Genomic DNA, 576,716 nt, shown 5'->3' on the forward strand with positions numbered 1-576,716 from the left:
TCTTTATTATCTAGAAATAAGAAGCAGGGGCAGAACCCTCAGGAGTCCCTCATCCTCCCGATGATAGAACACAAACAGCCTCATTAGTCACCTGCCAAGGCCCTGTATCCAGAAGTCCCCAAAGTCCCCTTGGTTTTTTCCAGCTGCAGGTGATGGACTTAGCACAGTAGCTCAGAGCCCTGTTTGGGCCTGTCTGGGGACCCAGGCATCTCTTGTCCTCGATGGTTCCCATGGCTACCAGCCAAATATCCGTGGAGGGAATAGGTCCTTGGTGTCAGGAGAGAGATGGTTCTTCTACTTTAAGCCCCGTCCCATTTTGCCCTCCTGTCTCACAGTCACAATCACTGCTGCACAGAACACACACTGTTATGTTGGACTCCCTGTTTTCCTGTGTGTCTTGATGGAATTTTGTCCTGTTACATATTGTGTGAAGTAGGTCATCCTCTGTTGGACTTAGACCTTCCCTGATTAAAGTGAAATTTCTCTTCAAATGGCATACATGTGTTGTGAAGAGATTTTATCTGATGTAGCAAATTGAGTTTTGGTCTCAGATCAGAGAACATAAAGTATAGAAGGGACTCATTTCCTTTTTTTCTTTCCTTTAAAATTTTTTTTTTTTTTTGCTGTGCTGGGTCTTAGTTGTGGCAAATGAAATCTTTAATCTTCCTTGCAGCATGTGAGATCCTTAGTTGTGACATGCGAGCTCTTTAGTTGAGGCATCTGGGAGCTAGTTCCCTGACCAGGGTTTGAACCTGGGCCCCCTGCACTGAGAGTGCAGTCTTAGCCACTGGACTGCCAGGGATGTCCTAGGGACCCATTTTCAATGCTTGATCCTTTTCACATCACTAGTAACTCTTCAGCTTTTGCACAAATACCTTCAGGATGGGGAACTCATTTGTTATTTCCATGAGCAAACTAAAAGAAAAGTTTGGAAAAAGTATTTCTTGCCTCTTGAATTATGTTCTCTAAAGTGGTCTGAGTCACGCATTCAGCTCCACAAGCATTTGTTGAATATCATTCAAGATCCAGGCACTGAGCTTCGTGAACAGTGTAGAAAGAGAACACCCAATGTCTGAAGAGGTACAAGCAGCTGTTAGTAAACATGCACAATGTCACTGTGCTTCACAGAACTGCAGTTTCCTCGTTGTCTTACTTACACAAAAGGTTTCATTTATAAGAATTTACCTCCAAATACATGAACAAAAAAACATAGTGATGTGGACGTGTTGAATATTTCCACTCCAGATTTCTTCCTGTCCATAAATACTGGGGTAGATAGGTAGGTTTAGTTGCTCAGTTGGGTCCGACTCTTGTGACCCCATGGACTGTACCCTGCCAGATTCTTCTGTCCACGGGATTTCCCAGGCAAAAATACTGGAGTTGGGTTGCTATTTCCTTCTCCAAGGCATCTTCCTGACTTGGGGATCAAACTTGGGTCATTGATAATAATGTATATGGGGTATTCTTCTAGATCCCCCAGACTGTTGCTGCTTGGCTATGAATTAGGATGATACTGCTTCCTTGGGAGAGTGTTTTGAAAATGTGAGAACACTGAACTTTCTCTTAAAAAAAAAATTACTTTTGGCCACGTCCGGTCTTAGTCGCAGCAGGCAGGCTCGGTGGTTGGGGTGCGTGGGCTCTCTAGTCGAGACACGGAGTTTCAGTTGCTGCAAAGCTTGTGGGATCTTAGTTCCCGAACCAGGGATCGAACCCATGTCCTGTGCATCGGCAGGTGCACTAGACCAGCGGGGAAGTCCCAGGGATTGTTTCTTGTTCCAGTGGGATTGGGTGGAGCCACAAGACTGGTTCTGGCATCAAACTAGGAGTAGGATTCTTGCAAGGTTGGCTTTGTCGGGTGAGACCAGAGCAGCCTTTAGTCTGGAAATAATTGTTTCCTGATCTGGAGTACCTGCCTGATGCCTGTGAATTAGGAAGTTTTCCACTCTGTATAGCAAGAGTGTGAAGCGTCCCTGGCTTCGGGTGAGCTTCGAGGATTATCTCGTTTGGGTGGGGAGGGGTATTTCCTTCCCCAGCCTCAGGAAACGCCTCACGTTTAAGTGCTCATCAGTGCTTCGCCGAGGATGCACAGGGGCCCCTCTGCAGACCTGGAATGCTTGCGTGCACTCAAGCGCTGTGATGGCTGCTCCTTCCCTTTCTTTGGGCCCTCCTGGCCTCCCGGCACTGTTGCTTCACCTCTTCCTTCTGGAAATTCTCTCTCGATATCAAACCAGTGCAATTGTGGAGCTCACCTGTCTCCTCCTCTCTTAGGGATCACCTGCTTGACCTCCAGAAGCTGAATACTATGGTTTTCCGTGTTTTAGCTCTTTATTGTTTCAGGTGAGAGGGTAAATATGAACCCTTTTACTTCCTGTTGGCCAGGAGTGAAACTGTATAAAGACAACCCTAAAGGGTTTAAAGGCAACCTCCACAACCAAGCTAGTATTCTGGCTCTGTCTTCAACAACTGAAACTGAAACTCTTAAATCAGTCAGGAGAAAGTCGTGATGCATGGCCAGCAGGTAGTGTTTGGTTATATATATATCTCAGTTTTTACAAGGCTAGTATTAAACGCCAAATATATGCAACAAGTATTTACTGGGCACCCACCATGTTCCAGGTACTGTTCTGTGTGCCTATGAGCAGTGGACGAGATACTGCCTTGTCTTCCAAAATGTAACACACACCCACACTTTTTTGCAAAAGAAAACACAAGGATAAGTCAGAAACAAATGAAATGGATTAGCCAGGGAAAAAGAGGAAACGGGGATGAGAGGGGAAGGCCATCTAGTTGTACACACACCTCTGTTTCACATAGTTTACATAGTTTTTACTTTCAGAACTGAGTTTTCACATTTAAAAAATACATAGGACAGGAAATACCTTAAACTGAATTTAAGTTCCCCCCAATTAGCTTTATACTAAATAGAAGGCAATGGCACCCCACTCCAGTACTCTTGCCTGGAAAATCCCATGGATGGAGGAGCCTGGTGGGCTGTAGTCCATGGGGTCGCTAAGAGTCGGGCACGACTGAGCGACTTCACTTTCATGCATTGGAGAAGGCAATGGCACCCCACTCCAGTACTCTTGCCTGGAGAATCCCAGGGACAGGGAGCCTGGTGGGCTGCCGTCTATAGGGTTGCGCAGAGTTGGACACGACTGAAGCGACTTAGCAGCAGCAAATAGACAACCATACAGGGAAAAACTTGATGTAAGGAACTTTTGAAGCTAGCACTCTGTGAATATGCTGTTAATGTAAAGAACTTAAGAAATCTACTCAGCAGGTTTATTTACCAAGTAATCTGTTAAGCATCATTTAGGGTGAGGCACTGAGAACCAATGACAACGTATGTAGCTTTCTTGTCCCATGTGGGTCACCTCCATCTAATTACAAGGAAACATCCTGTCCAGCCCAAATAGAGGGGCATGTTGAAAACCTGGCTAATACTATTAAAAAGGTCAACTTCACAAATGACAAAGGTGGAGAGATTGTTCAGATCTGGGGGAAAATGTTATGAAGGACAGTACCGGGGCAAGTTGGTAAAATCTGAAGTGTTATGTATTAGGTAACAGTAATGTATCATGTTAAATTTCCTGAATTTGATCACTGTGCTGTGGTTATGTAAAAGAACATCACTGTCCTAGGAGACACTTTGTGTGTGAAGAAAGGGAAAAGCAAATAAAAAATGTTAACAATGGGAGAGTCTAGGTATTTTCCTGGATGACTGAAATGTTTTCAAAATGAGTTAAAATTAAGAGCTACAATTTTTTTTTTTAAATAATAAAATTAGTACCTAGTATACTTTCTGGCAAAAAGAAAACCTAAATGCTTGATCCTTGAGTGCACACCTTAAGCATTTCTCTCACTGCTGGGCATACACACTGAGGAAACCAGAAGGGAAAGAGAGAGACACGTGTACCCCAATGTTCATCGCAGCACTGTTTATAATAGCCAGGACATGGAAGCAACCTAGATGCCCATCAGCAGATGAATGGATAAGAAAGCTGTGGTACATATATACAATGGAGTATTACTCAGCCATTAAAAAGAATACATTTGAATCAGTTCTAATGAGATGGATGAAACTGGAGCCTATTATACAGAGTGAAGTAAGCCAGAAAGAAAAACACCAATACAGTATACTAACGCATATATATGGAATTTAGAAAGATGGTAACAATAACCCTGTGTACGAGACAGCAAAAGAGACACTGATGTATAGATCAGTCTTACGGACTCTGTGGGAGAGGGAGAGGGTGGGGAGATTTGGGAGAACGGCATTGAAACATGTATAATATCATGTATGAAACGAGTTGCCAGTCCAGGTTCGATGCACGATACTGGATGCTTGGGGCTGGTGCACTGGGACGACCCAGAGGGAGGGTATGGGGAGGGAGGAGGGAGGAGGGTTCAGGATGGGGAACACAGGTATACCTGTGGTGGATTCATTTCGATATTTGGCAAAACTAATACAATATTGTAAAGTTTAAAAATAAAATTTAAGAAAAAAATGCACAGAAGCTTATAATCACATTTATTAGAAAAATATTACCACTTAGAAGTTCCTGTCTTTAAAGGTTGAAGATCTGCTCCAGGCACCATCAGCTGTGTTTTCGTCAAACTCCCTCAACAAGGCAGGAATCCCGGTTCTCTGGATGCGCACAGGTCAGGGGTTAGCCAGGCTCCACCACAAACCCAACCCGAGGCACCACAGCAAGTCCCAAGGCAGCGCTGAGGAAGTCAGGCCCTTTCTCTGTGTCCAGGGGGTTGTGGGGCTGGCACACTGGGGAACCTGAGACCGGGTCTCCTGGCAGCTGTCCAGCTTGCCCGTCGAGCTTATGCTTCACCTTTTCTTCACAAACTTCTTTCTGGAAGCATTGGGATTTAACCGTCTCCTCCCGGCTCCCAGGGTGCTGTCTCGGACCTGCAGGGTGGCTGAGCGGCTGGAGATGTCATTCTCTGCAAAGGGAGACACCCCAGCTACGTAGTCAGGGGCAAACACGTCGGTTTTCTGCCTGGCCTTTCGGGAAAGTCGCAGCTGAGGGAAGCGCTGATCCTCGGTCAGGTGGGGGTTGATGGCATACTTGCCCCCTTTGGGAGTGGGGAGAGAGTACTGCCAACAAGAAGGGGAAAGGCCATTAGAAGGACCGGGATTCGTATTCATGCACACCAGATCCTGAAAGCTCAGCTGACAACTCTGCATGTGGGCTGACAACCCCAGTGGAGTCTATCACCACTGCCTGCTGTGCACTAAGCCCCTGACATGCATCTTCCCACTTGAGCCTCACCTCACCTCACAGATGCAAAACCCAAAGCCGTATGCTGACTACATACTCTCAGATAAAGACAGAAAGACTGCAGACTTCCGACTATCTTTCTCTACTTATTAATTACAAATAATAACCTTATGGGAAATTTGATCATCTTGGTTTTGGTTAATTATATTGGCATTACATAAGAAACTGCCTTAACTAAGTGATCAAAGTTATTACTAGCAGTAAACTGGACAACTAGTTATCATTTCCCCCCTGACAGGATGCACTGGGAAGACCCAGCATCACTTCCGGGTGCTCCTGCCAACACTGCACAGCCTGAACCTAAGCAGGAGGGAACACCAGGCAAACCCAATGAGCGATGTTAGGGAACTGCTCTGGACTCTTTAAAACCATTGAAAAGTGTCAAGGTGTGAAAGACAACAGACTTGACAAACTACTTCAGTTTTAAAGAGAGATGACAAACACAACGTGTGAGCCTAACCCTTTCTTCTTTTGCTGCAAAGGAAATCCATGTCAAACTTTGAATATGACCCATAGACAGCAGAACTGCAGGCTAGGTCACTGAGTTGCATCTGACTCTTTGTGACCCCACGGACTGTAGCCCACCAGGCTCCTCTGTCCATGGGATTCTCCAGGCAAGAATACTGGAGTGGGTTGCCGCTTCCTACTCCAGGGGATCTTCCCAACCCAGGGATCGAGCCTGCATCTCTTAACATCTCCTGCACTGGCAGGCAGATTCTTGACCACTTGCGCCATCTGGGAAGCCAGATAGTAGTGCTGAAGTAACGTTAACGTCTTGGTTTTAGTAACTGTACAGTGGGCGTGAAAGCCAAAGTTCCTGATTCAGGAAACACACAGCAAAGTATCTAGGGGCCAAAGGGCAGCAGGTAGCATTTACTCTCAGATGGCTTTTAGGGGAAAAGAAAAAATATATATAAACGACAGAGCAAATGTAGTAAACGATTAAATTGGGAAATTAAATGGGAATTTGTACTATTTTTTGGCAACTTTTCTATAAATCTAAAATTATTTCAGAATAGAAAATTTAAAAATGAACAACCCTTCTCACATTAGTGGCATCTGCCTAGGAATACCTGCTGGCCTTTCAATGCTTCTCTCCTGATTCCTCAAGACAAATCCATTCGGCTGTGTGTCCAGGCAGAACTCTTGTGCAGAGCACTTCACACCCCTTCCCTTGTGGTTCTTGGACCTTCTGGAAATTCTGCCCATCCTCAAACTCCCGCACACATCCAACCTCCACCACCCTACAAACAACCTCTCTGTGACCCCACATGTAATTTATTGTGTGGAATTACTGGTGATTTCTTCTTAGACTGCAAACTCCTCAAAAAGCTCATGGTGAGGCTGAATTGTGAGCCTTCCCCATCTGGATCACAGGCTTTCACGAACTATCTTGTAGAAATCATGAGGCTTTGTTCTTCTCTCTGATCATTTGCTCCTGATGCTAAGAGGTCTAGCTTCCCCAACCCTGGGCCCTGCCGTCAGGGGAGGGGAAGCCGTTCCACTCACCCTCAGGCCGCGAGGATTTAGCACCTTCGGGTTGCGGGAGAAGTGCATGTGCAGGGTCCCGTCATCGCTGACGGTCACGGACACCTTCTTCAGCGTCTTGTTTCCACAGTGTGCACAGAACACTCGGCTCATGTCAGACGTTGTCCTATAGACACAAAGGAGCCTCACTGCACTGGAGCCTCAGGCAGCAGACCCAGTCCCCGGGGCGCATGGCGAGTCTCGGGCCTCGGAGGAGGAGGAGGCAGCCCAAGAAGTGGAAGGGGACAGGCTGAACTGCACTGCCATCCTGGACCAGGGCTGCCCGGCTGTATCGCGCGGCTGATACATGCACACTGCTGGCCCACGGTCCCAGGGGAAAATGACACAGGTAGTAAGAAAACTGAGCAGGATGTTTTTGCAGTGGCCGTGAACGCTTCACCGAATTCTGTCAGGCATTATGCTACAAGTGTACCCTGGAAACAAGCCCATGAGGTGGGTATATCTGCATTTCACAGGTGGGGAAATGGCAGCTAGGCAAGATAGCTAGCTGCTCAAGGTCACAGAGCCAATAAGTAGCATGCATACGCCCAAGGAATATGGCTCCAGAGTCAGCGCTCTTACCACCAGCCCCCCTTCTCCAGGGCCATGCTATTACATTATTATAACTATTACTGAATACCTCGGCCCCAAATGTCATGTCACTGGGCATGATGCCAGGAGGTGGCTCTGGAGATGCTGAAAATTTATTAACGAATCATACAGGAAGCACTACGAAGCTGCTATGGTCGATGGGTGTGGGCGTTGAGGCTGACCCCCAGGCCTCTCTCCTCCCCTCTCAAGCCCCAATGGTGGACTCTGAACAGGAGAAGCTGCTGCTCTCAAGGACCAAGCAGGAGCCCTAGTGTCTGTCCTTAAGGAATTCGCCCTCAGTTCCCAGGGGCAGGAGACAAGAGCTGCATGCAACTGCCAGAGAGGCCAGGCCCCTGACCTGATGTCTGTGCAAGTGAACGGAACCCTCTCAACAGGGGTTAGGAAATAATTATTCTGTGCAAGAAACCATCCCGTCACTGGGGCTAATCTGAGGTGGAAGGAACACCTGCACAGAAGGCAAGGCTCCCTTTCAAGAAGCCCACAGGTTTAGGAAGAGACGGGTGCTCGACAGGGGCACCGGCGCCCACACTACTGGCTACGTACTTGAAGCAGCCATGGCAGCGCAGGATGTAGCTCCGGGCCTCGCGGATCAGCATGCCGTTCACGGCCAGCACGTGCAGCCCCATCTGCAGCAGGACATTCTGCAACCGACACGTTAACGGGGAACCGAACTCAGAGCAAAACCGACATTATCTTTAACACCTGCATAATCACAGTTAAGAGAACTTCACAAACCCTGGTCTGGCTTATGAAGGGCTTCTGCTCAAGAAAAGCAAGCGTAGGATGCCTCTCAAGACGGGTAAACCAGGACAAGGACCCAGATTCTTCTGATACCAAGTGCGACTGACTGTGAGCGTTAATTAGCCAAAACCTCCCATGAGTGATCTCTCTTTTTTTTTAAAGCAATCTCTTTAACAGAGACATTCATTGTGTCAGAGCAAAATTATTCATTTCTGGGTTGGAAACCTCTATAGTCTCGAAATACTGAACACAGCACAGAACATTACAAACACTGAAAGAAAAGCACCAACCGATTGTGAATGTCAGACGTTAGAAATGTAATGTACTATATACATTTTGTCAATATATTATGAATCCCCAACCTCCAAGCGAAATGGCAAATTACCAAAGAGCATAGGCAAAGTTCTAGAACCAGGAAAAGAAGCATTATGTAACAGTTCTGCACATCCCATCCCCAACCTCCGAGGGACCACTGTCCGTACAGGTATGACACTGAGCCCAGGCAGACAGATACCCACTCCACCCACCTGCATGGCGAAGTCTGTAGTCACACAGCCGACCCGCACGTCCTTGGGGACAGCACACTGCTTCATCTCCTGCTGGATCTGCTTGATGTTGCTGGGGGTTATCCACCCACCCCCGTCGTCATCACTGTCTTGGTCCTGTCTTTCATCAAGTCCATTCTCTTCATCCTCCTCCTCATTTGGAACATCCTCACCTCCATCCATCTGAAACATTAATAGAATTCAAACTCCCTGCCCATGGGTGCAGCTGGAAGATGCTAGTCTGTGGTCATCAGATCATAAGGCAGGGCCTTACCAGCAGCTCCTGCAGTTCACAATCAATGTTAGGCAAAGGATTTCTCCAGAACATGAAGGAACTGAACTCTAGGTCCTCAGGCTCATTGGCTGGGTGTCTGTGTTCTACTGTTTCTCGTGGGGGTTTAGGCTGAGATTAAAAGAAGAGTAATTTTAAAACCTGAAAACTGAGAGAGAGTGTTAAAGATGACATGATATACAATGTACAAGTCAGATCAGGCAGGGCTGGACATATTGCAGCATCTCTCGGGATAAATTTGGTTCCCTGGAATTTGTGGAGATCTGACATGGAGCAGAAAAAAGCATGAAGAGCCCAGCCTGTCTCAGAAATTACCTTTGAGGGCAGATGGAAACCAGAAACGTGCAGAGGCGTTTCCGGGTGCTGAATCGATGAACTCACTTTAACCTTTAAAAAGAAAAAGGAACAAGAGACAGCACTAAGCAAAGAAATACAGGCTGAAAATTCAACATGGAAGAGTAATTAAAAAAAAAAAAAAAAACAGAAAACAAAATACTTCCCCCTGGTTATTGAAATAAAAAAGATTTATTCAATGTTTTTTAAAGAGTGAGAAACATAAAAATATATATGAAGAATTATTCAGGGAGTCCACTACCACCAAATAACCATTTTAGGACATTCCTTTTTTGGCCCTGGACATAAAGCTCTAATGCACATCATTATGTATAAAACTTGGAAGTATCTTTGGTTACATCCTTAGGATAAATGCCCAAAAGTGGAATTGCTGGGTCAAGAGAGAGGAGTTTTAAAGCTTCTGATACAAAACAGGTTAACTCCCGCCCAAAAGACTGCAGGAAAGGGTGGTTTTTAGGAATCTCAAGTTGACAGATGCCAAAACAGAAACCCGGCTCAGCCACAAAGTCAGCCTTTATGTAAAACTATTCCCTTGACTCCCATCCCCCCAAAACATTCTGGTGACACACAGAAGTCTGTACTTTCGGCATCGCTTTTAGACTTTTTGGATTGGAGGACTCTAAACCTGGCTGAGAACAAGTGAAGGCAGTTCCAACTAGAATAGGAACATCGGTCCACTACAGTGGAGTGCTCACAAGTCTACTAGTTTTGATGACTTTAGACAGTGGAGATCAAGTCATTCTTTGTAACCACTAGTTGAAATTACTTATTACAGTATAAACTATCTATCTTCCAAAATCCTCTGGCCTGGAAACAGTCAGTGCGGCCCAGGCACAAAACCATTAATCTCTTCAACTTAAACGAGTTGGACAAATCTGTAAAAGCACAACAGGAACCCAGAATTTTGAAGGTTAGAAAGAGTTGAAAAAAATGGTAGCATATTTGGTATTCCTTCTTGCTTGTTTCTGGAAAAGAATTCCATTTTTTCAAAAGTAGTGATAATATAATTGATTTTTACTCTCTTTCCGCATTTTTATTTTTTATTTTTTTTTTCGCATTTTTAAATTAAAAAAAAAAATTTATTTGGCTGTGCTAGGTCTCAGCTGTGGCATGCAAGATCTTTTAGTTACAGTATACAAAGCTGCTTAGGTGCAGCATGTGGGATTTAGTTCCCTAACCAGGGATTGAACCTGGGACCCCTGCATTGGGAACTTGGCGTCTTAGCCACTGGACCACCAGGAAAGTTCCTCTTTCAGCATTTTAAAATTTAGCCATTCTCACCAAGAACTTACAGGTCAAGACTGAGACACATTTGCTAACTACAATGTAATGAACCTTATCTGGATCCTGATTCAAACAAATAAACTATTAAAAAATTTATAAAATAATTAAGAAATGTGAACAAACACACATTTGGATATTTGATGATACCAGGGAATTGCTATTAATTTTGTGTAGGTGTAATATTGGTTTTGTGGTTATATTTTAAAAAGACATACCTTATCTCTTTCAAGACACACCAAGAAATATCAGTGAAATAAGATGTCTGAATTCAAAATGCTCATGGCTAGAGTGGGTGGAGATGAAAACAGACTGGTCATAAGTTGGTAACTATGGAGGCGGAATGATGGGGACACTGGGTCCATTACACTACTCCCTCTACTTCTGTACATCTGATAGTTCTCATAATAAAAAAGTAAAAATGGATGAAATCACAATCCTTCTTATTTACCTTTTCTGGTTCTTGTTTTAGGTGAGACACCCCAACAAATTCTGCTTCCAGCTGGTAAGTAAGTGCCAGTACTTGGATATCTGTAGCAGAAAGGCTAGGATAGTCTCCGGTTTTCTTTGAAAACTCAGTCACTGTAAACAAGAGATTCCAAACTTCAGTTAAAAGCAAAGAGCCATATGACTCTGGATAACTGTAATGAAAGTATGAAAAGAACTTTGGATCAGTATCCCCAAACACACCTCACTCATTCATCTCCTGATCTTTTTCTACTCAGAACCAAGACATTTGTATCTCTCAAGATTTATGCCAGTTATGTTTACTGTAATGTCCTTATTGAGTGCAGATGAAGGGACAGAAAAAAGTTAATAGAAAATCATTGAAAGTTAGCATAATATTTGCAAATGATAAGAGTTCCTTTTCTAGGCTCTGGTATTATATTAGAATAGAAAGTCTCTTCTCCCTCAGCAATAAAGTTCTGTGATTCTAACAGTTCTTTTTAATAGAATGGATGATCACAGTACAAGTGGGATGGAAAGGTGATTCAACCAATAATTATTGTCTATGATGAGACAAAAATACTGGGTAACAAATATTGAACAGTTTTTGTATGTAAACCCACCCCAACAAGAAAACCCACATCCCTATTTAACACAAAGTGATCTTCAGCTCTTGTGTTGTTATTCTCCTGAGACATCAATAATAAGCATATACAATAATATTTTGACACATTAACAGAAAGATGTCTTCTGCTACATTCAGTTCAGTTGCTCAGTCTTTGCGATCCCATGAACCGCAGTGCGCCAGACCTCCCTATCCATCACCAACTCCCTGAGTCCACTCAAACACATGTCCATTGAGTCCGTGATGCCATCCAACCATCTCATCCTCTGTCACCCCTTCTCCTCCTGCCCTCAATCTTTCCCTGCGTCAAGGTCTTTTCAAATGAGTCCACTCTTCGCAGCATGTGACCAAAGTATTGGAGTTTCAGCTTCAATATCAGTCCTTCCAATGAACACCCAGGACTGATCTCCTTTAGGATGGACTGGTTGGATCTCCTTGCAGTCCAAGGGACTCCCAAGAGTCTTCTCCAACACCACAGTTCAAAAGCATCAATTCTTCGGCACTCAGCTTTCTTTATAGTCCAACCCTCACAATCATACATGACCACTGGAAAAACCATAGCCTTGACAAGACAGACCTTTGCTGACAAAGTAATGTCTCTGCTTTTGAATATGCTATCTAGGTTGGTCATAACTTTCCTTTCAAGGAGTAAGCGTCTTTTAATTTCATGGCTGCAGTCACCATCTGCAGTGATTTTGGAGCCCCCAAAAATAAAGTCAGCCACTGTTTCCCCATCTATTTGTCATGAAGTGATGGGACCAGATGCCATGATCTTAGTTTGCTACTTTAGCACCAGGAACAATAAGTATACAGCTCACTAAAAATGCAGCTATTAATTAACAGCAGCTAAAATTTATTGGGTACTATGTATCAAGTGCTATGTTAAAAGCTTTTCATTTTGTCCTTCAGTCAAATCTTTACAAAAATTTTTAAGTTGAAAAAAAAAAATTTTTTTAAGTTGAAATACAGCTGATTCACAATGTTGTGTTAATTGCTACTGTACAAAAAAGTGATTCAGCTATACATTTACACATATATATTCCTTTTAAAAATGTTCTTTTCCATTATGGTCTATTATAGGATACTGAATACAGTTCTCTGTGCTATACAGTAGAATTTTGTTGTTTATCCAGTCTATATATAAAAGCTTACATCTGCTAATAACCCAACCTCCCTCCCTCAACTCCCTCCCTCTTGACAACCAGAAGTCTGTTCTCTATGCTTGTGATTCTGTTTCTGATAGGTCATTTGTGTCACATTTTATATTTCACATATAAGTAATGTCATATGATATGTGTCTTTCTTAGTATGATAATCTCTAGTTGTATGCATGTTGCTGCAAATGACATTATTTTGTTCTTTTTTATGGCTGAGTAGTATTTCATTGTATATCTGTACCATATCTTCTTTATCCATTCATCTGTCAATAGACATTTGGGTGGTTTTCATGTCTTGGCAAATGCAAATAGTGCTGCTATGAATATAGGGGTGCATGTATCTTTCTGAGTTACTACAGCTTTGTCTCAGTATATCCCTAGGAGTGGGACTGCTTTAGCCAAATCTTGTGAACTAAATACTATTAGTATTTTCTCAGAAAGATTAAGTAACTTGTCAAAGATCACAAAACTAGTATGTTAGAGAAAGCTAAAGAAGTCACAAGTAGTGTAGGTAGCATCATCTCCAATATCAGCCTTTAAACCCTAAAACCCCTAAAAACACTTTCAGCCACCTAGGTCCTTTCCAGGGCAGGACTTCTATTTTTAATCCAAACAAATTTAATATTTACAAAACGCTGGACACTGTGCTGAGTGACATTATTCTTCCTTTAATGCTCCCAGCAACCTCGAGGATAGGTACTTTTGTTAATCCCATTTTACAGATGAGGAAACTGACGCCTAGAGAGTCTGAGTGATACACGCAAGGGAACATAGCTAGTAAGCAGCAAGGCCTGGCTAACTCATGACTCAGGAAGCCTCTCTCCCACCAGGATCTTGACCGTGGGGTTTCTAAACCAACTCTGATAAAGTAACCAGGCTCCAACTAGCACCAGAGCAGGTTCAGTCAGCAACCTGGGACCCAGCTTCACTATCAACATCGGGCAGAGGTACTCACCCAGTCGCACGTATTCAGGGAAGGGCTCCTTGAAACGCAGCTCGTAGGGCAGCACGGCGAGCCGCCTGCGCGTGGCCTTGTCCCGAATCTCGCTGATCACATTCCGGATGGTGTAGATGTTCTTCCCGATGTCCTGCGGGGAGACCAGCCCAGCTCACACCATTCCGCACCACGCAACGTGCTGCCGGATTTCCCAAACTCCGTCAGGGGCCACCAGCCCAGACCCCGCTCCTCTCCACAGAAGCACCCTGTACCTGCAAAGCCGCATCCAGCAGAAACGCCCCGGCATCCGCTACAACGTGCTCCACCGGCGCCATGTTGGCCCAACGAGGCCACACCGCGCATGCGCGCGGAGCTTCCGCCAGTCGCTCGGTACCAATCCGGGCCCCTGGGAACCGAGAAAAGAAGCTGCAGCTAAGCGGCGACGCCTGGCGGGCGCGCCGGCATTTTCCGGCTCTGAGCAACCGGCGCGCCTGCGCAGTACGGCCGCCCGATTGCCTGGGAGGTGTGGGCGCGGTCAAATCTTGGGAGGGATCTGGCGGGGGGTGGTCGCCTGAGAAAACGCTGTTTGGCATCAACTATTGGCCCTCAGGGCTTCCCTGGTGGCTCAGACAGTAAAGCGTCTGCCCGCAATGCGGGAGACCCGGGTTCGATTCCTGGGTCAGGAAGATCCCCTGGAGAAGGAAAGGGCAATCCACTCCAGCACTCTTGCCTGGAAAATCCCATGGATGGAGGAGCCTGATAGGCTACAGTCCATGGGGTCGCAAAGAGTCGGACCCGACTGAGCGACTTCACTTTCATAATTGGCCCTCAGGGGCTTCCCTTGTAGCCCACTCGTTAAAGAATCTGCCTGCAGTGCAGATGACCTGGGTTCGATCCCTGGGTTGGCAAGATCCCCTGGAGAAGGAAATGGCAACACATTCCAGTGTCCTTGTCTGGAAAATCTCACGGACAGAGGAGCCTGGTGGGCTGCAGCCCATGGGGTGCAAAGAGTCGGGCACGACTGAGTGACTAACACTATTGATCCTTCAGTTCAGTTCAGTCGCTCAGTCGTGTCCGACTCTTTGCGACCCCATGAATGGCAGCACGCCAGGCCTCCCTGTCCATCACCAACTCCCGGAGTTCACCCAGACTCACGTCCATCGAGTCAGTGGTGCCATCCAGCCATCTCATCCTCTGTCGTCCCCTTCTCCTCCTGTCCCCAATCCCTCCCAGCATCAGGGTCTTTTCCAATGAGTCAACTCTTCGTATGAGGTGGCCAAAATACTGGAGTTTCAGCTTTAGCATTATTCCTTCCAAAGAAATCCCAGGGCTGATCTCCTTCAGAATAGACTGGTTGGATCTCCTTGCAGTCCTTAGAGACTTTAATTGGCCCTTAGGGCGTCCCTGGTGGTTCAGCGTTAAAGTATCTACTTGTAATGCAGGAGACCCAAGTTCGGGTCCCTGAGTCTGGAAGATTCACTGTAGAAAGGCATAGCAACCCACTCCAGTGTTCTTGCCTGGAGACACCCCATGGGGTCATATTCTTGCCTGGAGATGCCCCAGCTTCTGTACACTTGAATTCAAATATTCTGTATTTGGTTTTATTGTTGAGTCAGTCGGTTCAGATGACCTAAAGACTGGGCTTCCCTGGTGGCTCAGTACTAAAGAACACTACCTGCCAAGGTAGGAGACTCCAGTTGAACCCCTGGGTGGGGAAGAGCCCCTGGAGAAGGAAGTGGCAACCCTCTCCAATATTCTTGCCTGGGAAATTCCATGGACAGAAGGGGATTGGCAGGTTACAGTCCATGAGGTCGCAAACGGGTTGGACATGACTTCGTGACTAAACAACTCTATGAAATACTATTTTATAGGCAAGGGGTGGTTGCTCAAGAAAACGAGGCCAGGCTAACATTGACTAAATGGTGCATTAACACTGAAACAAACCAACTCAGAGCCACTTTCTTACCTTTATGCCAGGCCAACCCCTGCTTTCTTACCCCTACTTCATTTTGAGCAATTTGGGGCAGGGATCTCTATCTCTCAATTTTTTACCTTAATATTCTTGCTCCACTTACATAAAACAGGGCTCATAATTCCTTGCTGAAATTCCGTAATTATGAAATCTGGTCTGTTAGAAATTCATGCTGGTGAACTTGACTGAATAATGTCTTTTCAGTCATCTATCTTCAGTGGTGTTGAGTTAATTCTATACTATCTTTCTAGTCTTCACTCCAGTTTTCACCCCTTGATTATAATTTAGCCCTTGTACCTCCAAAAAGTCATTCACACCTCTGGGGGGTCTTAACCACTGAACTACCAGGGAATTCCCTATCATATCAATTTGTGTTGTTGTTCTTATTTCTGACATTCTCAGTTCCTCTGCAGAATTTTACATGGCTGACCATCTCCTCTTTCTGGACTGTCTCTCCTCTCTTCACTCTCATGATGCATCACTATGGTCCCCCTGCATCTCTGGTGATTTTTCAGCCTCCTTTAGTGCATTCTCTTCTGCCTTGCACACAGGGCACCATCCACAGAACTGTCTTGGCCTCCATGTCTCTCTGTTTTCTCCTTCACCAGTACTATCTATCCTCAAAGCTGGTCATAATGATCACATTATATGAATACCTCTGGAATCTATAGGTCCAATCCTTGTTTATTCCATAACCTAGTCTTTTGGCCACATCCTTCTGAACATTTTTGGCATTATTACTCAGGAGGAGGGTTAAAACTAGGTAATTGTCTCTCCTGCCCCCGCTTAAAATTTCTTCACTGGTTGAGTTCCTATTTTTACTAATGGCATCACCAAAAAAGGCATTCAAGGTAAGAATCTCTTCTGAGTCATCTTTATTTCAACCTGTACTCCTCTTGCTCAAGTTTATTGATGTCACTTCTGAAATGGTTTGAGGTACCTGGGTCCCTTCTCCATTCATTCCCATTAAGTTTTTATTTCATGCCTAGAAAATATAGTTCACTCAAAATATAGTTCACTATAGTGAAAATATAGTTCACTAATATTCCTGTCTCTAATTTATTCCTTAATTGACTGCTCCTGCTGCCTGGAAAGGCAGGGATTATATAGAAACTAGACCCCACAATAAAAGAGGTTTATTGAAATCAGCAATAACTCTGTGGACACTATGGTGAAGGAGAATGACCTAGATCAATGTTCTCCAACTTGAGTGTAAATCAGAATCACCTGGAGAGATTGCAGAACTAGAAATAGCTGGGCTTCGTCCTCAGTTTCTGATTCAGTACGTCTGGGCAGAGATGGACAAGCTGCCTTTCTAGTAAGTTTCAGGTGACACTGATGCTGCTGACCTGGGGTCACACTTGAGAACCACTGATTTAGGAGAATGGTCAGGAAAAGAAAGATCAGGCTTTGAGCCATTCTTTTTCTAGTAAACATTAAAAATACTTGTCAATATAGGTTTCTTGACACTTTGTAGCTTTTGTCATTTTTTGGTAATACTTTAATCCCTTTTCTCTTTCTCTGTAATGTTAGTCTCCAAGTCCCCTGAAGCCTTGGGACTGTGGAAAAAAATACATACTGATAGCTAATTTACACCACCACGATTTGGGTGATGTAATAGCTACGAACAAAGTGATATCTTGTGTAGTGTCGAGGGGCAAGTTTGAGTTTAGAGGCCTAAGCTTCGGAGCCACATCTTGAAGGATGATGAGGGCAAAGACTCATGAGGTCTGAAAATCCAAAGGGAGTGTTCAGGGAGTTGAGGGTAATGTCTTTGGTAGCTGAAGGTGTCTGGGGACAGGTTCTCTCAGAAGTGAAGGGAAGAAATTCCTTGGTGGCCTAGTGGTTAGGATTTGGAGCTTTCACTGGGAGACCCCAGTTCCATCCCTTGTTGAGAAACCATCCCACATGCTGCCAAAATACAAAAAAAAAAAAAAACCAGAAAACCTCAGAGGACCCAGAAGTGAAGTGAACCCTGAAACACGTTGTTTGAAGCTCCTTGTTTTTTTAAAAAATGAAGAAAGTGAAGAAATCTCAAACATTATTATGAAAATTGTCACTGGAAACAGTTTACCTTAATAAATGAACACTTTCAAACATATGTAGCGGAGAAGGCAATGGCAACCCACCCCAGTACTCTTGCCTGGAAAATCTCATGGACGGAGTCTGACAGGCTGCAGTCCATGGGGTTGCGAAGAGTCGGACACGACTGAGCGACTCCACTTTCACTTTTCACTTTCACGCACTGGAAAAGGAAATGGCCACGCACTCCAGTGATCTTGCCTGGAGAATCCCAGGGACGGGGGAGCCTGGTGGGCTGCCATCTATGGGGCTGCCCAGAGTCAGACAAGACTGAAGTGACTTAGCAGCAGCAGCAGCAGCAGACATATGTAGAAGGACTCCACGTATAACTCATTTGGAGATAATGACAACTTTAACATGTGAGACCCTTTATGAAAGAGAAAAGGTCTTGATTGTGTGCCAGTGAATATTTGACTTCACTTCCAGGAAAATTTACAGGCTATAAAACTTTATACTTAACAGTTGGGTAGGGGAGAGAAAAACTTGATGCAGAAGAAATACGACTTGAATTCAGTAAGTATATCTAGAATTCCTCTGGACTTTCCTGGGAGTGTCCCGGACTTTCTTGTCTCTGCCTTTGACCTTGTTTTCTCTTCTGCCTGAAAATTGTTCTTGCCAACCCCCACTTACTTAGTCTCCAAGAAGCCACTGTGTTGTTCCCTCTGCAAACTGGTCCTGATTACCCAAATCAGAGTTTTCTCCAAGGACAGATTTGGACCCTTATTTCCCACCATACTTAAGACATTTCAAATCTAGCCCTCAGTGAGCAGTTATTACTTCTGCTTTGCATTGCAGTTACTTGGTTGTATTCTTTAAGTAGGTTGAAAGTCAGGGACTGTTTTAGGGGACTTTTTCCTTAACTGAACATTTCAACTTCTTTTTAATTTTTTGGGGGTGCTTTCATGATGACATAGTTCACATTTTTTATGTGTCTTAAAATATCTCCTATATTGTAGGACCTATAGCAGCCAGTTCAGTGCTCAATAAAAGTTGATGTAGTCTATTCATTCAACGGATTATTTAAAGAGGCCTCCTATTGGCCAGGTACTGCTTTGGAAGCTGGGTTATAGCTCCTGTCGTCGTAATTTTTTTGTTGGGGGTAACAGATTATACATATACACATTCATGTGAAAGGCAGATAGTGCTAAGTTGAGGAAATAAGGAGAGAAAAAACAAATCAGGAAGGGACTGGGAGGAGGGGAAGGAAGAGATGAGTTGCAATTTTAAATAGTGTAACCAGGAAAGGCTTTACTGCAAGGGACAGTTAAGCAAACATATGAAAGAGATGAGGGGGTGAGCCAACTGACTACCCAGGAAAAGAGCTTTCCAGGAAGAGGGGAAAAGCAAGTCCACAGACCCTCAGGATAGAGTGGCTGAAGCAGGGTACTGAGTCAAACTGCAGTTGGAGATGAGATGAAAGAAACAAAGGGGAGGGGTGGAAGGGACCATGTATGGACTTTATGAAAGAAAAGTGAAGTCTTTCAGTCGTGTCCGACTCTTTGTGACCCCATGGACTGTAGCCTACCAGGCTCCTCCGTCCATGGGATTTTTCCAGGCAAAAGTTCCGGAGTGGGCTGCCATTATTCAGGATATATATTAAGCTTTTACTCCTTTAACCCACAGTGAGAGACTGCCTTGTCTAATCCCTTTTTTCCTTTAGGTGAACACCTACTCAAATGCCACCAAATCAAAGAGGCCTTCCCCTAGAATAGAATTAGTACAACTCCCATCTAGAGAACGTTACTAGAGAGATTTTAATAGTTTTATAGATGGGATTACTGTAAGAATTAAGGTGTTAAGAGAGGACTGTAGCTCCTTAAAAGGCCATCTCCTGGATGGATTTGGGATGGGAAAAGTAGAGACTAAATGCTCAACCAGTTTAATTTGTATGCATATCTGATCCCTCCAACTGGAAGACCTAAGAATAACAGACTAATTAGTGCACAGTGCTTAAGGCTAATTAGGTGATTAATACTCATTTTAGTTAATGGTGATTGAAAGTGAAAATTTGAGCCTTCATTCAACTTGTCAAAGCTGAAGTTCTTGACCATTGGTAAAGAATATGGACTTAAAATGTTTTATTTTCCAATTCATAAAGTTCTATCTAATCCATATATTATCGAAATGGGGTTAGTTTGGTGTGCTGGGGCATCTTATGGACAACAGCAAAGGTTTCGGAGCTTTTCTAACCTTTGTTTTATGTCACAAGAACAGATGCTCCACAAAAGCTACTTTTGAGTTTCTACAGTCTAGAAACGTGCCTGGCACATAGTAGGCTTAGGGTTGTCAGGTATAGCAAATTAAAACATAGGATGCCCATTACATATGAGTTTTTTTTTTTTTTTAACTATAAATATGTACTGTACCAGACAATATTTTGGGGCACACCTCCGTATTAATGGCTGTTTAAAATTACAATTTAACTCGGTGTTCTGTATTTTATCTTGTCTGTTAACCCTAAGGAGTTCAATAAATATCTGTTGACTTAATAGATTGAACGCCTCCTCTCACCTGTAAAATGGAGCTAAGATAGACCCGCCCTCAGCGTTGATGGGAGGAGTAAACGAAGCGCCTGGCACTCTGCGAGACTTCAATTTGTTTGCTGGGAGACCATCTAGCAAGTGGAAAATCCTCCCACTTTTTAAACATACAAAGGACAAGAAAGCCTTCTGGCCAGAGGTTCTCAGGCCCGGCCTAGGTTGCCCACACCTGAGGCCCGGCCAGCCTCTTCCGGGTCAGCTGACCGCGCGTGGTCACGTGACCTGGCCCGAGTGAGGGCTGTGGAAAGCGGAAGTGGGAGAGGAGTTGGGCGCCGCTTCTGTGGCCGCTGCAGGTAGCCAGCGCGGGCACTGGGGACGCAGCTGGCGGGTGGGGGCGCAGGGAAGTCCGGGGGCGGCAGGCGGCGCGGGGTGGGCCGGGGGAGGCGCGGCCCCGGCGCCGGGGGGCGGCGGCTTCCTGTGGGAGGGGCCTGGCGCGGCGGTTCCGGCCTCCGAGGAGGGGTGTCCCGACTCCCGCCCGAGCAGGGTGGGCGCGCCGCTGGCCGTGCGCGGGGGCTGCTCCGAGGTGGGCGCGAAGGCCGTCCTGGGTGCGGCGGCCAGCAAGTCGTCCCGGAAAGGGAAAGCATCATAGGTGCCAGGGATGAAGAGGAGTGACCTTTGTTGAGGAAGCGGAGCAGGGGGAAGGGGCGACTTGGGGGATTGAGTTGCAGTGGGTCGCCTGAGAATGGGCGAGTGACGTGGTGGGGAAAAAAGGAGAAATTAGCAAGAAGATGCAGCGTGAGCCTCACCTGAGAGTCTTTTCCTTTCTTCCTCTTTGGAAATGATTGGTACTCCAGACTTTGATTTTGTTCCCATTCAGTGTTTTAAACTTTAGGAGGGATCATAGAATCTTGACCGTCTTGCTTTCGTCACACTCACTTAGTCTTGCTTGGGTAGGGTTTCCACTTCTTGGGAACCTGGTCCTTCAGATCATCTTAGCGGTTTGCTCAGATCAGATCAACTTCTAGACTTAAAAACAGAGTGTGGGCACGTTGCTATGGCCTTAAAGTGGCTTTTAACCTCCAGTGTTGAGCAAGACCTAGTCCCAGCATTACCTCACCAATATAGATATGCTGTAACCTTGGACAGTGTCTACCTACACTACTTTATGACTTTTCCTCTTTCTTCAGTTTAAATTATTCAGTTTGCTTTACCTTGTGACTGCTTATCTCCACGGGCTGTAACTAGGTAGCAAGACTGAACTGTGACCTGGATCATGATTTTGAAATTAAACACCTGTGCTAAAGCTGTTCGTCCTCCTTTTCTTCGTGTTTACTAACATTTGCAAAAGTGGAATGAATTTCACAGATGTGGTGTTATTGGAGTGAATGTGTAAACTGGGCATTAACAGGAGTCAGAGTCGTTCTGGATTACAAGTAGGAAAAAAAATACTTTAACGAGTTCAAGTTTTTGGAGTACTTGACAAACATTTAAAAATTGATTTTTCTGGCAGCCCTGTGAGTTAGGTTGGGAAGGTGTTATTCCCATCTCAGAATGAACAAACAGACCTGAGAGAGATGACTTGATTTTTTTTTTTTGACAATTTTTTGCTTTTTCTTATCTACTCATCTCTTTCTCCCTGCTAGACTGCAAATTCCTCAGGGGTAGAGTCCATATCTTATTTGACTTATTTAACTACTAATCTAGTTCCTGGCACGTTGTAGGCACTTGGTAAGTGTTTGGTAAATAAATGAGTTTCTGAAGGTCACAGACCTGTAAGTGGAGGACAAGATTTGAACCTGAGTCCTTGGTCTTCTCTTGTCAGATGTGCTTGCCATGTTCTGTTATTGCTACATGTGAAAATGATGGGCATGACATAAGGCTTGAGTTGGCTTCTCAGTCTCCTTCATTTAATGACTACTTTCCCAGTTGCAAAGAGTTTATGACAGCATCTCATTTAATCTTTACGGTGATCCTGTGAAGGTTGGAATTGTCCATATTCTGCAGAAGAAGAAACCGAGGCTTAGGGAAGTCCTTGCTTTAGAATCTGGAGTGAGTGACTGAGTAGGGACTCAGGCCCAGGCATTTTATCCTTCAGCGCATTCTTTTCCATTTATAGAAGCAACATAAAGTTTTATTTTAAAATATTTTTTCAAGTTTATAAAGGATGACATTTTAAGGGAAAGCTAGTACAGGTTATAGCGAAAATTGTGAACATGGAGTATAACTGAAGTTTAGAAAATCCTGTGCTATACTGTAGCTGCCTCTTCCTGGGAAAACACTTTTTCATTCAGTGAACATTTATAAGTGCCCACTCTGTGCCAGGCATTGTTTTAGAGTCACATTGTCCAGTGTGGTGGTCACTCTGCAGTGTTGAGCCCTGGAGTTAGGCTATGAATATAAAACACACACTACATTTTTGAAGTCTTAGTATGAAGAAAAAAGGCAAAATATTTAACTGACTTTTAAAAATATTATAATACATGGTAATGTAAATATAATATGAATATGTGCTACAAATGATAGTATTTAAAGTTTATTGGGTTAAAACAATAGGATTGAAATTTCCTTTGCTTTTATTTTATAAAATGCTTCCTGAAAAATTAAAAATTATAGTGCACAGTGCTATTCTGAGCACCAGGACTGTGTTACACAATGAAGGCAAAAACCCCTGTCCTTGTGGACCTTTAATTTTAGTGGTGAAAGGCACATGAACAAAATAACCAAGTAAATGCACATTATGTTGTAATAAAGGAGGGAGGCAGAATGTGGAGTGTTGCCTGGCATTAAAATTTTATTTATTAATAAAGTAATAAATATTAGCTGTACGAGGTCTTAGTTGTGGCACTCAGATCCTTAGTTGCAGCCCATGGGAACTTTAGTTGTGGTATTTGAACTCTCAGTTGGGGCATGTGGGATCTAGTTCCCTGGCCAGGGATTGAACCTGGGCCTGCTGCATTGGGAGCTCAGAGGCTTAGCCATTGGACAACCCGGGAAGTCTTGGCATTGCAATTTTGAAGAGAGTGCTTAGGAAGTCTTCCTGAGAAGGTAACAGTTGAGTGAATATCTGAAGGAGGTGAGAGGAGCCAAGTGGCTAAATGGGGACATAGTGGTCCAGACAGAGGGAAGAGCAAGCTCGAAAGCCCAAAGGATGGACCACCCTTGGCAGGTTGGTGGACTTGCCAGGAGACCAGTGTGATTGGAGTGGGTGGGTAAAAGGGAGGAATGAAGAGGATGAGGTCAGAGAGGCGCTGGGGGTAAAGGGAGAGATGGGCAGGTTGTGGGAACCTTGCAGACCACTGTGAGGATGTTTGTTTTCACTCAGAGTGAGTTGGGGCCATTGGAGGATTTTGTGCAGTGGATTGGACACATTTCATCCTGTCTTTTAACAGACTCACTCTGGGTGCCTTGTGGAGAAAGCAAAGAGGAGTGAGGTAGAAGCAGGGAGACAAGTTTAGAGGCTCCTGCCGTGGTCCAGGTGAAGGATGGGTGGGTGGCAGTGATGGAGGTGGTCAGCAGCAGTTCGGCCTGGGTTTATTTTGAAGTACGCCTACAGCGGGGGTGGAGGCGATGTGAAAGGGAGAAAGGAGTCAAGGCAACGCAATCTGTGGTGTGAACACCTGGAAGAATGGAATTGCTACTAACTGAAACAGGAGGTTTCAGACCACCTGACCTGCCTCTTGAGAAACCTATATGCAGATCAGGAAGCAACAGTTAGAACTGGACGTGGAACAACAGACTGGTTCCAAATAGGAAAAGGAGTCCATCAAGGCTGTATATTGTCACCCTGCTTATTTAACTTCTATGCAGAGTACATCATGAGAAATGCTGGGCTGGAAGAAGCACAAGCTGGAATCAAGATTGCCGGGAGAAATATCAATAACCTCAGATATGCAGATGACACCACCCTTATGGCAGAAAGTAAAGAGGAACTCAAAAGCCTCTTGATGAAAGTGAAAGAGGAGAGTGAAAAAGTTGGCTTAAAGCTCAACATTCAGAAAACGAAGATCATGGCATCTGGTCCCATCACTTCATGGGAAATAGATGGGGAAACAGTGGAAACAGTGTCAGACTTTATTTTTTTGGGCTCCAAAATCACTGCAGATGGTGATTGCAGCCATGAAATTAAAAGATGTTTACTCCTTGGAAGGAAAGTTATGACCAACCTACACAGCATATTCAAAAGCAGAGACATTGCCAACAAAGGTTCATCTAGTCAAGGCTACGGTTTTTCCAGTAGTCATGTATGGATGTGAAAGTTGGACTGTGAAGAAAGCTGAGTGCCGAAGAATTGATGCTTTTGAACTGTGGTATTGGAGAAGACTCTTGAGAGTCCCTTGGACTGCAAGGAGATCAGCCCTGGGATTTCTTTGGAAGGAATGATGCTAAAGCTGAAACTCCAGTACTTTCGCCACCTCATGCGAAGAGTTGACTCACTGGAAAAGACCCGGATACTGGGAGGGATTGGGGGCAGGAGGAGAAGGGGACGACAGAGGATGAGATGGCTGGATGGCATCAACGACTCAAAGGACATGAGTTTGGGTGAACTCCGGGAGTTGGTGATGGACAGGGAGGCCTGGCGTGCTGCGATTCATGGGGTCGCAAAGAGTCGGACACAACTGAGCAACTGAACTGAACTGACTGAAACAGGAAGACTGTAGGAGAAACAAGGCTGGGGCTCAATTTCATTGACTCTGATTGTAGAATGCCCAGTGATGGTGTCATGGGCAGTTCAGTAGGGAAGTCCAGAGTCAGGCTGGGCTGGGGATGTGCCTGTGGAAGTGGTTAGCATGAGGAGGTGAGGAGACTGGGCAAGGTCACTTATGGCGTAATGTGGACACATAGCCAAGAGGAGTGCTAGAATTTAAATTTTGAAACAAAAATCTTGGTTTATACTAGCAGGTATTTTAAGCATTGCAGTGTGTTTTGGGGAGCTTGGTTTTCTCTCCTTTTCACTTTTCATCTAAAGACCCTTTTGAATAACCACAAACTAATGGGTTTCTTTTCTTTCTAAGGAGGTGACTCTTCCAAGCACGTGTCTCTGTAGTGCCGCTGAAAATCTATTTGAGTTCCACTTTTTGGAATTAGTTGGGCTTTCTGGGTTGGCAACCAATTTAGAGACCTCCAGGAAGGATGGGAAAGAGACAGACAGCCCGCAAGGACGGGTAATGACTTTTTACTGTTGGAAATGTGGGTTCTACCTAAGAGGTATTGAATGCATGTTGCCAGGCATCCTGCTGTTTTATAGATTTAAAACAAACAGAATCTCTCTGTGGTGAAGTGATCCATGCATGAGGTGGTATAACTTAAGACATGGATGGGCTGGCGTTTGAATCTTGGTCTTCTGAACCCAGGTCTGATGCTTCTGTCAGCAGGACCTGTGGTAGTGGATGCGTGAACGTCAGCTTCCACTGGAATCAGGTCAGTGAACTGCTTTTGAATGACTTTGGGTCGCTTCAGACAGTTTTAGACTCTTGAATTTCTGAGAGGTAGGGACAAAAGGGAAAATCTTGTTTCTCTTAAAAAGAACCAACTGAATCTTTTTGAGAAGGTTGCAGTCCCCTGCTCCTGCTTCTTCCCCAGCAGCTTGAAAAACATTCAGTGCTTCCAGTCCCCACGTTAATCACTCCTTCCAGGAAAATGCCAGCTATCAAGACTTGGCAGCCCTGACCTAGGGCAGGTCCTCTTTCTGTGTCACCCATGCCTTTTGCTTCCTGTTTTGTCCTTGGAACTGCTTTCCAGTCTCCTCTCTGTTTTATTTTGGCCAGCTGTGCAGCTTGCAATTCCCCAGCCAGGGTTTGAACCTGGGTCACAACAGTGAACACCCAGAATCCTAACCACTAGGCCACCAGGGAACATCCCTGTCTCTTTTATTACTAACTTACAGTCCCACTGTGCTTCCAGTGCTGTGACCTCCCCTGTCCCTCCCTCTCTTTTTATGTGCTTGGTCTTTGTACGGATGGCCTTCGGCCAAGTTCAGTTCCATTTGATTGCTTTTCAAGATGGGTCTTTGGAGGATGGAAGGGAACTCAGTGGTGGACAGAGGAAAGAGGCCAAGAAAGAAGCATTGGTGTTGGAAAAGCATGAGACGGTGGGGGAAAGAGGAATCTTCTGAACAGACCTGTCTCATCCACTTCTTTCAAGAAGTGGATACAGAATGGATCTGTGCTTATGAATAAGAAGCTCTGCCTGTTTCTACCTGTTGTTTTAAAAAAATATTTGTTTATTTATTTCGGGCTGTGCTGGGTCTTCAGTGCTGCACGGGCTTTTCCCTAGTTGCGGTGAGTGGGGGATACTCTCTCGTTGGGGCGAGCATGGACTTCTTACTGTGGTGCCTTCTCTTGTTGTGGGGCATGCACTCGAGTGTGTAGCTTCAGTAGCTTCAGCTTTCAGGCTCTGGAGCACAGACTCTAATTACTTTGGCACAAGGGCTTAGATGCTCTGTGGCATGTGGCATCTTCCTGGACGAGTGATCAAACCAGTGTTTCCAGTACTGGCAGGTGGATTCTTTACCACTGAGGCACCAGGGAAGCCCTTCTACCTATTTTTTAATTAAAAATAAAATCTTAGTGCTGGTGAGTTGTCTTTGCTCTTCCCTACCTCATCTGCTGTGCAAGTTCTTCTGTCTCAAGATCAGTGTTCAGTGGTTCCTTGAGTCAAACCTGGGTCAAGAATTTCAGGAATCTCAGAGCTGGAATTTCAACATCAAGAACACGTTTAGCTTGTAGTAATCCTTAAAGAGCACTTAGTAGTTATTTGCTGGCTGCTTTACCTGAACTCGTTTATTCCCTATGATCATCTTACAAGGTAAGCATTAAATGCTATCATTAGGTTCATGTCACAGACTAGGAAACTGAAATTTAGAGAGGATGAGAAGTAACTTGTCCAGTGCCACGTGATGGCTAGTGACTGATGAAGTAGTCTGTTTCCAAAAGATTTACTTACTGGTCTAAAATGTTCTTGCTGAAGTTGGGTGATAAGAATAATCAAGTACTTCAGACACTGTCACTTGCTAAATCTGATGTGTGGTTGCTTTCTCCTGCCAAGAGCTCTCTGAGGATTTATTTAATGGGGGTCTCTTAGATCAAGATATCTGAGTCCCAAAGGGCAGGAGCCTCATGGCATTCTGCATTTCCAGGGCCTGGCATAGACCCGGGGCTCACCAGGGGTCTGTGAACATGTGTTGAAAGACTGACCCTGGCTCAGGACTGGTTGGGTTGAATCAAAGGGGTTTGGAAGAGGTATGGTCAGAAGGCCAGATGCCCTCTTGCTGGAGGTGCCCTTGACAGTTATAGTCCCCTGCCGTGACCCCTGCAGATACCAAATCTGCCATTGCTAAGTGAGAAGTGTCAGTCACTCAGTTGTATCTGACTCTTTATGAACCCATGCTTAAAGAATCAACCTATCCTGGGAATTCTAGTGGTTGGGACTGGCACTTTCACTGTGGCGGTCCACGTTCAATCCCTGGTCAGGGAAGTGAGATCCTGCAAGTCGTGCAGACCAGCCAACTGCAGCAACGTAAGAATCAACCCGTCCTAATAACACAAACATTGAGTTGTCCGTTGGCTGATGAATGGGTAAACAAAATGCGGTCTGTTCTTACAAATGGAATGTTACTCAGCTAGAAAAAGAAATGAAATACTGATACCTGCTACAGTGTGGGGAACCTTGAAAACATTATGCTAATGAAAGAAACCAGATGTAAAAGACTACATATTGTTTGATTTCATTTATTTGAAATATCCAGGATAGGCAGATCCAGAGAGACAGAAGAGGTTAGTGGTTAGGGACAGGGGAGCACAGATGAGTGAGAAGTGACTATTGGTTTCTTTTGGGGTGATGGAAATGTTCCAGAATTCAATAGTGGTGATGGTTGTACAACTCTCTGAATATACCAAAGCTCACCAAATTGTATGCTTTAAAAGGGTGAACTTACGGTGCCTGAACTATATTTCAACAAAAACAAAGAGTCAGCCATGTATTTTCACCTCTATTCTGTCCAGGTCAAGTCAAGAATTGTTTTTCTATTTTAATTGCACTGGGTCTTCGGTGTGGCACTTGGTCTTCTGTTGCTCTGGAGCATGAGCTCAGTAGTTGCCCTGAGGCCTGTGAGATCTTAGTCCCCCCACCAGGAATTGAATCCGTGCCCCCAGCAGTGAAAGTGCAGAGTCCTACCTCTGGATTGCCAGGGGATTCTGCAGTCACATCTCTTACCACTATTATCCTCCTCTTTCTCTGCCCTCCAGCAGCACTGGCCCCCTTTTGTTCCTTACACTCTAAAGAATCTTGGTACAGTTTGGTACAATCTCAAGAGCTTTTGTTCTTGCCCTTTTATCTGCCTGGAATGTTCTTTATTTGGTTGCTTTGGGTCTTAGTTGCATCATGCAGGATCTTTTGTTGCTGTGCACAGACTCTCTAGTTGTGGTGTTTGGGCTCAGTAGTTGCGAAGCTCTGGCTTAGTTGCTCCATGCCATGGGAGATCCCTGCATAACAAGGCGGTTTCTTAACCACTGGACCACTCTGGAAGCCCCTGTCTGCTTGGCATGTTCTAAGGCAGATACCCTCAGTTTCCTTCTTCAGACCTTTGCTCGGAAGGGAAAATCCCCTTCTAAATGAGACTTGGCTTGTCTGCAACCTTTAAAATCTTACTTCCAGCTCCTACCACCAAATCCCTGTGTTCCTTCACTGCTTTGTTTTCCCCTTCTCTAGTTCTCGTGTTTGTTTCCTATTTGACGTCGCCTGCCCACACACGCCATTTCCCTCAGTACCCATCTTTTACTGTATAAAGAAGCCAGTGGGTGGAGCTTCATTTATTCCTTCTCTCATGCTCTTTCCTGGTAGCTTAGTGGTAAAGACTCTGTCTGCAGTGCAGATGACACAGGAGACTTGGTTTGATCCTTGGGTCAGGAAGATCCCCTGGAGGAGGAAATGGCAACTCACTCCAGTATTCTTGCCAGGAAAATTCCACGGACAGAGGAGCCTGGCTGGCTACAGTCCATGGGGTTGCAAAGAGTCGGACATGACTGGGCATTCACGCGTGCGCACGTGTACACGCAGACGCACGCACGCACGCACGCACGCTCTTTCCTATGTGTAGATATGAGTCTCTGACCTATATAATTTTCCTTCTTTCTAAGGAACTTCTTTTCAACAGTTTTTGCATAGCAGGTTTTTGTTTGAGAATATCATTTTTTCTCCTTTGAATGGTAACTTCATTGGATGGAAAATTCTAGGTTGGTGGGTTTTTCCTTTTAACACTGTAAATATCCCATTGCATTCTCTTCTTTCTTGTTTTTTAAGTTTCTTTTTTGATTTTTGTATTTTTAGTCAAATTGACTTTGGTATTTTTGATTCTTATGAGCTTCCTGGATCTGTGGTTTGGTGTATATCGTTAATTTTAGGAAATTATTGGCCATGTTACTTCAGATATTTCTTTTGCTCCATTCTCTCTTCTTCTGGTATTTTAGTTATGTGTATTTTATACCCTTTAAAATTGTCCCACAGTTCTTGGCAGTTTCTGTTTTTTCTTTTTTCATTAATTCTGTTTTTTCTTTTTGCATTTTAGTTTGGAATGTTTCTGTTAATTTATTTCCAAGCTTACTGATTCTTTCCTCAGCAACGTCCAGGTCTTCTTCATTTCTGTTACTGTGTTCTGCATTTTATTTGTATTCTTTCTTAGAGCTTCCATGTCTCTGCTTACTATTACCTACCCCTCTGTTTTTAATGTTGTCAGCTTTTTCCATTAGAGCTCTTAAGATATTAATAATAGTTATTCTAAATTCCCTGTCTGATCATTTGAAAATGTATGTCATATCTGAGTCTAATTCTGATGCTTGCTTTGTCTCTTCACACTATTTTTTCTTGCCTTTTAGTATAGCTTATAGTTTCTAGTTGAAAGCCAGGCATGATGTATTAGATAATAAGACGTGGGGTGAGTGAACAGGCTTTTATCTAGCTGGGCGTTTTGTGTAATCTGGCTTGGAGTTGGCTTGTATTTAATGATTAAAGTAATTGAAGGTACCTGAAGCTCATATTCAGAGAAGGCAATGGCACCCCACTCCAGTACTCTTGCCTGGAAAATCTCATGGACGGAGGAGCCTGGTAGGCTGCAGTCCATGGGGTCGCTAAGAGTTGGACACAACTGAGCGACTTCACTTTCACTTTTCACTTACATGCACTGGAGAAGGAAATGGCAACCCACTCCAGTGTTTTTGCCTGGAGAATCCCAGGGACGGGGGGGCCTGGTGGGCTGCCGTCTGTGGGGTCGCACAGAGTCGGACACGACTGAAGATGCTTAGCAGCAGCAGCAGTTCATATTATGCTAGTATCCTTGTTTTTGCTTCCCTTGTGTCTCTGGTCCTCCTAAGAACTTTTTCTTAAGTAGAGTGTATACCTTTTAGCTCTAATATTTTGGACCCTTGATACAGTGGCAGAATGTGGGGAAGGGAAAGCATTTTATAATTTTAGGGTTGAATCTCGTTTTTTTGTTGGTGCTGGGCTGCGTGACTTGTGGGATTTTACTTCCCTGACCTGGGCCCTTGGCAGTGAGAGCACAGAGTCCTAACCACTGGACTACCAGGGAATTCCTTAAATCTGAGTCTCTTAATGGGTCTCTGTCCCTGGGCTGTGACCTTTACAAGTGTTTAATTAATTAGTTAATTATTCATTCATTTGGCTATGTCTGCTCTTAGTTGCAGCACTCGGGATCTTTAGTTGCAGCGTGTGGTTCTAGTTCCCTGACCAGGCTTTGGACGCAGGCCTACCTACCTGCATTGGGAATGTGGAGTCCAAGCGATTGGACTCCCAGGGGAGTCCCTAAATACAGTTTTTATGAAATAACACTTTCCTTTATGTATGATATACTTTTATATTTTCTACTGTTATTTTATATTTTATTTTAAAAAGTGCTTGTTGAGGTTTATGTAGAGGTGAAGTTCAAAAGACAATGTTTTTTATTTTTTAAGAAAATGTGGGTAGATCTACCACACTTAGTTCCAGCTCCCCTGTTTGTCTCCCAATAAATCCATCACTCCCTTGAGTAATGAAATTCTTTGTGCATCTATAACCTTTGGTGATATTTTAGCATGTTCTCCCTCCTCCCTCTGCCTGTCCCACATTTATGCTAACTCAGTTTTCTTGGGAATGACTTGAATACAAATACTTTCATCACTATTAGCAGGGGAAAAATTTATTTGAGCATGTAAAGAGTCATTTAGTTGTGTTGCTTAGACAGGCGAAGTGTAAAATCTGGATCTCAGGTTTCATAAACTTCCTAAAGTGGGTGTTAGGAGTTTGGACCTCATGCCCATTGGAACCATGTCCAACATGGGGCTCTGAGACAGAAATCATAGGTACTTTGGGGTAGGATCTGACTTCTTTCAATAGTGATGGTTATTTGTATTTATACATGGATTGGAAAGGTTCAATTCAAGACCTACCTTGTAGTGTCAGGGTGATATCTTGCTAATGGATTTGGAGAGACAGACAAAGCCCTGCATGAATAACATGAGTTATTGTGAGTAAACAGTGACTGTAATTATGAAAGATGTTAGAGAAAGAAAACATGGTAGTTTTATCTATTTCTACTGCTTTTCCTGTTGGTTTTGTTCTGAGCTACCTTTGGAATTTATCTGATTGATTTTGTTTTCAGGCCATGAAGTATAGATCAAGAGGTTTGGTCTTCCTCGCATTTAACAGAACATGTGAGGGCTTTGAGTTTCATCCTCCAGAATTCTCTCGAGTTCCGTCCAAAGGCTAAAAACAGCTAAAGCTCAGGGAGAACAAGCTAGTTTAAAAATTATACTCAGTCGAGTTGCTTTAGGAGAAAACAAGTCCCAGTAGATGTAAAGATTTTTAAATTATTCTTTTTTTTTTTTTAAGTCTACAAATAATGGATTTCCAACTTTTAGTGCTTGCACCTCTGTTACTGAAAGCCCTGAGGCTTAATTTACAATCATTAATCTTACCTTCATTACTCAAGATATCATCTTTTTTTTTCTCTCTCTTTTAAACTTACTGTTAAATTATGAAAAAAGAACAAACATATGAAGTGGTTCAGAGAAAAAGATAACAGTCATAAAAGCCACCATCTGGATTGAATGAATATTAACATTTTGCCATATTTGCTTCAGTATTTTTTCCTTTAAAGAATGAAATGTGGCAGATACAGTTGAAGCTCCCTTGGTCTCTCTCTGTTCGCGCCAGTTGCCTTGCTCCCTCCTCTGCTCCCCAGAGGTAACTGCTGTCCTCAGCTTGGTGTGGCCCCTTCGAGTCCATGCTTCTGTACTTTTATTCCCTTATGTGTGTCCACAACAGTCAACGCACTTGTTTTGTGTAGGTTCAAATGCATACCAATGGCATTGTCCTATTGGTATGCTGATACTTTTTTTTTTCTTTTTAGTTCTAGTATTATAGTTTGGTGTTTGTGTGTGTAGGCTGAAATCCTACAGTTCAAGAAATCTATAGCATCGCATTTTATAACTATTTCACAATGTATTCATTCCTCTCACTGTTGGGCATTTGGGTTATTTACAAATGTTTGCTGTTATGAATATTACCATGTTGAACATTTTAAACATGGTTTCTTCTGCATTGGTTGGGGGATTTTCCCCCAGCAAATACCTACGGGTGGAATCCTGGGAGGTACAGTTATTGTTGTTGTTGTTCAGTCTCACAGTCGGGTCCGACTCTCTGCGACCCCATGGACTGCCGCACTCCTGGCTTCCCTGTCCTTTACCATCTCCCAGAGCTTGCTCAGACTCATGTCCATCGAGTCGGTGACACCATCCAACCATCTCATGCTCTGTCATCCCCTTCTCCTCTTGCCTTCAATCTTTCCCAGCATCAGGGTCTTTTCTAATAAACTGACTCTTTACATCAGGGGGCCAAAGTATTGGAGCTTCCACCTTCAGCATCAGTCCTTCCAGTGAATATTCAGGGGACATCTTTAACTCAGTCAGAGGTTGCCAGATACCACCTAATTTTCATTGCTTCCAGAAGTATGGATGGAAGGAGTTGTCATTAACTGAGACACAGAACAGGATTGAGGGCAAATGTCAGAAGCTCAGTTTTGTCAATGGACAAGAGGACCTGAGGTTCAAGGGTGAGGTTCATACTGGACACACCCATTGGGGATTGTCCACAAAGAGATGGTAGCTGAAACCATGAGATGTGCTGAGATAACCAAGGGGAGATGTGTAAGGGCTAAGCTATTGGACACACAGGTGGTTGAAGGTTCAGGAGCGGAGAAGAAGCCAATGAAGGAGGCTGAGAAAAAGCAGCCTGAGAGGCAGGAAGAGAATCAAGCAGTGGTGTCCTGGAAGAGACCAGAGGAGAAAGCATTTCAAGGAAGAAAGAGTCAACCGTCCATTGTGTCTGAAGCTGCCAATAGGTCATCTAAGACAAGGATCGAGAATTCACTATTGGATTTAGTACCATGGATGTCTGGTTTCCAGAAGTCTTGATAAGAATAGTTGCAGTATTATATTCCTGTATGTTACCCATAACGTTCCAGAAGTTTCCACTGCTGCTTTACATTTAAGATCGAAGTAAACATGCCTGTTACAGACTAGTCTAGAAGAACAACTGGCCCCTTAAAATTTTTTTTGGACTGGGTATATCTCATAAAGAAGGCAAATGGTTTTGTTTTGTTTTTGCTAAAATCTTGAAGCATAGAATTCATCTGTGGAAAATGTCAAAGTCAATGGGACTTAGCTGTAGCTACATTTAATTCTCATACAAAGGACTTCCGTTCTTAGAATAATATGGTGCATTCATAACCACATTTTAAGGTTAAACAGCTCTTCAGAAGAGGGAGTTAAGAGGAGAGATCAGATACAAATAGAATGAAAGAAGGTACAAATGATGTTGAATGGAATAGGAATTTCATAGTGTTCTTTTTTTAAATTGGGGTATAATTGCTTTACAGTGTTATATTAGTTTCCGCTGTACAACGAAGTGAACCAGCTTTATGTATACATGTATCCTCTCCCTCTTAGACCCCCTCCATCCCAATACTTTGGCCATCTGATGCAAAGAACTGACTCATTAGAAAAGACCTTGACACTGGGAAAGATTGAGGGCAGAAGGAGAAGGGGACGACAGAGGGTGAGATGGTTGGGTGACACCACCAACTCAATAGACATGACTTTGAGCAAGCTCCGGGAGTTGGTGATGGACAGGGAAGCCTGGCGTGGTGCAGTACATTGGGTTGCAGAGTCAGACACGACTGAGCGACTGGACTGAACTGACTGATTTCAGCCATGTAGGTCGGCACAAAGCACTGAGCTGAACTCCCTGTACTGTATAGGAGGTTCCCACTAGCTATCTATTTTACACATAGTAGTGTATCAATTCCAGTCTCCCAGCTCATCCCTCCCCCACCCCATGTCCGCACATCTGTTCTGTATGTCCCGTCTCTGTTCCTGCCTTACAAATAGGTTCATCTGTACCATTTTTCTAGATTCCATATATATGCATTAATATACAATATTTGTTTTTCTCTTTCAGCCCTACTTCACTCTGTATGACAGCCTCTAGGTCCATCCATGTCTCTACAAATAGAATATTACTCAGCCAGAAAAAGGAATGAAATTGGGTCATAGTGGGTGTTTTTTGTTTTTTAAATAAGATTTATTTGTTTGTTTTTGGCTGTCCTTGGTCTTCCTTGCTGCACACGGGCTGCACAGGAGTGAGCAGGGGCTGTTCTTCATTGTGGACCACCAGGGAAGCCCTGGTCATAGTGTTTTTACAGTAGCTGTTCTTGGGTGTGATCCTCAGGGCCCTGGTGGCCCCTCACGACTTTTAGGGTTTTGCAGGGTCAAAACTGTTCTCATGATAGCTTTGCCTTCTTTCACTGTGACACATCTGCACTCATGGTGCGAAAGCAAAGGTCAGTGAACATGTTGGTGCCCCAGTGTAAATCAGGGCAGTGTGCCCAGCCCGGGCCACTGTCACTGTGTTCCTCACCACGGCCCACTCAGTAAAGAGGAAAGAAAAAGCCAGTTTCACTTGAAAATGTGCTTGATGAAGCAGTAAAATGACTAATATTCTGTGTGATGAAAATGGAAAATATGCCTAAAACACCTTTTCCTGTGTACTGCAGTATAATGGCTGTGTTGAGAAAAAGCACTTGTGTGACTGCTTGAATAGAGAGCTGAATTATATAGTTGCTTTTCTCATGAAATAACATTTTTGCTTTATAAAAAAATCAACAGAAACTAATGTTAATAGATTTGGGTGTTTGGCAGACATTTTCCTGAAGATGAATGAAGTGAGCCTGTCACTTCAAAGAAAACAACTGACAGTACTTTTTGCCAATGATAAAATATGAGTTTTAAGTGAAAATTAGAAATTTTGGAACCCTTACATCTACCACAAAGAGCTTGAAAGCTTCCCAATACTCAAAACCTTGTCTGATGAGATCAGTGGTGACATTCACAAATGGAACTTTTTTGGATAGAGATTGATGAAACATGTCAACATTTGGACTATCTATAGACCTCAGTGAACCAATATTTTCCAAATGATGATGTTTATGCAATTATATATGAGTAGAAAGATCCATTCAGAAGGCAAGATAGACTTCTGCTTCTAGCCAAGATGAAGCGACGGGTATGCCTTATGGCTGATGTTGTCAATTAAGAATTATTTCCTACCAGGATCCAGCCCCGGGTCCAGGGATTCCCTCAGGATGACAGCGTTGGCAATTTAGAATAGATTAATTAGAGATATAAAGAGTGGTTAAATAGGGATAGCTCAGTGAGAAAATTCAGTGGAGAAAAGAGGCTGAATAACTTGGTTTATGTGGAAAACCAATAAAACTCCAAGACAAGGAGTTTGCATCACCTACGTAGGCTGCAGGCGTCCTCCCGTTCTCCCGAAGGAGAGGAAACACTAAGGCCTCCCCGGTCAGATCTTAGAAGCCCAGGCAAAATTAGTAGGCTTGACGAGCTTCCACGCTCCAGATGGGAATTCAGCCAGAAGGTGAGAGAAAGAATGACATGGGGAGACCAAGCTTCGGTGAGCAAGGACCGTAGCTTTATTTTCCACAGGGGCTTTTATACCCTAAGTTGCACATAGAGGATAATAGGGGATGTGAAATCATGCAAAGTCAGCAGTCTTTGATCCTTATCGAAACCAGGATTTCTTTTCTGCAAACTTATCGTATACAAATGGTTAGGTGATTTACATCATCTTCTGGCCAGAAGGCCTGTTAACATTTTATGACTCTGACAAAGGTTTGTCAACCATAAGACTTATTTTCTCTAAGAGTAATTATTTTAAAGTTTGGCGCCATCCTCCCGAAGGTGTTAGATAAAGTTGCATTCCTATAGGGCAAAGGTGCAATGGGTTTACAACAAAGGAAAGAATTTATTACCTTAAGGGTCTAAAGTTGTTAACACCAAGGCCACTACTTTTTTTTTCTACATACCAACTATATTAATTAATACACTTCCAAGGATACAATACAGGGGATGTGGAAACATGGCAGCAAGCATTGGCTCAACAATGAAATCTTCTACTAGTTTTATTCTGACAATTTCTAACTCTCCGAGAGGCTCTATACTATTTGAATATCTTAAGCTTCCCGTGCCTTTCACGGTTGGGAGACTGTAAACAATCGTCTTCATAGCTGTAGGAGTCCGGGTAAGCCTGTTAGGCAAGTTAGCCATCTCAGGGGTTTGTGAACTAAAACACTCTTGTCACGCCCAGGAACTTTATTAACTGGAGCTGTAAGTTAACTCTTTTTCGGTGAGAGAGATGGTGGTGGGGGACAGCCCCCCATAAAGTCAGAGGTGTAGGTGAGAGCACAAAGCAGTAAAGTAGGCAGACTCTGGTTTTGGGGTAGACGCTCAGGCAGGCCCAGAGGGGCACCCCTCAAGTTCTGGCTCGCCTTGCCCCCCAGGACTCTCCCACATGACCTTGTTACGGGTGGGGACTCCCATGCTGGCTCCCAGCAATTTCCCGTGCTCGTTGGCCTGGTTCATGAGCACATGCAGGTGAGCACAGTGTGGTCGACTGAGTAACTGTGGGGCTTTGGAATTGGAAGATGTAGGTTGAATCCTGGCCTGTCATTTCCTTGTCCAACAAGCACACTTATTGGTGTATCTTCTTTAGAGAAATGTTTATTAAAGCCTCTGTCCACTTATTTATTTTTGGCTGCACTGGATCTTTGTTGTGACATGGGCTTTCTCTAGTTATGTCCTGGGCTTTCTCCAGTTGTGGCAGGCAGGTTTTCCTTGTGGACCACGGACTCTAGAGCTCGCGGGGTCAGTAGTTGTGGTGTGTGGGCTTAGCTGCCCTGCAGCATGTGGGATCTTAGTTCCCCTACTTTTTTTTTTTTTAATTGTTGAACTGTAACTTTATTTTTAGAGATATTATTTTAGGCTCTCCCTCCTTAAGACTCGGATGTAGCAGTCCTGTGTCTTACTCAGCTCATCCAAGTTATGCCCAGATTCAGTAGTCATCGCAAGAGAGACAGACAGACATCACTCGGCCGGAAGCAGCATGGCTGCTGATGGCTGCAGTTGTTTGAATGTTGCGATTTTCCTTCTTCTGTCTCTTTAAACTCAGATATTAAAATTGAGCTCAGTTCCTTAGTCTCTTATTAGATGTCCTCTAAACCTGCTGCTGTATTTGTCTTTCAGTGTCCTGGTGATGACATGGCATCTGCCAGCTCCAGCCGGGCAGGGGTGGCCCTGCCTTTTGAGAAGTCTCAGCTTATCCTGAAAGGTGAGTGGCACGGTATGAAGTTTATCATTTAAGGTCCAGCCCCATCCATCTTTGGGAAAGAGGTGGAATTATACCACATCTTGGCTTACGAGCAAAACTATTCATTTTTACAGGGTTGTCATATTATAGCTGGAATTCTTAATTTTTTGTAAAATTAAAACATTTTTTTGGCTGTACCATGTAGCATGTAGGGTCTTAGTTCCCTGACCAGGGATTAAATGTGTACCCCCTGCATTGGAACTGTGGAGTCTTAAGCGCTGAATTACCATGGAAGTACCCTAAAGTTGGAATTCTTGCAGAGGAAGGAAAAAAGGAACTTTTTGGAAGAATTATACAAAATGGCAGTTCCTTCCCTCCCCAGGGCTCTTTTCTATGTACGCTCATCCCCTTGGTGAGTTCATCCAACCATATCACTTTAAGATGTCACCAATAATAAGATTACTGCCACATTTGTACTTCCAGCCTGGCCTTGTTTCTGACCTCTAGGTTTGTATATCCAGTAGCCCATTTGTCATCTCCTCCTGAATGCTTAGTAAACATCCAAAATGTGACATGCCTGGAACTGATCTCCTGATTTCTTTTTTTCCTCAAAATCCTGTATTCAGCAAATCTGCTTGTGTCTACCCTCAAGACAGGGGCCATGTTCAGCCACTTCTCACCACCCCCACCGTCCCACCAGCTGGCATCATCTCCACCTAAGATTAAGGCAGAGGCCTCCCAACCCGGCTTCCTGCTGCTTCCCCTTGCCCCACTTCATTCTGTTGATCACACAACAACCTGTGATCTCCTTAAAATGGAAGCCAGCTCCTGTCCCTCCTCTGCTCAAACATATCAAGGACTGCCTCCCTCATTCAGTGTACAAGTTGAAGGTCCCACGTGATATGGCCCCTGCCACTCCTCATTTCCTGTTCCTCGTTTACTCTGCTCTGGCTAGACGCACAGGTCCACGTGGACCTCCCTTGCTATTCATTGCCCCTGCCAGACACGCTCCCACCCCTAGGCCTTTGCACTTGCTGTCCTCTCTGAGTGAAATAACCATTTTGACTCAGTTATCTACCTCGTCTACATCCTTACTTTCTGCAGGTCTTTACTCCAGAGTCACCCTATTCAACTAGGCCTTCCCTGACTCCTCCATCTGAAAACCCCCTACCTTGATTTCTTCATGTCTCTCCTCTTTTTGCTACTTTATCTTTTTCTTCTCAGCCCCTGGTAGTATTTAACACTCTACCTATTTTATTTTTTTACAATTACTCATTTATTTGGCTGCACAGGATCTTAGTTGTGGCACTCGGGAGAAGAATTAGAGTGAACTGCCAGGGTTTTGAATTTGAGATTACAGCTTGTACTGCCTTATCTAATAATTAGCAGGACTAGGTCAAAACAGAGGCCTGCCCATGGAAACCTGCGATATCCTGAGGTCCCTGTTTTTGGGCCATGTTATTCAGGAACACAACACACTTACTTCTGAAGGTTTCTCTATTGCCTTTCCCTGGTGTGTATTTTCTTACTAGTGTGGCGAGAACTAACTTGATAATACAGGTGCATCTCATCATACATGCACTTAACCTATAGGAACTTGGTAATACTGACCAGGAAAGTGGTGGGGGAAAGAGAGAAGGATAAAAACAGCCACTTAAACAGTGTGGGTGGTTCTTCCTCCCGTGTGTTTCATGGGTGGAGCCTCAGGTGTAATTTGGGAACTGTGGCCTGCTATCCCCTCTATCTGCCTTAGTTCTCTGTGCCTCTCCATAGTGCAGTCCCAGAGATTTTTAAAAAATTTTATTGGAGTGTAGTTGATTTACAATGTTGTGTTGGTTTCAGTTGTACAGCAAAGTTAATCAGTTATGCATAAACATATATCCACTCTCTTTTTTTCTTTGAGATTAATTTCTTTATTTTAATTGGAGACTAATTACTTTACAATATTGTGGTGGTTTTTGTCATACATCGACCTGAATCAGCCATGAGTGTTCATGTGTCCCCCATCCTGAACCCCCCTCCCATATCCCTCCCCACCCCATCCCTCTGGGTTGTCCCAGAGCACTGGCTTTGAGTGTCCTGCTTCATGCATTGAACTTGCACTGATCACCTGTTTTACATAGGGTAATATACGTGTTTCAGTGCTGTTCTCTCAAATCATCCCACTCTTGCCTTCTCCCAGAGTTCAAAAGTCTGCTCTTTACATCTGTCTCTTTTGCTGTGTTGCATATAGGGTCGTTGTTACTGTCTTTCTAAATTCCATATATATGTGTTAATATGCTGTTTGGTGTTTCTCTTTCTGACTTACTTCACTTTGTATGATAGGCTCCAGTTTCATTCACCTCATTGGAACTGACTCAAATGCATTCTTTTTTTATAGCTGAGTAATATTCCATTGTGTATATGTACCGCAGCTTCCTTATCCATTCGTCTGCCGATGGACATCTAGGTTGCTTCCATGTCCTAGTTATTGTAAACAGTGCTGCAGTGAACACTGGGGGTACATGTGTCTCTTTCAGTTCTGGTTTCCTCGGTGTGTATGCCCAGCAGTGGGATTGCTGGGTCATTGGCAGTTCTATTTCAAATTTTTTAAGGAATCTCTACACTGTACTCCACAGTGGCTGTACTAGTTTGCATTCCCACTAGCAGTGTAAGAGGATTCCCTTTTCTCCACACCCTCTCCAGTATTCATTGTTTGTGGACTTTTTGATGGCACCCATTCTGACCGGCATGAAATGGTGCCTCATTGTGATTTTGATTTGCATTTCTCTGATAATGAGTGATGTTGAGCATCTTTTCATGTGTTTCTTAGCCATCTGTATGTCTCCTTTGGAGAAATGTCTGTTTAGTTCTTCGGCCCACTTTTTGATTGGGTCATTTATTTTTCTGATATTGAGTTGCATGTGCTGCTTGTATATTTTGGAGATTAATTCTTTGTCAGTTGTTTCATTTGCTCTTATTTTCTTCCATTCTGAAGGCTGCCTTTTCACCTTGCTTATAGTTTCCTTTGTTGTGCAAAAGCTTTTAAGTTTAATTAGGTCCCATTTGTTTATTTTTGTTTTTATTTCCATTACTCTGGAAGGTGGGTCATAGAGGATCTTGCTGTCATTTATGTCAGAGAGTGTTCTGCCTATGTTTTCCTCTAAGAGTTTTATAGTTTCTGGTCTTACATTTAGATCTTTAATCTATTTTGAGTTTATTTTTGTGTTATGGTGTTAGAAGCTAGAAAGTGTTCTAGTTTCATTCTTTTACAGGTGGTTGACCAGTTTCCCCAGCATCTCTTGTTAAGGGAATTGTCTTTTTTTTGCCATTGTATTTTTTTGCCTCCTTTGTCAAGGATATGGTGTCCATAGGTACATGGATTTATCTCTGGGCTTTTTATTTTGTTCCGTTGATCAATATGTCTGTGTTTGTGTAGTACCATACTGTCTTGATGACTGTAGCTTTGTATAGTATAGTCTGAAGTCAGGCAGGTTGATTGCTCCAGTTCCATTCTTCTTTCTCAAGATTGCTTTGGCTATTTGAGGTTTTTTGTATTTCCATACAAATTGTGAAATTATTTATTCTAGTTCTGTGAAAAATACCATTGGTAGCTTGATAGGGATTGTATTCAGTCTGTAGATTGCTTTGGGTAATATACTCATTTTCACTATACTGATTCTTCCAATCCACGAACATGGTATATTTCTCCATCTATTTGTGTCATCTTTGATTTAAAAAATATGGAATGCTTCACAAATTTGCATGTCAACCTTGTGCAGGGGCCATGCTAATCTTAGTATATGGGCTGCTAAAGCAAGCACTATCCACTCTTTTTAAAGATTCTTTTCCTGTATAGGTCATTACAGAGTGTACTGAATAGTATTCCCTGTGCTGTAAGTAGGTCCTTATTAGTTATCTCTTTTATATATAGTAGTATGTATATGTGTCAATCCCAATCTCCCAGTTTACCCTTCTCCTAGTCCTAGAGTTTTAAGATCTAATTTTTAAAGACACCAAGGCCCTCAAATGTAAGCCAACTATTTTATCTGATATTTAGCTGAAGGAACACCAAAAACCACACAGTGAAGCAAAAATCTGGCTATTTGGAATCTATTGAAAGATAATATGCCAACCTCTCTTCCGTTGCCTTCCTAAGAGCTCTTCAGGGATGTCATTTTGGAAATATGTGATTTTTACCTTATTTGTTGACTTTAAAATTTAAATGCTATGTGAAGATTTGACTCCATGTGTAAGAAAACTGGCATTTTATGTTTCCTCAGATAGTGAATAAATAAACTCTAGATGAATGTGAGACCTTTATTTTGACTTATCTTTTAAGAATAAGAAACATTCAAAATACCATTTTAAGCATTCAAAATTAATTAGAAATTGTTGAAAGGAAATGTATCTTTACAGTGAAGTGACCTGGCAAACTGGGCCCACATTAACCACAGGATCAAAATTAGCATCCCCCATAAGGGGATTGCCTGGTGTATACAGTAAGTCTACATCCTAACCTGGGTGGTTAGTATTCTTGACAAAAATGTTCAATGTGCATCTAACCACGAGGGAACAATCAGAAAAATGCAGGATTCAGTGTGTTTTTATGAGACATCTGGTGGAAGTCTTTAAAAATCATTGTCATGGAAGAAGAAGGGAGTGCATTCTAGGTGTTAAAAGATTAAGGAGATAGCAACTGAAAATAATTTATGCATCTTGATTGGATCCTGGGTTGGGGGAAAAACAGCTTTAAAAATATATTTAGAATAATTGGGGAGATTTGAATATGGAATGAATATCAACTGAAAGAGGGAGTGACTATACATTTTTTTCTAGGTATGATAACAGTCGGGTAGAGGTGGGGTGGGAGAATGTCCTTATTTTTAGCAGTTGCTTTCTGAAAGTAATTTGGGCTGATCTGTCATGAGGTCTACAATTTACTTACAAATAGTTTACCAAAAATTAAATTGTGTAGATAAATATGTATATACATACACATACAGACATAGATGTCTTACATCTGTATTTTGTGCTATCCAATAGGTTAGAAAGTGTAGCCACAAAAAACTATTTACATTAAAATTAAATAAAATTTAAAGCTCAAATCCTCAGTCTCACTAGCATAGTTCAAGCCATGTGTATATTGCAGCAGTGTATTGAACAGTGATGGAGTGGATATTTTTATTATTGTAGAGGTTCTCCGGGTAACATTGGTGATAGTCACAGAGAGGGGGGAAAAGTGAATGTAGCAAAATGATAACAATTAGTGAAGAATATGCTATTATTTTTCTTCAATTTTCTGTAAATTGGAAACTTCATGGTAAAAAACACTAACTACATTATGTGATCTTAGCTTGCATCCAGGACTAGGAAAAAAATCTTTCCTTTTCTCTTTTGCTATAATGGACATCGATAAGATAATTGGCAAAATTTGAATAAGGTCTGTACCTTAACATAATAGTATTAAAGAATGTTGAATTTCCTAATGTTGATAATTGTACTATGGTTCTGTTAGAAAATGTCACAGTTAGTAGAAAAGACAGCCTGAAATATTTAGGACTAAAGGGGCATAGTGTCTACAACTCACTCTTAGTTTTAGTTAAAAATGAATATGCGTATAAGAGAAAATCAAGGGAGAAAAAGAGAATAATAAAGCAGATACAGTAAAAAGTTAATGTTTGGTGATTCTGGGTGAAGGGTTTATAAGAATTCTTTGTATTTGTCTCACAACTTTTCTAAATGTCTGAAATTATATATATATGTATATACACACATTTTATATATATATATATATATATTTTATTATTTTTTTTTTAAGTAAATACTAAAAAACAAGGACCAGAATTTCTCTGGTGGTACGGTGGCTAGACTCCGTGTTCCCAGTGCTGGGAGCCTGGGTTCCATCTCTGATCAGGGAACTAGATCCTACATGCCACAACTAAGATCTGGTGCAGCCAAATAAATATTTTAAACAAACAAAAAAACAAGGGCCAAAAGGAAACATGACAGCAGAGTTCACAGAACTGGGCTGGGAGCTGGGAGACTTGGTTCAAGGCTGAGCACTGCTCTGACTAGCTCTCTGATTTTGGATACATTGTCTTACCTCTCTTAGTTGGCCCAACTGTTAAATAAAAGGCTAGAACTTTTTGATTTCAAAGAAACTGTCTTGCTCAAAATGGTAGGACTCTGCAAGTAGTCCCTGTTTTCTTTTTAGATTTAAGGGTCTGCATGCAGAGCTACCCTCCTACCACTAGGTGGCCTCAGTTAACCTCGATCTTTGTGTGTGGTAGTCTCGTTTTCCCACTCTGGGCCACATTTCCAAGTACTACAACCTTTTTTCCTAGGACCATCCACTGTTGCTTCTGAAACTTCACCACAGCTTTCTTGCTGTTGTTCCTTGATTTCTCTCTCCTGTTTTTTGGGGCCTGGAGAAGAAAAGGATTGCTAGAAGAGAATCAGAGGTGGCTTTGCCCTGTCCCCGGTTGTGGACCTTTACAGGATTGTCACCCCTCAGAAGGTCTGGGAGGGAGAAGTATGCTAACTTTTGGTGGGAGCTCAGGCTCAGGCAGTCTTCTCATCACTGGTGAGGACTGTCAGTTATGTCTTCTGATTTGGGGCATAGGATAGAAGCCATGTAGATGGGTTTTGTCCTAGTGACCTGGAGTTTCCACTGTGGCTGATACATAGTATAAAAGGAGCTTGTCTAGCATCCAGCCCTGGGCATATGCTTGCTTAGATGGTCCTGAGTCCCTGGCTAGCTGGTAGGTACCATGTGAGCATCAGAAATGCTGCCACACAAAGGAAATGAACAAAAGAGGAAATGCAGATGGTTAACAAGTACATGGGAAAAATATTCACTCCGGCTAGTGACTGAAGGAACAAATGAGAACAAATAAGCAAAGTCCGGTCATGATGTAGGGCATAGTGTGGAGTCAGAGGCAGCCAGAGGCACATCCTGGCTCAAAGCTCCTGGATATGTAGCCTGGGGCAGTGACCTAGCTTCCCCAAGCCTGTTTCCTCCTGGGTGAAATGCAGTGATGAGGTTATTTCCTGCCTCACTATAAGGACTCGGTGAGATAATGTGTGCACAGCATAGTATCTGTGACAAGTGCTCATTAACTCTTAGCTGTTATCTTTATGCTATTTCTTTTTTTTTTTTTTTTTTTTGCTTCACCTACATGATTTGCCAAGAGTGGAAAAAAAACCATAGTACTCAGTGCTATGCAGTGTTTGGTGAAATGGGTATGTTCCTATAGTGCTGATGGGTATCTACATGGGTTTAGAAAGGAATTGAGCGGTTTTAAGAACTTTAGAAAATGTTCGTATCCTTTGGAAGAATACTCAGACATGCATGCAGATACTTTATACATTTGTGGTCATTTTTCCTGAGCCAAAAGTTGGAGGCAATTTATTCAACAATGGAAAAATAGTTCACTAAATTATGGCATATCCTTATAAATGGGCTTAGGTTGTAACTTTTGAAATGAATTTTGAGGGGAGAGGAGTTTTTAAGGAATTAGGGACGTAAGAGATGAAAGTCTAGAAAAAGTCTGTATTCACCAGATATCAGAAAAAGTCTAGTATGACTTAATGATAATCATCCCAGTGTTTTCAGGTTAGGAGTGATTTTTTTTTATCTTCTTTTCTTGTGCTATATATATATTTTTATATCCTCACATTTTAAAAAAGTCCTTTTAGAATGAGGGAAAAGCAAAATTTCTCTTTTTAAAGGAAACAACAAAAAAGAGGTAGAACATGTGCCACAGGGGGGCAGCTGGGAGCCCTCTGACTCATCCTTGACTTTTTCTGTCTTTCCCGGCCAGTGGTGTCAGCAAAGCCCAAGGTGCATAGTCGTCAACCTCGAATTAACTCGTTTGTGGAAGTGGCTGTGGATGGACTCCCCAGCGAGACCAAGAAGACTGGAAAGCGAATTGGGAGCTCTGAGCTTCTCTGGAACGAGATCATCATTTTGTAAGAGAAAACCCCTTCTCTCCGAAGGCAGCTCCCCTGGGGGAGGTCGAGAAGGGGGTTGTGGGAGATCCAGGTTTCGTGTATCAGCCTCTAGTCCTCTGCCTTGGGTACCTGAGGCACCTTCTCTTCAGGTGTTTTTACATTGTCGAGCTCACAGAGCATTCATTGTTTGCTAGATGGTACAGGGTCAGCTCGGGTGGGTGGGGTGGGGAAGGGTATCTGTGACTGTCTTCCTCTTTGGGGTCCCCCCTTGGTCTCCAAGATGACAGCAGTATAATTTCTCTGCCTTCTTCTAAGTTGCAGGAATGACTGGTCTGCTTGGATGTGATGAATCAAGTATTTGTTTTCCAGGAATGTCACAGCCCAGAGTCATTTAGACCTGAAGGTCTGGAGCTGCCACACCTTGAGAAATGAACTGCTAGGCACCGCCTCCATCAACCTCTCCAATGTCCTGAAGAACAATGGGGGCAAAAGTATGTATGATGCAGGGGTGGCTGACGTGATTCATCTGTGGGTGTGGGGAAGGGATATGAGGTCAGGGATCTCTCTCATGTGGCGGATAAACCTGGGTGATGCCGTTTCCTCCTGGACCAGGGGCTGCAGTGACTCTGCTCCCTGTGCATAGGATCCCTGGAGTTCTAGGGAAGCTGAGGGCTACCCTCTGCTTCTACTGTGGGACTCAGCCCCCTTGGTCCAGGGCCCTTCATGCTGGGACGTTTCCCTCTTGGTCTTTCCTCAGGGATATGTGTGCTCTCCTTCTGCCCCTGCCCCTCTTTTCCTAATGTGTGATGTGTAGAATCAGACTGTTGAATGCTTCCAGCCTAAATCATTTTTTCCCAGTCTGATCCCTCAAACAGAACAAAGGAGCTCCATGCGTGTGTGTGTGTGCACGTGTGCGTGCGTGTCTGCATGGGATGGTGTTACAAACGGTGCTCTGTGCAGGCACTTGATAAACATTTCCTGGATATTGGAATGTGATGGAAGCTCCATCATGATTATTCAAAGTGTCTCTGCTACACAGAGATCTAAATCCTAACGTCTGTTTATTGCTGTTTGTGGTCAGTGGAGTAGCTCGTGGTTGTGGCATCTGGACCCTCCCTCATAAAGCCTCTATTCAGAGCAGCACCAGATGTGGTGAGGGAATGCCACAGAAAGAAAGCCTCCTTCTTCTCTTGATGTCTGCTGTCTAGCAAATATTTTCTGAACGTGGATGTAGCTTGAGAGAGAGGTGGGGCTGGGGAGCGCTGAGATTCAAGGGTCTCGCCTTTCTGAGCCTGTCCTTTCTGATGGGCCTCGTGAGTGCTGTGCGAGGCTCCCCCAGTCTCTTCCTTTCTGCTGGGCACGCAGTAATGTGCATCCGCTGTGGATCTGGGAATCGTCTGAAATCAGGGCCTGCCTCTGTTCTAATTCTACAGGGAACTACCCCCTGCTCTGTCTTCCGAGTTGGTCTTTATTTTCTCACATGCTAGTCTACCTTTTATAATTTGATTTTAAGGGTAATTATGTTTACTATGTCATTTGGAAATATACTTCTGGGCATTCTCCCGTTAGGATCATCAACCGACATGCATGTGCTTTTCTCTCCTTTTTCTTGTGTCTGGTTGGCATACTTTTGCTTTCAATGGCAAAGGTAATTGTAGAAAAACTGGGACTTGCACAAAAGCACAAAGAAAATAAAATAAATTCCCCTGGAAGCACAGTACCTAGTGATAATTATTATTAACTTTTTGATATATACCATTGAGGTTTTTTTTTTTTTTTCCTGTATACAGTGTCTTAATATTTAAGATGTTAGTGAAACAAAATTGAGATCATACATGATCATATTATTTTGCAACATGCCTTTTTTTCTTCAAAATTAATATAGAGACTTCCTTGATGGTTCAGTGCTTAAGACTCTCTGCTTCCACTGTAGGAAAGTCTTAAGTAGGAGGCATGGGTTCAGTCCCTGGCCAGGAAACTAAGATCCTCATGCTGAGCGGCATGGCCATAAAAAAAAAAAGAAAAATTAGAATGTGTTAATATATTTTTATATTAATTGTGATAAAAAACATATAACATAAAACTCATCTTCTTAACCATTTAGAAATGTACAGTTGAGTGTCATTAATTTCATTCACATGATTCTGTAGCTATCACCTCCATCCATCTCCAGAGCTTTTTCATCTTGCCAGACTCGAACTCTGTACCCATTAAACAGCAACTTCCTCACTCCCCTCAACCTCCACCATTCTACTCTCAGTCTCTTTGAATCTAGATATTGCCTGTAAGTGGAATCATGCGCTTTTGTGTCTTTCTTCTTTCACTCAGCATAATGTCCTTAAGGCCCATTCACGTGGCATGTATCAGAATCACCTTTTTTCTCTTTTTTAAAAATTTATTTTATTTTATCTTGGTCAAGCTGTGTGGCTTGCAGGATCTTAGCTCCCCAACCCGGGATTGAACCCGTGCCCTCAGCAGGGAAAGTGCAGAGTCCTAACCACTGGACCACCAGGTATTTCCCTGGAATCACCTTTTTAATGTTGAATAATAGTCCATTGTATGGATACACCACATTTTGTTGGTCCATCCATCCATTAAAGGACACTTGAACTGCTACTTTTTTTCCTGTAGTGAACAGTGCTGTTGTGAACATGGGTGTGCAAATATCTCTTCAAGTCCATGCTTTCAATTCTTTCGGAAATATATTCAGAATAGAATAGCAGGATCATGTGGTAATTCTCTTAATTTTTTGAGGAACTACCATACTGTTTTCTGTCACTGCAGTACCATAAGATATATCAACATAACTTTAATTGTTCTTCAAAAGTTAATTTTTGATGTCTGTCTGGTAGTCGTCTGTCAGATGACTGTGTGAAAATTTAAGGTTGAACACGTGAGTAATTTTCAGTGGTCACAGATGATTTTCACAGTCACAGATAATGCTGTGATGGTACTCTTACAAGTTTACAGATTTTTGTACCAGTTGTTGAAAATTTGGGTTAAATTACTGAACACTGACTTGCTGGATTTAAATACTTTTCAAGGCTTTGGACACATATTGCAAGACTACTCTCCAGAGAAGTTCTCCCCATTTATCCTGCCATCAGTTTTTGACGATGTGGCTGGTTTCTATTGTACTTTGGCATTTATTGGATTTGTTTGTAAGAAGAAAAAATATGTGTGTGTGTGTGTGTGTGTGTGTGTGTGTATGTGTGTATTTGGTAATTAACATTATGCCAGATTTGCTTCATCTATTTTTGGCTGCAGTATTTTATTATTTGTTTATTTTATTATTATTACTTTAAAAATAGTTTCATTTATTATTTATTTTATTTTTGGCTATGCTTGGTCTTTGTTGCTGTGCAGGGGACTCTAGTTGAGATGAGCAGTGGCTACTCTCTAGTTGCAGCGTGCGGGCTTCTCATGACAGTGGCTTTGGTAGCGGTGGAACACGGGTTTAGTTGCTCCTTAGCACGTGGGATCTTCCTGGACCAGGGATTGAACTGATGTCCCCTCCGTTACAAGGTGGAATCTTAAACACTGGACCACCAAATTAGCCTTGGCTTCAGTATTTTAAAGTAAATTACAGATGTTTCAAGCTTTTATCCTAGATTCTTCAGCATGCATCTCATTAAAAAAGGACTCTTTTTTTTTAAACATAATTACTTTTTTTTTTTTTACAAAAGTACCATTGTCACATCTGGCAATATTTACATGAATTCCTCATTTTCAACTAATACCCAGTTCATATTTGATTTCACCATTTATCTCAAGGTATTGTTTTACAGTTGGTTTCCCTGAACCTGGGTTTGGGCAAGGTCCCCTCACTCCTTTTGGCTGTTATGTTTTCGAAGTCCCTCTACCTCCACTCCACTTTTTTTAAGGCTGTGATTTACTCCAGGAGACAGAATATTTTTTAAAAGTGTGTTTGTTGCCTTATTAATGTCCTTTGCTCATTTTTATACTGAAATTTACTTATACTGCATTTATTTTATTTATACTGCATTTTAAATTTATTTATACTGCAGTTTTCTGTCTTGATTTTGAAAGAGCTCTTTATATATTAAGGTTGTTATTCTTTGTCTTATAATTTTTGTTTTCCCAGTTTTTCATTTGCATTTTATTTTTGCAATCATTTAAAAAAATTTTTTCCATACAGATGTTTTAAACATTTTGTAGTCGAATCTTTCACTTTTTAGGTTTTCAGCCTTTTCTTTTATGATTTGAAAGGCTTTCCCTCTCTAGTTTACTGTGATTTTGTTTTTTTTTTAACTTAATTCTCCATCCAAATGAATTTATTTTTGTGTTCACTGTGAGTAGGGATATCATTTATTTTTTATTCTATTTTTTTAAAAACTGGAATGTAATTGCTTTACAATGTTGTGTTAGTTTCTGCTGTACAACAACATGAATCAGCCACTTGTGTACATATACCCCCTCCCTCTTGATAAGGATCTAATTTAATTTTTCCAAATATTTAACTGATTACTTTAGCACTGCTTATTGAATCTATATCCCCAGTGACTTGACTTGCTACCTTAAGCATATATTAAAAACATATGTATATCTGGGCCTGTATGGGGAGTTTATATTTCATTTGTTGTGTAGTTTCTAAAATATCTATTTATGTATTTGCTCTGATCGTAGTGGCAGTGCATGGAATCTTTTAGTTGTGGCATGTGGGATCTAGTTCCCTGACCAGAGATCAAACCCGAGTCCCCAGCATTGGGAGCTTGGAGTCCTAGCCACTGGACCACCAGTGAAGTCCTTGTTTGCTTCTTCAATTGGCCTTTTAAAATCACTTTGTCTTAGCTATTATAACTGACAGTCCAAGTTTCTCTTCTTTTCAAAATCTTCCTGTTTTTTTCTTTGCTTGGATGATACCGTCACATGAACTTTATTTTATTGGGTTCTCCCCTCTTTCTATTCTCCTACCCCAAATCCCTTGAGATTTTGTTGGAATCCTGACGTATGTAAAGTTTCCTTTATGGAGAATTTCATACTGATTCTTCCTACACGGGAACATGGAATGTCTTTAAATTCACTCAGGTCATTTTGAAGTTATCTTCAGATAGATTCTTTTAATTTTTGGAGAAGCTTTGATATTAGTTTTAGTGGGATAATTTCCTATTATGTCTTTTGACTTAATGTTTATTACTGGTATATGACTGTTAGTGTTTGTATTTTTTATAGTCAGTCAGTTGCTGACTTCTTAGTATAGATTTTCAACAGTTTCTTTTGGTAGACATTTTTTTTTTTAATGTGGGCCATTTTTAAAGTCTTTATTGAATTTGTTACGATATTGCTTCTGTTTTTCTGTGTTTTGGTTTTTTTGGCCATGAAGCTCCCTGACCAGGGATCAACCCACACCCACTGCATTGGAAGGCAAAGTCTTAACCACTGGGCCACGAAGGAAGTCCTTTGGTAGACGTTTATATGGTTTCTAAGATCAATAATTTTGCTCCTCTTAGGAGTTAATTATACTTTTTTCTTGTCAGTTGCTTTGCATACAACTTCCTGTTTTAGTGGCGATGGAATAGGTATCCTTTCCTGTTTAATAACCAAGCTTATATTATAGTGACTTCTTCAGGTATGAGGTTGAGGATTAGTTGGTAACCTGTCTTCTTGGTTTATTAATTATTGTTGTCTTTTAAAAAATATCTAGATGGGGTTTGAATTTTTAGCCAATAGTTTTTAAGCGGCCATTTGGATAATTACATGATTTTTCTCCTTTTGATGTATTATATTAATTTCCATGTAGTAACAACCTTAGAATTTCTGGAATATACCTAATTGCTTCTGATAGATTATTCCTTGAAAATTTTGCTAGAATTGCTTATTCATATTTTATTTGGGAGTTTTCCATCTATATTCATGAGTGACATTTGTTTGTAGTTTTGTACTATTTTTGTCAGCTTTGGAATTGAGGCTAGGCTAATTTTATAAAGTAAATTGAAGTGCTTTCCAATTTTGGGAATAGACTCTATAACATGAGAATTATCTGTTCCATGAGTGCAGGAAAGAGCTTACCCATAAAACCAACTAGGTCTGGCAGCTTTCTCTGAAATAATTCTTTGATGACTTTTTCAGTCTTTTCCCCCCATAATGATTGGTTTGTTCAGCTTTTCTGATTTATCATGAGATATTCAAAGTATTAATATAAAGATTTTAGATAGCATTCTCATTTTTAAAAATGTTTCTGATTTTTCTCACTTAAAAATGTTGATATTTGTGTGGAAGTGAAAGTCGCTCAGTTGTGTCTGACTCTTTGTGACCCCATGTGGACTATACAGTCCATGGAATTCTCCAGGCCAGAATACTGGACTGGTTCTCCAGGGAATCTTCCCAACCCAGGTATCAAACCCAGGTCTCCTGCATTGCAGGTGGATTCTTTACCATCTGAGTCACAAAGAAAGCCCAAGAATACTGGAATGGGTAGCCTATCCCTTCTCCAGGGGATGTTCCTGACCCAGGAATTGAACCGGGGTCTCCTGCATTGCAGGCGGATTCTTTACCAACTGAGCTATGATATTTGTGTATTTTTTCCCAATTTTTTTCTCTTGCCTGGCATAAACATTTTTGTTTTAATTTTTGGCTTTTGATTTATTTTTTCACAGGACAGCTATTGTATTTGGACTTATCAATTATATTGTATTTTCTAATGTTAATTTCCATTTTTAGTGTTAACTGTTTTCAACACTTTGTTCTAGATTTGCCTTATTTATTCAGTCAGTCGTTTATAGCTGTTTGAGTTGAAAGCTTAGTGCCTTTTTACTTTTGTACTGTCTTATTTAATAATGAAAACATTCTTGCTTTAATCATGCTTTTGATTTTCTTTCCCCCTTGGTATTGAAGTTGTTTTCTTCTTTTAAAAGTGCACAAATCTTAAGCGAGACAGCTCAGTGAGTATTTACGTATGTCCACATCTGTGTAATGACCCCTCACATCAAGAGAGAGAACCTTCCTAGGACTCTAGGAGTCTCCCCATGTCTCTTCCTTGCCCTGCCCTGAGATAACCACTATTCTGAATTTTATCATTATTGATTCGTTTTGCCTGTTCTTGAATTTTGGTATCACTGAAATCAGCTAGTGTGTTTTCTTGTGCCTGACTCTTCATTATATCTGTGAGATGCATCTGGGCTTTTGTGTGAAATGAGAGGTTTTTTTTTTTTTCCTTTACTGGGGTGTGGTATCCTACTGTATGAATATACTACAGTTTATTTGTCTTGTCTCCTGTTGGTAGACATTTCCAGTTTTTAGCCATCATGAGCAATACTGCTGTGAACATTCTTTTTTTTATTTTGTTTTATTTATTTATTTGGCTGCACATGGTCTTAGTTGTAGCACAAGGACTCTTCAATCCTCACTGTGGCATGTGGGATCTAGTTCTCTGACCAGGAATTGAACCCAAGCCCGCTGCTTTGGGAGTGTGGAGTCCTAGCCACTGGACTACCGGGGGAGTCCCCTGCTGTGGACGTTCTTAAACATGTCTTTTGGAGGACACAGGCACGCACTTCTGTTAAATCTGTCTACCTGCCTGTCTCTATATTGTGGACTTGGTTCATAGGGTGGGCGCATGTTTAGCTTTAGTGGAGACTATCTGCTGGTGAACTGTTTACCATCCCCTATGTTTTGCCAGTTCTGCTCCTTTTTTTGTAATTGCTATTGTGACTTTCTGTTTGAGCCCAGAGCGATTCAGGAGAGTGTTTTCTGTGGCTCCCAGGAGCTGTGTTGCTTATGGCAGTGGCTCCAGCTCCTGCTGCTCTTGCTGACACCAGCCTTAGCACTTTGAGCGTGTGGCTGGGTTGAGTTGTGAGGCACATCAGATCCGAATCTGATGGAAAAATCTGGGCACTGGGCTGCTTTTTCTTAGAAAAACAAACCTAACCTGGCAATGGCATAGCTGATAACAGATAATACTCATAATGCCTTCCGTGCAGAGCAAGGCTGCTTCTGGTGATTGCAAATCTGTTGTGTAGAGAGAAGTGGTTAAGAATGTGTAGACTCTGAAGTCAAACTCCCTGGGCTTGACTCCTGATTCCCCCAGCTTTGTACATCAGACAGTCATTTCACTTCTCCATGCTTCTGTTTCCTTGTCTGTAAAATATTGTTTTGAGGTTCAGTAAGCTAACAACAGTACCCGACACATATTGGTACTATATTAGTAGTAGCAATGGTAGTTATTAATATTATTCTGTCTCCTCTGATACTTTCCTTCGCAAAGATTAGAAAGTTCACATCCCAAAGACGGACAGGCAGAGACCTCCTTGCCTAAATGGGAGGCAGCCCTGAGGTTGTTCCAAGAGAGAATGCAAAGAGTGGACAAATACAGTCTTTGCAAGTGTGAATGCTGAATGAACACAGGACGTTTCAGCACTGTGGTCTTGGCATCTGTTCTCCTCTGGGAGCTCCTGGGCCAGAAGTGTTTCCAGTGGCATCTAAGGTTTCGTAGGGAAGTGGCTCCCAGTAGGTGAGATAATCCTCCTCTCACTGTGGCTGGGTCTTCCTGGAACCACTTTTCCTGGGAAAGGGCAGGAGGGTGGCGCTTGCCTCACCTGGCATTTTTCTGCTCCATGGGACATAATCCGTCCTTTCATTCTCTCCCTTGTTTTCCCCTGGGTGGACTTGGAGGTAGACTGGGAGACCCAGCTCATGTTTCCTGTGTCCCTGCTGGCCAGCAGTGCTACAGTGGAGGCTTTTACTCAAGTCCGGCAGTTACGTAATGGTCAGCCTTGGCCAGCTCAGCGGGGACGTTGACCCGGCTGTTGCTGCACATAGAGGACTTGACCAAAAGTCCTGGTCTGGCTCTTAAGGATGGTTCTAGTCATCTCTGTGTGGAAGCCAGCTTTTGAGGTTGAATATTGATTTTTAAAACCTTTTTGTTCGGGGTATTTTCAAACATAATCCCTACCCGCCCAACTTCAGTGACCATCGGCATGTTTCATCTGTCTCCGCCCACTGGGTGATCTTCATTTCTTTCTAGCTTGGTAGCAGGTAGGGTCTGAGACCCACTTTTCTCTTGTAGCTCACCTCTCTGGCACCTGGCCTCATCAACATTGCAGAACTTGGCACTACCAGACTGTCCCACTTTCAAGGAGGGAAAATGGCTTAAAGTAGATTAAAAAAACAAACAAACAAAAAACAGCCAAACTTCTTTGTTTTAAAGTAATTTCAAATTCAGAGAAGTGTTATAAGACTTGGACAAAGAATTTCCTAGACTCTTCATCCATGTGCTAATATTTTGATGTGTTTGCCTTAAACATCATCTGTATATCTGTATCTACATGTGTAGTGATTTGTTGAAGCATTTCAAATTATAAACCTTATATTTTTTTATCCCTAAATATCTAAGTGTGTGTTTTCTAAGAGGGGCTTCCCTGGTTGCTCAGCTGGTAAAGAATCCGCCTGCAATGCAGGAGACCCCGGTTTGATTTCTGGGTTGGGAAGATCCCCTGGAGAAAGGGGTAGGCTACCCACTCTAGTATTCTTGGGCTTCCCTGGTGGCTCAGTCGGTAAAGAATCTGCCTGCAGTGCAGGAGACTCGGGTTTGATTCCTGGGTTGGGAAGATCCCCTGGAGGAAATTAATCAAATCAAGAAATCTGACATTTTTACAATATTGTTATATAATTCATATTTTCCAGTTGTTGCAAAAATGAATTTCAAGTGATTTCTTCCCCTGTCCTCCACCCCATCCAGGATCCCATGCAAGATTATGCGTTGGATTTGGTTATCCATAAATCTGCTGTCAGTTCCTCAGCCTGTTTTTGTCTTTGAGAGCAGTGTCCTTTTTAAAGTGTTCAGGCCATCTTTTTGTGGAATCCCCTCAGTTTGGATTCAGAGTACACATTTTTGGCAGGAACACTAGAAGTGATGTTGCATCCTTGTTATTGAGTCAGACCAGAGGGCACCCTACTCAGCTTGTTTCATTATTAATGACGTGAACTTTGTCCATCAGGCTAAGGTGGGGTGTGTTAGGTTCTCTATTGTCAAATGACTATTTTCTCTTTATTTATTTACATTAAAAAAAATTTTTACTTTTGGCTGTGTGGGGTCTGTGTTGCTGTGCATAGGCTTTCTCTGTTGCAGAGCGCGAGGGCTCCTTTCTGCTGCGGTATTCGCTTCTCATCGCGGCGGCTTCTCTTCTGTGTTGCTGTGCATAGGCTTTCTCTGTTGCAGAGCGCGAGGCTCCTTTCTGCTGCGGTACTCCGCTTCTCATCGCGGCGGCTTCTCTTGTTGTGAAACACAAGCTCAGGGTGTGTGGGTTTCAGTGGTTGTGGTGCATGGGCTTAGTTCTGAGCACGTGAAATCAGACCGGACCAGGGATGCAGCTTGTGACCCTTGCTTTAGCAGGTAGATTCTTTACCACTGGACCACCAGGGAAGCCCCGTTTTTCTCTTTATAAATCAAAAGTTATTTCTGGGGAGATACAATACTTTGACAACATGTAAATATGGGTTCCTCATGGCGCCTTCACCTACTAGTTTTTGCATTCGTGAACGATTTTTGTCTGAATCAGTTAATACTGTGATGGTTGCAGAACTTTTTTTTTCCAATTTAGTCATTCCTTCTATATTTAGTATTTGGTATACTGCTGTAAGGAAGAGCTTTTCCTTTTCCTTTATGTAGGTATGTATTATCAGTCTCATGGATTATTATGTAGGTATGTATTATTATCTCATGGATTCTTCTTTTATTCACGTGTTGTAATTTAGTATTTTGGTGCTCAAGTTATCCTTGGTTTGGCCAGTGGGTACCTCTTTAAGCTCGCTCCTGTATCCTTTTGGTAAGTCCCCATCATATTTTTTTTCCCAAACATCATCTAATATACATAGAATTTACTGTGTGATAAAAGTGGCATTTAAAATCAGTAAAGGACTTCCCTGGCAGTCCAGTGGTTAGAGACTGCATGCTTGTACTGCAGGGAGCGCAAGTTCTATCCCTGGTGGGGAAACTATGGTCCCACATGCCACGTGACACACAGCCAAAAATAAAGAAATAAAATCAGTGAAGAAAGGTGAACAAATGGCATTGGGACCATCAGTTAGCCCAGTGGTTTCAAAGTGTGGTCTCCAGATCACCTGGAAACATTAGAAACGTAAATCCTCAGGCTCTATCCCAGTCCTACAGAATCTGAAACTGCAGGCAAGGCCCAGTGATCTGTGTTTTAACAAACGTTCCAGAGGATTCTGAGGCCTGCTCAAGTCTGAGAACCGCTGAGGTACCACGTGGGAAGACGTGCAGTTAGATACCTTCCTTATGTAACACTTGTGATGGTTTTCTTTATTTAGTTTTTAAGATGTTTCACTCTTTAACCAATCTGGAGTTTACTTTGATGTATGGTGTAGGCTGAGGATCTGGTTGTACTTTTTCCTCCTGGGTTTTACACAGTGTTAAACTCTTTTCACCGGAGGGAGTGTCAGTCTCAGGTTGGACATCTCTCTTCTTTTTATTTATTTATTTGGCTGCATCAGGTCTTGGTTGCGTCATGTGGGATCTTTTGTTGCAGGGCACGGACTCTCTAGTTGTGGCGCATGGGCTTAGTTGCTCTGTGGCACGTGGGATCTTAGTTTCCCCACCAGGGTTCAAAATCCATGTCTCTTGCATTGCAAGGCGGATTCTAAACCAGTGGACCACCAGGGAAATCCCTGGACATAATTCGTCTCACTGCTCTTTTTCTTCAAAATGTTCTTGGCTTTTGAGCCTTCAGTTTTCCTAAAAGACTTTATGTACACACACACACACACACACACACACCTATTTCTGTGCCCGTATATTGGATTGGCCAGAAGGTTCTTTCAGGTTTCACTGTAACGTCTTATGGAAAAACCCAAATGAACTTTTTGGCCAGCCCAGTATTCTGCATGATGAATTCATGCTGCAATTGGTAATTCAACCTCACAGGGTTCTTTCTAACTTTCCTCCTTTCCGTAGAGAACCCTGGCTCTCACCATCATCCATACATTTACTCACTTCCTCAGTTCTATATACATAGGAGGTGGTTTGAGAATTGTTGAACCCAGACCTCTGTGACAAATGAAGTGCCTGCGAAAAGCTCCTTGCTTAGCTCTTCCTTTTCAATACGTGTCTGTTTTCTTTCCCCATGTGTGTCTCCCAGATTTAAAAAAAAAAAATGAGAGAGAGAAAAAGCAAACAGCTCCCTATTTATTTAAAAATCTTTTAAGCAGAGGGCTGTTACTGCACTTTATGTTCCGAGAACAGATAGGCCAGTCACACGGGCTGCACTGCCTCCCTCCCTCTTCTGTGAGGATAAAGTGTTCTGGTGGGTGGGCATCTTAAGGAGGCAGGCCTGACAGACAGTGCTTGCATTTGTTTTAAAGTAAACACAGTTTTTCCAGTTTTTCAACTGAAAGATAAATAAAATCACTGATCCTTGGAACCTGAGTCAGAGAAGGGAGAAAATTTTAAAACATTGCTCCTCAGTTAAAAACAGTTTTAAGTTCGAGAAATTATTCACAATTTCTTCAGATGAGGAGCAGGCGGGCAAGAGACAAAAGTGAAAGGAAGGATGTGACAGTCCTGTAAACTGGTAGGGAGCTGTTATTTAGAACATAGCTACAAACTGCAGCGTCTTGATTAGGCCTGATGGGAGAAATGGCCAAACCAGTCCTGGCATAGCCAAGTAGTCACTTTTATGAACCTGGCAAACCACTAAGACCTAGTTATTTCAGTCTTATGGAATGCTCGCAGAAGACTTCTGAGAAATTCGGCCTTGCTCCCCAAATTGAAAACATTATAATCATCCCTCGGTGTCTGTGGGACCCCCTCCCCCCAATACCACAGTCTGCAGATGCTCAAATCTCTTCTATAAAATGGCATAGTATTTGCATATCACCTGTGCACATACCCCCATATACTTTAAATCATCTCTCGATTACTTATAACACCTAATACAACCTAAAGAAAGAGAAAATGAAGTCGTTCAGTTGTGTCCGACTCTTTGCGACCCCATGGACTGTAGCCTACCAGGTTCCTCCCTCCATGGAATTTTCTAGGCAAGAGTACTGGAGTAGGTTGCCATTTCCTTCTCCAGGGGGTCTTCCCAACCCAGCGATCGAACCCGGGTCTTCCACATTGCAGGCAGATGCTTTACCGTCTGAACCACCAGGGCAGCCCTGATACAACCTAAGTGCTTTGTAAACAGTTGCTGGAGCACAGCAAGTTCAAGGTTAACTTCTGGGAACCTTCTGAAGTTTCTTTTCCCTGAATATTTATTAAAAAATTAATTATTTATTTAATCTGGCTGTGCTGGGTCTTAGCTGCAGCTTGCAGGATCTTCGATCTTTGTTGTGGCATGTGAACTCTTAGTTACTGCATGTGGGATCTAGTTCCCAGACCAGGAATTGGACCCGGCCCCCTACATCAGGAGTGCAGAGTCTTAGCCAGTGGACCACCAAGAAGTCCTTCCCTGAATATTTTTGATCCACACTTGGTTGTATGTGTGAATGGGGGACATTTTTTTCATGCTTATTGGAAAAAAAAAAGACAAAAACTTTGTGAGTGCTAAGTATGTACCAGGTATTGTTCTGAATTCTTAAGATTACATATACAACATACTATACTATGCTATAGTATAATATAATATAATATTATATATAATCTTTCCATTTAATCCTCCTGTATACCTATCAGGTAGGTAGTACTGCCATCCCCTTAGATGATAGCTTGCCCAAGATCACATAGGAAGTGGTGGCAGAGCTGGGATTTAACCTAGGCCTTTTGTTCTCTGAGTCTTTGTCTGCAACCTCTGTTAATTACAGCCTTCCAAAGAAAGTGAAAATGTGAGTCTCTCAGTCGTATCCAACTCTTTGTGACCCCATGGACTGTAGCGTGCAAGGCTCCTCTGTCCATGGAATACTCCAGGCAAGAATACCAGAGTAGGTTGCCATTTCCTTCTCCAGGGGATCTTGACCGACCCAGGGATCAAACCTGGGTCTCCTGCATTGCAGGCAGATTCTTTACCGTCTGAGCCACCAGGGAAGCCTTCCAAAGAAGGAGGTTAAAAATCACTGGAAATTTTATTTTTTCCCTACAAAGCTTCAGATCATACTCTGTTATTATGAACTCCAATGGATGTTTGTGTTTTTTAGACTTTTTTTTTTACAGCCCGTTAACAAATAGTGTTGTGATAATTTCAGGGGAACAGTGAAGGGACTCGGCCATACATATACATGTATCCATTCTCCCCCAACTCTCCTCCTGTCCAGACTGCCACATAATATTGAGCAGAGTTCCATGTGCTATATGGTAGATTCTTATTGGTTATCTATTTTAAATATAGCAGTGTGTACATGTCCATCCCAAACTCTCTTAACTGTCCCTTCCCCAGATCCTTCCCCCTAGCAACTATAAGTTCATTCTCAAAGTCTGTGAGTTTCTTTCTGTTGTGTAAGTACGTTTGTTTGTATCATTTTATTTTTTTTAATTTATTTTAATTGGAGGCTAATTACAATATTGTAGTGGTTTTGCCATACATTGACATGAATCAGCCATGAGTGTACATGTGTTCCCCATCCTGAATCCCCCTCCCACCTCCCTCCCCATCCCATCCCTCAGGGTCATCCCAGTGCACCAGCCCTGAGCACCCTGTCTCATGCATTGAACCTGGACTGGCAATCTAGTTTTCACATATGATAATACACATGTTTCAATGCTATTCTCTCAAATCATCCCACCCTTGCCTTCTCCCACAGAGTCCAAAAGACTGTTCTATACTTCAGTGTCTCTTTTGCTCTTTCGCATATAGGGTCATCATTACCATCTTTCTAAATTCCATATATATGGAGTATTAACTCATATATATGAGTTAGTATACTATATTGGTGTTTTTCTTTCTGACTTCACTCTGTATAATAGGCTGCAGTTTCATCCACCTCATTAGAACTGATTCAAATGGCTGAGTAATACTCCATTGTGTATATGTACCACAGCTTTCTTATCCATTCATCTGCTGATGGACATCTAGGTTGCTTCCATGTCCTGGCTATTATAAACAGTGCTGTGATGAACATTGGGGTACACGTGTCTCTTTCAATTCTGGTTTCCTCGGTGTGTATGCCCAGCAGTGGGATTGCTGGGTCATATGTCAGTTCTATTTCCAGTTTTTTAAGGAATCTCCACACTGTTCTCCATAGTGGCTGTACTAGTTTGCATTCCCACCAACAGTGTAAGAAGGTTCCCTTTTCTCCACACCCTCTCCAGCATTTATTGTTTGTAGACTTTTTGATAGCAGCCATTTTGACCAGCATGTGATGGTACCTCACTGTGGTTTTGATTTGCATTTCTCTGATAATGAGTGATGTTGAGCATCTTTTCATGTGTTTGCCATCTGTATGTCTTCTTTGGAGTATCATTTTAAAGATAATTTTTTAGAGCAATTTTAGGTTCACAGCAAAATTGACAAGGTACATGGACATTTTTTTTATTCAGCACTAACCTGGTTAATATTTTGTTGTATATCCACTTGGCTTTTTGGGGTATGTACGTATGTGTGAATATATAACTTTTTTCCCAAACTGGGAACTGACTATACATATTGCCTTGTAACTTGCTTTTTTTCCACCCAGTTTTTCTACTTCAATGAAACTAGATCCTTTTAATGGCTCCAATAGCATTTTTTTGCTATGAATGTACCATAGTTTAACAGATCTTTTATTGTTGGCCGTTTCTCCTTCTTTACTACTATAAGCATGACTTTTCAGTAAGTTCTTGTAAAGATACCTTTGTTTTCCTGTCATTTTTCTTAGGGTAGTAAATTCCTGGGCATTCATTGCTGGGTCAGAAGGCAGGCGAGTTGCAAGTTCCATGATACCCACGGCCTGGGTCTGCTGCAAAGGCTGGATCCATTCATGCACCCACTGTGTGTGTGCACGTGAACTTGTTTCCCTTACCCCCAGTGGCGATGGGCATTGCCAATCTTTTAACCTCTGCCAGTCTGTTGGGCTACAACAAGTGATTTCTCTTTGTTATTTTCATTTGCGTCTCTTTTCTTTTCTCCTCTCATTTCCTTCTTGAGGAACTCTCAGGCAGGCTTTTACTCTCGCTGCCCTGCTGCAAATATTGTACCAAGTCTGTGGTCACCTCCGTGTGGCTCAGTTCTCATTTCTTGAGTTGGAATCCATCACTTCCTGACCTGCTCTCGTCACTTAGTTTTCAGGACACCATGCCTGGATGGTGTTCTATCTCTCTGGTAACTCTTTTCCAGTCTCCTTGGCTAGTTTCCTTCTCTCCAGTCTGAAAACATTGGGATACCCCAAGTGACCTAGTTTTCATCCGCCTGTTAATTTGCACCTCTTCCTTTCATGATCTTATCTGGCCTCATGACTATAAATTTGGTCTGCACACCTATGACTGGTACCCTTTGCCTTTCCTTGAGCAGCCCTGTATTTCCAGCTGTCTAATCAGTGTCCTCAAATTAACGTGATACAAGCTGAGCTACCTGCTTTCCTGGACTTCCCAGGTGGCTCAGTGGTAAAGAATCCGCCTGCCAATGTAGGAGACATGGGTTCAATCCCTGGGTCAGAAAGATCTTCTGGAGGAGGAAATGACAACCCATTCTAGTATTCTTGCCTGGAAAATCCCATGGACAGAGGATCCTGGCAGGCTGAAGTTCATGGGGTTGCAAGAGCTGGACATGACTGAGTGTCTGAGCATGCACATGCCATATCATATGTATTTTACTTATTTATCTGACTTATTGTCCTCTATAACTGGTATGTTAGCTCCATGAGGGCAGTCATTGTTTGGTTTTTATTGACTCTTTTTTTTTTTTTTAATATTAGCAATTACCTGATATAACATGTTTATTTATTTTATTTTTGACCACACTTTGCGACTTGCAGAGCTTCCCCAGGGTACGAACCCATGTCCCCTGCAGTGGAAGTATGGAGTCTTAACCACTGGACTGCCAGAGAAGTCTGGTTTTTGTTAACTCTTGTATATCCCCTAGCCCTGTGACTAAAGCACAAAGAAGATACTAATACAATATAATGTAATTTGATAATATTTAGTATTAGTATATTATATATATATATAAAATAGGCACACTTAATTAGATTAGTGAGGATGAACATATCTTTGTGTGACTTAGGTTTTGTGGCCTGTGTCGTGGCTGAAGCAGAGGTGGGACCAGGGTGGCGCTGAGTGCCCTCTCTCAGGAGACATTGGTCAGAGTCCATCCCCAGCCTCCAAATGCAGAGGCCTTTGTTTCATTTTTGCCTCCTACGTCGGTGACTCCTGTTTTCCTTGATTGGCACCAGCTGCCAGGCACTAGGATTTAAACCTGTCTGTAACAGTCTCTGAAAAGCTCCCTGTGTGTTGCTTTCCATTATTGTGCACCTCAGGACAGATACGGCCAAGCCAGAACCTCAAGGAATTCCCGAAGAAGCCAGAAGCCACCCCCTCCCCCTTCCCCAGACCCCCCTTCCCCCCGCCGGCTTCTCAGAGTTACAGCCGGGCCCATCCGTGGTTTCGGTGTCAGTGGAGAGCTGGTTGAAAGAAAAGGTCCTTTTAGCCGGGAGCCTCAAAGAGTAAACACACAGGCCCCAGCAACGCATGTGAAAACAGACCCGCTCTCTGTGTCACTGGCTGAGAGGCTGCCTTGTGGAGCCTCACTTGAGAAAAGAAGAAAAGCTTTTTCTGTCAGGAAAGCCTTTCCCGTGGTACGTGGCCGCCCCAGTGTAGCCTGGGGTTTCAGGCCGCCTTCAGTGCGTTCTGTAAACTTATCGGCTTTGGAGGGCAGTCAGCCTCTTGGGAGTGTATATTTAAGCAAAGAGTGATTCCACCCCTCAGAGCATGAATGCCTACCAAGGCGGTCCCCTTTTTTCTTTTTCTTGAGATATATTGAGAACTTTTGCATTTTAATCCATAGTATGTGGTCAGATAGTTTTCCCCTTTCTTCTTTTTTTTCCCTCCTTAGACTTGCGAATTTGTCAGTGTTGGATCAGAGTTTTGTGGGACAGGGAAATTTCCTTCTTTTTATTTATTTATTTTTTGCCCACACTGTGTGGAATGAGGGATCCTAGTTCCCCAACCAGGGGTTGAACCCATGCCTTCTGCATTGGGAGACGCGGAGTCTTAACCACTGGATCACCAGGGAAGTCCCCCTTCTTTATTTGTCAGCGTTCACACAGTAAGTCCCTTTGAGCACCAGCTTGGATGCTGGAGATGCAGCAGTGAACTGAGGCAGACATCTTGGAATTTAGGATATAGAAAGGAGAGTGGACAGACTGGACAGGCAACCAGCGCAGACTGTAGCTATTGTGACAGATACAATGGAGGAAAAGTACAGGGTACTTAACCCAGCCTGGAGACAGGGGCTGTTGAGGACGGCTTCCTGGGGGAGGCGACACCAGAACTGTAGAAGAATGAGAAGTGATTGTCCAAGCCAACAGTAGAAAAGCATTCCAGGCTGAAGGAAGCTTTGCAGCAGGAATGAACTTGGTTCACCCAGGTCACATGAGAACGCCGGCTGGGCCTGGGCAGTGAGAGCCACTCATGATTATGGCCCAAAAAATGGCAGGAAGGGGGCACCTGAGCAGCACTGTCCGTTAGAAATGAGAAGTGAGCCACATATGGAACCTAAAGTTTTCTAGTGGCCACATTAAAGAGAGTAAAAACAGAAGCAAGAGGGTCAAATCAGTTTTAATGATCTGCTTTCTTCAGTCCAGGAGAAGGAAATGGCAACCCACAGCAGTGTTCTTGCCTGGAGAATTCCATGGACATAGGAATCTGGTGATCTGCAGTCCATGGGGTTACAAAGAGTCAGACACGACTGAGCAACTAAGACTTTTCTTCAGTCCAGTATATCCCAAGTGTTACCATTTTGATATATGAAACCCGGTGTATTGTTTATACCCCCAGCACACCTCAATCGGGACTGGCCACATTTCTAGTCCTCAGTGACCACATGTGGCTTATGGCCGTCACATTGGACGTTGCTCATATCTAGAGGTTAAGTTACTCAAGGAAGATTTGGGAGACTTTTCTTCTAAACCAGGTTGCTAGTTTGTACTGTGCGTGCAGTTCTAGAAACTTCCTCCAGTCCTCTGAAACCTGTCACACTGTGGTGCTGAGCTGCCTCCTAGAGGGCCCATGCTGTCTCTGATCATTACAATCTGCTTCTGAATTGACTGCTGTTTCAGGCATGAAATGGTAACCTTGCAGAGAACCTGGAATGGGTGATAGGAAAACAAGACTGTTGCCTGGATCTGAGCTGTTTCCTTCCCTTGCCAGAAGAAAAAGAAAAAACCCAACAAAACAGCCCTGAAACATTGCATCTGACGGTGCGGTCTCTGTCTCTGTCTTAGCATCTTTCCAGTAGGCCGTATAGCAGTGTCAACTGTAGTCACCATGCTTTTCATTGCACCTGCAGGTCTTTATTGATCTTACAACTAGAGGTAGTTACTTTTTGACTGCCTTCATCCTATTCCTCCTCTATGCTAATTAAAAAAAAATTTTATTCATTTATTTGGCTTCTCCAGGTCTTAGCTGCAGCATGCAGGATCTTCAGTCTTTTTTGCAGCATGTAAACTCTGTTCCTGCATGTGGGATCTAGTTCCCTAACTAGGGATCAAACTGGGCCCCCTGCATTGGGAGGGTGGAGTCTTAGCCACTGGACCACCAAGAAGTCCTCACTCTGCTGATTTTTTTAAAAGCAGAACCTAAACCATGGAAGTTCTCTTCTAGCTGGGCTCCTACATTTGGCTGTTCAGATGCGGTTGAAAAGGAGGTTTGTTCATTGAAAACCAATCTGTACTGTATTTAAAATACAAAGCCTAGATTCTGTGCAATGGAGAGTGATGATGTGGTTGCCCAGGTTCCCTGAAGGCGCAGAGAATGGATGAGCTGCTAAGACAGGCCTGGTCTAGGAATCCTAGGAATTAATGGGTGATGAGGACTTTCCCCAGCTTGGGGAAGAGGACTTCTGGTGACAAGGCAGCAATAACTCATGTAAACTGGCAGTTTATTCTAAAGACGTACCTTTCCCAGATCTGTATTTATTCCCTCTAAATCACTTTAGAAATAGGCGATAGCTTGACAAACAGTGAGATTCACCAAGACAAATGAAGCATTTTTTTTGTTTGTTTGTTTCCTGTGTTAAGAGGACACTCTGTTGATTCACGAGAGACTCTTTGTCTATAATGTACTTGGTAGATAGATGACTCTGATGAATAGCTGGTTCTGGAGTGTTTATGCGGGTGCTTTTTTTTTTTTTTTGCAAGTAGAGAAAAGCATTTGTAGCTGTAGGGGCTTGGACTTTAGAACACTGGGACCCTGCATCTAAAAAACGATGTTAATCAGCTATACCCCAGTACAAAATAAAGAGTTTAAAGCTACCAAGAAAAAAAATTAGAGCAATCATGATTGATGAATCTGTTATAAACCGAAATGAGGATGTGTGTGCCTAACCTCTCCTCCCAATTCTTGTGGTTGAAGGCGAGCTATCCCTCTTCCTCCCATCTGAAGGGCAGACTCTCCATCCATGCTTTGGAGCCCACCCTTTCCTGCCTTCTCAGGTCTCCTTTCTGACTTTGCTGCTGCTTCTCTGCCTGTTCTTCTCTGTCTTCTTTGCAAGGTCATCTTCATCTGTTTGATTATGACCTGAGTTTCCTACCATTCCACCCGCTTCTTCTGTTTTCACATTCTTATCCTCTTTACGCATAATTACCTTGTGCAGGTGACCCATAGGTTTGAATCTCCAGTCTAGACCTTCCCTCTGAGCTCTGTACCCAGTGCCTGACTGCTGTCTTGCCGTCTCTTTGTGGATATGTCAGAAGCCCCTCAGATTCAGTGTATTCAAATCTGAACTTATCCCCTCTTCCCTGGACCTAGACCTCTTCTAGTGTTTCATATTTCAATGTATAGATCCTCCATTTGCCCAGTTAAGTAAGTGAGAAACCCAGGAATTGTCTTTGATCCCTCCACTCCTCTTGGTGGTGGTCTCTGTCTCTGTCACTAAGTCGCGTCCGACTCTTGCAACCCCGTGGACTGTAGGCCGCCAGGCTCCTCTGTCCATGGGATTCTCCAGGCAAGAATACTGGAGTGGGTTGCCATTTTCTTCTCCAGGGGATCTTCCTGACCCAGGAATTGAACACGGGTCTCCTGCATGGCAGGCAGATTCTTTACCAACTGAGCTACAGTCCACTCCTCTTGTCCACCTTCTTTGCTGGTCTGTATACTGGTTCTCTTGGTTTTTATCTTTGCAAGTCTGTCCCCTTCTAAAACCTCCGCCTCTACTGGTCTGGTTCTTCCCTCTGGCCTCCTGTCTGCTCTGCCTGCATCTACTCTTACTCCCCTCCAGTCTATTTTCCATGCTGTGGAATGATTTTTAAAATCATGAAGCTGATGTTGTCACACCTTGACTAATTAAAAACTGTTAAGTACCATGCTGCTGCTGTTAGGATAGAGAAAGACTTCAACCCTGGGCGTACAAGCCACTGCCACATCTGGTCACCACCTGGCTCTCCTGCCCCATTCTGATCACATCCCGTTCCACCCACACACACTCGTCTCTGTGCAGTTTCCCAGATGCATCTCGCTGCCCGTAGATGTGCCCGTCCAGCCTGCTTCACACCCACCCCCCAAACCTGCTGGCTCTCTCCCTGAGACTTCAGATCACAGCTGAGTTGTCAGTTCCTCAGGAACCTTTTCCTGATGCTCTGACCAGGCCAAGTATCCAGTGCTCATGGCACCATAAGGTCTCCTGCATGAAATCTGTTTCACAGCTGCAGCTTTACATTTCTCTGGGAGGTTATTTAGTGACTTTTGTTTTTATCACTGACTTGGTGAGGTTCCTCAAAGCAGAGAGACCATGTCTATTTCCATTCTTCATGATAACACAGCTTCTAGCACAGTGTCAATAGTGGATGCCCAGAAAATGCATCTTGAATGAATGCACAAGAAAAAAAGAAAAGTTCACACACTTTGTGAAATGAAGCTCTTCTCATTTCTGGAGGAGTTAATGCAACCCTCTGTCAGCCAAGACTTTAATTTAGAGATGATTATTAAGAACGGATTCCCAGCGTTAGCCTGGAAGAGACTTCCAGGCCACGCTAGGACTCTCACACCTTGTGCTCTGGGAAGAGGGCATGAGTGACGGGGGCTGCGGGAAGGTGGGGTGAAGCAAAGTCAACATTGGTACCCCAACAAGAATTCCAGTGTTTATGACCTGCTGCTAGCCTGGTAGAAAAGGCTTTCTCTTGTTAGGCTCCAACTGAGGTTGGAAGCCAAAGAGACATCGTTAACAGTAAATCCTGGAAGCCCCTTGGCTTCCTTTACTAAGTAGGGAACGTGAAAGGGTGTTCTCTTTAAACCTGGGGTAATCTCCAGCCTGTGTGTGTCTGAGTTAACGGGGAACCAGGGAAGGGAAAGGAGTCTGTTTACTCTCTGCCCTTCTGGAATTTCCTGCAGTTCCGTTTTTCTGTGCACCAGTGTTTCACAGCTATGTGCAGAAGGAACACTGACCTGTTAATGAATGCCCTGCTTATTTTCACTTTCTTCTGATGGGCCTGTGGGATCAAGGGCAGAAGGAGGCAGGAAGAAGGAGGTTTGTTTGCTCCGCTGCACAGCTCTGTTAAGGCCAGGTTAGTCATGTCTTCACTGGGCTTCTTCTGAGACTCCTGGCCCGAGAGGACTTGGTTTCCCCTGAAAGTATCCTACTTTGTGTCCTGTTGGGTTTTTCTCAAATTTCCAGGTTGATCCTTCCATTTGTATTCCTAGTCAGGAAGAAAAAGGGAAGAAAATATTTTTCCTTTTATAAGATAGAAGTGTATATGTGCACATGCATTTTGGGGGGTGTGAGGAGAGGGAGGGACAGTCATGATAGAAGATGATTCTAAAGTAGAAAGTCCTTTTGTACTTGGTGGTGAGACTGTCCAGGTAGGGGTTCTGGATTTAACTGAACTGCATTATAAGGGCACAGTTTGGCAGTTCTGGTATATGTAATTTCTTTTTTCTTCTTCTGTGGGAATGAGGAAGGTAGCTTCCATGCTCTGTTTATCTATACTTATTGGTACCATATGCAAAAAACATATTAGAAAGTCCAAGTCGGGAAAGGGAAAAAGTAACTCTTAGAAAAATATTAGTCATCCTCGTTGCACGTAACAACTCTTCCCAATAGGAAATTATTAACCCGAAGCCACTTGCAAATCTGAAGCTTTGCAAGCTTCTCAAAATAAGAGTCAAGAGCTACTCCTTAAGCAGGTTGATTGTATATTTTCTTCTTTTTCGTTTTTCAAGATGTGTAGGTAGTGTTAAATTTGTATTTTTTTTTTCAAGTTTACAATCTCTGTTCTTTAGTATGCTGGCTAAAAAAAAACCCCAAAAACTATTCTGGAAAGTGTCAAGCATCCACAAAAGTGGCAAGAGTCGTCCATGAATCCCTACTTGCTGAGGTGGTGTGTGCTTCCACTAGGAAGCACCCAATGTCTTCTTGCCTCTCCCAGTTTGCAGCTTTTAAAGAGATTTCCTGGCACAGTACTTGAGGATTTTCCTAATTCTTTTCCCCTAGCTTCTAATATCTAACCCTACTGCTGTCTTTGACCTCCAGAAAGTAGCATCACAAGGTATTGGTAACCAGAGGGTTCTTATAGAACAGAAGAGAAGAAATAGGCTTGCTGAAGTTCACATGCATTCAGGGCCTTAGCTTTCTTCAAGGAACTGAAGTCTCTTGCCAGTGAAAATTTTTCATGATGTATGTTCCACTTGATTGTAATTGAACCTGACTTCTTCCAGCCATGCTCTAAGTGGGCACTTTTGCAGCCCCTGCCAGTAATGTGCCCAGAGCTTTGATTCCAAGAGCCTGGTGGGCCAGTGGAGCTTGGCTGGTGTGCTAGGTGGGCAGCCATAGGGCTTTCTTAACACATGCTGGCAAGGAGGAAAGGGGTGTTTCCCTTTGGCACCCCATACCCAGGAGACACTGCCATCACTTGGACTGGCTGCCCGCCATGACCTCCTCCCTGGTCTCATTTACTTCCTCTCTCGCTCCTCCTGCAACCAGTGTGACGGCGCTGCCACAGGTATCACCTCCCTTCCTTGTTCACAACCCTCTGGTGGCTCCCGGTCTCACGCAGAGTGTACGCCAGACACTTCGCCAGGGCTTCAAGACCTTCCTTGTGAGTTCCCGCTTCCCGCCACCCTCATCTCCTACTTCTGTCTTTCCTCATCCACTCCAGCCACAGCGGCCTCCCTGCCCTTGCTCAGACCAGTCAGGTGTGGCCCCCATTTGGGGTGCCTGTGTCTTACTCTCTCTCTGCCTGGAATACCCTTCCTCCAGACAGAGACATGGCGCCCCTGCCTCATTCTTCTTTAGGTCTTTGCTTCACTGTCACCTTCCTGGTGAGACTTTCTCACCACCCCAGGGCCTCCTTCCACCTGTGTCACTCCCCGTCTCCTTCCCTCCTTTCATTTTTTTTTTTCTACTGCATTTGCTGCAATCTAATGAATTATGTGATGTACTAAAAAAAATGGATAGTGTCTGTTTGCCTCTGCTAGAATATAAATACCCAGGGGCACAGCATTTTGTCTCTTCCGTACCTGTTGGATGTCAGAGACTGGAAGAGTGAGTGCTTGCTCGCTATACACGTGTGAATGGCACGACTGCAGATGGAGCAGGGCCGCACGAGATTGAAGGAGGTCAGTGAGCCTCCGATGCTGAATCTGGTTCCAGTTCTGGAACTCGACTTATAGCACCCATGTTTTCATCAGCTTTTTGATTTTTGAGCAGTGCCTGAAAAGGTCCGGGGAAGACCTGGTGCAAGAGAAAGGCCCTTTGTGGAGTGCATGGCATGGCTGGAGTGAAACCTGAGGGCCCCAGAGGCGAGGTGGCTAACGTTGCTATTTATAGCTCAGATTCCAGTATATGTTTTCCAGCCACACTTCTTTCAGCCTCCCCTGTATGTTCAAGTCTGTCACTCAATTAGCTAATGGTTTCTTTAGTCCCATTATGCATTGTAGGGCTCCCCTGGCTCAGGTGTTTTTTTTTTTTTTTAAGAGAATAATAGAGTGTTCTGTTCTCAGAGGTTTAATTTTGTAATAACCTTGCCAATTAAAAAAAAAAACAAACCTCTTTCCCAACTTTTTAACTTGCAGTTTTTTCAACATACAAAAGAATTGAAAGAATAACACAATGAACACCCAAATGCCCTCTACCAGGAACCAACACTCCTTAAGAATTTGCTACATTTGTTTCACCTCTGTGTGTGAGCCTGTGAGTGTGTGCATTTTTTTTTCTCTCCCTGAACCACTTGAAGGTAAACTGCAGATATCATGACACTTCATTCTAGAAAACTTGTCTCAGTTCAGTTCAGTTCAGTCATTCAGTTGTGTCTGACTCTTTGTGACCCCATGAATCGCAGCATGCCAGGCCTCCCTGTCCATCACCAACTCCCGGAGTTCACCCAAACTCATGTGCATCGAGTTGGTGATGCCATCCAGCCATCTCATCCTCTGTCGCAACCCTTCTCCTCTTGCCCCCAATCCCTCCCAGCATCAGAGTCTTTTCCAATGAGTCAACTCTTTGCATGAGGTGGCCGAAGTATTGGAGTTTCAGCCTCAGCATCAGTCCTTCCAATGAACACCCAGGACTGGTCTCCTTTAGGATGAACTGGTCGGATCTCCTTGCAGTCCAAGGGACTTGCAAGAGTTTTCTCCAGCACCACAGTTCAAAAGCATCAATACTTCAGGGCTCAACTTTCTTCACAGTCCAACTCACATCCATACATGACCACTGGAAAAACCATAGCCTTGACTAGATGGACCTTTGTTGGCAAAGTAATATCTCTGCTTTTGAATATGCTGTCTAGGTTGGTCATAACTTTCCTTCCAAGAAGTAAGCATCTTTTAATTTCATGGCTGCAGTCACGATCTGCAGTGATTTTGGAGCCCAGAAAAATAAAGTCTGACACTGTTTCCACTGTTTCCCCATCTATTTCCATGAAGTGATGGGACTAGATGCCATGATCTTCGTTTTCTGAATGTTGAGCTTTAAGCCAACTTTTTCACTCTCCTCTTTTACTTTCATCAAGAGGCTTTTGAGTTCTTCTTCACTTTCTGCCATAAGGGTGGTGTCATCTGCATATCTGAGGTTATTGATAGTTCTCCGGGCAATCTTGATTCCAGCTTGTGCTTCTTCCAGCCTACAAAACCATGAGAGTAAGTGCAGATATCATCCTAATATCATCTTGGATCTCTCAAGAATGAAACCATTCCTAAATACAGACATAGTGCCATTACTGAACCTAAGAAAATAAATGGTAATTAAAGACATCATTCAATATCCAATCTGGATGTGAATTTCTCCAGTCATCCCAAGAATATATTTTTCAAAGTAAGACTTAGTCAAAATTCACACAAGACATTTGGTAGTTATGTTCCTTTAAATCCAAGAGTCTTCTTCCTGCCTGTCCCACCTCCCATTTTAAATGTTTTTAGTGACATTGGCTTTTCAAGGAGCCTGGGATAGTTGCCCTATAGATGTCCCATATTCTGGGTTAGTCTGATTGCTATCTTGTGGTATCACTGAATTTGTTCCTCTGTCCCCTTATTTCATGTAATCTGGGAAGGAGGTTTAGTGGCCTGATTGGATTCAGGTTAAATGCTTTTTTAAGAAGACTATTTATTTATTTATTTGGCTGTGTTGGGTCTTCATTGCTGCCCAGAGACTTTCTTTAGTTGCCCCTTGGCATGTGGGATCTTCCTGGACCAGGGATTGAACCCATGTCCCCTGCTTTGGCAGGTGAATTCTTAACCACTGGACCACCAGGGAAGTCCTATAAGAAGACTTTAAAAGTGCTGTTGTGTACTTCATCCTGTAACATGTCAGGAAGCATGTGGGTGTTGGATTGTCTTGCTCTTAGTGATGCTCAATTCAGTTACTTGGTTATGACACTAACGGCCAGAGGTCTCTCTGAAGTGTTTCTCTGTTAGTAAATAAAGGACTAGAGGGTTATGTTCTTAGTTTAAAGGGATCTTCCCTGGTGGCTCAGCATTAAAGAATCTGCCTGCAGTGCCAGAGTCCTGGGTTTGATCCCTGGGTTGGGGAGTTCCCCTGGAGAAGGGAATGGCTATCCACTCCAGAATTCTTGTCTGGAGAATTCCATGGACAGAGGAGCCGGGTGGGCTATAGTCCATGGGGTCGCAAAGAGTTGGACGTGACTGAGCGACTAATACTAAAGAGAAAAACCTCCCCTATCACTGGCTCTTTTTGAAAGTCAAATGTGTCTCCAAGACTTGTAAGGTAACTTCTGAACCTACGTGTGTATAACGACACTGCTTGACAAGGTGAGCAGGTAATTGAGTTGGCGCCTCGACATGACCCCAGTGGAGAGGAACATTCAGTCTGTGCCCCTGGCTTTGTCAGAAGACCACAGTGGGGTGGCTGTCAGGAGGGGGAAATTAGCAGCAAGAGGCCTTGGGCTCCTCTAGTTTCTTGTCAAATATCATCCCTCCAGGAAGGAGGGAGGAAGGTGTCTACACTCTCTTTGTAAAGTGATGGCCTTTGAGATACCAAGAAGGGAATTGAGGACCCCTTCTAGAAGACTTATCCCAGCACATTTCCGACAATGGCATGTCAGACATCTTTAGGATGTGTCCTAGAAATAAGATGGAAGACCATTTGTCCTTGTGATGGATATGTGACCTTGGAAGACTTTTGTTGACTCTTTTGCTGAAGCCTGAAAAAGGCTTAGAAAGGTCAGGAGAAGAGTGAATATACAATGAATGAGTTAGACCAAGAGAAATTTGGACTCTCCAGCCTAAAAACAGGACCATCAACAGGGAGATAACAGGAACTTCCCTGGCAGTCCAGTGGTTAAGACTCCATGCTTCCAGTGCAGAGGGCTAGAGTTTGATCCCTGGTCAGGAAACTAAGATCCCACATACTGCATGACGTGACCAAAAAAACTTTCTTCTAAATTAAAAATTATTAAAGGAACAACACAACAGGGGCATAATAAAAATGACAGCTTACCGGGAACCTACTAGATACTATTTAATTCTTAACATATATTCTCTGGAAAGTGTGTTCTTACTCCTGTTTTGCAGGTTGAGAGACTAATGCTCAAGGTAAGTACTCCAGTCTGCCTAACTGGTATGCTATGCTAAGTCGCTTCAGTCGTGTCCAACTCTGTGCGACCCCACAGACGGCAGCCCACCAGGTACTGTGTTTGAATCCAGTCTGCCTAACTGCTACTTGTCTTAGACCTCTGAGCTCTACTGCCTGCTAGGGACTCAGGCCCTGGATCTCAGCATGAAGAGTAGGGAGATGCTCCTTGATGAAAAAAAAGAAAAAGTAAACATTTATTATCTCATAGTTTCAGTGTGTCAGGTTTTGGGAATAGCTTAGCTGGGCAGCCTGGCCTGAGCTCTTCCATGAAGTTGCACTCAATACACTGGGTAGGCTGCAGTAATCTGAAAGCTAGACTGAGGCTGAAGGGTCCATTTCCACGGTGGCTCATCTGCATGACTGGCAAATGATGCTGCTGGTTCAGATGCCTCGGTTCTTTCCCCTCTCTTGGAGTTTGTTTTTTAATTGGAGGATAATTGCTTTACAATATTGTGTTGGTTTCTGCCATACATTAGCACAATTCAGCCATAGATATGCATATGTCCCCTGCCTCTTGAACCTCCCTCCTGCCTCCCACCCCATCCACCCTACCCCGGGTTGTCACAGAGAACCTGATTTGAGCTCCTTGTGTCATGTAGCATATTTCCAGTGGCTGTTTGTTTTACATATGGTAATTTATGTTTTTGCATGCTACTCTCTCAATTCGTCCCACCTTCTCCTTCCCTGACTGAGTCCACAAGTCTGCTCTCTCTGTCTGTATCTCCACTGTGAAACTGAGAGTGTTACTCAGTCACGTCCAAGTCTTTGCAACCCCGTGAACTGTAGCCCACCAGACTTCTCTGTCCTTGGTATTCTCCAGGCAAGAATACTGGAGTGGGTAGCCATTCCCTTCTCCAGGGGATCTTCCCAACCCGGGGATCAAACCCAGGTCCTGTATAGCAGGCAGATTCTTTACCGTCTGAGCAATTTGCTGCCCTGTAAACAGGCTCATCAGTACCATCTTTCTAGATTCTGTATCAGTTCAGTTCAGTTCAGTCGCTCGGTCGTGTCTGACTCTTTGCAACCCCATGAACTGCAGCACGCCAGGCCTCCCTGTCCATCACCAACTCCCAGAGTTTACCCAAACTCATGTCCATCAAGTCGGTGATGCCATCCAACCATCTCATCCTCTGTCATCCCCTTCTCCTCCTGCCCTCAATCTATGTATGTGTTAATATATGATATTTGTTTTTCTCTTTCTGACTTCACTGTGTGTAATAGGCTCTAGGTTCATTCCCTCATTAGGACTGACTCAAATGTGTCCTTTTTATGGCTGAGTAATATATTCCATTGTATATATGCACCACAACTTCTTTATCCATTCATCGATGGATATCTAGGTTGCTTCCATGTCCTAGCTATTGTAAATAGTGCTGGAACGGACATTGGAGCACATGCGTCTCTTTCAATTATGGTTTTCTCAGGGTGTATGCCCAGTAGTGGAATTGTTGGGTCATATGGTTCTATTCCTAGTTTTCTCCATTCTTGGACTTTTGAAGGAACTAGTTTTCAGGTTACAAGTGTTCTTTTATAGAAATTAAAAAAAATTTATTTTTGGTGTGCTGGGTCTTCATTGTGGTGTGCGGGCTTTCTCTAGTTGCAGCAAGCGGGAGCCACACCGCAGCGCAGGGGCTTCTCAGTGCGGTGGCGTCTCTCGTGGAGCACAGGCTCTAGGTGCTCTGGCTTCAGTAGTCGTGGCGCATAGGCTTAGTCGCTCTGCAGCATGTAAAATCTTCCCTTACCAGGGACCACCTGCATTGGCAGGCTGATTCTTAACCACTTTGCCACCAGGGAGGTCCTATAGAAATATTAAAGTATATATATATTTATTTGGCTGCACAAGGTCTTAGTTGCAACATGTGGGATTTAGTTCCCTGGCCAGAGATCAAACACTGATCCCCTGCATTGGGAGCATGGAGTCTTAGTCCCTGGACCACAGGGAAGTCCCTCTTGGGTTTTTGAAGGAACTAGTTTTCAGACTACACATGTTCATTTCTAGAAATATTTGGAACTCACCAAGCACCTTAGTGAAACTGACTGAAAACAGACTCAAAAGGATTCAGAGAATTCCATTGCAGGGAAGAAAAGTTAAAGGAAGGGAGAGATGCCTTGAGAGCTCGAAAGCCTGAAGGATAACTGATTCCTACCTTAGATCCTTGAATTGATCAAGACTTTTTTAGGGGTCTAAGTTCTTAAAGGACTGTATCTGTTTCTTAGAGAGATGCAGGGCAGACTCTTTTTGGTGGGGGGCAGTTGTCTCTAGGAAATGCTCATGGAGAGTTATTTATACATACCCTGCCTTGTTCTAGAAAACCAGCTTATAATAATACAGTAGCAACTAAGAGATAAAATGAAGTGGTGGTTTGATGGGTAGTGTGGGCAGGGAGGGAGGTTGGAATATATGGCATTTTCCTGGTCTGGCTTTGTAAGATGTGGGGAGGCGTGGAAGGACTGCATACTCTTTGGAAGTTCTCATAAATGCCGCCCTTTCTCGGTAATTATTAAACAGCCCTGAGCTGGAGGCTGTGGATCCCGGGCAGTAACTGGATGGAGGCCATTCCGTGTGGCCGGTCTCAGTGGTGGGGTCGGGTGTGTGTATGCATCAGTTTCCACCTCCCCTGGGGTTTGGTGCCTCTGCCTCGTGTCGGCTTGTTCTGTTTCTTCTTTGCCCATAGGGCTGAACTTGCCGAGTGTTCTAGGGCTGGGTGACTCTGAACTGCCCTCTCACCTCAACTCATGGAGCCAGGTGTCCGTTAGTCTCTCCTTATGGAACTCAGCCAGGACCATGTAACTACGGGACTAACTTGCCCGTACTGAGCTTTTGTTGTAAACTTTTTTTACCCCTTATTTCAAAGCAAAACATTTCCAGAACTGAAAATTAAAAAACAACTTTTTTAGGGCTTCCCTGGTGGTCCAGTGGTTGAGACTGTGCTTCCAATGCCAGTGGGGGCGGGGGTGGGGCGGCACAGGTTCAATCCCTGGTCAGGGAACTAGATCCTGAATGCCTTGAGGCATGGCCCCCCCCAAAATTAATTTAAAAACCAAACTTTTTAGCCCAGATAATAAGTCTCTACAATTGTTTACGTAGAGATGATTCCTGATGACTTTTCTTTAGTGTCTCTTGACCTGTTTAGACTCTATACTGGTTGGGGGATGCTGCTTGGAACTGCTTTCTTCCTCTGCATACCATCAATATCTCTTACTCTTTTCTTTTGGTCCTGCAGATATAAGCAAACATATAAGTAATATAGAAATTACCTAGCAAACCTAGTGCTCTAAAATGTTTAGAAGAAAAAACAAGCACATCCTTCCCTACCAGCCTGATAATACAGTTAGGCATATTCCTCTGTGTTCCTTTTTCCATGCCTTAAGACAAGTTTGAAGATGCAGTGAAAAATGTTGCCAGGGAAGCCAAAGTTGGTGAAGTGGGAGCTCATAACTTACAGAATCTTAACCTTGGTGTGCGTTTGCGTTTGTCCATCCACATTGCTTTTTGTGTCCAACAGTGGAGAACACACAGCTGACCCTGAACCTGCAGACAGAGAACAAAGGCGGTGTTGTCTCGGGTGGTGAGCTGACAATTTTCCTGGACGGGCCGACTGTTGATCTGGGAAGTGTGCCTAATGGCAGTGCCGTGACGGATGGTGAGTGCCGCCCTGCTCCCCAGGGCTGTGCCGGGACAGGGCAGGGTGGGGCGGGGCAGGGCAGGGCTGAGGAGGTCCCCAGAGCTGGGTTCTCTACCAGATATCTGGGTTCAGGTACTGCTTAGCCAGCCCTGACTCTTCTGAGCGTTGTGGATCCCAGTCATGACATGATTTTTCAAGGACTGCTTTCTGATAAAGGACCAAAATAAATGTCAAGTCTTTGTGAGTGTGTTGTTGTTTTGGTTTGAGAACAGAGAGAAACATCTTTTCATCCCACACGGACTTTGGAAAATAAAACATCTTTATTAAATGTTACTTGGGCCTGTTTTTCTTCTTCCGAATGCACTTAAACTCCCTGGGAAGCTTGAGAGTATCTTTTATGAGATGGTCTTGATTGGGAGAGGGGAACCGTGTGTCTCAGAGATTCACACCAGCAACACACAGGCAAGAAGCAGGGAAATCGGAGAGTGGTTTCTGCCTCGTCCTGAATGTGGGCGGTTTGTTTCTTTTCATCTAGTTTGAAATTAGTCACCTTTGGATCTAGCAGGAAATTATTTCATGACATCTGAGGTCTGCAATGGGTTGGCTCTCTGCATAATTTTTTCTCATTAAATGTGATGTAACTATGGCGTTTTCCAGGCCCCAACCAGGCTTTCCATAGGTGCAGGGGGTGAGATTCCAGTTCTGTTTCAAGGGCATTTGGGTGGAGTCTCAGTGACTGGATGGGCCTTACTGCTGCAAATCCTCCCTCAGCTGGGCTGCATGGTGCTTGGGGCGCTTTAGGTGCATCTAGAGAACATGCGTCATTCACTCGTTCAGCACATATGTCCATAATTGAGCACTGGGTATGTACTAGCTCCTGGCCCAGGTGCTGGCCGGATGGCAGGGGCAAAATTCACATGGTCTCTGTTCCCTAGAGCTTGTGATCTACTTGACAGGGGCAGGGGATATTAGACACCAAACGAGTAAATGCACAAATAATTATATAATCATAACTGACCTGCTAGGAAGGAAGAGTGCTGGGTGGTGTGAGGTTCCTCCACTTTAGGGGGAATCTCATCTACATTAGGGACCCAGAGAAGATTTTCTTTGAGGTCTAGCAAGTCTCTAGCTAGACTTGCTAGAACATGAGTTTAGACAGGCCAAGGTGGGGATGTGAGGTGTTGGGGTGGCTGAGTAAGAGGTAGAGGGGTCTCAGGCGCAAAGGCTCTCAGATGGAAGCGAGTGTGGCCTTTCATAGGCATAGGGACAGCCAGTTGGATAGTGAGGAGTGAGAAAAGTAGAGTGGTGGGAGATGAGGCCAGTTCGATCACACAGCCTCCAAGACCTCAATAAGGATTTGGAACTACAGCATAAGAAGCAGAAAGCTGTTGAAGGGTTTTTAATCAGGAGACTGTCATGATTTGATTTAGATTGGATCTGATCTGACTTTATTAAGTTTTTTAAATTTTATTTTAAAAATATTTATTTTTTTTGACCGCATCAGGTCTTCATTGTGGCCCACGGGCTCTCTAGTTGTGGGCTCAGTTGTCCTGTGGCATGTTCCCTGACCAGAGATGGAACCCATGTCCCCTGAATTGGAAGGTGGATTCTTAACCCCTGAACTGCCAGGGACGTCCTTGATTTGGCTTTTCAAAAGCTCGCTGATTGTGATGTGGAGAGATGCCCCAATTCCTTGCCCCCACTTTGCATGGTCAGCATCTGGCCTCTGTCTCACGTGGTGTGGTTTCATTTAATATGTAAGGCAACATGCTTGTAAAGTGCCTGAGACGTTCTTGAAGGTCTTGAGGAAGAGGAAGTGTTTCCCAGGTTTGAGCCCCTTTGTTCCTTGGCCCCATTCAGATCTCACCTGTCCTTGTTGGGCTGACAGCTGCAGCTTAGTGGACACTCGCTGTCCGTTGGGGGTAGAAACACGCCATTAGCGGTGTTGCCGTACCCACATCTCGAACAGAGGTGTGAGCTTCTCAATGTTTCTTTCTTACGATGGATCCCTTTTCCAGGTTCACAGCCACCTTCAAGAGAATCCAGCGGGACAGCCGTCGCTCCAGAGAACCGCCACCAGCCCCCCAGCACAAACTGCTTTGGTGGGAGATCCCGGTAAGACATCCTCCTCCTGCCCTGTGAAGGAGGGGGAGCCAGGAGTTGCTCAGAGCTCCTGAAAACATGTGGGAAAGTGACGAGGAACAGTTTATGTTAGAAACTGTCAGAAATTTCCAGAGAGCTTGTAACTGACTTGCAAGACTTATAAGTATGTTAATATGGCCCAGAGGGGAATACACAACTCAGGATTCCCAGACGGGTCAGTGGTTCCTTGACAAAGATGGGATGGACCAAGTTGTTTATTGCTCAGTTGAGCAGAGCTTGACTGCTTTTTGATGATCAGGTACCATGGCCACAGTTATCCTTCCAGGAAATACAAAGGAACACTTAGAGCAGTCGTTCTTTTTTTTTTTTTTTTTCTTTCCTTTTTATTTAGGCTTGCTGTGCAAAGATTTTCTCTAGTTAATGGCAAGCTGGGGCTGCTCGCTAGTTGCGGTGTGCAGGCTCCTCGTTGCGGTGGTTTCTCTTGTTGCAGAGCATGGGCCTTAGGGCACACGGGCTTCAGTAGTTGTGGTGCACGGGCCTAGCTGCCCCAAGCCTGTGGGATCCTCCTGGACCAGGGATCAAACCCCTGCGACCTGCATTAGCAGGAAGATTTCTAACCAGCAGACCACCAGGGAGGTCCCCAGAGCAGTGTTTTTGTGTATGTGACATTTTCTCTCTGTACATTTTTGTTTGTGGGGCTGATCCATGATTCCCTTTGGAGTGCTGATTCAGACTTCCTGCACTCAGAGTCTGAGCTGTATTATACTTGTTATATATGCATCACAAATGACGTTATTTTTAGACTTAATTTTATTTATTGACATCTCCATCTTACACCTGTGTTAATGGTGCATACTCATCTCCATGGCCACTAAATTCCCAGGCAGGGGAGTAGTTTTAAGTATATTAGATGGGGAGGAGTTTTTATTATATATTGCTTATTGTTTCATTGTTTGTTACACTGTACAAAATTCCAAGACATTTTAAAGAAATTTTAAGGAAAAGAATCATATGGAATGTAGTTTGTAAACCAGAGTGCAGGTGAATAACTAGTAGACTCTTCCCAAACAAGTCCTGGGGCATGGGGGAATGATGCTTTAAGAAACAGAGTATATAGCGAGCTGGGGCTGCTATATACCCACAGCATCTGGAAAGACTGCACTGCGGACAGCGATCAGCCTGTCTAGATCTTGTGGTCTTGAGGGCTTGTGAGGTCTTGAAGGCCAGCAGGCGTCAGGAACAAGAGAGGGTTAGGCATTTGGATCTTCTGTCTATAGCATCATCAGGAGCAGAGGTACCATTTCCCTGTTGTCTCTTCTCCAAGCTTCTGCAGAGCTCTGGCCTCATTTCCTGAAGATGGGTCACCTAGTCTGTCACGGAGAAGAGAGACTTTCAGTTGGGAAAAGTAGCTGGGTCTCACAGGGTGGTTGTTGTTTAGTTGCTCAGTCGTGTCTGACTGTTTGTGACCCCATGGACTGCAGCACACCAGGCTTCCCTATCCTTCACTATTTCCAGGACTTTTCTCAAACTCATGTCCATTGAGTTGGTGATGCCATGCAGCCATCTGATCCTCTGTCGTCCCCTTCTCCTCCTGCCTTCAATCTTTCCCAGCATCAGGGTCTTTTCCAGTGAGTTAGTTCTTCACATCAGGTGGCCAAAGTATTGGAGCTTCAACTTTAGCATCAGTCCTTCCAATGAATATTCAGGACTGATTTCCTTTAGGATTGACTGGTTTGATGTCCTTGCTGTCCAAGGGACTCTCAAGAATCTTCTCCAGCACCACAATTTGAAAGCATCAGTTCTTCAGCATTCAGCCTTCTTTATAGTCCAACTCTCACATCCATACATGACTACTAGAGTCTCACAGGGTCAAGTACCAACAATACAACTGGCAAATCTTGTATCAGCAGTGGCACCATTGGCACTCAGAGCTAGAAGAACAGAGTCTCTTCAGTGACGAGTGGCTGGTGGAGAGGAACACCTCAGGTGCTCGCTGTGAGAATGCTGCCTCTGAGCCCTGGTGCTTGTCACTGCCATCTTGGTCTTTGAGCTGACTGGAAAATTTGTGTCAAGCACAACTGATGTCACTTAATTTGGGGCTGGAGGAAGGCAGCGTTAGGCTCTTAACAGGTTCGGACTTAAGTTCTTGAGCTGTTTGTTGCTCTGTGAAGTTCTCTGATTGGTAGACCTTGACATTCACATATCTGGATAGCCCTCCTTTGTGCTCTTGTTTGTGTTGAGGGCTGTTGATTGTTAGAGCAGTAGCCAGACTTCAACAGAAAATCGGTCGCAACTTTGCCCACAACACACAGTGGACATTCATTGGTAGTTAATTGTCAGTGGACAAAGTGCTTGTAGGTAAGTGAAGCCATATGGGAGCCTCCTCTGTCTGTCTGGCTGCTGCTTCATTTTCTACGTGTGGTCTGTGAATTTTCACAGGCCTCTGCCATCTAGGTATTCATTGTATGTTCGCGTGGAACCCACTGCCATTTGGTGGCAAACACCTGGATGTATGGCCTTTATGAAGTCACTGTGCACACAGGGAGTGGCAGGGTGGTCTAGTGGATGAGCGTGAGGCTCTGGCAGCAGATGTAGACTGAATCCTGACCTGTCATTGACTTGCTATACATTATTGGGCAAGTCATCAAACTTCTCAGCCTCTCAGTCTTTCCAGGTGTAAAATGGGGGTATTGCCTGCCTCAGGGGATCACTGCAGGAATTAATTGGGGTGAGTTAGGTGGCTCAGAAGGTAAAGAACCTGTCTGTAATGCAGGAGACCCGTGTTCCACCCCTGGGTTGGGAAGACCCCCTGGAGAAGGGAATGTCTACTCACTCCAGCATTCTTGCTGGAGAATCCCATGGACAGAGGAGCCTGGAGGGTTACAGTCCATGGGGTCAGAAAGAGTCAGACATAATTGAGTGACTAACACACAGTACCATCTGAGGGCCTTGCACACAGGCATTGCACAGTAAAGGTGGCCAGGAGTTGCATCTGGAGACTGTCTTTCACACCCCACTTCCCCACCCCCAAACCTGGGACGTAACGCATGATGAAGCATTCCTGTCCAGGAGTCTGTAGTTAGGAGGGTGATGAATCAAACCTTCAGGACTCAGGGACAATCCTCCGCTGTCCTTGGTTTCCTGTGGCAGAGAGAATGACGGGCTTCGGCCCGCTGCCTCCCAGACTAAACATTTAGCTTTCGCCGTCTGAAAGGGTAGGTTTTTCTTGGACTTGGGTGCTATTCTCCATGATCAAAGGTGCTCTGATGTGCCCATGAAGGTGAAGATTGCAGTGTGAAAGCAGCCTTTTCCTATCCTGTCCCTGCTTTTTAAAGCTATAGAACTGGAACCGTGTAAGAGCTGTATCTTAAGGATTCATTTCCCCAAGTTCATCCAACAACATTTCCAGGTGCTTGCTGAACAGGACCTCGTAGCTCTGTCTCCTAGTGGGATCTTTCCCACTCGTTATGAGTCATCAGGTAGAACATCTCTAGTTGTTTTGCCATTTGGGCTGCTGCATGGAAGCCAGCACGGTATCACTACCCATGGCATAAAGTTATTAGCAGACCAGCCACGTTAGTATCCACTCAGTGGGTCTGGTTGAGTAAAGAAAGAGTTCATATCACACACTGTTGTATAGTCTTGCAATGAAATGCTGTCTGGTAGCAAAAAAATGGGGAATAGAAAGTTAATATCAATGTGTTGGAATCTCAGAAACATAATGTTGAACAAGAGCTGCAGATGACAGAAAAAGTATATAGTATAATGTCATTTATATAAAGTTTAAAAATGTAAAACTAAACCATGTGTGTGTGTATATATATATATAATATATATATATATAATATATATATATATATATATATATATTTTTTTTTATGGATACCTTCGTGGGTGGTAAAACTGTAAAAAACAGAAGGGAATCATTAACCCTGAATTCAGGAGGGTGGTTGTCACTGGTGGGTGGGTTTAATGAAGAAAAAGCACAATGAAAGCTTCTGGGTACTGGGAATGCTATTTCTTAGCCCAGGGTTTTTTTTTTCTTTAACTGAATATTTAATATATTCTTTCATTTGCATGATATATTTCACAATACAGAAACTATCATCTACCAATCTAGGTAAGCTGAATAGGGATGGTGTTTGGTTGCAGAGATTGTCGTCTACCGTTGAGGCAGACAGGTTTCAGAACTTTGGCTTTCTCCAGGCTGGATGATGAGCACTCGTTTCTCTTCCGCCCTTTTCATCTTTACAGCAGTGGAGCTGGTGATTCTAAGACGATGCTCCACACTGGCCTTGGCGGCTGCGCTTCCATCACTTAAAGATCTCAGGTGGGAGAATGTCATCTGGGCCTTGGGAACAGGATCCAGATGAAAGCTGGCCACTGCCAGACCGTGTGTCAGAATAGCAGTAATCATGATGGCCTGAGAGGGCCAGTCTGGTGCCGTTTTGTGCTTGGAGTGGGGACTGTTACGTGGGGTACCCAGGCTCTGTCTGTGAGTGTATGGGACTGTGTGTCAGAATAGCAGTAATCTTGGTGGCCCGAGAGGGCCAGTCTGGTGCCGTTTTGGGCTTGGAGTGGGGGCCGTTACGTGGGGTACTCAGGGCTCTGTCTGTGCGTGTGCTGTCCTGGCCTGCGTCCTCAGCCCGTGTTCCCTGTTCCAGTGTTGCGGAGCCCCCTGGGAAAGTGTGTGCTAGTTGGCATGGGGAAAGCCTTCCACACCCTCCAATAATCCCCCAGTGTTTGTTTTATTTTGCTGGAATGAGGGCTGACTTGGGAACTGTGCCTAAGTCAATTCAGGTTTTGCAGATCTCCTGTGTGCCCGGTGTCGTGCACACATCGCCTTGCATGACGCTTGCCAGAAGCATGGTGTCTGCTTTCCACATGCAGTCTTCATGGCATGTGCAATGTATGTGAAGTTTCACACCATGGGAGGCTCTGAGAGAGAAGAGATGAGTGTGTGGAGAGGAAGACACTGAGGAGAGGGAGGGCAGAAGTTTGCAGAGAGACTTGTCCACCGTCCAAGGGTTCAGTACAGTGGCTTAGGGGCTAACAGTGTTAACTAGAGAAGCTAACAGTGGGGTGAGCATGGAGCGAAAAAGAACCCAGCAGGGGGATCCCCGATGGTACTGGCAGCCCTCTTCAGAGATACTGTCAGGTGAGAAATGGTTGAGAAATTCCAGACTGAAGGTGGAAAGCCAGAGCATTGGAATCCCTCTGTGGTTTGCTGATTCTTCATCACCTGTGATTTTACCCCCTCCTCCTTGGCTATTACATGAAATTAGGGAGTTAAGGTGGTGTCAACCGACGGGTGAAACCATCATAGAACTGTCTGTGAACTGTGCTGTTGCTCCAAGCACAGACTTAAGATTCCTTCTGACTTGCAGACAGAAAAGGATAAATATCCTTTGACATCTCTTATATGCAGAATCTAAAAAGAAATGATACAAATAAACTTACAGAACAGAAAGAGATTCGGACTTAGAGAATGAACTTACGGTTGTGGGGAGGTGGAAGGGGAGAGACGGTTAGGGAGTTTGGGATGGGTGTGGACATACTGCTATATTAAAATGGATAACCAAGACGGACCTACTGTATGGCACATGGACCTCAGTTGAATGTTATGTGGCAGCTTGGATGGGAGGGGAGTTTGGGGAAGAATGGATGCCTGTGTATATATGGCTGACTCCCTTCACTGTTCATCTGAAACTATCACAACATTGTTAATCCTTAACTGGATATACCCCAAAACGAAACAAAACATTAAAAAAAAAAACGAGAAAAAATATTTCTTCCAACTTGAACAACTAGCTCCTCTGTCTAGAATCCCTATAGATTTTCCATCGTCATACAGGGAAATGGTATGAGCAAATGGAAGAATGCGTTGAATTGGATTTTGGGTTCATAAAGTTTTTCACTCATAGGCCTGAAATCTGTGAAAGAGATCTTGGTTAAGAAGATATAGGGGCTTAAGTAATTAATTTTTCTTTATTATATACTATATATGTATTTATTGTAAGAATATGTGTGAATGTACATGATTGTGCATGAGCATGTTTGTGTGTGTGTTTGGTGTGAAGGGCTGGAGGCCTCTGTTCCCCACCAGCCGTCAGTATTGGGCCGTGTTGGTCAGAATCTGCATTTTAACAAGCTCCCACCCAGTTCTTTGACATGTGAGTTCATACCCTCCTATGATAGAGTTTTCATCCACCCTCCTTTCCTCTCTCCCTTTTTATCCTGCTCTGATGAAAGCATATCAGATTTATTGACTCCCTTGCCTTGGCATTAGTGACCTCTGGAGATTTAAAAGCCCTAATCTCAGAGACATGGAAAGGCCCAAGGTCTCTGGTGAGCTCTAAATAGCTCATCAGCTGTGTCTGCAGACAGCCTAGCCCAGAAAGGAAAGAAAAATAAACTTCACCGAGCGAGAGGATGCTGGGAACACTGCTGGAAGTCCTTGGGGGACCAGCGAAGACCGGGAAGCCAAGCTAATGGGAGTAAGAGGCAGATGGGAACTGAGCCTTCAGGCGCTGGGCCACTCTCTGTCATTGTTGGCCACTGCCGCCTGTCCTTCCACTGAGATGACTAAAGGTGCTTGATTCGGAACTGTAGTTAGTTAGTTATTTTTGGCTACGCTGTGCCGCTTGAGGATCTTAGTTCCCCAACCAGGGACTGAACCTGGGGCCCCAGCAGTGAAAGCACCGATTCCTAACCACTGACCACCAGGGAATTCCCTTCAACCTGCAGTGATGTGGCGATGTCACCCTGTCAGCGTGACGCTGATCCAAATGTCTTTATGGTCTCCATTCAGGTCTCCCACCCAATAACTTCTACTTAAAATCTAGCTGTAGGCTCATTACAATTGCTGGGGAAGAGAGAGGAGTAAGAAAAGGAATATGAGTAGTTTGTTTACTCATATAGTAATAACTGAGACCCGGTTCCTGCACAGAAGGAGCTTGCAGGGCTCTCTTCTGAGTAGATGGTATGTAAGGAATAGGGTTGAGACCATGGACAAGAGCTACCCTGCATTCCCAAAGCCACACATTGAAAAGTCATTATTGAGATGAAGTACACATTTATTTATATGTTAATTTATTAATTCTGCACTGATTAAAGTTATGCATTATTGTACTTTTTTTGTTTTAGGGTTTTGTTTTTGTTTTTTTGGCTGTGCCACGTGGCTTGTGGGATCTTAGTTCCCTGACCAAGGATTGAACTCAGGTTTCTGGCAGTGGAAGCACAGAGTCTTAACCACTAGACCAGCAGGGAATTCCCTATTGAATGTTTGTTTATTCAGATCCGTTTTATCTCATTGGTCTTTATTGGAGGCAGTTTTTGTTGGAGGCAGTATTTGTTCCATAAACATGAATGCCAGGCTGTGAGCTGGGTTGTAGATAAAAAGATAAAAAAGTCATGGCCCTTGACATTGAGGTCTGGCATCTGGTGGGAGACAGAGGTGACAGTTCCAGTGTAGTGTGATGGACCCCATAGTGGTGGTGAGCGAAGCTAGTGGAAAGTTACCTAAATCCACCAGGGGATAGTAGGGGAAGACTTCACATGTTTGATCTGTATTTTGAAGGAGTTTGCAGACCAGTGAAGTTGGGGAAAGGGAAGTTGCTCAGGCTGAGGGAACAGCGTCGGCAAAGGCAATTGAGAATAAGAGGACTTGGCACATTTAGACATACTAGTCATTTGGTAATGTTGACACAAGATATTCAGGATGATAGCTGAAGCCAGCCATGGTCTTCAGGTCAAATCCAGGCTGCACTTGTTTGTTTGTTTAGAGCAGTGCTTGGTTCACAGCAACACTGAGCAGCAAGTACAGAGATTTCCCACCTACCACATATACACAGCCTCCCGCAGCGGGGAGCATGCCGTCAGCATCCCACAATAGAGTGGTTCGTGTTGCTACAATCACTGAACCTACATTGACAAATCATCATCCCAAATGATAATGAGAGACTTTATCTCCCAGTGTCCATAGTTTATATTAGAGTTCACTCTTGGTATTGTGTACTTTATGATTTTGACACATGTATAGTGACATGTATCCACCATTATCAGATCAGATCAGATCAGTCGCTCAGTCGTGTCCGACTCTTTGCGACCCCGTGAATCGCAGCACGCCAGGCCTCCCTGTCCATCACCAACTCCCGGAGTTCACTCAGACTCACGTCCATCGAGTCAGTGATGCCATCCAGCCATCTCATCCTCTGTCGTCCCCTTCTCCTCTTGCCCCCAATCCCTCCCAGCATCAGAGTCTTTTCCAATGAGTCAACTCTTCACATGAGGTGGCCAAAGTACTGGAGTTTCAGCTTTAGCATCATTCCTTCCAAAGAAATCCCAGGGCTGACCTCCTTCAGAATGGACTGGTTGGGTCTCCTTGCAGTCCAAGGGACTCTCAAGAGTCTTCTCCAACACCACAGTTCAAAAGCATCAATTCTTCGGTGCTCAGCCTTCTTCACAGTCCAATTCTCACATCCATACGTGACCACAGGAAAAAACCATAGCCTTGACTAGATGAACCTTTGTTGGCAAGGTAATGTCTCTGCTTTTGAATATGCTATAGCATTATACAAAATAGTTTCAGTGCTCTAAAGATCTCCTGTATTCTGTCTGTTTATCCCTCTCTCCCTGTTAACCATTGATCTTTTTACTGCCTATATAGTTTTCCCTTTTCTAGAATGTCATCTAACTGGAATCATAAAATTTGTAGCTCAGATTGTAGCCCTTCACTTAGTAATATGCATCTGAGGTTCCTCTGTGTCTCTTCATGGTTTGATAGTTCATTTGTTTTTTAGAACTAAATAATATTTCTGGTCCCATCACTTCATGGCAAATAGATGGGGAAACAATGGAAACAGTGACAAACTTTTTTTGGGGGCTCCAAAATCACTGCAGATGGTGACTGCTGCCATGAAATTAAAAGATGCTTGCTCCTTGGAAAAAATTTATGAACAACCTAGATAGCATATTAAAAAGCAGAGATATTACTTTGCCAGCAAAGGTCCATCTAGTCAGAGCTTTGATTTTTCCAGTAGTCATGTATGGATGTGAGAGTTGGACTATAAAGAAAGCTGAGTGCCGAAGAACTGATGCTTTTGAACTGTGGTGTTGGAGAAAGCTCTTGAGCGTCCCTTGAACTCTTGCAAGGAGATCCAACCAGTCCATCCTAAAGGAAATCAGTCCTGAATATTCATTGGAAGGACTGATGCTGAAGCTGAAGCTGCAATACTTTAGCTACCTGATGTGAAGAACTGACTCATTTGAAAAGACCCTGATGCTGGGCAAAGATTGAAGGCGGGAGGAAAAGGGGACGGCAGAGGATGAGACGGTTGGATGGTATCACCGACTCAATGGACATGAGTTTGAATAAACTCCAGGAGTTGGTGATGGACAGGGATGCCTGGAATGCTGCATGCAGTCCACGGGATTGCAAAGAGTTGGACACAAGTGAGCGACTGAACTGAATTGACTGAAATAATACTTCATAATCTGGACATACCACAGTTTATTTATCCATTCACCTACTGAGGGACATCTTGGTTGCTTCTGAGTTTTGACAATTTTGAACAAAGCTACTGTAAACAGCCCTGTGCAAATTTTTATGTGGACATGTTTTCAACTCCTTTGGAAAAATACAAAGGAGAGCAATTGCTAGGTTGTATGGTAAGAGCTCCTTGGAAAGAAAGTTATGACCAACCTAGATAGCATATTCAAAAGCAGAGACATTACTTTGCCAACAAAGGTTCGTCTAGTCAAGGCTATGGTTTTTCCTGTGGTCATGTATGGATGTGAGAGTTGGACTGTGAAGAAGGCTGAGCACCGAAGAATTGATGCTTTTGAACTGTGGTGTTGGAGAAGACTCTTGAGAGTCCCTTGGACTGCAAGGAGACCCAACCAGTCCATTCTGAAGGAGGTCAGCCCTGGGATTTCTTTGGAAGGAATGATGCTAAAGCTGAAACTCCAGTACTTTGGCCACCTCATGTGAAGAGTTGACTCATTGGAAAAGACTCTGATGCTGGGAGGGATTGGGGGCAAGAGGAGAAGGGGATGACAGAGGATGAGATGGCTGGATGGCATCACTGACTCGATGGACGTGAGTCTGAGTGAACTCCGGGAGTTGGTGATGGACAGGGAGGCCTGGTGTGCTGCGATTCATGGGGTCGCAAAGAGTCGGACACGACTGAGCGACTGAACTGATCTGATCTGATCTGATGGTAAGAGCAAAGAGTACTTTTAGTTTTGTAACAAATTGCCAAATTGTCTTCCAAAATGGCTATACCATTTTATATCCCCACCAGCAACGGATGAGAGTTCCTGTTGCTCCACATCCTCACCAGCATTTGGTGTTGTCAGTATTCTAGATTTTGGCCTTTCTAATAGGCATGTCGTGGTGTCTCGTTTGCATTTCCCTAATGACATATAATGTAGAGCACCTTTTCATATACTCATTTGCCATGCATATATCTTTTTTGGTGAGGTGTCTGTTCAGGCCTTTTGCCCATTTTTTAAATCAGGTTTTTCCTTTTCTTGTTGTTGAGTCTTAAGTGTTCTTTGTATATTTTGGAAAACAGTCTTTTATCAAGATATGTTTTTACAAATATTTTCTTCCAGTCTGAGTTTGTCTTATCCTCTTGACCACTTCTTTTTGTAAATAAAATTTTTTTTGAATACAGCACATACTCATTCATTTGGGCTTCCCAGGTGACACTAGTGGTAAAGAACCCGCCTGCTAGTGCAGGAAACACAGTTTCGGTCCCTGAGTTGGAAAGATCCCCTGGAGAAGGAAATAGCAACCCACTCCAGTATTCCTGCCTGGGAAATCCTATGGACAGAGGAGCCTGGCGGGCTACAGTCTGTGGGGTTGCAAAAGAGCTGGACATGACTTAGCAAGTAAAACAACAAACTGCTTCCAGAACCTCTCTGCCTTGTTGTCGGAGAGTCTACTAGCCCCTGGAATGAAGGGGTAGGAGAAGGGACACAGGAGAAGGCAGAAGAAGGTAGGAATGTCTTGACACAGTGGAGGCCAAGGCTAGGCTCAGGGACCTAGAGATTCCTAGATTGAGGTCCCTAGGACCTAGGGATCAAGAGCATTGATGTGGGAACTGGAGAGGGAGGAGTGGAGGACTAGCTGCAGGTGGTGGCTCCCCTGCAGCATGCAGACACTTAGTTGCAGCACGTGGGATCCAGCTCCTGGATCAGGGATCGAATCTGTGGCCCTTGCGTTTGGAGTGTGGAGTCTTAGTGACTGGACCACCAGGGAAGTCTGAAGCTGTCACTTTAAAATGACTTCCCCCGTAATGGTCATGATTAGTGCTTAGTAGGCTCTGTGGAACAGTGGTACTGAGTGACTCGGGCAGAGTCGTTCCTCTCAAAGTGTACCCATAGGAGGAGAACGCAAGCCAAACCTAGGAGATGCCGAGGACCAAAAGGTGTATTCCTGACACTGAACAATGGTACCAGTATTAGGGTCTCCATGATTTAGGGGGCAGGGGTGACATTTCTACTTTAACGAGACCTGTATCTGGATTCTAGAACTTCTCAGTCCTAGAAAATTGTAATTGAAAGGGCAAGAGTTGGGACTTCTCTGGTAGTCCTATGGCTAAGAGTCCACACTCCCAATGCAGTAGTCTGATCAGGGAACTAGAACCTGCATTCTGCAACTAAGACGTGGAGTACCCAGAAAAATAAATAATTAAAAAAAAAAGAAAAAGACAACGAAAGGGAAAATGTTTAGAGAGAAGTCAGTTAAAGAGTATGGATCTCAGAGAAAAGACTTGAGTCACAGGGACTAGCACAGTTTGGGTATGTGATGATCAAAGATCGGAACAGAACTGTCTGGAAATGCTATGGACAGATGTGGATGGCGGGGAAAAGGACTGCTTAAGCCATGGTGTTTGTGGCTGTGGTTTGGTGTGATGAGGTTAGATGTTTCCTTTAGGAGTCTGTTGGCCCTTCTTGGCTCCTTTCGAAAGCGCCAAGGTCTGTGGAAGTGGAGATTTAGGGTTTGGTTTAGCGACTGTCTTTATGATGGCATACTCAATAACCTAAATAGAATGACTCTTTTTATACACTGGAACAATTCTATATTTAGGTTTTTCACTTTGCATTAGGTAAAAATAGTCACAGAACTAAAGCACAGAACACATCACAGGATTTCTTAAAGTTGTTATGTACCCATACCTATTGAAAATATAGCAAAAATACTAGTCTCAATATTCTGAGTCTCCCATCCTTATTCCTATTTATGTATTAGTTCACTTCATTCTGACACCCGCCTCCTACCATTCTGCCAAGATTACAGCTGCAAAGGCCCAGCTGACCTTGTCTGCAGGTTTGATCTTGTGGACTCTTTACATAGCAACAGGATACAGTATGAAATAATGCAGATGAGAGAGGTATGGTTAAGAAGGCGACCTGTAAACAAAGCCTTGAAGAAGGTGAGGGATTTCTCCATGAGGCTGTCTCGTCAGGGACTTTGGGCAGAGGAGTGGCTCTTGCCAAGGAACCCAGCTGGGAATGGGCCTTTGGAGTTGAAGGAGGCCAGTTTGGCTGGAGTGGAGGGAATGATGGGAAAATAGGAGGAGGCGACGGCATTTAATAGGTGGGGCCAGGTTGTATCCAAGAATTTCTGCTTTGTGTATTTAAAGGTTTTATTCTTGGACCCACTATACAAGTTTGAAATATGTCTTTTGGGTGAATTGAAATTTTTATCTTGTGATCCTCTCTTTTTCTAGCACCTTTAAAATTTTATTTGTTCTGGGCAATAAAAAGGAATAGCATTAAACAACATGGATGACTCTCAAAAGAATTATGCTAAATGCAAGAAGCCAGATATACAAAAGACTTCCTTGGCAGTCCAGTGGTTAGGAGTCCACGCTCTCACTACCTGGAAGGTGAAAGTGAAAGTCTCTCAGTCGTGTCTGACTCTTTGCGACCCCATGGACTATACAGTCCACGGAATTCTCCAGCCCAGAATACTGGAGTGGATAGCCTTTCCCTTCTCCAGGGGATCTTCCTGACCCAGGAATTAACTGGGGTCTCCTGCATTGTAGGTGGATTCTTTACCAACTGAGCTATCAGGGAAGCCTCACTGTCTGGGACCAGGTTCAATTCCTGGTCGGGGAACTAAGATCCTGCAAGCCAGGTGGTGGGGTCAAAAGTAAATAAATAAGTAAAATAAAATGGTTAAGATGGTAAATTTAAAAAAGCCAGACACAAAAGGCTACATTCTATGTGATTCCATTTATATAACATTCTGGAAGAGGCAAAATGATTGGGACAGAAATCCTGTTAGCAATTCTTGGGAATTAAGGGGAGGGATTGACTACCAAGGGCACCAAGAAATTTTGGGGGGCAGAGTAAGTGTTTTATGTCTTGATCATGATGATGATAACACGATTGTATATGCTGGTAAAACTCATTTAACTGTACCCTTGAAAGGGAGTGAATTTTACTATACGTAAATTATGCCTGAATTTTAAAAATCATTTAAAAAGTTTATTTAGTTTTGTATTAGCATAACTTCCCCAGCTTCCTTTTGTTTTGTATTTTCTTGCCATATTTTCTGCATCCATTTAGTTTCCACATTTTTGGTGCTTATATATTAGATGGTGTTGCTCGAAACATCATTGAACTGGGTTTTTAACAAACAGTACAAGGAGGGTGGCAAGTTGGAAGAACTAGATGAAGGGGGACTAAGGGATGCAGACTTCTGGTTATAGAATAAACAAGTCATGAGAATGTAATGTACAGTGTGGAGAATATGGGCAATAATTTTGTGATCACTTTGGTGGCAGATGATTCCTAGACTTTATATACATCAGTTCAGAATGTATAGAAATGTCGGATGACTATGTTGTATACCTGAAGCTAATACAGTTTGTATGTCAGCAATACTTCAATTAAAAAAAAAAGATTGAAAAACAAACCCAAACCAATATAATACCTTGTATCTTTAAACTGTCATGGTTGGTCCGTTTGTTTCTTGTGATTCGTGATATCTTTTCATCCTCTTGCCTTTTAAGTGCTGTCTGTTCTGCTTTCTTTGTCTCTCTTTGCTAAGCCAACCAGCCACTTTAAGCCTGTGTTTGGCCTGCCTTTTCTTTGTCTTTATGAGTTGAAGGTATCTTTGGCTCACGGATTATTTGATAATGGAGTGTGAAATTCTGCACCTAACAGCGTAGAGAGAACAAGAATTTCTTCCCCGGCTCCCTGTCTGAAGATTTTCTGTTTGGACTGGGACTTCTCTTGGACTTTCATGGCACATCTATGTGTCAGGTCTATTTTGTGTGCTCATAAATGGCCTTTGAAGGTACAACTTTGAAATAAGAAATTGACAACAATTTTTAACTTGAGATTCGTGGAAGTCTAGAGTAGGAGATGGTGTGAATCACTGCTGTTTGGTGAAGGAGAAGGGGAGATGAGGATATGGTTGGTTTTGTTCTTTCTGTTTAAAATTTTTCCCTTCAAAAAAGGTAAGCAAAACCTTTATTTGAAATCACACCCTACACTTTTGCTTTACATGTAGAGAAGAATGATGAAATGGGGACTCCTGAGGAGTTGGTTTTTTTTCTCTCCCATCTACAGCACTCTTGTTTTGAAGGTTGGGAGGGGTACAGGGGGAGTTCTCAGCCAAACTCATCTGGGCCTTAGGCATCTTTGTGTCCCCACCAGGCCCCGAATAGTGCTCTGCTGCACGTAGCAGCAGCTCAGTGAATCCTTGTTGAGTTGAAAGAGTCTTGTGTTCCTGCTTCTCACTTGCCAGGACTTCAGGGTGGGTCTTGCTACCAGTTTACATTCCTTGGCACCTCGACTCCCTGAGAAGTGATGGTTTCAGGGGCACAGGGTACAGGGGAGACTTTTTATCAGGACAGCCTTGTATTTCTAAAGCTTAGCGAGATCGCCAAGAGCGTGGTGGTTCCCCCTGGGTTTTTATTTTGGCTGCAGCGTGCAGGATCCTAGTTCTCTGACCAGTGCTCCAACCCACGCACCCTGCAGTAGAAGCATGGAGTCCTAACCACCGGACCACCAGGGAAGTCTCTGCTCCTCCTGTTTTACTTATTCTTCATGATTGATACTTCCACTTTGAACCTTTTTTCTTGGATTGTTCAAGTCCTTACAACTTCCATGGTTGGCATTGGAATCTGAGATAAGCTGACACATAAATATGTCTTATTTGGAAAAAGCGTGTGTAGTAACATCCATGTTCCTGAACTCTACCAGGAGAGAGTGTTACTTACTCACCCTCTGAGAACAGTGATGTCCCACGTATAGATAACTATTCACATCCCCAACTGATGGTTGGAATGTCAGGAGTGTGTGTCTCACGAAGGCTATTTGGATCACAGAAATGGCACCCCTGTGAGATGAGCACTGATTCCACAGGGCATTGCCATCTCTCTATAAAGCCCTCCAACTTGAGTGAGGCCACGTGCTCAGCAGGAATTCAGGCTGTGTAATATGTCATCACATTCCCTGGTTTTATGCATTGAGGTGGGGTGTTTTTGGGAGGAGGGGCATTTTAGAAAATATTCCTGCCACACAAGGTATCTCTCTTAATTCCCATGTTCAATCACTTGCCTAGTCGTTACCTGTTGGAGAGTGCTTGAAAATTATAGCTAGAACAACAACAACAAAACCATGATAAATAAAATTTGGTTGGATGTGGAGATTGTCTTGCAATTTTAGTATATGTGGCACAAAAAAAAGTATAATGAAATGATTTTTATTTGTAGACCTTGGTTTGTAGACTAGAGAATGTTCTTACATGATGTTGCGGGCTAACCTTTTTGGAAGACACTAGCTCTGACACTTCTCAATACCTCCTACCTTGTGGATTCCATCTCTTGGCATAGATACCATTCTTTAAAGAGGTGGTTGGAGACAGGGAGGTGAGGAGTGATGGATTGCTAGGAACATGGGAAATATTAGAGGTTACAGGCCCAAGAGTGCTTTTGTACTTGAGAGCTTGTGTCTTTTATTCATTCAGCAAATGTTTCTTTGTGCCTACTGTGGGGCCAAGCATATGCTAGGTTCTGGTTATACAAAGTTACACCTAAACAGACATGGCTTCCGCCTTCATGGGCCTTGTTGAAGTTAGACATTAAACAGATAAACAAACATAAATTACAAATAGAAAGGGTGAGTCCCTTCAGCTGTTCACCTGAAACTATCACAACATTGTTAGTTGGTTATACCCCAATACAAAATAAAAAGTTAAAAAAAAAAGGCCATTAAGGAAAAGGATAGAATGCTATGCCAGAGAAGTCAGGGAGTTTAGTGCAGCCTGGGAGGTAAGGGACATTTAGACCAGGATTTGAATGAGGAGCCAGCTGGGCGAAGAGTCCAGAGAAGAGGATGCCAGCGAGTCGATCAGCAAAAGCTCCAACTTTTCCTTGGGAGGAGTTTAGAGGGAGGTTTGGAGGAACGTCTGATGAGCATATTCTTTTAGGAGCGTGCCTCCTTCCTGCTGAATCCCTGCCTTTGTGATTTGTTGCGTCAGAACACTTAGAAATAACAGCCTGGGCGCTGTCATTCTGGTACCGTGTGGTCCTTTCAGGTCTGTGGCTGTAGCTCAGGGATGCTCTGGGATGGGCCAGGTTCAAGCAAGAGGAGATGCCAGGGGGAAGAAGGTGGAAGAGCCTTTTCTGGCCCACCTACAGCAGAAGTTGGAGCCCCGTGTTCAGGGTCGGCCCCCTGCAGCTTCCTGCTGTGTATCAGTGGAGGTTGACAGTCTCCTGAGCTGCTGGAGCATCCTGTGCCCTTGTACCATCTCAGGACATGGGACAAATAAGTGAGGGGCTTCTGTATTCAGGGAACCCCAGGTCATTCCCTGCTGCTGCTCCGAGTTGGGGTGGGATGGAATGAGACACTGACCGCTTCTGCTAGAAGCCCAGCCAGCATACAACCTGGGATGAGAGGAGTCAAAATGTAGTATATAGTCTCTCTTAAAGTGAATTTTTCAGTCTCAGAAAGCTGCCACCGTTGAGAATGTTTCTCTGTTCTCCAGATTGGGTATAAGTAAATCACTTGTCTTTCTGTCATGTAGAATGGGCTTGGCAGTTGTTTTATTTTTACCTTTCCTGTCATTTCTGAGGCTGGCAGCCAGAGGTAGGGTGTGGAATGGAGCCGTAAATTACCCTCAGAATGATTCCAGTGGTCCCATTTTTAACTCTTAATTGCGCCTTTCCCTTTTCACCACCCCCTTTTACCCCCCTCCCATTCCCCTTCTCCTTGTCCACATTTAAATGAACAGGAAGAATTGAGGAGGCTGCATGTAGGTGGGAGCAGGTTTGCTTAGTGACGCCTCTCTGAATGATGGAAACCATTTCTTTTCCCATCACTGCTTCCCATTTTTCCCTCCATGATTCTATTTTAAGTGACTGTTTTTTTTTTTTTTTTTCCTGATTCTTTTACTGGAAACCGGCCCAGCCTCACTCATTTTGTTTCCATGCTGCTATTAAAAGACAATGCCCAGTTAAGAGGACTTGGAAGAGGGGCAGGACAGCCACCCTCTTGCTTCTAGTCATCTAGGCAAAAATCAATTCCCTGGATTGGGATGTGAGAACAGTTTTAAGTTATTTAGGCAATTTTAACTTCTGTGTCTGTTTTTTTTTCCTTTAATAAATTTAAAGGGAGGAAAAACCCCACTATCAGTGGTTCTGCCCAGAAACTTCTCTTTTGCCCAGCTAATGGGCTTGAATTCTGAGGTCAAAGAACTTCCCTTTAGTATTCTGGGCCTCTTTTACCAAGATAGAAAAATATGCTTGGTACCCAGTATCCGGTCAGCCACGAATTCTTGACATTTGCAAGAGATGTGTCCTCGGGCACTGAAGAATCCCCATATTTATTAATACAGAGTGTTTGTAGAGCTCTGAGTATTGCCTTACAGAGAAGGCAGTGGCACCCTACTCCAGTACTCTTGCCTGGAAAATCCCATGGACAGAGGAGCCTGGTGGGCTGCAGTCCGTGGGGTTGCTAAGAGTTGGACACGACTGAGGGACTTCACTTTCACCTTTCACTTTCATGCATTGGAGAAGGAAATGGCAACCCACTCCAGTGTTCTTGCCTGGAGAATCCCAGGGATGGGGGAGCCTGGTGGGCTGCTGTCTATGGGGTCGCACAGAGTCGGACACGACTGAAGTGACTTAGCAGCAGCAGCAGAGTATTGCCTGAATCATATTCCCTTCAATGTTCTTGTTGTCTGGGTGTTTTTTGGGGGGGCAGATCCCCTAGAAGGAAATGACATGACAACTCACTCCAGTATTCTTGCACAGAAAATCTCATGGACAGAGGAGCCTGGTGGGAACACAAAGAGTCGAACGTGACTGAGTGACTAACACACACATATCCTCATACCATACCTAAGTTTTCTTTTAAAACTTTTCGATTACTTTAAAATTTTTTCTCATGTGATTAGTTGTTTTTGCAGTGACTGAAACACACAGATTGCTTTTTAAAATGAAAATAGGTCTGTGACAGTATAATCTGCATACAGTAACATAAACCCTATGCAGTGTACAGTTCTGTGGGTTTTGATGGAAGTATAGAGTCTGGTGTGTCCTCAGTCACTCAGCTGTGCCTGAGACTCTTCCTTACCCTGTCGACAGTAGCCCTCTAGGCTCCTCTCTCCATGGGATTTTCAGGCAAGAATACTGGTGTGGGTTGCCATTTCCTTCTCCAGGAGATCTTCCTCACCCAGGGATCGAAACCATGTCTCCTGCATCTCCTGCATTGGCAGGTGGATTCTTTACCACTGTGCCACCTGGAAGCCCATAGAGTCTGGTAACCACCACCAAAAATCAAGATACAGAATGTATCATTTCCCCCCAAAGTTCCCTCTTGCCCCTTTGCAGTCAGCCCCTACTTCTTTCTCCAGCTACTGGCAGATACTAATTGTTTCCTGTCTCTGCAGTTTTACCTTTTCTTAAATGTCATAAAAATGGAATGATATACTCTGTAGCCTCTTAGTCTGTCTCCTGCTTCGCATAATTCATTTGTGATTCATCTGTGTTGTTTCATCATCAGTAGTTCATTCCTTTTGTTTGCTGAGTAGTGTTTCACTGTGTGGATGTACCACATTTGGTCTGTTCATTCACGGATTTGGGTTGTTTATGGTTTTGAAAATTATGAATAGTCACCCAAAATAGTTTGCCCACAAGTTTTGTATAAACATGTTTTCTTTTCTTTTGTATAAATACCTAGGCGTAGGATTGCTGGTTGGTACACTAAGTGCATGTTTAACTTTATAAGAAACTGCCAAACTTTTTTGCAAAATGATAGAACCACATTGTATTCCCTTCAGCGGTGTTTGAGAGACCTGGGTGCTTTGTGTTCTTACTAACACTGTTTACTGTCAGGTTTTTGTTTGTTTTCTTTTTTTGTGTGTGTGTCAGGCTTTTTTGTTTTGTTTTTACTTTGTCTATTTGTATAGTTGTGTGATGGTATCTCACTGTGGTTTTAATTTACATTTTCCCAATGACTTGATGTTGAGTGTTTCTCAAGTGTTTATTTGCTGTTTGTAGATCTTCTCTTTTAAAACTTTTCGGTTAGTTTTATTGGTTTATTCTTTTTATTACTGAGTTTTGAAAGTTTTTTCTTATATATTCTCAATAGAAATCCTTTATCAGATACATGTTTTACAAATAGTTTTTCCCAGTTTAGGGATTGGCTTTTCATTTTTCTGATAGTGTTTTTGGAAGGGCGGAAGTTTTGAATTTTAATGATGTGCTTTTTAAATCCATTTCCTCGTAAGGGATATGATAGACTTACCAATCCCAAGTTCTGAGCCACCACCAAATTTTAAATTTTATTTTTTAATTTAGCAGAAACTTTTGTTTTTCTGTTTTGTGAGCTATTACTTCTTTTGACTCTTCATTTTGTTTTAACTTACATTACTGATAGTAAGGCTGCCTGTTTGTTCTTTTTTTAACAAATTTTTGTTTATACTCCATATAAACTATTGCATATGTGATGATGATTAACAAAGCTGCACTGGGTGATAAGTGCTAAGTTACCCGCCAGGCTCACTCACTAGCCAGTGACTCGCACACACCAGCTTCATAGGGAGTGATGCAAATTTGTGTCTGAGCAGAATTATCAGTCACTGCATTTCCCCTAACATGTAGGTCCTTGAGGTCAGGAGTTCTTTGTATTTTGTTGCTAGCTCTAGAACACGGCCTAATAGGTCAGAAAATAATGACTGAATTCAAGTTACTGGCTTTCATGAAGGACAGTGCCGAACGTCTCACAGCATTTGAGGCTGTGGCTCTCAGGGTTAGCTGAGGACTGAGGCCGACACTGAATGTCAAAGCTTGAACGGCAAGGGACAGCCAAGAGCCCTCTCCTGCGGGCCTCACTTGCATCAGACGTTTTCTGGAACATGGGGAGATAATCCCAGGACCCAGACCTTGACTGGTATTCCTTAGGGAGGCCTTAGTTTCTGACCTGAGAGAGGAATAAGTTCACACCAGCATTCTGAGAAAGCACATACTCTAGTGAGGCTGAATCTCGGTAACTAGAGGACTCAAAACCATTTGTGGAGTTTTGCTGTTCTGCCACCTTTTAACTGCCCCAGGGTCTGCATAGCTGTTCCCTCCTGCCCCCAAAATGGCGGAGGGATCAGGCCAAGGTTGAAGTCATTGGCAGAGCCGAAGCCAGGCTGCCTGTGGTGGAGCCCAGCTCATCTCCACCCATCACCCCATTTGCGTCCTGGTACTATTTTGGCTTATGGTGTGTGGTTTCAGCATTTGGGCCAGCTTTTTAATCACGACACAGTCCCATCTTTTAAGGGTTGAGTGAGTCCTCCCATGAGTTTGAGCGGGCTCCGGGAGTTGGTGATGGACAGGGAAGTCTGGCGTGCTGAAGTCCATGTGGGCACAGAGTCAGACCTGACTGAGCAACTGAACTGAACTGAGTCCTCCCAAAGAAGCAGCTGCTGAAGAGAAAGATTTTCCTCAAATGTTGAGGCCTTCTCTTCTAAGAGTCTTATTTTAAAGATAATTCAAGAGGGGAAAGGTGGAAGCTCCAGATTTAAGGCAAGGGAAGAATCTGGGGGAAGTGTGTATGTATGTGTAAGGGTGTGTGTGTGTCTATGTGTATGCATGCATGTATGTATGGTGGGCGGGTAGTGGGGTGGCCGTGTGTGTGTGTGCGTGCGTGTGGTGGGCAGGTAGTGGGGTGGCCGTGTGTGTCTGTGTGTGTGTGTCTGTGTGTGTGTGTGTGTTTGTGGGTGTGGGTGTGGGTGTGTGGGTGTGTGTGTGGTGGGCAGGTAGTGGGGTGGCCGTGTGTGTGTGTGTGTGTGTGTGTGTGTGTGTGTGGTGGACGGGTAGCGGGGTGGCCATGGGCCATGGGCAGGGAGGCGGCAATCCATGCAAAGCGGTCCCAGCTGCCCCTGGTTCTGGGCTGATCCCGGCGCTGCTGCAGCCTGTCATTCCGGGTGTGCTGCTCTCATTAGTGGTTGAATATTTCTGAAAGTGTTCTCTCTCAACTCTGACCACATGCCCTTTCGGGGAAGGGAGGGAGGGGCCAGGAGAGTAACAGGACCCACCCTGTTGTCATGCCCAGCTGCCCTGCAGAGGGTCAAGGAGCCCAGGGGGCTGGAAAGAGTCACAGGAGCCCGTGCGTGTGACACAACTGGTGTCTCATTTTCTGCGCTGCCCCACGCGGCCTGCCCCGCCTGGAGGGTCCAGCCCTCTGCTGTGGGCTCTGAGCACCCAATCACAGAGGCTTTTTTCTTTTGTCCTTTTAAGGGGATTCTTGGCTGAAATAAACCTTCTATTAACCAATTTGATCTCTCTCAAGCTCTCAGCCCTCAACACATACACACACGTTCACCAGCAGCTAATGACCATCTTCCCCTCTGGAACTAGTCTGCACTCCTGCTTTCGATGAGGACTTGTGGTAAAGTGCTCAATGCTAATATTCCTTCCCATGGAGTGGGGACTCTGAAATATTTTTCTTGACTGAGGTGTGGTTGACAGCTTTGATTTATGAAATTAGCTAAGGGAAAAATAAGATGGAAAAACAGTCCAAATTAAATCTTTATTTCCATAGCTCAGTCGTGCTCTCCTGTCCATTTTTAACTGCCATGCAGTCTTAGGTACCAAGGACTCCAGGGTTTGCTAGGTTGCTTTTTTCTTCTTCTTCTTTTTTTTTTTTTTTTGTAGTTTTGGCCCAAGAAAAACTTTTTCTTTTTAAATAATTGTGTTTCTTCCTCCCTCAAAAGTAGGCAAGTTTAATGAAGAAAATCAGAAAAACCTAGGAAAGCACAAAAGGAAACATCCATATTCCCAGCGTCCAAAGACAGTCACTGTGAACACATGGGTGTGTACCCATTGTGTTGGAGAAGGTAGTCATGGGGCCACGTCTTTCCCCTGGGAATCTCTGGGTTTGTGGTGCTGCAAGTTTTTCCCAGCATCCTGGACCAGAATGTCTCACCAGCAGAGGTGTTCTGGTGGGTGTGGAGCCTTCCCATGGGGGAGCTTTCTGTTCAAGGTCTTCATCTCACCATTGGCCGAGTGACCCATGAATAACCCGAAAGGGATTCAACTTAAGTCCATGCTTACCCCCACCCCCACCCCAGCCTCCAACCCGAGAGCGTGGACTCTTGATCTTAGAGTACCTAGATTCAAATCTCTGCTCCATTGCTCACTTTCTCGGTGTCTGTTTTCTCACTTGTAAAATGGACATAATAATAGTTGGTGACCTCTGGGGTTGCCATGTTAAATGAGATAATATGTGCAAAATGCACAGCACACCACAGGTACCTGGAACCTGATATTCTAGCCCAGTGCATATTAAATACTTCCTTCGTCCTTCAGTTCAGTTCAGTTGTTCAGTTGTTTCCGACTGTTTGCAACCCCGTTAACTGCAGCATGCCAGGCTTCCCTGTCCATCACCAACTCCTGGAGCCTGCTCAAACTCACGTCCATCGAGTCAGTGCTGTCATCCAACCATCTCATCCTCTGTCGTCCCCTTCTTCTCCTGCCTTCAATCTTTCCCAGCATCAGGGCCTTTTCCAATGAGTCAGTTCTTCCCAATCAGGAGCTTCAGCTTCAGCATCGTCTTTGCTTCCACACTTATTGTAGGTGGTATTCTCACTGCCCCTCGTCCTGTGGTTATAAATTGTTCCCTGGATCTCTCTCTTCTGGACAGGGGTGGTCTTTTCTTCCCTGGGTAGTATAGAAATCCTCTCACTGTTGAAAAATTGTATGTAATGGAGTAGTAGGATAATCTCCTTTGACAAAACGGAAACCAAAGCTCAGTCATTTTCATTGAATGAAGATGTCAAGCTATGACAAGACTGTGGAGACACATACTGCCTGTTGCCTTGCATTCTCTAAAGATGCCAGATGATCTCTGTTGCTGATTCCACCACTTTTCCTGTACAGATCCCTCTCTGCATTGTTCCTCATTTACTTCCGTAGACTGTTGAGTCACCTTTTCTAGGTAAAACATGGCAACACGCACGTTGCTTGAAGTTGTCTAATGCCCTTAACATTTATTCCCAAGGCAGGCATGTTTCTAGCTATAGAGCAAATGGGTTTGGATAAGTTTGGGGCTGCTTTTTTGGCTAATGGGAAAAATATGTTGTCTGTAGCCCATCCAGTGATTTTCTTGTTTATTTCCTATGGTCAAGCCCAATAAAAATAATGTGATGGTCACAGGATATTTTGCCAGTTATTTCAGATGTAGGGGCAATTCACTCTGGATTTGTTTACTTCAAGTGGAAAAATTTACCTAAAGTTACCTTCTGTACTTTTTACCAAGAAGGAAGCTTACCTGGGTTTCTCCGTTTGGGGCCAGCTTCTGTCGAGTCAAAGACCAGAAGGACTATTACAGGGCTTATTTCCCATAAATAGTGAGAGAGGGAATACGGTGACTTAGGTGGGGGCACAGCTCTTTTTTCTTCATGGTAACTTATGTCTGTCTGTTTTATATTTTGAACCTGCAGGACGCACAGACATTCAAGTGGTTCAGCCAGACCAGCCACAGCAGCCGGAGAGCAGAGCCCTGGTACTAGCAGCCGGCACCACCAGCCCGTCAAGAACCCGAGCCACAGTGGCTTGGCCAATGGCACAGGTGAGTGACAGCACAGAGCACCAGCCCAGACTAGAGCTGTGCTCACATGGAGCCGGGACTCTGTCTGCCGTGTCAGAATGCCGGGTGGGTGAGAGAAGACTCCCAAACTGAGATGGAATTTGAATTCATCATTCTTTCCATGACCCATCTTCTTTTCTCTCTGGCATAGTCTGTACAGCCAAGGTCATTCTCCATATGACTGCACTCTTCTCAAACCTTCCTTGGCACAGAATTAAAAAGCATTAATTTTTAAATTCATTTCTTATCAACCTTGGATTTCTTGAGAGGGGATATCTTTTTTAAGTGATACTTTTTTTTTTTTTTTTTCATTTCCCTAATTTATGGAAATGATCAGACTAAGGAGAAAAAAGGCTAAGTATTATTGTTAAGAGCTGGCTTAGAGAAGATCGTGGTGCTCTTGAGTGGGTTGGGATGCTGAACTGGGGCAAAGCCCTGGTGCCACCAGGGGGCCTCCTGTAGCTGTTCCATTGAGAGTATTTGTCCCATTTGAGAGAGGAGAGCCCTTCCACATCCATGCCGAACTTCTCTGCACTTGATCCTGCTTCCCCATAAGTGGGAAGAGAAGGACCTGTTTCAAAACAAATCCATTTTTGTCTCGCTTTCCTTCCGTCTCATCGGGACAGTGTTGAATTTAGAAGGGAAAAGCCAACCCACAAAAGTTTATTCTTCTAAACATCTTGAGGATTGTCAAATCTTTTGTGATTTCTGGTCATTTGGTGATTTGACTTAATTTGGGGCAGTTGGGAAGGGTCAAGGCCACTTGCTTTGATAAACTGTAGGTGGGGGAATGCAGGTGTTTAAACCAGAAAGTGACACAAATAAATGTAGATGCTTGTAGTAGCAGAAGTGTGGCAAGGACAGGAAATTTGGAGCAGCATAGCTTCTTCTTTTTAATAGTTACAAATTTGTTTTATTCTTTTTATTATGTTTACAGCACAATATTTAATTTCTAATCTTTATTTAGCAAGATCACTATTTAACATTTCTTTTATTTACTGGAAGTATTAAATTAAAAATTAAGTGTCATTGGATTGAACATAGCAGCGTAGCTTCTCCATGCAAGCATTAGCCTGGTATTGTTACTGTCCTTTCTGTAACAAACTTATTGAGCAGGAGGCATCGTTTGGGACTACCTTCTAATAACTTTCAGTTCTCCGGCAGCACCATCTGAGGGCTCCAGAGCCACTGTGATAGCTTAGGGTGTCGGCCATGATGTTGTCTGTGGCGGACAGCAGGACAGAGTGGCCTGGGTCCTGTGAGATTCACTGTCTGTGTGGTGGCCTGACTTTCTCTCTGGAGTTTGGGACCTGCCTGCAGAAACTGAGTTGGCCAGCTGGCCCTGAGCCTTGAGGACGAGGAAGCACTGGAGGTGAGGAGGATGAGTGGTTGGGCTGCCGTCTCGGCTTACCTGGCGCTCCTGTGCCAGCCACCGTGTCCAGGCACTGGCATTGCCAGTCACAGAAGCCAAGGGTGGCCTGGCTTCCCATCTGTGTGGTGGAGACAGCAAGGTGGTGGCCACGGGCCATGCTGGGGAAAACTGTGTGAGCACCGTGGGCGCCAGTAAATGTGCTTCTCAGAAAAATAAGTCACTAGAAGAGGGCAGGTGTTCACAGATGGGCAAGGGGAACTGGCTTTCGGAATCGGTTGTGACCTCGATGCCACGGCCATGATACCAGCCTCTGTGTCCTTCCAGGGGCCTCCATTCTTGTGATGCTGGTCTCCCTCAGCCATCTCTGCTTGTCTTATAAAGACAATTCCCTCCTATGGGTAGGAGTAGGTCCCTACCATGGGCACCCTACAGGGTGTGGGCTCGATCCCTGCTAGGGGAGCTAAGATCTCCTATGCTTTGTGGCCAAAAAAGCAAGCCATTAAATAGAAGCAATAATGTACCAAATTCCATAAAGACTTAAAAAAAAATCCACATTAAAAAAAAAAAAGTCCAGCTATGGGTAAATTACGTTTCTATGGTTACGGTCTTTGAGTCAGTCTCCTTGGACGTTTAAATAGGTCTGTGTTTCCCCTTGGCTTATTTTTAGGTACCTTCGCGTATTGTCCTTATCTCCAGGAACATTATGTATTTGAGCAGACGGGGCAGGTGCCAGCCACGTCTTCCGAAAGCCAAGTATCTGTAACCCCAAACTGCCTTAGAGATGTTTGATGGTGCTGTGTCTGAATGTCCAAACCACTCCCAAATCAGTCTGTGAAGGACAGTCGTTGCACGTTAGGGATTTCTGCCTGTTCAAATACCTTTCAAATGCCTTGGCCCCTGTCTCGTCTCTCTCTTTTCTGCTCTGAAGATGGTTCACCATGCCTCACAGCCAGCCTGGACCTGGTAGGCTTTTTAATGTCTATCCAAAGCATACAGAAAGATCTCAGTTTTCCTTTGGGGAGCAGACAGGAGCCCCCTCTCTTTGGCAGTGCAAAATGAGAAGAGGGTTGTGGCTCTGACTGAGGACACCTCCATCACTCAATATGTCTCTGTTCGAACTGTGAGGACCAGTTCCAAAATGGTGGTGGTAGTGAGCCGTGCCTCCAGGGAAGGTTTCCAGAGACCCACAAGATTTATTTAGCAAGCCTGTTTTTGGCTGTGCTCTGCAGCTGTGCATGAAAAAGACATCTGGGGCAAAAAGGGAGCCGAGTTCCAGGTGGTTTTTTCACGTTGTCACAACTGTAAAGTATCCATTTTTTATAAAAAGAAGGTGAATGGCAGCCTGTCTGTATAAATATAATATTTCTAAGGTTTTAGAAGTGGTGGAATCGGGGTCTAGGATAATGGCATAGCACTTTATTGAGACTTGTGTGTAATGATTTACTTTCTAATTTTTTTTATTGAAAACTTTATCCCCCTCAAAAAATCACATCTCTCACTCAATTCTCCCTTAAATGTGATTTCCGTGCATATAAGATCAGGAGTCACACAGGCTGAGGTCAGATTCTACATCCCCATGTGCAGCATGTGTATAACGCCCAGGGACTTGATGGCCCTTATTTTCTAATTAATAAAATCAGGACAAGAGTTTATATCTCCTAGGCTTGTTATAAGGAATAAACTATGTAAGACATATAGCATGTCTAGCGCAGTGCCAGGTACATAGTAAGCTCTCGATGTTAGCCTGGCAAATCATTTCATACGGTTATAATTACGTAGCATGGATAGACGTTCTTTTCTGCATTTCATTATTTTTTTTAAAGATGTTTTTGTTGTGGACCATTTTTAAAGTCTTTATTGAATTTGTTACACTATTGCTTCTGTTTCATGTTTTGGTGTTTTGGCCGAGAGGCATGTGGGATCCTAGCACCCTGACCAGGGATTAAACCCGTATCCCTTCACTCTCAGCCCTTCACTCTCACCTTCTCATGGGAAGGCAAATGAGGACCAGGGAGGTCCTCATTTCATTATTTTTGATACACGTGTCCATGTTTCAGGGTCTTTCTATTTACCTTTTTTTAGTGGTTTCATACTGTTTATCAGTTAATATGCCATAGTTCATATAACCATTTCTCAGTCCTTGTGCATTTCTCTTCAGTTCAGTTCAGTCGCTCAGTCATGTCCGACTTTTTGCGACCCCATGAATCGCAGCATGCCAGGCCTTCCTGTCCATCACCAACTCCTGGAGTTCACCCAAACCCATGTCCATTGAGTTGGTGATGCCATCCAGCCATCTCATCCTCTGTTGTCCCCTTCTCCTCCTGCCCCCAATCCCTCCCAGCATCAGAGTCTTTTCTAGTGAGTCAACTGTTTGCATGAGGTGGCCAAAGTACTGGAGTTTCAGCTTTAGCATCAGTCCTTCCAAAGAACACCCAGGGCTGATCTCCTTTAGGATGGACTGGTTGGATCTCCTTGCAGTCCAAGGGATTCTCTAGAGTCTTCTCCAACACCACAGTTCAAGAGCATCAATTCTTCAGTGTTCGGCTTTCTTCACAGTCCAACTCTCACATCCATACATGACCACTGGAAAAACCATAGCCTTGACTAGACGGACCTTTGTTGGCAAAGTAATGCCTCTGCTTTTGAATATGCTATCTAGGTTGGTCATAACTTTCCTTCCAAGGAGTAAGTGTCTTTTCATGGCTGCAGTCACCATCTGCAGTGATTTTGGAGCTCAAAAAATAAAGTCTGACACTGTTTCCCCATCTATTTCCTATGAAGTGATGGAACCAGATGCCATGATCTTCGTTTTCTGAATGTTGAGCTTTAAGCCAACTTTTTCACTCTCCTCTTTCACTTTCATCAAGAGGCTTTTGAGTTCCTCTTCACTTTCTGCCATAAGGGTGGTGTCATCTGCATATCTGAGGTTATTGATATTTCTCCCTGCAATCTTGATTCCAGCTTGTGCTTCTTCCAGCCCAGCATTTCTCATGATGTACTCTGCATATAAGTTAAATAAGCAGGGTGACAATATACAGCCTTGAAGTACTCCTTTTCCTATTTGGAATCAGTCTATTGTTCCATGTCCAGTTGTAACTGTTGCTTCCTGACCTGCATATGGTTTCTCAAGAGGCAGGTCAGGTGGTCTGGTATTCCCATCTCTTTCAGAATTTTCCACAGTTTATTGTGATCCACACAGTCAAAGGCTTTGGCATAGTCAATAAAGCAGAAAATCCTGATGTAAACATCTTTACCCACAACTTGGTTTCTTCTGGAATGAAGTTCTTGAGTCAAAGGATAAGTAAGTAAGTGTTAGTTGCTCAGTCGTGCCAGACTCTTTGCGACCCCATGGACTGCAGCCCTCCAGGCTCCTCTGTCCATGATTTTCCAGGCAAGGACACTGGAGTGGGTTGCCATTTCCTTCTCTAGGGGATCTTCCCAACCCAGGGATCGAACCCGGGTTTCCTGCACTGCAGGCAGATTCTTTACTGACTGAGCTACTAGGGAAGCCCCAAGTCAAAGGATATGAACATTTAAAAAGCTGAAGTGTGTTACCAGATTGCCTAAATCTGGTGTTATAATAATCATATATGCCAAGGCATTGTAAAATTTTCCTCGTGGCATATGAAGATTATTTTTCCCTTGACCTTGTAAATACTAGTTTGTCATTTTGCTATCAGGTATAGAGTCCCACCTCATCATTTAAGCTTATCGTGTTTCTACAGTTATCAGTTGCTTTTCTCTTACGTGACTTCTTTCATAGTGTTCAGTTATTTGACTTGTGGAGTTATAGAGGTTAACTTTAGAGATTTATATAGTCTTTTTAGTAAAATTGTGGTAAAATACTCATAAAAATTACCATTTAAGCCATTGTTAAGTGAATAATTTAGCAGTGTTGAGTGCATTCCCAATGTTGTGCAGGTTCATCACTGTCCTTTTCCAGAACTTTTCATCATCCCAAACTGAAACTGTACCCTTCACACAAAAGCATCCTCCCTTCCTTCTGTTCCCCAGCCCTATCCCCTGGAAACCTCTGTCCTGCATTATGTTTGCTTGTTTGTTTATGACTGCCCTGGGTCTTTGTTGCTCTGCACGGGATTTCTCTAGTTGTTGTGAGCAGGGTCTACTCTAGTTGCGGGGTGTGGGCTCCTCATGCGGCGGCTTCTCTCGTGCAGAGCACAGGCTCTGAGTGTGCGGGCTTCAGTAGTTGCAGCACATGGGTTCAGCTGCCCCTCAGCACGTGGAATCTTCCCAGACCAAGGATTGAACCCACCTGCATTGGCAGGTGGATTCTTAACCACTGGACCACCATAGACGTCGTCTGTGTTCTACTTTATGTCTCCATGCATTTGCGTATTCTAGGTACTTCGTGTTTTATGTGGAATCATTTGTCCTTTTGACTCTGGCTTATTTCACTTGCATAATGTTTTCAAGATTAACCCATGTTGTAACAAGTATCAGGGTTTTGTCCTTTTTCCAGGCTAAATAATATTCCATTGTATGTGTTTACCACATGTAAACACATTTTATCCATTCATCTGTTGATAGACATTTTGGTTGTGTCCTCCACTTGGCTGTTGGCTGATGCTGTGGTGAATGTGGATGTCTGAGTGTCTGTCTGAGTCTGTGCTTCTGGTTCTTTGGCTGTACACCTTGGAGTAGAGTTGATGGTTCATATGGTAATTCTATGTTTAGCTTTTGAGGAACCCTCAAACTATTTTCCACAGCAGATGTACTCTTTTCCCACTGGCAGTGAATGAGGGTTCCAATTTTTCCACATCTTTGTGAACACTTGTTTTTTTCTTTTTAATACTTAGTCATCCTAATGTGTGTAAAATATCTAGGTACACAAGTTTTACTGGTTATTTTTATGATTATAAGTTTTTATTATATTTTTGTTTTGCCTCTTATCTCCTTTTCTGTGGTTTTTCTAGAAAAGTAGTTAAAAACAAAAAAACTGCCTGAGCGTTTTTTTTAGTGTTTGTAATTTCAACTTTTGCTTCCATAGTGAAAAGATTCTCTCTTGTCTCTAGATGGAATAAATATTTTCTTCTGTTTTACTTTTTTTTTTCATGTTAAACTATCCCACCACAAATTATAGTGGCATATCTGTATATGCACATGTATGTAGACATTCATATTATGTGTATAATGAGGGCTGAGTTTCAATTAATTTTTCCCTGTAGCGAGATCCTATTATCCTATGAACATTAGTTGCTTTTTTTTTTAATTGTGGTGATACTTTGTGTTTATCACTTACCATATTCTTATATTCTTACTTTCTTATATTCTTATATGCAGTGAGTATTCATTTCTGGACTCTTTACTTATCCTGTTTATTTGTGATTTTGATTATTGACATTTTTTTTTAATGCCTGGAAAGGCTGGTCCCATCTTACTGCTTTTTCTCCATGATATGCTTTGATAGCTTATATATTTTCAAAACAAATTTCAGACTTTGAATGCTTAGGAACTTGAAAAAAAAATGAAAGTGTAACTGGCTCAGTCATGTCCGATTCTTTTGCAGTCTCCATGGGGACTGTAGCCTGCCAAGGAAGCCTTTAAAAAATTGGTGGAAGGTAAATGGAAATTGTTTGAATCTGTGTACTGACCAAGGAAGGATGGAACTTTCCCATCAGGTGACATAGTATGACTTTATCCATTTTCAAGTTTTCCTTTTTTCCATCTAATTTAATTGCTTTCTTTATATAATCCTCACCCACCGCCATGTCATGCTAGTTATGAACTGTTTTTCTGGTTTTGGTTGGTCTCGTGAAGCGCTCAGTTGATCAGTTGCATTGGAAGGCATTTCTTGGGTTTCACGGTGAGACATGCTGACTGCTTTACCGTGTGTCATATGTTATGAGCTGGTCTTTTAAAAAGCTTCCATTGTTGGCAGGCGCCTTTTCCACACCCGAGTGAGGGGGCTGAAAAGACGTGTGTGTACAGTGAGAGTCTGTGCTGCACCACACACACACCTAAAGATCTTGGAACACACAGTGAGCTGGCAGCGGGTCTAGGATTAAGCAGAGGAATTTCCAATTCCTGATCTCTTTTTGGCTAACTGTGACTAGAGTATGTCTGAGCCCTCAATGAATATCTGATTCATAAAGTTACAGTGTTTAACCAGCATCACAGAGGGAACTTTGTGAAACACCCAGAGTTGCAGGAATCAGGCATTTTGCCTCCTTACCCCACTTACCCTCTCATCTCGAGACCCAGCTTTTCTTCCCATACATGAGAGCCATCTAAGCCATCTCTGTTTCTCTTTCCCCCAACCCCTTCCATTGTGTTTGTTTAGTGGTCTTCTGGGTTTGAGTGCTGATTCTGCTACTTGCTTGTCACCTCTCTAAATGGTACTTCTGGGAGCCTCTGTTTTACCTTCAGTAAAATGGGGATAATACCACTTTCCTTATGGGATTACTAGGAAGAAAACTGAGCTCATGAGAATGAACTTGTGAAAAGCAGCATGGGATCCTGGATTAGATCTTGGAATAGTAAAAGGACATTAGTGGAAAAGCTATGAAACCTAGATAAAGTCTGGGATTTAATTAATAGTAATGTACTAATGTTATTTTTTTTTTAGCTTTGGCAAATGTGCCATAGTTAAGCAAGGTAGTAATATTATATAGCATGGATGAAGGGCATGCTATCTTTGTACTGTGTTTGCAACTTTTCTATAAACTTGCAGTTATTCCCAAATTTAAAAATTTTTAAAAGAACCTGCTTTGCAATGATAGTGTTATCCAAATGTGAGGCACATTTATTTCAGATATCGTTTGCTAGATTATTAGGCCTATTAAATAAGTATTTGTTCAATGAACGTTTGTCAAATGACATTTTACTAAGCGCTATGACAGTGTAAAGAAATATAAAATGAGCCTCTGCTCTATAGTCTGTTTCAGGGAAAGAAGCTGAAAAGACACAGTCTGCCAAGTGCTAACACAGTAGATGTCACAGGGGCTGTGTGGTTGAGAAGCTGAGACCACAGGTACTGTGGGCTCTGCAGAGGGACCCGTCTGGGCTGAAGCAGTAGGAGGAGCCTGTAAAGAAGAGGGGCTGAGGTGAGAGAGGGATGGAGGCAAGGACATAGGAGGTAGAGACTAAAAGTAGCAAAAAACAAAGGAAAACAAGATTTCCCTCATTGTCAAGAAGAATAAGTGTTTTGGGACAGATAAGTTGTGCACATCAAATAATTAGGATTAAGAACACTGGCTATATTGAATAGAGCTTAAAAGTAACATACAGCATTTCTCTAAGGGCTGGTGAAATTGTTACTCCTCGTCTTTGACAATCCAGTTTTTCTCTCTACGTTAAGTCGTGGCTCAAGGATCGTGCTCTGTCACTGTTTTACCAGGGTGACCATGGGGCAGTAACTGAATGTCTGAAATTTGGTTTCTCCTGACTATAAGCTGCGATGGGGTGGATTTAATTCTGAAATTTCAAGTCCTTATGTTCTAAGAACATGTGTATATATACAGGCACACCTTATCTTATCACTCTTTGTTTTATTATGCTTCATTTGTTGTTTAGTTGCCAAGTTGTGTCCGAATCTGTGTGACCCCATGGACAGTAGCCTGCCGGGCTCTGTCTATGGGATTTCCTAGGCAAGAATAGTAGAAATGGGCTGCCATTTCCTTCTCTAGGGGATCCTCCTGACCCAGGGATGGAACCCATGTCTCCTGCATCTCCTGCTTGGCAGGCGGATTCTTTACCACTGAGCCACCAGGGAAGCCCATTGTACTTCACAGATAATTAAAAAAATTTTTTTTAAAGCAAATTGAGGGTTTGTGGCAATGCTGCCTCAAGCAAATCTGTGGCACCATTTTTCCAACAGCATATGCTCACTTCGTGTCTCTGTCATATTTTGATAATTCTTGCAATATTTCAAACCCTCTACCAGCAAAAGAGTTGATGGTTAGCATTTTAGCAATAAAGTGTACATTATATTTTAAGACATAATACTATTGTACACTTCATAGAATATAGTATAATGTGCTGCTGCTGCTGCTAAGTCGCTTCAGTTGTGTCCAACTCTGTGCGACCCCACAGATAGCAGCCCACCAGGCTCCCCCGTCCCTGGGATTCTCCAGGCAAGAACACTGGAGTGGGGTGCCATTTCCTTCTCCAATGCATGAAAGTGAAAAGTCAAAGTGAAGTCACTCAGTAAGTGTCTGACGCTTCGTGACCCCATGGACTACAGCCTACCAGGCTCCTCCCTCCATGGGATTTTCCAGGCAAGAGTACTGGAGTGGGTTGCATTGCCTTCTCCATAGTATAGTGTAAATGTAACTTATATGCCCTTGGCAAGCAATTGTGTGACTTGCTTTATCATGATATTTGCTTTATTGTGGTAATCTGGAATCACACCTGCAATAACTGATGTATGTCTGTACATACACACACACACAGTTTTTTTGAGAGCAGAGAGGATAAGCATGGACGAGTAAAGTTTCAATGCTAGGATATCTGGCTTTCATATTTTGTCTCCAATCCAAACTTGAGATAGCACAAAACTCTTAAACAGATGAATGACTCTGGTAAATCACAGGCTCTCGGATAGCTCTGTGCACAGACTCAGTCCTGGTGGGAACCCTTGTAACTAGATTTGCAGCTGCACAAATGGTCAAATCCAAATAGTATTGACTGGACAGTCTTTCCCACTGGCATGCCCCAAGGCTCTGGTTTTATTCTTTTCCTGGTTGACAATTTCATCATAATTTTTTAATAGGCAGTACATACATGTTGTCAACACTTTATACAAAAGTAAAAAAGCTTAAACAGTGTAAAGAAAGTCTCTTTCCTGTTCTCGTCCTCCAGCCTCCCCTTCCCTCCCCAGAGCAGTCCCTGTTCTGTTTCTTATAATTCTTTCCAATTTGAATATACAAGCATGTCCATATATATTATTTGAACGTATACACATAAATGTTAGCACAATATACCTGCTGTTCTTCACTTTCCCACTTAAATCATCTTAGAATTTTTTCCGAAAAACTTGAAACTGACTTGAAAATCTTTGCCCCTTCTGTCTCCTGTTAACCCCAAAGAAGGAAACAGTTTTAGTTCCAATAAGAACAGTAATCACAGCAGATTGAAATGCTTTTTGTTGTTCAGTTGCTCAGTTGTGTCCGACTCTTTGTGACCCCATGGACGGCCGCACACCAGGCTTCCTTGTCTATCGCCATCTCCCAGAGCTTGCTCAAACTCATGTCCATTGAGTCAGTGATACCATCAAACCATCTCGTGCTCTGTCAGCCCCTTCTCCTGCCTTCAATCTTTCCCAGCATGAATGAAATACTTGAAACATATTTAAATCCAAGAATTCATAATGATTTTTAAACAATAAAATTTCACTTTTTTGGGAGGATGTGAGAGTATCAGCTCATTCTTCTGAAAACTGATAAATGAAAGACCAACTATTTTCCTTCTTTTTCTTCACAAACTGAACCTTGACTGAAGCGACTTAGCAGCAGCAGCAGCACAGCAAGGTGGATTCTTTTTTTTTAGCAAGGTGGATTCTTAACCACCAGGGAAGTCCACCAAATAGTTGATAGGTGAAATTCCTCTTTAGAGGCATGATAGATTATTACTGTTTTGCAGTCCCTCACCAATTAGTGGATTCAGGCAATAACCATCAATGGCTGCTACCATTGCAGGAGAGACACCAGACATTCTGTGTCTCCTGATGGGAGTACTTCACATGTATGGGGTAATTTGTATTTCCTTCACTGTGAAGTGTCTCTGTGCATTTTTTTTTTCCTTGTTGATTTGTAGAAGCTTTTTTCATATCAAAGAAATTAGCCACTAGTCTGTAATATGAGTTGATAATGATCTTTCCAAGTTCATTGTTTTCTCTTTTAATTTTGCTTTTGCCTTTTTTTTTTTTTTGCCATTTCAATTAAAAAATGAATATAGTTGAATTCATCAATCTTTTATGACTTTTAGATTTTTGGGGGTCATTTTGTTAATTAATTAATGTATTTTTGGCCATGTCTTATGGCTTGTGGGATCCAAGTTCCCTGACCAGTGGAAGCACAGAGTATGACTTTTATTGATAGATTTTGTATGCTACCTTAAACACTCTTTTCTGCTTTGAGATTATAAAAGTATTCTCCTCTGTGTTCTTTTAGTTCCTTCATGGTTTCCTCTTTATGTCAAAATCTCTGGTCTATCTGGAGTTGATTTTGATGCAAGGAGTGAAATAGGGATGTAACTCAGTTTTTGTCTAGTACACTACCCACTTGCCATAGTACAGTTTACTGAACAGTCTGTCTTTTCTGTAGGAATTTAAAATGTCACCTTTGTCATATACTGAATTACTTAATTCGAGTGTGTATTTAATTCTGTTTCTGAACTTTCTTGTTTATTTAATCGACACCTGTCTATTCATGTATCAGTGCACATTGTTTTAGCTGTTGTAACTTTATAGTATGTGTTAGCTAATACTCTGGAGAACACCCCTGCCCCTACTTCCTCATACACGCAAGACTCTTCATGTCTAGAATGTTTATGGCTATTCTTCTGTGTTTAGTTTTCCATATAAATTATTGAATAAATGTATTTGATTCTCAAAAAAGTCATGGTTTTTTAAACTGAAATTGAGTAAAATTTATATATTTTGTGTAAAGAGACTTGCCATCTGTTGTGTTTTACTAACTCAACCAAGATGCTGGGAATATAAATAAAAATTCTTGCATTTATTTTGGGGAAACATCAGTTGCACAAAATAAAGTTGTTTATTAACTAATTTACTCTGCATGTCAGACAATATTTAATATATTGGAGAGAAAGCAGATTATTTAAATTAATCACAGGTGGTTCCTAGGCTCTTTGCTGTTTGTTAAGATCAAGCTTGGCATCATATCATGTGAAGAAATTATAGTTTCAGCTGACAACCAATCTTACATTAGCCTACAGGATCATGTGGTTGCTTCTGAGTTATTATAATCCTGGGTCACATCAGAGGATGTGCAGAGAGGGAGAAATAGTCTGTAGCAAGTGAGTGGTTCAGGCTCTGAAGGCAGACAGCAGGGGTGCGAATTAGGTGCCCTATGACCTTGGAAGTTTATTTAACCTCTTTGAGCTTCAGTTTCCTCAACTGTAAAATGGGGTTGTGTATAAGGCTTAAATGAGATCATCTAAAAGGCTTTGCACTTTGTCTGGTACATACTGGTGTTCTTTAAACATTGCTGTTATCATTTATATTGGAAATCTAACTCTGCTGGTCTGATATTATCTCATTTATTATGGTCAGTTTGTGATATCATTATTTAGAAATAAAGGCAATAGAAGATAACTAGAAAAGGGCAGCCAGGCCGTTAGAATAGGGCGTGACCTAGAGACATTAAAGAAATGGCAGGCCTTTCACTGAAACAGAGAAAGTGAATGAGAAACAGGGTGGCCAGATATTTATTCTGTATTGCTTGAGAGCATGGGAATTAAAACCATCTAGTGGAATTCAGTTTAGCATAAGGAAAGTCTTTCTGGTAGCTACTTCTGTTCAACAGTGGAATGGCTCTTTGGACGAGAGGGGAGTTTGTGGGAGAATGGTTACATGTATATGTATGGCTGAGTCCTTTTGCTGTTCTATCAGCTACCTGAAACTATCACAGCATTGTTAATCAGCTATACCCCAATACAAATAAAAAGTTAAAGAAACAATGGAATGGCTCTATAGTGAGTTGTTTCTTAGAAGAAATGTTCAATTAGGATCTGGATGGCCACTGCTGCTGCTGCTACTAAGTCGCTTCAGTCGTGTCCGACTCTGTGCGACCCCATAGACGTCTGGCAGCTCACCAGGCTCCCCCGTCCCTGGGATTCTCCAGGCAAGAATACTGGAGTGGGTTGCCATTTCCTTCTCCAGTGCATGAAAGTGAAAAGTGAAAGTGAAGTCGCTCAGTCGTGTCCAACTCTCAGCGACCCCATGGACTGCAGCCTACCAGGCTCCTCCATCCATGGGATTTTCCAGGCAAGAGTACTGGAGTGGGGTGCCATTGCCTTCTCCGGGATGGCCACTAGGAAACACCAAAAAGAGATTCTGAATTACCAAGATGAGGCTAAACCAAGGGGGTTTTCCTTCGGAATTCTAGTGTAAATGTACATATATGTTAGTCGCTCAGTCGTGTCCAACTCAATGCGACCTCATGGACTGTAACCCGCCAGGCTCCTCTTGTCCATGGGATTCTCCTGGCAAGAAGACTGGAGTGGATAGCCATTCCCTCCTCCAGAGGATCTTCCTAGCCCAGGGATTGAACCCAGGTCTCCTGCATCGTCAGGTGGATTCTTTACTGTCTGAGCCCCCAGGGAAGCCCAAATCACATATGTGGAAAATTCTTTGTATATTTATGGCTTATCCATTTTCAAAGAATTTTAAATGTTTCAGACCATGTTTGGTTCCTTTCTGAGTGAGAGGATATTGCAGTGCCTTGGGGTCCTTGTGAACATGAGTAATCATCAAAGACCTGGAGAAATGAGGAGACTCAGGAATCAGCTCATTTCACTTCTGTCTTTGTCTGTTGTTCCCTTGGATGCCATCTTTTCTGTGTAGGCTGTTAATCTTTGCTCCTCACTTTGAGTATGTATCTTTAAAAGAACAAGCACGGTACTCAAAGTTTACTACCTCTTAGTGTGAATGGAGCTTTTTGAAAGAAGGTGGTATTTATTTGTACCTAGCAGACAAGTGATAAGTTTAAAGAAAACCCTATAAACTTGACTTTGGCCTTGACTATGCTCTATGTATCACTAACACACTTCCCTGGTGCCTTACTTTTCCTGCTGCTTTTATTGCAATAAATGTAACCATAGTATGTTAGAAAATTTTAATAAAGTTATATGAAGGAGGTAATATTTAATAATGTATTTATTTCAGATCCATCTTCCATTTTTTTTTTTTTTTCTTGCAGGCTCTTACTGACTTACTGTCTTTTCCAGTATTATGTTCTGTAAAATCTTTTGCTGTCACTGGGTAACATGTGTGGTACCCTTGTAGGTTCTGTGTTATACCACTAAGTGAGAAACCTGGTAAATGTGAACACAATGCTGAGCTGATCTCTAAAATACCATTTATGTATTTTCAGTGAATGACGAACCCACTGCAACCACTGATCCCGAAGAACCCTCTGTTGTTGGTGTGGCGTCCCCGCCTGTTGCAGTGTCCAGTGTGACCCCGAACCCCACCACTGCGGCTATCCCTGCCACGGCCACACCAGCCGAAGGGGAGGAGCCCAGCACTTCGGGCACTCAGCAGTTCCCTGCAGCCGCCCAGGCCCCTGATGTTCTGCCTGCTGGGTGAGTAGCCTTCTGTCCCACCACAGCACCCCCCCGACCCCCTAGAAAAAAACCAACTGGGGCTCCTTCACCAGGGCAGAAACAACGTGGTTATTCATTACCTGGTAGCTAGAGTCCCTGGGGAGGCTGCCATGCATAGGAGCGAAGAAGGTGTGGAAGGACTGCTCGTTCTACATAAATCTTGAAAAAGACCTAAATCATCTGGGGCTGAATCAATGCTACCTTATACGGTGACTTGAAATAAACAGCTCGACTCAAAGAGTGTGGCTTTTATGGAACAAGAAGCTCATTTTGCCCTCCAGAATCACTGGGTTTGCCCAGCTCCTGCCTAGAAAACAGCTTTTCTCCCTTGCATTTTATCTCAATGGCCCATGGAGGACTTTAGGCCCTGAGTATTACTGTATGTTTTTCCATGGCTTGGGCTGATGTTAACGTGGACTCATAGTTTTCTTGCCCCACCTTTTGGTTCAGAATGAGATCCTATACAAAAGGCCTTGGGTGATAGGAAGATGGCCCCAGTAGGCCAAAAGCGAGAGGAAATGAAGCGCAGGGACCTGGGAATCAAATAGATCTGGATTTGAATCCTAACTTGACCCTTTATGACCTTGCCCAGGTGACTTACCATCTAGGTAGGGTAGAGGTGATAATCATGCATAACTACCTCCCCAGGAATTTGTTGTTGTTCAGTCACTCAGTCATGTCTGACTCTTTGTGACCCTGTGAACTGCAGCATGCCAGGCTTCCCTGTCCTTCACCATATCCTGGAGTTTTCTCAAACTCACGTCCATTGAGTCAGTGATGCTATCCAACCATCTCATCCTCTGCTGCCCGCTTCTGCTCCTGCCCTCAATTTTTCCCATCATCAGGGTCTTTTCCAATAAGTCAGCTCTTTGCATCAGATGGCCATGGTGTTGGAGCTTCAGCTTCAGCATCAGTCCTTCTAATGAATAGTCAGGATTGATTTCTTTAAGGGGCTCCAGTAAGACAGTGTATGTGAAGCCCTCACCCAATGGTGAGTGTTACACCTGGTGAATGATATTTCTAAAGTGGTTATGAAAGAATCATAGAAGAAGGGAATGGTTCTGAACTGGGAAACAGTCTTATCTCAGGGTTCCCAATCACTTGTCAGGGCCAATTCCATGCGGTCCCACCGCCCATCCTGGTTATCAGCTTGGAACCAGGGAAGCCCTTGTGATAAAAGGGAAGGATGGTATACTGATGTATAATACACCATACTGTTCTTCAGCCACTTTAGAAAACCCCATTGTCCAAACAAACAAAAAATCCTAAATCTGAAGGCATTTGGGATTTTTACCACTTACATCTCACATCCCTAGCATCTGGCACACAACTTACATTTCTTAACAAAACACAATGAACACATGAAAAATATCACAAATGGTTTTTAATCCCTCAGACCCATAGAGAATCAGGGGGTACTGAGAGGTGGCTCCAAAGTCTTCTGTGAAAATTTTCATTTTGTGAAAAGATTTATAACTACTTGCTTGTGTGCAACTCCTTCCTACAGAGGCTTTTTTTTTTCCTCTTGTGTATGTGGTAAGGAATACTCGAAAGACCTTTGTTTGGTTTATAATTTGAAATCTGTATATAATTTGGGAGGAACAGAGTGGGATCATTTTGGCAGAGGGAGAGAAGATGGCCGCCCGGTGCCTCAGGAGCCTGTTTGCTTTCCGCTGAGCAAAGCCTGGAAGGAGGGCTTCCCTCCCGTGTGTCAGTCACAGGCAATTAGGGCTACTGGCTCAAGGCGTCTTTATGTAGGGCGTGTGTGAGGGTTACTGTTCTCCTGGATTGGGCCCTTCCTGTTTCCAGGCAGCTGGAAAACTCCAGGCCCTGAAAACACTCTTTATTCTGAGTCTGGCGGTCAGAGCAGCTCAGAGAAGCTGGTTTTCCTACTTGGCCTCCCACCCCAACCAGAGGCTGAACTGCTTCTCTTGGGTAGAGTTTGAACAGCATCTTCTCCCTGGAGCGTTTAGAATGCGATGGTAGGTCTGAGGAGGCTGCTTCCCACTTGAACATGAGTGGTGGTCCGGAGAAGGTCATTGAGACCCAGTCTTGGCCACCCAGAGGGGCTTCCAGGTGCCCACTGGGAGTTCTGGTACTTTGTGGGCTGTCTCGGGGCCTGGCGATTGCCACTGGCAGTGCTGAGTGCATGGCGGTGAAGCTGGCAGGCTTTCAGTTCTCTGGTCTGTGATGGCAAGCCAGAAAGGGCACACTTTCCACCCCGAGCCTCCCAAATCACAGCCCTGCCGTCTCCACCCTAGCAGCTTACTTACAAGTTTAGGAGATCCAGACAAGGTGGATCATCCCTCCCTTCTTGGTATCTTACATTCAGGAGTCAGGGGAACCACTTTTAATCTTTTAAATAAAATTCTGAACATAATGTTTCACCACCTAGAATGCCTCACTGGTTTCCTCTTGTCTTTAGGAGTCAGTTCTCAAATCCCTAATAAGACCCTAATAAGAAAAAGCTCTGCAGGACAAGGCCTCATCTACCCCTCAAACCTTCCATGGAAGACGCGCTTTGCTTTGCTCTCTAAGCTCTACCCATAATGACTTATTTTAGTTTGACAAGTATAGCACCCTTTCTCTGGGTTGGGGACTGTCATGCTGGTTACAGCTCTGAAACCTTCCTCACCATTTTGTCCATTAATTTCTATCCATCTTCAAGTCTCAGATTAATCAGCACTTGCTCTGGGAATCCTTCCTCCATCCCCAGTAGACAAGGTCAGACTGCTCTGTGTATTGCAATTCTTCTCACATGCATAATTGCGTGTTCTACGTCCCTCTACCCAGCTGGGCTGTAAATGCCAAGATGGCAAGGAGCCTGGCACAAAGTCAGCTCCCAAGACATACTTGTAGTGCATTAATGAACCAGTTTTTTGAGGATTCCCCACGTGGCTTAGTGGTAAAGAATCGGCCTGCCAATGCAGGAGACGCAGAAGACATGGGTTCCATCCCTGGGTCGGGGAGATCCCCTGGAGGAGTCAGTGGCAACCCACTTCAGTATTCTTGCCTGGAAAATCCCATGGACAGAGGAGCCTGGTGGGCTTCAGTTGGTGGGGTTGCAAAAGAGTTGGATATGCCTGAACGACTGAGCAACAGCAATGAATCAGTTTAAATGCCATATATATATATATATATTTTTTTTTTTTCCTCCACCTGGATGAATGTTTTCTGCTTCTTTGATGCCTCAAATAAAGAGGACCTATGACAGGAATTACATTTTCTTCCTAAGAGCAAGACCTTAATGGGTCCCTCACTAGGCTGTCTGGCTTTGGGTTCACGTATGACTCTCACAGGGTCGGGCTGCTCCTTCCTGCTCACTAGGGGTCTTCATGCCTGGGGAACACTGCAGAGCACGTTCCCCCCTTTGTGTGGCCTTTGTGAGCCACGCTAGACTGCTTTTTTTGAGACATCCAGCCGACTCTGTCTCTTTCCAGCCGTACCTGCTCAACTTCTTCATCTCCTTCACAGAGCAGTCAGGCACAGTTCACTTGGGGGTGCCAAGGGCTTATTTTTCCAGTTGCCACATGGCCTTTCTGAAACTTGCAGCAGATGCAACTGGTCATAAAGATGTCACATCCGCCTGTGTTTTAGTGACTGAAGGCCACCGAAACCTGGGCTGCCTCAATCCAAACAGAACACCCTTTATCCCTTTCCTGTCTCCCGGTCTCTAAACCCTCCTCCTGCCTTCTGTACCTTTTAATTTAATTAGCGAGAAAGGAGCCAATTGGAAGGGCGTGGCGCTTTCAGGCTGCGAACGCCTGTCAAGGGAAGGGGTGCCAGCCAGGCTCGAGAGACGTGTTGAGATAGTGGCCTGGGCGAAGGGCAGTGGGGAGGGAGGCCTGCTTTGATCAGCTGGCCCTGCATCTGGTTTTTATCAGCAGGGAGCCCACTTTGGGGACCAAATGCTCATTAACAGACCGTGTGTACATGGCTTAGATAAACTCCAAGTGCGTCTCGGGCCCCGCCGCTCGCCCAGGCCCTTGCGCACAGAGGCACATTATTCCAGCCTGGCAGCCCGCGCCGCGCTGTGGTTCCTTACATAAGGGAGGCCGTTGTATTTGGACTCTGCCGGCTTACCTCAGCGCTGCCATTTCACACCATCCCTCTCCTCCCGCAGTCATTGGCTGCCCTGGCTGTTTCCTGCCTCAGAGGAGAATTAGTTGAGGAGGGTGTACTTTGGGTCTGTTGGATTTGCCATCTCCCCCTACGCCCAGGTCCAATTCTGCAGACCTAGAGGTCCTTTCTCCAGGTGGTCCTTGACACACTATCAAGGGTGACAACCTGGTAAGAGTTCTTTGATGTTTTCTTCCTGGAGACACTTTAAGAGACATTGGAATTTGCAGCTTCTCTGCTAAGTTATAAACCAGCTGCTCCCATTGAATTTCATTCCAAACTCAATTTTGTCGCTAGCCAAAGATCCTTACCCAAGGAGTTTTAAAACAGTGCTTTTCAAACTGTCTGTGAAAAACTAGTCCTTTTTTTTCCCCCACGGTTTTTGTTTGTTTTAATTTTTTTTCAGTCTCTTATGAACTCTTACTTCGGTCCTCTATTTAATGAAACAGATCTACAGATCATGTATTTGGATGTTGTGGCAATGTCAAATTGGTACAAAAGTTTCTAAAAGCCTACAAACTTCTGAACTTTTCTGGTCACTGAACAGTAACAGCGTGAGCCATGGACCATAGTTTGAGTAGCAAAGGATTAAAGGATTATACTGGAGAGTCTGTGCCTTTGTGCTAAGTAGTATGGTTTAGTTCTTGACTCTGCAAGGATTATTACATGCTTAGGTAATGCCAGATAGTACATGTTACTGGCTTCCTCCTCCTCATCTCAGAATGAAATCCTTGTTTCCAAAGATCCTACTGTGTCAGGGCTGGCCCATGAGAAGTTCTCCCCCTGCTCTATGTATGTTTTCGTGTGTAACTAGGAATTTTCATTTTACTACTCTTGCTTGAGAGCTCCTCAGGAGCTGGTGTTACTGTGTCCTCCATTTCTGTGTTTCCAGCGCCGAGCATAGTACTTGGCTTCTAGAGAGATGGAGTGAGAAGTGGTTGTTGAAAGACTAGATAAGTATTTTCATTCTCAATAGCTGTTACAATTTTTTATAGTTTTTTTTTTTTTTTTTGAAAAATTGGGAAAATAGAAGAAACAGAACAACACTAACAGACACCCACCTAGATATAACTATTGGCACGTTTCACGCACCTTGTATCTCTTTTCGCCTGATCATTAGCAATAGTTAACACATGTTAAAAGCTTCCAGCATTCTGGGAGTGCTAGGTTTCATAGGTGGGTTATTTCAGTCTTCATGGCACTCTGTAGTAGCTGCTACACTACTTTTACCCTTATTTTGCAAATGAGGAAACCTTAAGTGGTTTGCCCAAGACCACATGTACAGACATGTACATGTAAACATTAAACACAAATCTACCAAAATTTAATAATCTTAGGGCATGTGCTTTTAAATTTTATTGTTTTAATTGTAAAATATTTTAAGCATGCAAATAAGAATAGAAAGTAATATAAGAAATACCTGTGGGCTCCCCAACTCAGTCTTATCAAACTTTAGCATTATGCTGCATTTAGTATAAACCTCCTCCTCCTTACCTTGATTTTTAACCTCTTTATGAAGGAGACATTATAAAAAAATAAAGTTGAAAGTCCCTGTGAATGCCTCCTCGATCCCATTCCCTATATACAGAGATACATGGAACTGGGGACATTCATTTCAACTGCTCTATGGTATTCTGTTGTATGAATAGGTAAAATTTTATTTGTTATAATTAAAATTTATATTTACCATGTATGTGATAGATATATAAATATAAAATAACATTTTATGTTTGTGTTTGTTTATATTGTAATTACCTCTCTGCCTTTATTAACAGTGCTACAATGAAGTGTTTTCTGTGCATGCCTTTTTGTGTGCATGTTTGTTTCTTTAGGGCAAGCACTCAAACTGGAATTTCTTCTTTGTAGGAGGATGAAGGTTTTTGCTTCTAGTAGATGCTGTCAAATTGCTTTTTGAGTCAGTTCACCAATTCACACTCCCATGAGCATATATAAGCATTCCTGCTAAAGCAAAATTGTCAGATAGTTTTCACTTTGGCCAGTCTGAGGGATGTGAATGGGATGTCTCGTGCTGGTTTACTTTGAATTTTCTTCATTATCCTTGAGATTAAACCGCTTTTTATATTTTTTAAAAATTTGGCTTTTGAGTTTCTTTTCTTGTGAATTGTCTGTTCATGTATTCTTGTCAATTTTTCTGTTTGGCTATCTGTTGTTATAATCTGCAGGATTTCTTAATATGTGCTGGGTACCAGTTGCCTCTCAGTTATGTGCATTGCAAATATTTTCTGTGGCTTGTCTTTAAACATTTTTGTGTTGCTTTTTATTGTACAGGAGTTCAGATTTTAAGTAGTCAAGTTTGTTCATCTTTTTCACGTGCCTTTTGTGTCTTGTCTGAAATACTTCCTTACTCTGATTATGCAAAAATTTTACACGCATACATGACTCTCCCTGACCCCCATGTTTTGTAGATTCTGATATGTACAGTATTTCACATTTAATTTCTTTAAAATCAAGGTGTGATTTACAAGCATTAGAATGTTATAGTTTAATTGGCAGAGTTTTTTGTTTTTTTTTTCTTCCTTGGTGATATGTTAAAAATCTTATAATTGGTGGCATTTTAGATTTAATGAACAATAGTGTATTTTTATTGGAGAAGGAAATGGCAACCCACTCCAGTGTTCTTGCCTGGAGAATCCCAGGGATGGAAGAGCCTGGTAGGCCGCTGTCTCTGGGGTCGCACAGAGTCGGACACGACTGAAGTGATTTAGCAGCAGCAGCAGCCGTGTACTTTTATAATTTTTAAACAATATTTTGTTTATCTTATGCATGTTATTTTTTCCACTCAGCATATTGTAAATAATATTTTAAATGACTGAATATTCATTATAGAATTAACATAATTTACTAATTTTCCATTTTAAAGCATTTAGGTTTTTTCCAGTTTTTCTGTAACATGTTACAACATACTGTGACAGATACACTTACAGCTAAATCTTTGACACATAATTATTTCCTTAGGCTATATCTTCAAAGTAGAATTGCTGAATTAAAGGATGTTCATGTAGTAGAAGTTTTTAACCAAGTTGCAAAATTGCCCTTGGGAGCATATATATCCATTTTTGCTCCTATCAACTATGTCTTTTAAACACTTAAATTTTTTTTTAATTTAAATTTTTTTGGCCATGCTATGCAGCCTGTAAGATCCTAGTTCCTTAGCCAGGAATTGAAGCGGCTCCCCCTGCACTGGAAGCATGGAGTCCTAATGAATGGACCACGAGGAAGTCCCCCACCAACTTTTTTTTTTTACTGGAGAATAATTGTTTTGCATTGTTGTGGTGGTCTCTGCTTCCATAAAGTCGAATCAGTCATAATGATATATATCTCTCCTCTCTCTTGAGTCCCCTTACCCCCCACCCCCTCTGTTCTACCCTTCTAGGTCATCACAGCACTAGGCTGGGCTTCCTGTGTTATACAGCAGCTTCCCGATAGTTATCTGGTTTACGCAATAGTGGATATATATCAGTGCTACTTTCTCAATGTGTCCTACACTCTCCAACAATTTTTTAAAGATGATTTTATTTATTTATTTTTGTCTGTACTGGATCTTCACTGCTGTTTGAGCTTTTCTCTAGCTGTGGTGAGTGGGGGCTACTTTCTAGTTGCAGTACGTGGGCTTCTCATTGCAGTGGCTTCTCCTGATGCAGAACACAGGCTCTCGGGCATGGAGGCTTCGGTGGTTGCAGCATGTAGGCTCAGTAGTTGTGACACCTGGGCTGTGGAGCACAGGCTCAATAGTTGTGACCCATGGGCTTAGTTGCTCCATGGCAAGTGGAATCTTCCCGGATCGGGGATTGAACCCTTGTCTCCTGTGTTGGCAGGTGGATTCTTTACCACTGAACGACCATGGAAGCCCTCTTCAACTATTTTTTAAGAGTGACTATTTTCCTACATTATCAAACTTATCTACAATTTTTTAAATCTGAAAATTTGATTTAAAAAAAAGTTTTTATTTTTTTAGTAGACACCATCTCTAGGACTTGTCTGTAGAAGATGCATCTCTGTGAAAGCATATCTTTTAATGTTGCCATCTTCCATTGAAGGGCTTTGTGGACTTTTCCAAGGCAAAAAAAAAAAAAAAAAAAAGGGATGGTTGAAAAAGGAGGAGAAAAACAGACCTTAATTCAGAGTCCTCAGTAGCTACTACTGTGCCCCACTATGCTTAGAGGGCATAAAGTGCTGGTTGTTGATAGTTTTAAAAAGGGGGTTAGTGTGCTTGGATTTAAAGGAAAGCTCAGTGTTTCAAGAAGGGTTCTGGGGGGAAAGTCTGAGTTTAACATACTTCTTACCCAGTTTATAGAGGACCTCCTGAAGCAATGAAAACAGTGGCGAGGAGATGTGTTCCATTGCACACAGATTTTTGACTCATAATACAGTCTGACAGTGTCCCTACAGAGGAAATAAATCTTATGGTTCACCCAGGAAGTGGCCAGAGCTTGGGGAATAAATGGGATTTGGTTCAGAGTTTAAATTTATTATAGGATCATAACATAAGAAAATATGAATTTCTCGTAATGTTTGCCTGAGGGAAGTTGAATCTCTACATAGGCAGCTTTAAGAATACCTGAATACTTTCAGTATATTTTTCTGAAGTTTAGTTTGTGTCTAAGTAAACCAGCAAGGCATCTTTTGTTTACTGGTGCCTAAGTATTCTAGTAGGACTTTGCTGATGAAGAGAGTGTATTTTGAATGAGAGTCAGCTTCACTAATGCCCAGTGCTTGTGTTAATAAAATTTATTAACAAATTATAAATAATACAAGTTTATAATGCTCTTAGTAAGAATTTGTGATTCATCTCTGATCTTAAACCAAAATACTTGGACTATCAGATTTAAATTCCTTCTCAATTTAATTTGACTCTTGGTGAAACTGTGATTCTGTCCAAACTTACGGGAATCTGACCAAGATGTGTGTTAATCAGGATGGTTGAATATACACTGTAACGGCAAGTAACTGAGAACTGATTACCTGAAGACCTTTTAGGAAACTTTCCACAAGAAAATGTGGTTCAGGTAACCAGACAATTTCCTTTCAGATAACATAGAAATGATTGCATGCCATCCTAATAATGAAATTGAGATTTTCTGCCTTTACCTTTTCAATAAGGATGGTGGTTTGGGGCAGAACTGGGGCATGGAAGAGATACAACTTGTTATTAATACCAAACACAAGGTCGTGTGTTTGATGCACAGTGAGGCCAGACAATACCTAAATGCTATGGTTTGGAGGGCAGAGAAAGGTTTATTGCAGAACCATACAAGAAGATGGGTGGCTTGTGCCCCCTAAAATCCCAAACTCCCCAAAGGGTTTCAGCAAAGCACTTCCAAAGGCAAGATGAGGAAAGGACGTGGTTAGTTGTTGCAGACTTCTTGGTGTTGAATCCTTTGTTCTTGCAGCTGTCCATGTAGGTCAGGTCACGATGTTCCTATAAACCTCCAACAAGACAAATATTATTCTCTGTTCTGGAACTTTTTATATGAATGGACTCTTAAAGGTTGGAACCTTGAGAATGGGCTATCCTGTATATTTCAGACTATATGTAACATTCTTTTACAATAGGTGCAGAGCCAACATGACTAAGCACACAAAGTTTAAAGCAAGAGAAACAGATCTAATATGGAATCAGATGTGCTCTTCCCTATTACAAACTGAATAAAGGACAGTTAAAATCCATAGGAGCAAAGGGAATTTAGGTTTTTTTAAAAAAGTACAGAGATTAATTGAAACTGAAGACTGTGTTTTAAATCCTTTCAAATAGAAAGACCCTGTGTAGTCCATGGTCCAACTGAATGTTACGCATTGAAGGCCAAGGAGCAATGTGTTGGGAAGGGACCTGAATCGAGCTTGGGCTTTTGAACACTGTTTCTGAGAGCATCAAAGGAAGCTATTCAGTGGGAGAGGATGTGACCCACGTGACCAGGATGCAGTATCGAGACCCATGGGTAGTTTCATTGAAAAGCCTTTTAATCTCAGCATGAAGAAGATGCTTATAAGGTTCAGAAACCTAACCCCTGCCAGGGATGCACTGATGAAAGGTCGCTGCCAGTATCACTTTCTTGGCATGGGGAGACCAAACCAAGACAGTCAGAAGGCTTAATCTATGTGGGTCAGCAGCTACAGAGGGGAGAGGAGAATCGGGAGGCTCATTTGATTGACGATAGAATCGACCGACTCTGCCACAGGAATGGAGGGGAGGGATTTGTATGAATTCTGAGGAGCCGTGCAGGTAGGGAGGAGTTGAGAGTTCTCTAGGAAGAGCAGCTAGGCCAGGTCACAGATCAGGGAGGACCCACATGGACATTTAATCCGAGCAGGAGTCCAATTTTAAAAGGAAGAATGTAGATATCAAAAAAAAAAAAGAAAAAGAAAGGTAATGGAAGAAAGGTCTTATTCCTCTTGGTAAGTATTTTTCTAGCTAAGCCAATTGAGAGGGTTCATAGAAGGACACTGAGATTCACCGGGCAATAATAGTGCCTGAAAGAGAGCCTTTCATTTCTAAGGATCAACTGGGATCAAAGACAGGATAGACAGGTCTTGTCTAGGCTTGGGAGGAGCAGCCATAACTCTTGAATATAAGCAAAGAGGACTTCACGCCGATTTCCTTCCTGACAGTGCAGGAAGACCACTGTGTCAATTAAAGGCATTTACTTCATGGAATTTTAAGAACTGTCCCTTCTTCAAATGAAAATAGTAGTCAGAGTATAATAAAACCAAAGTTCTCTCCTTGCCTCACATGAAATAGAAAAGAAGCCAGAAGTTGAGACCACTTACGAGATGAAAGTTATAACAAAAGAATTGTTGAAATAAAGAAAAATGTGTTTTAGCACCTTTTCTCTCCAACTACAACACCACGTATTTTGTCTTTATTCAAGGGACAGCCCCACCCGCCTATTATGGTCAGTTTTCCAAACAGTGACTGCAAAATGAGCAAAGTTGTTTTATTGGGGCTTTTGTGCCACGAAATTGCCAAGGACAGGAAGGATAGAGCTAATTTCTTAGGAAATGCTGAGGAATTCTCGGCTCCTTAAATCTTTATTAGGAGCAAATGTTACGAAAGAGTGGTTTGCTACCCTTGCCTTGAGGAGCTTCCATATTTCAGTACTTATCCTTAAGCCAAATATCTTTCTCAAGACTTTCTTTATTTCCAAATTCAGATGAACAAAGAGAGTATCAAATTTGCTGCTTGATTACCAAGCAGACAGGAAGAATTTGGAGAGGTGGTGTGAAATCATTCTATGTTAGCCTCCTTTGTGGCTGAAAAGTCCCTACTTGATCCCCAGAGATGGGACACTAGCCTCTTGAAACTTGCAATATCTGTTACTCTTTTATCTTTAATTCAAAAGGGCATCGAGAGGGAGAAGAGCTTTAACTTGGCCCTGTGTGTCTTTTCACCTGATCACTTTTGCCAGAAGATTCTCCCCGCTGCTGCTGCTTCTTTTTTTTTTTTTTTTAATTTGGCTATGCTGGGTCTTAGTTGCAGCACTCAGGGTCTATATTTACGGCATGGGGGATCTTTTAGTTCTGGCCTTTTAATAAAATACCAACTAAAGTGCATAGATCTTCCTTTTGCCAGAGCAGGGAGGAGCCAGGGCACTTGGGCCAGGTTACCAGTAACCGCTTCAGCCAGAAGCTGGAGTGGGAACATAATATAGTGTTAGTCACTCAGTCATGTCCAACTCTTTGCGACCCCATGGACTGTAGCTCACGAGGCTCTTCTGTCCATGGGTTTCTCCAGGCAAGAATACTGGAGTGGGTTGCCATTCCCTTCTCCAGGGCATCTTCCTGACCTGGGGATCAAACCTGGGTCTCCTGCTTTACAGGCAGATTCTTTACCATCTGAGCTACAGGGAAGCCCCAGGGAGCGGGAATACCCAGGAGAACAAGTGTCCCCTTGAGGGCATTTTAATCGTGTTTGTAGTACTCTGGTCCTCAAACCAGTAGTGGATCCCTTTTGAGAGGAGGGAATGTGGAACAAGCAGACCTCAGTGCTCCCGGGGGAAGCCTCCTAATGGTGCAAAGTGTGTAGCCTCTTCCTATAGATGATATCTGAGCAAGGGTTTCTGGTGAAAAATGGAGCCTAGAAATGAATGAGGTGGATTTACTGTAATGTCTCCCCAGTCATGATCCTGCAGGGCTCCCTACCTAGACTCCTGTGCTAGGGAGAGCTGTTCATGTTGGGGTGGGTGGTGGAAAGGCACCTGGCACCTTGTCTGCTGGGTTGTGGGTTTCTTATAAGTTCCACTTGCCCTTCCTTTCTTCCTTTCAGGGGTCCATGGTAAAACTCATAGGCTAGAGAGTCTGAGCTGAGTTTTATTTAGCCCCTCTGAGCCTCGGTTTCTTTGATGATGATGGCATGTCCCACCTTAAAGGATGGAGGCAGGACTGAATGAGGTAAAACAGGAGCCTGCAACTCATTGTGGATGCTCTGTGGGTGATGATTACCCCTTCCCATTTTTGCCTTGGAAACCTTGCATGTATCTCTATCTGAATTAGCCTCTGAGAGGCTCATCAGTGGTGTCCATTGATCAGATATGAGAAACGGTATCAAATAAAGCTCATATCTATTTGAGTAGATACACCAGGCTTAGTGATAGAACTTAGGACATTTATTTCAGTATACAGTCAACTCTCTGCTATAACATATGTGTTCCTAGAAATCACCACTGCCAAATCATGCAACAAAAACCACAGGGTTTATGGGAAGAAATGGGTTAAGGACACAACAGACAAAAATTTTTCAGTGACACACACACAAACAAGAAGGTAATAACACAGTGGCAGAGTTTTACACATGTTAAATGGTTGAGATGATAATACACAATAAAGACGCAGGGTTCCACCACAAGACCTGCAGTTTGCTTGTGGAAGCAGATGCCTGAGGATTAGAGCTTGTTGAGTGTTGTCTTAAAGTGGTACAAGAAGGGTTTTCTGAACTCAGACAGGAGTTGTAACACCAGATGTGGGTGAGTATGATATGTAACACGCTCCAAAGTGAGGTAGCAGGTAGATGTGTGTGGTTTTTTGTGTTCCTACAATACTGGGTTCAGCCCAGGGAAGTCTTCTGTGTTCCTAGTATGGTTAGAAGACAAATACATGCACAGCAAACGCAAAATTCACATCATGCTCACGTTCCCTTAAGTATCAAATCACACTGGCATAGACCTATGTCTTTAAAATACGCATTTCAGCAGAACTGACTGTACTAGCTTCCTGGTAAAATCCACCTTCCTCTTGAAAGTGCCCAAAAGTAGAAGTAGATAAAATCAGTGTAAAACATAAAGACTAAGGGACCATTCGCATCCTTTATAAAATGGTAATCATTTTATAAACAAAGATAAATCTTTGCATTCCTTATATGTCGGTTACTGTATTCTGGGTCAGTGGAGTTACTGTCAGACTGTGTTGAATGTGGGAATAACAGGAGTATGGGGATGGGTGGTCCTTTTCTCTGTTTTGTAGTGATTTTGCCTTTGGATCCACTGTTTGGATCATCTGCTACCTTGTCTTTCTGCCATTGGCACAGATGAGCCACCCTCAGCACCCACACACAGAGACAGGGGTGGAAAAGCCAATAAATAGCAGTTTGCTGTGTTTCTTGGTTCATCCAGATCTCTTTTAAAGACCCTCTGTAAGTGAGTCCTGTATTTTAAAAAGAAATGTGATCTTGAATATATATGATGCTAGGAGAACAAGGGGAATTGTATAATTTGTGACGTTAAGAGGTAATAGGTTGCAAGGACTGGAGAGTCCATGGGTGAACTTTAGGTGTGGGGGTCTGTGAATCCCAGAAACTGCACACATTTTTGTTGGTAAGTGCATGGAGAGAAAGAGTCTTCAGCTTTCATTACCTCCCTAAAAGGACCTTTGGTCCTCAAATGGCCAGTAAACAGTGATTTGGAAAAATCCATGGGAATGTAGATTCATAGGGGTTATGTAGGGGAATTTAGCACTATCTGTGGGATATCTAATAACCTTGAGTCGGTAAAGGGGAGTTCTCGTAGTTTTCTCAAGAAGCAGGCATGGGTCCCATTATCAGGGATGGCGTGGAGCTGGTCTGACCAGTGGGTTGGTTTTGCATGTTGTCTTTGATGTTTTCTGTCAAATTAGCCACATCAGTAGTGAAGAACCCCATTGAACCAGGACTTACGCCTTTCACCAGCATGTCTCATGCCTCCCTTGACTTTATTTTGCAGATGGGAGCAGCGAGAGCTCCCCAACGGGCGTGTCTATTATGTTGACCATAACACCAAGACCACCACCTGGGAGCGGCCTCTTCCTCCAGGGTAAGACTTGGACCAATGAGCCCTGAGGCTCTAGAACTGGCACCAAGAGTCCCCCATCGGCTTCTCCACCACTCTGCCACAATCATCTCTCTATTTCCCCCACTCTCCTCCTTTCTCTGTCTCTTTTCCCCTCCTCCCATAGTCCTCCTCTTCTGTGGTCTCTGCTCTCTCATTCCACTTTCCCTTCTCCCTCCATTTGTTGCCTTGGCCATGGGAGTTCTTTTCTTTCTTATTTATTTATTTAACTGCACTGGGTCTTTGTTGTGACATGCAGGATCTTCGACCTTTCTGGTGCATGTGGGATCTTTTAGGTGTATCACGTGGGATCTAGTTCTGTGCCCAGGGATCGAACTCAGGCCCCCTGCATTGGGAGTATGGAGTCTTAGCTACTGGACCACCAACGTAATCCCCTGGCCCTGGGCTTTCTTAAGTGATATTCAGACCCCCATGGCTGTTGGGTTCTGGAGGAAGGAGGGCTTGGGAGGCCTCTGAAGCCATTGGTCTCTCAGTGGCTTCAGACATTTCACCTGCAGAAATAACCTATAGGGTGCAGTTTTCAGTTTCAGCAGATGTAGCGAAGTATAGGGACATTTATTCTGGGTCCCTCGACTGCTTTTCCTACCCACTTTAATTCTGTTCTCATTTCTTAGGACATACCAGGATATTTAGAGCATCTATGGGGGGAATAGAGTGCACAAGGAAGCCAAGATAGAGAGGGTGTTGATGAGTTTCGCAGCACCCTGCGTCCCGCCAGCCCCCGGAGACAGTGTGCTGTGGTGTTCGGCTGGGCTTTGTGAGAACGCAGCTAAGTTCTCCAAAACCCGAGGATAAGTGAGGCTTCCAAGTAAGGGAAGACTGTCCAAGTTCAAGGAGAAGGGGTTTGGTTCCTTGCCTGCCAGGGACAGAAAGTTCTTTCCACATGTGTCTCCCAGTCCTGAGAGCTTTTGAAAGGGAATGTATTCTGCTCTCAGGAAAGAATCACCAGTAGAATAGCTATGAAGGCCTCCTATGCAGAACATGAACACTGACTTCCTCTTCTGAAGCTGGTGGAGGGAGAGGCTGTCAGAGTGGACAGGGAGAGCCCTGTGCTCTGTTTGTTCACCTGTCAGGCGTGTGCTGGGCAAATACCACCCCATTTCCCAGTCCTACAGGTTTCCATGTGTGGACTGCTTTTACTTTCAGTTTCCCTAGTAGAATGCTTGTGTTTTCCTTTCCTTCCTTGTCCTTGTGGAAGTCACACTCGTAATCCACCATCCTTAGTTCTCACGGCTCCCCCTTCTCTTTTCTTAAACGAAGGAAACCTCGTTTATTTTATTTTTTCTAATATTTATCTGGTTGTGTCAGGTCTTAGGTGTGTTACGCGGGATCTTTCATTGCGGCACACAGACTCTCTACTTGTAGTGCACGGGCTCAGTTGTTCCACGGCATGTGGGATCTTAGTTCCCCAATCAGGGATCAAGCCTGCATCCCTTGCATTGCAAGCCGGCTTCTTAACCACTGGACCACCAGGGAAGTCCCTGTTTTCTCCTTTGATTTAAAGTCCAAGGAACTTACCAAAGTTAAACGTTGACTTCTTAGAAAAAAGATTAAACATTTTATTATGGAAATTCTAGAAATATTCATATTGAAGTTTTCAAATGTGCACAAAGAATCCCCACACCCTCAACACCTAGCTGCAATAATTATCATCTCAAGGCCATCCTTGTTTCATTTGTACCAGGAGTTGGCAAACTGTGGACCTGTTGGCAAAATCCACCTGCCACCTGTTTTCATAAATGAAGTTTTATTGGAACATAGCCCCTCTCATTTGTTTACTTACGGTCCATGGCTGCTCTCATGCTCATTGGGAGAATTGAATAATTGTGACACAGACTGTATAGCCAGCAAAGACTAAAATATTTACTTTGCAACCGTTCGTAGAAGACATATGCTAACTCCTGCTCTGTCATCCTCGTTTGCCCCTCCCCCACCCCATCTTAGATTATTTTGAAGCAAATCCCAGACATCATGTTATTTTATCCAAATTTCAGTATACATGTCTAAAAAATGTTCTCTTTTAAAAGTAAAACCACTGTATTTTTAAGTGTTTACCTACTACCATCAAATACCCAGTCAGTAGTCAGATTTCTCCAATTGTCTCACAAATTAATCATCAACTTTTAACAGGATGTGTTGCACGCTTGTACTTTGTGTGTTTACAGCACATAAAACTCTTTAAGTGTGCTGGTTGCTTGCCTCTTAACCTCTCTGGTTTATAAGTTACGGAAGCCTTGACCTGGTGAACGTATGATGATATCTAAATGAAGATATTTAATAGTGTCTTCTAAGAATGGCTGAGGATTTACTCTTGTTTAAGTGTTGAGGTGGGATACTAGAGCCAGCTTTCTTATTTTCGAGAGAGTTACAATGATATTTTAAGAAAAAGATTCATTTATTTACTCTTGGCTGTGCTGGGTCTTTGTTGTTGTGTGTGGGCTTTCTCCAGTTGGGACGGGAGTGGGCCACTCTTGTGGGGCACAGGCTCTGGGTGCTCGGGCTTCAGTAGTTGCAGCATGAGGTCTCCGTACTTGTGATGTGAGGGCTTAGTTGCTCTGTGGCCTGTGGGATCTTCCCGGACAGGGATCAAATCGGTGTCTCCTGCATTGCAAGGTGGATTCTTAACCACTGGACCACCAGGAAAGCCCTGTAATGTTTTATTGGCTCAGCTCTGTGCCCTCTATAGCCCATGAGTTCTTCCTGAGCTTTAGGCCCTTTGAACTCCTGGCACTTAGTTCTACGATGTAGTAGGGAACCTGGAGAGCACAGAATGCTCAAGCTTTCACTGCTAATTAATGGGAGAAGTTCTGCTCTAGGGAAGTATTGCCATGGTGCGAGCAATCTTGAAACTACAGATGGAGCCACTGCATTGTATCAGCAGTCCTAGTCATCCAGGAGTGAGACTGAGCCGAAAGATTCACTTTATTGTCTGTCCCCTCTGTCTGACCCATGGGACTCTTGTATAAAGACCAGTCGTTTACATGTTTTATCCTCACATTGAGAATCATTATTCCAGTTAGAATAAAGGTTGAAATGCATATTGTTCTAACTTGTTCATAGCTTACAAAAGCTCTTGCCACTTAATAATACCATATGTGTTCCCCGGTGGCTCAGAGGATAAAGCACCTGCCTGCCATGTGGGAGACTTGGGTTCGATCCCTGGGTTGGGAAGATCCCCTGGGGAAGGAAATGGCGGCCCACTCCAGTATTCTTGCCTGGAGAATCCCATGGACAGAGGAGCCTGGTGGGCTGCAGTCCACAGGGTCGCAAAGAGTCAGACACGACTGAGCGAGTTCACTTCACTAAGAGAGTAGCAGATGACACCACCCTTATGGCAGAAAGTGAAGAGGAACTAAAAAGCCTCTTGATGAAAGTGAAAGAGGAGAGTGAAAAGGTTGGCTTAAAGCTCAACATTCAGAAAACGAAGATCATGGCATCTGGTCCCATCACTTCATGGCAAATAGATGGGGAAACAGTGGAAACAGTGTCAGACTTTATTTTTGGGGGCTCCAAAATCACTGCAGATGGTGACTGCAGCCATGAAATTAAAAGACACTTACTCCTTGGAAGGAAAGTTATGACCAACCTAGACAGCATATTGAAAAGCAGAGACATTACTTTGCCAACAAAGGTCCGTCTAGTCAAGGCTATGGTTTTTCCAGCGGTCATGTATGGATGTGAGAGTTGGGCTGTGAAGAAAGCTGAGCACCGAAGAATTGATGCTTTTCAACTGTGGTGTTGGAGAAGACTCTTGAGAGTCCCTTGGACTGCAAGGAGATCCAACCAGTCCATTCTAAAGGAGATCAGCCCTGGGTGTTCTTTGGAAGGAATGATGCTAAAGCTGAAACTCCAGTACTTTGGCCACCTCATGCGAAGGGTTGACTCATTGGAAAAGACTCTGATGCTGGGCGGGATTGGGGGCAAGAGGAAAAGGGGACGACAGAGGATGAGATGGCTGGATGGCATCACCAACTCGATGGACGTTAGTTTGAGTGAACTCCGGGAGTTGGTGATGGACAGGGAGGCCTGGTGTGCTGTGATACATGGGGTTGCAAAGAGTCGGACACGACTGAGCGACTGAACTGAACTGAACTGAAGAGAGTAGATCTTAAAAGTTCTCATCACAGGAAAAAAGAATTGTAACCATGTGCAGTGACAAATGTTAACTACACTTACTGTGGTGATTGTTTTGCAATATATACAAATATTGAATCTTTATGTTGTAAAGATAAAACTTAAACCTATTATAATGTTACATGTCAATTAGATCTCAGTTAAAAAAAAAAAGCAACCAGTGATTTTATCCAGGAGCAAAAAGTGTTGGACCTGGTAATTCATATGAGTGCAATGATTTGTCTTCAGACACTGTTAGGTGGTTCTCAGACCAGAGGTGAGCAGGGGGAATAGGCACTATAGAGCATGGTGTTGGGGACCACTGTCACAGAGGACTCCAACTTGGTCTTTAAGAAAGGCTAGGGGTGGACTTCCGTGAAAAGAGGAAGGTGATCCAGGTTAGGGAAACAGTGTGAATGTGAAAGGTGCATTTAGGGAATGATACATGGAGCAGTTTTGGTGGAGTGTAGGGTTTGTGTGAAATAGCAATGATCAAAGTATGTCTAGTAAGGCCCTAGGGTTTGGTGCAGTTGCCCCCTGGAATCAAACAGCATGAAAGGGCCTCCAACTGCTGCTCTGTTTTTATCGATTGTAATTCTGCATAAGATTTCACCTGCTATCAAGGGTGTGATTATGCTGTTTGACAGTCTGAAATTCACCAATGCAGAGGACTTCTAGTTAAACATATGGATCAAACATGTTTATTTCCATTTCTTCTTGAAAACCCACTAAAATGGCAATAAAAGTTATTTTAAAAAGTATAATGATAAAGGCATGGAAGAGGAGAAAAAGCATATGGGAGATTGTAATCAAAGTTTAGTTGTTGGTAGAACTGAGAAAGCTGAAACCCAAGCTTCCAGTGTGGGGTTTCCACCCAAAAGACAGCCAGTCTGCACCATGGAGCCCTAGAAAGCCTCAGCCTTCAGGGACATACGGGGTATGTGTAAGTGAATGTGTTATGTGTAATGAGACTGAAAACCTAAAGTTTAAAACTTGTGCAGGGAGCAGCTAGATTCCTAGGTTGTCAGCCATCACTCCCAACCTCCTGCCACACATGTGTGCACACACACACACATGCAACCACATGGCTGCTGCTAGTGTAAGAAGTTCCTGGTAGAATAGAACCAGTGTGGCGAACATGGTCATAGCTGAAGGCAGAGATGAACTCAGGAAAAAGGGATTAAGTGAGAATGCTATTCTCAGGGAAAATATTGGAAAGTTTTTTTTTTTTTTTTGCTGGGGTAGTGACAGGTGGTTCAGTTGGTAAAGAATCTGCCTGCAGTGAGGGAGACCTGGGTTCGACCCCTGGGTTGGGAAGATCCCTTGGAGAAGGGAATGGCTACCCACTCCAATATTCTGGCCTGGAGAATCCTATGGACTGTATAGTCCATGGGGTCACAAAGAGTCAGACACGACTGAGGGATTTTCCCTTTCACTTTCTTCAGTGACCAGTCTAAGGGGAGAAAACTATAGATCATGATATTTGAGGATCTTCAAGTGAAACAAGTGACCAAATTCAGAAATCAGCTTTTAGACATGTTAGCACTCAGGAGGATTGATATAAAGCCATCATCAGATATGCAGGGTTTCAAAAAATTAACTTTGGTCCATCCTCTCTCAGAAACTCCTAGCTGTTTTCTTCCACCAGACAAGAAGAAACAGAGAAAGAAATCGTGAGATGCAGGACACAGGAGACTGACTCAGCTCAGGGGCCATGAGGAAGATGAAGGAGGATGACTTAGGACAGGAATGTAGAGCAGGCCTGGAGAAAAGGGTGCTGGACAGATGAGGCCAAGAGTTAAGTGACCCTGGTGGCACCTGCCCTGTCAAGAGTCTGGGGCTGAATTAGTGGCAGGTCCTTGAAGTCCAAGCTGAATAAAACATGCAGTTCTTAACTCTAGAGAAAAAGAAAAAGTTGTACAAGTAAGGATGTGTATGTATAGTATTCTAGAAAGTTATAATCCAAACCCCAAATATTGATTTAATGATGCTTTTCTAAATTGGGAGGACAGGAAAGGAGAGAGCTTTGTGTGTGTTAGCTGGTAGGGTACAAGAACTAATTCTTCAGCTTTGAGAGTGGCAAGTCCATAGTAATCTCTGACTTGGCAGAAATCAAGAAGTTATGCAGTAAGCATTTATTTAGAAGATACAATCAAGAGTTGAAGGTAATTGTTGCCCCCGGGAAGCAGAATTCAGCAATGGGGAGGAGGGCAGGAGACACTGGATTTCATTGTCTCTCCTGTAGTACTGTTTGTGTTTCAAACTATAGATACATGATTCCTTTGCTAACAACTAAAAATAAATAAAGATCACCAGTTGGGAGAATTTATGAGAAAGGTGGGAAGGTTCCAGGTTATTGTGAGCCTTAAATACTAATATGACAGTTTGACTCCAGCATTTCATAAAGGGTCAGTCTGCTGGGGTTACCGTGATGGTAGTTTATGGGCTGGATTGCATGGGAAGGTTCATTCAAGGATACTTGGACATGAAAATGGAAAGTCAAGGACAGGGAGACAAAATAAAAAGAAGCCCTGAGGCTGAGCGGCTTACTGACATCAGTGGGAAAGGGAAAGTCAGGAATGATGGTGTGGTTGCATTCCTGGGTGGTGGACTGATGGAAGGAAGACTGTGGAAGATTCAGGTGTGGGGCGAGAATGATGGTGTTTAGGTGAATCCAGAGTGATGGCTGATCATGAAAGCAAGGCAGTCCAGCAGGCGGAATCCATGCGCAATCCAGGAACGGGCCTTGGGAGGTGAAGAGAAGCCAATTTTAGGGAGCCTTTCAGTTTGAAAGAATCATTGAAGAGGTGGCAGCAAAAGTCAGCTAGGAGGCTAACCCTGAAAGCTGAGGAAAGTATCAGTCAGCCCAAAGCATTATAGTCTTGTGAGTAAGACCAGAATTCAGAGATGGTGTGAGAAGGTAGTCAGGGAACAGAGACCCTCTGACACTTTGGAATCATCCAGTGTGATCCATTGTGGGTTCCTTTTTTCACTGGGTGAATCCTGTTTTCTTCAGTAGTATCTCCATCTTATCTTCTTGAAACTCCTTTTCTCCCCCTTCTCGTTTCAGACTTATAATGGAAAATTCAGGCATACACCAAATTTGAGAGAATAGTACAATGACTCCCTTGTAACCATGGCCTGGTTCTAACAGTTAGTAAGATTTTGTTTCATCTGACCTCCCACTCTTTAGGGGAGGCAACTGATGAATTGTCAAGCAAGTCCCAGTCATCCTATCCTTTGATCTATAAATACACCACATATGCCTCTAACAGATGAGATTAAAAAAAAAAATCAGAATACCATTATCCCAACATAATTAGCAGGACTTCTGTTACCTCATGTCACGTGCAGTCTGTGTTCCATTTCCCCCGATTGTCTTAAAAACATTTTCACACTTGCTTTGTTTGAATCAGATCCAAACTCAAGATCAACACATTGCTTTTGGCTGATAATCTCATAAGTCTCTCTTAATCTGTAAGTTCCTTCAACCTTTTCTTTTTTTTTTAAAACTATATATTTGTTGACTATCTTGAACATCTGTCTTGTAGAAATTCTCACATAATGAATGTGGCTGATTGTGATTCCTGGTGTGTGTTACATGCTCCTTTATTCCTTATCTTTCCTGGCAAATTGGTCATTAGATGTGGAGGCTTCATTAGATTTAAATTCATTTTTTAAAAATTGAAATATAATTTACACACAGTGAGATAAACAGATCTCTGTTATGCAGTTCACTGAGTTTTGGCAAATGCATACATTCATGTCACGCACACTCCATCAAAATGTAAAACGTTTCTGTTACCCTGCTTTCTTACTTTCTTTTGATCACTTCTTCACCATATATGTGGAAATCAAGCTACACCTACCAAGCACAGCTGAGAATTTTCACTTCCTGTTCTAGCCCTGCCTTGCCCATGGATATTTTAGCGCCAACTTTGGAAGATTGCTTCCTCATTAAAGATAACATGGAGAGTCCTGCTGTCTTTTGCACCAACTCTTCCTATGACCAGTCAATATATTTTTGCTGGCATCTTATGTCAGGACAATTTCAGTTGCAAGGAAGAAAAATTTGGATCTAAATTGGCTTGAATAATGAAGAGATTTCACTGCCTCATGATCCTGAAAATTCTAGACATAGATCCTGGTTTCAAGGGAACCATGATCCAGTGGTTCAAACGGTATCCCCAGGGGACTGGCTTTTCCCCCCCCATTTTTCTGCTCTGCCATCCACTGGGTCAACTTCATATTGTGTTTGGGTCCAGGATGTTAGCCAGTCCCAGGACTGCATGCTTTCTCAATCACATCTGGCAAGGAAGACTACATTTTTCCCACTGTAAGTACTAAAAATTATGAGATTCACCCTGATTGGTTTGACATAGGTCACATGCCCACTCCTGGTCCAGTCAGCCATTCAACTCCAGGGTCAGGAGTATAGTCAGCTGCTGCAGAGCCACTTGGATCTCTGACATGAAATCCAGGGGCTGTTGGTAGAAGAGACTGGTTGGGGCTTCCCTGGTGGTCCAGTGGTTAAGACTTCATCTTCCAGTGCAGAGCATGTGGGTTTGATTCCTGGTCAGGAAGGTAAGATCCCACAGGCCTCATGGTCAAAAACCCAGAACATAAGCAACAGAAGCAATCTTGTATCAAATTCAATAAAAACTTTAAAAATAGTTCACATTAAAAAAAAAATCTTTAAATGTTAAAAAAAAAAAAAAAAAAGATTGAGATCGGTTGCTGCAGGGGCAACCACAGATGTCTGTTAGAATCATCCTGGCCCCCAGAGCATCCGTGACTGGGCCCCACCTGCCTCTGCCTCCCTGGAGCAGCCAAGCTCCTGGACCAGACCCTACACCAGACCTTTCCTCGCCATCCTCCTTGCCAGCCTGCCCAGTTTCTCTGTGTGAGCGTAGGGGTGAGGTGGTCACCGTGTTCACTCGGAGCTTGATGTTTTCAGCTGGGAGAAACGCACAGACCCCCGAGGCAGGTTCTACTACGTGGACCACAATACCCGGACCACCACATGGCAGCGCCCCACAGCCGAGTACGTGCGGAACTACGAGCAGTGGCAGTCCCAACGCAACCAGCTCCAGGGCGCCATGCAGCACTTCAGCCAAAGATTCCTCTACCAGGTGAGACGCAGGGGCCGGCCACAGGTGGAGGGCGAGCCTCCTGGCGCTATGAAACAGGCAGCTTCACCCATTCTCCTTCCACCTGTTCGGTTGAGTAGGGAAAACAGTGGGTAGAAATGTCAGGCCCTGGAGATTTTACTCATTACAGCGAAATTCCTCAAAACTCTGGCATTTCTAACTTAGTGACTCAGTGTCTAGCTTCTGTATTTATGGGCTCAGTACCTGTGTCTGTAACCGAATTTCCCATCTTCCTTCTGAGACTGGATTTCTCTTCCGGTCCTTCCATCCAGGTCCATTTATCCTGCCTTGAGACCTGAAGGTCACTGTGACCTCTCCCATACCTCACCTTTTCAGATCTTTATTATCTGACAGATTCTAAAAGCTGGAGGGACTTTAATGTTCGCCTGGATCTGGGGATGGGCAAACTATGGCCTCTGGACCAAATTGGCCCCCATCTGGTTTTGTAAATTAAAGTTTTATTGGAACACATGTACACTCGGTAGTCAAGGTTTTGACTGTGGCTGCTTTTGTGCTACAGTGACAGAGCTGAGTAGCCACAACAGAGACCAGGCGGCCCATAAAGTCTAAAATATTTTTTTTATGGCTGTTTACAGAAAAATTGTATGGATCCACCGGTCTAGATCAACTTCTTCTATCTGATTCTTGATTTTCCCCTTCTCCTCCCACCTGGAAGGTGAAGGCAGCCTTGAAATTGTCTCTTTGCTGGCATTCTCTCTGATCTGTACTGTTTTGAGCAGAGCTGTCTTCAAATATCACTGTCATTTTGTCACTTTTTAAAAAATCACTGTGGAGGATTTAAGGGAAGGGGGCTTTGCTCTGAATTGACCACTGGTTCAAAACCTTCTGTGGCCATAACCTTCAGAATAACATTAAAATTTTATAGTCCAGGATTCAGAGTTTTGTGGTCCTGTGTCCCTTTAGGAACTTTCCTTCCTGGGTGTCTGTCTCACTGGAGCCCTGGGTTCCCAGCAACCCAGTGCTTGGTGGGGAGCCTCTTTGACAGAAAGGTGGGATTCTCAAGTTGTAACTCTGATTGCATTTTCTCTGAGCCCCTTGAATTTGAAGCTTGGGATCTGTAATATAGAACCTGTACGAGGTGTGGTATATTGGAGGTTGGAAACTTGTTGAGCTGGTCTATGATATTACCATGTTTAACAAACATTATTTCTGTTTGAATTGAACTTCAACCCTACAACTCATGTCTAAGTGCTCAGAAAACCTGTAATTCCAGTTAACTGAATAGCATTCATCATCAGCTTTGCCATCATTTCCACCTCTTTTTCTGTTCACTCAAAGCATGAGCCACCGCATCAACCATAAGACATTGCCCTTGGCTGGCTTGTTACTTCTTTTGTTCGTGGGGGCTGACTGTTCACCATATAGTGTTTGCTTAGTATGAATGAGCAGAAAGTCCGCTGTTTGTCACATTGAGTTGCCTCCAAGGTCAGCTTGATGTCTGTCTACACCCGTGCCCCGTGGTGTGTACCTAGTTCAGCATCTATACTGCTGGGCATCTGGCCGCCCACTCCACAGCCCTTCTACATATGCTGGGTATCATGTTCTGCTATGTTTCAAAACTGGGTGGAATCTGACCCTTTCCTGCATTTCAGAAATTATTCCTCTTGAGTTGGGCCCCAAGGACTTTCCCTGCCATTTCTTTGGGTGGTCGTGGCTGCAAAACTGGGATGGTCTGAGCAGCTTTGTCCTTTGACTTAGAGACAAGGACGCATTTTAGGAGCCTTGCATAGTTTTTTCTCCCTGCTTACCCACTTTCTCAAATTGAAAAAGAAAAATCCATTGAAGGGCTCCTTCTCCCCCTTCCCTTCCCACACACCGTGTGGGTTCTGTCGGTTGGCCCAGATGTTTGGTGTGTGAAAGGGAAGATTCTGGAGCTCACGTCTGCTTGTGCTTTTGGAGGCATCATCTCCCTCACCTGCCTCTCTCATTTCAACAACACCGTTCTGGGCCTGCAGAGGTAGAACTTTGACTTGGAGTGTCCCCTGAAAGTAAAAGTTCAGGGCTTAAAATAAAAAAGTCCGTTCTGAGTCCTCTAACACGGTTTCCTCAGCGTGGCTGGGGATCCAGGAGGGTTCTAGATGGAGTGATGATTCCCTTTTCTCCCTGAAACAAGACTCATGTTGAAAAATGGGCAGGCCTCTTTTTTTTGGGTCAGCTCTCAATGTCTCTCTGTTGACTTCCCTCCTCTTTGGAATTGGTTTACCCCTCTTGTTTGCTGTGGTGCCATGTCCTGGTTGCAAGTAAGAAGAGTCGCTTTCATAGAGTTATTTTGGGGTTTGGCCTTGGCCCAGGGTTTGACTCGGAAGACCTAAGAACTGATACTATAGCAGTGGCTTCCCCTCCTCCTCCTCCTCTGCCCCTGCTGCCGCTGCTAACGCTCCTGGGCCAAAACCAGACCTTATTCTTCTTTGCTGCCCTGCAGAGAACATGAACTATACAGTTTGACGTGGAAAGTCTAGGGAATCCCAGATGGCAGCCTCCTGCAATTCCTTCCAGCCTAACACACACCTTTGTCTATCTCTCTGTTACTGTTCCTTTACTTCTTTTTAAAAATTAATTAATTAAGCATATGGGATCTAGTTCTCTGACCAGGGATTGAACCCGGGCCTCCTGCATTGGGAGCACAGAGTCTTAACCACTGGACCACCAGGGAAGTCCCCATCATTCTTTTTTTAAAAAAAATATTTATTTATTTTGGCTGCACCAGGTCTCAGTTGCAGCATGCAGGATCTTCAGTCTTTGTTGTGGCTTGCGGGTTCTTTAGTTGTGGCACGTGGGATCTAGTTCCTTGATCAGGGATGGAACCTGGGCCCCCTGCCTTGGGAGCGTGGAGTCTTAGCCACTGGACCACCAGGGAAGTCCCTCGGTCCCTTATTTCTTACACGTTTCCCTCTCCTGATGCCCCAGAGTGCCTTTGTTACTTGTGATCATCACATGCACACTTGTGTTTGACCCATGCTGTCTTGCTTTGCCATCTGTTTTTGTGGTCTTGCTGCCATCCACAGAGCAAGCCCAGCCTGTTCCTGTGCATCTTCTAATTGCAAAAGGACCCTGCTCGCAGCCTGCTGCCATTTCTGTGGCCACTCCTCCTCCTCTGCCACCTCAATCCTCCTCTAATAATCAGAGGAGAACAGCCAGTGTCAGCAAGACCGAAACACATCACTCTGTGGCTGCTAACGCGTGACGCAAAAGTGCTCTATCCAGAAACAGTGTTTCTTACTCTGTAAAGAGTCCCTTGGATCAAATTCTCAAGCCACCTGAGGTTTCTTCTGCGCCTACTGGTTGCATCCTTTAAAAAAAAAATAAGAAAGGAGCCTGCCTTCCACACTGTAACGTCTGTGCTCTCCCCAGAATTTGTCTTGCCCTCGGCTGTATTTGCTAGACATTCTTTATTTCTGAGTTGGTATCTTAAAATATTACTGGAACTTATCGCTCAGTCCCTGAGGGACTTGAACTCACGTGAGCCCTCTGGCTCACGGCCTGCACCCCAGTTCTCCCCACCCAGAGATGGTTACCAGGAAAATCATTCAACAGCATTCCTTTCTCTTCCTGATAATAAAGGAAGCTATCTTGGTCTCTTGGGGTCACTGGCACACCCCAGGGTCCCCCTTCTGCCAGCAGTCTCCCCACGCCCCTCTCTCTGTGGCTCTCCCAGCTGTGCTCCAGGTAGCACTTGCAATCTCTTGTTTCAGGGGAAGGTGTGGAAGAAGAAGAGAAGGGGCAGGTGATTGGCTCATTGCAGACATGGGATTTTGGGGTTTGGGTTTGCTGGCCAGAAAATATAGATTTTAATTTTTTTAATGTCTCCTTGGCTTCCTTTCATCTCCTCTAAACATATTTCAAGTTGTACTGTATACATTAGGGAAGAAATATCTGAAATAATCAAGTGCTTTGCTTTAACTGTTAAGAGGTAAAATCATGAGTGTCAGCTTCCACTGACCCGTTTCATATATTTGCTCATGTTTATCAGTCTCTGACTTCTCTCCCTTCCTCTCTCTCTCTCCCCCCGACCCCGTGCTGGGGAGGGGGTGATCTAATAGGATGAGAATGAGAGCATACCAAAGGCATTTGTCAGAAAAACCACCTGGATGAGAAAGAGTTAACATCGTGTAAAGTTTCTGACATTAAAAGAAGGCAAAGGTTAAGAAAGGGGCCTGTAAACATTTTTTTTTAACTTTATATACTTATTTATGCTGTAGCGTGCAGTATGCGGGGTCTTAGTTTCCTGACTAGGGATCACACCCATGCCCCCTGCATTGGAATTGCGGCGTCTTAACCCCTGTGCCACCAGGGAAGCCCCAAACATTTTTCATTTCTAGTTCAGTACAGGTCACAGAGGCTGTGAGGAAAGACCTTTTGGTGTATTGATTTGTAGAGTTAGACAGGAGATGACTGTAAGCCCACTGAAGCCTGGTTGGTACCAATTGGGAGCTAATTTCCCATCAGAGCTCCTGGATGCTTTGCAGATCATTTGTTTACTCTGAAAACAAAACAAAATAAACAAAACAAAAACACAGAAAAATCAGCAAAAAAAAAAAACCCAAAAATTACACCAAATGCTGCTGCTTTTAATTTCTTGACATAATCTTTCCTGTAGTCCTTCCCTTTTGCAAGGACATCCATTGCTCTAGCTCAGTGCTCACCCACTGGCTTCATTATCTGAAGCGCATGTGTGTTTCACAAGGTGGTTGCTTTCCTTCGTTGCCGAGTATAGCTACGAAAAAGTCAGAGGAGCTTGGATTTTATGAGATGCTCACTCCCCTCATTCCCCCACCTCCACACACACACACCAAAAAAAAAAACCTCCGTGAATTTGGGAGGTGTTTTTTTCCCCCCAGTAACCATCAGACAAATCTGAATTGTGGTGACAAGCGTAAGGTTGAGGGCAACATGCCTCAAATCGAGGACAGCCTAGCGTCCCACACCTTGGAGAAGTCTCACCCTGCCTCTGCTGAAAGGTGACTCCGTTCCATCAAGGGACCTGTGGTTTCCAGACTTAAACGTCTTTGTTGCAACTTGATTTGGAAGAGATGCCTGTGTCGCCACCACCTCGGAAAGAAAGTTGCTCTGTCATTTCAGCTGGGGGTGGAAGGGGTTTCGTTGGCCGTTGAGTTCTACCAATGTTTTCTCAAGCTGAGACTGAGCTCCATTCATTCTCCTGCCCGTGTGTGGCTCCATTGGCCCCAGACGGGGCCAGCCAGGCAGCCCGAAGTCTGCACTGAGAACTTGATCCGCCTAACATAGCGATTAAATTTTAGTAAGTGAAATAAAAATGCTTCGGCGAGAGAGAAGAAAAAGAAGAAGAAGAAGAAGAAAAAAAAAAAACAACAGAAAGAGAGAAAGCAAGCAGGGAACAATGCTTGTTTTATTTCACTCTGAAGAGTCTTTGACAGCCCCCCCTTCCCCGCAGGATATGAGAACTCTCGGGCCGCTGCAGCCTGGCCCCAGGGACCCCACAGCAGAATTAGGCAGGGGCTGGGGGGCTCTAATGTAAACAGTAACCCTCAAGGCCTGGAGTCAGCCTCCCCAACCCTGCTTCTTTCTTTCTTTCTCCTGTCTCCCCTTCTCTCTCACCACCTCGCCCCCAGCCCCACCTCCCCAGACAGGCGCCCACAGAACACTGAACAACTTCAGGTTCAGGCCGGAGGAGAATAAAGGTGCTTTGTGAAGGGAAGCCAAGCGTTCCTGGGGGAGGTGAGGGGCCCGGGGCCTGAATGTGCCCTCAGTCCGTCGCACACACGGCTGCTCCCTCTCCCTGCGCACCCAGGAGTGGGGTGGAGGGAGGAGGGCCCAGCCCCCAGCCAGGAAGCTCTGGGCGTGGGCAGGGCTTGTGGGAATGATTTCATTGGAAAGGCCTGCGATATTTTTTCCCCTCCCGTGTGTGGTTCTTGGAGAAAGTTGGAGGTGGTGGTGGTGATTTCAGTCGCCTTGGCTGCCCTGAGCAGGAGCTGAGAGGAGGCACCAGGCCGAGCTTGCCGGGCAGCCCTGCTCCGGGCCCTCCTGCCACGCCTGGGGCCCGCTCCGGGCCTCGGCTCACCTTCACCTGCACACCTCTCCCTCCCCCTCGCTCCACCCTCTTCACTACCTGTCCCGGCCCTCAGTGTGCAGGGTTCTTTTGGGGTTTTTTCCTTCGAAGAAGAAGAAGACTTTGGAGAGGAGCAGATGCCACCTAAGGCCCCACTGTTTGCTCTGCAAAGTGCTGAAATGTGGAAACTAGTCCTTGGCAGTTTTAATTTTGATCGATTGGTTTATTTTTATCCAGCGGCTTTTTTTTTAACCCCTGTGTTTTGCTGTGTTTCTGTGTTTAGTCTTCGAGTGCTTCCACTGACCATGACCCACTGGGCCCGCTCCCTTCCGGCTGGGGTAAGTATTGAGTTCTCTGTTCTGTACCCTCAGGGCGTCAGCTGATGGCTCCATGGCGCTCTGTCCTCTTTCCCCATGCGTCTTCCTCATTCTTCTGCCTCCGTTCCCCTGTTTCGACTCTTTCCAGCACACCCTCCAGGGATGCCCAGCTGGAACAGTTGCAGGCGATGGGGCTGGAAGGTGGGGAAAATAGCCGAGCTCTCCTGCACCCCCGGAACACCTCCTCCGCCATCACTGCAGGCGCCTGACCCTATGCAAGAAATGTCCCAGCAGCCATGGGACTGTTGGGTTGCAGTGCTGACTTTCAGGGTGCCCCCTCAAGAATCCATCCTATGTGGTGAAGGCATTGTGACACTGGCTGATTCCTAGATGCATTTGTAGGTCTGTGGCTGTCTGCTGAGACACCTTACCATACCTTTCTTTGCAGTTGAGATGGTGGAGGATTTCAGCTCGATTTTGAATCATGGAAGCCATCTTTTTACTTGTGATAAATGGCTGTGAAAGGGGCCAGAGGGAAGCAGATGAGAGAGTTGAGTGTGGGCTGCTGACATTAGGAAAGTGTACCATTGCTAGTTTATAATGCCATGCTGGATTCTCCCTGTCACTGGAGAATCCCAAGTCCTTCGTGTCGTTGGCCAGTAATGAGTTAGAGGGATGGACAGCCGTGACCTGAGAGAGATGGTGGGCCTTATGACTATTTTGGGAAGGAGTGGCTGTGCCAAAAGCGGTCATGAGAGATGGTGGGACTCAGCGCATTCTGCAGCTCTGATCTGGGTCAGGGTTTTGTTCAGTATATATGCCGAGAGTCCTTGGGAGCTGAAGAGGGCAGACTTTGCAAAACTTGGCATATGTCGGGTTTAATTTGTTTGTTAGGCCTGCAGGAGACAGTGAACGCCGGTTCGGTGGTGTTCACAGGTGGTGTGAAGTTGGGCAGAGGTGTGCTTCCCAACAAAGGAGCTGACAATGATAGGATGAGCATCACCTGAAAAGTGCAGCTTGTGAGCTGGATCCTGTTGATGCAGACACAACTACTGCCTGGTCATAATTTATGGGGTTACATCAACCCCCAGAGACCCCTAGGGTATCACTTAGTCAATTACCACTGCATTCCAGGGCACTGCAAAGACCCTCTAGTCCTTCTAGTGGGATATATCTGTTAGTGAGGTCCCCCCATTTAGTTCTTGATTTTCAGCTCAGGAATCCCTTAGTCACACAGGTGATCCATCTGACTCCCTGAAAGAATGAAAGGTCATAGTTCATTGTTGTCTCAGAGTTTGACAGCAAGTCAAACATGAGCAGGTCAAATAGGTTCCCTGGCTGGGCAGGAAAGGACTCATCAGATGAAATGAGAATTGTGTAAAGCTATCTGGCAGACCCTGTGACCTACAGTGGGGATCCCAGAGTTGTTCCTGGATCCCTAGAGTCAAGTGGTTTGTTTCCATACCAGTTCTGCTAAATGATGATCACCAAGTAGGAGCTGCAGTGGGGTCTTGAGAACAGCTCCCAGATGCCAGGTGTGAAATAGCTGAGATGGGAATAGGAGCCATGGCTGGAGTCAGCACTATTTTACGAATGATCAGGAAAACACACAAGACTGTGATGATGTGAAACTGAGAGGAAAAGGAGCATCTGGCCAAGGGCCCGGGAACCTTCCTGATGGAGTCCTCTGGGCTTTGTGTTGGCTTCCCCAGGGCCCATCTCCCCAGGGAAAGTTAAGAGTCTAAGAATAGCAAAACCAAAGGAGAGTTGCGTTTAGGGCAAGCCTGCTGTTGAGTCTACTGTGCTCAGTCCCGGGTCCCTTTCGGCTCCTCCAGCAGAGACTCCACGTTCTCCCCAAGCACTGACCCAGGGGTCCGGACACCTTAGGTTTAGATCCACGTCGTCTCAGCTCCTCTGACCCTGGGTGTGTGACTGAATGCTCCCGAGTCCCTTTCTTCCTAGATGAAGTTGGGCTAAGATGTTTAAGGACTTTCCCAGCCCTCAAACCACCACGTTGTATGCAGCAAGGTGGTTCCCATGGGCCATGGGAGGCCCTCACGTAGTGACAGTGGCATCGGCTGGCTGGACAGATCCCCCAGGCTTGGCTTTGGTCCTTGGCCAAGAATACGTGGACAGTCTAGTTCATAGCAGAAGCTTCTGGGCTGGGAGTGGCTCCCTGATCCCCTCACAACCCTGTCAGGAAGCCAGTCCTCTGTGGAACAGTCCCACAGGCTGTTCTGAGGTGATGGGAGCTCTGTCATAATCCCAGGCACCTTCTTTTCTTTCTTTTCCTTTTGTCTGTTGTTTTTTGAAATTTCCATCAAGTAATGGATACTAGGTAAGGCAGACAGGGACCAGGACCCTTGGTTGATACTGTGAACATTGCAGGCTGCTGCTCAAGGGGTGGGGGCTGGGCTCCATAGTTCTGGATCTTTTTCAGCTTTTGGGTTCCCTGTAGCTTCTGGAACTGATTATTTTTATTTCTTTAATTTCTCCCTGTCATCAGTAAAGAGGGAGGGCCATGCACATTGTTTGTTTTCAGGACAGAAACAGTGTTGAAAGCCGAGAAACTTTTAAGTTGGGAAAGGTGAGCTCTATCTTGCCTGCCATCCACCTGGAACCAGTGGGTGCCCCCTTCAGTCCCTCTCAGAATCACCAGCTAGAGTTGAGCTTGCCCCTGCAGCCCATACTTTCTCCCTCAAACAACTCAGAGTCATCGTTAGTACAGCAGTAAAGGGCCAGAGAGTAAATATTGTCCAAAGGAGAAAGTATGTCTGAGCTCACCAGACACTGCCCCTCTTGAAGCACACACGTAGGAATAATACCAGGACGCCCACAGCCCCAGGTGTCTGCATGTATGCACAACATAGAGATTTTGCTGGGATGTGGGAGTTTGAGAACCAAACTTTGCCTTTAAGCAGGAGGGTACAGAGGCCCGGTGGTGCTGAGCAGAGAGGTATGAGGGAAAAGGCAGCCTCCCCCCCGTGCCCCCAGTGACCCTGCCTATGGGACAGGGATGCCTAGGTTGGCTGCATCCGAGGACCAGAGAGTAGCCGTGATGGACTGGGGTGGGCGCCAGGGTCGAGGGGAGGCTGGGCTGTGTCTGCACTTTGCACACAGCTGGATGCAATTACGCCTCTGGTTTCAGCTGGCCTGCTCCCCCTCTGTGTTGCCACACCGCCCGCTTCCCTCCAGCAAACCAACCGAAGACGGTGCTTCATCTTGAGTTGAAAACGTGTATACCCCTCCCCTGCTCCCCAGTAGGGAAAGATCCTTTTTGTCCTTTTTTTCGCCAGTGACAGACACGAGTGAGCCAGGCTTGCGCTGGTTAAACTTCTCTAACAGGGTGGGGACAGAGGCAGAGATGCAGACCTAGCACCCAGGAGGTGGGAGCCAGAGGGGAGAGGACATGGGCTCAGCGTGCCTCAATCTGAGCGTCCACTTTTCTTTCTCCTCCCCGGCAGAGAAGAGACAGGACAACGGACGGGTGTATTACGTGAACCACAACACACGCACCACCCAGTGGGAAGACCCTCGCACGCAGGGGTGAGGACTTAGGCCGGGAGGGCTCTGGGTGGGCCCTGTGCACCTCCGTTGGCCTGGTGGCCTCGCGCTGTATTTGGCCTCCGTGGCTGATGTTCTGGGACCTTTAAGCACACACAAGTGCCCCCAGACCCTCACGATATAGTGAGAGCTTGAAAGTGGCACCTTACGTTGGCCTTCCTCATGGCTGCAGCGTGGCCTGACTGGCTGGTGTTGCTGGTCTCTGTTGTACAAGCTGCTGCTGAAGTGATTTCAGAAGGGTTATGTGAGAACTGCCCCCCACCCCAATACTCCTCTACTACCCACCCCCCAGAAGCTAGTCTGGGATGGGGCACTTGATGTCTTGGGATTGCTGGTGGCTGCTCAGGCCACGGCCATCCACCCAGGGTGGGGATTCTTTGCGCCTTGGGACAGTAATGGTCTCTCTCCGCTGCAGACCTTGGGTATTGCCAAGTACATTTCCTTGAGGCCTGTGCGGGTCCTGGGTAAAAGCAGAGAGAAGGCAGCTCCAGCCTTCTGGGGACCCCTGCCCCCTTAGCATGGATGCCCAGAAGGTGAGATATGAGGCCCTGCAGCCCCTCTCTTCCCGTGTTTCCAGGATGATCCAGGAGCCGGCTCTGCCCCCAGGGTGGGAGATGAAGTACACCAGCGAGGGGGTGCGCTACTTCGTGGACCACAATACCCGCACCACCACCTTTAAGGATCCTCGCCCGGGGTTTGAGTCAGGGTAAGGACTTGGCACGTAGGGCTTCCCAGGTGGCGCTAGTCGTAAAGAATCTGTCTACCAACGTAGGAGACAAAAGAGACATGGGTTCAATCCCCGGGTCAGGAAGATCCCCTGGAGAAGGAAATGGCAACCCACTCCAGTATTCTTGCCTGTAAAATCCCATGGACAGAGGAGCCTGGCGGACTACAGTCCATGGGGTCACAAAGAGTCGGACAAGACTGAGCGCCTGAGCACCAGCACCGAGGACTCTGCGCAGGTGACATCACTGTTAGCTTAGGCCTAGTAGAGCTGCTCTTACCACCCTCTAGTGGCCAGTTTTGGTGCCACGCCAGTGGCGATGGGGCGGGAAGGGGCTTCTCTATTGAGACTAACACCGGTGGTCTTTCCCTAAAAGCAAGAGGTCTGGCTTTATTTCTAGGTTTTCTTTTTAACCTTCAAGTCTGCAGAAGATCTTAGTGGCAGTCCCTTCCTTTCTTTTATGCTTTACTTTACTCGTCTCTAAATTAACAGAGCAGTAGCTTTCCTTAGGGCAAATATGTTGCCAAGTTTTGAGAAATCTCGTGGATTCCAGAACAACTTTGCTCTTCCCAGGACGAAACAAGGTTCCCCTGGCGCCTACGACCGAAGTTTTCGGTGGAAGTATCACCAATTCCGTTTCCTCTGCCATGTGAGTTCTGGTACTGGGGCCTCCCCCTGGAGATTGGGGTTACAGAGTCATTTCAGCAGTTTCCTAGCCTAATTGCAGGCGTTGGAACACTTGTGTCTTAGGTGGGAGCAGGTCACTTGTCTCACTCTGAGCAGTTATGTGACATTGTCTTCCATTCCTAGGGGACCAAGTTCTCTACCCCCCAAACCCGGGGGTAGGTGGTAGGGGAAGCCTATTCAACAGACAACTGATCAGATTGAATATAGTTACCACCAATGCCCCAATTTGAGGTCTCTGTTTTCCTTTTCTTTTCAGTCAAATGCTCTCCCCAGCCACGTGAAGATCAGCGTTTCCAGGCAGACACTTTTTGAGGATTCTTTCCAACAGGTTAGAGAATAATCACTGAGTCTAAGACCCGGGGCAGGGACAAGGCCCTCTGCTACCACCCTGTCTTCTCTTGTGTGGCCCTTTAAGCCCGCATGATATGGTTTTCAAAGCGTGGGCCTTGGTTATGGGGGATCAGCTGAAGAGCAGGCCTGGGAGTCCCTGGTCGCCTGCCCCTGGCCTGCCATGGAAGGGAGAATGGCTGGCTGGCCACGACCTTCTGTCTCCCCAGATCATGAACATGAAACCGTATGATCTGCGCCGCCGGCTCTACATCATCATGCGTGGCGAGGAGGGCCTGGACTACGGGGGCATCGCCAGGTGAGCTGGGAGCCCTGAAAGGCCGTCCTGCACCCTGCTTCCCCAAGCTGCAGGGCACCCAGCCAGGAAGCTGCTTCCTTTCTCAGACAGTTGCCAAAGCTCTCCTGCACCTTCAGGAGTGGGCAGGAGTGTGGGTGGTCCGGAGGGGCATGAGAACTGGGTCCTGGGGTCCTCTTCTGGGCTAGGCATCAGCTCTCTAGTTGCTGGGTCAAGGGGAGGCCGGGGGGTGGTTTCTAGGGGAGGGGTTCAGGATGATGGCTCTTTTTAAAAAATTTTTTATTTTGTATTGGGGTATAGTCAATGAAACTGTTGTGATAGTTTTAGGTGAACAGTAAAGGGACTCACCCGTCCATATACATGTATCCATTTTCCTCCAAACCCCCCTCCCATACAGGCTGCCACACACCATTTGAACAGAGTTCCCTGTGCTGTACAGTAGGTCCTTGTTGAGAACAATGGTTCTTTACCAACCAACCTGTCATTATTTCTTTACTTTACCCCATCTAGTCGCACCAGTGGGCAGTGGTTAGATACCGGTATTAAGTGGTTGTCCATTGGAATAGACCCTGGACTTCACTTCCTCTTGAGGCAGCTGGGGTGGATTCAGCTGGGGGTCTTGGCGTAGATCTGGCATATATAAGCTGTGTCCCAATCCAAAGGGTATTGATCAATACTCAGCTGCATGTCACGTGCACAGTGACAATAAAATGAAAACAAATGATATACTCCTAAAAAGAACTCAAAGCATTGTCTTGCCCTCACCCCAGTGCTGCTACAAAAGTTAATAGATTCTCTGGCAAAATGTTGCGTTGGACGATGGGGCATGAGGGCCCCGGCAGAGAGGAGGAGCGTCTTGGCTGCAGTGACCGTTCAGCCTGCTGGCCTCTCTCAGTGTGGGGACGTCTTCTCGCTTGGTGTTGGGTTAACTCGCTCCTGGTCCTGTCTGTGCTGGTGGCGTTGCCCTCTGTGTTGGCCCCCGTGGATCGATTGCTCTTTTTCTTCCATGGTGACCGTGGTGACCTCCTCTCTAGGCTCTCCTTGGTGGTGTGGCTCCCGCCCCGTGTGTGTCTGTCTCTCTGTGTCCTGCCAGTGGTTTTACCCTATGGTAGGTTACGTCATGCTGTTCTACCACAGGGTAGAACCACGGACAGGATACCGGGGCACCCTCTGCATCGAAGAGATTCCTCGTCTGCCTGGCCACAAACAGCCCAGCAGCCAGGGACTGGCCCCCCTTGGGACGTCCCCCTGCTTGTGTAGCTCAAGCCTCAAAGGACTCTGAATTCTGGCTTGAGGCTTGTACCTAGGGTGCAAAGAGATGCTAAGGTGTGGGCGTTGGTTCAGATGAATTTGTGGACATACGGGGAAGGGTATGGTGGTGGGTCTGGGGTGAAGGGATGGTGGGGTGGTGGGAGTGAGGTGTAGACACAACCTGATGAACAGAATTGTCCTGCATCAAAGATTAGGAACACATTACTGTGTATTTATATTAGACTGCTTAGGTAGGGTGGAAGCAGGGTGACTGCTGGTCGTAGAGCCCTTTTGCAAGATTTAGAAAAAAATGTCCTTTCTCAAGACACTTCTGTGTTGAAAATGGTCACAATATACTGGTTTTATTAGGAAAAAAATGCAGCTTGATGCTGTTTGCAGGAAATTTGTTGTGACAAATGTACACATCTATGGTATTTTAACGTCATGTCCTTGTGCAGTGCACAGTCTACACAACTGTGCATGGCAACCCAGAATACAAGGAGCCCCTTTGCCATTAGATGCTCTGGATATCAGAAGGAAAGCCCCAGAATACAGCACCTGGAGCCAACACTCACACACACGGGTTTGCCTGAGCATTGTTGTCCAGTGCAGTTGTTCTGATTCATCCTAGGTCTGACCCTGCCCTGTTCACAGAGGTTAGCCCAGGGCTGATCGCAGTGGGGCTGCCTCTCCAGGATGCATGTCTCCAGACTATGTACTGTTTGACGGCAGAAGAGACTCGTGCCTGCAGAGCAGGTGAGCAGGGTGTGATCCATTAGTCCTGTTTTCCTCTCTCTTCTCTCATAGAGAGTGGTTTTTCCTCTTGTCCCACGAGGTGCTCAACCCCATGTACTGTTTATTTGAATACGCCGGGAAGAACAACTACTGCCTGCAGATCAACCCTGCCTCCTCCATCAACCCCGACCACCTCACCTACTTCCGCTTTATCGGCCGATTCATCGCCATGGTAAGATTCGCTGTTATCAGACCTCCAGGGAGTGCAGTCACAGACCTGTAGACCACCAGCAGCTCTGAAGGCTGGGTGCCCACTCTCTGAGCTCTGCCCTCATCTTTACAGAACTCACTAAAGATGCAGAAAGCTAGTGAGAGTTCTGGAAATAGTCCAGAGCACTGAAGAGGTTTTCACGTTCATTTGTGTAGGACTTGTCAAGAGAAAGCCCAGGGTCCCCGGATCAAAGTCTTCACTTAACACTCAGTGCATGTGCTGTCAAGGGTGGGGGATGACGGGCCGTCTCTGGGTGTTGCCGTGAGCTGGGTGGCGGTGTCTGGGAGTGTCTGACTGAGACTTGGGCCTTCTGGAAGGGGATGGGGAATCTACACTAGCTGAGAACAGGGCCCTAGTTGATCGACTGGTGCAAGATGTTGGAGTCATCTGGCAGGAGGAGGGAAGAGCAGGGATGGGGAGTTGGGCGTTTGTATTTATGTAGAAACAGGAGCACAGTGTAAATTTGGAAAGGGCGTCACCTTGTATGCATCCGGTTGAGTACCTCGTGAGCACCGAGACCCAGGATGGAGAAAGGGGAGCCCATGGAAGGCCCAGTCCCTCTGCCACGTTTGGTCGTTGGAGAGCTTTCACTACTAATTTGCCTTTGCTTCTTCCTCTCACTTCCTGAGTGAGCGTCAGCCCTGCTCCCCTCTCAGGAGGACCCAGGAGCCCATGACTAAGTATGTCCCTTGCCTTTGTCTGGAGGTTCTTGGCCAAGGTGCTTGGGCTCAGGAAGTGGGCACATTCTTCCCAGGTCTAGAGACCCGCCTGGCCCTGTGGCTGACAGGACAGACCAGTAAAACCCTAGACTATTACTCACTGCTGGCCCGCCAGCAGCAGCAGGGGCGTCTGCATTATTTTTGGCTGCCTCTGCTGCTCAGCTCTGAGCAGCAGTGAGTCAGGGCCGCCACCTGGGGCTGTGCTGAGCGAATCTCCTCTGTGTGCGTTGGAGGCAGACCTCTGCTAGAGCGAGGGGCTGGTGGGCACGCAGAGGGCCAGAGGTGGGTCCTTGTGGTCTGCAGGTGGGACCAAGAGGGCTACAGACCTAGCCTTCAGACCCCTGGGAGAGCCAGATGCTCAGGACCGCAGGGAGCAGTAGCTGGGCTCTGATATGGGGCATCTGAGGAAAACCAGACCTCTCTGCTGTGCCTCTTCTGTCCCCAGGCTCTGTACCACGGAAAGTTCATTGATACAGGCTTCACACTCCCTTTCTACAAGCGGATGCTAAACAAGAGACCGACCCTGAAAGACCTGGAATCCATTGACCCTGAATTCTACAACTCCATTGTCTGGATCAAGTGGGTCCCCTCTGTTGCCCGGTGCTGGGAGAGGAGGGGTGTCTGGGTGGGTAGTAGGCGGGTGGAGACGCCCAGCTTCTAGGTCCCCCTGTCCTGGGACGCTGTTCTGGGCTCTAGGCCACCTGGGAATCCTTGTGTCCCACGGGCACTGAGAGTGAGTGACGGGGCAGGACTGAGGGAAGACCCTTCTAAGACAGACAGCTTCCCTCTTGGTCTCTTGTGCCCTCAGAGAGAACAACCTGGAGGAGTGCGGCCTAGAGCTGTACTTCATCCAGGATATGGAGATCCTGGGCAAGGTGACAACCCATGAGCTGAAGGAAGGGGGCGAGAGCATCCGAGTGACAGAGGAGAACAAGGAAGAGTACATCATGTGAGTCGAAAGCTCTAGGGAGCCGGCGGGGCCCGGGAGGTGGGGGCAGAGACACAGCCGGCCGCAGAGAAAGAGCCTCACGCTCTTATCCCGGGGCACTGTCTTCAGCTAGGCCCCCTCGTGTGGCCCGTGGGTCTCCAGGGATGGGAAGAACCTTCCGTTTTGCACTGACCTTAGATGGCTGCCGTGGCAGTGATGTGCTGGCCAGAGCCAGGTAGCCAGAGCCCAAGGCCCTCTGTTCAGCCCCTGGGTGCTCCTTGTTCCCAAGTCATAGATTCATGACCGCAGGACAGAATTTCTTTGAAGAGGCATAAAAGTTCGACGACTCCTTTGTTCTCCTAACTGAAAGGGCACGTGTGCTCTGCCTGCTTAAAGCCACTGTCACCTGTGGGATTGTACATGAACATGCCCGTTCACTTCAGGTCCCTTGGGCCAGGCTTTTAACCCCCGTTCATCTGAGCTTCAGTCAGCGGTGACGGGAGGAGCAGAGGAGGAGATGTTGAAGATTCAGATGTCTGTGGGTTACTGTGAGGTTTTAAGGGCTGTGCTCTGGGGCCGAAGTTGCCCGGGTGTCCCGCCTGCCCAGCTCGGCTCTCGGCTGCCTCCTTGCTGCCAGCAGTGGCCACCTCCCAGCAGACCCTGAGCTGCCCCAGAGGAGTGGGTCTCGGGCTCCCCCGACGGTCAGTCTTGGTTTCAGGCTGCTGACCGACTGGCGTTTCACCCGGGGCGTGGAAGAGCAGACCAAAGCCTTCCTGGATGGCTTCAATGAGGTGGCCCCCCTGGAGTGGTTGCGCTACTTTGACGAGAAAGAGCTGGAGGTGAGAGCTGAGTTTGTGGGGACCCTGAACCCCCGGCCCCTGGGGCTGTCCTGCCCTTTGATAGCCTCACCGAGCACCCATAGCAACTCACCAGTAAAACCCCATGCTCTCCCAGGATGGCATCAGCAGGCACATATGGTTAATTTGGGTCTCGCACCTGTCCTTACCTGGGCTCTTGTTTGCAAGGGGTTGTCATGCAAGACTTGGGCTACCCATACTGTTAAAACTGCCGACAGAGACGTGTGGGGTGCTTCCTCCTGCCAGGGAGTAGATGGGGCTGTGTGTGCCGTGAGGACGGGGCTGGTGCTGGGTGCCTGACAACCCCTCTCTCCTCCGTAGCTGATGCTGTGCGGCATGCAGGAGATAGACCTGAGCGACTGGCAGAAGCACACCATCTACCGGCACTACACCAAGAACAGCAAGCAGATCCAGTGGTTCTGGCAGGTGGGCCCTGGGTCTGTCCCCACAGTAAGCGCAGAGGCTCTGGGCAGGCGTGTTTGGGCAGTACCCCCAGGAAGCGAGACCAGATTGGACCCCAAGCTTTTGGACGCTTGTTGTGTCATCACGTCTTCCTCGTCTTTGACACTCTCCTCGCCTCCCCCAACTCCCAAAAGGAGGGGAGAAACCCAGTCTTGGGATGATAGGAGCTGGGTTGTGGCCGCTGCATTCGACAGGAGGTGTTGCTGGCAGTGGGCCAGCCTTGGATGCTGGTGTGCGGGCTGGTGGGGACGGGGCCATGAGCAGGGAGGAAAGTTCTTGTAGGTCATGTGGTCTCCAGCTGGGTGGAACGGAAAGCGTGGGCTTGGCTCCAGAGAAACTGAAAGAGCTCCTTGTCCTGCATATAAGGAGTCAGTTGCTTTGTATGTGCGGGTCTTGTTGTTGTTATCACTGTGCGGTATAGCGTACATAAAAAAGAACGAGCAGAGGTAGGGTTTCTGTGGAGGTGAAGTTCACATACCATAAAATTTGCCACATTAAGTGTTTGGAGTGGCTCTTACAATGGCTTCTGACAGTGCTGTGCCCACAATCACCACTGTTGAATTCCAGTGCATTTCATTTCCCTCAGAAAGAAATCTCACACCTATTAAAGCAGTCAGTCTCATCCTTTGTATGTTTTTAAAGATGGAACTTGGGGGACTTCCCTCGTGGTTCAGTGCTTAAGCGCCCACCTTATGGTGCAGGGGACGCTGGTTCGACCCCTGGTATGGGAGCTAAGGTCCCGCGTGCTGCAGGGCAACTAAGCTCACTGGCCACAACTGGAGAGTCCGTGTGCCACAACGAAAGATTCTGCATGAGGCAACCAAGACCCGATGTAGCTAAATAAATACATATTTTTTTAAAAAGTGGAACTTGGATGAGGAAGAGAAGTTTTGGCCTGGAACCAAGAGCTGTCACATAGACTGGTGGGAATGATGTATACACACAGCCTCTTAGAGCGGCTTTGGGGTTTCCCAGGGAGTAACTGTCACCCACCCCCACAGACCATGCTGGGGCTCCATGTTCTCAGCCCCAAAGAGGGGCCCTGGCTCATTGCAGGGTTACAGGTCAGGGTGAAGTGCTAGGCTGAGTGGGCCCTGACTCTGCCTGGGCTTGCTGGGCTCCAGGTGGTGAAGGAGATGGACAACGAGAAGAGGATCCGGCTGCTGCAGTTTGTCACTGGGACCTGCCGCCTGCCTGTTGGGGGATTCACTGAACTCATCGGTACGTTTTCCCTGCCCTGCTGGTGCTGTTGGGTGGAAGTGAGGACAGCCCAAAGCAGGGACAAGACCTCATGTCTTCCTGGAAGCAAGTCAGTGGGACTTGTCTGTGGTGGCGTCGGAGGGTCCTGCCTCAGGAAGGGGCTGACTTGGCATAGATAATATGTGTTCCTTTGGATACAGGTAGCAACGGCCCACAGAAGTTTTGCATTGACAAGGTTGGCAAGGAAACCTGGCTGCCCAGGAGCCACACCTGGTGAGTGTGCTGGTTGCAGGGGGAGGTGGCTGGAACCCGAGACCCCATGAGCCCCCAAGAGCAGCCCTGAGGCCGAGGTGGCTTCAGTGCCTTGATCCTGGCAACCTGTGTGTAGTTCCGCGGTGCTTAGGTTTGGGCAGGTGGGGCTGAGGTGTGCCTGGGCCTCTGGTCTTTCGGGAGTTGTGACAGTATCTATGTGCCTTGACAGCCATACCGGCTATGAAATACAGTAAGTCCCCTACACACACACCTTCACCTTGTGAGCTTTCAAAGATGCGAACGTGAGTTCGTGTGTCTAGTCATGTAAGTTTGCTCACACCTCTGGCGTACATTGTCACGTGTATGCATCCTCTACAAGGAGCAGGAAGTGGCAAGGGGATTTTCTTTAGCTGAGGAGGCACCGTTAGTTTTTGAGGCATAGGACCCAAATGTAGAATGCTATATGAAGGTTGCAGCAGCCGTTCAGAATATAATCCAGTGCTACCATGTCACCTGTGATGAGGGAAAAAAGAGCTACCACCCAGACATCACTGGATCATTTTTTTTCAAGAGGGTAGACAGGGTTGAGTCCAGCAAGGAACCAGAACCTGTGGCATCAACGTCAGGAGTGCAGCTTGCCCGCCATCTCCTATTGCTGATGATCCTTTAGCTCTACTGTCTTCCTCCTCCAATCAGTAGCTCTTCTTGCCTGTTCACTGGATGCCAAGTCCCTGTATTCCAGCTATTGTACTCTCTTTTTCAAAGCTCTGTATTGTAAGATTAAAAATGTTTTGTTTTTTTTGTGTATTATTTGTATGAAAAGTATTACAAACATATTACAGTATGAATTTGAGCAAACTCTGGGAGATAGTGGAGGACAAGGAAGGCTGGCGTGCTGCAGTTCGTGTACGGGGTTGCAAAGAGTCAGACACTAATGACCGAAGAACAACAACTGCATAGCCACCTGTGTTAGTTGAGTACCTAGGCTAACTTTATTGGACTGAAGAACAAATGGGGCTTACAGACATGCTGTTGGAACAGAACTCGTTCATATGTAGGGAACTTGCTGTATTGAAACACTCCTATTCAGTCGGCAAAGAGCTCTGTCCCCGGTCTTCTTCCGCAGTTCCCCATTTCCCCTGTAGCCCTGTCCCCACTCTGATTCCTCTGTGGCCCAGGGGCACAGCGGGGCCTTTGAGGACCCTGTTGTGTGTGGCAGCTGGCATCGTGGTTGAGTCACAGTATGGGATCTCTCAATACCCCTGTGGCTGTTAGAGCTCTGACCTGTGCCCCGTGCTGACTGCCCTACTCTCCTTTCTTGACAGTTTCAACCGGCTGGACCTGCCACCATACAAGAGCTATGAACAGCTGAAGGAGAAGCTGCTGTACGCTGTTGAGGAGACCGAGGGCTTTGGACAGGAGTAACTGAGGCTGTCCCCCCACCCCCAACCCCCAGCACATGTGTAGTCTTGAGTCCTCCCTGCCCGAGAGGCCGCTGGCCATGTAGCCCCCGGGAGGCCCCTGCGGATGGTAGTCCTGTGTAGGACCACACTGTCATCAGGCTGGTGGCAGCAGAGCCTGACCTCAAGAGGCCCTGCCCTGCCCCTCGCTCCTCCCTACTGGCGGCAGCCTGGAATAAAGCCCCCATGCCACCCTTGGCCCCATCAGCCATTGCAAAGTCTGGAGGGCTGACCCTCTCTGCAAAGCTCATCCTTCTTCTCCCTTGAGACCAACCCTAGGTTCGTGTGAGTGTGCAAGGGAGGGCACCCTGTGCTGAAGCCTTGGGCCTCATAGGCTGGTTAGGTGAGAGGGAGACTGGCCATTTGGGGTAGCTGTTCTGGGCTGAGGAAGCCCAGGGTCTTTGTCAGTAAAAGAGGTTCTATTTTGTATAGAACTTTTCCAGTGATCTATATAAATGAAGGTCTGAGGGAGGGGAGCTCTGGACCAAGGTCACCTCTTGTCCCTGGCTAGCCAGCTCCAGCCATGGAGGCTGAGCAACACAGCCCCTCTCCCCACTCAGTGCTGGCCAGCTTGTTCCCTCCAGCAGATAAAGGGTCGTTACCAGCTGCTTGGATGTCAGGGGGATGGAAACCCCCTCAGATTTTCTTTTCCCTTTTACATAAACTTGAAGCATTTTGTGTGTAGGGCCGCTGTGTGTTCTGTGGTTGGTATGCTGCTGTCACTTCCTGTCAAGGAGCTGGTGCGCCAGGCATGGCTGGGACCCAGAGGCACCCAGCACCGTTGGTCCAAGAATTTCCAAACAGCTGCTCCTCTTAGGAGCCTGCTTCACAGTTCTGTGAGCTCGGGCAGGCCTGACCCAGTGGCTCAGTTTCCCAGCAGCCTTGTCCCTGAGCCTTTGACAGAGAAGGGGGGAAGGGGATTATTGTCCTGAGTGTCACCCCAACTTCGCTGCCTCCAAGAGAGGAGAACTCCCTTTGCTTGATGGAGTGATGGGGTTGCGTGGGGCTGACCTGCTAAGACCCTGGACCTCCAGGCGGCCCGTGCGTCCGGATGGAGAATGAAGTGTGTTCCTGCTACTGTAGAGTTGTGTTCACTCTGCCTCAAAGTGTGGCTTTACCTGCACAAAAGAGACGACGTTCTTGGAAACCAGCAGAAGGGCCCTGAGCTGCTGTGCACAGTCTGACTTGATTGCTGGAGCTCCTGCCGACCTCTGCCATGGGCGTCCTGCCATGTGTTCAGATCTTCCAGGCGAACACACTCCTCTGGGAGGCTAGAGTGGTAATTGTCGCTGGGTCCCCGTGCAGGTCGTCAGGCCACCCACGGGGCTGTCTGAGGACAGGCTCGTGCTCCCAGGTCCTTGTCCTCCCTTTGCCACCCTGGCCGGTGTCTGCTCTGTTGTGTGTACTGATGCGAGCGGCTCAGCTCACCGCAGCCCAACCTCCTCCTTCCCTCGGATCGTTGGCTGTGCTTCCCTGCGGTGTCTCACCATGTTGGGGATTGGGGCGCAAGCCACCGTGCTATGCAGGGTTTGGGAGCCTCAGGCTCGTGGGCGTGCAGAGTGCGTTCATGTGGGTGTGTGTGTACATACGTGTATATAACTGAGGTGTCTGTACGGAATGCCCTTTGGTAGCTCTGAGTTGGTCACCAGATTGTTTTGTAATGCCCACCCCCTTGCCTTGGTATTGCCAGTTTCTTGTGCAATAAACAATCAGCAGCTGTGGGCAGTGTTGGTGTGGATGTGTCCAAAGTCACTGTCCTCCAGGCAAAAGGTCTCTGGGCCCCACGGACCCTCCAGGTCCACACAGGGGTGGAAATGCTATGACCTTGCTGGTTTTGAGAATTGTGTGTCATTAACTGAGACAGCCACACTTTTGATGGGCGGCCCAGTCTTCAAGGATCACGGGCTTCAGCCCTCATTCATTTGCCTCACAGCTACCTTTGGCCTGGGTTTCTCTGAGCAGTTGCCATGACACCAGAGCATCGACAGCCTGAGGCTGCAAGTTGGACAGGTTTTAGGATCCAGCTCCTGGGTAGCCATTCATTTGAGAAACATTTCCTGTTTTCTTGAATTCCGTGATGATAGAGGGATACCCTGGACTTGAGCTCATGGTCAGCCAGGGGCTTGCCCCCCACTTTTTTGAACTTAAAGGTTCTGATGGGACCCATCGGCGCAGTGTTGATGCTTTTGACATGGAAGTGATTTTGTCTTGGATCAAGCCTTGCTCTGATCTGGCGTCTTCCTGGGGTGGGGTGGGGAAGGCAGAGGTGTGCAGAGCATCTTCTCCTGGGAGTTCATCAACCGAAGTCACTACCCCAACACCAAAGCCATTTCTCACTTGACAGGGCTATGCTGTACTTTGAGGAGGTTTTGACAAAAGTTCATGTGTTATACAGACATCTCATAATAAATTCAAATTAAAACATCCCTAGTCAAAATTGTTCTCCCCTTTCCTATCTCCCGAAGTAGCTGCTGTTCAGTTTGCTGTCCTTCCAGACTATTTTATGTATATAAATCATATGTACATATAATTTAAAAGTATATTAAAAATGAGATCTTACACATGTTAAGCAACTCATCTCATTAGATGAGATAGTAGGGACACCTTTCTGTGTTCGTCAGCCTAGGTCCAGTGAATTCTGTAGTGTGTGATACTCCATGTTGTGGTTGTTCTGTAACACACCCACCTTTGTCCTAATGGGCACTGCATTTGTGTCCAGCAGTTTGCTGGTGAAGCCTCTCGGCCAGGTCTTGTGCACCGATGCTGCTTTTCTGGGAGGCAGCAGTCCTAGAGTTGGACTACTGAGTAAAAATTTTAAAAAGGTTTAAAATTCCAGGATAGGAAGGGTTCACAGTGAAAGCCCCCTTCTTTTGTTCCTCGGGCATTCTGATCACCATCTGGAGGCAACTATTTTTGCTGGTTTCTTTTGGATCCTTCCAGATAGACTTTAAAATCCCAGCAAATTCTACTCAGTTGCCCTTCAAAAAGGTTCTTGTGTTAACACCCTTAGTGGTGGACAGGACCCCTTGCCACGCCACTCTGGGAACTGGATCTGTGAACTCCCCTGTCTGTTCTTCCAGTCCTTTCACGTTTCCATCTCCTAACTCTGGGCATCTTCCCTCTTACTTTTACATGATCCAAGTTTTTTGTTTGTTTGTTTTTAAACATTTATGTTCTATTCTGTAACCATAATGCTCTACTTTTTCTAAAGGTTTATTTAGAAAACTGAAAAGCAAGAAAAATGTTAATATTACTATAATGATATAAATGCTGTTTACTCCGGAACTAAATGGTATAATGCAATACAAATATGTATTCTTCATACAGCTCTTTAACCCTAGGGTTTCTAATTATTGATCTTTGCTTTTATTATATCCTCATTTTTTTTTTCTTACTCTGAAGTGTTTCAAGTTAAATTAGACAGTCAGGAAGGGTCCCCACCTCTACTGTAATAAGTCCCTGATAAAATTAGCCAAAGCTGCAAAATTATTTTGGAAGTGAAGAACAGATCTGACTCTGTCACCCAAAGTCCTTAGTGGGGCTCAAGACTTTACATAAGTAAGACCTCACTGGATTTGGAAAGCTCAGCTGTTGCTCCCCCACTGTCCTTCTATATCAGGGCTCACGGCAACCTTCTAGAAAAACTTACACTAAAGATCTATGTGCTTCCATTCAGGGGAACGCTTATAAACATCAGGCTGTTCTTGGTCTTGAGCTAAACTTAGCAACAAGGCCCCAGTTTCATCTTGGGGAAGAAAATTGAGTCAGTGCTCAGAATTATTACCTCTACTCAGTTCTCAGCAGTCTGCCCCATCAATCTTTTTCTCCAGGACGCTCTGATTCTGAGGTTGGTTCAAGTTCCACAGTCACAAACTCACTTTCCTGTGGTCCATGCTGCGAATCAAGCACCTATCAGCTGACTCAGAGAGGTGCATGTGATTTATCTTTGGCATGCTATCTGTTATTTGTACCTTCTGAATATCATCCTGGACTCAGGGCCTCGCTCCAACTCAGTCGATCCCAGTGACAGTGATCATTGTTTTCTTTTTGATGCTTGTCACAATTTTGGCCCCTTCACCTTGACTCTCTTTCACCTCTCCAGATGTCCTTGATGGTCTCAGTGACATCGAATCCCAACTCTTTTTTGTTTTTGCCCAAACACAAAATCAACTCCTCCACTGAGCCCTGGTTCTTTTTGGTGTAAAATAGTACTAGAAATCAAATGTGGGGGTTCCATCAAAATGGTACCATGAACTCATGACTTGATCAGCTTCTTGGCTCCACAACCATAAAAAAGAGAGAGAACACAAAATATAAAAAAGAGAGAAAAGGCTGGCTCAGAAACAAGATAAATAAGTTCATGGGTTATAAATAAAACAAAAATGCAGAATGTTGGGCAAGATGGAACCGTTTGGGTCTGCTGCACCTAGAGCCTGGCAGTGATCGCTGAGAGTTCAGCTGCTGTGGAGTAAAGGATCTAAGTATGCTCCAGAATAAATGGGGGGTGGGCACCAGTTGTGTACCTGATATGGCTTTGAGAAAGATGGAGGCCCAAGGAGGAAAACCCCTTAAGCCAAACCATCCCACTGGTTGTGGCCTGGATCTGTGACAGTAACCCAGGTTACTCTAGGCTAGGGCCCCAAACTGCCATTCAAAGACCAGGCTGCAGAATGGATGGCCAGCAGGACAGGACGTGGCAGCTGCAAAACCATCAGACAGGAAAGAATGAGTGCAGATGGAGGAGGAGGAAGAAAACAGCTCCCTACTGAGAAATTTTGGCTCCGCATTTCTGAGAAAGACACTCATGAGTGGTCTCTTGCCTGAAGGTCTTCGCTGTAAGGGCAGTAGGTAGCTAGTGGACTCTCATGGAGCCTTAAGTGTCATTGTTTTCTGGGGGGTGATCAGTTTCTCCGGAGATGAGTCCTCTGCACCTCACCTGAGAGGGAGACTATACCTGAGTCAGGTGGCCTGCCTATAGGCTTCCTGGGAGTAAGAAGCAGGAAGGAGCCAGGATTCTCGGAGTCCTGACCACTGACCTTTTCGTTCCCTCTGGCCTTCTCCTCTGGCTCGAGTCCCTGCAGCCAGCAGAGTGGAGGGAGCCAAACTGTACAGGGCTTTGGGGGCGGGGACCCACTCTTCTGTGTAGAAACTTTTACATACTCCAGTTTTCAACTTTCTTCTTGCCTTCCTGCTGCCCCTCAGTACTGAGTCTCTGAGGACTCACTCATTTCCTGTCTGCATCTCCCTGTGTCTGAGGTTAAGATTTCTCCTTGGTTAGTTACACTCTTCCACGTCCAAACTCTTTGTTAAACGACCTTGCCCATTGCTGAATCCTCTGATGTTCTCTCTGCCCTTGTGGATTAAGACTTTTCATAAAGCGTTCTTCACAGTTGTTTCAGCGAGTCTGGGGAAGGAGAAGAAGCGCTTCATCTGCTGTCTCAGTTAACTTCCTCTCCTTTGATAGGTCTGCCTGCGGGCAGCTTGCAGCTGTGCAAAGAGGTCCCCACGAGGGCTTGGCTGTTCTATTATATTGACTTTCCACTAAGCTGCTGTGTTTACCCCCGTGGCACTAACTCCGATCTTAAGCCTGAACCTTTCCCAGCTTAGAACCCTTGTTGGCTTAGCTCCTGCTGTGTGAATTCTACGCTGGGGCTCCTTCTGCTTGGTCAGTACTCCTAATTTCCTCCTTCCAGAAATGTGTCGAATTCCCTTGTCCACCTCTCATTTGCTGCCTCTCAAATTGGGTCAGTTGGCAAGGGGAAAATAGGAAATCTTTGACATTCATTCGCTCTCGTTTTAGTACAGTCTCGGGAGGGAGGAAGGATAAATAATAATACGTGTATGTCAGGACTTTTTTCCTGTTTATTTTTTTAATTGGAGGACATTGTTACAATGTCATGTTGGTTTCTGCTGTACAGCAGTGTGAGTCTGCTGTATGTATACACATATCCCTTCCCTGCTGAGCCTCTCCCCTATCCTGCTCTTCCAGGTCATCGTGGAGCGCCGAGCTGAGCTCCCTGTTACACAGCAGCTTCCTGCCAGCTAGCTGCTTTGCACACGATAGTGTGTATGTCAGTGCCGCTCTCTCAGTTTGTCCCCCCCTTCCCTCCCCCTGCTGTGTCCACAAGTCTGGGTGTCTATTTCCGTCCTGCACATAATAGGTTCATCAGTACCATTTTCTAGATTCCATATATATGCATTCATATGTGATATTTGTTTTTCTCTTTCTGACTTTACTTCACTCTGTTATAACAGACTCTAGGTTCACCAGCATCTCTCAAAACAGAACTGATTTTTGCTAATCAGCCATGATTTTGCACCTTATCTCTGAAGAGCATCGACTTGGTTCCTAACTCTAGGGGCTTTATTTTGTTTTGGTTTGTCATCTCCAAAGCCACTGGGGGGCAATAGGTAGTCCTGCTTATAAACAAGAGGGGTGTTTTGTTTCTGCATTTTCTATTAACATCTTTATTCTAAAGTTTTCATTAGGCACTGAAATTTAAAATGAAAACCCTATTGTAGTCAATTGTGGGTTACCCTGGTGAATTCTAATTTTTTTTATCTGTAGGGGACAGGCCTCTTAAGTGCCCCCCATGACCCCCTCCTGATATGGACACCTTGTGGTATCATTCCTTCTCCTTGAGTAGGAGTGGTCTAGAGACTTGCTTCTAACAAACAGAATATTGCAAAGGCGATTGGCGCTCTCTTCTGTGATTAAATTACCAAAGATTGGGACCTGCTTCTTGCTTACTGACTCTCCATTGCTTTCTTGGCTTGTGTAATTTTCTTTTGAAAAAAAGGTATGTATGTATTTATTTACTTATTTGACTGTGCCGGGTCTTAGTTGAGACACACAGTATCTTCCATCTTTGTTGCAGCGTGCAGAATCTTTAGTTGTAGCATGTGGGATCTAGTTCCCCAACCAGGGATTGATCCCAAGCCCCCTGCATTGGGAGTGTGGAGTCTTAGCCACTGGACCACCAGGGAATTCCCTTGGCTTGTGTACTTGGATGAAGCAAACTGCCATGGTGGTGAGGCCCACATGGCAAGGGACCGAGGGCCTCTTGGTGTCAATAGCCAGTGAGGAACCGAGGCCCTCGTCCGACAGCCTATGAGGAACTAAATCCTGCCAGCAGCCGCATACTCCTGGAACCTTGAGACAGCAGCAGCATGGCCGACACCTTGATTGCCACCTGTGAGTGTCGGTGAGCAGCGGACCCAGCTAGGCTGTGCCTGGGCTTCTGACAGAAACTGTGAGAACTAATGTATATTGTTTTCAGCAGCTAAAGTTTATGGTAATTTGTTATGCAGCAGTAGATAACTAACACACTATCCTAGCTCAGGTGAAATAGTCTTGGCTTAGCATGTCTTCCACGTCCCAGGTCCTGAATGTGGCCATGATTTTTTGTCTTTTCTTTTTTTTTGGCTGCACTGCACAGCATGTGTGGATCTGAGTTCCCTAACCAGGGACTGAAACTGTGCCCCCTACAGTGGCAGTGGGGAGTCCCAATCCCTGGACCAGGGAAGTCCATGGTCCTTATTTTTAATAATGAGAGAGCCTTGGCATGTAGTTCAAAAACAATCACACTAACTAGGGGTAAAGGCAGAAAGGTACCAGCATCACTCTCCTTCCTTTTCTTGGGGAAAGAAAATACTGGGGAGTGGGAGTCCTTTCAATACCCACCCTGAGTCCATGGCCTGACATCACTGCCCAGGTGGCACCGATGGCCTCAGAGGCCTTGGATCTGGCTGAGCCTGCAATGGTGCTCTGTCTTGGGGTTGTCATTTGTTCTTATTTGGGCAAGAGTTGGCACAAGTCTTGTCCAGACTCTCAAGGACAATTTTGGGTTCGTTTTCTGTATAATTACAGGGTGAGCAGTAGGGTAGACGATGCCAGTACAGCAGTGAGTACGTCTGGAGGACAGGCTCTGCTGTTCCAGGACTCCCACTGGGGTTGGTTCAAGGGGCACATCTCCCACCTCAGTGATGCCTCCCTCATGAGCATCTGGGCCTTGGTGAGTTGTGGGTGTAGAAGCATTCTTTCCTCCTGGGATGGAATGTATTTCATCCTCGAACTTTGGTTTTTATAGTCATGGTTGTTTGCCAACTCTTGTGATTGGTTCACGTTGGTTAAAACATGGGGCATATGGGGTCGGGGAGGAGTAGCTCATGCATTCAACTTTGGCTTTTATCCCATCCCTACTCTTGAACAAGGGCACAGATCCCTGAGGCATCATCTGTCTGCCTTGAGGTATAGGGGAGCCCCAGGTTAAGTATATTTTTCCCCAGCTTTATTGAGATATAATTGACATAATGTGTTAGTTTAAGGCGTACAATGCGATGATTCATGTACATGTCGTAAAATGATTTCCGCAGTGAGGTTCATTGACATCCATCACCTCACGGAGTTCCCATTTTGTTGTTGTTGTGACCGTTTAAGTTTGCATTGTGGTGAGAACTTTTAAGTTTGACTCTCTTAGCAACTTCCAAGTATAGGATACAGTCCCAGAGTCTTATCTGCTGAGGGGATAAAGCCAGGGTTGAAAATGAAGCAGAGGGGATAATAGATGAACTGAGGATGTTGATTGGTTATTCTGATTAAAAGTTAAGCCAGATTATCACTGATCAGACACTACCTGTAGCATATAGATAGAGGTAGATACTGGTGCTATGTTGCAGAGAAGGACGATGCTTTGTGGATTTTAATAGATACATAAGTATGAGAAAAGATCTTAAGTTGGGAAAGGACTAATCCACAGAGTGCTGATGGTAAGGCAAAAAATTAGTAGTTTTATCTACATTAAATAAAGGTTGTCTAACTTGCATATATGCAGAAACTACCAATTTCTTAAAAACACAGATTCCTAGATATTCTAATGCAGTAGGTAAATTGTATAAATTTACAAAGAAATAAATGATATCTGAAAAGGGGTAATAAATGCTCACTATGCACTGTAGCTTAATGATTTTACTACAATTTACTATCATCTGTTTTCTTGAGGTTATTTTTATCTATTGTATCCATATTTGGGTAATACTATGTAATGCCGTGCTAATGTGCATCTTTTCCCAATTCACGTTGGCCTTGAAATCAGCTGTGTTGGGAGTATTTACACCAGGGAAATTGGCAAAGGCCACAAATCAATACCCTTTCTCCTCTTTTTTAGAGACTTGGTTGTTACACATTTACCAGCCCTTCATTGGATATGGTCCTTAAAGAAACCAGGAGTGGTATCAGTAGTGAGGAAAATCAAAGCATGAACTATCTGAAGGGCAGAGAAAACTTTATCATAGAGTACAGCAGGGGTGAAGATGTGGCAACTTGACCCAATTTTTTGCAGCAAGATGCTCTTTAGATTCCTTCAAAGCCTAGCCTAGATGGTTGCAGCCAAAAGCAGAAGTGGTGGGAAGCAACTTTGGGGAAGGTTCCCAATTCCATGATGAACTGGAATGTGAACCAACGTGTCTCTTGCTGAGATGATATTAGTCACTGGTGCCATCTAGTGTTGAAGTACAGATTGGCTCCAAAGAGGGACGCTTAGAGGAAGCCTTCTCTTGACTTAGGCCTTGGAAACACACTAACACAGTTTCCTCTATTTTCTTTTTCTACTTCATTTCCCTACTTCTGGAGTCATTTTCTATCCACTCCTCCAACAAGAATAGCCACTGGTGTTTTCTTGTTGTTATTGTTGTTTTATTTTGAAAGATAGGAATTCGGTGTGGTTTCCAAGCAAAAGAGAGAAATGCCAAGAGTTGAAAGGCATAGATATAGAAATCAGCACTTTCCTGTATTATGTATAATTTGGAATGAATTTGCTTAGGGAAGTTGTTTAGATCTTCTCTTGCGGGTCACATAATTCAGATGCTTCTCTGCTTTTCCAGCATGTCCCAGATATCCTTCCTATTTCCTGTGACAGGGGCATATGAAGTCATCAGCATGTTGTTGCATAACAAAGAACCCAAATTCATTCTTTTTTTTTTGGTCTGTTTTTTATTTTATTTTATTTTTAAACTTTACAATATTGTATTAGTTTTGCCAAATATCGAAATGAATCCGCCACAGGTATACCCGCATTCCTGCTTCATAGATATTTTTGTAGCAAATAGTAGAAGGAAAGTCCTATTCATGACTTCCAAGTGAATAGGATCTTTCATTCTTTTATGAGAACTTGTGTTAATAAGTCTTTTATTTGAAGTAAAGGTAATTGTATATGAAGGTAATTGTAATATGTATAAGTTCTCAAAGCTGGAGAGTCCTCCAGAAGAGTAAGATTCTGGGATTAATTCCCACTGGAAAGGTTGACTGCATCATGAGCATTGGAGAAAGCAGTATGGTAGTCCCTCAGTGAATATTACTTCCTTTTTTCCCCTTTGGTGATTGATGATCTGTGTAAAATGAAAGAACATTTAACTAATTAGTGGGCTCAAAGGTGTTCTACCCTGACAGTTTTTAATCTTTTCACTAAGGATAACTGACCTGTAAGTTTGGGACTATTTCAGATGTTATCAAACAGAATACCAGTAAGGAATCAATGCTATCCTCTCTGTAATGTGTGTAGCTGGAGCAGCCTGAACTGTTATTGTGAAACCTTTCAAAATGGAAGGAACGGAATGTCACAACTCTGGATACGAAGTCCGAAAATGGGATTAGACTTTACCCAGGATACTTTTTCAATGTTCAAAGAACAACAAAAGTAGTTTAGAAATCTCATCTTGAGACTGCTAAGCTACCTGAACACACTTTATTTTAGGTGAGGGCCATGGGTTTTGCAGTCAAGTCAGCTGCTATTTATAAAAGCAAGCCTTCATCAAGTCTTATAAAGCTCACCCTCTTACATAGATTGGCAGCAATTTTGCCTGAGAAAATGAGCCTGCGTGACTCTAGAGGCGACATACACTTTTTGTTAGAAGAAGGAATTGAAGATCCTGTGGGTAAAGTGAAAGTCAGTTTTGTCCATATGCAGGTCCAACTGTTAAATATAACAAGGCCTGGGTATTCCCATGTTCCTACATGTTCAATAGACATTCCAATTTATCAAACAGTGACAAACCTAAAAGCCTGTGACATTGTCCTGATAGACCCTGGGAAAGCTTTTAAGTGCAGATCATTCTTCTAAAGGTGGATCTGATCCTGTGTGGTCTTGAGCTGCCCCCCACCCCACCCCTACCCTACATAAAGGACTCATTCTTTGGGATAACTTTCTCCTTGTCCCTGCTTGGCCTCAGGTCCATGGCATCTCTGGTCTTTGCTGCCTACCCTGGAGAAAGGTTCCCTTTCTCACACCAGTCTGTTCTAAACATGGCAACAAAATCTCAAAAAACTTTTAATAACACACTCTTGTCATTTTAAATGCATCTCAAGCTTTGAACTATGTATTTCAAATTTCTTTTACTTAGATGTATTGGGAACAACCATCTGACTTTTGACTGCCACAACAGACAAAAAACTTATCTAGTTTCTTTCCCTTTGCTATTTCTTATTATCTCAGCATCTTAATGAACTTTGAAGTGACCACTGATGTGGGTAGTTCTGTCATATAAAAATCAACCCCCAAATTTCCACTAACTCGTTCTTTGGCAGGTAGTTCTGTCGATTAAAAATGGATGCTTCTGGCAACTTTGAGGCACTCTAACATTAAGAAGTGGTTTATGAGATTCCACTGACTTCATTTTAGTGCTATTTTATTGTATTCTTAAATAGTAGAACACCGATAGTCCAACATGGTAACCCACTCCAGTACTCTTGCCTGGAAAATCCCATGGACAGAGGAGCCTGGTAGGCTACAGTCCATGGGGTCGCAAAGAGTCGGAGACAACTGAGCGACTTCACTTGCATGCATTGGAGAAGGAAATGGCAACCCACTTCAGTGTTCTTGCCTGGAGAATCCCAGGGACGGGGGAGCCTGGTGGGCTGCCGTCTATGGGGTCGCACAGAGTTGGACACGACTGAAGTGACTTAGCAGCAGCAGTGAACTCTTAGAGATGTTCTAACTACTCATAAAAGGAAGTTAGTATCCAAGTCACAACTATTAAGTCAAATGATTAAGTACCTTTACTTACTTTGGGAAGCTTTGTTCCATCCCACTGACATTGTCGTTTGACGTACTTACTACAATAGTAAGTAAATGTGTCCCTTATGAAAACTTAAGAAAGACTGCTCTAGGGATAGGAATCTGAGGTACGAACTATGACCCAGGTCTTCTGGGCTCTGTTGGGAACTCTCATTACAGCTTTATTTTTAAAGGAATGAGATTCTCTTTTTCATAAAGGATCCAGTCTAAAATAATTTGTTCAGGCAGCTTCAATTAAAAACTGTCTTTGTTGCTTCTGAAAACAATGGATCACCACTCCCAGAGTTAAAAACGACCAGAACACAGACTTAAAAACCAAGCCATTTAATTGTGTCTTTGAAGGTAAACAATATCTTGATCCCAAGCCCTGAGAATACCAGAGCTACGGGTCTGAGAAGTCCCGCAGGGCAGTATTCTCACAGAGTCCTGAGGGTCAGACCTCAAAGTGTTCCAAGGCAGAGCACTTAAGGAATTCATGCATTCCATTCTGCAATTTTGCAGACGGCCAGAAACAGACCCCAAGAGTCTCTTGAGATGGGAAAAATTCAACTCCTGGTCTCATAGATAAAAGTAGGGAGAGTACCAAAAATGTTATACTTCTCTTCACTTTTCTCACACAGTCTGAAACCTGAGCTATCAGCTCCCCAACTCACAGTAGCCGAAGCTGCAGTTTAGGTTTGAGATCAGTCCCTCTATCCAGAGAGCTCTCATCAATACAGCTTTTTAACAAGCACTTTAAAGAACCCTCTGGCAGCACAATGCGTTAGTTTACAAGATTTTAATTTACAGATTAAAAAGCTACATGTTTTATTTTTTCTCCTTTTTCTCTTCTTTCTTTACATCACTCTTTTCCTTCTCTTTCTCTTTGTCGTCTTTTCTGTCCTTTTTGCTGTCTTCCTTTTCTTGCCCTTCTTTCTTTTCTGCGTCCCGGTTGGCAATCTTGTTGTTGATGAGGTTGTGCAAGGCGACCACAGAGCGGATCAGTGAGGCCAAATATACCACCACCATCTGGTCATTGGTCTTCAGGTAAAAGGCCTTGACAAACTCCTGCAGGCTGACATCCGGCAGCAGGTTGAAGACGTCCTGCAGCTGGTAGATGATCTGGTGGTTGATGGGCAGCTTGCCCGTGGCCACCTTCTCCAGGTAGCCCCTGATGTCCAGGAGCTTGGAGTTGAGTCCCTTCAGACCATGGACCTGGTTTGTGATCCGCTGGGAAAGAGTGCCCACTGTAGTGTCTTTGATGTCTCTGTAGGAACCCACAAGAAAGAGCAGGGGTATCCATCAGTGTCCTATACCATCACAGATTTTCACATTCTAAGGGAATAACTCAGTTTGTGAGGAGGGGCAAGTTTTCTAAAGCAAAAATGTTACCTCTCCGTTTGATAAAGATCTGAGTATAAAGTGCCTTAACCTTGTTTTCATTTGGAAGCATATGTTTTATCTTTCTCATCACAGGACATCTTTCAAAAGAAAAGAGAGAGCTAAAATGAAATCATGTTCACTAAAAAATTTTTTAAAAATCTCTACTTCAATTTCTCTTGTTCCTAAAGAGCACAGCATTCTTTTCACCTGCATCTATAAAATGTCTTGAGATGCTTTTAAATCAGTCAGTAGTAACTTTCTGAACTGAAACGAATCTTATTGTTTGAGAAAATCTATGACCTTTCAATAAGTCAGGGTTATGTAAGTATTTTTCTTTTTTTTCTAAAATTTGGCTGTGCTGGGGTCTTAATTGTGGCACTCTGGATCTTTAGTTGCAGCATGTAGGATCTAGTTCCCTGAGCAGGGATCAAACTCGGGCCCCCTGCATTGTGAGTGTGGAGTCTTAGCCACTGGACTACTAAGGCAGTCCCCTAGAGTGTAAAAGGCCTTGATGCAGGTTCTCTGCAGAAAACTGGCTAGCTACATTCATTATAAAGGAGGTACACTTAAAGAACACACACTTGCTTTTAACACGCATGTGTTCCTGTCACAGCCAGCATTATAGCTTCCAGACAAGGTGTGCTATCCAGAGTCATAAATCATAACTCTGGACACTTCATAGATGATCCAGGACTAGAGCCCAGGTCTGATGCCGTCCTAAAGTCTCACCGTAATAAGTGTTCAACTCCGACCTCCTCGGCTTCCTCTGCTCCAATTTCACTGGTCACGTGCTCAAATGTTTTTGAGGTTGGAGTTCCATCCTGGGAGAGGAGACTTAATTATAGTTATTTACTTACAAACAAATGAACAAACTAGCACATGTTCCTTTTCACACCTTGATTCTTCTGCTTTAAGTCAGATCACTTGAGGGGTGTTATTACTGGGTTTTCTGTGGCAAGGGTGGGTAGTTTGCTTTGAAAGCTGTCACAGCAGTCCTACTCAGGGTTGAGGTATGCTGCAGCATCATCCTTAGCTTATTTCTGAGGAAAATCCTGATATTATCTTAAGTCTTCAGTAGAGATGGACATTCAGAGAAGTCTCCATTTGGCTAAATTTTAAGGACTGTCATAGTTCATTCTAAAATAGGCCATATTCTGAACACTGTGCCTGAGACAAGCTTATGTTAGAAAATATAACTTTGAACCATCTACTGTCCATTGGGTCAAATGATCAGTGCACCAAACAACGTGGTGAGAATCACTGATTTTCTGGTGGCCCAATCAAGGCACCCATTAGTGGATGTGGTTTGCTATATCACCTACTTATTTCTTGACGGGACTCAGGAGAAACTTTTCTCAGATCTAGTGCCAGAAGAGGCTGTGCATCTCCTGTCAAGGCTGTGAACTGTTTGCACGCAGGAGCGCATTGCAGTGCGTGCACAGGATATAGGCAGACAGCTTAGATGCAAAGCCTGGCTTTGCCGTGTATGTGCTAAGGGAGCTGTGAGATCTTGGGAAAGTCACTTCACTTACACTAAGTGGTATAAACATCAGCTGTTGTTATTTTATCCAGGATAGTGTGAATCCTGAAAATGACATTTTCCTCTTGGCTTTGTATGCTAGGATGGTCAAAGCCTTCCAACACCTGTGCAGGACTTCATGGCATGTCTTTTCAGGTACTGATTGTTCCCTGGCTTCATCTTATAATATGACCCTTAAATCCCCTCTATCTTCTATTAAAAAATCCTGTTTCATTGGTGTGTGTGTGCATGCATATGCATGTATGTGTGCAAGCAGCCTCAAACTCCTTTTTGAAAGAGGCAAGGTAAAATTTAACTTGTAACAACTGTATCAAGACCAGGGATGAAAGCCTTAACTGCAACTAGGCAACAGATCTGGATCTCAGTTCTCTAGTAGTAAGGCAAAGAGAAACAGGGGCACAGAGCTCAGGGCAAGGAACATTTGCAGGAAGCTAAGTTAAAAAAGCCGTTTCCAGATTTTAAAATTGAATATATGGATAACTATAAGAAGACAGGTACTGAATACAATGGAGCCAACTATATAGGTGTCAAATCGTACAGATGGGTTTTGCCATCTAGCTCCAGGCAGTTCTGACTTACTCTATTTGAAAACCTAAAATCCCATGGATGGAGGAGCCTGGTAGGCTGCAGTCCATGGGGTCGATAAGAGTCAGACACGACTGGGCGACTTCACTTTCACTTTAATGCATTGGAGGAGGAAATGGCAACCCACTCCAGTGCCTGGAGAATCCCAGGGACGGTGGGGCCTGGTGGGCTGCCATCTATGGGGTTACAGAGTCAGACACGACTGAAGTGACTTAGCAGCAGCAGTAACTTCCAGGAGAAGACTGTCAGAGGTGGGCCAACAGTGGAAATGGCACTAGATTAAGATCAAGCTCATCAGGCTCTGCATACTCTGCTGAGAACATCTCTGGGCGATCATTTGACTACTTTGGTCTCAATTTCATTTGTAAAAGGAGACTTTAGATTTCTATGGTCCTCTCCATTTCTAAAATTTGGTGATTCAAACACTCAAGGGGGAAAAAACATAATATCAAACTGTTGACAGAAATCAGTAACCTTTTGTTATAAAGTATTTGTTGACTTGAAATGGGGGAAAAACCCAATGGCCCTAAAAGTAGCAAATCTAATCTCCTAGGCTCATAACAAGATGACTTACATCATGAACTTCTTCCACTGAAATATATGCTTCTGTGGGCAGTCCCAGGTCCTTTGGTTTCACATCAATGATGACCAATACCTGGCAGAAAAACACATCTTAGGAAACCACCTTGTACTAGGCACATAGGGAATAACTGCAGCCATTCTGATGATGATTACTGCATCTTTTTCATTCATTTAACCAGATAATGAGCCAGAATTTTCAGGAAAAAAAAAGACTTTACATTTCAAATTTCTTATTTGCTCTGCTCTTCAACCCCATCCATTAACAAGGTGAAAGGTAGTAATACAGTAAGGAAGGAATCCAGCAGAAGGAAATTAGAGTCAAGACAGCCAGCATTTTAATCCCAGCTGCACTCTCAGAAGATCTTACTAACCATTCTGAACCTCAGTTTTCTCATTTGTAAAAAGGATAACAATCCCATACAGTTGAGAGGATTAGGGAAGGTAACTTACATACTCAGCACTGAGCAGATGTTTAATTTACTAAATACATTGGGTTACTGTATACTACACAAAGCACTATAAATTAACACAAATTTATAGAGAAAAAGTGGTGAAATGATTCACTATCCACTAGGAGGCTCTTTTCTTGAGTTAACTGGCAAACAATTATCAGTCAAGGGTTTTAAAGATAAAGTGCACTTACTGAGTTAGGGCAGTATCTTTTCATGAGTTCATTGATGGCGATGTCATTCTTGTGTAGTTTAGGGCCTGTGTGGTACCACCCAACTATTCTTTCTCTGGCTATGAAGGAAAAAAATAGTGGCTTTGAACTGTTACATAAAGATCTGTATATTACCCTCAAAAAGGGTAAGAACTTCAGTAGTTATGTTCTCTACCTTTTCAAAAATTCCAGGCATCTAAACCTTGATGTGCTTATGAAATCTTAAATTCAAAAGCAGGAATCTCTGAAAATAAAGAGCAGGGGAAATCTAGAGATAGCCATATCTCTGACTAGTTTAGGAAACCAGTCATACATGAAGCAACTAGAAAACAATTCCAAGGGAATATATAAACAAATGCAAGTTCATCTCACATAGGTTACAGCAGTGAGTGTTGTGGGAATAAACATTGCCAAAGCAATGTGGCTGCTGTAATGAAATGAAAATGATACACATGACAGAGATATTTACCTTGGTGGTACTAAAGCTCTAGAGGCATGTGGATTTTATTTGATAACTTTTTGCTTTTCTGGTGCAGAGGGCTCTCTCTCCTCTGAAACCTAGGTGGTCTAGCTGGCCTTAAATTGCTACTCCAATTTCTCATTTATTCTACCTCATTTGTCTACTACCATTGGCCTTACTTTAGTCTAACTAAGTGAAAGGGTCTTTGACATTAGACAAAGAAAAGTGAATACTTAGAAAAGGCATTAGGGACACACACGCACATTTACACACCACACCACACCCCCCCCCAGTGCCACAGCGCCACCTACCGTTGACCTTCTTAAACATTCCATACATGTTTTCCAAGTAATCATGGTCTAAAAACCAGACAGAATCATCTTTGTCATCTTCATCAAAAGGAACTAGAGAGGAGAAAAAAACCCCCAAAAGCAGTTTAAGGTGCTAGATAGAACTCTAAGGGCACATATCACAGCTGTGGACTTCTAGGCCAGATTTGACCCATGGCTTTAGCTTGTCCAATACAGTGTTAAAAGTATTTTTGAGTTGCTTTTATTAAAAACTGGAAGATTTCACATACAAATCTAGACCTCTAGGCTCTCTTGAAAAATTGGAAGACCTGGCAATAACTGGCTATAGCCATACAGAGATCACCACCTTTGAAAAGGATACATGTTCTTCAGTTTGCTAAAAGTTCCATCATTTCCTAATACTTCTGTTGGGCAAATTACATTACTGCCTGATCCTTTAAGACAATGGAGTTAGTGACCTCTAGTCTAGCGGCTATGCCAGCAATTATTTTGTTGTTCATTATTGTTGCTTTAATCATAAAATACATAGATACATTCTTCTGAACATTCACGAAACAGTGAAAAGGTTTTTATCTCCCCCTTGCCTACCCATAACCACGGTTAATAGTTTAGTTCAGGGGTTGACAAACTATACCCACTGCCTATTTAAATAGTTTTATGCAATATGGCTATTAGTTTGTCTACATACTCTTTTTTTAGTTGCTTTTCTGCTACATTAGCAGAGCTAAGCAGTTGCAATGGAGACGATATGGCCTGAAAATACTTAAAAATATTTACTACTGTGTGTAGCCTTTAGCCTCCCTGTTCTATACTTAAGCAATTCTGAAATAGAATCACTTGGTTGCAGTAAAAAATGGAGATCACGAAAATTTTCTTTCTTTTTAAAAGATAACTGACATTTTAACCATACTCAGAAAATGTAAAATTTGTCTATTTTTTTAAGAACTGAGGTATAATTGATAGATTTTTCTTTTACCTGCAAAACTGTTGGATACATCGAGTACTTTCTTTTGCCATGACCCCAAAAGCACACCAACAACACGTTTTTGGTTTCCAACCTTGCCTATTCTGAATGAGAAAACAAAAGATCAATCTGGATAGGCACAGACTCAACAATACGATACCTAACACGAAATACCAATGTACCAATACAATTTAGCTTGGCTGGAAACTGATCCCACTAAACAAATGTAGTAAATTAGTCTTAAAAAAAAAAAAAACAACAACAAACAACCCTCAAACCTTATAGAAATTTAAAATGGAGAAAATGAAAACTCTCCAGATCTTACAGTTTTAAATGTTATCTGGTTGGTGTTTGAAAACACATTTAACTTTTTATTTTGATAAGAGCTTACCTTTCTTTCTTAAACTTTCTCTATCCTCCAACCTTTTCAGGGATAAAGATGCTAAAGCTGAACAAGTGTTATGGTCCAGCTTGCCAACTCTTCTCTGAAACAAGCCCAACTAGATGGCATAAACAATTCTTTGTATCATCTAGGGGCTGAGAAAATGATTCTGACCCAGAAGCATGTGTATGCCATTTGTGATCTCTCTGAATGGCTAAATTAGGCAGAAGCTGGAACTGAGCTGGTGACTAATCATACTGGGAGGAGGGCTGAGTGAACAAGAAAAACTACCTCAGAATTTCTATCTCCAAATCAAACCCCCTTAGTAATTTTGTGCTAAAGAACGACAAGTGTTTCACTTATTTCATTGGTCTTTATGTAGAATTCTCCATTAACCACTAACAAATGTGACGTAACAAACAATTCTATGTTCAAAGGACAGACAAAAGTCATTGTGAAATGAACCACAATTTCTTAACAGTTGCTGGTTCACACCAATTGAAATATACTTATCTAAACACATGATTTGGCAAACTTATAAATGCTTACTATGTCTAGGGTTTGGATCAGAATTAAGTATTCTGATTTTTTTGGGACTAAGTTCAAAGGAAATTTCCACACTCACGGGCTTTTCTTCTAATCTACAAAAATGCGTTTGTGTTTTAGAAAACCCTACAATTGTCTGACACAGCAGCTTGCAGTGTCTGCCTTCACTATGCCCTTAAAAATGTTTGTCGAATTGACTGAACAGAACTGAAATGATGCCTGCCTTCTTAGCACCTCTAGCATCCTATGGGAGAAAAACAGTAATTGTACAGTGGAAAAGCTCCCGTACCTTGTTAGGCCAAGGGTCCTACAAGAAATGGAACTAAACTGGGGGCCCTAAACCTCACAGGAGTCTTTGAGTTTGGTTTTGGCTCTGGTTGAATTGGGAGTTGTACAAAGCAAGAGAATGGGCACTTAGCAACTATGACTTTATAGCAGATGCTCCCCACTGGGTCTTACAACTTTCCAATTCAAGAACACATGTAACAGGTCCCCCGGGACGAACAGCTCGAAAACAAGCAAGCGAAGGCAAAAGAAATATCTGTGGGATGTTTTCTTATTCATTAACGCCTACACCTCCAACTGGTCTCATTTTTAGAAGAAAAACTTGACTTTAAGACTTAATATAGCTAGGTTTTAAGTCATCGTCAAACCAGATTCCCACTTCTGAAACTTCCACAAGTTAAAAGCACAGTTCTCGCAGGGACCAGACTTTCGGTGACAGTCTTCAGAGCCAAAAAGCGCGAGTCTGAAGGGCTTCCTACCAAACACCGAGTCTCTTAGGCGAAAAGGGACGGACGAGGCGATAGATAGGCACGAGGACTAGGGATCAGGATCAAATGAAACCTGCTCCCCATACTCTGGCATCGTACGGACTGGGTAAAGGGAATGATCAGCTCAGTTCCCAGGAGTGCCGGCTGGGCAGAAGACTCCGGGTAACTTGGGCTTCATGAATGGACTTAAATGTGGGCCCCTCGGCGACTCAGGGCCACCCCCGGTGCGTCAGCACCCCCGCGGCCGCCGCGCCGTACCCAACGCGCCCGTGACTCAGCAGCGGCGGCGCCACCGGCCCCGGTAGGCCGCCCCGTGCCGCCCGCTCACCGATTGAAATGATCCACCACACTGAGCAGCACCAGGGGGTGGACCACCACCTTCTGCACCGCCAGCTCCAGCATCGCGACACACCCCGCCCGCCAGGCCCTGCTCCCCGCGACGAGCAAACACCGGCAGCCGGAGCGGTAGTAACTCTCGGCTATCCTCCAGGCCTGGCTCCTCCTCTTCCGGTTGAGCCGCCGCCGCGCGGCTCCTTTTTCCGCTCCCAGAGTGCCGCGCGGGTCGGGCTGGCAGGGTCTCTCGTGCTCCAGCCTTGAGGCGGGGAAGTGCAGGGGAAGGCGGGACCTGGCTCGGGTGACAGGCTAAGAATTTGCCAGGTCATGAAAGCTAACAGCTCACTAGAGACCGATAAAGGTTGGCCTCCTGGTGTTTGCCCTGTACTGTCACTGCTGTGACTTTTCACCTCAGAATCTTCTTAGCTCCCCTCCCCTCCCCCACCCGAAGACTGGAGAAAATGCTGAGAAAAAAATGTAAATAGTAGTGTTTCCGTCATTCAGAAAATGTTCACTTTCAATTCTAGTTAAAATCCTCCAGAATTTCTTAGAGGTTGTTATTTAGTCGCTGTGTCGTGTGCGACTCGGCGACTCCATGGACCGCAGCACACCCGCCTTCCTTGTCCTTAAAAGGCGCTTCTTAGAGGAACTAGCTTTAAATCTCTAGCATTAGGGCATTTCTTTAAAATAGGTTTGGTAATTTGTCTCATTATTATTTTATTGTCGGAGAATTTCCTCTTAATCTTTTATGTGGACTCTTAGCAAATAGTCAACCTGGCTATATTTTCCCATCTGTCTTTATATTACTTACCATTTAACAAGAGCTATAAGAATGAAAACTTATAAAAAGATTGACGAAAAAGCTGGAGAGCAGTAAGGGAATACATTTTCATATTTAGCTGGAAAAGAAAAAGACTAAAAGAGGAAATGTAGGAGAAGGGAACGGCTACCCACTCCAGTATTCTGGCCTGGAGAATTCCATGGACTGTGTAGTTCATGGGGTCTCAAAGAATCGGACACGACATAGCGACCGAATAATAACAACAACCTGTTTTTAAGCACCTTCCACCTTCCCTGTAACACCAGAGAATCTGACCTCTCTGAAGAATGACCAGAAGATTTTTGTTCCGAGCCTTAGCCTTCTTCCAGTAAAATCAGGAAGCTTTTGATAGTCTTTTTTTTTTTTTTAATTTTTAAATTTTTTAAATTGGAGGATAATTGATTGCAAACTTTTGATATTCTTTCTGGGCCCTGCCTCTCGTTTTCATTTCATGTACTGTTCCAACTTTTGGGAACACTGTTTTGGATTTTCCTCATTTCTTTTAATAGTTTGATTTGGCTGTCAGATAATTGCTGCTACTTCTTAAAATATTAAATAATAGAAATTTTAAATTAACAAAATTTAAGTCAGGCCCATTGTGTGATGTGTTAAAGCTTGTTTGCTGGTTTTTAGTGCCTTGTTCAAAGTAGATATTCTTGTTTCATCTTTTATATGATGCTGTTCAACACGGGGTAGACATGTAACTATTACAAAAAGATTTTGGAAGTGTTTTTTCCCCCTAATTTTTTAGGATCAGAGGTTGATTTTAATTTTTCTTATGTGTTAGGTAAGGCATAAGAATTGAAGTCTAAAAGAAGCATATTTTTGGACTAAATTATTTAAAGGATATAAAGAAGACAGCTTGAAACCATAAGTAAGGTATTTTTCATGTCCTATTTTTTTCTTTTTCTTTTTAAATGAAACTGACCTGAAATAATAACTGATTTTGTAGCCACTAAGGGCTAAATCCATTCAGAGGAATGTAGAAGACATAAGAAATCTACTTTCTTTTGTTCATTTAATTCTAGACTTCACTTTAAGAGGTTCTGATGAGAGCATAAGTGTAATACATTTTATTTTCCTTTAACTGCTGTAAAAAAATTTTTTTTAAAGAAATGTAATTTTAAAAATTTTATTTATTTTTTATTGACGTATAGTTGACATATAAGTTATAGGTGTATGATATAGTGATTCACAGTTTATAAAGGTTATACTCCATTTATAGTTAATATAAAATATTGGCTATATTCCCTGTGTTGTATAGTATAGTATTGTAGCCTATTTTATAATAATAGTTTGTGCCTTTTAATCCCTTACCCCTATGTCTTTCTTTTTTAGTATTAAGTTCATTTCCCAGATTTATTGAGATGTAATTGATATGTAACATGTAAGTATAAGGTGTCCAATATGATGACTTGATATGTTTGTATTGCAAAATGATTACCACAATAAGTTCAGTTAACACTTGCATCATTTCACATAATTACCATTTTCTTTTTGTGATAAGAACATTTAAGAGCAACCTCAAATATATAATAATATAGTATTATTAACTATAGTCACCACACTGTACCTTAGGTCTCCATTTTATAATTGGAAGTTTGTGCCCTTTGACCAACAACTCACATTTCCCCCACTGCCAGCCTCTGGCAACAACTAACTATTCTACTCTATTTCTGTGGATTCCAGTTTTTTCAGTTCTGCATATAAGAGAGATCATATAGTATTTGTCTTTCTATGTGACATTTCACTTAGTATCAATACCCTCAAGATCCATCCATTTTGTCACAAATGGCAGGATTTCCTTCTTTTCTATGGCTGAGTATATATACACCACATTTTCTTTATTGACAGTTAGGTTGTATCCATGTCTTGACCATTGTGAATAATGCTACAATGATCATGGGGGTTCAGACATCTCTTTGAGATAGTAATTTCATTTCCTTTGAAAGTGGGGTTGCTGGATCATATGGTGGTTCTACTTGTAGTTTTTTTTTTTAGGAACTTTCATATTCTTTTCCATAGTGGATATATCAATTTACATTCCTACCAAGAGTACACGAGGGTTCCCCTTTCTCCATATCCTCACTAATGCTTCTTATCTCCTGTCTTTTTGATAATAGCCATTCTAACAGGCATAAGGTGATATCTCATTATGGTTTTGATTTGCATTTCCCTGATGGTTAGTGGTGTTGAGCATCTTTTCACGTACCTGTTGGTCATTTGTATGTCTTTAAAAAAAATCTCTGTTCAGGTCCTCTGCCCATTTTAAATTGGATTACCTTACCTGACGTTCTTAGTGCTTGTGAAGTTATTTTTGCATGTGGATGGTTGTTCCAATCGATGTTTCCGGGAGAGGCTGAGTGCTAGAAATTCCTATGCCACTATCTTGTTCAATCTGTCACTCAGAATTCACCTTTGTCTTTCGATTTAGGGAGATAGCTCCCAGAGACCTTAGTATCTTGAAAGAGTTCTTATTTTTTTTATGTCCAGAACATGGAATAACAGTCCTGTGAGCATGGCAGCAATACTTTGAACTCTGCAACCTCTGTTTATCATCTTATTAGATTTGGAAGAAAAAGATAGAAGATATGCCACCTTTAGACTAAGCTGTATTCATTGCTGGAGTTCACACATCCTGCAGGGGTGCTGAAAGTTTACCATTTTCTTTGGTGGTGTCCTGTTTCCCCGATTCTTGTGTTCCCTATAGCCATGCACAGATACCTCTGCATTTGAAGAAGCAGTCACCTCTTCCAGACTTTCTGGACTGACTTCAGGAAAAAATAAACACCTTCACTTGTGAGTGAACGCAGTCTGGAGCTGTGGCTTTAGTGATGTGGGGTGTTAAGTATGGGTGTGAGTAGAACCTCTGGGTTCAAGGGTGTGTGACTTGTTTGGCTCAGGGATGGGTTCACCACATCGATGATGCATGATTCTTGGGGAGAGCTGTGGGTCTGCAGTAGCTGCGACAGCTGTTAAGGTACTCAGTGGTGCCTTTAGGTCTGGTGCCTAGGTTCCAGTTCAGGTAGCAGTGGTGGTCAGAATCTGGTGGTATGCACATGCTTGGCAGTAGGGGCCAGCTGCAGGTGCCTGTGTGGGGGCAGGGGCCTGCTGTAGACACACACACAGTGATGAGAGACAGGGCCAGCAGCAGAGGTTGGAGCCAGCTGCACGTTCGTGAGTAGCTGAGGGGACCCTGGCTATTGGTGTAGACCCGTGTGATTGCATGAGTTAGTTGTAGGTATGTGTTCTAGTTAGACCATTCTTAATTGCTAGTAATGGTACCCTACTCTAATCAGCTGAAGCAAAGGGAAATTCATTATCTCATGTAACAAGCACATTCAAGGGCCCTGCTTGTTCCAGGGGCTCAGTTTCTCTCTCCACCTTTTAGCATCTTTCAGTGTTTTGATTGCATTAAGACAGATTTCCTCCTAGTGATGGGGAAACATGTTGATGGCTACAGATAGTCACGGGTTTAAATCTTTAAAGGAAGGAGGACTTTGGACTCCAAATCTTTATGAAATTTGATTGGCCTTGCTGGCACTGGGGGCCTTTCTGAACTGACTGCTGTGCCCAAGGGAATGTAGTTCTCTAAATGTCCAGTTGAGAATCAGTTTGGAGTTGGTACAACTATGATGGACTGATCAGCTCACCATGACCACTTTGAGTGGGGAAGGAAAAAGGGGATGCTGTAATTGGAAGCGGGGAATGAATGCTTAGCCGGCAAAAACAAGTCTGTCATATAAAGAGCTTAGCATGGTTCTTGGAACATAGTAAGAATTCAGCAGATGTTAGACATGGTTATCATTAGATTGTAGGATCATTGTTATATATTACAGCAGACTATAAGAATATTTTCTTGGGAATTCCTTGGTGGTCCAGTGGCTAAGATTCCTGCTTTCACTGTCAAGGACCTGGGTTCAACCCCTGGTTGGGGAACTAAGATCCTGTAAGCTGCATGGCACAGCTTAAAAAAAAAAGAGTTTTTATTTTTTATTAACTGGTGTTTATATTTTAAGTAATCCAGCAGTAAAAGAGTTGAAATTTATCTTTTGCATATGCTGAGTGTTTTTTTGTTTTTTTTTTTTTTTACAGCTGTGACTCATGTGGGATCTTAGTTCTCTGGCCAGGGATCGAACCCATGCCCCCTGTATTGGGAGCATAGTCTTAACACTTGACTGTGAGGAAAGTCCTTGTTGAGTGTTTCTTTATCTTTCTTTAACCTCAGGTATATTTAGTTTATGGAAGAGTGTTTAAAAAATTCCTTTTTCTAAATGTATTGGTTATCATTTTGGTTTTTCAAAAGGCTAATTGTTGCAGAAAGATTGGATTCATTTAAAGAGGCTTTCCTTGTTTTATGCTTTACACAAGTGGTGGCCTTGTGTGTTAGCCATGGACACCGCATGATTGTTATTTCTCTTGTTGTTGTCATATTTCACGTAACTGCAAATTAAAAAGGACCAAAAAAATTACAGCAATTTCTAGTTTATATCCAGAAATGGAACTCTCCACAGGAACCCTTGCATGGTACAAATATGTTAGAAAATCATTTTCCATTGTGCTTTGAAAGCCTGTAAGGAGGCCACAGTGGAGCATAGTTCATCTGTCTTGGATGAAGCCCAGAGAGACTGTGCAGACTGTAGGAAATCTCCCATCTGAAGAGTTAATTTTCTTTCAGGATCAGTGTTAGCGGCTGCTGTGATTAAAACAGGACACTTTAAGATTGGTATAGGAACACTTATAACAGTTGACTATAAAAGAAAACCCAGGAGGCCAGATTCAGCCTTGGGAGCTACTTTGGTTTGAGCCTCAAAGACCTTTATTTTGAGTTTACCTCTTCTTTGATTACACATGTATTCAGCTTTTTTTTTTTTTTTTTTAGTATTCATTAATAAAGCAAGCAATTAGTTTCATCTATGTAATATTTTAAAATATCTGAATGCCATTTTTGTCTTTTGTTCCTATTCTTTTCAGAGCTACTCTTTTTTTTTGGTTATTATATATTGGAGCATAGTCGATTAGCAATGTTGTATTAGTTTCAGGTGTACAGCAACGTCATTCAGTTATATATATATATGTGTGCGTGTATATGTGTGTGTATATATATATATATATATACACACACACACACACTTGTATCTATCTTTTTCAAATTCTTTCCCTATTTAGGTTAATACAGAATATTGAGCAGGTTTCCTTGTGCTATACAGAGGAACTCTAGATAACCAAGTAAAATTAAACTTCTTTTTAAAACTGGATTTTAAATTTTTATTTATTTAAAAATTTTATTTATTTGGCTGTGTCAGGTCTCAGTTGCAACACATGGGATCTTTGTTGTGGCACATGGACTCTCTAGTTGTGGCATGTGGGCTCAGTAATTGCAGGACACGGGCTTAGTTGCTCTGCAGCATGTGGGATCTTAGTTCCAGGGACTGAACCCACGTTCCCTGTGTTTCCAGGCAGATTCTTAAGCACTGGACCACCAGGGAAGTCCCTTTACCAAATTTTTAGATGCAGATTTATGAATGTAGTGTGGAAACAAGTATAAGGTTTGAGGACAGATCCTTTTAAAGTGAAAGTCGATCAGTCGTGTCTGACTCTTTGCAACCCCATGGACTATACAGTCCATGGAATTATCCAGGCCAGAATACTAGAGTGGGTAGCCTTTCCCTTCCCCAGGGTATCTTCCCAGCCCAGGGATTGAACCCAGGTCTCCCACATTGCAGGTGGATTCTTTACCAGCTAAGCCACAAGGGAAGCCCTTCATCATTTTAAGGACAGATATATTTTCCTTTATTTTCTTCAAGATAGTAAATCAAAGTAGCATTTCTTAAAATTAGAAAAACTGGGGCAAAAAATATTAAATAACAGCTGTTGGAAGGAAAAAAATCAACCATAATCCTAATCTCAAATGGAGCAACTAATTTTAGATTTTTGTATTTACCTTTCAGTTTTGGGCATGTGCACACATACTTCAGTTGAAATTGAAGTTTTAATGCAAGTAGAAAAACTATTGAGAAATTTATGGTGAATTGAATCAATTTGAAGTTGCTATACTTTGTGTTTTAAGAGTAGAGTAGTGTTTATCTTTTTTTTTTTTTTTTTTTTGCTTTCAGCAAGAACAAGAAAGGTGAAAAGTCAGTCCATAACATGAAAGATTCTTCTTTTAGACCTGAAAGTCAGAAGTAGGCATTAACCTGGGTTTGTGGTAGTGCTTCATTATTATTGACGTTCTCTCAAGTTTTCCAAATTTCTGCAGTTTGTTCCTACAGGTACCTCTTCCCTCCTCCAGCCAGGACCTTCAAGCCTTGTTTCAAATTGCTGACATTGTTTTTTTCTCCCAATGCAAAGTGCTGATATAACTTCCTTAAAATCCTTCAGAACCTTTCCAGTGCCTATGAGATAAAATCGGAACTTTAGGAAGGTGTCCAAGACTCTTCCTAACTTTGCCTCAACCATCCCCTCAGAGCCTTATCCCCTATGGCTCTCTCTTCTGTGAAACCAACATGAAGCTCCAACCATTTAATCTGTTTCCAAAGAAATGTGCTGTTCCCTGTGCTCATCATTCTGTTTCCATTTTCTGAATTGCCCTTGACCTCTTAAACACCAGAATTTCTAGATCTCTCTCAAGGACCACACTCAGTAGGTCATCTCTTCTGGTTAGTTTTCTTGACCTTCCCCAGCAGTGTTGGTTCCTTTCCTTGAAGTCCACACAGCACTTGGTACATATTTCTATTGTATTGCTCATCGTGCTCAATAGTAATGATTCATTTGACATGCATCTCTTTAGTCTTAGTGTGTATGTGGAGGCCAGGACCATAGCTTAGTCATCTTATTAATGTCTGCACCAGAGTCATACACTTGCTAACTGTATTGTGTAACTTGGGTAGTGTGTTACACAGTACATCCATAATGTTGGTCAGTGATCTTTCAGCATGCAAAAAAGTAACAGTATTCTCTGTAGTTCCCTGTTAGTCAGTGATCTTTCAGCATGCAAAAAAAATAACAGTATTCTCTGTAATTTTCTATTTTAGTCTCCCTGTATGCAAAACCAAAACAAAACCAAAGTTATATGGAATGAGCAAAGCTCTTTGATTAAAAATTTCTCATCATTGCATGTCATTTTAAATATACCCGTTGTTTTGAATATAAATGAAGTGTGTTGAAATCTGAGTGAAAAAAAATGCATGGACTATTATTGATGAAACCATTCAAAACCAAATGGTATATTCTGGGTAGCTGTAATTTTTCAAAAGGTACTATGTACAATTTTAGGTTAGTGTCAGATAACCTCTTCACCTTCATTTCTCTCTTAACACCTTTTATCATAATTTCTGAAGCTCCCCTTTGTAGTTCCAGTTGAAAGTCCTGAGGCAAGCTCTTTAGAAGTCTAACACCTGCTTAGGGCTGAACTGGCAGGGGGAAAAATTGAAAAGCAGTGAAGAGTCTTTTCAATAAAGTACTTAGCATTTTAAATAGTAGATGTTTGAAAAAAAATAATGGTAATAATAGTATTGGAAACTCTCATACCACCCCACACAGAGAGAGGAATGTGAAGCTGTTTAGTGGGTTCTTACTTTGAGTTCTCAAAATCCTTCATTTGCAAAGATAGTTAAAACTTGATTTTGATCAAATTAAACTACTCAGAATGTGGACTTTTCCTTGAGCACAGATTTATACTTTCTCTTTTAAAATTCAAACCCTTTTCCTTCCAACATCAAAGAGAAATGATTCAAGGCTTTTAGAATCTTATTCTTAAATACCAAAAACCCTGGGATAATAGTTAGAAAATTAAGAAGTGGGTTTTGAAATAATTAAATTTTGATTCTCATCTGCTGTTTCATCTTGACTCTCTAAAGTACCATATTCCAGGTTAATGGCAAAGTTTTAAAAATGTACATGTGTTTTTTTAACCCTTAATGATTTTGTATTCTCATGAATTCCTGGAGCCTTTTAAGATTCAGAGTCCCGTGGTGGACTTTTTGAGGTTACAAATTTTAATATTTTATCTTTTTGTTCTGTAACTGGAGGAAATTTAATTTGTTTTTCCAGCAGAGGGAGACATCTGACCAGGAACGTGCTGCTGCTACTTGCCAGGAGTATTCTGTAGCCCGTTTTATCAATATACATAAAAAACTCAATGTTCAAATTAACTAGTTCAATAAGTAATTTAGCTCATTGATTTTTGGGCATATCCTAAGTGCCATTACAAGCTACGGATATTTTAAATGCCATTACCTAATAGAAGGAATGTTTTAAGCACCTTTTATTGATTTTATTACTGCTTTATTTTGCTGTCTTGGTTTAAAATCATTTTAACCACTCTGTAATCAAGAAGAAATATATCGTTGGTGAAATACAGTCAATTTCCTAAAAACCTTTGACATCGTTAAATAAGGAATTACAGTTGTTAAATCATGTCAGGCAATAACTGAGGGACAGAAGAGATATAAAATTTGGAGCAGTGGGCCAGCATACCAGTAAGCTGCGTTGACCTCTAACATTCAGCTTCTGCATGTGACAGTCACACTTCAGGTTTGCTTATGGTTTTTATATCAGCAAGACAGATTTAAAATCTCAGGTAGCAGGAAAGATGGAAGAACGATAGCAAAGTATAATACAGGGGCAATTATAGTGCTTTCTAATGACCTTTTGTAGCTTTAGGTAAAAAATGATTCTCTAAGCAATTTTTAAGTTTCATTTGCTTTACTTGCTAGATTATAGTATATTGATATTCTGCATAAAAAGGAGTCAGAATGCTCATAGAGCTTTTTTTTTTTTGACACTTTCTTTTTCTGCTCATTTGATTTTCTGTTAGCAATATTACTGAGCTGATCAGCTGGTAGATAGGCAGGGACACCAGTCCATACACTGCTTAATCAGAGAGGTGCAGAAGTGGGTAGTGACCACTGAAGCTTGATAGAAGCCTGCTAATGAGTTGATTGCATTGACATTTTATGTAATTTAGCTGTAGAGTGGCAAATATCAATACCTGTATATGATTTGGCAGATGGTTGTTGAACTGTGATTAGAAGTTTAGAATGATTCCCGGTAAAAGACCACCTGGCAGTAACCCAGGAACAGAGAACTGAGTTTTCACCATTAAATGGAATAGGTCCATAAAGTCAAGTGTTTTGATCATTAATGGAATCTTCCCTTTTCTTTTAGCAAATGTTAGCTTCAAGAGGAAATTGATAATTATGCATAGGTCTATTAAATGATCTTAGGGAGAGCTCTTTGCATTCCTTCAGATGAGCTCATGTCTATAGTTGTGGGGATTATTCACCAGCAAGGAAAGAAAACTAGTTAAAATGCTGATAGGTGTCGTTTCAAATATAGCAAGCATGTTGGAAGCATCTTTGTAGAATTAATTTCTTTGAGGCTAAAAATCAGATTTGGTTGTAACATTATTGATTATTCTATATTAATTTATATACTATATGACTATGTTATGAAATAATTTAAGGTATACTGAGGATTGTTATATGTAAGACACTCCTATAAGTGTTTGAAATATAAAGAACACCAAGATGATGCCCTCCTTTCACTCAGTGAAGGAAGGGTGGTAGATAAACTCATACTGTGCACGTCCTATGGAAAGAATGGAATAAAGGTTCAGGAGCTGTGGCAGCATAGAGAAAAGTAATAGGTTCCTCTGTGGCAAGAGGAAATGTCAGGAAGGGCCTTATGAAGGTGTCACTTAAAATAGATTTTTAACAGAGATCAACATTCAGAGGTGGGGGGACTTAGCAATACAAAAGCTGTTTTTTAAAAAATAGGTTTCAGTTTTTAGATCAGTTTTAGTTTCACAGCAAAATTGAGCAGTGAGTATGGAGAGTTCCTATATGCCCCCTGACCCTACAGATACACAGTCTCCCCTACAACCAACATCCTGCATCAGAGTGCTACATTTGTTACAGTTGATGAACCTGTATTGACATGTAGCTATGACTCAAACTCCTTAGTTTACATTAGTCTTCACTCTTGGTGTTGTATATCTATGGGTTTTGACAAATGTATAATGCCATGTATCCACCATTGTAGTATCACGAAGAGTAGTTTCACTACCCTAAAAATCCTCTGTGCTCCACCTAATCATCCCTCTTTCCCTCTGATCTTTTCTCTGTCTCTGTAGTACAAAAGCTTTTGAAAAATTTGAACTGTTTCATACACCATTATATATATATATATATGATGTATAAAGAAAAGTGAAATAAATGTATTCACTTTCCAGCTGAGGTGGTAGAATATTACCAATATTTCTGAAGCCCTAGTGTATTCCTTTCCAACTGCTTTCTTCTCCCCTACCAACACTTCAAATTATTTAATATTCAAAGTACATCTAGTTGCAAGGCACACAAAAACCTGAAGGCCCACATCCTTCTTATTCTTATCTTTGGTTAGGTCCATGCAAGATGAAGTGAAGAAATGGGTTGATATTTGCCTACTGAGTTCAAATTACATGGAAAGCTATTTTGTGTGTGTTGTATGTGGAAAGAAAAGGGGAGTCCTGGATAACCTAAATGACTATCAAATTTGAAATAGGGCATAGTCTGATTTATTCAAATTATAGTATCTGCTTCACTTCGAGCTTTACGGACCTTTCTTTTCTTGCTCAGTATGTCCAGATTGAACGACTAACCTCAGTGCCATATGGTAGAGTCACATACTTGGCTGTGGAGACTCATTCAGAATTTTCATGCATATAAACATCCGTGTCAGCATGGAATACTCATCTTTAAATTTAGCAGCAAGTATTTTCAGAATTACTGGGTATTTTTATAATTTGGCTGACGTCCATGCTCTTATTCCTTTGGTTTCATTTTCTAGTTTCATAGGACTTATAGGTGAATATGTTTTATATTAAAGTCAGTGGTATGTTGAAAAGTAGACCTCTGTAGGATTCTTTTCTTCCATCTCTGACCCACTCTGTGGGCCAGTTCTTCGCCTACACCTGGATTATATCTCAGACACACCCCTTAGGTTTTCCAGCTACTCTTAGATTTAAGAAGATACATTCTGATTACCTCTAGTCATTATAACAGTCTACATTTAGTAATATGACCAGTCCAGTGTAACATTCTGAACTTTATTACAGTCCAAACCACTCTTCTTGCCCAGCTCGGTGAAGGATTAGGTTGAGAATCCCTCAGTAGGAGATGGGGATGGGGTGACTTCTCCATTTTCCTTTTGGAGCTTCTCTTCCCTACTTATCCCAAACCCTGGGTAGGTCTGAGAGAAGTGAGGGAGTCTGGCAATCATAGGAACGACTCCCTTGGCAGTCCTGTTCTGATCTGCTGGTGGTGTTTTCTGGGCTTGGCAGAGCCTCTGACTCTGGAGGCACACTCCCCTAGGTGTCCCCTCTGGGAATGTAGGAGAGCAGCTCACGTGCCCCTCCTCTGCATTCCAAGGTCCATCTCTAGCCTCTTTCTATTGGGGCTGACCCTCTTGAGTTGGGATCTCTTTTTAAATGACCCCCTGACTGCTTCTTTTACATAAGGGCCAGTCATGCAGTTGCTGTGGGGATTAAATGAAATAACATATGTAAAGAGCTCTTCCTGGCACTTATCTGTTGAATAAGTTGATTTGTCTTTTACTGGATACCTTCTCTCTGGGGTCCCTCTGCAAGTGCTTTATAAACCTAATCATAAACCAGTCCTAGGAGTTAGATATCTAAGAAACTCCGACTCATTAGGTTATTTGCAAGGTCACGAAACTAGAAAGTGGCTAAGCTTAAATTTGAACCCAACTCTGGTGCAATACAGGAGTCTCTGGTCCTTTGGACTATGGTCTATTGCCTTCTGAAACAGCCTGGCATGGGCCATATAGTTCTAAACCCTGGGAACTCTGGTTAATTAAACTCTTGGATTCTAGTGCCCGTTCTACCTTATCAATTTCTTAAATGTCAGGTGTGCTATAAATCTACAGGAATTTTGATTTACCTTGTACTTTATCTTGGATACTTTCACTTGACCATGTGATATTTGGACAACCTTAGTTCCTTGACATTATTCCTTTATCTCCAGAGATGTGGGCTACGTTTCTGATCAACTCAATCAGAGATTCAAAGAAATTTATCCTGATAATCCAGAAATGTTCCAGTGCTTCACTGGAGTTCATAGCACATATGGAATTTTGAGCCTCACAGGATAATCTCTGCAAGGTAACCACACATTTTTCTTTTGCCTCTGGTAGTCTGGGGACGACAGAGGATGAGATGGTTGGATGGCATCACTGACTCAGTGGACATGAGTTTGAGTAAGCTCCAGGAGTTGGTGATGGACAGGGAGGCCTGGCGTGCTGCAGTCCATGGGGTCACAAAGAGTCAGACATGAGCGACTGAACTGAACTAAACTGAGTATGAGAACTGATAACCAAGACAGCTCTCCAAGCTGCTGTGCCAACTGCCGCAGATGACTCCAGGTTGATCTGTGCAGACTGGAAATCTCAACAGAGAGCCATAGAAGAGTTTGGAAGCTTGTTCATTCTTATTCACTTGGGACAGTCGGTTAAGAAAATTTACTTTGAAAAGAATTGCCCAGAGTTAGACTTGGATAAAGCAAACCATAGAAGAGAAACAAAATCCCTAGAACCTTAGTTCTGTTTTGTTTTAGTAAGGTGTCATTTACTGAAATCTTAATGGTAAATCCAGGTCCTGGATATACACTGTTGTGAAATGTGTACTTAATTTGTATGTTCTAGAAACCTGCATTGAAATTAACTATTGTTTAGCTCCTTTAACTTTTGTAGCCCACCAAGCTGCAAACTGCCACAAATAGATAATTCAAAGTTCTGCTTTTCATTTGCCCTGTTGCTTACAGCAAAGAGAAGTTGAACCCCACATTGTAAACTGGCCAGTTTCTGTATTCAGTCAATTTAAATGGATAGCTGTACCTTTACTCTGCTGTGGAGATATTGTCAGAGGGAAATGCATTAAAAAGTCTTATTTTGTGTGCTGTAAAATAAATGAGGTCTTATGATAAGAATACCAACTCTAGTTAGTCCCTTTTTTGGCTCTATGGAGAACTTAGTGATAATCAGGAAAAGACATTTCTCGTTTTTTGTGCCTCAGCTTCCTCTGCAAGAAAGTATAAGTAATAAAGCCTGCCCTTTAGGACTTTGTAAGGCTGTGTGGCAAAGTATTTTAAGCTCCTTGGAGAAAAACCTACTCAGTGAAGTTGCTATTCCTTTTAACGTCAATTATGTTCTGAAACACGATTTCAGAATTTTAGGATCCCAGGACCTATGATTGAACTGGCAGCTGATTGATTCAGTGGAATTCAGTATTCTCTTTCTCGACACCACACCAAAATTTGCCTTGGCTAAAAGAGGTAAAACATACAATTATGGTCAGAAATGTAATAATAAATCTACTGTAACAACCTTCTTTCCACCACATATGTTTTCTGGTATTTATCTGAATATCCATGCTTATGAAAACTAGAAGAGGTTGTAATTTCAATAGTACCAGCAACTCTGTGAGTATCCAAAGCCATTTAAATTATGATCTGCTTTTATTTTTCCAAGGTGCATTTCTGAAAGATTTTCTTTTTTTTTTTTTTTTGGTTTGGAAATTTTAGAAAAGGAGACAAACAGTTAAAAGTATGGAAGTTCCACGCATGCTGCTTTTTCTGCACCTTGAGGACTAGCAAAATCTTTAATATGAGACTTTATTTGTACAAAGCAAAACTTCAAAACCACTCAAAAGCTTTTCTTATTAACTGCTGTCAGTCCTGTGATTTACAGAGGCAATAAAGAACTAGAGGGGGCACATTTATCATGGAGTTCAGCACACCAGGAGCCATTTTCTCCAGCGGTAAAGGCTAGTGATAAATTCTTTTGTTCTGTAACCAAGACACATTCTCTGTTCCCTGCTCTCTAAAGTTGGGCACGCCAGGCTTCTCTAGTGGCAACTTGGCACCACTTCCTCCACGCCTAGTGAAAAATCGTTCACGTGAAGACCCTGATGACACACCTGGAACACCTGGCTGTGAAAGGTGCCGTGTGCTCACCTTCAGCACACAGTGGTTAGCTCTCAACACGTTTGTAGCATTGATTCCTAGTTTACCTTGAACAGTGCTCCGTGTGTGTGTGTGTGCACGCTTTCTTTGGTTTCAGAAGGGGAGTAGACGGAAACATTAAATAATTTGGGTTTTATTTATTTGTTTGGTAAAGAGCATATAAAATTTGAATTTTGGGAACTGTACATTTCTTGTTGGATTAAAGAATGCCTCATCTGAATGTTGATGCTGAAAAGCAAAATCGGTTCCAGTACACATTTTTTTTTCAATTTTCTTTGATTTTGATTTTGTATTTTGGGTTCTAGGCAGGTAGGTGTGATACACTTTAAAAAAGTTATTTTTTAATTGAAGGATAACTGCTTACAGAATTGTGTCGGTTTCTGCCAAACATCAACATGAATCAGCCATAGGTTAAGTTGTCTCTGAGCATTGATTGTAACATTTGGGGGTTTTTGAAATGAATATGTCAGACTTTGAGCTAAGGTGGGTGTAAAGGCTTCAACAGTTTTGCTCTTTGGGAGACTTACAAAATGGAACAAAATGGAGCATTTTGGAATATTCTATAATTGAGTACATCCATCATCCAATAGTATTTATTAAGCGCTCACCTGTGCATGACAATGTTCTGGGCACAAAGATTATTGGGAAAAAGGTCAATGACTTGGAACCAGAGACAGTGGTAGTGTTTATACCTTTGGGAAAATGAACACAAATATTAAATTGTGAATGCTATTCCTAATGGAACAAGTTATGTAGTTTAATTTAGTCTCAGAAAAAGACAAGAACACTCAAAATCTCCTGGCCTTTCCCAATTATATAATCATTAACTATGCTCTTATTGGTGTATTAATGAAAAATAGTGTGTTTGAAAGACAGTAGCAAAGCAGAAGATGTGAAAAATTCAGGAAAAAAAAATCAGGCCAGGTGCTTTTGTGACTCATTGGCCACTCTTAAAAACTTTTAGCTGGGAAGGAATTTGGAATAGAATTATGTGGGAGTTTCGTTTATCCATCTGTTCTTTGCAATGTATAATTTAGTGGTTAAAGTTGTTCTCTTGCTTCTGTCACTATCAGTTTCTTTTCAGAGGAAGGGGAAATAGGTCCTTTTGTCAGTAATTTGGCAGAAGTGCTGAAAAGCCCATTATCCCTGTTGGAGAGAAAGCAAACCACCCCTGATATGTGAGGGCCTGGCAGGCTTCATAGAGAGAGATGAGCCTAGTGAGAAGGTTCTAGTGAGAGGGTTTTTTTTTTTTTTTTTTTTTTAATTTTCTGGGAGATACTGATTGTTAGACTTTTTTTTTGAAACTGTCTAACATTTTCTCAAAGCAAAGTTATCTGCCTCTTACTCTCCAACCCCAAAACAAATTCATTGGTATTAGAAGATATGGGAGAGAGAGGGAAAAAACACAGTCATTTGAATAAAAAAGTCATATCTTTTATGTACTTTATGCTATATTCTGTGTACTTGGGAAATGGCTGCATCTGTCCAGAGAATGGTGGAAAATTGAATACTATGCTTCATAGTGTGCTTCTTGTAGTGTTTCCTTAACCAAAGAGGAGCAGCTGTTGGGTAGCAGAGAAAGCACTGTTACCAGCCTGAGCATATGGAACTCCGAAGCTTTGGCTGATATGGATGTCTGGGCAACGGTTGCAGAAAGACTGTCATAATTGTTTGCTGTGATTTTAGGTCCACACTCCAATGTTGGAAGGGAAAACTTTTTACAGAGGCTTACTTTTTTTTTTTATATGGCTTTGAAGGGAATTGTATTTTACTTCTGACGCTTATTGTATTGTAAAATCTCTAGTCTCTGATACTTAAAGGTGGAAACTTTTAACTTTCTTAAAAATCCAACTCTAGGGACTTTTTAGTAGTATAGCCTCTCAAATAATCTTAAAGCTTTGAAAAATGAAATACTTTATTTTATGAAGCAGTTTTGGGGTCAGTTTTTTCCCCTAAAATGTATGCTTTTATGTTGGGTAGTTTAAAGACCAGCTGTTAACTGAAACCAACCGTCAATGAAGTTACATAAAGTTGTGTTTCCTATTAGTCTTGTATCTTTCCTATTAGTCATTTGTGAAAGGATATAGGAACATCTAAGAGAACTCTAAACAAAAATTGAAAAAACAGATGTCAAAACCATATTGACTTGATAGTTTGCTATTTTTTTAATAGAAAAGGAGCTTAGTAATAGTGGATTATGAATAAGGCTCATGTTGCTAATTTATCAGAGAAATATTTGTAGTAGTTTGTAGTTGAAAATTGGTGTTTATCTAGAATTTCAGAGAATCAAAAAAATAAGTTGAAGGTTATGCCTGGGAGGACCATGAAGGAGGAACTTTAACATTTTCAGTAGTTGGGCATGCATGGGCCTCTAAAGGTGTGTTTATTATGTTGTCATGGTGAGCAGTGAATTAAAAAGATAACAAGACTGCTCCTTGGGTAGTTGTGACTTATTGGTAGTTATCTTTACAAGAGTTCCATGCTGACTTAAATAAAGATCTTTGGTTAAAAAAAAACCAAACAATCAACAAACTTTATTTTTCAAATAAATTCAGCTAAAAGCCCACAGGCTTCCATGACACTGCACTGAATTATTATTAATGTGCTCTGCTGTGAAAATAATGCTTGCTGCTGTTTAACAATAACCCGTCCTCTGGAATTTTAGGCAAGTGGTAGGAAAATGAGAGGCAGATTTAAGTGCTGCTGCCGAATTAAATGTGCTGGTTGATGGGCACAACATTTTTATAGTTACTTGTGCAAGGGAGTGTAGAAAGAGATCTTTATTTGGGGTCAGGTCACATGTGGGACCAGTTGTTTGAGAGGCAGTTTTGCCAAGCACGGGCATTGCTCCTGTTCAGGAAAAGATCTGTTCAGCCTATTGCCTTGGATGTCCCAGTACAGCCTTCTCTTAGGATTATGTGTGGTGTTTCTTGAAGGCAGGGACATGATCTTTTAAGGATCTCCCTTATTGATTTTAGGAGTTAAAATCAAATATTGGATACATCATTTCTCATTAGTACTTTTTAACTTGAATGTTTAGTAGACTTGATTTGAAGTTCATTATTATGATTACAGATACCGTATCTATTTGGAGTGATCTTTAACTCAAGGGCCTACATTTTCAAACATGTATTCTGTTATTCTGATAGTTAGTCTTCCTTCTCCCTATACTCTCATCTTCTAGCCATGCCAGACTATCTGCTATTCTCCACATATGCCCTCTCATATGTTGCCTCTCCAGCACCTAATATCTGTGTGCCTTTTCCCACGCTGTGCAGATGGAATACTTATACACCAACCCCTGTGCATTGTATAAGGTCCAGGTCATAGTATATTACTGCTGAAAGTGCTTTCCAAAGCCATGCATATACTTGCATGGAGTAGACTTCTCTCCGTCCTCCTCCCCTATAGCACTCATTTGTTACAGTGTTAGTGTGTTCTTCCCTTCTGTGGATGGTGGGCCCTGGAAGTTAGGGGCAGTGTGACTCTTATCTTTGTATCCTACATGTGGTCATGTACAGCACCTCATGTGGTTCTACAGGGTAGGTAGTAGATAAACCTTTAGCAATTGGCATCCAGTCATGGATGACTGCAGATCCCTTATAAGATGAGATACTCAAGGAGTTCTGGAAACTATTATTGGTCATGTAAGTGTAATTCTAGTGGATGGAATTTAATTTTATTTTATTAAGGAAGCCTCATGGCCATGAGGGTGACAGATGTCACTAAAGTTTGGGCTTGCATACTCCAACTCAGTGTGACTTCCTGTTCGGGTGGAGAAGCCTCAACAATGTGGTATTTTGGAGGACATTTAAAATACTTATCTAAGGTGCTTTTGGTACATTTTCAATTAATCCTTAGTTTTCCACAGATACATGAGAATCTTAGAGATTGCCTAAATTACCTTCCCTAGGCAGAAATCTCTTCCTAGACCTTCCTCATTGTGTCTACTTCAAGACATCAGTGTCGTGGAGATTGCCATTCTGACCATTAAAAGAAAGCTGGGGAGAGGGTAGAAAGTTTCTTCCTGTGATGGCTTGTTCATAGTTTAAGTCACTTTTCCTCGTAAGTTTTCTCTTTTCTAGGCTGACTATTTCTAACTCCCCCACCGTGTGAGTCCATCTTGCCATCCAGCACAGCTGATTGAGATGGACAACTTATCAAAGTCACCTGTTCCACTGGCTGACCAGTGACTGACTGATGCAGTTTTCTGTCTCTGGAATCTGACTAGGAGAGAGTAACTGTAGTTAACTGTAGGGAGCTGAGCTACAGGGACATGTTGGGGAGGAGGCCTGAGTCAACACATGGCAAACCAACGTCAGATGAACTAAAGTTATGGTGTAGCCATAACCACAGGTCAGAGAGAACTGAGTGTCGGGAGGGTGGAGCAGAGCCACACAGACAGAGACAAGACTCATGCAATTCCATAGAGAGTTGGAGAGAGAGCCTGTGTCCGTCTCCAAAGGTGGGCCTTCTCGGCAACTGGAACTGGGAGGCCTTCTTCCAGTGGCATCTGTCATACTCATGTGTGGCACAGGAGAGGGAACGTCAGCAGTTACTCAGGAGGCAGTTTAGTGCTCATCTTCTGAGGCAACAGTGGTTTAGATCATAGATGCTGGTATGAGATTGGCAGGGTTTGGGTCCTATCTCTGCTACTTACTACTATGTGACTTTGGGCTAGTTACTTACTCTTTCTCGGGGCCTTAGTTTCCTTATATGCAGGGTGGACACAGTACTAAGACCTACATCATAGCATTGTTGAGGAATCAAATTAATGTGTGTAAAGCATTTTACTTGAAAGAGTACCTGGCCTCCAAAATGTTAGCCATTACTATCATTAAAAATAATAATAGTTGCAGTTGTTTTAGTGTCTGAAAAATTGTTCAGACCTTATTTTTGAAAGTAAAATATAGTGGTTAAGATGGTGACTCTAGAGTCTGACTGCATGCCTGGTTTAAAATAACACCATTTCCAGCTTCTTCAAGTTTTATAAGCTTCTTCTGCCTTGGTTTCCTTATTCATCTAATAGTGCTAATACTCACAGAGTTCATGTGAGTGAAAGTGAAAGTCACTCAGTCGTGTCTGACTCTTTGTGACCCCATGGATTATATAGTCCATGGAATTCTCCAGGCCAGAATACTGGACTGGGTAGCCTTTCCCTTCTCCAGGGGATCTTCCCAACCCAGGGATAGAACCCAGGTTTCCCACACTGCAGGCAGGTTCTTTACCAGCTGAGCGACAAGGGAAGCCCAAGAATACTAGAGTGGGTGGCCTATCCCTTCTCCAGCAGATCTTCCCGATGCAGGACTCGAACCAGGGTCTCCTGCATTACAGGTGAATTCTTTACCAACTGAGCTATCAAGGAAGTTCATGTGAAGAATAGTGCTAATACTCACAGAGTTCATATGAAGGTTAAATGAATTAATATGTGCAACATATTTGGAAAAGAATGTGTATAGAAAGGATCTCAATAAATATTATTACTACCTCTTGTGACTTCAGCATGCCTTTGGGTTTTCACTAAGACATTATTTTAATGAAGCTATAGGAGACCTAAGTATATTTACTTGTGCCATTCTGTCTCATTTTCCTCTAGGAATCATAGTCTCTCTGATGGTCATATCCAACTGATGTAGGATTTCACTAGCAGTCTGTGAGGTAGAGCCTGAAGATGTCTTGCAGGCCGTAGAAAGTGTGCATTTGGAGTTCAGAAAGAGGTCTAGAATAAAGTTATCAATTTGAGTAGGTATAGCATAGGTGACGGAGAAGGCAATGGCACCCCACTGCAGTACTCTTGCCTGGAAAATCCCATGGATGGAGGAGCCTGGTAGGCTGCAGTCCATGGGGTCACAAAGAGTTGGACACGACTGAGCGACTTCCCTTTCACTTTTCACTTTCATGCATTGGAGAAGGAAATGGCAACCCACTCCAGTATTCTTGCCTGGAGAATCCCAGGGACGGGGGAGCCTGGTGGGCTGCCGTCTATGGGGTCACACAGAGTCGGAAACGCCTGAAGTGACTTAGCAGCAGCAGCAGCAGCAGCAGCAGCAAAGGTGATGGGCTTCCCTGGTGGCTCAGATGGTAAAGAATCTGCCTGTAATGTGGGAGACCTGGGTTCAATCCCTGGGTTGGGAAAGTCCCCTGGGGAAGGGAATAGCTACCTACTCCAGTGTTCTTGCCTGGAGAATTCCATGGACAGAGAGCCTGGTGGGCTACTGTCCATGGGTTTGCAGAGTCAGACACCACTGAGTGACTTTCACTTCACTTCAGTGAGGGTGATGGGAATGGACAAGGTCATCTTGGGAGAATGTTCAGAATGAAATGAGAAAAGGCTTGAGAGAGATCCCAGAGGTTTTAGGGGTAGTAGAGATTTTGGAGTAGGGTAGAAGGTGACAGAGCAACCTGAGCCAGCAAATAATACTCAGTGTAGTCGAACAACTGGTCCTAATAATGAACATGGTTGAAAGCATACTGTGTGTCAAACATGGGTTCAAATTCTTTTATTCATTTATTTAATCTTGTCAACAACTCTTAGGTAAATATTATTATATTCTCACTTTACAGAGATACAGAGAAATTAATTTGCCCAAGGCTGCAAAACTAGTAGTTGATAAAGCCAGAGGAATTTGAACCTACAATCTGATTCTAAATGTCACAATCTTTTTTTTCCTTTTAATATTTTCCCCTTTTGTTTGGATTTTAAAAAATGAAGTATAGTTGATTTACAATGTTTTGTTAGTTTCTGCTCTGTAGCAAAGTGATTCAGTTATATATTCTTTTTCAGACTCTTTTCCATTATAGTTTATTATAAAATGTTGAATATAGTTTCCTGTGTTATACAGTAGGACTTTGTTGTTTATTTTATATATAGTAGTTGGTATCTGCTAATCTCAAACTCCTAATTTATCCGTCCCCACTCATTTCCCCTTTGATAACAATAAATTTGTTTTCTGTGTCTGAGTCTGTTTTTGTTTGTAAATAAGCTCATTTGTATCACTTTTTAGATTCCACATATAAGTGATTAGATCTTAGAGTCTTAATGACTATACCAGATGGCCTCCAAAGGCAAGTAAAATAAAAATAGAGACTAAAAGTTGTCTCTATTGGCATTTAGATTGTTGATGCTTTCTATTTTGGTTTATTTCTTTTATTATTGTTCCAAACCAACAGCACATGATGTTGTCTAGTAATAGCAACTTCATGGTATATTTAGAAGGTAAACAGTTGTGAATTGAGAAATGGAAAGTGTGTCGGTCAGTTTTTGCTGCGGTAATAATGCATAACAAGCAACCCCAAGATGTCAGTGGTTTACAACCATAAGTACTATTTCGTGCTCATGAATCTGTGGGTTGGCTCTGCTTCAGGCTTTAGGATGGGTTAGGTTGGTTTCACATATGTATTAATTTGTTATGGCTCCCACATCCATGGTGGTCTAAACAACAGGAATTAATTTCCTTAAGAGTTCTGGAGGCTAGGAACCCGAGACCATGGTGTCAGCAAGTCTGGCTTCTTTTGAGTGTTTTCCTTGGCTTGCAGTTGTCACCATCTCACTGTGTCCTCACTTTGCCCATCTTTCCTCTGTGTAGCCCTTTGTGTATGAAATTTCCTCTTATGCAGACATCAGTCAGATTGGGTTAGGGTCCATTCTGACAGTCTCATTTTAATATAATCACTACTTTAAAAACCCATCTCTAAGTACAGTCACACTTTGAGACACTGGGAGTTAGGACTTCAATATATGAATTTGCTGGGGTGGGGCCCCCAATCAGCCCACATCAATGTTTCTCCTTCTGGGACCTGTGGCTAAGTGGGGCAGAAGCGTAAGATACCTCTTAAGGTAGCTTGGAACTGGCACACTGACACTTCTGTCCACATTCTGTTTAAAACAGGCTTCATGACCAAGCCCAAAGTCAGTGGGATTGGGGTCAGTACTCCATCCTCACCGAACCTGTGGGATTAGTGCAGAGGAGAGGAAACACTGAATACCAAATATAGAATTCGCTACAGAGCACTAAGGGCTTCCCAGCTCAGTTGGTAAAGAATCTGCCTGCAATGCAGGAGACCCTGGTTCGATTCCTGGGTTGGGAAGGTCCCCTGGGGAAGGGAAAGGCTACCCACTCCAGTATTCTTGGACTTCCCTTGTGGCTCAGCTGGTAAAGAATCTGCCTGCAATGTGAGAGACCTGGGTTTGATCCCTGGGTTGGGAAGATCCCCTGGAGATGGGAAAGGCTACCCACTCCAGTATTCTAGCCTAGAGAATTCCATTGACTATATAGTCCATGGGGTCACACAGAGTTGGACATGACTGAACGACTTTCACTTTCATTCAGGTGTTTACACAGAATTAAACTGTTTAATTGAAAACCACAGTCCATACAGAGCGACTTTCACTCATGAAGCCATAGCAAGTCTTTTCCAAGAGGTTTTGTTAAGGGAAGTAGAAAGATGGGGTAGTAGGTAGATGGGACACCTTTTCTCAACAAACATAGATGGTGTGTAACTAACAGGTTTTGGTGACAGTCTTTCAGAGCAAGCCTACCAATGGCATGAAATGAACAGGAGTGCTTTCTCTACCAACCTTGACTTCTTGGTGATCCCTAAATGCCTTCTCTTTGTTCCTATTCTTGTATGCTGAATGCCTTTCCCCATTTTTATTTTCTTGAATAACCACTGTTCATCCTTCAAGACTTAGTTCAAAAGTCACTTTCTCTGTGATGCTTCTGTTTCCCTGAAGCAAAGCAGGTACTTCCTTTTCTATTCTCTTGCAGCACCTTTGTTTTAGCTTTTATTACTTTTTAAATTATAACTTTGTGTGTAACTCAGATATCAGCTTTTCTCTTGTCCTCCGGGTCCAGCATCATCACAATCAGTGTATGCCCTGGGTCCACAGGATGCGAAATTCAGTGCTGCTTTGGGCTCACAATCTAAAGTGGCCATCACCACAACAAAACCTGAAATGATAACTGCCACCCTTACCCCCTGCACGGAAACAAAAACCAATAGTAAAAATTTAGGTTCACTTGTTAAAAGTCTTAAGGGAAAAGATGCTTTTGGAAGGGAGGTGGTAGAAGGGTAGAATCATACTCTAAGGCAAATAACTACGAAAATCCCTTCTGGACATTTCTACTCTTGTTTCAAAAATTTTCTTGGTCATTAGAGATTCTTTGCCCAGCACTGCCCAGTCCCTCTGGCTTCTGCACGGCTGCTGGCTAGATCAGTGCCATTCACATAGAAAATGATGTATGTGGTGCTTCCTGGAGTCGTGTGTCGTGGCCCTGGGCCAGTTGTGTCTTCTGCCTTGCACATCTGCCTATACCCTTGGGACTTTCAGTTGCTATTCCCTGTTATGCAAAACAATTCAGCCTGCTCCATTTAGTCCTCTATGCATTTAGTCCAAATACACAGTGATACTTAACCCAGAAGAAGGGAAATAGGAACCACTGACTGTAGAAGGAGGTTTAGTGACTGTTTTTGATTATTTTAGTAGGCCCTTTAGTGGACCATACCCTTAGGGGCCCATTAAGACATTTTCTAAACTGAGATGATATTCCCTTATAAGAAATTCTTATTGTAGTTTTTGTGATACTGCAGTTTTATCCATATCACTGTACATGTTCACTTAACTGTTTACTAGGATATCCTTTAAGGCAAGAATTCTGCTCTATTTGTTTTTGTATTCTGACATCCACTAGAGTCCCTGAAACTTAATAAGGGCTTAAAAATGTTGGTTGAAAACCTAAATGAGTACAATTCAATATTCTTTATTTTAAATCATAATCAGTAAGCCAATGGAATATGAATTAGAAACTAGTAAATATATTTCCACATTCCCAGAATTGAACTAGAACTGTTATTTTATTGAACCTGAACTAAATTGAAGTAAAGCTTCTTGATATTTTCAATGTAAGTCAGTTAGAATTGCTTACTGGCTTGAATCAGAGATAAGCTGCTTCTCTGCTGAATGCAAAAAGGGGACTAATTTGAAAAAATTACCAGTTTATTCCTATTTAGTAAGGTACTTAGACATTCTATGAATATGAAATTACTGTTTCATTGACAGTAGATCTAAATATATTAAATTGTAGGTAAGATCTTTTCCTCTTTCTTCCAGTGAGATCACAGAATTTCTTATAAGATTCTCTGACCTAACTGGAATTATTCTAGAGCTTGCCAAAATACTGTGAGTAGTCTTCTCTTTGTCTGTTTCTGTCTCTCATTTACTCAGTCTTTCCATGACTCCTTGGCTTATTGCTAGAAACCCGTTCTATAGTAAGATGAAGATCTGTTAGGAAATTAGGAGATGGGAGTAGGGAACTTTTATTTTGGCAGGGGGAGGTAGGAAAAATAAAATAACACTAGGAAAAGCTTTGTATCAAAGTATGTGCCCAAAAGTCTTACACATTTTGCTAAATAATATTGTAAACTTTAATAACAGTAATGACAGTAATATACAGTTAATTTGGATCTGGTAGAAGAAAGTTGAGTGAACTGTGAGAAGAAAATCTTTGTATTTAAATTTTACCAAATTTCTTTTGCCTGATGAATTTATCTTGGCTTACCATTCAAAAATATAATTTCCTCCCCTTAAGTTATTTGAATTGATTTGCAAGACAAACTAAAATCTGTTGAGTAATTTCAGAATTTTGCCCTTTAATTTGGCTGTATTAATTGGTCCATAGAAAATATTTCTTGAAAGTGTTTTCCTTCTGCTAAAAAATAATAGGCATGGCTCTAAATAGTCTTATTTTATGATGAAATGCTGCATTGTCTCATCTGTTATCACAATCTAGTGATAGTCCCTTTAATTTCCCCAAGATTTTATTAGAATTTAGAAAAGGTTAATTAGTTATCCACTGATCTTAGTTGAAGAAGATTTAAAAAAATATATAATATTACAAAACATTCTAGTAGGGTATGAAGGTAACACCACAAGGGGGTACTATAATTTTATCAAATTTGTCCTGGTAAGTTGGCTCAGAAAGTGAAATGATTAGAGCTTGCAGAGTTAATTTTAATATGCTAATACATCACAGCAAGTTGGGAACTTAAATAAGATGATACAATTAATATACTTTTATGGGATGTAGAAAGACTTAGTAAGGTCATTTGTAGATTATATTAGAGCTACATTTAGAATTATTTGGTTAAGATTCAGCATTCTTAAAAGAAACCAGCAGATGTCTGACGTATGCATTTTAGTGACCTTTGAATGAAGAAGTGAATGCTGAATTGTGTGGATCTTGTCTTGGGTTCTTAAAATAAATTAACTCTCCTGGCTCCCTTCTAAATACAACTAGGATCAAGTCTTTAGATTTTAATTTCTTTAGTGTTGCAACATAGAAAATGTTGCAGTATGTTAATCCTGGAAGGGATTTTTTAAAAAGGATATTTAATCATAGAGGACTCCAGTTTCTTAATGTGCCTCTGAAATGATTCTGTAATTTTGCTTGGTAGTAAATTTGAGTGGCTTGTAGTCTCTCTTTGTTGGACAATTCTCTTTTATTTAGACCTAAGTATATATTTTTTGGACATGCTGCAGCATGCAGGATCTTAGTTCCCCTCAGATCTGTGTCCCCTGCAGTGGAAGCACAGAGTCTTAACCACTGGACCGCCAGAGAAGTCCTTAGACTGGAATCTTTGAAGATGCTTATATGGCAAAAGAAATATATATATATATTTAATATATAACATCTTGGTACTCTGTGTTTTTGTGCTAATTTTACCAGGTGTTGCTCATTTGCTGTCAGGGTAGACCAGGTGTATTTAAAATAAGCTTATGATTCATCTATGTGGAAGAAGTTGCATGTTTACAGATTGCAAACAGAACTGCTAGATATTGTCTTTTATCACATACTTACCCAGTGGCACATTGGTCCAATGTTTAGTATCGTGCTAGGATTAAGTGAGATAATGTGTGTAAACTGCTTAGCTTAGTAGCCAGGGCAATGATGAGGCAGCTCACAGCCTCAGGGCTGCTGGGGGCCTCCTTGGCTCTGCCATATGCTCTCCATCTCACTACAAGATGCAAGATTAGAAAACTGCCTCTGTGTCTCTACCCCTCAAATGAGCACAAATGCTAGAATTTAGTGACTAAAAAGCACAGTCATTTTCTTGATATTTTTCTACTCAATAAAGTAAGCAATCTATATTTTCATAATTTGTAACTTATCCTTCCACAGGACTAAACAAAATGCATAATTTAATTTTGTATTTTATAAAAGCAACCTTCAACTCTTTTGATGTACTTTGAATTATCCTAGCCTAAAAACGGTTGCTTATGATGTCCAAGGGCATACTTTGGTATTTTCTTTCTTTTTTTCCTTCTTTTTGCCAGTAAGGGACTCCTGTTTACCTGAAGGCCCTGACTTGCCCCCACCCTTAGAATGATTCTGATCACTGAGCAGTGGCAGCTGTTCCATAAGATATTTTCATTGGTATCATATTTTCTTCTTGGCTTTTCAGTCCTCATGCTTGTTTCTGAAATCTTTTGTGTATATTCAGTCTTTTGTAGTTCATACTGCCTCATATCATTTCCCTCTGCTCTCTGTGCATGATTTCCTAATGCCAATATGTGTTATTTCAGAATCTGGACTCTACTTGTCCATCTTCCCTTCTGTTCTGCCTGGTGATGGTCAAAGTTGACTTGACTGAAAGACTCGGTTCCCAGTGTTACTAAACTCTGAGCTAGTGAGAATCAGTCTCTTCTTCTTTTAGAACTTTGATATGTTAAGCTTCATATAAGCTTATCTTTATGGCTAAGAAATGGACTCACCAGGTGGTTCAGATGGTAAAGAGATCTGCCTGCAGTGTGGGAGACCCGGGTTTGATACATGAGTTGGGAAGATCCCCTGGAGAAGGAAATGGCAACCCACTCCAGTATTCTTGCCTAGAGAATTCCATGGACGGAGGAGCCTGGTGGGCTATAGTCCATGGGATTGCAAAGAGTTGGACATGACTGAGCGACTAACACACACACAGCTAATAAATGGATTATACAACAGCATGCTCAGCATCAACCCATTAAAAACAGTGCCTGTTACTATCAAAGTCACTTTTTAAATGACTGGCTCTTAGGAGGAAATGAGATACTAAGAAATAAATTCCTGCTTCTGATGGAAGATGCAGTGGAAAATAGAGGCCCCTGTGGGGAGCAATCTTTTGCTTATGATGGCAGAATTTTAAGTATCTATATGGAAACCAAACACTGTGACAGGAATTGTATCTATTTTCTTCACTATTGTTTCTCCAGAGCCTAGGCTAGCACCTGTCATGTAATAAGCCCATAAGAAATATTTGCTGAATGAATGAAATTAAGAACTAGGTCCTGAGCGCACAGTGGGACTATTGCATGATTCACGCAGACTGTTTGGATGGCCTGACTCTTTGGATTTCCTGAAACAAGTGCCTTTGACAGTGACCTTCAGCATCATGTTGTGGCCCCAGAAGATCACTAAGCTGCCATCTTCCATTAGCTATATCTTTTGCCAGATAGGATATTCATACAGGTGTTGCTACTTCTAGACAAAAAGCCTTTTTATTGTTTTTCTTGAAAGGGACTGATTTATTTGACCTGTTCTGAAGATGGATTGTGGGGATTGGGATAAACTATTTCCTTGAAGATTAGGAAAAATTAAGGAAAAAAACCCATCTTAACTCCTACTGCTAACTCAGGGATTCACTGACATAGAGTAGATATCTAATCTTTGCTTCTTGCTATGGCAGAGGCTTTGACTGTGTGGATCACAATAAACTGTGGAAAATTCTGAAAGAGATGGGAATACCAGACCACCTGATCTGCCTCTTGAGAAATTTGTATGCAGGTCAGGAAGCAACAGTTAGAACTGGCCATGGAACAATAGACTGGTTCCAAATAGGAAAAGGAGTTCGTCAAGGCTGTATATTGTCACCCTGTTTATTTAACTTATATGCAGAGTACATCATGAGAAATGCTGGGCTGGAAGAAGCACAAGCTGGAATCCAGATTGCCGGGAGAAATATCAGTAACCTCAGATATGCAGATGACACCACCCTTATGGCAGAAAGTGAAGAGGAACTCAAAAGCCTCTTGATGAAAGTGAAAGTGGAGAGTGAAAAAGTTGGCTTAAAGCTCAACATTCAGAAAACGAAGATCATGGCATCTGGTCCCATCACTTCATGGGAAATAGATGGAGAAACAGTGGAAACAGTGTCAGACTTTATTTTTCTGGGCTCCAAAATCACTACAGATGGTGACTGCAGCCATGAAATTAAAAGACGCTTACTCCTTGGAAGGAAAATTATGACCAATCTAGATACCATATTCAAAAGCAGAGACATTACTTTGCCAACAAAGGTCCTTCTAGTCAAGGCTGTGGTTTTTCCAGTGGTCATGTATGGATGTGAGAGTTGGACTGTGAAGAAGGCTGAATGCCGAAGAATTGATGCTTTTGAACTGTGGTGTTAGAGAAGACTCTTGAGAGTCCCTTGGACTGCAAGGAGATCCAACCAGTCCATTCTGAAGGAGATCAGCCCTGGGATTTCTTTGGAAGGAATGATGCTAAAGCTGAAACTCCAGTACTTTGGCCACCTCATGTGAAGAGTTGACTCATTGGAAAAGACTCTGATGCTGGGAGGGATTGGGGGCAGGAAGAGAAGGGGATGACAGAGGATGAGATGGCTGGATGGCATCACTGACTCGATGGACGTGAGTCTGAATGAACTCCGGGAGTTGGTGATGGGCAGGGAGGCCTGGTGTGCTGCAATTCATGGGGTCACAAAGAGTTGGACACGACTGAGCGACTGATCTGATCTGATCTGATGGCAGAGGCTTATGTGTCTTACAGGTTGTAGCAAAAGAGCCATAGGAATGAAATGGGGTAATTGATGGGCAAAGACTTGGCCAAGCATGTGGTGATGGGTAGGCATCACAAGGCCAGAGGAGGGACCTTTTTTCTGGAATCTTATAAGTCAGAAACTAGATTGTTTCCTGTCCTCCTCTGCCACATCCAGGTGGACAACATGAATGAAGTATCTTATTAAATCTTGAGGTCTAGTCCCTTGTCTTTTTTATCTGCTGCTGTGATGGTTCCGGTTCTCACTTTTTGTAGCCTAGACCTGTAACATGGTAACATGGTAAAGTGCTGTTCTGGACTGTTGTAAAGTGGTCCAGTGCTGTCTGCAGTATTCTAATAAGTGTCTTTTCCTTTATTCTAGTCTGCCTCAATTGATTCCTTTATTCCACTCTGCCTCAATTGATTCCTTTATTCTAGTCTGCCTCAATTGACTGTTCACCCTGCTGCCAGAAGGATCTTTTTGAATGGATCTTTTTAAAATCTTTAAAAAGTCTGATCCTGTCTATTTTCTATTAAAAAAAAAAAAAACCCACAGTGACTTCCCCCTGCTTTCAGGATAAAATCTCAGATAAAAATCCTTGGATTCCAGGCTAAGGATCTGGACTATGCCTACTTGTTTAGCTTTACCTGTTATAACTCCTCCTATTAGACCCTAGACCTCAACCATATATCCTTAAAGTTATCAGCTCTTTTTTTTATCCCTGTACCTTTGTTTTTAAATTTGCTTATTTATTTATTTTTTAATTAAAACATTTAATTGGAAGATAATTGCTTTATAGTGTTGTGTTGGTTCCTGCCGTTTAACATTAATTAGCCACAAGTATACATATGTCCCCTCGATCTAACGCCTCCCCCCCATCCTTGTACCTTTTCCTGTGCAGTTCCTTGAATTTGAAGCATCCTTTCCCCCCCTTTCCATGCCTTTGTACTTGGTCTTGATGGTGGAGCTATCTTTCCCTGGTGCCTGATTTACATTATCTCTGTGCCCTCTGTTGATCAGAGATAGTCTGCCTGCCTCTTCCTGTTTTAAAGTGTATGCCTTATTTTGGGATGTTCACATTGTTTCTTGTTTTCTGTTCTGTTTTTAAAAATTTGATGATTTTTATAGTTCACTGAAGAAGTAGTATCTCTTAATTCTACTATAATCATATAATGTCAGAAGTATTAATCAAATAGTAAAAATTAAAGAGATGATTTCTACTAATTTTAGAAGCTGTTCTGTAATGTTCAAACCAGTCAATCCTAAAGGAAATCAGTCCTGACTATTCATTGGAAGGACTGATGCTGAAGCTGAAACTCCAATACTTTGGCCACCTGATGTGAAGAACTGACTCATTGGAAAAGACCCCGATACTGGGAAAGATTGAAGGCGGGAGGAGAAGGGGATGACAGAGGATGAGATGGTTGGATGGCATCACTGACTCAATGGACCTGAGTTTGAGTAGGCTCCAGGAGTTGGTGATGGACAGGGAGGCCTTGTGTACTGTAGTCCATGGAGTCTCAAAGAGTCAGACACAACTGAGCAACTGAAATAAACCGAACTGACTGTCATGTTTGCTGTCAAGGAAAGGCCTATTTAGAGTCTTCCTAAAGGCAAGGCAATGAGACTAACATGGGGTCTGATATTTGGTGGAAAAAATGCAAAGAAGGGAGAATGGGTAGAAATGGAGAGGTGATGATTTAAAAGCATTTGCAAGGTGAATATACTCACTAGATAACTTTCTTATTAAAAGTTCTTTTGTGCCTCTTTCTGGGAATAGGTGTAAAATAAAGTATCTCTTTTTAAATTTCTGTGGAGTCTTGATAAGTATCGTGGGGTTTATTCTTGATTATCTGTGTGAAGCTTTGATTAGAGTATAGTAATATATTTTTGAAGCAGAAAAAGCAGGAGTAAAAAAAATACTTCAGATAATTCTCAATTTCTGTTTAGCAGGATCTGATATGAGCAGAAATAATTAGAGTGATAAAGTCTAACTGGCACTAGTAAATTTGACTAAAAGCCAAGAGCAGCACAGCCAGGACACTTATGTTCATGTTTAAATTACTCAAGTGCTTAATTGTATAATTTCAGTTTCAATTACTAAATGCCTTTACTTTTAAAATTAGTCCTTTGGGTATTAGCTGCATGATGTTGTTATTAAAGTTGAAAATCTGCTATTATGGTTTAGAGGATTATTGTAAAGTTGTTGGCATATGTCTTGTTTGATAAATAAGTTTAATTGTGCATGTAATCTGGTAATTTAATAATGATGAATTATATCTTAGAGAAATACAGAGTGACAATTTTTTACTTAGGATAAAATAAAATTACTTTTCAGGATTTATTTTTTAGAGGAAATATTTTATTATAAAAATACCTAAATGCCTGTTGTAGCATGTAAAATCCTGTGAAAAGTAAGACCAAATGGAGATTTTACATTAAAAATCCCCCCTTCCATGTAAAAGAGGTTAGCAGTAGAGAAATGAAGTTTGATTAACAAGGAAGTGCTGTTTATACATTTAATGCTTTCTCAGTTTGTCTTGCCTCTAGAATATTAAGAGTATGACAAAGTAGCCCATATAGCAGATTAGTGAATTTTTGCCCCGTGAGGCATATTCCCGTTTAGATGTGAACTTGCAGCTGCTATTAATGTTAATGAGCTTCACTATTCAAGTAAGTCCCCTGAGCTCATTCTGAATTACCTTGGGCAAAACTATCTGATTGGCATTACGTTGTTCATGCTTCTGTCAGCTCTAATTGTCTCTATTGAATTCCACTGGCCAAAAAAAAGTCAATTGTTTTCGACCTATATGTCAGGATAAGAAATTTCAGAAATTTAGAATTCAGGTATATTCTCTTTTCTAAATGATATTTTCCTGTTTGTTAATTTTTAGTTGAAGTCATTGCATCAAGAAGGGTTGCTTTTTTGACCTCTACCTTTCTTTGATGGGTAAAGAAACAGAGGGACAAAAGGTTTCTTCATCTTTTGTAAAAGATTGTATAACTAATGGTAGAGAAAGGACTAAAATCCAACTCCAATTAAAAAATTCGTTGATACATTACCTGATTTGTTTCAACACATTGAGAGGAAATTGAATGCTTTTTAAAAAACTAGGTATAAGCTTGTGATGGGTACATAGAATATTAAACAACTAAAAGAATATCCTTGCCTGTAGGTAAAAGAGTAAGTTGTATTAAAAAAAATGAAATCAGTTATATCATGAAGCTCAGTTATAGACTATTTATATGATCATGTTAATTTAAACATTGATTATTGATTTAATGAAAAGTTATGATACAGTTATGTTGGGTAAGAGGAATTGTGTGTGTGTGTGTGTGTGTGTGGTGGGGTAACTATTAATAGATGGGTGGATAGTGGCATAAATATTTATTTTCCATAATAGAAAATCAATAGATAAGCATATTTTTGAAACCTTTTTTATTATTTATATTTATTTAATTTATTTGTCACTCTGCCGGCACTTGCTGTGTGCTGGCATTTCTCTAGTTGTGGCGAGCAGGGGCTACTGTCTAGTTGTACTGTATGGGTTTCTTATTGCAGTAGCTTCTCCTGTTGCAGAGCACTGGCTCTAGGCTGCAGGGCTTCAGTAGTTTGGGGCTCTAGAGCACAGGTTCAGTAGTTGTTAGTGCATAAGCCTAGTTTCTCATCAGCATTTGGGATCTTCCCAGATCAGGGATTGGACCCGTGTCTCCTGCATTGGCAGGTGGATTCTTTACCACTGAGCCACCAGGGGAGTCCCAATGATAAGCATATTAAAATATAGATGTAGATATTAGAAGAGCTAAAACAATCAAAACTGTGTGCCTATGAAGAATGCCCACCAATTCTTTAATATTCCTCTCTTCAAGAGGTGAGCAAGTGTAGGCTGGACTTCGTGACTCTCATTTAATGAATAGAATAAGGCAGAGTGATAGTTTGTGACTTCTCAGATTAGATTGTAAAAGTTATTGGGGCTTTCTTATATCACTTGCTTTGGATAAAATCAGCTACCATGTGTAAGGATGCTCAAGCTGTCCTATAGAGTGATCTGCATGGTGAGGGCCATGTAGTTGCAACAGAGTGAAGCACAAGATTGAGTCTAGGGAAGTGGCTACACATGGTCTGTGTCATTTGGTGATAGACTGAGTGATCATTTCTAAGATGGAAAATGAAGGCTTTCATATCCTGAACCTTTTGTTGTTATTTAGTTGCCAAGTCACGTCCAACTCTTTGTGACCCCATGGACTGCAGCATGCCAGGCTTCCCTGTCCTTCACTCTCTCCCAGAGTTTGCTCACATTCATGTCCATTGAGTCAGTATTGCTATCTAACCATCTCATCCTTTGCTGCCCACTTGTCCTTTTGCCTTCAGTCATCAGGGTCTTTTCTAATGAGTCAGCTCTTCACACCAGGTGGCCAAAGTATTGGAGCTTCAGCTTCAGCATCAGTCCTTCCAATGAATATTCAGGATTGATTTCCTTTAGGATTGACTGGTTTGATCTCCTTGTCCAAGGAAGTCTTGAGAGTCTTCTTCAGCACCACAGCTTGAAAGCATCAATTTTTTGGTGCTCAGCCTCCTTCATGGTCCAGCTCTCACATTCATACATGACTACTGGAAAAACCATAGCTTTGACTATATGGATCTTTGTCAGCAAAGTGATGTCTCTGCTTTGTAATGCACTGTCTAGGTTTGTCATAGCTATCCATCCTAGGAACAGGCATCTTTTAATTTCCTGGTTGCAGTCACTGTCTGCAGTGATTTTGGAACCCAAGAAAATAAAATCTTTAACTACTTCCACTTTTTTCCCCATCTATTTCCCATAAAGTGATAGGATTGGATGCCATAATCTTAGTTTTTTTGAAGGTTGAGTTTTAAGCCAGCTTTTTCACTCTCCTCTTTTACCCTTATCAAGAAGCTGTTTAGTTCCTCTTCACTTTCTGCCATTAAGAGTGGTATCATCTGCATATCTGAGGTTGTTGATATTTCTCCCAGGAATCTTGATTCTAGCTTGTGATTCATCCAGCCTGGCATGATACACTGTGCATAGAAGTTAAATAAAGAGGGTGGCAATATACAGCCTTCTCATACTCCTTTACCAGTTTTGAACCAATCAGTTGTTCCATGTCTGGTTCTAACTGTTGCTTCTTAACCCACATGCAGGTTTCTCAGGAGACAGGTAAAGGTGGTCTGGTATTCCCATCTCTTTAAGAATTTTCCATAATTTGTTGTGATCCATACAGGCAAAGGCTTTCTTGTAGTCAACAAAGCTGACATCTGAAAATTGAGCTCTAAAATATTTTAACTTTGTGGTTGTCCCTATAAATTTTGGATAGTGAACAACTCTAAATGGACCTCATTAAGATTTCTAAAATTAAAGTAGAACATATTATTTAACTGTTCTCCACAAATGTTATGTGGCCTTCTAGGGTTTAATTAATTAGTTAAGTAACTGATTCTTCTTGCTTATATTTCTGGATTTCAGCTTCCACTTTACTTTTGTCCTCAGAGGTGTCCTTGGGCTTCCCAGGTGGCTCAGACAGTAAAGAATCTGCAATGTGGGAGACCCAGATTCAACCCTGGGTTTGATCAGGGAGATCTCCTGGAGGAGGGCATGTCAACCCACTCTAGTATTCTTGCTTGGAAAATTCCATGGACAGAGGAGCCTGGTGGGTTACAGTCCATGGGGTTGCAAAAGAGTTGGACACAATAGGGCGACTAACACTTTCAGAGGTGTCATTATTTTCTTAGTAGCCCAACTCTGCATTTGAGTTTTATTTGAAATTATTATACCCAGCATTTTTAGTTATTTGCAGTGGGAGAGTTACTCAGGGTCTCTAGTTTGTTCCATTGGCAAAGATTCTGATTTAGTTATGCCAGTGTTTGTGAAGAGTCGAGTCTGTGACCAGTTTGAAAAACAAATTCCAGGGAGGGAGGAGGGAGGAGGGTTCAGGATGGGGAACACATGTATACCTGTGGCGGATTCATTTTGGTATTTGGCAAAACTAATACAATTATGTAAAGTTTAAAAAAATAAGCCATTGGCACAACTAAAAAAAAAAGAAAAAGAAAAACAAATTCCATACTCAAGATGAGAAAGCTCAAGAAAAACTGCTCATTACCAGCCATGACAGGCATTGTTGATATCCCATAGTATTCTATCAGCCCATCTATATTTACCTGCACTGAGGTCGGTCTTAGGTATGCCAGGCTTTTCATCTTAACAGCCCCCACCTGAGGGCTTTCTCTGGCTCTGTAGCATCTGGGCTGGGCACAGGTGCAGCCTATAAGGGTGGGATTGGTTTCGTGCTCAACCCTCAGCCAATGAGGGCTAAGAGTTAGTAGATAAATACCCTTCCTCCCAGGCCTCATGCACGTAGGTTTTGGGGCATGTGTTACAGAAGTCTTGGAGGGTCTCAGCAGCATTGTGCTCCTGGCATTTGTCAGGCAATCTGCTCAGCAATGCACCCTTATGTGATTTTTTCTTTTCCCCACTTCCTCACTGGTGCCTTCTGGGACCACTTCTCAAATTGACTGCCTATAGCTTTATCTTAAGGTTTGCTTTTGGGGGAAACATAAGATGCTATTACACAGCCATAAACTTTTTTTTGACTCTGTGTATAGTGGAACCAGTCTCCATCAATTTTTTAAAAATTACCTTATTATTTATTTTTGGTTGCCCTGGGTCTTTGTGGCTGAGTGTGGGCTTTCTCTAATTGTGGTGAATAGGGGCTACTCCATGGATTTTTAAGTTTTGAGACTTCCCTGGCAGTCCAGTGGTTAAGACTCCAACCTCCCAATGCAGAGGGCCTGGGTTTGACCCCTGGTTGGGGAAGTAAGATCCTGCTGGCTGCACAGCGGCCAGAAACAAAATAACGTGTGTGTCAGTTTTTCTTGATAAAATACAGAAATGACTTCTCTTTGAATTTAGTCTTAATAAAAAAAGGTTAACTGCTTTGTAACAATTCTGGGTTGATATGTGGAGTGTGGTGTTTTTGTGGTCTGTTCTCATTTTAAAAAATGCTGTAGGAAAAGTGTTGGTAAAGCTACCTTTTCCTTTGTTTTTTTTTTTTTTTTTCCCTGATATTTAAATTCAACTTTTGTCTCTTAAAATGATTTAGAAGTATTGCAAACTGTTCTGTTAATTGACCCAGAAAGAAAAGTGATAAATCTTTCTAGAAATTCCATAGACTCAGAGTGGTGGTACCAGGTGATAGCAGTGATTATTGCTGCCTAAAAAGTGAGAAAATTAGTAAGAATAAGTATGAATTCAAACCTCTGTGAATAGTAGAGAGGCTATGATTAATGTTGGTAAGAATTCCACTTGTTATATATATGTTTCTTTTTTCTAATTTCTTTTTTATACTTTTGGTAACACAGAATTGTTTTAATTTGCATGTTTTGTGGCTTTTTCTTTTGGTGCTCACCATTGAACATCCAAAGTAACCTATCATTAAGGGGTTTTCAGAAAGTTTCCAAAGATGGAAATAATTCAAAATAATTATATGTGCAGATAGGTTTGATTTTTGTTAGTTAGTGGTGATTTGAGTTTTTCTTGGTGATGCTGGAAGGAAGTTTTGAGCAGGTTGGAGTGTCATTGAGGGGCAGGATAGCAGAGTGGAAGATATGACTTTTGAACTCAAGTACCCATCCTAGTCTTTTGCTAACTTTATGCACCTAGGAAAATGGTAGTTTCCTCATCTGGAAAACCCACTTTTGTGAGGTAATTATAAGGGTTAAACAAGGTAGTCAGTATGAAGTACTAAACAGAGTGGCTGGCATATTTTGCAACTGTGTAATGCTAACTTAATGTAATGTAGAGACCTTGAAGTAACCTGAGCAGGATGACTGACTCCTATTTCCCACTTTTTCATTGGTGCCTAATTTCTGAAAAAATGTGGCTTTATTTATAACTTTGCATGGGAGTTTTTTATACTACCTCATTCAGCTATCATATTGTTGCACAGTTTATTTCTCCTCTTGAAATAGCTCATCCTAAAACATGGATCTCTCTCAAATTGTAATTTCAGCTCTGGCATCATTTCCAAAATGGTTTGGTCTGTGGGGTTGTATTCCAAGTACTGTAACATCACATGTTTGACCTACCCCATTCCTTTTGAAAATTTACTCTGGGCTCAGTTCCAAGATAAGTATTCTATTTTGGGATTCTCCTGGATACTGTCTTAGGCCCCAAATTGTTGAGAGTGACTCCCAAATTGGAACTTAGGCCCCAAAATGTCATATTAGGGTACCAACATGACTATTTGATCATAGCATCATATTTGTGGAAACAGTTTAGTTACCAGGAGAGTAAAGAATTAAAAATTGGCCCCAGTGTAATATTCCCTCCATAAGACATGTTGAGTAGTGCTCACTGCATGGTGAGTGTTTGCAGCCAAAAAGCTTCTTTCTTAGGCACTTCTGTGCTAGTAATTTGAGTCACAAACCGATGGTGAATCAAGTCTGTTCTCAAGCCTGTTTATGCCAATTTTACTTGATATTTTGACTATGGACTGTGGTTATATATTATGTAAACTGATGAATTATGAGCATAAGTAAAGAGTTGTTGTTTTTATGAAAATTATGTTGAATACTTTAGAAAAACTCAAAGGCACGCCCAATGCTGTCAAATTAGATGTTTAGTGCTGGAAAATATCACAAGTCCAGAAGTGTTCTCTTCCTAGAGTACTGGCAAGTTTCTTTACCTTACTTTACTTTATGTGTGAACTGGAAACCATAGACAGTGTCTTAGGTGCAGCTCATGTGAGTGTGATACTCTAGTTGGTGGATTTATATCTAAAGAAAAGTCTTGGTTTTATATCAGAAGTTTGGCAGCAAATATTTTATAGCAAATAGATGGCTTGGATAGAGGAAGAAAATTAAGATGTCACATATTGGGCAATAGAAGGGAGAAATTATCCAATGAACAGTCTGTTGATTAGTAGTCTACAGATTAGTGAAACATTTATCAAAATATTTTATAGGTGAATATTTTTACAATATTGATAAATGGGCCCAAAGTGTAAGACACTGCTTATGAAAACAATTACATGAAAAGTAGAATGTGCATCATGAAGAGCCCAAGAAACACTAGAGCAGTGGCCTGCAGGCTACCACCTGAAGCTTAAAAGTTGCTACTTGAGGTAATTGACCAAGCCACAAATCCTAGAGCACTTAAAACCTATGAGTTTACTGGTTTACAACAGCTCACAAAATATGGCATGGATGAATTCTACAAAGAGTTTTTTTTTTTTATGAAGTTGTACATTTTCTAAAGAAAGCTACCTGAAAAAAATACTAAAAGAACTATATTCTTTTAGCTATCACTCCTTTACATTCCCATTTTAAGGACTGTGTGAAGTGAAGTGAAGTCACCCAGTCATGTCTGACTCTTTGCAACCCCATGGACTGTAGCCTACCAGGCTCCTCGGTCCATGGAATTTTCCAGGCAAGAGTACTGGAGTGGGTTGCCATTTCCTTTTCCAGGGTATCTTCCCGACCTAGGGATCGAACCTGGGTCTCCTGCATTGTAGACAGACGCTTTACCGTCTGAGCTGCCAGCTAAGGACTGTGTAGGGGATGTTTTCCCCAGCAGATATCATCTGTTTGATTTAGTCAGTGATGGGTTAAGGAATTCTGAAGTGTTTATCAAATAAGACAAGTGGAAGCTTTTGACTTTTATTTTGGAAAAAGTTTAAGATAAAAATGTAGTTAGTGCAGAATTATTGAGTCATTAATGTGATAGATACTATTTATAATATACTATTGTAGTAAAATAGTTTCCAGTTCAGCATATGTTGCATCTTGGAGAAAACTGGTCTGAACTTGACAACCACTGCAGAAAATCTAAATGTATAAGAAAATAATAAAGGGCATGATTTATTAGATTGGGTCATTTATTTTTCTGGAGTTGAGCTGTAGGAGTTGCTTGTATATTTTTGAGATTAGTTGTTTGTCGGTTGCTTCATTTGCTATTATTTTCTCCCATTCTGAAGGCTGTCTTTTCACCTTGCTAATAGTTTCCTTTGATGTGCAGAAGCTTTTAAGTTTAATTAGGTCCCATTTGTTTATTTTTGTTTTTATTTCCAATATTCTGGGAGTTGGGTCATAGAGGATCCTGCTGTGATGTATGTCAGAGAGTGTTATGCCTATGTTCTCCTCTAGGAGTTTTATAGTTTCTGGTCTTATGTTGAGATCTTTAATCCATTTTGAGTTTATTTTTGTATATGGTGTTAGAAAGTGTTCTAGTTTCATTCTTTTACAAGTGGTTGACCAGATTTCCCAGCACCACTTGTTAAAGAGATTGTCTTTAATCCACTGTATATTCTTGCCTCCTTTGTCAAAGATAAGGTGTCCATATGTGCGTGGATTTATCTCTGGGCTTTCTATTTTGTTCCATTGATCCATATTTCTGTCTTTGTGCCAGTACCATACTGTCTTGATAACTGTGGCTTTGTAGTAGAGCCTGAAGTCAGGCAGGTTGATTCCTCCAGTTCCATTTTTCTTTCTCAAGATCGCTTTGGCTATTCGAGGTTTTTTGTATTTCCATACAAATTGTGAAATTATTTGTTCTAGCTCTGTGAAGAATACTGTTGGTAGCTTGATAGGGATTGCATTGAATGTATAAATTGCTTTGGGTAGTATACTCATTTTCACTATATTGATTCTTCCAATCCATGAACATGGTATATTTCTCCATCTATTAGTGTCCTCTTTGATTTCTTTCACCAGTGTTTTATAGTTTTCTATATATAGGTCTTTAGTTTCTTTAGGTAGATATATTCCTAAGTATTTTATCCTTTTCGTTGCAATGGTGAATGGAATTGTTTCCTTAATTTCTCTTTCTGTTTTCTCATTATTAGTATATAGGAATGCAAGGGATTTCTGTGTGTTGATTTTATATCCTGCAACTTTACTATAATCATTGATTAGTTCTAGTAATTTTCTGGTGGAGTCTTTAGGGTTTTCTATGTAGAGGATCATGTCATCTGCAAATAGTGAGAGTTTTACTTCTTCTTTTCCAATTTGGATTCCTTTTATTTCTTTTTCTGCTCTGATTGCTGTGGCCAAAACTTCCAAAACTATGTTGAATAGTAATGGTGAAAGTGGGCACCCTTGTCTTGTTCCTGACTTTAGAGGAAATGCTTTCAATTTTTCACCATTGAGGATAATGTTTGCTGTGGGTTTGTCATATATAGCTTTTATTGGAATAGAAGGAACATACCTCAACATAATAAGGGCATGATTTATTAGTTCCCTGATCTCAAACAAATCAAGGGTTCTAGTGATTTTTAGGAGGATGCTATGTAACATAGGGTTGAGGGTGACAATTTATAGGAAAATGAAAATGTGAATAATGTAGAAATTATGCATGCCAAAAGAAGAGATGGAGCTGAATATGAAGTAAAGAACAAATCAAGAGGCAAAATTACTCATGTTGTAACCAAAAAAATGTCCCTGCATAGTACACTGAACCACAGTCTGAACTGACAACAGTCAACAAACGTGGAGGAACTAGATATGAAAGTTGCATGCCAATTAATTTGTGTCTAACAAATTAACATTAGATTTATTGAATGAACATATATTTGCTTTTTAAGGTAAAATGTTTAATAAATTAATTTAAAGTTATTTTTCTTCCTTTAACCTAAATTAAAAAAAATTTTTAAAAATTAGCATGTCAACCATCAACTCTGAATAAGATAATAAGATTTCTACTGTTCTTACATATGCTCTCTGAGCTTCTGTTGCTGCTCTTAGCTTGATTCTTCTCAAGTTGGATTCAATAATGTGAGATGAAGCTTTGTCAATTGAGAGTTGAGAGGCATCCAGAGTCAGCAAACTTAGTTCCAGTGTCTTCCAAGTGACACAGATATTATACCTTAAGAAGGGTAAGAGCAAAGTGACCACTTAGGCATTGAGGTGACTTGGAAGCTGTGATCTTCACCCATATCTCTGAGACAGCATTGGGATATTTCCTGTACTGGTCAGTCATATAAGTAGATACCCATAGATTTGGGGACTAAACACTTTGAGTATAGACTCAAAATTAGCTGTCTTTGAAAATCTGACTAATGTATCAGCACCACGCATCCCATAACTACAGTTGCCCATTCAACAGCTGTAGTTTTGCTGTGATGCCAACAAGTGAGGTCACAGGATTGGTGGCAGTTTTGTGAGCTAATGAAATTATGGGCTTATAAAACTCAGTCTATATGCAGACTTTGTGTGCTTCTATTCTAGTTACATTTTGTCTTTTTTTCCCTTTTTCCATTCATCACCCTTTGGCTATTACAGAGTTGAGGGGGAATCCCTTGTGAATTGTGTAAGCCTCAGAAAAATAAAGCAAATAAAGACAAAATGACTTGGGTCTCTGTTCTTACTGCCTACATGAACATCCACTCGCTGTTTCCTTTTCACAGTGAATAGGGTCTGATATGCCTCACATTATGAACCTTAGAGCTTCAATTAAGGGATTCAATCACTCTGTTTTGGTCATTATGCAGAATTGACAGAAAGTTTTCTTCTTGCTCCCAGAAATTGCTGATATTCCTTTGGGAGAACTAAATAAAGACACTATTAAGAGGAACATTAAGAAACCTGACAAATGAGAACAACAGACAGCAGAAGTCAGCACATGTTCAAAGGAAAGTTACTACAACCTCTGTCATTGCATTTTCAAAAAATCCCCTTCTCGGATGGTTAGTACAATGCTCACGTACTTCCTAATGTATTTTGCTCATGATGTGATGTATTCTAGGCACATTTGTGGGTGTAGCAGGCTTTTCTTTTACAAAAGATTTGAATAATAAGATGTACTGTCTATTTAAGTGGGTTTTTTTGGTTGTTTCAAAAATGCAGTATTAAAATATGGCAGTAGTAAAAGTGTACACTAATAGCTCTTATTCTCCCCAGATTTGGATCAAAATAGCAAGCTATCGCATCATCAGTAATATAGATATGAATTTAATACAGCTGACAATATGGCTACACCTCTCTTGGAGCTTTGAGGAATGAAGAATACAAAAACAAGCCAATAGCTATTATTTTCCTATATCCCTGCGCATCCCTTTAACATCAAAATCCTTTGCTAACGTCATAACACTCTTCTTGTTCCCCTTTTTCAAACTCTTCAGTTTAACTACTTTGTAGTCCCAGACAGTCATATTAACACCTGGCCCTTATTGTTCTAGGAACTTCTCTACTGGATTCAGCAGTTTGGTAAGTTAGACTCTTGGTTAATGTTGAATGAGTACATGGCATCTCTCCCAGCCAATCTTGCCTACCAGTCTTGCTTTTCTCTGCCCTTCACTGGTATCTCCAACCATCCCAGTGTCTTTGTTTCATCCAGGCTTTTGGGTAGAATTCTATGGTTTATCCATCATAAGAGTGCCCTTTCCAGTACCTATTACAGATACTTTACCACTTGCAGTTTATTAGTTTTGCAGTTTTCTTTATTCTCCCCTGACCCTGCCTTTCCCTAGACGCACACACACTCACACTCTGCCTCCTAAATCCATAGCATGTCAACAGTCAACAGTCAACAGTAGTATCCAACAAGCTGTGGCCTCTTCCCTCTGCTTTTTTTCTATATTCCTTGCAAATAATTTATGGTCTCTATCAGAGGGTGACTTGACCTAATTTAAGAGAGATTAGACTACCCAATAAAACTACATATCCTATATTTGACGCATTATTTCATAGCCCTTCTGACATTCCTTTCGTACTTCTCTTGGCAGTCTCAGATGATTCTTTTCCCTAAAGCTGATATTTGTATTTTGGCACCTCAGCCCCACTGTTAGCCATAGTCATTGACTGCATCCTTGAAATCTTCCATTGTTCTAGTCATATTTCAACTTATTTTCCCCTTGGTTTTGCATTTAGTATTTCTCTTTCAATTTCGTTTTCTCAAAGTAGGTTGTTAATTCATTAATTGTGTATACATTTTAAGGAGACACTACCTTTTGTTTGGTTCAAGTAAGAAAAGTAGGATAAATGCTTGACTCATTTTTGTTACTTACCCATTTTTAAGATAATGAATTAGTTTTAAACTATACTTTAACGGTGGCCGATTCATCTTTGACAAAGGAAGCAAGAATATATGATAGATTAAAGACAATCTCTTTAACAAGTGGTGCTGGGAAAACTGGTCAACCACGTGTAAAAGAATGAAACTAGAACACTTTCTAATGCCATACACAAAAATAAACTCAAAATGGATTAAAGATCTAAATGTAAGACCAGAAACTATAAAACTCCTAGAGGAGAACATAGGCAAAACACTCTCTGACATACATCACAGCAGGATCCTCTATGACCCACCTCCCAGAATATTGGAAATAAAAGCAAAAATAAACAAATTGGACCTAATTAAACTTAAAAGCTTCTGCACAGCAAAGGAAATTATAAGCAAGGTGAAAAGACAGCCTTCAGAATGGGAGAAAATAATAGCAAATGAAGCAACTGACAAACAACTAATCTCAAAAATATACAAGCAACTCCTACAGCTCAATTCCAGAAAAATAAATGACCCAATCAAAAAATGGGCCAAAGAACTAAATAGACAGTTCTTCAAAGAAGACATACAGATGGCTAACAAACACATGAAAAGATGCTCAACATCACTCATTATCAGAGAAATGCAAATCAAAACCACTATGAGGTACCATTTCACACCAGTCAGAATGGCTGCGATCCAAAAGTCTATAAGCAATAAATGCTGGAGAGGGTGTGGAGAAAAGGGAACCCTCTTACACTGTTGGTGGGAATGCAAACTAGTACAGCCACTATGGAGAACAGTGTGGAGATTCCTTAAAAAACTGGAAATAGAACTGCCTTGCTATGCTATGCTATACTAAGTCACTTCAGTCGTGTCCGACTCTGTGCGACCCTAGAGACGGCAGCCCTCCAGGCTCCCCCATCCCTGGGATTCTCCAGGCAAGAACACTGGAGGGGGTTGCCATTTCCTTCTCCAATGCATGAAAGTGAAAAGGGAAAGTGAAGTCGCTCAGTCGTGTCTGACTCCTAGCGACCCCATGGACTGCAGCCTACCAGGCTCCTCCATCCATGGGATTTTCCAGGCAAGAGTACTGGAGCGGGGTGCCATTGCCTTCTCCAGAACTGCCTTATGACCCAGCAATCCCACTGCTAGGCATACACACTGAGGAAACCAGATTTGAAAGAGACACGTGTACCCCAGTGTTCATTGCAGCACTGTTTATAATAGCCAGGACATGGAAGCAACCTAGATGTCCATCAGCAGATGAATGGATAAGAAAGCTGTGGTACATATACACAATACTTAGCCATTAAAAAGAATACATTTGAATCAATTCTAATGAGGTGGATGAAACTGGAGCCTATTATACACAGTGAAGTAAGCCAGAAAGAAAAACACCAATACAGTATACTAACGCATATATATGGAATTTAGAAAGATGGTAACAATAACCCTGTACACGAGACAACAAAAGAGACACTGATGTATAGAACAGTCTTTTGGACTTGGTGGGAGAGTGAGAGGGTGGGATGATTTGGGAGAATGGCATTGAAACATGTATAATATATGAAACGAGTCGCCGGTCCAGGTTCGATGCACGATACTGGATGCTTGGGGCTGGTGTGCTGGGACGACCCAGAGGGATGGTATGGGGAGGGAGGAGGGAGGAGGGCTCAGGATGGGGAACACATGTATACCTGTGGCGGATTCTTTTTGATATATGGCAAAACCAATACAATATTGTAAAGTTAAAAAATAAAATAAAGTTAAAAAAAAATAAAGGTGGCCAGTTAATTTCTTTAAGAAATTATTTTGTCATGAACTCTTAAGTTGAAACATACTCAATAGGCTTCAACCCTTATTGAAGTGTAAGGTATCCCAGGTTTGGTCAGTGGGAGGCTCTTTAAATTGGCACTTGAATCTTTTTGGCATCACTCTGGAAGACTTTGCTAGCTTTCCTGCTATGTGAGCTAACAAAACTTTCAAGCTCATTGTATTCATTTCCTGCCAAAGACTTAGAATCAGTTATTTCACCAAGAAGACCTATATTCTTTTGATAGGAAATGCTATTTCGTCACCATGATCTGGGCACTAGGGAGGTTCATTACTTTATTTCATTGTATTGTGTCTGCAAAATGTCTGCTGGAATTTTGATTGAGATTGTATTGAATCTATAAATGAATTTGGGGACAACTGATGTCTTAACAATATTGAATATTTCATTTGGGTTATCATTTCATTGATTTATGCATTTTTAAATTTTTCTCAGTGTTCTGTTGTATACAGAACACTATGTAGACATTTTTGGTAAAATTTATATCTATGTATTTCTTAATCTTTGATGTAATTGATAATTGCTCTTGAAATTTATTTTCCAATTTTTCCCCTTCCTAGTATATAGAAATATGACTGACTTTTGTATATTGACCTTGTATTCTGTAATCATTTTAACACATTTATTCTATTAAAAAAAATGGAATCTGTAGGATTTCCTGCTTATATGACAGTGTTGACAGTGTAAATAAATAGTTCCATTTATACTTTATGGTCTGGATGCCTTTTATTTCTTTTCCCTGCCTGATTCACTAGCTAAAAACCAATAGCATAATGATGAATAGAAGTGGTGAGGGTGGATATCTTTGCCTTGTTCCTGATCTTAAGGAGCAAGTATTTGTTAGTCTTATGCTGTTAACTGTGCTGCCAGATACAAGTTTACATAGATGTCCTTTATCAGGTTGGGAAATTCTCTTCCTAGTTTGTTGAGAGCTTTTATCAGGAATGGAGGTTAAATTTTTGTTAAATGTTTTCTTTCCATATGTTGAGTTGTTGCAATTCTCTTTTTTAATTTAACGTGATGGGTACATTACTTGACATTTAAAAATTAATTCAGTTTTGTATTCTTGGGTTAAAACTCACTTGGTTATGCTGTGTTATGCATTTTATGTATTGTTGGATATATGTTAAAATCTTAGAATTTTTGCATCTGTGTTTGAAGCACGTTTTGTGTTTTTTTTATGTTATTTTTTGTAATTAAATTAATTTATTTTTAACTGAAGAATAATTGCTTTGGAATACTGTGTTGGTTTCTACCAAACATCAACATGATTCATCCATCAGTTAGTCAGTTCAGTTGCTTAGTCGTGTCCGACTCTTTGGGACCCCATGAACCACAGCACTCCAGGCCTCCCTGTCCATCACCAGCTCCCGGAGTTTACCCAAACTCATGTCCACTGAGTCGGTGATGCCATCCAACCATCTCATCCTCTGTCGTCCCCTTCTCTTCTTGCCCTCAATCTTTCCCAGCATCAGGGTCTTTTCCAATGAGTCAGCTCTTCGCATCAGGTGGCCAAGTATTGGAGTTTCGCTTCAACATCATTCCTTCCAATGAACACCCAGGACTGATATCCATTAGGATGGACTGGTTGGATCTCCTTGCAGTCCAAGGGACTCTCAAGAGTCTTCTCCAACACCACAGTTCAAAAGCATCAATTCTTTGGCACTCAGCCTTCTTTATAGTCCAACTCTCACATCCATATATGACTACTGGAAAAACCATAGCTTTGACTAGATGGACCTTTGTTGGCAAAGTAATGTCCCTACTTTTTAATATGCTGTCTAGGTTGGTCATAACTTTGCTTCCAAGGAGTAAGCATCTTTTAATTTCATGGCTGCAATCACCATCTGCAGTGATTTTGGAGCCCAGAAAAATAAAGTCTGACACTGTTTCCACTGTTTCCCCATATATTGCCATGAAATGATGGGACCGGATGCCATGAGCTTTGTTTTCTGAATGTTGAGCTTTAAGCCAACTTTTTCCCTCTCCTCTTTCACTTTCATCAAGAGGCTTTTGAGTTCCTCTTCACTTTCTGCCATAAGGGTGGTGTCATCTGCATATCTGATGTTGTTGATATTTCTCCTGGCAATCTTGATTCTAGCTTGTGCTTCGTCCAGGAGTGGCGGCTGTGCAGTGCAGGAGAAGCTGAAGTTGAACAGTTTTATGAAGACCTACAAGACCTTTTAGAACTAACACCCCGAAAAGATGTCCTTTTCATTATAGGGGACTGGAATGCAAAAGTAGGAAGTCAAGAAACAACTGGAGTAACAGGCAAATTTGGCCTTGAAGTACAGAATGAAGCAGGGCAAAGGCTAATAGAGTTCTGCCAAGAGAATGCACTGGTCATAGCAAACACCCTCTTCCAAAAATGCAAGAGAAGACTCTACACATGTACATCACCAGATGGTCAACACCAAAATATAATATAATATATAATATAATATATATTCTTTGCAGCCAAAGATGGAGAAGCTCTATACAGTCAGCAAAAATAAGACCGGGAGCTGACTGTGGCTCAGATCATGAATTCCTTATTGCCAAATTCAGACTGAAATTGAAGAAAGTGGAGAAATCCATTAGACCATTCAGATATGACCTAAATCAAATCCCTTCTGACTATACAGAGGAAGTGAGAAATAGATTTACGGGACTAGATCTGATAGAGTGTCTGATGAACTATGGACAGAGGTTTATGACATTGTACAGGAGATAGGAATCAAGACCATCCCCAAAAAAAGAAATGCAAAAAAGCAAAATGGCTGTCTGAGGAGGCCTTAAAATAGCTGTGAAAAGAAGGGAAACGAAAAGCAAAGGAGAAAAGGAAAGATATACCCATTTGAATGCAGAGTTCCAAAGAATAGCAAGGAGAGATAAGAAAGCCTTCCTCAGCGATCAATGCAAAGAAATAGAGGAAAACAATAGAATGGGAAAGACTAGAGATTCAGCCATAGGTATACCTATGTCCCCTCCCTCTCAAACCTCCCTCCCACCTCCCACCCTGTCCCACCCCTTTAGGTTGTCACAGAGCCTGGGTTTGAGTTCCGTGAATCACATAGCAAATTCCCATTGGCTGTCTATTTTACATATGGTAATGTGTATTTTTCCACGTTACTTATCATGTTATTCTTTTTTGGTATTAACGTAATGCTAGCTTCATAAAATATGTTGGGAAATATGTTTTTTTGTGTGTGTGAGGTTGTTTATTTTTTTATAATACTTTTCCTATCTGTAGGATCTGTAGTGCTATCACCCCTCATTTCTGGTATTGTGTTGATAATTTGTGTTGTCTTTCTCCTGATCAGCATGGTCAGTAGATTTTTGAGAATATTACTAGGGATAAAAAGTTATTTTATAAATAAAGTGATAAAGCTGTCAGTTTTATCAAGAGAATATCATAATCCTAGTTGTTTATGGACCTATTAACAGATCTTCAAGTTACGTTAAACAAAAACTGATAGAAATGTAGGAAAAATGGACAAATTGACAACCGCAGTTGGAGATTTCATCACTTGTCTCTTAATCATTGATGGAACAAGCAGACAAAAAAGGAAGGACATAGATTTGAGTAACGTTATCTACCACATTTACCTAACTTACATTTATAGAACAGTCCATCCAACAACAGCAAAATAAACATTGTCAGGTGTATATGAATATTTGCCAAGATAGACAGTCAGTTCAGTTCAGTCGCTCAGTCGTGTCTGACTCTTTGCAACCCCATGGACTGCAGTATGCCAGGCTTCCCTGTCCATCACCAACTCCTGGCCCTTGCTCACACTCATGTCTGTCAAGTTGGTGATGGCATCCAACCATTTCAACTTCTGTCATCCCCTTCTCCTCCCACTTTCAATCTTTCCCAGCATCAGGGTCTTTTCCAGTGAGTCAGTTCTTCACATCAGGTGGCCAAAGAACTGGAGCTTCAGCTTCAGCATCAGTCCTTCCAATGAATATTCAGGACTGATTTCCTTCAGAATGGACTCGTTGGATCTCCTTGCAGTCCAAGGGACTCTCAAGAGTATTCTTCAACACCACAAAAGCATCAATTCGTCAGCACTCAGCTTTCTTTACAGTCCAACTGTCACATCCATACATGACTACTGGAAAACTCGTAGCTTTGACTAGATGGACCTTTGTTGGCAAAGTAATGTGTCTGCTTTTTACATTTCTTTAAGGTAGACATTTACATTCTTTAAGGTAGCAAAGGAAAAAAGGAAAGGTATAAGCATCTGAATGCAGAGTTCAGCAAGAAGAGATAAGAAAGCCTTCCTCAGCGATCAATGCAAAGAAATAGAGTAAAACAACAGAATGGGAAAGACTAGACATCTCTTCAAGAAAATTAGAGATACCAAGGGAACATTTCATGCAAAGATGGGCTCAATAAAGGACAGAAATGGTATGGACCTAACAGAAGCAGAAGATATTAAGAAGAGGTGGCAAGAATACACAGAAGAACTGTACAAAAAAGATCTTCACGACCCAGATAATCACGATGGTGTGATCATTCATCTGGAGCCAGACATCCTGGAATGTGAAGTCAAGTGGGCCTTAGAAAGCATCACTACGAACAAAGCTAGTGGAGATGATAGAATTCCAGTTGAGCTATTCCAAATCCTGAAAGATGATGCTGTGAAAGTGTTGCACTCAATATGCCAGCAAATTTGGAAAACTCAGCAGTGGCCACAGGACTGGAAAAGGTCAGTTTTCATTCCAATCCCAAAGAAAGGCAATGCCAAAGAATGCTCAAACTACCGCACAGTTGCACTCATCTCACACGCCAGTAAAGTAATGCTTAAAATTCTCCAAGCCAGGCTTCAGCAATATGTGAACCGTGAACTTCCTGATGTTCAAGCTGGTTTTAGAAAAGGCAGAGGAACCAGAGATCGAATATCCAACATCTGCTGGATGCAAGAAAAAGTAAGAGAGTTCCAGAAAAACATCTACTTCTGCTTTATTGACTATGCCAAAGCCTTTGACTGTGTGGATCACAATAAAGTGTGGAAAATTCTGAAAGAGATGGGAATACCAGACCACCTGACCTGCCTCTTGAGAAATCTGTATGCAGGTCAGGAAGCAACAGTTAGAATTGGACATGGAACAACAGACTGGTTCCAAATAGGAAAAGGAGTACGTCAAGGCTGTATATTGTCATCCTTCTTATTTAACTTCTATGCAGAGTACATCATGAGAAACGCTGAACTGGAAGAAACACAAGCTGGAATCCAGATTGCCGGGAGAAATATCAATAACCTCAGATATGCAGATGACACCACCCTTATGGCAGAAAGTGAAGAGGAACTCAAAAGCCTCTTGATGAAAGTGAAAGTGGAGAGTGAAAAAGTTGGCTTAAAGCTCAACATTCAGAAAATGAAGATCATGGCATCCGGTCCCGTCACTTTCTGGGAAATAGATGGGGAAACAGTGGAAACAGTGTCAGACTTTATTTTTCTGGGCTCCAAAATCACTGTAGATGGTGACTGCAGCCATGAAATTAAAAGATGCTTACTCCTTGGAAGGAAAGTTATGACCAACCTAGATAGTATATTCAAAAGCAGAGACATTACTTTGCCAACAAAGGTCTGTCTAGTCAAGGCTATGGTTTTTCCCATGGTCATGTATGGATGTGAGAGTTGGACTGTGAAGAAGGCTGAGCGCCGAAGAATTGATGCTTTTGAACTGTGTTGTTGGAGAAGCCTCTTGAGAGTCCCTTGGACTGCAAGGAGATCCAACCAGTCCATTCTGAAGGAGATCAGCCCTGGGATTTCTTTGGAGGGTATGTTGCTGAAGCTGAAACTCCAGTATTTTGGCCACCTCATGTGAAGAGTTGACTCATTGAAAAAGACTCTGATGCTGGGAGGGATTGGGGGCAAGAGGAGAAGGGGGTGACAGAGGATGAGATGGCTGGATGGCATCACTGACTCGATGGACGTGAGTCTGAGTGAATTCTGGGAGTTGGTGATGGACAGGGAGGCCTGGCGTGCTGGGATTCATGGGGTCGCAATGAGTCGGACACGACTGAGCGACTGAACTAAACTGAAGGTAGACATTTTTTACATTACTTTAATAAGATAGACAATATAATGGTCTATGCTGCTGTTGCTGCTGCTAAGTCACTTCAGTTGTGTCCAACTCTGTGCGACCCCATAGACAGCAGCCCACCAGGCTCCTCCGTCCATGGGATTTTCCAGGCAAGAGTACTTGAGTGGGGTGCCATTGCCTTCTCCGATTATGGTCTATAAAAAAGTCTCAAATTTAAAAGGGATTTAAATTATACAAACTATGCTCTTTGACTTCAATGGAATTAATTTAAAAATCAGTTACTCAAAATATATGGAAACCCCCCAAATGTTTGGACACAAAACAGAATAGTATTAAGTAAACCATGCATCAAAGAAGAAATCAAGGGGAATTTAGAAAGTACTTTTAACTGAATGAAAATGAAAGCAAAACAATACAGAATTTGTGACTACAACTGAAGCAGTGCTAGAGGCTATTTATGGGGCACTAGGGCCTATATTAGGAAAGAAGAAAAGTCACAATTCAGTGACTTTATCTTAACCTTATATCTTCCACCTTAGAAACTAGTGAAAGAGAAAAATAAAAACAGGTACAAGAAAGAAAGTAGCAGAAATCATTGAACAGAAAAACATAAAAAAATAATTAAACCAAAAACTGGCTTATTAAGAACCTGCCTTCATTCCCCCGGAAGAGGATGAAAGACCGTAAAGATCCCTGCTCACATGGAGCTTATGTCTTAGTAGAATAAGATTTATTAAAATTAAGCACTTGAAAAAAGTTAGGGAGAAAATATAATGGATATGGTAAGAATAATACACTTTAGGAACAGGTCAAAAAGGCCTACCTGGCTGGGCCTAGTGTCATATTTTATCCAGGCCTAAATGACAAGAGTTGGACACGACTGAGCAACTGATCTGATCTGATCTGAAATGACAAGGTGTTGTTGGATCAAGATCTAGGGGAAAACTATACAAGGCTGGTGAAAAGGCCCTGTGGCAGGAAGAATAATGTGAGAAAGAAGTATGCTTCTATCTTGCTTAAGCCACTGTTCTTTTAAATATCTTTTTATCATCCTTTTCTTCCTCCCCTACCCATGAAAATTTATTTTAGGTATGTCTCATTTACGTAGTATGTAGCTGGATTTTTTAAATCTGTCTTGAGAGCTTCTGTCCTTTAAAACTGGAATTTAAGTTATGTGTATCAAATTATAGACACATTTATTTCTGTATCTTCCATTTTATATTTTTTTCCAATATGCTATGCTTTCTTGTTTCATTTCCTTTTTTTGTGTGGAACTTATTACCTTTTTGTTACACTTTTCTCATTCCATTATTTTTTATGTTTTGTAATTTTATATGCTTTATATAGTGGTTTTCTATTAAAATTTTTTATTAGTATATTTGATATACAATGTTATGTTAGTTTCTGCTGTAGTATATAGTGGTTTTTAAATGATCACATTCAAGTTTAACATTTTTCTTTGATGCCTGAAATAAATTATTGCATATTCATTACTTATGTACAAAATGAGAATCAGCATATTGCTCACTTTTCCCCAACCCATCACTTTCTATGTTAAAATTATCTTGGATTTTATTTCTAAATTGTTATTTTGAAATCAGTTATTTAAACTGAAATATTGATTTTATTAGTTTATTTGCTTAGCACTTTTCTGTCTGCCATATCTTCTTCCTGGTCTTTGTGTTCTGGAATCACATTATATATGTTCACTTAGTCTCTTACTGGATGATGGATGAAGACTCAGTTTTGCATCTCTTGAGCTTGGCTTGTAGTAGATACTTAGGAAATGTTCACTGAATGATTTTAAGTTTTGCTATTATATCTTGGCCCTGTGCTTGCCTTGATCTTCTTTCCTCTTTTTTTAGGCTACCTCATTCTTCTTGGTCTAGGCCCTTATATGGTAATAGAACAAGGCTGTTGGCTCCTTTTGTGGTGTACCACAGGTACATCAGATTTGTCAGCAACAGTCCTTTTAAACTCAGGTCTCAAGGAGATCTCCTTGATGCATGTTTGCCTTGACCTGCTTTTGCTCTGCTTTGACCCACAGTCAGTTGCTGAAATTTATTTCCCTAAAAATTTGTATGTATGGTGGCAGAATACTTTATAGGGTTGAGATAGCTAAAGGGTAGGGCTGTTAATGGAGGAGCAGCAATGCACTGAGTATTTATTTGCTAATTGTGAAACAGGAAACACACATCTCAGGCATTAGATTGTGGATGAATCTCCAGATGGTATATCTGTTTATCTGGTCATACAGTCTGACTGTGTGACTCAAGGCAGGATCATTCTATAAAGACTCTTCTACAAAATCCTAGAAGTGTTAGGATGTTTACCCTAGGCCTACATTTTACATCAATTAAGTTCCATTCTATTATATTCAATCGCTTGAGATATCAGACTAAAAATTTTCCTCTTGTGTTTACACCTTTAAAAGCATGTATTGGCTATTCTCATGGGTCCCTAGCTAACTCAGTGGTTGTTTGGCCAGACTACTAATTATTAATTTTTTACTTTTATACTTTTTATGTCGTTAGTTCTGCCCTTGTTACTTCTGCATTCCCATCCCTACCCACAGCTGGCTTGTATGTGCTAAGTCACTTCAGTTATGTCTGACTCTTCGTGACACTATGGGCTGCAGCTCACCAAGGTCCTCTGTCCACAGGATTCTCCAGGCAAGAATACTGGAGTGGGTTGCCATTTCCTCCTCCAGGGGATCCTCCCAACCCAGGGATCCAACCTGCATCTCCTGCATTGCAGGCAGATTCTTTACCGCTGAGCCACTGGGGAAGCCCACAACTGGCTTGTGTCTACTCAGGCTTTCTTAAAAGAACTCAAAGAGTTTTTCGAGCAACCCCTTTTGTTTATCTTTTCCTTGCTAGCACCAGGGATAAGTTAGGGCAATGACCGGGAATCCTGTACCAAAGGGGCTGCTACAGTCATAGTGGGAGTGTGGGTGGGGGTATAGTAAAGTGAATCCAGCCAGTACCAGAATGGTCCTGGATATGTTTCCTTTCCACCTTTCCTTCTCTCCACCCTCCCAGGTCCCTTTAGAACCTAGCAAAGGACACAGACGTAGTCGGGCATCTTCAGCCTGAGGGAGTAAATGTTTTTTTTTGTTGTTGTTGTTGTTCCTAGTGATCATTAATATTTACTTTCACCACCAATAAGAAATGACCAAGAAGACAGCTCGGCTTAGACTTTTGGAAGGAGGCTGTAGGAATATGGGGTGTGTTTGTGTGAAATGCACTTTGCCATAGTTGCATGTTCATGCCTGCAATTAAATAGCCTGATAGTTGACAGAATTCTTGCTTTCCTCTATGGAATTTTCAGTCTCTGAACTGAACTATGTAAAATATTCAAGCATTTAAAATATATACTCACATGAGATTTCACTTAGAATAGGACTCTGTGAATATTCATGTTGAAGTTTTTAGCCTCAGGGTGTGAAATATTAATCTCTTACCTGAGTTTTACATCTAATTCTTTTTCAGTGACACAGAAGAAAATTAAATGTTACCTGCCACCAGGGGCATCATTAGGACAGGCTCTTTAGGTTAAAGCTCTAAAAGAACTCAGTCTCAAATAAATTTTTGCTGATTCCTATCATGCAAGAGACACAACTTATGAAACTATTACCCTTGTTTTTGTGCAATAGTGACCTATTTCTCCAGATCTGACAAGCACATATTTTTAAAGATCAATTTCTATTGTAGTTAATATGAGTAGTACAATTTTTTTTTGTATTAGAATTTGCCTTGAAGAGAGCATGCCTAGAGATTACAACATCAATAGAAACTATAAAGATAGATTCAATATGATGAATAAGCAATGAAAATAAGTACTCTACATTGAGTAGGAAAAATTAAGATATAGTACTGGATTACATTTCTGTTGTGGTACATGTTTATTTGTATTTGTGTTTTTATTGTTAGTTGGATAGTTTCAGGGTTTTTTTTTTTTTTTTTTTTTTTTTTGAAGAGGTGAGATGGGTAAGGAGTAGAGGGGAAAAGGCAGCTGAGGGGTAGTTTTTGTATTTGTTCCATTTTTTATTAGAAAAATAAATATTCACTGAGGAAAATTTAGAAATAATGGATAAATCAAAAATACTTCTGACCCTATTAATAGGAAAAACCACCACTATAGTTTCAATTTATTACAGTTTATTTGGTCCTTTATTCTATATTAAAATTTTAAATAAGTATATTTTACAAAAGCAGAATCATACTGTTAAAGTCACTCAGTTGTGTCCGACTCTTTGTGACCTCAAGGACTGTACAGTCCATGGAATTCTCTAGGCCAGAATACTGGAGTGGGTAGCCTTTCCCTTCTCCAGGGGATCTTCCTAACCCAGGGATTGAACCAGCTGAGTCACAAGGGAAGCCCATAACTTGCTGTACTTCAATAATTATGACAGTTTTCTTGGCATCATTTAAAATAGCTGCATAGGATTCTATTGAGTTTCCCTAATGGCTCAGATGGTAAAGAATCTGCTTGCAATGTGAGAGACCTGGGTTTGATCCCTGGTTTGGGAATATCCCCTGGAGAAGAGAATGGCAACCCACTCCAGTATTCTGGCCTGGAGAATACCCATGGACAGAAGAGCCTGCCGGGCTAAAGTCCATGGGGTCACAAAGAGTTGGACATGACTGAGTGACTAAGCACATATACCCACTCCAGTATTCTTGCCTGGAGAATCACATGGACAGAGGAGCCTGCTGGACTACGGTCCATGGGGTTGCAACAAGTCGGACACGATGGAGTGACTAACACTTTCAGGATTCTATTATATGGATGTATTATAATTCATTTAAATTGATATTTTTGATATTTAGGTTGTTTCCAATTTTATGTTGTTTTAAGTGGCATTTCAGTGAACATCCTGAGACCTTAACTTGTAAATAGTATGCACTTTCAGTACCTTCGATATATATTGTCAAATGGCCCTCCAGAAAGAATATATCAGTTCATGTTCCCTCACCTTCCCTAATGCCAGGCATTTTCATTAAAATATATATGTATGTTTGCTAAATTTTATAGGGAAAATTCAGTAACTTTTTAATTTTAACTGAGTTAAAATTCTACCTTTATGACATGAAATGTATTTTTAAAGGCTAAGTTCTTAAAGAATAAAAGAGAAAAAGAAAATTTTCCTTTCCTTTGTACTGGAAGGAGATGGAATATCTTCAAAAGAAATGATTTTCATTTCAAGGATTAGTAGTGATTCCAGTTGTGGAAATCATTGCAATGGTAGGACTTCGCTCCCTTGAGACACAGATCTTTCTCCATAGCCTTTTATTGCAATTAGGTTCATTGTGATGAGATTTTACCTGTATATAATTCAGCAAATTTACATATAAAAAACTAACCATGGGTTTGAGATTGATACAATCCCATGAATTTAATGACTGCAAGAGTCTGATTCAAGGTTATAATTAAGAAGCACATGGGTGGCCTTGGATATAGGCTAGCCAGGAGTAAGTAGATTACTTTCACATTTTGAGTTTAGTCCTAGGTGGGGAGAAGAATGCCAGATAGCATAAAAGGATAGTATTCCAACCAATAACAGTATTCATATTCTTCTAGAAGAATTATGGAAGGCAATGGCAACCCACTCCAGTACTCTTGACTGGAAAATCCCACGGACGGAGGAGCTTGGTAGGCTTCAGTCCATGGGGTCACGAAGAGTTGGACACGGCTGAGCGACTTCACATTCACTTTTCACTTTCATGCATTGGAAAAGGAAATGGCAACTCACTCCAGTGTTCTTGCCTGGAGAATCCCAGGGATGGCGGAGCCTGGTGGGCTGCTGTCTGTGGAATCGCACAGAGTCAGACACGACTAAAGCAACTTAGCAGCAGCAGCAGAAGAAGAATTGTTATTATAATAATAAAAATGTTGGTTTAGGCTGAGCTACTCACTAATAAAAAGTTCACTAACATGTCCATGGATTGACCTCACTAGCTCAATTTTGAACTCAAAGGTTATATCCATTTATTTTGGCACTTTTGTTGGAAGATTAGCTTGAGTATTGGGAATTCCAATGAAGAACTGTAGCATGGAGGCATCCTGCTTGTGTCATTTTATTTAAATGCTACTGGAAGTCTGCGTTTTATCACCCATATTTACTAGATTATGAGAGGTATTTGGCAAAAGCGTATTAGATCATCTAGTTTATTTGTTTATCATTGTTATTCTAAGATGATCACTTGTTTCTGTTATCCCTACTCAACTATTGCAATTCTCTTCTGTGGTTCTCGAATACCAGACACATTATTGCTAGATTAAATGTCTAAAGAACACGAATTTGCTGAATTATAGACAGATCATATCCCATCATGCCAAAATCCTTTTGAAATCTTGAGTGGCTGTCTTTCCCTTTAGAAATTAGTAGGACTCAATTATCTGCCAGTCAAAGCCCATAGTTGTAAATGTTATTGCCTGCCTTTCCAGTTTCATGTTTCATCTGCAGTTTCCTACCCTGAATAGAACTCTTGCTCTCTTACCTGCTTACTTTTTAAAAAAAAAAAAGCTTCTGTTTTGAACTGGGATGTGCTTTTTCATTTACACAGGAGAATCTTGGGATATAAAGTTTGGGAGAGACCTTCAACATTCATACTTTGTGAATTTTCGAGACTCCTGACCCTGATTTCTAGTTGAAATGATTTATTTCCTCTGATTTTCTATGTTCTTTATTCATACTCCTTTTAAGACAGCATTGATCACGTTCTGCCCTATTTTATAAATGTTTATGTACTTGTCTTATTCCTCTAATAGATTAAAAATTGCTTGGGATCAGGACTGCATTTTATTTTCTTGTTCTTGAATTCTTTGTAGCACCTAGTACAGTGCTCAGCATACATTATTGATACACTTATATGGATAAATGTCTAAACAAAGATACAGTGAGAAATTGTTGGCATTATTATTCATGTGATTTTGAGGGTATTTAATTATGATAGATAGTAAATTTTGATGACATCCAAAACTTCCAATTTTTGTGCATAGAAACAAAGACTTTATAGTATAGTATAGTTATAGTTCATTATAGTTACTTATACTGAATCTTTTGGAGGACAGTTTAAAAATTTTAATTAAAGAAAAAGCTTTGATATAACTTGAAGTTTATTTGAAAAAAAAAAAAAAGCAGCATGGAGGCAAAATTACCACCCTTATAAAAGAGTAGTTAAGGCTGATTTGAGAGATGGGAGTGAACATAAAATGTGTGAACTTTCTATTCACTCAGTTTCTTGATTCTGTCAGTGCCCTGTTCAGTCATCTTGAAGGAATTTAGACCTAAGGCATTTTTGGGGTTCTCAGCCAGTCACTGTATTTAATCTTTTTAGAGAACAGTTTACAGATTTGTTGACTCTGCTCCAGCTCAGCCTGAATCACTTGAACAACTGCCTGACCACCTTTATTCTTCATGCATCCCCACACTCAGGGCACTGCAAACACTCTCTGCTTAGAATCATCTACAGAAATGTTGTCAATAAACCCGTTCCCTGACATCATTCATGACTTCCTGTTGATGAAATTCAGACTGGAGCTTTGCAGTCTGTGCTCTGTCTAATCTGGTTCCATTCTACCTGTGCAACCTATCTTGCCTTTTGCAAATGGCATTTAAAAAAAAAAAAAAAAACTTGGGGAATCATAACTTGGAGGTCTTTCAAATCCACCACTCTTAACTTTCTATAAGCCATGTATGTTGGTACTGCATGGAGCAATTTCTCTCTTCCTCCTTTTTCTTCAGACTTTGTCTCTCTGGCCAGGTCATCTTTCCTCCACAGGAATTCCCTCCACAGGTGCTACAGCCTCCCCTGTCTGGCCCACTGATGGTCTAGTTTGCCCAGCTGCTGTATTTGCCTGGTTTCTCTTAATATACTGAGCACTGGCACACACTTGGTGCCAGGATAAATATCTAGTGATAGAAAGTGGAAATCATGATGTGTGTTTCTCTTGTGTTGCTGTGGTGCTTACAATGTGCTAGGGAACCTTCAGTGAACATCTGAGGGTCTATAACTTGGGCAAAAGTTCTATCTATAGTACAGTATGCTGCCTTTCAGAAAGTTTTTGATATTTTTGTCTATTATAATTTTTTTCTTTTCCCCCAACTTTTTGTTCAGTTGCCAGTTGTGACCAACTCTTTGTAACCCCATGGACTGCAGCATGCCAGGCCTCCCTGCCCCTCATCCTCTCTCGGAGTTTGCCCAAGTTCATGTTCATTGCATTGCACTGATGATGCTGTCCAGCCATCTCATCCTCTGATGCCTTCTTCTCCTCTGCCCTTAATCTTTCTCAGCATCAGGAACTTTTCCAATGAGTTGTCTGTTCACATCAGATGACCAAAATACTGGAGCTTCAGCTTCAGCATCAGTCCTTCCAGTGACTATTCAGTGTTGATCTCCCTTAAGATTGACTGGTTTAATCTTGCTGTCCAAGGGACTTTCAGGAGTCCTCTGAAAGGAGTCCTCCTTTCAGGAGTTAGAAGGCATCAATTCTTTGGCAATCTGCCTTCTTTACCATCCAGCTCTCAGAACTATACATGACTGCTGGGAAGACCATAGCCTTGACTATATGGACCTTTGTTAGCAGATTAATGTCTCTGCTTTTCAACAACTGTCTAGGTTTGTCATCACTTTCCTGCCAAGAAGCAATCATCTTCTGACTTCATGGCTGCAGTCACCATCCTTAGTAATTTTGGAACCCAAGAAGAGGAAATCTGTCACTACTTCCACCTTTCCCCCTTCTATTTGCCATTCAGTAATGCGGCCGGATTCCATGTCCTTAGTTTTTTTTAAATATTTAGTCTTAAGCCGGCTCTTTCACTCTTCTCCTTCAGCCTCATCAAGAGGCTCTTTAGTTCCTTTTCGCTTCCAGCCATTAGAGTCATATCATCTGCATATCAGAGTCTGTTGATATTTCTCCCGCCTATCTTGATTCCAGCTTGTAACTCATCCAGCCCAGCATTTCTCATGTGCTCAGTGTATAGGTTAAACAAATGGTGACAGCAGACAGCCCTGTTGTACTCTTTTCTCAATCTTGAACCAATCAGTTGTTCCATACAGGGTTCTAACTGTTGCTTCTTGACCTGCACACAGGTTTCCAAGGGGACAGGTAAGATGGTCTGGTATTCCCATTTCTCTAAGAGCTTTCCACAGTTTGTCATGGTTGTCTGCATGTTTGAATTCCTGTTGAAGAAAGAGGACCTGGCCAAAGATATACTTCAGTTCAGTTCAGTTGCTCAGTCGTGTCCGATTCTTTGCGACCCCATGAACTGCAGCACACCAGGCCTCCCTGTCTGTCACCAACTGCCAGAGTCTGCCCAAACCCATGTACATTGAGTCGGTGATGCCATCCAACCATCTCATCCTCTGTGGTCCCCTTCTCCTCTTGCCCTCAATCTTTCCCAGCATCAGGGTCTTTTCAAATGAGTCAGCTCTTCACATCAGGTGGCCAAAGTATTGGAGTTTCAGCTTCAACATCAGTCCTTCCAATGAACACCCAGGACTGAGACAACTTATAAAACCCTAAAAAAAATGTTGGATTTCACTGAAACGCCTTTCATATGATAATTTTAAAACACATGATAAATACGTAAAATTTAGCATCTTCTTATACATGACCAGAGTAGACTTATGCCTAAATAACAGTATGGCTGTTGGCTGCCTAAGTAACTTATGCTTAAATAATAGTGGCTGTTGGCTGCAGTTGGGCATTGAATGTGGAGGTCAGGACCATCAGCCCCTGTCTCCATGTATAAATTTAAGCCAACCTCTACAGAATTTCCCAAAAGAAATCTAAACAACTTGGAAAAAAACTCTGATTTTATAGGACTTGCCAGTGGAATTTGTGTTCTCTGTCCCAAGTATCCTCCCAGGTGACAGTGTGCAGTGGCAGTTCCTATGCTCCCAGACAGAGAGGATAGCCCATTCTTTGGGTAGAGAAATTAAAGGACTAAGGCTTTCTGATGGCTCTTTGAAAACTCTGCTCTTTCTCTTTGCCTTCTTGTCTAAAATATTTGAGTATTACTAAAAACTAATCATTGCAATTTTCTCCTTGTTGCAGATTAAATGGTTCCTTGCAGTCTAACACTTGATTTAGCTCTGCTTTGTTATTCAAATTTTACGTTTTATATCAATACAACAGTTAACAGCTAGTAAAGCTCTGTGAACGTCAGGGATCTGACCATGACAGTAAATAACACATACCATGGAAGAAGTCATCTGCAAGTTTTAAAAAGCCATTGTCATATTTATATAGAGAGCTCTGTATTTTCTCCACAAGAGGGCAGGAAAGTCTGGGCTGTAAATATAATTTTTCCAAAAAAAGTTTTTATGGAAAGAAGTGTTTTACTTTATCTTCCATACATATTTGTTAAAATATAAAAATGTTTCCACTTAAAAAAAAGATCCATGAGTAGATTTTTTTTAATGTTTCTCTTATCTTCTGGGCAGGTGCTCTTTAGCTTTACCTCTTCTAGATTCTAATCTTAGGTTCTAATTGCTGAAATGAGTATTTTTAGGCTATTGTTAGCAGTAACCAAAGTAACTCCTTTTCATCTACTCTTGATTTTAGACCCTTAATAAAATGCGATGGTAAGGAAAACACTAACGTTTCACTAGCTGTTTCTGCCAACGAGAAAATAATACCCATGTCAAAGGAAAACAAAAATCACATAATAGGTTTGAGGCCAGTCCTGAACATCCATAGGCATTCATACATTCTCCTGCTCATATTAAGTTTTATTCTTCACTGCTTCCCACTGGCTCCCACCCCCACACCACTTTCATCTGTTTTGTTGTGAGAGATTTAAATTATAGGCCATGCTAGAAAACCCATCTAAATCTGTGATATCAAAAACTAAGTGCTTCTCTCTTCTGGTGATCACAACAGGGTTGGCCTAACATGTTAGGTCCCACTGTGCTGACATAACAACAGGATATGCCATGGAGGAGGAGACATTTGACAAATTCAGTTTATTTTCATAAACATATACTTGGGGAAATATTTGTAGGATTCACATTTGGGGGTTGAATGCTCCTTGAATATGCACTGCCAAGTGAACATTTTTTTCTTTCTTTCTGCTTATCTTTCTAATTTTTTTCAAAAAAAGAGCTCAGATACAATTTGAAAGATAAATTGTGTAAACCAATAAGGCATTAAAGACTCAATTTTTGTTTAAGGCCGATAGTGATTCCCCCCTGTAGGGCATGAAATTAAAATGTGTGCACAGAACCAAATGATTGCTTCAGTACCATGTTTTTAGTGGCAGTTGTCCTCTTGAAGCAGTTAGTGCTGCTAAAAGGAAGTGAAGTGGAACAATGCAGGTGGCAAAAGATTGATTCAAAGAGGATGTTTATACAGAAAAATTATTGACAGCTACAGACATGATCAGTTGGCACAGCTTGGTGATAGGCATGGTGAAAAGATGTGAGAAAGATATCACAGAAGTAACATAGGGGCTTTTTTTTTTTTGCTTGTGAGATGCAAGTGTAACTATTGCTCACTTGCATACCACAAATATAAGCAACATGGCCACCCACATGCTCTGTTTGCTGCAGTATGACTGTCCAGAAATTCCAAGTCATTCGCACCCCTTCCTTTCAGTGCCATGGCAGTTTGCAGCCCTACGAAAGGTTTACTTGAAAAATCCTTTGTTGTCTCACTCCTCATTATAGATACAGATGGCCACATGGGTTTGGGAAAAAGAAACTGTAGAATATGTAACAGTCCTAAAAGTTCATTTCAGTCCTATGAATGCTTCATGTCTTTTTTTTCATAGTTTGTCTTCTTTTCAAAACACAGACAGTGAGAATTAACTATTTTTCTTTAGAAGTAGTGTAATGGGTGGGGTGTATGTGTATCTGTATGTGTGTCTATATATTACATATATATATAAAATAGTTTTTCTTTTCCATTGTAACTCATTTTTGCCCAACTTTAACATAGTCAGTCTTGGTTGAGTGAGTGATATCCCAGCATTTCTGGCTTCCTTCCAGCAGGCAGCCCTTTGCAGAGGGAAAAATGACAAAGTTCGACTAAGAATTCCATAGCACAATGTAAAGAGGAATGTACTAAACAGACTCTACCCAAAGGAAACATGAGGAAAACATCTTATTATAAGATATATATTTAATATGTTTTTCATATTTGGAAAGAGAAGTTAATGTCTGGGAATGTCCTTTGATTCACTGGCCAGAAGGATTTTTGTTACTCCATGTACCTCTCCCCTACCCCCAAGTCTTTAGATTAGAAATGATTTATTTACAGAGAAAATAACAGTACTTTGATATGTTATACTAATGTTAAACATTTATGGGGTTTAAAAATATTTATGAACATGTAAAAGTTATTAAAGCGAATGTGCTTTAGGTTACCTTGTGATCAGGTAGTATGAATACAGAAACAGGAATTTTTATGAGAGAAAAAGACAAAGAGAAAATATTTATGAGTAAATTTGTAACGTTTAATAATCTTAGGGTATATGAATGTGTCTCTTTTGTATATAATTTAAAATATATACAATAATCTTGTTTAATGTAGATTTAATATATATGTACTTTTGTAGAGTCTTGATAAATTATAATCTTAAAGCTTCAGAAAAGTTTCCTTATAACTCCTTATTTCTGTTCATTCAAAAAAATAAAAAATTTTTTCAATAAAAAAACTTACATAATTTGCTCTTCATTAAAAATTATTTGGAGAAACGTTGTACTGCTTTTTTGGGCATTAGCTTTCAGAGGAAGATAATTTTTATTTGTTCTGTAAGATTATTCAGGGTTTATGTTAGTTCACAAGAAAAATGTTCAATACATTTACATAAAATTGCATGTACAAGTAGAATACAAAGATAGAGGCTATGGACTATTTCAATGACCTAAAAGTACAGTGAACCTAAAAGTAAAAGTTTACTTTATATCTTTATTAACTCCCATTTTTCTAAAAGCATCTGCTGCTGCTGCTTCTAAGTTGCTTCAGTCGTGTCCGACTCTGTGTGACGCCATAGACGGCAGCCCACCAGGCTCCCCTGTCCCTGGGATTCTCCAGGCAAGAACATTGGAGTGGGTTGCCATTTCCTTCTCCAATTCATGAAAGTGGAAAGTGAAAGTGAAGTCGCTCAGTCGGCCGACTCTTAGCGACCCCATGGACTGCAGCCTACCAGGCTCCTCCGCCCATGGGATTTTCCAGGCAAGAGTACTGGAGTGGGTTCCCATTGCCTTCTCCGCTAAAAGCATCTACTTATCCTTAAAAGGATAAATGCCATTCTAGCAAAGTTAATAGCACACCTAACACAAACAAAGCAAGGCCCTTTTCCCCCCAGTTTTTCAAGGAAACCCCCAAGTTTATTACTCTAAAATTTTTCTTAGTTTTCTATTTTGCGTCTGAGATTTGTAAGCATTAAATGATGCTTAAAACACACACACACAAAATCCTGGTCTTTGTGTACTCATCAAAACAGGGGTTAGGGAGTTAATGAGACCAACCTAAACATGTTGAAGAGATACCATCTTCCTACTTCCCTTTCTCTCAATGTCCAGGCCCCTTTTGTGGCTTTGTAGCCAACTAGGCCAACCCACTCCAAATTAAAGCCTCACAGATCTCCTTTCACTGTGGAAGAACTGGAGACGATCCCAGTGCAGCTAAACTTTAGGTACTTCATTATTATTTTGCCACCTCAAATTCTTTCTGCCTTGTTGAAGCTTATGTTGAATTTTCATACATATCTACAACTGTTGTGATTACTTAGTTTAAGCAGAAAATGAATATTTTGATCCTAATCCCATTATTGATGGCAGGAGATGTGGGCGATGAGACAAGAGGACCCATTATAAAACCTTAAGTTTTGTGCTTTGCTTTGGTGTAATAGCTGTGGTTTATAAATTTTACTTATAATGAAAATGAGTAGGACATGCAAGGTAGATTTTTTAATTAAAATTTTAACTATGTAAAGAATCACTTGATAATTTAGTTTTATCAAAGAATTGTAAAAACCTGTATAAATTTTACTTACTTTTCTTACTAAAGCTTGCATTTTATATCTGTATAGCCATTTAAAAATATTTATTTATTTGGCTGCACTGAGTCTTAGTTGAGGTATGTGGGATCTTTCATTGCAGCTTGTGGGGATTAGTTCCCTGGCCAGGGATTGAATCTGGGCCCCCTGTGCTGGGAGCTTGGAGTCTTAGCCATGGGACCACCAGGGAAGTTCCTGTATAGACATTTTTAATTGTAGTCAATGACTGTCAAGATCTTGAGATTTTTATTCTCAGTGTTTACTGTGGTTCTGTCACTTGGGGAAGTAGATAATAAAGGTTGAGACTAGTTAAATTGTTGAAACGGAAACTATATGTAAGTGCTATGAAATTTAAAGATGCTTACTCCTTGGAAGGAAAGTTATGACCAACTTAGATAGCATATTCAAAAGCAGAGACATTACTTTGCCAACAAAGGTCCGTCTAGTCAAGGCTATGGTTTTTCCTGTGGTCATGTATGGATGTGAGAGTTGGACTGTGAAGAAGGCTGAGCACCAAAGAATTGATGCTTTTGAATTGTGGGGTGTTGGAGAAGACTCTTGAGAGTCCTTTGGACTGCAAGGAGATCCAACCAGTCCATTCTGAAGGAGATCAGCCCTGGGATTTCTTTGGAAGGAATGATGCTAAAGCTGAAACTCCAGTACTTTGGCCACCTCATGTGAAGAGTTGATTCATTGGAAAAGACTCTGATGCTGGGAGGGATTGGGGGCAAGAGGAGAAGGGGATGACAGAGGATGAGATGGCTGGATGGCATCACTGACTCGATGGACATGAGTCTGAGTGAACTCCGGGAGTTGGTGATGGACAGGGAGGCCTGGCGTGCTGCGATTCATGGGGTTGCAAAGAGTCGGACACAACTGAGCGACTGATCTGATCTGATCTTTATGAAAATGTTAAGTAGGTGGGTATTTTTTTATTTCTGTAAACAAAGATGCCAAGGTTGTGTCCTTAATTGAAGCACAGGTTTCACAGGGTTGGGGAAAAGGCAAAAGATGAGCACTAACAACTCAGTGCTCAGCTTTGAACATCAAATCAAGTTATGGGGGGAAGTTGCAGTAAGACAGTAGTCTTGAGAGTCAGGCTTTGTCAAGAGAGAGAAAGGACTTCGGTTTTCCAAAGCTCCTGTTGCATTGTCCAGAGACAATAAGCAGAGGCTGAGAATGCAAAAATGGAGGTATCTACTGGGCTCTAACAGTGTCAGAACAGATTGGAAATTCTATTAGCAAGGGACTTCAGCAGGGGATACTGCAGGGTGACCAGGAGGGAAAGAGCTATCTCTCTGGAGGCTGCAAGGCAGTGAGGACCCAGAGGACAGCTCAGGGTCTGGCCCTTGAACCCCAAATGCTATAAAAATAGCACAAAGAGCTCCTCTGTATTCTTTACTCAGAATTACCAATTTATAACTTAAGCTTTAGCACTCTCTAATATTATTATATATAATATATATGAGATAATTATATCTAAAAATATTATTTTACAGTATATAAGATAATAATGTAAAATTATTTTTTGAATCATTTGAGAGTAGGTTGTATAAATCATGCCTTTTTTACCCCTCAGACTTTCTGGGTATGTTTTCTAAAAACAAGGATATTCTCATACCTAATCATATCAAATTCAGTACTTCTATGTAGTTTATGGTACATACTCCAATTTCATCCTTTGTCCCAACGGTATCCATTTTAAGCAGGTTTTTTGTACTCCAGGATTTAGTCCAGGGCTACTTTTTGAATTTTGTTGTCTTGTGAGATGGAATTAGCTTTAATTGACAGTTTCTAGTCTGATTTCTCACTCTACACACCCAACCTCCACCTCCCAGAATGGGAACTTCAGGGCAAGTTTTTTCTTAGTTTTACATATCTGTTAACACATGTTGATTTTGCTACACATATCATCTTGTACCCATTATGCTTCCAATGCTTGTACCAAATGCTTCCAAATGAGCTCTCTATGTGCAGTTGAGAGATTTTGTCTTTATTCTGCATAAAATCTGCCTCAAGTAGACTGTCAACCCAGTGACAAAGGGATTGTTCTCACTTCTCTAGCCTTGTAGGGTGCTTTAATGAAGTTAGAAGAAAGTCAGGGTCATATATATTAAAATACAATAGCTACATTTTATTACATGAACTAGGTACTTAATATTTACACTCTTACTTGATCTTCAAACAAGTCCATGATATAGGTTAAATCCTTCATGAATCATAAGTCCAGTGTTCTCTAGCCTTTGTCTGACTTCCCACCACTCTATTGATTTTCCACTCACAGAGACCTTCAAATTTCTCAGAGGGTTGTGTTCTTTGCTATCCCAGGGTCTATACAAACACTCTTCCCTTTGTCTGGAACATTCTTCTCAATATTTTTTGAAGAAGCTTAGCTGTTACAGGAAGATGAGAGATAAGAGGGTCAAGGGAGAGTTTTGTGTGTGGTTCTTGTTTCTGATGTTGTGTGTATATTTAATGACAGCCACATATTTATTTTAGTAGCTGAGGGGAAAGAGTAAAGGAGATAGGATAAAGATACAGAGGATGGCAGTTAATGAAGGGAGATTCCTAAAGAGGAGGGTGGGATGAGAAATGGGATACAAGTGAAGAGATGAACTTTGTACAGCTAGGAAAAATCAGTGGTGAGTGTGCCAGAAGTTGAAGTTTGGCTAAGAGTCCTACTTTTCACTGTGTAATGGGAGGTTAGGTCATCTGCTTGGCTGCTCTGAGTAAGGAGACTGGAGGAGAAAGGGAGGATGAAGGGTGAGAGTGGATAGACAATAGGGCCAAATCATAAACTGAGGAACCTGGGTTTATTTTATTCAGGTTTATTTTATCTTAAATCAGACCAAGGGGATTTAGGTTGCTTTTTTAATCTACTTGTTCATAATGATCTCTCAGATTAATCATACTGTTTAATAGAATATTATTATTAATTAGACATGTCATTGCTTCAGGCAGAAAATTATTGGAAAGTAAAAAGCTCTATATTCCAAAGGCTCATAAGAGAAAGATTTCCATTTCTATCATTGCACATCTCTTTCAGTTCCAATTCTCAATGGAAATTCCTCAACCAATTCAGTCCTTGTAACACTAACATTTAGAAGTGTCTCCCATTTATAAGACAGCTGAACTAGGGTTACCTGTGCCCTCATTCTTATGCTGGTGTTCTGGAAAGCAGTATGATTTTAGAAGCCTCTTAGATGTAGCGTAGTGTGGGAGCAAAAGGAATGTAGGTATAGGGTACCTGAGAAAGACTCATGGAGTCCTGACCTATAGGAGGAACAATAAGAGTTTTCCTGTGTCTAGAGTGGCACAGATAAAAATACAAGGGGCTATGGAAATGAGGAAGAAGCGGAAGTGATTTGTGAAAGGAAACCAGATGGAAGCAAAAGCATTTGAGAGGACACCAGCCTGACTGATAAAACTGATGACCCAGTTGTTCTTCCCTATGCATTAGTTCTGTCTAGTACCCCTAATGGAAGATGGTAAAAATCTGAGCTACACAGAAAGGTTGTCTTCTGAACCTTCATGCCCTAAGAAAATATAATGGGCTTATAAATAACATCAAAAAAGTCTTATAAGGCAAACCCTAGTTCAGCTGTCTTATAAATGGGAGACACTTCTAAATGTTAGTGTTACAAGGACTGAATTGGTTGAGGAATTTCCATTGAGAATTGGAACTGAAAGAGATGTGCAATGATAGAAATGGAAATCTTTCTCTTATGAGCCTTTGGAATATAGAGCTTTTTACTTTCCAATAATTTTCTGCCTGAAGCAATGACATGTCTAATTAATAATAATATTCTATTAAACAGTATGATTAATCTGAGAGATCATTATGAACAAGTAGATTAAAAAAGCAACCTAAATCCCCTTGGTCTGATTTAAGATAAAATAAACCTGAATTTCTTATCCAGAGAGATTTTTTTCCTTGTGATATAACTTGAGGGTATGTTCTATTTCTTTGATTCTTTTGGTGTGTGTTCTTTATTATCTGATTAACTTACAGGAGACTTTTTGAATAAGTAGCACCTATTCAATTGTCCCTTAATTTAATTACACTTTTGTGTAAGCTATTTGCATGCAGATATTTTTGCAGAATATATCAGTTACATATCTTTCTGTTGTTAGCTTCATATGGGGCAAAGCTGTTACTCTTAATATTTTACTAATAGAAAAAAGATTTGAGAGAAATAGGCAGAGAAGAACCCCATGAAATATTTCAGCATAAATTCTAAAGTTTGAAGCTTTGTCTGATTCCTAAGCTAGAGAAGTAGCAGTAGCACTGTTTAGTAAGTTCAGTGATTGAAAACAACATAAATGGTCTTGATTTCTTAAAGGGCATGATTTTAAGCAAGTCCAGATATTTTAAGAATTGTTGTTCCTTAAATCTCAAATTCATACATGAGAAGATTACTGATAAAACTTTCCCTCAGCAGGCATTGGAATACAGCCATTGAAATTGAGGTTTGGGAACTGCTTTGCTTCAAGTTTCAGTTTGACACTTATAGGCAGTGAGATCTTCGACAAATTGGTTAATGCCTCAAGCCTCAGTGTCTTCATCTATAAAATCAGGAGATCACTGCTTTGCTAGGCAGAAATTCCTCATTTGTGTGCCTTTTCCACAGAAGGTGTGAGTGTTGATCTTCTTGGCCCTTTCACCTTAGGCCTCCAGCAGTGGGACAGGCTTCATGGGTTTCTATACATATTGAGTAGTGGGAAAGTTGAGGAGGCAAAGCCAGTTGTGAGAATTAAAAGTAATATATGATGAAAGTGAAGCCTTTAGCTTGGTCTGGAACCTCATAGCTGTCCAGTGAAAGTCAGCATCTATTACTACTTATTACAGTTGAACATTCATCAGATTTTTAGATTATATATGTTATTTTTAGTGAGTCTTTTAGTCAATTGTCTTTCAGTGAATTGTCTTTCACCTGGAATTTTAACATTACAAAGAGTTATCTATCAGCTGAAACTTGGAGCCATATGACAGCTACCTAAATTTCCTAGTAGTACATGGACATTGTATATATTTTACATTTTACAAAACATTTTTCACATCGTATTACCATTTTAGTATATGATCAATACTATTTATGATCTGTTTCAACATTTGATTTTGCCTAAACTGATTGTCTCTGGACATCACATAGACCAAATTCTGAAAGTTCAGGAAAATGCTACTCACATGTACACACCCTTCCTATCTATAGATTGTTTCAGTAAAACATACACACTGCTTAGATAGTAATACTTATAAATGTTGACACAGTTGTAATAGTTTGTGCTATTGTGTAATAAAACTTGATTGGCATTGGGAATACTTCCTATAATTCCTTCTAGTAGCTAAAATAAGGGTGAAAATGTAGTAAACAAAAATGACAGAAATATCTCGTAATATAGGTAACATGAGTAAAGTTTTAAAGTGTCAATGGAGAATGAAAAAAATTTCTGGGATGCCAAGAATTTAAAGATGCAGCTTTGAAATGAAAACATGTTTTACACTAAATATATTAAGTGAAAGTTATCTAGAAGACAGTTGCTTAGCTGCTAAGTCATGTCTGACTCTCCTGCAACCCAATGGACTGTAGCTCTCTAGGTTCTTCTGTCCTTGGGATTTCCCAGGCAAGAAGACTGGAGTGGGTTGGCATTTCCTCCTCCAGGGGATCTTCCCAACCCAGGGACTGAAACCTCGTCTCTCATGCTTCCTGCCTCCTGCATTGGCAGGTACCTTCTTTACCACTGAGCCACCAGGAAAGCCTCTAGAAGGTAGTAGGATAAAAACTCAGTAAAGGTATATGCTCTTAAAATACATTGTATTGATAGTTAATCATCATCTCCATGATGGTTTTCATGTATTTCAAATATTTATCTATCCATAAAGAGCAGATGCAGGGCTTCCCAGGGATGGGGGAGCCTGGTGGGCTGCCATCTATGGGGTCGCACAGAGTCGGACACGACTGAAGCGACTTAGCAGCAGCAGCAGCAGTGGTGAAGAACCCACCTGCTAATGCAGGAGACTTAAGAGACGCAGGTTCGATTCCTTGGTTGGGAAGATCCCCTGGAGGATAGAAGAGTCAGAAGAGGAGCCCATTGACTCTAATGCATTTCCACTATTGAGTTCTCCTCTGTGGGTAATTTTAGTAGCCCTTGAGAAAGTCAGAATACCTCCTAATCTGGCTAATTGATTCTCTAATTTCTATAAACAGAGATTCTTACCTTTTGGTCTTACCAATACTTAGTGTAGTGCGACTTTAAGCAAGGTAACCTTGGCTTCAAAATATAGCACTGCCACACTGTGCAGTGCCAGAAGGTACCATAACGAGGTAGTTTATGTGCATAGTGCCTAAGTAAACAAAAGGCACTGGAAGGGTCAATCTTCTACATACCTTAATTCTTTCGAGTAGTATAGATGCTGTTTTTGATTTTGACAGGTCATGTGAATAAAATTTTTCCATAGTAAGGACGATGTGCAAAAAGCCATTCTGTTCAGGGACACATTTATGCCTGTCCCATGTAGGGTTTACTTAAGTCTCATATGTGCACATAACAAAAATCATGTTAATTCAGACCCCACTAGATTGGAAGTTCTGGTAATGGTGATGAGAGCTAGAGTAGCTTCTCCCATCTTCTTTCTGTCACTCTGCTTTGGGAGGTCCTGGCCCTATACTCCTCTTCCTATTCAATATCCTGGTTGGAGGTCTTGCTGCCTCTGTTAACATGGTGATCAGCTAATGAAGCATAAAACAGTTAAAGAAGGAGTAGATGTTATAAGTTTGACCTCTGTCATCACCCATAGGGCAAAAATGAGGAAGGGCTACTCTTCTCCACTAGACAAGCATCCCATTCCATTTCTGCTCTCTATTTATCTGTAAATTTGGTGAGAACTTGCTGAGACTCTTGTAGAACTTCTTCTATTGTCCTTTAGCTTATTTACAGAACTGCTGTGATCTAAATCTGGGTCCTGGAGTCTTGCAATAAGTGGGGTAGATTGGATTTTACTTTTGGAATGTTTATGATCTATTGAGAAACTTATTAGCATCATAAAATTGCAAGTTTCTTCCATATTAAGAAGGTTAACTTTTTTTTTTTTTTTTGAAGGTTAACTTTTTTCAGACAGTTTTAGAAGAACTTTTTACACATGGACAAGATACTTACAGTGTGACACAAGCTTGTATTATTTAAATTGGTAGTCTAATTTAGCTGGTGTCTGTAGTAGATTGTTATAACAGCCTCTCAGTGAATCACACCTTTCTGCTCCACACTTGCTTTGTTAATATGATGTCGTTGTTCTTGCCATCAAGAAATGGAGTCTCTTTCTCTACTCCCTTGAGTCTGATCTGGCTTTGTGACCTACTTTGGCTGATAGGATGTGATAGAAGTGATATTTTAGACTTCTAAGCCCAGGTCTCATAACTTCTGTTCCCACAGCAGGGGGACATAGCTGTTAAGGAGTCCAGGCTATCCTCCTGGAGAAAGAGGCCACATGGAGAAGCCCCAGCTGAGCACCAAGGCCACAGACAGTGAGTCAGGCCGTCTTGAATCCTGAAGTCCCAGCTGAGTGACTGCTCTGCCAAGTCCTTTCCAAATTCTTGACCCACAGATTGGTGAGCAGTTAAAAGGGTTGTTCTTTCAAGTCAGTATACTTTGAAGTGGTTAATATGCAGTAATAGATAATCAGTTGAACTACAAATCAAAACCATCATAGCGGCTTTTATAAAAAACAGATTCCTAGGTCCCATCTCCAGAGATTCTGATTTAGAAGGTCTAGTAAGGAGAGGGTTACCTCAAACCTCTGTAATGTCCCCATGCAACTTTAATTTGGGAAAATTTCAAATCAATGGAGAAGCTGAAAAAATAGCACAGAAAGCAGTCAACTACTCCTAAACCTACATATTGTTAATATTTTACCTATTTGGTTCATCTATCTTATTAGATAAAAGAATGTCTTATTCATCTCTTTTTTTGCAGATATCATTTATTTCATCTGAATACTTCAGCATTTATTGCCGAGGAAAAGAACACTTTTACGTGACCACATTATCATTCTCATATCTAAGAAAATTAACATCAATTCAATAAAACCACTTAATATAGTCTATATTCAAATTTTTTAAATTTGGAAATGTCCCTTATAGATTAAAAAAAAAATCAATTGCCTACTCCTATCAAAGGAATTCCATTTCTTGTATTCTGGAATATATCTCTTTTTGCCTTCTTAAAACTTCACTTCTTGTATCATCCATTTTTGCCTTTGTACAGAACTGTTACTATCAGCAAATGAACACATGCCCTGTCATCTCCCTTTCCTTAACTTCTCATCTCCTCACTCCCCATCTCAGCTAAGGCCTCATCTCTAGGTTGCCTTTTACAACAACATTTAAATCGTAAAAGTTGCTGACACCAGCTGTTTGTGCTTCCTTACATCTTATTATCTTTTCAAAACTGTTGTAGATGCTCTGTCCTCTCACCTGCACAGAAAATCTTTTTCTAAGGTTACCAAAAATTTTAATGATTTCAAATCTAGTGGTTAACTTCTCTATCCTCACATTCCTTGACCTTTCAAATGTTTTCCCCATAGCAAACTATTCCTTAAAACACTGTTCCTTTGGCTTTTGTGACATCACATTCACCAGGTTTCCTTCTTATCTCTGTGGCTGCAACTTCATGGTCTTTTTTTTTTTTTTTTGCTGATTTTCGTGACCTTTTCTGTCTGACCTCTAAGTGTGGGAGATGCTCAGTGATCTCTCATCCATTGACAGTCCCTCCCACTAACACCCTTGCTCCAAGCCCCATGATCTCTTTCAGTCCTAGGCCCTTTGCATGCATATACTGGGAGGTTCCCCAATTCATATCCAGCCCTGACCTCTCTTCTGACTTCATCTCATGTAACCAACTGCCTACTTGGTACCTCTACTTCGATGTCTAAGGGGTGTCTCAAACCTAATATGCCCCCATATATTTTTGATTCCCTCTCCTGCTTTACTTCTGCCCCAGGTCTTCCCCATCTCAGTTGCTTTATTTACCCAGTCCCTCAAGCAAAGCCCAAGAATAAACTTGCTCTACTTTCTTCACCCTGCACAGCTAACCTATTTGCAAGAACTTCCAACTCCACCCCTGAAAGGGAACCTAGGAATGCCCAACTTTTCTCACCTGGTCCAAGTCACCTTCATTTCCAGTCTAGATCACTGAAAGACCTTTGAGCTAGCCTGTTTCCTTTTTTACTCCCTAATCTATTTCCCCACGATCTGTCGTCACTTCTGCTGAAAACCTGCAAATTTTTTTCTTTACACTCAAAATTCTTACCTGGCCTGTAAGTCTTTTGTAACCTGACCCTGCTTCCCTGAATCTGCAATTTCATCTTGTTCACCATGATAAAACTGTCTTGGCCTTCTCTATGTTCCTTGAAACTGCTCTATTTTCTTCACAGCACTTATCAATTCTAATACTACTCTTTCGTTGTAGCTTTCCATTTGTTCTCTAAGTTTAGGGGTTTGAATTCTTATGTGGGCACTGTTATGTCTTCAATATTTAGAATGGTGTCTGGCACTTCAGATCAGATCAGATCAGATCAGTTGCTCAGTCGTGTCCGACTCTTTGCAACCCCATGAATCGCAGCACGCCAGACCTCCCTGTCCATCACCAACTCCCGGAGTTCACTCAGACTCACGTCCATCGAGTCAGTGATGCCATCCAGCCATCTCATTCTCTGTCGTCCCCCTCTCCTCTTGCCCCCAATTCCTCCCAGCATCAGAGTCTTTCACATGAGTCAACTCTTCGCATGAGGTGGCCAAAGTACTGGAGTTTCAGCTTTAGCATCATTCCTTCCAAAGAAATCCCAGGGCTGATCTCCTTCAGAATGGACCAGTTGGATCTCCTTGCAGTCCAAGGGACTCTCAAGAGTCTTCTCCAACACCACAGTTCAAAAGCATCAATTCTGCGGTGTTCAGCCTTCTTCACAGTCCAACTCTCACATCCATACATGACCACTGGAAAAACCATAGCCTTGACTAGACGGACCTTTGTTGGCAAAGTAGTATCTCTGCTTTTGAATATGCTGTCTAGGTTGGTCATAACTTTCCTTCCAAGGAGCAAGTGTCTTTTAATTTCATGGCTGCAGTCACCATTTGCAGTGATTTTGGTGCCCAAAAAACTAAAGTCTGACACTGTATCCACTGTTTCCCCATCTATTTCCCATGAAGTGATGGGACCGGATGCCATGATCTTCGTTTTCTGAATGTTGAGCTTTAAGCCAACTTTTTCACTCTCCACTTTCACCTTCATCAAGAGGCTTTTGAGTTCCTCTTCACTTTCTGCCATAAGGGTGGTGTCATCTGCATATCTGAGGTTATTGATATTTCTCCCGGCAATCTGGATTCCAGCTTGTGTTTCTTCCAGTCCAGCGTTTCTCATGATGTACTCTGCATAGAAGTTAAATAAACAGGGTGACAATATACAGCCTTGACGGACTCCTTTTCCTATTTGGAACCTGTTGTTCCATGGCCAGTTCTAACTGTTGCTTCCTGACCTGCATACAGATTTCTCAAGAGGCAGGTCAGGTGGTCTGGTATTCCCATCTCTTTCAGAATTTTCCACACTTTATTGTGATCCACACAGTCAAAGGCTTTGGCATAGTCAAGAAAGCAGAAGTAGATGTTTTTCTGGAACTCTCTTGCTTTTTCTTGCATCCAGAAGATATGGGATATTTGATCTCTGGTTCCTCTGCCTTTTCTAAAACCAGCTTGAACATCAGGAAGTTCACAGTTCACATATTGCTGAAGCCTGGCTTGGAGAATTTTAAGCATTACTTTACTAGCGTGTGAGATGAGTGCAACTGTGCAGTAGTTTGAGCATTCTTTGGCATTGCCTTTCTTTGGGATTGGAATGAAAACTGACCTTTTCCAGTCCTGTGGCCACTGCTGAGTTTTCCAAATTTGCTGGCATATTGAGTGCAGCACTTTCACAGCATCATCTTTCAGGATTTGAAATAGCTCAACTGGAATTCTATCACCTCCACTAGCTTTGTTCGTAGTGATGCTTTCTAAGGCCCACTTGACTTCACATTCCAGGATGTCTGGCTCTAGGTGAGTGATCACACCATCGTGATTATCTGGGTCGTGAAGATCTTTTTTGTACAGTTCTTCTGTGTATTCTTGCCACCTCTTCTTAATATCTTCTGCTTCTGTTAGGTCCATACCATTTCTGTCCTTTATTGAGCCCATCTTTGCATGAAATGTTCCTTTGGTATCTCTGATTTTCTTGAAGAGATCTTTAGTCTTTCCCATTCTGTTGTTTTACTCTATTTCTTTGCATTGTTCGCTGAGGAAGGCTTTCTTATCTCTTCTCGCTATTCTTTGGAACTCTGCATTCAGATGTTTATATCTTTCCTTTTCTCCTTTGCTTTTTGCTTCTCTTCTTTTCACAGCTATTTGTAAGGCCTCCCCAGACAGCCATTTTGCCTTTTTGCATTTCTTTTCCATGGGGATGGTCTTGATCCCTGTCTCCTGTACAATGTCATGAACCTCATTCCATAGCTCATCAGGCACTCTATCTATCAGATCTAGGCCCTTAAATCTATTTCTCACTTCCTCTGTATAGTCATAAGGGATTTGATTTATGTCATACCTGAATGGTCTAGTGGTTTTCCCTACTTTCTTCAATTTAAGTCTGAATTTGGCAATAAGGAGTTCATGGTCTGAGCCACAGTCAGCTCCTGGTCTTGTTTTTGCTGACCGTATAGAGCTTCTCCATCTTTGGCTGCAAAGAATATAATCAATCTGATTTCGATGTTGACCATCTGGTGATGTCCATGTATAGAGTCTTCTCTTGTGTTGTTGGAAGAGGGTGTTTGTTATGACCAGTGCATTTTCTTGGCAAAACTCTATCAGTCTTTGCCCTGCTTCATTCCGTATTCCGAGGCCAAATTTGCCTGTTACTCCAGGTGTTTCTTGACTTCCTACTTTTGCATTCCAGTCCCCTATAATGAAAAGGACATCTTTTTTGGGTGTTAGTTCTAAAAGGTCTTGTAGGTCTTCATAGAACCATTCAACTTCAGCTTCTTCAGCGTTACTGGTTGGGGCATAGACTTGGATTACTGTGATATTGAATGGTTTGCCTTGGAAAGGAACAGAGATCATTCTGTCGTTTTTGGATTGCATCCAAGTACTGCATTTCGGACTCTTTTGTTGACCATGATGGCTACTCCATTTCTTCTGAGGGATTCCTGCCCGCAGTAGTAGATATAATGATCATCTGAGTTAAATTCATCCATTCCAGTCCATTTCAGTTCGCTGATTCCTAGAATGTCGACATTCACTCTTGCCATCTCTTGTTTGACACTTCCAATTGGCCTTGACTCATGGACCTGACATTCCAGGTTCCTATGCAATATTGCTCTTTACAGCATCGGACCTTGCTTCTATCACCAGTCACATCCACAGCTGGGTATTCTTTTGCTTTGGCTCCATCCCTTCATTCTTTCTGGAGTTATTTCTCCACTGATCTCCAGTAGCATATTGGGCACCTACTGACCTGGGGAGTTTCTCTTTCAGTATCCTATCATTTTGCCTTTTCATACTGTTCATGGGGTTCTCAAGGCAAGAATACTGGTTTGCCATTCCCTTCTCCAGTGGACCACATTCTGTCTGGCACTTATTAAGTAGTAAATAATTGTTGAAATGGTGGATGATACCAATATTAGAAATCTGGGACTCATCCTATGATTCTCGCATGCTCTGGCTTTCTACTTCTAATCAGTACCTGAGTTGTACAGATTTTTTACTCTTGATTTTTCCAAAATCTGTCTCCTCTTCCCTCATTCTGCTACTGCTCTCTTGGTTTATACCATTAGTACCTATGTGGTTTCTAAGCCCCTGGTCAAGGACTGACACTGCATAGAACTTTTTTCTTCCTACAGGAGAAACCGATCAGCTATTCTTTGTGCTACTATGATATCCCCACTTCTGCAATAGGACCTCTAGGGCTTACTTACCTTTTACTGTGTTCATCTCCTTTTACAATATTGTAATCCCTCTGGATACAGGAACAACATCGTTCTGTTTTTTTTTTTTTTTAATTCCTGACACCTAGCACAGTGCCTGACATATAGTAGATAGCCACTAAACATTTGTGACGGCGCAGGAGCGCAGCCGAGAGGAGCTACCTCGTGCCCAAGGGCAGGGGCTGTGGCTGAGGGGAGCTACCCTGCTTCCAAGGTAAGGAGCAGCAGCCACACTTTCCTGGGGCAGCCGTGAAGAGAGACCCCATGTCCAAGGTAAGAGAAACCCAAGTAAGACGGTAGGCACTGAGAGAGGGGATCAGAGGTCAGACAGACTGAAACTACAATCACAGACAACTAGCCAATATGATCACACAGACCACAGCCTTGTTTAACTCAGTGAAACTAAGCCATGCCTTGTGGGGCCACCCAAGACGGCCAGGTCATGGTGGAGAGGTCTGAAAGAATGTGGTCCACTGGAGAAGGGAATGGCAAACCACTTCAGTATTTTTGCCTTGAGAACCCCATGAACAGTATGAAAAGGCAAAAAGATAGGACACTGAAAGATGAACTCCCCAGGTCAGTAGGTGCCCAATATGCTACTGGAGATCAGTGGAGAAATAACTCCAGAAAGAATGAAGGGATGGAGCCAAAGCAAAAACAACACCCAGTTGTGAATGGGACTGGTGATGGAAGCAGAGTTCGATGCTGTAAAGAGCAATATTGCATAGGAACCTGGAATGTCAGGTCCATGAATCAAGGCAAATTGGAAGTGGTCAAACAGGAGATGACAAGAGTGAACATCTACATTCTAGGAATCAGTGAACTAAGATGGACTGGAATGGGTGAATTTAACTCAGATGACCATTATATCTACTGCTGTGGGAAGGAATACCTTAGAAGAAGTGGAGTAGCCATCATAGTCAACAAGAGAGTCCGAAATGCAGTACTTGGATGCAATCTCAAAAACGACAGAATGATCTCTGTTCGTTTCCAAGGCAAACCATTCAATATTATGGTAATCCAAGTCTATGCCTTACCAGCAACACTGAAGAAGCTGAAGCTGAACAGTTCTATGAAGACCTACAAGACTTTCTAGAACTAACACTGAAAAAAAGATGTCCTTTTCATTATAAGGGACTGGAATGCAAAAGTAGGAAGTCAAGAAACACCTGGAGTAACAGGCAAATTTGGCCTTGGAGTACAGAATGAAGCAGGGCAAAGGCTAACAGAGTTTTGCCAAGAGAACGCACTGGTCATAACAAACACCCTCTTCCAACAACACAAGAGAAGACTCTACACATGGACATCACCAGATGGTCGACACCGAAATCAGATTGATTATATTCTTTGCAGCCAAAGATGGAGAAACTCTACCGAGTCATCAAAACAAGACTGGGAGCTGACTGTGGCTCAGATCATGAACTCCTTATTGCCAAATTCAGACTGAAATTGAAGAAAGTGGAGAAAACCACTAGACCATTCAGGTATGACCTATATCAAATCCGTTATGACTATACAGAGGAAGTGAGAAATAGATTTAAGGGACTAGATCTGATAGACAGTGTGCCTCATGAACTGTGGATGGAGGTTCGTGACATTGTACAGGAGACAGGAATCAACACCATTCCCTAGAAAAAGAAATGCAAAAAAGCAAAATGGCTGTCTGGGGAGGCCTTACAAATAGCTGTGAAAAGAAGAGAAGCAAAAAGCAAAGGAGAAAAGGAAAGATATACCCATTTGAATGCAGAGTTCCAAAGAATAGCAAGGAGAGATAAGAAAGCCTTCCTCAGCGAACAATGCAGAGAAATAGAGAAAACCAACAGAATGGGAAAGACTAGAGATTTCTTCAAGAAAATTAGAGATACCAAGGGAACATTTCATGCAAAGATGGGCTTAATAAAGGACAGAAATGGTAGGGGCCTAACAGAAGCAGAAGATAAGAGGTGGCAAGTATACACAGAAGAACTGTACAAAAAAGATCTTCATGGCCCAGTTAATCACGATGGTGTGATCACTGACCTAGAGCCAGACATCCTGGAATGTGAAGTCAAGTGGGCCTTAGAAAGCATCACTACGAACAAAGCTAGTGGAGGTGATGGAATTCCAGTTGAGCTATTTCAAATCCTGAAAGATGATGCTGTGAAAGTGCTGCACTCAATATGCCAGCAAATTTGGAAAACTCAGCAGTGGCCACAGGACTGGAAAAGGTCAGTTTTCATTCCAATCCCAAAGAAAGGCAATGCCAAAGAATGCTCAAACTACCGCACAGTTGCACTCATCTCACACGCTAGTAAAGTAATGCTTAAAATTCTCCAAGCCAGGCTTCAGCAGTACTTGAACCATGAACTTCCAGACGTTCAAGCTGGTTTTAGAAAAGGCAGAGGAACCAGAGATCAAATTGCCAACATCCGCTGGATGCAAGAAAAAGTAAGAGAGTTCCAGAAAAACATCTACTTCTGCTTTATTGACTATGCCAAAGCCTTTGACTGTGTGGGTCACAATAAAGTGTGGAAAATTCTGAAAGAGATGGGAATACCAGACCACCTGACCCGCCTCTTGAGAAATCTGTATGTTGGTCAGAAAGCAACAGTTAGAACTGGACATGGAACAACAGACTGGTTCCAAATAGGAAAAGGAGCACATCAAGGCTGTATATTGTCACCCTGCTTATTTAACTTCTATGCAGAGTACATCATGAGAAACCCTGGGCTGGAGGAAGCATAAGCTGGAATCCAGATTGCCGGGAGAAATATCAATAACCTCAGATATGCAGATGACACCACCCTTATGGCAGAAAGTGAAGAGGAACTCAAAAGCCTCTTGATGAAGGTGAAAGTGGAGAGTGAAAAAGTTGGCTTAAAGCTCAACATTCAGAAAACGAAGATCATGGCATCCGGTCCCATCACTTCATGGGAAATAGATGGGGAAACAGTGGATACAATGTCAGACTTTATTTTTCTGGGCTCCAAAATCACTGCAAATGGTGATTGCAGCCATGAAATTAAAAGACACTTGCTCCTTGGAAGGAAAGTTATGACCAACCTAGACAGCATATTCAAAAGCAGAGATATTACTTTGCCAACAAAGGTCCCGTCTAGTCAAGGCTATGGTTTTTCCAGTGGTCATGTATGGATGTGAAACTTGGACTATAAAGAAAGATGAGTGCCAAAGAATTGATGCTTTTGAACTGTGGTGTTGGAGAAGACTCTTGAGAGTCCCTTGGACTGCAAGGAGATCCAACCAGTCCATCGTAAAGGAGATCAGTCCTGGGTGTTCTTTGGAAGGACTGATGTTGAAGGTGAAACTCCAAAACTTTGGTCACCTGATGTGAAGAGCTGACTCATTTGAAAAGACCCTGATGCTGGGAAGGATTGAGGGCAGGAGGAGAAGGGGACGACAGAGGACGACATGGTTGGATGGCATCACCGACTCGATGGACATGTGTTTGAGTGGACTCCAGGAGTTGATGATGGACAGGGAGGCCTGGCATGCTGCAATTCATGGGGTCGCAGAGTCGGACACGACTGAGCGACTGAACTGAAACGTTTGCAAGAAAATGAGTAAATGCAAATGGATGCGTCTGCCTAAATGGGGCCATTTGAAAACAGCTACAATAAAATACCTAAAATATTGATATATAGATAATGGTGTTTACCTTGTAAATTTAAAATTTTATAATCAAATTCACCCATTGTAATTAAGCCTCAGTGAGTAATGGTTGATAAACTTGCTTTTGGAATTACTGTGCTCTTCATTCCAGTATCTTCAGTTCTAATGCTTAATGTTTTTTTTAAATAATTTTGTATGGTAAAATTAAAAAGATATCATCTCCATTTTTTTATTATAGAGATTTAAAAATAACTTAGAGTAAAGAACCCCATGTTATATACAAGTTTTAGAAAATATTTTTTTTTCTTGCCCTTTGTGTCTTTTGATATCTTTGAAATATACAGGGCTACCCTGGTGGCTCAGATGGTAAAGAATCTGCCTGCAATGCAGGAGACCTGGGCTCAATCCCTGGGTCAGGAAGGTCCCTTGGAGAAGGAAATGGCAACCCACTCCAGTATTCTTGCCTAGAGAATTCCATGGACAGAAGAGCCTGGTGGACTATAGTCCATAGGGTTGCAAAGAGTCAGATGCAACTGAGCAACTAACACACACACACACACACACACACACACACACAAATACATTTCATATATCTAAAATAATTTAGGAAAACTGTAAATAAAATTATCCATACATCCTAAGACTTATCTAACCATGGGTGATTTGACTTTTCATTCTCATTTTTGCTACAATACTCACTCCATGTGTATCTTTTGTTTTTTAAAATATTGAAATCAGAATATATAAGCCCATATTGGTTACCAGGAACCTGTAAGTTTGTACTATTTCCAGACAATGAATATACAGTATATTTTGCATGTAATTTTTATCTCCTTCCATCAAGTGTAACAATATGTTGTATTTGCCATGGGCCTTTAAAGCTTCAGTGTTGTGAAGAGCTCTGCATGAAATTTTAAAGAGACTGGACCTTTCATCTGCACAGCAGCAGGGCACCTTGCTATAGGGACAAGAAACGGGGAGAGAGAGAGAACATTTCTGAAGCAATAGCAAAAAATAACAGCAGAAGCAATTATTTCATCAAAGGTTGATTTTTTTCTTTATTCCCTATATATATGTGTGTGTGTATATATATATATATATATATTTTTTTTTTTTTTTTTCAAATTTCTTAGCTGGAGATTGCTGTATTGCCTTCATCTTCATCTCCTGGTGTATGTTTAATTTGCCTGTTTCACATGGTCAAAATGGGCATAAATTCATAAATGAAAAATATTTATTCTAGGAAGTGGTGTTATTGATAACAGTATTTAAATACATCTGCACAAGATATGCAAGCTGGGAATGATGCAAAGAACTAAATTTAGCATTCACTAGGGTTCTTAGTGTGTTTATCTACTTGGGGATGTGAGTGATAAAGATATGTTTTCTTCTGGACTTCATTTTTTCTCTTTTTTCTCCCATAAACCTTAGCATAAACTGACTGCCCTGGGAGGGTAAGAGAGTTTCTCTCTGTCTCTGTGGCTAATATTGACATACTTTTTTTGGGGGGTTGGGACTGGGCATCCCTGGCTGTGAAGTGAATGAGTACTTAGCACTTACAGCAAGAATGTTATTTTACTGGCAGTGAGAAAAACCAAATATAACCCACCATTTCCTTTTACTGTGACCCTGAGATTGCATCAAAATGAAATGCCTGGGCTTTCCTGTGTATAGGACCTGAACTTCTCACTCAAACGAAGCTTGATAGTCTTCCAGAGAGCTTTCTGCATTTTTGGAGTTGGAAGAATCATGTTGTGTTCCGGGTATTAAACTTGGTAGTATTTTCTTCCCTGTTCTGCTGTTTAGTCTTGGATGACTTGCTCTAACTTCTCTCTGTCTCCATTTTCATTCTCTTTAAACTGTTGAGAGGGTTAATAAAATACTTAACTGAGCTTTGAGGTTTCTGAAGGAAGCTCCATCTCCCCATATTACTTTCCTATTTATTTTGTAACTAACTGTAAGCTTAGTGGCTCAAAAAGAAAGCACATTTATTCTCTTCCAATTCTGGAAGTCAAAAGTCTAAAATGAGTCTCATGGAGTTAAGGGTGTTGATGGAGCTATGTTCCCTCTGGAGGCTCCAGGGGAAGAATCTGTTTCCTTGTCTTTTCCAGATTATAGGAAAAGACTACCTTCCTTGGCTCATGGCCCCTTCTTCCGTCTACAAGGTGCATCGCTCCAACCTGAGCTTCTATCACCCTATGTCTTTCTCTAGAGCCTTAATAACACATGAAAAGTTCTCATTAGCAGGTAAGATAACATAGTCACAGGTTCCAGGAATTAAGGCATGGACATCTTTGTCAGGGGGAGGTATTATCCAGTTTATCACCCCTTCAACATTAAACTACTTAAAATTTTTGTAATCCTTCTGTTGTTTCTTTCCTTTTCTTCCCATCCTTAACTGGCAATGATTGTGAAATTCTTAAATGTACAAGAGAAAAGTTTCGTTGACATTCTCTCCACAGTTGCTCTTAAGAGTCAAGCAGTGATTAGCTTCAGAGGAGTAAACTTCTTTCTGAGATGACACCCTAAGTATTTGAGAGTGTTTTCCCTGTATCTTTGAGAGGCCTGTGGACTGTGAGGAAGCAGATTTTTAGGGTCCATTGCTTTAGGTTCAGCCTGAACCTAAATGTTTGAATTCCAGCTACTCTATGCTTTCTCAGTGGGTGGTTATACTTCATCTTCTTACATTTGTGATAAACCTCTCTTCATTTTTTAATCAACCCACATTCTGACCTGCTGCTTATACTTTTAGGAAGTAAAACTTAGTCATCTAAACTTCACCCTCTCTTTTCCGTAGCACATGGTATATATTTTTATTATAACTCCCATCTCTTAGTATTATAAGTCTGTGTCTCCTAAAAAATGGACGTGTTCAAGGGCAGAAATCCCACCTTACTTACCTTCTTATTTCCTTCACTAAAATGGTGATTGGCACAGAGTAAGCACTTAGCATGTATTTTTCTGAACAAGTGAATTACTAAACAACTTTAAGTGTATCCCCATACCCTATAGACTGAAGCCCAAATCTCAGCAGATTATGAAATCTTTAGTTTCCCTTCTTCCCTCTTCCTGTTCCCTATTTACTATTCAATTCATGGCCTCCCCGTGTTGTACTGCTTTCTGTTCTCCAAGTTACTTTTGATTTTATCTTCAAATCTTTGTTTCCAATGAGATAATATATAAATTAACATTTGAGGAGATTTGATCTGAGCCTTAGTACAAAACATTTTACTGGTATTTAGTCCTTACAATAATCCAATGTAATTTGTAGTTTACATCTTACATATCAAAATTCTAATGCTTGGAGAGATTACACAACTTCCCCTAGACCACATGGCTATTAAGGAGTAGCTCTGGGGTTTAATGGAGAAGGCAATGGCAACCCACTCCAGTACTCTTGCCCAGAAAATCCCATGGACGGAGGAGCCTGGTAGGCTGCAGTCCATGGGGTCACTAAGATTCAGACACGACTGAACGACTTCAGTTGCACTTTTCACTTTCATGCATTGGAGAAGGAAATGGCAACCCCCTCCAGTGTTCTTGCCTGGAGAATCCCAGGGACGGGGGAGCCTGGTGGGCTGCCATCAATGGGGTTGCACAGAGTCAGACACAACTGAAGCGACTTAACAGCAGCAGCAGCAGCAGCAGCTGAGGTTTAAACTCAACAGCTGAGGTGTGGAGCCTATACTGATTATTCTCTCTGCCTCCTGAAGGGATGATTAGCACTTTCCATAAAACTCTGCATTCCTTTTGTGCCCAACATAGTGCTTAAAAAACCTACATCTATTTAGGATTGAAGGTTGGGGTGAAGGTTTAATTATGATGGCTCTTTTATGGCTGTAAATCAAAAAGAGCACTGGTAGAGCCATTCTGGAGAACTTCTTGGAATCCGTTTCCAACCACATCTCAATCAGCGATAGCCAAAAATGCCTGAGAATTAATTTCCAAAGAAACAGTAGTCATTACATGACTGAACCAAACATCAGCCATCCCTTCCTTCTACCTCATTGATGTCCAAGCCTTTTTTGTTTAAAGCAGTGTAATCCATTCTTGAAAAAAAATCTCATGTAGACCTCTAATATACAAAATAGGTAAAAGTGTACATGAATTTTCAAAATATTAGTGGGTCCTTCCAGAATTTTTACATAAATCTCTTTCTCAAGCTTAAGGACACAGCATCCTTCCCTCCAACTCCTTTCTTGCACCCCGACTTACCCCAATTATGTATGTGTTAATGCCAGGTCTGTGGGGAGAAGCCAGGTGGCCTAGGTTTATGATGGATTTGTGATATATATATATATATATATTCTTCAGCAATGGATTGTGTCATTCACTTAGACTGAATTTGGAACAGGATTAAAATATCCAAAAAGAGTGGAAATATACCTGAAAGACCATAGACGTTTCTAATAGAAAAGAAGCTCACTTAAGGCCCATGTTGGAGCTATTCATTCTCTAAAAGGCATTCTGGAATGACATTGCCTTGGTGAATCCACAGTCTAGGCACTGGCCTTTATGCAGGAACACTGAGAAATTTCAGTTTGTTCATATAGCATGTGCCCCTGTTGGTGGAACCAAACGTATCCCTGGACCAAGGTTCTTGTTGACTCTTTGAATAGGTACTATCACCATGTGCTTGTCTGAAACCTTTGTTCTGTGCTTCCATGGCTAAGCTATACTTGTTTTACTTGACCTATTATATCCTTAGCTATATTAGCACATACAGCAAGAATATCATCCAGTATTGCTGACTCTGAAGACTTTCTGCTTCTGTGACAGGAGAGGGGATACCATTCATGATAGTTAAAAACATAGGTGTTGAATTAAACAGGGCTGAATTCAAATCCTTGGCACTACCATGTGCATATAGGCTATGTGATCCTTGCTAATTTCCTTAACCTCTCTAAGTTCATTTTCCCTTCAATAAAATAAAAACAACTGAGGGTTGTTGTTGAAATTGAGTGAGATACGATGTGTGAAAGTCCCTGGTGGTTGGCCTAGGAGATTGCTTGGAGATTGGTAACTGCAAACTTTGTTACTATTTTAGGCAGCCTCTCATCTCTCTCCTTTGATCCTTTCTGTGTTGATTTTCAAGTTTAACTTTCTGCTTGTTTTTTCTTAATTCCAGATTCCAGGAGGATGCCCCACAGTAGTCTTGAAATGCCAAACATGATATCCCTGGCACAGCTAGCTGCTCAGTGTCTCCTCTCCTCTGCCACTGAGGAAATCATGATCCAGGAGCTCCCAATGCCAGTCCTGGCTCTCATCTATGTGCGGTGCTGACTATTCCATGGCTGTGAACCAGGATGTAAGTGGGGATTTCCTCTGTGAAGCAACAGCTCTTTCTTTGACTCCTTGATTGAATGAGTCTGTGCTCTGCCCCTTTCTCCTGATCAAGTATGTGTAGTATAAACAAATTGTATGCACATCACATATATCTATGCTTGTGGGACATTCAAGTAATACATAAATATGTAAAAACTTACTATTTTCCTTCATTCTCTCAGCTGCACTCCCCCTGTTAACTGAGCATGGCTATTATTTTAGTGTATATCATTCTAGCCTTTTTTCTGTGCAATTATATACTTAATAAAAAATGGTGTTATACTCTTTTTTGGCAACCTGCCTTTTAAATTTAACATTTCTTGATCTTTTCATGTCCGCGTATACAAATCTATCACATTCTTCTAAATTTTTGCATAGTTTTCCGCGGATGAGTGAGTCAGTGTTTACCTGAGAGTATTGATGAATACTTAGTTTTTCAGTTTTTTTTTTATATTAAAAACAAGGTTTCAGTGAATATTTTTGGGTTAAAAGGCATGTTCCCAATTAACATCCTAAAAGCCATGCCACAGTACTGTGAAAGCCTATTTCTTCTGTACACAGTGATCAATATTGGATTTTATTTAATCTTTAAAATTTTTAATAATCTGGGTAAAATCCTTATTTAAACATACTTTTTTCTGATTATATGTGAGACTAATCTCCTTTGCATGTTTTTCATTTGTACTTATGAATCCTTTCAATGTATTTTTCTCAGTTTTATTGTGGGTTGTCTTTTTTTTTTAAATGACTTTATTAGAAGCTCTTTGTATGCTATTGGTTTTTAGCTCTTTGTTGGATATACCATAACTATTTTCTCCTAGTTACCTTTGCAAAATGGTGTTCTTTGTATTTTTTACTATATATAGAAGTTTTAAATTTTATCTAGTTCTTGTTTTCTTACTGTGACACTTACAATATGTTGTATTTGTAAAGGGATATGAAGGTGTAAAATCAGTCTCCTTTGTGGTGAAACAGGCTAATATTAATCACACATCACAAGTTAGAAAAGCAAAGCAGAAACAGTTTAAAGATCTGTTGTAAATTCCAGCTACTTAACTTTCTAATCAAATCAAGTATTTATGGAACACCAATGTGTTTTGTGTGTTAGATAATGAAAAATATAAACTATGGACTCTAGAGAGCATTTGTATGTGAAACACAAATATTTAGCTACACTTTGAGAAAACCATATGGCATTTTTTAGCTTAAGTGCTAATGTTTTTTTTTTTTTTATAGAAAGAAGTAATATCAGAAGTCAAAGGTCAACAGAGAACATACACTGGTACCTGTTAAAGGCCATGAGCATAGTAGAATACTTGAATTGAGGCTTAAAGCCTGGGAAAGATACAGTTATGAGGTTGTAGGGTCTGTAGCTGTTATCTATTTCTGCATAAAAACCACCTCAAATCTTAATGGCTGAGAAAGTACCTGTTTAATTTAGCTCAATATTATATTGCAGGTTGACATTGTTGGTTGGGGTTAGTGGGCAGTTCATCTAATGTGGGCTAAACTTGACTAACCTTGGCTGGGCTCCTTATATAGTAATAGTCAACTGGCAGATTGCCAGGGCTGATTGATTTATGATCCACAAGATCACATCTGGGACAACTGGGATGACTGGGGCCATTTCCCACATGGACTTGGAACCTCTAACAGGCTAGCCTGAGTTTATTTCCATGGTGGACACAGAAGTCCAAGAGTTTGAGAATGAAAGCTGGAATGTCTCTTGAGGCCTAGGCTCAGAATAAGTGTAGTGTCATTTATGTGTATTCTGATGGTCACAGCTACAAGACCAGCCAAGATTCAAGGGTTCTCTACCTCTTGTTGGAAGGTGCTGAAATAGTGTGACTCTTTTGTAGTCGACTCCAGGAGTTGAGTTCAGACTCACGTTTACTGAGTGATTTAACCCTTGCAGTTAAATGTGATGACTATGCTCAAAATCTATCTTTGACAAAGCCTAGTAGAAATACCAATATAAATAGCAGCAAGGTAAAAATCTGAATACAAATGACTTTTTCTTCAGCCAAATGAGTATTGACTTTTTAGGAAACCTTTTTTTCAACTTGTTTTAAATAGGTCAGTTAGGAACATGATGTCTGGATTGCTAGGCTGGCCAGAGTGATGTATGGTTATCTTGCCTTCCCACTCCTTTGAAAAAAAAAGCAAAACATACTGAAAGGGTGAAGGAGATGTGGTGTTTAGTTCTGTTAAAAAATGCCATGGTCATGAATGCAGAGCATTAAAAAAGCTACACATGACAGTTCTCCAATTTAAAAGAGCCAGCTTCAAGTCTTGATTTCTTTATCTTTATTTTCAACTAAGTTGACTTTGCAGTTTCTGATTTCAGTGATTGGTGTAATTCCTCTTATCTTATTTTGGTTTTGTAGAAGCAGTTCTAGAAATTTTGTCAATTCTTGTTTTTACTATGCGGAGGTAAGGGGAGGTAGCCAAAAAGTCCTTTCTCTAATAAGCTTCTCTCCCCTAAAGTGACCATGATAGCTTCTCAATCCAGACAGTTATATGTGAGGTTTAGACAGAGCCAGGTAGACCTACTGGTTCATGTCTTTGTTTATAAAGTTATCGTTTTTCGGTCAAACCTTTAACTCAGAATGAAACATGAGTAATGTCAGAGTGTAACATTAAAGGTAGAATACTAAAGATGATGCTTTATAAAAACTCAGGTTTATTTTTTCTTATTCTCAGTTCTTCCTTACTTAGGGACCAGATATACCTTAAGGTTGTTACATATTTATGCATAAAAATCCCAGTTTCCCTCTGATTCTTGTAAATGTACCAAATGATGCTAATTAAAATAAACACCCTGTTCAACAGAGAAACAGTGTATTATAGTAGAGCTGTCTGTGAATGCTAGAGCCAGAGTCTTGTTTGAATTAGGAGGATGTTTGCTAAGTTAAGGCGTCCTACAGAGATGTATAAGGTCAGAGCTTCCAGCAGTCCATACTGTCTTTATTGAGAGACGTATTTATATCTTCCAGACTAGTAATTAATCACTCAGTGGGGTTTTTTGGGGGACATCATGCTCACAGAGAATCTTTTTGTGCTGCCAGGAACCACAAAGCATGGGCACAATTAAAATGCTGATTTAATTTATTATATTGAGGCATGGAACAGGAATGTTTAAATGATGTTGACAGGGCCAGAATTTCAGAACTACCCTTTTAAAAATAGAAAACAAATGCCTACGCCCATAAATTAAATTATATTAATAACATGTTTCTCTAAGTTGCTTAGAAGCAAAATAAATCTCTTGACATTAATTAAAATTTAAAGATATTGTATCATTTGTTGTTAATGTGCAGTCTTTGTTAGGGGAAATACATTTCAAAGTGATCTATTTATGAAAATTAAATGGAGGAAAATTGCCTATTGAGCAAATGTCGTTTAATAAGGCTGCTTTTCTTAGAAATGTGGATTCTAAAGTAACAAATGTTTTTATATTCTAATAATGGTTTCTATTTTTGATCCTCTAAAAATTGTCTTTGTTACTTGAATTTTGATATTTCCACACAGAACTTCATTGTCAGGGGGGTTATAAACTCTAAAAACCAGGAAGGCTTTCATATATTTTGGGGTATTGGATAACATGCAATTGCAAAAAGAATTGACGTGGTTAGGCATTTGGATCTCATTCAAAAATCACGGCAGGACCAGAAGCCAAAGGGTCCCATTAGCAGCCTCTAACTAGCTTTCCTCTAATGAATACTGTGTTCTGTGTCTTTAAGCTACACTTTCCTGGTGCCACACAAGCTAGAAACTGCAATGAGATAATGGATAGATGTTGTCAGCAAGGGAGAGCTAATAGTCACCTCTGTGTGGACCTCACATGAAGATAATGTACTGAAAAGTTGCACATCTCTACTGTTATGGGAGAAAGGTGGTTTTTCACTCTGATGCAGGTTTATTTTTTTTTTGTGGCATTGGTACAGATGCATTTAACTTGGGCTTAAAGCTCATTATAGAATAAAACTGTTAGAAAATGTTAAAATTATGTGTTCTTCAGTGAATGAAATAAAGAAACCATAAACTATGCACATTGTTCCTTATCATGCTACTGCCTTTTTTTTGTGGACTTGATAGTCCAATTACAGTATAGGAATCAGACAACCCCTGTTGGTCTTGATAATTCTGGTGATGAGTGCAAATTGGATGGATGAAAGGGAGTAGTTGTTCTATGTGTGTTCCTCCACTGGTTAAAATTAAAGCCCTTACAGTGAAGTCAATATTTATTTTGTGACCACTTACATGGTGTGAGTTTTCTTCTGGGAAATATTCCTTTTTTTATGGAAAAACTCTTTGACTTATATGCTAAATAATAATTAACCATTTTTAACGTTTTGTTTTTCCCCCACATCCATTTAGCTACCAAATCCTGTGGCTTCTACTCTTTAATGTCAAAATGTTTTGTTCCGTGCCCCTCCACAGGCTCCCAAACTGCCATCACTGCAAACGTTGGTTTGTTTATCTGTCTCCTTTACTAGACTGTAAACTATTAGACGGCTTGAATCACATCTTATTTGACTTGGGCACAGTGTCTGGCACATAATAGGCCTATATGTATTCCATGTATAAATGAAGGCTTTTATATAAACCATTTAATTCAGTCAGTCTCAACTGAGTGTGGGGGTGATTTTTGCCCTCCTCCCCACAATGGATTTTGGCGATGTCTGAAGACACTTCTGATTATTCTTACTGGAGTGTGTGTGTATACTACTGGTATCTGGTGGGTAGAGACCAGACATGTGGCTGAATATCTTACAGTGCACAGATTTGCAACAGGAAATATCAGGTCCAAAATGTCACTAGTGCCAAGGTTGAGAAATCGTGTTCTAACTTAATTTTCAAAGTATCTCTCTCAGGTAGATGGACAGTTTCTTCACTCAAGATATGAGAAAACACACTTGGAGAGATTAAATGACCATTCCAAGTCCTCTCAGCGGAAGGTAGTGACAGGACCAGGAACTTAACCCTAGGCCCTTGATTCTTTTTTTTTTTTTTTCTTTCTTTTTTTTTTTTTTAAATTTAACTTTACAATATTGTATTGATTTTGCCATATATCAAAATGAATCTGCCACAGGTATACATGTGTTCCCCATCCTGAACCCTCCTCCCTCCTCCCTCCCCATACCATCCCTCTGGGTCGCCCCAGTGCACCAGCCCCAAGCATCCAGTATCGTGTATCGAACCTGGACTGGTGACTCGTTTCATATATGATATTATACATATTTCAATGCCATTCTCCCAAATCATCCCACCCTCTCCCTCTCCCACAGAGTCCAGAAGACTGTTCTATACATCAGTGTCTCTTTTGCTGTCTCGTACACAGGGTTATTGTTACCATCTTTCTAAATTCCATATATATGCGTTAGTATACTGTATTGGTGTTTTTCTTTCTGGCTTACTTCACTCTGTATAATAGGCTCCAGTCTCATCCACCTCATTAGAACTGATTCAAATGTATTCTTTTTAATGGCGGAGTAATACTCCATTGTGTATATGTACCACAGCTTTCTTATCAGTTCATCTGCTGATAGACATCTAGGTTGCTTCCATGTCCTGGCTATTATAAACAGTGCTGCGATGAACATTGGGGTACACGTGTCTCTCAATTCTGGTTTCCTCAGAGTATATTCCCAGCAGTGGGATTGCTGGATCATAAGGCAGTTCTATCTCCAGTTTTTTAAGGAATCTCCACACTGTTCTCCATAGTGGCTGTACTAGTTTGCATTCCCACCAACAGTGTAAGAAGGTTCCCTTTTCTCCACACCCTCTCCAGCATTTATTGCTTGTAGACTTTTGGATCGCAGCTATTCTGACTGGCGTGAAATGGTACCTCACAGTGGTTTTGATTTGCATTTCTCTGATAATGAGTGATGTTGAGCATCTTTTCATGTGTTTGTTAGCCATCTGTATGTCTTCTTTGGAGAAATGTCTGTTTAGTTCTTTGGCCCATTTTTTGATTGGGTCATTTATTTTTCTGGAATTGAGCTGTAGGAGTTGCTTGTATATTTTTGAGATTAGTTGTTTGTCAGTTGCTTCATTTGCTATTATTTTCTCCCATTCTGAAGGCTGTCTTTTCACCTTGCTGATAGTTTCCTTTGATGTGCAGAAGCTTTTAAGTTTAATTAGGTCCAATTTGTTTATTTTTGCTTTTATTTCCAATATTCTGGGAGGTGGGTCATAGAGGATCCTGCTGTGATGTATGTCGGAGAGTGTTTTAACTATGTTCTCCTCTAGGAGTTTTATAGTTTCTGGTCTTACATTTAGATCTTTAATCCATTTTGAGTTTATTTTTGTGTATGGTGTTAGAAAGTGCTCTAGTTTCATTCTTTTACAACTGGTTGACCAGTTTTCCCAGCACCATTTGTTAAAGAGATTGTCTTTAATCTATTGTATATTCTTGCCTCCTTTGTCAAAGATAAGGTGTCCATATGTAGGCCCTTGATTCTACGTGTTAGTAATAACTAAATTATTTCAGTTACTTAGATGAGTTACTTAGATGAGCACTGTGATATTTCACTTTAATTATCTGGACATTTGCCTTAGATTTTAGCCTTGAAAATCTGTCCATGTACTACTTGAGTGTAATATTAATCATTAGAAAATAAGGTAGAAAGTATTTGTGTGCTTATTTGAAAGGTATCTCTCCTGGAGATTCCTTTGGATCTTATATAAAAATTTTTTGAATTTTCTGGGCTTACTGAGAGTGGGTTTCTCTAGTGAAGTGACTCAATCTGTACCTGGATATTATTAACAGTTCTGAATAATTAGTAATACAAGAATATTTAATATGGTTAAACTTGAGACCTGAAACATTTGAGATGGCCATTAGATCTTTCAAGCTAATACCTGATTTAATTTTTCATGTAGTACCTACATACATTGTGGGATTACACAGAACACAGAAGCTGTAAGCACATGAATCTGCTTACCACCTGAGTTGTAGCTCTGAAGTAAAACTAAGGTGTGTTTGTGCCTAGACCACTGTGCTTGCCTCTCTAGAAACAGCAGGAAAGATGGAATAGGAAAGATGCCGATAAGAGTAACTAATTGGTCTAAGGGGGAAAATAGCTGGACAAGAGATGGGAGCTCTGATGTGCAAGGATATTTCCAGTATACAAGATTTTGAGGGAGAAACAGAGAAATTTGAGATATATTCTCTCTCCTCAAGGAGTGTTCAGATAGTAGATGAGATGTATGTATGTACATATGTATCAAAACTAACAGAATAAGATAGCAGGAGGGTCAGATGATGGTAATAGCAGGGAACACAGAAGACAAAGTATTTTGTATTGGTGAGATCTGGGAAGGAATTAGCCTTCTCAGATGCAAAATACACATATTAATCCAAGGTGGAAAATATAAGTTAAAAGCATTGGTTACAAAAAACATTTCATAGTAAGTTATTATAGATAATATCATTTTAATATTTTCGAAAGAAAAATAACTCTTTCCTGGAATTTCTGTACAATCTTTTTGATATCCAGATGTTCAAAAAGTAAATATCTTTATGAAAGACTTATTTGCCATTTAAAATTCTTTTTATACTATCAATTCTTTATGTTTGCAGTTTCTGAGTATTTCTGGGTTCTTTAGGGCACAATACCACATTGCAAGAGAATTATAAGAACCTTCTATATAATAATCCTTGAAGCCACTTGAAGTAGAATTTGAAGACTGTTTAGAAGAACATAAAATACCCTTATTTCCACCCTGTCTTTGAATATCTGCATTGACATTGCATTTAAGCTTGTGGCTCCCTCAAAGTTGGAATGGGTGGCTATTCAAGAACACCTGAGTCAAAACAGCAGAAAGATAGTCTTAGAGGCAGATTCATGTATATATTTTCAAAATTATGAAAAATACCCAGGACAGAAAATTATACTTTAGTTCATAGGAGAAAGGAAAGTGAGAATCATTCCAGTAAGAGACAGAAGTAAAACTGCTAATTGAAAGTACTTGTTTTACCTTTTACCTAAATTCCAAATTTAGTATTCAGATCAGATCAGATAAGTCGCTCAGTCGTGTCTGACTCTTTGGGACCCCATGAATCGCAGCACGCCAGGCCTCCCTGTCCATCACCAACTCCTGGAGTTCACTCAGACTCAAGTCCATCGAGTCAGTGATGCCATCCAGCCATCTCATCCTCTGTCGTCCCCTTCTCCTCCTGCCCCCAATCCCTCCCAGCATCAGAGTCTTTTCCAATGAGTCAACTCTTCGCATGAGGTGGCCAAAGTACTGGAGTTTCAGCTTTAGCATCATTCCTTCCAAAGAAATCCCAGGCTGATCTCCTTCAGAATGGACTGGTTGGATCTCCTTGCAGTCCAAGGGACTCTCAAGAGTCTTCTCCAACACCACAGTTCAAAAGCATCAATTCTTCGGCATTCAGCCTTCTTCACAGTCCAACTCTCACATCCATACATGACCACAGGAAAAACCATAGCCTTGAGTAGATGAACCTTTGTTGGCAAAGTAATGTCTCTGCTTTTGAATATGCTATCTAGGTTGGTCATAACCTTCCTTCCAAGGAGTAAGTGTCTTTTAATTTCATGGCTGCAGTCACCATCTGCAGTGATTTTGGACCCCAGAAAACTAAAGTCTGACACTGTATCCACTGTTTCCCCGTCTATTTCCCATGAAGTGATGGGACCGGATGCCATGATCTTCGTTTTCTGAATGTTGAGCTTTAAGCCAACTTTTTCACTCTCCACTTTCACTTTCATCAAGAGGCTTTTGAGTTCCTCTTCACTTTCTGCCATAAGGGTGGTGTCATCTGCATATCTGAGGTTATTGATATTTCTCCCGGCAATCTGGATTCCAGCTTGTGTTTCTTCCAGTCCAGCGTTTCTCATGATGTACTCTGCATAGAAGTTAAATAAGCAGGGTGACAATATACAGCCTTGATGTGCTCCTTTTCCTATTTGGAACCAGTCTGTTGTTCCATGTCCACTTCTAACTGTTGCTTCCTGACCTGCATACAAATTTCTCAAGAGGCAGATCAGGTGTTCTGGTATTCCCATCTCTTTAAGAATTTTCCACAGTTTATTGTGACCCACACAGTCAAAGGCTTTGGCATAGTCAATAAAGCAGAAATAGATGTTTTTCTGGAACTCTCTTGCTTTTTCCATGATCCAGCGGATGTTGGCAAATTTAGTATTAGACTGAACCATTTTGGCCACCAAAAATGGCAGTTTCAAAGTTAAAACTAACAGTGGCTAAATATGCTGGAAATGGAGAATTCCAATTTTGAAATCAGCAGTTGAAGAAATATAGGAATATGTTAATAAAATATGTTATGAATACATGAATAACTTCAATACATAAAAAATTGTATCCCATTCAAGAATACCAACACTGGTGAAAGTTAGATTGATGGCATCAAAAAATTATACTGTCCATCTGATTCACGGCAGATAATTCATGTAAAAATTATAAAATTGAGAAGTCTTAAGAGAGACTAGAGGAAAAACAAGTAACTTGGTGATTTCATCCCCCAAATCTTATTAAAAATCTTTCAGTTTAGCTTGTTTAAAATTCTTCATTAACAGGAATGTTTGAATGTATTACTTAAAAAAGCAAAATTAAACAGACCTCGAGGTGACGTTATTTTACACTGAGATATTACACAAATTTTTTTTTAGCTCATGGAATATGGCAGCTTAAAGGATTAATTTTAAATTTCAGTCCAACATATCTAAATTGTAAATAGTAAAAACTATACTTTCCAAATCATTTGAACACTTTTATTCAGATAAATAGAGGAACACACTGCTACTGCTAGTGCTAAGTCGCTTCAGTCATGTTCAACTCTGTGCGACCCCGTAGACGGCAGCCCACCAGGCTCCCCCGTCCTTGGGGTTCTCCAGGCAAGAACACTGGAGTGGGTTGCCATTTCTTTCTCCAATGCGTGAAAGTGAAAAGTGAAAGTGAAGTCGCTCAGTTGTATCTGACTCTTCGTGACCCCATGGAGTGCAGCCTACCAAGCTCCTCCATCCATGGGATCCTCCAGGCAAGAGTACTGGAGTGGGGTGCCATTGCCTTCTCCGGGGGAACACACTATCTCCTTTTAAATAGGACTGGTGTCAGGTAGAACTGTGAAGTAGCCAAAGATTGTTCTCTGTTTGGTTCCAGACTCTTCTTTTTATGTTGTTTCATGTCCACTTCTGTCAATACCTACTTTCAGAAAAAAAACTGATAAACTCTTTCACAGAAGAGTGAAATGCCTGAGGTTCAGTTTGTGACCCCTTTCTGAAAAGTTGGCAGGCTTAATATTCCGTCTATTTAAACATTCCGCTAAACTATTAATTTTGGAATTCAATTATTTGATTTAATGATTTTTAAAAAATTTTTCTGATTTCCCTTGAATATAATCCTAGTAAAAAATGACTTATGTATATGGTATTACCATCTTCTTGGGCTTTATATAAGATTTGTTTTCAGAACTTTTAAGATGATTCTTTGTATAGAATCTGACTCCTGGGGCTGGAATTAGTACCTGGTATGTAGCTTATAAGGAAGGTTCTAGAAAGTCTGTGTGAACAAATGCAGTGCTTGGAAGAAAATAGGCCATGGACCGGGGAATAAAGTGATGGTAGAGGAATGAAGTAAAGAAGTAGACCAGGGAACCTCACATTTGACCATGGGCTGGGGCAGACCTGAGCCCAGAATGGTGAAGCTGGGGCCAGCAGGGTACAAGCAGTGGAGAAGATGGATGAAGGTGAGGGTGATGCTCAACTGAGGGCTCCATCTCTGCTTACTTGTGGGTCAACCTTCTTGGGCCTGGGACCTAGAAGAAACAGGGCAGAGCTGGACTTTCCTAGATATTATAATCATATTAACCTTAGTAACCAAGCAATTTGTTATGTATCTGTTGTATACAGAATATAAAACAGATATTACAGATGTTGTTTTGAAGAATCAGTGATCTGTAGAGGAAAAACGAAGTGCACATAGGAAATTGTGGGTACGAAGATAATTCATTGGTGACTGTATATCTAAAATTAGGTGTTAGAAGTATTAAAATTCAGTATTTCAATTCAGGAATTTGACAAAGGAGATATCAAAAGTGAACAGGATCCATGACCTCATTTAGGTAAGTGTAGAGCCACCTCACAAATGTTTATCTCGTCCCTTATTCAGAAAAATAAAAAGTAGAGAATATAAAATTAAAAAGTTTCATAAAATTAATTTTAAAATACTTTTATGTTTTAAGACTATGTCTTATAAGAAAAGTTCAGTGATACCATGCAAAAAAGTATGAAAGCAAGTTTGCTCTGAAGTCTTACTGAATATCAAGCACTTTGTCCAGTACTGTGCAAAGGGATAAAGGTAAATATTAATAGAAGGGTAAGAGTTAGGCCTCCTTCCTTAACTTCTATGCTCAGATCAGAGAAAATTCTGAGGAAACATCAAACACACTCTGTTAGATGCCAAGATGAGTGTCATAGCTTATTTTGATGATATTAAATTATGTAAGTGATGGTACTTCAGATTTTCACTCAGCTTTCTTCTTCTAAATGTAATGTTTCTTTTTTCTCCATCTGTCTTCAATATTTTTTTTTTTAGCAGTGTGACTATGTTGTGTCTTTTTTTTTGGTAGCCTGTTTTTCCTTTTTTTTTTAAAACAAATACCGGTTGAGATTCTCTGGGATTCTTGGATATGTGGTTTGTTGGTTTTCATTAATTTTGGAAAATTTTCTCTTCAAACATTTCTTTCTATCTCTTCATTCTGGCTTCAGTTCCATATATGTTAGGCCATTTGATATTATCCTATAGCTCTGTTTTTTCTATTTTTAAACTTCTTGTTTTCCTTCTTTGTGTGTGTGTTTGTTTGTGTTTTAGTTTGGACATTTTTTATTAATCCATCTTTAGATTCATTGTGTCCTGTCTGCTAATGAGTCCATCAAAGGAATTCTTCATTTCTAATACTATTTTTTTTTTTTTTTACTTACAGCATTTCCAATTGAGCCTTTTTTGTAGTTTGCATCTTTGCTGACATTTCCTGTTTGTTCATATATGTTCATCTTTTCCTCTAGATCCTTTAATATTCTAATCACTTTATTTTAAAGTCCCTGATTGATAGTTCCAATATCTAAGTCATCTCTGTGTTTACTCTTGTTAGTTGGCTATTTAACAGTGACTTGCCTTATTATTTTTTAATGTCTTTTACTTTTTATTGAATTCTGGACACAGTGTAGAGAAGAATTGAAGAGACTGAGTTAAATAGTATTTTTGCCTGGTGATAGACATGCCTTCTCTTCTTTCATGCCAGTAGTGTGGAGGTTGCATGGATCTATTCAGAAGTTGTGCCACATTAGGGCTTTCTTGTTGTTATGGTTAACTTCAGTTGTTCACTGGCTTCGGATTACCCCAGTGGTGGCTGGTTAAACACCTTGTGCTTAGAGTGGGGCCTAGGAGTGCCCAGAGGTTTTTCCTCAATGTTCCCATTCTACCCTGTCTACCTGAGCTACAGAGGGGTGTCACTTTATTTCGTGGATAGGTACTGGGCTCTTGGTAGGCACAGGGAGCTCTCTATGGTGTTGGTCCAGCCTCACTCTTGAGAAGCTGCTGTGTGTCTCAGCTTTGGGGTTAAGGTTTTCTCAGCATTCCTTCCTCTCTTCCCACGGCAGCCAAACTCTGCCTTGAGTATGTGGTTGGTCTTAGGTAAGAGAGAATTTGTCTCTCACCTAGCAGAAGCTGATCTCTGCTTGGCATCAGTCCAGAATCCTGGAAGAACTCCTGCCTCACTTCTGCTTCTGTCCCTTCCTCATAAGCAGTGCATCTTTGCATGGTTGCTGAGGGCAACTGGGTTTGTTGTCCCTCCTTTCATCTCTCTGTGTAAGTATTATCATACTAAGACAAAATTTGAGGATTTCTAGAAGGCACTAAGATGCTCAGAGGAGACATCACCATCCTTTTCTCCTTTGCAATAGTAAGATAGTTGAAATAATTGAAATAATATTAATAGTGTTAACCTTGAACTTCCTAAAGTTGTTTCTGAATCCCAAGTCCTTTCACCTTTGAGTTTTAGTCAACATCCCTCTCTCCATCTTCCTTCTTCAGAGTAATGGAATGGGAGGATAGAAGCTGCATGTCTTCTACTGCAAGGTGGGAAAGGCTCTAGAAGCTGGGTGAGCAAGGTAGGGGTTGGAGGGAGCTGTAGCAGCAAGTGTAAAAGCACCTGTGTGTGGGGGAAGGGACCATATAGAAGTAAAGAACAAAACAAGAGAAAAAGAAAGTTTAAAGAAGCTTTTAAAGTGTTGTTTATTTTTCAGTGCCTGTGTTACAGATCAAAATCAGGCCTGATCTTTATCAGGATCCATTTTTTTCCATTTTTTTCCCTAAAGTTTTAAAATTTAAATTATAAATACTTTTATAATCAGCACTAATATTAATGTAAATAGGTATGTAAGGCCACCGTGGAAAAATATATTGAAAAGTTCAAACAGATTTTTGAAGCTGTATAGACAAGGAAACATACCATGCTATCTATGAAATGTCTGTCTTTCTTTCTTTAAAGCATTTATTATACATTCTATTCATATATCCCTCCAAAGTAACATTGTATTGTGTTTCAGAACTAGAGTTTTTTTTTTTCTCTATGTGAATATATGGAAAGGACTTTATTGTATTTCTCTAAATGTAAGATGCACATGTTTTTTCACATTTTAATGTCTCCAAAATGGGGATGTATTTTACCACCGATGGACTATCATGATAACCTAAGTGGCATGATTTTTTTCTTGGTAAATAAGATAGTATGTTTTATGATTAATGACATCTTAAATTTGAGGAAATATGATATACTATTTTACAGATGAAGAAGCTAATAACCATTTGACTTTTTGGATTGTGATCCACCCACAAGGTATTACATGCTTGTGTTTGAGGTATTTAAAACCTTAAATTTGAATTTTTAAAAAATACATTATATTAACTTTTAGCTATGGTATAAAATAAAATGCCTTTCTTCCTACAGATTTAAATTATTTTTATTTTATTTCCTCTGCTTTTCAGTTTATTCACAATCTCCGTAGAAATTTGACCACTCTGTTTTCACTCCTATTTTCAGAGCAACTGGTCTGTATTTTATGTTCATAAAAGTATCTTCCAATAGTGATGTGTGTATGTGCTTCATCGCTCAGTCCAATGTTACATATGCATGGAGAAATTAGACTAAAGTACTTAATTTCTCTTGTTTATTTGAAGGGGATATATGTCCAGAGGACAATATTTTAATGTAATTACTATATAAATGGAGGCAGAAAAAAACTCTTGAGTTTTTAAATTCAAGCTTTGTCGGGTAGATCATAGTTTGTTGTCTTTGACTCATAGGAATCCAGTTGTCTTGATTACAGTGACTGGATATCAAAAGATGACTAAATGAAATGAATGACTTGTGCAATAATAATTTAAAAAACCCTTAAGTTATCCATAACTGTTAGCTTTAATTAAGGGCAGAGAATCTTAGTTACACCTTGATATCAAAAAGTACAGTCAAGTCTTTAATAGATTTGTTCATTGTCTGTATTAGGTCATATATGTATATAGCTTATGGGTTAGATAATTTGAGAAAGTAAGTATTTTTTCTCACTATCAACATAGTTAAAACTCTTTGAAGAGTTGTCACTTTTACATAGGAAAATATGGTGATGTAAAGAAAACTGTTTCCTTTCCTAATTTGACTTAAAGCATTTTATTTGATTTGGTGGCTTCTCTTAGACCCAAATCTCAGTCATCCCCCCTTATATATTCATTCCTCACTCCAGTAACACACAACTTCTTTAACACTTGAATTCTGAATAAACACATGTGGAAGAACAATAGGATAGAATTCTGAGAAAGCAAATTAAGCACCATTAAACCAGAGTTTTGGCATGTGTTTTGGAACAAGTACAAGGAGCCATAATGTGCTCTCTAATCAAGCCAGTTGGTCTCATTTGGGGGTCATCACTGAGGAGATACTAAAGAACTGTACAGAGGCTCTTTTTAGTGTTTGAAAGAATTCATCTAGACCCATTCGTACTGAATCAAAGATAAAAACAACTCAAATTAATATTGATGATATTTTAACACGTTGAAATGAGAAAAAGAGGTAAAAATGAACTCTGCCAAGTGAATGTAATTTAAATGAAATGCTTCTTAAGAAGCAGTGCAATTGGCTGGACTTAGGAGGAGATAAATGTTTGATAAGTTGTGGACTTAGGTCTGGGAGAATGTAGCTTGATTCTGGGCATATGAAAAAAAATGAGAAAGGACCTCATTAGAAAATTTTGGGATATTGATCAATCTGGTGACCTGTGGGTTGGTTGGAGGAGGGGGATTATAAAGAAACTGTGTACATACTAAGCACTCATGTTGAAATTATTAGAGATCAGTAGAGAATCTACCAATCCACCAGCAGTCCCTGGTGGCTCAGATGGTAAAGTGTCTGCCTGCAATGTGGGAAACCCGGGTTCGATTCCTGGGTTGGGAAGATCTCCTGGAGAAGGAAATGGCAATCCACTCCAGCACTCTTGCCTGGAAAATCCCATGGACGGAGGAGCCTGATAGGCTACAGTCCATGGGGTCCCAAAGAGTTGGACACGACTGAGCGACTTCACTTTCACTTTCAGAGAATCTACCACAAATACACTTTCCACCAGAAAAGCTGCTTTCACCCCCTTATATTTAATAACTGAAGTGTAAATGTAATTCATGGGTCTTCCTGGGTGGCACAGTGGTAAAGAATCTACGTCTCAACGCAGGAAATGCAGGAGACGTGGGTTTGATCCCTGGTCAGGAAGATACCCTAGAGTAGGAAATAACAACCCACTCTGGTATTCTTGCCTGGGAAATCCCATGGACAGTGGAGCCTGGCAGGCTACAGTTTATTGGATTGCAAAGAGTCAGATATGATTGAGCATGCACACATGCAAATATAATTTATAGTGAATGTTTATATATAATTAATTGTTCTTTAGTTAAATAAAAGACGAAAACCAGGAAGAATGGATCCATAGAGAAATTACATGTATATGGAATGGATCTGGGGCTAATGGGTGTTTTAAAAGGAATTCAAAAGGATAACATGTATCAAGACATGATACCAGAGGAGGAAAGTATTATTTAAAAGCCTAGTCACTATATATCATGCAATAATTCCAGTATTTCTGAAATGTATAAGACTGTATTAAAAATAAGTTACAAAGTTCTATGGCTTCAATGCAGGTTCATTCAGAGAATGGGAAAAAAGCCCTTTGTAAAATATGGAAACCATCTTGAGTTCAACAAATGCCAGAAAAAATTATAATTGTAAAACTGAGATGTCGACTATCGTTATTACAGTGGCTGTGTTGTTTCCAATAACAATTTGGCATTTTATTTAGTCTGTAACAATCTACAATTGAAATATAAAATAAAGATTTTTCTTTTATTTCCCTCTGAAGTTCTGTGCCAGGCTAAGCAGAACCGAATGAAACATCTGTGGATGATTAAAGCAAGCTTTCCTATGAGGTTTTGAAGAGAAAGTAAACATGGATTTTATCCATAGTCAACAGCATTTACAAATGTAAAGGGAGGAAGCTACTGAGTTTTTGAAGAATGAGCTGTTAGAGAGGAAATAGAAGTATGGAACAGCAGATGGCGATAATTAGTTCCATATGGTGAAAGACTTCTATTAGAAAAAAAAAAAAATGACAGTGAGCTGTTCTGGTTGGGTGATATTTTATTGAAGCAATATTTGTGTCCTGTTTCCTATCTTTGTCTTTCTAGAATTGTCCAAAACCAATCAACTGTGACTAACATGTGAGGGATTGTTTGGGAGTGTACTTTGGTACTCAAGAGTGAGAAAAACTCGGGTTAGGGTGTTATCCAGTCTGGGGGAATGTCCCATTGGACGCCCACTCATCTCTTCTACTTAGGATTTTCAATTCTCCAGTATATTACTTAACTATTTTGGGACAGTCAGAGTTCCCTCGGAGAAGGCAATGGCACCCCACTCCAGTACTCTTGCCTGGAGAATCCCATGGATGGAGGAGCCTGGTAGGCTGCAGTCCATGGGGTCGCTAAGAGTCCGACACGACTGAGCGACTTCCCTTTCACTTTTCACTTTCATGCATTGGAGAAGGAAATGGCAATCCACTCCAGTGTTCTTGCCTGGAGAATCCCAGGGATGGGGGAGCCTGGTGGGCTGCCATCTATGGGGTGGCACAGAGTCGGACACGACTGAAGTGACTTAGCGGCAGCAGCAGCAGCAGAGTTCCCTAAGAACCCTGGCTTTAGTGCGACTGCCTGGATTTGAATTCTGTTTCCCTTCCTCACTAGTTACCTGAACTTGGGGCATGACCTAACCTTTCTATGCCTCAGTTTTCTTATCTGTACAGTGGAAATAGTTACAATACCAGACTTGGAGTATTGTACAACCTAATGGTACAGTTGTTGTAAGGATTAAAATTAATGTATATTAAAAATGCCCACCAAGTCATTTGGACCCCACCCTAGACCCACTGAAGCAGAATCTGTATTTTTGATCACGTATTCCTTCTCAATAAACAATTTTTGATTATTTATCTTCACTATAGGCTGCAGTCCATGGGGTCGCTAAGAGTCAGACACGACTGAGCGACTTTACTTTCACTTTTCACTTTCATGCATTGGAGAAGGAAATGGCAACCCACTCCATTGTTCTTGCCTGGAGAATCCCAGGGACAGAGGAGCCTAGTGGGCTGCCGTCTATGGGGTCGCACAGAGTCGGACACGACTGAGGTGACTTAGCAGCAGCATAGGCTTGTTAATGTAGTTAGTAACTTATGTGTACTATTGTTATACATTTTATAAGATCTACAAGACAGATTGTTTAAAAGAGAGAGGAAAATTAAATATAAAAATTTGAGTATCTTTTTTCCCATATCCTGGTAAATTAGGATTTAGAGGTCAATGGTTTAGAATATATTAATAACATAAAGAGAGTGGTACTGACTTCAACTAGCCAAAATCTTCAGGCAGCAACAGCAACAACACAGCACACAACCCCAGAGCTTTGGTAATCAGTTTCTCCATCCCCCCAGGCTCATGCCAAGGCCAAATGTGAAATCCTGTTCCCAGTTCCCTGTGTTTTGGATTTCAACAGTATTTTTGTTTACTTTTATCCCTTTGTTCTCTGTGCTTTTTTATATCGCCAACCAACTCACTTTTTGCAGTTATGACCTTGATGGTATTCAGAATCCTCTGTTCTTAGCCACAAATGTCAGTAGCTTTCAAAAAAGATGAAATAAGCTCTTTGTTTTTAATTGTTGATAAAGGTTTCCTCACTTGCAACTTATTTCAATTTTCTTCCCAACTGGCAGCAGTTGCAGCAGCTTTCTTAGTTCTGGGTCACTGGCAACCCTGTTTGAGTTACGCTGCATCAACATGCAGAGGTGTTAATCTTCTTTTGTTCCCTCTCACAGCCTTTCTCTAGCTTCATAATTATCTGAGGTTGGTAACAACTCTTAAGAACATACTCTGTCACCTTGAAATCAAGAGGGTTTTAGCTGAAAACTCAAAGTCTTTTAAAGATGTTGTTTCTCTCAGCTATGAATAGTGAGGGAAAATTTGAACATGACAGTCCTTAGTTGTAATGATATTTAGGCGATGGATCCCATTACTTTGCATAATGTGGGATGCTGACATTTTATTCAAACATGTAATCCTTGTCATTGAGTGTGGGAAGGAGAGAGATTGCTACCTGAAGTAGGGGCAGTACAGGATGGCACTACAGAGAAATGACATAAAGCCCCAAATAATAGCAATAATCATTTTCCACTTCCTATCATGTCATTTTTATAATTCACATGATGTTCTCTGGTACTGTTTTCATGATTCTGAGCAGCTGCTGCAGTTCTACGCAATGTGTAGAGCATTTCTTATATAAATGACTTACATGTTAATATTGATTATATATATATATTTTTTAATATTGATTATATTGAAACAAAGTAATTTGTATCATTAGAATCATATCAAAATATCACTGAATTACTTACAGATAGCTTGCATTTGAATGCTTATTCTTTACATTATTATTATCTTGAGAGAGAATTCATTGGTGCTTTATATAATGACACCAACTTTGTGGTAAATATTCAAGAACAACAAGATAGTAGTATACGTTGCTATTTATTAGATTCAAGAAGAGTTTTATTTAATTTGAATATGCTCTATGTACCATACACTGATTAACAAATTAAAAATGAATGCGACAAAATAATAGACATAAAAATACAAAGAATCCCATCTTTAGAGTTCTTGTAGGAACATGGTAACAGCCTAGAATTGTAAGTTCCTGCCTCCCTTCCTAAAAATCATACAAGGAGAAAGCAATATGTAAAGCATAAAATTAGCATAACATAGAGGCAAGGAGAAAGGAACACTTGGCCTGAGTGATGAGTCACCATTGAAGATGTGTGGGGAAGACCATTCTAGATTGTCAAAGGTAGTGCAAAGGCTCTGGGGAAGAAATGGGATCAGGTACAAAAGAACAGAAAGATCTGTGAGGCTTGATTAAAGTGAATGAATGGGGAGTGTGTTAGGAGATGATGATGGTGATGGAGACCTAGGCAGGAGTCTGAACATGCAGGGCCTTATCCATCAAAGTAAAGAATTTAGTTATTATTACAATACAATAGACAGCCATTGGAGTATTTATAGCAAGAGGGTGATAGTTTTATCTACTTTTTAAGAGATCACTTTATTATTGGGACAATTGTGAAATTTGAGTAAGGTCTGTAGATAATAAAATTATCCATGTTAATTTCCTGATTTTTAAAAAGTATACTATTTTTATAATGATACCAGAAATGATATTATATTCTTTACTGTTTAATTAAAAGCAACCTTTAGCACTCATGCAGTAACTATCAAGACATCACAACATAAAAGGCTTTGCTTATCAATATGATGAGGGAGATACAATTGAATTTTTACATTTTTTATTATTAAATATTAATTGTGATAAGTATACTCTTCATTCAAGAGAAAGTTATTGCTTTGAGGAAATACAGCTGAAAGTATTGAGGGGTAAAAAGGTGGAATTGTTACTGAATTGGTCACCTGGACCCATGCTGGGGTCCTAGCCTGGGCTGAGACCCCTTGTTTCTGCTGGGGAAATTCTTTTTCTGCTTGGATTTGCGAAACCAGTAACAAAACAAATGCTGAGACTGAAACAGTGCAAGCTTTATTCAATGGCCAAAGAACGGAGAAGTGGGAACTTACCGAATAGTTCTCAAGTCAACTTCTCAAACTGACACCATATATGACACCACATATAAAAGGGGGTCAAGGTGGGAATTGGAAGCAACAGTTATAACTGGACACGGAACAACGGACTGGTTCCAAATTGGGAAAGGAGTATGTCAAGGCTGTATATTGTCACCCTGCTTATTTAACTTCTATGCAGAGTACATCATGAGAAACGCTGAACTGGAAGAAACACAAGCTGGAATCAAGATTGCCAGGAGAAATATCAATAACCTCAGATATGGAGATGACACCACCCTTATGGCAGAAAGTGAAGAAGAACTAAAGAGCCCCTTGATGAAAGTGAAAGAGGAGAGTGAAAAAGTTGGCTTAAAACTCAACATTCAGAAAACTAAGATTATGGCATCTGGTCCTATCACTTGGCAAATAGATGGGGAAACAATAGAAACAGTGAGAGACTTTATTTTGGGGGGCTCCAAAATCACTGCAGCCATGAAATTAAAAGACACTTGCTCCTTGGAAGAAAAGTTATGACCAACCTAGATAGCATATTAAAAAGCAGAGACATTGCTTTGTCAACCAAGGTCCATCTAGTCAATGCTGTGGTTTTTCCAGTAGTCATGTATGGATGTGAGAGTTGGACTATAAAGAAAGCTGAGTGCCGAAGAATTGATGCTTTTGAACTGTGGTGTTGGAGAAGACTCTTGAGAGTCCCTTGGACTGCAAGGAGATCCAACCAGTCCATCCTAAGGAAATCAATCCTGAGTATTCATTGGAAGGACTGATGTTGAAGCTGAAACTCCAATGCTTTAGCCATCTGATGCAAAGAACTGACTCATTTGAAAAGACCCTGATGTTGGAAAAGATTGAAGGCAGGAGGAGAAGGGGACAACAGAGGATGAGATGGTTGGATGGCATCACCGACTCGATGGACATGAGTTTGAGTTGACTCCGGGAGTTGGCAATGGATAGGGAGGCCTGGTGTGCTGTAGTCCATGGGGTCTCAAAGAGTCAGACACGACTGAGCAACTAGACTGAACTGAACTGAAAGGAATATCCATGACTTATCTCAGAACAGGGGTGTGGTTTGGACCTGCGACCAAGGCATCTTCCTTTTCAGTCCTTGTATGGGTTTCTTCAGGTGTCATGGCAACTGTCTACTACCTCAGTGCTGGTGGGTGTGTCATACGATGACTGTTTAATGAGGTTCAAGGTCTGCTACTGCTAAGTCACTTCAGTCATGTCTGACTCTGTGCGACCCCATAGATGGCAGCCCACCAGGCTCCCCCGCCCCTGGGATTCTCCAGGCAAGAACACTGGAGTGGGTTGCCATTTCCTTCTCCAATGCATGGAAGTGAAAAGTGAAAGTGAAGTCGCTCAGTCATGTCTGACCCTCAGCGACCCCATGGACTGCAGCCTACCAGGCTCCTCCGTCCATAGGATTTTCCAGGCAAGAGTACTAGAGTAGGGTGCCATTGCCTTCTCCGGTTCAAGGTCTACTGGAAGTCAAATGTTTTGGGCCTCACTGGTTCTAACTAGTTCTTGTCTTTTTGCAGCTTCCTTCTGAAATTTAGATAAGAGCAATTGGTTTCCATTTGAGGGAGAGCCAGGGGTATAATTCTGGGGCAACAGCCTTGTAACGGGATATCTAAAATGCTTCAGAAAAAAAAAAAAAGTGTGTGTGGAGAGACAGAATGATATACAAATGTGGTAAATGTTAACTTGGGAATTTGGGGGAAAGTTACATAGAGCTTCTTTGTGCTATTCTTGTAGTAATGTTACAACTTTTCTGTAAGTCTGAAATAATTTTTAAATAAAAAGTAAAGGAAGGAAACCAATGCTGACCTGTGTAAGGAATGATTTATATACAAGCAAATGTGGGAGCAGGGAGACTGGTAAAAGAAGTATGGCAGTGGTCTAGGAGAGCAGTGATAGTGGGTGGATTGGGACAGTAGCAATGAGAATAGAGAAAAGTGATCAGATTCAAGACATACATGGTTGATTAAATGTGGTTGGTGAAGGAAAGAAAGGAATGATATATGACCTCAGGTTTCTTGGTTGAAATGATGCCCTTTTGTGAGAAGGGAAGACTAAAGTTGTTCAGAATATAGAAAAAGTTATCCTGATTATTTGAGGTTTTGAGTTATTAGAGTTCATGGTGCCAGAACTTATAATTTACATTTTATAAAAGTTAAGTTCTTAATCTGACAAAACCAGAGGTTAAGTTCCTATAAAGAACAATTAGTTTTGCTTCATTTTGTTGGTGGCATCTTTGTCTTTGAAAGAATATACTACTTATAAGAGGAAGCATTTGAGTGGGTTGGTTAAAAGAAAAAATCTCATCACGGCATTTGGCTAAACAACTCAGTAGTTCCTCACCATTACCAGTCAAGAACATGATACAAGGATAATTATGCAGAAAAATTCCAAGAATTATATTTAGACTATGAACATTGTATGGGCTTATTGTAATAAATTCAAACATTATGGAAATAAAAAGTACAGTTTTTCTTCTCTCCTAATTCTGTAGTGCAGAAAGTCCAATAGCAGTTGGATAGTTCTCCTTCCACACAGCTATCCCTGTAGTTCCCAACCCTCTCCATATGTATATATAACGTAATTTAACTTTTTGTATATATAAAAATAGGGTTGTATTAGTTATTTCTTGCTTTGTATAAGATTCCCACCCCCTCCCCAAATGTAGCAACTGGAAAAAACAAACATAATTTCGAAGATTCTATGGGTCAAGAATCTGGATGTGGCTTAGCAGGATCCTCTGCTTCCAGGTCTCTTTTGAGGCAATTAGGTTGCTGGCTGGGGCTGTGGTGTCAGATTAAGGCTCACCTGGGAAGAATATGCTTCCAGATCACTCATGTGGCTGTTGGACTAAAGCCTTAGTTACCTGTTTGTTGGAGACTTCCCTCAGTTCTTTGCCACAGGCATCTGTCTATGGGAGCAGCTCACAGTATGGCTTCACATTATTGCCAACATTTGGGGTTGTTCTTATTTAAGGTTTTGGTCATTTTTGAGGCTCCAAAATCACTGCAGATGGTGATTGCAGCCATGAAATTAAAAGACGCTTACTGCTTGGAAGGAAAGTTATGACCAACCTGGATAGCATATTGAAAAGCAGAGACATTACTTTGCCAACAAAGGTCCATCTAGTCAAGACTATGGTTTTTCCAGTGGTCATGTATGGATGTGAGAGTTGGACTGTGAAGAAGGCTGAGCACCGCAGAATTGATGCTTTTGAACTGTGGTGTTGGAGAAGACTCTTGAGAGTCCCTTGGACTGCAAGGAGATCCAACAAGTCCATTCTAAAGGAGATCAGTCCTGGGTGTTCTTTGGAAGGACTGATGCTAAAGCTGAAACTCCAGTACTTTGGCCACCTCATGCAAAGAGTTGACTCATTGGAAAAGACTGATGCTGGGAGGGATTGGGGGCAGGAGGAGAAGGGGACGACAGAGGATGAGATGGCTGGATAGCATCACCGACTCAATGGACATGAGTTTGGGTGAACTCCAGGAGTTGGTGATGGACAGGGAGGTCTGGCGTGCTGCGATTCATGGGGTCGCAAAGAGTCGGACACGACTGAGCAACTGAACTGAACTGAACTAAAGAGATATGTAGTGTTATCTTATTTTTCATTTGTGTTTACCTTATATAGGGTGTGGAACATATTTTCATATGCTTATTTGCCATCTGTATATCCTCATCTTCTTTGAGGTGTCTGTTAAAATCTTTGGCACATTTTTAAAATCAGGTCATTTGTTTTCTTATGGTTGAGTTTTTAAGAGTACTCCAATATTTGGATAATAATCCTTTATGAAATGTATTTTTTGGCTATTATTTTCTCCTAGTTTGTGGCTTGCATTATAAATCTGTTACTGTCTTTTACAGAGCAGAGTTTTTCATTGTAATGAAGCCTAGCATATCCATTATTTCTTTCACGGATTGTGTCTTTGGTATTATCTAAAAAGGCATCAGTGTACCTAAGGTCATTTAGGTTTTATTCTATGCTATTTTCTAGGAGTTTTATAGTTTTGTGTTTTACATCGAGGTCTGTGATCAATTTTGAGTTAATTTTTCTGAAGAATGTGAGCTTTGTTTCTTGATTCATCTTTTCTTGCAAATGGATGTCCAGTTATTCCAGTACCATTTGCTGAAGGGACTATCTTTGCTCTGTTACTTTTGTGTCTTTGTCAAAGATCAGCTGACTATCTTTATGTGGGTCTATTTCAGGCTCTCTATTCTGTCCATTGATATACCTATTCTTTTTCCAATACTAAAATGTCTTGGTTAATGTAGCTTTTATAGTAGGTCTTGAAGTCAGGTAATAGCATCCTCTAACTTTGTTGTCCTTTTTCAATATTATGTTGTTTATTCTGGGTCTTTTTGCTTCTCCACAAAACTTTAGAATCAGTTTGTCTATCCAGAAAAAAAAAAAAAACTTAGGATTTTGATTGAGATTACATTGAATCTATAGGTCAAGTATAGACATTGTAACAATAATCAGTTTTCCTATCTATGAACATGAACTATCTTCCCATTTTACTTCTTCTTTGATTCTGAGTATAAACATTTCTGTAGAATGATTCTTAGGAATGTAGTTAAAGGTATGAATATTTGAAAATTTTATAACTGTCACCAAATTTCCTTCCCAAAAGATTGTACAAATTTCAAATTGTTTTAAGCATTTAAGAGATCGCCCTTTATCCAGACACTCAACTGTGTTGGATGATAATAATTAAAATTTTTTTAATCTGTTAACTAAAATTTCATTTTAATTTCCATTTGTCTCACTACTGTTGAAATTGTGTAAATTTTCATATGCTCATTTGCCATTTGTACATCATCTTTCCTGATTTCCTATTCGTTGTTTTTGAATTTTGTTCATGATTTATTTTATTAAATAAATGAAAAGTAGTTTATTATACTCTTTTTATTCTGTGCCCTGGAACACTATATAACAAGGCTTATTAGAACTGAGACTTCTAGTAAGTTGTATTCCCTGGCCAGTCCATGCCCTTACTCAGCTTTACTTATTTTTTTCATCTGTATTAGTTTCCTATTGCTGGTGTAATAATTTAGCACACATTTAGCAGCTGGAACAATACAGATTTCTTCTCTTATAGTTGTGGAGATCAGAAGTCCTAAAATCAATACGTTAGGACTGGTTCCTTCTAGAGGTTCTCAGGAAGAATCTATTTCCTTGATTTTGCGGCTCTGAAGGGCTGCCTCTATTTTTTGGGTCTTGGGTCTTGGCCCTTGGCCCTTTCTTCCACCTTGAAACTCACAGAACTCACAGGGTAGCCTATTCAAATCTGTCTGACTTTAACCCTCCTGCATTCCTCTTATCAGAGAAGGCGATGGCACCTCACTCCAGTACTCTTGCCTGGAAAATCCCATGGATGGAGAAGCCTGGTAGGCTGCAGTCCATGGGGTTGCGAAGAGTCAGACACGACTGAGCGACTTCCCTGTCGCTTTTCACTTTCATGCATTGGAGAAGGAAATGGCAACCCACTCCAGTGTTCTTGCCTGGAGAATCCCAGGGACGGGGGAGCCTGGTAGGCTGCTGTTTATGAGGTCACACAGAGTCGGACATGACTGAAGTGACTTAGCAGCAGCAGCATTCCTCTCATAAGAACCTCTGTGGTTACAACAGATCCACCTAGATATCCAGGAGAATTATCCCAGTTCAAGGTTCTTAATCATATCTGCAAAGTCCCTTTTGTCATGTGAAGAAACATAATCACGTGTTTTGGGAGATTAGGATGTGGGCACCTTTGGAGTGGGGAAGAAGGGTTTTATTATTCAACCTACATACTGTGTAACATATGATATTTTACTTCAGTCAATTCAGCTTGGTTCAGTTGATCAGTCATGTCTGACTCTTTGAGACTCAATGGACTGCAGCATGCCAGGTTTCCCTGTCTTTCACCCACTCCCAGAGCTTGCTCAAACTCATGTCCATCGAGTTGGTGATGCCATCCAACCGTCTCATCCTCTGTCATCCTCTTCTCCTCCTATCTTCAATCTTTCCCAGCATCAGGGTCTTTTCCAACGAGTCAGTTCTTTGCATCAGGTGGCCAAAGTATTGGAGTTTCAGCTTCAGCATCAGTCCTTCCAATGAATATTCAGGGTTGATTTCCTTTAGGATTGACTGGTTGGATCTCCTTGCAGTCCAAGGGACTCTCAAGAGTCTTCTCCAACATCACAGTTCAAAAGCATCAGTTCTTCGGCACTTAGCTTTATTTATGGTCCAGCTCTTAAATCCTTTGACTAGATAGACCTGTGTTGGCAAAATAATGTCTCTGCTTTTTAATATGTTGTCTAGGTTGGTCATAATTTTCTTCCAAGGAGCAAGCATCTTTCAATTTCATGGCTGCAGTCAGCATCTGCAGTGATTTTGGAGCCTTCCCCACCCCACCCCCCCCGCCCCGGCCAAATAAAGTCTCTCACTGTTTCCATTGTTTCCCCATCTATTTGCCATGAAGTGATGGGACTGGATGCCAGGATCTTAGATTTTTGAGTGTTGAGTTTTAAGCCAACTTTATCACTCTCCTCTCTCAATTTCATCAGGAGGCTTTTGTTTCTCTTCACTTTCTGCCGTAAGGGTGGTATCATCTGCATATCTGAGGTTATTGATATTTCTCCTGGCAATCTTGATTCCAGCTTGTGCTTCATCCAGCCCAGCATTTGGCATGATGTACTCTGCATATAAGTTAAATAAGCAGGGTGACAATATACAGCCTTGACGTACTCCTTTCCCAATTTGTCCATTGTTCCATGTCCGGTTCTAACTGTTGCTTCTTGACCTGCATACAGGTTTCTTAGGAAGCAGGTAAGGTGGTCTGGTAGTCTCATCTCTTTAAGAATTTTCCACAGTTTGTCATGATACACACAGTTAAAGGCTTTGGCATAGTCCATAAAGCAGAAGTTGATGTTTTTCTGGAACTCTCTTGCTTTTTTGATGATCCAGCAGATGTTGGCAATTTGATCTCTGGTTCCTCTGCCTTGTCTAAAACCAGCTTGAACATCTGGAAGTTCTCAGTTCATGTACTGTTGGAGCCTGGCTTGGAGAATTTTGAGCATTACTTTGCTAGTGTGTGAGATGAGTGCAATTGTGCAGTAGTTTGAACATTCTTTGGCATTGCCCTTCTTTGGGATTGGAATGAAAACTGACCTTTTCCAGTCCTGTGGCCACTGCTGAGTATTCCAAATTTGCTGGCATATTGAGTGCAGCACTTTAACAGGATCATCTTTTAGGATTTGAAATAGCTCAACTGGAATTCTGTCACCTCCACTAGCTTTGTTTGTAGTGATGCTTCCTAAATCCCACTTAATTTCACATTCTAGGATGTCTGGCTCTAGGTGCATGATCACACCATTGTGGTTATCTGGGTCATGAAGATCTTTTTTGTATAGTTCTTCTGTGTATTCTTGCCACCTCTTCTTAATATCTTCTGCTTCTGTTAGGTCCCTACCATTTGTCCTTTATTGAGCCCATCTTTGCATGAAATGTTCCCTGATATCTCTACTTTTCTTGAAGAGATCTTTATTCTTTCCCATTCTATTGTTTTCCTCTATTTCTTTGCATTGATTGCTGAGGAAGGCTTTCTTAATTTGGCTGATTTTATCTTTATGGTGTTGTTTAACGTGTTCATCTAACTTTAGTTCACCTTTAACTAAAGGCTTTATCAGATTCAGGTTGAGTTTAATAATTTTGACAAAGATTTCTTATAACTGGGCTTCCCTTGTGGCTCAGCTGGTAAAGAATCCGCCTGCAATGCAGGAGACCTGGGTTCGATCCCTGGGTTGGGAAGATGCCCTGGAGAAGGGAAAGGCTACCCATTCCAATATTCTGGCCTAGAGAATTCCATGGACTGTTTAGTCCATGGGGTCACAAAGAGTTGGACATGAATGAGCATCTTTCACTTTCACTTCTCTTATAACTGGTGCTGCATACTTCTTATAATATCAAAAGGCTGTAATGTTTGGTTGTTTTTCTTCATGTTATATTATCAGTGGGCTCAGGTGCTTTCAGCCTAATCCATCCACTATAAGGTTCTGCATTACTCTTACCTAATGGTGTTAGCAGTCATCCATGATCACTGCCTAGATCCATTGTTTCATTAGATGTTGTGAAGTGGGGAGTTTCAATTTTATAAATTCTTAATATCAACTAAATGATTACCCTGAGATAGATTTCATAGAGAAGGGCAGGATACATTCTGGAGTCTCTTATTTGTAGTTTTTTCAAAATAAGTTGGTGTTCTAGAAATCTCTAGAAGTAATCATTTTGAATGTGTTATTAAAATGCATGTATTTTAATGTTTGTGTCTCAGTCTATTGTATTCCTGACTTTTCAGTGTTCACAAAGTCTGTCCCATATTTGGCCATTGGAGGTCCTCTGTACTGATCCTTGGTCCTTTTCACGTGACCCTTATAGTCTTGTTTTCTGGGACAAGTTATCAGACTTACATTGTACAAACTTACATTGTACAACTCTTGCTCCTGATCTGGACTCTGTTACTTCTCCAAGAAGTTCTGGGTTTTATTAATGGGAACCATCATTAGTTTCTAAATAGTCTATAATTTTATTCTTAGGTGTTGAGTTATTCAGAAGAGTGTTTTTAAATTTCTAGATAGTTAGTTTTTGGTTTTGTTATAAATTTCTTTATTTCCCTGAAGCAGAGAATATTACTGTATGATTTTCTTTAAAACTTTCCATTGGATTAATTAAAAAATGTTTTATGAGCATTTGAAAAGAACTCTGTGGAGTTACTGAATCAATTCTTATATTGTATTCACAAACATCCCTTATCTGTAAGTTTTAAGGGAGCTGTGTTAAAAACAACAAGCTATTATAGAAGTTTGTCAATTATTTCCTTTCTGAAAGCATTTCCGTTTACTTTAAAGGGCTGTGATTTAGAATGTAAGATTAGGGTCTAGGGAGAAAATCTAATTTTCATCTGTAAAATGGGTAATTTGAAACAGCATAAAATTAAATTTTCTTCTCTTTATCAAGGATTAAGTTCCACAGAGAACAAATGTAGATTTTTACTTCTGTAAAAAAGTACTTGGATTTTGTTGGTAGCTCCTGAAGGAGTTGAAAATGTCATGTTTTGGGAGCTGTTGTGCTAATTAGTATATGCAGTAATTTAATCATACAGTGAAATGCAAACTGTTGAGCAGATAAATAAATGAGAAATTACTGGATAGAGGACAACATAATTTTTGTCAGCTGCACATATTTTCTTTTAATACTGCTTCTTGGTAACCTGTTAGCCTGAAGAAAACAAAGATCTGTGTAGAATATAAGTACAATGCAGATACCCATGGATTGTGTATTCCAGGGATTTTCCTTCCCTGGAATGCTGTGAAATTATAAGTGTTTGCATTAAGAAGGCCTAGCATATTACCTGCGGAGAAGGCAATGGCACCCTACTCTAGTACTCTTGCCTGGAAAATCCCATGGACGGAGGAGCCTGGTAGGCTGCAGTCCATGGGGTCACAAAGAATCGGACATGACTGAGCAACTTCACTTTCACTTTTCACTTTCATGCTTTGGAGAAGGAAATGGCAACCCACTCCAGTGTTCTTGCCTGGAGAATCCCAGGGATGGGGGAATCTGGTGGGCTGCCATCTGTGGGGTCGCACAGAGTCAGGCATGACTGAAGCGGCTTAGCAGCAGCAGCAGCATATTACCTGAACACCCCATGGGAGGCCCAGCCTCACTTGCTCTGGGATGGCATCTGTGACAGGCAATGTTCACATGACACTTCAATACACTAGGTTGTGGCCTAATCAAGAGAGCCATTCATCTACAAGTCTCCTTCCATTTCAGCTGTTTAAAAATACAATTTCACACATTCTTTCATTTTATTAATGAAATGCTATGCTTCAAACCAAGGGGCTTGCCTGCCAGGTGGAGCTATAATTATGCCTGGGCAGTCTGCAGCTGTGCTTAGTTATAAAGCTTTAACTAAAGAAAATAGAATTCAAGTTGCTTTTCTGCATCTCATAATGTTTCCCCCAAATCAGTACATTTATATGACAGTTAAATAATTTCTTTCTTTTTTTTTTTTTATTTTTAAACTTTACATAATTGTATTAGTTTTGCCAAATATCAAAATGAATCTGTCACAGGTATACATGTGTTCCCCATCCCGAACCCTCCTCCCTCCTCCCTCCCCATACCATCCCTCTGGGCCGTCCTAGTGCACCAGCCCCAAGCATCCAGCATCGTGCATCGAACCTGGACTGGCAACTCGTTTCCTACATGATATTTTACATGTTTCATTGCCATTCTCCCAAATCTTCCCACCCTCTCCCTCTCCCACAGAGTCCATAAGACTGTTCTATACATCAGTGTCTCTTTTGCTGTCTCGTACACCGGGTTATTGTTACCCTCTTTCTAAATTCCATATATATGCGTTAGTATACTGTATTTATGTTTTTCCTTCTGGCTTACTTCACTCTGTATAATAGGCTCCAGTTTCATCCACCTCATTAGAACTGATTCAAATGTATTCTTTTTAATGGCTGAGTAATACTCCATTGTGTATATGTACCACAGCTTTCTTATCCATTCATCTGCTGATGGACATCTAGGTTGCTTCCATGTCTTGGCTATTATAAACAGTGCTGCGATGAACATTGGGGTACACGTGTCTCTTTCCCTTCTGGTTTCCTCAGTGTGTATGCCCAGCAGTGGGGTTGCTGGATCATAAGGCAGTTCTATTTCCAGTTTTTTAAGGAATCTCCACACTGTTCTCCATAGTGGCTGTACTAGTTTGCATTCCCACCAACAGTGTAAAAGGGTTCCCTTTTCTCCACACCCTCTCCAGCATTTATTATTTGTAGACTTTTGGATCGCAGCCATTCTGACTGGTGTGCAATGGTACCTCATAGTGGTTTTGATTTGCATTTCTCTGATAATGAGTGATGTTGAGCATCTTTTCATGTGTTTGTTAGCCATCTGTATGTCTTCTTTGGAGAAATGTCTATTTAGTTCTTTGGCCCATTTTTTGATTGGGTCGTTTATTTTTCTGGAGTTGAGCTGTAGGAGTTGCTTGTATATTTTTGAGATTAGTTGTTTGTCGGTTGCTTCATTTGCTATTATTTTCTCCCATTCTGAAGGCTGTCTTTTCACCTTGCTAATAGTTTCCTTTGATGTGCAGAAGCTTTTAAGTTTAATTAGGTCCCATTTGTTTATTTTTGCTTTTATTTCCAATATTCTGGGAGGTGGGTCATAGAGGATCCTGCTGTGATGTATGTCGGAGAGTGTTTTGCCTATGTTCTCCTCTAGGAGTTTTATAGTTTCTGGTCTTATGTTGAGATCTTTAATCCATTTTGAGTTTATTTTTGTGTATGGTGTTAGAAAGTGGTCCAGTTTCATTCTTTTACAAGTGGTTGACCAGATTTCCCAGCACCACTTGTTAAAGAGATTGTCTTTAATCCATTGTATATTCTTGCCTCCTTTGTCAAAGATAAGGTGTCCATATGTGCGTGGATTTATCTCTGGGCTTTCTATTTTATTCCATTGATCAATATTTCTGTCTTTGTGCCAGTACCCTACTGTCTTGATAACTGTGGCTTTGTAGTAGAGCCTTAAGTCAGGTAGGTTGATTCCTCCAGTTCCATTCTTCTTTCTCAAGATCGCTTTGGCTATTCGAGGTTTTTTGTATTTCCATACAAATTGTGAAATTATTTGTTCTAGCTCTGTGAAGAATACTGTTGGTAGCTTGATAGGGATTGCGTTGAATCTATAAATTGCTTTGGGTAGTATACTCATTTTCACTATATTGATTCTTCTAATCCATGAACATGGTATATTTCTCCATCTATTAGTGTCCTCTTTGATTTCTTTCACCAGTGTTTTATAGTTTTCTATATATAGGTCTTTAGTTTCTTTAGGTAGATATATTCCTAAGTATTTTATTCTTTCCGTTGCAATGGTGAATGGAATTGTTTCCTTAATTTCTCTTTCTGTTTTCTCATTATTAGTGTATAGGAATGCAAGGGATTTCTGTGTGTTGATTTTATATCCTGCAACTTTACTATAGTCATTGATTATTTCTAGTAATTTTCTGGTGGAATCTTTAGGGTTTTCTATGTAGAGGATCATGTCATCTGCAAATAGTGAGAGTTTTACTTCTTCTCTTCCAATTTGGATTCCTTTTATTTCTTTTTCTGCTCTGATTGCTGTGGCCAAAACTTCCAAAACTATGTTGAATAGTAATGGTGAAAGTGGGCACCCTTGTCTTGTTCCTGACTTTAGAGGAAATGCTTTCAATTTTTCACCATTGAGGACAATGTTTGCTGTGGGTTTGTCATATATAGCTTTTATTATGTTGAGGTATGTTCCTTCTATTCCTGCTTTCTGGAGAGTTTTTATCATAAATGGATGTTGAATTTTGTATATGACAGTTAAATAATTTCTAAAGAGACTACTGGCATTCAAAAGTATATATTTTTTCCATTTGGCCAGGACATTGAAAACCTGGTGCTTAAGATGACCTCTTTTTTGGTTATCTTTAAGCAAAACTAACCCTAAAATGATTGTTTTGTTTGCTTAGAAACAGCATAATACACCTCTTTCTTGACTCCTTTTTACTTCCCACCCACTACTCCTAGTCTATTGGCAAATATGCTGGTGCTGATTTTGAAAAACATCTAGGATCCAGCCACTTTGAACCCTATGACAGCCACAGCCTGAGTCCAGGCTGTATCACTTCTTGGCAAGACTGCCACCAAAGCTGTAGATACAGGCTCCTGCTTCCCTTCCATGATGTGTTCTACACCCACCCACCTGATCTCTTGAAAAGATAGATTGGGTTATGCTTCTGCTCTGTTCAAGACCTCTTTTGGTATCCTCTCACTTGGAATAAATCTAAAGTTGTTGCTGTGGCCTACCACGCTGTACCTGATAGGGACCCCTCTTGCTCTCTGCTCTCCTCTCCTGTCACTCTTGTCATTGGTGCTTCCATCCCAGTTGTACTGGCCTCCCTGCTGGTCATGAACACAGTGAGCATGATACTATCTCAGGGCTTTTGCACTGATTGTTTCTACTGCTTGGAATATCTTTCCACACGTATATATGTAGGGTTTGTTCCCTTCATTCAGATCTCTGCATAAGTTTACCATATCAGAGAGGCTTTCCTCCCTAAAATCTTACCCTCCTGCTTACTGTCTTTTTCCTTTCCTAGGCTTATTTAGTCTTTTCTTAACTCTTACCAGCATGATAACATGTCTCTAGTTATGCAAATAAAAGTTGCAAGAGAGCCCATATTTTTTTTTCATTCATGTGTTGTGTTCCTGTGACTAGAAAAGTGCCAGTTACATTAATGCCAAATCAGTATTTATTGGATGAATACACAAAGATCAGTGCCTACTGAATCTCTTGAAGTTGAACTGGGTGCCCTCCTGCCAGGAAAGTCCCAGCCCAAATTCATAATTTGATAAAGTTGGATATAGCAACCCATAGCCACTTCTGTTTGGCACTGCAGTCTTACTGTGTACAAATGGCCTATTGACTGTGTCACCCTTTTTTTTTCACAATGACTTACCATTTACAAGCCTTTTCCCACATATTATCTCATTGAATTGTCATTTTTCAAATTTTAGTGGTGAGAAGATGTAGATGCAATATGACAGAGTTGGGATTGAAACCCAGGTGTTTTAAGCTCAGTGGACTTTTCTTGCCCAAACAAATAAAATTATATTCAGGCCCTTTTTATAAGGATAGCCTTCCCAGAATTTTAAGGAAATTGATACACTTTTAAAGAAGAATTACTTTAGGCATTAAAACACTGCTGTTGGGACTTGCAGTGGCTCTGGTTATTTGAAACCATCTTCAGCAAGAAATAAGGTAGGAAGAACATATTCTAAGGATAGGTTGAACTTGCTCACAGCATGGCAGCTAGTTCCACATGGGGCATATTGGAGGTCAGACAAAAGCTGCAGATCTCTTAAGGCCTGGACTATGATTTTTTGTTTTTTATGTCACTTCTACCACATCTGGATTGATCCTGTGATCACAGGGTCACAGGGCCAGTCTACATTTCAGGAGAAGAGAATAAACTCCACCTCCTGACTGGAAAGTAGGAAGATTACCATTGCAAAAAATGTGTTTTGGCCATTTGTCAGAACACGACCTACTTCCAGATGTCATCCTGAAAAACTCTTAATTTTATTACCAGTAAAGAATCGAGAGCTTTCAAAGACAATGATGATAATTACCCTTTTGGAAAACTATGGATTTTCTTTGGTGTACTGGTTATTGAAGAAAAGTTTCACCTCTGAATAGTCCTGTCCTCACTGGATCTGCCATTAGATCCAAGAGATTTATTGTCCCCATTGATTGTGACAGCATTGATAACACCTTCAAAAGTAAGAACAAAAACTTTATTATGGAATCTCATTGAGTTCTCTGTATTTCAACTGTGTAGCCCCTCTTTGTATTTTGCAACAGGGAATAATGAAGCTGACATAGTATTTGTCACAGGGAAGCTTGGATAAGACAATGTAGACCAATCATCACAATGCAATTCTATTGGCAAAATAAAATTTGAGGTAATATTTTAATCTTGTAGTCTTTCAAAGTAAAAAAAAAAATACAAGTATATGGATGGCTTTAAATTACTTTTCTTTAACATTTATTTAGATATACTTCTACCATAGTAGGCTTCCCTGGTGGTTCAGACAGTAAAGCGTCTGCCTGCAGTGCAGGAGACCCAGGTTTGATCCCTGAGTTGGGAAGATTCCCTGGAGAAGGAAATGGCAACCCACTCCAGTACTCTTGCCTGGAAAATTCCATGGACTGACAGGTTCCTCAGAGCCTGGTAGGCTACAGTCCATGGGGTCGCAAAGAGTCGGACACGACTGAGCAATCTACCATAGTACTAGGTACATGGTGGGGCACTGAATAAATATTTGCAAATGTTGGATGTTATAACAACTTCAAAATTAGTTTTGTCTTAGAAATTTCTTATGAGAAAGAAAGGAAGTCTCTGATTAACTCTAACTGTAGATTCTTACCAGGTGTTACTGTTTTACAGACATATGTAAACTATATGTATATAGTATACCTAGTCATTGTTTTAACTTTCACTTTATCACTATCATTTTCAACTTTGTGACATTTTGGTCTCATGTTTTAATTTCCTACCCTATTCTGTGTTCCCCAGCTCACCCTCTGGTACTTGGCAGGACAGTCTGTCTGGAATTGCTGAGTTAACAACTTCCTCTGCTGTGATCATGTAATTCTAATCTTTGCCTTCACGAGAGGACTTTTGTGAATTCTAAGCCCATATGCTGCATATTCCCACTTTGCCTCTGAAGTAAGTTCCAGACATGTGACAAATGTGGTCAAACTATTTACAACAAATGTCCACAGGAGCATTCATACTCTGTGACTGGGAAACTAGGGTTGATTCACAAAGTTTCTGTTTGACTTGACTGTCATAAACAATGAGATCACAAAAGTAAATACACCACATCTGGTTCTCTGGATCCTTGCTTGCATGGATATTTCTGGGAAGGAAAAAGCCATGTGGATCAGGCAGCATCATATTGTCCACATAATTACAATATTTTCTAAGAAAAAAAGATTTGTGGGCGGGGGTGATTCTATAAGTAACTTTCACTCTCATAGTAAGAAAGCAGTCACTGTGTTTCAGTCAGCACTATTGTATAGACAAATCAAAGCATTTGGATGGTTTGGTATGCCATGGAAATACTTGTGGTAGAAGCAAACTTAAACTAAGTTCACAGGTTACAGTCTTGGCTTAGTGCAAGAAAACAGTTGGCTAGCTGCCCTGAATGTATAGATATCTTGTGTTTTTTTGTTTTTTTCTCTTTTTAAGAGGTATTTTCTTAAGATGCTCTTTAGTTAAAAGAGCTCATCCACATTCAGATGTTTTTTCAGTTACTTAATTTTGTAATAAACAAATTAGTTACAAATAACTTCATAATAAATAAATTAGGTACAAAAATGCCAACTTGATTATATCCTCAAGAATTAACCAAACACGCAAATAGATAAAACTGCTGATAATTGTTAGCCATGAAGATGTATTTCAGTTAGAGGTGAAAACAAATAAATTCTCCTAATGGGCCAGAATATTTGTTAAAATATATGTTTTTCTTGAAGTGTGTTTGTATTAGGTATAACCTATATTTGTTGACTCTTTAGCATATTATTTGCACTTTAAATGCTTCTTCTCTCCTTATAATGCACAGTAATAAAGTATTATTATATTTGGAAGTATGTTGGCAAGGGAAACTGGTAGAGTTAATCCAATAACTTAAAGCTTCTTGGAGAAAAGATGCTATAGAAACACAAGTATTATTATTACTGTGTGGAGCTGGACACCCTGCCTGCTGTTTATGAAAGTTGGCCATTTAAGAAGAACTGCAGAATTGGCATAGCTGGAATTGAAGGTGTTTCAAAGTTTTTTTATGTTATTTTTTTTTAACTAAGAAATGAACACGTGTTGATCTTCAGTGAAATAAAGCCACCTTAAAGTTTTTTTCTGGGTCCAATTTAAATACCATCTTAAAAGAAGCTACTGCTGCTGCTGCTAAGTCGCTTCAGTTGTGTCCGACTCTGTGCGACCCCATAGACGGCAGCCCACCAGGCTCCCCCATCCCTGGGATTCTCCAGGCAAGAACACCGGAGTGGGCAAAAGAAGAACTGAGGTAATCACTTTGGCCACCTCTTGCGTAAAAGTTAAACATGTAGTAGAAAACATTTTTTTAATTAAAAAAATGGTTTGCTTAGATTTCTTGTTACTACTCTCCACTTCTAAATATGATTCTATCAATGATTATTTTCCAGATATAACATGAAAGTGAAAAATCCAATTCTTGGAGGTACTAGTAGTCAAATTGGAAATAGAATTTGTAAAGCACTGACCCTTGAGATTTAGATGAAAGAGAATCCAGGATGCACAGAATGACATATAGTTTTACATTGATAACTGAATGGTTGTGAATGAGAATTGTCAGTGTCAGTACTGGGGAGACAGTAAGTGTAGAGTAGAGAGGGTCATCTCTAAAGTTAGCCTGGCTTGAATTTAAATTTTGGCTTACTAGGCATGTGACCTTAAAAAAAATCATGAATCTCTCCAAGCCTCAGTTTCTTCATCTATCTATTGAGGATGGTAAAATCAAAACAACATTAGTGCTTTACACATAGATGAGTTCTCAGAAATGGAGGCCAACATACCAACTAAGTGTTGCCATCATCCTAATTTAACTTGACCTAGGCAGTGGGGACACAGGTAAAACTGTATGGGAAGAGGAGCACCCAGGAGCCAATATTTTTTATGTTATTTTTTTTTAACTAAGAAATGAGAACGTGTTGATCTTCAGTGAAAGAAAGCCACCTTAAAGTTTTTATCTGGGTCCAGTTTAAATACCATCTTAAAAGAAGAACTGAGGTAATCACTTTGGCAACCTCATGCGAAGAGTTGACTCATTGGAAAAGACTCTAATGCTGGGGAGGAGGAGGGGAGGAGGAGAAGGGGAGGAGGAGGAGGGGAAGGGGACGACAGAGGATGAGATGGCTGGATGGCATCACCGACTCAATGGACATGAGTTTGAGTGAACTCTGGGAGTTGGTGATGGACAGGGAGGTCTGGTGTGCTGCGATTCATGGGGTCGCAAAGAGTTGGACACGACTGAACAACTGAACTGAACTGAACTGAGAATTATACCGGGAGCTCTTAACTGAGTTATTAGCAAGATATTTATATAGTTTCTGCATAATTAAGATCTCTTAAATTACTTTTATTTTTAGCTGCTCACTTTAGAGAATGAGATGGAGAAAAGAAAGGTCACAGAAATTAATTCCCTTGTTTTGATAGTTATTACTCATTCCCTTTGGAGGGAGAGGGAAGTTATTCATAAAATAAAAACATTGGTTTGATGTAAGTTTTTACTACAAAAATAGCAGTTAAGAAGTAAAATTTTGTTGGTTAATTTTGTTAGCTGGATACCTACATGTTTATTTCATTGCTATCAGTGCTATAGTTATTGCCTGGATATCATGTAGTAAATGACCTCTTTAGGGGTATATTTTAAAAATTGCTTTAGCAATATTTCAGAATATTTCTACCAGGTATATTTGCTTATTCCAATCATTTCAGTTATTCTGTAATTAACAAAACAGAGGAAATGTTTTCAACTTTTTCTTTTTATAGATATGTGTCTCAGAAGAGGATATTTTAGTGTTACTAGTTAACTTTAGATAAAAGGTAAATATTACCTAAGTTCATTTGCATATTGGATCCTGTGTCTGAAAAAATTATTGAGTGCAAATATTATGCATTTCCAAGTATGATGAAGTATATTTAGGGTGTCAGAGTAATGATTTACAACTATGTTTGTCCAGCTACAGCAATGATGAAAACATTGGGCTAATATCAGAAGTAACTAATTTTATTGCTGTGGACTGCTCAGTAGACGTGTCTTTATTCAGCCGAGAAAAGTAATTACCTCAGTTCTTCTTTTAAGATGGTATTTAAATTGGACCCAGATAAAAACTTTAAGGTGGCTTTCTTTCACTGAAGATCAACACGTTCTCATTTCTTAGTTTAAAAAAAAATAACATAAAAAATATTGGCTCCTGGGTGCTCCTCTTCCTATACAGTTTTACCTGTGTCCCCCCCCACCCATTTATATATACATGCACATTCGTGTATAACCATTTACTTTGTTCCTGCTATTCTCTTTCATTTAAATTGTTTATTCATCCTCCCTTAATTTTTCCCTTGTATTCTCCTTGCTGGTTCAGAAATGAATTCCTTCTTCTGCAGAAGCTCAGCAGGAACTGTATTAATGCAGCTGGAACACCACTACTGTGGTGTCAGGATGCTGGGGTGACCTCTGTATTTGAAAAATAGAAGAATTGAAAAGTATCCAGCAGCTAAAATTCAGGAGGAAAAAAATCTTGATGTTATCTTGTTCATTTTTACCAAGGAAGTGTTTGCCACATCTCCAAGGTATCCTGTGAGAGAAAAATCATGATTAAAAAAAAAACTTCAAATGAAGATGAAACAGGCAGAAAAGCTGAGTCTGGATTATGTATTAATACTTTCAAGTTGCAACTCATAAGAAACCCTGGAATATTGAGGTGCATGATTGATATGAACAGAAATACAACATTGCCTTTACCCCATTCACTTAAACTGTATTATTTCCAGGGATGAGAACCACCTCAAAAATTTATCTTCCAAAGATAAAAATGGTTTGTGTTTCTAGCTATCCTTTATCAATGTCAGGCTGTGATGGTTGGCTGCTGCGTGGGTATCCTTGTTACTGAGGCCAACGCAACTTAGTCAGGACTGACAGGATGTCCATTTCTCTCCTGCTGGGTCATTTGCTTGCCAACAATATTTTTTTTCCCACGAATAATATTCAATGAAATATCTGATATTTAAAAACAAGATGCTTACCCTTGGAATTGTTATTAAATTCTTTTCCTGGCCAATAATACATAGGCTTTGATCTAAAGTTCTACCACTGCTAGAAGGACTTGTGTGATTACGATAATGTGCACTGCTCTTTTTGCTATTCCTATAGGGAAAATAAACCCCACATTAGTTCCATATTAGTACCTGACTTGGAGAAGTTAAAAAGCACCAGAAAAAGGTTAAACAGAGTCAAGTACACATAAGAGAGCAAGGGTTATTAGTGTTCAGGGAGCTATTAAAAAATTCTGCTTATACAGAAGAATTTATTGGTGCTCCTGCTTCTGGCCGCTTTATGCATTTTAATAAAGAGGGTGTGTGTGTGTGTGAGAGAGAGAGAGAGTGCGTGCGTACGTGTGCACTTGCATGCATTTTGTGGCAATGATTGAGCAAGGACTTTAGCTAGTCTGTTGCTAATTTTATCTTTTTTTTTCCTTCTTTCCCCCAAGTCTCTCTCTTTAACTTTTGGCTTCTGAAAGTTCTGAAAGTCACTGTTACATTTTTATTAAGGCAATGCATGACGAATATGCCTATTGACTCTATGGATGTTTATTTTTCTGATACATGTATTTGGGAAGGCTTTTTACTTTAGCTAGATGTTTGAAGACAGTTATCTAGAGGAAAAAAACTAAATTTGCAGTTATATGAAACAAAGAGTTTATGAAATTCTATATTTTTTGGTGCTTTGAAACAAAAATGCATTTTATTAAGATACATGGATCGTAACTTAAAGTAGTGTGAGCATACATATTTTACTATTCTTTCTACATTCTCATTGAAATGATCAAAGGAATATAAAATTAGAGAAAAAGGCAGGCTAATGCTGGAAATTAGAATAGAATGTTACCAACACTTAGGAGCTTGGAGAGAGATTTGCAAATATTCTATGGACAAGATTGAACTGTGAGGAGAGTCAACCAGTATGTGAAAGAAATGTCTTTTTTTCTAAGAACAGGCACTGAGGCAGACCCAGTTGTAGGCTTGATGAATCTGGGTACTAAGAGAAGAGTAGTCTTTGTAAATGGAGGAAGAAGACAAATATTGGTCTGAACATATGCACCAGATAGAACACTGCACGGCACTTACTTCTGACTTATACCTGGGACATATATCTGGATCAGTTATGTAGAGCTTGATTTTATAGCTAACCTCTACACTTTTTTGTGGTTTTTTTTTTGATGTGTTTCTTTTAATGTTTTTTCATTGTAGTTAGTGAACACACTTTGTATGACTTAAATTGTTTTAAATTTATCAAGATTTGTTTTATGCTGCCAAATATGGTCTGTCTTGGTGAATGTTCTGTGTTCACTTAGGATTCTGCTCTTGCTGGATAGAGTTAATTAGGATATGTTGGTTGAATATATTGTTCAAGTCTATATTCTTACTGATTTTCTGTTTGTTTGTTCTATTATTGAGAGATGGGCATTGAAATCCCTAACTATAATTGTAAGTTTATCTATTACTCCTTGAATTTTTATCAGTGGTTGCTTTGTGTACTTTGAAATTTTATTATTAAGGGAAAAAATTTTTGAAGTATTATTTTGTCTTGGTAAATTGATCCCTATATAGTTATTATATTCTTTACTCTGAAATCTAGTATCTGAAAAATACCATCACTCTTTCTTTTGATTAATGTTAGCGTGGTGTATCTTTTTACATTCCTTTATTTTTAACCTAAATGTGACTTTGTATTTAAAATGTGTTTTTGTAGGCAGAATGTTAGGTTTTGCTTTTATATCCAATCTGACAATCTGCGCCTTTTAGTTATGATATTTAGACCATTTACGTTTAATGTGATCATTGATATGGTTTGGCTTGAATCTATCACCTTGCTATTTGTTTATTTATCCTCTTTGGTTTTTTTCTTTTTCTTATTTTTTGATTTAATGGAACTTGTTTTATGATTCCATTTCATTTCCTTTTTTGATTCATTAGCTATGACACTTTGCTATTTTAGTGCCTGTTTTACAGTATACAGTACATAGCTTTAATTTACCATGGTTTACATTCAAGTGACTTTATACCATGTCATGTTTACTATAAAAATCTTACAATGGCATACTTCTTTCTTCTTTCCTGACTTTTGTACTACTATTGTCATATATTTAGCTTTTACATGTGTTACAAATCGCACACTATGTTGTTGTTTTTATTTAAATAGTTATGTTATCTTTTTAAAAGATTTAAATAATGAGAAAAAAATCTACATATTTACCTATGTTATTATTTCTGGTTGTCTTAATTCTCTTCTGTAGAGCAATATTTCCATCTGATATTATTTTCCTTTGTCTACAGAGCTTCTTCTAACATTTCTTAGAATGCAGGTTTGCTGGTAATAAATTTTCCAGCTTTTATATATCTGAAAAAGTTTTTATTTGCTTTGTCATTCAAAGATATTTTCACTATGTATAGAATTCTAGATCTCCTCAAATCAGGAAATTCACTGGGTTCTGCCTCAGTTTTCCTTCCCTGTACTATGGTTAAAAACTCTTTCCAAGCAGTAAGCTAGAGAGGTCTTAGGGCTCCTCTTGTTTGTTTTTCCCTCTTAGGGATCACTGTTTCCACTGCCTGATGTTTAGTGTCCTGAAAACTGTTACTCATATATTTTGATGATTAGTTGTTTCTGGCAGCAAGGTAAATCTGTCTCCTGTTATTCCATCTTGTTTGGGAGGCAAAGTCCCTTTACTTGGATTATAATAAAATTAAAAAAAACTTCATGTATTTAGCTCCATGTGTTTAGTGAAAGTGAGTCTATGAATGTTTAATCATCTTTGAAAATTCTACCATTTATCATCACATAATTTTACTTTTTATTTTATGTAGTACTTAAATTTATCTTTCATCATTTTTTGTTATTAATATTGCTACTCCTGCTTTACTTAAAAATTTTATTGGAGTATAGTTGATTTACAATGTTATGTTTTTGTTGTACTGCAAAGTGAATCATTTATACTACACATTTATCCACTCTTTTTAGATTCCTTTCCCACATAGGCCATTACAAAATATTGAGTAGAGTTCCTTGTGCTGAAGGTCCTTGTTATCTATTTTATATATAGTAGTATGTATATGTTCAGACTTCCCTGGCTCAGACGGTAAAAACATCTGCCTACAACGTGGGAGACCCGGGTTCAATCCCTGGGTAGGGAAGATCCCCTGGAGAAGGAAATGGCAACCTACTCCGGTACTCTTGCCTGGAAAATCCCATGGACGGAGAAGCCTGGTAGGCTACAGTCCGTGGGGTCACAAAGAGTCGGACACGACTGAGTGCCTTCACTTTCACATGTCAATCCTAATCTCCCACTTTATCCCTCCTTTCACTTCCCCTTGGTAGCCATAAGTTTGTTTCCTATATCTATGACTCTATAATTTGCAAGTAATTTGATTTGTACCATTTTTTTTTAGATTCCACATATAAGCAATATCCTACGATATGTCTTTTTATGTATGACTTACTTCACTCAGTATGACAATCTCTAAGTTGATTCATGTTACTGCAAATGGCATTATTTCATTCTTTTCATGACTGAGTAATATTCCATTGTATATATGTTTACTTTGTTTTATATCTGCTTTAAATCTCTTTGACCATCTCTTTATTTGGTTTTCTTGTTTGAAATTTACATTTTTAGTTGAGATATATAATATTACAAAAAATTGCAAGGCCTATAATACATAATATTATAGATCTCAGTCCTGAGGTCTGTTCCCTGTTGGTAATTACTTTAAAAAATTTTAGCTCTTTTTTCTTATTTCCTTGCATACTTAAAAGAATACTGTAATGATTTTCCCCCCCATTTTTAGAGATCACCAATGGACTTCCTATTAATTTTGTGAGATTTAGTTTATACCTTCCCTCACTCCCAGTTATATACACAGTTTTATTCCTTCAGTCTTCCCATTATAAATATGTCATGTTTGTTTAGATCAATGATCAGAATTTTCTTTATATGAAAGTATATGAATCATATTTTTGTGTTCATTGTCTTGTTTAACCTTTTGTTTTTTCTGCATTTCATAATTGTCTTATTTATTTTTACGTTATTATGTATTTGTCACTAATTCAGTTTCATATTATTTACCAAATTGAAAAATAAACTAATACTTTATTTTTATTTATTAATAGTAATCTGAGTGCCAATGCTTTCTTTAGTTGTTTCTTCTGGAACCTTCCATCATTGTGTTACTGCTTGTTTTGCAAGTCTATTGAGTAGTTATCAGCCTGGGACTTCTCTCATCTTCCTGTGAATTCCTATTACCAATCCTTTTTGTTGAATCACTCATTTTCTGTATTCTTGGTTTAAGTTCAAAATTTTGTTTGTCACCTCCTCAGGTAGCTTCCTAAGATATGATGCATGGGAGATAAATTTTTTGAGATCTTCATACCTGAAAATGTCTTTACTCTCTATTTTGATTAAAATTTGATTGGGTTTACATTTCTAAATTGAAAGTTCATCTTTCCCTTAGAATTTTTCAGGGGGACACTAGCTTTTAGAGTTGCTGTTGAGAAATCAAATGCAATTCTCACTTCTTATCCTTTGAACTCAACCTGATTTTTGACTTAAAAATTTTTTTTTTTAAAAACAGATATCGTGCCCCTGAGGGGTTCTCCTTTAGATACATTGTATTGGGCACCAGCTGAGCTTTTTAAATCTAGAAACTTGTGTCCTTTAGTTATGGACCTTTAAAATACTGTTGCTTGATAATTTCCTTCTCTCCTTTTTCCTTTTGGAGTTCTTAATACCCAATTTTCATTCAGAATTTACTATGGGCAGGTACTGTTCCAATGGCTTCACATGTACTAAATTGAAATAGGTTTCACTAGCACATTCATTTTTCAGATGAAGAAACTAGCTCAGAGAGGTTAAGAATTTGTCTCAGGTTACACAGGTGATACACAGGGCTTCAAACCTTGACTGCTGGTGGGAATATGGGCTTTAATTCTTTCTTATGCATACACTCAAGTGTCCCAAACTCCAGTCTTTAGAGTTACTGGGAGCCCCACCTGAAGTTGTACAGCTAAAGTTAGCTTACTTGGTTCCTGGCCTACTTTAGCTTTCTCTCATCAGCCAAGGCTACTAGTCTGACAAATTTCCAGGTTCAAATACCTGATAATATCTTTTTTCTTAATCATTACCTTTTAATTCTCTTTGTCAGTATGTCTATATATTTTTTATTTCTTTTAATTGCTTTCATGGGTTTCAGGAGAGATAAGAGATAAATATTTGATTTACTTTCTTTAATAAGAATTTCCATCCACTTATTTTCAGTTTTCTGTTAATTTTATATTACATATCACGTGACTAAGTTTGTTTTTTAATGCATTCTGACAGTGTCTTTTCTCTTAAAGTAACACCCGGTTAACTTGATTGTATTCCTTATATTTTTATTTATATTAATTATTTAATTTTTATTTTACTTAGAATTTTGGTGAGAATTAAGTAGCTTAATATGTAAAATTCATGTAGAATAGTGTGTGATACATAATCACTAGAAACATCAACTATCCCTCATGCAGTGCTGGTGGGGTTGTATAATGGTGCAACTGCTTTGGAAAACAGTACCAGAAAAAGTTGACTAGAGTTACCATATAACCAAGCAATTCTACTCCTAGGTATATATCTATGAAAACTGTTTTTATGTTCACACAAAAATTTGAACATGAATGTTCATGGGAACATTGTCCATAATAGCTAAAATAATGGAATCAGCTCAATTGTCCATTAACCAGTGAATGGATAAACAAAATGTAGTGAGACTATAAAATGGAATATTATTCAGCCACAAAAAGAATGAAGTATTAATACATGCCATAATGTGGATGAACCTGGAAAATATTTTGTTAATTGAAAGAAACCAATTAACAAAAGGCCAAGTATTATATGATTTCTTTTATAGGAATTGTCCAGAATAGGAAACTTCATGGAGACAGACAGTATATTAGTAGTTGCCAGGGGCTTAGCAGGTATGGGGATATTTGCTAATGGATGTGGGTTTTTTTGAGGGGGATGATAAAAATGTTCTGAAATTAGATATTGATGGTAGTTGTACAACCTTGTAATTACTGAAAGCTACCCAATTGTATGTTTTATTTTAAAAAAAAATTTTATTGGAGTATAGTTGATTTACAATGTTGTGTTAGTTTCTGCTATATAGCAAAGTGAATCACTTATACACACACACGCATATATATTCAGTTATTTTTAGATTATTTCCCCATATAGGTCATTAGAGTATTGAGAAGAGTTACCTGTGCTATACAGTGAATTGTATATTTTTAAAGGGTGAATTTCATATTATGTAAATTGTATCTCAATTTTAAAAACTCAGAAAAAGTTATGTTCATTGATTAGAGAACTCCAAAGAAACTGCTTTCGGTCTTCCATAAGGCTATAGAGTAAACATAATTCTAATAAATTTTCTGGATTTTATTTGTGGAAAGTGACAAGCTGGTTCTAAAATACATGTAGAGTTGAGCTGTAGGAGTTGCTTGTATATTTTTGAGATTAGTTGTTTGTCAAAAAATGGGCCAAAGAACTAAATAGACATTTCTCCAAAGAAGACATACAGATGGCTAACAAACACATGAAAAGATGCTCAACATCATTCATTATCAGAGAAATGCAAATCAAAACCACTATGAGGTACCATTGCACACCAGTCAGAATGGCTGCGATCCAAAAGTCTACAAGCAATAAATGCTGGAGAGGGTGTGGAGAAAAGGGAACCCTCTTACACTGTTGGTGGGAATGCAAACTAGTACAGCCACTATGGAGAACAGTGTGGAGATTCCTTAAAAAACTGGAAATAGAACTGCCTTATGATCCAGCAATCCCACTGCTGGGCATACACACTGAGGAAACCAGAAGGGAAAGAGACATGTGTACCCCAGTGTTCATCGCAGCACTGTTTATAATAGCCAGGACATGGAAGCAACCTAGATGCCCATCAGCAGATGAATGGATAAGAAAGCAGTGGTACATATACACAATGGAGTATTACTCAGCCATTAAAAAGAATACATTTGAATCAGTTCTAATGAGGTGGATGAAACTGGAGCCTATTATACAGAGTGAAGTAAGCCAGAAAGAAAAACACCAATACAGTATACTAACACATATATCTGGAATTTAGAAAGATGGTAACAATAACCCTGTGTACGAGACAGCAAAAGAGACACTGATGTATAGAATAGTCTTTTGGACTCTGTGGGAGAGGGAGAGGGTGGGAAGATTTGGGAGAATGGCATTGAAACATGTATAATATTGTGTATGAAACAAGTCGCCAGTCCAGGTTAGATGCATGATACTGGATGCTTGGGGCTGGTGCACTGGGACGACCCAGAGGGAAGGTATGGGGAGGGAGGAGGGAGGAGGGTTCAGGATGGGGAGCACGGGTATACCTGTGGCAGATTCATTTCGATGTTTGGCAAAACTAATACAATATTGTAAAGTTTAAAAAAAAATTAAAAAAAAAATACATGTAGATACATAATGGGCTAGAAGTAGCCAAAGCAACCTCAAAGAATGACAAACTTGTGGGTTTTACAAAAAAATCCAGAATATAATCTAGAAATATGTGTTATTGCTATAATAAAGACTATGTGGCCCATATATATTCAGAGTTTATATTCAATTATTCATAAAACAAACTTATGGAATGGAGTCAAGAAGCAGGAAGAAAGCTATGCTTAGTTTCAACAAGTTCTTAATTTCCTATGAATGATGTGTGTCCAGCTTAATAAATGCTCAGTAAATCTCAATTCCAGAATCCTTAAAGGGTACAGTGAGCCATGTTTTTAGCAGTGGTTTTCCATGGAAAAGCTCAAGACAGATAATACCAAAGGGTGGGTAGCAGCTTTTGGTCAGTATTTTTATGCAACACATTTAAGATAAAGAGGAAAACAGTTATAAATGGCATTATCTTGGTATCTCTGTAGGATGTTAGACCAGTTCTTTACATTGATATGTTTCCGAATTAATACTGTTTCAGACTGCATTTCTGCCTTATACATATATTTTCAAACAAACTTAAACATGCTCCAGCATGTTTTACTATCTTTCTCAAAGACTAAATAAAAGAAAAATGTCCATGAACAAAATTGTATCTTGGTGTTGGGTCTCAGCAGTTCAGGATTATGACATCTATCTATAATCTACCCAAAAAAATCAAAGAAAAGCCAAAATGTAAATAATAGCATATGAAGTTTTTGCTTGTAGGTGGACACCATTATTAACAGCCCCACACAATTAACAAACTTGACCTAATGAACATATTTAAAACAGTCTACCTGACAATGGCAGAATATGTATCTTTTCAAACACACATGGAATATTTATGCAAATTAACCTTATTCTGGGCCTTAAAGCAATTTATGACTTATTTTAAGGCATTCAGATAATATAGTCTGCATTCTCTTATCTCAATGAAACATTTTTTTAAAAACCTAGAAGAATCCTGTATGTATTTGTCAGTGTTTAAGAAGGAATAAGAGACCACTTTGGGTTTTTCAAACAGATAATATAGAAAATTTGTTGCAAAGGTTTTGGAAGAGCTGGGAGAACAAAATGAAAAACATGGTTACATAGAACAGATGGTGGCTGTTCTTCTGGGATGCCACTGTCCTACCTTTGTTGCTGCTGCCATCACTGCCAGAGGCACAGCCAAAAGCTCTATTAGAGGCCAAGTAAGAGTGGCTTCTTTCTCTCTTCTGCTTTCTAGTCTCTTATTAGTGCCTCCCTCTAAAAGAACCAACAGGAAGACAGCTAGGGAAGGAGTCTGGAAAATGTAATTGCAAGTTCCTAGCTCTGGCATTATAGGGGAAAAACTGAAGAGCAAATGGAGGACAGCTGATACTATACAGAATGCGTGCATGCTAAGTCTCTTCAGTGTAACCTACTGTTTGTGACCCTATAGACCATAGCCCGCCAGGCTCCTCTGTCCATGGGATTCCCCAGGCAAGAATACTGGACCACTCCTTTAGGTATATGTACTCAGCACCCATATGTACTCTCATCTTTAAGCCCATGCAAGTAAAATAAATGTGTAACATTATGCTTCTGCCTAACAGGTTGAAACTATTTCTTGTACAAACAAAATGGAAGATACAGAATTCTGTCACTGAATTTATCACTAGATTATATTTACCCTTCTAATTTAGTAACAATCCCACTTAGATATCCTGTAACCTAAAGACCATAGTTTTAGTCACTTCCAACGTAAAATACAATGACAGGAGAAAGGGAAAAGGGAGAAAAGATTAAAAGATACAGTTATGCAGATAATAAGCAAACAAAAATATGCTTGTCTGCTATAATGCAATTAACATAGAAATCAATAATAAAATTAGAAAAAGCATGTTAGGAAATAAAAAAAAGAGCTTCTGAACAATTAGAGTCAATGAAGAAGTCATCATGAGGATTAGAAAGCACTTAGAACGGTCAAAACTGAAATGCAGCTAAAGCAGATCTCAGAGGAAATTTTATGGCATTACATGCTGTTATAAAAAGAGATAAGCAAAAATTCAGTAAGATTCCATATTAATTAAATGCAAAGAAAGTAGAAGGAAGAAGGTAATATGCATAAAAGCAGAATTCAATACAATAGAAATCAAGGTATTAATGAAGAGGATCTATAGAACTAAGTTATCTGAAAAGATTAATATAACTGAAAAATGCCTAGTGAGACTAATTAATAAAAAGTAGTCATTATTGGGATTGAAAAATAAAATTTAAGTATAGATATTCAGGATGTTATAATGATAACTGCAGGCTGTAATAATAAATATTCAGGCTGTAACTTTGAAAGTTAATTAAAAATGGGCAAAATCTTGGAAAATTTACCAAAAACAGACTCAAGAATAGACAGGAAGCCCAAAAAATAAAAAAAAAAGAAAGGAGTGTAATTAATAATACAAAATATTCCCACAAGAAAAACTCTAATTCCAGCAAAATCTGCAAACATTCAAGGAAAAATAAGTCTAGCATATGCTATTCCAGAACATAGAAAAAAAGATTAGCATATTCTTGATATCAACACTTAACATAGATAATTTAAGAAACATAGAACAGTATTATCATGAAAATATGTTTTAAAAAACCCTGCCAACAAAATGTTGGCAAATCAAAACCTGTGAGATATATAAAGGATAAAGACTTGAGACTGAGCAGTGTTTGACCTAGGAATACTAGGTTGGTTTAACTTTAGAATATTAGTGTTATTTACTACATTATTAAATTAAAAGAAAAATCAAACTATCACCTCGATAGACACATACAAGCGATTTGAAATTTACTGTGAAGTTAGGAAATATTTTTAGCAACCTGAGACCAGTAGGGAAATCCCTTAAATTGGTTAGTTCGGTTCAGTTCAACTCAGTCATGTCCGACTCCTTGCGACCCCATGAAGTGTAGCACGCCAGGCCTCCCTGTCTATCACCAACTCCCGGAATTCACTCAAACTCATGTCCATCGAGTCGGTGATGCCATCCAACCATCTCATCCTCTGTCGTCCCCTTCTCCTCCTGCCCTCAATCCTTCCCAGCATCAGGGTCTTTTCAAATGAGTCAGCTCTTTGCATCAGGTGGCCAAAGTATTGGCGTTTGGCTTCAACATCAGTCCTTCCAATGAACACCCAGGACTGATCTCCATTAGGATGGACTGGTTGGGTCTCCTTGCAGTCCAAGGGACTCTCAAGAGTCTTCTCCAACACCACAGTTCAAAAGCATCAATTCTTCAGCGCTCAGCTTTCTTTATAGTCCAACTCTCACATCCATACATGACTACTGGAAAAACCATAGCTTTTGACTAGATGGACCTTTGTTGGTAAAGTAATGTCTCTGCTTTTCAATATGCTATCTAGGTTGGTCATAACTTTCCTTCCAAGGAATAAGCGTCTTTTAATTTCATGGCTGCAGTCACCAGCTGCAGTGATTTTGGAGCCCCCCAAAATAAAATCAGCCACTGTTTCCACTGTTTCCCCATCTATTGCCATGAAGTGATGGGACTGGATGCCATGATCTTAGTTTTCTGAATGTTGAGTTTTAAGCCAACTTTTTCACTCTCCTCTTTCACTTTCATCAAGAGGCTTTTGAGTTCCTCTTCACTTTCTGCCATAAGGGTGGTGTCATCTGCATATCTGAAGTTATTGATATTTCTCCTGGCAATCTTGATTCCAGCTTGTGCTTCTTCCAGCCCAGCATTTCTCGTGATGTACTCTGCATAGAAGTTAAATAAGCAGGGTGACAATATACAGCCTTGACAGACTCCTTTTCCTATTTGGAACCAGTCTGTTGTTCCCAATCCAGTTCTAACTATTGTTTCCTGATGTGCATACAGGTTTCTCAAGAGGCAGGTCAGGTGGTCTGGTATGCCCAACTCTTTCAGAATTTCCCACAGTTTAGTGTTATCCACACAGTCAAAGGCTTTGGCATAGTCAATAAAGCAAAAATAGATGTTTTTCTGAACTCTCTTGCTTTTTCGATCATCCAGCAGATGTTGGCAATTTGATCTCTGGTTCCTCTACCTTTTCTAAAACCAGCTTGAACATCTGGAAGTTCACGGTTCAAGTATTGCTGAAGCCTAGCTTGGAGAATTTTAAGCATTACTTTACTAGCGTGTGAGATGAGTGCAATTGTGCAGTAGTTTGAGCATTCTTTGGCATTGCCTTTCTTAGGGATTGGAATGAAAACTGACCTTTTCCAGTCCTGTGGCCACTGCTGAGTTTTCCATATTTCCTGGCATATTGTGTGTAGCACTTTCACAGCGTCATCTTTCAAGATTTGAAATAGCTCAACTGGAATTCCATCATCTCCACTAGCTTTGTTCGTAGTGATGCTTCCTAAGGCCCACTTGACTTCACATTCCAGGATATCTGGCTCTAGGTGAGTGATCACACCATCGTGATTATCTGAATTATGAAGATCTTTTTTGTACAGTTAGGGTTTCTGAAAAAAAAAAAGTAATTGACATACTTATTGGTGAGATTTTGACACCTTATATATGAGATTAGCAAAAGATGAGGATGTCCCTGTAGCTATTAATACTTTTATTTGGTAGTTTATAGAAAATTTTGATGAACACCATAAAGAATAAGAAGTAAAAAGTATTAGAACTGGATGGAAGGAGAAAAAAACTCACTATTGACAGATGATATAGTTGCATAGAAAATACAAAGAAAGCTACAGATAATTTATTAAAATTAATGAGTTTAGAAAAATATAATTGAATATAAAAATCAATTTACAAAAATCAATTGCATTTCTATAGGCCAGTAACATTCAGAAAATGAATAGAAAAGATGTTTATAATATTACAAAGATGTGAACACGAATAAATATAACAAAGGAGATGAATGAGCTTTTTGGAAAAATTACAAAGTTTTATTGAAGGATATTAAAGAGGGCATAGCATGGCATCCCACTCCAATATTCTTGCCTGGAGAAGCCTATGGATAGAAGACCCTGGCAGGCTACAGTTCATGGGTTGCAAAGAGTTGGACACAACTCAGTGACCAACATACACACACACACAGAACCAAGCTTATAAATTGGAGATTTCAATATTGTAAAGCTGTCAATTGGTCTGTAACTGATTTAGATTCAATGCAGTTCTGCTTAGGATCCACACAGGATTTATTTTTCTTTTGTGACATTTGATAAGCTTCTTATATGGTAATGCAAGGGACCAAGAATAACCATAATACTCTTAAAGACAAATATCAAAGTTCAGGAAATTGCCTGGCCAGATCAGGATGTATAAAGCTCTAATAATTGATACACTTTGGTGTTATAGGGACAGAGCTGTAGGAGAACATGAAGGAGCCCAGATAGAAGACATCCACACAAATAATGATGTTTGATGCATGACAGATGTTATAAATTCAGATCAGAGGAGAGTCAATGGTGATGGGACATCTGGCTATTCATCTAGGAAAAAAAAATGTACTCTTACCTCACACTACACATAGAAGTCACTATCAGACTTAACACCTAATGAGTTTTTAAGTTATAGTTTTTTAAACAAGAAAGCTTTTAGAAGCTAATACAGAAGATTATTTTCATGACCTTGATGTAGGGAGAGATTTCTTAAATATGAAACATAAACTTGAACCATAAAGGAAAATGTGTTTGAGTTTGTATATTGAAATTGAGAATTCATCAAAAGCTAGCCAGAAGAGAGTAAAATAATAGTAAGCAAAGAGTTCTTTAAATATGTAAAAGGTATTTATAACATATAATCCAACACTGGGCTAATAACCAGGGAATACAGTGAGCTCCTCTGTGGCTGGAGCTGAGACTTCCCACTTTTCGCCCAGGGGCTTCTGGCTAGTGTCTGCACATGAAGGCCCGAGAGGAAGCTCAGGAGGACCTAGATGAAGTATCTGCTTTCCTTTCCTTTTTTGTTCCTGCCACTGTGGCTCCAGTCACAGCATACAGTTGACTCCAGCTTCCAGCTTCTTTCATCACATCCAGCTATTACTGCCCTTCAGCTATGTGAGAGGAACCCTGTTCTCTAGAGAGCCGCACCTTGAGCTCCTTCTGCCTGCATTCCTGCCTGTGGAGCAAGGAGTCTGCAGGGCCAAAGTGATGTGACTACGTGGTGTCTGTTGCCTGCCTGCTCCAGGAGGGGTAACAAAGAACCCTGACATTCCCTGTGCAAAACACTCAGAGTCCCTCCTTCCAAGGGTGGACCATGCCTATTGGAGTGAGCACATTTCAGCTTAGGGCTGGCTAATTTGTATATGATTGTGTGCATATGCAAGTGACTGGAACTTGAAAGGATGTGCTTGGGAGATTACATGTATGTACCTGAGGCCCCTGAGAGAATAGAATGTGCTGGATGAGAGGGAGTGGCTCATGGTCTGGGGCTCTGAGCCTAGAGTATGGTCAAGTGCTGCCACAGACTGGCCAGAAGCTTTGAGAGGTTGAGAAGTTTCAGTCAATGCTTCTCAAACTGGGGTGAAAATACAGGTTTTCTATCTTAATTTTAAACTTCAGATTTATCAGAAACTAATACTTTTGTTAAATATAATAAATACAAATTGCAAGAAAAATCAAATTTAAAAAAGTGTACAACCAACATAACATGACTGTCAAATTGCTCTAAAAATTTCTAAACACTCTCAGTTTCTATACTTACTTGGCATAGACCAATAACAAATAATTTTCATCCTGGTATTGAAGGCCATACTTGGAGTACTAGTCACCTAAGTTAAGTCCTGCCAGCCCCCCCCCACCCCCGCCCCTGCCATTGTGAATATATATCTGTTAAAGTGTGATGATAGCACATAATTTAACTGTTTAAATGTAGACAACATTTATTGAGTCCCTACTATGTGCCAGGCACTGTTCTACGTGCTGGGTGCGGACCTAATGGAGCTTACAATCTAGTTGGGACAGCACATAGAGAACAAAGAACATATTAAATAAATGCAGTGTCAAAGTGGTGAGTGCTGTGGAAAGTAAAAGGAAAGCATGGAAAATGAATCAGGAATTTCTGGAAGTAGGGTAGAGTGTGTGTATAATTGCAAATTTAAATAGAGAGGTCACATAGACTTATCTGACCTGAGAATGTGACAGTAGAGGACTTGAAGATGGTAAGGTGTGAGCCACAGGAGGTAGACATGGAGGAATCCCTCAGGCTATAATGTGTAGGCACAGGTATGGGCATTCCTGGAGAGGAGGTAGAGAGGAGTGAAGTTAAATCAGAGAGGTAACTGTGTGCTCAGATTGTGGAGAGTCTCACTGGCAGTATTGCTCTTACTGAGTTGAGCAGCCACTGTAGGGTTCAGAGAAGAGTCAGAGTCCCAGCTTGACTTACATTTAATAGGATTGCTTTGGCTGCCACATAGGGAATAGACTTGGAGAATGGACCGTATTGAGTAAAAGAAGCTTGTCACTGAAAGTATACACACTCAGGTAGTAAAACTACAAAGAAAGTCAAAGGAAGAGCAAAATAAGCATTCAGTTCAGTTCAAGTCACTCCAGTCGTGTCTGACTCTTTGTGACCCCAGGGACTGCAGCACGCCAGACTTCCCTGTCCATCACTAACTCCTGGAGCTTGCTCAAAGTCATGTGCATTGAGTTTGTGATGCCATCCAACCATCTCATCCACTGTCGTCCCCTTCTCCTCCTGCCCTCAGTCCTTCCCAGCATCAGGGTCAGCTCCTCGCATCAGGTGGCCAAAGTATCAGAGCTTCAGCCTCAACATCAGTCCCTCCAATGAACACCCAGGACTGATCTCCTTTAGGATTGACTGGTTTGATCTCCTTGCAGTCCAAGGGACTCTCAAGAGTCTTCTCCAACTCCACAGTTCAAAAGCATCAATTCTTCGGTGCTCAGCTTTCTTTATGGTCCAACTCTCACATCCATATTACTGGAAAAACCATAGCTGTGACTAGATGGACCTATATAAGCATTAGGGTACAGATTACTTCCAGGAGAGACAGATGATGTGATGGGGGAAGGGCTCTAAGTGGCCATGTTCTCTTTCTTCATCTGGGTGGGATTTTTAGTGGTAGTCACTTTATTAACACTTTAACTTTTAAGCATATGTTTTAGACATGTGTTTGATACATACAAGTAACAATAAGAAAGAGAGACAACAGAAAAAGAACCTTTCTCTTAGTAATAACTTAAACTGTTTTGCCCTTCAATTATACAATAGGTTATTGTTTTTCTAGATTAAGATAACAGTTTAAGTTGTGCTTGAATACTCTCTGGGGAATGAAAAGAATATTGATGCATTATTTGGGTGTGAGTTGTCCCTGACTTGTAGATATCAACTTTTGACTATTAAAATAACACAATAAAACGGAGAATTGGATGTCAGCCAATATGTTTATAGGCTAGACACCTCCAATTTAGATAAACATGCTTATCAGTCGGTATTTTTTGAGCTGCTACATGTGCAAAGAAATTTGGTAGTACAAAGAATATTTAATCTAGTTAGCAAGATGAGATCAATATAACAATTAATTACCCAAGACATTGTATTATTAATTGCTAAATTGTGTGGTACCAGATAAAAATGTACTGATAGTATCATCTGAAAATTCTAGCCATAGCAACAGATACAGTCCATGGCTTTATTTTAGAATGAAGAACCTGAGTACAGAATTTTATTGTCAGTTTTTATTATCATATTAACAGAAAAGATTATGGAAATAATTTGCTATTGTGTGTCTATATGAATGTTAGTTATCTCTGATGTTTAATAATTTCACACATACTTCAGCCAATATGCTCAGTTTTCTTTTCATGATTCATCTGCCTAGAGTATTTCCATGTTTCTCTTTCCATGTTAGAAAGGTGCAAATAGTCCTAGGAAATTGAACCACTCTTGCTGCCTTTGTCTTTCACATATTCTTTAGTGTGAATGAGATTACTAAGTATTTTAGCTTAAAACACCCCCTGCTGGGCTGTATACAGTATAAGTAATCAAGAGATAATGAATACTATAACTTCAGAAATTTTTAATTTCTTCTGGCTAATTATTTCAATAAGACCTTGAAAACAAACTGGTAATTGGGAATTACCTTAATTAAGCAAATTAAAGAAAGTATTTAAAGTCACTTTTGGGGAAGATTTTATGTTTAGTAATGCTTTGCTGTGTTTTAATTTATTGATGAAATATATTAACATAGCTTAATATCTTTATTTATGAGCTACTATATTATATATTATGAAGTTAATATATTTGTTGTCAAGTGTTGATAATTTTCCTTTGGAGCTCTGGAAAGAAAAACTATTTTAAAGTTTTGTGGTCAAATGGACTCTAACTTTAGGTGTCCACCGCCGTCAAGAGCCAAGAACAAAATTAGTTATGTTGAATGCTTGACATGACTCTACTTCTCATAAATACATGTGGAGAAACAAAATAGTTGTCTTCTTGCTGTGCTTTCATGTGTGGCTAGAGTCTAAAATAAATGGTGTATTTCAAGTAAACTGTTGAAAAGTCTGACTGTAATGGTGATTCAGTTCTTTTAATGTATGGATTTGCCTTAAAGTATTTTATCCCTGGAAACATTTTCATACCATATAGTTTTAGGGGTTAGTAGTCCCATTTGCTTTTCTTTCCTAAATTCTATCCTAATTCCAGTCACTTATTCTCCCAAGCTGTGTTAATATTGAGAATTATCCAGGAGGAAAGGTGGGAATGAGGAAAGTGTGGCCTCAGAGGTGTGTGTTTATCTTTTGCTTTATTTTATTTGACATTGTTTTGGCCTTAAGCAAAGAGAGGAAATTTGCTTTTGTGATTCACTTGCTTATATAAAGGAAAAAGAACCGCCTGCCCTTTTTTAAAAAAAAAAAAAAGAGAGAGAAAGACATCTTTAATAATTCTGTTTTAGGATTTCTTCAAGGTATGACATATATCCTAGATTAAAGGCATTCGTGTAGTCAGCAGGAATCTAGCCTCAGTTCATATTAATGCCTGTAAGAGTCGATTCTGTGCCAACACTATTTCTAGGGATGAAATTAACAGCAAGGTGCAACAGCTCATTGATGTCAGAATAATAACGTACCATCTGAATGTCAGGAGTTGGTAGAGCCTTATTTGCTTGGGGATTTTAAATGTCCTGAAAGGTCTGAGAAACTTGGCTAAGTCTACATTTGACTTTGTTCCTTATCCCCGGGTTGTTTTCATTGGGAAATTTGAGCTTCAAGTTCTGTTCTCTGTTTAAGTGGGTGTTCCTTGTAGTGTACTGAAGTGACTAGCAACTGTATTAGAAGTATGTGTGTGGGAAGATAGTTGAAGAAGACTATAGCCTGCCCTGAGGTAAAGATGTTTAGATAGATGGAAACTCAGTGAGAATGGAGGGTTCTTTGGCACCCTTCCAAAGGCTCTCCTTCTAGGTTTAAGCTCCCTGAGGTATTTGGAAGGTAGGCAGTATTAAAATTGACATATTAAATACTTCCCATTCTGTAATGATTCCTGAGTTTTTGATTTATATTAACCAGGCTTGGTTAATATTTTTTTCCCATACACAGTCTGAGTTCCTTAATAATCTCCTTGAGGTCAAGGATAGTGTCACTTTTACTATATGTCTCTAGGGTACTCAGTAATATTTGCAGAATATAAGACCAAACGAGAATGCTCATTTGGATTAAGGTAATGCTTGCTTTTCCATTTTAATGTAACTACTACTGAAATCAGATCAGATCAGATCAGTCGCTCAGTCGTGTACGACTCTTTGTGACCCCATGAATCACAGCACGCCAGGCCTCCCTGTCCATCACCAACTCCCAGAGTTCACTGAGACTCACGTCTATCGAGTTAGTGATGCCATCCAGCCATCTCATCCTCTGTCATCCCCTTCTCCTCTTGCCCCCAATCTCTCCCAGCATCAGAGTCTTTTCTAATGAGTCAACTCTTCGCATGCGGTGGCCAAAGTACTGGAGTTTCAGCTTTAGCATCATTCCTTCCAAAGAAATCCCAGGGCTGATCTCCTTCAGAATGGACTGGTTGGATCTCCTTGCAGTCCAAGGGACTCTCAAGAGTCTTCTCCAACACCACAGTTCAAAAGCATCAATTCTTCAGCGCTCAGCCTTCTTCACAGTCCAACTCTCACATCCATACATGACCACTGGAAAAACCATAGCCTTGAGTAGACAAACCTTTGTTGACAAAGTAATGTCTCTGCTTTTCAATATGCTGTCTAGGTTGGTCATGACTTTTCTTCCAAGGAGTAAGCGTCTTTTAATTTCATGACTGCAGTCACCATCTGCAGTGATTTTGGACCCCAGAAAAATAAAGTCTGACACTGTTTCCACTGAAATAATTATCCCCATCTCCCTCCATTATTTAAAAAAACAAAAAACAAAAAACACATTTATTGAATGCTTGTGTTAGATTTTCACAAATAATACCTTTCCTGTCGGCCACAGTGTATTAATAATCTCAACTGGGAAGAGTTTCACGTTTGAAGAGGTGTGATTCTTCTTAGACCCATTCCCTGCCTTTCCCTTGCTGTTCTGTTTGTAGTGGGTCCAACACCTTGAGTCTGTTTCTTAGGTTCGCTTGCTAACTGGTTTCCAGTTAGGTTTTGCCAACAGCTAGAGAATGGTGGGCAGGCTGAAGGGAGAAGCCAGGGCATGTCTCCGTGGGCATGTCCTCCTGTCTCCTTCTGCTTCAGGTTGAGTGCCTGACAGTATTTATGTCTCTGTTCTTGTTCTAGCTCCCGCCCCATATGCCCTCCTGCAGTGGCTTCAGTTTCTGTTAGGGGCTCTGGTAAAGCACCTCCACCCTTTGTCCCTTTTGCTTAGAGATTGATAGTGGCTCCTTTCTCTCTTCACTTCTTTCCTTTCTTCCTTCATTCCTTTCTTTTTTTCTTTTTCATTATTTCCTTCTGACCAAAATATAATTCAGATACCATAGAATTCAGCCTTTCAAAATGTATAATTCTTCAGTTTTTAGCATATTTACAGACTTGTATGAATATCACCAGTTATTGAATTCTTGAACATTTTCATCATCCCAGAAAGAAACTTTGTACCCCTTAGCTGCTGCTGCTGCTGCTAAGTTGCTTCAGTTGTGTCCGACTCTGTGCAACCCCATAAATGGCAGCCCACGAGGCTCCCCCGTTCCTGAGATTCTCCAGGCAAGAACACTGGAATGGGTTGCCATTTCCTTCTCCACTGTGTGAAAGTGAAAAGTGAAAGGGAAGTCGCTCAGTCGTGTCGGACTCTTAGCGACTCCATGGACTGCGGCCCACCAGGCTCCTCCATCCATGGGATTTTCCAGGCAAGAGTACTGGAGTGGGGTGCCATCGCCTTCTCCGGTACCCCTTAGCAGTTACTTCCAATTCTCCTCTACTTACAACCCCTGGCAAACAAGAATTTACTTCTTGTCTCTATAGGTTTGCCTGTACTGCATGTTTAGTATGGAACCATACAACATGTGGCCTTTTGTGACTGCATTCTTTCAGTTAGCATAATGTTCATCCACATTGTAGTATATATCAGTACTTCAGTTTCATGGCTGAATGATATTCCCATTGTATGGATACACCACTTTTCACTTATCTATCCATTCATCAACTGATGAACAGTTAGTTGTTTGCATTTTTCAGGCTATTATGAATAATGTCGCTATGAATTTTCATTTGTAAGTTTTTGTGTGAACTTATGTTTTCAAGTCTCAGACTGAAATTCTCAGTTCTCTTAAGCCGAAAGAGAGAGACCTAGGAGTAGAATAACTTGAATCATAAGGTAACTCTACACTGAACCTTTAATGAACTGGACAGTAGTTTCTTTGTACTGCAGATCTCTGCATTACTGTTCTCTTTTTGGCCATTTGGCTTTTCCAGCCCCTTTATTACTAGTTTCTTTTTTTAAAAAGATTTAAATTTTTTAATTGAAGGATAATTGCTTTATAGAATTTTGTGGTTTTCTGTCATACATTGACAAGAATCAGCCATAGGTATCCATCCCTATGTCCCCTCCCTCCCAAATCTCCCTCTCATCACCTTCCTCATTTCACCCTTATTTTTCTCTATTAAAACAGACAATTCTGGTGTAAACTTTGTCTCCTTGACTGAACCTGACTGAGATGGTTTCACAAAAGTCAAAGCTATTTATCCTCTCAACTTTCTTCTCTTTGCATAACTGAGAAACCACAGTTATGCCAAAATAGAAGAAACCACAAAGTTGTTAGCACTATCAGGGAACAGGTATCTGGTTAATTAGATTTTGCAACTTTATTTGGTAATTTGCTATTGTCACCAACTTTGAGTATAAGTAATTTTTTTGGAGAGCAATTCCAGAACCCTTCAAGAGAGTAGGGAAGTGAAACAGGAGGGAAGAATGCAGTAAAAGATGCCTTGATGAGCAGGTAACTGTTGAGGTCAACTGGGGCTCAGTTCTGCTGAGGACCTTAGAGAAGCTATAGTACATGTCCCAGAATTGTCTAACCTGAGGGGTGTGGAAACTGGAGGATCTCTTCACTGTATTTTGTCATTACTTGATGGCTGCTCCCCGGGGAATTAATTCCCTAAGCACTTCAGGCATAGTCCTGTGGACAGAGAAAGACTGAAGATAGGGTCCCGGATGCTTGCAGGAAGCATTGCTCAAATGTTGACAGAAGTTGGGAGATCTGTAAACTCCTCTAGGGTAGAGATCTTGCATTTGTATCTTTAAATTTCACTTGTGAATAATAAGAATTAGTTGATTTTATGCATGTGTGAAGGAAACTATCCAGGGAAACTTCCTGAAGCTTTTATTTATTTATTGAAGCTGTCATCTTATGTTTATACATTGGAACTTTCCTTTCAGGTATTGGTTGATCTCGAAATTATGTGTTTTTAGAAAGAACCGCAAATTCTAAGTTTGTAGCCAGACCATCAGCTCTACTGTCGCATCCTGAAAGAAGCCTCATAGAAATACATACAAAGTTAAAATTTTCTGGATACTTTTAGCTGTAGAGAATAAAATCTATAAGGGAAAATAAAGTCTTTCACTCCAGGTTTTCATAGACAAAAAGCAGAAGTTTGTGACTTATGGACTTTGTGATTTCAGAAGTCCTGAGAAATGACAGTATTAAAAAAAAAAAAAAGACTGATTAAAATCAGGAAGTTTTGAGGAGTTTCTTAAAACAATGGAGCAATAGACAGAACTTGTTTAGATCAAGTTTAAAAAGGCAGTGATAAAAATGTAAATTAGTAATTGCCTCTGGATCTCTTAACTAGCTGAATAAATTTAGATGTAATCAATTCTCCTCCCTCAGATTAAAGCTGTGTTTTCATTGTGTTGAAAGCAAAGTGATAGGAAAGCAGAGAGCTTTAAAAATTGAGAAATCACATGTAAATGGGTTAAGGCCACTGGCATTTGGGAAGCTTCTTTACTATTCTTGGATCTAGCCCAGGGATCCCCTGGGGCAGGGCTGGGCCACATCTAAACCATTTTAAAGAATTTGCAATGTCTCTCGGTCATCCAAATGGGTCATAGTGATCACTGTTACATAAGTTATTATGTATATGTATGTATAGAACCTTCACTGTCCATGCCTTGATCCCTACAGTCTGGAGCAGGCAGTGATATTTAATCATATCTGGCATGGTTTGTCTCCCCATTTGGGAAGTGACAGCAATTTATACTTTGCCTTTAGCATCCTCCACTTTCTGTTTCATGCCTTCAACTCCTCTCTCCATAATCCTGCTTGTTTTCTTTCGGGTAGTGTGAAAGTTGGTCAGACGTGTCCGATTCCTTGCGACCCTATGGGCTATACAGTCCATGGAATTCTCCAATCCAAAATACTGGAGTGGGTAGCCTTTCCTTTCTCCAGGGGATCTTCCCAACCCAGAGATCGAACCCAGGTCTCCCACATTGGAGGTGGATTATTTACCAGCTGAGCCACAAGGGAAGCTCTTTGGGTGGTGTACGCTTCAGCAAACCTTATCATCTCTTGGAATCTAAGATTTACCAGCTACAGATAATAATAGTGGCTACTTCAGAGTTGTAAGAGTTAAATGAGAAAATACATATTGATGGCTCCACAGAGTGGTACTGAATAATTGGTAGCAGTTATGATTACATCCAGGCCCTACTTGTTAGGCGAAGCACACTGACTGAAACCACCCACCCTGCAGGCACCATGGTAACCATTTGCATGCGTTGTTTTACGACAGGAGGTCCTGGTAAGGAACACAGAACTATTAAATCACCAACAACCGTAAGAGTTCGGGAAAGGTCAAAGGGAGACACCACGTGTCCCACCACCTCCCAGAATCCTTCTCGCATCCATCTTGGCTAAACAAGGCATGCACCACCAGGAAGGAATCTTGAGTCAGGATGATTGGCTAAAGACAACCTGGAAACTAATCCCAACACCATAAAACCAGAGACTGCCAGCCACGTGGCAGAGCAAGTCTCCTGGGTTCCCCTAACCTACTGCTCTCTGCCCGGGCACACTTTCCCATTAAAATCTCTTGCTTTGTCAGCACACGTCTCCTCTGACAATTCATTTCTGAGTGTTAGACAAGAGCCCAGTTTCAGTCCCTAGAAGGGGTCCCCCTTCCTGCAACACACTCATCTGTCTGTTTTCGTCCTGAGTGACCCCTATCACCTGCTGCTTCAGCCTTCCACCATCCTCTTTTATGTCCTTGGGATATTTCCCCAGAAATTTCTTTCTGTCTTGCTTTCTAAGCCCTCTCCTTTCCCCCTCTGTATTTTTGTAGTTCTTTCCTTCCCTTGCCGCCCCTTGCTAAATTTTTTTGGAACAGTTGTCTCTACCTGCCACATTCACTTTGTTTCCTAGTTACCCTGTATCCCTTGTGCCCTGGCTTAGACATTTCCTTCCAAATGTGACCCTTCTCAAGGTCATTAATAAGCCCCTGCAGGTAACATCCTGAAGCTTTTTTTATTTTTTAATGCTCCTCCACTTCTTGGCTGTATTTCACACTGTGCTCACACACTCCTTGAAAATGTCTGTGCTTTTGGCCTCTGGGGCCTTGCTGTCTAGGTCCCCTTCCTTTCTTGACCACTCACCTTCATTTCTCCCATTCCTTTCCTGTTTCTTAAAGGCTGGTGTTTGCAAGTTTTCTGTCTCTGGGATTCTTCTTGCTCTTCCTGAGATTACTGTGTGCATCCATATCTAAGGCTTTGATGTTCATTGTCTCAGGGTAAGAGCTTATTCTGAACTCCCATTTGCTTACTAGTCATTTCTAATAAACTGGGCACTGACTCCCAAACTGAATCGATTACCTTCTGACACACCCTCTTCCTTTCTTGTGTTTAATGGTGTCAGCATCCACCCAGTTGCTCAACTGGAAACCTATCCCCCTTGGACTCTTCAGTCCCTCACGCTAGGGTCTGTTTCGCCGTTTTACTTTTTGGCGTTCAGATCTGCTCCTTCCTCTTTGTTTCTCCTGCCACTAAGACTTTGTGGTCTCCCAGATAAATTGTTATGGTAGCAACTTATGTCACCTCTAGACCTAAAAACTCTCATTCTTCTTCACATTTCTTAAACGCAGGTTGTATCAGGCAACTTCCCTACTTGAAAACCTTTGATAGATTTTCATTGCCTACATCAGTGACTCCCACTTTGTGCCTTGGATGGTACTTGAGAAGAATTAAGTGTTACTGGAATGGACCTGGCCGGGAGTCAAAGTTGCTGAGAACTGAGTTCGGGGTGCAGGCATGGAGGATAAGAAGAGTTTGGCAAGGGAGGAGGAGAGCCTTTTATCAGGTTCATTGGTGATGGTCCTAAATTAAGCACATTTACTCAGGCCCCACCCTTCTCATCTGCTCTCCTTCCCCCTATCAACTTCCACTGGCCACTCTTCCTGTGATAAATTTCCCTGCAGCCCAGCTGTATGTATGTATGGCTTTCCCAGGCAGAAACACCTTAGCCTCGTGCCTCAGGCTGGACCAGGTGTCCTAAGAAGGGTGAGAAAGGGCCCAGTTCCAGTTCATGTCCCCAGGAGACCATGGGGTACTGGTGCTGGAAGCTGAGCCAGCTGGGTTGGAGCCATGAGTCTTTCCTTACAGACAGTGTAAACTTCAGCAAATCTCATTGTTTTGAACTTCAGTCACCTCAGCTAGAGTGTTATAGTGTGTTATACTATAAACATAGCAGTTACTTTGAAGAAGTTGTGAGTTAAATGAGGAAAAGCATGTTGATAGCTTCATGCAGTCGCTGTACATAGTAGTGGTGAATAAATGGTAGCAGTGTATTTACACCCAGGGCGCTTTAGGCCCACTCATCTGCTCAACAGTGCTGAAAGCCTCGTCTGAGAGACCTGGTAATGAAACCTCCTAAAGAACCCACATGAAGAACTTGTCATCAGTATTTGGGACATTATGAGGAGATACTCAAAAGATTGCTAGAAGATCCTTCTAAAAATTTTCTCAGATTATGAGGTGGGGTGAATATTATGGAGAATCTCTTTTCCATTGTTTTTCTGTTATTATCAAATAACATGAAATATACTGAAGTAGAATGGGTTCTAGTGCTCTGATCAGATGGCTTCTGGTGACAAGAGATTGTTGAGCAGAAGTGATTATTGTTTTGGCTACAACTGATTCTTAGGATACAACCATATCAGTAAAGGGGTTAAATTTCTTTGGCTTTTTTCAATTATGTGTACAATAAATCACGATTTTCTGTGCTTGAGGGGAGAATTGTCCTATTGATGTGGCCTCTTGTTTTTAAACCTAGTGAAAATGGGCCGATTTTTTTTTTTTTATTTTATGTAGTCACCAACAGTTCTGTTCTCATCACCGAGGAATCTGTTTACATACACACATTTTAACACATCAGTCAGATTTATCATTTGCATCTTTAATTAAGATATTTTCATTAAAACTTAATATTTTATGGATAACTTAGCTATAGCAATGGAGAAGGCGATGGCACCCCACTCCAGTACTCTTGCCTGGAGAATCCCATGGACGGAGGAGCTTGGTGGGCTGCAGTCTATGGGGTCGCTAGGAGTCAGACATGACTGAGCGACTTCACTTTCCCTTTTCACTTTCATGCATTGGAGAAGGAAATGGCAACCCACTCCAGTGTTCTTGCCTGGAGAATCCCAGGAACAGGGGAGCCTGGTGGGCTGCCGTCTATGGGGTCGCACAGAGTAGGACATGACTGAAGCGACTTAGCAGCAGCAGTAGCAGTAGCAGCCATAGCAAAAAAGCTTTTCATTTAGAATAGTGATAGGATGCTTCCTTTTAAAATGTTTACAAAGGAAAAATAAGAGAACTGACCTAATAACATTTTTAAATACAGTAAAGTAAATAGAAGAGTGGGTGGCTCACAGATATGACAAAAACATAAACCTTAGAGCATCTGAACTCCTCGACATGGCCTCTGTACCAGGTTCAGCAGTGTTTCCCAAACTAACTTTCATGACCAGAATGTGACCTTATTTGGAAATAGTCTTTGTGGATAGTTAGCTAAGATGTGGTCATATTGAATTAGGGAGGCCCTAAATCCAATGACTTCCTTATAGGAAGACCATGCATAGACACATGGGGGGAAGGGTCCATGACAATAGAGGCAGAAATTAGAATGACGTGGTACAAGCCAAGGAACCCCAAGGATGGCCAGAAGCTAGAAGAGAAGCATAAGACAGATTTCCCTCAGAGCCTTCTGAAGGGATTGACCCCACTGACAACTTGATTTTTGACTTCTGGCCTCCAGAACCATGAGACTAGATTTCCGTTATTGATACTTTGAGGCACCTGGTTTGTGGTAACTTGTTAGAGCAACTAGTATGAAACTAATACAGCCTCCCTTCCCAGGTCTGCCTGTTATACTCATCCTTAATATTTTCTGAAGATGCATGGTGCTTCTCAGGCTTCTGTTCCAGGCCTTTTCCTCTGATTGGAATCCACCTTGTCTTCTCCTTTTTCTTCTTCTCTCGCTCCATCTATTTGTAGACCCTGCTCAAATTTGCTGCCTCAGAATCCTTTCCTCCTTTGCTCTCCTACTTTATCTGTGCACAGCCCATCCTTTGTGTCCTGTTGTATTTTCTCTTCCCAAGATGTTGTACATACTTTGTTCTGTGTCTGCATTTCTAGTAACTCATGTTCTTCTTGGGAGCTGAGGCAGTTTTATCTTTATACGTTTCCTACTTTGGCTATGATGGGCACTTAATTGACTTCCGTTAAAGATTCAATTAGTGAAAGTTTCTCTTTTGTTGTTGCGGTTTCTGTCTTTTAAAGTGAAAGTGAAAGTGAAGTCGCTCAGTGCTGTCCGACTCTTTGAGACCCCATGGACTGTAGCCTACCAGGCTTCTCCGTCCGTGGAATTTTCCAGGCAAGGGTACAGGAGTGGGTTGCTATTTCCTTCTCCAGGGATCTTCCCGACCCAGGGATAGAACCTGGGTCTCCCGCATTGCAGGCAGACACTTTACCGTCTGAGCCACCAGGGAAGCCCTCTGTCCAAGCCTATTTCTTTCATTCTTTTGGAAGATGTGTACAGAAATGAATGTTACTTTGAGAGATAGAGACACAGACATAGAGAACAAATGTTTGGATATCAAGGAAGGAAGGAGAATGTGGAATGAATTGGGAGATTGGGATTGATATATATATATATATACACTAACAATGGCACCCCACTCCAGTACTCCTGCCTGGAAAATTCCATGGACAGAGGAGCCTGGAAGGCTGCAGTCCATGGGGTCGCTGAGGGTCAGACACGACTGATCGACTTCACTTTCACTTTTCACTTTCATGCATTGGAGAAGGAAATGGCAACCCACTCCAGTGTTCTTGCCTGGAGAATCCAGGGATGGGGGAGCCTGGTGGGCTACCGTCTATGGCATTGCACAGAGTTGGACACGACTGAAGTGACTTAGCAGTAGCAGCAATATGTATAAAACAGATAACTAATGAGAAACTACTGTATAGCACAAGGGATTCTACTCAATACTCTGTGGTTACCTAAATGGGAAGGAAATCCAAAAAAGGAAATGTATGTATATGTGTAGCTAATTCACTTTGTCTACAGTAGAAACTAACACACCATTATAAAGCAACTGTTGCTGCTGCTAAGTTGCTTCAGTCGTGTCCGACTCTGTGCGACCCCATAGACGGCAGCCCACCAGGCTCCCCCGTCCCTGGGATTCTCCAGGCAAGAATATTGGAGTGGGTTGCCATTTCCTTCTCCAATGCAAGAAAGTGAAAGCGAAAGTGAAGTCACTCAGTCATGTCTGACTCTTAGCAACCCCGTGGACTGCAGCCAACCAGGCTCCTCTGTCCATGGAATTTTCCAGGCAGGAGTACTGGAGTGGGTTGCCATTGCCTTCTCTGATAAAGCAATTATACTCCAATAAAAATTAATAAAACAATTGTTAATAAAGACTGCTACTTGGATATAAAAACAGGCCATTTTGATATACAAAGTTAGCCTTTGCTGTTAGAAACTAGCCTTGCTGTTAGAAACTGCTATTTAAAATTTGTTTAATTTAGAACTTAATTTTATTTTATGAGGTTAAATAGTAGAGTAAAAGAAATAAGCCAATATATAACTGTTTTGAAATTCTGGAGATGACTTTACTGAAGGCTCTTAAAAGTAAGGTCATTGTCAGTAAATCAGAGAAATATTGAAATGAGTTCACCATATTAAAGCCATGAAAAGCTTTTATACCCAGAATTATTCTTCATGCTGTTTCCTACCACAGGTGTGGGAAATGAGTTAAGGGAAAACTTTATGGGAAGAGGTCGAAAACATTTTTTAATCCATAATCAGTTGAGAGTGGTAAGATAGCTGTCATTTAAAGACTGAGAAAGGACTTTACTTTAAGGAAAGAAAAAGAATTACAAAAGTGGAAGACCAAGCATTTCAAGGATTCTGTCTATTTTATTATTTTGTGTTTTTAGAACTATCTTCTGGCATCACAGCATTGACCACTAGTTATGATAATTTATTATTCAAAAAAGGGAGGGAAAACATCGACTCTAACAGGTTCTTAAAACATAAGCCAAAATCCCAATGAGATTATGCATTTGAAAAAACTGACTGTGGTTGTGTTCTTAAATACCAGTTTTATGTAGGGAAAGAAAAAATATTACCAACGTGGCTTTGGTAATAAATTTAGGTTTCCTTAAAGTTAGATGTAGTTGCAAGATGGCTTTCTATGGGCTCTGTAAGAAAAAGTTTTTACAAAGTTTTTTTTTTTTTTTTAATCTGTAGGTGAAGTGGTAAGGAACCCGCCTGCTAATAAGTGAGAGACATGGGTTCGATTTTTGGGTCAAAACGATCTCCTGGAGGAGGAAATGGCATCCCACTCTAGTATTTTTGCCTGGGAAATCCCATGAACAGAGGAGCCAGGTGGACTACAGTCCGTGGGGTTGTAAAGAGTCGGACATGACTTAGTGACTAAACAACAACAAGAAGAAAGGATCACCCCTCTGCCAGAGGTGTTCTAGCTGCTTTCACTGGCTTGGTTCTTATATGTAGCCTCTACCAGTGAGTCTGGGATTATCCTGAAAAAAAAAAAAAATTCAGGAATTGCAGTTCTCCTTTTTACTTTTGGGGGTGATGCTCATTTCTGCTGCTGCTACTGCTGCTAAGTCGCTTTAGTCGTGTCCGACTCTGTGCGACCCCATAGACGGCAGCCCACCAGGCTCCCCTGTCCCTGGGATTCTCCAGGCAAGAACACTGGAGTGGGGTGCCATTTCCTTCTCCAATGCATGAAAGTGAAAAGTGAAAGTGAAGTCCCTCAGTTGTGCCCGACTCTTAGCGACCCCGTGGACTGCAGCCTACCAGGCTCCTCCGTCCATGGTATTTTCCAGGCAAGAGTACTGGAGTGGGGTGCCATTGCCTTCTCTGGATGCTCATTTCTAGCATTATCCAAAACTTCTAGTGCATACACCCCAGTAAAATTCATTAAGAGAGGAAAGAATTTGATGAGCTGCTTCTGACAGTCTGCTGCTGCTGCTAAGTCGCTTCAGTCGTGTCCGACTCTGTGCAACCCCATAGATGGTAGCCCACCAGGCTCCCCTGTCCCTGGGATTCTTCAGGCAAGAACACTGGAGTGGGTTGCCATTTCCTTCTCCAATGCATGAAAGTGAAAAGTGAAAGTGAAGTCGCTCAGTCATGTCTGACCCTCAGCGACCCCATGGACTGCAGCCTACCAGGCTCCTCCGTCCATGGGATTTTCCAGGCAAGAGTACTGGAGTGGGGTGCCATTGCCTTCTCCATCTGACAGTCTAAGGCTACAAATAAGTACAGTTAATGGTTTTTGGGTTTAGACTCTGTTAGTTATCTATTGCCCCAAATATTTTTTTAGAAGATTTTTTTTTCTTATGATTCTATGGGTTGAGGGAGTGGACTTATTTAGCTGGGTGGTTTTTCTTCCTCATGATGTCAACTATGGTTACTCAGCTCTCTGCGTTCAGTTGGCATCTTGGCTGGACTAGAAGTTTCGGGGAAACTTCACTCCAATGCCTTATGCTTTGCTGTTTCTCCATGTGTCCTCTTTATGTGGCTAGCTAGGGTCTCCTTAACAGCATGGTAGTCTCAGGTTAGTCAGACTTCTTAAACTGAGCTGGCTTCAAGAGGAAAATCAGCAATTGCCAAGAGTTTAGAGTCTAGGCTTGGATCTAGCACAGTGTCACTGCCACCCTAGGTACAAGCCCAACCCAAATTCAGGGAAGGAAAGTAGACTTTCCTTTCTAACAGGAAGAGTGACTTGCTTTTTTCCAGGAAGGGAAAAAATTGAAGGCAGCCATATTTGAAGGCCATCTAACATAGGCTCATTGCTACTTAAATTAGTAGTTTAATTTTTCTCATACAAATTCAGCTCCCTTTGAGTGATTTTACATTCAGTTGCCAGTTTCAGTCAGCATATTCTGGTCCTTTAGGAAAGGTGGTCCTAATTATTAATAATTGATATTGTGTAGTTAGACCTTACTAAGTGCTCAGCTGTGACTTCAGTTCTTTATGTATATGATCAAGTCCTTAAAACAACTCTGTGAGAAAGATATTATTCTATTTTAATAAAAAACTGAAATGTTGAGCAAGCAAGAGCAAGCAAGCAACTTGGTCAAGTTCTCACAATTTATAAAGTTGTAGAGCCAGGTTTGAAAACTAGAGCATCTTTAAGCTTGGTGCTTTTGCATTGAAAAGTGATAGTTTTTTTAGGTCCATTTTGAAATTTCTATTCAAAACTGCTGTCAAATCCTGCTGCACCGAACTTGTTGATTTCCCTGAATTCTGCTCACAGAATTTCCTTGAAATAGATATTTCTGTTCTCGGCATGCAGACCAGGACAAAGGTCTATGAGATGTTTTCATTAATGGAAACTCCCAACCTTTTTGATTTATGGAGTCTCTAAAAGCAAAATTATTTTTGGGGGACTTCTGCAGTTCTTTACTGGGCTTCCCTCGTGGCTCAGACAGTAAGGAATCTGCCTGCAATGTGGGAAACCTGGGTCAGTTCTTGGAATAAAAAGATCCGCTGGAGGAGGGCATGGCAACCCACTACAGTATTCTTGCCTGGAGGATCCCCATGGACAGAAAAGCCTGGAGGGCTAGAGTCTATGGGATCACAAAGAGTCAGACACGACTGAGCAACTAAGCACAGCAGTTCTTTACACCAACCCTAGAATCCTTCCCATGTTCACGTACTACCCACCTGAGCAGTATGGAGGATATTTCCACATCCCCAGGTCTTACTATTTTCTTGTCCAATATTAGCATATCTTAATTATATTTTTACTGCTGAAGTATTAGACTGAGGCTGTCCAGAATACAGAGAATTTTTCAGTAGATTAAACAAACAAAACTCTGGCTTTTACTATTTTAAGTGTTAGATTCTTGTCATGTTCTCTTGTGAACTTTAGTCTGTTAAATTCTCTACTACATTCCTTCGGGCCATTAGTACTTTCTGAGCCTTTCTGTAATTCACTTTGATGTTAATATTTTATGTTTCTGGTCATGTATTTACTGTTCACCATCATTAAAAATAGTTAAATTGCTCAATCACAGGCTTTGGATTTTTATTATAATTCTTTAATTCCCTGAAACCTATTTCTGTGATAAAAATGCCAAATATATCCAGAAATTTGGATGTTTCTTCTGCTGCTAAGTTGCTTCAGTTGTGTCCGACTCTGTGCGACCCCATAGACGGCAGCCTACCAGGCTTCTCCGTCCATGGGATTCTCTAGGCAAGAACACTGGAGTGGGTTGCCATTTCCTTCTCCAATGCATGAAAGTGAAAAGTGAAACTGAAGCCACTCAGTCGTGTCCGACTTTTAGTGACTCCATGGACTGCAGCCTACCAGGCTCCTTCATCCATGGGATTTTCCAGGCAAGAGTACTGGAGTGGGGTGCCATTGCCTTCTCCAATTTGGATGTTTAAATATTGCAATTCTCTTACAGTTTTTTATTTTTCAGAGGGTACAAGAATTTAGAAGTGGTAAAGATCATAAAGGGCCATTAAAAGTTTGACTTCCACCTTTTATACCATGAGTTGGACAGGCATGATGACACCATATTCTTATTTCAATACCTGGGTGGAGATTTTAATTCAAGGTTGAAATTGGTGCTGTATCTTAGACCTAAAATACTGGAGGATGAAATCCACTTTGTCTGATATTAGTATAGCCACTCCTACTTTCTTTCAATTTATATTAGTATAGAATATCTTTTTCATCTTTTTACTTTCTTTGCAGCAGCAGCATAGAGCTTGGTGTTGCCTCTTTTTTCTCCTAATGTAATTATCCCTGCTTTTTAGTTGTGTTTTTAAAGACTATTTACATTTAATATGGTTCTTGGTATAATGGTGTTGAACTGACCATCTTGCTTTTGTTTTCTGTATGTCCCGTCTCTTCTGTGTTCCTTTTATACTCCTTTTCTTCTTTCTTTCTGGAGAAAGAAATGGCAACCCACTCCAGTATTCATGCCTGGAAAATCCTATGGACCGAGGAGCCTGGTGGGCTACAGTTCATGGGGTCGCAAAGAGTCGGACACGACTGAGTGATTTCTCTTCTCCCTTCTTTCTTTCAGATTAATATTTTTATTGTTCTTTATTATCTCCTTTGTCTTATTAATTATCATATTTAACTGGTTGTTTTGGAGTTTATGTTATATATCTTTAATATTTCATAGTCATTCTTTGCTGTTGTACACTTAACACTATAAGAGACTGACAATAGTATACTTTCATTTTTCTTTCCTTTCCTGGCCTTTAAGCTATTGTCATACCTTTCATTTTTGTGTATGTTGAAATGCATACAAAATCTTGTTACTTTTTTTTAATTTAAACAGTTGATTATCTTTTAAATATATAAATTTAAAAAGTCTTTATACTTACATTTGTAGTTTCTATTTCTAATGCTTTTCCTTCTTTTGTGTACATCCAGGTTTCCGTCTGGTACCATTTTTATTCTGTTTGAAGCACTTTACTATTCTTGTCATGCAGGTCTACTGGTGATTAATTCTTTCAGTTTTTTATGTTTAGATCGGTCTTTGTTTCACTTTAACTTTTCTATTTTTGCTGTCTCCTCCTTGCCTCCCTCTTGCCCACACTAGTCTGCACTTTAAAAATATTGTACTGTTTCCTAGCTTACATTGCTTCTGGTGAGAAATCTGTTTCTCATCCTTTGTACATAAGGTGTCCTTTCCCCCCTCTCCTCTCACTACTTTTCACATTTCCCTTTTTATTACTGATCTTAAGCAATTTGCTTATGATGTGTCTTAGTTTTCTTCACTTTTCATAATTATGGTTGGAGTTCACTGAACTCCTTGGGGGTTTCCTCCCCGTAAGGAATTTATTTTGGCAGACCTGGGGATGGGGAGGGCCCTGTATCTAAAAGAAAGTATTGGGCTTCTTGATGGTGAAGCATGGCTGATGCTGGTGATGTAGGACCCAGTAGGGGCAGCAGCAACTTGATGTTGTAGTTGTGAAACTTCTTGGCCATTGGCAGATAGCACCTTTTGGCTGTGATCTCCTCTATCATCATGTTCTGGACTGAGTGCTGGACACCCGTGACCTGATGGCATTGAGTGACATTGCCTGTGGTAGTCAGTTCAGTTCAGTCACTCAGTCGTGTCTGACTCTTTGTGACCCCATGAATCACAGCACGCCAGGCCTCCCTGTCCATCACCAACTCCCAGAGTTCACCCAGACTCACGTCCATTGAGTCAGTGATGCCATCCAGCCATCTCATCCTCTGTCGTCCCCTTCTCTTCCTGCCCCCAATCCCTCCCAGCATCAGAGTCTTTTCCAATGAGTCAACTCTTCGCATGAGGTGGCCAAAGTACTGGAGTTTCAGCTTTAGCATCATTCCTTCCAAAGAAATCCCAGGGCTGATCTCCTTCAGAATGGACCGGTTAGATCTCCTTGCAGTCCAAGGGACTCTCAAGAGTCTTCTCCAACACCACAGTTCAAAAGCATCAATTCTTCAGTGCTCAGCCTTCTTCGCAGTCCAACTCTCACATCCATACATGACCACAGGAAAAACCATAGCCTTGACTAGACGAACCTTTGTTGGCAAAGTGATGTCTCTGCTTTTGAATATGCTATCTAGGTTGGTCATAACTTTCCTTCCAAGGAGTAAGCGTTTTTTAATTTCATGGCTGCAGTCACCATCTGCAGTGATTTTGGAGCCCAGAAAAATAAAGTCTGATACTGTTTCCACTGTTTCCCCATCTATTTCCCATGAAGTGGTGGGACCGGATGCCATGATCTTCATTTTCTGAATGTTGAGCTTGAAGCCAACTTTTTCACTCTCCTCTTTCACTTTCATCAAGAGGCTTTTTAGTTCCTCTTCACTTTCTGCCATAAGGGTGGTGTCATCTGCATATCTGAGGTTATTGATATTTCTCTCAGAAATCTTGATTCCAGCTTGTGCTTCTTCCAGCCCAGCGTTTCTCATGATGTACTCTGCATATAAGTTAAATAAGTAGGGTGACAATATACAGCCTTGACGTACTCCTTTTCCTATTTGGAACCAGTCTGTTGTTCCATGTCCAGTTCTAACTGTTGCTTCCTGACCTGCATACAAATTTCTCAAGAGGCAGATCAGGTGGTCTGGTATTCCCATCTCTTTCAGAATTTTCCACAGTTTCTTGTGATCCACACAGTCAAAGGCTTTGGCATAGTCAATAAAGCAGAAATGGATGTTTTTCTGGAACTCTCTTGCTTTTTCCATGATCCAGCGGATGTTGGCAATTTGATCTCTGGTTCCTCTGCCTTTTCTAAAACCAGCTTGAACATCTGGAAGTTCACGGTTCACACATTGCTGAAGCCTGGCTTGGAGAATTTTAAGCATTACTTTACTAGCGTGTGAGATGAGTGCAACTGTGTGGTAGTTTGAGCATTCTTTGGCATTGCCTTTCTTTGGGATTGGAATGAAAACTGACCTTTTCCAGTCCTGTGGCCACTGCTGAGTTTTCCAAATTTGCTGGCGTATTGAGTGCAGCACTTTCACAGCATCATCTTTCAGGATTTGAAATAGCTCAACTGGAATTCTATCACCTCCACTAGCTTTGTTAGTAGTGATGCTTTCTAAGGCCCACTTGACTTCACATTCCAGGATGTCTGGCTCTAGGTCAGTGATCACACCATCGTGATTATCTTGGTCGTGAAGATCTTTTTTGTACAGTTCTTCTGTGTATTCTTGCCACCTCTTCTTAATATCTTCTGCTTCTGTTAGGTCCATACCATTTCTGTCCTTTATCGAGCCCAACTTTGCATGAAATGTTCTCTTGGTATCTCTAATTTTCTTGAAGAGATCTCTAGTCTTTCCCATTCTGTTGTTTTCCTCTATTTCTTTGCATTGATTGCTAAAGAAGGCTTTCTTATCTCTTCTTGCTATTCTTTGGAACTCTGCATTCAGATGCTTTTATCTTTCCTTTTCTCCTTTGCTTTTCGCTTCCCTTCTTTTCACAGCTATTTGTAAGGCCTCCCCAGACAGCCATTTTGCTTTTTTGCATTTCTTTTCCATGGGAATGGTCTTGATCCCTGTCTCCTGTACAATGTCACGAACCTCATTCCACAGTTCATCAGACACTCTATCAGATCTAGGCCCTTAAATCTATTTCTCACTTCCACTGTATAATCATAAGGGATTTGATTTAGGTCATACCTAAATGGTCTAGTGGTTTTCCCTACTGTCTTCAGTTTAAGTCTGAATTTGGCAATATTTGGTTCATGGTCTGAGCCACAGTCAGCTCCTGGTCCTGTTTTTGCTGACTGTATAGAGCTTCTCCATCTTTGGCTACAAAGAATATAATCAATCTGATTTTGGTGTTGACCATCTGGTAATGTCCATGTATAGAGTCTTCTCTTGTGTTGTTGGAAGAGGGTGTTTGTTATGACCAGTGCATTTTCTTGGCAAAACTCTATTAGTCTTTGCCCTGCTTCATTCTGTATTCCAAGGCCAAATTTGCCTGTTACTCCAGGTGTTTCTTGACTTCCTACTTTTGCATTCCAGTCCCCTATAATGAAAAGGACATCTTTTTTGGGTGTTAGTTCTAAAAGGTCTTGTAGGTCTTCATAGAAGCGTTCAACTTCAGCTTCTTCAGCATTACTGGTTGGGGCATAGACTTGGATTACCGTGATACTGAATGGTTTGCCTTGGAAAGGAACAGAGATCATCCTGTCGTTTTTGAGATTGCATCCAAGTACTGCATTTCGAACTCTTTTATTGACCATGATGGCTACTCTATTTCTTCTGAGGGATTCCTGCCCGCAGTAGTAGATATAATGGTCATCTGAGTTAAATTCACCCATTCCAGTCCATTTGAGTTCGCTGATTCCTAGAATGTTGACATTCACTCTTGCCATCTCTTGTTTGACCACTTCCAATTTGCCTTGATTCATGGACCTGACATTCCAGGTTCCTATGCAATATTGCTCTTTACAGCATCGGACCTCGCTTCTATCACCAGTCACATCCACAGCTGGGTATTCTTTTTGCTTTGGCTCCATCCCTTCATTCTTTCTGGAGTTATTTCTCTACTGATCTCCAGTAGCATATTGGGCACCTACTGACCTGGGGAATTCTTCTTTCAGTATCCTATCATTTTGCCTTTTCATACTGTTCATGGGGTTCTCAGGGCAAGAATACTGAAGTGGTTTGCCATTTCCTTCTCCAGTGGACCACATTCTGTCAAACCTCTCCACCATGACCCGCCCGTCTTGAGTGGCCCCACAGGCATGGCTTAGTTTCATTGAGTTAGACAAGGCTGTGGTCTTAGTGTGATTAGATTGACTAGTTTTCTGTGAGTATGGTTTCAGTGTGTCTGCCCTCTGATGCCCTCTTGCAACACCTACCCTCTTTCTTGGGTTTCTCTTACCTTGGGCGTGGGGTATCTCTTCACAGCTGCTCCAGCAAAGCACACCCGCTACTCCTTACCTTGGACGAGGGCTATCTCCTCACCGCCGCCCTTCCTGACCTTCAACGTGGGATAGCTCCTCTAGGCCCTCCTGCGCCTGTGCAGCCACGGCTTCTTGGACGTGGGGTTGGTCAGGTCCCAGTAAACCCGGTACATGTGGGTGCCCCTGCAGGAGCTGTAGTGCAGTCAGATGCTGAAGTTCCTCACCTGCCGGGGGATTTCTTGAACATCTACCTACAGTAGACAATTTCCCTGAAGAATTCATCTTCTTCAGTTGAGATGCAAAGTATCAGAACTTGGAACTTGGCATAATTAGGTGCAAAGATGTAAAGATTTTTATTTGATGGAGGGGTGATAAGTGGCATTTGGGGGTGGGCAGGGAGGCTCCCCCCCCTCCCCCACCTTGTACTCTCATAGTGTGCTTGCGGCCTTCATGACACTCTCACCATGCTGGCCACCACACACAAAAGGCTTATAATTTTTTCAAATTTAGAAAAACTTAGCCATTATTTTTTCAAATAATATTTTTGCTCACTACCCTCAGGGATGCCAGTTATATTTAGCCATTTGAGGTTGTCTCATGGTTCGCTGATGCTTTGTTCATTTATTCCTCGTGTGTGTTTTTTCCTGTCTGTTTCATTTTGGATGGTTTCTATTGCTATACCTTGTAGTTTATTAATCTCTTCTAATCTCCTGTTAATCCCATACCCTATATTTGTCATCTCATGTATTACAGTTTTCATATCTAGAAGTTCAATATGTGTTTCTTCTTAACACCTTCTAGGTCTCCATTTAACATGTTCAATCTTTCCTCTATCACTTTCCCTTGATAATTCTGTCAATTTTTGATTTTTATAGTTTGAAGCTATGTTGTATTAGCATTCAGGTTAATACCTTGTGCGTGCATTTATACATGTATGTGTCCAAGTATATGTATTTTTGTGTGCACACATGTACCTATACCTATACACACACACACACACATAAATGAAATTTTCTTGTGGAATTTTTCTTCTATTTCTTTTAAAACTTTTTACTTTAATTTGTACTTTGATACTAAAATTACTAAAAATCACTAAATTACTATTTTCCTCTGGTTAGTATTTGCCTTGCCAATCTTTCCTATATTCTTGTTTTTAATCTTTCAAGCTCTGTTTTCTCTTCTAAGCACTATAGAACTGGAATTAATTTTGTTTATTCTAATAATTAGTCTTTGAATTAGAAATATTATCTGTTTATGGTGTTTTAGTCTTAGTCATCACAAAGAATTAAAGAGTTGTAAAAGTAGCTATGGTGGGAGAAGCAAAGACGTTTAAGAACTTTTACAAAGGTCTTGTTTTTAGGTCCCAATTTTAATTTTTTCTGGCTTTCTTTCTTGAATAGAGGCTTGAATTCAATTGATTCCCATCAAATCATCTTTCTTCTTGGCATGTAGGCCTGAAAACGCTAATGGAGAAAAATGATCTTACTTTCCTAAGGTTTTCACACTTTCCCAGCCTCCTGTCTCACATGACAATGGATCTTTAAAAGCATTTATAAACAATATTATTTTGTATTTTGAAAGTTAATTTTAAACAATATCAATTTGTAAAAAAAAAAATATATATATATATATTTCTTAGTGTATTGATTTCTGATTGTCTCCATTTTCTTTAGTTTATGAAGTTGCTCCTTTTGGACATTTGTTTTTAGTTTACTTGATCAGTGTTGGGGTGAAATTTTTTATTCTGATAGACTATATACTGTTCAGGGTCATTTATAATAAATACAGGGTAACATGCCTATTACATAAAAATAAAATAGTTTTTGTGAAATGAATTGGAAGATGTGGCATAATTAGACAGTAGGCATTTGTATTCTCCTATTATCACTTTAGAGCGGCAAAAAAAAAAAAAAAAATGGAGGTAATTTATTTCATCTTGGTAATGCTCCTTCTTTCTGGTCCAACAATTTATCAGAAATGTTAATCCAGCAAGCAGTAAGTTTGGGGGGGGGCAGTGAGAGAGGGGATTTAAAATTAGCCTGGAAATATTGCACAACTCATTAAAAATGTAATCATGCGTAAAATGAGATCAATGAAAATTTATCTAAAAGTGCAAGGAAAAGGCATTTTCTAGTATGATACTGGATTTAACAGACTGGATTTTAATTTAGTCAGTTTGCTACAAAAAAATCCCTCCAGGCTAAATAAAACAGTTTTCCCTCCCAGTTATTGTACAGACAGCTAATTTTCAGACCCTTTCCTTCTGATATTCAATCTTATCTCTTGCTGCGTACGGGTTTCACTATATTGCAGAATTTGTTTTCTTTACATTTTCCATTACTGCTTTCATTTGCATGATAAATGATTAGAAGTAGAAACAGGAAAAAAAACTATGCAGAACATTTCTTTATTAATTTTGTTTAAATTAGAGTAACTTTTTTTATTCATCCTCCTCCCTCCCTCCCCTTTTAACAACCAGTGTATCTGAATTATTTTAGTATTTTATTATAGAGTTAGAGAATTGGGTTGCAGTGTTTTCCTTGCATTTTCTTCATATAACGTTTTATTTTTTTCTTATGTTTGTAGTTTACATTTTGGTTCCTACCTTATGCAGTTAATGATATTGATGAATTCTTCTCTTAAAAGACATCCTTGTGTCTGACTCTGAGTCTAAGGTATAGGTGTGTAATTTATGTTGACATTGATGGCATTAAGTGCTTTGAAGATTTATTTTTGCAGACAATATCATCACAATTCTTAAGCAATAAATACGTTTTTTAAAATTGGGTTTCATTTATGTCTTCTCCCGCTTCTATCTTAGCTACTTTTCTAGTCTGATAATTTAGAATTGTGAAATGATGTAACTAACTAAACCCATTAATGAAAACTTTCTATTGTTTTCCTTTTCCCCAAAGTTGTAAATGAAAAGAGGCTAGCTTTATTAATAAAAATTTGTCTGGGCAAAACTTGCCTGAGCAAAAATTAGTTTGTAAGCCTGAATGAATGGTTCCAGCAATATTTGTTTGTAACAGAAGAATCTTATGATCATATTACAATAACTCACATAGCTTTTTCTTTTCTTATTATACAAACTTTATTTAAATACTGCCCTGTTGTTAAAAAAATTCAAACATTGCTATTAATGTCTTGATTATTCTTCCTATCTTTCTCTTACCTAAAATAAACACACTAGTCCTCAGCTATTCTTCCTGACATTTTTCTCTGTAAAATAGACCTATACCTGAAGAAATGAAAAGTGAAAGTATTAGTCACTGAGTCTTGTCTTACTCTTTGTGACCCCATGGACTGTGGCCCACCAAGCTCTGTCCATGGGATTTCCCAGGCATGAATACTGGATTGAGTTGCCATTTCCTTCTCTGATAAATTGGTTTTAATTTCTGTTAAATTATTCTAATATGAATGATATTACAATATTTTAATGTATCTGCATTTTCTTATTTTACTTAACATTATATCTTAAATAACTTTCCATTTCAATACGTACAACTCTATTCTGTTGAACTGTTGAGTAGTATTCTATGACATGGAGCTAGGAAGATCTGGAAGGAACCTAAGCATCAATCTTTAGGAGAGGGTTGACAAGCAATGGGGCAATAAGAACCTTTGTGCATACTTCTGTGCACAGTGGAAATGCTTTTGTGGGGAAGAAGGCAAGAAGTAGGAGAGCAGGGTCTTTGAATGTCCCTAAATTTTCCTCTGAGTACTGTTAGAAGGTGGCTTAGTGGTAAAGAAGCTGCCTGTCAGTGAAGGAGCTGCCAGAGATGCAGGTTTGATCCTTGGCTCTGGAAGATCCTTTGGAATAGGAAATGGCAATCCACTCCGGTATTCTTGCTTGGAAAATGCCATAGACAGAGGAGCCGAGTGGGCTACAGTCCATGGGGTCACCAAGAGTTGGACATGATTGAGCATATACGTACTGTTTACCTAAATCCTATGCTTTAACAATTGTCTCATAGTCATTCATTTCTAAGTAGTTTGTGAATTCTATATTGATTTATTTCTTAAACATGAGTTATTGTCAAGGGGAAAGTTTCTAAGTCTATAGATTTTTGGGGCTATCTTTTTGATGATGAATCTAATTTTACTACTTCGTTGTGATCAATATGGCTTTGTATGATTTCTGCTTTACAGGAGTCAATGAGATTTTTCTTCATGATCTAATATGTGATCAATTTTCTTTTGTCAGTGTCCCTGACTGAGGAGAATGCTCTTTATTGTATTCAGTCTTCTATTTTATACTTATTATATCAAACTTGTTAATTATATTATTCAAATACTAAATATTCATACTCTTGGTTCATCTATTGTATATGCTGGTTCCTAAAAACTGTGTTGTTAGATATGCCCAAAAGTTCATGTGTTGAATTTTATTGGCAAATACCCCTTTTTGTCCTTCTAGTGCATTTGCCTAAAGTTTTCTTTTTTCCTAATACTAAGAATTGCTTAGTGTATCTTTTCTTATACTGTTATCTTCACTGTTTCTATGTTGTCTTATTTTAGATAGGTCTTTTAAGTATGGCCTTGGAGAAGGAAATGGCAAACCACTCCAGTATTCTTGCCTGGAAAATCCCATGGACAGAGGAGCCTGGCAGGCTACACCCCATGGGATCGCAAGAGTCGGACACGACTTAGTAACTAAACCACCACCAACCATGGGTTTTCTACTGGAATATTTAAGTTTCTGTTCTTAATAGGTAGTGATCTTTCACCCAGATGTTAGTTACCAATGTTTTGGGCTTATTTAAATTTTCTATTTTATGGTACCTTTTTTGTTTTTTCTCCTTTCTGCCTATCTTTGGTTAATCAGTTTATTTTATTCCATTTTTTTCCCTCCACTTGTGGTTTGTCAGTTATATGTCCCACTTCTTTTTTTTTTCCTAGTTGTTGTTTAGTTGCTAAATCATGTCCAACTCTTTTGTGTTCACATGGACTATAGCCCACCAGGCTCCTCTGTTCATGGAATTTCCCAGGCAAGAATACTTGAGTGGGTTGCCATTTCCTACTCCAGGGGATCTTCCTGACCCAGGAAGACATGATTGAACCCATGTCTCCTGCATTAGCAGTCAGGTTCTTTACATTGAGCTTACGGGGATGCCCCCATTTTTTCTAGTTGTTGTTCAGTCTCTCAGTTGTGTCTTACACTTTGCAACCAACCCCATGGACTGCAGCATACCAGTCTTCCCTGTCCTACACTATATCCCGGAGTTTGCTCAAACTCATGTCCTTTGAGTCAATGAGGCCATCCAACCATCTCATCCTCTGTTGCCCCTTCTCCTCCTGCCCTCAATATTTCCCAGCATCAGGATCTTTTCCAATGAGTAGGTTCTTCCAATGAGTCATCTCTTCACATCAGGTGGCCAAAGTATATTGGAACATCAGCATCAGTCCTTCCAATGAATATTCAGGGTTGATTTCTTTAGGATTGACTGGTTGGATCTCTTTGCTGTCCAAGGGACTCTCAAGAGTCTTCTCCAGCACCACAGTTCAAAAGCATCAATTCTTCGGTGCTCGGCCTTTTTTATGGTTCAGCTCTCACGTCCGTACAAGACTACTGGAAAAATCGTAGCTTTGACTATGTGGATCTTTGTCAGCAAAGTGATGTCTCTGCTTTTTAATATGCTGTCTAGGTTTGTCATAGCTTTTCTTTCAAGGAGTAAGAGTCTTTTAATTTCATGGCTGCAGACACCATCTGCAGTGATTTTGGAACCTAAGAAAATAGTCTGTCACTGTTTCCATTGTTTCCCCATCTATTTGCTATGAAGTGATGGGACCAGAGGCCAGGATCTTAGGTTTTTGAATGTTGAGTTTTAAGCCAGCTTTTTCACTTCCCTCTTTCACCTTCATCAAGAGGCTCTTTAGTTCCTCTTTGCTTTCTGCCATTAGGGTGGTATCATCTGCATATCTGAAGTTATTGATATTTCTCCTAGCAATCTTGATTCCACATTGAGCTTTATCCAACCTGGCATTTCACATGATGTACTCTGCATGTGAGTTAAATAAACAGGGTGACAATATACAGCCTTGATGTACTCCTTTCCCACTTTGGAACCAGTCTGTTATTCCATGTCTGGTTCTAAATGTTGCTTTTTTACCTGCATACAGGTTTCTCAGAAGGCAGATACAGTGGTCTGGGATTCCCATCTCTTTTAAAATTTTCCACAGTTTGTTGTCATCCATACAGTCACAAGGATTTAGCATAGTGGTCTGGCATTTCATCTCTTTCAGAATTTTCCACAGTTTGTTGTCATCCATACAGTCACAAAGATTTAGTGTAGTCAGTGAAGCAAAAGTAGATTTTTAAAAAAAATTCCTTTGCTTTTTCTATGATCCGGCGGATGTTGGCAATTTGATCTCTGGTTCCTCTGCCTTTTCTAAATCCAGCTGGTACATCTGGAAGTTCTTTGTTCACGTACTGTTGAAGCGTAGCTTGAAGGTTTTTGAGCATTATCTTGCTATCATGTGGGGTTTCCCAGGTAGCTCAGTTGGTAAAGAATCTGCCTGCAATGCCAGAGACCCCAGTTTGATTCCTGGGTCGGGAAGATCCTCTGGAGAAAGGATAGGCTACCCACTCCAGTATTCTTGGGCTTCCCCTGTGGCTCAGGTGGTAAAGAATCCACCTGCAATGCAGGAGACCTGGGTTTGGTCCCTGGGTTAGGAAGATCCCCTGGAGAAGGGAACAGCTTCCCACTCCAGTATTCTGGCCTGGAGAATTCCATGGACTGTATAGTCCATGGGGTTGCAAAGAGTTGGACAGGACTGAGCAACTTTCACTTCGCTAGGATGTGAAATGAACACAATTGTGCAATAGTTTAAACATTCTTTGGCATTGCCTTTCTTTGGAATTGGAATGAAAAGCGACCTTTTTCTGTCCTATGACCACTGCTGAGTTTTCCAAATTTGCTGGTATATTGAGTACAGCACTTGAACAGCTCATCTTTTAGGATTAGAAATAGCTTAGCTGGAATTCCATCACCTCCACTAGCTTTGTTAGTAGTAACACTTCCTAAGGCACTCTTGACTTCGTACTCCAGGATGTCTGGCTCTAGGTGAGCAACTACCCAATATCCCCTCAATAACCATCATGGTTATCTGGGTCACTGAGATCTTTTTTTTGTGTGTAGTTCTTCTGTGTATTCTTCCCACTTCTTCTTAATATCTTCTGCTTCTGTTAGGTCCATACTGTTTCTGTTCTTTATTGTGCCTACCTTTGCATGAAATGTTCCCTTGGTATCTCTAATTTTCTTGAAGAGATCTTCAAGAATATTAGTAATGATATTGAAATCCTTCAATAAGGTCACTTTCTAGGATCAATGTTACCTCCTTTGAGTTTTCATTGCCCTCTGAAATGTATTCTTTAGCTAATTTGTAGATAGTAGCTTTCAATGTGCTTCCTTGGTGGCTGAGTGGTAAAGAATCTACCTGCTAATTCAGGAGACGCAGATTCAATCCGAGTTGGGAATATCCCCTGGAGAAGGAAATGGCAGTCCACTCCAGTTTTCTTGCCTGGAGAATTCCATGGACACAGGATCCTGGAGGGCTACAGTCCATGGAGTCGCAAAAGGGTTGGACACGACTTAGCAACTAAACAGTTACAACAGCTTTCAATGTACTTTAAATAATATGTGCTTAGTCTGTGAGAATGTAATAAATGTTTCAGAGGTGTTTCAATGCTTAATCAAATAGTCACTAAATAATTATAATAGTAGTCAAAGAGTTATGTGGTTTCTAAATTACATGAATTCCACTGGTTTTAATAAATGTCAAAGTACTAATTAAAATTTTTTACTAAGTGATGCATGAGGTTATATTGTAAAATATTTCATAAAACTAAGTTGATTGGCAAACTGTTAAAAACTAGACTTTGGTGAACCATCTGGGCCCATTGAATTTGACGCTATGTCAAACTTGAGCTGTTCCTATGAATCACCTTTAATTTCCCTCCTTGGCAATGGCCCTCCCCTCAAAATCTTATTTTGCCTCTTAATAACCTAATTCATATCCATTTTTAAACATCTTTTTCCAGTAAACTCTACATCCAATCTGCCTACATGGCAGAAATCTCAGGATTTTTTCATTTCAGTCTTATCATATAGCTTTTTCATTTTATATTCTGTAAGGTTGTACCAAGATGGCTTCAAAAAATTGGTGTGCAAGTAAACAATTTCCTGCTCAAAAGACCTAAATTTCTATCTACTCTAAACCATTGGATAGACAGATTAGCTCACCCATGTTTCATGGAAACATTTCCCACTATGAGGTTGTCTACATATTTCCATGTGTTATTTTTTTCCCCCTGGTGTACAGACTTCCTTTATGCTCAGGAAACCCCTGACCTAAAGTTAATGTGAGAATATCTCTAATAGGGCAAGTTTATTTCACAAGAGCTCTAATATTACTCTCCCAAAATGATATTTCTTCACCTAGGTTATTTCCTTGGGTCAGTACAAGAATATGAGATAACAGTACTTTTTGTTTCTACTTTAGATCATTTATACACCTTAATAATTGTTGAAAAAATGGATTCCTCTGTTTTGTGGATAATTTCTTTTTCTCCCCCTTAACATTTTATTCTGGTGATTGTCATATTGTTTCATTTGTGATATTCTGTAACACATGCTTCCATATGACTCAGCTGTCAAGAGTCTGAGTGCCTCAGGTCTGAAATACAGGGGAAAAAAAGGAATCTCACCTTTCAGTTTCATTTATGACCATCAGCATTTTACCTAAGAGTTGGCAAAGTGCTTTGGAATTTTTTGAGAACAGACTTTTCATAATAAATAAATGATGTCATTATTGTCATCTCTTGACCTATGTAATGTCACAGTGAACATCAGTTCAGATTCTGTCTACTGCTTTCCCCATGTGTTCTTTTTACATTATCTGCTTAAATATTGCTCTGAATGGGCTACCTGGGATTTGCCTTCATGGCACTATGTACTCATTTTTATTTCTCTATCAGTCCATCTTTCTCCAGATGGATTATAATCTCATTGCCTGTTAAGATCTCCAGATACAGGTTGCTTTTACAGTTAGATTTACTACTAATTACTGGTCTGTAACATTCTTATTTCCTAAAAGAATGGAAAAACAATTTTTGCCAAATCATGCAATTATTTAAAGACAAAGCCTACATGGGCTTCCCTGGTGGCTCAGATGGTAAAGCGTCTCTCTGCAATGCAGGAGCCCTGGGTTTGATCCCTGGGTTGGGAAGATCCCCTGGAGAAGGAAATGGCAGCCCACTCCAATATTCTTGCCTGGAAAATCCCATGGACGGCTGAGCCTGGTAGGCTACTGTCCATGGGGTTGCAAAGAGGTGGACACGACTGAGCAACTTCACTTTCACATGGTCTAGTGCAGGGGAAGACTTTTTGGTTCATGCATGGGACAATGTGTTACATGTGTACATAATTAGGATACTTATTAGAAGTGAGTGAAAGTGAAGTGAAGTCGCTCAGTCGTGTCCGACTCTTTGCCACCCCATGGGCTGTAGCCTACCAGGCTCCTCTGTCCATGGGATTTTCCAGGCAATAGTCCTGAAGTGGATTGCCATTTCCTTTTCCAGGGGATCTTCCCAACCCAGGGACTGAACCCGGGTCTCCCCCATTGTAGACAGATGCTTTACCATCTGAGCCACCAGGGAAGTCACTTATTAGAAAATTGTATTTAATCTCTACATTATATTTGTTTTCAGGTAGAGTCCCAGAGATGACATGCTGATGACCTATTAAAAATGAAAATGAAAGATGGGGACAAAGATAGAACTTATTTTTAAAAAACATGTTGCTGAAGTTTTCTTCTGCTACAGATAAGGATATATATAACTCCAATGTAGTTTCTTCTATGGTGATTCTATAAACGCATTTCCTTTTAGTTGAAAGAGGAGTCACAGTGGCTCTCTAAGAATTTAATTGTGTTTCTGTTCTACAGACACACTCAGTAGATTTTCATGGAATTTTTGTGATTGAAGAATGTTATATTAACACTGTAGTATCAAATGGGTTATTAGACTTCTTTTGTTTTTGTTTTTATTGCAAGCAACAGAAAAGACAGATCAGATCAGATCAGACAACTTAAAGCAAAAAAGGAGTATATTGTTTCAAGTATCTGAAAAGTACAATAGGCTTCAGGCACAATTTAATCCAGGAGTTCAAATTGGGCCACTAAGATTTCAAATATCTGCTTCTTTACTCTGTTTGCTGTGTTGATCTGTTCTCAGCATCTTTGGGCAGGATGGTGCCCGAAGTCTCCAGGCTGACAAATCTTTCCTATAGAATCTTTTGTTTACTGTTAGCCTCTAAGGCAGAGAACTTTACTTCCCTGAAACAGTTTGTGCTTCTTAGAAGCAAATTTGTGTTTGTTGCTATTTGATTTTGAGTAGAAGGAGGTAAGCTTGGTATGGAGAAATTTGACACTTTGCAAAATACTGACATTTGCAGAGTGAGCTGCTGAGAGCTGTACTTAAAATTCATCTGTGAATGCAGTTTCCTCATAATGGTGTCTCAACACACAAATATTGTCCAGATTGACTGTCTTGTGGATTTGGAGGTAATAATGATTTGGTGAGAAGGAAGTAAAGGAGAGCATCATCAGTTAGTGTTGGCCTCTGTTACTGTTCCCCGTCACCAGCAGGGAAAGTTTGGTTTGCTTTCCCTGGTGTTCAGGGGGTGTAGGCAAGAGTCAAACTTCTTGATGAGAGGAAACTTTTCTTTTTTAAAAAATTGAAATTAACCACAGTTGATTTACAATATTGAGTTAGTTTCTATTTTTAGTTTTTTAAGGAACCTCCATACTGTTCTCCATAGTGACGGTACCAATGTACATTCCCACCAGTGGTATAGGATGGTTCTCTTTTCTCTACACCCTCCTTCTCATTTATTATTTGTACTCTTTGATGGCTGTTCTGACCCTCTTGAGGTTACCTCATTGTAGTTTTGATTTGTATTTCTCTAACAGTTAGTGATGTTGAATATCTTTTCACGTGCCCATTGGCCATCTTTGTCTTCTTTGGAGAAATGTCTGTTTAGGTCTTCTGCCCACTTTTTGATTGAATTGTTGTTTGTTTGATATTGAGCTGTATGAACTATTTGTATAGTTTGGAAATTAATTCCTTATCAGTTGCATCATTTGCAATTCTTAACAGTATGATCATGGAATCACAGAAAGTTAGAGGTGAGAGGGATTTTTGAGATCATCAGGTCCTGTTTGTCATTTCATATAAGAAAAGAATGAAGGAAATGTTTAGAGATGATGTGACTTGTGCCGGTCAGTTTTTGGTCAGTGTCAATGGTAGATGGTAAAGTGGAGAAGCCATGACATTTGGAGGCAGACAGGCCAATGTGTAGTTTCTCTTCCTCCACAAAATTTGCAGATTTGAGCCAGAGACTTAATGTCTACATGGTTCAGATATTAAATTGTTGAGTGATATGTAGGTAAAGCACCTATTAGAGTGCCTGGCACTTAGTGTGTGCTCAGTAACTGTCAAGTAGGCTTCCTCCTGCAGGGAACATGTGCCTTCATTTATTTCATCCCTTAGAGTGTCCTTGTGAGCTTTAACTTTATTAAATCTATCACAATGTCATCTATAAGTGCAGACAATCCACTCATTTTGTTGTTGTTGTTGTTGATTTCTTTGTAACCAGTCCTTCCCCTTGAAAAGAAAGGGCAGGTCTGAGTTCATATTTACCTGGTAAAATTAGGTGCTTTGTGTATTAAACAAATCTGTCTCCATGAACATTTCACATTATAACATGAAAGTCAATACAAATAAAAACATACATGAATATTGCTACATGTAACATGAAGAGATTCTAGAGCTTGATTTGGCCCTTGCCTACCTTTCTGCCACCCATCTACTACTTCTGTCACCCTAATTACCAGGTTCTTGTTAACTTGGCCTTCAGGACATGCCTCCAAAAGGTCAGATTGGTTCCTGCTCTGTAGCCTTGGCAATAGCTGTTACCTCTAGTGCCTGGAATGTTCTTTCCCTGTTTTGCTGGGCTCCTTCTTGTCACTCAGATTTTTTGAGTCCTTAGCTGATCAGCCAATCTGAAATGCCCTTAGTCCTCTATCACATCAACTGGTTACATTTTCATTATTCAGTTCAGTTCAGGCACTCAGTGTCCAACTCTTTGTGGCCCCATGAACTGCAGCACACCAGGCTTCCCTGTCCATCACCAACTCCTGGAGCTCACTCAAACTCATGTCCATTGAGTCGGTGGTGCCATTTTCATTACAACACTTGTTACTTGTTTGCTGATTTATTTTTGTGGATTGGCTGTGTCCTTCCATTAGACTATTTAACATAGTTTCTTTGTAGTTAACTATGTAGCTATCTCTCTTGTTCCCCCTTGTATAATGTCTAAAGCAGTGCCCTGTACACAGTCCATAAATATTTGTCAGATGAATGAGGGAGTGTATTTGAATGACCCATTTAGGTTGCACTGTGTGTTGTGAAAAGAGGTCCAGGCCAGTATTCTAAGCTACTTTTACTCCAGACTATGTGATCTCGGGAGAGAATTCTACCTTTTGGATGTTGATTGCTTTTCTGATAAAATTAACTAGATCACATAAGGCTTCTTTCTTCTCTTCCAAATTGTAATTCTGTGACTGTTTCCTTCCATGCTGAACAATTGATAGGGCCAAGGACATGATATCCCCAAATATGGTACCTTGGCATATTGAATATTTCAAGCTGAAGGAATCTGAGAAACAGTCAGTACAGGAAGGACCTTCTGACCTTCTCCTTCTTTGGTGAAGCAGATCATAACACCTTAACTTGAGATGCCCTTCCTGCCTTTGTTATCTCCGAAGGTGGAGGAATGCTGAGAGGAGTACAAATGAACACGCTCTGTTAAGGTTTCCCCAGTTATTACTTTTCGCCTGTACCCTTTTGTCCTATCACATGTTCCCCGGACTTTGCGCTTTTCATTACACTTAGTATCAAAACACTCAGGTTAACCCTCTTCTTCAGGTCTTTGTTTCCTTATGAAGGCTCCAGTGTAACTAGAAACTTACGTTAGTTAAATTTTTATGTCTTTATCCTAATTTTTTTTATCCTAATTTTTTTTGTCGATTGAATTTTCAGGTCTAGCCAGGGAAATAAAGAGGGTCAAGGAAAAGTTTTTCTTTCTTTAAACAGTCTGGTAAGAATTTACGTTTATAGGTAAAGGTGCTCCTTTAGATGGTGTCTGTGTATCAAAGAACAAACCAAATACCAGGCAGTAGCTGATGGCTCTGGAGAATCAGACAATAGGTGAAAAATAGGCATTACCTAAGGTAAAAAAAAAAAAAAGCTTTATATGGGGTGAAGTATTGTACTACCTGTGGAAGGTAGATTCGTAAATACTTAAGAATCTTCCTGATAAATGGAAAAAAGGTGATAGTAATCAAAACATAAATACCCATTTGAATGATTCCTTCCTATGTAATTTCAGGGAATTTATGTAAAATTAACATTTAGACCTTTCCTTCTGTGATTATCTTTATGAACAAACTGACAATTGGCAGAATTCTTTTCCTTTCCTCACTTTATTTGCCTTTCAGAATAGAAAGTGGTAATTCAGTACTCTGCATTATTTTCCTATTGATGCTTTAATAGATTACGCCAAACCTGGGAGTTTAAAATAACACAGCCTTAGTATCTTACACTTCTGGAAGTCAGAAGTCTGAAATATGGATCTCAGTGGTCTGAGATCATAGTGTCAGTGGGCTGCATTCCTTCTTAAGACTCTGGGGGAGAATGTTTTCTTGCCTTTTCCATCTTCTAAAGGCTGCCCACATTTCTTGGTTCATGGCCCCTTCCTCCATCTTCAAAAGCCAGCAGTGGCCAGTTATGTCTTTATCTCATACTGTATCACACTGGGACTCACTTGTCTGCCTCCATCTTCAACTGTTAAAAACTCTTGTGATTAAATACCCTGGATTATAACCCAGGATAGTGTCTCTGTTTTAAGGTCAGCTGATTTGCAGCCTTAATTCAATTTACAGCCTTAATTCCCCTCTGCCAGGTAATATATTCACAGGTTCTGGAAAATAGTACATGGACATCTTTAACTGACCACATGTCCAACTCTTTATGACCCCATGGACTGCAGCCTGCCAGGCTCCTCTGTCTATGGGATTTCCCAGGCAAGAATAGAGGAGTGATTGCCATTTCCTCCTGCAGGGGATTTTCCCAACCCAGGGACTGAATCCAGGTCTGCTGCGGTCCTGCACTGGCAGGCAGATTCCTCACCACCAAACCACCTGAGAAACCCATGGACATCTTTGAAGGAGTGTAATTCTTTTCTTTTAAAAAAATTCTTAGTTAGAGGATAGTTATTTTACAGTATTGTGTTGGCTTCTGCCATACATCAGCATAAATTAGCCATAGGTATACATATGTCCCTTCCCTGCTGAACTTCTTCCTGCTACCCTCCACCCCATCCATCCCTGCTAAAGCACTGGGTTTGGGCTTGCTGCATCATATAGAAACAAATTGGAGAAAGTGTTATCTTGCTTACCACACACTACTTAAGAAAAAAAGAACTGTCCCCAAGAAAAACAAGTTGCAAGGTATCTGCCAAAATGAAAACAATGTAGGTATTGATATGTGAAGATAACCGTATTCCATTTTCAAATGTTTAAGAAATAATGTGATGACATCTATCTTCGGGTTTATTGAAGAACAGCTACCATATAGGTCAAGCAATATCCCCAATGATAGGTTAAAAATATCAGTGGCTGGGGGTTTGTAACCCAGATTCAGAAAACCATCTTGATCCTGGAACTCTTTCTTTAATCTACCAGGACCATCTTTTATGTGTTGAGTTGGTAGAAATTGTACAGTCCCATTTATATAGATATGCTGCCTACAGAAAACGTTCACTGCTGTAGTTTGGTTGAAACCCCTTTGCCTTGCAAGTCTGGCTTCAAATGATTTGGGAAAGAATCTATAGATATGACCAACCACACAACAGAAACCTGTAATATTCCCTTGTGAAACAGCAGACATAAATTTCTGCTTTGCTTACCTGGAAGCCAAGTGTACGGAGGGAAGGAAAGTTAACTTCTGGCCCTGATTCATCAGTTTTATTGAAGTTAAATTCTTTTGTTTTAATGCACACTTGATTGAGCAAGCATTTACTGAGGCAGTTATGGTTTGTAGGCGAAAGAGACAGTTGAAGAAAGAACAAATGAATCTAATGTAAATCAAATACTTAGTCCTTTTATAGGGACTACAAAGACTTAAATCTGTGTTCTTAATGGTAATTTTTACAAAACTCCAATAGGAGGCTTTGACAGTGATTGTTTCGGTGGGGAGATGGGTTTTTCCTTTCACATGCTAATCACCTGCTCCTGGTGATATTTCTCTCCTTGACTGCAGTCATGGAATTGAATAATTTATGGAATGAATTTTGTTGTAAATTTATTGTGTCACAAGCAGGTTGTAATTTCACTAACAGTTCACTTAAGTTATTAAGTTAAAAAAATGTGTTTGATAGGATAGTGCATTTGGAGGCTTTTTTATCCTCTCAGCAAGTTCACATCTTATATATTTTCAAAACAGAGTACTTGCCTAATTTTTATTCAGAATCTGATATGTGAGAAGGAAGTACACATTAACATAAGTGGAATCACATTTGCACCCTATTGTTGAATTTTGGAAGTCATAAACAAATTATTGAAGATTTTATAGAGACAGAAATAGCATTAAATCCACAGTGCTGTGGCGCTGCTGCCATTGTTCCCTGCATAACTGTCCCCAGCTTGCTGATGATGAATGAGGGGCTGGTGGTTTAAAGGTGAAGATGTTCCTGGGAGGGGGAAAAAGCCACATTAATCCCTTCATATTTTGCTTCAACTCTGAGGTTAAGATAATGACACACTATCAATCCCCCAAATCTTATCCAATTCTACAAAGAGAATAGGAAAGAAAAAAATCTTTAAATATCTCTCGCAGGGGTATCTGATTGGCCTCTATCTACATTTGCTACAGTCTCAGGGCTTCTCTTTTAATGGCCATTCCACTGTGATAAGAGGCAACATTTGGCTACTGCAGAAACCTCTGCTTATTTCTGCTCCCAATGCTTCAGCATTCAGCAAATACACATTTAAGATCACCAGTTATTTACATTGAAATTTTTCTATTGACCCTGCCAGTGTGAATGAATTTCAAACAAGTCGTTTCTTTCTCTGTATAGATGATTCCCCTAGGTTCCTGGTGGGGGTTACTTTTAATTCCTCTAGGAGTTCCCTCTATTCTTGTTAGCACCCTGAGGATTTGCTTTCTGTTTATCCCCTTGTTTGTGTGGGCCCCCTCTCCCTGCACCCTACCCTGGGTATTCCAACCCTTGCATGGAGGGTACTGGGTAATAGCCACTATTCTTGAACAGGAATAGTTTTTAGGCCTTTAGAATAGACATTTTCACCATCTGTTACATAGAATCTAGAAATGTGATGAGAAAACAGGTTGTAATTAGTTTTAAAAAATGGTAAAACTCTGTGTGTCTTAATACATTTAGAGTTGATGAAATAGCCTCTAGATTTCCATGAAAAAGAAATGAAGCTTGTACTTAAAAAAAAAATCAATAGGGTTTACTTTTTGGAGAAGTTTGGGTTTTTAAAAAATTGAGGGGAAAGTACAGAGTTCCCATATGTTCCTGTCCCCTTCCCCTTCTTAACATCTTGCCTTAGTGTTGTTAAAAAGCAAAATTTAACTGAGTCAATTGTAAAGTCTTACTGGCTTTATTCAAGGATAAACAGGCAGCATCCTATCTAGCGTACAGAAAGGAGCTCTGAGGAGCTGTACAAAAGGAAAGACTTCATAGGCAGAAGGGAGCAGGACAGGAATGTATGCAAGTTTCCCCCCTCAATCTGAAAGTAGAACCTTCTTAGGAAGTCCTTCATAAGCCAAAATGGTGTAAAGTGAAGAAGCAATTACCTTAGGACATATCTTGCTAACAGATGCACAAAATAAATTGAGATAAAGCACAGATGCTCACAGACACGGTTCAGAGTTATGGCGGCTTGATGCTGAGATGCTGAGTGTAGTTCCTGGGGAAGGAGCTTGCTGGTGCCACTCTTGCTCTTCTGGTTGCCTGCTGCCTCTGTAAAGGCTCACTGCAAAACAAATGCTGAACACTTTTCATTTTTTGCTTTTTTTAAAATAAAAAATGAAAATCCTCTTCAGAGTTCTTTTGGTTAGTCAAAAAACGTACTAATGCAGATATTTTGTAAAAGCAAAGTGGCACAAAGCAAACTTTCAAAAAGCAGGCGATACCAGTACTAGCAAGAAGTGGATTGGTTATGGCAAGGTCACTTTCCTTTAGGGGATGGCAGGGGCCTACTAGGCAGATTATCTAAGTAGTGCTGACCAGGTGATTCCTGACTGACTGGCTTATGATTCCATTTTTGTGCTAAGTTGCTTCAGTCATGTCCGACTGTTTGTGACCCTTGGACTGCAGCCTGCCAGGTTCCTCTGTCCATGGCATTCTCCAGGCAAGAATACTGGAGTGGATTTCCCCTCCTCCAGGGAATCTTCCTGACCCAGGGATGGAATGCATGTCTTGTTTCTCCTGTGTTGGTAGAAAGGGTCTTTACCACTAGCGCCACCTGGGAAGTCCAAGATTCCATTTTTGGGAGAGGCCAAAACTGTAGTCTTGGTTTGGTGTCGTGGGGCTTGAAAGTGAAAGTCTCTCAGTCAAGTCAGACTCTTTGTGACCCCATGGCCTATAGAATCCATAGAATTCTCTGGGCCAGAATACTGGAGTGGGTAGCCTTTCCCTTACTCCAAGGGATCTTCCCAATCCAGGGATCGAACCCAGGTCTCCCACATTGCGAGTGGATTCTTTACCAGCTGAGCCACAAGGGAAGCCCAAGAATACAGGAGTGGGTAGCCTATCCCTTCTCCAGCAGATCTTCCCAACCCAGGAATCAAACCGGGGTCTCTTGCATTGCAGACGGATTCTTTACCAACTGAGTTATGATGGAAGCCCAAGATAAAGCATATATTTTGTAAGTAAAAACGACAGTACTTGTTGATGAATGAACCCTCATATTATCTGTCAGAGACAAATATCTGTGACTTGAAGACAAATCTCACTATTAAATATCAGCACATTTTAAGTTGCATGATGGAAAGTTTTTCTGAGAAATTTAGAAAACTCTACTTGAGTGTTTCAAGCCTTTTGAGCTCATTGTCTCCTGAGGACTGTATCTTTTTTTTTTTTTACTGGTTAAACATAAATCTTGGTTTTATTTGGTCTAATGTTAGCCACAAATGTATTTCTTTTCAGACAAAGCATGGACTGTATCTTAAAGCATGTTTAATAACACACTATTAGTGTTCAAAACCTTCCAGTATTAGTTCTCTTTATGTGTAATTCAGCGATGTGTAGTTTAGGAAACATTGGCAATTACATGGGTTTGGTATACTGGGTGTGAATTTGGAAGCAAGTACTTTCCTTAAGGTTGTTATACTATTGTGTCAAGCCAATGTCCCAGGTCATTCAAAAACTTCATGAAACTTTCTTTTATTGTTTTGTATCACCCCAAAATAAATGCTGACATTGAAGAAATGTGCTCAGTGTCTAGCGCTGGGTCTGGCTAGTACATAAAAGGTACTAGACAGGTACTGGCAGGATGGAAAAATGAATGTAAGGCACTTGAGTCTTGACATTACCCTAATAACAAGCACGTGGAGAACTCACAAGTCTTGCAATATTTAGTTTTTGGGGCAAACAAGTGTCCTCACTACTACAATCTATCTTCTGGGTAAGAATCTAAAGCTTGGCTCAGTTGAGAAGGATGTCATATGAATAATACTCACTCTACTATTACTCACTGTACCTACATTGAGTTCCTGAAGAAGTGAAGTGAAGTCGCTCAGTCATGTATGACTCTTTGCGACCTCATGGACTGTAGCCTATGATGCTCCTCTGTCCATGGGATTTTCCAGGCTGGATGCCAAATACTAGGCTGGCTCTGGGGATTATAAAAGCAAAGAAAACATGATACTTACCCTTAGTAATTTCATGTTCTTGGTGAGCAACACTTCTTAGGGGTTAAGGAGAAGTGGTGAATGGGATTCATTTTCTGTAGAACAAGACGTCTGGGTGTTGAGGCTCAGGTGGCATGCCTAGAGGACAAAAAAGAAAGCAGGAGGCAGAAGTCCCTGATTATCTTTTATCTTTTCTATGACTCATTTCTACTTTGGGTAAATGAGCAGAATCTAACATTAAAGGGAACAGGCTGTCAGTTCTTTCCTAGTAAAAGATAAATTTCATAATATTACTTCTGAGCAGGTAAAATTTTTCCTTGATCATTCTCTATAAATCTTTGGTTTTTTTTTGTTCCATCTTGCTCTGGACCTTGGGAATTTGATGCTTCAGAACCCCATCATCCAGGCCCTTTGCTCAAATTCTGTATGGGCTTTAACAAGGGAAAAAAAAAAGAAAAAAACAAACGCAATGAAACAACCCGCACATAGTTTATAATCTGCAGGGAGAGAAAGCAAATTCTTGAAGAAATATATGATGAAGAGAATAATGCAAGTTAAATACAGAGTACTCTAAGTGGAGAGGAAGTTCCAGGGTGGCTCATGTCATGTTTCCTGGGGGAAGGGGAACTGGGACATGACAGAGAGGATTAGGAAGGATGACACGCTGTATCAGCTTATATTGCCTCTCTGCAGTCCGTTGTTATATTTTCAGAAATTTTGTTGTGGGTTAATGTTGCCTTACTGGGTTGAAGTCAGCCACTGTATTTACACCTAATTAGGATGAAATCAACCACTATATCTCCGTGAAGTATTTACACCACAGAAATTGGCAAACACTGTAACACAGGGCTCCCTGCACCCAGAGCTGATTGTTAAACACTCACTAGAATCCTGCTGAATGTGTGGAAACCATGGCTCTGACAGGGACCTAGGATGCAAAAAGGAAAACTCTCTAGGTAGGAACCTAGGCAGGGAAGTAAGAAAGGAAACATTGTGTGTGTGTGTGTGTGTAAGAATGTAAACATTAGCATGATATGATTGAGGAGTAGGAGAAACATAGGGGAGTGTTAAAAATGAGACCAAAAAGTAGGTTAGGGTCTTGAATATCAGTTTTTAGTTAAAAGATTTTTTATTTCATTTGATATTAAGTACAGAGTCTTGGATGGAGAAGGCGATGGCACCCCACTCCAGTACTCTTGCCTGGAAAATCCCATGGACAGAGGAGCCTGGTAGGCTGCAGTCCATGGGGTCACAAAGAGTTGGACATGACTGAGGGACTTCACTTTCACTTTTCACTTTCATGCATTGGAGAAGGAAATGGCAACCCACTCCAGTGTTCTTGCCTGGAGAATCCCAGGGATGGGGGAGCCTAGTGGGCTGTGGGGTTGCACAGAGTCAGACACTACTGAAACGACTTAACAGCAGCAGCAGCGGCAGCAGAGAGTCTTGGAAGGCTTTGGATCTTGAGAGTGAGATAATCAGAAGAAGATGCTATATAGGTTGTTGAATCATCACCCAAGATTAAGGTCACAGAGCTGTCTGAAACTTAGCTCATGTCCTTCATATGTAGTGTTTCCAAATATTGCAGCTGTTACTTTCACAGTTTCTGTTCCTTCCATCCCTTCATTTCCATTGTCAGTGGGAAGCTGGGGAGCTGACCTTGCGGTTCAGGAATGAGCTTTCTTTCTTTGAAAGGTCTTTTCTACATCAAAATTATATTTTTGGCAATTGTAGGGGTGTTCAATCTGAGGTAAGAGGTCTAATTTAATTCCCCGCCCACAGTTAGCTAGTGGTTTCAATTTATTGACTACTTCATTGTTTCCTCACTGATTTTAAAGGTCAGGACATATACAGATGATAAAGGGTAAGATCCAAACTGATATCATCAGAGTGTCTGATGCTTTTCCCAATGAGTTATAATTATGTTAGCATCTCTAACATGATCTAAAACCCTTTGCTTTAACTGCAGAGCTTTCTAACTTGTCTTATTAATGGGCTTGCTTTAATATGGGTTCTCCCAGAAGTTGAATCTGAGGCACAGTAGTAGAGTTTTGGGAAAGTGATGAAAGGAAGGGACGGTATCCAATAAACATTTCTTTGTGATGCAAGTTACTATTGTGCGTAATTAGTTTTGGTCTTAATCTGTGTAATAAAAGTTTTAGCTACTAACACTTATGTAGTGCTTGTTATATACTAGGCACTGTTCTAAATCTGTTACAAATCTTAACTCATATTTTTCATAACAACTTCATAATTCTTCCATTTTGCAGATGAGGAAGCTGAGTCAGGGAGAGAGGTGATCAGGGCCAATAGCTTGTAAGCAGCAGGTCCAGGAATTTTCAGGACTTTAAGAAATTGCAGGACTGATTATCCAGGGGAAAATGTTCTTTACAGTGAAGTGGGTGAAATGCTAGGGCTTCTGAAATTACATCAGTGGTGAAAATTGGCATGAAGTATTGCTTCTGTCCTTAGGTAAATATTTGTGGAAACCCAGACCTGACCCTTAGGTACACCATTCTATTTTGAAATAGAGTAGACAATAATTTCCCAAAGAAAGCTGTAAAAAAATACTGATTAGATTGTCCATTTGAATGATACCGAAATGCATTTGTTAAATTGCTGTGTGTAAAATAAGGAATGAAGGAAAATGCAAAAACCAGAATCTTTTGTTTTTTCTTGCATTGGTTTATATATCAAACCATTTCCCCCATCACTGTGTATCAAAAACCAAAATGTAAAAAACATTTTTATCTTTCTTTTTTTATTAAAAATACTGTTAGGACTCTAATGTTGTAAGAATATATTTAATCTTTAATTTGCATCTGATTTATCTATCCCGTTGTAACTGGTGCTCACTCACTCCAGGATACAGGTTAATAACCTCATTGCAAAAATTCATTGAGAGACAAAGCGATAAGAGGTGGATTTGTTAGGATCCAGAGAGAAGCCACTCTTCAGGGTGTGAACCATTGCCGAGGGCAGGGACTGGGGCCATGGTATTAGGCCTGGCTAGTTTTCGTGATGGAGAAGGCAATGGCACCCCACTTCAGTACTCCTGCCTGGAAAACCCCATGGATAGAGGAGCCTGGAAGGCTGCAGTCCATGGGGTCACTGAGGGTCGGACATAACTGAGTAACTTCACTTTCACGCATTGGAGAAGGAAATGGCAACCCACTCCAGTGTTCTTGCCTGGAGAATCCCAGGGACGGGGAAGCCTGGTGGGCTGCCGTCTATGGGGTCGCACAGAGTCAGACACGACTGAAGCGACTTAGCAGCAGCAGCAGCAACCTAAGGAAAAAAGAATGATAAAAGAACATCCTATGGTTTAGGTAACCATTTAAGTCACTGTCTTTTAAAAAAAATAACCTCTTTATTTCTTGCTTTTTTTGCCCATATACCATTTTGTGCATTCCAAAGCTCTGTTGGCCATTAAAAAAATTAACTACATCAAGGCATTGTTTTCAAAAGAATTATAAATAAGTTACTATAAAACTTTGGTTTATACTATAATGGTAAGAAGACATATTTATATTTCATATATCTGTATTAAAATTAGAGTAGTGTTTGTGATTTGCAATACACTAAGGTATTTTTCTTATTCATATCTTAATAACAGCATTAGTTAATGTGCTTCTGAAGCACATAAGCCAATTAATCTTGAAGAAAGTTACATAAAGACATAAACAGAGTTTTAAGAAATGTGCTAAAGTTGTAGGTCAAAAAGCATGCCAAACCAGTGTAGCTCCCCTCATTATGTATTATAAATAAAAGTGTTAGTATAACCACTTAGCACAGTACTTTGCACATTGTAGCATCAGCTAAAAGCTTTTTGAATGAATGGATGGATATGTGATGGCTAATTTATGTATCAACCTCGCTAGGCTGTGGTACACAGATATTTGGTTAAATGTTATTCTAGATGTTTTTGTAAAGGTATTTTTTTAGATGAGATTAACATTTAAATCAGTAGACTTTGAGTAAACAAGATTACCCTCCATAATATGGGTGGGCCTCATCCAATCAGTGTAAAGCTTTAGTAGTAAAAGACTGACTTTCCTCACAAAGAAGAAATTCTGCCTCTAAACTTGAGATGGGGAGAAGGCAACGGACACGACTGAAGCGACTTAGCAAACTTGAGATGAAGTAGCAACTTCTTGGGTCTCCAACCTGTTAGCCTGCCCTGCAGATTTGGGATTTGTCAGCCAGTATAATCATGTGGGTCAATTCCTTAAAATCTATCTATCTATACACACACACACACACATATCCTATTGGTTCTTTTCTCTGAAGAATCTTGAGTAATATTGGATAAATATATTAAGATATGTACAATTGTATTAGAATTGTGAAGGTGAAAAAAAATCTATTCTCCCAAAATTTTGTGTTGAGATGAACACCAACTTGGTTGTTACAACTGACAATTTTTTGAAATGAATTTGCCTTGTGGTGAAATTCTCCTTTTTTCATTTCTTTACCAAAGCCTTCTCATACTCTTTTTTCCCTTTTTCCTTTTTCTCTCCAGAGACTCTTTGGGTTTACACTGGCTTGTATCTTTAAAGGTGTTGGTGTTTACCCCCCATCAGAATTTGATTAGCTTCTCAATTCTGTCTGTTAAATGATGATCTCTAAAATGTATTAAAGCTTTAAAAGTTGACTATGTCACTAATTTATTCAGTTATCTTTAAAGAGGAATTACTAGGTCTTTGTGGAATGCAGCATAATACTTAATTTTTTGTGTGAAAACAATCATGGTGACAGTAATTCTTTTGGTGTTTGTTACTTTCTGTTATAGCTTGTGGGATTTTAAATTAGACAGAATAGAGAAAGTGAAATGAATCTTGTGTCCATCTTACAGGCATCCATGATTGTAGAATAAGCGAATGTAGATGGCACAATAATAGAACTGTGCCCAGTACAGCACAGAAACCCAGACAGCAGCCTTGTGGAAATTGTAAAACAACATTCAGGAGAGATACGTCACTGGTATTTCTGCCCATGTGCCACTTGCCCCAACCCATTGTAAGACAAGAGTGTAGGTGCAAGTAAGAGTGAAGATTTACGGCCAGTCGTTCACCGTATGCTCTATTGTGTGTGCTCAGTGGCTTGGTCATGTCTGACTCTGACCTCACGGAGTGTAGCCTGCCTGGCTCCTCTGTCCGTGGGATTTTTCAGGCAAGAATACTGGAGTGGGTTGCTGTTTTCTCCTCCAAAGGATCTTTCCGATCCCAGGATTAAACCCTAGTCTCCTACATTGACAGGAGGATTCTCTACCATTGAGCCACTTGGAAATTCTAGTATATTCTGTACCATTATTTGAAAAAGTAAACAACAACAACAATAAAACCTTTACAATATATTGGGTAAACCAAAAGGGATTTCTATTCAGAGGGTTTCCTTTTAATCTAGCAAAGTTTGATCTGTCTAGATTAGTGTTCCACTGAATGGACAATTAATAAGGATATTAATATTAATTGAAGAGTTGATGAAAAGCTCCGTTTCCATAGAAGCTCTGGTGGGTTCTCATGCCTTATTTGATTAAATGTTTCATGGACATGAAACCTTCCCCTTGGGAGTTAGACATGTTACCTTAATTCTTTGAGCCAGTTGTTTCTTCTGATGTGACATCTTTACAATATTCTCTCAATTGAGGGACTATTGATCAGTTTGCTAGCATTATAGATTTTCATTCAGCAACAGTGCTTCTGAAACAAATGCAGAGTTGTCTTTTAGAGAAATGCCTGTTCCATAAAAATTTTAAGAACTAGAGCAATGACCATCTGTTTTGATTATTTTAAGCGCAGTTCTTTCGGCAGTCTGGTACAGGAGATGACCTCTCTGAGCCCTTTTCAGTAGTGTGATTTTAAGATTCGTTGCTGGAAAAACTTACTGAAGCTCTTGCAGAAACAGATCAACAAGGGACTCATAAATGTTCATTGTTTTACATTTGAGAGTCTTTTGCTGCTCTGAGGATAAAGACGGGCTCATTGCTGGGGATTAAAGGGTTTCAAGGCAGGCCAAATGATAACCAGCTGGCTTACAGTAAAGTTTATATTCTAAGCCTCTCTCTTATAACCCCCAAAGATTTTATGTTTACAAAAGCATTCAGAGTGAATTTGCCATTAGTGCATATTGGTATCCTCTTAAGTCTTATCACGTAGGAAACTGAAAAGGAAGTTTAGGCAGACAAAAGGAAGGAGGTATAACATAAGAAATGTGAATGAGAACCAAAGAAATTTGACAGGACTGAAAGCAATTTGGACCTAATAATGTGTTTGAAAACACTGAAGGCTAGGCTAGTGAAAATTCCACTTTTTCAATAACTTAAACAAAAATCCAGAAATAGGAAAATGAAGCTTGAGGTTTGACTGTCCCATACTCTTTTTCTCCATTAGTAATTTTTAATAAAGGAAAATTGTGCTTCAGAGGGGGAAACAACCTGAACAAGATGGGTTATTCACAGTCCTTCAGATGTGATGATCTGTGGTATTTAGTTGAGGATCAGCACTGTAGCAGTTGAGAGTGCAACAATGACTCTTGATTTCTAGATGAAAACAAAGATTGCTGTTGATTTTTTTTTCCGGGGGTGGGGTGTAGATATTCACTGAGATACAAGGTCAGCCCCATTTTCATGAGGAAGTTTCACTTTGATATTTACTGCAGCTGTAGCATTTTACATTCCCACAGACTGTTCTACAGGCATTTCATACATTCTGTCAGTATCCTCTTAAGGTTAACAGCTGATTAACTTGATTGTATTCCTTATATTTTTCTCCATGTTAATTAAGAAAAAATTAAAATTTATTTTTACTCTGAATTTTTGTGGGAAGAAATGCCTGCAGAACAGTGTGTGGTATATAATAAGCATTAGAAATATCACCTATCCCTCATGCAATGCTGGTGGGATGTAAAATGGTGCAGCTGTTTTGTTTATTTTTTTGCTGTCTTGGTTGCTGTGCGGGCTTTTTCTCTAGTTGTGGTAAGCAGGGATTCCTCTAGTTGCAGTATGCAGGCTTCTCATTGCAGTGGCTTCTCTTGTTTCAGAGCACTGGCTCTAGGGTGTGCAGGCTTCAGTGGTTGTGGCACATGGGCTCAGTAGTTTTGGCTTGTGGGCTTAGCTGCCCTGCAGCGTGTGGGATCTTCTCAGAGCAGGGATTGAACCCATGTACCCTGCATTGCAAGGCACATTTCCAGCCACCGGACCACTAACTGAAGTGAAGTGAAGCCGCTCAGTCGTGTCTGACTCTTTGTGACCCCATGGATTGTGGCCTACCAGGCTCCCTGGTCCATGGGATTTTCCAGGCAAGAGTACTAGAGTGGGTTGCCATTGCCTTCTCCAGGGGATCTTCCTAACCCTGGGATTGAGCCCGGGTCTCCCGCATTGTAGGCAGACGCTTTATCGTCTGAGCTACCAGGGACCACTAAGGAAGCCCCAATTCAAAAAAAAAAATGTTGATGCTTAGGAAAGTTTATGTTAGTGTCCTTACTCTTCATTGGTAAGGCTATATAAAATTTTAAGAATGTTTATAATTCAAATTTAGGAAAATTATCCCCAGGTTTCTTTTCTTTGTGAGTTATGAAATTTAAGGCATTTCTTGGACAGTGAACAGTCTGACAACATTCACTGTTGTGGATGTCCTTGTACATTGTAAGGTTTATGTTATTTTCATCAATATCAGAACTTCCTATGGAATTAGGAGCATATTTAATCTTTCCCCAATGTGCTCTTTTGAGTTCCTCTTCTTTGTTAATTTAACAATCAAACAATCCAAGAATGTATTCATTATGATTAGTCAACATTTAGTTCTTCCTGTAATAAATTAACTGCTTTTGGTGTGATTTCAGCAGTTTTGATACAGTTCTTTTCTTGATATCAGTCACTTCTATTGATTTCACCTCTCATCTTTACCTCTTTTGTTAAATATTCCATTATTTTTAATCTGAATTTTCATCTCTTTAATAAATAAATTAAAGAAGCCAAAGAAGATGCCCTTAAATATACATCCAAATCAAGGGTCTGTAATTTCTTCCTTATTTATTGAAATCTTATAAGATATCTTTCTAAATTATGGTTAAAATGGTAGTTTCAAGTTTCCTATTAAAAAGAGAAGAAAGATACATATGATGTGTTTCAAACTGTACACATTGTATCATTTTTGACAGGAGAGAGCTTCTATTTTGACTGTGCATTTATGAGAACTGAATCCTCTGCTTGCAATTTTATGTATCTGATGATTGGAAGAATTTTTTACAGACTAGCTTCTGACTTGATACCTTTCAAACCTTGTCATATCATGATACAACTTGTGACCCTGCTCCTTCATGTCATGTAGCTGGGTGAGTGGGCACAGTGGGGAATAAGGAGTATTCCTGGAAGCCTTTCCTCTGGGAAGATGAACAATATTTTAACTATGGAAGGGACAGCAAAACACATCACCGAACCCATAAACCCCAAATAAGCATATTCCCAACTCCTTTACCAAACGTCCAAAATGCCCGCAGTCAGTCTAACGCCACCCGACACAAGGGGAGTGTAACAGGAAAGTCAGAGTGCAGAGAGACAGTGTCTTAACTAATTATGGTTAAAAAACATCTAGGCTTTGAAAATTTTTTAACAACATATTGCTAAGGTCTGTCCACAGGTTTGGAAGGGGCTGTACAATGGAGAGGCCCCAAAGTTCAAACTTCATTAGCTTCACAGTAAAGATGCCTTAACTGTAAAGATAAAACACAATTTTGCCCATCCCACTGAGGTATTCTCTTGGTCATTGACATGTCTTTCTGGGTCACACATTTTTCATATGTCACTTAAGTATTCTAGAAAATATATACATGCAAAAATTAGCTCCTCTTTCTGTTACTTTTTTCTCTTCTAGTTCTCTCCCAATATGTTTATCCTGAAGGAAACATGTCTCTGGACATATGTAGCCTCATGCACTTACATGATTTTAACTTGATAGTAAAGCCAAGTGTTATTTTCCATGTCCTTCACAGATGTACTTGAAAATGGTTATTTGGTTAAATAATTTCAGAGGTTCCCTTGAAGCTACCTTAATCATCATAGACATTGGTTTTCTTTGCTTATTCTCATGTGAAGTTTAAAGATACTTCTTCCAGTTTAATTTTGTGGTGAATTTTTGATTATAGCTATTTACAAGTTACATATACAAATGGCTAGCCCTCATTGTGTATGAGTATAGGACAACTGGGATGATGGTCCTTCAGAGATTTGCCACATAATCATAAACAAATGGTCTTTCTCTGTGAATGTGATTGTGACTATAAAGACATTTTGTAAAGAATCTTCTAGGGGTGATATAAGGGTATCAGGAGCAGTTATGAAAGTACCACTGATGGAGATTTATGATACTACTAGCGAGCAAAACCACAAACTTCAGAGAGCCCTTGGCTGCCTATTGCTTGGCCTTTTGGTTAGTACTTTTGTGATCTGGCTCCACCAGTTTTCACACTAAGCTCAATGGTGGCTAGGTGTTATCATTTTCTTTTGTGAGGAAGGTTTTTTTCCCCAATGTTACTCTTTATAGAGATAAATTTTTCATGTCTACTTGTCCAGGGGAATAATAGCTAAAGATTTTTAAACAGATAATCTGTAACTAAGGAAAGCAATATCTGATTATTAAAACTTTTTTTGATGTTACATTTTTAATTAAGAAACTAAAATTCTCTTATTTTCTGGAAAATTCAGTGTAGTTCAGACGTGAGAAGCCAAGTGAACAGTGTATATTTTCTCACTGAATTACTCTAATTTCTTTCTTTAGGTCAAGATTAAATGGGTCTAGCAAAACAGATATCTGTGTTTATAATGCAATAAAGTGTAATGAGTGTGGTGACTTTTTCTAATTTACCTCAGCTGGATATGCAAATGAAATGATTAAACTTATAACCCATAACTCTATGGGGGAACTGATGGGTAACGAAAGTGCAGAGTATTTACTGTAGCTAATGGGAAAGTTGTTAGATGATAGGACTGTAATACGTTCTATTTGCAGATGTACTAAAGAGCTAGTTAGCAGTATAAATGAGGATTTGGTTATTTAGGAATAACCTTCAAATTGGCAAAATTAGTCCCAACAGCATGATTTAAATTTAAAAAATCAATCATTTTATGGTATTTGAAGTTACTAACTACAGCTTGTTATGTGTATTTAGAGATCTACTTTTATAAATAGGAAATTAGTCTTAACATGACATAACACATCTATACAGTATGTAGTTCTTTCTTTTTATACAATATTCTTCTGCAAGAAACTCAACTTTTTTACAAGGGTCAACTGGTTAACTTCATAATATATTTGTTAGGAAGGCAAGGTTCAGGGTTATAATAATAACTTTATAGATAGAAAAATTATAGATGCAGTCATTTGCTCCAATTCTATCATTAAAGACACTGAGTGAAAGTTAGGTATTTTGTCTGTCAAATATAGATAATACAATGATTTTCTTCCTATAGCCAGTTATAAATATTTTCATTTTATAACCTATGTATTTACAAATTTTCAGGCCTTCAGAGTCACCTTCCCCCTTTAACCCACATAACCTGCCCTCAAATATTCTATAGTTAGAGGGATAAATGAGTAAATAATAGCAAAGTGGTATGAAAAGTAACTCCAGTTTAAAGAAGCAGAGAGAAGTCCCTCTTTGGACTCATCCAGAAAGAGGATTGCATAAAACATTCACAAAAATGTGGACTCAAGATTAGAAAAGGCACCACAGTCTATTTTGTGCACTTTCCTCGTAATGATGCATGGATTGCTTTACTCTGTAATATCCTCCATGGCCAGGGATCATTTGACTTAAGCACTTGGAATGTCAGGAAACTAGCAGATATATGAAATTGCTGATATACAACTATTTTTGACACATACAGTGGCAACATCATATAATTTAATAACTTCTTCCTTACCATAGACCAAAATCTTAACTTTGTGTTGCATTATTACATCGGAATATTATAAAAACTGTTCAGAAGAAGGTATTTAAACTCTGTTGTTAGTACATTATTCTGTTGTTTCACATTTCCAGTTTTTTTTTTACCCTTGGTGAGTACAAAAAAAAAAAAAGCAATTAAAAACTTATACTACTTCAAAATCATACCTTTAAAAAATGATCTCTTATATCCTGAATAGAATTGTTTTTTTGCCCCAATTTGCTTCAGTTATGTTTATACGCTTTTGATCTGATATACTCTGCTGCTCCTGCTAAGTCACTTGAGTCGTGTCCGACTCTGTGCGACCCCATGGACAGTAGCCCACCAGGCTCCCCCATCCCTGGGATTCTCCAGGCAACAACACTGGAGTGGGTTGCCATTTCCTTCTCCAATGCATGAAAGTGAAAAGTGAAAGTGAAGTCGCTCAGTCGTGTCCGACCCTCAGTGTACCCATGGACTGCAGCCTACCAGGCTCCTCAGTCCATGGGATTTTCCAGGCAAGAGTACTGGAGTGGGGTGCCATTGATATACTCTAGTGGAGATAAAATGAGGTTGCAGGGGTTCCACCACCAAACTCTTCCCTGAATTTCCCTAAATAAGAACCATGTTCTCTCAATAAAGCTGGGGGAAGAAAACAATCATGTTCCTTCCTATGTCTCTATTTCTTAAAGCAACTTTTCAATACCTGTAAGACAGCACCACAGTATAAAGAAAGCTCAATGGATATGATATGGAAAATAAATAATTACTAAAATAAAATAGGATCTACTGAAACCTTTCTGGAAAATGTCTGATACTCACCTGAGTCATAATTTAGTCCAGAATGGTCCACAAATGCTTCAGAATAGTGGGACAAAGTTTGATGGATATTTACATGGTCTCAAAATCTCTTCCTACAAATTATAAAGGGAGAAAGAATAACTTTAGAGTGACAAAACTTGACAGACATCACCTTAACCAAGTCATCAAAGTTAATATTACCAATAATTGGATAAAGTGTAATAATTGGATAATAATTGGATAAAATTGCCTCCTGATATGTGACACACTTAGGACACCATATCAGTTCAATGGCATTCCTGCCAAAAATGTATTCTATATAAACTAAATCTAATCTTGGCAGAGGAAGCATCATCTAACTCAAGTTCAGTTCAGTTTAGTCGTTCAGTCATAGCCAACTCTTTGTGACCCCATGAATCGCAGGACACCAAGCCTCCCTGTCCATCACCAACTCCTGGAGTTCGCTCAGACTCACGTCCATCGAGTCGGTGATGCCATCCAGCCATCTCATCCTCTGTCGTCCCCTTTTCCTCCTGCCCCCAATCCCTCCCAGCATCAGAGTCTTTTCCAATGAGTCAACTTTTCGCATGAGGTGGCCAAAGTATTGGAGTTTCAGCTTTAGCATCAGTCCTTCCAAAGAAATCCCAGGGCTGATCTCCTTCAGAATGGACTGGTTGGATCTCCTTGCAGTCCAAGGGACTCTCAAGAGTCTTCTTCAACACCACAGTTCAAAAGCATCAATTCTTCGGCACTCAGCCTTCTTCACAGTCCAGCTCTCACATCCATACATGACCACAGGAAAAACCATAGCCTTGACTAGACGGACCTTTTTGGCAAAGTAATGTCTCTGCTTTTGAATATGCTATCTAGGTTGGTCATAACTTTCCTTCCAAGGAGCAAGCATCTTTTAATTTCATGGCTACAATAACCATCTGCAGTGATTTTGGGGCCCCAAAAAGTAAAGTTTGACACTGTTTCCACTGTTTCCCCATCTATTTCCCATGAAGTGATGGGACCACATGCCATGATCTTCGTTTTCTGAATGTTGAGCTTTAAGCCAACTTATTCATTCTCCTCTTTCACTTTCATCAAGAGGCTTTTTATTTCCTCTTCACTTTCTGCCATAAGGGTGGTGTCATCTGCATATCTCAGGTTATTGATATTTCTCCTGGCAATCTTGATTCCAGCTTGTGCTTCCTCCAACCCAGTGTTTCTCATGATGTACTCTGCATATAAGTTAAATAAGCAGGGTGACAGTATACAGCCTTGACGTACTCCTTTTCCTATTTGGAACCAGTCTGTTGTTCCATGTCCAGTTCTAACTGTTGCTTCCTGACCTGCATGTAGGTTTCTCAAGAGGCAGGTCAAGTGGTCTGGTATTCCCATCTCTTGAAGAATTTTCCACAGTTTGCTGTGATCCACACAGTCAAAGGCTTTGGCATAGTCAATAGAGCAGAAGTAGATATTTTTCTGGAACTCTCTTGCTTTTTCGATGATCCAGTGGATGTCGGCCATTTGATCTCTGGTTCCTCTGCCTTTTCTAAAACCAGTTTGAACATCTGGAAGTTCACGGTTCACATATTGCTGAAGCCTGGCTTGGAGAATTTTAAGCATTACTTTACTAGCGTGTGAGATGAGTGCAATTGTGCGGTAGTTTGAGCATTCTTTGGCATTGCCTTTCTTTGGGATTGGAATGAAAACTGACCTTTTCCAGTCCTGTGGCCACTTCTGAGTTTTCCAAATTTGCTGACATATTGAGTGCAGCACTTTCACAGCATCATCTTTCAGGATTTGAAAGAGCTCAACTGGAATTCCATCACCTCCACTAGCTTTGTTCGTAGTGATGCTTTCTAAGGCCCACTTGACTTCACATTCCAGGATGTCTGGCTCTAGGTCAGTGACCACACCATCGTGATTATCTTGGTCGTGAAGATCTTTTTTGTACAGTTCTTCTATGTATTCTTGCCATCTCTTCTTAATATCTTCTGCTTCTGTTAGGTCCATACCATTTCTGTCCTTTATTGAGCCCATCTTTGCATGAAACGTTCCTTTGGTATCTCTAATTTTTTTTGAAGAGATCCCTAGTCTTTCCATTCTGTTGTTTTCCTCTATTTCTTTGTATTGATCGCTGAGGAAGGCTTTCTTATCTCTCCTTGCTATTCTTTGGAACTCTGCATTCAGATGCTTATATCTTTCCTTATTTGGTGGCTCAGGGTGCATAATTTAGGTGGAGGAACAAATTGGGCACTTGTTTTCTTGGGTTGATAGTACATTGCTGGTGCTTCACTGAGGTGAGAACAGTAGCAGTTGTCTCAAGAAACACTTGATCTTTTGAGTGATCCTAGCATATGCTGGCTATCAGTATTTTGAAGTAGCTCTTCTGTTTTTACCACTTTGATCTTTAAAAACCACCAAAAAAATGTGACAGTTATTTATTTTCTATATTGCATAGATGTTGTGTATTACAGAAGCTTAGTAGGTTTGTCCTACTAGTGGTTTTAAGTTTTCTTTCAAAAAGGAGAAAACTTTACTCTATGCAAACAAGTTGGTTTCAAGGACTCTCATTAAATTTAGTCCTTCAGTTGTTTCTGTTGTCACAGATTTTAGTTCTGGGTTTCAGTGGATTGGTTTTCTCTTCATGGGTTGTATTTCCTCACCTTTTTGCATGCCTGGTAATTTTTTGGATATAGACATTGGGAATTTTACTTTAAATACTGGATATTTTTGTATTTATGTGTTCTTGAGGTTTTGAACAGTTTGTTAATTGTGTTTTGGGACACAGTTACTTGGAAACTGTTCAATACTTTTGGGTCTTTTAAGGTTTGTTAGGAAGGACCAGAGTTGTATACAATCTAGGTGTATTTTCTACTGAGGCAAGACCCTCTGAGTTCTCTGTCCAAAGCCCTTTAAGTGTTGCAGTTTGGTTGGTGGTAACAGTTTTTGTTCTTGATCCTGTGTGAGCTCTAAGTTTTGTTTCCTCTAATCCTTCAAGTGATTTTCTTCCCAGCCATGGTGTGAGGGTAGCCTCCTCACAGCATGTCCTAGCCGGTTCTGTACTGAAAGCTTAGCAGGAAGCCTGGAGATCTCTCTACAATTCTCTCTGGCAGCTCTCTTCTCTCTGGCATCTGTTCTGAGAACTCCAACTGCTTGGCCTCCGCAATTTCCAGCTGCATTTCTTCAACTTAGCGGATCACTGGGCTGTACCTGGATTCTGTGCTTCATTCTCTGTGGCCTGGAATCTCTCTCCAGGCTCCTAGCTGGGGCAGTTGTAGGGTTCACCTTGTTTGTTTCCCATTTGTCATGGATCATGGACTTCTGCTCTCTCATATCCAGTGCCTGGAACACTTTCACACATTGTTTCTCATTATAATTGTTTCAGGTGGGAGGGTAAATCCAGTTCCTATTACTCCATCTTGGTTAGAGGTACAAATTCTTAGTGATTTTATATATAATCATAACAGTTATAACAATTCATAATTTTCAAAAGATGCTGTCTCCATTTAAAAAATATGCAAAATGCTTGTTCACGTTTAGAGGGGATATAAGATAAAACACTGTAAATGAATGATCAAACAGGTGTGTGTGTGTGTGTGTATGTGTGTGTGTGTGTGTGTGTGTATACACACACACATATAAAACTCACTGCTGTGGTTAAGTGATACAAGTGCTAGTACTCTGGATTGTGTATTCATTGCAACAGAATCCTGTGTGGAAACACACCTCTCCGCTTCAGCTTCTTGTTTAATGATGCTTTCTTCAGGTTATATTTGGACGTTACAGTTGTGTCAGGTTCCTGAAACTGAAGTCACAGCGGAATGAGAACCACAGACCCTTCATAATTCTCTTTACTTTTGGTTGTAGTGTCACTTTTTAAGTAATAAATCTCAAATAGCAAAATTTTCCAAGTTTGAATAAAGAGACCACATGTCAAACTATTAGTAAGACAATCTGTGGATCTAAATGGAGGTCATGAAATGGTCTGGAAAAGTCAGATGAGGGCTTTGGGAAACACCTGAGGCAAATAAAAAGTGAGAGAAGAGGATACAAACATTTTAAGTTTAGAATTAAACTCTTTAAATAGGAAGAATATACAACTAATTCTACTTATAAGTGGGTTTTGTTCTTCATCTTTGTTTTAATCAGGAATTACATTACTTATAAGTGAAAACAGGTATGTTTTAAAAAACACTATTATATTAATAAAGTGGTTTGTTTTTAGTGAAAACTGCCTGGTGAACTGATGGGGTGTTTCATGTATTTTTGCTATTCAGGTATTCACATTTAAAGTACAACCAACCACTGAAATTTTATTGTGGTAAATAGTCACTGAAATTTGCCTAAAGGCAGTTTCTTAAATCCAGACATATTGGTTGGAGAGAGTTAATTTACTTCTTTAAATACTTGATCTGAATACTAATTCAGGATGTAAATGTCACAGTTTGCCTGCTTTAGGGGTTACAGTGATTATTCCATGAGAACAATATTTGAATAATCATAACTTTTTTTCATTTTGGAAGAGAACAGATGATCATTGAGTCAGCCATAAGTACCAGCACCTATGCTCCTAGTTTTAAATATAACTTGAATTAATTGTTTTCAGTAAAATAAGTAGATATTTTATAATTATATGTTAATTACTAAATAATATGGTTTTCCAGTTTTTTCTTTTTTTTCTTTTTTTTTTAATTAATTTTATTTTATTTTTAAACTTTACATAATTGTATTAGTTTTGCCAAATATCAAAATGAATCCATCACAGGTATACATGTGCTCCCCATCCTGAACCCTCCTCCCTCCTCCCTCCCCATAGCATCCCTCTGGGTCGTCCCAGTGCACTAGCCCCAAGCATCCAGTATCGTGCATTGAACCTGGACTGGCATCTCGTTTCATATATGATATTTTACATGTTTCAATGCCATTCTCCCAAATCTTCCCACCCTCTCCCTCTCCCATAGAGTCCATAAGACTGTTCCATACATCAGTGTCTCTTTTGCTGTCTCGAACACAGGGTTATTGTTATCATCTTTCTAAATTCCATATATATGCGTTAGTATACTGTATTGGTGTTTTTCCTTCTGGCTTACTTCACTCTGTATAATAGGCTCCAGTTTCATCCACCTCATTAGAACTGATTCAAATGAATTCTTTTTAATGGCTGAGTAATACTCCATTGTGTATATGTACCACAGCTTTCTTATCCATTCATCTGCTGATGGGCATCTAGGTTGCTTCCATGTCCTGGCTATTATAAACAGTGCTGCGATAAACATTGGGGTACACGTGTCTCTTTCCCTTCTGGTTTCCTCAGTGTGTATGCCCAGCAGTGGGATTGCTGGATCATAAGGCAGTTCTATTTCCAGTTTTTTAAGGAATCTCCACACTGTTCTCCATAGTGGCTGTACTAGTTTGCATTCCCACCAACCGTAAGAGGGTTCCCTTTTCTCCACACCCTCTCCAGCACTTATTATTTGTAGACTTTTGGATCGCAGCCATTCTGACTGGTGTGAAATGGTACCTCATAGTGGTCTTGATTTGCATTTCTCTGATAATGAGTGATGTTGAGCATCTTTTCATGTGTTTGTTAGCCATCTGTATGTCTTCTTTGGAGAAATGTCTATTTAGTTCTTTGGCCCATTTTTTGATTGGGTCGTTTATTTTTCTGGAGTTGAGCTGTAGGAGTTGCTTGTATATTTTTGAGATTAGTTGTTTGTCAGTTGCTTCATTTGCTATTATTTTCTCCCATTCTGAAGGCTGTCTTTTCACCTTGCTGATAGTTTCCTTTGATGTGCAGAAGCTTTTAAGGTTAATTAGGTCCCATTTGTTTATTTTTGCTTTTATTTCCGATATTCTGGGAGGTGGGTCATAGAGGATCCTGCTGTGATGTATGTCAGAGAGTGTTTTGCCTATGTTCTCCTCTAGGAGTTTTATAGTTTCTGGTCTTATGTTTAGATCTTTAATCCATTTTGAGTTTATTTTTGTGTATGGTGTTATAAAGTGTTCTAGTTTCATTCTTTTACAAGTGGTTGACCAGATTTCCCAGCACCACTTGTTAAAGAGATTGTCTTTAATCCATTGTATATTCTTGCCTCCTTCGTCAAAGATAAGGTGTCCATATGTGCGTGGATTTATCTCTGGGCTTTCTATTTTGTTCCATTGATCTATATTTCTGTCTTTGTGCCAGTACCATACTGTCTTGATAACTGTGGCTTTGCAGTAGAGCCTGAAGTCAGGTAGGTTGATTCCTCCAGTTCCATTCTTCTTTCTCAAGATCGCTTTGGCTATTCGAGGTTTTTTGTATTTCCATACAAGTTGTGAAATTATTTGTTCTAGCTCTGTGAAGAATACTGTTGGTAGCTTGATAGGGATTGCATTGAATCTATAAATTGCTTTGGGTAGTATACTCTTTTTCACTATATTGATTCTTCCAATCCATGAACATGGTATATTTCTCCATCTATTAGTGTCCTCTTTGATTTCTTTCACCAGTGTTTTATAGTTTTCTATATATAGGTCTTTAGTTTCTTTAGGTAGATATATTCCTAAGTATTTTATTCTTTCCGTTGCAATGGTGAATGGAATTGTTTCCTTAATTTCTCTTTCTGTTTTCTCATTATTAGTGTATAGGAATGCAAGGGATTTCTGTGTGTTGATTTTATATCCTGCAATTTTACTATAGTCATTGATTAGTTCTAGTAATTTTCTGGTGGAGTCTTTAGGGTTTTCTATGTAGAGGATCATGTCATCTGCAAATAGTGAGAGTTTTACTTCTTCTTTTCCAATTTGGATTCCTTTTATTTCTTTTTCTGCTCTGATTGCTGTGGCCAAAACTTCCAAAACTATGTTGAATAGTAATGGTGAAAGTGGGCACCCTTGTCTTGTTCCTGACTTTAGAGGAAATGCTTTCAATTTTTCACCATTGAGGATAATGTTTGCTGTGGGTTTGTCATATATAGCTTTTATTATGTTGAGGTATGTTCCTTCTATTCCTGCTTTCTGGAGAGTTTTTATCATAAATGGGTGTTGAATTTTGTCAAAGGCTTTCTCTGCATCTATTGAGATAATCATATGGTTTTTATTTTTCAATTTGTTAATGTGGTGTATTACATTGATTGATTTGCGGATATTGAAGAATCCTTGCATCCCTGGGATAAAGCCCACTTGGTTTTGATCTTTGATGTTTGACCACATGGATTTGCAGAGTTATATGCTAAACGATGACTTATTTTCTTAAAATTCATAAAATGGCACTTGAAAATAAGAATTTTAACATATATCCAACTTAAGACAAATATTGACTATTTTGTAGGTGTTTCCTATGCTAATGAAGTTTGATTATATAAATTGTCTTATGAAAGATACTCAAGTAAATTACTCATATGACCTACTTTGAAAGCTCATTTTACTAGAGTAAAATTATTTACCCAAGATAGATATAAACCTAAAACATTCTCAAAGTATTCTTCAGATCAGCTATATCAGTGTCACCTGAGATACCTGTTAGAAATTCAAGTTCTCCAGCCCCACCTTGGACATACCAAATCAGAAACTTAGGAATGGGGCCTAACCACGTGGGTCTAAGCAAACCCAAGGTGATTCTGACACTTGCTCACATTGGAGCTCCTGTGATCTGAAAGAATGCTTCTCCGACTGCAAACACAAGGCCAGAAAAGCTGCTTTTCACAAGAATTTTCTCCAATGTTCATTCGCATCTCTGAAACTCCTGTCATAAATCTGGGTTTGAACTGTTAGTTGAAGCTAATTAGGATTTGAACCTATTTAGAGTGAATAAGTGCAGTCTCCTCAAACCATTTTTTTCAATTTAATGCCCAAATGATCATTTCATTGCCCAAGATGAAAGTAACTAATTTGTCGTATGATTTCCAAACTGTAACTAACTCAAGTTAACCAAGAGAGTTTCATCTAATTGGGTGAACTTTTGATGGGTAAACTCATCAGAACTAATCTGAATGCAGAGATTTTCTTTTTCATTTGTCTTTCTCCACCCACAAAAGGGGGAAAACGACTAACTGCTGATAGTTACTGCTTTCATCTGTACAATTGCCAGCTTGCATTTAGTTTCATGAAATACACTTAGATTTGCTTCAAAGTAGATTTGCTTCAACATCTTTGAGTAATTTTGCAACCTGGAAGACTGGGAGTGAGCTCTTACCTCTAGGAGAACCCAAGTTTATAGGCTATTTCAAAGCAAGGAGGAATGAAAAAAACTGTGTTACCCTCTGCCAGGGGAAAAGAAAGACCTTTGAAAGGTGAGTTTGAGAATTTTTTCACCTTATTGGACAGAAATTTCTTAAATTAAATGTCATATAACCTTAAAGGGTTGGAATATTATGAAAATATATAGATGTGTGCAGAAAAACACTGCTTGTGATGAGAAATTTCTCCTGTGAATTACAATGAAGGATATTTGCTCTGTTTGAAACTTGCAATGAGCATTGGGTTATTAATATTATGAAATTTAATCTGAGATTTAGACAGTGTCAGTGTCTTTAATTTATTCTTATTTGGATGGCCTCATGAGATTCATGCTCTGATAAGCTCTGAAAGTTAGTGGTGGCTTAATCTTAGCCTGAATTCCAGACATATCTACAATTTGTTCTTGTACTCGGAGTTAGCTGGTATGTGCAGGTAGCTTCTGAAAAATGGCTTAATTTTGGTAGTCCTCTGCCTTTTAGATGAAACATTTCAAAGTAGCCATTAAAAAGAATGAGGTTGAAAAAGCAAATCTCTTGGAGATAGTTAGGGAAAATGTGTAGGTAATTTTTTCCTCATACTTTATGTATGATTATCACTGGATGTATTGCTGGGTTTTTTTGTTTTTTTTTTAGATATATTTTTCTCCATTATTGGAGAAAAGGATAAACTTAATCATTTAAAACAATAAAGTCAGATTAGGGTGGTAAAAGGAAAAAGCCATCTCATTATTAAAGGAGACTCTATGCTTTGTCTACTGCATGAGTCTAGGACACAAATTTTTAAGCATTTACATTTTGGTTAAACCTGTCAGCCATGGTAGTCCATCAGTCCTCCATCTCCCTTTCATCTTCCAAACTTTTAGGACATCTTTCACTTGTGCTTTTCTCGCCCATTTTCCTTGCCCTTATCACTATATACCTATTTTAAATCTTCCATTAGTGTGTCACTTTAATGGACTTTTAGAAACAGAGATGGTAGGGCATCTTAATCAGAGACCCTCCATACAGAATACCATCTGACCTGTCTGCCTCTGCAGAGTTGGTTCTTCCCCTTGAGTGTGTCAGAATCATCCAGAGCACTTGTTAAACAACAGTACTGGTTTCACCCTCAGAGTTTCTGACTCAGCAGGTCTGGAGTAGGGCTCAGAACTGCATTTCTAGCAAGTTCCCAGGTGATGCTGAGGCTGTTGTTTGGGAATCCTACCTGGAGAACCACTGCTCTAGACTCCATCCCAACCTACTACTTGCTGCAGGTATTAGTTTTCTAAAACAAATCTGCTTGTTGCAATGCCCTGTGTAAGTATTTCAGTGATCCCTGGTAACACATTAGATGATGTCCAAATTCCTTGGTGTGTCCTCAGTTGTAATATAATTTGAGAAATTGTTTTGGCTTTAATTGGCTCAGAACTTGCTCATGCACCCTGTGGGGATGGTACCCAGACCTCTGTTTTCCTTTTCGTCAGCAGAGGTTGGAGTTGTGGCCTGAAGGTAAAAGATACACACACACACAGAGTTTTCTTTCTAACTTTCATTTTCTTGAAATGGATATACCAGATGAGTATGCCAGGGGAAGAGAAGAGAGGAGGAAAGGGAAGAGATGTTCTTATACTCTAGGAAGGTATTATATGGAGGCCCACCCTTTGGTCTGATGACCATCAAGTATCTTTTGACACTTATTGAAAGGTGCATGTTAATTAGAAGAACCTCCAGTGTGAAACAGTATGCAAATTGTCATATACAGTGTCAAATACAGTGGTTTTAAGAATTTGTGACTACCTTACTATTTCCAGGGATGGGGGTAAGTGCTTTGAATGATTACTTCCTATTATTGATGCTCCCTACTTATATAAGAAAACACAAAGAGGCATCACTGGCCAGTCACACGCTGATGTGATTCATCTCACCTGTGTCATAAAATTTGCCCAAGAGTTTTATCCCTCTTCTCCTAGCACATCAGCCCTCTTTTCCACCTTGCCCTTAAAGCAATGGGTGCTTACATTCCTCTCCATTTCCTTTTAGAAAATTCTGCTGTAAGGGTTATATTTCTGTTTCACTGTTAGCAATTGTGACAATTTCACTTTGAGTGTATGTAAACTGTAAGTCATTCTTGTTACTGGTATTTGAAAAAGTGGATACTGGGGGTTAGGAATAGAAGTTGGTGCAAACAAAAGTTAGAAGACATGAGAGAAGCTGAGGAAAGAGTAATTTGGATCTTGGGGCTGCATCTTTGATGCTGTGGGAGGAGGGACAGGGGGTTAACATGGACACAGAGTTCCTGAGGACTAGGGGAGGGAGGCTAGAAACAGTTATCCTTGCTGCAGATGCATGACTTAAGAGAAACTATATTCTATGTAAGTCATTACACAAGAGCTTTTTGCAAAGTGGTGGTTGCTGCTGTACTTCTTTCTCTCTTCCTCTTCTTTTTTCTTTCTCCATTTTTATTCCTACTCATCATATTCTAAGTCCAGTAACTCTGTGGGGTCTGGGGAGAAAGAATTTATTTTCACTTATAAAATAAGGAATGAATTGAACACTTGGGGAAATGACTTACACAGAATATAGTTTCTCTTACGTTATGCATCTGCAGCAAAGCAGAATGAATTTACATATATAGAACTTCCATAGGAATTCTGGCATTTATTCTTGCCTCCCTGGGTCTACTCCTTTCTGGGCCCTAGTTTTGGCCACAGGACTTGCCAATGGAATAATAGCAAATATGATGTAGAGGCTGGAAAAGTACTTGTGGTTAGGACTTACTTGGTCTAGTTGCTGAAAGCCCTTCTGCCATTTTATGGATTAACCCCATCAGCCTTTTGGAGGATGAAAGACTGTGTATCCTGACACCCAACCATCCAGGCCATCCAGTGAAGGCCACAGACATGAGTGAAGCCATCCTATATCACTTGGCCCTGGCCGAGTCACTCCATATCAGTCATGAGAAATAATGAAAGTTTATGTCACCAAACTTTGAGGTGGTTTGTTCTATACCAGAAATTAATAGTATAGTGACCTCTACTATAGTAACCTAATATCTCAACTATGTGAAATACTGTTAATTTTAGTTTCATATGTAACCTTTGCTGTGTCTTAATCAAGTTCTATAGATCAGTCATTAAGAATGTGGGCTCCCTAGCCAGACTACCTGAATTTAAATTTTGACCTATCTGTTAGCTACATGACTTCTGCACAAGTCATCAAATCTCTCTGGGCTCAGTTTTGTTTTGTTTTGTTTTTTTTTAATTAGTGCTATTGGGAGGATTAACTGAGAATACAGTGAAAGGCACTTCATATTGTTCCTGATATGTAGTTAGTACTCATTAAACATGAACAATTAGAAGTAGTATGTAATATTTCTAGAATTGTTCATCAGTTCAGTTCAGTTGCTCAGTCGTGTCCGACTCTTTGCGACCCCATGGACTACAGCACGTCCAGGCTTCCCTGTCCATCACCAACTCCTGGAGCCTACTCAAACTCATGTCCATTGCATTGATGATCCCATCCAATCATCTCATTTTTTGTCATCCCCTTCTCCTCCCACCTTCAATCTTTCCCAGCATCAGGGTCTTTACCAGTGAGTCAGTTCTTCACATCAGGTGGCCAAAGTATTGGAGTTTCAGCTTCAGCATCAATCCTTTCAATGAATATTTAGGACTGATTTCCTTTAGGATGGACTGGTTAGATCTCCTTGCAGTCCAAGGGACTCTCAAGAGTCTTCTCCAACACTACAGTTCAAAAGCATCAATTCTTCGGCACTCAGCTTTCTTTATAGTCCAACTCTCACATACATACATGACTACTGGAAACACTAGAGCTTTGACTAGATGGATCTTTGTTGGTAAACTAATATCTCTGCTTTTTAATATGCTGTCTAGGTTGGTCATAACTTTTCTTCCAAGGAGTAAGCATCTTTTAATTTCATGGCTGCAGTCACCATATGCAGTGATTCTGGAGGCCAAAAAAAAAAAAAAAAAAAAGTCTCTCATGGTTTCCATTGTTTCCCCATCTATTTGCCATGAAGTGATGGGACCAGATACCATGATCTTCGTTTTCTGAATGTTGAGCTTTAAGCCAACTTTTTCACTCTCCACTTTCACTTTCATCAAGAGGCTCTTTAGTTTTTCTTCACTTTCTCCCATGAGGATGGTGTCATCTGCATATCTGAGGTTATTGGTATTTCTCCCAGCAGTCTTGATTCCAGCTTGTGCTTCATCCAGCCTGGCATTTCGAATTATGTACTCTGCATATAAGTTAAATAAGCAGGGTGACAATATACAGCCTTGATGTACTCCTTTTCCTATTTGGAACCAGTCTGTTGTTCCATGTCCAGTTCTAACTGTTGCTTCCTGACCTGCATACAGGTTTCTCAAGAGGCAGGTCAGGTGGTCTGGTATTCCCATCTCTTTCATAATTTTCCACAGTTTATTGTGATCTACACAGTCAAAGGATTTGGCATAATCAATAAATCAAAAGTAGATGTTTTTCTGAAACTCTCTTGCTTTTTTGGTGATCCAGTGGATGTTGGCAATTTGATCTCTGGTTCCTCTGCCTTTTCTAAAACCAGCTTAAACATTTGGAAGTTTATGGTTCATGTACTGTTGAAGCCTGGCTTGGAGAATTTTGAGCATTACTTTTCTACTTGGAGAGGAGTGTGAGATGAGTGCAATTTTGTGGTAGTTTGAACATCCTTTGGCATTGCCTTTCTTTGGGATTGGAATGAAAACTGACCTTTTCCAGATAAAGGCAAAGGAGACAAGGAAAAATATACCTATTTGAGTGCAGAGTTCCAAAGAATAGCAAGGAGAGATAAGAAAGCCTTTCTCAGTGATCAATGCAAAGAAATAGAGGAAAACAATAGAATGAGAAAACTAGAGATCTCTTCAAGAAAATTAGAAATACCAACGGAACATTTCATGTAACAGTGAGCACAATTAAGGACCGAAATGGTATGGACCTAACAGACGCAGAAGGTATTAAGAAGAGGTGGCAAGAATACACAGAAGAAATATACAAAAAAGATCTTCATGACCCAAGTAACCATGATGATGTGATCACTCACCTAGAGCCAGACATCCTGGAATTCAAAGTCAAGTGGGCCTTAGGAAACATCACTATGAACAAAGCTAATGGAGTTGATGGAATTTCAGTTGAGCTATTTCAAATTCTGAAAGATGATGCTGTGAAAGTGCTGCACTCAATATGCCAGCAAATCTCGAAAATTCAGCATTGGCCACAGAAGTGCTCATAGGTAACTCAGTACTCTGACCTTATTTTTCCATGAACTTCTGAAACATGTCTTAAATGTCACTTCTATTGTGAAATGGATTTTCATGAATAAACTTCAGGGTTGGTAAAGGACTCCAACTTTGTTATCATTCATCACATTTTTTTCTTTATACATCTCTTTCTGTAGGCTGTGGTTTCTTTAGGACAGGGGCTGGGAACAGCTGTATTATTAGCATCTAGCATGCTTTCTGTCATGCTGTGGAGTAGATAATAAGTAGCAGTTCAATGACTCAACATGCTTTTGGTAGTACCCCTCCCCTTCTCAACACTTACCACCTTGGCAGCTGGGGCCCTCAGGATCATTCTCATTGAGGCTTTATCCCTGTTTACGACGGTCATAAAGCCAAAGCCGTAGAAGGCATTTGAGTTTGTGACCCCTGACCCAAATCCCATCAAACATGAAAAATCAGTTACATCTCTAAACTTTCTACTACCTTATGATAAAAGCCATCATCATATCTCATTTAGAGAAAGGCCTCTAAGATAGAGGGCTGTAAAGTGATGTGAAATCTGATATCAATCAGGAGGAAATGACAGGACCATGAGGAGAAACTAGGTTCCTGGAGCTGTTGGCCTGACTCTGGTGGTGAAGATAGATGAACTAATGCACAAAGCAGTTGCAACTGACATTCTGTCCTATGTCTCCTTGGCTTACAGTTGAGTCCACTTGCAGCTACTGTGGCTGGTTTCTATGCAGTGTGGCAGCTTCCACCTCCAGTCCTGTGTCTCTGCTTCTCCACCTAGGAGCTTTCTCTTGCACTGTGCCTGGATGTCTCAAAGCTGGGGAATTTCCTAGGAGCAATTGTAGCTCCTGAAGGATGAGAAGCAGTGAATACATTTTCCTGCTTTCCCATAATTGGAGAGACATTTCTGATTTACCTGCCAGTTCAGAGAGTCCCTAGTTGCCTATTGCAATAGCCCCTTATAAACACACTTTTTTTTTTCTTCTGTCTTTTCCTTCCTTTTCATTTTCCCCTTTCCCTCAGTTGTGCTTCCTGGGATCACCTCCTGAATAAACTACATATGCTCAGTGACTTGCCTGCTCAGGACCTATTTCCTACATCAGGACTGACTGCCTTGCTTTTTCCCAAGGAACATTTAAGTCAGAAGTAAGAGTACTTACTTCTCCATAATAAAGTGTGTAAAAGATAGATTTTTGTACACAACAGAAAAATAAGGAGAACAGCTGGCAGTATTATGGGCCAGTGATTTCTACAACATTTCATAGATTTCAGAAATCTCCAGAGCAAAAAAATCCCAGGATGGCAGACCTGTTCATTTATTTTCTGGATCTCCTCCAAGCCTATCCATACATTGCGCCAGACTTCCCCACCCATAGGAAGAAATAAGCTAAAAAATACTGCAGTGGAGCCAAGTTAAGAAATGTTTCATATTCAAGGTGACTACTATTAAGTGTCAGGTAATGTGCCAACCATCTAGGGAGAAACCTCTGTCCTTATAATATTCCTTGAACGCAGTGAGTACTTAATATATTTTTGTTGAATTATGCTTGAGGATCTTACATCCTAATTAAGGAGGCAAGACATGGACTCAGTGGTTAAGCACTTCTTAAGGGCGTTATTTAATTAAGGACAATAATTAACAGAATAGGTAATAAATGCTTAGGGTAATTCCTCTAGGGTTTGGAGGCTGGAGTGAGTAGAAGAAAATTATAAAACTGATTTTAAATTATCTAGTCCCTTCTCTTGATTTTATAGATGCTGAAACAAAGAACATTCATTGCAGAGTCCTTCTCTTAGTTAAACATGATTATGTGATTAAATCTGTTTAAAAACAGTATTTAGTGCTGTACTTTGAGCATAAACCTGAGTCAAAGGATGGAACTAGGATTAGTTCTAGGAGTAGTAGCCTAACCCTCTTTATATATATCTGTATTTCTTATGCTTGTACTTGATATAAGAGCCTCTAACAAGTCAGGGAAGCACAAGAACTGGCTATTAGTGTCTTGATTTTTTTTCCTATTATTGACTTATCACCAAAAAAAGAAAAAAAGGTATCCTTTTCCTCCTGTGCTCTCATTCCAACAGGATGGTAAGTAAGCCTGGATGTTCTGAAAAACCTCAGCATTTCAGTAGCAAAGAAGTATAATGATTATGGAAAAAACAGTGGAATTTGGGAGTGTTTGTGACTCTTTTACAGAACAGTACAATAGGATTGTTTCTTCCAGGTCCATATTTAAACCTCTCTGCTGTTGAGGGTTGTTGAGAGATGCTATATATCATTTTTTTCTTGCGCTGAGCCCAGGGCTTCTGCCATTCAGGACAAAAAGGGTAGAGATCTCTGACCAGGTCCACCTTAGGTGCTGCTGAGACCATGGCCTGGGGCCATTCATGGATGAGCTGTCCTTGTGGTGTTCACACCAAGTTTATTGGTTTCCTATTGGCTCCCAAGACTGTGGCACTGAGTGTGGGTCAGATTTCCAGACAGCCACTGCTGTTTGAAGTTTGCTACTTACAAGGTTCTACCACCCATGTTACCTGCTAATCCTTTGCTTGGGAACCACTTCTCAGCTGGGAGGAAATAAGCCTGGACATAAAACATTTGGGCTGGTTGTCTGCCCTGAGAGGAGACAGTTCAGTTCAGTCGCTCAGTCGTGTCCGACTCTTTACAACCCCATGAATTGCAGCACGCCAGGCCTCCCTGTCCGTCACCAATCTCCCGGAGTTCACTCAAACTCATGTCCATCGAGTCGGTGATGCCATCCAGCCATCTCATCCTCTGTCATCCCCTTCTCCTCCTATCCCAAATCCCTCCCAGCATCAGAGTCTTTTCCAATGAGTCAACTCTTCACATGAGGTGGCCAAAGTATTGGAGTTTCAGCTTTAGCATCAGTTCTTCCAAAGAAATCCCAGGGCTGATCTCCTTCAGAATGGACTGGTTGGATCTCCTTGCAGTCCAAGGGACTCTCAAGAGTCTTCTCCAACACCACAGTTCAAAAGCATCAATTCTTTGAAGAAAGCTCAGCTTTCTTCACAGTCCAACTCTCATATCCATACATGACCACTGGAAAAACCATAGCCTTGACTAGAGGACCTTTTTGGCAAAAGTAATGTCTCTGCTTTTGAATATGCTATCTAGATTGGTCATAACTTTCCTTCCAAGGAGTAAACGTCTTTTAGTTTCATGGCTGCAATCACCATCTTCAGTGATTTTGGAGCCCCCAAAAATAAAGTCTGACACTGTTTCCACTGTTTCCCCATCTATTTCCTGTGAAGTGATGGGACCACATGCCATGATCTTAGTTTTCTGAATGTTGAGCTTTAAGCCAACTTTTTCACTCTCACTTTCATCAAGAGGCTTTTTAGTTCCTCTTCACTTTCTGCCATAAGGGTGGTGTCATCTGCATGTCTCAGGTTATTGATATTTCTCCTGGCAATCTTGATTCCAGGTTGTGCTTCTTCCAGCCCAGCGTTTACATGCCTTTTAATTTTTTGCTGAGTTGATAGTAGGAAAAGTTAAGATACCATAATAATTTCTCCATATCTCCCAAATGGGAGTCTCTTTTTACTGAGTAAATGACAGAAGTCATGAGGAGGCCAGATTAGAGAAAAACTTTTGATTCCCTCAAAAAGGTCATCTGAACTGTTTTAAGAATGGTGCATGTGGGATGGGAGATTGTCAGAACAAAAGAAGTGTTTCAGGTGTTTTAGCCTGGTGTTTTTCAGGATAAATTAAGAGTGTAGAATCATTTAGCAGATAGTAAGGGTTATAGTAAGTTTTGGAAGGAGATGCCTGGCTGGTGGCAAATGATTAGAAATAAATTCAGAGAGAGATGGTTGGAATACTGTTGACTTATTACCTACTCTGTCAAAAGCACAGGATGAATAAGGCCCATAAGGTCCCTACTGTCATGGAACTTAGCTTTTAGAAAGGAAGACAAATAAATGATAAACCAATAAGCAAAATACAAAGAAATAAGATTTTTGGATGATGGTACATATTCCAAAGAAAATAAAACAAGATGATGTAATAACAATGATAGGGGAGTGGGTAAGGATTTCTACCTTATATATCGTGGTCACCAAAGGTCTCTCCGAGGAGATAACCTTTGAGCTGTGTGCCACCCTTGTCCCCTCCTGTCATGTGTGAATTCCAGTGCACAAATGCCTGCACTTTAGCTTCTTCCATCAGAGAACTTAATAGGCTAAGTTGTGAAGATGCATTGGCTATTATGAGGGCAAGAATTTGTCTATAAAACTTTTGGACCTCCCGCAGTAGTTGGCACTTCACAGACATTTAGCAAGAGTTTGTTGAATGAGTAAATGAGTGGATCAACTTACCAAGAGAAAGAGTCTAAAGAGGACAGTGAGTGAAGGATGGAGCTTTGGAAAACGGCCACAGTTGGGGATGGGGTCAGAAGGAAGAGGGGCCAAACAGGGGAGTCTGTCTCTTTACTCTGTCATCCCTGCCCAGTTAGCACATTATCCTGTGGCTATCCCACTTGCTTCTCCTTGCAGTTTCTTTATCAGTCTAAAACTGAGCTTTTCAGCATGGTAGCCACCAGACAGGTCTTGGGTATTGAACATATGACATATGATTAGTTCCAGTTTAGATATGTTATAAGCATGAAACACATACCAAGCTCAAAGGCTTAGTTTCTTTCTTTTTCTTACTATCGTATAGAAGTGAATACTTTTATGTTGATTGTGTTAAAAGATACTTTAGATATATTGGATTAAATTAATATTAATGTCACTGTTTAGTTTTGCTTTTTATATGTGGTTACTAGAAAATTGAAAAATAATAGTTGGCTCACATTATATTCCTATTGCATATCATTGATTTATTATGTTGTTGTTTAGTCACTAAGTAGTTTCCAACTCTTTATGACCCCATGGACTGTAGCCCACCCAGCTCCTCTGTCCATGGGATTACCCAGGCAAGAATACTGGAGCGGATTGCCATTTCCTTCTCCAGGAGATCTTCCCAACTCAGGGATCGAACCCACATCTCCTGCATTGGCAGGCGGATTCTTTACCATTGAGACACCAGCGAAGCCCAACATTGGTCTATATGCTAAACTAAATAGATTAGTTTGATATTAGCTGGTCATCTCTGAAATGAGTGGTACAAAGAAGAGTGATGACTGTCACTTCCCTCTCAACAACTGAAAAAAATAATAACCAACACAGTGTAAAAAATTGGGACCAGACATAGAAGGTGTCACATTTTCTAGCCAGTGAGACATGACCCAGTATAAAACATATTTGGGAAATAACAGGTTAAACTTACAAATTCATAAGTAAATTTTGTCTCCTTTACTGGAAAATGGCTTTTCAGTTTTGGAGTGGAAGAGAACCCTTATAGCTTTTATGCTAAAATATCCCTTTTCTAATTTCATTTCTGATTTATTCCTGCTCTTTGGTATTTCAGCCACATGATAACTGTATAACTTAAAATATGTTTTTTTCTTTGTTTTTTCTATGATCGAGTATAGTCCCTAAAGATGAAGTCAGTGATGTCCTGGCTTCACATAAGTGATAGCAATATGAAGACACTTAAAAAAGAAAAGCAGATGTTAGTTAGACACTCTACTTTTATCCTACCAATAACTTTTTTAAGATTGAGCTCATAATGCCCGGATGTTAAAGTTCTTTCACAGATCCCAAATTAGGAATGTTCCATGTTGCTTTAATCCATTCCATTGCAATAGCTTTATTAGATGAAACACCCTGCTGAGCATCTGAAGAACAGTGGGATTATCACATTTCCCTTTGAAAATCCAGTAAAGATAAAATAAATGGTTAACAAAACAGAGCAAATTCAGTTTGCAGGTGTTCATAGGCGATGCAACCCCCTGATTGAATGAGTGTCTGTATTCCTCTGTGCTTGCAAAACGCCTGTTAAGCAGGCCAGAGAAATTCAGGAGGAAAAAGAAATCATAGGGCAAAAGTTGCTTTTCTCTCCTTTTGATGTGTTACTAATTGCATTGTGTTGACTGCAGGGATGGAGTGTCGGAAATCTGAAAACTTTATTTTGTTAAGTTTTACTTTTGACTTCACCCTGGGTGTGCCAATAACAGTTCTTTATCATCTGTATCTCCTAGAGTGTTGACTCTTTAACGATTGATTTTTTCTTTTCTAGGCAAATCTAATTAACTATTTGAAGAACTTCATCCAGTGACACCCCAGTTACTACACACACTTGGTGGGTAGCTCTTCGAGATTCTCTTAAAAACTTGGTTACGTCCCAGCACTCTAAAAATTCTCATCTGTGAGAGCTATTTGAATTTTGTTATTAGTGTCTGCTGGAAATTGTAATTCAATAAAGAGTAACTCATTTAAAAATGTGTCATATTGGGCATGTATTAGGTATCTTGGGCAACTTATGAGACACAGAAAAATATACAAACATTCAGGTCTACACAGGAAATTGGAGTGATAGTGAACAATTTGAAGGAGGCATTTTGTATTTTTAAAGAAGCTATAGATAGATTAGGAGTGTGTGTATATGTGTGTATCTGTGTACATGCACGCATAATACACACACATTTAAATCAGTGGACACAGCAGTCTTTTCTTTTGCTCTCCTCATTTGCTAGCATTTTCTACCAATCCCCAAGTGCAAGGTGGTGGATATAAGAAGAGCTTTTGTCAACATTTAAAATAATCATAAACAAGGACTCCTGCCTGTTTCTTTGTGTAATGCGTGTGTGACCCTTGAATGAGATTGTATCCGTCTCCTGTCCTCTCTCTTTCTCTCTTGTTCCTTTTATGGGCATAGGATTATTGCTATAGAAAATATGGTCATGCCATAGGGGAATGTACCTCCTGCCCAGGGTATTTTTTTCAACTACATCTGCAGACTGCAGCTGCTGCAGCCTTTGGGGGAAAAAAAAATTGTGTCCTTATGAAACTGTAGTTCTTGAACAATGAATTCTTCCTCACAGGACACTGTACTTTTTCACTGCTATTTAGCACAGTCTGACATTAGTTTTCCCTGCGGTTTATTTGCTGCCCAAGTTCACCATTTGACATATGTAGGAATATTTAAACAAATTTTTTCCCCCAGAGAAGTTTGTTTCATCTTTGGAACCACAGGGCTTCCTGCTGACTTCACAGGACCCCTCATACTCTTCCCTCCTTTTTTCCTATGTGCTGCTTCTCTGTGCCCACCCCCACATGTCCCTTTTCTTTATGACGAGGTCTCTCACAGTTTTCCATTTGCCTTCTGAGCTGGATTCAGAAAATATCATCCCTTCCCCATCCCCCACTTACTGTCTATATGCCAAACCTCTTCATCTTTTGCAAAATATCAGCAGAGTTGAACTTCCAATTTCCTCCCCCCCCTTTTTTTTTTTACTATTTCTGTACATTTTGTGCTTTCATAAATTGTAATTTCCCTTGCTCTTAAACCCAGTATGTAGAGAGATTATGAAATTTCTTTCTAAAACTGGGTAAAAATAAAAATATATGTACTTTATTTTGGTATATTTCCTTCTTTTGTCCTCTAAACATTGTTAGATACTTGAAACATAAGGGGGGCACACCTTGATTTGATAAATGGAAGTCTGCAGCCTGTAGGCAAATAAAAAGACAGCTAGATTATGGTTGATACTTCATCATATAGAGAGATACATTTTTGTTTCTTTAACTTTTTTCTTTTTAAAGAAATAGGTAGGGGTCCTTGTTTATCATTATTTTAAATATTGATAGAAGCCCTTTTTATACGCACCAGATTGCATTTGGGGATTGGTGGAAAATGCTAGCAAATTAGGGAAGCAAAAGAAAAGACTGCTCTGTCTACTGATTTAAATGTGTGTGTGTGACACAGATATATGTATATCAGGTGAAGTCAACCTTGATGTGTGATTTTGTAGCTTAACTTAACAGTTTTTAAAAATGGGTGTTTTCAGAGACCAGTTAGTTTTCTTCCTCCTTTCAATTCAGAAGCAAGTAAAACCAAACTGTTGATTGTCCTCTAATGATTTTGAGGTGTTTCTTATAAGCCCTTTAAAAATAAGAATTAAACTGAGAAAGAAATCTAAAGTCATTACTTTCTGATTAGTACAGATGTCCATGCTAACATTCAAGCTTCTCGTCAGTTAATATTTTTATGGGGAACTTTTGGTGTCTTTTCTTTTTAAAAATAATAGAGAGAAAGCAGTTGGCATGTTGACATTAAGCTGTATTGGGGAAAGTGGGTCCCTACTCTCCACATCTGTTCAGTGTTTCTGTTGCCTTTCATTTTCTAAAGTGTTACATATGGAATACATATGTCTTTGTGTTCTGGTACCACAGGAAAAAAAAAAGGGAAGAAATAAAAAAGAAAAATCACAAAGAAATCAATAAACACCTGTTATTCCCAGATCTGCAGTTATTTGGGCTCAGAAGCGCCTGCAGGCAAAGTTAGAACAAAAATCCTTGGATGTCTATATGCCTTCATAGATTTCTCTTGACCTGTATGAGAGTTCTTAAAATTTTATTTTATATTTATTTCATTTCGTTTCATCTTACTTTATCACAGAGTGGACCCTTCACCTTCTGTTATTTTACTGCCCTGGATTTGTTCTCTCCAATGTATATTTCCTCTTTCCCTATATGCCGTAATTTTGTATTCAACAAAGTGGAGAATTTTTTTCCCAATGACTCTAGGATGCAGCCTTACTTTCACCACTTCCACAGCAGGTTTCCTACGTTAGATTGCCCCCTGCTGCTTCCGGAGCATTAAAAACAAAGCTCAAAATAAAATGTTTGCGGACATACCATTACAAAAGTATCCAGTGAAATATACTGGAACCTAATCATTTGAAAACACGTTCAAAGATCAGTAATAATTGACAGATGCTTCAGTAATAATTGACAGATGCTTTGGTGTGTTATACGGAAATTTTAAACCTGAGAGATCGAGCTCACATGGTTGCACTTGTAGCCAGTTCACACATTATCTCTTCCTATTGTTAGTTATAAATTAGAAGGTGTTGGTTTAAATAATTGTGAATCACGTGATATGCTTTTTCTTTTGCTGTCTCAATGTAATTAATAGTTCCCACAAGTAGATTCTGACCCAATTGTACAATTTCTTTTTCTTATAAAAAGTATACTTTTCCTTAAGGGCAGGGACCATATCTTGTTTGTTTTTGCATTTTTGATCCAATGCCTGACATATAAAAGACACTAGATTAAAATCTGTTAATTTCACTAGATTCATTCATTCAGCAAAGAAAGAGTAAGATCACTAAGCTTTAATTCATCAAAATATTTTTTGTTGGACTTAGAATCAAGAAGAGTAAATAATGTAGCTAACATTTTTAAAGAAATAACTCCCAGCAAAGATACAAGAAAATTTTAGTAATCCCTACTGTCATGGCAGATTCCATGTTACTGGCTTATATTGTTGGCTTTCAGAATTTAGTTTCTCTTTATTGCTGTTTCTTTCTCAGCTCACATTTTATATATAGATTTGACCTACTCTCCTGGGTACTCCTCACTGGCCCCGTGTATGTTTCCTGGATATCTCATTCAAGACTTTGGTTATTAGAATTTGTCTGCATTCTCTGATAAACCTGTGAGTGACTTGAGGGCAGGAACTATCTCGGATTCATTTCTGCATCCCCAGCATCAATGCCAAGAATGTTCATTTGCTATTGAATAGTTGACACTGAAATGGGATTTACATAGCCTCCAAAGAAAACAAGCATTAAAAATATGAATAAAATAATAAAAATGGAACTAAAACTATTACATGTAGCATCTAGTTTTAGGGGTAATCTAACTAAAAACAAAGGACAGCAGTGAGTTATAAAATGACTATGGTGCCAAAGTCAAGGATTGGATAGTGGAATGAAAACACAAAATTAATCATGATTGGTTGCCCTAATCTCTATCCTTCTTCCCCACGTATAATCATTACAGCATCTCTGTGTATATGTTCTGATATTTCTTCCTTCCTTCACCCCAACACTTGAGTCCACTAGGTCTGGCATTTTGATTTGACCAGTACTATGTTCGATGACTTGGTTTTAATAGCCATAAGAATTTTGAGATTCTAGGGTAGGACTGAGGGATCTTGGCTCCCTCACTTACCTGGATACTATTAGAGGTTGTAACCGTATTCTAGACCTTTTGCTTCTCTTTGATCCTTGGCCTGGAAAGGGTGAGTTCCTGGGGCATATGTATTTACTGGGGTAGTATGTAGAAAGGCCAGATCCCTCATGCTCCGTCAAGAAATGTTCACCGTCTAAGACCCCAGGAATGTTCTCTATCACCTTTGGTTTCAAGTGTGTAAAAATTAAGTTCATAAAAACCATTTGAGTTTTAAGCATTTGCTATCAAAACAAAGAAGAGCTTATTTAAAAAAATTCCTTCAGGACTCATTCTCCTTCCCAGCTAGAAGTAACTAGCATCCTGAAAAATTTTTCTCTCATTATGTTGTCCCTTAAAAAAAATAAGTTTGCCACTGTGTGATAAGGAGGGATCATATGTATGTGTACCTGAAAGTATTCTTTGTTTACTTTGCAACTTTTGAAGAATGGTGTCTTTTAAAGATACTTTCCTGCAGCTTGCTTTTTTCAGTAAAGTTTATATATATTTCTGCAAGGAGATCCAACCAGTCCATCCTAAAGGAGATCAGTCCTGGGTGTTCATTGGAAGGACTGATGCTGAGGCTGAAACTCCAATACTTTGGCCATGTCATGCGAAGAGTTGACTCATTGAAAAAGACCCTGATGCTGGGAGGGACTGGGGGCAGGAGGAGAAGGAGACGACAGAGGATGAGATGGCTGGATGGCATCACTGACTTGATGCACATGAGTTTGGGTGAACTCTGGGAGTTGGTGATGGATAGGGAGGCCTGGTGTGCTGCGATTCATGGGGTTGCAGAGAGTCGGACACGACTGAGCAACTGAACTGAACTGAAGGTTTATGCATGTGGTTGCACAGAGCTATAATTCATTCTTTTTCACTGTTACAAAATATCTCATTGAATGAATATAGCCCAGTTTATTTATCAAAATCTCTAGGTGTGTGTGTGCTCAGTTGCTCAGTTATGTATGATTTTTTGCCACCCCATGGACTGTAGCCTGCCAAGTTCCTCTGTCCATGGGATTTCTCAGGCAAGAATACTGGAGTGAGTTGCCATTTCCTTCTCTGGAAGATCTCCCTGACCCAGGGATTGAATCTGCATCTCCTGCATTGGCAGGTGGATTTTTTGCTGAGCCACCTAGGAAACCCCATCAAAATCTCTACTGATGGACAGTTGAGTTCCTCCCACTTTTTGCTATTTCTAACTTTGCTATAAGGGACATTCTTGTCTACATGTAAGCATTTCTTTAGGATATGTATCTAACATAAGGATTTCTGGATTGTATGTACACTTTCAACTTTATTATGCCACATTATATACCAAGATGGTAGCACACATTTATATCCTTATCAATAGGGTATAATCTCATTCTTCTGTATTCTTGCATTGGCAGGCTAATTCTTTACCACTATGCCAACCAGGAAGCCCACTCATTCTTCTATATTTTTGGCAGCCCCCGTTTTTGTTATCCAAATCTTTATATCAACTATCTAGTTTCTTGATATTGCAGACTTTGTAAATCTTGAGTGAGCTTTTGTAACTATGATTCCATTTCCTAAGTGAGACTTATGGAGCTGCTGGATTTCACTGTTTTGTATCTCTAGGCAGAAAAACACATAGAAATGATGTTGCTTCCACCAACAAAAATTCAGTAGAATCTTATTAATATTATGATACTGATATTGTAAAATGAGTGTAATACCTGTTCTGTTGTCGACTATCTGAATCATAGTGTGAAGAGCTATGTGTATAGGGGAAACACAGTGGCACTTGATTTGATTCATTTGAATCCTTGCAATAGCAAGATGCATTGATTGTCTTTATTTTTACCATATATGTGACATTTTAGGAAATAAACTTCAGATTTAATTTTGAGGGGAATGGACTTCCCAAAAGGGCTTCTTCCATTAGAAGATTCATCTGGCTGCTTTGAGGAATGTTTCTCATCTGAATTTTAATAAAAGGCACACATTTTTATTCCAGTTCTCCTGTGACCGGTATGTATATACTTGTATTCTTTTTAATAAATCAAAGGAAAATGGTAACGAAAGCATCCACACTTTTCAAAGATCCAATGTAATCATAAACTACTCAGTCTTGACTCTGTAGCTATGATGATATGAATTGAAAATTCATTGATGTATGTAGCATTTCTGTCTTAAATCATAGCTGTATATGTACAGGTGCAACCGTACAGATTTCAACAGATTATAATATCCATGTACTCTGCATATTCTATAAAATTTATGCGTCAATTGTTGTGACTTCGTGTACCACTCAACCTGTGAATTGAATTTAATTATTTTTGCTCGCTGAAGATATTTTGATATTATCATCATCCTTATTTTAGATATGCTGGTCATTTTAAGAAAGGCATCATTAGATGTATGCTCTCTGACTTAGAAGCCATAAAGATAGAAAAATAATCCATTGCTGGGAATCAAGGAATATGGATTTATATCCTTGCCAGAGGTGTCGCTGTTCTGATCTAAAATCCTCTCTCTCTTAAATTCATTCATTTCAACAAGGAGATAAAGCTGAAGCATCATTTTGAGTTCCTTTTAAAAGTGAAGGACATTACCAGACACCACTAAAGCCATAAACTGTTAAATATATTATGTTTCTTTATAAATTCCCAACTTTTCCCAAACAAAGAATTTGGGTGAAGGGAAGACCCTAGTGATAGGCAAAGGGTCTTCCTTTGGCTTTGAATAAAGGTCAAGGAGTGAGAGCCCAGTCTTGGACCAACATTTCCTGTTCCATGTTTTGACATCCTTAGTGTAATCAAGAAAATGCAGATCCAAACCAATATTCTCAAGGTGTGGAACTGCTTTAACAACTTTCCTGGTGATTCTGATGCATTCCAAATTTGAGACCCACAGTTATGACCAACCTAGACAGCATATTCAAAAGCAGAGACATTACTTTGCCAAAATGGTCCATCTAGTCAAGGCTATGGTTTTTCCAGTGGTCATGTATGGATGTGAGAGTTGGACTACGAAGAAAGCTGAGCGCCGAAGAATTGATGCTTTTGAACTGTGGTGTTGGAGAAGACTCTTGAGAGTCCCTTAGACTGCAAGGAGATCCAACCAGTCCATTCTGAAGGAGATCAGCCCTGGGTGTTCTTTGGAGGGAATGATGCTAAAGCTGGAACTCCAATACTTTGGCCACCTCATGCGAAGAGTTGACTCATTGGAAAAGACTCTGATGCTGGGAGGGATTGGGGGCAGGAGGAGAAGGGGACGACAGAGGATCAGATGGCTGGATGGCATCACTGACTCGATGGACGTGAGTCTGAGTGAACTCTGGGAGTTGGTGATGGACCCAGAGGCCTGGCGTGCTGCAATTCATGGGGTCACAAAGAGTTGGACATGACTGAGCGACTGAACTGAACTGAACTGATCTAAACTATTAATGTATCATTAAATTGTTGTATTTAACCAAAATTTCCCTTAGAAACACAGATTAAGCATCTCCATATAAATGAAAGTTTATCAAGTACTTCTTGCTATTTTATCACTGGTAAATAATGGAAGAAAAAAATGATCCTCATTTTTATGTCATATTTTTTTACATTAGCATTCCTCCAGTATCCTTTTTTTGGGGCAATTTTGTTATTGTTCGGTCTCCTGTTGCTTTTAAGTATTATAAAATTTTATATAGTTTGACTTGATCACTTTTGCAACAATTCAGTTTTCTATGTGAAAAGTATCCTACTGAGTGCTTTGGAAGTAATACAGGAGAAAACACAATATTTTCCCTCAAGGAGGAAGAAGAAAAGCTAGTTAAGAGGGCACCAATTCCTTGATTTGAAACTTCTCTACAATTATAGTAAAACAATATAGAGAGGGAAGAGCTATCTGATTTGGGGTGGACAAGCTTTTTACATGAAGTAAATTAATTTTTTTGCATTAAAAATTTTTAAATGCTGGTAAAATAAATATAAAATACACCATCTTAACCATTTTTATGTGTATAGTTCAGTAGTGTTAAGTACATTCATGTTGTTGTACAATAAGTTTCCAGAACTCTTTCTTCTTGTAAAACAGATATTGTACCCATTAAACAACAACTCCCCATCCTCCTTTGTGCTCAGTCCCTGGCAACCACTGTTCTACTTGCTGCTTCTATGAATTTGACTTGTCTTGGTACCTCTTATGAGTAGAATCATACAGTATTTGTCTTTTTGTGACTGTCATATTTCACTTAACATGTCCTCAAGATTCTTCCAAGTTCTACCGTGTGTCTAAGTTTTCTTCCTTTTTAAAGCTGAAAATGTTCCCCTTTATGTAGATACTGCATTTTGCATATCCATTCATCTCTTGATGGACTCTTGGGTTGCTTCCATATTTTGGCTAGTGTGAATAATGCTGCTGTGAACATGAATATGCAAATACCTCTTCAAGGCCCTACTATCAGTTCTTTGGATATATACTCAGAAATGGCTGAATCATGTGGCTTCCCTGATGGCTCAGTTGGTAAAGAATCAGCCTGCAATGTGGGAGACATGGGTTTGATCCCTGGGTTGGGAAGATCCCCTGGAGAAGGGAATAGCTACCTACTCCAGTATTCTGGCCTGGAGAACTCCATGGACAGAGGAGCCTGGGGGGCTATAGTCCATGGGGTCACAGAGAGTCAAACACGACTGAATGACTTTCACACACACTGGAATTTTTAATTTTTTGTGAAACCTACATAGTGTTTCTAACAGCACCATTTTACTTTCTCACTAATAGTACATAAGGGTTCTAATTTCTTCACAGCCTCTCCGATGTTTGTTATTTTCTGTGTTTTGGTTTTTCGGTAGTAGTCATCCTGATGGATGTGAAGTAATACCTTCTTGTGCTTTTGATTTGCATTTCCCTAATGATGAGTAATGTTAACCATCCTTTTATATGCTTGTTGCATGACATAAGTTTCTGTCTAAGCTCGTAGAAAATTATGGACTTGGGCTTTTGAAAAGGGAAATAGATTTCCTAAGTGAACAAAGAGCCATTAGTTAAAAGAAAACAAGACTTTTTCTTTTGGCTGTGCTGTGCGGCCTGTGGAATCTTGGTACCCTGATCAGGGATCACACCTGTGCCACCGGTACTGGGAGCATGGAGTCTTAACCACTGGACTGCCAGGGAAGTCCCAAAAGGAGACTGTTTTGAAGGACAGGTGATAATGAGACAGGAAGGATGGAGAATTGGTGGTGTGGATGATGGAGGACACTGTTGATCACATGTGGGACTACACTGTGGGACGCTCTTGGAGAGTTTTGCGCACTGAGATTACATGATAATAGGGAGATGTGTTATTCTGGCAGTTGTTGATTGAATTTCAGTGGCCAGGGATAGAGCCAAGAGAATGTTTTCCTAAGAGCTGTCACCCTCATCCAAGTTTGAGGTTCCGAATGACAAATCAGGGACCTAAATAAGAGTGTTAAGTTATATAGTAAGTAGTTTTAAAAATGTTAATGTAATTTTTAAAACTAAATGATCCCCAGATTAATTTTTTTTAGCTGCTACATTGGAAACTTTGGATTAATTTATGTGCAACAACCATATATGCAGGTTTAAAAAAAAATTTATCCAAACCATTGAAAATTACTAATGCATAGTAGAGGAGTGTGGTAGACTGTAAAATCTTCTCCCCCCACTCCAATATACAAGGTTCTAACACCTGGAACTTATAAATATTATCTTACTTGTAAATGTTACTTGATTTGGAGAGTTTCTGCAATGTGATTATGGTAAAGATTTTGAGATGAGGAGATTATCCTGGATTACCTGGGTGAATCCTAAGTATAGCCATAAGTGTCCTTATAATAGTGGGAGACAGAGGGAGACTTCACACACAGACACACAGACACACACACACACACATATGGGAAGCTATGTGAAGATGGAGTAGAGGAAGAGATTTGAAGATGCTGGCCTTGCGGATTGGGGAGATGTGACCACAAGCCAAGGAATGCTGGTAGTGAACAGAAGCTAGAAGAGGCAAGGAATGGATTCTCCCCTAGAAACTCTTAAGAGAGCGCAGCACTGCTAACGCCTTGACTTTAGCCTAGTGATACTGATTTCAGACCTATGGCTTCTAGATTTATGAGAGATAAAATTATCTTGCTTTAATCCAGGAAGTTTGTGATAATTTGCTACAGTGGCTAAAGGAAACTAACACAGCAGATGAAAACTTTGTATCCTAGCTTCCCAGATGAATAAATTGACATTGCCACTTACTGGCTATGTGAACTTGTACATCTGGTTTACTTCTATGCTCCTCATCTGTGAAATAGGAATAACAAGAATGGGAGCTGCTTTATAGCATAGTTGAGTGACCCAAATGAGCTTACCTGGCTATGATACGCTCTCTCATCACTGTTGTGGTGGTGGTGGTGGAGTCACTAAATTGTGTCTGACTCTTGGGACCCCATGGACTGTAACCTGCCAGGCTTCTCTGTCCATGGGATTTCCATCATAGTCAACATTATGTATCTCTATCACTGTCATCATCTCTTTTTCCCAGGCGACCTTTAGGATTGGATCTTTGTTGATCTTCTAATCACCTCAGTTCATATTTTTTACTTTGAAGCCTTCTATCCTTTTGTAAGTCTGTATCTGAGCTCACAGTCTGACCTTTCCTTGAAATTTTATTGTTTCAACAAAGTAACTTCACCTTCAGCAATAGATTAGAGAACACTGCAAAAATCAAATTATGGCCAACATTACCCAGACCAGCTGGGGCTTTACCTCCTCCTGTTTCTTATCCTTACTGTTCTCCCTTCCTCTTCTACCTCTTCCTCCTCCTGCTTCCTTCTACTATTTCTTCTTACCCTTTTTCTTTCTTCCTTTTCTGCTTCTATTGGAAATGGTTCCAAATCCTTCCCTAGTTTAGCATAAGGTAGAGAATCATTTCTTGATTATAAATTCTTGAGGATGAAGACACTGTAATGATAAATCCAAATGTTAGATGAAGGCATGTCTCATTCAATGGCAGCCCAGCAGGCTATGTGACTTTACAGAAATATAAAATTAACCAGGCAACACATTTGATTTCTAAATTATTTGAGAATTCAGATTTTGAGTAATTGATCTCTTCCTTGTTTGCTTATCTCTATTATTTAGGCCTTGTGCTAGCACATAGTCTTTATCCAGTTCTCTGTCAATGAACATTTAGGTTGCTTCCATGTCTTCGTTATTGTAAACAGTGCTACAATGAACATTGGGGTACATGTATCCTTTTGGATTTTGGTTTTCTCTGGATATCTGTATGCCCAGAAGTGGGACTGAAATAGAGTCACAGATGTAGAAAACAAACTTTCGGTTACCAGGGGAAAAAGAAAGGGAGAGATAAATTGGGAGATTGGAATTGACATATATATACTTGCTTTTATTTTTCATTTTGCTTTTTGTCATGAAGTCATGTCTGACTCTTTTGTGATCCCATGGACTGTAGGCCCACCAGGCTCCTCTGTCCATGGGATTTTCCAGGCAAGAATTCTGAAGTGGGTTGCCACTTCTTTTTTCAGGGGATCTTTCCAACTCAGGAATTGAAATCACAGCTCCTGCCATGTCTCCTGCATAGCAGGCGGATTCTTTACAGCTGAGCCATGCTACATATAAAATAGATAAACCAATAAAGACCTACTGTATAACACAGGGAACTCTACTCAGTGCTCTGTAATGACCTAAATGGGAAAAGAATGTTAAAAACAGTGGATAACTGACTTGTTTTATTGTATAGCAGAAACTAGCACAACATTGTAAATCAACTACACTCCAGTAAAAAATTATATATATATATATATATATATATATATATAAAGTAGGCCTCTGCTCCTTTCTAAAAAAGCTTGTCTACTTTGCTCAATGCTGGATGTTTACCGAATATCTTTGAAAAGGCCATAATGATATGCTTTCTTAGCTACACAATGAATTTCCAAGTATTTACTTGACTAAAAGTACCTTGGGAACAGATTTTTCTCCTGTCACTTTGGTACACAGGAGGGAGTACTCAGAAATTCTGAAGAGGCATGGAAATGGCAAATAATGAAGTCTGGATGAATGTTTCATTGTGGTTGAATTTTAAAAGCACTTTTATTTAATTTATTAACAAAGCAAGAGTTTGTTCATATCAGCATACATTTGTAAGTAGGAGACAAACTATCATCGTGTATTTTTCTGGACCTTATTTTTAAGAGCAAAGGGCTGAACCTCAAAATAGCTAGTGCTGTTAGCTCATCCAGTGGTTATCCCATGCTCACTGTACAACTTTGTCCTAACTTGTTTTATTGGAGGAAAAGTCAAATTCTGAACATAATAGTGATGCTATGTTAGTTGACAAGGTGGTAAACAGACTGGAAATCAGTGAAGGACCTTCCTTTTTGCAGCTGACGCATCTCAGACTTGTTACATATCTAACGCTTATTACCCATCCCATGATTCCATGAAGCCCCAGCAACCTGGAGATTTAACACCATTGTCAACATGGCAACATTTTTTTTAAAGAGTCACTTGTTCATTTTTCACCAGGAGGAAGAGAGTCCATGCTCTGAAGAGAGCAAGCTTTCAGTTTATGACATTAAATAAATTCTCTTACTGGCTTTAAAATCTTGGGATTGAAAGGCCCTGATGTTACATTGAAATAGATTTATGGGATGTTCTGAAGATGGGTTGTTAGGACTATGAAATATCAGATGCATATTTGGGTAATTTTCAAGTGAGTGGAAATATCATCCTGGGCTTGTTTCATTTCATGTTGTTATGGTCTGCCCTCTCTGGTTTTTCTATCCTGTTATTCATTAGGGATTTCACTCTTTATCCCCACCCTTAGGACAATTTGTTTTGCTGAACATTGTGAGATACAGTTTCTTCATAAAAATGATGCCATTCAAGGCCACCTTATGCACAGCCGGAGGCAAAAATTCCTTAGGAGAGTCTTTGCAGGACTCAGAAACTTCCTCTTTGCCAAATAACCCTACTTTCCCTTAGCATCTACAGTTATTTGCTAAAATTTTTAGTCAGTGAGTCATTCCTCTGGGCTAGCAAATACTATTGGAGAAGGAAATGGCAACCCACTCCAGTGTTCTTGCCTGGAGAATCCCAGGGACGGGGGAGCCTGATGGGCTGCCGTCTATGGGGTCGCACAGAGTCGGACACAACTGAAGCGACTTAGCAGCAGCAGCAGCAGCAGCAAATACTATCAGAAAAAAAATGGAAGCAGCTATCAGTCACCCTGGGAAGGGCTTTCCAGGTGGCTCTGTGGTAGAGAATCCGCCTGCCAATGCAGGAGACATAGCCTTGATCCTTGGGTCAGGAAGAGTCCCTGGAGAAAGAAATGGCAACCCACTCTGTGTTCTTGCTTGGGAAATCCCATGGACAGAGGAGCCTGGTGGGCTACAGTCCATAGGGTCCCAAAGAATCAGACATGATTCAAGTTACTAAAAAAGAATAATAGTCATACACCCCCTAATGCAAATCATCTCTTTGGCTCTTCCCAGCCAATAACTGAGCTTGGAGGGAATGGAATTTAAATCAGGGTTAAAAGAGAAGGATAATTTGGAGAAGAAGCTCCTTTAGAGATCAGGCCTAAGTGAGAATGATAGGAGGCTATACTTAGGGCAGCATTTGGGAGGGTGACAAGGGAAGGTAGGAAGACACATTTTAGTGACTATAGTTTCCTAGATAACTTCATGTGAAAGAGGAGAGTGAAAAAGTTGGCTTGAAACTCAATATTAAAACAAAACAAAACAAAACTAAGATTGTGGCATCCAATCCCATCACTCCATGGCAAATAGAAGGGGAATAAGTGGAAGCAGTGACAGGTTTTATATTCTTGGGCTCCAAAATCACTATGGATGGTGACTACACCCATGAAATTAAAAGACGCTTGTTCCTTGGAAGGAAAGCTATGACAAACCTAAAGAGTGTATTAAAAAACAGAAACAAAAGATCCGTCTAGTCAAAGCTATGCTTTTTCCAGTAGTCATGTATGGATGTGAGAGTTGGACCATAAAGAAGACTCAACACCAAAGAATTGATGCTTTTGAATTGTGATGCTGGAGAAGACTCTTGAAACACTTGGACTGCACAGACATCAAACCAGTCAATCCTAAAGGAAATCAACTCTGAATATTCATTGGAAGGACTGATGCTGAAACTGAAGCTTCAATCCTTTGGCCACCTGATGCGAAGAGCAGACTCATTGGAAAAGCCCTTGTTGGCTGGGAAAGATTGAAGGCAGGAGAAGAAGGAGGTAGCAGAGGATGAGATGGTTAGATGGCATCACTGAATCAATGGATAAGCTCTGAGAGACAGTAGAGGACAGAGGAGCCTGGCATGCTGCAATCCATGGAGTCACAAAGAGTTGGATATGACTTAGCAACTAAACAACAAATTAACTTCATAGTGGTGACTCCCCATGTTGAGATTCTCATTATGTGATAGCATAACCTCTCACTGGAGCATAGCTCTACAGACACAAGGCCTGTTCATTCAGTGGTGTTGTCAAACACCTACTGCCAAGTCAACTCATAGTATGTGCTCCATAAATACGTGAATCAATGTATAGTCTGGTACACACAGATTACTTTTAAGATGTTTTGCTTTACACTGCTGAAACTATTTTTTGAATTAATTTCAAAAATGCTTGTATTTTTAAGCCCAACCCTGAAATGATTTTTAATCCTCAAACTATACCAGACATAGTTTCTTAAGCGAGATTCATCTTACAAGTGTTAAGTGTTAGATATTCTAGCAACTAAACAAGCTTATTACAGGAATTAATTAGTCAAGTATTTGACCACATATTCTGTACCAGGAGCTACTGTGTTTTTTTTTTTTTCTGGAAGAGGGCAAAGGCAAATTTGTTAATCCATATTTTACTTTTGTACTTACTTTTATACTTAAAAGAACCCAAGGCAAACAATTAGGACTTTTACTATTTGAGGACACAAATATGCATGATAAATAATTGTCATAATTTTAATCTTTCAGATTTTACTTTATGGTTGTATTATGACCATTTGTCTGATGTATTTAATTTTCTAAATTTCTGTTGCATGAAAAATGGAAACTGTATTGATTTAACATCAGAAAAATGTACAGTAGTTAATATAAAAAAAGGCTGCATCTAATTTTGTTAATAAACTATAAATGATAAAATGACATACAGTCTAGATATCAAAGTATTAGGAACCCTCAGTTTTCTGTACCATTAATAAAGTAGTTTTAGTTTTGGCAGCAGCATAATTCTATAGTGTGAGATTTCTACTTTATTATTCCTTGAAGTAGGCTCAAAATGTTGACATAATATGGGAAAATTTCCCCTAGTAAAGTGTGCACTGAGCTAATGGGATGTGATATTTGTATTACAAAGGTAAGTCTTACATAGATTTGCAGACCAGTCATCATAACTACCCTCAACCCTGATGTTGAAAGATTTATTAATATCAGGTGGTATACATTTGCCATCATTTATTATGAATTCAAACAAAGTTTGCTCTTCTTGACTGTCTCTGGAGCAACAGTCAAGTTTAGTAGCTAACTCTGGAACATTATGACCTTGATTTGAGTCTTGGTCCTCCACATATTAGCTGTATCATCTTAATCATTCTGTGTTTCCATTTTGTCATCTATAAAGTGGGGATAATAACTGGGTCAACTCATATAGGGTTGCTCTGAGGATTATATAAGTTAATACAAGTAAATGTGTTTAACAGTGACAAGAACACAGTAGGTACTTGATAAATATTAGAATTCCTAGAAATAGATTATGAGTAAGAGTATTACAAGCAAAGTTAGCTTATGAATAAAATATAATGCACTGTATCAGTTTGGCATGCTATGTCTTGGAAGAGATTTAGTTTAGTCACACAAGGAGAGGTTAGGCTAAGCACAGAAGACTTAAAGGTGAGAAAGAACATGGGTCTCTGCATTTGTAAGTTCTGCAGAAGTTGTTGAGCTTGTGAAAGATGAGGTCGGATAAGTGAGGACTGAATCCTGAATGCATGACCCAGAGCTTCGTGGTTATCTTGAGGACAGTGGGGAGCCCTAAAATATTTTAAGTTGTACAGTGACATGCTGAGATGAGTTTTGAGTAACACCACTGTGCCTGCAGTACAAAGAATGAATGGATTGGAGGATTGAAGGTGATTCGACTGCTTCAGGAAGTGACTGAAGAGGCTATTAAGAGGCAAGATAAAAAAAAAAAAAGATCAGAAAGAGGCAAGATCAGTGGTAGCCTAAACCAGGCTGGTGTGCCAATGAGGAGAGAGAAATGGACAGATTTGAAGTCTATTGAGAAGATAGACTCAGTAGCATTTAGTGATTGTTTCAATGTGGTGAGTGAAAAAGAGGTAAGAGCTGAGAAGGATGGTCAGTTTCCAGGCAGTGGCTGACCAAGATATTGCCTACCTACCTGGCCAGATACCTAGGTTTGTAGTGGGCCATAGGGCTTACAGGAGTAATGTGATCTGATGCAGCTGCTGTTTGAAGTGAGACAACATTACCGGTAAAACTGAAGTATTTAGTCATAGGCTGGAGGTCAGGAAGGTATATAAAAACATAGAGGAGTATGTTGTCAAAAATAGAAAATGAGGGAAAATCTGGGGCCATATTTGCCTAAGACATGGCCCCTACACTGTCAGGGTTCCACATATATATTACAATGTGACTCTTCTCTAGTGAGTACTGTCCCTCAGAACAGCCCCTCTAAGCTTTAAATGCCCTGGGCAATTCCAAACCTCTGTTGACTCTCCTCTTATCTGCCTTGGAGCCTTGGTACTAGCAGTTAAGGATTGTGTCTCTATCCCTGAGGGAAACTGGAGTTCACCTTGAACATGAGATTTTCTTGAGCTTGTATTTCTAGGTTCAGAAGACCCTTTCTTCCCTCTGGGACTGTGGACCCTGAGGAATTAAAGCAGAGCGCTCGTAATTCTTCTTCATCCATGTCCTATTTGTGACATATTCATTCCTCAGTCCTTAAGCTTTCTTTTACATCATTCTGCTGAAACCTGAAACATGATGCATTTTACCTAGGCATTTGTGCAGGCTTGGCTCTAGAGATGAGTTAGGGTGAATTCAGGTAATTGGTAAATTAACTTTCTAATTTCAAAGTTCAAGTTTTACAAGTGATTGTAAAACTTTTATGATAAAATACAAACCTTAACAGTGTGAATTGCAGCACTGGTGGGTGGGAATTAAAGAATTAGTCTCGTTCAAAATTAACAATCTAATCTAAGAACGGTAGAATTGTTCATTTGTGTGGATGAAATGCGGATCTTGTTTTCAGTTTGTTTAATATTAGGAATTCAAAAAGAGGAAGATTCAAAGCATTTCAAAATATTGGCAGCCTTCTTAAGGGGATCATTATAGCAAACCTCACTGAAAGTAAACAGACCTCTCTTGCTTCTTCAGTAGACAAACTGTGATGGTGAGAATGAAATTAGCACTGAAAGTATTAAAATATTGATAGCAATCATTCCATGTCCAGGCTTTGCCAATTAATAATTAATTTTACCTTGAAGGTAACTGTAAGAGTCAGACTTTTTTTTTTTTTTTTCTTAATGCTTTCACTTGGCAAGAATGTTGACTTTTTCCCCCTCAACGTTATCAAGTCTCCAGCAAATAACTCACATTTTAATGTGGTTAGTAGCTGAAATTTCTTTTGTGTGCATTCATAAAATGAGAAAAAGATTTGTTGTGAGTGGTTTAGAGAAGGGGTGCGTTAGTCATCTCTCTGATTTATATGTGGCGTTAGTAGACTCTTACTGTGTCATTGCCTGTTATGTACTTCTCACAGTGTACCTGTTGTTTAAAAAAATTTTTTCAAGTGCCATACCCAACAGGAGAGGGAATGATCTTTATCCTCTGAATGCTAATGATTACAAAAGGGTTATAGATGGTTACAAAATGGATATTTTCTCACCAAACTAGGAAGCATTTTTCGTTTTTTTTATGGCTTTTTCGGCAAGGTAAGTTTGTATTGAATTCCTCATATTATCATCAGTGAACAATCTTGTTGCAGTGGTGCTATTTTATAGTCAGAGGCGGTTATGCTGTCTCAGTGTTGCTCTTACTCTAATGGTGGGTAGCAAAACTTATGTCCTAATTTGTTTTATATATTCAATAGTTATATATTCAGAAATCCATTGCAAGATATTTTAGTTTTTTTTTTTTAATTTTGATAAATAAAAAGTGGCTAAAATAGTCACTCATTCTCTCAACTCTTTGCTGACTGCCTGGTATGTGATTGTCCAGAAAAAAGTGGATTTAAAACCTGTTTGTGTCATACTAATTAAAGAAAAGTGCTCCATTTCTTGTTTTCTAAAATGGGACAAGATATTTAAAGTCTTTGGTCCTTATGCTGAAATGTTTCCCCTGTTTAAAAAAAAAAAAAATCCATCCCTTCCAATGAAAAGCATAGGCTTAATTATTTTTAATCCCTGGTGGCTCAGACAGTAAAGAATCTGCCTGCAATGCAGGAGACCTGGGTTTGATCCCTGTGTTGGGAAGATCCCCTGGAGGAAGAAGTGGCAACCCACTCCAGTATTCTTGCCTGGAGAATTCCATGGACTCTAGAGGAGCCTGGTGGGCTACAATCCATGGGGTCGCACAGACTCGGACATGACTGAGCAACTTTCACTTTCTTGCACATTTAAATTTTTGTATTTACTTACTTTACTAAAGTATAGTTGATTTACAATGTTAATTTCTAGTGTTAAGCAAAGTGATTTGGTTGTGTGTGTATATATATATATATATTCTTTTCTATATTTTTCATTACGGTTTGTCCAAGGACACTGAACGTAGTTCCCTGTTAATGGGAATGTAAGTTGGCACAACCACTATGGAAGATAGTATGGAGGTTCCTCAGAAAACTAAAAATAGAATTACCATATGATCCAGCAATCCCTGGGCATATATCCAGACAAAACTATAATTTGAAAAGATAACTGCACCCCTATGTTCATAGCAGCACTATTCATAACAGCTAAGACATGGAAACCACATAAATGTCCATTAACAGATGAATGTATAAAGACTACTACTCGCTCAGCCTTAAAAAAGAATGAAATAATGACATTTACAGCAACATGGATACAACTAGAGATCATCATACTTAGTGAAGTAAGTCAGAGAAAGACATATACCATATGATATCACTTATATGTGGAATCTAAAATATGACTCTAATGAATCTGTCTGCAAAGCAGAAACAGACTCACAGAACAGACTTGGTTGCCAAGGGGGTGGGAAGGGATGGGGAGGGATAGACTGGAAGTTTGGGGTTAGTAGATGCAAACTGTTACATGTAGAATGGATGGACAAGGTCCTACTGTATAGCATAGGAAACTGTATTCAATGTCATAGAGTAAACCATAGTGGAAAAGAATATTAAAAATAATTTATATTAAAAAAGAATATATTAATAAAAAAGAATATATAAATATAAAAAAAATATATATATATAAAAACTCTTAGAACTGATAAACAAACTCGTGTCCGACTCTTTGTGACCCCATGGACTATGCAGTCCATGGAATTCTCCAGGCCAGAATACTGGAGTGGGTAGACATTCCCTTGTCCAGGGAATCTTCCCAACCCAGGGATCGAACCCAGGTCTCCCGCATTGCAGGCGGATTCTTTACCAACTGAGCCACAAGGGAAGCCCAACGTTAAAAAGAATTTATATTAAAAAAGAATATATAAATAAAAAAGAATGTATATAAAATATAAAAATAATATATATAAAAACTCTTAGAACTAATTAACAAATTCAGTAATGTTGCAGGATACAAAATCAATACATAAAGTCCTGCATTTCTACACAAGATGTAAACTATTACACATAGATTGAATGGACAGCAAGGTCCCACTGTATCACACATTTATTAATAGTTTTTGAGTAATGCCTTTCTTCAGGTTTTGGAAATATTTTGTTTGAAAATATTTTCTTATGTGTAACTATAGGGAAAGTATAATTTTCCTAAGTGACCTTGTTCAAATATTTGAGAATAGCACCTAGCACAGTGCCTGACACATGTATTTATTGATACTGAGTGTGGTGTGATTTCAGTCTAAAAAATCCAGTAATTCAGTTCCTGCTCTGTGTAGTCATCTGTCTTCTTAGCGTGCTTTCTTGCTTTTATTTCAGTCTCAGTGCCTTAGCTCCAACTTGACCCAAACCATTCAATCTGCTTGTTTCTACCTAGCCTATAAAGAGCAGTTTTCAGACAATTAACTGCAATATTATACATAGGACTTGCAAGCATTGATTATTTCGAATAAAAAAGTCAGGAATAGAAGGTAGTATTTTTATTTGGGTGATATAAGTCCATGGGCTCGCAAAGAGTCAGACACTACTGAGCAACTTTCACTTCACGTCACTTCTTGTGTGGATGAAAGAGAAGCTACCAACCAGGTTTCATAAGCCACCATATTTATTATTAATAGTATTTGTGTGGTTTATAGTGTTTCTGCCAATTCCTGTACTACTGATCCACTGGCATAAGTTATGCTGAGACACTTGCCAAAGAGTTAGACACTTATGGTTCTCCGTAGTTCCACATGAGATTTATATGGTCCAACCAGTAATTTAATTTCTACAATTTTAAGGTCAATAGGCATTGTCACTTGTGAAATGTAAGTGAGCGAGAATTTATAATAGTCTTCAGATGACTTTTATTTTGCTCATTATAGTTATTCTCTCCCTTCATGAGTATCTATGAAAACAAAGATGTACCAAAACAGTATAATACTTATAATTTTTCCAGATTTGTTAGAAAGCACACATTGTATCATAGTAGAGTTCCCAGTGTAAGTAGACAAGAAGTGCTATAATGTTTTATATTCAGCCTTTCAAAAGTCTGTTAATTATGCATAAGATAGTACTCTTCAGTAACATCAGGAGTACACAAAAGAAATCATTAGTTTTATATTCCAGAGCTGAGTGTGCATCTGTTATAACTATGCATTGGATGCCTTCACCCACGTGGCTCAAAATCACTTTTTGATATAATGTGATATCATAAATGACTATGAAGAGTATTATATGGTGGATTAAATTATATCAGAAACTTTTATAAACCAATTTCATTATTTGAAAAGATAATCTGCTGAGAACTTATGACAATGGAAGGAGAGGTATTGATCAACCATTTGCCATTGTCTTTATTTCAATAAATAAGGCCTCTGACAAATATCCTCTCCAAGACGCTTAACGTGCTACCATAGCAATTTCAGTATAGATAGAAGTGGATCTTGGTGGTAGAACCTTCTAGGAATATGTTAGAGAAAAAGCTCTGTCTTCCTGTGAAGTCTGGTCATGACAGGATATCCAGCAGTATATCTGCATATTCCTTTAAGTTGGAAGCATCCTAGAGAAATATTTTGAGAGGTAAGAGAAGAAATACATGTTGTACATTTAAAGTGACTTTGTGAAGTGATACGATTTGCCAAAATGCACATTATTGTAATTTAGCCAAGATAGGTGGCCAATTGAATGTTCACGGGACTGTGTCTACATGCTATTTACAAGGCCCTTTCTGATAGAGCTAGCAAAATGTACCTTTTCCTTTCAGTATCCATTTGGTTAGGAATGTATCCATTACTTATAAATGATGGTACCCTCTGTCTCTCTCTTTTTTTCTTGGCTACTGTAAATACACGTGAAAGTAATGTAGCTTTTTTCTATTTATGTGGTTGTAGAAATTATTTTTAAATATACCATGTGTTACCTTAAATTTAATTCTAAACTGTATATTTGCTTAAAAAGAAAAGGGAAATAAAATTTGAGAAAGAAAATCATATCCAAACAGAGAATAGTTTTAGCCATGTGTTTTATAGCCAGAACTTCAAAGCATGGATGGAAATATTCTAAGATTTTCTTATTAAAAGCTGGTTAAATTTTTACAAATGTCACATTGCTGACACCAACCAGAAGCAATTAAATTATGAAAATAGAATTTTTATATCTGTTATAGGAATGATACATTCACTGGAAAAAGTCCTGAAATAAACATTGATAGACAGTGATAGTTTTGTTTTATAGTTCTAGAGTATAAACACATGAACAAAATTACAGAAAGGGATTTGCTCTTATTTTGTTTATGAATTCCACTGTTAGTAATAAATGTTAAATGTCTTACTGAAATAGTTTTTGTTGGAAATATAAAAACATGAAACTAAGCTTTGAAAATTCTGAATTGTGTCTTCCATGTTAGACCTGGACATAAATGTCTATCTCTAGTACCCACATCTAGTTAGTTCCTAACCTAGTCCCATTATCTACTAGCTGTTTTATCTTAGGTAAGTTATTTAAATCCCTTTGTGCCTCAGTTTCTTCATCTGAAAAATGAAGAAAAATAGTATAATAGTGTTTCTTTCAGTAAGTTGTTGTAAAGATTAATTTAATACAGGTATAGGAATTCAAATAATACACAATGTTGGTTATTCCAAGTTGTAGTATATTAATAAAGTTCTTAATTAAAATGTTTTTTCAAGTTATAAAAATTGTATATTTTCATTTAAAAAATTAAGGAAATGCAGAAAGATATAAAGAATATAATAAAAATCACTTATCACTCCCCACAGAGATAATTACTAGTACATTTCATTGTGAATCATTGCTTTCTTAGTAACTGCACATTCTTTTGGTTAGTATTGCCTACTATGTTTCTCTTTATCAGTTTACTTTCAACTTTTCAATGTCATTCTGTGATGTCTCATTAATGAACAACATATAGTTCAATTTTAATTCTCCTTGAGAGTATATCTTTAAAAATACAATCTAAGTAATTTGCATTTATTTGATACTTAAATTTTTTTTAGTATCTTTTCTGTTTGCATTTTTCTTTTTTCCTTCTTTCCTACATTCGGTTGAATTATTACCTTTTTTAAAAAAAAATCTCTGCTGTTCAGGCATCTTCTCTACTGAATTTGAAGTTTGCATTATATTTCAATTCTTTTCCAATATACACCTGAAAATATTTGATGTGTGTACTTTTCCTTTTTTTTTTATTGAGATATACTTGATTTAAAATGTTTTAGGTGCATACTTTAGATTTTCCTATTCTATCTTGCTCTCAAATGAAACAGTGACCCTAGGACCTAAGCACTTCATTTCCTTGTTTCATGTTATTGTTATCAAGAATTTTATGATTTTATGCATTTGATGGCCTGCAATTAGTTTTCAGTTCAGTTCAGTCACTCAGTCATGTCCGACTCTTTGCAACCCCATGAATTGCAGCATGCCAGGCCTCCCTGTCCATCACCAACTCCCAGAGTTCACCCAAACTTATGTGCATCAAGTCGGTGATGCCATCCAGCCATCTCATCCTCTGTCGTCCCCTTCTCCTCCTGCCCCCAATCCCTCCCTGCACCAGGGTCTTTTCCAATGAGTCAACTCTTCGCATGAGGTGGCCAAAGTATTGGAGTTTCAGCCTCAGCATCAGTCCTTCAAATGAACACTCAGGACTGGTCTCCTTTAGGATGGACTGGTTGGATCTCTTTGCAGTCCAAGGGACTCTCAAGAGTCTTCTTCAACACCACAGTTCAAAAGCATCAATTCTTCGGCACTCAGCCTTCTTCACAGTCCAACTCTCACATCCATACATGACCACTAGAAAACCCATAGCCTTGACTAGACGGACCTTTGTTGGCAAAGTAATGTCTCTGCTTTTTAATATGCTATCTAGGTTGGTCATAACTTTCATTCCAAGGAGTAAGCGTCTTTTAATTTCATGGCTGCAATCACTATCTGCAGTGATTTTGGAGTCCCAAAAAATAAAGTCTGACACTGTTTCCATCGTTTCCCCATCTATTTCCCATGAAGTAATGGGACAATTTGCCATGATCTTAGTTTTTGAATGTTGAGTTTTAAGCCAACTTTTTCACTCTCCTCTTTCACTTTCATCAAGAGGTTTTTTAGTTCATCTTCACTTTCTGCCATAAGAGTGGTATCATCTGCATATCTGAGGTTATTGATATTTCTCCCAGCAATCTTGATTCTGGCTTGTGCTTCTTCCAGTCCAGCGTTTCTCATGATGTACTCTGCATATAAGTTAAATAAGAAGGGTGACAATATACAGCCTTGACGTACTCCTTTTCCTATTTGGAACCAGTCTATTGTTCCATGTCCAGTTTTAACTGTTGCTTCCTGATCTGCATATAGGTTTCTCAAGAGGCAGGTCAGGTGGTCTGGTATTCCCATCTCTTTCAGAATTTTCCACAGTTTATTGTGATCCACACAGTCAAAGGCATTGGCATAGTCAATAAAGCAGAAATAGATGTTTTTCTGGAACTCTCCTGCTTTTTTGATGATCCGACGGATGTTGGCAATTTGATCTCTGGTTCCTCTGCCTTTTCTAAAACCAGCAATTAGTTTTAGACTCTCTAAATAACAAATGTTTTCCTTAATGGTGAATGATTATGGATTATGATTTAAATATAGATAATTACAAATACTCATCTATTTTTTGTGAATCTAGAAATAAAATTAAGCATTTGTCAAGGACCAGAGAAAAGAAAAAAAATGTGATCTTAAACCCTCTAAAATTAGTTATTACTAACTAATGACGGCCAGGTCATGGTGGAGAGGTGTGACAGAATGTGGTCCACTGGAGAAGGGAATGGCAAACCACTTCAGAATTCTTGCCTTGAGAACCCCATGAACAGCATGAAAAGGCAAAAAGATAGAACACTGAAAAATGAACTCCCTGGGTTGGTAGGTGCCTAATTTGATACTGGAGATCAATGGAGAAATAAGAAAGAATGAAGGGATGGTGCCAAAGCAAAAACAACACCCAGTTGTGGATGTGACTGGTTATAGAAAGAAGGCCCAATGCTGTAAAGAGCAATATTGCATAGGAACCTGGAACGTTAGGTCCATGAATCAAGGCAAATTGGAAGTGGTCAAACAGGAGATGGCAAGAGTGAACGTCGACATTCTAGGAATCAGCGAACTCAAATGGACTAGAATGAGTGAATTTAACTCAGATGACCATTTTATCTACTACTGTGGACAGGAATCCCTTAGAAGAAATGGAGTAGCCATTAGAGTCCACAAAAGAGTCCGAAATGCAGTACTTGGATGCAATCTCAAAAACAACAGAATGATCTCTGTTCGTTTCCAAGGCAAACCATTCAATATCACGGTAATCCAAGTCTATGCCCCAACCAGTAATGCTGAAGAAGCTGAAGTTGAATGGTTCTATGAAGACCTACAAGACCTTTTAGAACTAACACCCAAAAAAGATGTCCTTTTCTTTATAGGGGACTGGAATGCAAAAGTAGGAAGTCAGGAAACACCTGGAGTACCAGGCAAATTTGGCCTTGGAGTATAGACTGAAGCAGGGCAAAGGCTAATAGAGTTTTGCCAAGAGAAAGCACTAGTCATAGCAAACACCCTCTTCCAACAACACAAGAGAAGACTCTATACATGGACATCACTAGATGGCCAACACCGAAATCAGATTGATTATATTCTTTGCAGCCAAAGATGGAGAAGCTCTATACACTCAGCAAAAACAAGACCAGGAGCTGACTGTGGCTCAGATCATGAACTTCTTATTGACAAATTCAGACTTAAATTGAAGAAAGTGGGGAAAACCACTAGACCATTCAGGTATGACCTAAATCAAATCCCTTTTGGTTATACAATGGAAGTGAGAAATAGATTTAAGGGACTAGATCTGATAGATAGAGTGCCTGATGAACTGTGGATAGAGGTTCATGACATTGTATAGGAGATAGTGATCAAAACCATCCCAGGAAAAAGAAATTCAAAAAAGCAAAATGGCTGTCTGAGGAGGCCTTACAAATAGCTGTGAAAAGAAGAGAAGCGAAAAACAAAGGAGAAAAGGAAAGATATACCCATTTGAATACAGAGTTCCAAAGAATAGCAAGGAGAGATAAGAAAGCCTTCCTCGGTGATCAATGCAAAGAAACAGAGGAAAACAACAGAATGGGAAAGACTAGAGATCTCTTCAAAAAAAATTAGAGATACCAAGGGGACATTTCATGTAACAATGAGCACAATTAAGGACTGAAATGGTATGGACCTAACAGAAGCAGAAGATATTAAGAAGAGGTGGCAAGAATACACAGAAGAACCGTACAAAAAAGATCTTCACGACCCAGTTAATCACGATGGTGCGATCACTCACCTAGAGCCAGACATCCTAGAATGTGAAGTCAAGTGGGCCTTAGGAAACATCACTACAAACAAAGCTAGTGGAGATGATGGATTTCCATTGAGCTATTTCAAATCCTGAAAGATGATGCTGTGAAAGTGTTGCACTCAATATGCCAGCAAATTTGGAAAACTCAGCAGTGGCCACAGGACTGGAAAAGGTCAGTTTTCATTCCAATCCCAAAGAAAAGCAATGCCAAAGAATGCTCAAGCTACTGCACAATTGCACTCATCTCACACGCTAGTAAAGTAATGCTCCAAAATTTCCAAGCCAGGCTTCAGCAATGTGTGAACCGTGAACTTCCAGATGTTCAAGCTGGTTTTAGAAAAGGCAGAGGAACCAGAGATCAAATTGTCAACATTCGTGGATCATGGAAAAAGCAAGAGAGTTCCGGAAAAACATCTATTTCTGCTTTATTGACTATGCCAAAGCCTTTGACTGTGTAGATCACAATAAACTGTGGAAAATTCTGAAAGAGATGGGAATACCAGACCACCTGACCTGCCTCTTGAGAAACCTGTATGCAGGTCAGGAAGCAACCATTAGAACTGGACATGGAACAATAGACTGGTTCCAAATAGGAAAAGGAGTACGTCAAGGCTGTATATTGTCACCCTTCTTATTTAACTTATATGCAGAGTACATCTGGAGAAGGCAGTGGCACCCCACTCCAGTACTCTTGCCTGGGAAATCCCATGGACGGAGGAGCCTGGTAGGCTCTAGTCCATGGGGTTGCTAAGAGTCGGACATGACTGAGTGACTTCACTTTTCACTTTCATGCATTGGAGAAGGAAATGGCAACCCACCCCAGTATTCTTGCCTGGAGAATCCCAGGGACAGTGGAGCCTGGTGGGCTGCCGTCTATGGGGTTGCACAGAGTCGGACACGACTGAAGCGACTTAGTAGCAGCAGAGTACATCATGAGAAACTCTGGGCTGGAGGTAGCACAAGCTGGAATCAAGATTGCTGGGAGATATATCAATAATCTCAGATAGCAGATGACACCACCCTTATGGCAGAGAATGAAGAGGAACTAAAAAGCCTCTTGATGAAAGTGAAAGAGGAGAGTGAAAAAGTTAGCTTAAATCTCAACATTCAGAAAAATAAGATCATGGCATCTGGTCCCATCACCTCATGGCAAATAGATGGGGAAAAGGTGGAAAGAGTGACTGACTTTATTTTTTGGGGCTCCAAAATCACTGCAAATGGTGATTGCAGCCATGAAATTAAAAGATGTTTACTCCTTGGAAGGAAAGCTATGACCAACCTAGACAGCATATTAAAAAGCAGAGAAATTACTTTGCTGACAAAGGTCCATCTAGTCAAGGCTATGGTTTTTCCAGTGGCCATGTATGGATGTGAGAGTTGGAGTAGAAGAAAGCTGAGTTCCGAAGAATTGATGTTTTTGAACTGTGGTGTTGGAGAAGACTCTTGAGAGTCCCTTGGACTGCAAAGAGATCCAACCAGTCCATTCTAAAGGAGATCAGTCCTGGGTGTTCATTGAAGGACTGATGTTGAAGCTGTAACTCCAGTACTTTGGCCACTTGATACGAAGAGCTGACTCATTTGAAAAGACCCTGATGCTGGGAAAGATTGAGGGCAGGAGAAGGGGACAACAGAGGATGAGATGGTTGGATGGCATCACTGACTTGATGGACAGGAGTTTGGGTGGGCTCCAGGAGTTGGTGTTGGACAGGGAGGCCTGGTGTGCTGCAGTTCATGGGGTCGCAAATAGTCGGAACTGAGCGACTGAACTGAACTGAACTGAATTCTATCAACCCATGTTACCAATTACTTTGCTTGCTATTTTTTCTTATATCCTATTCCTTCTTATGGGATTCATTTTCCTTCTGGTCAAATACATTCTTCAGTAGTTCTTTCAGAGAAGTCTGCTTACAAGCTCTTAGTTTTCATATCTTTGACAGTCTTCGTTTTATTTGTAGTCTTAGGTGATTGTTTAACTGGGTATGAAATTTTAGGGTTTTTTTCTTAGTGTTTTGAAGTTAATATTATCCTTGTGCATATTTTGTTGCCTTCGATAAGAATCCTGTTTTGATTATTGTTCCTTTGAAGGTAGTTTCTTCACTCTTTTGCAGCTTTTGCATTTTTTCTCTCTCTCTCTCTTTTTTTTTTTTTGGTGTTCTGTAGTTTTATCTTTATTCTTGGGAGTTCAGGAACTCTCAATCTGAGGATTTATATTTTTACTTCTGAAAACTTTAAGAATATTAATCTTTCTTTGTTCACTGTAGTCTCCTTTTCTCAGATAACTATCATATGTTGGAGTTTTTATTCTCTTCTAAATTTCTCTTTAATATTTTCCACTTTTTTTAACTTCTTGTGATGCATTCTAGTTGACTTCCTTAGACATATCTTCCAGTTTAGTAAATTTCCCTTCCTGTTTGTCTTCTGTACTCTTCAGTGTATCATTGTGTGTGTGTTGTTTTTTTTTTTTTTTTTTTTTTGCCAGTGATAGTCTTTTAGTTCCAGAATTCTTTTTCAAATTTTCCATTTCAAGATATTTTTCATGGATTCCAGAAAATTAATGTGACTTGCTTTATTGGGATACTTGCTTTATGATGGTGATATAGAACTGAACCTGCAATATCGCTCAGGTATGCATGTACCCTGATCCTCCCATGTGGGATCTATTATCTTTTTTATCTGCTTAATGGCTAAAGTTCTTAAAGTTGCTTTAGTATCCAAAGTTATTTGATTATGAGTTTTTGTTGCATTTTGCAAACTTTTATAATATTAGATTTCTTTGTATTTGCAATCTTTTTACAGTTACTTCTGATGAATTTTAGTTCATCAATAGTAATTGTATATTTGTAAGTACATTCTGGATTGTGGAAGGACCTTTATGGGGCAGTTTTGTGCTTTATTCTACTGTGGATGAATGGATTTCTCAGCTCTTTACCACTTTTTATATTAATTTCTTAATTTGGAGTTTGCTAATAGCTCAAAGAATTTTACATTGTGCTTGCGTGCCTTGCAGGGTAGGGAATTCACAATTGTCAAAATTGACTCTGCTTCCTATCTGTACCTTGAGGCAAACTTTGTTTTTCCACTGTTGGTTTTTGTTTTTTTTTTTCTACTTCTAGTTTACCTTCTGGTCTTGCTTCTTAAGTTTGTGTGTCATCGCCACAATATACATCCACTTCTTTCTGAGGGACCCATGGCTTATTTTTCTAGCCCCTACAAATGTATTTTTCTTATCAGGTCTAGCTGTGTCAGAGAAGGCAATGGCAACCCACTCCAGTACTCTTGCCTGGAAAATCCCTACAGAGGAGCCTGGTAGGCTGCAGTCCATGGGGTCACTAAGGTTCAGACATGACTGACTTCATGTCCACTTTTCACTTTCATGCATTAGAGAAGGAAATGGCAACCCACTCCAGTGTTCTTGCCTGGAGAATCCCAGGGACAGGGAAGCCTGGAGGGCTGTTGTCTGTGGGGTCGTACGGAGTTGGACACGACTGAAGAGACTTAGCAGTAGCAGCAGCAGCTAGCTGTGTACTTTGAAAAATTTGTTCAAATTTTATCTAGAATTTCTAGATGTCTTTGAAGTGGGAGGAGAGACTTCACAGCTTAGATCAATCTGCTATCTTTGTTGGAAAAGCCTCCTTTTTTTTTTTTTAATGGGCATATTATATATGTGTGTGTATTATATATGTATATGTTTTGTTAATTTCTTTTGTACCTCTAAGACTTTATCATGAATCTTTATACCTTTATTAATCTTCTAAACCATGATTCTTTAGCAATTTCCACAGAGTAGTTGTATTATCCAGGCAATCCCTGTTGTTGCATATTAAGTTTCTGATTTTTTTGAAGTTATAAATAATTCCGTGAATATCTTTATGTATCTTTGTGAGCGTCTCTGCCAGTACTACCTTCTTAGAGGTGAAAAAATGATTGTATAAAGGGATAAGATTGTTACAATTTGAAGGACTGTTTAAACATTAGTAATGGGAAATACAATGGGTGTATCACAAAAATTCTGAACACTAAGAAAAAAAAGAACAGGATAAAATTGTTAAGAGGACTATAGAAGTATATAGATTAGAACTCTGTACCATTATAAAAGTAAAATCTCAGTTTATTGACTTCATCCAACAGATATTTGAAACATTATGTTGAGGATTGTAACTAATAGGGATAAGAAATGAATAAGACGTGGTTTCTGCTCTTCAGAAGAATATAGGTGAACTCTAAAAGCAGTTAAATACAACTGTATGAAACTTTCATGAAATAGCAGCCATATGTAACATACTTCAGATAACAGGAGGGTGCTATGAGATCTCAGAAGAATGATCTACTTAATCCAGTGGAGGAGGGACTATATATACCCTGGTGGCTCAGACAGTAAAGAATCTGCCTGTGATGCAGGAGACCAGGGTTTGATCCCTGGGTTGGGAAGATCCCCTGGAAGAGGGAATGGCTACCCATTCCAGTATTCTTGCCAGGAGAATTCCATGGACAGAGGAACCTGGTGGGCTACAGTCCATAGGGTTGCAAAGAGTTGGACACAACAAAGTGACTAAAACTTTCACATATCTACATAATAATTTACAACTCTTAAAATGACAAAAGAAAAAGGGTTAAACAACAATGAACACATGGTTATAGGAGGGATAGTGGATTTAGTTCGTAATTTTGTGTATATAATTACCTCAATAAACATTTTCTTGTCTGAGTGAATTGCCTCTTACCAGGGCTCGCTTCTAGTCCAAATGGTTTGTTATCGTGTCACCAGCCAAAATGACACTGTCAAGCCTGTTCTTTAGCTTCTTTACAGCAGCCTAACAGTCATGTCAACTTCCTCCTTCCAGACAGAAACTTCATTGGTCTGGTTTTTCACCATTCTTATACATGGGTATGTGCTCCGGAAGATGCTCACCCCGTCTCTTGCTATAGGGTTCCAGTTAATCCAAGTCAGTCATAAAGCATTCCCTTGCCAATGACTGGTTTAGGCATAGACATGTAATACAATTTTGGCAGGAAGAAAATGTTGCTTGGGGCATTCTTGGAAAGGTTTATTTGCCCATGTAATGGGGAAAAGATGGTCTTTCCATTGGCCTTTGTTGGGTCTGGGTACTGTACCTGGAACTGTTGTAGTCATCTTGCCTTCAGTTTTTGGATGAAGTCAGTACATAGGAAGGAGAAACTATGAAGGAGAGAGCGAACCTGGAGGCTGCTCTGATATTTAATGCTGTGATAATAAGTGCCCAGACCATTTGACTTGTGTTAGTTGTGTTTTTCTTTTACCTGAAGCTGAAATCTTCCTAACAGGAGATACAGGAGGGCAGGTGTCTCTTGGGACTCTTGTCACGTCAGGATAATCCCTGCAATCAAGTGTCTGATCCAGGGATACAGACAATGTTCTGGGTGACTTGAACTGCTTTCCTATTTGTTGTCTTTGGGCAGTTACCAGAATAAACTGGATATTTGCATTTCCATATCACGATGTCTCTTTCCAACTTTTCTAATGTAAAAGTAGATTCTTCCAGTTGGTTTTCAAGTGACCTAAAACCAAGAAAACTATTGATACTGCACAGTAATGATCTACATATTTCCTATTCAATTCCTTTGTCATGAAAATTAGGGAAAAACTACAGAATGATAATTATTTTTTGGCAAAATATTATGAAAAGCATAAATCTCCACTTTTCAAATACGGTAAGATAGCTTGCGTTCACTGCTTCCTTTGTGTCTTCACTGTGCTGTGACCATAGCTTATCACTCACTTTCAAACTTCTTTTCAAGCATTGAAATTCTTTTTATTATTTCCAAACAATTTCTCAATGAGCAACAGCACCCCCCACCAAAAAAGAAGTTGTAATAAATCAGATTAAATTGATTTTATAAATTCAAATTTATAATCGGAGATTATGGGTGACAATTGCAATTTGAGATCACCTTGAGCAAGTCATTCTTTGGTTCTAGATTTCCATGCTGAGAGAATTCAGATTCATTCAGTTCAGTTCGGTTCAGTCGCTCAGTCGTGTTTGACTCTTTGCGACCCCATGAACTGCAGCACGCCAGGCCTCCCTGTCCATCACCAATTCCTGGCGTTCACCTAAACTCATGTTCCTTGAGTCGGTGATGCCATCCAAGCATCTCATCCTAGTCGTCCCCTTCTCCTCCGTTGCAAGTTTTAGGATTTTGTTTGTTTGCTTAAGAAGCTTGTTTTGTAATCTTTCAGTCAATTCGGTTCACTCAGTCGTGTCTGACTCTTTGCGACCCATGAATCACAGCACGCCAGGCCTCCCTGTCCATCACCAACTCCCGGAGTTCACTCACACTCATGTCCATTGAGTCGGTGATGCCATCCAGCCATCTCATCCTCTGTCGTCCCCTTTTCCTCCTGCCCCCAATCCCTCTCAGCATCAGAGTCTTTTCCAAAGAGTCAACTCTTCGAGTGAGGTGGCCAAAGTACTGGAGTTTCAGCTTTAGCATCAGTCCTTCCAAAGAACACCCAGGGCTGATCTTCAGAATGGACTCGTTGGATCTCCTTGCAGTCCAAGGGACTCTCAAGAGTCTTCTCCAACACCACAGTTCAAAAGCATCAATTCTTTGGCACTCGGCTTTCTTCACAGTCCAACTCTCGCATCCATACATGACCACTGGAAAAACCATAACCTTGTAATCTTTAGGTTCTTAAATAAGGATGATTAGAAGTATTTTATTTGAAGCATGTTAACCTCGTTGCATAATGTAATGTAGTGAGAATTTCAGATACAAATATAATATTGGTATAGAATCATGTGTGTGTCTGTTTTTAAATACCATTTTAGAAATAAGAACTATTTAGATGAAGAAATTACAATAATGTAGTTTTTGTAACCTTTGAAGTACTCTAGCAACGCTTGGAGTTGAATACCATTGTTTTAAAAAAATTTTTTATGATACTTCTCATGCCATGTAGTGATTATTTGACGGACTTTCAGTCTCCCTTGAGCTTAGGGAGCTTTCATTCTCCCTGCTTGAGGGCAGAACTTGTATGTCATTGATGGTGAATTTAGGGACCCAGTTTTATTTTTCATGGTTACTCCTCCTTAGACCATCTGAGAGCTTCCCAGGTTAACATTCCTCATCTCTCTAGCACAGTGCCTTCTGCATGGTGCACCTATGGAATGAATTATGTTACATCCCAGCAAACATTTCTCTGCCTGTCTATCTGTTCAGTTTATAAAAGACTGATTTAGGAGTTGGTTTCATTGAAGCTTCTTTTACAGAACACATATGCAGATCCATTTGTGGTAACTTTTGTTGCTTTCTTCATGTTATTAGATAAAAAGATACTTGTAGAAATTTAGCAAGTGTAGTAAAGTATGAAGAAAATAATCACTGAAGCTTTTGCATTTCCTTTCAGTCTTTCTTCTCTATATATATTAGTTAAGTTAATGATGTCTGTATCCTGCTTTTTTTATGTAACATAAGTCGACATTTCTTCACTCTACTAAAGTTTTCATAAACCTAATTTTAGTTTTTTTTAAGTATTCCATCTTATGAAACTCCCATGGTTTATTTTACCCATTATCTATTCTTAGACTTAAAGTTTCTAATCTGCTTTTGTAAGTTATGCATTACAAAATGCTGTGATTTTTTTGCCTATAATGTATCAACTGTGCAAAGATTTATTTGTTTAGGGTAAATTCCTCAAAAACAACAACAAAAAGGAAAGTACTGGGCCAAAGGTGCAAACATTTTCAGGGCTCTTGTTTTTTTCTTTTTTGCCTCAGATAAATTTGTCATTGTTCATATTGATTCTAGAGAAGTTGATTCTGGTTGCAGTTGTGTAACTGTTGATGCCTCAGAAAATTCTGAGAATTAAGAATTTTAGAATTTAGATGACAATAGAAGTAAAAGCTATGTTAGATTTATCAAATGAAACAGATATCAGAACCAGGGCATCCTGCTATTTAAGAAAATTGGCTCTCAGATACTATATTTTTTCTCATTTCCTTGGGGATTCTACCCTCCAGGACTTTTTGCAGCCCTGATTCTTGCTGGATTTACATTTCCTGAGTTTCATTTGCATCTGACCTTTCCCTAAAGAACAAGGGATGGAAAATCTTGTCGGGGATGCACTTCACTTAAGAACCAGCACCCGTTTATTTTCTCACAACCTTACCTTGGGTTTTGGTCAGAGGAATACAGTTCTAATATCTCCTCTTGATTTTGCATTAACAAAGCTTTTTTGAACTCACACATGTGGAAAGACTTGATACAGTGAAAACAACATTTTGTTTCAGGGAAAGGGTACTATGTATAAGAGGAAATGTTGAATCTGGGTTTTTATGTATTTAAAAAATTTAACTTATTTACCCAGAAGCAGAAATCCCAGGGACGGGGGGAGCCTGGTGGGCCGCCATCTATGGGTTCGCACAGAGTTGGACACGACTGAATCGACTTAGCAGCAGTAGCAGCAGAAATAATTTGGGGCTTAGGAAAAAAAATAACAGTTTGAAATTCATATGTTGTTATTTGATTTAAAGTCATATCTTCCTTCATCTAGATCATACCAGTCTAATTCTAAAAGAAGCTTTCAAGGGGTTTGAATGGATTTTTTTCTTTTTTTAACGTAAAGAAAGGGCACATTAAAAAAAAAAATGACAAATTGGCTTTTCCCAGTGGCAGACTTGATGCTGTTAACTAATCCCTTAACTAGAGCGATATTTACCCATACATTTTCCAAATAAAATATGGGTATATGCAGGTTTGGCTTAAGATTCTATAATACAGACACTTTAGCTGCTAAGGAAAAATAAAACAAAAAAACACAAATTGCCCCAAGGGTTATAAGTACTGGGGGAGAGGTAAGAATTTTAAAAAGCCAGAGAGAGGGAATGATGTGACTTTGTAGAAAGCCTACTTAGGACAGAGAGGGGAGGAGTTTGTAGGGATGGTTGAAGGGTAATGCAAATGCCTGGGCATTGCTTAGAAGATCTGATCAGTTATCCAGAACAAGTCATGCTTGCATTATTAGAACCTGGGTATTAAGGACTGCCATTCAGGCAAGCACTGATGATTGTTTTCTGCTAGGAGGTATTAGAATTTTTTTTTTCCAGAAGTGCTGTGTAATTTCTATTTGCCCTCCTCTGTAAAATTCTTTTTCAGATGGTGAAATTACATTTTTATGACTTTAGCTTAATTTGGATTCAGTTCAGTTCAGATTTTGAAAATGAGAAATTAATCCTGTACTGGGCTAAAACTTGGATTGCTAGAATGGCTGATCATTGCATCTCCCCATAGCCTGCAAATTTTTTGAGAATCCCATTAGATTTTTTTCAGGAGTCCCTTACCAGCCAAATGTATTGTTTCCATGGATACAATTAATGGGGAAAGCAATTTTATAAGACTGATGTAAAAAATGAGCACTTCATCAGCCCCCCTGCTGGTCGCTTTTAGAGACTGGAGGAAGGAAGTCGGCTCTTGAGGGGCTGGCACAAGGTCTGTGGTGTAAAGGGGGCAAAACAATGAAAGCAGAAGTCAGAAGTGTCTTTTTAAGTATAAGGAATTGCCACTGAAGACTTTATTAGGAACTGTAAAATGCCACTAAATTGTGACACCTTTTCACACACCATCTATTTACAGAATCCGTTCTGTGACAACCTTAAAAAAAAAATTCCTTAAAAATACACCCTTTCATTAATTGCTGAAACAGGTTTTAGGGTATTTAGTGCAAGACAGATAGACCCAAGAAAGAATGAAAACCTTGATGAAATGAAGGACTCAGTAGCTCTTAACTATAATTAATTTCTACCACAATATTTAAGTTTTAGGTAATTATGACTCAATCATCAAAATTTCTTTTGATTAGCATTTTTATTTATTCTTTGAAAGACGTGCAATGAGGTGAAATCAATACCACGTCATCTCATTTTCCAAAATATCAAAGTGAAAATAATAGAACCACAATATAATTTCCTAAGCATCAACGAATGCTTTCACTCCACTGCCCTAAGCCCAGAGCAGAAATCTAAAGAGAGTTTTTGACAAATCAGAGCCCTCCTGTACAATGGTTATATAATGTTTGAGTAACTATTAAGAATATTTTAAAAGGCTACTGTAATTTGGGGAAGAAATAAGGCTGGAACAATTGTGTTTTCAGTTTAATATCACCATGCAGTTTGTGACAAAAATGTTGTCCTTTTCCTGTTTTCCTGTGACTGGAAATAGGGGATAGGCCAACTTAAAAAAAAAGTATAGTGTGAACAAATACATTTAAGGGTGAATGAATTCAGTCTAATTGCACACAAGCAAATTCATTTAATAAACTATTTGTTTATATTTTCTGCAGTACAGGTATCTTGTTTTTTTTCTTTTTTCTTTTTTTTTTTGAGATTGTTTTGAAAGGGGGCTGTTAAAAAGATGCTTTCCCCTGCAGAGGGCAGTCTGCCTCTACAAAATACACACAACCCCACAGCATTTAAGCATAGAGAACAAGTATGTAAAATTATTTTTTAAGCTGCGAATGTAAATAATTCTTTTTGTTTTGGGATAAGGCTATAAAAAATTCTTCTATGGTAGGAAAATATAGATTGTGTGCAGCTTATGTATGTGTTTTCCTCTTGACCTTGTATGTATTGTCTTGTTGACCAGGGTTTTTTTTTTTTTTCTTTTTTAAGATTGAAGGCATTTTTGGATAAGTATTGAGTAAGGGGAATTACAAATAAGGTCCCAAATGGAGGGGGAAACGGTAATCAGAGTAAGAGAAATATCAGGCTGAATTGTAGATTAAAAATGTATTTGTATTAAGAATTTGAGGGCATACAAATTGCACCGCAAAGGCAGAGAAAGTAAAACATGCCACGTGATATATATATATTTTTAAATATAGAAATTAATTGCAGTTTAAAGAGGTTTCTCTCTGCAGCTTGAGATATTTAATCTGAAAAGTGTGAGAAAATAGGTATTTCTTTCTGTAATATTTCTCTCTTGTTTGATGTACGTCTCTGTCTGAGAGAGGAATGGATTAAATAGAGGCAGCTCTTCCAGAGGAGAATCAGAACCTTTCAAGAAGAGGCGCTGATAGGCATGTAACTGATGCACATATAAATACAAGACAACAGAATTCCCAAACAGTTTAATTGCAGATTTTCTGGACTTTCAAGGGAGAGGGGAACACTTTCTGCTGACCAGGAGAAAAGTGCCTAGAGATATTGTGAAGCCTTAGTTTAAGGGTATGTGAGAAATGATCAAGCTGCACATGATCATTCATAAACACTGAAATTCATAAACACTGAAAAAAATTACATGGATTTTGCTTATTGAAAATCTTGAAAAAGGGTTATATAAAAGACTCCTTAAAAACACAATAACTAATAGAGGGAAAAATGCTAAGCAACTTACGTCTTGGGAATATTACAGAAATCTGCAGCTCACACCGATTTTCATGTCGTGAATGCAAGTTGTGGAAATACCTTTGAGAATATCTCTTTTGCTGTTCTCCTGCCTATTTACTTGCCAGGATTTTCTCAGTTCCTTTTCTAAAGCAGCTTGAAAATGTGATTTCTTGTCAAGACGCTTTTGTAAAGTGCAATTTATTTATTCAGTTCTCACCACATATGTTTTTATTAATGTGCAATTATTGTATAGCAAGATAACGCCAGCACAAAATATATTGTCTCTAAATGAAAAGGAGAAACTGTAAGTGGTTTAATTTTGGAAACTTATACTTTTGGAGCTAGCTCTCAAAGCATGCAGCTTTGTAGTCTGTGGTGGCTGCGGTCGAGCCAGGTGGAGCAAAAGCTGCAAAATGGCAGGACAGTGACCATCAGGGAAGATCATGAGGAGTCCTGTCAGTTTCCAGTGTGAAATGTAATCAGGTTCCATAGCATGATGTAATCTATCTTGTTAGCCCATTCTGAACTATTTTGAAAATATAAATTATAAACCTTTCAAAATTTAAAACAGGGAGATTCGGAACTGCCTAGGTTGTCATTCGGATGTTTATTTTGCTGCCATGAATTTTATATCAGCAAGTTTATTTTAATCAAGTGGCCCATTCTACACCATATTGATATTGCACATACAATTATGGTTGTTAGTTTCAACCATTTAGAAAGAATTTTATTTTAGCAAGTTTATTATGATCAAATAGTCTATTCTCTTATATTGACATTGTTCTATCCTATCATAGTTGCTAAGATCAATCACATATATTTCTTCTTTTCCAAAACTATAGAGCAAGTATAAAAGGTTTGCATATATCAAACTAGCTTATCTTTGAGGGGTATTTTGCCCTGTGCTATCATGAACAGTTAGATATTGCTTATGCCCTCTAAACCTAACTTCAGAAGTTATGTTACATCCTTTTTGTTTTAAATGAACACTGCATAAAGCTCTTGAGATATTAAAAATTAAATAGGATGATGAAATGCACAAAGTATTATTAAGACTTCCAGATAAAGAGTTACAATGTAGGATATCTTGGTTATTTTTCACTAAAAATGGAAGACTTTGAAACTGTGAAATTTGTGTGCATTTTGTGTCACCAAAATTAATACAGCTTAAGAGAGTGATGCTTTTTCTCTTTTCTCACATAAACACACACACACGTACATATATATGTATATATACACACATACACACACAAAATGCAGAATACTCATACATATAAAAATATGCCTACTTTCTTCCATGGCTACTGAGGTACTTCTAAACAGCTATTTGTAAATTAGTACCCTTGCCAAAATATTTTAACTTTTACAATCTGTCAAGTTCGTTGTACACACTACGTAATCCACAGAGTTGGATTTATCTTGTTCTTCCTGAAACCTTGGGAACAATGCTTACAGAGAAAAGAGTGGGTGGTTTTTACATGGCTTAAAAATTTTAAATAATATTTCAACTTTTATATGTATGTACTATTAAGTGATCTTAATGCCTTGATTTTTTTAAGTATTGTCTTAGAAATTGAAATATACATTGAAATTATAAAAAAATATACAAAACATATATTTTTTCCTGTCACCTCAAGAAAACTCAGTTCAACTCACTTTCACGTTTGGTTTGAAAAGCAGAAGCATTCAGTGCTGTGATTACCCCTGTCTTCAGTCTGCACTGTACGGCATTTTCTTTCCACCTTCCACAACCGAGTTGCTGGAAAAACCACAGTGGGAACCCTGATTTTTCAGCCATTCTGTATCTTTGCTGCTGTTAGACTCTTAATTCTGCTTGAATTTATAATATTTGCGTTTGCTCTTATTACACCAAAAGAAATTCCTTGGAATGCATATTCACTTTCTCCCCATTCCTTTCATTTGCAGATGAAAGGCAAATGCAGATTAAAAAAAAATAAATAAATACGATGTGGTTAGGACCATTCATCACACTCCCTGTCTGCTGGGTCTTTGTTTCTGTTTCATGCTGTGTGCATTACATTACATTTCTGAACCTGTTGTGAGTATTTTTTTTAAAGCATTTTTCTTTTGTAGTTTATTAAAATAAAAATATTTTCAGTCAGCAGAAATCCCATTGGTTCTTCTGCAAATCTTGCCCCACAGGCCTTTGTAGGACAAGAACGGATTGTCTTGGGCCTAATTCTGAGCATTGTTTTTTATGAGGAAATCAAAAGTATAATTGTTAAAACCCAGTGTGTCCTTTTATGTCTGAAAAGGAGAATTAAATTGCTGGTGGCAAAGCAACAGGGGATAGAGAGAGAGAGTGGATGTGAGGCAGGCCCTTTGGAATTAGGGATTTGTTGTTGAAAGTAAGGGGAGAGTATACTTCGGCATGTACACAAGTGAGTGTGCATTTGGCAGGTAGAGCTCGGAATCTGGTGAGTACAATGCAGTGGAAACTGAAAAGGAATAAATGCATTAAAATAGTCTCTTTGGCCATTTAGTTTGCTCCTGTCAAATTCTTAAAGGTCCCAATTTGCAAATAGTAGAGAAAATACTTGATTCAAAACTTGGAGGATGAACTATCAAATACCTACCAATTTTGGTTTCTTCTAGGGGAAAAAAAATCTTTATATTCTTGAGGGATTTTTTTACCCAGACATTATTCTTGACAGGACTACTCTACCTCTTTGACCTATGCTTTCATTTTTAATTTTGAGGAGAAATAGCTTGAAATTTTAGTTTCATTTGTGCTAATTATACTTTCCGAATCTGATGGCTAAAAAGTGTATCAGGATTTGGGACGTGTGGCATAACAATTCTAGATTCCTAAATTTAATGAAGTTCTAAGACCATCCTCAGAGATCTGTCTTTCATGGGACTATTCGGACAATTTTGAATTTTGCCATACGACACATAGTTTCACTGCATACTTTAGGGTACATATGTAAGACAGAGGATCCTGTGAAAACACTTCATGTTCCAAGTTTAACTGGGATATAACAAAATAGATTTCAAAAAAGAATTCAGTGCTATGAATCCGGACAAAACCTTGGTAGTGTGCTCTGGTGGACAAATGGTTAAAATATACACTCATTGGAGTATGAAGGCAGTTCTTCTCAGCTGTCAGATAGTTTGACCAGTGTCAGGCTATCCTGACGCGTGCAGCATACCTTCATTGCATCATAAATAAAACAGACAAATTACTTTTTTTTTCCTTCAGGATGAAATAAGCACCATGAGAGGGGAGGGAAAAGGATTAGGGAGGGGGAAGGGGTGACTTGGAGGGTTGATGGGGAGGCAGCAAAGAATTAGAAAGGAAAAGAAAGAAAGAGAGATCCTTTCAGCCCCTCTATGAATCTCGGAATGGCAGCCGAGAACAATGAGAAAACCAGGCAATTACCTAGAATCCTGTTCCCTTATCCAGACATAGAAAATATATTCTTGCACCGGCCTTCCTTCCATCCCCCACTCCCCACTCGCTTCCTTCCCTTCCCCCAGTCTATCTAATTCAGTTCTTTAGTGGAAGGCCCAGCAGATGTAACAAAGGGGGAAGGGTTTCTGATGATGGACCACTCACTGACTCAAGGGCCCAGCCTTCCCGGTCTGCTGTGGGAAACATTTTTTTTTTTTCTCTTTCATATTCTGTACCCTTACAGACTCTGGTAACCTCTGAAGCCGCAGCAGTGAAAAATGAATGGAAAGGTATTTTATATCCTGAACTCTTTTCCTGATTCCCTGAAAATCAAGTGGTCGGGACCCTAAATCATCTGGCCCAAATGCCCCCAGTTGACATGTCACTTCAGCCTTGGGAAATTCTGCCCTAAGCTGTGAGTAGGAATTCTGGGCTCTGAAACTGTTTTACCCAGAAACCTTCCTGAATTCCAGTGAGGAATTCTGCCTTACTTATAACGTCATTGCAGTCCTGTAAGGGGCTGCCTCCTACCCAACTTTCCCTTCAGTTAAGTACCAGTGATTGAAGATGCTGGTAGTATTGGTGATTTCACAGATTCTTTCAGAGTGACTCAAAAGCCTGTCCTTTCTTTACTCCTGTGCTACCTGGCCACCCGGCCAAAGCTCCTGGGACATGTATGGAAGGATGTACCATAAATGACTGTTCCCTCTGAGGCCTTTACAGTTGGAATGTGTGTGTCCCATTATATGCTGAACAGGGGAATTTGGTTAGAGTGACATTTAAGTGAGAGTGTGTGTCTGAACCCCTGTTATTTATATTCCAATATGGCAACAGTGGCTTTATATCTGATTTCTGTGTCTTCTAGCCACCCTCTCCCCAAGTTGGCAAGACTGACTTTGCATTGTCTGGAATGCTGATAACATATGGTTATATAACAATGGTTTGTTGACATATCATCCACACTTCTTATCATGACCAGTAGTTCATAAAGCAAGACAGCTGCCTGGGGTTAGGGTGTGGTTGACAGCTGCTTACAAAAATTCCTCTCTGCACTCTTTACAGTAGCTGTGCAACCTCTATAAAAAGTAGAATACCAAGGCTTTCCCATGGTAACGTTTACTCAAGATACTGCTTGGAGGAGTATCTTGAGTTTCTTCTTGGAAAAACAATTAACAAAATCTCAGAGGCCAGCAGATTGCCAAGACCACTTCTCTACATTAGCCAAAGAAGACTTGTTGGCATTCACTAGCTTATTTAACCTCTTCCTTTAAGTAAAACAGATTTTTACTGAAAATGCCATTGTTTCCAGTGGAGTGGCGGTGGTATTTGGTTTCTAAGTGGATGCAAAGTACTTTGACATCTTTTTATTTCTTAAAGTGTGATTTATGTCTTATATAGTTTTCACTGTATTTATTTTTACAACTCAGTTGTGAGTTAGTAAGAGCTGGCACCCTGATTTAGACTTTGCTGCATTATCCTGTAGGATGTGAAGGTTTGCAGTTGAAGCCTGGGGGTTCAGATTCCAGTTTTACTTCTTGCCTGGTGTGATGTCACAGAGATCAGGGACTCTTACTTAGGTTGAGACTCAACTTCCTAGGGACAAAAATTCATCAGAGGTCTGGTGAAGTTTAATAAAATAAAAGCATATCAGATCACTTGGTATATTGCCTGATGCCTAGAAATGGTTATAATTACTCCAGTATGTAGTCATAAATATCTGTTGATTGAAACTGAAGTTACATAAAGACAAGCCTAGATTAAGCAGCTATTTTCTTAAGAAAATTGTATTGTTTAGGACAAACCCCTAGAAATAAAGGTACTCCAAAAATATGTTGGAAGATGATAGTATTTAACTTAAAAAACAAACAAACAAAAAAAAAAATTAAGTCACCTGAGACAGTTTTAAATTGCCAGTTAGAGCTTTTTCTTTTTTTCCTCAGAAGTCATATCCGAATTTAGCGTTAAGTTCCAAAAGTAAGTGCTGAGACAAACGGTAACATAATTCAATTAATGAGTCCCTAGTAAAATTAATAAGTTTGTACAGCAGATTCATCATAAAAGGAAAAACCCCAATATTCTTTATTTAGTGGTTTTTCTGATATTTAGTCCAACTTAATTGGATCTTTTTAAATCTTTCTGGATTGTTGTCCTTCCAAGATTTATCTACTACTATTATAGCTGATCCTTCATTAGGTAAGATCCCCTTTTTTCTCCAAATTTAATTTCTATGAACTTTGTGTTTTAATGAAACTTGGCCACAGTTGAGGTTTTTAATGTCAACACGATTGTTTTCAACCTCACTGATCTAATTCCCATGACCTAATTCACTTATAATTACCCTGACTCCCCATGTTGACAGTGGGGGCAGTTGTGCATGTTGTATGGTGCATCCTATTAGATAGAGTCCATGCTGTTGATCAGAATGGCTTTTACTTACAAACCTCATATCTGAATCAAAGTATATAAAATTCTACAAGTCTGACAGAAAATGAAGCAGAAAACCTTTTCTGGGTAATTGTACTGAAATGGCTCACCCCAATTTGTCTTGCTAGGGACTGAAGATACCCTGAAAGCATTCTAGCCCATGCAAGGACAGTTCATGTCCTTAATTGTGTGAACTTAAGTAACTAGGAACAATTATCTGAGTGAATAATTTAAAATATTATCTAAAGCCATAACCCCTCTTTTTCATGGACCTATAGCATTAGTATTTTTTTAAAAAATATTTGACAAAGTTTTATTTGAAAGAATGGCTTTAACTTTGAGAGAAACACAGAAACAGAAGGAAAGGGTTAAAGTGTATGTGTTATTTAAGTATACATTAACTCTTTTTATGATGCTTTTGGGATGTTGAGATTTATTTTTTAAATGTTGGAGGATGACAGGTAATTCTAGAGGGACATCAAAGGACAGAGGATGTGATATCATATTAAGATCACAGTTTGGTGAATCTGTGCAAGGATTTTCCTTAATCTAATGTAAAGTTTTGTAAGAACCTGTCATCTTTCTGCTTGTTGGCTGCGTTTTACATAATACCCTTCAGCATCATTGATACCAACTTCGATGGCATTATTACTGCTATTTACAATCATGTGCTAGTAATGTTAAATCCGAATGGGCTTAATAAAATAAATTAAGTGATAAAGATTTTAATGCTATTAACAGTCAGTAATACTTCTTGACAGCACAAGAAAAGGAATAGCATGCTATTACCCAGCCTAGATAGACTCCACAGTCTGTAAAGATAAAGATTCCTGGTAATTCATGTTGATAAACCTTATTTTTTTAAAGTGCCCCTCCACCACACTTCCCTATTCTTTGCCCCCCATCTCTTCCTTCCTCCTGTCCTTTCCTTTACTTCCCTCCCTCCTTCCCTTTCTCTTTTCCTGTTTGTGATCTCTCTGTGTGTGAAGATGCATTCTTCATGATCTCTCATCTTTACTGCTCTGCAGTTATTCTGCTGTTATTGTCTGGAAATTGACCATTGCCTAGCGATCGTGTGTGCAACTTGTGCCAATAAACCTGCTGGCTCAGCCTGCTTTCCTTCCAGCTCTTTCTGCCTTCCTTAGCTAGTGCTTTCCTCACTCCCACTGTCTTCCAGCTTCCACCTCAACACTCTTCATCCTCCCGCAGATGCTTCCTGGGGTTCTTTTTGAAATGGATGCTAGTCTTTTGTTCCAGTCCCACTCTGAGTGGCTAGGGTCAGGCAGCTAGCAGCCTCCCCGGGGCAGTGCTGTGATGAATTTTGGCATGGCCAGGCTGTTTAACAACTCCATCGCAGAGTGCCAGCTTCCTCAAAGATTGAAAGGAACTGTGATGAGCTTTTTCCAAAGGCTCCACTCAAGTTTTGAAATACCAAAGATTCCCGTGGATCTCTAAATTATGTGGTAATTTTTTGAACCACGCCTTCCCAATAAAAATGAATTTTCTTTTTTCTATGAAAATTTTCTATGAAACATAGCTACTTTGTGATCGTATTAGTTAAGAACTCAAATTTTCCTGGGATCCTAGTTGTTTGGATTTAGTAAATTTTTAATTTAAGAATGTTCAAATCCAGTCAACCTTTTTCTTGCTAATTGTCAGTTATGTCTTATCTTTGCTATTATCCAACATTCTTCTTTTAAAAGTCATAATTCTAATAAATGACACTCTCAAATAATTTTTGAAAACACTTGTCATTTCAGAAACATTTAGAAAGTCCTAACTGAGTGAATTTTTTAAAGTGGGTAGGACCAGGTATTTATGCCCAAACTATATATCTAGTTCTGTACCTATATGAAAAAATTGTTTAAATGAGAATCCTTTTCATTTTCTTTTATGGCGTTGAAAATTTACCTTTCAAGATTATTTTATCTTTTTATATGTATATACTTGGGTTGTAATATGGACACTAAAGAGGCAAATAGTGGTCTTTAATTGGGAATGCTTAAGAAGTCACTTAAGGAAATACTGCCACGGATCTTCAGATATTAATCCTCAAGGAGAAAACATTTAGACTTAGTTTATGTGACCGTGTGCACAAAACAAGCATATTGTATGGCTTCTTTAAAAATCAGGTGTACTTTTCAGATGTACTTCATTGTCATGACCCCCAGCTTTGCTGTAACTAAAGAAGGGGAGAAGAGTGCATGATGGTGTGTATATGTGTGTGTTACCACTGAATGTGATGAGTGTTCTCAGGAAGGATAGCTTGGGCCAGGTTAACAGCTCTGTACCCTCCTTCATATCCTTTCTGGTACTCATTAAGTTAATATACTGTTGCCTGCATGGGGCAGCTTCTTTGATGGTGAGTACAGTTAAATGCCTATTTAGACATGTCATGGACTAACCAAGACAAGAAGGTGCTTGAAGTGTGGTAGAGAGATGGGGGAGAGAGGGAGAGGGGAGAGGGGGAGGGAGAGAGAGAGAAGAATTGTTGCTATATATTTTTAAACTTAAAAATGCTTCTTAACAATCCTTTGCAGCTGGCAGAAGGCTAAGGTTTCTCACACTATGAAAGGAAGTCAGACCATAAATAAGGCAGTCGAGTGCACCTGGAAAGAATAAAATGCCTTTCTAGACTTTACACTGTGCTTAGAATGGATGCCAGCCTGGTGAGTGCATTCAAATGGTATGGAAGAATGTGTAAAGGCCACATTAGTATAAAGCTAGGGAAATGTTTCCATTTTTAATCTCTAACTTTTAAGCTAATGGTTTACGGGAAAAAATATGGAAAGGCATTTTTCAAAGTTTAGTGTCTTGCTGTCATGTTAGGGGCAATGGACCTCTTCCAAGAAGCAACAACAGAGTTAAGACAGAAAGAGACAGAGACTAACAAACTTTGCAGAAGCTGCCACAGTTTTCACACTTAGGGATCTAATTCAAAGATGTACGTTCCTCATCTGATGTGTATTAAAGATCCAATGATCTTTAGCCTTTTTTTTAACCTCATCCCCTCTCAGGACATTACACAAGAATTTTTTATGGCTGCACCAGTCAGACATACACTGGTGCAGTTCTTGGGTTGGAAATTGTGGATGCTTCTACTTAATCATTTGGCTGCCAGTACTGTCTGTGAATTACACACCATCTGGCTTAGGACTTTTGCAAATTTTAAGGTAGGGTACTCAACTTTCCCAGAGGCTGGCCACTGCTGAAACTAGTCAGCAAACTTACGGCTATATTATTTCTGTCTGAAAAGTGTGTGTTGACAGCCTCCCTTATCTGTACAATAGGATTCATGTCTAGGCCATGGAGGTGGAAGGGGAAGCATGTTATTTCCTGGACCCAGTGGGCTAGAAGAGGAAGAAAGAGAGTTGGTGAGGAAGAGAGAGAATTGTTCTTGAACAACACATTCCTGATTCTGCTAACTTAGTCCTTAGATTCTCAAATGCAGATGCAAAAGAAAGCTTTATTTTTGTTTGGTTTGTATCAACTTTTACAAATTAATACCAATGGCAAGTTGATTGTTTAATACATTCTAAGAACATTTATGGATGTAGCAGGAAAGTAAAAACAAGTATGTCTGGGGCCAACTGCCTAGTGGTCACATTCTTCCTTCCTTCCCAGGTTTGTCTCCCATCACTGCTTTCTTCTAATGGCAGACACAGATTCTTTGTGTCTCCTAGCCTGTTCATTTCATTAGTGATCTCTAGTACAGAGAAAAACAGTGAGCAGAGGAGGGTCCCCAGGAGCCAGCAGAGAATGTATTCCCTTATAGAATGTATTAATCTAGGTAGCCTCTTCCCAAAACATGGGCTTTGCCTCCTGCTATGAAGCCAGAAGGGGATGCTTGGAAACAAATAACAAGTGCATGTTTTGCCAAGTGTTGCCAGGACCAGATGGCACTCAGGTTGTCTTGAGTTACTGTGATTGTGCAAAGGGCTTTTCCTTGTTGGCTTTCAGACTTTTTCAGGGAAGCTATATCATGTACTGAACCTTCATGGACTAACATTTCTGATGATTATCTTGTGCCAGATACTTTGTACTATACAATTTAATCTATTGAAGGGGAAGACGTCTGAATATTTGACTTTTTAACATACCAACTTAAGTCTTTCTAAAAAGAAGAGCAGGGAGCAACTAAAAGAGTAAAAAAGCTTATTGTCAGTTTGTTTTGTGTAAAAATTCGTTGCATGTTTTGATTTTTCTAGTCATTCATTAATTCATTCATTTTTTCCAACTCTTTTATGCAGGCATTGTTCATGGTGCCATGAGGGAAAGAAAAAAATACAAGTTATGGTCCTTATCCTTAGAAAACATATACCTTAATATGCATCATTTATAGGAATGTATTATAATTTTCATATATGTTGACAAGTGACTATTCTGAGTCAAGATTCTTTTTTTTTTAAATTCAGGATTCAAGAAGCAAAATATTTGCCTCCTTTTTTCAGAGTAGTAATTTCTGCTTATGTCTTAAGTAAAAAATAAACCTCTTCACCTTGAATTTTTAAGAAAAGTTTTGTTTCATTAATCAAAAAAAGAAATGTATGTGTTGAATGTGCCTCGAGTAATTCTAAAAGAGTAAGTGTCTTAGTTGAAAGATTCAAAACTTAAGTTGATAGTTTGCTTCAAAAATAATTGAAGCCCAGGATTTATTTGAATATGTTTGTGGACCAGATCCTGAGACTGTTGCCTTCTTTGATTAAGATGGAATTTGCCGTTCATAAAGTTAGTATATATCCAAAAGGAGAAGAGTGGCATTTTTACAGTAATGCACTGTGAATGTTTAGTGTTTCTTTTCTGATATTATTGCCTAAAATTTCCAATGGTGTAAATTAGACCCTCTAATACTTGTCTCAGCAGTAGGCAATAATTGAGGATATTTGATGGTTTTTATCCACATGGGAGAATGTACCACATATTTCAAAAGCAGCAAATCTCTGCATTCAGTTTATTTATATTGCATTTTTTAGTTTCAATATTTTGAGAAAGGAAGGAATAATTAAATAATATTTTAAGTGACCAATAACAGAGATAGAAATTTGATAAAGAAATAAATGGCAATAACCTATATTAATATGCATTTCTTGTATGTGAATTCAGTTTGTGTTCTCTTTCAGCAACTATTTTCATAAGAATCTTGGCTGATTTTGGAGGCATGAATCATCTTTCTTGTTTTATGATCTACTTTTTTTTTAATATGAATGCATTTTTAGTTCATCATTTTAAAGTTCCTTTTTGGTTCAGAATCAAATAGAGAAAAACACGAGAATAAAGAGGGCAATATTATTAGTTTGTTAGGAATGTCACATAACACATGTGGGTATTATATGTTATAGTGTGATATATAAATCTCTTTCCTGAATTTATAACTTTACTGTCAAAATTCACCTGAGGGTGACGCTCTGAAGGTAAGAAATCTTAATTGAAGAGAGATTTACAAAACCAAACCTTAAAGAAAACACCAGAGAGTGTTTCTAATTTTCCTAAGCACAGTTTTTATATTTGTATTCCCTCTAATATGGCAATATGATTTTTAACACTAAATTTGACAAGCAGTAAATCTAATTATTACTGAGCATATGAAAAAATATATAATGTAAGAGAGCTGGCATCTAAATATTTTGCTTTCACATTCATGGAATATTTGTTAAAGTTTCATAAGGACTTAAAAATCATTACATATTATAGTTATACCTCTAATAAACTAATTATATATGTTGTTTCTACTATGTAATTAGGTATAATTATAATAATTGCAAAACAGATGATAATCAACCTGAAATTACTTTATAAAACAAGAACATTTACACAACAATAATGTCATTAAAAAACATAAGCCCCCAAGAATGAGACAAAGCAAACAACACCAGGAAATTCAGTTAGGGATTAAGTGTCTAGCACCGTAGGTATAATAGGGACGCTGTCACCTTCCCATTACCCTAATGCACTCCATTCCTCTTAGATATAGTATGTTTAAATCCCGAGCTGTGAATTTCTAGGCCTTTGTGTCTTTGTCTCACTACCTTAACATTTTTAATGTAGTTTTTGTTGTGTAAATCTATATAAGTGCCATCACCCGTCAGCGGTGACATCTGATGGCATGAGGCCGACCCAGTCTGCATGTATTAGGGCTTTTTGTGTTTGTGCAGTGGAAACTACTTAAACAAATTCCAGTTGAAGGAATAAACCTGTAAAAGGAATACATTTTCCCTGTTCTGAAACAATAGCTCAGTGTTGAATGGATGCCCATGAAAAGAATAAATCGCATAGAAGGATAAAGTTCTTTTCCTCAGAATGGCAAGAGGATAGTAATAATGATTTTGACCTATTGAGGAAATAAATCTCTTGATTTATCAGTTTAATGTGGAGACCAATCTAGAACACATGCCAGGAAGCCACCTTGAAATTACTGCTAAATTTGGGATGGTCCAAAAAGAGATTCAGATATCAAAAACAATATAAAAAATTCAACAATTTCACAGAAAAAGCTGAGGCCCCAGACTGGGCAGGAACACTTTGACATTATTTACCTAACTCTTTAATATTTAGTCATTCTTATCAGTGCCATACTCCAGTAAACCAAATACCTGAAGAGCTATGATTGGACGTAAGAATCAGCCTCCATTAAAATAGAGTATTTACTTGCAACTGATCTTTTGTATTGTTTGTGAACAGTGGTTCAGGAACTGTAGATCTGTTATTAGATATGCCTTGGTAAGATTTGTTGTGAATCTGCAGTGAATTGGGGGCTTTAGAAATGTGTAGATCCTTGTGTCTTCAGCTCCTATTACTGGGGGGATCTGTGCCATTTAAAAGTTCAGTGTCTATTATCACCTTAATTTGTAGCAGAAAAATTGGAGTATATTTAAGAGCATTTAGGACTTGAGGTGCTGAATCAAATTCAACTTGAGAGCTTGAAGATGCCAACTCATATTCTGGTTTCTTCATCTGTTAAACAAAGCAGTCAACAAAATAATATAATTTTCACAGCTGCCAGCAGCTAATGTACACATGTAATGTAATGATGCTTAATAAATTCTTGCCAAAGAAATATGTAAATAAAGGGGGAAAATAGTATTTGCTGGGTTCCTCCCCACCCTGCCCGACTCCTAAAAGAGTATGAGTTGTTTTCTCAAAGAGTTTGGTAATACTACTTAAATTTTAAATAATACTTTCTTTTCTCTGATTATGAAATAATATTTACTATATATATATATATATATTTTTAATTACAAATAGGCTCAAAAGAAGGCATGGAAAGGCTTTGAGGTGTGTGCTTTCCAGAAAGCTTCCACTCCCACTAGTATAGTGAAGTTGCTCAGTCGTGTCTGACTCTTTGTGATCCCATGGACTACCAGGCTTCTCTGTCCATGGGATTTTCCAGGCAAGAGTACTGGAGTGGGTTGCCATTTCCTTCTCCAGGGGATCTTCCTGACCCAGGGATCAAACCCAGGTCTGCTGCATTGCAGGCAGACACTATGCCATTTCCCCACGTTTACCGGTATTGGTTATCTTAATTTTTAAAAATCTGTCAATTTTATGTGCCACATCTTACTTGTATGCATTGTCTTTAATTTTAGAAAACTTACTTTTCTTCTGATTTCTGTTTCCATTTGCTTCTATTGGATATGGTTGATTTTTTGATAAATATTATCTGAATCTCTTGTCTATGATGGGAAAATCCTGCAATGTTGTGATAGCCTCCTCCTGCTATGAAAACTGAAAGTTCCAAGTCTTTCTTATTATGAGAACACAAGTGTGTATAGCAGGTTCTACCCACAGGATGCCTCCGATTCAGAGTTGAGTTATCCATGAGAAATTCTTCTTTGTGACAGTTGTCGAAAGAGAGTTCCTGGGGAGCAGGGGGAACTGTGCTGGTGGTATCCAGTGTCTACTGCCTGAGGTAGGGCTACATTGGCCAGTGCTCAAGCAGGGGCATCAGTGACTTCCCTACTAAACCAGATCTCTGCTGGGATTCTAGATATCAATCCCAGCTTTGTAGCTTGAAACTTGTATCTACTTTTCATGACAGTCTTGTGAGCTTAGTAATAATTTTTAAGAATAAGCATTCTTTTTTGCTTAAATAAACCAATATACATTTTTATTACTTGCTTCTCAGGATATTAATTGATAAATAAGTGGATGCTGGGACTGATTGAGTCTAATGTTGCTACATAATTTAAAGAAAAAGAATAATAGACTCAAATTCCTAAATTCTTGGCTCTAGGAAAGGGATTTTTTTTTTTTTTTAAAACCAAAAGAATATCTTCTCTGTTGTAGACACAGAACAGAGTAAATTTAAAGTAAAAGGTGATTGACTCCCACGCCAAGATTGTTGAATTAACAAGTCAGCTGAACTCACTGTCTGGTGTCAAAGTGTAATAATGAAAAAAGGGTGAAACTACAGAACTGGGAGTGGGAATATAGGTGAGGATTTGAATGATTCAGACTGTAATGGCCTCCCAAATCCACAAGTCTCATTTGGGCTGAAAGAGCCTTCTTGCCCAATCTTGCTTGAAAACCCTGGAATGACCTCTTTGCAAACAGAATCCAATCCTCCTTATGGCCCATTCTCAAATCATGCACCATCCCCAGACCTGTATCTTGAGACAGATCCCAGCATCTCTTATAATAACCATCAGAGTTGAACTACAAGATTTTGCTAATTTTTAAAATTAGATAATATATGTGTAAATAGATTCTGAAGGTATAAGAACATGGAAGAAAGAGTGTAATTTTAAGTTCAGCTGAATTAATATGGATGTACTTACCACAAATTCTGGATTCGATATAGTAGCTTAAGTGAGAGTGGTTAATGTCATACAAGGCATTCAGCTGCTTACGAAATTAGAAAAGTTGGAGTAGGTTCATCATGTTTGCCTAACTCTAACCAGGTTCTCCAAGAAGATTCAGAAGACATTCCCTTCAGGCATTTAAAAACACGTGAGTATTTCAGGTCTGGGAAGAGTGCTGCAATGTCCATTCTCTATAAGCCAAGGATGCTAGTGGGAGATGTAGTAGGGTTTCATTAATTCAGTTAGGATGCATGGGTCCCAGGATGGCAGAGCCTAAGTACCAGCTCAAAAGTATTAGAGATAAGGTGAATGTGGTTATGATAATATGGATTAGAGCTAGTATGATAATAGTTAGACCAGCTGTAGTGTTTGGTGATAATTAACAGGATTAAAATAGATGGGTAGCCCAATTAGATTCTACTTAATATGAATAAGAAAAACTGCATGCTTGATGAACTAAGGCCTGACAATAGTCGTGATCTCTTTTAAAGTCCTAATGTGTGTAAGTTTACAGGTTCAAAATTTTTTTAATGAAGGGGAGATCAGATACTCTTGAGAGGAAGAAATCTACAGTAACATCTTAATTAGACTTTTAAAATCTTTTTTCTTTTACAAAGGGACCTGAGCCATTTACCAGGGTGACTGAACACTTGCGGAAAAGGGAAATACCTAGACCTTTCATAATTATTAGATGTTAGCTCTGGGCTAACTAAAGGTTCTGGGGACCCAGAATGCAACCTAGTTCTTATGTCAGAATATGGGATTTATGGAATTCAGATGATAGAGATTTGATCCAAGTCTGTCTTATAGTTAGCCCATTGGGACCGTAAATGCATCCCTCTTTTATTTCTTTAATTCATGAATTTATTGTTGGACTATATATCATTAGCAATAGAAGAACTCCATAATGGCTTCTGATATATCAGAAAGGACCAAGTGGAAACTGCTGGAATTTGTCTTACTACCAAGAGACTAAATGAAAAGCAGTACCATGTCCCTGGAGAACTGCAGCTTTAAATGTCATCATAAACCACTAGAAAAAGGCAGGGATATTGAGTCTTATCACTTCTTAACATAACTCTCTAGTATGAAAAGGTCTTAGAGAATGTTGGTGGATTATCATGATAATAAGTTTAACAGGTGGTAACTTCAGTTAAATCAAGTGTTTCAGATGCAGTGTCTTTACTGAGGCAATGAACATAACCTTAACTCCTGTTCTTCCAAATCTGTTTTTTGATTTCAATACATAGTTAACCCTTGAACAATACCCTCTGTGTTTTCAAAGATCTGCATATGAATTTGTGGTTGGTCTTCCATACCCATGGTTCTTCCTCTGAGATTCAACTAACTGCAGATCTTGCAGAACTGTGGTACTTATTTATTGAAAAAAAAAAAAAATCCATATATGCCTGGACTTGTGCAGTTGAAACCTGTGTTATTCAAGGGTCAACTGTATCTAGACACAATTGCATTTTTCTTACACTTGGCATGGATAACAGTATACTTTTGCCATTTTGCCTCAGAGTTATGTGTACTCTCTGGTCTTGAACCATAATTCAATCTAGGGAGAGCTTGAATGTCTCATCCCAAAGGACATCAGCCTAGGTCATGAAATTAGTGAGTTTATGCTGATATAATTTGGAGAACATGAAGTAGCAGACATTCTAGATACATCCAAACTGGAAAGTGGGAACAAAATCCCTGAAAATTTAAGACCTGAGTTGCCCAGTGAATTGTGTAGAGGGTACAGGGCTTTGGAAAATTTCAGGGAATTTGCTGAAGTTTGAGCCTTCTACCATTAAAAAAGAGATATTGAACTTAGTGGGTCTCTTTTCATTTTGAAGGCATATATACTAGATTTGGCTGTGTTGCTTAAAGGCCACTTACTATGTGTAGCAGATGCTGTCAGGGCCACATCCATATCTCCTCACCTTTACTCTCTCATTACTTCAAGGAAACTTAAAAATTGCCAGCACCTGCATTCTTTTCCCTGACGGAATTCTCTCACTACCGGAGTGTACTTTCTTGCCATTTACTTAAAGTGTCTTAACAGACTGCGATATTACATAAAAACTGTATTAAGTCTCATTAGGAGAAGCATAGCAAATACACCTGGGGTTTGAGATTAAAGTCATGCTCTCTTAGTCAGGTAACTAGTTCTTTTGATTGAGAAACATCTCTCAGCTTGTTTTAAGATCCTCATAGAGAATAAATGTTTAACTATAGGCATACCAGATAACTATTCAACCTGAGCTGCCCAGGATGTGTGTTATTATTCACCAAGCCATGTATCTGGGTGCGTTAAACTGGAATACATTTTCAAATGGAGGTGCTGTATTGTATATGGGACCTAACTCAGGTTTTTCTAAGCTCATAGTAAAGGGAAGTCTCTACAACTGATTGATTGAGTAGGAAAGAAAGATGGAAGTTTAATTACCAGTGGCTCTGCATAATAAATTAGTACTACCCTGATGAGAAAGGTTTCTTTTACAAACATACTCAGGGATAGCCTGTCCTCCACTCGTGAATGTCATCTGATCAAGGTTGACTTGACTACTGTCATTACTGAATGCCCAGTTTGCTACCTGTGGCTTCCAGTATGGTACCATATTCAAAGGAGATTAGCCAGACATCAGACTATGCTAAGACTGTATCATTATGGAGCAAGAGTAATTTTGAATTTGAACTTGCTTTTGTTGTCTGCTATGTGTTAGCCCCACCGTCTTTAGAGTCACGAAAAGTTTTATTTTCTACTGTGTTGTTATATGTTACATAATTTCTGAATATGAACTCAATTTACATCGAAGGAATAAGGCAATGGGTATACAGCACATGAGATTCATTCAGTGTCCCAGAAGTTGCAGTATAGTTTGTGAAACATAATTTTTAGCTTTCTAGCCTCTGGAGTTCAGGAAAACATATAAAAGAATATAAGAATGGGTGCTAATATCAATCATTTTCTGCAGTTTATGCAAATCCCCCAGGATGGTGGAAGGCCCATTGAAGATTATGTTGTAACTTTAGATCAGAGACTACTTTGTGAAGTTGGGGTGCTGTCCTATGGGGTACTTTGAACTAGTATGTATTCTTTGAACTAGTGAGCAAAATGTGATTCTGTGTGTGTCATATCAAGAATGTGTAAGTTTGGAAACCAAGGAGGAGGAAAAGGGAATGGTACCTCTCACAGCTCTATCTAATGACCCACTCACAAACTTTGAATTCCTGTGTTACTCAGGATTCACTGTGAAACAAAAATCACTCCAGCTATTTTAGGCAGGATGGACTTTAATATAGGCCATCAGGTGCTTATGAAATCATGCAAGAGTGAAAGAGTGACAATCAGGAGTCATTTCAGGAGTAATTGAGTTCAAGAAAAATCTCCTATTGCCACAATTCTAGAATTGGGTAGCAGAGATGAAGAAATGACTGGAATGGTGAATGCCTGTCAAATGCATCTAGAACATTTCTTATTTGAGGATCTCTGAGATCTGCTGCTTGAAAGGCTTAGTTCCCAAAGAAAGATGGCTTCCATCAAGGGAACAGCAGTTATTTCATTGAACTCAGGCTGAGCCAACCAACCCGGTCATTTCAGACCTCTTGTGCCATTTGATGAATATTAATAGATGAGAAGTGTTGTTTAGGTTTGGCATGGGAGATTGTTCCCGTCAGTAAAGTTACTGTGGCATGACTGCAGCAAGAAGGAGTATGGAACACAGCGGCTTTGGAACCTAGGCTTTAGGGTACCTTCTTGTACTGCTCCAGTGATAAAACAATGAAAGACTACATCAATATCTCAAATCTCTCAGGTCTGAAGGTTTGAATGAAGATTTAGGTCATCACATTGGGTAATGAAACCAGGTCAGCAGAATGAAATTGAATCTGGAAGGAGACAGGGAGGAGGGAAGTCAGAAGTACCAACGATAGCATCATGTCCGTTTGCAGATGACTGTTATATCTGCCCGTATTTTCTTACCTGCTGTGGTGTCTCATGTACATTTATATAGCTTCGGAAATCTCTTTTCCTCTTCCTTACACCTATCATTTCTCTCTATCTTACATTGTTTATGGTAGTGATTATTTATAGTTTAGTCTATAGATTACACATTATTGAAAAGTGACAATATTTGAAGATCTTGGACTTGAAGCTGGATGCATTAACTGAAAAGTTTTTGGGTTGTCTGCCATTGGAGGACAGAAAACATGCTTTTAGATATCAGATAAGGGTTGATGTATTATGTTAGGTCAGAGCTCTTTGTGGAAGAAGAAAAAGTATGAGAAAGAAAAACACATGTTGATGTGGACAAAGAGTGATTTTTCAGGGAGCATTTGTGGTCCGTTTTGGCCACTCAGTATCAGAACCTCCTTCTCACATTTTGGATTCTTCCTCTTCTTACAAGCCTTGTTGTGGGTACTGCTTACCTTTTGCTGGAAAAGCTGAAATGCCAATTATTTGCTTTTCTTCTCTCACCCCTTTTTGGCTCTCTTGCAGCTGGAGAGCAAACACATAATCTAGACTTCAGGGACAAATGTCTTAGAGCGACAGGAGAAGCACACCCTTGAGATCATTCCCTGCTAGGGCGGTGGCTGCCGAAAGAGTGTGTTACTGAGACAGTGGTGGTGCTGTACCAGTGAGACCACCCCATGTTCCCACTTGTGTTCTTGGGTGCTTAGCAGTGCCAGTGGTAGTGTCCTCTCAGTCTGTGGTGTGATGTTTGAAAGTCTTTTTCTCTATGTTGCCCCATATCTAGCTCTTCAGCCTTTCTGGGGGTTCTTTGAATTACCCACTACCATTATTTTTTTTCCCTTATTCTTTTCTTTTCGTTTTTCATCACCTGTGGTTGGTTTCTGTTCCTTGCCAATAGGAAAATCAGACTATTCAATGATAGAATAGAAGGAGCCTGGACTTGAGGCAAGGGTTGGGTTGGAAACAGGGGCTGCCACCTAGTGACCAGTGACCTGGGCATATTATTATTTTATTTACCAGAGCCACAGTTTCCTTATCTGTAAAATGAGAATAAACATTTCCACTTTGATTATTGGGCACAAAGATCGTATGAGCTAAAACTTTTGACGGTTCCTAGACCTGGGCCTGTCACATCTTGTTTTTATTGCTGTTTTTGTTATTAAAGTAGCAGTACAATGGGAAAATGCAGTGTTTGAACATAGAGTAATTGTGCTCTTATTAGAATATCTGACTGTGTTTAATATTACTTTCATTAAGATGTCCTAGAAAAGAATATGTTTTCTTGCTAGCTCCTGAGAGTACATAAAGTAATGGAGTTTTAGTTTACCAATTTTGAATGCAAGTGTTCTTTATTTTCCATTCAGGTACTTCTATAGCACATAGTTCAAATGTCTGAAGGTTATCTTGGGAAATAGAGTAGCAAGATGTACTTATATATCTGATTGCTGCTAGAAGTTTAATAAAATCCGTGAATATACTAATAAGTATGCCATTTGTGGTGAAAGGCAGTTTGCTTTTCAATGAAATTATTTCATTCCTTGCAAAGGAATACTACATATTTTTTTGTTGTTCAGTTGCTCAGTCATGTCCAACTCTTTGCTATCCCATGGACTGCAGCACGCCAGGCTTCCCTGTCCTTCACTCTCTCCCAGAGTTTGCTCAGACTCAGTCCATTGAGTTGGTGATGCCATCCAACCATCTGTCACCCACTATTCCTCCTGCCCCCAATCTTTCCCAGCATCAGGGTCTTTTCCAATGAATTGACTGTTCGCGTTAGTTGGCCAAAGTATTGGGGCTTTAGCACCAGTCCTTACAATGAATATTCAGGGTTGACTTTGTTTAGGATTGTCTGGTTTGATCTTCTTGCTGTCCAAGGTACTCTCAAGAGTCTTTTCCAGCACCACAGTTTAAAAGCATTAATTCTTTGGCGCTTAGGCTTTTTTATGGTCCAACTCTCACAGCTGTACATGACTACTGAAAAAACCATAGCTATGACCATCCAGACCTTTGTCAGCAAAGTGATGTCTCTGCTTTTTAATTATGCTTTGTCATAGCTTTTCTTCCAAGGTGTAAGCATCTTCTAATTTCATGGCTTTGGTCACCATCCACAGTGATTTTGGAGCCCAAGAAAATAAATTCTGTCATCAGAGACAGACTGCATATAGAAAGTATAAATAATAATTAAATAAACACCTATATACTTATTTCTCAACTGAAGCCATTTGTGTAATTCAGCCCATATCCCTTTCTCTGTCTTCTTTCTAGCAGTATATGTAAAAAGTGCTTGGAATTATATATAACAAACTGTTAGCAAAAGTAGAAATCATGGGGTGTTTTTGTTGTTTAGTGGATAAGTCATGACTATTTTGTAGTCCCATGAACTGTACCCAGCCAGGCTCCTCTGTCCATGGGATTTCCCAGACAAGAATACTGGACTGGGTTGCCATTTCCTTCTCCAGAGGATCTTCCTGACCCAGGGATTGAATCCGCATCTCCTGTATTGGCAGGCAGATTCTTTACCACTGAGCCACCAGAGAAGTCTAGGGTGTTTTTACTTTCTTCACTTCTTTGTAGTCTGATTTTTTTAGGAGCAGTTTTTTTTTTTTCATTTAGGAAAATGATACATTAAAAAAGAAAAACAACTAATGTAACAATATAAAATGCATTGGAGCAAAAAAAATTAATGAGTATTTTGGAAAACATAGGTACAACAGATTTGGTAAACAAAAACATGAAATTTCAGAAGCATACTATCAACAATTATTCAGACAATGATTGGTTTTTCCTGGTTTAATTGTTCACTGTGATTTGTAGTGATTATAAGGGTGGATCCTGAAACCACTGGGTATAGTTTCAGACCCAGGTCCAATATTTATTAGCTGTTTAACCTTGAGCAAGCCATGTAAATCCCTTTGCCTCAGTTTCCTCACCTATAAAATATGGATAGTTACAGAATCTTTCTCATAAGAAGGCTGTGAGGATTAAATGAATAATTCCATCAGATAGAGGATAGAGATACATAAGTAGGATATGTGTGTGTGTGTGTGTACACGCTCATGTATATAAGTTCTCTCCAAGCATAGCAATTGGTACATTAGTGACAGATCTTCCTTTCCCAGCCACAAATAGTAGCCAGGAACCAACAATCAAGCATTTCCTCTGTGAATATAGAAGTTGAATGTGGTGGACTTCTTTAATTATATATTATAGACATGAAACATATGTATATATACATATACACACATACATATATAAAAATCAGTTCAGTTCAGTTTAGTCGCTCAGTCATGTCCGACTCTTTGTGACCCCATGAACCACAGCACGCCAGGCCTCCCTGTCCATCACCAATTCCTGGAGTTCACCCAAACCCATGTCCATTGAGTCAGTGATGCCATCCAACCATCTCATCCTCTGTCATCCCCTTCTCCTCCTGCCCTCAATCTTTCCCAGTATTAGGGTCTTTTCAAACGAGTCAGCTCTTCACATCAGGTGGCCAAAATATTGGAGTTTCAACTTCAACATCAGTCCTTCCAATGAACACCCAGGACTGATCTCCTTTAAGATGGACTGGTTGGATCTCCTTGCAGTCCAAGGGACTCTCAAGAGTCTTCTCCAACACCACAGTTCAAAAGCATCAATTCTTCGGCCCTCAGCTTTCTTTATAGTCCAACTCTCACATCTGTACATGACTACTGGAAAAACCATAACCTTAACTAGACATTATTTTAAGGTAATGTCTCTGCTTTTTAATATGCTGTCAGGGTTGGTCATAACTTTCCTTCCAAGGAGTAAGCGTCTTTGAATTTCATGCTTGCAATCACCATCTGCAGTGATTTTGGAGCCCAGAAAAATAAAGTCAGCCAATGTTTCCACTGTTTCCCCGTCTATTTGCCATGGAGTGATAGGACCAGATGCCATGATCCAGATGCCATGATATATAGAAATATTTGTATTTAAATATTTTAATTTAATTCCTTACTGTTGAATACACTAACAGTCAAGATTATTAATTTGCCTCTGGGCATAGCTTTTCTGCTGCTGCTGCTCAGTTGTTTCAGTCGTGTCCGACTCTGTGCGACCCCATAGACGGCAGCCCACCAGGCTCCCCCGTCCCTGGGATTCTCCAGGCAAGAACACTGGAGTGGGTTGCCATTTCCTTCTCCAATGCATGAAAGTGGAAAGTGAAAGTGAAGTCGCTCAGTCGTGTCGGACTTAGCGACCCCATGGACTGAAGCCTACCAGGCCACTCCGTCCATGGGATTTTCCAGGCAAAAGTACTGGAGTGGGGTGCTATTGCCTTCTCCGGGGCATAGCTTTAGGTACATCTTAAAAGGGTTACTATAGTGGTGTTATCATTGTTATTTCCTAAATAATCTGAGTGTTTTCAATTAGGAGGTCCTGCTGCTGCTGCTGCTCAGTCGCTTCAGTCGTGTCCGACTCTGTGCAGCCCCATAGATGGCAGCCCACCAGGCTCCCCCGTCCCTGGGATTCTCCAGGCAAGAACACTGGAGTGGGTTGCCATTTCCTTCTCCAATGCATGAAAGTGAAAAGGGAAAGTGAAGTTGCTCAGTCGTGTCCGACTCCTAGCGACCCCATGGACTGCAGCCCACCAGGCCTCTCCGTCCATGGGATTTTCCAGGCAAGAGTACTGGAGTGTGGTGCCATTGCCTTCTCCTAGGAGGTCCTAAGAAGTGTTAAAGTTGTTGAAGTGTTTTGTTTTATTTTGTTTTGCTCATGCTTAAAGATTTATTATACTGTGGACATATAATAGAGTATGCTGCCTATGTAGTTTCTACTATTTGGTGTTCAGACAGTATTTCTACCTAATATATGGGAAAATAATATTAATAGTCTATTAAAATGTTTGCATTGTATGGGGGTAATCATATGTATTATTTTATCTGTCAGATTTATACTCTGGTGTTTCTTGCATTTTCATTATGTCCTTCACTTAAAATTTTTTTCTATTGTAGGGCAATATTATTCCATGCATAAAAATTAACGATTGTTGCAGTTTCATTACATATTGTACCTTGACTCATTGGAAAAGACCCTGATAATGGGAAAGATTGAGAACAGGAGAAGGAGGTGACAGAGTATTAGATGGTTGGATGGCATCATCTGCTCAGTGGACATGAGTTTGAGCAAACTCCTGGAGACAGTGAAGGACAGGGAAGCCTGGCGTGCTGTAGTCCATGGGTTGCAAAGAGTTGGACACAAGTGAGCAACTGAACGACAACAATCAGTATAATAATACCCTCTTTATTCACTTAATGCCTTGCCTTGATTTTTGCTTTTACTGGTACTAATATGGGAACTTACCACTTTCTTTTGGTTTGTGTCAGCCTATTATATCTTTGTCCATCCTTTTAATTTTTAACTTTTTGTGTCACTTTGTAAGTGCTTAGGCAATTTTTCAATGCAGTTTAAGAATTTTTATTTATAATAGTGGTTAACTCATTTATAATTATAATAATTATTGGGCTAGTCAATGTCACTCTTGGGCTTCCCTGGAGGCTCAGTGGTAAAGAAACCTCCTACCAATGCCAGGAGACACAGTTTTGATCCCTGGGTTGGGAAGATCCCCTGGAGAAAGAAATGGCAACCCACTCCAGTATTTTTGCCTGGAAAATCCCATGAACACAGGAGCCTGGTGGTCTACAGTCCATGGAGTTGCAAAGAGTTGTGCATGACTTAGCAACTAAATAACAATAGCAACAATGTCACTCTTACTGCTTTCAGAGCTTCCTTTTTAATAATGTATTTTTGCTGCTTCCTATCTTTTGAACTACCAACATTGTATTCTTTGTGTTTGTTTTTGTCAGTGCTTTGGGTGTTACATGTCCTGATTTCAGTTCTATAAATGGTGACCATGCTTTTTCGAAAGCAATTATTTCTAAATATTTTTTTGTAATTTTCAAAACTGACCAAAATAATTGCTTAAACAGTAATTGGCAGGATTCTTTGGTTGCTGTTGCTAATGTGTTAAGGTGCAGGATAAAAGAAACTTTCCCCAACTTGATTTTCTCCATATTATAGGAGCAAGTAGGGAAAATAACACCCATTGCTGCAGCTGAAAATACTATAGTAGCAGGTAATATCTTGAGTTTCTGTGCAAACATGATAAACCATTTAGCATATGAGAATATATCTTTATAAAGACCATAATGTATCTGCTCCTAAGAATAAGCCATCCTAGGTTTCTTTGTTTGCTATGATTGAATAAAAATGAAGAAGAGCTAGAAAAGATTCAGGGAAGAAAAATAAAGACATTAGAAGCAGTTGAGATGTTTCTATATAAAGAAAAATTTCAACATAATAAATTTTAGGTTCACTGATAGGATGAGAACTCTGAACCAAAGGAATCTGCCTCAATGTAAATTTGTAATTGTTTTTAACATAATGAATTTCTTTTCCAAATGTTGTTAATTTATCAAAAAAATCATGATACACATATATCTTTGATCTCTATATGAATGAGATATGGTGATTATTATTCCTTTTACTAAAGATATGAAGATGAGCTGAGATTATTTCTATTGTTTTTGCTTTGAACTAGACCTTGGTTAAATACTCAACTTGGAGATAGTCTTTTGAGTTAGAATTGATCAAAATGGTTATCTTCACCAAATCCTTCATCTTTCTTTGAGCTGAATTCATGTCATACAATTTTGAGATGATATTTTTCTTAGATGGTCAAATCTCACATTTCTGCTTTAGAGGTAGAATAATAAAAAACAAAGATGTAGAACAAAAGAGAGAAAAAAGTTTAAAGGAACCCACTGAAAAGGTAAGAGAATTGGAGAACTGATTAGTTACCAGGTAGGACAATTGGTCAGTTTGACATGACTTATTTTGGGAATCCTATAGGTGATAGTCATTTTTCTGAGACTTTTCAATAAGCTAGATAAGCAAGATGGCTGACCTGGTTAAGCTGGGCAAGCTGGCTGGTTTAGCAAAGTAAAAAATATCTAATATCATAATGTATGTATATTGCAGGGCCATAATTCACAATGATATTTTACATATAGATAATGACCCAGTGAAAGATGTAGGTTCTGTAATTTATTGGCGTCTTCAACCCTTAGATGAATATTTAATAAGAGTTTGTTTAAAAGGCTGTTTAGAGAGCATTATCCCTATGGCAAGTATTTGGTCAATATAGAGTATCAATAGCCATGGGTCAGTGTTACTAAGTAGATTGTTTGTGTTGTCAAGCAATGTATTTTAAAAGTGCTTGTTTCCCAGCACCAGTACTGGAGGATCATCCAATCTGAGAGTGACTCTTCAGATTATTTTTTAAATCAGGAATTACCTTGCCAAGGAATTCTGAATATCATTAAATTTACTTGAAAGCAATTATGTAGAACAGTTGTACATTAGTCACTGTGAATAAAACCATTTATAAAATCTATTCAGCAATATTTTTCATACTTTAGAGTAAAACATGGAACTATTATGACCTCTTTGGAACGTAGCCCAGTAGAAGGAAAGCAGACATACGGAAGAGAGTTTCAGAATCTTAATTCTCCACTCACAAACAATACGTTTTTCCAAGTTAAAAAGTTCTGACTATGTCTGTGTATTTTTTGGCATCCTAGACATTCCCCTGGTAGCCAATGACTCACTTTTGTTCCAGTTCTGTATCAGGAAGGGTGTAGCATTGAGATGGGATGATGGTTCTCAAATATGGATATTAGTTCATGAGGGAAACAACGATGTGCCAGATAGCTTTGAAGGTCACATTATTTGCGTTATGTTCATTCTCTCTTTTGCATCTTGCCCAGCGGGCAACCTACTTATAAGGGCAAATAGGTTATATGGTGACTTGCTGTGGTGTTCTCAACGAATGTCCAGGGTTGTTCACTCTTAAGTTAATCAAGAAAGCCATTCCAACAGAGCTTGACAATGCAGACATTACGTGTCCTGTGAGATTTTTTAAGAAATAATTAAACAATGATTTATTTTCTTGGGGAAGTAGTAGCTGGTGGGTACCTGTTTCTGGAAAAAGTTGAGAGACAAAGAGTTTTCAAGCAGCCAAATGAACTGAACATGGATTGGAAGTCAATGAAAAGAGGGGGAACCAGAATGACTGTGAGTGTTTTGCTTGTCTCACAGCATGCACACTTATTTCTGTTCCATTGTTTGTGACACAGAATGTGATGTCACCCAGTACTGGTCCTTGGCAGGGAACCTAAGTGTGCCCAACATTAACCATATTGAGAAGGACTTGGCCAAAAGTTTAAAGAGAAACACATGATTCCCAGATTGTTGCAGTATCTAATTAGATACTGAGTAGTGGGAGAATGTTGAAGAATAAGAGCAGGAAAAAAATCTGGCATGTCTTTTGTTGAAATTCAATCCTCTCATTTCCCCCTCTATGTTCTCTGCACCAGTCTGAAAACTTTTCAATCACTTTTTTTTTTAAAGGATGCAGTGAATTTTATCACAATTTTGTCAATCAGAACCACATGTGCTTGCTCCATTGATGACAGAGAGTAACAAAATCATATTTGTTAAGACCAAACCTCAGGTAATAAATAACTTGGATACAATGTGAAATCTAATGTTCTTTAAAAGAAACAATGAATGTTTCTGAAAAATTTAATTTAGAGACTAAAATGAACTTTTTGAAGAGAAAGCCATATGAAAATTTTACTTGTGGCTCAAGAACCTTTTTTCCTCTATCAGACCTATTCTATTTTTCTGTCCTGAGGCCATAATAAGAACTCTCCTACAAATTGACCAGCTTTCATGTGATGTAGATTAAGGTCTCTAAGTGTGGGTTATGGTTATGACCATGTTTTAGAGCCAAGGTGGGCAAACTGTGGTCCCCTGGCAAATCTGGCCCAATGCCTGTTTTTGTAAATAAAGATTTATTGGATCATAGCCTCCACTGTTCACTGACACGTCCTTTATGGCTGCTCTTATGGTACAGTGGTGGAATGGATGCATAAAAGACTGAGGGGCCTACAAAGCCTGAAATATTTATTGTCTGACCTTTTACAGAAATAGTTTATTAGCCTCACTTTTAGACAACCAAGAATAGTCAGACAAAATACAATCAAAATAACTGACTCCTGGGGAACAAGGATTAAGAAGGATTGTGGTAATTTAAGAAATATCTCCTTCTGATTCTCAGGCTATGGATTTGTTTTCAGTGGCATAAGGAAGAGTAATCCTGTGTATGTGACAAAGGTCATCAGCAGCCACTTAAAGACTTCCATTCTCTATTATTGAGATTATTTATTCTTGGTTTTGGGCTTTGGCAAGTGGCCAGAACTTGTATACCTGCACCCTTAAACAGAAGTGCCTGGCTGCAGCCTAAATGCATAGTAGCTGCTTTAGGAATGTGGAAATGTCAAGTTCTTCTTTGACATCACCGCTGTGGAATGGTTTGTCCTAGCATTTGTAGCCTAGGATAGTGAAGGGCCAATCGTAGTCTTTAGAAAGTGATGAATGTTACGGTGTCATTTTGTCTGTTTTTATTTTTAGATTTGGAACCCATTTGATTTTAGGAATGCTATCAATTTTAATGTGACTGTGCAAGGAGAACAAAAGAAATGTAATCGTATCTTGAACAAGATCTTTGATCACTTAATTGATGAATTAAAAACTCTCAAAGGCTGTGCACCAGGCGGAATGCTTCAGATTTACTGGTAATTTTAGAAGCACTTTGTTATTAGTTCCTTATTTCCAGCCGTCCTGCAAAGGTATTTCAAAATGTATATTAAAGTCAAAACCAAGCTGCCTCTCTTCTCCATCAGCCACAGAGCTCCAGGGAACTTTTCTAGGAAGGCGATGTCAGGATATTTGGAAAGGTTAATTCATCTCTAGGTGATAGGAACCAGGTTTTGTCCACTTAAAGGGAAAGAATGGAATGGGGGAGGGGGACAAAAATCAGATGGCTAGGAAGAAAATAAAGGCTACATAACTAGAGAAAATAACCACAAAATGTGTAAGGCCTGTGGGCCTTTGCTTAAAAGAAATCAGGCTGAGGGCAGTTAAGAATTTGAATGATAATATAAAAGGTCTCTACTCTGATTAGCCATTTTTGAGTGATTAATGCTCTCTGCCATCCACTGCATCATTTTTGGTAAGTAGAGAGATGGTAATAATTTTAACAGGTTGGTTTGATTTTGTGTGTTGCTTATCTAACAAAGTGGAGATGACAGATTGATTTCTCAGCGTCCTCTTCCAGCTCTAGCTTGTTTGTATATCTGAATTGTAGAACACCTTTTCAGCTTACTCCTGCACTCAGAAAACAAGCTGAATCTATTGTGTCCAGCAAAACCCCTGAATACTTGGGGCTCTTGGGTACCTTTGTGCTTTGTAGCATGAAGAGTGAAGACGAAACAAACTGATGGACCATCATGCATCTTGGAGGCAGGGCACTGGAAACAGAAATCTTCATTATTCCGATGGCCAACATGTTGAAATATTTTTTACTTGGGGACTAAAGTTCATACTGGGACATTGTCACCCGATTTCAGGAAGGCAATGCAGAAAGCTCTGAAAGCTCTGATCCAGAGGCTTGCTACATTCTGTACTGATGCTTTATGCTGTTGCTGCTGCTGCTAAGTCACTTAAGTAGTGTCCGACTCTATGTTGACTCCATAGATAGCAGCTCACCAGGCTCCCCTGTCCCTGGGATTCTCCAGGCAAGAACACTGGAGTGGGTTGCCATTTCCTTCTCCAATGCATGAAAGTGAAAAGTGAAAGTGAAGTCACTCAGTCGTGTCTGACTCTTAGTGACCCCATGGACCACAGCCTACCAGGCTCCTCCATCCATGGGATTTTCCAGGCAAGAGTACTGGAGTGGGGTGCCATTGCCTTCTCTGGATGCTTTATGAGTCCATCCTCAAAAATCTCTGGTTTGTGACATAGTATATGAATGGTCACATTTACCAATGGCAGAGGCACAGTGCTTATTAAAACATTTTCTTGTAGAGGTTTGTGAAGTAGCCTATTTTGATATTGGAAAAGAGGGAAGAATTAGGTAAATATGGCATGCCTAGACCTGGGTTGGGGTTAGCCTCACCTGGAAATTGTTTTAAAAGTTAACTTATTTATTCGGCTGCTCTGGGTCTTAGTTGCATCATGTAGGATCTTTGATCTTCATTGCAGCATGTGGCATCTTTTAGTTGCAGCAAGCAGAATCTTCAGCTGTGCCATGAGAACTCTTAGTTGCAGCATGTGGGGTCTAGTTCCCTGACCAGGGATTGAACCCGGGCCCCCTACATTGGGAGCACTGGAGTCCTAGCCACTGGACCACCAGGGAAGTCCCCTCACCTGGAAATTTGAGTTTAGTTTTGGGACCACATTTTAATAGATATATTACACACTAGAATATGTCCAGGATGGTGAGGGTACCTAAAATTTGGTATTCATTCATTCATTGAAGTTTTTGTGCTTATCATATAGTAAGTGCTGAACCAGCCACTGGAAGTACAACAGTAAAAGACAAATATGGAACCTACCCTCGTGGAGCTTACTGTCTAAAGGGGGAAATGAAACACACACACACCCACATACACACACCCACACACACCCACATACACACACCCACACATACACACCAGCTGGCTAACTAATTAACAACTCATGAAGGTGCTGTGATAAAGAGGGTGAGTTGAGTTAGTCCTAATTCAGAAAGATTGTCAGGACTCTAAAGTGCAGGCTCAGTAGTTGTGGCCCCCGGGCTTAGTTGCCCTGTGGCATGTGGAATCTTCCCAGATCAGGGATTGAACTTGTCTCCTGCATTGACAGGTGGCTTCTTTACCACTGAGCTACTAGGGAAGCCCCACAATCATCTTTAAATCAGTGGTTTTTCACTATTTGTGGAGCCACCGAGTACTTTAAAATCTAATGATAGCTAAGGACCCTTTTTACAAAAAATGGATCATACATCTAATATTGAACACAACTTTTAAAAAAATTAACTTATTTCAATTGGAGGCTAATTACTTTACAATATTGTGGTGGTTTTTGCCATACATCAACATGAATCAGGTGTGCATGTGTCCCCCCATCCCGAACCTCCCTCCCACTTCCCACCCCACCCCACCCCTCTGGATTGTCCCAGCGCACTGACTTTGAGCATCCTGCCTGATGCATCGAACTTGCACTGGTCATCTATTTCACATATGGTAAAATACACGTTTCAGTGCTGTTCTCTCAAATCTTCCAACCCTCGCCTTCTCCCACATAGTCCAAAAGTCTGTTCTTTACACCTGTATTTCTTTTGCTGTCTTGCATATAGGGTCATTGTTACCATCTTTCTAAATTCCATATGTATATATGCCTTAATATACTGTATTAGTGTTTCTCTTTCTGACTTCACTCTGTATAATGGGCTCCTGTTTCATCTGCCTCATTAGAACTGATTCAAATGTGTGTTTTTTTTTTTTTATAGCTGAGTAATATTCCATTGTGTATATGTGCCACAACTTTCTTATCGATTCGTCTGCCGATGGACATCTAGGTTACCTCCATGACCTAGCTATTGTAAACAGTAAACAGTATTGTAAACAGTCCTGCAGTGAACAGTGGTGTACACGTGTCTCCTTCAATTCTGGTTTCCTCAGTATATATGCCCAGCAGTGGGATTGCTGGGTCATATGGCAGTTCTATTTCCAGTTTTTTAAAGAATCTCCACACTGTTCTCATAGTGGCTGTACTAGTTTGCATTCCCACCAACAGTGTAAGAGGGTTCCCTTTTCTCCACACCCTCTCCAGCATTTATCATTTGTAGACTTTTTGGTGGCAGCCATACTGACTGGTGTGAGATGGTACCTCATAGTGGTTTTGATTTGCATTTCTCTGATAATGAGTGATGTTGAGCATCTTTTCATGTATTTGTTAGCCATCTGTATGTCTTCTTTGTAGAAATGTCTGTTTAGTTCTTTGGCCCACTTTTTGATTGGGTCATTTATTTTTCTGGTATTGAGCTGCATGAGCTCCTTGTGTATTTTGGAGATTAATTCTTTGTCAGTTCTTTAATTTGCTATTATTTTCTCCCATTCTGAAGGCTGCCTTTTCACCTTGCTTATAGTTTCCTTCATTGTTTAAAAGCTTTTAAGTTTAATTAGGTCCCATTTGTTTATTTATGTTTTTATTTCCATTACTCTGGAAGGTGGGTCATAGAGGATCTTGCTGTCATTTATGTCAGAGAGTGTTCTGCCTATGTTTTCCTCTAAGAGTTTTATAGTTTCTGGTCTTATGTTTATTTAGACCTTTAATCTTTGCATTTTGAGTTTATTTTTGTGTATGAAGTCAAGTCAAGTTGCTCAGTCATGTCCAACTCTTTGCGACCCCATGGACTGTAGCCTAACCAGGTTCCTCCGTCCGTGGGATTTTCCAGGCAAGAATACTGGAGTGGGTTGCCATTTCCTTCTCTATTTTTGTGTATAGTGAACACAATTTTAACAGTCCCATGGACCACCCAAAGCTGACCCATTGACTGTTCATGGACTCCAGCTTAAGAGCCCTTTTTTAAAATAGGTGAAGGGATTGCCTGTGGGAAAGGAATTGGCCTAGTATTATCAATTTTCATTAGATAGTCTGGATTCAAGTCTTCTCAGTTTGCTGAGTTTTAGATTTCCAATTGGTGAGATGAAGATTTATAATGCCTGTTTTATCAATTTATATAGCTGTTTTAAGTTGACTGAGATGGTGCTTTCTTAATTAATATCACTATCTAATCCTTTAAGCAAATAAAGCCACAGGGACATAAATATGGCTTGGTTGAAGAACTTTTTATAATTATCATTTTCCTTAGCAAAATGGATTACTTGGTGAGGTAGTGGTTCATAAAACTGTTCAAGCAGGATCTGAATGACATCTTGCCCATAATTGTATGGGGAGTGTTGGACTACGTGATCTCTAAAACCTTGCCCCATCTATGGTCTTTACCGGAGCATAGCTACATGCAAATTTGTAAGGTTAGATGGGGAAGTAATATGTGCTCATGCTCAGTCACTAAGTCATGTCTGACTCTTTGCAACCCAATGGACTGTATCCCACCAGGCTTCTCTGTCCATGGGATTTCCCAGGCCAGAATACTGGAGTGGGTTGCCATTTCCTTCTCCAGGGTCATCTTCCTGACCCAGGCATTGAACCCCATGTCTTCTGCACTGGCAGGTGGATTCTTTACTACTAAGCCACCTGGGAAGCCCAGTGTGTGGTGAAGTGAAGTGAAGTGGCTCAGTCGTATCCGACTCTTTGCCACTCCATGGACTGCAGCCTACCAGGCTCCTCCATCCATGGAATTTTCCAGGCAAGAATACTAGAGTGGGTTACCATTTCCTTCTCCAGGAGATCTTCCCAACCCAGGGATTGAACCCAGGTCTCCCGCATTGCAGGCAGACGCTTTACCATCTAAGCCACCAGGGAAGCCCAATGTGTGGTAGATAGTGCTAAATAAAGCAGGTAATAATTAAATTATCGGGACAGACAATGAGCAGGGTGGTTGGCCTAATCATATCCTGAGACATCTTTCCTATAGTCACCTTCATCCAAGGGTGGCCAAATGACAGACATTCTAATGAACAAACAAAGTTTCTAGGAAAGCTACCTCCTAGAAACCTCATGGCAGACCTAAATAGTAATCATGTTTGAAAATTTTTCCATTTATTTTCACTTTCTTCTGTCCTTAAATTTGGAAGTGATGTCAAGGAATGAGTCAGTCGTCCTGTGACCATGAAAAACAGCCATGAGGCAAAGGTTGAGAGAATTGTTGAAATGTTTTCATTTCTCTTGGCTATATACCTAAGAGTGGAATTGCTGGTCATTTGGTGATTGTTAAAAGCTTCTGAAGAACCGCAAAACTGTTTTCCACAGAGGCTGTACCATTTTACATTTGTCCTAGCAACATATGAGGGTCCCAATTTTTTCACATTCTCTCCAGCACATACTGTCTTTTTGATTGTAGCTGTCTTAGTGGATGTGAAATGGTTTCTAACTGTTGTTTTGATTTGCATTTCCTTAATAACTAATGATAGTGAGTATTATTCTATGTGCTTATTGGTCATTTGTATATCTTCATTAGAGAAATGTCTACTCAGATCCTTTGCCCATGTTAAAATTAGGTTATTTGTCTTTTTTGAGTTTTAAGAGTTCTTTATATGTTCTGGATACAAGTCTTTATCAGATATTTAATTTGAAAATATTTTCTTCTATTATGTAAGTTGTCTTTTAACTTTCTTGATGATATTGTTTATAGCTCAAGTTTTAAATTTATTTTAATGTTGTGTAGTTTGTCTTTTTGTTTCTTTTGTCACTTAGGCTTCTGAAGTTGTATCTAAGAAAACCTGGCCTAATCCGGGATCATGAACGTTGACTCCTATGTTTACTTTTAAGAGTTTACATTTAGGTCTGTGATCCATTTTCAGTTCATTTTTTTGCATGTGGTGTAAGGTAGAGAGCCAACTTCATTCTTTTTTATGTGGCTATCCAGTTGTCCCAGCACCATTTTTTTGTAGACTATTATTTCCCTGTAAAATTGTCTTGGCATTCTTGTCAGAAATCACTGACCATAAATGTCAGGGTTTATTTTTTGACTCTTAATTCTATTCCATTGAGCTCCATGTCTGTCTTTATGTCAATACTATACTGTCTTTATTCCTGGGGAAGGAAATGGCAGTCCACTCGTGTACTCTTGCTGGGATAATCACATGGACAGAGGACTGTGGTGGGCCACAGTCCATGGGGTCACAAGACTTGGACATGACTGAGCAACTGCACACGCATGCACATACACAGTCTTTATTACTAAAACACTGTAGTAAGTTTTGGAATCAGGAAGTGGGAATCCCTAACTTTGTTCTTTTTCAAGATTATCTTTGCCTATTCCCTTGCTTTTCCATAGAAATTTTAGGATCCATTTGTCAGTTTCTACAAAAAGTTAACTGGGATTTTGATAGGGATTATGTTTAATCTATATAATGGTGAGTATTGCCATGTAGATCTTTCTGATCTATGAACATGGAATATCTTTCCTTTTATTTAGATTTTCTTTAATTTCTTTAAGCCTTGCTTTGTAGTGTTCCATCTACAAGCTTTGTATTCTGTTAAATTTATTTCTAAAATTTTTATCTCTTTGATGCTCTTATAAATAGAACTATTAGTTTCATTTTACAATATTCAAGTATATGGAAATACAATTACTTTTCTTATATTGATCTTGTATCCTGCAATCTTGCTGAACCTTTTATTAGTGCTAATTAATTTTTTGTTTTTAGTTGTCACCTTGGCTTCCCTGATAGCTCAGTTGGTAAAGAATCTGCCTGCAATGCAGGAGTTCAGTTCAGTTCAGTTCAGTCGCTTAGTCATGTCCGATTCTTTGCGACCCCGTGAATTGCAACACCCCAGCCCTCCCTGTCCATCACCAACTCCTGGAGTTCACTCAAACTCATGTCCATCGAGTCGGTGATGCCATCCATCCATCTCATCCTCTGTTGTCCCCTTCTCCTCCTGCCCCCAATCCCTCCCAGCATCAGAGTCTTTTCCAGTGAGTCAACTCTTTGCATGAGGTGGCCAAAGTATTGGAGTCCCTGGTTCAATTTCCTGGGTCAGGAAGATCCACTGCAGAAGGGATAGGCTACCCACTCCAGAATTCTTGGGCTTCCCTTGTGGCTCAGCTGGTAAAGAATCTGCCTGCAATGTGGGAGACCTGGGTTCGATCCCTGGGTTGGGAAGATCCCCTGGAGAAGGGGAAGTCTGCCCACTCCAATATTCTGGCCTGGAGAATTCCATGGACTGTATAGTCTATGAGGTCGCAAAGAGTCAAACACGACTGAGTGACTGCAGTTTCACTTTGGATTTTGTTATATATAATATCTTTCTATATATAGGATTATTATTTTCTGTTCATTGTTTTCTTCTTTTTGCTAAGTTTGGGTTAACATTTTTTATATTTTTTTTAAGTGGAAATTTAGGTTATTGATTAGAAATCTTTCTAGTTTTATAATATAGGTGTTTACAGCTATACATTTCCTCTGAGTTTTGCTTTAGATGTATCCCACGAATTTTGTTATGTTGTGTTTGTTTTCATTCACCTCAAAGTAGTTTCTAATTTGCCTTGTGATTTCTTCTTTGAGCCATTGGTTACTTAGGTATATGCTGTTTTAATTTTCACATACTTGTGAATTTCTTAAATTTCTTTGTGTTATTGATTACTAATTTAATTCTGTTGTGATCAGATAAGGTGTTTTGTTTTATTGTAGTCCTTTAAAACTTACTGTGATTTGTTTTATGGTCTGGCATATGGTCTGTTTTAAAGAATGTTCCATGTGTATTTGAGAAGAATGTACATTCTGCTGTCGTTGGGTAGAATGCTCTACCGATAATTGTTACATGTAATTGATTTATACTATCATTTAAATTTATATTTCTTTATTGATCTTCTATCAGTAATTGAAAGTAGGATACTGAGGACTCCCAGTATTGTTGTTCAATTGTCTGTTTATCCTTCAGTTCTGTAAAATTTTTTGCTTCATCTGTTTTGGGGCTCTGTTGTTAGGTGAATATCTTTTTATAATTGTTATATATTCATGACAGAGTGATCTTTTTAATAATTATGAAATACCCCTCTTTATTACCAATAACATAGTTTTTGTTTAAAGTCAGTGTTATCTGACATTAATATAGCTATTTCAGGTTTCTTATTGTTGTTACTTACGTGATATATCTTTTCCAATCATTTTACATTCAACTTGATTGTAGTTTTGAAACTAGAGTGTATCTCTAGCAGACAGCAGTATATATTGGTTTTTTGGTTTTTTTTAATCCAATATGACAGCCTTTGCCTCCTGGACAGATTGTTTAATCCATTCACATTTAGTGGTATTATTTTTGATATGATTAAAATTACATCTGCCACTTTGCCTTTTGTTTTCTGTTTGTCTTGTGCTTTTTGGTTTCTCTGTTGTGTGTTTTTTTTTTTTAAATATGAGATACTTTGTAGTGTAATACTTTAATTCCATTGTGTGCTCAGTCATGTCCAACTCTATGTGGCCCCATGGACTGTAGCTTGCTAGGCTCCTCTGCCCATGGGATTTTCCAGGCAAGAGTATTGGAGTGACGTGCCATTTTCTACTCCAGAGTATCTTCCCAACCCAGTGATTGAACCTGCATGTACTGCATTGGCTGGCAGGTGGATTCTTTACCACTAGGGCCACCTGGGAAACCCTTTAATTGTATTGCTGCTGCTGCTAAGTCGCTTCAGTCGTGTCCAACTCTGTGCGACCCCATAGACGGCAGCCCACCAGGCTCCCCTATCCCTGGGATTCTCCAGGCAAGAACACTGGAGTGGGTTGCCATTTCCTTCTCCACTGCATGAAAGTGAAAAGTGAAAGTGAAGCCGCTCAGTCCTGTCCGACTCCTAGCGACCCCATGGACTGCAGCCCACCAGGCTTCTCCATCCATGGGATTTTCCAGGCAAGAATACTGGAGTGGGGTGCCATTGCCTTCTCTGGCATTAGAGACTCTTAAATTCTATTTGAGTAATTTTGTTAACGGTTCCTCCAGGGTTTACAAGTCTACATTTTAAGTTATCAGAATCTACTTCAAATTTATACTGACTTTGTTTTAAATATAAATTTTTTTCTTTATTAGTGTGTTGTCACTTCTTTTTGTGCTATTATTATTATATATCATGTATAATACATTATTATAATTTACTTTATTTAGTTTTATACTTTTAAAGATGCTAAGAGAAGAAAATAGAACGACTATATATTTGTGGAGTTTGCTACATTAAAGTTCTTATTTACTCTTCTGGTTTTTTTCATTTTTTACTTTGGGTTTGATTTCTATCTGATGTCATTTCCTTTCTTGAATAAGAACTTTATTCCCACCTGCTTTCTTGGTGCTCTTATTGTTAAATATTTTATATTATGTTATAGGCTCAATAATATAGTTGCATTTTTTTATGCAATTGATTTTAAAATCAATTAAGAGAAGAAAGATATACTTTCATAATATATACATAATTACCTTTATTGGCACCTGTCATTGTGTGAATTTGAATTACTGCCTGGTGTCACTTTCAGCATATAGAACTTCCTTTAATATTTCTTGAAGGTATGTCTACTAGGAACAAATAATCTCAACATTTTTTCATCTGGGAATATTTTTTTTTCACCTTAATTTTTGAAGTGGTATGATTTTTCTGGATATAAGATTCTTGGTTGACAATTTTTTTATAGTCAGTACTTTGAATCTGTCATCTTGTTGCCTCCTGGCCTCTACTATTTCTAAAGTCTGCTCTTAATCATGCAAGTGTCCTTATCCTTGTTTGTTTTTCTCTTACTGCTTTCTAGACTTTTTTCAGTATCTTTGGATTTTGCCTTTGTGATTATTCATGTGTCTGGGAACAGATCTTCTAAGTTTATCCTACTTGAAGTTGGGTGAGCTTCTTTGTGTGTAGATTAATGTGTTTCATCAAATTTTGGAAGTTTTCAGCTATTAAAAAAATTTTTTTTTGGTCATTTTCCCTCTCATGTCTCCTGGTAGTCCCATTACATGTATGTCAGTACCCATAATGGTGTCCTACATTTTTCTAATCATTTTTATGTATTTTTTCCCTCTGCTCTTCAAATTGCGTAATATCTATTAGTCCCTCTTCAAATTTATAGATTTTGTCTTCTTCCTTCTACTATTGAGCCCCTCTAGTGAATATCTTATTCTGGTTATTGTGCTTTCCACTCCACAATTTCTATTTGGTTCTTTGTCATAGTATCTCTTTATTGATACTATACATTTGATGACATTGTCATCTTAGCCTTTTGTAATTCTTAGTATCATATTCATAGTTTTTAACTTTTAGTTTTTTGAAGGTATTTATAATGACTGCTTTGAGGTCTTTGTCTGCATAGTCTATCATCTGGGCCTATTTAAAAGCAGTTTTTATTGCTCAACATTTTCCCTATGTGGGAGTCACACTTCTCTGTTTCTTTGTGTGTCTCATAATTTTCAGGAGGGGATTAAATAATATATTTTAGCTACTTCAGATAGTGATCTCCTCTCCCAGGTATTTGTTGTTGTTTTCTCATTTTGATTTTGTATTTGTTTACTGACTTGGCTGAAATAATTCTTGAAGGTGTCTTTCTCTTGAAGTGAATATCCTCTAATGACCTTACTAAGATTCCCCTCCTCCACCTTTTACTTTCAGCCTGGCTACTTAAGGTTGCCTCTGGGTTAGAGTAGATTACTGTTAATTTGGTGTCTGATCAGAAGCCCCTTGTGCTTGTGAGGCTGCCACCCTACTTGATGGGTTTGTGTGTAGCTTGAGGAATGCTTTCAAGTCTGTTTGCATTTGGCTATGATTGTTCCTGAGTTGGAGCAGCCTTGTAGATGCATTCAGCTCGTCACAGAATTGATAGTGGTCCTAAGAAGGCTTCTCTTGGATGTTTCTTTCTTTCTTTCTGTCTATTAAGCTTTTAGCTGCTCTGATGATTTGTTTGAATCATGGTGCTGGATTCTTATGATTCTTCATCAAGATCTCAACTGTTTTCAATAAGACCCTCAGCCTGGCCAAGTACTCAGTGCCTGAGGTCTTCTGCCAGAAGGGTAACTTTATCTTGGTAGGTTTTCTATATCTTAGCCAGAACCTTCTGTTTGCATGTTTTCCAACCTTGGGCAAAATTCTTGCCTTGAGACGAATCTTATCTAACCCATTTCACATAAGACCCAGCATATTCCTTCCATTTCAGTGCCTTGAATCTGCTACACTTTTTACTTTATTCCACTCCTTCAGCTATTATGGATGCTTTTGGTTCCTGATCATTGGACTGAATTCCCAAACATTTTTCTTGCTATGTCCTACAGTCTTGCTATGTTCTACAGTCTTTCCGGAGCCCTGCATTGTACTGAGGTCCTTATTTGTGTCTGTTTCAAATCCTGTGTCATTTCAAATTTTCCATCGATTTTTAAGGTCTATAGTTAGAGTGGACTCTCAAAATTTCCTTGGCACCTCAGTCCAATTTCTGTACTTTTAACTGCTCCACTTTGTTTTCCATTGGTCACTGCCTCTCTTTCCTTATTCCATAGAGTAGCATGACTGCAATGTGTGGCAGCACTTTTGTGAAGGTTTGAAAGTCAGAGAGGGTTATTTCATTGCACAGTAGGAAGTAAATGAAATTACATAATAACATTCACTCTTTTAAAGTATTCTTTGGTCACCCAAGGACTTCTCACTGGCTGATTTTCTTCTTAAACTCTGGCCATGTAGCTGGCTTGATGCTGCTCTGTCTTTCTTGATTCCACTGTCCATATTTTCTCCTCTCCATTCCAGGGTTCTTACCTATCTCTCCTCTTGCCCACCTCCCTTCCTTTTTGAGTGTACATTTATCAAAAATTGTAGTAAATATACATAATATAAAATTTACCATTTTAACTATTTAAGTGTATAATTAATTGAATGGCAATAAGTACATTCTTAGTGTGGTACAATAATTACATAATCCATTTCTAGAACCTTTTGTGATCCTAAACAGAAACTCTGTACTTTTAAAGCAATAACTTTCCTCTCCTCTTTCCAGTCCTGGTAACCTCTGTTATACTTCCTGTCTTTATAAAGTTACCTATTCTACATATCTTATATGAGTAGAATCATACAATATTGTTCTTTTGTGTCTGGCTTATTTCACTTACTTTGCATAATGTCTTCAGAGTTCATCCATATTATAGCATGTATCAGAATTTCCTTTCTTCTTAGGGCTGAGTAATATTCCATTGTATGTATGTATCTCATTGTGCTTTTATGTTTATCTGTTGGTGAATACTTGGCTTCACCTTTTGGCTATAATGAACAGTGCTGTCATGAACATTGCATATATGTGCCTGTTTGAGTCCTTGTCAGTTCGTTTGGGTACATACCTGGGAGTGAAATTGCTGGGTCATATAGTAATTCTGTTTCTAGCTTTTTGAGGAACTTTCAAACTTTTCCACAATGGCGGCACTATTTTATAATCCACCAGTAATACACAAGTTTTCCAGTTCATTTACATCTTTGCCAGTGCTTCCCCCCCCCCATTCATTTGATAATGAAGTGAAGTGAAGTCTCTTTGCTGCTAAGTCTGCTAAGTCACTTCAGTCGTGGCCGACTCTGTGTGACCCCATAGATGGCAGCCCACCAGGCTCCCTCGTCCCTAGGATTCTCTAGGCAAGAATACTGCAGTGGGTTGCCATTTCCCTCTCCAATGCATGAAAGTGAAAAGTAAAAGTGAAGTCGCTCAGTCCTGTCCGACTCTTAGCAACCCCACGGACTGCAACCTACCAGGCTCCTCCGTCCACGGGATTTTCCAGGCAAGAGTACTGGAGTAGGGTGCCATTGCCTTCTCTGGAAGTCTCTTTAGTCATGTCCAACTCTTTGCAACCCCATGGACTTTAGCCTGCTGGGCTCCTCTACCCATGGGATTTTCCAGGCAAGAATAATGGAGTGGGTTGCCAATTTCCTTCTTCAGGGTATCTTACTGACCCAGAGATTGAACCTGGTTCTCCCCCATTGCAGGTAGACTCTTTACTGTCTGAGCTACCAGGGAATCCACCAGTAATGCACACTTGTTCCAGTTCATTTACATCCTTGCCAGTGCTTTCCCCCCCCGCCCCCCATTCTTTTGATAATAGCCATCCTAATAGTATGAAGTATCCTGTCCATTTTTAACTACTCCTCTCCTTTCCCCTGCCAGTGGGTGAAGGAGATTCCTTTTATTATATAGAGCAGATAAATAGGAAGAAGCTGAGAGATCAAGAATTATAAATTTGTCTACTCTTTAACCGTGAAGTATTTCTAATATATGACAATGTTTAAGGGATCATAAACTCCTCTTTTTAAGAATCAGATTATCAGATCTTATCTTTTTGCCTTATTTGTTTTGTATTTATAGTTTTCTTTGCCTTGAGATGTACTTTTCACTCATCAGTGGTTACCTGTCCATAAGCTAAATGAAATAATTGAAATATTTATTCTCTACCTGGTCCAAAGCAAGTTCTCATTGTCTTCAATTTTTTTACATTTGTGAAAATGATTCTTTTAAGGAATTAACTTAGACAATTGTGGGAGCTGACAAATTCAGAATTTGTAGTGCAGGCCAGCAGGCAGGAAACTCCAGTAGGATTTTTATGTTGCAATCCTGAGACAGAACTCCTTCTAAAAAATATCCCAGGTTTTGGAGTAGGAAATGGCTACCCACTCCAGTATTCTTGCTTGGGAAATCCCATGGACAGAGGAGTGAAAAATAGTTGGACACAACTTAGTAACTAAATAACAACAACAAAATATACACTATATGGTCTGTTAAAGAAAAAAAATAATAGATTTTCAGATGGTAACTAGACTTGTGGTGATCATTTCATAATGTATAAAGTTATCAAATAACTTTGTAATATACCTGAAACTAATATAATAATGTAATCCAAGTATACTTTAATAAAAAAATTAATGATAAAATTATCATAAAAAATAATAAAAATTTTAAAACTCAAGCTTTGCTCTTAAGGTCTTCACTGATTGGGTGAGGCCCACCCACATTATTGATGATAGTGTTTTAAAAAAATTTTTGTTTAGATTGAAGTATAATTGCTTAATAGTGTCATGTTAGTTTCTGCTATACAACAATATGAAGCAGCTGTATGTATACATATATCCCCTCCCTCTCGAGAGCCTCTTTCTCAACCCCCATTGTTTTTTTCGTTTGTTGTAAATTTCTGTTCTATCAGCTTTGAGTCCAGAGATACTTTCCATGTTTCAGAATGAAGCTTTTCTTTACATTTAGGCAGACTAATTTTTTTAAATTTATTTTTTAATTGGAGGAAAATTGCTTTACAATGTTGTGTTGACTTCTGCCATACAATGCAAATCAGCCATAATTGTATATATATCCCCTCTCTCTGGAGCCTTCCTCGCCTCCCCCCATCTCACCCCTCTAGGTCTTCACAGAGTAGTACAGCAATTGGCTCCCTGTGTAATACAGCAATTTCTCACCAGCCATCTATTTTACACATGACAGTGTCACATATATCATGCTTACGCTCAGTTGTGAAGTCATGTCCAACTCTTTGCAATTCCATGGATTGTAGCTTGCCAGCCTGTTCTGTCCATGGAATTTTCCAGGCAAGAATATTGAAGTGGGTTGCCATTTCCTTCTCCAGGGGATCTTCCCAACCCAAGGATCAAATCTGGGTTTCCTGAGTCTCCTGCATTGGAAGACAGATTATTTACCACTGAGCCACCTAGGAAACCCACAACAGTGTACATATGTCAATGCTGTTTTCTCCATTTGTCCCACTCTCTCCTTCCACAAGTTCATTCTCTGCATCTAGGCAGACCACTTTTTGAATGAGTTTTGTTCACATTTCCTAAGTCACTCGCTAAAATATCATTATTACAGTCTTCTAAGAGGTAACCTCAGGAGCTCCATTTTTCATGTGAGGAAACTGAGGTTTACAGAAGGATAAAGGAAAGAAAGGATGTCAGAGTAGCAGAGCTTGGGGAGGCAAAAACAAGTATAGAGGAAGACTGCAGACAACAGGGTTCATGGATTCTTTCATTAAAGTAACACATTAAAATATTTGAAGGAAACACAATGCTTGGATTTAAAGATTATGCCAGGGTTTCAGAAAGAAAGATGATAATGGTGATTAAACAAATAAAAACATACATTGAACATTTTTTTTCAGCTAAGGAAATTAACAATACTTTAATTTTATTTTAATGCTTTGTAGTTTATACATATTTTGTTTTCATTATTTCATTTGATTATTACAATAGTCAAATGCCTGGAAAAGTGTCTTTTCTGAGTCCCATTTTATAGATCTTTTTTTTTTTGAAAAAAGAAGAACCCTAATTTTCATTGACCTAATTTTCATTTGCTTTATATTGGCCAATTTATGAAAATTTACCTCACTTAAGCATCACAGCTTAATCTATTAATCTTATAATCTATTAATCATATAAATAGATAGTACTATTACTGTTTTCCAGATTAGAAGACTGGCGTCATAGGTGCTAAGTGACCAGCCCAGGGTTTCACAGAGAAAATCAAGGCTCAAATGTAATTCTCTTTCTACCATCAATGTTAACTACTAAGAAACTTAATCTGAAACTAGAAGTCTGTGCTGTTCATTATGGTATCCCATCAGCTACATCTGGCTCTATAAATTTAATTAAAATTTAATAATATTAAAAATTATTTCCTGAGTCTTTTTAGCCACATTTCAGATAGTCACTAGCCACATGTGGCTTTTAGATACCAAACTGAACAGTACAGCTACAGAAAATTTCCATCATTGCAGAAGTTCTGTTGAATAAGGCTACTGGAGAGGCTGTACCAAATGTCTAATACCTGTGTTAGATGTGCATATGCCAAAGAATGAAAAAAGATGGAGTCAGGAAAACAAGGGAGCAGAACAGACAGCAATACCAGTGAAACCACTTGTTTTATTTATGTGAGGGGTGAAACAAATTATTTTGAGTGTGTATACAGCAGGCAAGAATAAAAAGAAAAAAAAAATCCCTCATTTCAGCATATGGAAACTAGCAGAGGTTGAGAGGAGGATGTATTGGTAAATGTGGTAGTTAGTGAATAAGTATTTGAGTGTCCGTAGGATGCTTAGTTTTATACTAGGTGCTTGAGGGTATGTATTAAAAATAGACATGGTCTAGTGCACAGTTTGTGGATCCTATGATTTTTCAGAACTCCCAGAAAAGCTGACAAAGAATTGCCTCATGCTCTGCACAAGAACCGTACAGATAAAAACCATTCATACTGTCAACACAGTCATACAGAATATTGGCTATTATTTTCTCCCTCAACAAATGTGGAAGATAGGTTGCCTCAGGCAAAATAGTATTTTACACATGGTTTCCCCAAAGCCCTGTGCATATTTAGAGCTCTTCTCAAAATGTTTGCATTTGTTCTTCCAAAAAGAAATTTGCATGACATTTTAGAATTGCATTCTGTCTAGAAAGCAAATCCTAGCTTTTCATATTTAAATTCAAAGCTTTCTGATGTAAAATCTGCCAGGAGAATGTATGTTCCAAATTAGGTTCTTCTTAGAGCACAGCAGGTTTGTTTTTTTTTTTTACTATTAAAGTAATTTTGGGGAAAAATTCCTAACCTCATGCTATCTTTCTTTCTTGGTTGAGAAAACCATTGTGACTCAAGGATCCAACTCATTTTCTACATATAAGAAATTGAGGCTGGATTCAGTTTGATGGGGCTCTTCAGAGACACAGTCATGTGATGTCATTGGTTAGACACTTGATGTCACACTTGTTTCATATAAGGGCCATTAATAGAGTATTTGACAGTAAAATAGTAAAGTTCTTTAATATTAAAGTAGTTGATCATCCAGTTAACAAAGATCGGTGAATAAAAAGCCTCTTGGTAATCCCTCAAATTCACCTTCCAAACTGACTTCATTGAACATTATCAACAATGGGTACTATGACCTGAAGACATGATCCTTTGAATTTTTTATTTTGGGTCCAATTTCTTTAAATTGTCTGTGAACAATGGATCAGCATCTTTCTCTTCAAAACTATGCAGCAAGTTAAAAAAAAATAGTTCTTTCTCATTTTTTTTTCCTTTTACTGTCCATTTTGGCAAACCATTTAATATTACAGTAATCCAAGTCTGTGCTCTGACCAGTGATACTGAAGAAGGTGAAGTTGAATGGTTCTATGAAGACCTTCAAGACCATCTAGAACTAATATGAAAAAAGATGTCCTCTTCATTGTAGGGGACTGGAATGCAAAAGTAGGAAGTTAAGAACTACCTGGAGTAATAGGCAAATTTGGCCTTGGAGTACAAAATGAAGCAAGTCAAAAGCTAACAGAGTTTTGCCAAGAGAATGCGCTGGTCATAGCAAATACTCTCTTCCAAAAACACAAGTCTACACATGGACATAACCAGATGGTCAATACTGAAATGATTAATTATATTTTTTGCAGCCAAAGATGGAGAAGCACTATAGAGTCAGCAAAAACAAGGCCAGGAGCTGACTGTGGGTCAGATAATAAACTCATATTGCCAAGTTTAGACTTAAATAGGGAAAACTCCTAGACCATTCAGATATGACCTAAATCAAATCCCTTACGGATACACAGTGGAAGTGACAAATAGATTCAAAGAATTAGATTTGATAGACAGAGTGCCCGAAGAACTATGGAAAGAGGTTCATAACTTGTACAGGAGGCAGGGATCAAGACTATCCCCAGGAAAAAGAAATGCAAAAAGGCAAAATGGTTTTCTGAGGAGGCCTTACAAATAGCTGAGAATAGAAGAGAAACTAAAGGCAAAGGAGGAAAGGAAAGATATATCCCTTAAATGCAGAATTCCAAAGAATAGCAAGGAGAGATAAGAAAGCCTTCCTCAGTGATCAGTGCAAAGAAATAGAGGAAAACAATAAAATGGGAAAGACTAGAGATATTTTCAAGAAAATTAGAGATACCACGGGAACATTTCATGCAAAGATGAGCACAATAAAGGACAAAAATGGTATGGACCTAACAAAAGCAGAAGATACTAAGAAGAGGTGGCAAGAATACACAGAAGAGCCATACAAAAAAGATCTTCATGACCCAGATAATCACAATGGTGTGATCGCTCACCTAGAGCCAGACGTCCTGGAATGCAAAGTCAAGTGGGCCTTAGGAAGCATCACTACAAACAAAGCTGGTGGAGGTGATGGAATTCCAGTTGAGCTATTTCAAATTCTAAGAGATGATGCTGTGAAAGGGCTGCACTCAATATGCCAGCAAATCTGGAAGACTCAGCAGTGGCCACAGGGCTGTAAATGGTCAGTTTTCATTCCAATCCCAAAGAAAGACAATGCCAAAGAATATTCAAACTACCGCACAGTTGCAGTCCTCTCACACGCTAGCAAAGTAATTCTCAAAATTCTCTAAGCCAGGCTTCAGCAATACATGAACCATGAACTTCCTGATGTTCAAGCTGGTTTTAGAAAAGGCAGAGGAAACAGAGATCAAATTGCCAACATCTTCTGGATCATCAAAAAATCAAGAGAGTTCCAGAAAAATACCTACTTCTGCTCTATTGACTATGCCAAAGCCTTTGACTGTGTGGATCACAGCAAACTGTGGAAAATTCTGAAAGAGATGGGAATACCAGACCACCTGACCTGCCTCCTGAGAAATCTGTATGCAGGTCAAGAAGCAATAGTTAGAACTGGACATGAAACAACAGACTGGCTCCAAATAGGAAAAGGAGTATGTCAAGGCTGTATACTGTCACCCTGCTTATTTAACTTATATGCAGAGTACATCATGAGAAGTGCTGGGTTGGAGGAAGCACAAGCTGGAATCAAGATTGCCAGGAGAAATATCAATAACCTCAGATATGCAGATGACACCACCCTTATGGCAGAAAGTGAAGAGGAACTCAAAAGCCTCTTGATGAAAGTGAAAGAGGAGAGTGAAAAAGTTGGCTTAAAGCTCAACATTCAGAAAACGAAGATCATGGCATCTGGTCCCATCACTTCATGGGAAATAGATGGGGAAACAGTGCAAACAGTGTCAGACTTGACTTTTTGGGGCCCCAAAATCACTGCAGATGGTTATTGCAGCCATGAAATTAAAAGATGCTTACTCCTTGGAAGAAAAGTTATGACCAACCTAGATAGCATATTTAAAAGCAGAGACATTACTTTGCCAACAAAGGTCCGTCTAGTCAAGGCTCTGGTTTTTCCAGTGGTCATGTATGGATGTGAGAGTTGGACTGTGAAGAAGGCTGAGCACTGAAGAATTGATGCTTTTGAACTGTGGTGTTGGAGAAGACTCTTGAGAGTCCCTTGGACTGCAAGGAGATCCAACCAGTCCATTCTGAAGGAGATCAATCCTGGGTGTCCATTGGAAGGACTGATGCTAAAGCTGAAACTCCAGTACTTTGGCCACCTCATGTGAAGAGTTGATTCATTGGAAAAGACTCTGAGGCTGGGAGGGATGGGGGCAGGAGGAAAAGGGGATGACAGAGGATGAGATGGCTGTATGGCATCACTGACTCAATGGATGTGAGTCTGAGTGAACTCCGGGAGTTGGTGATGGACAGGGAGGCTTGGCATCCTGCGATTCATGGGGTCGCAAAGAATTGGATATGATTGAGTGACTGAACTGAACTGAACTTGAGTTAGATGATGCTTCCTCCGCCAAGATTAGATTTAGTTTATATAGAATACATTTTTGGCAGGAATGCCATTGAACTGATATGGTGTCCTAACTGTGTCACATATCAGGAGGCACACCGTATCACTTTATCCAATTATTGGTAATATTAACTTTGATGACTTGGTTAAGGTGATGTCTGTCAGGTTTTGTCACTCTAAAGTTATTCTTTCTCCCTTTATAACTTGTAGGAAGAGATTTTGAGACCATGTAAATATCCATCAAACTTTGTCCCAGTAGTCTGAAGCATTTGTGAACCATTCTGGACTAAATTATGACTCAGGTGAGTATCAAACCTTTTCCAGAAAGATTTCAATAGATCCTATTTTATTTTAGGGACTGTGAAGAAGGCTGAGCACCGAAGAATTGATGCTTTTGAACTGTGATGTTGGATAAGACTCTTGAGAGTCTCTTGGACAGCAAGGAGATCCAACCAGTTAATCCTAAAGGAAATCAGTCCTGAATATTCATTGGAAGGACTGATGCTGAGTCTGAAACTCCAATACTTTGGCCACCTGATGTGAAGAACTGACTCATTAGAAAAGTCCCTGATGCTGGGAAAGATTGAAGGCTGGAGGAGAAGGGGATGACAGAGGATGAGATGGTTGGATGGCATCACTGACACAATGGACATGCAGTTGAGTAGGCTCTGGGAGTTGGTGATGAACAAGGAAGCCTGGTGTGCTGCAGTCCATGGGGTCGCAAAGAGTCAGACACGACTGAGCGACTAAACTGAACTGTTGAGTATCTACCATAATGAATTATTATGGCTTCACTCAGGCAACAGTTATGATCTAACTGTTGGGTTGGGTAGCCTTTCCCTTGTCCAGGGGATCTTCCCAACCCAGGGATTGAAATGGGGTCTCCTGCATTGCAGGCAGATTCTTTACCAGCTGAACTATCCAGAAGTCCTTATGATCTGGTGGCAGAGATCAAACTGGTGGGACCAAAGCCAGTGGTATGGTTGTTTGGTATGATTGATTGTTATAGTAATATTCCTGACTCCTTGTAGCTACACCCACATGACTCTGGACTTAATCATGTGACTTTCTTTGACCAGTGGGACAACAGCAATGTGACATAGCAGAAGCTTGAAAAACACTTGTGCAATTAGACTTTCCCTGTCCTTGTAACTTTCAGAACAAGGCTGGTTTAGAGGATAAGAGACCATATAGAGCAGTGACTAGCAGTTCTAGCTGAGTTCTCATTAGACCAATATAGTTGGCAATTACCAGATATGTGAGCTAGGCCTTTTGACTTCAGTTAGCTCACCACTTGACTTCAGAGATCAGCCAAACTGGTCCAAGATAACTGTTCCACCTGGCTAACCCATAGAATACCCAAAGAACCTCTTTTTGGTTTGGTTGCTTTCTATTACTGCTTCTATATTACCTAATGTCTCCTTTTGTCAGAGTTGTGTCTTCTCTCCATTCCCTTTGTCTTCTTATTTTTCTGCCTTCTTGAATTAAATGCTTATCTTATTAATTTTCAGTCTTTTAAAGAGGTTGGGAAACCTTGGTTCCAAGGTAGAATTGAAAGGTTTTGGTTGTGAATTGAATGTTGGGACTGAACAAAGCAGAAACATCACAAATGGCTCCCAGGGTTTGGAATTCATTTAATGACTGGTATTTTCTTTGCTCTAAAGGTCCTGGATGAGTTGACCTAATTTGTGTCAGTTAAGGTTTAACAGAAGTCTCTATTAAATCTCCAGATGATATCACAGGTAGTAGGTAGGTTTTGTTATCTCTTTGTAAAATAACAATAGTACTGATCTAATAGGATTGTTTAGGAATTAAATAATACATGTAAAGTATTTGACATGCACACAAAATATTAGGTATCATTGGATATTATGATGATTATTATTAGGCAGGCATAGTGGAAATCCCAACATGAGGATTCTTTCATTGAAGACCACAAATGACCTGTCAGAATCTTCCACTCAAGTGGGAACCAAAGGCTCAGTATTGAGTTAACTGAAGTGCATCTCTAACATACCTTGGGCTTGCTGAACTCATTTGTTTTTGATTCATTACTTTGTTTGTATTTTATATTTAAACCATGTCCTGATCATGTTCATTAGGTCATCTCACATGATATCACTGTGTACTGGTTCTTCATGATCCCATTCTGTTCTGAATATGAAGAAATGGAGGTACTGAAGGGTCCACAGAATTAGAAATTATGTTGAAACTAAAATATTTATTATTCTTCATTATTGTTTATGGTTTTGAATACTTGGTAAATTTTCAGGAGAAATCATTTAAAATGAAATGAATTTAAAAAAAATATCCATTTACTGTTAGTAGGCAGGATTGTGTCTCTACGGACAGGTTTTGTCCATCCTGCTAGTTCACTACAGTTGGAGGAAGCTATTTTCCTTTTCCCTTTTGGGCTGTCTCAATAATTACAATTCTTTATTTTAACACATTGCACAAACATGAGATCTTATTTGTACCAACACTTGGCACTTTTTATTAGCTCCTACGTGGCTTCCAACATGAGTGCCCTTAATTCTCTTTGAGATAGATGAAAGGTGTGCCTCGCTTCAGACCCTGTGGCTGCAACAGTATATTGGATGGTGCTGGGTACCCTGTTGGTGCCCAACAAATAAGCTCTAATGCTGATGAGAATGAATGAGCAGGCAAGAGGAGAGTCATCCATCAACTCTCTGTCATACAGTATTGAAGCAGAGTGACTGTGAGGCAGAAGACAAACCAGTGCAGTCTGCGTGGAGGTCTGGGTGGTGTATTGGGCACAGACTTCCTTAGTTAAATCTTGCTGGGAGTATAACACTACTGCACTCCACCTTTGATTATTGTATCTGATTTTTGCTGGCTGAAAGAACACAGTTCATTTATCCCACTGACCTATTAAAGAATTCTGGCTTCATTTTTTGGTCCTTTATATATAGCACAGAAAAGGTGGGTGGCAGAGACACCTCCAGCCTGAAACATAGCTAAAGGCCTTCCTTGATGACATGCCTCTTTAAGTACATGCACTTTATAGATTATGGAACAGACCTTACCTCAAGTAAGACCTCTCTTTTGGCAGAGTTAAGTTGAAATGCAGAATTATTCAGAGACTTATTTTATCTCTTTTAGCCTGTGGACAGCAAAACAACAGCCACCTTACAGGAGGAAATGTAAACCTTCCAATCAACTTTTCTGTGTCTAATTATGGCCTTCTGCCGTTTTGAACTTGTGAAGCCCAAAAGGGAGTTTCTTTTCCTGATTTTGCAAATTTCTTCATCTTTTGCTGATCCTTTGATAGGAACCATAAATTATCTTAAATTAAGTAAAGTGGCGGATTATATTCCATTTCTAAAGAAGTTTAACTCTCACAAAGTGTTCTGAGTTGAATGGGAACTACTATTGAACTCTTGTTAAACAGAGAAGACAGAGTTGTATCATAATAGTAACTGCTGCCACTGAAATAATTCTGAGATGCCATAGTCAGCTTCCAGTCTCAGGTACCATAAATATAAGAGCTTTATTCTCCAACTGCTTTAAGAAAAACTGTGATTACAGTTTCTTCCATGGCTGCCTCAATTTCGAGTCTGAAATTCTTTAAAAGCACCTTCCAGATTTGAGCAGTGGAGGGAAATCCCATCTGGGCAGTTCTTCTATGCAGGATCTGGGAGTGGTGCTAATGGGGAAGGGGGCTGGGAGCGGGGATTCTTACAGTTGGAAGAAATAACTACTTAAAGCAAATGCTAATGATTTAAAATGTTATTCCTTCTGTGCTTTTAGAAAAAAAAATAAAATTAAAGTAATAAAGGCTCACAGCCTGTACCTCATCTCCAGTCACTCCACTGAAATTCCCAAGAGGGTCTCGACTCCCCTCTCCTCCCTTTAAAAATGGTGGACCTGGAACCACTTACAGGAGAGGTTTAATAAGAGGCAAATGTGTTTTATATTTTGTATCTTGTTAAGTGAAAAAAGATGGATTCTTGCAAGTAGTCTCTTGGTGCAGATTTGAGTGGTCTGTGCATGCAAACGTGGGGATGCTTTGCCAGCTAGCATCTCTGCTCTGGTCCCCCATGGCTACTTAAAATACCCCTCCCATGCCACTGCCCCCACCTCAGAGCTAGCAGAGATGAAATTGCTTCATTTGTAGAATGGATCTGCAGATCCAGGAAACTTGTTTCTGTCTGATTTACTGATAATTTACTCCTCATTTGATTTAGGGGGGGAGAAGAGTGGGGATAAAAAGAAAAACAGTCTCAGTTCACACAGCCCTTCCTCAAGGAAAGAGGGATTGCTGTGCCAGTTGGAGAAAATCATGATTCAAAGGAACTGAAAAAAAATTAATAAAGATTTACACAAAGGTTGTACACTTATTAGAGCGAAAACAGGAAAAACCTTGCACCTGTGATGAAGTGACCAAAAAAACCCTACACTTAAAGTAGCTCATTGGAAACTGGGCAAGAGAGAATCATTTAAAAATTTTATATATATATATATACATACACACACACAGACACACACATATATATAATTTTAGATATATAATTTTACAATGAGACACATTCCCTTTCTGGCAATTTTTTTTATGACCTTTGGGTGCCAGATAGCACCATTCCTGCTGTCTGCTTTCACTATTCAGCGTTGAGGAAGCCCATTATATCTGTCTTTGATCCGGAGATCGGGATTGCTAAAACTGAAGGCCACAATTAAAGACAGTCCTGTTGAAAAGCTGACCTCTGTCTGCTCTCAACTGCATGTAAACTTTTCAATATGGATGTAATTTGGTATTAAATTACCCATGCTTTATTGCTTTTTAGTACAGCCCTGTCTGTTGCCTTTTAAAGATAAAGGTAACATAAAAGAAAAATTGTGGTGTGTCTGCATAATTATGTAATTATAAACTTGTTTTCCTACATTCAGAAAACCCTTTGTGTGTGTGTGCATCTATTGAAAAGTTAATAGGCTGGTAGGATTGGAGAAGAAGCCTATATATATATATATATATTTTTTTTTTTTTCCCTCCTGATCTGTTCAACTTAGATATATGCTATGCAAGATAGGTCACTGTATTTAACTATTTTAATCTTGGCTTTCAGAGGGTATTCTTGATTTGGAAGTGAGGTGGTTTTGCAAAAGATATTGCTATGTTTATTTTTTACCATCAGCCAAACTGGCATGGATGTTATGCCAGAGCTCTGAGGCAAAACCTACCCATTCTACCAAAGATTGGACCTATCATAGCAACATGGTAATATCCTACACGTCTGCAATGAGCTCTTGGATGATTTAAACCTCACTGTGCTTGAAATTAAAAGCAACGGTTGTGACTTTCTCCTCTAACGTTTTTGTTTGGGATGAATTCTGCTGAGGGGCATGGAAAACAAGCTGAAAAGACGGAAGCAGATTTCCCTTTTACGTTACAGAGCTGCCCACTACTCTCAGTTGTTCTAGCTACCACTCTGTTATTTCAGAGTGGAACGAGTGTAAGCTATCATTAGAGTCAGATATAGGGTTCTAGAATTGCATCTTCTGAACAGAGAAAGAATATCTGTTTGGAGGAATAGTTGAAATCACAATTCCATGATAAAACTTGGAGGAGGACAAACTCTCAGGCCTCTGGAAATGTGCAATAGTTCTCTGTGTAAATGGAAAGTTTTGAGCTTACTTCCTCTTCTTGTTAAATATTCCATGGCAAGATTTTCCAGTAGAACCACATTTAAAAAGCCAAGCAGATAAAAAGCTGATATCAAAACAAACAACCCAAGGGAGGCCAACAGGCTGCTCCAAATACCTTAAAACATAATAAAGCAAAGGTATCAGGTTGGGGGGAAAGTGTCTGCATAATGCAGGTTAGTTCATCTCTCCCTCCTTGCTGGTCCTCTGTTGGGTTATGTTTCTAGTCTTCTGCCCCACTTACCTGATTCTCTGGGCACACTGAAGAATTGGGGTCTGACCCATGTTGTAATTCATCTGGTTGCTCTATAAAAATTGTCTCCTGTGGGCTCTCATGCAAAGAGGTAATTCCAGAATATCAAGGAAATGGGGAAAATAGATTCCATGCTAGATTTAACCCCCCACTCCCATCACCTTCCAGCATAACTTGCTTTAGAGTTGAGACCAAAGAGAAGACTCAGCTTCAAGTAATATTTTTCAAGTCACTGTTTAAAATAGGGCTCATCCCCCCCCTTTTTTTTTTTTTTCCCCTTAGTGTCACCAGGATCTCCTTTCCTCTGATGTTGCTAGTAGTAATGATGAGAAGACTGGGCATAAGATACAGTAGGGATTAAGGGTTGGATTTGGGGTTAGATCTGAGCCATCCAGGGTGGTAGCCACTAATGTGATAGAGCTATTTATATTTAAATCAAAGAAAATTATATAAAATTCAGTTCCTCAGTCACACCACTAAATTGCAAGTGGTCAATAGCCACTTAAGGCTAGTGGCTACCATGTTGGACAGTGCAGATATGGAACATTTCTGTAGCGGCAGAAAATTTTATTGGCCAGTACTGGGCTAGTAGGAGCTGGAATGTCAGGTCCGCTCTTACCTTGGCTAGGTCACTGTACCTAAGTTTACTCATTCATCTGTAAAATGGGAATAGTAATAGTATCAGCCTCTTGAGGTGATGATTGGTGGGATAATTAAAAGAGGTAATACATGTGCTATCTGATAGGAGTTTCTGCAGTAATAGAAATGTTCTATATCTGCATTGTCTGATATGGTAGCCACTAGCCACATGAGGCTATTGAGCACTTAAGATGTAAAGAATGTGACTGAGAAACTGAAGTTTTAGTTTTGTTTGATTAAATAAAACTTAAAATATTTGCATGGGAATAGTGGCTATTGTATTGGAGAGAGACCTTGCTCAGCAAATACCAGCTTTTGTTTCTGTTAGTTCTTCTCCTAATTTGGAAAAGGTGGATAATGAATCACAGGTTTGTTTTGAGATTTAAATGAGAAAAATGTTCTTGAAAGCACTGATTAAATCTTACTTATTTAACATATTATCACTGTTTATTAAATTTATTTATAAATATGAGGCTTATGGAAATAGAAAAGTTATGAATAAGGATCACAAGGAATTATGAAATAATAAAGGGCTAAGAAATAAATTTGTCTTGTTTATCAATGTTTGAATAATTTTGAATTCTAGAAAAGTTACAGAGTATTATTAGTTCAGAAGACTAGTGAGAGAATCATTATTCATCTACCTGTCCCCTTTAATTTTATATGTTACCATTAATATATAGACCAAGTATGATACTTTTTAAAAGGCCATTGGGATCAGCTGCATTATTTTCTAGTATGAATAATTTAATTTGGCAGTTTTCTTGATATTTTTTGCCGTAGCCACAGGTTTCAGGGAAAACCAGAATTCTCTTTTTAAATGCAGCTAAACAGTGGAAGAGAACTTTGGTACTGAACTATGGTACTGAACTAAAGAGTTTTAGCCAAATCTGCAAAGCAAGCAGACCTGCTTTTGATTAAAGAAATCAATTTGGAGCTGTATCTACAAAATTCCACTGAGCATTTGATCATGTGCTCTCTTGCACTGTTTTGCAGGAGTTTGTCCTGTTATTCCAACTAAATCATAAGCTTCCTGAAGGCAAAGCCCATGGTTTTAAATGTACTCTACATCTAGCACAGTGCTGATAGGTTCTATCAATAAGGGTTGACTTATTATTGATTTTTCTCTCTCTTTTTTTGGTATAACACCAAATTTTATTATGCAGTTGTGATGTAGTGAATACACTTAAGGCCTTCCGTGGCAATGAATAATGATTCTGCATTTGTTTACACTCAACAAAACCTCCAGTGATTTTGCCGCAGCATCCCAAAGACTTGACTGTTACGAAGCCCTCATGTTAGAAAAATCAGGTCTGTTGGCGGCATCAGCATCACCTATAATCACTCCTTAAAGATCATCACTTATTTTACCAGTAGAGAAACAACCTGACCTTTTTAATCTTAGGAAAAACATTCTATTTTATCCTGAAAAATTTGGTAAAAATTACAGTGTCTATTAAAAAAAAATCATTATCAATTAAAATTAAGTATGCAAGAGATGCTGCAATTTGAGATAACTTTAAAGGTCCAGTTTTGTAAAAGATCTGAGAATAATTTAGTTCCTTCTACTAAACTACTCCACCTAATATCTTGATCCATATCCATTTTAGCATTTCTTTGCATAACAAAATACCAAACTTAAACATTTTGGGGGAAATTCACCAGAAAAGCCAATTGAAAGAGAAATATGCCTGCTCAAATAGACCTGGGCCCCGACATAGAGTTTTAGAGTTGAAAGGGATCTCAGAGTGCAAATGATCTGGTACTACAGAGGTTAATTAACTGACTCACAATTACTCAGAGCCAAGAGCAGGTTCATTTCAAGTCTGAGGGGCCCATTTGACTTGCCAGTGTAGACGCAAGACATGAATTCACTTAAATAAAAATCCATCATGAGCTCAGTGCTAGTTTAACCTCAATTGTTAAAATTGTGCTGCCTCGTGGGCCCTCTGCTGCATTTTTATTAATCCCTAACTCCTCATTGAGATTACTTTATTTAAATGTCATCACCCAGCTCTAAAATATGCTTTCAAAATAACTGTGGTGGCCATGGAATACAAAGTATTGGGAGAAGAAAAGGAAGCAGTAGAAGCCAACTTCTGTTTGATATGTAGACACATTTCAGTCCACTGGGCGCCAACTTCTGTTTGATATGTAGACGCATTTCAGTCCACTGGGCCCCTGGTGGTGGTACTGAGGCAGGCTTTACAACCAGGCCTGGACATCCTCGCTGTCAGAGGGGGACTGCCATTGCCACTGGCAGGGTTGTACCTTTGGAGGCATTTGGGTCATTGGTGGAGTAGGATCAGAGAAAAGGTATAAAAAGTGAGATGAAGCAAAGGGGTCTATAAACTAAAGTCTTATGATGCAAGGTGGGGTGGGGGAGGCTCCTAGCATTAGATCTAGAGAAGATCAGTCAGTTAATAAGTTTGGGGTGCTGGCGACTAAAACCAGATCACTGGTGGCTGTCAGCTGGAGAGGGGCGTCATCCCAGGTGGATGGCGACCTGGTCAGCTCTGTTACAGCATGTGCCTTAGTATTCATTTCTCTCCACTTTTTTTCAGTCCTTTGTCGAGAGACAGTGAAGGGTTAGCCTTTTCTCCCCCATGCTGATACAGGTAAAGACAGAGACTGATGGTGCCAGCCTTAATTCCCCAAAGAAAAGGAGATCTAGATTTATGTGAATACCTTTAGTTCTGAAACAAGAAAAGATGAAACAGGTTGCATTCATGTATTCATGAAGCAGACAGTGTGTGTATTGGCGAATTCTGTACAAATTCACTTATTGTTCCATCTCTCATTTCTGAAGACCCTGGGTGCTCATTTTCCCTTAATAACATAAAAGCAGTTTTAGCACAACTGAATTTTCAGGTTTAAAGCAGGGTATCCACAATTTAAAAATGCTGTGTGTGTGTGTGTGTGTGCATGCGCGCATGTGCACCTGTCTGTGTGCATGCGCAACAAGTTGATTAGAAGATCAGTGTGATTCCACTGGGAACAAAAAGTTTTTTTCTGGCTTATGAGATTTTTTTTTTTTTTTAATCAGTAAACCTAAAGGACATCTTCCAACTCAGAGAATTGTGGTCATGGGTCAGAATTTGACATCTTGATAAAGATGGTGAGCTGCGACAAGAAGGCAATTTTCCTTTCTTGGTTTGTATCACTAGTCTTGCTATTCCATTGACAGATGTTCTATCTTTGATAACTGTAATGACAACTTTTATGGGGCCTAGGAAAAAAACTGAGTTTAGGAACAGTGGTCCTCAAATGTTTGTATGTTCATAAATTACCTGGGAGACTTCTTGGGGAAAAAAAAAAAAATCAGATTGTGCTTCAGCAGGCCTGGAATTTGGCCCAGGAATCTGTGATTTATACAGGTAGCCTGAGAGATTCTCATGTGTAGCCACACTTTGAGCGGGAGAGGTCTAGGAGAGGGGCGGGCAAAGTACAGCCTGTGGGCCAAATTTGACTCATTGCCTGTGAGTGAAAATAAAGTTTTATTGGAACCAAGTCACTCTCATTCATTTTTGTATTGTCTGTGGATATTTTTGCACTGTGATGGTAGAATTGAGTACTTGTGACAGAGACTATATGGTCCATGGGGCTTAAAATAATTACTCTTTGGCTATTTACTGGAAGAATTTGCTGTCCTCTGGTTAAGAAGAGAAGGTTTTCAACTTGTTGATGTAAGTCAACATATATGTGTGTATATATATGTGTGTATGTGTGTGTGTGTATATAATATATGTGTGTGTCTGTATCTATATACACATACACATATGCACACACACATATATAGACATATGTATATATGATATTTTAAATGCCTAGTATTAGTTTACCCATATATAAGGTACATAAAAGTGTGGATGAGTTGGTTCAAGGGCTAGAGGTCGAGTGTGGTGCTATCTCAATAATTTAATAGGACTATAATACAGGAGTTAGTAGTGTTAACTCTGTTGTTACACAGATGATGCTCTGAGATCTGGCTGTTACACATTGGACTTGTGACCTTGAATAAGTTACTTTATGTCTCTAAGCCTCAGTTTCCTAATCTGTGAAAAGGGGTTGATAGTAGTACCTACTCATGGACTTGTGAGGATTAGAAAAGATAATGTGAGTGAGGTGCCTGGTATTATGGTAGGTGAGAATTCTACCACTGAACCACCCTTGCACCAGTAATGCCTGGTATTGTGTCTGGCACATAACAAGTATTCAGAGAATGTTGTCTCTTAGAACATCAACATCTTCACCAGCACTCTGTGTCACTACTTAGCTGTAGGGTACTGAAGTCAACAGACTTTGCCGCTGTTCCTGTTCAGCTCGCTGGGCTGACAATGTGGGCCAAAGTTCAGGACTCTGGACAGCTAAGATCCCAAGTCTGTTGATTCTGAACCAGGCATATTTGGAGGCATGATCTTCTCTTATTAAACGCCATTTCCAATTTCCCCCTTGAATACACAATTTCAAGGAGGTGCCTATACCTTTGAAAGCGGCTCTTCCAATCTTTAAAATATTGCTTAATTGTAGCCGTGAAACCCCAATTCAGTTCAGTTCAGTCACTCACTCATGTCTGACTCTTTGCAATCCCGTGGACTCCAGCACGCCAGGCTTCCCTGTCCATTACCAACTCCCAGAGCTTAGTCAAACTCAGGTCCATCAAGTCAGTGATGCCATCCAACCATCTCATCCTCTGATATCCCCTTCTCCTTCTGCCTTCAATCTTTCCCAGCATCAGGGTCTTTTTCAAGGAGTCGGTTCTTCGCATCAGGTGGCCAGAGTGTTGGAGTTTCAGCTTCAGCATCATTCCTTCCAATGAATATTCAGGACTGATTTCCTTTAGGATTGACTGGTCGGATCTCCTTGCTGTCCAAGAGACTCTCAAGAGTCTTCTCCAACACTACAGTTCAAAAGCATCAATTTTTGGCACTCAGCTTTCTTTATAGTCCTACTCTCACATTTATACATGACTACTGGAAAAACCATATCTTTGACTAGACGGACCTTTGTTGGCAAAGTAATGTCTCTGCTTTTTAATATGCTGTCTATGTTGGTCATAGCTTTTCTTCCAAGGAGCAAGAGTCTTATTTTATGGCTTCAGTCACCATCTGCAGTGATTTTGGAGCCCAAGAAAATAAAGCCTCTCACTGTTTTCACTGTTTCCCCATCTATTTGCATGAAGTGATGGGACCAGATGCCATGATCTTAGTTTTCTGAATGTTGAGTTTTAAGCCAACTTGTTCACTTTCCTCTTTAACTTTCATCAAGAGGTTCTTTAGTTCTTCTTCACTTTCTGCCATAAGGGTGGTGTCATCTGCATATTTGAGGTTATTGATATTTCTCCTGGCAATCTTGATTCCAGCTTGTGCTTCATCCAGCTCGTGAAACCCCATTCCCTATCAAAAGCTCCATCAAACAGCAGCCAATAAATTGTAAGTTAAGATACAGACTGTGAAGAACCTGTTTACTTTGTTATACTTTCTCCAATCTACAGTGAGTCACTGATGGTGGATACAATACAAATGTATATGTTATATGTAGTTGTGAAAGTTTTTGCCTGGAATTCAATGGCTATTTCTTTTCTGCTCTGCTTTTTTACTATGGTCTAAGTGATCAAAAAAAAAAAAAAAAAAAAAAAAACCAAAACCGAAAACACAAGATTCAGTAACCCTCTCTTTGTTCTATTTAGAAAAGAGGTTGAATTTGCCTTTCAGTGGGGAAAGAACAAATAAAATTCTTTATCCTCATCACCACAGATTTCTCCTCCATGTGCTAAGTGCAGGGCTGTGTTTGGGTCTCTGGGTACACCCCTTCACCTTTACACTGAGTCAGTGATTCTCAGTGGGGATGATTTTGCTTCCTCTTCGGGGACATTTTTGGTTGTCACAACTTCAAGAGCAGTGCTCTTAACGTCTAGTGAATAGAGGCCAGGGATGCTGCTAAATTCTGTATAGTGCAGTGGACAGTGCCACCATGCTCCTATCAGAATTATCTGGTCTAAAATGTCAGTAGTGCTGCTGTTGAGAAACTCTGGTCTCTGGGGAGAGAAATCCAGTTTCTCTACTTCCTGGACTACCTCCTGCCTTAGGTACCAGTTGCTTCGTAATTATAGCTCATTTATTGCCTTGAGCCCAGCCACCCAAACCTTCTTTCTCCTTTTTGCAGCCTTTCTGTAATTAATTGTATTGATATCCCAGAAAATATGCTTTCTGATTAAAAGGAGTTTTTAAAGTAAAATGTACTCACCTGGGGAAAGGTTAGAACAGAGAAGGAATGACTGAATCAGAATATGGCCCATATTTTTTATTTTTTGAGATGAATGAGTCCTTACCTTCCTGGTCATCCAGTCCTGTATACCATAGTGATACATGATGATTTCAAGTGGTTTATGCCAAACATTATGTTTCATTTAATCATTGCATATTTATTTTAATGCATTATATGTATTCTGCACTCAATATGTCAACAAATTTGGAAAACTCAGCAGTGGCCACAGGACTGGAAAAGGTCAGTTTTCATTCCAATCCCAAAGAAAGGCAATGCCAAAGAATGCTCAAACTACCACACAATTGCACTCATCTCACACACTAGTAAATTAATGCTTAAAATTCTCCAGCCAGGCTTCAGCAATACGTGAATCATGAACTTCCAGATATGTAAGCTGGTTTTAGAAAAGGCAGAGGAAGCAGAGATCAAATTGCCAACATCCGCTAGATCATTGAAAAAGCAAGAGAGTTCCAGAAAAACACCTATTTCTGCTTTATTAACTATGCCAAAGCCTTTGACTGTGTGGATCACAATAAACTGTGGAAAATTCTTCAAGAGATGGGAATACCAGACCACCTGACCTGCCTCTTGAGAAACCTGTATGCAGGTCAGGAAACAACAGTTAGAACTGGACATGGAACAACAGACTGGTTCCAAATAGGAAAAGGAGTACGTCAAGGCTGTATATTGTCACCCTGCTTATTTAGCTTATATGCAGAGTACATCATGAGAAATGCTGGGCTGGAAGAAGCACAAGCTGGAATCAAGATTGACGGGAGAAATATCAGTAACCTCAGATATGCAAATGACACCACCCTTATGGCAGAAAGTGAAGAACTAAAGAGTCTCTTGATGAAAGTGAAAGAGGAGAGTAAAAAGTTGGCTTAAAACTCAACATTCAAAAACTCAACACTCAAAACTCAACATTCAAAAATGGAACTGGAGGAATCAACCTACCTGACTTCAGGCTCTACTACAAAGCCACAGTTATCAAGACAGTATGGTACTGGCACAAAGACAGAAATATAGATCAATGGAACAAAATAGAAAGCCCAGAGATAAATCCACGCACATATGGACACCTTATCTTTGACAAAGGAGGCAAGAATATACAGTGGATTAAAGACAATCTCTTTAACAAGCGGTGCTGGGAAATCTGGTCAACCACTTGTAAAAGAATGAAACTAGAACACTTTCTAACACCATATACAAAAATAAACTCAAAATGGATTAAAGATCTCAACATAAGACCAGAAACTATAAAACTCCTAGAGGAGAACATAGGCAAAACACTCTCTGACATACATCACAGCAGGATCCTCTATGACCCACCTCCCAGAATATTGGAAATAAAAGCAAAAATAAACAAATGGGACCTAATTAAACTTAAAAGCTTCTGCACATCAAAGGAAACTATTAGCAAGGTGAAAAGACAGCCTTCAGAATGGGAGAAAATAATAGCAAATGAAGCAACCGACAAACAACTAATCTCAAAAATATACAAGCAACTCCTACAGCTCAACTCCAGAAAAATAGATGACCCAATCAAAAAATGGGCCAAAGATCTAAATAGACATTTCTCCAAAGAAGACATACAGATGGCTAACAAACACTTGAAAAGATGCTCAACATCACTCTTTATCAGAGAAATGCAAATCAAAACCACTATGAGGTACCATTTCACACCAGTCAGAATGGCTGCGATCCAAAAGTCTACAAATAATAAATGCTGGAGAGGGTGTGGAGAAAAGGGAACCCTCTTACACTGTTGGTGGGAATGCAAACTAGTACAGCTACTATGGAGAACAGTGTGGAGATTCCTTAAAAAACTGGAAATAGAACTGCCTTATGATCCAGCAATCCCACTGCTGGGCATACACACTGAGGAAACCAGAAGGGAAAGAGACACATGTACCCCAATGTTCATCGCAGCACTGTTTATAATAGCCAGGACATGGAAGCAACCTAGATGTCCATCAGCAGATGAATGGATAAGAAAGCTGTGGTACATATACACAATGGAGTATTACTCAGCCATTAAAAAGAATACATTTGAATCAGTTCTAATGAGGTGGATGAAATTGGAGCCTATTATACAGAGTGAAGTAAGCCAGAAGGAAAAACATAAATACAGTATACTAACGCATATATATGGAATTTAGAAAGATGGTAACGATAACCCTGTATACGAGACAGCAAAAGAGACACTGATGTATAGAACAGTCTTATGGACTCTGTGGGAGAGGGTGGGAAGATTTGGAAGAATGGCATTGAAACATATGAAATGTCATGTATGAAACGAGATGCCAGTCCAGGTTCAGTGCACGATGCTGGATGCTTGGGGCTGGTGTGCTGGGAAGGCCCAGGGGGATGGTATGGGGAGGGGGGAGGGAGGAGGGTTCAGGATGGGGAGCATGTGTGTATCTGAAATTAAAAAATTTAAAAAAAAAAGAAAATAAATAAAAAAAAAGAAAAAAAAAAAAAAACTCAACATTCAGAAAACGAAGATCATGGCATCTGGTCCCATCACTTCATGGGAAATAGATGGGGAAACAGTGGAAACAGTGTCAGACTTTATTTTTCTGAGCTCCAAAATCACTGTGGTTGGTGACTGCAGCCATGAAATTAAAAGACGCTTACTCCTTGGAAGGAAAGTTATGACCAACCTAGATAACATATTAAAAAGCAGAGACATTACTTTGCCAACAAAGGTCCATCTAGTCAAGGCTATGGTTTTTCCAGTGGTCATGTATGGATGTGAGAGTTGGACTATCAAGAAAGCTGAGCGCCAAAGAATTGATGCTTTTGAACTGTGGTGTTGGAGAAGACTCTTGAGAGTCCCTTGGACTGCAAGGAGATCCAACCAGTCCATCGTAAAGGAGATCAGTCCTGGGTGTTCTTTGGAAGGACTGATGTTGAAGCTGAAACTCCAATACTTTGGCCACCTGATGCGAAGAGCTGACTCATTGGAAAAGACCCTGATGCTGGGAAAGATTGGGGGCAGGAGGAGAAGGGGACGACAGAGGATGAAATGGCTGGATGGCATCACCGACTCAATGGACATGGGTTTGGGTGGATTCTGGGAGTTGGTGATGGACAGGGAGGCCTGGCGTGCTGCAGTTCATGAGGTTGCAAAGAGTCGGACACGACTGAGCAACTGAACTGAACTGAACTGAATATGTATTCTAATTAAATATTTCATTAAAAATTGCAGCTACTGAAGTTAAAGAGAAAATGTTGATATATAGTAGTATTTAGTAAAACCAATTAGAAAAATGCAATGACAATAAGATTTTGTTCTAAAGATTAATTTTAAAGTTGTTTTTAAAAGTTAGTTATTTTAATAAGAACTATTGGGTAACACTTCAGTGGGATGGGATATAGCAAGTCCATGAAGATGACATTAAAATTTCTGAGATCTGGGAAACTCTAACATTGTCCATCTCCCTTATTTACATATGAATTAATGATCATGATATTTTAATAATCATCATGGATAAGAATGATATTAATAATGATTTAGAAAGCACTATCCCATTTATTTATTAGTGGGAAATTAAACTGCAGTGTTTATGGATTCTAATCAATGGCAACCATCATTTTGCTCATGAATCTACAGTTTGAGCAGGTTTTCATGAGGATACTCATCTCTGTTTCTTTCAGCATCATTTGGGATGGCTGGATGAATGGGGTGTCAAATCCTCTGAACAGTCACTCACTTCGGTAGTGGTGACGCTGTGTGTCAGTTAGAACCTCATCAGGGGCTGTGGCCCAGAACGTCTACATGTAGCCTCTCCATGCGATCTATGGCTTCCTCACAACATGGCAGCTAGTCCCCAAAGGTGAGTATCCAAGATAGAAGAGCAGACGGAAACTGTTTTGCCTTTTATTGTTTATAGCCTCTGATGTCAGTACAGTATCACTAACACCACAGTCAGAGTGGGTGGGAACTAAACCCCACCTCTCAGTGGAGGAGTGTCAGTGTCACATTGTTAGAATAATGTGAGGGATGGGATATACCGTTGTCACCATCTTTGGAAAAAATAATCTGTCATAGTACTATCACATATATTAGTATATTTAAATTTTTGCAGCTATTTATGTGAGCCTCTTATCACCCTTGCTATCCTTACTGTTTTCCAGATATAAAAGAATTGAGGCTCAGAGAGCTTGACTGACATGCCACTTAACACATGGGTAGTTTGTAGCTGAAACAAAGTTAAAGCAGTTTTGGGACCCAGAAAAGACATTCTTCACTAGGTTGCCAAGTTCACAGGGATCCTTTTTACATTGTCTCCTGTCCTTTTGCTAGGATCATTGCCTTCACTCCTTCTGGGGACATTCATTGTGCAGTTCTAGAAGAGGGCCAGATAACTCTTAGAAACAAAGATCCCATGTTCAACTTCCTTCAAATGTCATCAGATCCTGAGATGCTTTTGTGAGAGGCTATTTTCTGGTTTTTGTTTTAGCCAAGTAGCTTAATTTCTTTTAGGTACTAGGACTAGGAGGTCAAAATTATTTTGAGATAATTGTGTTGACCACATTTTCTTGAGGATTTTCTTGAAAATTTAAAATGTTTTAATATTTCAAATAAAATATAAAAATAGTACTCCTTACCTACCACCTAGCTTTAACAGATCTTTGCCATTATTTATTGCTTCACTTAAAAAAATTAACCTCTCTGAATTTCATCAGTTTTTTTTTTTTTTTTCTGTTGTGAAGTGGCCATCTTTATTCTTTGTCGACAGAAAATATACTTGTAGAATTTTACAGATATGTGAGTTGCAAATTAATCAAGGATGGGCTGGGGTCAGAGATCTCAGCTGCTGCTGCTGAGCTGCCTATATAAGCACCAGCAGTGGCTGGCCCTGTCCTGCTCAGACGCTGCTCTGGGTCTGAGGCACATATGTGTCTCACAGCCGAACTCCCAACGTGAGCAGTACTTTTGTTGTTGTAAATGTCAAAGTGTCATTACTCTTTTTAATGATTGAGTTGTATTGCATTATATATACCACATATTCTTTATCCATTCATCTGTTGACGCACCCTTCGTTTGCTTCCTTATCTTGGCAATTGTGAATAACACTGCTGTGAACATTCAGGGGCATGTATCTTTTTGAATTCGTGTTTTCATTTGCTTTGGATATACATCCAGCAGTGGAATTGGTGGACCATATAGTAGTTCTATTTTTAGTTTTTTGTAAAACCTCCATACTCTTTCCATAGTGCCTACACCAGTTTGCATTTCTACTAATGATGTACCAGGGTTCCTTTTTTTCGTCATCCTCACCGATATTTGTTATTCATGGTCTTTTTGATGATAGCTATTCTGACAGGTGTGAGGGGCTGTCTCCTTGTCGTTTTGATTTGAATTTCTCTGATTAGTGATGCTGAGCATCTTTTCCTGTACCTGTTGACTACCTGTATGTTGTCTTTGGAAAAATGTCTGTTCAAGTCTTCTACCCATTTTTAAATCAGGTTATTTGTTTTTTGACATTGATTTATATAAACCGTTTATGTATATTGGATATTGATCCTTTATGGTTTGTATAATTTACAGATACTTTCTCCCATTCAGCAGGTTGTCCTGTTTTCATTGATGGTTTCCTTTGATGTGCAAAGCCTTTATGTTTAATTAAGCCCCATTTATTTTTTTAGCTTTTATTTATCTTTAGGAGCTAGATCCAAAAAAATATTGCTGTGATTTATGTCAAAGAGCATTCTGCCTTTGTTTGCTTCTAAGAGTTTTATAGTATCCATTGTTATATTTAGGTCTTTAATTCATTTTGAATTTATTTTTGTATGTGGTATGAGGAAATGTTCTAATCTCATTTTTTTTTTTTTTTTACATATAGCTGCCCGGTTTCCCTAGGATTACTTATCAAAGAGACTGTCTTTTCTTCATTGCATGTTCTTGTCTTCTTTGTCATAGACTGAGTGACCATAGTTCCTGGGTTTATTTCTGGACTTTCTGTTCTATTGATCTGTGTGCTTGTTCTGTGCCAGTACGATGTTGTTTTGATTACTGTAGTTTTGTAGTATAGTCTGAAGTCAGGGTGCATGATATGTTCAGCTTCATTCTTTTTCCCAAGATTGCTTTGGCAGTTTAGGGTCGTGTGTGGTTCCATAGAACTTTTAGGATTATTTGTTCTATATATGTGAAAAAATTCATGTGTTTTTTTTTTTTTTTTTTTGAGCACTGAGTACTGTGCTTAATGACATAAGATAAAGACAAATACTTTATCACTTATATGTGGAATTTAAAAAATAAGATGAATGACAAAAATAACAAAACAAATATTTCACTTAAAGATACAGGGTATTACATATATCAAATTCCCTCTCACCCTCCCTAGAGATAACCACTATTCTAATTTCATATTCTAATTGTATCATTCTAATGATATTCTATTTATATCATTTCCAAGGATGTTTTCTTTCTTTCTTTCAAATATAAAAGTCTAGAAATGATATATTTTTTAAAAATATGTAAATTGCTACACTTTATCCAACATTGTAGTTTTGGGATTTAGCCATGTTTAAATTTTTAGAATAATTATTTTATTTTTATCCACCCTATGGTATCCCAATGAATGAATAAATTAGATTATCCATTCTTGTTAGCTTCTACTTCTTTCCTTTTTCTGTTCTGATGAGCATGCTGGACTAAATATCCTTATTACATGCCTTCTGGAGCATGTGCAACTATTTCTCTAGGATTGATTGTTAGAAATAGAGTATGCACATCTTCATCATAGGAACTGCCAAATGTCCCTTAAGTTTATTCCTCCAGTTATATATAGAAGTTGTTATTTCCTCCCTTTCTACTGACACTTTGTGTTATTAGGACTACTTACTTTTTAAACCAATCTGATGGGCATAAGATGACATTTTAGTATTGTTTGAATTTCTCTTATTTCTGATGAGTTTGAACATTTTTCATAAATTTACAGTTTATTTGGAGTTGTTCTTACGTTAATTGCCTGTTCATTTTCTCTGCCCATTTTTTTCCATCAAGTTTCTTTTTTATTATAAGTATGTAGGAATTCTTCATATGTTCTGATCAGAGTACTGTGTTAATTATGTTGTGGAAAATAACTCCATCTACTCTGTGACTTGCCTTTTCACTTTTTCCCCTGTGCATTTTGTCACAATCTGTTGCTAAAAATTGCCTTGGCTATTTTCATTTGCTTCCATGTGAATTTTCAGATCAGCTTGCCAACTGCTAAGAAATGCTCTGCTGGAGGTTTTGATTGGTATTGTATTTAGTTCAGATTGTTTTAAGGTGCATTTCCACCTTGAAATAAAGGTTTCCTTTCCATAGCAAAGCATAGACCTCCGTGTATTCAAGTCTTCTGTTGAGTCTTCAGGCCTCCCTCTTCTGCCACCTGTCTGGGGATCGGTCAAATAAGCTTTTCTAGAATTGCTCCTCCCATGCCCACCCATCTCCTGAGCCTCCTAAGTCAGTGGTGATAATGGACCCATTCTGTTAGCCACAAACAAAGGCACTGTGGACAGTCCATTAATTGCTGCCTTCGCTAAGGGTCGGACACGACTGAGCGACTTCACTTTCACTTTTCACTTTCATGCATTGGAGAAGGAAATGGCAACCCACTCCAGTGTTCTTGCCTGGAGAATCCCAGGGACGGGGGAGCCTGGTAGGCTGCCGTCTATGGGGTCGCACAGAGTCGGACACGACTGAAGTGACTTAGCAGCAGCAGCAGGACAGTCCATTAATTGCTGCCTTCTGGACAGTCCATTAATTGCTGTACTTCAGGTGCTACGATGGGAGCAAACAGAGCAACTGAAGGCTGAGACCCAAGCAGCAAGTTTGAGGAAGAGACCTGGAGGTCCAATCACTATCAGTTTGGGTTGTTTCCTAGGTCCTTGTGTTTTCTGTGTTCTAGTAGCAATGTGGCCTGCTTTAGAACATAGTCTCCAAATAAATGGGCTTCCCTCATAGCTCAGTCAGTAAAGAATCCGCCTGCAATGCAAGAGACCTGGGTTCAATTCCTGGGTTGGGAAGATACCCTGGAGAAGGAAATGGCAATCCACTCCAGTATTCTTGCCTGGAAAATCCCATGGACAGAGGAGCCTGGCGGGCTACAGTCTATGGGCTCACAAAAGTCAGACGTGACTTAGCGACTAAAACCACTTCCAAATAAAACTGCTTGGGTTCAAATTCCATCTCCACCACTTATTAGTCTGGGAAAGTTACTTAACTTATTCATCCCCTAGTTTCTTTATTTGTTAAGTAGAGAATCTCCTGGAGTTGTTTTGAGGAGTGAAATAAGTAGTATCAGGAATTACTTTTTGGAATTCCTGATTATTAGGAATTACTCACTGCTCTAACATCACCATTAGTTATTGTTCTTGTTATTGTTTTTATTATATTGAACCATCTTAGATTCAAGTTGATATTTCCCTATGTGTGCTTTCTCTTAGAATGGGGTTCCTGGGAAATACTCTGTCTACCCTATTGGAGGTTGATAGTGTCCATGAGCATATTCAAGATTCTTAGAATATTTGTAGTTAAAAAACTATTTATCATTATTTAAGCCAATATTTTCCAGCCCTTTTTGTCCACTGAAATCTTCATCTCCCTTTTTCCAAAGAGGATCTATTAAATTCAGTGTAATTAGCATTCAGTAGAAGATATTTTCAGGGATAGTCTTTGGGGGATTACCTATAAAAAATTATCTTTATTTTGGCATTTATTACAGAAAGATATCTCGAAAAGATATACTCTTAGTGAAGGATTTGAAAACACAGGTTGGCTAAAGAATAGAGATTGACATTGGTAGGCAGTCTCTGATGAATGAAATATCCTTTAAGTATTTGAAAAAAATCTCCCAATAATCGTGAACACATTCATTTAACTTAGAGTATTGAAAAAAAGAGGGTGCAAGTTTGTTGTTTTTATAAAGTAGAAGTGTCATATTTTTGGTGCCTATATTACAGCCTGGTGCAGAAGTAAAATTTTATTCCTTTCATAGAAGCCCCATTGGACTTTCTCCTGAAGGCAGGAAGGCCAGTTTATTGGTATTTATCACAGTTCATTTACTGCTTGTTTTTATTTCTTCAAAGAACTCAAGTTGCAATTGGGAATGGCATTTTGAGAATGCTGGGAATGTTGCTGAGAAAATTTTTTTTTTTTCTGTTCCCTTCCCTCCCTTTCTGTGTATTTTGTTATGTACTTAGCCAAACCTGTGTCTGGTTAATTATTCCAAACCCGAAACAAAATGCTAAGGCGAAGCAGAGGCAGCAGCTCCATTCTGCCGCCTCTCCTATGGCTGTTCCGTCATTGCTCTTAACCAAGTAAAGGAAGAAGTAGATTATGCTAGTGTTGGATCCAAATAGTTAGGTCTTTAATCAAGAAAAACAAAGCAGAACCAATTGTAAATTAAGTTTCCTTTCTTTTAATTTCCTGAAAGATCTTTTCTTAGGCTAGCTTCCCCCAACCCCTCTCTCTGTTTTCTCCCCATGACACTTTTTGTTGCATTAAGATGGCACCTAAGGACTTTCCTGGTGATCCAGTGGTTAAGACTTCTTCCAATGCAGGGGGTGTGGGTTTGATCTCTGGTTGGGGAGCTAAGATCCCACATGCCTGGGGGCCAAAAAATATAAAAAAGAAGCAATATTATAACTAATTCCATAAAGACTAAAATATATGGTTCACATTAGAAAAAGAAACAACAACAACAACCTGTGTGGCCAGGTTTGAGTTTGAGATCTGTGAGGGCCAGGACCTGGTAGGAAAGGTGTGACCAAGCAGAGAACTAAAACTGAGGAGAAAACTCTAGGGCAGGATCATTGGTTTTCTGAGTTACTCACCATTAATTCTCTATCACAGTTTCCTTTCATTATCAGATAAAGTGAGCAATGAAATCCAGATGATTTGCTGGTAAACTGTTATACCTCCAGTTCACATATGTTAAAATGTCTAATTTTAGTTCTGTATGCTTCTAAATCTTAACAATTGCTTTATCACTTTGATTTCCATGGCTTATGTTTGGTTTTTTCAAAATAGTCATGCTAAGTAACATTTTGGGCTAACTTGAGTTAGGAATGTTTTGTTATTTAACAGTCTTCTGAATGAATTTTGTCTCATATATTTCTTTTCAAACAAAGCTCAAATAAGTACTTAAAAGTGTATGAATTACTCAGAAATCAAGTTAAAGTAGTAACTTTGGTTTTATCTGTCAAAGATACATTGATCTGGGACTTAATCACGACTGTACTTAAACAGAAACATTAAAAGTACAAAACGAGGCTTGTTTTTCATTAAAAAAGAAAAGTGCTGGTAACACTTGGAATACGTAAACATTGCTGCCTGGTAAATTATAATCAGATTGCTATTGTATTACACATTACATTGTGCTAATGCTAGAAGACCCATTCACAATGATGTCATTTCAGGCTCTGAGTCGACCAGATCTGTTCCTGTTAAAAACACACTGTGCTAACAATTTGCAACAAACCAAGGGGTTATTTGACTTGGGTAGGACTGGCTAGAGTAGTAAAGAGGTATTTCTTTTTACTGAGAAAAACTTTCACTTTGTCTAGGACAAGGTTCGTTAGACACAGGCCATTTTGCTAATTTAAAAGGTATCTTCAGTGCTTCCAAATCCATTTCTCTGTGTACAGTTAACTTTACAGTAGGATCACATGAAGGAGAAGTTGAGACTTGCAGAATAAAGTTTTCACCTTTGTGCATACCTCTGCTATCATTGCAGTTACAGCAAGAAGTTGATGGTCACACAAATGGTTTTTAAAGGAGATGCTTTTTATTTTATACTTTATTTCCTAATATTTCCACTAGTGGGCGCTGCAGTGCTTTCAACTCTGTATATTTTTATCTGGGCACAATATTAAAAAACCATACATGCAGTGAATGGTGAGTTTCCCTTAAGAGCTACTGTCCTGTCAAGAAAGATACCAAAAATACATTTGGAAGATTAAACCTGCTGAAATTATTTACTAAAATTTTAGAACAGAATAATGTGCTTGCGATTGCTACTCCGTTTTTGTTGGCATTCATTTATACTTGTGAATTGTCACATTTATTCTTATGTGATAGGCATATATGTTGAAGTCAACATTATGCAGAAAAGGAAAGGTACTTAATGCCGTAGTACAAATAAACAATATTTATTAGGAGAAAATCCTGCCTTTTTCTATTAAAGGCGAACATTTAACACGTTTGGTTTATGTAATTTTGAGTATGAAGCAGTGCCGTTGTGGCTGTCTCTTTGATATTTAGGGAAGAATTTGATGCTTTAATAAGGGAATCCTCTGTCTCCCTCATCCATCATCCGCCATCCTCATCCATCCAAACACCACTGTAAATTTGTCAGAGCCTTTTCCATATTCAGTACTTGTATAAATAATGGCTGCTGTGATTTGAGAAAAGGGGAATGCGCACTTTCTCTGGCTGTGTTATATATTTGATCACAGTCATGGCGACATGTTACAGTTTTTGTTTTGCCTTGCTCAACGTCGGTGCATATAACTTAAGCCCCAGAGTGAAAGGACATTTTTGTGTGTTGACCCTTATTGTGGCTAGTACTTGCTGAAATGAAATTAGTTTGAGGGGTTTTTTTACAGCAGATGAAACGCAGCCTCTGCTCCATTACTACGCTTTTATCATTGCCCATCGCCTCTCCTTCTCTCCTTTTCTATCTTAGGGATTATGCAGGTTCTCTGCAATATTCTGAAATTAATCAAAGCAAGCAAAACCCCATGCCTTATTATCCATGACAAGAAGAGAGTGGTTTCCACAATCCAGACAGCTTTGTGATGTTGTCCAGTTGTGTAACTAGAATTTTATTATCTTTTTTTTTTTAAAGGTTCTGGTTTTCACACAATGAAATCTTTTCATGTTAAAGTTGTATGAGCAGTGGATCGCTCCATGTGAGTGTGACAAAGGATCTGAATTTAACTGATAGACTGTTTCTCTTATTTAAATAAGGAACTGATCTGTGAACAATGTCCACTTCTTTCTTTGATTTTTAGCTTGGCAGAACTGCTGTATGTCTTTAATGCACATAGTTTGGGTCACAGAAGCTTTCTATGCAATGAGATGGGAGCAAACTTACAGGATGCTTATCCAGTCTGGGCCTTGTATTCTATCTTATCTTTTTATAATCATGCTCTACAAATTATTTTTTTCCACTAAATTAGTGGCCATTGTACAGATTGCAGACACTTAGTTTGATTGAAAGTAATAAAAGGAGATTATCCACTGGGTTGGTTGAGTGAAGGTTCTGATTTGACCCACTGCCTGGAGAGAAAAGAATTAATCTTATAAACCCGACTCACTTCTGCCATGCTTTGAAAAACTGCCAGGAATGCATTAGATCCCTTTTGTCTTAAGTCCAGTGAGAGCTAAAGGTGGAGTGGAGCAGATCAACAAATGAACCAAATAGATAGTGGCCAGTATATAATGCTTTGAGTGGTATCTTGAACTATGATGAGGGCTTTTTCTCACTCCCTCTGTAAACCCCTACCACCACAGTCTTTGAATTTGAGGAGGAGGAGGACAAAAAATAGGAGAACAGTATTTATTTATTAAGTATATTCTTTATGTTGGGCAATGTTTTAAATTCTAAGTTTAGAATCTAAGCATATTCAGATTATATATGTTTTTGTATCTTATCTTTATGAAATAGAATATTATTAAGCCAACTTCCTGGGCATGGAAACAGCTATAAAGAAGTACAAAATCCCACAGCTAGTTGTGGATGATTTGAGATTTAGACTCAAGTTGTTGTTTTTTTTCCCCTCTAACAGAGCACTTGCTTGTAAGCACCATGCTCTCCTTCTTGCTCAAGATAGCAAAGGTGGAAGCATTCATTCCAGGAGACGGGAATGGGATACTGCAGCCTGCCCACTGTCGGGCTGGCACAGGGAGGCACTCAGGAAAAAAGAAAGCAGTGAATGGAAAAGTGCATCACTAATGTTGAGGGGTGAACCTTTGTCCTTTTCAGGAGATAGCACAGTGAACTGGAAGGGGCCCAGGGTTTGGAGCCGCCCAGACCTGGATGTATGTATCCTTACTCTGACCTTTGTTGTCACTGAAAGTACATCACTAATCTCTGTGTTTCTGTCTCCAAGACATACCTTGTAGGTTGTTGGGAGCATAGTAAAGATGGCCTGATTGATGTTGGGTGGCAGATTTTAGTATGAAGGTGGGAAAGATGTGATGAACTGCCGTGGCCAGGAGGTTGGAGGTTGGGGGATAGTATTTGGCACCAAGAAGAATGCAGAGGGAGAGTCCCATATGTTATATTGGAAGAATCTTATGGCACCTAATTCAAATGGGAAATCCCAACTTGGAGAAGTTCAATAGCCTTTGAACCTTTAAAAGACAGTTCTTCCCCTAGAGCCATTTTTAGGATACACTTTAGGCAAAACTGGCATTGTCAACTCGGATCTTTATTTTAACCGTGTAATTTCCATGAGTGTGTGGAACAGTATTGAGCGTTCACTACTGGTCTTAGTTCATTCCATTTACAGAGGCAGCCAAGGTTTAAAGGGAGAGGCACTGATCAGCATTTTTCGCATCCACTTCTCTCTTCCTTTGTATTTTGATTTCTGCCCTGTTGCAGGGAAAACAGTGAGAGAGGGGAAAAGAATACAAACCTTTTGCTGGAAATCGTTCTTTTCCTTCACGTTCTTCAGGCCATTCTGTTCATCTGAGGGTGTTTTCCTTTGATCGTCAGCCTTTTGTGGTTGTTTTTATTGTTGATGGTTGCAATCCATTTCCCTTAAAAATCTTGAGACCTAATAGAACAGAATGAAGGAGGGAAAGGAAAGAGTAATGATTAAGACCGTCCTGAGGATAAATGACAAGGGCTCAGGCTGGGAGGCCATACTGTGACAGCAGGTCAGTGTGCTAATGACTGTTCTGTAGGCTGAGCCAAGATATTTGGAGGGAGATGTCTGTGGGACCTCCTGAAGACTGATGTACATGTGTGTTACGGTGTGTGTGTGTGTATACTCAGATTTCAATATGAGCCTCTTCAAACCTCACCTATTTTTGTTGTTGTTTTAGTTACTAAGTAGTGTCCAACTTTTGCAACCCCATGGACTATGGCCTGTCAGTCTCCTCTGACCGTGGGATTTCCCAGGCAAGAATAGTGGACTGGGTTGCCATTTCCTTCTCCAGAGGATTTTCTAGACCCAGGGATCAAACTATGTCTTCTGCATTGTCAGGCAGATTCTTTACTGCTAAGCCACTGGGGAACCCCCATGTGCTTGTGGGGATGCCTTTATTATCTCCTAGCAGAGAGAATAGTCTGTGGTTTACCTGGTTCCAAAGTCGTCAGTAGGACTTGTCTTACATATATATATATTTTTTTTCTTTTAAAGATTCATCACTTTTTTAAATTTAGAGGATAATTACAATGTTGTGTTAGTTTCTGCTGTACAACAATGTGAATCAGATGTCTTATATTTTGACATTGCTTACTCAGGTAACTTCACCCTAAAAACCCAGTCTGCTGCTGTTTTTCTTGCAGGAAAGGAAATGCGCTTTCTCTCTAACCCAGAGCCTTAGCTATGAGTGAACTGGAAACTGGAAGACCAGGACTGAAACTTTTTCTTTCCTTAAGTCTAAAAGCTTTTGGTCGAGTGTCTGGACAAACCTCCAAGGGGTCGGGTAATGGGTGGGGATGGTGACTCAGGGCCTGCTTGATTTCTGAACTTTGGGGCCATTGGGACTGCCCCTTCCTGGCCCTGTCCTGGCCTCTCAGTGGTGTGATGGCATCGAGCCCTTTGGGCATCTGTGAGGGTTTTTTCCTGACAGCACAAGAGCATTCTTGCTGCACGGAAACCTCATCTGTTTCTTCCATTCTTGTCCCTTCCAAGGGGAGGAATTGGATAAGGAGCACCCGAATGGGGAGGTCCCTGGGGGTAGGCTGTGGCCCTTCTCTGTTTCCCGCAGTCTTAGCCCGAGTCAAGCTCAGGGTCTGCAAGTTGTTCTGCAGATGGCTCAGCAGCAGACACCCAGCTGGGCTGATTTAACCCACAGAGTGTTTGTGTTTATGTTTGACAGCCAAGACAGGGAGCAGGAAAACTGTTTTCACTGGGATCAGCCTCAGTTGTTTCTCCAAAAGCAGTTGGTTGAACGGCTGTGCTGTTTCTGGGGCCGTGATGCCATGAAGTGAAGTTTGGATGAAGGACAGATGTATTATCTAGGAAAGAATCCTAGTCCCTTTCCCAAAGGATATTCAGTTGTTTCCTGGGCCAACAAATGAAACTGCTCTCCAGTGTTCTGTTTATGTAGACACTATTTCTGGGGGAGAAAAAAAAAAGCCCTAAAGACATTAATCCTCCTTTGCTCTGGAGTAAGTAAGTAGCAAGTGTCAGTCAATATCCATTTTCTAGGTGAAGAAATAGAGGCACTGAGAGATTAAATAGATCATTGCTTTTTAAACTTGGATGTATTCATGAAGTGCCTAGGAATCTTGTTGTAAATGGAGATTTTGATTCAGTAATCTGGGGAGGAGACGTGAGAACCTGTATTTCTAACCTTTTCTCTGGTGATACAGATGTTGCTAGTCTGTGATTCACAGTTGAGATTAATTTAGGCTCATGGCAAGTTAGAGAGCAGCTTACTAGATAAGGTTGCTTGCGTGTGTCCCCAGGAAGTGAAACAATACGGTCTTCTAATCAAGACTGTATCTCAATTGTTTTAAAATAGTTATAGGAAGCATAGCACTTCCTGGACATTGTGGCCAGAAGGCATAAAAAACCAAATTGACCAGAGTGGTTTTTAGCAGAATTAGGTAGCTAGACTAGTTTTATACAGTCATAAGTATAGCTTGCCTTAGATAACAGAAGCATAAGAAATTATACCCAAGCATCAAAAGCTCAGTAGTGCTTAGAAGTGAAGGCAGCTACTATCTTATAGTTTAGGTTTCATTCCTACTAAAGTCAATAAAGCATGTATGTGTGCCTGCGTGTGAGCACGTGCATAGGTCCAGTGTTCCTGTTTCTAACTGCACTCCTGTGGTCTATTTCCTTATAACATGTTATCAGAGCAGTGTTGCCATTGTAAAAGACAATCTTTGCCATGTGCTACTCTTCACAAAGATTTCGCAATTTGTTGATGACTCGCACATCTGTGTGGAAATATACACTCCTGCCTTCAGCTGCAGTACTTTATGTCTTTTTCCCCTCTAGAATATGATTACCCACAAGTATGTAGTAGTCATTTAATGGGGAGCAGGTGTAAGAAGAGACAGTAACTCTGAACAAAAGGAACAGATGCAATTGCAGCATGAAGGATTTAGGCTAGACATCCACATGCAGAGAAAATTCTCTTCTGCCAGTAAGAGCAGTGAAACACTGGAACACAGGATGAAAGCAGAGTGGTGGTACATTCTCGAGCATTTGAAAGAAAAGGGCAGGTGGTTTGATTTCAATGCTCTCTATTCAGCTCCTCTCAGAGGGAGGAGAATGAATTCTGCAATTGCTGGAGATCATTTTTAGCTCTGTGATTCATGAGAATGAATTCTGGGTGTATCTGATTAAAAGCCATGTCAAACAGTCACATATTCCAGAGATCCTTTCTGATCATCCTAATTGATACCGGAATATAATTGTTTTTTTGGCGTGGGGATGGGAATCCAACAAGTATTTGCTGAGACCAGTTTCATGAAATGTCTTTTTCTTTGAATGATTTTCACCTGCACCTTCAATGATAATAAAAATTGTCTTCCCCAAGGGCTTATGAGATAGTGTAAGTAGAGTATCATCTGGAATACTCAGGGGATCCAGAGGTCATCAGATATTCTTTCTCCCAGTATTATTTTGAGTGTTCCAAATTTTAATAGTCTATATAATAGTCCTTCATTTTCCTTTCTAATTGGAATTTCAACTAGGGATGCCTGCAGGCATTTACTTTCCTCACTTGGAATGCTTTGATGCACTAGGAAATGATAAAGGATGTCCATACCTTGGTGCAAAATTGCCACACTGTTATAATGTTTGGTATTATACCATATTAAAACCCGTGTCTCGAGAGAGAATGACAGTGCCTAAAAATAATGGAGATTAAACTTTCCCAGCTTTTCGGAGAATACTGAAAATAAAATACTGTGTGTCTCCTAAGTGACTAATGACACCTTCTTATAAACAGCATCATAAGATCTCTCTCTCTCTCACACACACACATACACACATGCATGCACAGTCACATAAAGATGAGAAATGGACATTTGAGTTTCTAGTGAATATTTTCTGGGTCCATTATATATGAGGTCAGCAGCAGTGTATGTTCAATAAAATTCACAGCAGGAAAATAGGAACCTGGAGAAATTCTACAGACCTTTTGGAGCCAGATAACTCAAACATTAAGAAGGTGCACAAGTTTTCAGCTTTTGAAAGCAAGAATTAGGAAGGTGGGAAAGGAGGATGGGGGGAAGCTGATAGTCAGGCGTGACAGGCCTATATTTCAAAGATTGCTATGTGAGGGAATTTATGGCACCTGGATTCCATACTTTTTCCTACTGTTGTCTTTATCCTAGTCACAAAATCTACTCCTCAGTGAGCTGACCCATCAATCAGGCAGGGTCTGGACAAGAAAAATGGAATTCTTTGGTGGTGGTTTTTGGTTATTCAATCCTAGTTAGCTAAAGCTAAATTAACACAACAATTTATTCTCATCACTTTGTCAGATTGCTAGACCATGAGGTAAATTAGTACTTTGAAAGGAAAGATACACAGAAACTCTGTTCCTGGAACATTTTATTACTCCATAGAATCCGAGAAATTTGGACACCATGGATTACTAACTTTCAAAGCTTGGTCAATTAAAATTTTTTCGAGAAAGACATTTCCAAATTAAAAAACAAAACCCAATAAACAAATAGGAAACAGAAGAACCAACTATTATTTACTATAACTCTTATTTCATTTTAAAAAAGATATTTGAACACTAAAAGTATGGAAAGGGAATATTCTCCAAATAAAGGGTTGCCTGTATGTTAAATAAACTTAGCTACATGATGGCTTAATGAAGACCAGTGAATATCTCATCGTATACCAACACTGGCCAGCTGATTTGGATTTGGGAACCATTTCTTCAAAACCCAGCTGTTTGTTTAGAAATCAATCTGCTTGAGGGGATGGGGTGATTTGTGGAGGCCCACTGGACTTTGGCTGTTGGGGATCTTCACTGGTGAGATAGATATGCCATAAAAAGATAAGAAACATTAGGATGTTTTTACAAAAATCTTTTCATAAATGAAAACACATCATTTTGACTCAACTAGGCTTGATGAATTTCATAATACCCAGTTTATCTTTTGACTGTCCAAGATTTAGCAATTCTGTGTCCTTTTAAGTAGAAGATAAGAAACCTGTTTTGTCTTTTTTAGGAAATCACACATGGTATATCTGATTAAACTCTACTCTGTTTTCCATCGTTACAAACATGAGATGACTTAGCAGTTTCACTGCAGAAGCATGCATCATGATGTTTGAAGTGAGAAATCATCCTGTTACTATTATACAACTTTTACTTCTAAAAACTTAACTCTTCTTACTGTTGTGTTATATGTAAGGGCTTCCGAACCATGAAAACTTGGTTGAGAGGGAATGAAATGAACATCTATACTTGAGGATTGAAAACCGGTTGTATAAGCCTAGGTTGATCCAAGCATATGTACTTACCTCACATTTTATACCTCACTTAGGTATAATAGTCCATTTTTTTTTTCATCCAGATTTTGAGTTTTGAAGTAAATGCTGAGGATGAGGTAAGTGTCCCAGGACAAGCTCCCTTTCAAGGTTAAAATTGTCTGTAGCAACTGTTTTACTTAAGAAAACACCTGAGTTGGTAGAAATCACATAGAATGGTAGAGCAGGAGAGGCTTGAGGAATACTTTATTTTATAGATGAGGAAGGGGAGGGAAAGGGTGCAAGGAGGGAATCAAGTTGAAATGCAGATGTCTGAGAATAACTGGACCTACAAGTGGAAAATTGAGGAGAATGACAGAGTCGAAAACTACAATGGTATTTCAGATAAAACTTTACAGATTCCTTCCAGCAATACGTGGATTGCAGTTGGAGTGAAGTGAATGGTTTTGCATATAATGTGTTCCACAGCCGTTAGGAGATGCCAGGTGTGTGTGTGTGTGTGTGTGTGTGTGTGTGTGTGTGTATTATGTTCTTTGAACAGACAGTGCTAACAAGGGCCTGCACATGGTCACTTACTTATATCTGCAATCAGCTATAGCTTTAAAGTGATTTCCCTGCTGGCTTAGTCATTAAAGAGTCTGCCTGCAATGTGGGAGACCTGAGTTCGATCCTGGGGTTTGGGAAGATGCCCTGAAGAAGGAGATGGCAACCCACTCCAGTAGTCTTGCCTGGAGAATTCCATGGACAGAGGAGCCTGGTGGGCTACAGTCCATGGGGTCACAAAGAGTCGGACACGACTGAGTGACTAACTTTCACTTTCAAAGCTTTAAAAGGCTCAGGCCTCCTGAGGGCATTTTGGAGGTTCACTGCAGCAAGGGCTCTCTCTTTGTGTGCTGTGATGATAATTTTGGCAAAGGAAGAGCGTGTTCTAGTTTTAGAATCCCTGGAGACTCTTTTGTCTTTCTTGATTCAACTCTTACAGCTTGGACTGCTTTGGCTTAAAAGAAAATTACAAAAGTCAAGCATCACTGAGTTGACCTTAAAGGAATAAACAATCTGAAGATCACAGTGTAGTCCTTGTATTAAGCTCATTTTTGTTTGCTTTTGGTGGTTTTTGGCCAACTATGCCAAGGCATTCAAGTACTTAGGTCTTCATAAAGCTGTTCCTTTCCTCCACTTGTGTTAATACAGATATTAAGTCTACTAGTATCTACTTAGCATAAACAAGAAGATAAAAATGATTCCTATGATTGAAATGTTTGTTATTTAGCATTAAGCATCTTCCTGCTCCCATGCATTTTGCATTTTAATCCACTTGGTGCTTGGTTTGGGGATTGTTAGATTAGTTTTAATCCCCTGTCTAATAGTGGAGTAGTGGTGAGATTTATTACACAGACGGGGTTTGGTACTTGGATTTAAGAGGGCTCACGTGCACTCTTCATGCATATTAAATTTGGGAAACCACTGGTTCAGTATAAAAGGTTGGGGAGACATCCTTTATCTTAGAATGATTCTCTTTAGGCACACAAAGTGCAGACGGCATTTATTGTATTAATGAAAAGAAAATTGATTACAAGTGTTTTCTCTCTTTTGGGGTCAGACTAATGTTCTCAGAATATTTTTTTTTCCTATTTGAAATGTACTCTACTATCATTTCAAAGCATTTCTAGATGTCTTCTTTATTTCTTGGGAGGCCACCTCTAGGAGAAAGATAAATAGCTTATTATGTAATGGATTCTTCCCAAGACAAATGGAAAAGTTTGAGTACTACCCAACCAGGGAATAAATATTTTCAGAAATCACAAAAAAATAGGAGAGCTCACTAATCCTTGAGAGCCTAATTGTTGCCATTTTCTCCAAACTGATTAAAAAGTGTGCCATTTTGAAGATTGGAGGATTACTGTTATTATTTATATATTTTCTATGTTTCTTACAATGTGAAAAGATTCTGGTTAATAGAGTACAAAACAAACATGATTGTACATTTTTGTGATTAATAAATAAAAATAATGCTGGAGCAAAACTTTGTAGTCGGAGCTTTAGTTTTCTTCTATTGTTCCAATTAAGTAATTTTGCCTTGGGGAGAAGAAAGAATATATATTAAGTAATGAAGAGACAGATACTGGGAATAACTTGGGTTATAGGGTGGAATATTTAGGTTTTTTTATGGTTTCAAAATACCATCCAGTATTTTGAAATAGTCTTACTCTCAGAACTTGAACTTGTATTTGTGACCCAGGAAACCTCAATGGCACCCCACTCCAGTACTCTTGCCTGGAAAATCCCATGGATGGAGGAGCCTGGTGGGCTACAGTCCATGGGGTCGCACAGAGTCGGACACGACTGAAGCGACTTAGCAGCAAACCTTACTTACAGTTTGTCTTTCAAGGCTATTTTTCTGCCCATTAAAGGTTGATTCTCTAAAGGAAGAAGACAAGCATGTGTAATGGTCAGTACTACTACTACTACTAAGTCACTTCAGTCGTGTCCGACTCTGTGTGACCCCATAGACTGCAGCCCACCAGGCTCCCCCGTCCCTGGGATTCTCCAGGCAAGAACACTGGAATGGGTTGCCATTTCCTTCTCCAATGCATGAGAGTGAAAATTGAAAGGGAATTTGCTCACTTGTGTCCGACTCTTAGCGACCCCATGCACTGCAGCCTACCAGGCTCTTCCATCCATGGGATTTGCCAGGCAAGAGTACTGGAGCGGGGTGCCATTGCCTTCTCTGGTAACGGTCAGTAGTCTCCTGTTAAAATAGCCGCTCAAATGAGGGCAAAACTGTTCAGTTTACTTAAAAGACATATTTATTTATTTATTTTTAAGGAAATCCAGAAGTGCTGAGAGCAAGGGGTAGGGGGTGGGTAGGTTGTGGAAGATGAGGTTAAGACATATTTAAAATTTACAAAGCAATGTTTTCTCTCTATGATTTGAGAGTTCAAAGCAGCCCTTCTGTGTTAATTTTTCCTTCAAATTTTGTTTCCAAATTTATGTTTTATTCATTAAATTTATTTGGTGGTAGCTGTGAATACAAGTAACCCAAAGTTAGTGTAATTGATTTCCTTGAGAGACAAAAACAAGAAAGAAATGTATTCTCTTGGAATGTTACTATGATTTTAAATCCCAGTAAACATAGCTTTTCGGAGAAGGCAATGGCACCCCACTCCAGTACTCTTGCCTGGAAAATCCCAATGGGTGGAGGAGCCTGGTAGGCTGCAGTCCATGGGGTCGCTGAGGGTCGGACACGACTGAGTAACTTCACTTTCACGCATTGGAGAAGGAAATGGCAACCCACTCCAGTGTTCTTGCCTGGAGAATCCCAGGGACAGGGGAGCCTGGTGGGCTGCCGTCTATGGCATCACACAGAGACAGCACACACGACTGAAGCGACTTAGCAGCAGTAGCAGCAGCAAACATAGCTTTTAATATACACATTTGACAATATAAATAAATGAACTTCATAGTAATTTTCACCAAGTTTGGACACCTAGTGGAGCTTTTTAACATCTCTGAGACTCAGGTGAGAATATGCTGTTGGATTTGATCGAGTCCAAGGAACCTTTCAGTTCAGTTCAGTTCAGTCGCTCAGTCGTGTCCGACCCCTTGTGACCCCTTGAATCGCAGCAGGCCAGGCCTCCGGATCCATCACCAACTCCCGGAGTTCACCCAAACTCATGTGCATCAAGTCGGTGATGCCATCCAGCCATCTCATCCTCTGTCGTCCCCTTCTCCTCCTGCCCGCAATCCCTCCCAGCATCAGGGTCTTTTCCAATGAGTCAACTCTTCGAATGAGGTGGCCAAAGTATTGGAGTTTCAGACTCAACATCAGTCCTTCCAATGAACACTCAGGACTGGTCTCCTTTAGGATGGATTGGTTGGATCTCCTTGCAGTCCAAGGGACTCTTGAGTCTTCTCCAGCATCACAGTTCAAAAGCATCAATTCTCCCGAGCTCGGCTTTCTTTATAGTCCAAATCTCACATCCATACATGACCACTGGAAAAACCATAGCCTTGACTAGACGGACCTTTGTTGGCAAAGTAATATTGGAGTAGTATAAATCTTGCAAGTGTATTTATGAGAAGTAAATCTCATTGACCACTAAGTCGTGTGTGTGTGTGTGTGTGTGTGTATGTGTGTGTGTGTGTGTGTGTGTGTGTATGACAGAAAGATGTTTCTCACTGTTGTTCAGACTGTGGAGATACCTCCCCCGAAACAGAAAACTTGCATCTGAAATTCCTTTTCATCCTGAGCTGGTTTCTGAAAATGGTGGGCTAAATCCTGAGTGTTGGTAGGCATTTTGTCTTTCTAAAAGTCATGCTATGTTTCCATCCATTCATTATTCAAATATTTGCTGTGCACTTTGTGCTTTATGTGGAGAAGGAAATGGCAACCCACTCCAGTATTCTTGCCTGGAGAATTTCATGGACAGAGGAGCCTGGTGAACTATATACAGGCCATGGGATCACAAAGAGTCGAACACGGATTCTGTGATCTTATGAGCTAATGTCAGATAGGAATCTCTAAACCTGTTACATTCTTGTTTTTGAAAACCCAGAAGTTTAGAAATACTTCTTTCATACTAAATAAAACATTAATGTGATGGTAACATTTTCTTTTGCATTTCATCACCATCCAAATGTTCCCATGAGAAAAGGAACACTGTCTATCTTGTTCACTGTGGCATCCCCAGAGCACAGGATAGGGTCTGTGACATGTTGCACTTAATAAATAAATTAATTTATGGGTGAATAGAAGAGTGTGTAGATGGATGGATCTTTGGAGAAGAGATGTCTGAGTCTCTGGATAAATTCTCAGACAACAACTTCTTGATTTAATGTGCAGATTTAGAGAATGAATTCTTTTCAAACATTAGGAAGTTCAGTCCATAGTCAGCCAGACCACACAAAGGGGATGGTCTGGAGTTGGGTGGAGAGACAGGGTTTGAATCTGGGGGCCAAAATTAGGATTTAGAATATTTCAAATAATGTATATATACATATAAAATATTTAAGCATATAATGTATTAATAGAAATCAATGTAATTATATTGCTGTAGTATATAATATCACATATATCACAATATTATATATAATAATTGCTATAATATTATATAATATATACAAACATGGATATAGCACTTTTCCTATATATTAAAATATGCATATAGTGGAAATATTATATACTTCAATTTTTGTTGTCTGAGTGGAAGTTTCCTTCTATTCATAGTTTCTTGAGTGTTTTTTATCATAAAAGGATATTGCATTTTGCCAAATGTTTTCTGCATCGAGATGATCATGAGGGTTTTGTGTGTGTGTGTCATTCTGTTAGTTCTTTGTGTATTCCATCCAGTTTTCTTGTTGCTTATTGTGAGAAAGGGGCAAGTTATTCCATCATAACCAGAAACCCTTGCATGTTGAAGTTTTTCAAAATCTTTTTTCATATCTATTAAGTACTAATTATCAACACCCTGAATTCAGGTTTTCTGTTGTAATTATTGGTGCTTTGGGGCATATGTCCATCATCTTTCTGTTTTTTATTGTCTTGCTGCTTTCCCCCTTCTTCTTGCTTATTTCTTTTTTCTGGTTGATTGCACTTTGGTGGTTACTGTTCATTTCTGTAGTTAAATAATATCTTGATCTACCTTACAATAAGTCAGGGTTCTCAGAACTTTTGACCCTTTTAACCCAGTACAAAGAATTATGTACTGTCACTGTTCAATAGTTTAGTTCCACCTTTTCTCCTAAACGCCATGAATTAGACATCATTATTGGTATTAGTTTATATAGACAGGTATGTTTGGATTTATATCCAAGTGTACCTTTTATTTGTTTAACATTCATTTCTCTATCTTAAACCTCCATCTGGGTATTTTTTCTAATTCTAATCCTTTCTCATTTATTTCTCTTAATATAATATGTTCTTTGTCTTTGGTGGAGTGTAATTTCACTACAGTGTTTCTAGGCATGGATATCTTTTTATTTTTTTGAGATCTGTTGTAGCGCTTGGATCATTGGATCATTTTGTTTTGGAAAATTCACACCTTTATCTCTTTAAAATCTTCTTTTCTCCTTTTGCTTTATTTTTTCCTCACTGTTATTCTACCTAGATATATTTTAGAAACAATTATTGTCTCCTCTATACCTCTTTAAACCTTTTATATTCTGTTACCTTGTCTTTAAGTTCTTGGTAATTTGTTAAAATGCATTTTCCATTTCACAAATTCTTTCTTTAGCCATGATTATGCTATTTGACCCATTAATTATTTTATTTCAATAGTGATATTTTAATGTCAAGAATTTCATTTATTTTTCTTTCAAATTTATCTGATAAGTCTCAATACCTTCTTGTTGCTCTCTTATCATTGTAACTATGCTCTCATTTCTTTAAATATCCTTGTGAAAATCCCAATATTTAAATTCTTTGAGAGTTTAGCCTTCAAATTTGTTGATTTTTGGCTCTCCTTCATGGTGTGTTGCCTTCACAAATACTTATTGATCTTTGCTTGTGAGCCTTACTTCTTGATCTTAACCAGTAGTACTCCTTTAGACCTAAGTTGTGGATATACATCTTTGAAAGAGATGCTCTTCTTTCTGTAGCTAATAGATGCCCCCAGTCTGCCACCAATTTTGGAGGTCTGGGGTTTAGCACAGAAATCCCAGGCTCAACTTCCTCTTTCCTTGCTGGCTCAAGTCTCAGTATCTTGATACAAATGCTTCAACTGACATTGCTTTCAGGGTAATGTATCTCCTCACTATCTACTACTTTGACCTCAGCCAAAGGTTTTAAGTAGAAAATGTGAAATCCTGTCCTTTGAGTCCCTATAACTTGTGAGACCAGTGACACCTTAAGAATGTGCCCCATTCAGAGTGCAGTTGTTCTGAAGTGTGATGCTCCCATAGGGCTTTTAGATAGCCATAATGCTAGAAATAGAAGTCATATGGTATTACTTTTAAATACTAATTGTTGCTAGAGTAAAGAAATGCATAAAGTTTATCTTTAGTTTAACTGTGTTATCTCTGAATTATTTTGGAATTTTCCTATACACAGTCATATCTCTTGCAAACAAAGATGTTATTGTTCTTCCTTTCCAACCCTAATAGATTTTGATTCATTTTATTTTCTTACTGTACTGATTAGAACTTAGAGTACAATGATAAAAAGAAGAGATGATAGTGGACGTCCTTGTCTTGGTCCTGATCTTCAGGGATCAGTGTTTCACCACAAAGTATAAACTTTTCTACAGTGTGTGTGTGTCAAACAATTAATTCTTACACAGAAATTGGAAAGAGCTTTGTAAGATTTAAATTTGATCCTGAAAATGAGTAGACTGAGATATGTTATAGCTATATGGTATATATAACTAGATTACATTGATAAATGAAAGAAACAGTTGGGATGGTTAATAAAATTTTTGATTTTATGTCTGCACATTCTTCACCTATAAATCCAAGGACAGCAAAGCTAAATATATAATTTTTGTTTTTTAGCTTTCTTTTTAATGGATATATGCATGGCTTTTCTGTGTGTGTAATTCTAATCAGGCAAAATTAGTAGTACAGCAGAACTGAAACATTCATGAAGTTAGGGTCTTTCAGAGAGGAATAATGATGGGGTAGATTTGATGAAATTTTCTTTTCTTTTTAGCAGAGTTTCTTGTTTTTCTCCAGTATCCTAATCAGGAACAGATACATCCCTGCCTTTAGTAATAAGAATTTTATCAATTCTTGAATTCGGTGAGCTTGGGAGAGATTTTGTCTGATATTTGTGGCTTTTTTTACTTCGCTCTCAATTACCTGCATCATAGGATGTACTTAGCTCTTTCCATTTGGCTTTCTCTATGTAATATCGTATAGTTCTTCATGCTATCAGCACCCTTCTCCTCACTAACTGTTCATTAGATGAGGGTGGCTGCTGGCCCAACATACTTCCTCTTCTGAAAAGTAGGAATCAAAACCCAAGAAAGTCATTCTATCTTTATGTAGGTGAACTTGAAACAAATTCAATAGCCGTCTGTACTCACTTAGGAACTGTGGATAAGAGAAGATGATTCAGCAGGGAAGGAGAGAAGAATTCAGAGAGGAGTTGAGGTGAGAGATGAGAAGAAAGGACCGTCAGAGTTCTGACAGCATACCTTTTTCTCATTCTAATTCCTTCTGGCTATCTACAACCTTTGGGTTCATGAAACACCCTCATATCCTTATAATGTTTTTTTTCTTCTTGTGAAGGCCACATGTGACCACAGTCTTAGGAATCTAATGTACCTGTTTTTTTTTTTTTCATTTACACCTAAATTTAAATTTGAGTTCTAGTGACTCTGAGCAAGTTATGAATCTCAGTTTCTGCATCTGTAAAATGGGAATAGTGACATCTACTTTGCAGAGTGCTTATGAGCATTTGAGTTAACATATGTAGTGGAACAGCTGGCTGAGAGTAGACTTTTAATAAATAATAGTTATTACTTTCTAAATTATTTCTCCAGTCCAATATGATATCTGATAGTGCATTGTTTGCATGCTTATTATCACACATCCTATTCTGCCTGTGATATCGCTTCTTGGATATTTGCCCTGTCTTCCTATTAGATTTCAAACTTCTTGACAGGATGATTTCTGACATGTGCTTCTCACTACCCTATCAGAAACGATCTCAGAGTTTGTGCTCAATAGATAATTACTGGATAGGGTAAATACTTTGGGGATTTCTTGTCAGGGGAAACCAGAAGAGCTAAGAGTAGAACACTTTCCCTATTATTTATGATTGTCCCCTTTATAAAGCTAGGCAAACACAAACTCTGATATCTTCTATTCCAGAAAGAGTTGCCCGTAAGTGAACAGTTCTCTTCATTGGTTAGACCCCTGACAAATCTTGGTTGTTTTAGTTGTAGTTTTAAAAATAAAATCCTATGAGGAACTCCAATATATGAAACAGATTTAAGCAAAGGCTTTGTGGTTGAGCAGAAGAGAGAGGCCCTGAGCCCTGCATCCCATCCAATGGTAGACCCCAAAGCACCTCAGGGCTTGGTGAAAAACATTTTGGAAACCGTTACTTTGGATTATCTAGGATAGTCTATGTAACCCACAGCTATCGTGGGGTTTTACTGAATTAGAAAAAAAAAAATGGAACCAAAGGAACAAGATGCCATAACCCTTCCCAGAGTGATTATGAAGGTTTTAGAAAGCTTTAGGGGATTGTTGTCAAACTTGTTACAATTGATGGTGTGGGAACTCTTAGCCACTATTATAAGCAAGAGAGATTTTGCTGAGGTAGGATGGAAAATGTTTTGGGCTTGATGTCAAAAGATGAGGATTTGAATTCTCATTTCTTTTCTTACTGGCCAGTGGCTTTAGGCAACTCTGCAACTTCACCAAGTCTCAGCTACAAATTGGGAATTATCACCCCCATCTACTTCGCAGATCTGTCAGCTAAAATGAGACTGAGATGTGAAATGGTTTTATAGTATGAAAAAAAAAAGTACTATATAAATATGAGGCCTGCTTAGTAATATGACTAATTAAGGGAATAAAGAGAGAAAACACAGTATGTACAATTAATGACTTTACCTAGACTCAGTTATTTTCATCCTTTGACATGGCATACACATATTCCTTTTTATTTTTGCTGAAAGTCTAAATGACTGTACTATCAATAAAGGTCCTCCCTCCTATACTGTGCTGATGAAAGAAACTGAAGGCCTAAATAAATGGAGATGCATGCTATGTTCATGGATTTGAAGACTTAACATGGTAAAGATGTCAGCTCTCCCCAGTTTGATGTAGATTTAATGCAATTCCTGTCAAAATGCCAATAAGATTTTTGTTGATAAAGATGAATATTTTAAAATGTATATGAAAAGGCAAAGGAAGTAGAATAGCTAAAACACTTTTTTTTTAAAAAAAGAACAGAGTAGAAAAATCAGTCAACTCAATTTCAAGACACGTGATAAAATGATATAGAACTATACTCAAATACCACACCAACGTCAGATTCTTCCATTTGATATTGCACCATAATTATGTAAGATTAACTGTAGGGCAAACTGGGTGATGGGTTCTTGGCAGTCTTCTATTACCTTTGCAACTTCCTGTGAATCTATAATACTCCACTTTTTACAAAAGTAATTTTTTTTAGCTTTATTGAAATATAACTGACATGTAAAATTGTAAGATATTTAAAGTGTACATCATGGCGGTTTGATATATACATTGTGAAAGTATTCCTCCCATGTTAGGTAATTAACATGTCTATGACCTCACATATTTATCCTTTGTTTATTTATTTATTTTTTGGTGAGTACATTCATTTTGCTCTCTCAGGAAGTTTTAATTATTGAAAGTTTAACGCACAAACACATTTCAACTGTGTCAGTCATTTGCTGGCTGGCTCTCGGCCATTATTCTCACTATTCTGTGTTTTCTTGTTGCATATGATGGGAAGCTGGGGCCTTGCAAATGACTTCTCCCTAATTCTTTTGTCAACTGGCTTCATCTTAGGTCCTACCAATTAGTGGCCCTAGGGAGGGACTAGGAAACAGGATCTGGGGAGAAGCCACTTTATTTTCACTTCTATCTTCTATCAACTTTTTTCCAGCAAAAACAGGCAACAGTGGAATGCGGCATTTTTTGGCAGTCCCAGCCCATGCTCTCTGGAGCCTTTTCTTTGGTCCCCTCATTAGTACTCAGCACCCTCTCAGTAGTACCACATGTAGTCATGAGATACTCCCTCATAGACTTGGCATTGCCTTTCAGTCCTCTTCTGCACTTTTGGACTCTGATAATATAACTGCCTCTCCACCAGCCCTACTAGTGGCTGCTGCTTTCTTTAGTTACTAGTCTTTGGGTTACTATACCACCTTCTCATACTCTCTGCTCTTTTAATACCTTTCTAACCAAGTCCTGAAATTCCTAAAGTGGTTCTGATTTGACTTGACTAATGCACCCAATGTGGGTGAAACAGTGCTTTGTGTTAACAGGAATTAGGCAATATTCTTTCCATCTCTTTATTTCAGTGCTGAGCCATTCCTTGAAATCCTCTTTTGGCAGAGCCTTCTGGAGATGGGGAAAAACTTGGGGTATCCTGAACTTGAACTGTAGTTGAAACTTGGCCCTAAGATTTCTGACACCTTTAGGAAATGGTAGAGACTGAAACGGAGAAGGCAATGGCACCCCACTCCAGTACTCTTGCCTGGAAAATCCCATGGACGGAGGAGCCTGGTGGGCTGCAGTCCATGGGGTTGCTAAGAGTCGGACAAGACTCAGCAACTTCACTTTCACTTTTCGCTTTCCTGCATTGTAGAAGGAAATGGCAACCCACTCCAGTGTTCTTGCCTGGAGAATCCCAGGGACGGAGGAGCCTGGTGGGCTGCTGTCTATGGGGCCGCACAGAGTCGGACACGACTGAAGCGACTTAGCAGCAGCAGCAGCAGAGACTGAAAAGGGGGGAAAAATATCTTAGTCACTTCAAGTTGGAACACAGTTTTCTGACTTTCAAGAGAAGGACACTTGGATGCTGTCTTTTTTTTTTTTTTTCTAGGAAATCTGCCTAAATAAGCTAAGTCAAAACAGAAATATATTTGTCCAGAGGCTCCACCAAATTAAATCACTGTGTATTTCCTAGACCTTTTGATTTTCTGTTCCTGGAAAAAAAAAATTTGGGGAATGAACATAGCACCCAATATTTTAGTTTTACCAAGAAAGCATGTTAAAAACGGGAAAATGGCAGTAGTTTATCTCAGTTATTTCACTAAAGAAATAGCAGCTTATTTAAAAAATAAAAATGACATGAGAAAAATGGATAGAGTTTTAAATTTGAGAAAGTATGCTTCACCATTTCCTTATTTGTTTATTTTAAAAATACACCCCATCCCCATTAAATATTCCCACTGGTCTGGGTGTTTAGGAACTTCTTCTGGATAACTTAATGTTGATTCCATAGTGTAAGTAGAGTACACTTTAGAGATAGTGTTTCTGTTAGGGAGATATTTCTTTTGTAAGAATGTTGAGATAGAACTCAACATTTTCATCTTTTGACATGGCATTCACATATTTTTATTTCTGCTGAAAGTCTAAATGACTGTATTATCAGTAAAGGTCCTCCCTCCTATACAGTGCTGATGAAAGAAACCAAAGGCCTAAATAAATGGAGGTGCATGCTATGTTCATGGATTTGAAGACTTAACATAGTAAAGATGTCAGTTCTTCTCAACAGTTTTCTCTCCTCAAAAACTGTTGTATGTTTATCTGAAGATGTGTATCCTCTTGTTTTACAGTTGCTGATAGAAGTTGAAAGTTATGTTTTCCTGAGAGATTGAGATTGTGTGTCTTCAGGAATCTGCACTTATTAGTGTGTAGGTGAAAAGTTGGAACACAGATTTTGGGAAAGGGAAAGTGTCCCTGCTTTTGCCTGGAATCCACTGTTGTACTTTGATTTCGGAAACTAGCAACTCTGGGGACATCTGGAGAAAGTTTTCTTGACCCAGGTATTAGCTTTTTCGCAGTGGACACCAAGGACGGTGAGAATAGTGATACTTAACCCAAGTGGCTTTGCAAGCATGCCAGCCAAAGCAAAGCATGTCAGAGGCTACATGATGACTGTAGGAAAGGCAGTCTGCAAGCACACATGAAGCTCTTCCTTTTAAAACTCTTGGATGTTCTTGGAAGTCAGGGATTTTTAAAGGGAAATATAACCTGTCAGCCTATGGAGTAAGAATGTGCTCGGTCGCTCCAGGCTCCTCTATCCATGGAATTTTCCAGGCAAGAATACTGCAGCGGGGTGCTATTTCCTACTCCAGGAGAATTCGCATCTCTTATGTCTCCTGCGTTGGCAAGCAGATTCTTTACCACTAGCACCACCTGGGAAGCCAGAGTAAGAATAGGAACTTGATCTGATGGTTGTTGTTGTGACTTTCTTTGTAACCAACTACTGAGTGGAGAATTGTGACAGCATGTGATTGTCCATGATATGTATCAGTTAGCTTTTGGTACATGAGAAACCACTCTACAACTTTGTAACTTTTAACAACAAATATCTCTTCTTTAAAATTTTGTGAATTAACTGGAAAATTCATATAATCCATGTTGGCTTGATTTGGGCTAGACAGACTAGAATGGCTTTGCATGTCTGTGGGCTCAGATGGAAAGGCTGGAAATACTGAGACTAATGGGACCTCTTTCCTTGTAATGTTTCATTTTCCAGAAGACTAACCCATGCTTTGGCACATGGTGGTGTTGATGCCCATCAGCAAGAGAGGGAAAGTAATTTTTGAGCTTCTGAATGCATCATGTTTGTTAATATTCCTTCGACCAAAACATCCATTGGTTTAGATTATGTTCAAAGCCAGATTTCAGGGGAGGAGGAAGTGTTTAACTTGGCTAGGAGAAGCAGCAAAATCATATTTAAAGGGTCATGGATATGGGAAGGGAGTAATTTGTGACCATTTTATAATCTTCCACATAAAGTGATGGTGAGAATCTTAACTCTAATATGACACATCCTATGAGCTCATACCACACATAGGATTCATCATCCAGATGTTCAGCATGGCTGTAAGTTTCTAAGTGATGGAGGTGACCTGAATCACTGGTAGGAAAAATTTTATCTTCTCTGGCAAGCATCACCTGCTGTGATTTGCCATTTTAATTTTATTTATTAGACTATTATCTTTCAGCTACAAATCCAAACTTCTATTTGCTCCTCTGTTATTTTGAGGACTGGGCCCTATAAATTCCATTTTTGCCTTGCCTACAGGTTCTCTTTAAGTTCTACCAATAGAGACCACTAGGAGATAGTGAAAGGCTGAAGAGGAGGATATGGCACTTGTTTGTCTGCTTTTTATGAACTTTGCATCAGCTTTTTTCCTATGGGCATCATTCCAGAATGATTTTGTCCATGTAAGTTATTTCTTCTGGTAGCAGTTGCATCCTATTAACAGTTTTCCTAGCATCTTTAAGGGCTTTCCTGGTGGCTCAGTGGGTAAAGAATCTACCTGCAGTGTGGGAGAGCTGTGTTTGATTCCTGGCTTGGGAAGATCCCCTGGAAAAGAAAATGAAAACCTACTCCAGTATTCTTGTGTGGAGAATTCCATGGACAGAGGAGCCTGGTGGGCTACAGCCATGGGATCATAAGAGTCGGACATGACCGAGTGACTAGCACTTGCACTTTCATCAGGCCCTGCTCAAATACACCAGCACCAGCCACCCAGGACCCCATCTCAAGAGACCTGGATTTGGCCCTTTTTCCAAACCCCTTACTTTTAATAATTCCAATCCCATTCCCTTTATTCATCCTTTCTTTGAAGTGGTTGGTCCTTCTTTGACACCTTAGGGTTCTTTTTGTCTTTCCAATTCACTAATCAGAATTGTTTATACCAAGTGAGAAATTCTGTATATTAAATTTTCTGTTACATTAACTGGTGTAGTTTCTGTCTTCTGCCTGAACCTGGACTGATCAGGTAGGAAGAAGATACTGAGGAAAGCTTAAGTTAGATTGAAATGCTTAAAACACTACTGTTTTTTGGTTACTAGTTGCTTAATTACAATTATAAAATGTTTAAGACATTGTATGACTTATTTTGTGAGGCTTGAACAACCTTGATAACAAGACTCAACAAGGATAGTATGAGAAAAGGAAAACTGTAGTCTACCTCTCTAAGAAAGAGAGATGCAAAGTTAAGGACAAAATATTAGCAAACCAAATCTAGCAAATTATTTAAAAGATATAGTTTTATGTCCTGGGCTTGTTTTTGAAATACAGTGTCAATTTCATATTAGAAAGTCAGTGAGTGTATAATCATTATATATTATGCAATAAAGTATATAGTACTATATTAAAAAATAAATTATATCATCTTAATAGATGCATAAAGAAAGTTTGATAAAATTCATTATATCCAGTGTGAGACTTTTTAACAAACTAGGAATAGAAACATTATTGATTTGATAGCTAATATCTAAAACTCTGTAACAAACATTATTCTTAACAGATAAGCAATTAAAAAATCTTTCCTTTTGAAATCAGGAGAAAGATAAAAATACTTAATCACTTTCATTCAACATGGCAACAGACATCCTAGCTAGTGTGATAAGGCAAGAAAAAGAAAAGATATAGGATTGTAGAGGAGGAAATGAAATGGTCTTTCTTCATAGATGATATAATTGTGAATATATCTGTGAAAACCCAGAAGATTCAAATGATAAGATATTAAAATTAATAAGAACCTAACAAAGTGGCTGGAAACAAAATCAGAATGGAAAAATGAACTGTATTTCTATATACTAATAATAAATAAAAGTAAATTAAAAATATGTTTTCTAAGGTCAAAAAATATGAAGAACCTAGAAATAACTGTAAGTCATTAAATGTTGCTAATCTTAAAATTAAAAACTTAATTGAACAATATTAAAAAGGACCTAGATAAATGGAGAAATGTAGCATATTTATTAAGGATAGCAATTGCCCAAAAATTGATGTAAAGATTTAATTCAGTCTCAATCAAAATCTCAACTTAAAAAAAAAAAAAAATATATATATATATACATATACAACACACACACACACACAAAGGATGAAGTATTGCCAAGTTGACTTTTAAAGGAAATCGTAGTCAGGACTTACTACCAGATGTCAATGTATATTATTATGCCACACTGATACAGTGTAGTATAGTGTAGGTATAAATAAACAGGCCAATGGAAGAATAGAAAATGAAGAAATAAAACAGCCCATATGTATATATTAGATACATAACAGAGGTGGTTTTATAGATCAGTGGGGAAAGGAGAGACTTTTCAGTAAATGGTATTGAGACAATTGGTTATTTATACGAAAAAAAGAAATGAAATTGAACCTCTACTTCACAGTATACAAAATAATCATTTCCAGGTGGAATAAAGACCTAACAATGTAACAGGCAAAGCAATAAAGCTTTTAGAAGATAATTTAGGAGAATATCTTCATGACCTCAGGATAGGGGAAAACTTTTTAGACAAGGCACAAAACCACTAACCATAAAGAGTCAATATCATAAACAGACCTACATTAAAATTCAAAACATATTTATCATAAGATACTGTAAAGAAAATGAGAAGTCATCTTATTGGACAGATGCTTGCAACATATACAACTGACAAAGAGTGGCAATCAGAACATATAAAGAATTCTTATTAGCAAATTAATAAGAAAAAGACTAATCCAGTGAAAAAATGAATGAGAAATCTTGAACTTTCACACAAAAGAGCAAACCCAGTTGACCAGTAAGCATATAAAACATGTTTAACCCTGCTGGTCATCAGGTCACTGCAGATGAAAACCAGAAAGAGTTATTATTGCATACTCCACACCACAGCAACATTTATAAAAGCTGGCAAAGATTGTTGGGAACTTTGCTGGTGGGAGTGTTGATTGAGATACCAAATCAGAGATACCAAAGGAACATTTCATGCAAAGATGGGCTCGATAAAGGACAGAAATGGTATGGACCTAACAGAAGCAGAAGATATTAAGAAGAGGTGGCAAGAATACACAGAAGAACTGTACAAAAAAGATCTTCATGACCCAGGTAATCACGATGGTGTGATCACTGACCTAGAACCAGACATCCTGGAATGTGAAGTCAAGTGGGCCTTAGAAAGCATCACTACAAACAAAGCTAGTGGAGGTGATGGAATTCCAGTTGAGCATTTCCAAATGCTGAAAGATGATGCTGTGAAAGTGCTGCACTCAATATGCCAGCAAATTTGGAAAACTCAGCAGTGGCCACAGGACTGGAAAAGGTCAGTTTTCATTCCAATCCCAAAGAAAGGCAATGCCAAAGAATGCTCAAACTACCGCACAATTGCACTCATCTCACACGCTAGTCAAGTAATGCTCAAAATTCTCCAAGCCAGGCTTCAGCAATACATGAACCGTGAACTTCCTGATGTTCAAGCTGGTTTTAGAAAAGGTAGAGGAAACAGAGATCAAATTGCCAACATCCGCTGGATCATGGAAAAAGCAAGAGAGTTCCAGAAAAGCATCTATTTCTGCTTTATTGACTATGCCAAAGCCTTTGACTGTGTGGATCACAATAAACTGTGGAAAATTCTGAAAGAGATGGGATTACCAGACCACCTGATCTGCCTCTTGAGAAATTTGTATGCAGGTCAGGAAGCAACAGTTAGAACTGGACATGGAACAACAGACTGGTTCCAAATAGGAAAAGGAGTTCTTCAAGGCTGTATATTGTCACCCTGTTTATTTAACTTATATGCAGAGTACATCATGAGAAACGCTGGATTGGAAGAAACACAAGCTGGAATCAAGATTGCCAGGAGAAATATCAATAACCTCAGATATGCAGATGACACCACCCTTATGGCAGAAAGTGAAGAGGAACTAAAAAGCCTCTTGATGAAAGTGAAAGTAGAGAGTGAGAAAGTTGGCTTAAAGCTCAAAATTCAGAAAACGAAAATCATGGCATCTGGTCCCATCACTTCACAGGAAATAGATGGGGAAACAGTGGAAACAGTGTCAGACTTTATTTTTTGGGGTCCAAAATCACTGCAGATGGTGACTGCAGCCATGAAATTAAAAGACACTTACTCCTTGGAAGGAAAGTTATGACCAACTTAGCATATTCAAAAGCAGAGACATTACTTTGCCAACAAAGGTTCGTCTAGTCAAGGCTATGGTTTTTCCTGTGGTCATGTATGGATGTGAGAGTTGGACTATGAAGAAGGCTGAGTGCCGAAGAATTGATGCTTTTGAAGTGTGGTGTTGGAGAAGACTCTTGAGAGTCCCTTGGACTGCAAGGAGATCCAACCAGTCCATTCTGAAGGAGATCAGCCCTGGGATTTCTTTGGAAGGAATGATGCTAAAGCTGAAACTCCAGTACTTTGGCCACCTCATGTGAAGAGTTGACTCATTGGAAAAGACTCTGATGCTGGGAGGGATTGGGGGCAGGAGGAGAAGGGGACGACAGAGGATGAGATGGCTGGATGGCATCACTGACTCAATGAACGTGAGTCTGAGTGAACTCCGGGAGTTGGTGATGGACAGGGTGGCCTGGCGTGCTGCGATTCATGGGGTCACAAAGAGTCGGACACGACTGAGCGACACTGATCTAATCTGATCTGATTGGAAAAGAGTTGGGTTTACTTAGCCAAGTTGAGCTCACTTGTATCCTGAGACAGAGCATCCCATTCCTCGTTATACATACACTAGAGAAAGTCTTGCTCATGAGTGCCAGGACACATGAGCAAGAACCATTGCAGTAACATTGTTTAAATAACCACAAACTAGAAATAATGGAAATGGATCGATAAAGACTGATAAATATATACATTTATTGATAAATCAATAAAGACTGATATATGTATACATATATATCATATGTATACATATATTTGTAACATATATATATATCGTATGTATACATATATATGTAACATACCTAATGACAAAATGTAATAATACATAGCAATGAAAATGAATGGATTATGGCTACACATGACAAAATCAGTGAATCTTAAAATGTTGAGCAAATTAAATAAGCTCTGAATCATAATAGAATAATGAAACAGGCAAAACTAAAATCTTGTTGGGATTAAAAACAGAAAAACATATGCAATGATAAAATCATAGGTGATGACTATATTAAAATTCAGTAGAGTGAGAACCTCTTATAGGATGGTGAGAATAAAAGGATGATGGTGGAGACCGAGATATGGGGACATAGGTTGGGAGAAAGACTGGATGCTAAGGTGTTGACAAAGTTCCGCTACTTAATCTGGTTGGTTACACAGGTGTTTGCTTTATGACTTTTCTTTCAGCTGTCCATGTGTATTTGTCCTGTGTATGGATTTCATTGTTAAAATACATTTTTATTTATCATGCAGTATCTAATATAGAAATTGCAGAAAAGGGAATGTGCATCTGGAAGCTACAAAGTTTGCTTCTTTCAAAAGTTGCTTTCTCTTGAAAGATGCTTCTTTATAAACAAATCTTTTTTATTCATTTACATGTATGCAAACATTGCTGTCAACTATCATTATTAATCTAAGTCAGTTCATTACAGATTTGACCAAGGGTTATACTGAAAAATCATGCAGTTTCAGTCCTAAAACAGCTATTTTTATGGTTCTCAGAATCTTAGCATCACTGGCCAGCATATATTTCACTGTGGGTTGTCAACATCATGGAAAACACTGAATATAACCCTCCCCCCGCCAGGAATGACTTGTACATTGGTGGGCTCAGAGTATCCCAGAATGCATTGCTAGGTGCAACCCTGCATTTATAACCCTAAGTGAAACTCCATTTTGCCATTTAAGCATTGATGCTTTCCTTTGGGAAACAAAATTTCCACATAAAAAAGTAACAAACAGCAATTATGTAAATTGAATGGAAAAAAACCAGTAGTGTCCTGTTGGAGGTAATTTTCCCCATAATGAATGTTGGGGGAAGGAGGAGAATGGGAAGGACTAGAGATTAAAAATAGGGAATTGTGTATGTGTATGTAATAAGCTTGCACAGAAAGCAGATGCATGGTGTGGACGTCATGTATAGAGGCAATAATCTGTGACAGAAAGATTTACATAATATTCTTTCAGGGCAAGTTCCCCATTTTAAAAGATGGTGAAATGCAGACAGCATGCCTGACTATAATGAATCTAAATCAGGTAAATAATTTGCACTCTCAGATTATGTCCCCCCACCCTGCCCCAATCCACACTTGCTTAATGGGTCTATTACAGTTTAGAGGGTAAAGAGAACTGAAGTTACCCTGACATGTTCGTGTGACATACGTGAAAACACTGCATTTCAGAGGCAGAGTGGTACTGATTGACAGTCACAATTTTGATATTGCAGGTTGTAATTAATAATTGGTAAATTCACAAGTGGAAAAGAAATCTCCCTAAATCATGAAAGGAATGCTGTTTTAAACACATTCACACACACGGGGAAAGAAATCTCCCTAAATTATGAAAAGAATGCTGTTTTACACACACACACCCACACCCATACCCACACACACGCCCACACGCACCCGCAAACTGGCTTACACGATTCTAGATTAAATGGGATGCTACATTTTCCCTGCAGTGGGTCCCAACCATAAGATGAATATTATGTAAAATATAAATCAACAACCCCTTTTCTTCCTTCTCCTCCTTAGCAGTAAATTTCCGTTAGGTCCTGGGATGCCTTTTGGTGGAAGAAAGAAAACCAAGAGCATAGGATGCTGTTCATCTCATTCGACGTCACGCAAAATGGGGTAGGGATGAGATCAAACTACCTTCCTTCCTTTAAATGTGATGACAGTCCTTATGTTTTAAGCTTTCCCTGCTTCTGTTTATAAACATCTTCCTTGTCTGTTATGCTCCCTATTACATTTGTATAATTCTGAGTGACTTTTTCCTGTGCTTTCAAATTGGACATGGAGGTGTTTTTTGAGTGAGTGTATCTGGTGTACAGAGGCTAATAGACTTGACTCCAACAACACCTGATACCAGAGTTATGATTTTGGACTTTTAACTGTGCAGTAGCCTTAAGCTGTTGGCAAAGTCTTGACTTGGATACTCAATACTCTGCCTCTATTTCACAACTCTCAATTAACCTGCAAACCTCTTGGTTAGTGTAATGCTTAACAAGAGCTAGAGTAATTAACTGTCTATAATTACTGTGCAAAGGAATTTAAAGTATTGTTTCACATGTGTGGAAAAAATACCTTTAAGATTTGGTTTCTCCCTTTGAATATTGTATGTGAATTACATTGCCTGTTGTATACGCATGATATTTCTTTTTTCAGGTTAACATAAAATACTGAAAGGGAGGCGAATCAAAGAGTGTACTGAAAACACCAGTGTTGTTTGTCCTCAATATTTTAATTTTTTCAGGCCCTCAACCTTGGGGTACTAAAACGAGATGGGCAATGGAAAGAATTCTACTTAGGTTTTTAAAAAATAAAAAAATACAGTTTATTTGGTGAGTGTGTCTGATTGCCCAGGCATATCCCTGTTTCAGATGCAGGCGACCATCAATTATTGCTACACATTTATCATCATAAAATGCTTATTTTGACTTTTTTTTTTAAAGGGAAAATTATATAAGTGTACACACACAGAGATGCACGCAAGCATACACATATACATATATACATACATTTAAAGGGCAGAGCAAGGAGCTGTCTCTCAAGGGTAAGCTATTGCTTGCCCCTGCTTGGAAGAAAAGGCTTTCTCAATGGGATTATGTCCTCTCTCATAACCTATCAGTTGTCTGATCAGAAATTCATAACACAGCCCATCTATCGCTCAGCTCAGCCAGGGCTGCAGGATTGAATTTAAATAGGCAAATGCCAGACTTGGGCGTTGACATTCTCTCTGTCTCTCTCAATCTTTCTCTGTCTCCTGTCCTCCTCCCAATCATATTGTCTCTTTTCCTGTCCCTATCTTAAAAAAAAAAAATTCTTCCACATGCCACCATTTTATATTAGGCATGAACTAACATGATGAGAAGTTATCAGGAAATGGAGGGTGGCTGGTGAGTGGTGAGGCAGACACAGTGAGAGGCAGAGGAAGGGGAGAATGAGAGAATGAGATGGAAGGAAATTGTAAATTGTTTCTGTCATACCCTCGCTGGGACAGTAAAACCTGGTTGTTTTTTGTTTTTGTTTTTTTTTACTTTTAAAAGGAAATATTTCAGGATAAACTGCTTACCACATATCCTTACTCAACCAGCAAGATGTCTCTGTGTATATAGTTCACATGTATCCATATTTTAACCCTTTTTTTTGTCTGGCCATTATGTGGAAAATGCATTTGAACCTGTACATTGTCAATCTTGGCTTACTCCGGCTACATGGCTCCTGAGGGTGTCAATTCTATAGAGTTGTAACCTGATGACATTTAGCTCTGGTCTGATAAAGTAATAATTCACAAGCTCTCTCCCCACTCTACTTTCCCATCTTCTCCAATCCCAATATAAGTAAATCAGGTTTATCTCTAAGTCCAAAAACCACAGTGCAAGGAAAAACTTGTTTAACTGCTACTGCTGCTGCTGCTGCTGCTAAGTCACTTCAGTCGTGTCCGACTCTGCGTGACCCCATAGACGGCAGCCCACCAGGCTCCCCCGTCCCTGGGATTCTCCAGGCAAGAACACTGGAGTGGGGTGCCATTTCCTCCTCCAATGCATGAAAGTGAAAAGTGAAAGTGAAGTCGCTCAGTTGTGTCCGACTCTAGTGACCCCATGGACTGCAGCCTACCAGGCTCCTCCATCCATGGGATTTTCCAGGCAAGAGTACTGGAGTGGGGTGCCATTGCCTTCTCCGTGTTTAACTGATAGCACATTAAAACTATCTGAGGAATTTAAATGTTGGAAGTTAAGGATTTTTGTATTCAGACAGATGGGTGAGTGTTAATCATTCTGGTTGGGTAAACCGCAAAAGATGAAAAAATGAAAATAGCAAGAAAACAGCCCGTTGCCTGGCAGATTCTCCTTTAAAAATGTGATAAAATTCAACTTGATGTCAGATTCGTAGCTTTTAAAAGACATGTTCTCCTCTCTGTCCCTCTCCAGTATCATTTTTCTGGGCTAAAGTGAATCTTGAACTAAGAGTTTCATTATGTTTGTACTAAAATTCCTCTCCTTGTGACTTTGTCTAGAGAAATTATATCCCTTGATTTTAATGTTTCCATCAGTAATGCTTAGTTAAAAAGAAACATTTATAAGTGTTTATTTTTTTTAGATCACCATCAATTTATGGGTATTTAAATTTATTTCATAGGACAAAGTCCAAATAAATTTTGTCCACATGGGAAAACATATGGTATGGGGGATTTTGCACAACTTGTAACAAATTCCTCAGCTTTAATAACAATGATATTCTGCACTATAATGTACTGTTTCTGCTTGAGGAAGGATGGAAATGTTGCTAAATACATTCATTTTTTAAAACATCTTTATGCAAACCTTATAATCTCCTTCCTGTTTGAGGACATTGAAAACTCATTGACTTCAACTGATGAGAGATTTGATAGCCAGAAGCAAAAAAATCAGAGAAGCTGGCTGGCCATTTGTCCAGTTAACCGCTCACTGACACACAGGGCTTGCAGAATTTCCTTTGTTACCATGTTCATTTTCGAATGTCTCCACCTACTTGTAGGCACTTGACCCATGGAGAATTCAATTAGTACAGAATTTGGTTCAATTGCTTCAGAAGAGAATAAATCTCCACCAAACTCACTCAAGACCCAAAGAAGTCTCCTTTCTTCTGAGATTTGCACTGATAAATAAAGAAGTCCTTATACTTACTCTGGGCTTCCCAAGTGGCTCAATGGGTGAGGAATCTGCCTGCAGTGCTGGAGATGTGGGTTTGATCCCTGCATTAGGAAGATTCCCCTGGAGGAGGGCACGGTAACCCACTCCAGTATTCTTGCCTGGAGAATTCCATGAACAGAAGAGTTTGCTGGGCTACAGGCCTTGGGGTTGCAAAGAGTTGGACACAACTGAGCAACTGAGCACAAACTTACTCTCCTTGGTGTTTTCTCTCTTGTTTCACAGGTCTGATGGGCTCCCCAGGTATTCCTATTTTTTAGGAAGGGCTAAATTGTATGTTTCTGGTGGGTCAGAGTTTTATAGATGTGTTTAACAGTTTTATTGAGCTATTGTTCACATACCCTACCATTCACTCATTTAAAGTGTATTCAGTGGTTTCTAGTTCATTCACAAGAGTTGTGCAACCGTGGGGCCATAGTCAATTTTAGAACGTTTCCATCACCCGCAAGAAAACATTTCATACTTGTTAGCAATCACTCCCCATTTCCTCTCAACCTCCTCTCCCTTGACTTTATCCCCAAGTAACTACCATTCTACTTTCTGTATCTATGAATTTTACCTGTTCTGTAGATTTCTTATGAGTAGAATCATATGCAGTCCTTTGTGACTGGCAGATATAGTTCTAAACCTCTGCTGTGGACACTGTCCTTTGGAGTCCAGAAAGATGTGCATGCTCACAGATACTGATAAGAGTTTTGGGGGTGGTTGTCGCTCCTGAAGTCCATGAACCCCTATTTAAAAGCGTCATTCCTTTGGCTGCTGTAAGAAATGTTCTTTATTCTTACAATTGAACAATTCAGGGGAGAGAGGTAGGCAGGGGCTTATCTTTTCAGATAACTCTTGAAGCTCTAAGCCACTGTGTCTTTACTGCACCAGTAGTTTTCCTGTTTTCTGGTGCTATTTATTTTTATTTCTTAACATATTTTATTAATAGTAAGGGAAAATACCAGCAGAGTCTACCTTTTGCTTTCCTAAACCAACTCAGCAATTGTTGAACTTTACATTGAAGTCATATATTTATTACTATAAAATAAAATTTCACAGTCTAGAATGAATTACGATGGTTCTTAAAGAAGTAAGAATCACGAATATAGTTTTACTTCTCAATTTTTGCCATTTAATTCACCTCTGCTACAAACCAGGTACAGGTGGAGAAGACTGATGAAAGTTTTGGCAGTACCATAAGATTCTTTTAAAGTCTGTAGGGTGGGTAGTTAGATAGGTACGTAGGTAGACAGATGAATAAATAAATAATTGAAAGCCATAGGCAGAATTCCAAAAATGCTTTTTAGGAACTTAGGGCTTGCCTTATTGCCAAATGGCCACTGATCACCTTTCCTCTCTGCCTGTTTACAGACATTTTTTCCCCTGCTATTTTCCCATAAGCTAGCTACGGAAATGCAAGGTGCTTTATCTCATTTTGATTAAGCTTGGTATGTATCCAAGGCATCCCCTGCAACTCTAAATGTTCCATTTTTAGACAAGAATCTTCCAGGAGTCACATAACAGCCTGGCATCTTTTGCAGACCTTTTTTGCCATGCAGGACTTGTGCAATTATGGCCAGTCCATTGAACCATTCTCAAGATTTTCTCACACACACCTTCCCATTTTCTGCTTTAGACTGTCTGACACTCTGAGCTTCCAAGAAAGCTGCCTGGAGAGAAGCCCAAGAAGAAGACTTGTCTGTCTTCTGTGTTTTATTCCAGGGAGGGCATCACAGTACAGTTCAAACCCATCAAACTCATAGTTCATGGGGAAAAAATACCTAGCCAGGTTAATGCATGTTGTTTTTCAATGGACCTTTACTGTTTATTTTCTTTGTTACTTCCTCTCTGCTTTGGTTGTTTTCTTTTGCACTTTTTTTTTTTTTTTTTTTAACCTTGGGAATCTTATTTTAAGAGCAATAGAATTTGTTGGAAAGCCAATTTTACACACACAATGAATCTTTATCTCCATATTATTATAAGCAAGAAGTACTGGGGATACATGGGACAGAAAGTGCAATAAATTTATTTCTCATTTTCAGGCTATAAGAGAGGGTCCAATTCTACCTTGAGATTGATTAAAAAGAAATGCTGAATTTTGTGGTGCACCAGCACCACACATACCTGGGCTTCAAATGCAGCCTCAGACATCACTGCCCTTCATTACCTTGATTTTGTAACCTGGGGGCTGCTGGGGTGGCCAACTAGGCTTGAGCTCCACCTGAACTTCTTTAGTTGGTTAAAAGCCAAGGTCATGGCAACTAGGATTTCTTGCAGTAAGGACATCCTCACAAGTCCTTTGTGTTACCAAAAGGAATACAAATCTGGCCTTTTTTCCTTTTCCATAGTGTCAACTAGGAAATTAAAAACTATAAAAAGCTGAAGAAAGGAAGCAATGTTCCTGTGTGATGGGAGGCAACTCAAAATTGACCTCCTGAAACTAGGTCACACAGGGCTCCTTTGACTTCGTGAAGAAGTTGATTCATGGAAGCCTGTGATAGGAGAAGTTTAACCACACAGTGACTGTCAGGGTTACCCAGACGTCAGCTGACATTAGTTTGTCCTGGGAGATTTAAACTGATGGTTGGACATGTCCAAAAGGAAACCCAATCTTTTTACCAAAAATACAGTTAATTTTTTTTTATGGCCCCTCCTAGCTCTAAGTGCTTTCCTCCAGTGATTTCATAGTCCCCACATTAACCACACTCTATCAAGCATTTTTTGTTTTTTTTTTCTGGATATCTCTGCATTCCACAGCAACCTAGATATTAGAAATTAGCCCTTGCTTCCAGTTTCCCCCAAACTATGCACATAAGTTGTATTTGAGCAACTGACTTTGTTAAAGGTTGGAAGTAAAGGAAGAAGTTTGCTTTGCAGTGAATACAAGCAACTTTAACATTACATGAATATATTCAGGCAAGTTTTTTGGCTTCTCATCACCAGCAATTTCTGACTACTTTTCTCTGAAGGTATCAACCTTCTGCCATGCTAAAGAGTCACTTCTTTTTCTTTCTCTCTCCCATGACCTCTTCTTTCATTCCCCCTACCTCTTCACTTCCTGATCGTTGTGTTTCAGCATGAACAGCAGTTTAGTGCTTTTTTTTTGTGGGGAGGGGTGGTGTTTTTATCTTCCAGTTGGTCTTGCCTTCTACGTGCAAAGTGGCATCTGAAGGGTTTCCTATTCCAGGATGGTTTATTCCTTTGCATGAATGCTACTGCTTGCTATTTTAAAAAAGTCACCCTGCAGCATAGCTCCCTAAAGACTGAGGACGATGAAGGCAGAACAAAATCAAGCCCCATTTTAATTCCAGTAACAACTTTGGAGGAATCCTGCCATGCTTCCTTGGATAGTTCTACTTCTGACACTTAGATATGGTATTTACAGTTTTTATATTGCATCAGTGAGTTGATTTTAAACCACTGAAATATTTATATTTGAATTTTTAAAGTAGAACAATAAGATTTTTTTCCTCCAAAAGTAGGAAGCAACTGAAGCTACTGGTAATAAAAAAGGAAAGAAGTGTTAGAAGTTTCCAGAAGTAAATACGAAAAAGTGGTTTTGGTTTCTGCAAATAAAAGTGATGTCTGCCGAAATCATTGTGAATTTCTCAGGATGGTTGTGAAACTTTATATGTGAACAAATAAATACATCTTACAGATTATAATAATGATAGAAATATCTAAACCAATTTGAAATATGATTTTAAGCCAAACTTCTTACAAAAAATGAAATATGCCAGAGGAATCCAGCAAATAGTTGACTATGTAGAGAAAAGATCAATGTCTGAAACCTTTAAAAAAGAAAAGATACGCTCAGCTGTTACTAGACTCTCCACAAAGCTGTAACATGACATAGAACTGATAAGTATAAACTTTAAGATAACATTTCTTTATCAGAATGAAAGAAAAGCAGATCCTAGGTAGAATTTTTTTCTCTGAAAATAGATTGTTAGACTCAGCTCTGCCTTTTGCGTTGTGATTCCAGTCAACCTGTATCCAAAATTTAGCTTAGCAGGGTTTCTGATCAGGTAGACGTCAAATGTAGAAAATCAGAATCAAATGATTTTTGGAATTTGAACAACAGTATTTTCATGTGTAATTCAGACTCATTTTGCTGGCCAGAAGCATGCTGGTTTTCATCTGTTTTTCTACACTGGTGAAGCTTCAGCCCCCTTGGTTTGTAAACCTTGGTGGGAATTACTTTCAGGTTCTCATAGTTTTCATGATGTCATCAGGTGTTTCCTGATGATAACTCCTGGACATCTCATGCCCACCCTATCTCCACATGATTATTTCAAACTGGTGAGAGTGTGAAATACAAGGCTTAATATCTTGTTTAAACATCTTGAAAGGTCTGTGCATTTAATACATGGACATACTTTTGAGAGGATTCTGATGGTGTTGAAAACTAGTTTAGTTTGGCATGCAAAATAGTTGAGAGATCTGTACCTTTGACATCCCCATTTCCTACTGTTTGCTTGAGTTCCTGTGGAAGGTATGCTGTAAAATAATAGAAAGTGAGTCCTCAAGAGAGCTTCAGTGAGTTTAAAAGAATAAGACAAGAGAATGGAATTTCTTGAGGACTCACCGTTAAACTGAAAACTGTAACAAAGTTAGTTTGGTAGCAGCATACCAGTTCTGTACCTATCTGGTTTTCAAAACCTTTGAATATGTTTTCTCTCTATGTATATAGATGTGTGTATGTACATGTGTGTGTGTATAAATGTTAGTTGTTGTTGATGGATGTTTGCTTAGCTGACAGATCCAGTGAGCCAAGTTCTCTTTATGATCAGAGAAGATACACAACAGAGGCTGTAACATAAGTTAACTTATACCCTTATCTGTTGTGCCTTGTCCAATGTCAATATTTCTAGAGAGAAATGGCACTCAGTGTCAGTCACACGAAATTCCCAGCTTTAGTATAAGTAGTTGATACTCATTACTTATCCCCAAATGTCTTTGATCAAATGATAGTGACGGAAGTACTGGGATTATTTTGGAACATTATGGAAGACAGAACTCATGTCTGGTCTTTTCTGTATTATCCTGTTCATTAAATATGGCATTCATTCTTTCTTGTCTCCTAACATTCTTCCTTTTTTATTGTACGTTTGAGTTAGCTTTTTCTTGACTATAAGATGCCCTGCTCCAACCATCTAGAGTGCATTATTTATCAAAAGGCCCCTGAATATATCTGTTTGCATATTGTGCTCATTGTGGGTAGTTAAGGGTAAGTTTTCATCCTAGTGAATATGACCGTAAGTGCCCACCTTGTAATTCAGTTCAGTTCAGTTCAGTTGCTCAGTCGTGTCGGACTCTTTGCTACCCCACGAATCGCAGCATGCCAGACCTCCCTGTCCATCACCAACTCCCGGAGTTTACTCAAACTCATGTCCATCGAGTTGAAAGAAAGCTGAGCGCTGAAGAATTGATGCTTTTGAACTGTGGTGTTGGAGAAGACTCTTGAGAGTCCCTTGGACTGCAAGGAGATCCAACCAGTCCATCCTAAGGGAGATCAGTCCTGGGTGTTCATTGGAAGGACTGATGCTGAAGCTGAAACTCCAATACTTTGGCCACCTCATGCGAAGAGTTGACTCTTTGGAAAAGACTCTGATGCTGGGAGGGATTGGGGGCAGGAGGAGAAGGGGACGACAGAGGTTGAGATGGCTGGATGGTATCACCTTGTAATTGGTGACCTGTAATTCAAATAAATTCCCTGACCCTTAAGGAAAGTTGCAGGTGAAATCACTCATGAAAGTAACTGTGATTTTTTTTCCCCCTCTGTGCCAGAGAGAGATGGATATATAGTGGCTTTAGCATCTAGAGCACTGGTTCATAACAGTTCAGGTCATGGTTTCCTTTGAAATTCTGATAAAAGTTACATGTGAGTGCATGCACATATGTGTGTGCACACACACACACACTCAAGTTTTGCAAAGTATTTCAGAGGAAATTAGTCCTATTAAGATTTATGCATATATGTTTAGACTCCTCCATCTTGAGAACCCACACATTGAACATTCTGCATACTGATACAAAAATCCATTTTTTTTAATTACAAAATTAAACAGCCATAATGTGTCCACTATAGCATCTCTTGAAATTTACCCTCTTCCATATCCTACTTCTGTTTTTTTTCTTAGTTTTTCTCTGATAAATCTCTTTTCCATTCCTCGTCAACTGTGCTTTTCTCCATCTGTTCCCCACATGCCTTAGTTCCTGTAGGAGACTTGACAAATTGTATGGTAGTGCTTAGAGGAAACGGGCTATAGCATGGTTACATAATTTTGGTAGCAGTCACTGTGCAGTGTGCCAAAAAGGAGTGATCCTGGTTTCATTTTGTCAATATCAAATGCAAAGAAAGAGCAGAGGGACGATGTGGTGGTTATATTTTACAGGCACACAAGTTTTGATGTAAAACAAAAAATATTGATGCTTTTTCGAAAATGTTTAGTATTTAATGTCACTTGAATTATGGGCCAGGAAAATAAAGTGCCGACTTTGTTTTCAAGGGTGTTTAACGGGAGCTTTTAGTTTTAGAAGTGAAGGTGTGATTACCTACAGTTGGTCTTGAAATTATTTAATTCTGTGCCACATTTTAAGTAGACTCTGTAGAAACCAATGAAAATGAAAACCAATGAAGTGTCCATTTCAAGATACACCTTTAGAATTAAGCAAGTTAAATCAATGGAAATCAATAGAATGTTAGGAGAACCAAGAAAACTACCTGACAGGAGAGCAGTGAAGTAGTGAATTAACTTTTCATACCAGAATCAGTATATTTCCACTGCAGTCCTCGGGCTGCATAGGCTCACCTGGGTGAGTTAATCTACATGTGATTTCTTGATTTTAACTATTTGAGGCCATTGTTCTTTAAAAAAAAAAAAAAAAAACTGCTTTGTGCTAGAGTAGGGGAAAAACTTGCTTTTTTGAATGTAGTCTCAGGTCTGAGATCCAGGAACATATGAAACTTCCTTGAATGTAAAGATTCTAGCTCTTGCTTGCTTTTCTGAGAAATTCTTGGTCCAGTTTTCTTTGAGATTTTGGTCAGTAACAATAATAGGTGATTGTGATTCAGTGCATTGAATTTTGTACATTGTTTTGATAGGCTTTATAGCATCTACTCTCTAAACAATTGTTCACATTTTAGGGTTAGTGAAACTCTATATGCACTAAGCAAAAGACTAAAGGTCCACCCTGCTTCTACTTAATACCAGCTCTTATCCACTAAGAAAGGAAGTAACAGGAAATAAAGATGATGTATCACATGATGGATTTAGGCTACATAGGGTAATTTGATAATTGTTAAAATTGCTTCAGCATATGAATGGTTATCATGAACTTCTCTTTCTGGAAGTCTTGAAACTATAACCATGGTTTTTCACTTGTCTGGGATGGTTTAAATGTGTTCCTGCCAAAATTCCATAGTATCTTTTAGTAAACTTTTCTGAGAATAATCTGTGTTAAAGAGCTGAAAATTGATCAAGCCAGTAAAGTGTTCTGAGTTATAGATGTTGATTTCTAGATTACCTATGTACTGTTTAAAATATACATTTTATATTGTTTATCTTATGCGAGTTCTCTGCAAGTAATTTTATGTTTACAAAAGACACTATAGATTATTTTTAAAAATGAGATAAGAGAAGGGGGCCCCAAGCCCTACCTGAAAGTGCAGTGTCATTCATATCTTTTATTGTTTTTTGGTAGTATTGATGGGCATTTTGTTGTATTTTTCTGCAATTAAAAATCTCACATGTACAGACTTGATACAGAGTGAAAAACTGAAGACTTAATCAGACCTAAGGAGGAGCTGTGACATAAGAAACAAGAAAATTTCCCTGACTCTGTTGAGAAAAGCCAAGATATTTAGATTTTTGCAAACTTCTTAATAAAGATACAAAGTCATCTCTACTTCAGAATTCTGTGTAGAAGATGACTTTCTGTATCATATATAAAATAAATAAGTACCTATTTTACTATATGTAAAATAAATAAGTATTTATTAATAAATACTGTATAGCATAGGGAACTATACTCAATATTTTATAACAAGCTATAGTGGAAAAGAATCTAAAAAATAAATGTATATTATATTTATAATACATATATATAATAAACTGAATCCTGCTTTACACTAAAGCTAACATAACATTGTAAATCAACTATACTTCCATGAAAAAATGATGACTTTTTATTAGGTATCTACTGCTGCTGCTGCTGCTGCTAAGTCACTTCAGTCATGTCCAACTCTGTGTGACCCCATAGACAGCAGCCCACCAGGCTCTCCCGTCCCTGGGATTCTCCAGGCAAGAATACGGGAGCGGGTTGCCATTTCCTTCAATGCATGAAAGTGAAAAGTGAAAGTGAAGTCGCTCAGTCGTGTCCGACCCTCAGCCACCCCATGGACTACAGCCTACCAGGCTCCTCCATCCATGGGATTTTCCAGGCAAGAGTACAGGAGTGGGGTGCCATTGCCTTCTCCGAGGTATCTACTAGTAATATGTTAAGTTGGTAGATGAACTAGTAACCTGGAAATGGACAAATTGAGACCTGGTTGTTTTATGCTATATAGGATCTTAGACCAAACCTTAAAACAGTTTTCCATTGAGTATTAACTACCACATTTGTTGATAATTGGCAATACTCAGTTTTTTGGCCTAAAAGTGGCAATTTTGTCTCTCCACCCAATTCCATTAGATATATTTTGCAAGCTATAAATGCTGTAGGTTTTCTATTTTAAAATGGAGATAACAATTATGTTTTCCACATAAACTTGTTTTGAAGATTAACTAAGATAATACCTGCAGCTTGCTGAATACAATGCCTAGTATAGTAAGTGCTCATGATCTCTTGTTATTATCACTGTTATTAAGATGTAAAAAAAGAAGTCACTGTATTTAAATTAAATTAAAAATAATTACCAAATTAAAAGATATTTTCCCTTTGTTGACTTGAAATACATCAGCTAGTTAATAGTGAATGAAATATGGTCTCAGTAAGACTGTCTTCATTTTGATGTAGAAACCATTCAATTCTCTATCCTTACTACTTTGAAAATGTCTTTTACCTATTAAGAGCCAGTGTATATTGAATTGCATTGAACTGAGTTTCTGTTACGTTACAGGGCAATTTCTAATTCTACCTTATTTTTTTTGAGACCTCATTACAAAAGATTTAAATAAATTAGGCATATGAATGTATTTCAAGGTACTTGCAAGAAGTGGTCATGATAAAAAAATCTCATAAATAGTAACTGTGTTATCATTAGATGTGCTGAGACAAAAGATAGGCAAATGGGCTCCTTGAGGGCAGAGGACAGAACGGGAACATAAGACTCCTGGTCAGACCTGTACCAGGACAGTTCAAGAATCATACTGAGGGTTACCTGTAGTTAATCTGGAACAGGTCCTCCTTCCATTCGGACTCTTGTCAGAGAAGAAAAGCTCCCTCAAAGAACAAGACTGGGTATCCTCAAATCTTAAAGAACCAAATCTGGGTTTTGTTAAAGCAGTATATTCCCTTGGACTCCTAGTATTGACAGAAATTATTTTTAGCCATCTTATATGGTATTTTGTGTAAATTTGGACAAGCATTAAATTAGACATTAGCTTCCTGTGTGTATAGCTTTTATATAGCTATAAAATCAAACTAAATTTACAGATTGCTATATAAGTTTACTATAAAAACCATTGAAGTTTAAATTAACAATGTTTTAATGTTCTATGTGATGTTTTTGCTGAAACTAAAGGACTGATGGCAGATTTGATCATAGAAAAATAGATTTTTGTCTTTGATATTTTACTTATTAAGTTGATTCTTTGGATTTTGAGCCTGATGGGATTATTTTAATAATTGCCATTATCATGGTTATTTTTTCTTTTATGTACCAAATTCATTTAAAATCACTTATCCATCACTTTGATGGGCCAGTCAATTTGTTAGTGCTGCTCAAAATACAATATTGAAAAAATTTTAAATGTGCTTTAATGAAAATTTCTTCACTATTCTACATTTCTTGAAAATGACTTAAGTTCTTATGCATAAATATAGGAGTCTCACTATTAATTTAAAATGGGAATATTATAATGGGACCTTGTGTGGTATTCCAAAGATTCTTTGGAATTTAACTTCTATTAGTGTGTGTCATGTCATGATTCTGTTTCACCACCATTTTCCTCCATTCCACTTTCCACAAAACTTTTGTTCCGGCAATGTCTGTGAAGTCATTTGGCAAGAACCTATCATTACATATTAACTTGGCTTTTGCTTTTTTCTCATTAGATGCTAAGTATTAAGGGAACACATTAATCTCCCACACTGTCATTTTCATGATGACACACCAAAAACTCAATTTATTAAGTAACTTAAGAATCTACATCTTATTCTGTGAAAATGGCTCTCAATTGATAATTATCACTGCAAGAAAGAAATTTTGTCTCGATAGTATAAAGAATTCCACATGAGTATCATGTTCAGTTCAGTTCAGTTGCTCAGTCATGTCCAACTCCTTGTAACCTCACGGACTGCAGCACGCCAGGCTTCCCTGTCCATCACCAACTCTCGGAGTTTACTCAAACTCATGTCCATTGAGTCAGTGATGCCATCCAACCATCTCATCCTCTGTTGTCCCCTTTTCCTCCTGCCTTCAATCTTTCCCAGCATCAGGGGCTTTTCCAATGAGTCAGTCCTTCACATCAGGTGGCCAAAGAATTGGGGCTTCAGCTTCAGCCTCAGTCCTTCCAATGAATATTCAGGACTGATTTCCTTTAGAATTGACTGGTTGGATCTCCTTGCAGTCCAAGGGACTCTCAACAGTCTTCTCCAACACCACAGTTCAAAACCATTGTGTTAGATATGGCACAATTTCATGTTTGGGTTTTCAATTTTGTTTTCAAAATTGAAAAAAATTTTGGGCTACTTCACTGTAGCCCATGAGTATGTTTTTGAGTGAATGCATTGAAGAACAGGGCTAAATATAATTGAAACAAAAAGAAGTGTCCCTGTGAAATGAATGTATCTCCTATCCCGACCATATGTAGAACTGTTTCTTCCAAGGAAAAGCATGGAAATATTTATTACAAAAGGTATTTTGTAAATTGAGGTAACATTTCAAAATATTTAGTTAAGCCCAAGAAACTTCAGTGGCTGAACCCTACTATATTTGTCATTAGATACCTTATACTTATTTTATTGCTAATTTTAGTTGTTACCTAAGCTGCTCGTAATCACCTGAATCTGGTAGAAAATTTTTACTCTATGGCATTAATTTGTCTTGACAAAAAACTGTGTGTGTATTAAATGTAATTGCACTTGAAGGAGCCATCAGAAGTGTCAGAAAACCCGAAGGCCAGTGCTAGCTCTGCCACTTTCTAATAATAACTCAGAAATTTTTGAAAAATCAGGATCTCTCAGCCTCAATTTCCTTACCTAATGTTGCTTGATTTGCCTCATCAGGAGGTTAGTTGTGAGGAAGCAGTGTAAGTTGATTGTACTTTGAAGGCATTAATCTTATGCTTATACATGTTACTACAATAGAGAACCCCCCTGCCCCCAGTGCAAAGTGTTTAAAATCTTATGTATATTCAATTGTTAAGATTTTCCAGTTCTTTCACTTATTTTAGACATTTCTACCCATTATTTCAGCCTTCATTTGCATCATTTAAAAAGTTATTATAGATCAAATGTCAGAACACTGCAGGCTGAGTCCTGTCAATCACCTGTGTTTGTAAATAAAGCTTTATTAGAACACACTCATGTTCACTGATTTATATATTTTCTATGACTGTTTTTTACTGCAGTGGCAGTTGAATAGTGTGGCAGAGACTGTATGGCCTGCAAAACCTAATATATTTATTATGTGGCTTTCTACAGGAAAATATTGGTACCCTCTGTTACATATCACTCAAGTCCAGGGCCAATTATAATTCAGCCCTTTCTGGAACCTCAGTCTTTGTAGATGATGTAATTTCCATACTCTCCTGTAAGGGACTAAGTGGGCCTGAATATATCCTCTTAGTAAGGAGCAGCCTTACCCCCTCACTTGTGATTCATGAGTTCAAAGATGTGGATGTGTTGGAATCTTTCTTTCTTGCTCCTTTCAGTGTCTTGATTCTTTAAAAGAATAGTCTCAGTGAGTTGAGTGATGTTGCTGAAAATTTTGGTTAGAAATCTAGGCACATTTAAAATCTAGTCCATTACCAGGGCACCACAGTATATGCAGGCTAATGTCTCACAAATTTTTAAGTTCAAATGGAACATTGAATAATGGAAATTACCAGTCCAGCAAACAGACAATGTGGAAAGATAAAGTAGATAAGTTCACATTTTAAATGCACTAGAAACAGTAAATTCCTGTTACTAGGTTTTCATGTTTAAGTTTTTAGGCTTAGGCTATATTCATTTGAATTTGAAAATATCTAGTGGGAGAGATGGGGGATTTAGTAATCTATACAAGTTTACTTTCTACTACTTTAGAAAAGTCAGAGGTGTCTCATTTAACATAAAGAATTTTAGAGCTGAAATAGACCTGAGAGATCAACATTTCCCAACCTCTTTTGACCCACGGACCATTTTCATAGTAATTTATAGTCTTTTCAAACCTCTTGGGTATTTTTAAAATCAGTTCATCATTTTTGTGTGATATATTATGAAGAGATAATTTTAAGTGAAAACTATTTTAGATTAGTACATTGTTAAGGATTATATTATACATTTTATTTTGACACGATTATTAATGATGACATACATAAACAAATTTTGCCTTTTTTCGTTTGTAAGTGAAAGTCGCTCAGTCATGTCCAACTCTTTGTGACCCCATGACTATACAGTCCATGGAATTCTTCAGGGGATCTTCCCAACCCAGAGATCAAAGCCAGATCTCTCTCGCATTGCAGACAGATTCTTTACCAGCTGAGTCACAAGGATGAGTGGTAAATACTTTCTTGGACTTCCCTGGTGGCTCAGATAGTAAAGAATCTCCCGCAATGTGGGAGACCTGGGTTCGATCCCTGGTCTGGGAAGATCTCCTGGAGGAGGAAATGGCCACCCTCTCCAGTATTCTTGCCTGGAGAATTCCACGGACAGAGGAGCCTGGCGGGCTACAGTCCATGGGATCACAAAGAGTCAGACACGACAGAATGACTAACACACACACAAACATGCACACACACATATTTTCTCGGTTCACAATTTGTGAAAGAAAAAATGAATTGTTATAAAAATTGAAAATGACATTATTTTCATATGTAATTTTGAAACTGAAATGTAGATTAATGTAAGAGGCAAAAATTGTTTTCATGATCTGTTTGAAATTCTTAGACTTTATGATATAAAAATTAATTTCTGTCTTACAGTTTTTGTATTTGTGCTTTTAAGTGATGACATCAGGGAGATTTGGAGTTTCCCTTCTCCGAAGAAATCATGTTGGCTGAAAAGTTAAGTGAAAAATCAAATTAGTTATAATTATGTGTATATGTTTGTATATTTTAACACTTTGCAAGTACCAGATGTATATGAATATGCTGTGTAAGAATTTTGATCAGATAAATATATCCTATAAACCTCTTAAGGCAATTTGGCACAATCACTAATATTTTTGGAATTCCCTGGTGGCTCAGACGGTAAAGAATCTGTCTACAATGCAGGAGACCGGAGTTCGGTCCCTGGATGGGGAAGATCCTGTGGAGAAGGAAGTGGCAACCCACCCCAGTATTCTTGCCTGGAGAATTCCATGGACAGAGGAGCCTGGAAGGCTATAGTCCATGGGGTTGCAAAGTGTCAGATACTACTGAATGACTAACACACACATTAATATTTTAATTTCATAAATCTTTATTTAAAATGCATCTCCCCTGCTTTTTTTTTTTTTTTTTGGCTTTTGATATCAATCAGAGGTCCATGATGATTATACTTTAAACTCCATATGACCACAAACAAGGTATCTTAAGCCTGAGCCATGGCCAATGACCGTGGTAATTGTCTGAGGCTCTGGGTTCAGGCCATGCTTTTCACCATGTGGACCTCGTGCTTGTTCCACATATGCTTGGAGACTCTCAGTCCCTCCAACTTGAAAGGGTATGTCAGTGACTATTTCACAAAGGAATGAAAACAGTTGTTATTGACAAGGGCCCTGTGGTCACTGTTGCTCATCTTACATACAAGAAAGCTACAACCAAGTGAAGTGAAATGCTATTTCTGGGTTCATACAGTAGCTTAATGGCTACCATCTGGCATCTTTCCACATAAATGTGAGTGATTAAATAATGGTACTGTACCCTACACAAAGCATGTGAAGCTGACCTGGTTCTGGTTTTTAACTGGGAGTAGCTCAGATAGTAAAGAATTTGCCTGCAATGCAGGAGACCTGGGTTAGATCCCTGGGTTGAGAAGATTCCCTGGAGAAGGGAATGGCAACCCACTCCAGTATTCTTGCCTGGAGAATCCCATGGACAGAGGAGCCTAGCAGGCTACAGTCCATAGAGTCGCAGAGTCAGACACGAGTGAGTGACTAATGCTATCAGTTAGTTCATCCCCAATCATATATTGTGTTCTAAAGCTGTTATTCAGCAGAGGAAGCCTGTCAGTTATTTCTTAGGTGTCTCATTTGAGGATGTTGATTCTTAATGTGTCTTCCTTTATAATAGATACACCAGTATTCTGATGGAAATTATTTGTAAGTCTAGTCACAGCAAATACCTATTCCATAGAAATCACTTTGTAACAAAGGGTACTGAACCTGAACTAATGACTCATCTATTGGAATCAAGTCATTGGCTGAATGACTTTACAGAGATGAAAAATTTGAAGGATACCCTAGTGCAATAGATTTTCAGCATAAACAAAATTTGTCAAAAACAGTATGGAATAATTGGTTTAAATCATTGCTATAAATTCAGACTGAAGATTAAGTACAGTCTGTTGTAGCATGTGATCTCTATTGGTCAGTCCAGTAGAATCCCATTCAAGGTATGTGTCCATTTGTAAAATTGATTTGGTCATGACTGTTTTTCCTACTGATTATAATAAAGGGATACTTGGTTGTCTTCGACTGATTGATTGTTGACTGTTCTATAATTCAGCATATATTTCTTGATTTGTAGTTCCTCCTCTCCATTGTTAAATTTATCATATTACATTATCATCCAGTTTAAGACTATGCTGTCATTTTGTTGGAGATTATTTTAAACCAATCTGTTATTACCATTAGGAGTGGAAAGTTTTCTGTTTGTAAGGTAATATGTTTAGTGACTAGCCTGTAGTGAAGGTAAAATGTTAGCCTATGAGAGGATCACAGAGCATTTAGAAGTTTAGTCTGGTTTAAGTATGGGTTGGCCAAAATGTTCATTCAGGTTTCCCTAAGATATTACAGAAAAACTTGAATGAACTCTTTGGCCAACCCAATACATATTTTTATGAAATGGGAATATATCCTGGGTGTCTGTATTTAGAGGTTCATATTTTTCAAGCAACATTTTAGGATTATAAGGAAAACAAGATCTTAACTAACTGGTTAACGAATCAGCAAGTGTTCTACTGTTCAGTATTTTTTCTAATCATAACTGCTGGCTACATTTGTTCTTGACAGAATCACTTACCTGTGCTCATTCCTAACAAGCTAACTCTCTGGAAGATTTTGAAAAATATTCTGTCTACCATTAAACCTTTGTTCAATAAAACCTGTATTTATTGACACCAATGTTCAAGACATCCAAGATTTCACTTAATAAAACAGTCTCTATGCCTATTGGCCAGTTGTTTAATTCTCTATAATCAATTGTTTATAGTGATTATATTTTAGAAAACTAAAATTTCTAACCTTGGCAGAGTGATAGCTTGGAAGAAAACGGTTTAAGACTTCTTCATAAAATCCTAATTAAACAGTTATGCTTTTGGGTTATGTTGTGGACGAAGTAGGTCTGCACTCCAAGTGGGGGTAGCTGGACTGGATGGCAGATGATATCTCCAGGTTGCCACATGCCTTTAAGGTTCAATAATGCTAACTCTTCAAGTAAGCTGGAGAAGGAAATGGCAACCCACTCCAGTATTCCTGCCTGGAATACTCCTGACTGAGGAGCCTGGTAGGCTACATGTGTCCATGTGGTCACAAAGAGTCGGACACGACTGAGCAACTTCACTTTCAAGCAAGCTATGTTCTTATGGGAACATTAAAACACATTTATTAAAAATATTATGTAAAATCTTATAAGTTTACCTACTTGCCTCAATTAAGAATCATGAAGTTCTAAGTGGGAAATTGGGTTAGGAGTAAAATCTGATTTCTGTAGAACTTTATAGGTGACTCTTCACCATGGATCACAATGCTGTGCTGAATGTACAATGAAAATTAGGCACCTTTGAATAATATTTCCTATTCTTTGATTCCCAAATGGAGTATATAGGGAAGGATGAAAGTGTGTATGTGTGTGTGTGCGCACATGCAGATGGGTGCTTGGGAGGGGAATATAAATTATAAGATTAGGTTTCTTTTCTTCCCTTTTGACTATCTCAGTGGGAAATACCAGTGGCAGATTATTCACATGGCTATGCTGTAAAATCATAAGTTTTTAATGTCTGGACTACTGAGTACAAACATAACATTTAAATAAAAATAATTCAGAGTATTTATCTTCACCAAATCTTCTCTGTCCCACAGAGGATGAGAGCTGTCTCTTTAATAATGCAAAAGAGTAGTAAATTTCAAGCTGAGGATGGGCAATAACAAGGAGAGTGATCTCCACGCTGCCCTGATGTCAGTGGAGTGCCTTAGGAGAACACCTTATTAGTTCTAACAGGCTGGTTAGCGCCGGGTCACCTCTCTGCCTCCATCTTCCCCAGCAGGGTCACTCATCTCTGGGTTATATTTGGGAGGGGAGAAGTGAGGGGGAGGGGAAAGAATATATTTAGAGCTTCTCTCATCTCCCCAGCTTTGAGAGCTGTTTATTTTTATTTGTTGTCCAACTGTGTGATTCTCCTCTTTCCCTCACTGCCCACTCTTCTCCTCTCATCATATGTCTGCATACATTCTCTGTGTTAAGGCAAAAACACAGTGTTGTGTTTTTTTTCTCATCATTGTTTGATTTTTAGAAATCACCAGAAATAAACGTAGTTTATAAATCTATATTTAAGCGAGTGTTTACTGTGTTGAAAACATTAACCAGAAGAAGGGCCCAATTAACATGAAAAACCAAAAAAAAAAAAAAAAAGGAAATATAGATATGCATTTATATACCTTTTACTGTCTTAAAAAATGGAAGTCAGTATATTTTATAAATCAGTCACATTTAGGGTTGCACTTAATATGTTTTTACAAAAGAAAAAGATTATCCTCTTTTTAAAAATGTATTTTTTTTGTCATCTTCGACTTTTTTTTTCATCGTAGCTATGAACATCAGGTCTTTCTCCTCCCCAGCCCCCATCCTCCATCCAAAAATGAATGCAAAGAAATACTATTAGGCTGTCTGGTTATGTATTTTTTATGAGGCCATACAAGACGCTGCCTGACCCCTTGCAGCTCATGTTATAAGCACACTGAAGATGCTTTTCATTTGGGTTTTGCTTTTCAGCCTGGATGACCTCTATTAAATAAAAAAGGGGGGGGTTGAGAGTTGGGGGGGGAGGCCTAATATGTGACCCCAGGGACTAGTCTCTTCAAGGATTACATTTAATTCATATGATAATATTGAAATATAACGTTCCTGGGTCCCATGTTTTGGTTATTTTCTCTTTATTTCAGGAACTCATTGATGAGTCTTGTCATAGACGTTTTTCATCAATTTGGGGTAGAAACTGTGACTCATGAATTAGGGTCAGATTCTTAAAATTACCTTTCCCCCCGTCCTTTTAGGATTCAGGTCACAAATACAAAACATCTCTCCAGAGCTTCTCTGGGAGGAACAGAGGAATTAATTTTTTTCTGATGTGTCTGTTAAGAGTTCTGTTTCAAATGAAGAAAGTTTTAATTTTGATGTTTTCTTAACCATCATCAAGATCCTGAAGTTCTTTATTAGTGTGAATACTAACATCTTTTAAACTCATTCAGTGCCTCCCTCCCTTCTATCCCTCTTTCTTTCCTTGCTCCCCCTGCAAAGTCAGTTACACATATATAATGGTATTCTCTCATACATATGAGTCATGATCTAGATAGTGACCCACATTTGGGTCATTGTCCCATGGTACATATATTAATGCTGTAATACAAATTTTTACATTGCTTTTATTATTATCCTATTTTTTATAATTCCCCTAATTAGTTACTAGTCAGTTGAATAAATTTTAAGAGACCTATAACTTGACCATGCATCATTTTTTTTCCTTTTTACAGTGAAACATTGTTCATACAATTTAAATTTAGGATTAATGATCAAAACCAATTTGCAAAAGCATCCTTCTGGTCAGTTTTTAGAATTACATTTCTATTAATGTTTCTCATAATATTGGATGCCTTTTTGTCTTTGCTAGTTGAAATGAGCAGGTTGAGAAATGAAATTAAACTGGACACCATTCGTTGTATTTTGAAAATGTTTTTATTCCTTTCACTTAACAGACTAGCACTTAATGTCTGTGAATCAGCTGCTGTTCATCAGTACTGCAGCGGTTCACTTGTCTTGGAAAGCAGGTTCCTTGGAGGGACAGTAACATTTCACCAGAGCTAATAAAGTCAATTAGGATAATGTTATACAGTAGGCCACTGGATAAGTAGGTGCACTTTGCACGAATCGTTCTATGTTTTTAATTCATACAGTTTTACACTTCATAAGGAATATTTAAAGACAGCTATTGTTATTAGTTGCATCAGCTTGGAGAGAGAGATATATGTATATGATATGTATATCATATATATATTTAAACACTATTTTCCTTTTCCCTTTTTCCCTTTAGTTGTTGCAAGAAAACGAAAGCAAGAAAATTTGTGGACATGTTCACACATTTTCATTGCCACAAAAGTACTGATGAAAACTGATCAAAGCTGGGAAATTCATTGCAGTCGCTGAAACCCCTTCTCAAGCCAGTCCCTTATTGCATCGGTATTGGTACAAATGTGATTCAGCAAATAAAACCCCTAGCTGCCGGGCCCCCTCTGCAATCAGAGAGCAGCAAAGTGGATCTGCAATAGGGTTTTTTTTCACGATGACTCATAATTTTCCTACATTTGTTTGCATCACAGTCTTAACATTTCTGACATCTGGGTTACTGGTGAAAACGTACATATGTCTCTGTGTATACATAGAGTATGTATATTTTTGTCTTGGTTAGTCATTGTATGTGAGAGGGATGTTTTAAAAACAGAGACTTCAGGTTCTCCTTTGTAAAGCATTAAGCTGTGACCCTCCCCTCCTCCCTTCCCTCCCCCTGTAGCCCTGGACTTCATGATGCCTTCTTGACTGCTAGCTGAACATGGAGTTGTCTTTTTATTTATTTTTTTTATAAACCCAGTCACAACACAGAAAGAGGAGGAGGAGGGGAGAGAGAGAGAGAGAGGGAGAGAGAGGGAGAGGGAGAGAGAGAAGTAAAAACCCTGAAGGATGGTTCTCAAAAATTCTAAAGGAACCACAGGGAATTCCTTTTAAGAGCAACAGAAAGCAAGCTAGCTGAGGTAAGGCAGATGTGGACAGCCTTTCTTTTCTTCTCTTTTCTTTCCTTTCCTCTGTCTTTTTCTGTGTATCTCTCTCTCCATTTCCTCTCTCTCTCCTCATATTCTGTCTCTCTCTCCCTTTACATTCATTTCTCTCTCTCTCCCTCCCTCTCTCATCCTCTTTCTCCTTCTCTCTCCCCCTCTCCTCAAGAGCTGTTTCTTTATGGATCTGGGAGGGCAGGTGGGTGGGGGAGCTACCTAACTTCTTCCCTGCTTAAGCAATCTGAGAATGGAACTCATGTGAATATGCAAATAGGACTGCCTGGGCCGCGTTGCTGACACGTGTATGTGTTGTATCCTTCTCCCCACCTCCCTGTCTTAGCGTCTGATCTTCAACAGATTGCTGTTGTTTCTTGTGATCACCAGCACAGCGTGCTGGAAAGAGAGATGGGGGGAGAGGTGGGGATTGGAGGGAGTGTTGTGGGGCTGGAAGGCAGGAAATCAGACATGATTGCTGTGACTTTTTTATATTAATGTGTGGCTTTTTTTCTAGCTCATTTGCATGTCAAAGTGGCGGAGGTGTGAGGGCAGAGATTAGTATGGAGATGACATAATGATGCAATGAATTAAATGTGATCACTTCTCAGAGCGGGGGTGAGGTAGGGGGGAGCAGTGAGTGGGGAGGGGGGTAGTCAGCAAGACAGACGGAGTGAGAGAGCAAGAGGGGAGCGCTGCTTCTGATCTTCACCACACAGTTGATTGATGTCACCAGCGAACAGAATGCATCTTTTTATTGTGATGATGGTGATGGTGGTGGTGGTGATGCTGATTGCCATGATTACACTTATCGTTAGTGTGAAATTTGAATTTTAAGTGGTCAGTGCAGGAGCTCCAGTGCACGTGATTGTTTGGTCCATCATTGCAAACCCTTTACTGTCAAAATTTAACGCCGCTCCATGTTTGCTTTTATTTAAAAAGGAGAATGCAACATATAGGAAAGAGATGACTAATTTCTGATGTTACACACTGAGCTGGGATACCAGGGTTTTCATGTTTCTTTAGCTCTATTTTGTGTATGCAAACAAAAAAAAGAGGGGGGGGGTGAGATTAAAAACATTTTTATTATTACCAAAAAAATCTTTTACAGATCAGCAGGGTGGCAGGGGTTTCAACCGTTGACAATCAAGAAAATGCAATTTCATCTCTGGCATTCAGCGTTATCTTCCTTTAATAACAAAACCAAACCGGACTGATTACTGAACAAAGCAAATTCTCAGGCGGCTAGTTGCAGGTCTGAATGCAGGAGTAAAAACTGAACATTTTCCCCCTTGCTTTTGGCTATTTTGTATGCAACACCTGTAAATATGCAGGAGGTAGTTGTAAAAGGATTCATGGGAAAGGAGAAGGGGAGGTTTTAATTTAAACTTTCTGATAATTAAAAGAAGAAAAAGAATATAAACACACTAGAAGGGTTTGTAGACTTCGTCGATTTATTTGTTGTAGAAGTCAAATTCATTCTGTCTGCCAGTAAGTTTTCCTCTGATTAGTCTCATCTATTGCTTCTTTGGGAGGATGAACTTCCTACAGTATAGACAAATCAGTATAGAAATTTAGGTCTAATTGTTATGTGTGCAATAACCCTGATGATATAAATGAGCACTTAAGAATCCACAGAACATCACTAACATTAATTTATTGAAAAAGAAAATCCAAAGCAACTCCATTAGTTTTTCCCTGTTATTGTTAAGGACTTTAAATGGATTTCCTAATTGGATAATTTTATTCACAAGAATAATACACAAATGGAAAACGAGCCCTAACCCTTGGGGAGGAGGGGGTGGTCTGTAGAAGGAGGAAGAGTCAGGGTAAGAGCAAACCCCTGTCAACTTGTAGGACACTTGCTCGGATAGCACACTGAAGGGAAAGGTGCAGGATTCCAAGGAAAGCACCCATGTGTGAGAACAGCACCCATGTGTGAGAACGAGCAGTCAAACAGGGGTGGAGGGGCCAGGGTGCTTTAAGTATGTTCAGGCAACATGGGAGATAAATCCCCTTGCCTCCTTTTTGTTATTTAAAACAGTGTCCATGATTGTCGCCCCTCTTTGGTCACAGGCACTTCAGATTCATTCTATCCCAAGTTTTCCTAAGACGGAGCATCACATCTTTGCCCTCTTGCCCTCTTTCTCATTCGCATCTTCAGCATTTTCTCTCTACCATGTTCATCTTCTTGGAGTGGCACTGGGGCTTGCATTGAGTCTCTTCCTTCTCCTAGATGAAGGCAGCTATGCTTACAATAACCTGGATTTCACTGAATGCTGTGCAGGGCTACTATTAATAGAAAAGCATCTTGTGTTCTATTCTTACACCCTTTGCCTGCCAAACATTGGGAAAGGGAATCAAGACAGAGAAAAGTTCTTGAGTACTGGTCTGGACTGGCTTTCCTCCACACACCTCAGTACCTGTATCCTTATTCTCCACCTGTCCCCAGGTGGTACCGTGGCCTCTTCCGCACCCTGCTTTCTCCTTGCCTTAGTTTTCTAGGCCAATAAAGAAGAAAGGCAGGGATGAGGATTGTTCCTATTGATCTGCCCAAGGGGATCATTAGGCATCCGTATCAATCCACAAATCAGTGGGCCTGTGTTACTAGCTTGGGCAGTCATTGCCAATTTGTTCCTATTAGATGGTGGAGCCTGGAGGTGTTTGATGAGCAGACTGGGTCTTTATCTCAGCACTGGAGAGTATGCAGGCTTGCTGCCAGACAGCAGAAGTTTACAGGATATTTTGGTAGCAGGGACAGGGATCCTTATGAGTATTGCTTTTCAGCCTGAAATCTGTCTGCACATTAACTGGGCTTCCATAGTGGACCCCACCCCGCCCTCACCGATCCGATCGTCTCTAGTTAAAACTAGCCCCGACTTTGCCTCCCCGAGCCCTGACATCTTCCTGGAAAGCTGTCCACAGAAATATCTTCTTGAGTATTCTTTTGTAATCCTTTCAGGGACCGGACCGGCATCACTGGAATGTAGGCACTTTTTCTTTTCCTTCCTCCAGCTCCTTTGCTACCAGGAGCAGTGTATTTACTGTCGAGCAGGTGACACTGAGCTGCGATTTTCTCTGTAGTTCAATTAGAGAAAGTAAAAGTTAAAGCTCCAGGTAATTTTGTTTGGGGAATTCTATTTACCTTTTCTCTTTGAATTGAAATCTAGAAGGAAATGTGTTCTCATTGCCATCTTTGTAATTAAAAAAAAAATCTTTAAAAAACCATCCTTGTCTCTAGTGTTGGGCTTTGAAAGAGCAACAACTATGGCAGAAGCCCAGTTCTCTTGTGTGCATGTAGATTTGAAAAATAAAAATTATGTTTCTGTGGGGGAAGGGGAGGGGAACAGGATAATGAATGAATAAGCACAATTTATGCCATTTTACTGCTGCAAGGATGACATTTCCTCTTCATTATTTTGTGAAAATCTCAATTTTAAGGCTGGTTTTACTCATTCCTGACATGAGCATTATTCAGTATAAATATCTGACCATTGCCAGACCATGGTGATGTTCTCAGTGACATTTCTGCTTTATAGCTTTCTGTGTTGGGAGGAAGAGAGGCAAAGGAAGGTGAGCTGATTCAGACAGGGAGGGAGGGAACCCGGGCAGTGCCTACTTCCTGGGAGTTCTGTTTGTATCTCACTCTTGAGTTTGTTACCTGTGAATAATAAACTGTTACTCAGAGTCCAACCTGCGGTAGGTGGGCAAAGTAGCCCAACCTGAGTTGTATACTTAGCACTTCTGTCCTTGAAAATCTGTTCATCATTCCACACGGGCAAAAAAGTGTGTGTGTGTGTGTGTGTGTGTGTTTAATATAACCTTTCATGTTTTGAGTATTGAAAATACAATGGAACTCCGTTTACACTAGATACCAATTTGCAAGCAGTTTTGGCCTGCTTTTACTTGCCTAACATACTTTTTAGATAACTAAAGAGAAAAACCTGCATTTTACTTTAGAAAACTTTAAACTTAGTGATTATTACTGTTTATAGCTTGTATTTACATTGTCCTCAGCTGCCTATTTATCTGTTTCTTTTTTTTTGTTCCTCCCTGATCCTGTTCCAGTGCATCCACTCTAAGGAGCATTCATTTCAATCCACTTGACAAGCGCCCTGCTTTTTTTTGGTTGTGGAGTAGCTCACAGAACTTCACAGAAATACATCTGTGTGGGGTGTATGATTGTTGGAAGTTAAACCACCTTAATTTATCATAAACCAGACAGCCAGTCAGCTTTCATCTTTACAGTGCATGTATAGAAATCGATTTGGAGTGGACTCAGAGGAATGTTTTAAGAGTTTGTTTTGCAAATATTTGTAAACTGTTTTCTCTGGAGCAGAGTCTGTTTCAGTATGGTCACTATACTATTAAGAACAGAGCTTATTTTGAGGAAGATGCTGCCAAAATCTGCTGTTTGTTTTATCATGAGGGTTGGGAGTTCACATTTGTTTGGCCACTGTCAAAACCAGAGATATCGGTGAAAAAGCCGGTTATTTTATTCACCCTCAGGATCCTCCCTCTTCCATTCTTTTGAACCCTTATGAGAACTTTCAAATGAGTGAAACATACAACCCAGGTGCTCACTTTGATTTTCTGCCTGAAGGACAGAAAGTGGACCTTTTTGCATTTCACTTTAGTAGAGAAAGGAAACCCTTCATTTTCTCATCTCCTAAGAGCTTATTACTTAGGGATGTTGATAGTATGTTGCAACTTTATAGAAACTTTTAATCAATGAGAGTCTGGTTCTTTAGCCAGGACATTTATAGTTTCCAATTCATCTAGCCTGGGTATGAGGGACATTACTTTTATTTCTCTTACAGTGATAGAAAATATTTTCATTCTGTTATGGAATGTTTGTTTATCTATCCATATATCTCCCTGTTTTTTCTTGTTTTATTTAGTGTGGCTTCATATATCGCATTTCTCCATGAAACAATTGGTACATTCTCAGTGCGCGCTGTTGTGAGTAGAAAAAAAACTCCCAGATTAATGGTCAGTGTCTCACACACACACATTTGTGTTGTGATCCTACGGAGGAGCTGCGAATTACTGACAAGATCTAGAATAATTCCTAATGCTGTCGAAGGCTTCATTTTCTCCTCGGCATGATGGATGAGGCATAAGAAGTGCTTTCTGAGATCATTATGTGCATCATTCTGTTAAGTGTTATTAAAGTCCGTCTGTCTTAGGCAGCAGAAACAATATCTTTGCCCTTATTTTGCTTGCGTTTTTAAAGATGGTAACTGCAGATCCCTTTCTTCCTAATGTGAGCTTTTGGGGAAATCATTTGACTACCGATTTGTGCCATAAAATGATTAAGAATTGTATTTTTCTTTCTATTTAAAATCTGGTAATGCTAATCCATAAACAAATTCTGGTTTATTTCTAAACCTTTAATTCATAATAAATGCTTTAGAATTGCATTTTTTTTTTTTTTTAAAAAGGACATACAGAACATACTAGGATCTGGGGTGTGGGTTTCAGTCTGTAACTTCAGAAAGATTTCATAGTCTTTTATTTTCTGGGCTCCAGTTATTTTAAATAGCACTGACTATTTGTTACCTTGAATTGATTGTGCAAGAAATAGGATAAATTTGAATTTGACAAATATTTCATAGAATTTCTCCCTTAGAGGCAGAAGTATTCAAAATTGACAATGCAAAGGCATGTAAATGGGAATGAAAACTTAGCTCTAACACTTGGCTAAGGAAAGTTTGTTTTTATAAGCTATGCATTTGGAGGGCAAATCTCCCTTAGTCAGTTCCAAGCGCTTGCTGTTTTTGGATGATGGTGGGTGAATGCAGGCTACTTTGAAAGTGAAAGTAGCTTGCCCTGCTTAAGAGAGAGACCAGGTAAATTACAGACAGCTCATGTTATATCTTAAGCAACTTCACCCAGACAGAAGAATTTACGTTACAGCTTTGTAACTTTCCTTTAAGTCACAGATTTTCTGTGATAACAAAATACATGCTGTTTTACAGAACCTTTTCATTACACCCAGTAGCCCTACCCCATCACCCTTTTTGCTGTTATTGTCGTTAACTGTTTTTGAACAGTGTAGTAGGGCATCCTTAGACCCTGGAAGGCTTTTCAGAAGTAAATGAAACAAACAAACAAAAAAAGATCATCACACTTTCTTTTAAAATACTACTTCCCCTTTTCAGAAACTCAATGAGACCTAGAAAGGCTCACTTTTATACTTTTAATAGAATTATGTAAGTTTGATGCACAACTGGGATCAGCTCAGCCATCCACAGCACAGCAAGTTTTTGAACATTTAATTTTATATTTGAATAATTCTCCAGATCAGGCTATAATCATGAATGTCATATAAAAAGAATTTTTTAATAAATTACATAATTTCACAGATGTGCAAATACTTCTGAGAAAAAAATTACATTGATCAGTTTTTAATACCCCCCTGTCTCACCCTTCAGTCAAAGGGAAAAATAGCTTTTTTCCCATCTTTGTCTTCAGAAAGGTGCTAGATTGTAAACATCTGAAGGAAATGAAAGGGGGTTGGCCAGTCCACCCCAAACTCTTTCCAGATTTTCAATCCTTTCAGCAGCAGCCTTCAGTTTTCAGAAAAGAGGGAGGGTCTAGGGGAAAAAAAAAGAAAGGAGATGTCTCTGTTTATTATTAAAATTTAAAGTGAAAAGCATTGCTGTAACTGGCTAATTTTGAATCTACTAATTTAGAGGGCTTGAACAACAAGAGGCAAAATTTAGAGAACGTATGTGCTGCAGTGATTGGGAAGATAAGGCATTTGCAGCTAATTAAGTCCTAATTCTGGAGAAAGGACAATAAGCAACAGATGGCTATCATTTCTTTTACAGCTTGTGAAACAATAGCATGTGGGTATTTAATTCAAAAACTATTCAGACAAACACAATTATTTTTACTTCGGCAGAAAGATGATTATTTGTATAGTGTTTCTAAAGCATAGCCTATGTATTCCTGTTTGAATAAAGGCATTTCAGAATTTCTGTGTTTTGCAAATACTGGAATATTTCCGGGAGCAACAATTGAAGTCATGAACCGTGGTCATTTTGGGAACAGTCACCTGTGGTTGAAATACTACTGTTACTCAGGGCAGACTGAACAAGTGCTTTTGAATACAAAACAAACAGTTGAATTAAGAGTCTTGAGTGTGTTGATTTTTCCATGTTTCTTTTGTTAAAAGCTTTGACTGGGGAATATTTCATGGCCTCTGTACCCATATAATATTTGGATATTTGATATGTTATCATAAAGATATTCTGAAGTGAAAAAATTGCATTAGCATTTGGCTCATGGATAGTGATCTGGTTAAGTTGCAGTTTTTTAGGACTTCCTTAGACCAAACAGAAGTATTCTATTTTTTTGTTTTTTTGACTAAAATACTGAGAATAATTTATAAAAATAAAACAAGGTGTTGTATTCAGATCAGTAGGTATGAAATCACAATTGCCTCTTTGTCTTTCAGAAACCATACATACCAGATGCAGTATGAGAAAAATAATCTGAAATGTTGGGTTTATTTTCAATATGCAAGTAGTGTAAAAATATGCAAGCTCTGATCGCAGTGTGCTGGAAACTACTCCACAAAAAAATGTGTAACGAAAGCTGTTACTATAAGTGCGGTTCATGTATTGGAACAGCTGTGACAGCCTGATACAGTTTAACACTTGTTCAATTATAAGAAAAAGAAATTCAGAAGGGAACTTGATTTAGATAAGAATTTTAAGTAATCCTTAAAATTTCCCAAGTAACTTCTTCTTCCAGTCAAAATCTCACCTTTCCTCCTACTTTGTTCTCTTCTCTAGCCCTGTATTTAGTGTCCAGCCCAGTTCTAGAGACCTGGGAAGTAACAGCTGCCCTTGACTGGACCACTTTCTCCTTCCAAATTCTGCTCATATTTTATGTTTTTTTGAGTGTCTGGGTTACAGTGATTTGCAAATTATTTCAGGTGTCTGCTCTTTTGTATTCACTTAGGAAATTGCAAAGAAATCGTCTAGTAGCTGGCCACACTTTTCATTATGCCCATTTCTTTTTTCGTTTTCAGGTGATTTTACTGTGCTTTTGCGGCAGATAGATTTCAGTGCCTACAAGAAAGGCTGACACTGATATCGATACCAAACCTGTAGTTCTGGGAATTTGTGCACATGTCACTCTTTTCCTTTTGTTTAGCAAATGCTTGATTGATGTGTGTGCAATGTATGTGATTATGTGTATATATCACATACATGTTATATATGTGTGTATGTATGTATCTGTACACACATGTATGCTATAATGTTTGTGGTTCATCTAAACTCTTTCTTGGAGTAACTAAATACATAAGGAACATATGTTCCCAAATGTGAAATTTCTTTTGTTTAGATTAACTTTTTATTTTTCTAAGCAGTTGTCTCTATGGTTTGTTATCTGTATAAAGGTTTAATTTTGTTAATACTGCATATTTTGAGAGTTCGTATTAATAGTGTTTGCTTGATGTCCTTAAAAGTCAACATCTTCATATTATTTTGAAATTGTCCTCCTTCAAAACAAAAAAAAATTACTCAAAACAAAAATCAACCGTTAACAGAAATTATTTAGTATTTTTAATCTTAAAGACAATTATTTTTTCACTTTGACTAAAAGTAAAAAGCACAGGCATTTTAAAGAATTCTCAAATCTCAGTGTTTATGATCAAGTCCTGCTGGTAGACAGTGGGGAGAAGTATGTGTTTGTACCAAGGGGACAAATGATCCTCAAAACTGTGTTTACAGAGTTGCTTATCTTAGCTTCAGAATTTCCATTAACTTTACATTATTGAAGTATTTGAAAGTGGATGAGAGAAATAAAATACTGAACTTTTTCGAATGGTTTTTGGGACACTTAGCATGCAAGAAGCTGACAAAAGAGTCTGTGCATTAAGACTCAGGCTGGAGAGGGGAGAAATGGCAAAAGCTACCTCTTTTCATTCTATAGTGGTTGGTATGGGCAATTTAAAGTAGGATCCTGGAATTTCCAGACCCCAACTCTATCTTCTAAGTCATTTCTGTACCTGGAATAAAATGTTGCTGTTGAAATTATTGACATAATAGTCCCCATGAGGACTCATAGCCATCAAAGTGAAATCTCACAATAAATTCAGAGGCCACCTGGAGAACCACCGTTAAAGAGCTTTTTAGAGGGGGGAAAAAAAAACTTTAAAAGCTTAATTCTTCTTAAATATAAGTTCACTGATCATGTTTCTGTACCACTTTCCTAGAGTTTAGTTCTTTACTTTTAGCTTTGTTAAATAATCCTTTAAAGCTTTTTTGACAGCAAAAATGCTGTGTTTTGTATAGATGACATCACTAGCCCAACTCCAGCCACGTTGAAAGCCAAGGGGTTACTAAGCAATAAACCTCGGTCAGGATTTCTGCGTGTCTCGGGGCATAAAAGCCTTAAAACGTGAGGTGGGTCTTAGTGATCTGTGGGACAAACACTCCTACTATAATACCAGAAGCATTATTGATCAGTTTGGGGGGAACATTTTTTTAAAAGCTAATTAGTCTTTGCAGAGTCGAATAACTAATGCTGTTTTACACTTAGCACTCAGGCGGTGCTTTTCATCTTCAAAGTGCTTTGAAAACATTAACTAATTAATCATTAGCTAATTTAGCAACTGACGATAAAAGTTAAGGGACTAAAAGAGGCTGGATTCTACCAGCGTTTTGTGCACGGTGACCTCTCTCTGGAGTCAAAGGGAAGGTCTTTGTCTGGAAGGGAACCCTGGGGCGGGCCACCAGGTGTGGGTAACGATAGGGGACACTGCTCAGGTAATATCTGAAGAGAACTGAAACAAAATCTTTTAGATACACACTCCTGGACAATCTTGACATTCAGCTTTTTTTTTTCTCTTGGTTTAAAAAAACCAGTTTTTTTAAAAAAGGCAGCTTTGTAGCAGGAAGCCTAACAAATATCCAGAGTATATAGGTATGCTGAAATTTACAAGTATGACCATCCATGGGCAGAATGAGAAGTGTGTGCATTAATGATCTTTATCTCCCTGGGTCCAGTGCCATGTACTCCATGAATACTACCGTGGAAATCTAGCTTAGTTTGGGAAACTCAGCGTAGAAAGAGCATAAGAGAATTTTCCTACATGTCGTGACAAACGGCATGCTTTCCAGGGGGCTTGTCTGCTCTGCACTGTAGCCCCATCCATTATGTGAATGAGATGTGAAAATAGTTCTTGTTTCTCTGAGATATCAGCAGACCGCACAAGCTGAGTTTCTTTAAAAATACGGAGACAGTTCATCTATAGCCTTATGCTGAATGAGTGAGTATGTGTGGTCCAGCTCATTTAAAGAAAAAAAACACTCCACAAAAGCCACCGGTATTAGGGAATGTGGTACCAGTGACTGCAGTTTTGAAGATTGAATATACTTTGTTTTGCATTCAGTTTCTTTTCATTCCCACATACCCCTTTCCTGCAATGAGGAAAAACAAGATTTCAGAGTATTAAGAAATGTTAAATGTTAAAAATTTATCTACATTCTTGCCTGTTATCACCAAACGGTTGGTAAAGGAGGGGGGCAGAGACAGGTGGTATTTACGGTTTTTCAGAGTGAGTGCTACAAAAAGAAGACTAATTATTGAAAACTTCCCACCAACCAAACTTGGATATCCTGCAGATAGTAAAGGGCAATGGAAATAGACAATGCATATCTAATACAGTCTGTTAGTTACTGCAGAATTACTTGGTGTTCTGTTGGAGAAATTTAAATGGAGATTTTGCACACATGCCCTGGGATAGTGCTAAGACTTTACTCCTAGTCGTATTTTGGGTCTATGCAGAGCTACACTGTCTTAACCCTGAACTTGGCAATAATTCTAACTTTACTAGCTCTCTTGAATTTAAACCTATGTATCTCCCCACTACCTTCTCCTGTTAATATTTTCTTCTAGAGGGGTGATTTTTAAAGATCCACAACAAGGTTTCAAATTATATTTCTTGTTGAGAAATTAAAATTTTACACCTTCCCTGTTAACATTTTCTTTTTTTTTTTTTTTCAGAAGGAGAAGTACTTCCTTTTTAAAGATCATCTATTTCTCAGTTTGCTGTTTAACTGTAAAGCTCTATAATTTAAACACTTTGAATAAAACAATTCTTTTCCCCATTCTCTGTCTCAGCCCCCTGCTTGCCCCAAGATCTCAGCAGAATGGCAATTTTTCCCCTTTGCTTTTGGGGAATATCCTTTAGACAGCTGCCATCCATGAGCCAACTTTCCCCTTTAGCTCTCTCCCTAGAACTTGTGAGTGAGTCCTTTGGAAAGGTCAGGAGCCCTGATTAGCCTTGAGGTTAAAGAAATTATTGAATGTAGATTGCTATCCTCCCATTCACACCTATTTTACCATATTCTTTTCTATAATTATTTATTTTTGATTGACTGACTTACAATATTGGTTTGGTTTAATTTCTGTCACACATCAACATGAATGAACCGTAGGTGTACATACGGCCTCTCGCTCTCATATCTCTCTCCCACCTCCTGCCCATGCCCGCCCCTCTAGGTTAAAGAGCCCCAGCTTGAGTTCCCTGAGTCATGCAGCAAATTCCCATTGGATTTCTTATTTTACCTTATTCTTATATCTTTAACAAATATTATTTTATGCATCAACATGAATCATCACCACATAGAGAATTACGTGAGATTAGTATCCTATGGGATTCTCCAGGCAAGAGTACTGGAGTGGGTTGCCATTTCCTTCTTCAGGGGATCTTCCTGACCCAGGGATCAAACCCAGGTCTCCTGAATTCCAGGCAGACACTTTAACCTCTTAGCCACCAGGGAAGCCCAGAGTATCCTACAACAGTTGTTATCAAAGTTTGAGGGGTTGATTTTGATCTGAGGAGACATCTGATAATGTCTGGTGACCTTGTTGATTATCCTAGCTATGTGTATGTCGAGGGTTACCAGTGATATCTATTGGGTAGGAGTTGGGGATGCTGTTTACCACCTTATAATGCACAGGAAATCCCCCTATAACAAGGAATTATCTACCTCCCCCAAATGCGAATGGTGTGCAGATTGAGAATCTTTGCTGTTTACTTACTTTTCACTTTCCTGCATTGGAGAAGGAAATGGCAACCCACTCCAGTGTTCTTGCCTGGAGAATCCCAGGGACGGGGGAGCCTGGTGGGCTGCCGTCTATGGGGTCGCACAGAGTCGGACACGACTGAAGCGACTTAGCAGCAGCAAACCTATACTTGGAATATATAGGCAGTAGCTTTTAGGTAGGAAATTGTTTTCTTTTGATAGTGCTTATAAAACAGATTCTTAATTGGGGATGATAGTCCCTTCTTGCTTCTATACATCAATTTCCTCAGTTTGATTAGTTTTATATAGAGAGGGGGAAATGGCTCTGCTTGATTTCCATTTCTCACTTTTAAAGATCATAGAACAAGTCAGCTGAAATTAAAGAGAAGTGTACAAATGAGCAAAGGATGCATTGGTGGAAATGTAAGTCCAGCTTGCAAAAAATTGACAGATTTTTGGTTTTTGAAGGATAACCTTAGCTTCTGCATCCCAAGCAGCATAAGGAGATAGAAAAAGACACTTTATGCATATGATGTCAAGGGTTTTCTCTAGATTTTCACTCTTCTTCACCCCAGATGACCAGGACCCTTGCTTTTCATTTTGTGATTTTAGGTGTTAAACAAATCTCTTGCAGGAAAGATATTGGCACATATTCTTGTGAAAAATCACAAGCTAGAGATTACAGGAAATGACACCAAGGTTGTTCTGGGTGTTGTTAACTTGTTACTAAATAGTAGTTGGAAGGAGATGAAAGGAGAGCCTTTAGCTGGAAATTAAGAAGCAAAATGCTGGGAGATCTCAGAGTAAGAATATAATGATCTATAATAAGAACTGTTGTTTTAATGACAACATATATTGTCATTATACATGTGTGTGCATGTGTGTGTGTGTGTGTGTGTGTGTGTATGTATGTATATACACACTTATCTGTTTTGAATGCTGAAGGGTATAGAACTGGATATCTCTCCAATTACATCTATTTGCCTTTTAAACTAGCCTTACTGTTTTAAGTGAAGTTGAACTTCACTTTCCCAGTAGATGGCATTGTAGTCTGTTCAGTGGAAAAGGGCTTCCCCTAACCATCAGGACTTTAATTTTTTTTTATTCCTCTGAGCTTCTTCCTTGATAATGTACCCCCTCCCTCTTGCATTAAATACTAGCTTGAGGTTATAAATAAGAATCTTGTTTTTGCTAGTTACCTGTAACTCTCAAAAGATTTGATTTAAAAAAAAAGATACAGTAGATAATTTAATATCCTTATATCAAATGAAAAAATATAAAGACTAGACCTGAGAGTGCGGCATATGGAAAAAATATGCAAGCATGGAATAGTCTCAGAATACACTGTTTCAAAACGAGAGCTGCCTCTGATCTTCCTAAGTATACTTTTCTATATTAATTCATTGTATTTACAGCATTTTGATGTCAGTGTGAATAGAAGCCTTGAAAAAGTTATTCCATGTCAAAGATTTTCAGATACAATGTATTCTTCTTGACTGAACCCCCATCAACTTTGAATCATCTTTATTAACTCATTGTTTTTAAACTCTTTTTTAAAAAAACTGTCTTGTCTAGGTGCATTACATGTGGGATAGTTGCATATTTTTATTTAATTATAAATATTATTTTCATGATAGTTTTTTCTTCTTTTAAACCATGAAATCTATAAATAACAGTGGTAATTGATTGAGCTAGGGTAAGTTGTCATTCCTTGATGTTACAAAATGGTTGTTACATCATTCTTATTATTGTTTTGCTTATTATGAAGAGCCCTGAATAATGGTCAGAACATTAAACTGAATTTCAATAAAAGAAATAATGATATGGTGAAAAAAGATACATTGTTTGTTTAAAAATTCATAGTAAGGATTTGCCTATGTAAATACTTTTTAAAAATAGAGATTGAGTGTATTGACAATTACAATCAAAATGGATTTTCTATTTTTGTAGATGAACTTGCAAGATGAAAAAAACATGTTTGTACTTTTCTGTGTGTGTTTTAACAGCATCTGGGTTTTCCCTTGAGTCCTTGTTTTCCTGTGAAGCTATTATGTTCTCTTTTTAAAAATATTTTGCTGAAACTGTAAACTTTTTTTCCCCAGATAAAAATCCTTTTTCTACTGAATATAATCTGTATTTCTCTGATAGTCATTTGGTAATAATATTTGACTTCCATTTATCAATACTGTTTCTTTCCATTATTTTTAATCACAAGATTATGAGCTATGTATTTAGTTATTATTTAAGCTAAATGGTGTCTTTGGCTGTTAGCTCAAAAAGATAATGTCCCAATATCAGGATTAAGTTTTCATCTATATCAACTGGCTTAAAAATACCCAACTTGATTCCTTTTGAATTAACTGAGTCTTATTTTATTTTATTTTTTTCAATATCACCTATCACCATAGTAACCACTAGCTGTCAGTTCAGCTTCTGACATTTTTCTCATTTGGTAAGATTTCAGAATTGCCATCCTCCCTGCCAACATGTCATGAACAAGAAAAAAAAATTGCATGAAAAATCTAATGGGTGTCTGGTCTGATTGTCCTCATTCGTGGCAGGAAAGACAAAAACTGATGAATTGTGAAATGTATTCAGAGGGATTCAAGGAAGCAAGTGCCTGGGACCCCCTCCCCCCAACACCTCGTTTTCATTTTGTTATGCTTGATGCACTGTACATGCTTACCCTGACACTTGGGTTTGTAGAAATTTAAGATGAACAATTTTTACATTCACCCTGCTGATCTCTCTCCCCTACCTTGTTTTTTTTTTTGTAAAAACTCATCATTAAAAATAAAGTTACCGGGGCTCATATTTAGCATGATTTCTCACTCGGATCATCGATTTTTAGTAGTCCAAATTGGTTTCCAATATTTAAGATGTTATGCTTGCAAACGCACAGCTCTGTTTTGGAGCCACATGTGGACCATGGATGCACCCAGTGGGTTTTGCATGTGTGTGGTGTGCGCGGGTGGTTGAGAAAGGATATTAGGCCCATTTGAAAAAAGAAACAAAGCTGATTCTGGACCTTTTCTAGCGGTTTGTTTTTCATGGCAAAGAAAACTAGGAGAAACGCTGTTATTTTCTAATTCTTCCCAGTACTCTGGTTTAACAAATGAATGGGGGTTACATGCTAATGAATTTCTACCCCAAGTGTCTGGCTGGGTAATTGATGAAAGGAGCTAGTTTTGTACTTATTTTCTTCTTTTTTGATTGCCAGACTTGTTAGAGCAAAAAGCAAAAAAGAAAGGGAAGTGATAATATACTTTAGCTGATGTAAACATGCAAGTTATTGAATAAATGTTACTGATATGACACAAACATATACCCTGTACATGAATCTTATCACTGACACTAGGCAAGACATATAATATGTATGTGGTTTGAATACAAGTAAACATATTAAATACATTAGTGTGTATTATGCACACAGATGTCCATGTTGTTAATTTATCCTTAAGCTATCTAGGTGTACATGGACTTGATAAAACTTACGAGTCTTTCCAGAGGTTTTATTTTGAGTGAGATCAATCTTATAGGGTATTTTTTTCATGACTGTCTACAAAGTCAGGCTCAGCAGCAGGAACTCATTCCAGAAACATAAAGCTGATTTGATAAGCAGCTGCAGAATCCAATGCCTTTTACTAACGGGTGGACAACCCAGGATCATGCATGTACACATCGGGATGTTTCCATTTCACATTTCATATGCTATGGCTTTAGCTCCTTTTAAAAAATTCACACACTGGATGGTTTGGGGATGTGTTGTAGAATTACCGCAGATTTTTATTCCCAACTGTATTTAAACATTACATATGGCTAGGAAGGAATGGAGAGGCCTAAAGAAAAATATCTCCATTAAGAACCAAAGTTTCTTAATTTGAAAGCAAAATCACATATATATCTTTGTTATAATTTATATAAATATTAAAACACTTAATGTTCAGGGTAGGTGGATTGATAACATGATTTTGGCATTGATGATTAATGGTGTGCTTGAAATATACATGCATAAGTGCATACATATGTATATGGCTATAATGTGTGTATAAAATAAGCAATTTGGTTCATCATGCTTTTGTTATTTGATTCTTTATAAATTTAAACACTTAGGAGAAACCAGACAAATAATGCCTGAATGTTTTCTGCTATTATTATGAAAAAAATATAACCCTTGAGAAATAACTTGAAAATTGATATTGAATCTCAGGGTATATTTCAAACACATATTTGGAAGTGGAAAATAGAAAGTATTTTTTGCATACCGGCAAATAAATTTACCTTATAAACGAAAAAAGCTAGAAAAACATAAATCTTTTAATAAGAAATAATATTTTTATAAGCTGCATTTTAAAATGAATGGTGTAAACAGAATATACTTTAATGCTTTTATGCTTTATAAGATTTATAACAATAATCAACAAAACCTTGTAACTGTGTTTGCACCTTATGTGCCTTCAAGCCATTGGACCTTGCAGTTAATTGTATAAATTCTATACACTATGGGAAATCACGATGTATCATTTATATTCAGCGTGTGTCATGTGTATAAATATTAAAATATATTAGCCAAAAATGGCTGATTATTCCTCAAACATTTTGTGATAAATCTTATCATTTTATGGGTTGGGTGGGGGAACCTAAATATTTTATGTTATTTGGAAATATTCTTTAAACAACCTAGATTTATTATTAACATTTTAAACATTTATAACTGCGTTAAAATATTTGGAGACTTAGCTCACTGAACAGCCATATACCCGAGTAAAGTTATTTTTGTATGCAGTATACACCAGCAGTTCAGACTTCACTGTTCTCCAGTGTGGTTCCTGCATTAACTGTTCTCTGGTGCCAAACTTATGTACATGAAACACCCATTTGTGCATGTCTTGAGAGTTACCTGGTATCACTGATACAGATCCAGATTGGAATACCATATTCTCTGTATGTGCAGGGATAGTTTGAAATCTATTTAATTATAATTCTTATCCTTAATTTTTAAAAATCCTGTCCTAGACAGAAAGGCAACGTGTAGGTGAATTTTTGTATGCGAATACTCTTTTTTTATTTTCAATGTGTATTTGAGGAGCTATTTTTAAAATGTGGGTTGTATATATTCATACATAAACACACAAGTCAAATATACAAAGGCTTGACGTAATAGCAAATGTAAAAAATTAGAGTGATACATATTTATTGAGACTGATAGAGATGCCTAATGAATAAACAAACACAAGGTTGAATTGTTTTACAAATGTATTTGGCAACTGCCCGTAGCAGTGAGTGTGTACATTTTGAGGGGAGGAAATGTCAGAACAGAGTCTTGTAAATACATGCAGCTGGAAAGAATAAAATAAAAAATGATGGCTAGCGCTGACAGGCAGACTTGGGGTGTATGATATACTTTGTTCATTTGATTCTTAGAACTCAGTCGGGGGTTAAATTGGAATCCAGACATCAAAGAATTCTTCCACCAGACCCAAATTTTGCCCGTATAATTTTTTTTCTTACAGTTGTCATAATTTTAGCTAATTTCACAGTGCAATAAATTTTTACCGTTTGAAGTCTTTTTTTTTTAATATGCACACAGTATGTATATATCTCATGTGAACTCCCCACACACTTGATATTGGGTACACCTACACATAAAAATGACACACACGTATGTATATTACACATGTGTCTATGCATGCACATTACAGATGGGGAGAGAAATGGCGCAGGCAGCCACTGCATTCATCTGACCCCAATCTTAAAATATTAAAGAGAAAACAACAACTGTTTTCAGTAACGATACATTTGTTTCTTTTTCTTCTTTTACCATTCCCACCTCCCCGCCCCACCCCATCCCCAACACTGTTGTGTCTGAAAATGTTGGAAGCATATGGTGCTGCATATTTGGAGGTTTTGCAGATTTCTGTACGATTTTTATCTGAAGGTCAGGTCTGAGGAAATACATCAGGTTGGGATGTTTGCCGTTTGCCATTTAGCCTTGCTCTGCTTATCAGATCATTTGGGCCACAAACAGGGAACTCCTCTAAAGAGAAAGTAAAAGTAAGCATGATTGTATTTATATGCAAGTTTTTCCTTTTTAAAGAGTTAACACCTTTTTTTAGGTATACTTAATTTTAAGCATTCCTTAGGTTCATTGGCTTATGTTTATAATTCAATTTACCATTTGCATTTTGCAAATAAAAATGTTAAAGGTGAATGCTTTTTTTTCTCCCTTTGTAAAAGAAAAAACAGTGATAAATCACATCCATAAGGTGTCATTTCTGAGCCACTGGTGTGAGTTCACTATGCTTGGTTTTACCTGAATATGCCACTTATGATAAAGAAACCCATATAAATTGAAGATGAGGATTCTCTTTACTTGTGCTTTCTATAGCTCTAAGAATCTTGTTTTCTAGCTGATGAACTTGTCTGTTTTCAAATGAGCTATGCTCATGCAGGCCTGAATAATATGGTCACTACCACCACCAGAGTATATAAGCAAGCTGTGGCTCCTATTCCATGAAATTAACATTGTTTATGGAAGCCCCAGATGGAGAGAGAATTTCATACCATAAATTGTGTGAATTAAATTTATTCAAGGTAGCTATCCAATCTTCACCACTTCATGCAGTATTCAAAGGTCATGCAGAGCCAAGGAAAATGAACTTTCATTCTCCTGCTATTAAGAAAGGATCTCCTCCCATTTACATGGAGAGTGATTAGACAGGAGCCATATTGGAAAACAAAAGCCATTATGAGCAAGTATTGGTCATGGCTTTTGGGAACCAGGTAAGAGATGCCTATTGGCTTTTAGGATTATTGGGTAACTAATTATGCTTCTGATTTCAACCAGTTATTCACCCACAATTAAAAATGAGAATATGGGTCTCAAAGTTGACTATAAAATTTTTCATTTGGACCTACGGAAAATCCTAGATGACCTTGATTATGGTAAACCTGCCATTTTTCATCAGCACCATCACTCTTTGAAATAATTTCCAAAGAGTAGATCTTATTGGGAATTCTTAGAGGAAGTCCACTTTCATTTCTCTAAGCATTTGTATAGTTGAGGGGACTCTGAAGCTGCATGTTGTTTTTCAAAATACTTCTTTATTTTGTTAGTTAGCTAACTGTGGTCTCACTGTTAAACTACTGTCAGAGGTAGCTAATAAGGACTTGATTTTTTTTCTTTTTAAAGAGAGACTGGTGGAAGACTACCATAAGCTTTGTTATGCTGTCTTTTGCAAAAGATAAACATTTGCTTTCCATCTTGATGTCATCTTTTCAGGTTATTATTTGGTCACTAATTTATCTCACCATTAGCGAATTACAGTAGATTATTGCTTGGATGTGATAAAAGCACCAAGGAGCTGTGGTCCTGTGGCTATTTCGGGCAAAGTCATAAGCACACTCTTTTTTTTTTTTTATTGTCCTCCCAGGGAGCAGAATTTGAACTTAATATTCCATGAAATAAGCCATTGTAATCACGTTGGGTTAATAGAAGAAGTAAAATTGCCTCTCCTCTCACAAGACATTAGAGCAAGGCTGCGTTATTAAAGTTTTCTTGAGGACAGGCGGTTTAAAATATATCCTCAGTGGCTGACGCAAGTCCTTTCAGGGTAGATGACAGCTTTTCAGATCTTAATAGGCTTCTCATTCCTGGCCCATGAGTTACCAGCAATTCTTCCTTTTGAGCCAGGCTATGACATGACGGCTAAAATCTGATATAACACAGTACCATGGGTTGTGCAAACCTTTCCTC

General features: G+C 40.1%; 3 protein-coding genes, 1 long non-coding RNA gene and 1 pseudogene across 13 annotated transcripts; 2 read left to right on the plus strand and 3 right to left on the minus strand.

The window, feature by feature from the left end:
- Positions 1-4,514: 4,514 nt before the first annotated feature.
- On the minus strand, positions 4,515-21,516 carry NOB1 (NIN1 (RPN12) binding protein 1 homolog). 3 transcript variants are annotated; one of them, XM_086351553.1, is made up of 10 exons: positions 21,153-21,516; positions 14,085-14,218; positions 13,831-13,963; positions 11,098-11,228; positions 9,327-9,398; positions 8,994-9,122; positions 8,702-8,902; positions 7,977-8,074; positions 6,804-6,948; positions 4,515-5,110 (listed from the first exon to the last, which is right to left on the minus strand). In XM_086351553.1, the coding sequence occupies exons 1-10, from the start codon at positions 21,217-21,219 to the stop codon at positions 4,841-4,843; spliced, it is 1,380 nt and encodes a 459-aa protein (XP_086207679.1). In that variant the 5' UTR covers positions 21,220-21,516; the 3' UTR covers positions 4,515-4,840. The 3 variants fall into 3 exon arrangements, 2 of the variants coding, with proteins under 2 accessions (XP_086207679.1, XP_086207678.1); XR_015145683.1 differs by lacking the exon at positions 21,153-21,516 and having other exon boundaries at positions 7,977-8,135; positions 14,085-14,175; XM_086351552.1 differs by lacking the exon at positions 21,153-21,516 and having other exon boundaries at positions 14,085-14,175.
- WWP2 (WW domain containing E3 ubiquitin protein ligase 2) lies at positions 17,443-164,176 on the plus strand. 6 transcript variants are annotated; one of them, XM_086351550.1, is made up of 25 exons: positions 20,647-20,699; positions 25,698-25,764; positions 37,992-38,076; positions 45,861-46,008; positions 46,360-46,481; positions 77,618-77,755; positions 79,756-79,852; positions 103,800-103,927; positions 118,394-118,604; positions 132,953-133,042; positions 142,149-142,323; positions 148,671-148,725; positions 152,169-152,250; positions 152,846-152,974; positions 153,566-153,641; positions 153,936-154,007; positions 154,237-154,325; positions 156,381-156,540; positions 157,744-157,877; positions 158,107-158,247; positions 158,945-159,065; positions 159,405-159,509; positions 160,670-160,766; positions 160,946-161,018; positions 162,323-164,176. In XM_086351550.1, the coding sequence occupies exons 3-25, from the start codon at positions 38,007-38,009 to the stop codon at positions 162,420-162,422; spliced, it is 2,613 nt and encodes an 870-aa protein (XP_086207676.1). In that variant the 5' UTR covers positions 20,647-20,699; positions 25,698-25,764; positions 37,992-38,006; the 3' UTR covers positions 162,423-164,176. The 6 variants fall into 6 exon arrangements, with proteins under 6 accessions (XP_086207671.1, XP_086207676.1, XP_086207674.1 ...); XM_086351547.1 differs by lacking the exons at positions 20,647-20,699; positions 25,698-25,764 and adding exons at positions 20,878-20,929; positions 37,250-37,343; XM_086351545.1 differs by lacking the exons at positions 20,647-20,699; positions 25,698-25,764 and adding an exon at positions 17,443-18,379.
- On the minus strand, positions 41,772-41,858 carry LOC147353497 (U6 spliceosomal RNA; annotated as a pseudogene).
- Positions 164,177-174,836: 10,660 nt separating the features above from the next.
- Positions 174,837-183,203, minus strand: PSMD7 (proteasome 26S subunit, non-ATPase 7). Of its 2 annotated transcripts, XM_086351555.1 has the most exons (8): positions 183,023-183,203; positions 181,006-181,097; positions 180,030-180,122; positions 179,241-179,338; positions 178,590-178,670; positions 176,620-176,711; positions 175,900-175,988; positions 174,837-175,774 (listed from the first exon to the last, which is right to left on the minus strand). In XM_086351555.1, the coding sequence occupies exons 1-8, from the start codon at positions 183,094-183,096 to the stop codon at positions 175,710-175,712; spliced, it is 684 nt and encodes a 227-aa protein (XP_086207681.1). In that variant the 5' UTR covers positions 183,097-183,203; the 3' UTR covers positions 174,837-175,709. The 2 variants fall into 2 exon arrangements, with proteins under 2 accessions (XP_086207681.1, XP_086207680.1); XM_086351554.1 differs by lacking the exon at positions 175,900-175,988.
- Positions 183,204-183,212: 9 nt separating this feature from the next.
- On the plus strand, positions 183,213-397,512 carry LOC147353499 (uncharacterized). Of its 2 annotated transcripts, none has more exons than XR_015145685.1 (4): positions 183,213-183,388; positions 184,635-184,726; positions 270,298-270,477; positions 397,310-397,512. It is a non-coding gene; the product is annotated as an uncharacterized LOC147353499 (long non-coding RNA). The 2 variants fall into 2 exon arrangements; XR_015145684.1 differs by having other exon boundaries at positions 184,635-184,721.
- The last annotated feature ends 179,204 nt before the right edge of the window (positions 397,513-576,716 follow it).

Source organism: Bos grunniens, chromosome 18 (assembly GCF_055505025.1).
Source record: "Bos grunniens cultivar Pamir isolate PY7600 chromosome 18, Bosgru_T2T1.0, whole genome shotgun sequence".
Classification (NCBI taxonomy): domain Eukaryota; kingdom Metazoa; phylum Chordata; class Mammalia; order Artiodactyla; family Bovidae; genus Bos; species Bos grunniens.

What these genes read in the sequence shown, in the direction of transcription:
- WWP2 (XM_086351545.1), top strand. Translation starts at nt 18,353, where the DNA reads ATGCAGAAGAAATACGACTTGAATTCA. An exon ending in AGAAATACGACTTGAATTCA is followed by an intron (nt 18,380 to 37,991) that starts GTAAGTATATCT and finishes TTTGTCTTTCAG; the next exon opens with TGTCCTGGTGATGACATGGC. An exon ending in GCCAAAGATTCCTCTACCAG is followed by an intron (nt 142,324 to 148,670) that starts GTGAGACGCAGG and finishes TTCTGTGTTTAG; the next exon opens with TCTTCGAGTGCTTCCACTGA.
- NOB1 (XM_086351553.1), bottom strand. Translation starts at nt 21,219, where the DNA reads ATGGGAACAAAATCAAAGTCTGGAGTACCAATCATTTCCAAAGAGGAA. An exon ending in TAAAACAAGAACCAGAAAAG is followed by an intron (nt 9,399 to 11,097) that starts GTAAATAAGAAG and finishes TTCTTTTTAAAG; the next exon opens with GTTAAAGTGAGTTCATCGAT. An exon ending in GTGAACTGCAGGAGCTGCTG is followed by an intron (nt 8,903 to 8,993) that starts GTAAGGCCCTGC and finishes TTAATGTTTCAG; the next exon opens with ATGGATGGAGGTGAGGATGT.
- PSMD7 (XM_086351554.1), bottom strand. Translation starts at nt 183,096, where the DNA reads ATGCTGGAGCTGGCGGTGCAGAAGGTGGTGGTCCACCCCCTGGTGCTG. An exon ending in AAAGATACTGCCCTAACTCA is followed by an intron (nt 178,671 to 179,240) that starts GTAAGTGCACTT and finishes TTTTTCTGCCAG; the next exon opens with GTATTGGTCATCATTGATGT. An exon ending in GGAGTTGAACACTTATTACG is followed by an intron (nt 175,775 to 176,619) that starts GTGAGACTTTAG and finishes GGGTTCCTACAG; the next exon opens with AGACATCAAAGACACTACAG.